The sequence below is a fragment of the Pleurodeles waltl genome, chromosome 3_1 (assembly GCF_031143425.1).
Source record: "Pleurodeles waltl isolate 20211129_DDA chromosome 3_1, aPleWal1.hap1.20221129, whole genome shotgun sequence".
NCBI lineage: Eukaryota > Metazoa > Chordata > Amphibia > Caudata > Salamandridae > Pleurodeles > Pleurodeles waltl.
The window spans coordinates 392,485,474-393,062,189 of NC_090440.1; the positions used below are offsets into that span (position 1 = coordinate 392,485,474).

The window sequence follows — 576,716 nt, forward strand, 5'->3', positions numbered from 1 at the left end:
TTTTGATAAAGCTATAGCTAGATGTTTTGCAAATTTGTTTTTGCAAAATTTTATTGCATGTAGCCCAACATGCTGATGCTAATCTGGTGTTAGTTAAGGATTTCTCACTAATGAAAGTCTGTTATAGGGAATACCGTTTGATGTCTTTCTCTGCTGAATGTAAATGTATGTGATATCGTTTGTGCAATTGTTCTTATTATTGATTTGCACTGTAACCTTAAAATGTGTAATAGTTCAACCTTTGATTAGATTGCGTTTCTTTCATCGCATTGGATAGCCAGTGTTTTTTCTGTAAGTGTATCATTTGATTTTGAGATCAACTTACGTGACCTTAGCATTGCTAATATAGGGAGATAAATATTTTAACTTTTACTAAAGGTGTGGTTATTCATGACTGAAAGGTCATGGTGTGCGACAATTACTGACTCCATTGATTACTAATGCTATTGATTATCACTGATTATTGAGGTTATTCATTAATTATTGATTATTGATCTGCATGTACTGGAGTTATGGTGGGAACATATGCATGTACTGGAGTTATGGTGGGAACATCTTATTTGCGAGTCAAAAGGTTCTTCAACCTATTCGTGTCCCCTTGTAAGTTTACTTATTAGTAAGTTTACTTATTAAGGTCAGATGCAACAACAAGACTGCACACACAGAATCTAAAGTGGCAGGTCTGAGGCATGTCTACAGGGCTAATCATGTAGATGGCACAGTCAGTGCTGCAGGCCCACTAGTAAGATTTGATTTACAGGCCCTGGGCACCTCTGGTGCACTTTACTAAGGACGTACCAGTAAATCAAATATGCCATGCATGGATAGCTAAATCACCAATACAGTTTGGACAGAGAGCACTTGCATTTTAGTACTAGTTAGCAGTGGTAAAGTGCCCTGAGTATCAAAACCAACTAAAGCCAATTACAGCACAGGATCCAAAAACAGGGGGTCAGAAGCAAAAAGTACTGGGAAACCATGCCAAGAGCTACCAGGTCTAACAGTCATTTTCAGAAGGGCTGGAGTCTAGAATGTTTAAAAACATAGACAGATTCTTACTTTCCAGTAATGAACTCTCATGGTAAAAAAAAGAAATCTGTTGACATATATTTCTCCTTGGCAGCTAATTATGTTAAATTCTCAGGAAAAAAACAGATTAGACAAAAGAGCTGAAAAGCTGCTTATCCCTTAAACAGTCTCTGTAATTCCATGCCATTCAGAGTGTCTGCTGACTTTGGCAACCAGTATTGTGATATTACAGCTCAACTGTAATAACTTACTATAGGACAGTAGCCATGTCACTTTCGTACAACAGATTATGTATATCACAACTAAACTTTGCTAACGAAATTACAGACAAGACTATACAGTGATTTCGGATTTATATGCATTTTATGCTGCAAATAGTAAGAAAAACAAGGAGAGCCTGTGTAGTTCCTTAAAAAACAATGCCCAAACACATAACATATTAAAAAAGAGTGTGTGAGTAAGTTGGTTATGATGCGATTCTTGTAGCACAAGATTCATCAGCAAACTGCAGCTCTCCTTTCAGAATGTTTTCATCTGCTTCATGGCTTCAACAACAGTTTTAAAGAGGGGTGTGTTATTTTAGGACAGGTAATGGAAACATTACTGACCTGAGATATTTTCCAAGGACAGGAACTAGTAGTGGAAAATTAAACCATTGTGGCTTGAGCTTGCACTCACCAGCGACCCACAAAGTTACCACTCAAATGATCTTTGGAAATTATCTGGGTTCCATAAATTATAGTTCTTAGGGGCTCATTTACAAGCCCCATGTGCTGCTGTAGCGTAGTTTTTTTTTTTGACACTACAGTGGCACAAAACAGTCCCCTCCCGTTGCCATATTTACAAACTGGTGCAATGTCACCATTGCACCAGTTTGTAAACCTTTGTGCCATAGTATACCTGCACCAGGTATAATGTATGTAAGGGAGGAGTCCCCCGCAGGGAGGTCCAAACAATTAGCACAGTGAAATCTACAAGAGTTCACTGCACCATTCTAGCGTTATTTTTTTATTGTCAGCCCAGGGCAGGCATTAACCCAACGCTAAGCTCTTTTCAGTGGGTCTCCACAAACTTTGATGGACTAGGGTCAACATTTTTTACACTAGCCCAGCAAAGCTCCACAACTGCATCAAAATGTTTGACGCAGTTGTGATAACGAGCGCCATGGTACACTGTATTATAAATACAATGCTACCATGGTGTCGTCATAGGGGCGCAGGGTGTCGCAAGGAAACTGGTGCATCGGAGCAGAGGCGCCAGTTCTTTGTAAATGAGGCACTTAGGGGGATATTTATAAGCCCCTAGTGACATCTTGTGCCACATTAGTGTAATTTTACAATTTACAAAGTGGTGCAATGCATGCATTGCACCTCTTTGTAACCCTTTGCGCTACATTATGCCTGCGCCAGGTATAATGTATTCAAAGGGGGCGTTCACCTGTTGGGGGGGCGTCAAAATGGCAAAGGAAATCTGACAGATTTTCTTGCGTCATTTTTTACGGCATTTTTAACGCATTATTAAAGCAGGCATAAAAAAGGGGGGGCTTCCATTACTTATAATGGGCCCCTATGTACTCTGCAGGAGTAGCGCCAATATTTTGGCACTACTCCTACAGAGTACATCAGTAGCGTCATGAAAAATGATGCTATTGCCCCCTACCCTGTGCCATGGTGCGCCGTATTTTAAATAAGGTGCACACAGTGGCGGTAGAGGGGCGGTTAAGGGCGCAATAAAAGTGGCGCTGCACACCTTTCTTAAATATGCTCCTTAGTGCGGTGTCTACCAATTTTTTTATTCATAGATACGTTGACTAAGAAAGAACTGTAGAGTTCTGCTTCAAAGTACGTTCATTTGGAATTTTGGAATAAAAATATCGTCCCATTGACTACAATATCATCAACAGAATTTTTACTACTTTTGGCAAACTTAATTGAATCTGTAAGTGCTAAATATTTTGAGTGACATATTTTTCTACAGAAACAAATCACCCCAATGTTTATCCAGCTACGCACAATTTTTTAGGAATAAAATCATTATCATAGTAGTGGAAGAAGCAGACCAACACAGAAAAATATCATTTTATACTACAAAGACACTGTATTCATGAATAAAATAAATTCTTTTTTATATCAGATATACAGATGGAGTCCAGAAAGATTCAACTTATTGCTCCCTGGCCTAAAATAAAATTGTCACTTTTATCACCAGTTAGTATAAAAACGGATCTGCATAAATGATATGCCCTTGGCAAAAGAGTATTACTCCATTATATTATCCGAAATATATATATTTTACAATTCTTGGGTCCTTAACAGCTGGTTGTGAATACTGGCATACTCATTCTCTGCATAACGACCAATTCATTCAGGGCACTGGGAAATGTTTCAGTATGTTAAGGTGTCCGCTGTGAAATATAAAGAGTTTTATTTGTCTGCAGAGTCAGGCCAGGTGGAAAATGTTTTTGCAAAAGGCTGTGCCAAGAAGTATATTATTGGATTTTTTCTGTTGTTCACTCCTCAGCAACAGCAGAGGTTTCCTTGGCAAAAGTTGTACTTTTTCTCTTAAAAATGGCCTGTACAGGCCCATCCGGTAAGGCTTTGATGACATTCCAGGCTTCATATCGGGTGAGACCATGCATGGCGTGTGTGTGCACCTGTAAAATCTCGTCCCCGGGCTGGAGAAGAGTTTGTTCTACATCACCACCTGTGTAAAATAAAATAAAAGACAACGTGGGCTATGAATCCAATACTATTCAATTGCTATTTTTCTAATACACTGTACTATATATTTCGATTAAATTACTGTGTTCATTTTTTCTCCATTGTAACGTTTATAAGGAAATGTGTCTCTGTGCAACACAGAACACGCTGCACCACAACCCCTACTGTGAGAAAAGACTTGTGTGATGGTGCAATGAGCAGGTTGCTTTTAATTGGTAGAAGTAATCTGTTCTTTTGTTGTGCTGCTGGCGAGTCATGCATCCAGGTGTAACTCTCCACTTTATTGTTATTCACCATTTTCAAATACAAATTTGCACCTCGATGTAGACTTACATGTCTCCACAGCTCCAGTGAGGGGGTGGAGCATCCCACAATTACTAATAATAACTTTCCACCTGTTGGTGGAGATCTCAACCACAAGGAAGGTGATTTCACTATAGGAAATTACAGGAAACTTTAATGAAGTACACATATTTTAATATAAAATATACATGTCAAATAATTTAAATTAAATACTATAAACCTGGAACTAAAAAAATAAAAAGTTGCAACACATTATCTTCTCAAATTACATTTTTATAATAATATAAAATAAGTTTTATTTTTGTTTAATTAGCAATAAACGTGGTTAAAAGTTATGCATTTAATTATTTTAAAAGGTTTTTGCATTTTTTTAAATTAGTTAAAAGTTTAATTGATTTCCTATCACAATAAATATATAATCTAATTGAGAAATTAATTTAATCATTTAGCATTAATTCCTTTGGGGTGTTAGTTTAATTCCCTGCCACCATTATTTTCTACTGGAGTCTGTTGCAGTACCAGTGGTTGGCCAGGTGTGGTGCTTGACTTACTCCAAGGCTGGAATGAAATAGATTAAAGTTTATATTGACACTCTTAAGGCCATATAACATTTTTTAACTTTATTTTGTAAGTCAAAATGGTCCTACCCTTAGGTGAAAATGTGTTCCCTTTGGGGGGGATGTGGAATTGCTTCTGCGTCTGTCCTCACTCCTCTGTCCATCCGTGACGTCAGCGTGCTGCGAAGCATGCTGACGCCACAATTTTTCCACCGGAGAGAGAAAAGACACAAGGTGAGAGCTTCTCTGTCATCAGTGTGGTTTGTGGGGTTGCAATACCTCCCCAGATATCCGGGAGGCACTGTTGGAAAGGGAAGAGTCTTCCCTTTCCAACAATGCCTTCCTGGCACCATTTCCTAGCCATTGATTGTGGTGCAGCATTGATCTATGGCTAAGAAACAGCCCTAGACATCAGGGAATATGTATGGGGGATGGCCCCTTATACATATTCCATGCTGTAAGTTTGGGGGTTCAGTGTGTGTGTATATATACACACACACACACATACACACACCTCCCACCCTCTTTTAGGCAGCAATAAAAAATCTAAGATAACTTTTGATTATGTTCCTGATAGATAAAGAGATTGGAGTTTTGTCTAGTGGCAGTTTTGACATGCCATAAAGTAGCTCAGAGGGTTACATGTTTGCTGTGCAGAACAGATCTGTAATTAATGTGGACAGCTGAGTGGTTTAGTAAAGCAACCATTACCAGCTACTCCCTTCAGATAACAAGCTAAATTTGCTGCAGACGCGTTACATGCCCCATGCAAGGACAGCTGTTTACAAACCATCGAATGGCTGACTGAAGTCTCTCATTCACTACCGCTAAGAAAGACTTCTTTCATGCCACTGAGACATTTGTACCAGAAGGGTAGCTCCCACACCTCATGGATGTAACTATCTCCCAGCCTTTCATATCTGCCTACCGGAATGTGTTTTAAACAGTAGGTAAATTGAAGTGTAGAAATAGGCAGATTAATGACCCAGTGTATTAGCCACCCAGCAGATGGTATTTCAGCCACAGTAAAAGGCAACTTTTCTAATTTCTCGATGTTTAGCATGACATAAGTTGCTTCTTTCTTAGCCATTAGTTGTTGTTGTTGCGTTAAATTAAAGTAAGAAAATATTTCCTTTGCGCTGACATGTTGCCAGGGAATGCCACCCGCCTTCAGTTTTTGAAGTGTCCAACCCAACTGCATAATGGACCTTAGCTGACTCTGTCCATGGTGTAAGGAGGACATATCTGTTTGTATAATGTCTATAGCAGAAGAGACAATGTTATTTAAGGTGTATATCTGGTCGGACAGGGTATTAATCCCATTATCCACAACAGCTAATGCCTTTTTTTAGAATTTCCTGGTCTATTTGCTTTAACCGGACAGCTGCTTCTTGTTGGGAAAGCTTCCTAATTTCATTATATACTTCATGTAAGAAACGCTTTCTGCACTGTTTTCTGTATGCACTGTCTGGTGTTAGGGGACCGCAATGGTCCAAGTACACTCATTGTAAAGGTTTATTTGAAATCAAGAGGGATGTCTTCGGCGGACGTTTGGCAGTGGAAACTTTCATTTGTCAGCAGATGTCACAACAAAGGACGTACTGCTTGGTCTCCTTGTAGAGGCCTGGCCACCAATAGCGGGCTTGTAAGATTGATATTGTAGCCACCAAACCAGCATAGGCAGATGCTACCCCTTCGTGCGCTGCTTTAATCAATTGTGGTCTTATATCTTTGTTGGGAATATCTCGCGCCCCTACGCCTGGTATCTTAACTACAGCGTTCAGGCAACCTCCTATTCGGTAGGAATATTTGTCAGGAAATGCTTTTTGATAGGGCGTACCATCAGCCGTAGCTTTCACGGCAGTCCATATGTCTGCGTCCAGTTTCATACTTAAACGAGTTACTGCAACAACAGCAGCCACAGCTACTGCTGACTTTGCGGCTTCATCAGCCAATGTATTCCCAGCAACGTGTATTCCAACGCGCTGGTGTCCAAGTGTGTGTACAACATGGACATTTGGTAGCGTTTCTTTCTGATCCGCTACTTTCCCCCACAGAAGTCTGTGTTTAATGGTGTTGCCTTTAGAATCTTTGAACCCATTGTGGCGCCAGTAATGCAGGTATTCATTGAAGGACTGGACACAATAGTACGAATCACAAACAATCAGTGTATACTGTGCAAGATCCGTATGTTCCAGTGCCATCACCAGAGCTTTGAGCTCTGCTAACTGTGCTGTGCAATCCCCTAGGGCTTGCGTAAATGTATGGAGTGGACAGAACTTATTGTTCTCCATATAGCCGCTTACGACTGCGCAAGCAGCAGAGTATTGATGCTCTGTGTCTATTGCAGGTTGTGCTGAGCCATCAGTGTACATGACTCTGTGATATTGTTCGATAGGCAATGTGTTTGCTGTAATTAGGTATTCCAGCTCGTATTGCAAAAATTCTTGAGTTTTTAACTTTTGGTCAAAGATGTAGTCTACATCAGTGGCTGTCAAAAACATGGCCCAATGTATCCAACCTGGATGTAATACTTTAGCATTTGGGACGCTTGCTTTTGTGATAGCCTATAGGGCTGTAATTGGAGAAACAACAATAATGCGTTTGCCCTGGGCTAGAGGTCTTTCTTTAATGACAGCCATCTGAACAGCAGTGAGAATTTTCTCAGTGGCAGCAAAGCGTTGTTCTGCTGCTGAGTACAAATGTGATTTGTAAGCTATCGGGACGGTCTCACCCTCATTAAAGGTTACATAAGTGAAACCAATGGCCCCAGCAATTACTCTGATGACCAAGTGTGTTTTGTTGTCCCTCGTGTGTAGGTGTTGTGCTGCAAGCATGTCTGTCTGCAGTTCTCTAAGTATTTGTGTGTGTTCGACTGTCCAAAATGTACTTGAAAAGTCAGGACGTATTAAGTCATATAAAGGTTTAATAATGCGTGAAGCATAATCTGGAATGTAAGTTCTGCCAAAATTTAGAAAACCCAATAGAGATTGCAGTTTTTTTATCGTGTTTGGAGGTTGTAGTTGTGCGCATTTTTCTAAGAATTGTGGTGCTAGGCTCTTTCCTTCACTTGATAGCTCAAATCCCACAAACAGGACGCTAAGGAAGGAAATGTTTGTTTTTTTAAAGTTTAATTTGTAGCCAAATTCAGTAAATTTTACAACAATGCGGCCTACCCGTCTTAAATGTTGTAGCAATTCATCATCCATAGATAGATGTCATCTACATAGGACAATGCTTCAGGGTCAATGTCGTGCAAAATTGCAGTCACATGAGCTGCGAACAGTCCTGGGCTGTTCTTGTACCCCTGAGGTAAACGACAGAATGTTTTTGGGAGCCTAGTGCACTGAAACTTGTTAAGTCCCTACTCTCAGGCGCTATATTCTGGCAGAAAAAAACATTGAAAATATCCAGTGTTGTTTTGTATTTTTTACGCACTATATTGTTCATCAGTGCTGTACTATGTGTATTTTGTATAGCATATGTGCATGTATGACTGTTTAAGTGCCTGTAGTCTAAGACTATTCTGTATGAATGGGCCAGTTTGGCTATTGGGGAGACACAGGGTTCAATTACACCCTGGTACTCTAGTTGTGTGAGTATTTCTCTCACAGGTGCTTTCGCTTCATGTTTTATTGGGTATTGAGGTTGGGGTTGAGATTAATGTTTAATGGGAATTACATGGTAGTGGGATTCTTTATCCCATCCTACATGATTGCGATATAACGCAGGTGCCTGTGCCAATGCCCAATCAATGGCATAGGATTCAGTGAGTTCCTCCGGATCAAGGGGTGAGAAAGAATGTTTAATAACATCTTCTCCATATGGGCAGGTACGGACAAATTCAGGTGGCCAATCTTGTTCAGCCAACAAAACATCATATATATTTACTATGCAATCCCAAAAGATTGCGTCTATTATGCATTCAATGTCTCCTTCTAACTGTAGCATTACTTTATACACCCTATCAGGCGTGGAGACACGCATTTTCTACTTGTAGAAAGTCATCAGTTGCTTTCACCTCCAGATGCTCTAGAAGACTCCGGCAAACTATTGTGACCTCCGCCGTGCTGTCTAGCAGTGCTAGTGCCCACTTCCTGTTCTTGAAGAGGACCCTCTTCTTGAGTGGCATGTGGTACTGCGACTGCTGCCACTTTTTTTTTTTTAATTGGGGTTTTGGTTGGGGAGGTTTCTCTTCCTTTTTAATCGAAACCTCTGATGAGCTTTGAGATTCCTTCTCGGTTTCACGTACTCTGTTCTTCGCTCTAATCACCCACCTCTCTCACTGCGTTTTTCCGATGGGTCCTGAAAGGAACGAGATTGGCGTGTATCAGTATATTGATATCTATCAGGTGTTTTTATATTATCTCTTTTTCTGAGATTATATCTATTCTGTGGGGTCTCCGTACGTGGAGATTCTCCCCTTTCTTTTTTAGGTGTTGTTTTTTTTTTTATCCCAGTGTTTCTTATTACCCCCAGGAGCCTGCTTGGAAAAATCTTTATTAGATTTGCCCTGAAATTGTGGTTTAGTTGGTCTGGCCCCTAGACTATCTCGAGTAATGCTAGAATAGGTCTCTGCGATAATCTTGGGCAGCTCGCTTTCCTGATCCTGTTGAGGAACATCACAGAGCTGCATGCGCGCTGCTAGTGCGACTGCTTCCCCTTTAAGATTACTTCAAATAATTGAGGATACTGTGGCAAAATTGCCCATTAATTGCATCCCCAAGTCCAGGGCCGTTACCAGCACAAATTAAATGTATGTGAGAGAGGGGCTATGGAGAGCTGAAGGACTCTTTTGCTGGGTGGTAGTGAGGGAATTCAAGGAGGAGGTTAATGGGAGGAAGGACCCACAATGATTGTCGCACTGGGCGCCACCAGCGCTAAAGGCTGGAATGATGTGTATGTGGCAAGTTGAACTAATACTGTGTCTTTTTTGTCTTTTTTGTGTCTTTGGAGAACCTGCTGATTTAGGAAAAAAACAAGGCAAGGTGACTGTCGTTATTTACTGTTGCACACATCACTCACGCACACACCCACCAACTGTTTCGGAACAACATATCTGCCTTCTACATAGAATAGTGTTTTAAGAGGGCAGTTTTAACCAGTAGCAGATATGTCATCTCGGTGAATGGCTGCTGCTCAAGCTGTAGTGTGGTCAGTTTTATGTATCCTTTGCGCGTTAGCTTCAGGCTTTAGGCCTTTGTGCACTTTGCCCTGGATGTATTTTATTCCTTTGCTCGCAGCTTAGAGCCTCTGTGCACTTTGCTCTAAATGCTTTTTATTCGGCTTCGTACTGTTATTTTTCAAATAACCAGTTCTACGGTCTTGTTTTATTTTTTATTTCACACTGTTTAGCCTATTTCAGCACTGGCGTTCTCAATAACACATTCTTGTTCACTCTGTGCTTCAGTCAAGGATACAGTCTGGTACATTGCCGATAGACGTGGTAGGAGTTTAGTCTTTGGCATTCTTGCGTAGGGACATTTTGTGATCACACTGACATATTAGTTATAAAAACACTTCCTTGTCCCAATACACGAGAGAGGGAGATTCCGACTAGGGAACCACAACTAGACGCTGACTGCCTCGTTGCAGATGCTGAACCAGATCACAGGTCTTTGCTCAGGTATGAGGGTTGATGGCTTCCCAGGGAATCTGAACGGCAAGTTAGAAGTTCAACATGCTGTGCTCGAAATAGAACTTGCTGAGAGAGAGCAGAAATTGTTAACACCATGATAGCGTTATTCTTATGTTTCACTCTCCTCGTGACTATTTCAATCCTACTGTGTTGTATGGTTCTGGTTATTGCGGCTCACACCTTAATATCTAAAATGCAGTCGTTTTATTAAAACAATATATAAAACTTCAACTACCATTGTCATTTGTATATGAGATCATAATGTAAATGAGAGAGCTGGTTTGGATCTGAGTGACCACAACTTCCCTGAGAAGTTCCAAAGATGTCATGCGCTCGGCTGCCCAATCATCTCTTCCCCTTGGGAGAGATGAGGCATTGCTAGTTAGCCGGAGCAAAGCCGGATTTAGGGTGACAGAGGTCCTTCCAAGTGGGTCAGACTCAGTCCCCCACACCGAGAACGATCATGCTACCTAGAAATCCAGTAGTCTCATTTAGCATAATGAGAGCCAACGCGACATGGCGCCACCACCGATTGGTCAGGCTCTAATTTTCGGATCCGGCTGACTCTCTCGGTCTCATATATATATTGACTACTCGGTTCCGTTAACGGAGACGTCCGTGGGGCTGAGGATTTCCGCCACCACAAGATAGGTACATCCTATTACTTAGTGGTCGGTTGTTCAAGCTTGAACTTTGAAAGGAAAACCCCGATATTGGTGTGTCTTCTCTGAACCAGCGCTGTTTTCATAATGGCGAATCCCCAAGTAATGAACATTGCAGTTAATATGCGACAACCGCTCATGGGGCACCAGTTAGCACATGGTCTAACGAACCAGGGGGGTCCAGTCACGTTTGTGGTGGACGCCCATGCAGCCTATAGAACAGAACTTTTTTATTTGTGGGTAGTATTTCCGGCAGTTGATAGGAATACACACACATTTCACGATTATACTCTTGCAAATGTCCCTGGACAATACAGGGCATATGCATACTTAGAGATACCTATATCTTATCAAGAACACCATAATTGGCTTGATGGCACCCTCCCACACACCATAGCACAAGTTAGGCTAGGTCCACTGAGTAATTATGGTCCTACCTGGCCTTTATTGGCTACATATACACCACATCCTGCGGTTGCTCAATTGGCAGTGGCTGAAGTTCGTCGCTTATATACGGAATTAACGGCTACATACAGACGTTTAGTTCAATTTGTGATGTAGACACTGAACACAAACCCAGCGCGTGCTGCTCCGGCGCAACCACATGCAGTGGTTCCGGGTATCAATCCGGCCACTGTACACTCAGTTATGGGTAAAGTACCGGCAAAACGAGAGGAAACTCCATTTTGGCTTGCGCAAAAAATTAATACGCTGGAAGCAGTATTTCCCCATACGGGACCTCAGGATAAACATAGAATATTGACGATGTGTTTACAGTTTGGTATGCTTCCTACTGTGGACCATTGTAATACATGGGGCACGGTGTTTGCCGCGCTCTACACTACAGCACACGGTACACCGACACTGGCTAATTTACCGGAAGTGCTTAAACAAATTCAAGATGAATATGGGGCTGCCCCAGCCTTAGATCTAGGGATGCAACTGATTGGCAATTTTGCCACAGTTTCTTCCATCATACTGAGTAATCTAAAAGGGGAGGCAGTGGCACTAGCGGTGCGTATGCGTCTTCGTGACGTCCCGCAACTTGATCAGGAGCGGGAACTGCCGAGAATAATAGCGGAAACATATTCGAGTATCGGTCGTGATAGCCTAGGGGCTAGACCGCAAAAACCTCAGTTTCAGAGTAAGAATAGTAAGGATACTACTAAACAGCAGCTACCTGAGGGTACTTGTTGGACCTGGCTTTTTGACAGGGACATCCCCAAACTTTTTTGCCTCCTTCCTCCTATTTTTTCTGACCTGTTGTTGTTGGCTTTTGACCTCTGAGCACTTTACCACTGCTAACCAGTGCTAAAGTGCATATGCTCTCTGTGTAAATTGTACTATTGATTGGTTTATCCATGATTGACTATTTAATTTACCTGTAAGTCCCTAGTAGAGTGCACTATATGTGCCTAGGGCATGTAGATTAAATGCTACTAGTGGGCCTGCAGCACTGGTTGTGCCACCCACCTCAGTAGCCCCTTAACCTTGTCTCAGGCCTGCCATTGCAAGGCCTGTGTGTGCAGTTTCGCTGCCACTTCGACTTGGCATTTAAAAGTACTTGCCAAGCCTAGAACTCCCCTTTTTCTACATATAAGTCATCCCTAATGTGTGCCCTAGGTAACCCCTAGAGCAGGGTGCTGTGTAGGTAAAAGGCAGGACATGTACCTGTGTAGTTATATGTCCTGGTAGTGTAAAACTCCTAAATTCGTTTTTACACTACTGTGAGGCCTGCTCCCTTCATAGGCTAACATTGGGGCTGCCATCATACACTGTTGAAGTGGCAGCTGCTGATCTGAAAGGAGCAGGAAGGTCATATTTAGTATGGCCAGAATGGTAATACAAAATCCTGCTGACTGGTGAAGTCGGATTTAATATTACTATTCTAGAAATGCCACTTTTAGAAAGTGAGCATTTCTTTGCACTAAAATCTTGTTGTGCCCTTCAATCCACGTCTGGCTAGGTTTAGTTGACAGCTCCTTGTGCATTCACTCAGACACACCCCAAACACAGGGTACTCAGCCTCACTTGCATACATCTGCATTTTGAATGGGTCTTCCTGGGCTGGGAGGGTGGAGGGCCTGCCCTCACACAAAGGACTGCCACACCCCCTACTGGGACTCTGGCAGACAGGATTGAGCTGAAAGGGAACTTGGTGCATTTCTTAGAGACTCTTTGAAGTCACCCCCACTTCAAAGGCACAACTTAGTATAAAACAGGGCCTCTGCCCTACCTCATTAGACACTTGCTGGAGAAGAAACCGGAACCAGAAACTACATCCTGCCAAGAAGAACTGCCTGGCTGCTCAAAGGACTCACCTGTCTGCTTTCTACAAAGGACTGCTGTCTTGCTGTTGCCCTGCCGCCTTGCTGAACTCTTGTCTGGCTGTGAAAGTGCTCTCCAAGGGCTTGGATAGAGCTTGCCTCCTGTTCCTTGAAGTCTCAGGACCAAAAAGACTTCTGCCTTTCACGTGGACGCTCCGTGCGCCGAAAATTTCGACGCACAGCTTGTTTCGCGGCGAGAAAAACGCCGCACACCGACGCTGATCAACGCGACGCCCTCGGGACGATCGAGACTTCGACGCACAACCTCGCAAGGACAAAGCCGCCCGACTTCCAAGGAGAAATCGACGCGACGCCTACCGTGAGTGCGAAACTTTGACGCACGGCCTCGCAAGGACAACGCCGCCCGACTTCCAAGGAGAAATCGACGCGACGCCTGCCGTGAGACCAAAATTTCGACGCACGGCCTCGCAAGGACAACGCCGCCCGACTTCCAAGGAGAAATCGACGCGACGCCTACCGTGAGATCGAAACTTCGACGCGCAGCCCCGCAGAACGACGCGCAGCCGAAAATAAGCAGGAGAATCCACGCACCGACCCGGGACATCTGGTAATCCTCGCGATCCACAAAAAGAGACTGTCTGCACGCCGGAAAACGACGCCCGACTTCCCCGCGTGGAAAAGAACGACGCAAGTCTGTGTGTGCTGAGCGGAAATCGACGCACACACCCCTTTTTCCACGCATCTCTTCTCCTGTGGCCCTCTAAGGAGATTTCCCACCAGAAACCAGGTACTCTGTGCTTGAAAGACACTTTATTGCTTTTTAAAGACTTAAAGACACTTAATATCACTTTTCAGTGATATCTTTACAAATTCGTATTGCAACTTTGATCGTTTTGACCTACAATTACCCAGATAAATATTCTATATTTTTCTAAACACTGTGTGGTGTATTTTTGTGGTGTTATACTATGGTGTTGTATGATTTATTGCACAAATACTTTACACATTGCCTTCTAAGTTAAGCCTGACTGCTCGTGCCAAGCTACCGGAGGGTGAGCACAGGCTGATTTTGGATTGTGTGTGACTTACCCTGACTAGAGTGAGGGTTCTTGCTTGGACAGAGGGCAACCTGACTGCCAACCAAAAACCCCATTTCTAACATTGGTGATCAGCGGTGAGGATAGGACTTGTGTTTGTGCAGTGACATACAGTAGCTAAGTATTTCACTACCTACCCACAGTTGAAGGTCAACTTGATTTTTCATCTTTTTTTTGGCTCTTGGTTCTCTGATGTCCTCCTGGATATACTATTGATATTTTGGACTTTGGATTTTGGTTTTTGCTGATAAGATCTTATCAAAATGGGATTGTGTACCGACTCATTCTTTGTTCGTACTGACCACCTCACTAAGGCTGACCTAAGGAAGCTTTGCAGACAATGGGGCCTTCCTGTAGCAAGGAGATCTACTAAAGCGGAGATGCTCCATCACTACATAGTCTGGGGGGAGGAAAGATGGGCAGAGAGAGAGGCAGCAAGAAACCAAATGACTAAGTACCCCTCAGATGAGGAGGAGGACTACTCAGATGAGGAGGAAGACTACTCAGAGTTGGACAGTGACCCAGAAATAGATGAATGGCTCCGAAGTCAAAGGCGACAGGAGCAACAATTAGAGGAGTATCTTGCAGAGGTTGAGGCAAAAAGACTCTTAGCCCTGGAAGAAGAAAAGATTGCAGCTCAAGAGCTGAGCTGTAAAGAGCTGAAACTGGAGGCCGGAAGGGCTGAGTCCAGCTCAGATGGTGGCAGCAAAAATCTTGCATCTAGTACTGCTGAAGAAGGGCACAAGCCCAGAGATGTGGTGCCCAACTTGAAGAAGGGAGTTGACACACCCCAGGCAGTTCAAGGGTATGAGGTAGTTCCCGTTATGCACAGGGTCCCTGAGAAGGATTGGGGAACTGGCACAGGGAGTCATATTCCTACTGGGGGGAGGGACACTTTACTGACTCTAGCAGAGAGTGACAGAGAAAAGGGTTCCCCCCTGGTGGACGTCCTGGATATAGAGTGTAGATACATCCCAGAAGAGTTTGGGTTGAGTGTCAGGGACAGACAGATACTGTCTCACCAGTCTCAGGAGGGTGAAGTAGAGTGCTTTTCCAAGGTTGAGTTACTGGGTGGTTGGGTGAAGGGTACTGTGGTTAATACATGTGAAGGGCAGAGTGATGTAATTGCTGGAGAGCATATGTCTGGTCCTTATTTTCCAGAGCTACGCCAACACCAGGTGGAGTGTGAGTTCTCTGACCCCAGGGAACTTACAGTGGAGGCAGACTTTTGGGTGAGTACCAGAGAGTCTGAAGAGGCATTTGGGGGTGCTCCTGAAGGGAGTGGTCTAGGTGGTTCCCGACCAAGTGAGGTGGGAGAGGATTGTAGTGTCCCAGGTAGGTCTCAGAGCCTAACCTGTACCGTAGGGCCACCTTTTGAGGGAAGCCCCGCAGTGTCAGAAGAACTTGGGGGGATGACTGTAGACAGCATCCCAACAGTTCTGGTGTCTGGCAGTACCACTCCTAGTGAGGGGGTGCAGAAGTCCAGACATAGGGTTGAGAGGGGGTGGCAGACCCCAGTGGAGGATCTTGAAAGTCAGGGGTCAGCTCTGAGAGCAGAGCCCCCCAGGAATGACCCAGGTGAGACCGTTTCTGGTTTGGGGGAAACCCAGACTCTGCCGGATGGGCAGAGGTCGGGAGACCTGCGCCAACCAGACTCTTGTGTGGCCCTTGGGGACGGCGTGTCCCTTGTGGGGGGTGAGAGTGCCCCCCAGGAAGTCCTGGCATGCCAGGCAAAGATTCAACCTCAGGGTGGTGACTCTGGGTTGGATGGCCAGGTTCAGAGGTTAAACTCTGACCTGGTGGGAGGTAGGTGTGCCTCCCAGAAAGTCCTGGTATACCAGGCAATGGTTCAACCTCAGGGTGGTGACCCTGGGTTGGAGAACCAGGCTCAGAAGTTAAACTCTGACCTGGTGGGGGGTAGGTGTGCCCCCCAGAAAGTCCTGGCGTGCCAGGCAATTGTTCAACCTCAGGGTGGTGACTCTGGGTTGGATACCCAGGTTCAGAGGTTAAACTCTGACCTGGTGGGAGGTAGGTGTGCCTCCCAAGAAGCCCTGCTGTGCCAGGCAATTGTCCAACCTCAGGGTGTTGACTCTGGGTTGGATGACCAGGTTCAGAGGTTAAACTCTGACCTGGTGGGGGGTAGGTGTGCCCCCCAGAAAGTCCTGGCGTGCCAGGCAATTGCCCAACCTCAGGGTGGTGACCCTGGGTTGGGGAACCAGGCTCAGAGGTTAAACTCTGACCTGGTGGGAGGTAGGTGTGCCTCCCAGAAAGTCCTGGTGCGCCAGGCAATTGTTCAACTTCAGGGTGGTGACTCTGAGTTGAAAGGCCCAGTTCAGAGGTTAAACTCTGACCTGGTGGAGGGTCAGTGTGCCCTCCAGGAAGTCCTGGTGTGCCAGGCAATTGTTCAACTTCAGGGTGGTGACTCTGAGTTGAATGGTCAGGTGCAGAGGTTAAACTCTGACCTGGTGGAGGGTCAGTGTGCCCTCCAGGAAGTCCTGGCGTGCCAGGCAATTGTTCAACTTCAGGGTGGTGACTCTGAGTTGAATGGGCAGGTGCAGAGGTTAAACTCTGACCTGGTGGGGGGTAGGTGTGCCTCCCAGGAAGTCCTGGTTTGCCAGGCAGTGATCCAGTCTGAGGGTACAGACCCTGGGCTGGAAGACCAGGTCCAGGGTGTCCCCCCGGACCTGGAGGGAGGGGCTACTGATAACAGTGCCCCTACCATGTTGTCTTCTGAGGAGGCCACTCCTAGTTGGAGGGTGCTGGACCCCAGAAGGGAGGGCAGGGGGAGGGAAGCCTCACCCCGGGCCCTAGTCCAACCTGAAGGTACAGGCCCCAGGTTGGAGGGCCAGTTGCAGGTTAACAGCCCTGCACTGGTGGAGGACTGGTACAGGGTGACTTCTGTAAGCACCCTGACCATGTTGGACTCTGGGGGTACCGCTCCAGGAGGGAGGGTACAAAGCCCCAGAGGGGAGGACCAGGTTCAGGCTGTCATCCCTGACCTGGTGGAAGGGAGAGTGGTTAAAGGGTGCCCAGCACCTGGGGCTACCGCCCCCCACTCTCCACAGCCACAGTGGTTGGAGAGCTTTGAGAGGCCTGGGGCCTGGCTCTCATCCCTGGCAGCTGTCAGTAATCACTGTGGCTTGCTGTCCGGGTGGACAGAGTTATCCCTGGGGAGGGGACAAGTGTCACACCCCAGGGGTAGAGTGGGCAACACCACTGTGTTGGTCATGGTGGTACTATCCTGCTCCTGGGATACATCTGTGAGCAAAGTAAGGTTAGGTGCTGCACAGATGGGATCCGCAGGCAAGGAGAAAGGTTCCCCATGGGTTGGCTTAGTGGGCTCTGAGAGTATGGACAGAGTGATCCAATTGGAGTCAGGAAGGCGAAGAACTGGAGCATGCCCCTGCTGTTGTGGGCCTGGGTCCTTGTTCTGTCGCCTCAAACAGGGAAGTACATCAGGATAGTGATTGTTCTCCCCTGGCTTTAGGCTGGTAGGGGGTCATGTTGGACCTGGCTTTTTGACAGGGACATCCCCAAACTTTTTTGCCTCCTTCCTCCTATTTTTTCTGACCTGTTGTTGTTGGCTTTTGACCTCTGAGCACTTTACCACTGCTAACCAGTGCTAAAGTGCATATGCTCTCTGTGTAAATTGTACTATTGATTGGTTTATCCATGATTGACTATTTAATTTACCTGTAAGTCCCTAGTAGAGTGCACTACATGTGCCTAGGGCATGTAGATTAAATGCTACTAGTGGGCCTGCAGCACTGGTTGTGCCACCCACCTCAGTAGCCCCTTAACCTTGTCTCAGGCCTGCCATTGCAAGGCCTGTGTGTGCAGTTTCACTGCCACTTCGACTTGGCATTTAAAAGTACTTGCCAAGCCTAGAACTCCCCTTTTTCTACATATAAGTCATCCCTAATGTGTGCCCTAGGTAACCCCTAGAGCAGGGTGCTGTGTAGGTAAAAGGCAGGACATGTACCTGTGTAGTTATATGTCCTGGTAGTGTAAAACTCCTAAATTCGTTTTTACACTACTGTGAGGCCTGCTCCCTTCATAGGCTAACATTGGGGCTGCCCTCATACACTGTTGAAGTGGCAGCTGCTGATCTGAAAGGAGCAGGAAGGTCATATTTAGTATGGCCAGAATGGTAATACAAAATCCTGCTGACTGGTGAAGTCGGATTTAATATTACTATTCTAGAAATGCCACTTTTAGAAAGTGAGCATTTCTTTGCACTAAAATCTTGTTGTGCCCTTCAATCCACGTCTGGCTAGGTTTAGTTGACAGCTCCTTGTGCATTCACTCAGACACACCCCAAACACAGGGTACTCAGCCTCACTTGCATACATCTGCATTTTGAATGGGTCTTCCTGGGCTGGGAGGGTGGAGGGCCTGCCCTCACACAAAGGACTGCCACACCCCCTACTGGGACTCTGGCAGACAGGATTGAGCTGAAAGGGAACTTGGTGCATTTCTTAGAGACTCTTTGAAGTCACCCCCACTTCAAAGGCACAACTTAGTATAAAACAGGGCCTCTGCCCTACCTCATTAGACACTTGCTGGAGAAGAAACCGGAACCAGAAACTACATCCTGCCAAGAAGAACTGCCTGGCTGCTCAAAGGACTCACCTGTCTGCTTTCTACAAAGGACTGCTGTCTTGCTGTTGCCCTGCCGCCTTGCTGAACTCTTGTCTGGCTGTGAAAGTGCTCTCCAAGGGCTTGGATAGAGCTTGCCTCCTGTTCCTTGAAGTCTCAGGACCAAAAAGACTTCTGCCTTTCACGTGGACGCTCCGTGCGCCGAAAATTTCGACGCACAGCTTGTTTCGCGGCGAGAAAAACGCCGCACACCGACGCTGATCAACGCGCCGCCCTCGGGACGATCGAGACTTCGACGCACAACCTCGCAAGGACAAAGCCGCCCGACTTCCAAGGAGAAATCGACGCGACGCCTACCGTGAGTGCGAAACTTTGACGCACGGCCTCGCAAGGACAACGCCGCCCGACTTCCAAGGAGAAATCGACGCGACGCCTACCGTGAGATCGAAACTTCGACGCGCAGCCCCGCAGAACGACGCGCAGCCGGAAAATAAGCAGGAGAATCCACGCACCGACCCGGGACATCTGGTAATCCTCGCGATCCACAAAAAGAGACTGTCTGCGCGCCGGAAAACGACGCCCGACTTCCCCGCGTGGAAAAGAACGACGCAAGTCTGTGTGTGCTGAGCGGAAATCGACGCACACACCCCTTTTTCCACGCATCTCTTCTCCTGTGGCCCTCTGAGGAGATTTCCCACCAGAAACCAGGTACTCTGTGCTTGAAAGACACTTTATTGCTTTTTAAAGACTTAAAGACACTTAATATCACTTTTCAGTGATATCTTTACAAATTCGTATTGCAACTTTGATCGTTTTGACCTACAATTACCCAGATAAATATTCTATATTTTTCTAAACACTGTGTGGTGTATTTTTGTGGTGTTATACTATGGTGTTGTATGATTTATTGCACAAATACTTTACACATTGCCTTCTAAGTTAAGCCTGACTGCTCGTGCCAAGCTACCGGAGGGTGAGCACAGGCTGATTTTGGATTGTGTGTGACTTACCCTGACTAGAGTGAGGGTTCTTGCTTGGACAGAGGGCAACCTGACTGCCAACCAAAAACCCCATTTCTAACAGTACTAAAAAGCGCTGGGAGAAAAAACAACAAACACCTAAAAAAGAAAGGGGAGAATCTCCGCAACCAGAGACCCCGCAGACTAGGTATAATCTCAGAAATAGGGATAATTTGAAGACGCCTGATAGATATCAATATACTGATACACGCCAATCTCGTTCCTTTCAGGACTCATCGGAAAAGAGAAATGAGAGAGGTGGGCGGTCAGAGCGGAGACCAGAGTATGTGAAACCGAGACAGGAATCACAACGCTCAACGGAGGTTTCTGTCAAGAAAGAAGAGAAACCGATCCAACAAAAGCAGCAATTTAAAAAGAAGAAGGTGGCGGCAGTCTCAGTTAGACATGCCACTCAAGAAGAGAGTTCTCTTGAAGAACAAGACATGGGCGTTAGCACTGTTAGACAGCGCGGCAGAGGTCACAATAGTTCGCCGGAATCTTCTAGAGCATCTGGAGGTGAAAGCAACTGATGACTTCATACAAATCGAAAGAGCAGATATGCGTGTCTCTGACCCCGATAGAGTTTATACAGTAACTTTAAAATTAGAAGGGGACGTTGAGCGCACTATAAACGCCATCTTTTGGGACCGTGTGGTCAAATTGTATGACATTCTGCTGGCCGAACAGGATTGGCCCCCTGACTTTGTTTGTGACTGTCCGGTTGGGGAGGAGGTTATTACACCTTCATTCTCATCACTTGTTCCGGGAGAACTAGCAGAGTCATATAGTAAAACATGGGCTCTGGCACAGGCTCCCGCCTTATATAGAAATAATGTGGGGTGGGATAGGGATTCACCTTATCATGTAATTCCGATAAAGGGTGAACCTCAGCCGCAACCGCAATATCCTATAAAATTTGAAGCGAGGGCATCGGTAAGGAAAATACTTACACAATTGGAGTACCAGGGAGTAATTGAATCCTGTGTCTCGCCGATGAATAATCCCTTATTTCCAGTAACTAAACCGGACCATTCTTATAGGATAGTAGTGGATTACAGACATTTAAATGGACATACACGCATGTATGCAATACAAAATTCACACAGCGCAGCGCTCATGAATAATATAGTGCGTAAGAAATACAAAACAATATTAGATATCTCGAATGGATTCTTCTGCCAAAATATAGCGCCCGAAAGTAGGGACTATACGAGCTTTAGTGCGTTTGGCTCTCAAAAAAAGTTTTGTCGTCTGCCTCAGGGGTATAAGAATAGCCCAGGACTGTTTTCAGCTCGTGTAACTGAAATTCTGCACGAGTTGGAACCTGAAGCTTTATCATATGTTGATGATATCTATTTGACAGACGATGAGTTACTGCAACATTTAAGGCGGGTAGCGCGCATTGTTGTGGGATTTGCTGAAATAGGCTACAAATAAAAAAAAATTAAAATCGAAGATTGCCTTCCTTAGCGTCATTTTCCTGGGATATGAGTTGTCGAATGAGGGCAAGAGCTTAGCGCCACATTTTTTGGGAAAATGTGCTTAGTTGCAACCTCCTAATACGGTTCAGAAACTCCAGTCGTTATTGGGGTTTCTAAATTTTGGCAGAACTTACATTCCTGATTACGCTGCACGTATAAAACCATTATACGAGTTGATTCGCCCAAATTTTTCGAGTAGATTTTGGACGAATGAGCATACACATATTCTTCGAGATTTGCAAACTGATCTCTTAGCAGTAAAGCATTTACATACTCGGGACAATAAAACACATCTGGTCATCAGGGTTATACCTGGTGCCGTTGGGTTCACATATGTCACCTTTAATGAGGGTGAGACAGTGCCGATAGCATACAAGTTGCACTTGTATTCTGCTGCAGAACAACGTTTTGCACAAACTGAGAAAATTCTAACTGCTGCACAGATGGCTGTGATTAAAGAACGACCTCTTGCCCAGGGCCAACACATCATTGTCGTTTCCCCGATTTCAGCCGTAGAGGCTGTTACAAAAGCGAGTGTTCCTAATTCGAAAGCTTTACACCAGCGATGGATTCAATGGGCAACGTCTTTGACAGCCACTGATGTAGATTACATATTTGACCCTAAACTGCAGACTCAAGAATTTCTTCAATATGAAATGGAGTACCCAGTTCCCGCTGGCACATTGCCTATTGACCAATATCAGGTGGTCATGTATACCGATGGCTCTGCGCAACCAGCGGTTGGGACTAAACAACAGTATTCTGCTGCATGTCCGTGGTGAGCGGCTATATGGAGGCGGAGGAGTTCTGCCCCCAACATACTTATACACAGACCTTGGGAGACTGTACGGCACAGTTGGCTGAGCTGAAAGCTCTGTTGTTAGCCTTGGAACAGGCGGATCCGGCAATATTTACATTGCTGGTTTGTGATTCCTATTACTGTGTTCAGTCTTTCAATGAATATTTGCACTACTGGAGGTTGAATGGGTTCAGAGATTCCAAAGGTAACACCATTAAGCACAAATTGCTGTGGGGGAAGGTTGCGGATCTGAAGGAGACGCTTCCTAAAGTCCATGTTGTGCATACACTTGGACACCAGCGCGTTGGAATACACGTTGCTGGTAACACTTTGGCTGATGAAGCCGCAAAATCGGCAGTGGCAGTTGCCACTGTGGCCGCAGTAACTCGTTCGAGTTCCAAACCAGACACAGAGATTTTGGCTGCCATAAAGGTTACAGCTGATGGCACGCCATTTCCGAAAGGAGTCCCTTCTAATATCAAATAAACCTTTGCAGTGTGTGTACTTGGATCATTGTGGTCCGCTGATACCTGATATATATTGGTTGCTGTAGATTCGTGCTCCAGATTTGTGTGGGTCTGGCCACAGCGCTCGGCTGACACTCGAACTGTTATTAAAGATTTGCTCATCTTTGTCGATACATATGCAGTTGCGGCTTTTCATTCGGACCAGGGCCCTGCCTTTGCCTGTAAGGCATTCAGGGACACCATGGCTTCATTGGGGGTCCGGCTCCAGTTCTCATCTCCATTTCACCCCGAGGGAAATTCTGTCATGGAGCGTTTGAATCGCGATTTAAATCAATCCTTAACGGCCAGAGTTATAGGTACGGGTCGTAGTTGGCTAGCCCACCTATATGGAGTACAGAGAGCACTTAATAACTTGCCTAGAAGGTCCCTGGGGGGTCGTACTTCATATGAGTGCCTGTTTGGAACACAAATGTATGTTCCTGATCTAGATGGTCCTGGTGTGGAGACGGCAGATACGCCCTTTGACATAAATGATTGTGTCACTGTTTTGCAGGATTTACAACAATTCCGTGAAGATAACTCTTCTGCCAGTGCTGCCTCCACAGAAATTAAGGATAAACCAGTAACGCCTACTGGTTGGATTCCCAGGATTGGGGATCTTGTGAATGAAAAGGTTGCAGTGAAAAAAGAGTTTGGTCCTTCCTATCGGGTGCCTGTCCCTGTGCTAGGGATCCAAGGCACAAGAACTGTAATTTTGCCACCGTTGCAAGGGGCCAAAGGAAATCGCTTTGTTTCCATCGACAATATCAAGTTACAACATGTAGCCGATTCTGCACAGCAGACCAGGAGGGACACCCAGTAGTTCCGGAATCCCTCTCACTATTGGGGAAGAAGTCCCGCTGCAGGTGATTTGCACCAACGCTATTTCCTCTCCGAGCTTGGGGAGGGTGGAAGCTGATCTTGCGATTGTTCCACTGACAGCAAATAATTTGGAATCTTTTGATCAAGTTGCCGTAAGTTCTACTGATATTACTGAACATGTGGTTTATAGCGTCCCAAGGCGAATGCCACCATCTACTTCTTTGTTTGCGGTTGCACCTTTTGCGAGAACTGCCTCGGGCTGCTTCAACACCACTGATGATACCGTGTCGGACTCCTTGTCCTCTTCAACACCAGCCCTGGGTCCAAGTAGGCTTCTGTGTTGGCTCAAAAACACATATTTTATTGTTCCTTGGAACTATCTGTGGCTTTTTATGACTGTGATGACTCTTTTCTTATGGCTGGGGTTTGTAGTTACCTTTTTTCTGGTTATACATGGTCATTTTCTTCCTGAACGATCTGACATTGAGCACGTGGAGATGGTGTTGAAACCACATTTTTCGTCACATATGGTTCGAAGGGACTTGTCCTTTGTGAACATTTCTGCAGTGCCGATTCCAGATGGGATTGTGTGGGATAGAGTGATGTTTGATATATATGGTCCAACTGAAATAATTCAAATACCGTATGTTCTCAAATTGTCAATGAATGATATCGTTATACCAGGCATTGTTTCTGATGATTGGGACGTAAAGACAGTGGATTCTATGTTGACGGAATTGCATTATACTGTCTATGAAAATGAAGATGCTTACCTATTTAGAGATAATTATGGTGACATGTTTTGCTACAATTATTATGGACACCACTTTATTCATAAAGCTAGTAGCCCTAAATCGATATTTGAATATATGCAATGGGAACATTGCCCGACTCCTCCACAGGGGAGTTCTAAAACGTATTCTGATAAATTTGCATATTTTTCTGGGCATCATCAACAGGGTGCTAAGTCTTACTATTATAAGGTTACTCTGCATACTAATAAGCAAATGTTATTGACTGATACTAAATTACTGTATTCACATTTGTTTGTATCCAAACTTTCATTTGAGGGGTATGAATACTGGTCCAAAAATGTTGATTTGAAAAGTGTCTGGGGAATGAAAAATTGGCAAATGCGGGGTAGGGACACATTGTTTAGGGCATGTATTATTCCTTTCCAAATGATTTTCCTGAATGACATTGTACAACAGACTAGCTGTTTGGGCTTAGCAACAATTAGAGACTTGAATTTGTCTAGCATACCTGTCCCTTCCAAATTGAAAAATTGGCAGCAATGTCTTAATGCCACGTTTGGTGAGCTTACAGGCTGGGTCCAGAATGGTACGCTTAACACTTCATTGATACGTCCGGGCGGGTGGTTATTGTGGCTCATAGACACTAATGGGTGTCATCAGCGTTTTGTCACCTCTTCGGGGGGTTTAAGGACTAGTAGGGCTGACCCTCACTACATATCACCAGAACATGCTGATATCATTACTACATACAGCGTGGGGAAACTTTGTCAACAATGGTTGAAGTCATCCACTCTGGATGCAGTTAAGACACATCTCACGTTACTGTCTAATGATACTGACTTGCAAGATTTTTTGTCAGGACCAAGAATACCACGGAAGAAACGTTTTTTGTATGAAGTATATAATGAGATTTGGAAGCTTTCACAACAAGAGGCAGCGGCCCGGTTGAGGCAAATTGATCAGGAAAATTTGATACAGGCTTTGTCTGTTGTGGATAATGGGATGCATACACTTTCAGACCGTGTATACACAATTGACAACATTGTTTCCTCTGCTATAGACATTATTACATCTGATATGTCTTCTTTATATCATGGGCAGAGTCAAACGCGGTCTCTACAGACCTTGAAGGCAGGTCGCGTTCCGTGGCAGCACATTCGTGCCAGGGAGATATTTATTTCCTTTAATTTGACACGTCAACAACAGCTGATGGCTAAGAAGGAAGCAACATATGTTATGTTACATATTGAAAAGTTGGAGAAATTGCCTTTTACTGTGGCTGAGATTCCGTCAGCTGAGTGGTTGATTCACGGGGTTATTAATTTGCCTATCTCCACTCTGCAATTTACTTCTTGTTTAAAGCACATTCCGGTGGGTAGATATGAACGGTTGGGGGACAGTTACATACATGAGGTGTGGGAGCTTCCCTTTCTGTACAGATGTCTTAATGGTAGGAGGGAGGTTTATCTTAGCGGTAGCGAATGCGAAACTTCTGTCAGCCATTCGATGGTTTGTAAACAGCTGTCTTTGCACGGGGTGTGTAATGCCTCGATTGCTAAATTAGCTTGTTATCTTAAGGGAGTTCCAGTCCCAGTAATTAAAAACACTTTCCAGGTGCTTTCAAACGGCAGCTACGTCCTTCTTAACAGTGAACCCTGTTGTGGCATGCATGCCGGAATAGTTTACGTGGTCGTTGTCACCAAGGGCGTTACGTCCTGCGGGAATGTGTTGTTTCCCCCCACTCACATTAGGGAGGTAGCGGACATCTGGCCTCATATTGCTACTTCCAAGGTGAATTTCGACAAGTTGAGTCGACTGAAAGCTCTATTGTTTCAAAAGCATGTGGCCCTTACATCTGCTAGCGAGACCTACGCACTTCAGGTGGCGAGGTCATCAGCGGAAATACAGTCCCTTTTAAATACTAACTTTCTGAGTCACTTTGGTGAACTAGTGGGTCGTATATTTAATGCGTCCAGCACTGCTGGAATTGCACATTTTTTCAAAGCCGTTGGTGTTGGTTTTGCTCATACCTTCTCTTCCATATTCGGTTTAATACCTTTGGCTATTCATTCTATTTTCGGAAGCATTTTGGGGGGATTTCCGATTACTTTGGCTTTGTTGGCTGGTGTTTTGCTGTTGCTGTTGTTCTTCCGCAATGGCTGCCCCACCGCGACGATATCCCATATTGGCGCTCCCGTCAGCGCAGCTGTGTCGTGAACGCATGATGCAGCATTTTGGAGCAACACTCCTGGGACAATTGGAGTATGACTGGTCTCTGTCATTCCGACCGATTTTGGATTGTGTGCAACCCGTGTTTCGGTGCCTTTGGTGCTCGTTTGAACATGCACTGGCTCTCTGTCTCTCACTGCAGCACCCCCCAGTGGTCAATACTGATCTGTTGATGTTCCCGATTAGGGCTCATTCCCAGACTTGTGCACTACGGTTGCGTTTGCTTCGTGAGGCCGTTTATGAGATTCCCTTACTGGAGGAAGATGGTATTGCCTCATTCATAGGCCCTGCACGGAGTGCCGCCCTGGATGGTTCTGGGGCTTTGGAACACACCTGCTCCATGATAGTTTTTGGCGTGGATTTTCCGATATTGACATCTGTCGAAGTGGAGGATCTCCTGCTTTCCATGGCTTCTGTCTAGGAATTGGATTTTTTTTTTGTTGTTGTTAAAATTGACATTGTCCCAATTTAAATGAGTTTTCTGCTTTGCTGTCCTCTGAACTTGTCGAAATATATTTGATGTATTTTTTGTATCTGGGGCATATTTTTATATTATTAGAACCACTTGCTACCGACAAGGGGAGGGTGTAGTGTGGTCAGTTTATGTAGCGTTAGCTTCAGGCTTTAGGCCTTTGTGCACTTTGCCCTGGATGTATTTTATTCCTTTGCTCGCAGCTTAGAGCCTCTGTGCTCTTTGCTCTAAATGCTTTTTATTTGGCTTCGTACTGTTATTTTTCAAATAACCAGTTCTACGTTCTTGTTTTATTTTTTATATCACACTGTTTAGCCTACTTCAGCACTGGAGTTCTCAATAACACATTCTTGTTCACTCTGTGCTTCAGTCAAGGATACAGTCTGGTACATTGCCGATAGACGTGGTAGGAGTTTAGTCTTTGGCATTCTTGCATACGGACATTTTGTGATCACACTGACATGTTAGTTATAAAAACACTTCCTTGTCCCAATACACGAGAGAGGGAGATTCCGACCAGGGAACCACAACTAGACGCTGACTGCCTCATTGCAGATGCTGAACCAGCTCACAGGCCTTTGCTCAGGTATGAGGGTTGATGGCTTCCCAGGGAATCTGAAAGGCAAGTTAGAAGTTTAACATGCTGTGCTCGAAATAGAACTTGCTGAGAGAGTAGAAATTGTTAACACCATCATAGCGTTATTCTTATGTTTCACTCTCCTCGTGACTATTTCAATCCTACTGTCTTGTATGGTCCGGTTATTGCGGCTCACGCCTTAATATCTAAAATGCAGTCGTTTTATTAAAACAACATATAAAACTTCAACTGCCTTTGTCATTTGTATATGAGATCATAATGTAAATGAGAGAGCTGGTTTGGATCTGAGTGACCACGACTTCCCTGAGAAGTTCCAAAGATGTCATGCGCTCGGCTGCCCAATCATCTCTTCCCCTTGGGAGAGATGAGGCATTGCTAGTTAGCCGGAGCAAATCCGGATTTAGGGTGACAGAGGTCCTTCCAAGTGGGTCAGACTCAGTCCCCCACACCAAGAACGATCCTGCTACCTAGAAATCCAGTAGTCTCATTTAGGATAATGAGAGCCAACGCGACAAAGCCCTAACTGAGGTTATGGAGGACAGATCTGAGGCAGGATCAGAGACTGAGACAGCAGATACTAAGACAGCATCTGAGGGACAGAACAATGGAGCAGAAATTGCAAGTGATTTTTCAGATGGAGTTCCATCAGACGACTCATGTTCCAGCGATTCTGAGGGACACAATGACAGTTGTGCTGACCCTTTGCAAGCACAGTCTGTGCAGCAGGACAACAGTATCAGGTTAGAACAGTCCAGAGAGAAGGCACATGTGGTGGTAAGCACAGACGGAGTGCGTGCTTGGCAGACCCCCAATTTAGTTCAGGCCAAAATTACGCCGTTCACTGGCAACGCTGGATTTAAAGTCAATACGGACAACTTTTTGCATATTGGCTATGTCCATCTCTTTTTGGGATGTTGACTTCCTTCAGCAAATTGTGCAACAAACAAATTTGCATGGCAAACAATTTCTGAGGGTACATGGAGACACTCTAGGGCCTCCTTCTGGGGCAAGCCAGTGGACTCCCACTTTGCTTGAGGAGTTGAAGATATTTCTGTGACTTTCTTCAAAATGGGGTTAATGCATAAACCAACCTTCCAGTCCTACTGGGTAACTCCCCTCTTCGCACGTACATGAGCAGGGATAGTTTTTTGCTATTGCAGGCCATGCTACATTTCAGTGACAATTCTGCTGCATTGCCTCGGGACCATCCAGGCAATGACAGGTTGTTAAAAATTAAACCTGTTGTGGAACATTTGTCTGCCAGGTTTCCAGAGATTTATACTCCTGGAAAGAATATAGCCATTGATGAGCCCTTAATCCTCTACAAAGGGTGGCTGCTATCCAGGCAGTGCATTGTGAGCAAAAGAGCTCACTATGGCATTAAGCTGTATGAGAGCTCTATCGGCTATGTGTACAGCTTGAGAGTGTATACAGGCAAGGACTCCACTCTAAACCCTGCAGGTTGCCCTCCCATGCTAGGAGTCACAGGAAACTTTGTATGGGAGCTTGTCCAGCCACTCCTTCACAAAGGTTATAATTTTTATGCAGGCAATTTCTATACTGCACCCGCGGTGTCTAGTGTTCAGAAATGTCTGACTTTGGTAGGTTTCCCTAGATGGCTGCCAAGCCTGGGACCAAAAATGCAGTTGCCCCCATTGCAAAACTAGGTTGTTTTGTGATAGATAATTTAGATGTCTCCACAATACATTTTGGGCCCTTCCCTGTCTCAGGCACTAGTCACACCCACACAACTGGGGCACCGTTTCTCTCAGGAGACTTGAGGGGAATGCTGGGTGGTAGGAAATTTGTTGCTGCCTTCAGATTCTAGGACCTTTCCTCACAGAAATGCAAGGAAAATGTGTTTTAGGCAAAGTTTGAGCTTTGCAGGGGATTCCGGATAAAAAAAAACCTGGTGAGAGCCACACAAATTACCCCACCCTGCACGTCCCCCTGTATCTAGTTTTAAAAAAAAGTGCTGGTTTGGTAGGCTTCCCTAGGTGCCAGCTGAGATAGGGTCCAAAATCGATAGCTGGCCACATAGGTAAAAAGGGTCAGGTTTTGGTGGAAAAATGAAGTCCGTCCATGTTGTATTTTGGGTTGTTTCCTGTCGCGGTCACTAGGTCTACCCACACAAGTGAGGCAGCATTTTTATCAGGAGACTTAGGGGAATGCCAAGTAGAAGGAAGTTTGTAGCACCCTGCAGATTACAGAACTTTCCATCACAGAAATGTGAGGAAAATTAGTTTTTAGTCATATTTTGAGATTTGCAAGGGGTTATGGGTAAAAAACATGGTGAGAGTCACACAAGTCAGCCCATCCTGGATACCCTTTAGTGTCTAGTGTCCAAACATGTACAGGTTGGCTAGGGTTCCCTAGGTTCTGGCTGAGCTAGGCTCCAAAATATAGAAAAAAGGGTCAGTTTTCAGTGAAAAAATGTGATGCGTCCATGTTGTGTTTTTGGCAATTTCCTGTTGCAGCCACTATGCCTACTCCTACAAGTGAGGCACCATTTTTATCAGAATACTTGTGGGAGCATAGAATAATAGAACATGTGTTATTACCAATTGGATTTCAGTGCATTTGTGGATTTTAAATGTAAGCCAGTGTATAAAAAAGATGCCATTTAGAAAAATGCCCTTCAAATCATACACAGGTACATGTACCCACAAATTCAGAGCCCACTGACCACTGCTCCTAATCTCCATATCTTGTGCCCATTTCAGAAATACAGAGGTTTCCTAGATAACCATTTTTCATTCTGCGTATTATGCTACATAAATTGGTCTATGCTTGGTACTCAAAGAAGAACCATTGTACGGTGCAGCTCAGTTGTAGGCCTTGGCCACCTTGTGTTGGACAGCCTACAAACCCCATATAGCCCCACAACCAGAAGGGTCTAGCGGATGTAATGGTGTATTGTTTTGTAAATCGGCCATTGTGACAAAAAGTTACAGATGAAAATGTTGTTTTTTTACTACTCATTTTCAATGTTTCTTAATTTCAACAGGTATTTTCCTTGGGAAAACCTTGAGGGAGCTACACATATGTCCACTTGCTGGATTTGGACTTTTATCTACTCTTTATAAATCTATAGCTTTTCTTGATCACCCATAGGTTTCATACTGGTTTCCACAACAAACTTGAAGTAGGTTGGGAGAACAAAAAATAGAAACAGTAGGCTACCTCTTAGAAAAATGACAAAATGGTTGTTCAAACTTAGTTTTTTAGACTCACCTCTGCATGTTCCTGAAAGCTGGGAAGATGATGACTCTAGTACAGCAAACCGTTTGTTGGTGCCATTTTTAGGGAAAAAATATTTTTTATCAGGAGCGCTTTTCCCTATTGTTCTGAAACAAAACTCACAATTTTGACTATTTCCTCTGTCACTTCTAGGGGAATTCATAAACCCGGACTACCTTTAGAATTCCAAGCATATTGCAGAAAAAGAACACAAATTTATCATGGATACCTTATGTGGAAAAAAGCTATGGAGCTTCAAGTGCAAACTCTCCCAAATAGCCAAAAATGGGCTCAGCACTGGTGGGGAAAGGCTAAGGGGTTATTTTTCTCTTAATCCTACCTAATATATAGTAATTATTTCCAAATTTCCAATTCTCCCCTGTCAAATTTACTAGAAAAACCTGTACATATTTATGTGGACATCTCCACCACTGTGTAAGAGATCTCATATAGAAAAGTTAGGAGATATGGAGGTGGAGATCGCCATACGTATATTTGTGAAATGCATTTTGTATTAAGTGAATATAACTAATTGTACACTACTTTAAAAACTCCAAAATGTAGTTTGTCACTTGGGCCCACAATGTAGACTTAAATATAGGGGATATAGAGCTCGTTATTCGAATGCACATTTTTTCATTTGTTCTCCAAGGGAAACATGTTCACCATTACAGGAAGCTCTTCCCCTTGAACCCCGCCAAAGCTGGGGTGATACTTTGTGCTTCTCATCTTGGAAGAGGACTTACTACAACTCTTCACAGGACTAAATTTATGTTGTTTTCAGGATGTGAAGGGGTTGGATCAAAGTTTGTGAATGCCCACAAACATAAATATTTGTGGACATTTACAAACTTTCAAGGCAAACCACGCCTTGAAATGTCAATGTCCCACTGTTATGTGGGATTAATCACTGCAGATTTCTCCACACCAGTGGCAGGAGAAATGTACAGGAGAAATTTCATTTACACCAGCCAGGAATCCATTTGTGAATTCCTGGCAGGTATAAATGGACATTTTGGGCCGTAAACTTAAGTTTGTGGCAAAAAATGAAATTTGTGAATTAGGCCCTACACGTGCATGGCTATTTAAAGTTGTCACTGTAGTAAATATGTAATTGTGCAGTCCTTTGTATCAATTACTGAACAAAATGCAAAGGTCATTGTTGTTTGGTGAGTGTATTCTTTCACATTTAAAATTGTCCATGGAAGGAGAGGGACTACATTGCAGATTTCAGAACTAGGATACCTGTATTTGAACCCTGACTTCTCCACTTGGTCAAGTGTATGATCCTGTTTGAATTATGAATTATTTTTCTACACCTCAATTCCCTTATCTTCCTAATGTTTGAAGTGCACAAAGGCATGGCAGTTCAGAGTGTCAACAACATAAACAACATTAATTCATTATATTTTGATTTGCACATCTTTGATAGGGGGGACTGCGAGGGACCATGAGTAATATGTTCAATTAAATACTGTCCAACAAACAGGTGATTATTTAGTTGGTCAGAAACCTTCATAAGATCCAGTGCCACACCAAACATTGTGGACATATCACATGTTCAACGATGGATAGCATGAGGCCTAAACAGCTGATACTTCATCGAAATGTAAACTCCTTTAACACCATTGTTTAGATATAAAGATATAAAGTAATATTTCATATTGCTTGTGAAACCTCAGTTGCCTGCCCTAGTGTATAACCACAGTGGTACTATTCATTGGGTAACAGCCATCACACTCCAAACAGTTGGACCTCTCGCTGAAATGAGATGACTAGCTCCTATACTCACAAATGTTCAAATATTAATGGAATTCAGCCGAGTGAGACACTGGGTCGTAAAACTTACTAAACACCATAAATAATCTTCTGCAGCAGTGGTACCAGTATTTACATGATGCTTTTGTCTCAGTAATACTTACCCATGAGACACCTACAGATTCCCTCTCTAGTTCACTTTACCATAAAGTGATTCCTACCTTTGAAAATCCTCTTGATGACAAGAGGTTTGTCACCATGAATGGAACCTTTCCCTCCTTCCAGACTGAATCCAAGTCCTGCCAGTGTCTTCTCTAGAGTGACTGTGATTGTGCAGGATGATTCTTCCTGTTCTGTCAAACCAAAAGACAAGACAAGTTATTTGTGTTAATAGAAATAATCATTATTTTTGATTATGCAAAAAAACTAGTTGAATTTTGTAAAACGTTGTGTAAAATGAAAGTTAGTTTTTTAAAGTATGTTTTTGTAACAAAAATATCTCACAGAGAATGATCAAATCGTCTGTATCCTAGACAATGCAAATCTAAAATGACTCAACCGAACCTCGGACCCCCCAACCCCCAACATGGCTTTAGGTAACATCCCATTTATTGCGCCTTTATTGTGCTTATGAGTTACTGCCTGAGAGCAACAGTTATTGCAACATTGTATTACAGCCAGATATAAAAATACCACCAATCTAGGATGCATGATCTACTTATAAGTCAACCAATTGGGCTCTCTTTATCCCACTACTGAGTCAGCTGTGTGATAGTCTACCTTTTACGTTACAGGGTCATCTCTTCGTCTCAGGGAGATCACTTAGTCAATTAACACTTTTAGCCTAGAGCTCTAAATCTTCCATCACATTTTCATCTGTCCTAACATCTTTCATCCATCTGGACGCCGTCCCTGCCCATCTTACACCCAGGATGCCACTGATGGTCTGTGTGGGGGACAGCGAGTGTATTGTCAGTCTTCGCTTACCCAGCAGAAAAAACAATGCAGAAAATCTATGCTGGGTATTCTGGTTCTTAATGTTAACACCCAACAAACCCAACAGACAAATTTGTGTCACCCGTGTTATTGTCTTCATCACCTCCAGTATTCAGAAAGCTTCCTGCAAGATCATGCCATGTGCGGAACATTTGCCTTGTCTTCAGTGCATTTAGGACAGGAAAATGATCTGGTGGTGTAAATTCTATGCCATCATGATGTAGTGTCATAGAAGCAGTGTAGACAATTAAAATGTATCAATTTCAACATGACATTACTAGAAATTTCCTGACCCATGGAGTAGGCTTTTTCTAAATCTTGGTAAAAGACATGTACTTGCAAATCCTCCTTCCATCTATAGCTTCATTGTCTTATAGTATAATCCGGGTTAAATCAGATTTCAGAGACATATATATTGGACACCAAGGGGGTGATTCTAACCCTGGCGGTCGGTGTTAAAGCGGCGGCCAACCCGCCAACAGGCTGGCGGTCCAAAAAATGGAATTCTGACCCTGGCGGGAACCGCCAACACAGCCCGCCAACTTAACACTCCGACCGCCGCGGCGGTACAGACAAACAGCGCGGCGGTCACCGCCAACAGGCAGGCGGCAGACAATGTACCGCCCACACTATCATAACTCACCAATCCGCCACCTTTTCCGGGGCGGGAGCACCGCCGATAAAAACACGGCGGAAACAGACTACGAACGGGAAAACGCTCACCAAAACACACTCCACGAGTACGGAGGACAGCATGGAACCCGAATTAAACATCCTACCTGCTCTCGTCTACCTTCTCATCTACCACGAGTACGAAGTCCGGCGCAGACGACAACGGTGAGTACTGCACCTACGACACACGGGAGGGGGAGGACGAAAGGTTACGGGCACACACATATGCGACCCCCCCCCCCAATCATGTACTCACCAATGCAGAGCACCAAGTCACAGTGACACCACCCAAACACCCCTGAAAAATGCTAGGACATAATCATATTTGGAATAAATATTTATGTACCAAAAAGCTCCAGAAAATTAGCGTACAACCATGAAAGATATCCACAACAAAACAAATGACATACACATCAGTGTATAACTGAAGTACCAAGTCCTGCACATCCTACGAATTCAGCATGTCCGTGGGCCAAAGTCTTGAGAAACAAGGGCAAAGCCCACACAGGAGACCTGAGTCCTTTGGAGAGAACACTGCAGGGGCATCAGATGTAAAAACTACAGGCACCTCAGGGGGAAGGGAAGGGGGGGGCACCACAGCCACATGAGTCCACGACGCCAGATCCACGAGGAGCCACCATGCCCACGGGACCATCCTGGGGAGTGCAAAGCCACAGTCTCTCAATGTCTCTACAGTGGGTGGGCTGCCCACTGGACCATCCTGGGGAGTGCAAAGCCACAGTCTCTCAATGTGTCTACAGTGGGTGGGCTGCCCACTGGACCATCCTGGGGAGTGCAAAGCCACAGTCTCTCAATGTCTCTACAGTGGGTGGGCTGCCCACTGGGCCATCCTGGGGAGTGCAAAGCCACAGTCTCTCAAGTCTCTGCAGTGGGTGGATTGCCCACTGGACCATCCTGGGGAGTGCAAAGCCACAGTCTCTCAATGTCTCTACAGTGGGTGGGCTGCCCACTGGACCATCCTGGGGAGTGCAAAGCCACAGTCCATCAGGTGGATGACAGTCTCCACTGGTCAAGGAGGAGGCATGGTGGGCACAGTGAACCATCAACGGTGCTTGAGACGGCGGTGCCCTGTTCAGCGGTGCTTGAGACGGCGGGGCCCAGCGGAGCGGTGCTTGAGAGGAAGGGCCCAGCGGAGCGGTGCTTGAGAAGAAGGGCCCAGCGGAGCGGTGCTTGAGAGGAAGGGCCCAGCGGAGCGGTGCTTGAGAAGAAGGGCCCAGCGGAGCGGTGCTTGAGAAGAAGGGCCCAGCGGAGCGGTGCGTGAGAGGAAGGGCCCAGCGGAGCGGTGCTTGAGACGGTGGGGCCCAGCGGAGCGGTGCTTGAGAGGAAGGGCCCAGCGGAGCGGTGCTTGAGAAGAAGGGCCCAGCGGAGCGGTGCGTGAGAGGAAGGGCCCAGCGGAGCGGTGCTTGAGACGGCGGGGCCCAGCGGAGCGGTGCTTGAGAGGAAGGGCCCAGCGGAGCGGTGCTTGAGAAGAAGGGCCCAGCGGAGCGGTGCTTGAGAAGAAGGGCCCAGCGGAGCGGTGCGTGAGAGGAAGGGCCCAGCGGAGCGGTGCTTGAGACGGCGGGGCCCAGCGGAGCGGTGCTTGAGAGGAAGGGCCCAGCGGAGCGGTGCTTGAGAAGAAGGGCCCAGCGGAGCGGTGCGTGAGAGGAAGGGCCCAGCGGAGCGGTGCTTGAGAGGAAGGGCCCAGCGGAGCGGTGCTTGACAGGAAGGGCCCAGCGGAGCGGTGCTTGAGACGGCGGGGCCCAGCGGAGCGGTGCTTGACAGGAAGGGCCCAGCGGAGCGGTGCTTGAGACGGCGGGGCCCAGCGGAGCGGTGCTTGAGAGGAAGGGCCCAGCGGAGCGGTGCTTGAAATGAAGGGCCCAGCGGAGCGGTGCGTGAGAGGAAGGGCCCAGCGGAGCGGTGCTTGAGAGGAAGGGCCCAGCGGAGCGGTGCTCGAGACGGCGGGGCCCTGTTCAGCGGTGCCTATCTCCACGGCGGGGCCCTGTTCAGCGGTGCTCTTCTGCACCGCGGGCCCTGTTCAGCGGTGCCTATCTCCACGGCGGGGCCCTGTTCAGCGGTACTCTTCTGCACCGCGGGCCCTGTTCAGCGGTGCCTATCTCCACGGCGGGGCCCTGTTCAGCGGTACTCTTCTGCACCGCGGGCCCTGTTCAGCGGTGCCTATCTCCACGGCGGGGCCCTGTTCAGCGGTACTCTTCTGCACCGCGGGCCCTGTTCAGCGGTGCCTATCTCCACGGCGGGGCCCTGTTCAGCGGTACTCTTCTGCACAGCGGGCCCTGTTCAGCGGTGCTCATCCAGCAGGTCAAGGGAGCCAGACCTGGCCTGGACTCCCTGTTCAGTCGCCCTCGGACCGTGACGTTTCTGGACCCTTCGGGGACGGACTCCTGGCCTCCTTAGTGTCCTCCTTCCCAGCTGGGATGTGGCATGTGGGGTCCACCTTCTCCGCGCTCCTGCTGCCCTTCCGCTCCTTTGATGGGGCTCTCGGGCCCTTGCCTCCCCCAGATGGTGTGGGTGGTGAAGTGGCCGCACATTGCTCCTTGGGGGCAGCCCTGTCGGTCCTCGCACGTCGGTCCTTGGTTTTGCAGGTCCTCTTGCCGGGGGGGGGGCTGGACGTGTCCTTGCTGCTGATCGATGTGTCACTGCTGGCAAAGGGTGGGCTCCAGAACCCAGGCACAACAGTGACACCCGAAGCTGGGCTGGTGGTGGCTGCGGTGCTCTTGGGACTCTTTGAAGATGGATGGGGGAGGTCATCGGGGGGAAAGAGGTTAAGGTTAGCCAGGAAAAGTTTTTTAGGGCCAAGGTAAAGGGTAGGAGAAGTGGAGATGGAAGTGGAGGTAGAGGAGGTGGTTGTAGGAGAGTCAGGTGTGCTGTCATTGGGTGAAGGTGCTGGTGCTGTAGGCTGTCGTGAGGTGGATGGCTGTTGGGTGGGTGGCTGCCTGCGTTTGTGTGTCTTGGAAGAGGGGGTGACAGACACAGTGGGAGAGGACACAGGGGACGTGTACATGGCAGTGGGGGTGGTGACTGCACGAGTGTGGACTGTACTGGAGGGTGAGGTGGTGATGGAAGCACTGGCTGATGTTGGGGTGCATGCAGGTGTGAGTGTAGACGTCACAGGGAGGGAGGAGGGAGACGAGGAGGAGGGGGACACAGGGGTGGCAGTGGCTGTTGGCATGTCTGCATCTGGGTGTTGCTCGGGTGAGTGTTTGCGGGATCTGTGGTGCTTGTGTTTGGATGAGCTGCTCTTGGGTGTTGAGGTGTGTGCAGGCTGGTCTGATGGTGTGGATGGGATAGGCTGAGGAACAGGAGACAGAGACAGGCTGGAGGCAGTCAGAAGAGGGAGGCTGGAAACAGGGACAATGGCTGCCGTCAGTGCTGAGGCCAGAGCAGTGAACGCTCGTTGATGGGCAGCCTGACCCGAATGAATGCCCTCCAGGTACGCATTGCTCTGTTGCACCTCCCTTTGCACACCCTGGATGGCATTCAAAAGGGTCGTCTGCCCAACAATGAGCGTCCTTACCAGGTCAATGAGCTCCGCACTGAGGGCAGCAGGGGCAACAGGGGCAGGGGCTGAGGTGCCTGGGGCGAAGGAGACGTGCGCCTTCCTGGGCGAACCGGCACGGAGCGAAGACTGAGGGGCTGCTGGGAGGGCGGGGCTGGTGCGCTGGGTGGCGGCTGTACCTGTAGAGGCGGGGGCACGGATGTTGCCGCCACCCCTAGGGAGCTCCCATCCGAGGACGTGTCGCTTTCGCTGCTCTCACTAGCGGTCCCCGTCGTGGTGCTCCCCTCGCCCTCCGGATCACTGGTGCCCTCGGTGTCTGTTCCTGGGCCCACCGGGGCCTTGTGTCCTGCAGCTCCCTCGTGCTCCGATGCCATATCTCCTCCGCCTGATGATGCTAAGGCACACATGCACAAGAAGATGAAGAGAAAGGGTGGGGGGAGAAAAAAGAAGACCAGGTTGAGTGCATGCAATGTCAACACCGTTGGCGGAGAGGACAGACACAGGTGCCTAATGCACTAAGCCACGCATTCGGGGTACACTACTCAGTACTACTGACTAAGACAACAGGCCAAGAGACGTCAAACGCGCACATGGGAGATGCTGGACCTTCAATGGCTGTACTTGTCACCCTACAGAGGTGGGGGCCGGGGGCACAGGGCCATGCCTAAGGGAGAGGACTACACTACAGAAAGCGCCCTGGCCTAATGTCACCCACAGCCCTCCTCCCCCACCCAGACGCCTCCACTGCGCAGAAAGATAGGAGAATGTGCTGATACTCACCCCCTTGTGTCTGCTGTAATGTCTTAAAGCGCCCATCCAATTCAGGGTAGGCCACCGCCAGGATCCGGGACATCAGGGGGGTCATGGTGCGACTGACACCCCTCCTAGGTTGGGAGGCCATCCCCAGCAGTGTTTCTGCGGTCTTCCTTGTTCCGCGGCGGATGTCCTCCCACCTCTTGCGGCAGTGGGTGCCCCGTCTGTTGTGGACCCCCAAGGTCCGGACTTCCTTGGCGATGGCACGCCAAATCTCGATCTTCTGATGGGCGCTGACCTATTAGACATGTACAGGGTGGAAAGGAGGAAATCATCAATGGCCTGCATGTTAGATGTAATTGGCCCCCCCCCCACCCACTTTGCCATATGGCACATGCTCTCATCTGTCGGGCGTTGCACTCCTCATTCGCCCCCCACCCCACCAACTTACATCCACCCCAATCCACACAGGCATAGCCCATTCCATTAGCACCCGGGGTACTCACTTGTTGGTCTGGAGGACCGTAGAGTAGCGCATACTGGGGGAGGACCCCATCCACGAGCTTGTCCAATTCTTCAGACGTGAAGGCAGGGGCCCTTTCCCCAGTCGCAGCAGCCATTGTATCTTCCAGACCGAGGTCACAGCAGCACTTGCAGTATAGGTCCTCTCCTGTGGATGATCAGGTCTCGAGTGATTAAGCAGATAGAAAATGGCGGTCACGTCCGCGGCGGTGCGTACCGCGGCGGTGCGTACCGCGACCGCCGGCGCACTTCGTTATTGGTTCCTGAAACCCATAGGCTTCAATGTTAACCAATGCGGCTTTGCGCCGCGGTCTTCGACCGCCTACCGCCACGGTGTGCCCCACCAGCGCAGTGACCTCACATCCCATTGTCCCACTTCACAGGTCAGGCAGCTGCCATTTCAAGGGCCCACATGGCTTAATTTTGACTGCGACACACAGGCCTAGGCCTTGCATTGCCACACATACACGCCTTTCAACCCATTGCCATTCTTTAACTGTGCAAGCTGTCTGTACGTACCTGTGGTTTGGCTGACTCTGTGCTCCATTTTGTCCTTCCTAGGCACCGTCCGCTGGGACTTGGGATGAGGAGGAATCCTCGCGTGTACCGACCGCTGGTGGACCTGTCGACAATGGAAGAACGCCATATAATCCTTCGATACCGACTTGACCGTGCCACTATCCATGAACTGTGTGCCCAGCTGGAGCCAGCCCTGATGTCCCCCATCCGCCAACCCACAGGGATTCCCCCTCTGGTGCATGTTTTGTCAGTCCTCCATTTTTTGGCCAGTGGGTCATTCCAGACCACAGTGGCCATGTCATCTGGAATGTCTCAGCCTATGTTTTCTAAGATTTTGAGCAGAGTGTTGTCTGCCCTGATGAAACTCATGCGGAGCTACATCATTTTGCCCGAGGAGGGTGACTTGCCCACAGTGAAGGGTGATTTCTATGCCCTTGGACATATCCCCAACATCATTGGTGCCATTGATGGGACCCATGTGGCTTTGGTACCCCCAAAAGACGATGAGCAGGTGTACCGAAACAGAAAGAATTATCATTCGATGAATGTCCAGGTGGTCTGTTTGGCTGACCAGTACATCTCCCATGTAAATGCCAAGTTCCCAGGGTCAGTGCATGACGCGTATGTGATGCGAAATAGCAGCATCCCCTATGTGATGGAGCAGCTACAGAGACAACGTGTGTGGCTAATAGGTGACTCTGGTTACCCCAACCTGCCGTGGCTACTGACCCCAGTAAGGAATCCCCGGACAAGGGCAGAGGAACGCTACAATGAGGCCCATGGGCGTACAAGGAGGGTGATTGAGCGAACCTTTGGCCTCCTGAAGGCCAGGTTTAGGTGCCTGCACATGACTGGTGGATCCCTAATGTACTCACCAAAGAAGGTGTGCCATATCATCGTGGCGTGCTGTATGCTTCACAACCTGGCTTTGCGACGCCAGGTGCCTTTCCTGCAGGAGGATGGTCCAGATGGTGGTGTTGTAGAAGCCGTGGAGCCTGTGGAGAGTGAAGAGGAGGAAGACTCTGAGGACGACACAGACAATAGGGACAGAGTGATACAACAGTATTTCCAGTAACACCCACGTAAGAATCACCCACGCCATTTCACAATTGCTTCTAGCCTCCTGCATCTATACTTTCTGTAGTTCCCCACAGATGTTTTTTATTAATTTATGCCTTTCCCTTCCCTTCTCAGTGCTGTCTGACTCAGTACCTGACTTCTGCTTGGTTCGCCCATGAAATACAGCGTATTGACATTGGTATGTTGTCATGACTAATTGACAGAACAGAAATTGAACAGTAATATGTTATCCCTTTGTTAATAATACAGCATGACTCAAAACAGGTTTGTGTGCAAAATGTGATTTATTTACAGTGCTAGATACCGGTACATGTGATTCTAAGAGTGATGGGTGGGGGTGGAGGAATATCCATGGCAGAGTCCAGTTCTCAGTCTCACAGGTGCATTGTTCTTTTGCCTGTGGAAGGATGGAGCATAGGCAGTTCATGGTTGGACAGGGTGGCAATGTGGGACAGTGGGAAGACTTGAGGGGGTATGTCCTGCTGGCGGGGGTCTTGACATCCTACTCTGTCTTTTTCTTTGGTCTCAGGCTCCTCTTACGGGGTGGTTGTTCTTCAGCAGGAGGTGGGGTTCTGGGGGGCTGTCGAGGTGTTGGGACTTCCTGTCCACTAGCGCCGGCGGAGGTGGTAGGCTGTTCCTGGTCCGGCCTAGTGACAGGGGCCCTGTGTGGTGCACCATGGTCCTGCAACGCGTCCTCTATCCTGTGGAGGGCCAGGACGATGGTCCCCATTGCGGTCCCGATGATTCTCAGCTCCTCCCTGAACCCCATGTAGCGTTCTTCCTGCTGTGCCTGGATCTCAGTGAACCTGGCCAGTACCGTCGCCATCGTTTCTTGGGAGTGGTGGTATGCCCCCATGATGGTGGTGAGGGCCTCTTGGAGAGTGGGTTCCCTGGGCCTCTCCTCCCCCCCCTGTCGCACAGCAGCCCTCAGAGCTGCCCGGTTTCCCCCGGCCTCTGTCCCCTGGCCGGTGTGCCCGCTCCCACTGCCCCCAGGTCCCTGTTGTTGTTGGGGTGTCGGGTTAGCCTGGGTGCCCTGTAGTGGCGGACACACCGCTGATTGAGCTGTCCTAGAGACAGAGGCATGGGCCCGCTGGGTGGGAGCTGTGCTGGTGTCGGCAGAGGGGGTCGGGTCTGGTGTGGCCTGTGTCTGGGTGAGGGGAACCGGCTGCCCAGAGGTCCCCGATGGTCCGGGCTGGTCATCAGGTTCACTGTCGACAGAGCTGCTATCCTCAGTGTGGGCCTGTTCCGGTGGTGGGATGGACACTTCTGGACCCTCCTGGCTGGTGTGTTGTCGTTCGGGTCCTGCATGGGGTAAGAGAGTTTGGTTATTGTTTCTGTGTGTGCAATAGCATGCGTGTTGTGGGTGCCCTAGTCCCCCAGTGCAGGCATTCCCTGGAGGGAGGTGTTGTGAGGGTATTTAGTGGGGGGGAGGGGTTAGTGCAGTGGTCATGCTTAGGTGATGGGTGCCCATGGTTTGTGTTGGCATGCAGGAGTTGGTGTTGGGATGGGTGGGTTGTGCTGGTGAGACATTGTCAGGAAGGATGTGTGCTGGGGGGTTGGGGGTGAGGGTGGGGGTGTGGGTTGGCATGCTGGTGGGGTGTGGGGGATATAGTAGTTGAGATGGGACTTACCAGAGTCCATTCCTCTGGCTACTCCTGCGAGGCCCTGAGGATGCAGGATGGTCAAGACCTCTTGCTCCCACGATGTAAATTCGGGAGGGGTGGGTGGGGGTCCGCCGCCAGTCTTCTGGACCGCGATGTTGTGCCTGGAGACCATCGATCGGACCTCCCCCGTAGGTCGTTCCATCTTTTGCGGATGTCCTCCCTATTCCTGGGATGCTGTCCCACCGCGTTGACCCTGTCCACGATCCGCTGCCATAGCTCCGCCTTCCTGGCTATACTGGTGTGCTGCACCTGCGAGCCGAAGAGCTGGGGTTCCACTCTTATGATTTCCTCCACCATGACCCGGAGTTCTTGGTCCGAAAATCGTGGATGCCTTTGGGGTGCCATGGGGTGGTGTGGGTGAGGTGTGGGGTGGTGTATGTGATGAGGAGTGTGTTGGTGAGTGGTGCTTTGTGCTACTATGTGGTGTGTGTGATGGTGTAGTGTGCCTCAGTGTGTCTTGCTTTGGATTGTCTGCTGTGTCTCTCTCTCCTTCTCTCAGTAATTGGGGTCGCAGGGGTTTGTGGGTGATGTGGGTGGGTGTTTGATAGTTGGTTGATTGTGTGGGAGTGGTGTGTGTATGTGTATCAGGTGTGTGTTTTTCAAATTGTCCAATGTGGCTGTGTTTTGGTGATGTGTGTGTATTCTGACCGCGGCGGTGTGTAGCGCCAATGGAATACCGCGTTTGAATGACCGCCGTGTGGATTCGTGGGTCGTAATGGCATGGGCGTATTTCTGTTGGCGTGACGGTGGAGGTTTGGTCATCTCCAGTTTATCGCTGCCCGCCGATGTGGCGGGCTGCAGTGGAGGACGGATTTTTGGAGGTTTGGCCGTTGTGGGTCAGAATGACCGTGGCGGTTGACCGCGGCCGCGGCGGTGTTATGGCGGTCTTCTGACCGGCGGTAAGGGCATTTTACCGCCGAGGTCAGAATCACCCCCCAACAAGTGTTGGTTGGAGCATTCTTCCAGCATGACTGCCAGTATAGCGAATGGCAGAAACTTTTCTGAAAGTCAGTCCACATCTCCATAATTGTGTTTCAAATTTTGGCGTAGTGTAAAAGTGTGCTCCTATCTAATTCAAACTTCTTGCACACTTTCTTGAATGTGAGAAATGAAGTGGAACATTATAAATCTGCCTGAGTTTGACAGACCCACTCTTTCCATAGGGCCAAGTACATCAAATATTCAACATTACTAAATGGTTTCAACCACTGTAACTGTTGTGATCTGGCAAAGGGTGTGTGTTTCAGAATTCTTTTAAATGCTTGCTGACTCCTGCATCCATGCCACTAGTGTACTATCTCTGGGGCTGTGTTGGGAGTGTCCGACCCCATCATAGGATATGCTAGAAGAGATGTGTTGCCTGTATCATTGCAGAGAAATCTCTTCTCTCAGTTATCTATCTCGGAGCAACAGTTTGCCCCATGGTGCAGCTGGGCTGCCATATAATAGGACTATAGGTCTGGAAGACCGAGGCACTCGCCATTTTCTATCATGTTTTAGTGTCTTGAGGTTCACTATACTTTTTTTAACTGCCCAGACCAATAGTTTGATCCTTCCCCTTCAACTAGGTTGTAAAAGCCTGGGAAGTAAGCTACAGGGATGCTGTACCCCTGTATGAGGTTATGATTTTTGAACTAGGCACCCCAACTCAACTGGCATAGCTTCAAGCCAAAAGGGACATTCCCTAATGGTTTGGCCTCATTAAATGAGGTATGCACCTTGCCTCAGTGCAACAGTATGGCCATACAGGCGAAGCCATCAGAAGCTACACTGGCAATCCACCACAAAGAGGTAGCACACAGTCAGTGAGACCCCGAGTGCCCCACAGGAAAGGCGAGACCCCATGGACCCATCAAACATCCAACTGCAGGTGGGTGCAGTCACTCATTGTGCATGCCTACAGGGAGATCTTTGCTCTCCTTTTTAGAGTTAGACCGCATGCCACCTGCAAATGTTTTCGCATGGAGAAAAAAATGAAAATATGTGCATTTGAATTGCCAGATCTATATCCCCAATGCTTAATTCTATACTGTGGGCTGGAGTGACAAATGACAGTTTGGAGTATGTAAAGTATTACCCAATTTGTACTATTTACTTAATTCAAAATGCTTTTCGCAAACATACGGTTGGAGATCTCGACCCCCCATCTCTCCTAACTTTCTGAGAACTCTGCCACAGTGTTGGAGATGTCCACATACACAGGTATATGTTTTTCTAGTAAATGTGGCACAGGCCAATGGGAACATTGGAAATATGTATTGCAAAATGGGTGGGATTAGAAGAACATTAAGGAAGGGTTTTGTTAGAGACATGCTAACACAAAACACATGTTCACAAAAGGGTAGGACCATTTTGATTCATAAAATACAGTTTTAAGTTTGAATAGGGCCTTAATAGTGTCAATATGGGCTGTAATATACTTCACTCTAGCATTTGAATAAGTTAAGCACCAGACCTGGCCAACCCCTGACACAACAACATATTCCAGCAGACTAAATGGTGCCTCTGTGCAATAATATTGTAATTGTAATTGTATTTATATAGCACTTTGTACCCCTGATGAAGCGTTGAAGAGCTTTTGGGTGAGTAACACCCTACTCCGGAAGCCAAAAAGGATTAGTGATGGATTGCCATAGGGAAATATGAGTTCATTAAGCAGTGTTTATTAGTTAGATTGAATAGATAATGTGGGGAAGAGTCTAGAAAGTGTTATTTATGAGATCATAGTAGTTTGATGAAGTTTGGGATGAGTAAAAGGAGAAATGGAGGAGGTAAGAGTCTCTAGAAATGGATTAGGAAGATCATACTAGTAAAATGAGGTTTGGTATGAGTCAAAGGAGGGATAAATGAGGAAAGAATTTAGAAAAGGTTGTTTGGAAGATCATAGTAGTAGAATGAGGTTTGGGATGAGTCGTTTTGAAGGTAGAGGATATATTGAAAGAGGTATAGGGTGAGACAGCGTAGAGCATTGGATAGAGTTAAAGGTTGGTTTCCTTCTACAGTAGGAGTAAAGTAATACACATATATACATAAGTACATACATGTATAAGGAAGAGAATATATTGAGGTTTTGAAGTAGCATTTTATAAACTGACTTTCAAGTGTTGCTGTACTTTAGGCTAATTTATTTGTGATTTGTATAACTAAAATATTTTTTCACATTTTACATTTTCCTTAAAATGTAAATAATGAAGCACTTGTAGAAAAATAGTTATGATACTATTTACTTATTGTGATAGTTAAACAATACAGAGACTCATAAGCATCTATCCAAATATCCTATATGTAGCCTATGTATTTATATATATCCATAAATAATATAGAATTTGTTAAGCAGTCCTAAAGAGTATCTATATATTTTAAAACAACATAATCATTATACATACTTGTACAAAGAAATACACATATCTAGATACATACATATAATCAAGTTATAAGTGTTTATATACACAGGGATTTGCTGTACTTTAGTGTTTGGGTGTGGGGTTATGTACGAAAGAGCCAACTCTTGAGTAGTCTTCTGAAGCTAACAATTATCCGTGGATCTTATGTTTTGGCTTAGTGAGTTCCATAGTTTAGCTCCTTTGACGGAGAAGAATCTGCCACCTATGTTGTTTTCCTTGTATGGTGGAATTTTGAGGTGAGGTGCCAAACTGGAGCGGAGGTTCCTTTGTTGCATGAATGTGATGATTTTATTCCTGATGAAAAGTAGTCCAGTACTGCTTTGTGGGTGATGCAAAGCAGCTTGAAGGGGGATCTTCCGGTAACCAATGAAGGACCGTCAAAGCAGGGGAGATGTGGGCATGTGGCTTTACATGTAGGAGTAGTCTGGCAGCAGAGTTCTGAATCTGTTGTAGTCTTTTCATAGTTGATAAAGATGATCCGTGATAGAGGCCATTGGCATAATACAGTTTAGACAGTACAAGAAAGATAGTAGCCTGGACCTTGTGTGGAATTCCCAGGTGGGGAAAGATGTGTCACAGAGTTTTCATAGTAATGAAGATTTATCTTGCTGATTTGTCCACTTGGGCATTCATTGATAACTTGGAGTCCATGGTTTCTCACTTCTTTAGATGCTTTAGGAGCTGGTCCTAGATCATCAGGCCAAGTGCAGAGTGGCTCATAATTTTTCTAATGTCTTTGGGGCATTTCAGTTTAAGGAGTATTTGTGTGTCATCAGCATAGTTATAGCGTGTGAGATGAAATTCATTCATCATTGTCGGTAATGACGTCATTTAGATGTTGAAAAGCATGGGTGAGATGATAGAGCCTTATGGGACCCCTGCTTTTGTAAAGTACGGTGTGGATGAAAATCGGGGAGCATAGATGACATTTGTTCTGTTTTTAAAGTATGATGTGATCCACTTGAGAGTAGCCCCCTCTGTGCTGGCTTCGTAGAGCCTTTGTATTAGGGTGTCATGGTCAACTGTGTTGAAGGCAGATGAGAAGTCAAAAAGAAGTAATGCGGCCAACCTGTTGTTGTGTACTGTGTTTTTAAGGTCTTCCCAGATGGCGATAAGGGCAAATTCTGTGCCTCTTCCTAGGTGGAATCCTGTCAGATAGTCTGAAAGTATGGATTCCTTTTCAATGAACTGTGATATATGGGTGAATGTTGCTCTTTTTATCAGTTTGTCCAGGAAGGCATATTTGTAATTGGTCTGTGGTTGTTGGGGTCATGTGGGTCCAGGTTTCTTTAATGAAGGGTGCATGTATGCCTTATTTAGGTCCTCAGGAAAGATTTAAGAAATATTGATGATTCGTCTTACTGGTGTGACAGCAGAGGTAGTTAAAAGAATGTTCTTGAAGATTTGTAATGGACAAGGGTCAAAAAGGCAGCCAGCTGGCGTGCATACCTTGACCAGATCCATGAAATTCACGATGTGATATTTGTTTGAAGGAATGCAAAGGTACGGCTAGCCTACTCCTGGAGGGGAGTTTTGGAGATGAGTTGCTGCTGGTGCTGTGTTTTAAATAGGAGTTCAATGAGTCTGCTTTGGTTGTGTAAAGATTTGCCTATTAATCGGTTAATTCTTGAATAATGTAACAAGTTGCTTCTGTGCATTTAGGTTTACAAAATTCGGTGAGAAGATAAAGGCCCTCATTCTGACCTTGGCGGGCGGCGGAGGCCGCCCGCCAAAGTCCCGCCGTCAGGTTACCGTTCCGCGGTCGAAAGACCGCGGCGGTAATTCTGACTTTCCCGCTGGGCTGGCGGGCGGTCGCCTTCAGACCGCCAGCCAGCCCAGCGGGAAAGAGGCTTCCACGATGAAGCCGGCTCGGAATCGAGCCGGCGGAGTGGAAGCTGTGCGACGGGTGCAGTTGCACCCGTCGCGTATTTCACTGTCTGCGCAGCAGACAGTGAAATACATGTAGGGGCCCTCTTACGGGGGCCCCTGCAATGCCCATGCCAGTGGCATGGGCACTGCAGGGCCCCCAGGGGCCCCGCGACCCCCCCCTACCGCCATCCGGATCTCGGCGGTCCGACCGCCGGGATCTGGATGGCGGTAGGGGGGGGTCGGAATCCCCGCGGCGGTGCAGCAAGCTGCGCCGCCGCGGAGGATTCAATGGGGCCGCGGTACACTGGCGGGACCCCGCCAGTGGTGCCGGTCCGACCGCGGCTTTACCGCCGCGGTCGGAATCCCCATTGGAGCACCGCCGGCCTGTCGGCGGTGCTCCCGCGGTCCTCCGCCCTGGCGGTCAAAGACCGCCAGGGTCAGAATGACCACCAAAATTCTTTATTTGCACATTTGAAATTTTTAATTCTGTCTGTAAATAGTACCTCTTTAACTTTTTTGACTGTTGTTTTGAGCCAGGTGTGTAGCAGCATTCTATTTTGTTGTTTTATCTATTTTAGATCTGTATTTCTCCAACATGCTTGATTTCTTTTTCTGTTTTGTTGTTCTTAGTTGTTTAGGATATCAAAAGGTTCCTGTAGCCACTTATAAAGCTTTTTAATGGAATTTATTTTATCTAGATCTGTGTTGGATGTTAGTTGTGTTTCCAAGTATTCAAAATTGAGTTTGTTCCACGATCGATAGGTGGATGCATGTGAAGTGGTCTTAGGTGTGTTGAATTGTGGTGTTGGAAAGCTAGCAAATGGTGGTCTGACCATGGAGTAACCCTTTGAATGGTAGCTAGTTCTAGATTAGCAAAAATGATATATAGGATGTGTCCAGCGATGTGTCTGTTTGTGTACGATCTGATGTAGGTTTATTGTGACTAGGCCAGCAATCATGGATTTTGGATGGGGCTTATTAGGTTTGTCAATCCAAATGTTTAGGTCATCAAGAATGCATAGGTTGGAGTGTAGTGTTGTAAAGCTTTGAAACTGTGTCTAGAAATGTGACTGCTAGGTGGTGGTCTGTAAAGGAGAAGGAAGTTACAGAAGGAAGTTGGTGTCGGGTTGCATCTGGTGATGAGGGCCTCACAACCTTGAATGGAAACGCAATTGGCTTTGGTGAGATGTATTGTTTGCTTGAATATAACAGTTAGTCCACCTCCTCTTTTGCCAATATAATTTTGTGTGATAGTTTGATAGCCTGGAGAAATGGATTCATGCAATACTGAGGCCATGTCATCGCCCAACCTTGATTCAGTTATGATTTTTTTGTAACTTTCCTTTTTGATTCGCTAGTTTTCCGAGGCATTGAATTTCAAAGCATTGCAATCGAGCTTCATCATTTAATATGCAGGCACAGATGGGTGAACCAGGCGAGACCTTGACGGAGGACGAACAGCACACCTGTAAGAGTCCTCATTGAAGGATTATGCTTGAATATACTCCATGACTAATATGCCTCCCTCTTTATATACAGATTTTGACTACAGACTCACCTCATCACAGTAGGACCTATCAAGCACTAATTAATGTTTCTCTATGTATGTACTGTCTAGTATGCATGCAGTATGTTAAGTGTGAATGTCTGATTACAGGGGCAACGTCCAGCAAGTGTGTTACATGTGTTCACTTTATTTTGAATTCACAGCATTTGGACGGCCCCACTATTAATGTTTACAGGTGCATGGGTATAAAAACAACATGGTGATAGGACTAAAGAGTGTTTAATATTAGCTGTGTTTTTGGTTGCCACTCCACTATCGGATGTACAGGATTCTGCTGAGCGTCCTTTAATATTATGAGCTAATTCTACCTTATGTGTTACAGATAATTGCAACAGACACCAAGTAGGTGTATGATTTATATCTAGCATGCAGAGGGCGCAATTGAAATGCACTTTGCGTTTATACCCTAACAAAGTAAGGAGAGGTCTCAGGGAGTGTAGGAGGCTGGACTGGCTTGTAGTGAGCACCAAGGGGTACTTACACCTTGCACCAGGCCCAGGTATCCCTTATTAGTGTATAGGGTGTCTAGCATCTTAGGCTGATAGATAATGGTCGCTTAGCAGAGCAGCTTAGGCTGAACTAGGAGACGAGTGAAGCTCCTACAGTACCACTAGTGTCATATGCACAATATCATAAGAAAACACAATACACAGATATACTAAAAATAAAGGTACTATATTTTTATTACAATATGCCAAAGTATCTCAGTGAGTACCCTCAGTATGAGGATAGCAAATATACACAAGATATATGTACACAATACCAAAAATATGCAGTATAGTATTAGAAAACAGTGCAAACAATGTATAGTTACAATAGGATGCAATGGGGGCACATAGGGATAAGGGCAACACAAACCAAATACTCCAAAAGTGGAATGCGAACCAAGAATGGACCCCAAACCTATGTGACCTTATAGAGGGTCGCTGGGACTGTAAGAAAACAGTGAGGGTTAGAAAAATAGACCACCCCAAGACCCTGAAAAGTGAGTGCAAAGTGCACTAAAGTTCCCCAAAGAGCACAGAAGTCGTGATAGGGAAATTCTGCAGGAAAGACCAAAACCAGCAATGCAATAACGATGGATTTCCAGACAAGGGTACCTGTGGAACAAGGGGACCAAGTCCAAAAGTCACGATCAAGTCGAGAGTGGGCAGATGCCCAGGAAATGCCAGCTGTGGGTGCAAAGAAGCTGCTACTGGACAGTAGAAGCTGAGGATTCTGCAAGAACGACAAGGGCTAGAAACTTCCCCTTTGGAGGATAGATGTCCCACGCCGTGGAGAGTTGTGCAGAAGTGTTTTCCTGCGGAAAGACCGTAAACAAGCCTTGCTAGCTGCAAAGCTCGCGGTTAAGGTTTTTGGGTGCTGCTGTGGCCCAGGAGGGACCAGGATGTCGCCAATTGCGTCAGGGGACAGAGGGGGTGCCCAGCAAGACAAGGAGCCCTCTCAGAAGCAGGCAGCACCCGCAAAAGTGCCAGAACAGGCACTACAAAGTGGAGTGAAATGGTGCTCACCCAAAGTTGCACAAGAGAGTCCCACGCCGCCGGAGGACAACTCAGGAGGTCGTACAATGCAGGTTAGAGTGCCGTGGACCCAGGCTTGGCTGTGCACAAAGGATTCCCTCGGAAAGTGCACAGGAGCCGGAGTAGCTGCAAAACACGCGGTTCCCAGCAATGCAGTCTGGCGTGGGGAGGCAAGGACTTACCTCCACCAAACTTGGACTGAAGAGTCACTGGACTGTGGGAGTCACTTGGACAGAGTTGCTGAGTTCAAGGGACCTCGCTCGTCATGCTGAGAGGAGACCCAGAGGACCGGTGATGCAGTTCTTTGGTGCCTGCGGTTGCAGGGGGACGATTCCGTCGACCCACGGGAGATTTATTCGGAGCTTCTAGTGCAGAGAGGAGGCAGACTACCCCCACAGCATGCACCACCAGGAAAACAGTTGAGAAGGCGGCTGGATCAGCGTTACAGTGTCGCAGTAGTCGTCGTTGCTACTTTGTTGCAGTTTTGCAGGCGATTCCTTTGCAGAAGGTGAAGAGAGAGATGCAGAGGAACTCGAATGAGCTCTTGCATTCGTTATCTAAGGAAATCCCCAAAGCAGAGACCCTAAATAGCCAGAAAAGAGGGTTTGGCTACTTAGGAGAGAAGATAGGCTAGCAACACCTAAAGGAGCCTATCAGAAGGAGTCTCTGACGTCACCTGCTGGACCTGGCCACTCAGAGCAGTCCAGTGTGCCAGCAGCACCTCTGTTTCCAAGATGGCAGAGGTCTGGAGCACACTGGAGGAGCTCTGGGCACCTCCCAGGGGAGGTGCAGGTCAGGGGAGTGGTCACTCCCCTTTCCTTTGTCCAGTTTCGTGCCAGAGCAGGGCTGAGGGGTCCCTGAACCGGTGTAGACTGGCTTATGCAGAAATGGGCACCATCTGTGCCCATTAAAAGCATTTCCAGAGGCTGGGGGAGGCTACTCCTCCCCTGCCTTAACACCTTTTTCCAAAGGGAGAGGGTGTAACACCCTCTCTCTGAGGAAGTCCTTTGTTCTGCCATCGTGGGCCAAGCCTGGCTGTACCCTAGGAGGGCAGAAACCTGTCTGAGGGGATGGCAGCAGCTGCAGTGAAACCCCGGGAAAGGCAGTTTGGCAGTACCCGGGTCGGTGCTAGAGACCCGTGGGATCATGGGATTGTGCCAACAATGCCAGGATGGCATACAGGGGGCAATTCCATGATCATAGACATGTTACATGGCCATATTCGGAGTTACCATTGTGAAGCTACACATAGGTAGTGACCTATGTGTAGTGCACGCGTGTAATGGTGTCCCCGCACTCACAAAGTCCGAGGAATTTGCCCTGAACAATGTGGGGGCACCTTGGCTAGTGCCAGGGTGCCCACACACTAAGTAACTTTGCACCTAACCTTTACCAGGTAAAGGTTAGACATATAGGTGACTTATAAGTTACTTAAGTGCAGTGGTAAATGGCTGTGAAATAACGTGGACGTTATTTCACTCAGGCTGCAGTGGCAGACCTGTGTAAGAATTGTCAGAGCTCCCTATGGGTGGCAAAAGAAATGCTGCAGACCATAGGGATCTCCTGGAACCCCAATACCCTGGGAACCTCAGTACCATATACTAGGGAATTATAAGGGTGTTCCAGTATGCCAATGTAAATTGGTGAAATTGGTCACTAGCCTGTTAGTGACAATTTGGAAAGAAATGAGAGAGCATAACCACTGAGGTTCTGATTAGCAGAGCCTCAGTGAGACAGTTAGTCATAACACAGGTAACACATACAGGGCACACTTATGAGCACTGGGGCCCTGGCTGGCAGGGTCCCAGTGACACATACAACTAAAACAACATATGTACAGTGAAATATGGGGGTAACATGCCAGGCAAGATGGTACTTTCCTACACAACCCCCCCCCCCAAACGAAGGACAATAAGACTAGCCATGACCTGATGAGTCTTCATTGTCTAAGTGGAAATATCTGGAGAGTCCATCTGCATTGGAGTGGGTACTCCCAGGTCTATGTTCCACTGTATAATCCATTCCCTGTAGGGATATGGACCACCTCAATAATTTAGGGTTTTCACCTTTCATTTGTTTTAGCCAAAGTAGAGGTTTGTGGTCTGTATGAACAATGAAGTGAGTGCCAAACAGGTATGGCCTCAACTTCTTCAGAGCCCAGACCACAGCAAAGGCCTCCCTCTCTATGGCAGACCAACACTTTTCTCTAGGGGTCAACCTCCTGCTGATAAAAGCAACAGGTTGATCCTGGCCCTCAGAATTAAGTTGTGATAAGACTGCCCCTACCCCTAATTCAGATGCATCAGTTTGGACAATTAATTTTTTGGAGTAACAGGGGCTTTTCAGGACAGGTGCAGAGCACATGGCCTGCTTCAGCTCCTCAAAAGCTTTCTGACAGCTAGCTGTCCACAATACCTTTTTAGGCATTTTCTTTGATGTGAGGTCATTAAGAGGGGCCATAGTTCTTTATGAACCTCCTATAGTACCCAGTGAGGCATTGGAAGGCTCTCACCTGGGTCTGAGTTGTAGGGGGAACCCAATCTATAATAGTTTGGATTTTCCCCTGAAGTGGTGCAATCTGTTCTCCACCTACTAGGTGTCCCAGATAAACCACTTTCCCCTGCCCTATCTGGCACTTTGAAGCCTTGATAGTGAGGCCTGCCTTTTGCAGGGCCTCCAAAACTTTCCATTGGTGGACCAGGTGATCATCCCAGCTGGAGCTAAAGGCAGCTATATCATCTAGATATGCTGCACTAAAAGCTTCCAGCCCTTGCAGGACTGTGTTCACCAAACTCTGAAAAGTGGCAGGTGCATTTTTCAATCCAAAAGGCATTATTGTGAATTGGTAATGGCCTCCAATGGTTGAAAATGCAGTTTTTGCTTTTGCATCTTCTGATAATTTGATCTGCCAATACCCTGCAGTCAAATGAAAAGTGCTTAGATACTTGGCAGATGCCAGTGTATCTTTTAGCTCATCTGCCCTGGGTATAGGGTGAGCATCAGTTTTGGTTACCTGGTTGAGACCTCTATAGTCTACACAAAACCGCATTTCCTTCTTTCCATCCTTGGAATGAGGTTTTGGTACAAACACAGGAGAGGCCCATGGACTTTCAGAGTGCTCAACCACTCCTAGTTCAAGCATTTTCTGCACCTCTTGCTTTATGCAGTCTCTGACATGGTCAGGCTGCCTATAGATCTTAGTGTGCTCACACCAAGAAGTGGTGCCTGGCACAGTAGAGAAGAGTTCAGAAAACAGACCTAGGAGATTTATGCAGTGGTCTTTCTGCTCAGCAGTAAGACAATCTGCCAAAACTACACCTTCCACTAGAGCATCTTGTTCTGTGGAAGAGAAGAGATCAGGGAGAGGGTCACTCTCTTCTTCCTGTCCCTCATCTGTTGCCATGAGCAGGGTGAGATCAGCCCTGTCATAGTAGGGTTTCAGGCGATTGACATGGAGCACCCTAAGGGGACTCCTGGCAGTGCCTAAGTCAACTAAGTATGTGACTTCACCCTTCTTCTCAACAATTATGTGGGGTCCACTCCATTTGTCTTGGAGTGCTCTTGGGGCCACAGGCTCCAAGACCCACACTTTCTGCCCTGGTTGGTACTGAACCAAAACAGCCTTCTGGTCATGCCATTGCTTTTGGAGCTCTTGGCTGGCCTGAAGGGTTTTACTGGCCTTTTTCATGTACTCAGCCATCCTTGATCTTAGGCCAAGTACATAGTCCACTATGTCTTGCTTTGGAGCTTTTAAAGGTTGTTCCCAACCCTCCTTAACAAGTGTTAGAGGACCTCTCACAGGGTGGCCAAATAGGAGTTCAAAGGGGCTGAAGCCCACTCCTTTTTGGGGTACCTCCTTGTAAGCAAAAAGGAGGCAAGATAACAGGATATCCCATCTCCTGCGGAGTTTTTCAGGGAGTCCCATAATCATGCCTTTGAGAGTTTTGTTAAATCTCTCCACCAGTCCATTTGTTTGTGGATGATAGGGTGTAGTGAACTTGTATGTAACACCACACTCCTTCCACATGGCCTTTAAGTAAGCAGACATGAAATTGCTTCCCCTGTCTGATACCACCTCTTTTGGGAAGCCCACCCTGGAAAAGATTCCCAGGAGGGCCTTTGCCACTACAGGAGTTGTAGTGGTCCTTAGAGGAATTGCTTCAGGATATCTGGTGGCATGGTCCACTACCACCAAGATAAACCTATTGCCTGAAGCAGTAGGAGGGTCAAGGGGGCCAACTATGTCAACCCCTACCCTTTCAAAGGGAACCCCAACCACAGGCAGTGGAATAAGGGGTGCCTTTGGAGTGCCACCTGTCTTGCCACTGGCTTGACAGGTTTCACAGGACTTACAAAATTCCTTTGTGTCCTCTGACATTCTAGGCCAATGAAACAAGGGGACAAGCCTGTCCAATGTTTTCATTTGCCCCAAATGTCCAGCTAAGGAAATGTCGTGGGCTAGAGTTAGGAGGAACTTTCTGTACTCCTGAGGAATCACCAATCTCCTGGCAGTTCCATGTTTTGGATCCCTTGCTTCAGTGTACAAGAGGTTGTCCTCCCAGTAAACTCTGTGAGAGTCACTGACATCCCCATTTGCTTGTTTGACAGCTTGCTGCCTTAGACCCTCTAGTGTGGGACAGGTATGCTGTGCCACACTCATCTCCTCCCTGGCAGGCCCCCCTTCACCCAAAAGCTCAGCAGTGTCTGCTTCCAGCTCCTCTGGTGTAGGTTCTGCACAGGGTGGAAATTCTTCTTCCTCAGAAGTAGAATCCACTGTAGAGGGAGGGATAGTAGGTAGTGCTTTACTTCTACTAGCCCTAGCTTTAGGGAGCACTTGGTCCATTCTTCCAGGATCCAAGTCACCCTGTCCTTTTTGCTTTTTGGCCTGAGCCCTGGTTAAAGCAAAAATATGCCCTGGAATGCCCAGCATTGCTGCATGGGCCTCCAACTCCACATCTGACCAAGCTGATTTCTCTAAATCATTCCCTAGTAGACAGTCTACAGGTAAATCTGAGGCAACCACAACTTTCTTTGGACCAGTAACACCCCCCCCCCAGTTGAGATTTACAACAGCCATGGGGTGGCTAAGTGTGTTGTTGTGAGCATCGGTTACTTGGTACTGGTGACCAAGTAGGTGTTGTTCAGGGTGGACCAGTTTCTCTTTTACCATTGTAACACTGGCACCTGTGTCCCTGTAGGCCTGGACCTCAACACCATTTATTAGGGGTAGTTGCTTGTACTTATCCATGTTAAGGGGACAAGCAACTAAGGTGGCTAAATCAATAGCCCCCTCAGAGACTAACACAGCCTCTGTGGTCTCCCTAACAAGACCAACTCCAACTAAGTTACCAAAAGTGAGCCCAGCTACTCCCTTGGATTGGCTATTAGTAGGTTTGCTCCCACCACCACTGCTATTACTAGGGGCACTAGATGTAGCAGCAGGGGTTGTAGTGGTAGGAGGCTTGGTGCTTTTCTTTGGACAACTGGGATCTGTTGTCCAATGGCCTTTTATTTTACATAAATAGCACCATGGTTTATTTTCTTTGTTTAGATTTGAAGAGGATTTGGGCCCACCACCCCCACCAGAGTGTTTTTGTGGGCCTCATGAAGACTCATTTTTAGATTTGTCCCCACCCTTGTCAGAAGACTTACCATCCTTCTTCTTGCCATCTTTGTCACCCCCTGTATGAACTTTTCTGTTCACCCTTGTTCTGACCCATTTGTCTGCCTTCTTTCCCAATTCTTGGGGAGAGGTCAGATCAGAGTCTACCAGGTACTGGTGCAACAAATCACACAATTATTAAGAATATGCTCTCTCAGGATTAAGTTATACAGGCTTTCATAATCAGTAACTTTACTGCCATGTAACCACCCCTCCAAGGCCTTCACTGAATGGTCAACAAAGTCTACCCAGTCTTGTGAAGACTCCTTTTTGGTTTCTCTGAACTTCATCCTGTACTGTTCAGTGGTTAAGCCATAACCATCTAGGAGTGCATTCTTAAGAACTTTGAAATCATTGGCTTCACTTTCTTTCACAGTAAGGAGCCTATCCCTACCCTTTCCACTAAATGATAGCCATAGGATAGCAGCCCACTGCCTTTGAGGGACATCCTGTACAACACAGGCCCTCTCAAGTGCAGCAAACCACTTGTTAATGTCATCCCCCTCCTTATAAGGGGGAACTATCTTGTGCAGATTCCTAGAATCATGCTCTTTTGCAGGATGACTATGGGGAATACTGCTGCTGCCACCATGGGTTTCTAAACCCAATTTCTGTCTTTCTCTTTCCACTTCTAAGGACTGCCTATCTAAATCCAGCTGTTGCTTCTTGAGCTTCAGCCTGGTTTGTTCCACTCTCAATCTATTGAGCTCCCTTTCTAACACTCTGTCATCAGGGTGGGTGGGTGGGGCATTTCTTGAAACAGAAGTATGGTGAGAATTAACAGAAGGAGACCTGTCCCTAACAGATGGCACCCTAACAGCTTAGCTAACAGAAACAGCACTTCTACTATGATGAGAAGGGATACTCTTGCTGTGATGTGAGACAACACTATCAGTGTGATGTGACTCTACATCAGTACCAGCTATGCTAGGTTGTCTGCTAATGGGCAGGCTAGGAAGTTTCCTTTCTAAATCTTTTGCTAGGGGTGCCCAGGGGCAGATTGGGAACCATCAGCTAATTTCTCAACATAAGTGCCACCTCTGGCCTTATCCTGTTCAACAAGCATATTAACCAACAGTTCTCTAGAGGGATTCTTCTCTACAATTAAACCTCTTTCTATGCAGAGACTCCTTGCTCCTTTCCAGCTAAGGTGATCATAAGCAAGTTTGGACAGATCGACAGTTTGGCCTGTGCCAGACATTTTAGAAAGTGTTTAAGTGATAGAAAAAGTGAGAAAAAGTTTTTAGAACTTTTGTAAAAGACAGAAAAAAACTTTTTAAACTTTTTAAGAACTTTTTAGAAAGTTTAGAGGTACTTTTCAGCACTTAGAAAAGAAGTGAGAGAAGAAAAGCAAAACTTTTTGGTTAGGTGTACATACACTGAACTTGTTTTGTATATTTTTCTCTTATGAAAAGTACAATGACAAAAGTGGTAAGTAGTTGCAAAGTACTTATCCCACCGCTGCACAACCAATGTAGGAGGCTGGACTGGCTTGTAGTGAGTACCAAGGGGTACTTACACCTTACACCAGGCCCAGGTATCCCTTATTAGTGTATAGGGTGTCTAGCAGCTTAGGCTGATAGATAATGGTAGCTTAGCAGAGCAGCTTAGGCTGAACTAGGAGACGAGTGAAGCTCCTACAGTACCACTAGTGTCATATGCACAATATGATAAGAAAACACAATACACAGATATACTAAAAATAAAGGTACTTTATTTTTATGACAATATGCCAAAGTATCTCAGTGAGTACCCTCAGTATGAGGATAGCAAATATACACAAGATATATGTACACAATACCAAAAATATGCAGTATAGTATTAGAAAACAGTGCAAACAATGTATAGTTACAATAGGATGCAATGGGGGCACATAGGGATAGGGGCAACACAAACCATATACTCCAAAAGTGGAATGCGAACCACGAATGGACCCCAAACCTATGTGACCTTGTGGAGGGTCGCTGGGACTGTAAGAAAACAGTGAGGGTTAGAAAATTTGCCCACCCCAAGACCCTGAAAAGTGAGTGCAAAGTGCACTAAAGTTCCCCAAAGAGCACAGAAGTCGTGATAGGGGAATTCTGCAGCAATGCAACAACGATGGATTTCCAGACGAGGGTACCTGTGTAACAAGGGGACCAAGTCCAAAAGTCACGATCAAGTCGAGAGTGGGCAGATGCCCAGGAAATGCCAGCTGTGGGTGCAAAGAAGCTGCTACTGGACAGTAGAAGCTGAGGATTCTGCAAGAACGACAAGGGCTAGAAACTTCCTCTTTGGAGGATGGATGTCCGATGCCGTGGAGAGTCGTGCAGAAGTATTTTCCTGTGGAAAGACCGTAAACAAGCCTTGCTAGCTGCAAAGCTCGCAGTTAGGGTGTTTGGGTGCTGCTGTGGCCCAGGAGGGACCAGGGTGTCGCCAATTGCGTCAGGGGACGGAGGGGGCGCCCAGCAAGACAAAAAGCCCTCTCAGAAGCAGGCAGCACCCGCAGAGGTGCCGGAACAGGCACTACGAAGTGGAGTGAAACGGTGCTCACCCGAAGTTGCACAAGAGAGTCCCACGCCGCCGGAGGACAACTCAGGAGGTCGTGCAATGCAGGTTAGAGTGCCGTGGACCCAGGCTTGGCTGTGCACAAAGGATTCCCTCGGAAAGTGCACAGGAGCCGGAGTAGCTGCAAAACATGCGGTTCCCAGCAATGCAGTCTGGCGTGGGGAGGCAAGGACTTACCTCCCCCAAACTTGGACTGAAGAGTCACTGGACTGTGGGAGTCACTTGGACAGAGTTGCTGAGTTCAAGGGACCTCGCTCGTCGTGCTGAGAGGAGACCCAGAGGACCGGTGATGCAGTTCTTTGGTGCCTGCGGGTGCAGGGGGACAATTCCGTCAACCCACGTTAGATTTCTTCGGAGCTTCTAGTGCAGAGAGGAGGCAAACTACCCCCACAGCATGCACCACCAGGAAAACAGTCGAGAAGGCAGCTGGATCAGCGTTACAGTGTCGCAGTAGTCGTCGTTGCTACTTTGTTGCAGTTTTGCAGGCTTCCAGCGCGGTCAGCAGTCGATTCCTTGGCACTCACAAAGTCCGGGGAATTTGCCCTGAACAATGTGGGGGCACCTTGGCTAGTGCCAGGGTGCCCACACACTAAGTAACTTTGCACATACAACTAAAACAACATATATACAGGGAAATATGGGGGTAACATGCCAGGCAAGATGGTACTTTCCTACAGGGAGTGAGATTGATGGTCCTGACGAAAGCCCTGGGGAAGCTGGCACAAACACGTAGATCAAGTGCAAGACATATGGTAGGGTCCTTAAAACTCAGCAAACTTCCATCTTATCTTTTCCAAATTTTAATCACACGCACTGGAGGACTTAATAAAACAAGATTACCTACCAGCCAGGTATTTTAACACATAAAGAACACCTCCTGTCTTCCATTGTTAGTGGTCTGGTACTATTCAGTGCTATCGTGTAGCTCAGAAGTATCAGCACGCCCCGTTCTGCAGCGGAACAGGATGAACCCAAAGGTGCAGCATCCCACCAAAGGGTAACCGCGGTGGGTGAGGGTTATACTACGCAAAGCTTTTGCTATTCCCAAAAGGGAGGACTAGCCCATACATTAGAGTAGGGATCCTAATTCTGAGTTGTAAACATGACAGAATTACATTTTCAAAACACCCTAGCTCCTATATTTATATGGTCATATTATATTTAACACCACTTTGCTGCTCAAAAGCTTTGTGCTGCGTGTGGAGGTCTACCAGACTGTCATCAGGACCATGCTGCGCATGGCGTCATCTGAGGTGCTGCAAATGCAGCTGGGATGACATGCTCAGAATGTCATGGGCCTTTATCCTTGTCCAGCGATGAAGGTCCTCCCAGCGCCTGTGCCACTCCTTACCTTTCTGAGTTTGAGCACCTACTGCATTGAAGTGCATGCCAATTTCTAGCCCAATTTTGTCCCACTGTGCTGTGCTCAGGTGAGTCTCTGGATCCCCAGAAGGCCGAGGGTAACTTTGAGTTCACCATGAGAAAGGATGTTCAATTCTTCTCAGTGAAACTGGGGACCCACTTTTCTTGTCTCTGAGCTATGATAAAGGTTTAAAATACCAGTGGTGTTTGTTGTGGAAAATGTGACCCGAGGTGAGGTGACTCAAGTGCTGCATGGGTGATATCAATGGCACCTCAGTAATGAAGGGAGTGAGCAAATGTGTGTCATTCCCTTGCCACCCTTTGTCTTTCCTCCAGTGATAATGCTACGGCGATAAATTGCTATAATCTTCTGTTGATGCTTCTCAGTGCCCGATTCAAGCATCAAGATTCACTTGCCTGTTAGATGGATACTTTGTCAGAAGTGACCCTATGGAAAGGCCCAGTGAACACTCAATGGAGTGCAGCCAGTATTTTAGCCTGAGAGCAGACTGTTGGAGATAGAGCTCCACCACCCAGTCTGCAACCATGTCAAGGATCACTACAGCTGAGAAGTGGTATCTAGCAAAGACTGCTTCCCTAGGCATGTCAAGGATGTTGATCCTTTGTATAAAAACCCTCTGTCTATTCCTGAAATAGTTGATCCTCAAAATAAGGGGAAAATTGGCAAAGACATTAACCAATATAGTGAAGCCCAAATAAATTGTTTGGTGTGTAATCTAATTTCATATTTGGCAGCGGGTTTGTGAAAGTTTGATGTTGTTATGTGTTTCACCTGTAGATGGGTGGTGTAGTCCATAGTCATTACCCTCCCGCATTACTAGGTGTGTTGTATCATATGTAAGCCATATTATAAAACATTACTTTTCAACTTTTCTGCTATTTTCCTATTGCTACTGTGTGCATCCATTATTTTTTCTGTGGTAGTGTGTTACACTACCTGAAAGTTGCTGTGCATGGTGCTTGACGTACTCCAAAGCTTGGCTGGAGTACATTTCAACCTATTTTGTTACCATTCTGGTTGTAGTAACTTTAAAAATGTATTTTGTGAACTACAAATGCTTACTATTTTGTGGGAGTGTGTACTATCATTTCCCTATCTAAATTACCCCATAAATTGCATGAAACCCCTCCCATTTAGTTTAACGTTTTCTCTATTTTTCAGCCACTTCCCCTTGTCTTTCCCACATTTACTACAAAAATACATACCTACATGTGCCGAGATGTCCACACATGCAGCAGAGTGAGAGCTCTTTGTACGTAGGTCTGTGAATAGTATACAAAAGTATATGAGTACTACTAGTGTAAAACTACCTACTTCCTATAAGACAAAATGCAGCTGTGAATCATCTGGATCCATTATGTTTAGAGAGACACAATCTTGAGTAAACATTGATTTTATTGTTTATGATTGTTGGGTCATTCTGTATCTGCATTCTACTATTTACTACATCCTCAGGAACTTATCTTTGGCTGTTTAATCTAATTTCCTTTTGTGTATGAAGTGTGCGGTGAGAGCCTCATTTACCCTACTGAAATGCAACAGCACCTCTGGAACACCAATGGTAAATGTCAGTAATTACACAGATGCTGCCCAGCAAACTACTGACTTCCCCAAGGACTTAGTCATCCTGAGTGTTTCAGTTATAGCCAGGGCTGCTGGAATTATGAAATAATGCAGCCACAGCGTTTTCCGTGTATTTATGGAATTGCCACACATGCCACATAATCTATCACCTGTAGCATAACTTGCATATTTTACCAAAAAACATTTGTTTCTTAAATTTAAGTTTATTTTTAAATTGTGAGCTCAGAGACCCCAAACTCCACATGTCCATCCGCTCCCAAAGGGAATCTACACTTTAATTATATTTACCCTATGAGAGGGACAGGCCTTGCAACAGTGAAAAACGTATTTAGCAGTATTTCACAGTCAGGACATTTAAAACACATTACTATGGGGGTTATTCTAACTTTGGAGGAGTGTTAATCCGTCCCAAAAGTGACGGTAAAGTGACGGATATACCACCAGCCGTATTACGAGTTCCATAGGATATAATGGACTCGTAATACGGCTGGTGGTAAATCCGTCACTTTTCCGTCACTTTTGGGACGGATTAACACCTCCTCCAAAGTTAGAATAACCCCCAATATGTCCTACATTAACCATACACTGCACCCGGCCTTGCGGCTATCTAGGGCCTACCTTAGGGGTGTCTGACATGTAAGAAAAGGGAGGGTTTAGGCCTGACAAGTGGGTACACTTGCCAAGTTGAATTTACAGTTAAAACTGCACACATAGACACTGCAGTGGCAGGTCTGAGACATGATTACAGAGCTACTTATGTGGGTGGCACAATCAGTGCTGCAAGCCCACTAGTAGCATTTGATTTACAGGCCCTGGCACCTCTAGTGCACCTTACTAGGGACTTACTAGTAAATCAATTATGCCAATCATGGATAAACCAATCAACAATACAATTTACACAGAGAGCATATGCACTTCAGCACTGGTTAGCAGTGGTAAAGTGTTCAGAGTTCAAAAGCCAACAGCAACAGGTCAGAAAAAATAGGAGGCAGGAGGCAAAAAGATTGGGGATGACCCTGGATAAGCAAAAAAGTCCAACAGTCACCAACTTAAATAGTAATTGTAAACCTATGTCAGGTCTGCCATTTCAGTTTAAACTGACATTTTGACCTAGCAAAATAAGTCTTTCATCAGGCCCAAACCTTCCTTTTAATCAATAAATATGTCACCCGTTTGGTAGGCCCCAGGGTAGGGTGCAGTGCATTTAAAAATTTGGACATGGTGGTGAAAAACTCTTAAATTAGTTTTTCACTACTGCAAGGCCTACCTCTCTCATAGGATAACATTGGGATTACATTTAATAAGCTGTAACGTCCAAATGGGAATAGGTAACTCCTTCATGTTTGGTGTCCTTGGAATTGTAATGAAAAAGCCTAACTTATGGTGAAGTCCGATTCTATATTGCAATTTTGAAAATACCGCATTTAGAAAGTTGGCATTTTCCTTCATTAGCTGTTTGGTGCCTGCCTCTGGGTCATGGACTGGGTGTAGTTGGCAATTGGGCATTGTGTATTCCTCCTACGCAGTCACACTCAATTGGAAGCTTAGGTGTGCCTGGATGGGCCATATCTAAGACCCACATCGCATTGCAGCCCACCACCACATCCGAACCACCACTGTGAAATCATCCACTGTGCAGACCCTCGCATCCCTCTTCAACAGCTGTCTTGACAACAATGACAGACTCCGCATCTTAGCCTTGCAGCTCCTTAGAACTGATGCATCAACCCAACTGTGCAACACATCCTCGATGCCTGACTTCGCATAGCAGGCCCTCGTTGACGGGATCATCAACAACAATGCAGGACTTCACATCACAGCCTAGCCGCATCTCGGAACCGACATATCAAATCAGCTGCGTGAGGCATATTCAATGCAGACCCTTACAATGCTCCACAAACCAGGATTTAAGGTACTTTGCTCAGAGGGCCTAACTGGGTTGCTGTAGCAGGCCAGTGCACCATCGCGGTTGGCCTGAACTTGTGACATTGTCCTGGTCCAGCGCCACCAGACATCCACAGTTGGTGCTTTGTGCTTTTTGGCACTATTTTCACTGAAATCTTTAAACTTGCATTCTCTGAATCTACTAATTGGATTTTTGTCATTTTGGTCTTGTTTTATTTATTAAAAATTACTATTATTGAACTTGGTTTGGGATCCTTTTTTTATGGTGGTTTCACTTTATTATTATTTGAAGTGTTGCATAAATACTTTACACATTGCTTCCAGATTAAGGCTGACTACTCTTTGCCAATCTACCAGAGAGATTTGTGCAGGTTAATTTAGGTTTGCTTGTGACTCATCCTGACAAGGATTGTGGTTGCTGCTTGGCCAGGTGTTACACCCCAGTCAACCAACAATCTTTGAGCACCTGCTTACCCATCCCAAGTAGGAGAGTGGACGAAGAGACGAGGAAGTGGTCGGCACCCGAGTGAGCGTACCCAATCATGGACTGAGAAACCTCACTTGGGGCCACATGTACGGAAGATTTTAGCAGACCAAACTGTGAACTGGGCCGTTTGCGACTGCTTAAAATCCTTTTTACATTACTAACCCTATTTGCAAGTCAGTAACCTGTTTCTGAATTGCAAAATAGAGTTTGTGATTCAGTATTAGGAAGGGGTGTGTTAAGGGCGTTTCTTCCTATTAACGAGTTGCAGGGGCATGTATGAATGTTTTGTGACCGGAATGCGGTTCCAAAACATTAATTTTTTATACGACTAAGTGAAGGAGGTGGTAAGTGGTAACCGATTGACAAATGGGATTGGGTCCCCAGGAGACCCCATCCCCTTTGTGAATGTGGACACCAACGTTTTTTAAGAGCAGGCAGTGGTCGCACTACGTGCTTAGAATAACAAACATTCGTAATTGAAACCCACAAAACTGCCTGTGAACGTAGACTGATAAGATCCAGTGTTTGACAGTTTGTTAAAGCTGAGAGCAAAAGGCATGATATGTTGCTTCTTTTCAGCAACATCCTTTCTCGAGCACCCACGCCTTCCTGTTGTCAGCAGCACACATTCATCCTCTCCTGCTGACACAGAAAGACATTAAGACGGGGCTTCACACGATAAACAAATGATTATGCCATGGCTTTGATGTACCCGATAACTAGAGTGCCATCTCACACGAGTCAAGGAGACACTTTCCCGAAGGTGGAGCCAGCGCACAGAGACAGTCACTATGACTGGTGTCAGGCTTCACTTCATGCTGTCCCGGTTGCTCAATATCACATGATGTATTTCTTGCTATTTTAACACTTCTGCTTTGAAGGATTCTTAAGTTTTTTTGCAAGCTACAAGAATTTCTTTTACCCTTACACATTTTATCATTACAAACTTAACAGTTTAACGCCTGTCTGTGTTTAATTGCACCATCTAATTGTAGTGAATTTATACTCCCACGCTGGCAAAAATATTTTTTCCACTTTTTTGGGGAACAGCATCAGTACAGCACAGAATAAAAATAATGCAAGACACATTCTAGGTCTTGCTGCAATCAGCTTCAGCTTTTGGTCTGGGAGACCTATAATTAACAATACTTCACAATATTCTTAGATTGAGCTTCGGGTACACCCTTTTCCTATGAGTCGATGACTTCTTGTATATTTCAGACCCCTTCTCCTAATTTAATTACCTTACTTTTATTTCTGAGCTTGTACCGTCTAGAGAGGCAATTTTGTCTCAGCATGATTTGATTGGGGGAATTGTGTTTTATACTCCTTATGGCAGGGCAGGGACCTATTTTTTCCTTTAGCATATGACATACAGTACTCGATGGGTGTACCTGTTCACTGTCTTCATATCCGTTCCTCTTCTCACAGTCTCTCCCACTGTGTATGCACATTCCGCCTTGAACTAATCCTTCCTCGATTATCCCATCACCTCATGATTCACCTCGCTTACCAGCCCCGCCATCTTGCTCGTTGCTCCCGCCTGTCCCCCCTAATGTTGCTGTCTCCCACCCCTCCATAGTTCACCATTGTTTCTGTTGCTCCAGCCCCACCCTGCCTTCTTGCTTATACCTGTAATTCCCTGCACCTCTTTCCTTGGGCATTCCTGCTGCCCGGAGCCTCCCTCCTTGCCCTACTTCTCACCCATCATTGCATATGATACCCGTGTGTGTTTACAGTATAATTTTTAAATAGTGTGTGTGCCTTAATGTTTGCAGAATACTCTATACTGTGCCTAAGTGTCTTTCAATTTCCAGTGCGCTCCACCTTTTGTGCCTTGGTGTTCACAGTATACCGCTGTACTTTGGGCCTCGGTCACACACAGCTCTCTTCGTATCTCTTTCTAAAAATGAACGTTCCCAGATTTACATGACAATACCTCTTTATTGGCATAATAAACACTTGGGCCTATATTTATACTTTTTGACGCAAACCTGCATTAGCACAGGTTTGCGTCAAAAAGTATAGCGCCATTCTAGGACGCCAGCTGGGTGCCTTATTTAAGGAATGGCGCAAGCCAGTGTTAAGGCCTGGTTAGCGTTAAAATACATGAAGCTAACCAGGTAGAGGAGGCGTAGGGAAGACTGGAGGTTGTGCGGGAAAGAATGGCGCTAGTCAGGTTAGAGTAAAAAAAATGACTCTAACCTGACTAGCGTAATTTTTTTGATGCACAACCCCTATGGACATGACTCCTGTCTGAATAAAGACAGGAGTCATGCCTCCCAGCCCAATGGCCATGCCCAGGGGACTTATGTTCCCTGGGCATGGCCACTGGGCACAGTGCCATGTAGGGGGACCCAAGTTAGGCCCCCTGTGCTTATTTTGTGCTTGTTGTTTCTGGTGCTAAGCACCGGCACTTATTTTTGAGGGCCGGTGCTTACTCTTCTGCCCCAAGCATTTGCTGCGAGCAAAAGACACATATGGGAAAGACGGAGGAAGAGAAAAAAGAAAAAGCGTCACAATGGGAGAAAGCAGAAAGCTGCAAAACTGAGCTAAAGGGGCAGGGAGAGGCTTTGAATAGATTGAAGAGGCCCAAGCTGGCTTCAGGATTATGCTGCCTCAGTATTCCGTGTTCCCACATTTAGTTGTAGCAGCTGCGTGTTTAAGAGAAGGGCTTTGAGCACCGGCATGTTTTTATTTACAAATTAAGCACTGGCCCCCCCATGGCACTCTGAATACAAAATAAAAAAACTTACCTTTGACTTACCTGGGATGGGTCCCCCCATCCTTAGGTGTCCTCCAGGTGTAGGTGTGGGTGCGGGTGGGTGGGGTGTCCCTGGGGGCAGGGAAGGGCACCTGTGGGCTATTTTCATGGTCTCTGACCATGGCAAAAGGCCCACAGGTCCCCTAACGCCTGCCCTGACCCAGACATTAAATAATGGTGCTAAGGAGGCTTAGTGCCATTATTTAAGGCCCTCCTCCTCCCGTGCATGATTTTTGCACGGGAAGATAAATAAGGCGCTAGGGCGTTTGAGTCATTTTTTGCCCGTGAACGCCTACCTTGCATCTCATTGAAGCAAGGTAGATTTCCGCAGGCAAAAAATGACTTTAACTCCCAAATTTTGGCGCTAGACGTATCTAGTGCCAAAATATAAATATGGAATTAACTTTGCGCTGGATTTGCGTAATAAAAATGACGCAAATCTGGCGCAGAGTATAAATATGCCCCTTCATTCTGTATACCCAAGCATGCTCAGACGTACAGGGAATCCCCATAGAACGAGTTACTCTTACGCAAAAGAATAACCATTGTACCTGCACCAAACATCTCCATACATTTCGGGTATAGGAGATCAGGGCCGGCCAATGACAGCCGAGGGCATGATACGTGTGTGCAACAGTAATTACTTGCCACCGTCACGTCTCAGAGCATCTTTTCTGGTATCTGTGAGCTGGTCTGTACATTGAGCAGAGACAAAGCATGAGTGGTTTCTGCCTGCCCGAGCCATCTGGGAGCTACCGGCAGCTCTCAAGGGAGCCAATCTGTGGGCTCATTAGTGTCCCGCCCCCACTGAAAGCTGAACATGAGCTGCATGTAAATCCCTTCTTCAAATTTCCAAGATATGGTATATATGGCATGGCTGCCCAGAAAGCAAAGGTCTCATGGCGCTACTTTCCTTTGCTACCAGGGGAATCTGTGAAAATCTATTCAGTCCTGGCTTTGCCCAGGTATATTGATGCAATAATCATGCATTTACAGAATATCATAGCAAGAAAATCATATTTAGGTTCCTTTTCCACACTTACATGTGTCTTGGACTGCAGGCTCTTGATATAAATGTTTACATTCTCCCTACTTGCATAGCATCCATTGTTATCTTCTGATTGACTTATGGCAGAACATCCCCTTTCTAAACCCAACTACTAGATGCACAAAAACTTTCCCCACCAATTTAGTCTGGCACTTTTGCGGGCACAATTCATTTATAATTGAACATCACAAGCCAATGCCTTGGACTAGAAATTGTGCTAGACCTGTCCTCTTACACTTCATCATTTGACCCTCCTCAGGATATGTGCATTACTAAGTCTGCAGATTTTTGGGATTTTTTTTTATGTGAAAGCCAATGCACTAAAGCGAGACAGATTGGTTTTGCCAGTGTTTGTTTTACTTGACATTATATAACTGCTCTAATCATTCTGGAAGAAGAGATATTTTCAGCTGTTGTGTCATTTTTAGGTCGAGCATAGCAGCACGCAAGCGCTGCTTTTTCCGACGTGTTGGTCTGAATTCGGGATTTTAACCAACGCCCATCACTATCACTCGTTCATGGGCTTGCCTTTCAAAAATCCTTTGTTTTTGTTGGTACCTGCTTTAAGTTTGTCACTCCTTAGGGTGGTTTTGCTACGGTCTTGGCCATCGACCCTGTTACATGGATAATTGCATTTTTGCCGATAACTTTGACTGCAATTGAACTTCTTTTTCTTTTTGTCTCTCTCCTTCGTGTTCATGGCGGCTCTTCGAATTTGGCTTGCTTATGTCAACTGTTTTACTTTTTATTTTCAGTTTATGTGACAAGAAAAGTCCAGTTAGGAATTTACAATGTTAATAGCTCTTACTCGAGCAAACACGAGACCCACTGCATGGCAAATGCTTGTTTTTGTTTTCCAGCCTCCCTTTCTATCTGACTACTTCTTTTCCTATATCCTCTTATCTTCCTTTTTGTCTGACTCACTAAAATTAATGTCTTTACCTGTTACACGTCTGTGCTGCTGGCGTTTGTCAGTTGTGCTTCTTGTCCCACTGTCTACTGTTTTTCAGCTCCATCTGCCCCTCTCCATGTGTCTCAATCAGCCCCTTAATCGGTCTTCTCGTCTACCCTTTCACCTGGCAGCCTGCACCTTTCCTTCCTTTTCTTCTGCCTCATTGCTTTTCTATCGTTCCTCTTTGTGGCATTCTCTGCCCCTCAATCCATCTTTACCTGCGCTCTCCCTGTCGCTTCACTTGCCAATCCCCTTGTGCCTGTAAGTCCCCTCGTTATAGACACCTTCGGTCTTCTCCTCTGTCGTTCCATAACTCGGATTGACTTCTTGTTTTGCCGTCACTCTGCCTTTCCTCCGGTCTCAATACCCGCCTCCCTCCCTTGTTTTTTTCGTTCTCCCTTTCTTTCTGCCTCCCAGTGAATATCAGTCGTGTTCCAAGGCTGGCCTTCTAATTTTCCCGCTTCTCTTTCGGTCTGCCTACACCTTTCCCTGTGTCTGGCTGCTACTCACATCTTTGCCTAGCCCCACTTGTGCCTGCTGGCCTTTGTCTCTCTGCCTGTTGCTCTTCCTGTCCCCGGTCTTCTGTTATGCGTCTGCCTGCCACTATTCGTCTCTCTCCTCGACGCCCCTTTCATGTGTCTGCCTCCCTCCATGCGGTTTTCGGCTCTTCCCATATATCGTCTCCCTTTCATGTCCATTTGTCTCCCTCACTGTCTCTGTCTCTCTCCCATTGTCTCTTTTCATGACTGTTAATTGCCTGACGTGAATTTCTTCTTAACTTGCTCTATCCACAATTCTTTTTTTTATTTTATTTTTTAACTGAGAATAACTGCCTTGCCCCAAGCTTCTGTTGCTGCCCCTTCACCGCCCACAGGCTGCAAGTGCCCTGCTCAGGGGTTGGCACTGACCACTCAACGGGGCATTCCTCTGGTAGTTTATGATGTAATGCATCTTCCTCCACCTGGCAAGCACCAGAAACCACACCTGTACCCAGGGGGCGGACATGCAGAGATTGTGAACATGCACTTTTGCAGAATGTGTTCCTCGCATTGCAATATTTTCACCTTACAGGCAGCTTAACCCTATGCCTATGTGTTTGTGTATATGTTGTGTGTTGGTACATCTGCGTATATGTTTATGCGTGCATGTTTCTGTGTGTGTGTTTGTGCAAACACTTGTATCTGTGTATGTGTACGTGTGTCTGTGCATAGGTTTGTGTGTGTGCTTGTTTGCATATGTTTGAGCTTCTGGTGTGTTTGTGTGCATGTTTCTGTGCGCGTTGTGTTTGCGCACCCACGTGTGTGTCTGTGTATATGTTTGTGTGCGTGCGCTTGCCTGTATATGTTTAAGCTTCTGGTGTGTGTGTGTGTTTCTGTGTGTTTGTGCATCCGTCTGTGTGTGCAAGTGTCTGTGTATATGTAGGTGAATGTTTGTCTGTATATCTGCGAGTTCCTGGTTTGTGTTCGTTTCTGCGTGTGTGGATGTTTTGCGTGTTTGTGCATACTCCTGTATCTTTGTGTTTATAGTATGTGTGTTTGTGTATGTATGTGACTCAGAAGCTACAGATCATCTGCACTCAGTGACGTCATCTTTTGGCACATGGAGCCCCCTCTGCCCATCTCCAGCTGCACTCCAAAGCACAAGGTCAACAGCTTCACCCCTGCTGCCCTTGTGCTCTTGTGTAAACTCATTTAGAGAGCGTGCCTCCACCATGTCTGCTAAGAGAGTGACCCATGCACTCACTCTCTTTGGTAAGAACAAATATTTCCCATCTCCCCACACTCCCCCACCAGATTATGACTTCTTTTTATAGGGAGGTCTCTTTCACTGAAAGATGCAGCTTCCTACACTCTTCTGTTCTAGATGTTGAATGTCTTTCAAAAATTGCTCCATGGGTAGGTCGCTCCCCCTGCAGCTCCTCCAGGTTCCTGAGTTCCTGAGACCCACCTCACAGTAAGTACCCCCCCCCCTCCCAGCCCCTCGCTCTGCCCCGCGCTACTCACCCTCTCTCCTGCTCCTGCTTCTTTTCTTCTTTTCTTCTTCTCTGTTCTTCTGTTCTTCCTCCTCGCTCCTCGTCTGTAATCTTCTTCTGTACTCTTCTTTCCCCCGTCTTCACTCTACTTCTCTTCTTCCTCATCTTCTCCTGTGGTCTTCTGCCCTCTGTTCTTCGTTTTCTGTATCTTCTTCTGTGTTCTTCTGTGTTCTTCTGTGTTCTTCCGGTCTTCCTTTCTTCTCTCCTTCCGGTCTTCTGATCTTCCTTTCTTCTCTCCTTCCGGTCTTCTGTTCTTCTGTTCTTCTGTTCTTCTTGTCTTCTGTTCTTCTTGTCTTCTCACTTCGGCTCTTCTGCCTCCTCCGTCCTCTTCTCCCCGCGCCTGCCCTCCTGCTCCTGCCTCATCCCCCTCCCCCACTCGCATCCCCCTCTCTATCTCCCCTATCTAACCCGTTCACTATCTACCTCCCTCACTCCTCCTATCTACCTATCTCTCTATCTCTCTATCCCACTATCTAACTCCCTCACTCTCCACCTCCTCCTATCTTCCTATCTCTCTATCTATTTCCCTATCTATCTATTTTCTCTATCTATTTCTCTATCTCTCCCCCCCACCCTCACCTCCTCTATTACCTATCTTCCTATCCTCTCACTCTACCTCTCACCCTCACCCACCTCTACAATCCCCCCTCCCCTATCTTCTCAACCCTACTCCTATCTTTCTCCCTTATCTCCTAAACCTCCTAACACTCACCCCCCTCCACCCTTAAACCCCCCTCCCCCAGCTCTTCTCACTCTACCTGTCCCCCCTCCCTCGTGCTTTCCCGCCGCGACCTCCTGCACGCCCCCGCCCCCCAGCTCCCATTCGCCCCCACCTGACACCTCCCCCCCCTCCTACCTCATATGGCGGCCGCTGCACGACAGTGGTAGCGACCCTTGACCCAAGGGTAGGTCGCTCCCCCTGCCGCTGCAGCTCCTCCAGGTTCCTGAGTTCCTGAGACCCACCTTACAGTAAGTACCCCCCCTCCCAGCCCCTCGCTCTGCCCCGCGCTACTCACCCTCTCTCCTGCTCCTGCTTCTTTTCTTCTTTTCTTCTTCTCTGTTCTTCTATTCTTCCTCCTCGCTCCTCGTCTGTAATCTTCTTCTGTACTCTTCTTTCCCCCGTCTTCACTCTACTTCTCTTCTTCCTCATCTTCTCCTGTGGTCTTCTGCCCTCTGTTCTTCGTTTTCTGTATCTTCTTCTGTGTTCTTCTGTGTTCTTCTGTGTTCTTCAGGTCTTCCTTTCTTCTCTCCTTCCGGTCTTCTGATCTTCCTTTCTTCTCTCCTTCCGGTCTTCTATTCTTCTGTTCTTCTGTTCTTCTGTTCTTCTGTTCTTCTTGTCTTCTGTTCTTCTTGTCTTCTGACTTCGGCTCTTCTGCCTCCTCCGTCGTCTTCTCCCCGCGCCTGCCCTCCTGCTCCTGCCTCATCCCCCTCCCCCACACGCATCCCCCTCTCTATCTCCCCTATCTAACCCGTTCACTATCTACCTCCCTCACTCCTCCTATCTACCTATCTCTCTATCTCTCTATCCCACTATCTAACTCCCTCACTCTCCACCTCCTCCTATCTTCCTATCTCTCTAGCTATTTCCCTATCTATCGATTTCCCTATCTATCTATTTTCTCTATCTATTTCTCTATCTCTCCCCCCCTCCCTCACCCCCTCTATTACCTATCTTCCTATCCTCTCACTCTACCTCTCACCCTCACCCACCTCTACAACGCCCCCTCCCCTATCTTCTCAACCCTACTCCTATCTTTCTCCCTTATCTCCTAAACCTCCTAACACTCACCCCCCTCCACCCTTAAACCCCCCTCCCTCAGCTCTTCTCACTCTACCTGTCCCCCCCATCCCTCGCGCTTTCCCGCCGTGACCTCCTGCACGCCCCGCCCCCCAGCTCCCATTCGCCCCCACCTGACCCCTCCCCCCCTCCTACCTCATATGGCGGCCGCTGCGTGACCGCGCCGCTGGCGCACCGGAGGCGCGCCAGAGGCAAGCCCGTCTGCGCCCGTCCGCGCCTGTCCCGCACCCAGCGCCACGACCCCTGGTCCCCAGCTCTCCCAAGCCCCGCTGACCCGCTACGACCCCACCACCCTCCACGCCCTCAACCCAGGACGCTCCAACACTTGCTTCCAAGCTCACCCCAAACGCACCCATGGACCCTTCGCCTGCAACTCCTGCAAACGCACCTTCCACCACGCAACAACCACGACCACAAGCCCACGCGCCATCAACCACCTCAAGTGCATCCTAGTCAACGCTCGCTCCGTCCACAAACACGCCGTTGAACTCTGGGACCTCCTGGACTCCATAGCACCGGACGTCGCCTTCATCACGGAGACCTGGATGAATGCCTCCTCGGCCCCTGACATCGCCACTGCCATCCCCGAAGGCTACAAGATCTCCAGAAAAGACCGCACCAACCAGGTAGGAGGAGGTATCGCCATCGTCTTCAAAGACTCCATCAGTGTCACCACCTCCACCGAAGACACCCCTCTCGCCGCGGAACACCTGCATTTTCAGATTCGCACCGATCCAAGGACCACCCTCAGAGGATCCCTCATCTACCGTCCTCCCGGGCCACGCGCCCCTTTCAGCGACGCCATCGCCGACTTCATCTCCCCGCACGCCCTCGCCTCGCCGGACTACATCCTCCTAGGTGACCTCAACTTCCATCTGGAACAAAACAACGACCCCAACACCACCACCCTGCTCGACAACCTCGCCAACCTCGGCCTCAAACAACTGGTGAACACAGCCACCCACATCGCCGGACACACGCTTGACCCCATCTTCTCCGCCAGCAAACACGTCTTCTTCAGCCACGCCTCCGCCCTACACTGGACCGACCACAGCTGCGTCCACTTCACATTCCGACGCGAGACCCGCCACCTCCGCACCCAACCCATCCCTCGTCGACAGTGGAACAAGATCCCCGAAGAGCAACTCTTCTCCGCACTCGCCGCCAACCAACCCACCCTCACCACCGACCCCAACGACGCAACCCTCAACCTCACAAACTGGATCTCCAACTGCGCAGACATCCCTGCTCCCCTCAGACGCACGCATCGACAGACCAACACCAAAAAACCTCTCTGGTTCTCTGACACCCTCAAAGAATCAAAGAAAACTTGTCACGCCCTTGAGAAAGCCTGGCGCAAGGACCGCACCGCTGACAACATGACCGCCCTCAAGAACGCTACCCGCGAACACCACCACCTGATCCGCGCTGCCAAAAGGAACTTTTTCACCGACAGACTGGACAAAAACAGACACAACAGCAGAGAACTCTTCAGCATCGTCAAGGAGTTCTCCAACCCCAGCGCCAACGCCAACGCCGTCACGCCCTCACAGGATCTGTGCGAATCCCTCGCCACTTTCTTCCATCGCAAGATTAGCGACCTCCATGACAGCTTCGGACACCAGACCCAACCAAACACCACCGAACCGGCATCCACGGCCATCACCCTCAACAACTGGTCCCACATCAACACGGAAGAAACCAAATCCATCATGAACTCTATCCACTCCAGCGCCCCTTCGGACCCCTGCCCGCACTTCATCTTTAACAAAGCCGACGACATCATCGCCCCGCACCTCCAGACCGTCATCAACTCTTCTTTTTCTTCTGCTACCTTCCCCGAATGCTGGAAACACGCCGAAGTCAACGCCCTACTAAAGAAACCTAAGGCTGACCCGAGCGACCTGAAAAACTTCCGCCCCATCTCTCTTCTGCCTTTCCCAGCCAAAGTAATAGAGAAGACCATCAACAAACAGCTGACCACCTTCCTGGAAGACAACAACCTGCTCGACCCCTCACAAACCGGATTCCCAACCAACCACAGCACTGAAACTGCCCTCATCTCAGTCACTGATGACATCAGAACCCTGATGGACAACGGTGAAACAGTCGCCCTCATTCTGCTCGACCTCTCGGCTGCCTTTGACACAGTCTGTCACCGCACCCTAATCACCCGCCTCCGCTCCACCGGAATCCAAGGCCAGGCCCTGGACTGGATCGCCTCCTTCCTCTCAAACCGTTCCCAAAGAGTTTACCTCCCTCCGTTTCGCTCAGAACCCACCGAGATCATCTGCGGCGTACCCCAAGGCTCATCACTCAGCCCGACACTCTTCAATGTCTACATGAGCCCCCTCGCCAACATCGTACGCAAGCACAACATCATCATCACCTCCTACGCCGACGACATCCAACTTATACTCTCACCAAGGACCCCGCCAGCGCCAAGACCAACCTACAAGAGGGTATGAAGGACGTCGCAGATTGGATGAGGCTCAGCCGCCTAAAGCTGAACTCTGAAAAAACGGAAGTCCTCATCCTCGGCAACACCCCGTCCGCCTGGGACGACTCCTGGTGGCCCACGGCCCTCGGCACCGCACCGACCCCCACAGACCATGCCCGCAACCTCGGCTTCATCTTGGACCCTCTTCTCACCATGACCAAGCAAGTCAATGCTGTGTCCTCCGCCTGCTTCCTCACCCTCCGCATGCTCCGCAAGATCTTCCGCTGGATCCCCGCCGACACCAGAAAAACCGTGACCCACGCCCTCGTCACGAGCCGCCTGGACTATGGCAACACCCTCTACGCCGGGACCACAGCCAAACTCCAAAATCGCCTGCAACGCATTCAAAACGCCTCGGCCCGTCTCATCCTCGACATACCCCGCAGCAGCCACATCTCCGCACACCTGAGACACCTGCACTGGCTCCTAGTCAGCAAAAGGATCACCTTCCGACTTCTCACCCACGCACACAAAGCCCTCCACGACAAGGGACCGGAATACCTCAACAGACGCCTCAGCTTCTACGTCCCCACCCGCCTCCTCCGCTCCTCTGGCCTCGCACTCGCTGCTGTCCCTCGCATCCGCCGCTCCACGGCGGGTGGGAGATCTTTCTCCTTCCTGGCGGCCAAGACCTGGAACTCCCTCCCCACCAGCCTCAGGACCACTCCGCTTTCCGGAGACTCCTAAAGACCTGGCTGTTCGAGCAGCGATAACCCCTCCTTTTTCCCCTAGCGCCTTGAGACCCGCACGGGTGAGTAGCGCGCTTTATAAATGTTAATGATTTGATTTGATTTGATGCAGAGACGCGCCTTAAAGTCTAATGTGCTGGCGCTGCGATGCTCTAATAAGCTGAACTTTGAGGCCTTCACTTCTGGAGAGGGATGCCAGCCGAGTCTCTCTGCTCATATCTCTGCATGATGCAACAACACTGCTCACGTGGGCACCAGCTCTGTCTTTGATTTTGGGCTATAAATTGTACCCCTGCACTTAAGGCACTTCTCGGCCAAGAAGAAACTTAAACACACATATCCTTCCAGTGAGACTTGCTTGTGCCAACTGCGTCCCAACAGGGCCCCATCTCCCCTCCACAGTTTAACACACAAATTCAGCAATAAACCACTTAAAGATGACTAGTCAACCTTTGGGAAAAGCGTCCCAGGCGCAGGACCCAGAGTCGCCATATTTTTGTAACTGATCTGTTTGAGCTAGAATTTCTGCAGATTATTACATACCATATAATACTACTCCACACCATGCCACATAATACCCCTACAAACCATGCCTCATAAATACATACAACACCACACAATTTAATGCCACACAATTCTGAACCACATAACATAATTACACTCCACATAATACCAGCCGCATAGTTACACTATGCTTCATTACACTCTACTCAATGCAACATAAATACACCCCGCATAAATGCATTGTATGCCATATACCAACAATCCACATAAATGCACTCCACACCATAACAGATAATTCAAGTAAGCATTATTTTGCTCAGTGCCACACAGTTTCAAACCACACAATTCAACTCCACACATTTGTAATGCACACCACATAATTCCACACCAAACCACATATTTCATATACACAACACAATTCCATAACACACCACATACCTCCACTACGCAACGTAGATTTCCACATCATGCCTCTAAGTTTAACAACACACCACATAAATCAACACACAATACCATTTCACATAATTAACTTCTTAACACCCATTCTCATGCTAAATAATTCCAGTACACTTAATACCATTTAATTAATATCCACATAATTCCACAGCACACCATGCCACACTAATCCAGTACACAACTTCACATTACACAAATCAATGCCACACAATTCCACAACAAACAAATGCAAACCTTGCACTTTCACCAACCCTGTCAACTCTCCCCCACACATCCACTGCCCCTCTCATATCTCCTGCACCCGGCTACTACCGCCTCTCATCTCACAATCCCACTGCCCCCTCTCATCTTTCCCTCACACTCCCTGTCTCCTCTCTATGCTGCCTGCTCATACATGCTACCTTTCTGTACCTCCTCATGCTGTGCATTGATCCACCTCTTGCCTACCAACCCTCCCACCCCGGGTGCCCCTCCCACTCGTGCTATCTCTCTTGTACTCTCTCTCACCCCTCTCTCTCACTGTCATGCACTCTTCCCACGCTCTCATGTGGCTGGTTTCAGTTGTTTCCTGTGCCTTTTCAAGGTTTCCGTCCCTCAAACCCACACTCTCCTCCTCTTCTTAGAGTGTCTTCTGTGTACACATGTCCTCCCTTTTTATGTGTCTGTGGCCTGCTCTCCCCCTCGTTTTCTCTTTGTCACACTCTTTCTGCTCCTATCAAGTTCATTCACCACTTCCTGCACAAACTATCTGTCCCTCTCTATCTTCATTTCTACATATTCTGTGAAGTTCACACCCCTATGTATTCACCATGCCTCATAATTCCACTCCACAAATATACTCCACACCACACAATTCCACGTCACAAAATTCCCCAACTAACAATTCCAATACAACCCACATAATTCCACTCCACACATATCCACTTCACTCCAAACCAAAACACACAGGTAAAAGACATTGGGGGTCATTCTGACCCTGGCGGCCGGTGACCGCCAGGGTCACCGACCACGGGAGCACCGCCAACAGGCTGGCGGTGCTCCCGAGGGCATTCTGACCGCGGCGGTTCAGCCGCGGCCAGAAAGGGTAAACCGGCGGTCTCCCGCCGGTTTACCACTGCCCTTGTGAATCCTCCATGGCTGCGGAGCGCGCTCCGCAGCCATGGGGATTCTGACACCCCCTACCGCCATCATGTTCCTGGCGGGTCTCCTGCCAGGAACAGGATGGCGGTAGGGGGTGCTGCGGCATGGGCCCCCGTAAGAGGGCCCCGCAAAGTATTTCAGTGTCTGCTAAGCAGACACTGAAATACGCGACGGGTGCAACTGCACCTGTCGCACCCCTGCAACGACGCCGGCTCAATTCTGAGCCGGCGTCCTCGTTGCAGGGGCATTTCCTCTGGGCCGGCGGGCGCTCTTTTGGAGAGCGCCCGCCGGCCCAGAGGAAATGTCTGAATGGCCGCCGCGGTCTTTTGACCGCAGTGCGGTCATTCAGCGGCGGTACCTTGGCGGACGGCCTCCGCCGTCCGCCAAGGTCAAAATGACCCCCATTGTCATTTACAATGCCAAAATCTTTAGATCCCGCAAATGCAAGACCTATTGCATTATAAATGCTTGTTTCTATTTCAAATGGATTATTATCCACCCATACAATTACATGGGTTTCCACAAAAGACATGACTTTCATTTTAAGAACAAAAGCAATGTTCAGGTGCAGTTGGTGCTGTTACCTACACTTATGTTCCACAGAAGGTTTTCTACACTGGGTCATCCCTGGGAGCATCTGGTTGGTTAGGCCAGGTAGGAGATGACCCTAACCCCCTCTGATAGGTGGGTCACTGCAGAGGCTGACCAACCCCCATTTAGGGCTACTTAAGGGTTCCCTTGCAGGTGGATCCTCAGATTAATCAGGCAAGACTCTATAAGGAACTATCTGCAAGACCTCTTCTGCCCCTGGCCTCTGGAACCTCTGCTGGTTTTCGCCTGGAACCGAACAAGTCTGCTTCAGGTGGGAAGCCTCCCACTGCAACAGTGTTTCTCTGGATCCTACAAGAAGTCTGCAACATCGAAGGCTGTTTATCCTCCAGGGTCACAAGGACGCTGTTTGCACCAAGAAGCATGAAGCAATCTCCTTGGAGTGAAGGAGTCACTCCCCTGCAACTGCAGGCAGCTCAAGGCATCGTAGACCAGTTAGTGGGGTCTGCTGTTACTAGACATCGAGAGATCCTGCTTCACAAGTGGTGAGTAGATAGTCTCCTCTGGGTCCTGCGTGTCTTCTAGCCAAGTTGGGAGACTGCAGGCCATGGCTCCTGCCACAGGACTGTCACCCCTTTGCACCGCAACAGTTGCACTTGCCAAGGATTGTTGACTCTTCCTCCAGGAGATCTTCAGGCTCCAAGAAGCCCCAACACTCTGCATACTGAAGATCAGCTCCTGTCCCGCAACTCCTGTGACGTGGGACTTCTGTTTTGCTGGGTTGGTAAGGCCTCCTTGTTACTCCCTGTGTCCGGCGCTTGTGGGTCAATCGTGGGGGCTCCACTGACTTCTGCTGGCCTTCCTGTGTGCTGAGAGCCAGCCCTGACTCTTCCTCCTGGGTAGAGTCTCCAGGACTTTGCTGGTCCCCAAAGCTTTGCAAACTCCTTTCCTACTCCTATTTGCATTTGCCAATGCTTGTTGATGACCTGGCTGGTCACAAACTCTCCTGCATTCTGGTGGCCATCGAGGGACAGCTCCTAGGTGACTCCTGGGATTTTCATCAGATCCTGGACCCCACAACTGGGCTTCTTCCACTGACTTGCAGGAACTTCATTTTCAGGAGGGTGGGCATTGACACCTGTAGCACTGGGCACCTCCTTTGGTGCTGGACTCTGTCCCCTTCCTTTGCAGGTCCTCCATGTCTGGAATCTGTGCCTGGGTTCCACCGGCGTGGTCAATGGGTCGTGACAGCAGCTGGACAATCCTCCCTTCTTCATCTGGGTCCCTGGTGTAGGTACTCCTGTCTTCTGGGTATCCTGGGGTAGAGGCCCTCTCCGTCGATCCTCTTGCCTGCTGGTTTCCTTGTGGTGTGTTGGGAAGTGTCCTGGTTTCCACAAACTCCAACCACTACACTCTGTGTTAATCTATGGGACAACTGGGTGGGTAACTGACTTACTCCTGGTTGCTGGGGTCACTTACTGTACTTACCTCTGGTGTTCCTAACTGACCCCAGCCCTAGCTAACCCCACACTTACCTTGGTTGGAGTCACACTTTCACAATCCACTTTTTTAATATATGGTTTGGCCCTCACCTAGGGCCCCAAATATTATATGTTATTTCTGATGGTTATTTTATGTGTATATCTGTATGTAATATCTCCAAAAGGAGATATACCAATGTCAGTTTAGTAGTAGTGCTGTAATAAAGTATCCTTTATTTTTGCAACACTTGTGTGGTTCCTTCTTGTTATTGTGTAATGCAAGTGCTTTAGCCTTGCTAAGCTCCTGCCTAAGCTTTAACTGCTCGCCTCAGCTACCCCTAGAGAGCTTCTGCTATCTAGACACCTATTCACTATCAGAAAGGGTTGCCTGGACTTAGTAAAGGGTGCCACACCACAGGTGTACACCATAAACTGAGCCAGCCTCCTACAATAGCATCCTGTTTGATGGTTTATTGGCCATGATGAACTGCTCGTACATACTGTCCTTGCTTAAGGAGACCCTTGATTCTCAGCCACATTTCTGCTTTAGAATCCTTGATCTATATCCTTCAGCATTTAGAGGTGCAGCCAATAATTGATCTATTTCACTACTGTTGGATTCAAGATTTTAGTTTGTACCTGCTCTCTACAAGTGGTCCAGGCATTTCCATTTACATGTCTAGGGAAAATTAGTGAAGAGAACTACTCTCCCTCCCCCCTTCAACTGTCCAGTACATGTTTATTGACACTCAAAGTCATGGAATCAGAAAGGGATTTTTGTTAGTAACATTACTGCACTGGGCCTGATTCTAACTGTTCTGTGTATAAATATTCTACTATGAGTTGTAAGCTGAGAGGTCTATGACACTAACCACAAAGTACTTTGTAGGATGCATTAGTAAAATCAGACTGGTGATGCCAGATGATTTCAAAGTGATTCTTCTGTCGTGGCATTTTTACTAGTGGGAGTTTTTCCTTCCCTGCTGGAGGTGGGGTGGTATCAGTTCACTCATCTAAAAGAAGTTAGAAGGCCTGATTTAAGAGGGCCTAGCGCCACCTTAGCATGCCATAACTGTAGGAGGCTGGCCTGGCTTGTAGTGGGTACCAAGGGGTTCTTACACTCTGCACCAGGTCCAGTTATCCCTTATTAGTGTAGAAGAGGTGTTTCTAGCAGCTTAGGCTGATAGAAGGTAGCTATAGCAGAGCAGCTTAGGCTGAACTAGGAGACATGCAAAGCTCCTACTATACCACTGGTGTCATATGCACAATATCATAAGAAAACACAATACACAGATATACTAAAAATAAAGGTACTTTAATTTTATGACAATATGCCAAAAGTATCTCTGTGAGTACCCTCAGTATGAGGATGCCAAATATACACAAGATATATGTACACAATACCAAAAATATGCAGTAATAGCAAAAGGAAGTAATGCAAGCAATGTATAGTCACAATAGATTGCAATAGGAACACATAGGTATAGGGGCAACACAAACCACATACTCCAAAAGTGGAATGCCAATAACGTATGGACCCAAAACCTATGTGAGCTCGTAGAGGGTCGCTGGGACTGTAAGAAAACAGTGAGGGTTAGAAAAATAGCCCACCCCAAGACCCTGAAAAGTAGGTGTAAAGTGCACCTATATTCCCCAGAGAGCACAGAAGTCGTGATAGGGGAATTCTGCAAGGAAGACCAACACCAGCAATGCAACAAAGGTGGATTTCCAGACGAGAGTACCTGTGGAACAAGGGGACCAAGTCCAAGAGTCGCGACAAAGTCGAGATTGGGCAGATGCCCAGGAAATGCCAGCTGAGGGTGCAAAGAAGCTGTCACTGGATGGTAGAAGCTGTGGATTCTGCAAGAACGAAGAGGACTAGGAACTTCCCCTTTGGAGGATGGACGTCACACGTCGTGAAGAAGCTTGCAGAGGTGTTCCCACGCAGAAAGACCGCAAACAAGCCTTGCTAGCGGCAAGGGTCGTGGTTAGGGTTTTTGGATGCTGCTGTGGCCCAGGAGGGACCAGGATGTCGCCAATTGCGTGAGGAGACAGAGGGGGCGCCCAGCAAGATAGGGAGCCCTCACAGAAGCAGGCAGCACCCGCAGAAGTGCCGGAACAGGCACTATGAAGAGGAGTGAACCGGTGCTCACCCAAAGTCACAAAAGGAGATCCCACGATGCCGGAGGACAACTCAGGAGGTTGTGCACTGCAGGTTAGAGTGTTGGGGACCCAGGCTTGGCTGTGCACAAAGGAAATCCTGGAAAGGTGCACAGGAGCCGGAGCAGCTGCAAATCACGCGGTACCCAGCAATGCAGTCTAGCGTGGGGAGGTAAGGACTTACCTCCACCAAACTTGGACTGAAGAGTCACTGGACTGTTGGAGTCACTTGGACAGAGTTGCTGAGTTCCAGGGACCACGCCCGTTGTGCTGAGAGGGGACCCAGAGGACCGGTGATGCAGTCTTTTGTTGCCTGCGGTTGCAGGGGGAAGATTCCGTCGACCCACGGGAGATTTCTTCTGAGCTTCTAGTGCAGAGAGGAGGCAGACTACCCCCACAGCATGCACCACCAGGAAAACAGTCGAGAAGGTGGCAGGATCAGCGAAACAAGGTTGCAGTAGTCGTCTTTGCTACTTTGTTGCGGTTTTGCAGGCGTCCCGAGCAGTCAGCGGTCGATTCCTTGGCAGAAGGTGAAGAGAGAGATGCAGAGGAACTCTGATGAGCTCTTGCATTCGTTATCTAAAGAATTCCCCAAAGCACAGACCCTAAATAGCCAGAAAAGGAGGTTTGGCTACCTAGGAAGGAGGATAGGCTAGCAACACAGGTAAGAGCCTATCAGAAGGAGTCTCTGACATCACCTGCTGGCACTGGCCACTCAGAGCAGTCCAGTGTGCCAGCAGTACCTCTGTTTCCAAGATGGCAGAGGTCTAGAGCACACTGGAGGAGCTCTGGGCACCTCCCCTGGGAGGTGCAGGTCAGGGGAGTGGTCACTCCCCTTTCCTTTGTCCAGTTTCACGCCAGAGCAGGGCTGGGGGATCCCTGAACCGGTGTAGACTGGCTTATGCAGAGATGGGCACGATCTGTGCCCATCAAAGCATTTCCAGAGGCTGGGGGAGGCTACTCCTCCCCAGCCCTGACACCTTTTTCCAAAGGGAGAGGGTGTAACACCCTCTCTCTGAGGAAGTCCTTTGTTCTGCCTTCCTGGGCCAAGCCTGGCTGGACCCCAGGAGGTCAGAAACCTGTCTGAGGGGTTGGCAGCAGCAGCAGCTGCAGTGAAACCCCGGGAAAGGTAGTTTGGCAGTACCCAGGTCTGTGCTAGAGACTCGGGGGATCATGGAATTGTCTCCCCAATGCCAGAATGGCATTGGGGTGACAATTCCATGATCTTAGACATGTTACATGGCCATGTTCGGAGTTACCATTGTGACGCTATACATAGGTAGTGACATATGTATAGTGCACGCGTGTAATGGTGTCCCCGCACTCAGAAAGTCTGGGGAATTTGCCCTGAACGATGTGGGGGCACCTTGGCTAGGTCCAGGGTGCCCACACACTAAGTAACTTAGCACCCAACCTTTACCAGGTAAAGGTTAGATATATAGGTGACTTATAAGTTACTTAAGTGCAGTGGTAAATGGCTGTGAAATAACGTGGACGTTATTTCACTCAGGCTGCAGTGGCAGGCCTGTGTAAGAATTGTCAGAGCTCCCTATGGGTGGCAAAAGAAATGCTGCAGAACATAGGGATATCCTGGAACCCTAATACCCTGGGTACCTCAGTACCTTATACTAGGGAATTATAAGGGTGTTCCAGTATGCCAATGTGAATTGGTGAAATTGGTCACTAGCCTGTTAGTGACAATTTAGAAAGTAGAGAGAGCATAACCACTGAGGTTCTGGTTAGCAGAGCCTCAGTGAGACAGTTAGTCATCACACAGGGAACACATACAGGGCTCGCTTATGAGCACTGGGGCCCTGGCTGGCAGGGTCCCAGTGACACATACACTAAAACAACATATATGCAGTGAAATATGGGGGTAACATGCCAGGCAAGATGGTACTTTCCTACAATAATGTCACTTTTTTTTACACTTAGGGGGCACTATGGTGCCTTTTTACACGCACCATATTTACAAAGTGGTGCAATGCATGCATGGGGGGGGTGACAAAATGGACCAAGGAAATCTAAGCGATTTCCTTGCGCCATTTTTTGGGCACTTTGAATGCCTGGTTAGAACAGGCGTCAAAAGGGGGCATGCTACTGAATACAAAGGACCCCTATGTACTCTGCAGGTGCAGAGTTAACGTTTTGGCGCTACTCCTGCAGAGTACATAAATGGCGTGAGGAATTCTGACGCTATTGCTCCCTACCATGCCCCATGGTGCACCGTATTTTAGATACGGTGCACACATGGTGGCAGTAGGGGGCGCGCTAAGGGGCGCAAAGAAAACGGCGCTGAACCGGGTGCAGCGCCACTTTTCTTAAATCCACCCCAGAATTTTTTTTGCCACCAGTAATTTTGCGACCAGTGTGGAAATTTTTCTAGGCAAGCTATAAACTAATATGTCAGTTGCGGTGCCTAATTTGAGATGGTAGTTGGAGGTAGGGCCCATTGGCACTCATTTTGGGGGACTAGCAGTTATTGTTCCTCACCAGACATTGACCCTGAGCAAGAGAGAGAAAAAGAATTAAAGTTGAAAGAAGGAGGAAGAGAAAGTTGGAAAAACATGACAAAGGGAGAAAGCACCAACCTGCAAGAATGAGGGACGAATTAAAAAGGCATGAGGTAGAATCGGTTAATTTATGCTCCAATGGCTGGGTTCCTAATTGAGGGTCTTGCACAATAGTAATGAGTTACCAATAGACTGCTTGCCAGACTCCCAGCAACATTAGATGCACACCGAAGATCAGTTTCACGATCAGCTTCAGCAACACTTCATGTAACTACAAAATCAGGACAACCAAGACCAATAGCTCAAGCACGTGCACCAGCAGGAGCGTGAATGACCAGTTCATGAACAATATGAATGGCATCAGCTCATTCTCTAGTTGGTGCAGCACCACGAGTGACTAATTGCAGAACTAGCAAAGGCAGCGCGAGTACTCCTTCCTTCTGGATGTAAAGAAAAGAACAGAGCTGCACCTGGTGATTGCATTGCAGTTTCTTGATACTTTATAGCATCAGGTTTCAAGAACTATGTGATCAATTACATAGGTAAGTAAATGCATCACCAATATATTCCTGAATATTTACCTTATAATGTGATCAGGACATTAGATCATACTAATGGAAAACAAAGATACTCTTTTGTAAACAGCGAGCATTAACAGCATTCGTCTGTGAACAAGATGGAGAAAGTAAACCATTTAAAGAGAAGTGATAGGATGAAGAATCCTAGGGCCTCATTTACAAGGAATTGTCAGAGCGCGGATCTGCACCAAATTTGGCAGCGCCGTGCTCTGACATTACGAAAAAAGCAGAGATGCACCATATTTACAACAATACGGCGCACCCCTGTGTGTTTCCTAGCACTGGCACTAAAATTAGCTGCCTAGTGCCAACACAGGCAACCTTGCAGCAAAGTGCAATGATCGCTGCGTTGCAGAAATTGATTGTTTATATGCAGGAAGGTGCACCTTCCTACACATAAACAATAATGGTGATTTGTTACTTCTTTGCATGCTGCAGAATGCAGCACACATAGAAGTAGCAAATCATCATTATTTAATGATTGTTTATGTTCAGGAAGGAACACATTCCTGCACATAAACAATCATAATGGGGTTCTGCTCCTTCTATGTGTGCTGCATCATACAGCATACATAGAAAAATAAAAAACGAGGAGAAATAAAAGTATTTCTCCTTGTTGTGCCACACCACCCCTGCCCTGCCTCATGTTTGCAGTTTCTGGTAAATCTGGGGCAGTGTCAAAAGCAATGGATGTTGCATGGAAACGTCCACAGCAACAGCCATTGCACACCCCTCAGCAGCAGAATACTGCGTCAGGTGAGCCCATATTTCTAAGGCAGCGTTAAGCCACGCAAAGTGGCTTAGTGCCACCTTGTAAATATGGAAAAGGGCACAGTGTCACCGGAGCGACGCTGAAAGTGACATTCCATTGGCGCTAGGGCCTTGTAAATGAGCCCCCTAGTGTTACCAAATTAGTACATCAAATATAGCGGCAGACGGATTGAATAATAATCAAGTGGTAAGCAAAATGTAAGCTAACATTTAACTCCCTCTACGAAAGTAACCCCTGACTTACACCATTCAGTGATAAAAATCATATCTGTTTGTGTTTCCATCTAAATATTGTATGATGTATTCTTGTTCTACAAGAAGTGCTATATGCATTTGAAACAACTGCATGTTATAAAGTACATAGACTAGTCTTATGTCATGATTCGGCTGTGAATAAATAAATCACCATTATGTAATGGAGTTATATTCAGTATAACTACGCACACAGTGTAAGTATAAAAACATTCAGGCCAGGATCAGGGTGTAAGGGTTGGAAGGAAGAATGAGGATCGATATGTGAATATTTTGGCCGTTTCAGAAGTCCAAAAGAGGTGTAGTCTGTATAGTGAAAACAGTTTTAGAAAAACCAGGACTGTAAATATAACAAATTAATTTAATTTTAAATATTTTAATTTAACACATCAGCTTAGTGTATTTGGTATAAAAACAAACGGCAGAGTGCCATACTGGATTTCATTTTAAGATCTAGAATGAACAAGAACCATTATCTTTATTGTTATGCCTATTTCCCCAGAGGTCATAGGTTTGGGATATCTCAATATACTTTATCTGTCATGCTGAGACTCCTGTATGCATGAACTGATACACAGAATGCGATAGGAGATATTCCTGCAAACAGTCTAAACCACCTGCAATTGCCACGGGTAGCATTCCAACCCCATCATGTTTAGACCACCAAAAATTTATGGTGTTAGTCCAATAACATTACTACTGCGAGGTAGCACTTATGCTAAACAGACTTCCTAACAACATGGGGGCTTAGTGTACATGTAGCTCCTGCCCAGTCGCATATCACTGTAGATCCTAGACAGCTGCTTGCAGTAAGTATAGCAATTACGGAGGGAGTGAAGGAATAGCAGGTCCAATAGAAATAGGCGACCCAGGCTGAGCTATTGCTTTGCTGACAGGGATCCCATGAGCCACTAGTCCACCTTTAGCACCTCTATGATCAGGACCTCTTGCTCCCCTTCTGTGGCCTTCATCTCCCTAATATGTCCTGCCATAGTAGAAACAGACATCTTTTAGCAGGGCACAGCTGTCCTATGATTGGTGGCAGGTAATTCGTGCCTATAGTCCCAATAAACAAGTGTGCATTATGTGGTCTCTGGATTTTAACATTGTCACCAATAATGACGCGCTTTAGTTGATGTTTGTGCCTAAAGTGTGGTGGACATAGTATGTCCTGCAGTATTTATCATTTGTTCCTAATTATTTATGTTGACACTATTAACAATTACACAGGCTGGGCTCTAATCTCTACATCGTAAGCAAATAGTGTTTTTGCATCTTCTCAAACATTTTGTGCACCACCCCATTTGAAACCAAAGATTTGCAATTCATTTTCAGCAAGCTCTCACGTTTCATATCAATGCTATTCTGTAGTTAAAAAGGGACTTTTACTCTGAAAAATATTTGCTTCCAGTATCGTGTGTGCATGCATGAAACGACCACGCTGCAGAAAGCACCACCAATATATTTTTAGATGAGAAATAATTGTTGAAAAGTGCTTACAATATTCAGTTTTTCCAGAGAGGCATGATCCATTGTTGTTCTGAAAGAGCAAAAGCTGTTACTCACCTGGACCTGTTGGTGTCTGAGTCGTGGGAGATGGTACAGAGTCATTACAAGTCATAGTTCGTTCTTCCTCTTTCAATTTCTTAACAACAATCACTGCTGGCTTTGGGTGCCGAGCCTGACGCAGAATCCCAGACGCATCACTGTGAGTGGCACCCTTGAGAGACCTCCCATTAATGGACAACACCTCGTCCCCTTTCTGGATAGTGCCTTCTAGTGAAGCGAGACCAGCAGGAAAAACTCTGTGAACCTGTCAAACAGCAAATAGAAAAACACGTTTCTATAACCACAGTTCACATATGTTTTCTTTTCAGAGGGGGTGATTGTGAGTCAGGTGGAGTGGTATCCATAGTTGGGCCACTACTCTGCCTGATCACAACCGCACCTGGATTTCTCTGGTCAGTAATTCCATCTGGATGATGTACATTTCTAGGAAATTACATAAAAGGTGTTGGTTTTAGAGCTAAACTGTAAATGGATTCTGCCTTACTTAGTCCAACTGTACAAAAAAGATATACAAATGTCCTTCATAGTTGTCATCAATGTGCATATCCAGATAGGGAGTATAGACGATTATGGAGACCATCTAATACTTATGAAAAAAGACCTCGAAACACTAGGGTCCATATTTATACTTTTTTGTGCTGCATTTGAGTAATTATTTTATGCAAAAGTGGCACAAACTTAGAAAATACAATTATATTTTGTAAGTTTGCACCACTTTTGCGTAAACAAAATGATGCAAATGCGTCACAAAAAAAGTATAAATATGGGCCTAGGTACATTATATGCCTCACATATTATACTACTACTAGGGGATTTTCACAAGTTAGACCCACAAAATGGTGACTAATTATATAAAGATATGCTAACTGCTTATAAAGTTAATCTGGGTTGTTTCCCTAATAATGCACACACAGCGTGAGATGGTGAACTACAAGAATTAACAACTGAGGGTAATCAAGGGTGCCCTGTAAATTATATCTTTACCTATGCATGGTTCTTTTGTAAAGTAGAGAACTTTAAGGTTCACTTTAAGTGATCATTAACCACTGCACTTAATACTAAAAATGGGTATAAGAGTGCAGAGTGAAAAAGTTATTACCCTGCATGTAGGAATAGCCAAGGCGATCAATCACAAAAATGTCAGACAGACACCTATGCCATTTAAGTAGTTTACAGCAGCAACAAGAAGTAATGCAGGAAAACATGGAACCCGGCAACTTTTTAAACTGGCATAATGAAATAATGTCGAATGCTTAAAGGTTGAAGTAAAGGCACATTTGCAAAAAGAAAAGTGTGCAATTGGCTAATAGAAAGAAAAATGTTTGGTTGGATGGGAAATGTAGAAGATTGAAACAACAGATACGGAAATGGGAGAGAAGCCTCAAGAAAAAAAAAACAATCAGGAGTTACATAACAATGTGTGTGGGGCTAAAGGAGAATTTAAGAATATAAGAATAAATCGAATGAGAAGAAAAAAGTTGCTTTTGGGAAGTGCTGGAAAAATATGGTAGAGATAATTGAAACAAAAAATGTAAGGACATTTTGGCAGCTGGTATGGGATGGAACAGGAAAAGAAGTAGGGAAAGTGAGATGTCTGGTTGGCGAAGACACTTGGGCCCGTCATCTGGAAGAAAAGTATGGGGGTAGAAGTAAGGAGGTACCAAGAGAGAAAAGCTTTACAGTGAGCAAATAGATCCTATCACATTATTCTATCAAGAAGACCAAGGAAACCATACAGTTTTTAAAGCTAGCAAAATCCGAGGTTTCAGATAACCTACCAGGAGTCATAATTAAAATTAACATAAACTGGTGGGCGTAATTTTATTACTTGATATGCCAAAGAGTCTTAGGGGGTCATTATGAGTTTGGCGGATGGAAAAGGCCCGCAGTCAGTTTACCGCCAAGACGGTCCCCTTCACGTGGACTCCATTACGAGTTTCCCGCTGTGTCAGCGGGCAGAAATCAGCAGGAAACAGCCTACAACATTGATGCCGGCTCATAATAGAGCCGGCAGCAATGCGGTAGTGTGTAGGGTGCACCAGTACCTGTCACGATTAAGTGCATGGGCAGTGCAAGGGCCTCACTGGGGCACCCTGCACCCTGTCTCTGCCAGCCTTCACATGGCAGGGCTACCGCCATGTAATCGCCGGTGGAGAAGGAACTCGTAATCCCCAGGGCAGCGCTGCCCTGGCCAAGTAGGACCACCATCACTGCCAGACGGATGAAAAGTCGTGATCTGGCGGTGCTGGCGGTCCGACCGTGGCACGACCGCCACAGTCATAATGATGCTGCCGGACCACCACATTGGCCGTAGTCCAACCGCCACCATGACCCCGGCGGTCTCAAGACTGGTTCTAGGGTGGGGCAGGTGGCAGGTGGGCCAGGCCCTCCCAAGGGAGCCCCTGTGGCCTAGCCAAGGGCAACAGCAAAAAGGGTGTCTATTTGAGTTAGTTTCACATGTGCCTGCACTCCTTGGTTTTTGCCTCTTTCACGCAAGGGGCTTTGCCAGCAATGAGTTCCTTTCCAAATGGAAAAAAAACCAAGCCTTTTCTGTTTGCCATGGAGACAGTGAACAGCAGCTGCTGTACACTGCAGGCTACAGCCAGAGTATAAACTTTAGTAAGACCTTTGGTGAGACCTGCAAGTGCTCAGACACTGCAGAAGTTATATACTTAGGCCCATATTTATACTTTTTTTGTGCCGTATTTGCATCGTTTGCCTCTAGAGCGCCGCAAACTTACAAAGTATAACTGCGCAAAAAACGTATAAATATGGGCCTTACTATCCAATGAGTCCCTGATGTTAAACGCAAAACAATGACTGATTTCCCAACTAGTGTAAAAGACTTTTCCTTGTCAACAGTATAGTCCCTGATTACAATTCACATGTTTTAATCTATTCTTTCCTTGCTTAAGTTTTTTTCATGCAACATTTGAGGTTTATGAAGCAAATACTGTGAATTGAGTCACCCTAGGTGACGTAAGTTCAGGACAAGTATGGCTGTTTATGACTATTGTTAACGTTGATCTTATTAATGATTTTACTAATGAATATTCATGTATTCTGAGTGTTGAATTTGTGTAGAAAATGTAATAATATAGGGAAAAATAATGCACACATTTGAAGGTGCGCCCACATGAGTGGCCAGCAATGTTCACGAGGTATACTTACTAATGGCTTATTAATATGAAATGATAAGCTTATGTTTGATTAATATTGTAATACAGTGGTTCCCGACCTGTGGTCCGTGGACCCTTGGGGGTCCGCAAAGCCTCCTCAGGGGGTCCGCGACTGCTTAGAAAATTCTATAATATTATCAGATTACATCCCTAGCTTTCAGTAATGACTCAGTGGGGGTCCCCGGGTTCCAGTAATGATAAACTGGGGATCCACAGATGTCAAAAGGTTGGGAACCACTGTTGTAATATGTCTTATTAAGGGTTATGCATTTTGTATTAGCTTTATTAATTGCAGGCTTTAACTTAGCGGAGGTCTTGGCCTAGTTGCACGGTTTCATGTCAAGCTGTATTTTTTATGCGTGTAATAAAATGGCTACTTAGAGAAGTAAATTGTGATTTTCCACTGTACTGAACAAGTGCTTGTAGCTAAAGTCTTTCTCATGAGAACTGCTTGCTAGGAGATGATGTACCTACTAATGCAACATTGTTTATGTAATGTGTGTGAGACTGAGTTTCTCAGGAGAAAACAAAGTCCATACTGACCGGAGTATAAGGCTGCAACAATATTGTTACCTGAGGAGCCGGATGATGAGAACAGGACAAGAGGAGCCAATCATCGACATGTGAACCATGTACTGGTAGAAATGTAGATTTGAAGGTTTAGTTTTATTGGACAAAAAGTGAACATGCGATCCCCTGAACCAATTAGGATGTGGGAAGTAGTTTTAGGAAATCTAACTTAGCTACACTGCACTGAGAAGAAGAAACCATTTGCCCAATTTTCCGTTGCGATACCGCCATTACTTTCTTGACCGTCTTGAGAAGAGACATGCTTAACTTTATTGCTTAAAAGACTTTGCCTTTTCTGAACTTTGATGCTGAATCCTGATGCCTTGCTGACCAGACTGATGTCCTGAGGATGATGACTGTCACAGCTTGCCAATCCAAACTGAGGATAGGTATATTGACATATGTTTTGCTATATCTATTTGCTTTTGTTATTAGGTACCAGCCGCTAATTTTGATACAGCCATAGTTAGATGATTTCCAAATATGTGTTGACTGAATTGTTTTGCATGAAGCCCAAACATGTTATTCTAATATGGTGTTAGTTAGGGTCCCTCACTAATGAAGTATAATACATTGAGTAACATTTGATGTCTTTTCTTTTCTGAATCGAAATGTAAGTAATATCGTTTGCACAGTTATTTTTGTTATTAATTTGCACTGTAGTTTTAGAATGTGTAGTAGCCCAAGCTTTGATTAGATTGCAGTTCTTCCGTCAATTTGGTCAGCCAGTGTTGTTTCTGTATGTTTATCAATTGATTTTGAGATTAACCTATATTACATTAGCATTGTTAATATAGGGAAATAAATATTCTAACTTTTACATAAAGGTGTGGTTATCCATGACTGCAAGGTCGTGGTGTGTGACAATTACTGACTCCTACTGATTACTAATGTTATTGATGATGATTATTGATCCTAAATGATTGATTATTGATCTGCATGTAAGGGATATATGGTGGGAACACCTTAAGCGTAGTCAAAAGGTTCATCGACCTATTTGCGCCCCCTTATAAGTTTACTTATTAAGGTCAGGAATGATAACAGAGATGGTAGCAGCTTGATTGTTTGTCTCTTTAAGAGCCCATCAGAAAGACCCGGATACATGGTTTTGTCTTTCATAAGCTCATCATCACTGAGATTTGGATTTATTTTTTTCAATAATACAAATTGGAGAGAAAATGTGTCCCTAAGGGGCGTATTTATAAGACGCTAGCACCACAGGAGCGTCACTTTTCATGACACTGCTGTGGCGCTCAGCACTGCGCCATATTTACAAGGTGGCATTAAACCAATTTTTGTGGCTTAACGTCACCTTCTAAATACGGCCCCTTCCCAGCAGCACACATAGAAAGAGAAAAATGCCAGAAATTATTGTTTATGTGGGGGAAGGTATCCCTTCCTGCACATAAACAATCATTTGAAAATGACACTTTGGCACTTCTGTGTGTGCTGCATTGTGCACTGTGCAGCACACACAGAAGTGCCAAAGTACCATTAGTGATTGTTTATGTGCAGGAAGGGGCACTTTCCCACACATAAACAATCACACCCCTCAACAAAGACCTCCTTGTACGATGGTGCAAGGATGCCTGCGTTGTCGCTGGCAGCTAAATTTAGCGCCAGCGCAGGGGACAACACAGGGGTGCGCCATATTCAGTTAAATACGGTGCATCCCTGTGTTTCTAAAGTCATGCAGCATTGCCAATTTTGGCACAGCACCGGGCTGCACCATTTTTCAATAAATCTGGCCCAAAGTCCCTAAGATTACTTTCCCATAATCTTGGAGCTTGCCAATTGTTGTTTGAGGATGGTCTTGGCATTCTAGTGATAGTGTGAGTGAAGTAGGTTTTGCGATTGCACAGCTTATGCAAATTGCAAGTGAATTGTGAAGTTTGTGAGGGTTTAGGGAGCTTGCGTACTCCAAATGAAGTTGCAGAAGGAGTGTGCGTACTCTGCAATGCGAGAGTAGGGAAGTCGTCGAACTTCACATGTGTGTGGCACATTGTGCTAAACAAATTGTCCACGTGGGTCTTGGTATATGGGCCCAGTGTGGTCTAAGACTCCAGAGTATATTGAAAAGTGTATGAGACATTTATGTTGAAATTTGTCTGGTTTAATAGGTCGATTGGGCGTGGTCGACAAGTCAGGGTGTGAGTTAAAGTGAGTGAAAGAATTTTTGATTGAGATCTGGCGAGACCCACTGATCAGTTGAGAGTGAAATTTGCAGGTCGGATTTTGCTTGTGGATCAGGGAAACTGAGAAAGAAGGAGTAGCTGTTCGAGCGAAATGCTGTCAGTGAAAAATTTGTAACGTTTCTGAAGCGAATTTGTTACCTTATATGTAGTAAACAGACACACTTGGTTTTGATTTTATTTAGTGCTCACAATATTTTGCATTAGTTTAGTGTGAATCTGAGTTTGGGGGGACAAGCTGCAAGACTCAGCCACAGTACGTGTGAGTGTGACATCATTTGAGCCACCCTGGGATAGGTTGGTTAGTGAGAAGGGTCACACATGGATTGGCAGCCGTCTGTGAAGCGCAATTGGTCGAGAAGGTGGGTGAAGAGAATTCTGGGATTAAAAGTCACTTCCTGATTTGATTTAGAATCAAATAAAGGTCAAAAATTTTTAATTTTTCAAAGTTTTAAAGAGTGCTTTAAGGGGAGATATGTACATTGGGTATAGGGGACACTGCACCACCAAAAGGTACACCAGCTTACATTGCAATGCAAGAAAATGGTGTCGCGCCATGTCTTTGGCTAAAGCAGTGGTGCAAAGTGACAGAGAAGGATGGGAGCTTAGCATTTCCTGCTAATGGAACATTTAATTTGAGGAGCTTAGAGCATTTGAGAAGGGTGCTGTATTATCTGAAACCTCCTCCGAGACCAGCACAGTTTGAGGCATTGGCGATCTGAGAGTTAGTAGTCAGACAACAACAGCAACAGAAATTTGAGAGGAGAATGAGAAAGGCAGAAAAGACACTAGTGGTGGCTAGATCAGACCAAGCTCAGAAGTTTTGGAGAACCAAGACCTTGCAGTTAAGTTATTCCCAGCAATTATACAAGACAGTGAGAGAGAAGGAAGGAAAGCTACTAGAAAGACCAACAGAAGCCCTTCCAAGAGTGGGGAGGCTAGGAAATCTTTTCCATTGGAGGAAGAGTCAGAAGATAATTAGTTTATTTTACAGTTACTGAGAAATTGTCCACCTCCATATGCAGCACATGAGAGTGGTCCAAGTACCAGTGCTGATCCTTCAGCTCCGACACAGGTAAATGTGACAATGAGTCCGATGCAGGTTAATCCTAGCCTGACACAGAGCGCAATACAGAGCAGTCTTAACACACCTACTACTCCAGTAGTCCAAAATCAGGTGCCACTGCCAAATGTCCCAAGAATTTGCCCTAATGTGCCCATTGTGGAAACTGCCACAAACCTAATAGTGCCAACGGGACAGGCTCTCCAGAGACTGATGTTGGTTCAGACAGAACTGACTCCACTTTTACTGCCTCAAGTGCAGTCACAAGCAATGCCGAAAAGCACTCCTATAACAGGAACACAGTCAGATATGTCTGTATTGATGAATCATAATATGGGGACTATGCACCCACAGAACTTGAGTATCCGACCAAGTCCAGATGCTGTATCTGTACCTGTTACTATTGGTCCAATTGTACCTTTGTTCGCACAAGAGAAACCCAGTTCAGATGGACAGGAAGTCCTGAATCAGAATGCAATGAGGAAAGGTCTTAATGAGAATATTTGAATAGTCTCTCCTGTGGGAAAGACATTTGACGGATCAAGATCATCGCTAGACCTTAGTTCATTCAGAGTTTCATTTTGTTGCAGGGTTTGTCTGCCCAGAAATTGACTGAATGGCTAGATCTGCTGAATACCCAGCAGAGTGCTCTGAAGGGAGAGGAGTACTTGAACTATACGAGACTAGGAATGGAAGCGGGTGAGCTCATTGGAGGAATTATAGGGGTGAACAGGTTAGAGTCCTACACAGAAGCAGAGTTGATATATCTGTGCCTGAAGATTAGAAGGGAAATAAGTGTATCCGAAGTTAGCAGACCTGGCAGAAAAATACGGAGTTGCAGGTTAGATTTTGAGGCTTAAGATTTTGAACACATGCGATCTGCCGGAATGAAGGCACACCTTAGGGAGTTGCTTCAAAGTGCCCAGACCTGGTGGGGCATTACAAAATCGGAAGGCAGAGGGGTAAAGAAAAGAGATAAGAGAAAAAGGGATTCTGCAGAGCTAACTGAAAATGTGCAGCAGGACAAGGATCCGGTGAAAATTTTACCAATGAGAGAGGTTCCAGGAGGGAACTTTGTTCATGTCTCTTAGAGCAGAAGTGACATTCTGTCTTTTACAAATTACTATCCTAGATTGAGAGAGAAGCCAGTGGAATGGTACCAGCAGACAGACAGGTTTGTGAAACTTGCAAAGTGCCTCTGAGAGGACTTGAAAACCCTACTAGAGAGCCGATCTGTGGATGGAGTGCAAGAGGAGTGTAGGTTGGCCGACAAAAGAACCAGAGAGAGATCAGGTTACAGGTGCGCCGTCTCCTGAGGTAATGAAATATTATTATAAGGTGATTGAATTCCTGAAGACAAGAATTTCACCCAAAAGCATTGACTGGCAGAGAATAGACAGGACAGCTCAGGAAGCTAAGGAATCGATACATGCATACTATGAAAGATTGTTACTTATTAAGGTCAGGTGCGCTAACACTAGCCACAATTGAAAAGCCTGACGTTGAGGCAGAAGCCAGCGCAAGTTTCTGACATTGTCTTTTCCAGGTCCATGAAGGTATTCAGATTTTATGCCCATGCAATCTTTGGCCTCTCTGCAGAGCGAGCAGACTTATGGTCACACATATGCTAAATGCAATTGCTATTTTATGTGCAAGTGTGTGTAGAGGGTATACACCTTTGTGGAATACTGATAGCACCAATGGGAAAGAAATGCTGTTTTCACAGCTGAGGTGCAAGACAGAGAGGAAGGGCATGTGGAATGGGAACTCACACAAGAAATTACATGCAGAAGGACAGAGTGAAAATGTAGTGATAAAGAGGAAGAAGATGTGAGAGATATGCAGATGGTGAATTTCAGAAAGCTGTGGGGGAAGAAAAGCGTGCAAAAAGTTTTCTCAGCAAGCGATTGCATAGGAAAGTGGTGTTAAGGGGACAGGAAGAGCATCTGAGACACTCTAAAGACCACTACCTCATCCACAGAACTTAGTAATATTTAACTCACTATCTCTCTTTACAAGAAATGGAAAACATTCAGTTCTAATTATTCATATCATGGTCATTGTTGTTATACGTTTATTTGATACTGCTAACAAATATTGACAAAGCCAATAGGTTTAGCTTGCTTTTGGCATATGATCGTTATTGTGCGATCTAGCTAAATGCAGAACTGGTATTAAGTGGGATCCAGCCGAAACTCATGTCTGGGAGCTATTAATGAGCTGTATCTGGGCCGGCTGAAGTGATATATGGTGGATTTGGTCCAATGTAATTTGCTGACACCGGGACAGGATTAGTTCTTATATTCACTTCAATCTGAACCCAATACAAAGGCCTCTCTGGAAGGGACAACAGCCCTCCTTTTGTTGGACTCTCATCCCATCCAGGAGCTATCTAGTCTAAGAAGCCAATACAATGGAGTGAAATAGAAGCAACTCTGCTTGTTATCACTTCACAAGTGCTAAAGAGAAATAATGATTTGGAGGGAGGTTTTTGACTTTGTTCAACTCCTGTATGTAAGATATGCCTGCACTGTAAGAATGTCAGATGTATGGGTCTGGATAATAAGCACTAATACAGATTTAAATAGCACTTATTAAGTTAATGTTTATATTTCACTTCTTTTGTATTGCTGATCATCCTAATGTAGGGTGTCAGGACAATTTGGCCCAGATTTAAGAGGGGCTAGTGCCTCCTTGCGCTACATTACTGTAATTATTTTCATGCTAATGTGGCCCAACGAGGCCAAAATCACCACCCCAGATTTACTAAGTGGCGCAATGCATGCATTTCTTTGCGTCATTTTATGCGCCATTTTTAACGCCTGCTCAGAGCAGGTGTTAAAAGGTGGTACACCATTATTTATAATGGGCCCCTATGTACTGTTCAGGGTTAGCACCAAAATGCTGGTGCTAACCCTGAAAAGTACATCAATAGCCTCAAAACTTTTGATGCTATTGCCCCCTACCCTGTGCCAAGGTGCTCCCTATTTTAAATATGGCGCACACATTGTCGCAGTGGGGGGGGAGCGCTAAGGGGTGCAAGAAAAGTTGCGCTGCACTAGAGTGCAGCACCACTTTTTTTTTTATTTGCCCCTTTACATCATACATAAGTGGAGACAATGAATGAGAAATGCGTAAATCACTCAAGATAATGAGGATTCCAAGGTGCATGAGGCACATATTTATACTGGGAGGCATTATGCTTGATGTGGAAAAAATAAAGGAAGAACTTAAAATGTAATGGAATGTTTAGAGGTGTCTAAATAAATGAGACTTAATTGCTTCCAATGAAATCCCTTTTTAGCAACTTTAGAATTTTGAAAGACTGAAAAATATATATATATTTTTTATCCTTAGCCTTGTGGTTTGTTTGTAGTTCCTTAATGACAGGCAATAGCTCACTGTGCTACATTAGAGGCATTGTAACTTATGAACTACCAGCAGCAAAATGATCTCAGTTACAAAAGTAATCAACTAGTGAGCTACCTACATAGAATACAAATCTGTATGTTATGTTTTGCTGTGCAGCAGGCACGTTAACCCTCTATGCTACAACGGTGACTAGACAAAACACAAATATCTCAATCAAGTGCATTAACTACCAGACTTATTTTACCATTTCTTTCCCCTCAAAATTGCTGGGAACACAAAGATGACTGCAGCAGCTGCCTTAACCACGTAGGATGGTTTAAAATGCAGCCCGTTTGTTACCAGTAAGTAAGCCAGGACAGATCTGCTGTCACATTTGTCTTTGTTGACATGATTGTGTCACTCACAAACCCACTACCTTTCTGCTGCCAAACCTTAACCCCTAATTTATGGGATCCTGGATTATTATTTCTTCCATTTATATTACTGCCCTGGATGGAATAGTGGAGTGCACGCCACTAAGCTGGATTTCACCATGATGCATAGTAATTATATTTCCCTGACCTTAATGTGCTTCCGAAGTCTTGGGACTTCTATTACTCTTGGGTGCATTCTACAAGGGATCTACTGGGAGTGTGAAAGAGCCTCCACAAAGTGATTTAGTGGTAGTCTAACAGTGCCTTAAGGGGTTTGGCTAACTTTGTGCCAGGACAGACTCCAAATATTTCATGCCCTGCCAGCCAGATCTTGGTTCTCACCCCCATAAAGAATAATGAATGTGAAACACAACCGTATGCTCATCACAAACAAAGGCTCGCCTAAATGTGACACAGTTGACATTCAATGACAATGTACATACTGCCTTATGTCACGTTTACATGTGCTGTGACATCTTTCAAGCAAATCATTAAACTCTAGACTTTAGAAGACACCACAGCCAAACCCATCCACATCCATGCTCTGTAAACATCGGTCCTAGTAGTAGCCTACTTGGAAGGTGCTTTAAGCCCTCAACAAGAGGTGCGGTAAACACCACAAAAATGGTAAAATACTAATTGATTAGTAATGATAAACCTTTATTACAGCTGCTGTATGAAAAACTAATACAGCCAGGTCAGAGGCAATCACATTTCAAGAATACTTCAATTATCATCATGTGGCTGGATCTGTCTGAGCTTATCCTCACTTTCATTGATACCAACCTCTTTTAAAATCACCCTCTTTTCTAAGCGTATTTTAAAATCATTCTCTTTTGTGCTTTTTCCCCAGGTCCTACCATATGGCGGTTACTGTCACTCCCTGAACTGCTTCAAATGCACCATGCATTTTCTTAAAAATTAGAGAGAACTTGCAAGAACCATGTACATTTTATTTATCTCGTATTGTATTTTAAGCAATGTGCCAGACGCCGTATCCATTAAAATGCAACATTTACAAGTTTTCTCCAAATCTCCAAAACTCAAGAAAGGAACCTGTCTTCCGATAAGTATAAAAATATGTTTTATTTTGCTCATTGTTGTTTGCAAACACTGTTAAAAAACTCACTTTGTCATTCAATATTCCAAAACTACCCCTAACCTTGTGTAAAAGTTTTTTTAAATACTCTCAACTTGTTACAAGTGACACTACAATATTTAATAAAATGAACCATTTACCATGTTTGCTGGAAAACATTATGGAAGAGAACTAAAACTGGGATCCTACAAGTAGTCTGCTACAAGTGCCCCACAAAACTGTCTGAATAGATTGTTTTTCAGTGAGGAGGAAAGATCATGGTATCACATCATCCGTATACAAATGAACAGCTGAGTATGCCACAACACTCAAGTACAACTAACGATACAGAATGCAAGCTTCGACCAGTTTAAAGTCAAAGATAGAAAAATGTGTGTTGGGCACAGTCGTAGGTTGTATCCATTAGACCCAATATTACAAAAATATGTTACTGACACTTCATAGACATCTCCATACTTTTCAAAAATCCTGATTTTTGTCCACTTTCCGCAAATATTTCCATGGCCCACCCTGGCTTTCCTATAGCCCTCGCAGATCTAGAACCCTGGAACCGGGCCTGTATCACAGCTTCCTAAGCTATAAAACAGAATAAAAAAATATATTTGTCCTTCGCCTTTTGGCAAAACCTTTTCTGGGTTTGCACTTAATGAAGCACACACCTATATTACAACACATTATCTGTTACTTACTGTAATAGACTTGTTCTCCAGATCCACTCCTCCTGCCAGGCTGAATCCCAGGCCAGCACCTTCCTCTTTATGCAGAATTACCACGTGAATGTCGTCGAATTGCTGCATTCAAGAAAAGACGTCGTAAATTCCTTAAAATTTCAAAACAAAACCTAGCACATATTTTCAGGGCGTTGCGATGGAAACCAGAAATGACTATTTGACCGGACTACTGAGTGCTTTGTTGGGCTGATTTGGGCCACTCATAGCGTTAGTTGTTCCTTCTTGTACATCACTACAGCTCACAAACCCAATAACTTAACTAACAGCGCCACTGTAATTTCAATTTGGGCAAACGCATACATTTTTTTCCAGAATAAAATGTACAAGTGTTGCCGAAAAGTGCACTTAAGGTTTTCCCTGTGTGCATTTAGCTAGTAAAAGACCAGCCAAATTTCCATGTGGAGCAGGGTACAAAACAGGAGTAAAATCAATTTCTGCGATAATTCCCCATTCCCTAGTGAAAAACGATGCAGTAATTCCATATCTCATTTATACAGGTAATTCTGGAATCAGAATTACCTATGCATTTTCCAGTGTCACCTATAGCATACTTCCTTCTGCATCTAGATGAACACCGTATGAAGACTTCATAGAGAAAGAAAATTAAGGTTTATTAGAGCCTTAGAGCCCACTGTTGGGGCCATCCCGGCCTAGAAAAACCCACTTTCAAGGGTGGAGCCTTTGGTTCCGGCCTTTAACAAGTGCTGCCATAGCCCGCAACGGCGGGCTAAAAGGTTATTAGCGCATTGGCCTAGCAACACACCACCTAAAATGTGTGGGAGAAAGGTCCCCGACACCTTTCTGCAATCAATGTATCTAAAACTCAGGGACAGATCCGTCTGCGCACTGTGCACACGCACACTGCTCAGCTCCCATGCTGTCACTGAAGGTCTTTATTAGGTCTTGATGGCTCAATTGCAAATTTGATTGGTGGGTTTATGGGTGAGAGCTGCACTAGGTTCTGTCAGGGCCTTGATGGCCAACAAGATTATCACCATGCATTTTAGGTGTGATCTTGACATTTCTTGCAGGAGCCAGGTCTATGCATGTCAGTTAATTTGAAACCCGCTGTACTTCTTCCAAAATCGAGTTCCTCCAGCTTTCATTGTATATATTTCTTGCCATTTGGCTAATTTAGGGACTGCAGTAGTGTGTACAGCTGCAACATTGGATAATTTGTATTTAACATGCCAGTGGAGATAGATTTTCAAGGAACAACACAATGTATCAGACATAGATTCTCTTGAATCTTTTTACTATGTTGTGAGCATGTAATAGTCAAAGATTCAAGTGAATGGTGGAATATAGTATGAAGCCACACCCTCACACAGACACTGATCAAATGTAGGCCTTGTGTTCCAGGGCTGACTGGAGGAGTTGTGTATCTTTGATGATCACATGGACACCAATTGTGTGAGGGGAATATGTCCTGAAGGTAGATAAACATAGGGACTAGTTACCATAAAGTATGTAGTTAATGCCACTGAGCTTTTAATAGAACATAAAGTGCATGGCGAGCTTGGTGATTAGGCCACAAACAATCGGTAGGGTAGCGGTTACAGCTGCACCCAGAAATCTTTGAGAACTTTTAAGAGTGTCCCAAATAGCTATGTCAGGGTCCCCCTCTATCATCCTGTAACAAAAGCCATTTGATTTAACTACCTATTGGCCTATGGCTGCAGTCTTCTTTATTTTAGAATTGTTTTAACCACTTGATACATCGTCAAATTAGTACAACCCATGCCGAACCCCAACCCCTGGCAAATATCAATTCAAAACCCAGATGCTGAGTAAATGCTACATATTGGTTTTCAATTCAACACACATTTGTGTGTGCGCATAAGACATAATCTCCCTTAAATTTTCTGCTGTCCAGTCTGTAACCCTGGGCATGCACAATAGCCTATTATGTTATGTGCATACCCATACTTTGTGACACCTTTTATGCTGTCATCTGTCACTATAATATGTTTGAAACCAACCCACACGTTTTTTTATGCTCTGCAGGCAGCAGGACCGATGCACTGGTACAAACATAAACAAGCATTGGCAAATCAAACAGGTCTCCCCTTTGGGACCTGTTCCTTTACCAATGTTTTTTAGCGCTGCTGTACAGCATCCATTATACAGTGGAGCATGGCTAAAGACTTATGGAAAAAAAGCAATATGATGCATCTGCCCAACTCGTTTTGTAGTTATACGCAGCATGCATGCATGCACCTACAAAATGTTGCAGGTATGTTTTTTTTAATTTACCAGCTCATATTCGATAGATAACTAAAAACATAAAACAAGTACAGCAAAAACGTTTTTTTTAGGTGTGGAATGGGAAAGCAACACAGAGGGCGAAGGTTGGGGAATAAGTATGAGAAATGAAGCAACAAAGGGTGGCAGAAGCAACAAGAGGGGCCGGGGGCTAAAAGAACACAAAGTGCGGAGGAAAGCAACACAGGCAAGAGAGAAGAATGTTGATCATGAGGAAGGGAAGCACAAAGACTAGAGAGAGAGGAACAAGGACCTGTTGGCCATGGCGTGGGTGAGAAAGCAACATGGGTGTTTGGGAGAATCATACATGGGAGAGTGAGCAACATAGAGCACTGCAAAGGAGTGAAGAGCAGGGCAGGTGGGAGACAGCTGGAAAATGCATTCTTGTGGAGGGCTTAAGTGAAAACAAAAAAGTAGTGCTTCGAAAGACAGCATTGGAAAAATACAAGTAATGTGTTCATGCTCCACGGAAGGGGCAAATATTAGCAGAGGAAGAAAAGCTTACACAAGCTGACAAATAAAAAGAACACAAATGAGAGTGACAATAAAACCAAACAATAGTAAGCAATGGTTGGAAATCTAAACATACTGCAATTTGACAATAGGTCTTTTTGCCAACAGATGGCTTGTACTGTTTGGTAGGTGAGACTAATAATCAAATGTGTTCCTGATCATTCTTCTGTATTTGCTCAGCAAGATTACTTTTAAACAGACCATTCAATTGTTCATGCAGACGATGGCAATCAGTGGTGAATTTGTGTACTAGGTGATCTTCTCAGGCCTTACAAAATATTTATTTTTGATGGTTCTTCGAAATGAAAAGTCTCAGCCCAAACACAATGGTGCACTCATATATTTGACCCGTTATATTTACTAAAATAAATACTTTTAGTAAAAATCATCTACATTTGTAAGGTTCTTACTGTACCATTAGATGCGAGGCATTTTAAATCAATGTTCTTTTTGTTTGGGTTAAGACACCCAGCTACTGTTTTATGAAATAGTATTTTGTGGTGCCAAATATCCTGGAATGTGGATTCTTAACACCTTGTTGGCAATGTAGCTTATTGTAAAGGTGTTGCTGGCAGAGCAGTACCTTGAGCATCTGCTTCGTAAAACTAACTGTGGCTCCATCCCACTGTGTACAAGTGTTATGGAGAAAGAATTAATGACAATACCACTCCTTGAAACTACCTTCAATTATAACCATTACAAACAGTTTTCATGGAGTACAAAATAAAATTAACCATCAAACTACCCTGTCCTGCTCAGAGTTTTTGATTTGCATGATTGAACTTAGACACCCTTCATAGCCAGCAATTGACTTACTACAGACTTTAAGCACTGGTGCCCAAGATGGCCACTGTTGGACCTGGCTCTTTTTGCAGGGCCATCCCCAAACTTTTTGCCTCCTTCCTCCTATTTTTTTATGGCCTGTTCTTGTTGGCTTTAGGACTCTGGGCACTTTACCGCTGCTGACAAGTGCTAAAGTGCAAGTGCTCTCTGTCTAAATTGTATTTGTGATTGGTATATCCATGATTGGCATATTTGATTTGCTAGCAAGTCCCTAGTAAAGTGCACTATGTTTGGCCAGGGCCTATAAATCACATGCTACTAATGGGCCTGCAGCACTGATTGTGTCACCCACATTAGAAGGCCTCTAAACATGTCTGAGACCTGCCACTGTAGTGTCTGTGTGTTCATGCCAACCAACAAAGGGGGTGAGCATGGGCTATCTTAGGTGTGTGATTCCCTTACCCTGCCTAGAGTGAGGGTCCCTACTTGGACAGGGTACAAACTACTGCCAGCTAGAGACTCCATTTCTAATAGCCACGAATGTATACATTGCCATTATTTGACATTTGAGAAAAAGATAAAACAGAAAAAGTTACAATGCATCCCCTGTTATTACCAAACAACAATGTTCTGAAATTCATTGCTGGACTCAAGCAGTGTGTGGCCACAGAGGCAAACTGTGTGTGTATACATAGTTCCAGGAGTGGCAAAGTGTAAAGCCAGTGTCTTCAGAGCAGAGAGTCAATATGTGTCAAAAGACAGCGATGGGGAGTTCGTTTAGGTATTAAGGGGGTCATTCTGACTCCCGCCGGCCGCGGTAACCGCGGTGCCGGCGGGAGCCGCCAGAATACCGCTGCGCGGTCAGAAGACCGCCGCGGTTATTCTGTGTTTCCCGCTGGGCGGCCGGGCGACCGCCAGAAGGCCGCCCGCCCGCCCAGCGGGAAACCCCTTTCCACGAGGATGCCGGCTCCGAATGGAGCCGGCGGAGTGGAAAGGGTGCGACGGGTGCAGTTGCACCCGTCGCGAATTTCAGTGTCTGCTATGCAGACACTGAAATTCTCAGTGGGGCCCTGTTACGGGGGCCCCTGCAGTGCCCATGCCATTGGCATGGGCACTGCAGGGGCCCCCAGTGGCCCCACGACACCCCATACCGCCATCCTGTTCCTGGCGGCCAAAACCGCCAGGAACAGGATGGCGGTATGGGGGTCGGAATCCCCATGGCGGCGCAGCAAGCCCAGGGGAGGATTCCCCTGGGCAGCGGAAAACCGTCGGTACACCGATGGTTTTCCGTTTCTGACCGCGGCTGTACCGCCGCGGTCAGAATGCCCAAGGGAGCACCGCCAGCCTGTTGGCGGTGCTCCCGCGGTCCCCGGCCCTGGCGGTTTTTACCGCCAGGGTCGGAATGACCCCCTAAGTGTTGCCACTGGTTGCAGTGGTGACGCTGCCAACCAACCACAATAGCACTTTGTTGGAAATTGTGTTACTGGTTGAGGGAGATTGAACCCTACTCAAGCAGCAACTACAGTCTCTGTCAGTGTGAAGCATAAGCATACCCCAAATTAATCTGCACTTAACCCTCTAGTAGCTTGGCACAAAAGCAGTCAGGAGTAATGTAGAGGCAATGTCTAAAGTATTGATACAGCCCTTCATGCAGTAATAAAGTGAAAACAACACAAAAAAGCCCTACACCAATTTAGAAAAATATAGTAAAATGTAATAAATGATTTGAAACCAAAATGACGAAAATCCAGTCATTAGATGCGAACATATACAATTTCAAAGTTTTAGGTGGCACCACTTAAGGCATGGGTACTCGCAAACATTTTCCCAGGGGCAAAAACGTTTGGTCTGTGACATGCCTGGGGGCCGCATTGATGCCAGGGCAGTGGCGGTCGGGTGGGCTGGCTGGGGGGATTGGTGGCAAGGTAGGTGTAGGAGAAGCAAATTATATACATCTAGTGGCTGAAATAAACAATGGGAAACTAAAAAACCTGTAACTAATCCCGGCTTACCCACTTTTCCAAATTGTGTGATCCTAGGCAATTGTTTAGTCTCACTTTTCCTCCTTTTTCTGCATTCTCACATTTAAGATGACCTCGAAATACATGATTCATGGTGTGCGCTTCCCAAAACCTTCTTCTATGTTTGATTTATTAAAGTGTAATGTTGTTCATGTATGATAGGAACCCAGGCCACCCATAAAGCGCACATACCAAGTGACTTGTCTCTTTAATTTACTATTAGTGGTGTTCTCAGGGTAAGGGAAATAATTAATGTTTCCAAATTTATGTTTGAAAACTGTCACTTTTAAATGGATACATCTCAATGCACTGATAAAATAAATTGTACTTAGGTGAAAAGGTTCTGCATGTTAACTAAATACACTTTTTTTTTTAATTTTGAAGTGGCTGTCTTAGTTTTACACTTGTGTTGCAAGATGTCTTTAAAAATGAAGGTGTTTCTAAAGTTAAGTGCAGGAGTCCCTAGTTACTTCCTTTCTTTTAGAACAATTGAGCTTGAAATAAATGATTGTGCGTGTATTTTATATTTTTATTGTTAGTGCAGAGTCAAGCAAACAGCTGCCCAGTGCTCCTGTTGCTCAAAGGGCCGCATGTAAAGGTCAGAGGGGCTGCATGAGGCCTGCGGGACGTACTTTGAGTATCCATGACTTAGAGGGACCAAACCCGCAGCTGGCACAGTCTAGGTGCTGGATCCAAGGTTGTTGGAGCCTGTTTCCTCTCTCCTTGAGGATCTGAGCAGTAGCCCAGCCAACTGGTACTATGAGTCACTCTGGTCGTCCTGGGTTCAAACTGTAGGTCTCATCCTTTCACTTAGGCAACAGGCAGCAGAACAGAAGGACAATAGATTAGCTGTCCATCTTGCAAACAGCACAACAGTACTTCTGAGTATTTTGTAGGTTCGGAGGTGTACTGAATAGTTGGGTCTATGGGTCCAATATTTATTTCTGGTGCCTACTCTCAAGTAGGAGAAGGTTCTGGAGTGTTCCACTACCACAGGAGTTTGAATTTTCCTGCATCGCTGCCCTGACCCATATTGACAGTGATCACAACAGACTAGTGTTAAGCTGTTTCTGAGTATGCTCAGACAGAGCGTTTGTGATGTGTAAGTGTGGTAGATGACAACTCTTCCCTCCTCATCAAGTCAGAGACTTAACACCTATGGCCCTTTGTTTATAGTTGTGAAATTTATAAAGCGCACGGTCGCCCAAAGGTACCATGGTGCTAAAGCTCAAAAGACAGAAGGGAAAATACCCAGAAGAAATTATGCATCAGAGCCAAAAGCCCTCCTAAAAAGCCATGTCATCAATGAGCACAAGACCACGTCCAGAGAAGACAATGAGCGAATATGCAAAGGGAGCGAGTTCCATACTCTGGGAGCCAGGACTGCTGTGTCAATCTCTCCTAGATTTAGAAAACTGTGGGACAACCAGCAGATAGGCCTTAGAAAGATGTAAAGTCCTTTTCGGAGTGTATCTAATTAAACGTTTAGCAAGGAAATCTAGTGCTAATCCATAGAGAGACGTGAATACTAGACAGCACACTTTAAACTGAATCCATTGGGCAACTGGGAACCAATGAAGTTGCCTTAATAGCAGGCAAGTGTGTGTGCTTAACGAAGGCTTACAACTCATCTTTGCCACTGCATTCTGGAGTAAATGAAGATGCCTTGGGTCACCTCTTGGCAGTCCTAGATAGATGCTGTTAGTGTAATCTAAAAGGTCTCCAAAAAAAACCATCATAAATTTCTTCAAGACCTACGCAGAAAAATATAACTTGAGTTTCTTTAACAGGTGAAGCGAGAAAACTCCTTTTGAGACCAGGCTGCTGATTAGTGGTTTCAGGAACCAATGTTGGTCGACTAAGATGCCTAAATGTTTTGGTATCTGTTAGAAATGGGGTCTTTGGTTGCAGTCAGGTTACCCCCTGTCCAAGCAAGGAAACTCACTCTGGTCAGGGTAAGTCACACACAATCCAAATTATCCTGTGCCCACCCTCTGGTAGCTTGGCACTGAGCAGTCAGGCTTAACTTTTAAGGCAATGTGTAAAGTATTTGTGCAATAAATCATGCAATTACACAGTAGAACACCACAAAAATACACTACACAGTGTTTAGAAAAATAAATAATATTTATCTGATATGATGTAGGTCAAAACGATTAGGATGCACTAAGTATAGGTTAAAATATCACTGTAAAAGTGATGTAAAGTGTCTTTAGTCTCTTAACAGCATTAAATGTTTCTTGCAAGCACAAAGTACCTGGTTTACGTTCAAATTCTCTGCAAGGAATTGGAGAGGAGGCAATGTGTGGAAAACAGGGAGGTGTGCGTCGATTTCTCAGGTCGCACACAGTGATGCATTGTTTATTTTTCACGCAGGGAAGGCTTTGCATTGATTTCCGGTGCGCAGACTTGGATCCTCTTTGGGTTGCGGGGTTTTCAGATGCCCTGGGGATGATGCGTTGAAATCTGTTGCTTGCAGGTCGAAGTCACAGGCTGAGTCGATCTGGTGGGTGTTGCATGGAAATTTCTACCGCACGGCAGGCGCTGCGTCAATTCCTCTCAGGAAGTCGGGCTGCCACGTTACGGCTCGGCCTTGCGCCGATCAAGTGAGCTGTGCATCGTATTTCCGGTCGCTACGCTGGTGCTGCATCGATCTTATCCTTGGGAAGTCGGGCTGTGTTGTTCCGTTTCGGCGTGCGCTGAATGTTTCACCAGGATGCAGACTGTGCGTCGTTTTCTGCAGGCTGTGCGACGATTTCAGATGCATAGGGAGTTCTTCTTGCAAGAATGAAGTGTTTTTGGTCCTGAGACTTCAGGGAACAGGAGGCAAGCTCTATCCAAGCCCTTGGAGAGCACTTCTTCAGCACAGCCAGAGATCAGCAAGGCAGCATGGCAACAGCAAGGCAGAAGTCCTTGTCAGAAAGCAGTCAGGTGAGTCCTTTGGGCAGCCAGGCAGTTCTTCTTGGCAGGTTGCAGGTTCTGGTTCAAGTTCTTCTCCAGGAAGTGTCTTGATGAAGTAGAGTGTCTACCTTAGAAGTGTCTAATTTGGTAGGAGCAGAGGCCCTGTTTAAATACCCAAATGTGCCTTTGAAGTAGGGGAGACTTCAAAGAGTGGCTTAAAAGTGCACAAGGTCTCCTTTCAGTTCCATCGTGTCTGCCAGGGTCCCAGTAGGGGGTGTGACAGTCCTTTGTGTGAGGGCAGGCTACTGTCCTTTGACATGTAAGTGCCAGGCCCTCCATCTTCCCAGCCCAGGAAGACCCATTCAATATGCAGATGTATGCAATTGTGACTCAGCATCTTGTATTTGGGGTTGTCTGAGTGAATGCACAAGGGAGCTGTCAACTAAACCTAGCCAGACGTGGATTGGAAGGCACAGAAAGTGTAGGGAAATGCTCACTTTCTATAATTGGCATTTCTAAAATAGTGATATTAAATCCAACTTCACCAGTAAGCAGGATTTTGTATTACCATTCTGGTCATACCAATATGACTCCTTTCAGATCAGGATCTACCACTCAAACAGTATGCGAGGTTAGCCCTAATGCTATTCTATGAAAGGAGCAGGCCTCACAGCAGTGTAAAACACATTTAGGAGTTTTATACTACCAGGACATATAGAACACGCATGTTCATGTCCTGCCTTTTACCTATATAGCACCCTGCCCTATGGGCTACCTAGGGCCTACCTAGGGCCTACCTTAGGGGTGACATATATGTAGAGAAAGGGGAGTTTAATGCTTGGCAAGTAATTTTAAATGCCAAGTTGAAGTGACAGTAAAACTGCACACACAGGCCCTGTAATGGCAGGCCTGAGACATGGTTAGGAGGCTAGTTATGTGGGTGGCACAAACAGTGCTGCAGCCCACTAGTAGCATTTAATTTACAGGCCCTGGGCACATGTAGTGCACTTGACTATGGACTTACAAGTAAATTAAATAAGCCAATTGGGTATGAGCCAATGTCACCATGTTTAAGGAAAGAGCATATGCACTTTAGCACTGAGCAGTGGTAAAGTGTGCAAAGTCCTAAAGCCAGCAAAAATGAGGTCAGAAAAAGAGAAGGAGGAAGGCAAAAAGTTTGGGGGTGACCCTGCAGAAAGGCCATTTCCTACAGTATCCCTTTAAGATTGCCTAATTCAGGGGAAAGTAAAGGTTTGACCAGGATGTGGGGTTCCCATTAAAGACCACCACTTCAGTCTTATCAGAATTCAACTTCAAATAATTTGCCCTCATCCAGCTGTAGATAAAACACATGAAGTCTTGCAATAAAACATGAGACCTGTGTTGTAGGAAGAGGAGTATCTGAGAATCATCAACATAATTGAAAATCTGATATCCTCTGCCGACTAGCTCCTTGGTCAAAGGTTGTAAATAGATATTGAACAGATGGGGCAGAAGGGTGAAACCTTGAGAGACGCCATATTCCACTTTTACTTCAGGGGCTTTAAAGGGAGAGAGATGAACCGCTTGAGTTGAATCTTCTAGGAACAAGCATATCCATTTATTTGTGTTACAGAATCTTGGAGGATTACACAAAGATGTGACCCAGTAAACAGGCTGCAAGCACCAAGTGGAAATGCCAGCTTTCTAGTAGTGGCAATTTCAGAGTTGTGGTTTCAAATTCAACTTTATCATTAAAGAGAGCTTTAAATTACAATTCTTTAGACACCAAACTTGATATTCACATCTGCTCCCAATTGAAAGTGATCACTTACTAAATGTAATAAGTTAACCCAATGTAATTCTATGTTAGAGGTACGGCTTATGGTAGTGAAAAACAAATTATGTGTTCTTCACTACTAGGACACGTAAAACCTCAAAGTTAAATGTACCAACTGGATGTAAGCCAATGGTATCATATTTAAAGGAGATACCTTATGCACCTTAGCACTGGTTGGCAGTCGTAAACTGCACAGAGTCCTAAAAGCCAACAAAACCAGGTTAAAAAAACAGAAGAGTGGAGGCAAAAAGTTTGGGGATGACCCTGCAGAAACGTCCAAGTCCAACACAAATGCGGCCTATCTCCCGTCACACATTTCATTGCAATGGTGGGGCCAGGGCTTAGACTACTGCAGTGAATACATACTAAGCAGAGGGGCATCAACCTGACCTACTTGAGAGAGAATAAAATAGCTAGTTTACAGAAGCAAATTAAACGAAAGCACTATTACATAGTGGACACCTAAATTAATTATAGGTTGAATCCCCAAACACTATGGATTTAATCAAGTAAAAAATGCTGAAAAGTAGAAAAGCTACTAAGGTTGTGCACCACAGTGGTATTTCAGGCACTAGTTTTAAGGATTATTGTTGTATAGTTCCAAAAACGGAGATGATACAGAGGGCTTGGAGTTAGTTTCAAACATACCCATCTTTGTATAGAAGGGACCATACAGTGAGCTGAGGTGGCACACAAAACACAATGAGAGCAATTATTTGCAAATGATTCTTTCTAGGAAAGATGTTGTGGTGCAAAATAATTTCTCAGATTGTTGGAGCTAACTGTGTATATCCAGGGTTTCTTTGGAGCTTGAAGTGGTAGAAGAACCAGCAGCTGCTGATGGGCATGCAAGAGCAGATCCTCACTTCTCTAGTTTCCAAGCCTTCAGGCAGAGGGGTTTTATCTGTGGATAGGCAGGTGTGGCCTTCAAACAATCTACTTCAACTGACCTCAGTGCAACACTTGAGAAGGTTTGTGAGGGAGCAAGCAGTGGCTTATGCATTTTCTCAAACCTGCCACTAATAATTGTCCTGCTTCTACCTTGCACCCTGTGTATAGACCCAAAGACCAAAGTTTATGTTGCAGTTGCCATGCTCAAAAACCACTTCAATCACCTCAGATAATGTTCAGTCCCTACAAAAAACCAAGGCTACATGAAGGTGTATATGGTTCTGGTGAAAGGCTAAGACTTACAAACAAAGAGAGTGCACAAAGCGAGTTAAGCTTTCCCAGTTGGCCATTATGAAAGGGGCAACCACATCAGTAGAGAAGAGTCAGTGACATAATGTTAGATATTGACTTTGAGCTGTGCACTAAAGTAAAGACGTTGCAGGATGGGATTTTACTCAAACTTTGACAACTATATTACTGAAACAATGTAAAATTAACATGAAAAACGGAAGCAACAGGAGGTGACCTAAGCAATGGGGGTGCAAAGCAACAGAGGGAAACACAGAAGCAACAAGGTTGGGGGCTGAACACAAAAGCAACACAGGGAGGGTGGGGAACAGATATGAAAGCAGTATGAAGAAAGAACGGGGGACAGGGAAGCACCATGGAGGGCACCCAGATGGGGGGAGGCTACGGTAGAAGAACATGGGCAAGGGTAACAGGAAAGGGGCAGGGGACAGAGAGCAACATGAAGAGAAGTTCATGAGGGAGATGTTGCAAAAACACACACTGTTATGGAGTGTTTCACACAAAAAGAAAAAACTATGCTTGAAAAGAAAGAGGTGGAAGCCCAGATGCCAGCTGATCAAAGCAAAGGTAAAGAGGCAATGCGCCATGGGAGAGATAAACACATGACTGACACGAAAGAACATGAATAAAAAGCAGGTAAATGAGACTAACATAGTGACATTCATATGAAGCAGGCAAATAAGAGTGACAAGGAAAGGCAACAAATGGATGGATTCCAGGTCCCTCTATGTTGACGGTAAGCCACAATATGCCTCCCAGCAGGCAGTGAATGTCAGTGGTTCTTAACTTTTTGACTTATGTGGCCCCCACTTAACCACTAGTTGGATCCAGGAACCCCCACTGAATCATTATTAAAACCCAGGGACCTACACTGAGTCAATACTTGAAGTCAGGGATCACATTCTAATAATTTTTAATGAACTGAACCACAAAACAATGCATAAAAATACAGAAACAAGCAATCATCACACAAATACACAAATTATGAAATTATTACGTATTTCATTTAATTCATGAACAAGTATAAAATAATAAAAATGTTAATTTTAACAGGAAACCTGGAACTTCTCTAAACTCAATGGACACCATTCGTCCTCCATACTATATTCTGTTTGATGCACTTGCACCGCTCCCTCAGATCAGTCTGTGGATAATGACTTAATTTATAGCCTCCAGCTACGGATTTCTTCACATTTACAGGACATTTAACAATTTTCAGCTGTACATTTTGCTTTTTTATTTATACACGCTTTATTAATCTGCTAATATTATTTAATTTTCTAACCAGTTGCGCACCCCCGAGTAGGCTTGACCCCCCCCCCCCCCCACCCAGGAGTCGCCGCACCACAGGTAAAAAATACTAATGTAGAGGCTCGACCTAAAAAAAAATGTTGCCTTGCTTTTTCATGTATAAAAACGAATTATTGCTAAAGTGCCTGTTCATATTTACAATAAGAAATACAAGCTCTTTAAAAAATATATTTTTATCTAATATGTATGAGAGCTGAAAGACATACCTTTAATGTGTCTTCGTCCAGTGCGTTTACTTCCTCTATAAGTGTGCCCAACTCTTCCGGAGGAAGCAACGATATGACTGATTGGCCGGAAGAAGCCGAGGACTGAGAAATATATTGTTCCTGTTTATTTTCAGCGTTCTCATCTTCTTTCGGACCTACTTTATACTCTCTCAGTTCTGAAAGGCTTTGGGGCAGAAAAGCGGAGGAGGGAATTAGCACTGTAATATAAAAATAAACGCACAATGCATGCTTTAGCATTTCACCAACTGCAGCCTCTCAAAGCTGGGAAGTAGTGATGTCCGAAGTTTGCTTTAGAGTTTCGATGCAATGGAAATACTACTCAATGGTACAGGTGTTTTGGTGCAAATGCTGCACTGGGGGCAACACGAGACATTCGCCTAGGGCACCTCAGCAATTAGACACAGAATGTCCCTCAAACAATGAAACTTAGCCCTCACACTTCTTCTAAGACACTAAACATTCGTGGACCGGCAGTGGTTAGTTCATAATTTATATTCTCTTTGTTTGTAATGCCGTTTCTTAGTTTTTCTGCGAGGATGTTTATGTGTATTACAGTGTGTTCTAAATGGGAAACCCTGGACGTTAACTACCGGTAGTCACCATTTGCAGCAGGTACAACCCTTTCGGTGCCATGACATTGCTCACTCTAACCCCACTCCAAGGGTTCACGAAGGGGCAGGAACAGAATGTAAATAGGCATTAAAGGGTTTGTAGTTTGTACTCCTGGCCATTTCCCTAGCCATTCAGCAGTTGTTAAGAGGCTATTTGGGGTCCAGAGGGGGAGGCAAGGCGTCAATCCAGTGGTGTCACTGGGTTGAAAGGGTGTGAAATGTCAATTCGCTGCTACTATGAGGAAGCGACCCACATGATGTTATCCAGATAAAATGCAGAATTGTACTAACTCACAAGCTTACAAATGAGCGTGCTGTCATTGCTCCAAAATATACTTTCTGTTGGAAGTTAAACTATCAGGAAACTGTTCCATTTGCTCTAATTTGTCAGAGTGTACAAGACACTTTATAGCTCATGTTGTCTCATTTTTAAAGTTAGCACACAGGGACATACTTTTTAACCTACTTATTATGTTTACTCGTGTTAGGTTCTGTATGTAACAGCAGATAGGGGGGGAAGGAGCAGTGTGACTGTGTGTGAATGTGTTCGAATTTCAGTGTTACGTCTGAGCTGACCATATGATGTCACCAGGCCAATGCCTGTGATGTCACAGTAGAATGTTGAGGCAGGTTTGAAAAAGATAATTAAAGGGAGGGTAGGAAACAAGCAGGGAGTGCAGGACTTGCTCCCCTGCCACTTCTGAAGCCTTCCTTCAAAGATAATCACTTGCATCACCCGCAGAGTGCTGCACTCCTCCTCATCCGCCTATATAAATGAGAAATAGGGTTCCAGAAATGCCCAATCCCTGCTCCTGGCACCCCCCACTTTCTGGCGAGAATGATACATGAGTCAGTCCTTCTCAGGCAGCGCCACTTGAATCTGGAACTCTCTGCCTCCCTCACTCTGTATAATCACCTGCCTAGCAACCTTCAAAAAGGACCTCAATCTCCTCCTGTTTGACAGACATCTTGGTTAAGTCACCCTCGATTAGACTTCTTCACTTTCTCCAATGGGCCCTGATCTACCTTTGTTTAACTGTTCATGTCCTCTGCCCTTTAATTGTATGTGTCTCTTGTGGTAACTCCTGTATATATACACTGATGTAAACGTCTGAGTTCAACTATTAATGTAACCCGCTGTAACCCTGTATTCTGTGCCTGTGTATAGTGCTCTGATGCCTTAGGGCCATGTCCATGCTATATAAAATTGCAAATAAAATAATACATCAGAGTAGCGGTTGTTTTAAACACTACTCAGGACCTTTAAGTGGATTAGGAAGACCATAGTAATTGCCTCTGTCATAATGAGATATAGTGAGGATCTGAGGATCACAAAGGCATGCAAGGTGGCACGATGCCTGGTTGACAGAGTGAATTATGCCCGAGTGCTCCCTAAAAGGAACATAATACCATGGGACTTTATTCAATGTCAGGTGCTGCTGGCAGTCTCATTTAAGTCCTCTCACAGAAGTAGTGAGGTCTTTCCGAGCAAAAAAAGCCAGCACATAAGGTGGCGGAAAGGGATGAAATAAGATGTGAGTGCACTTTTCCACTGAACACATTGAGAGAGAATATGTAGCAAAACACCCCCGGTGAATTGCTGAAGTTGTAGTGAAATGCAGAACCCCCCCTCTAGGTTTGTAATAAAGATGTACTGTCTTACGGCTGAAGTAAAAGGAACCTTCCAAAGGTCCAGGAAAATATGATCCATAAGGACATGAGCAACTCTCATTGGGTGCATGAACTGTGGCCTGTTTGTTCAGGGTATGATAAAGAACCCACCACAGGGTAATTGTTAAGCTTGTTTTGAAAAGAGTTCAAGTATTCAAAATCAGGACACAGATCTATTAGTTTTATTCTGTGAAGTTGCAATCAGATGCCCCAAAAGACATTTAACTACATGACTATGACTATGTGAGAGTAACAACCCTCTCGTGGTATAAGCACACTCTTGTCAAAGTGTGGCTTCTTTGGGGGAACGTAATGGTAACCTACCAAAATCTAAACTTAGAAAGGGTGCTGCAAACATATAGACATACAGGTGATTTAAGATAGCATCATTTCATAAGAGGATCTGCTATACATGAATTACAACTTAAGCTGACTTGCTCTAAATAGTTAAATAAAAACAGAACAGAATACATGGAAAATAAAAAAGTGTCACCAGTGACCGAGCATGCGTGGCTTAGACTTGAAGGCTGGAAGTGACTCGGAATATTTCATGAAATTGACCTGTACAGAGCAGCATCTTTACAAGGAAAAAACATAATGGTCCAGATTTACTAAACAGTGGGGCAGCGCGGTGCTGTGCCAAAATTTGCAGCATAGCACTGCACCACTTTAGAAATGCAGAGATGCGCGTACTTACTAAAATGCAGCGCATCCCTGTGTTTTCCCCCTGCGCTGTGCTACATTTAGCTGCCAGTGCCAATGCAGACATCCTTGCCCCATAGTGCAAGGGTGTCTACATTGAGGGGATTGACTGTTTATGTGCAGGAAGATGTCCTTTCCTGCACATAAACAATCTACAATGGCAATTTTGCACCTCCATGTGTGCTGCAGAATGCAACACACATAGAAGTACCACATCGTCATTTTTGAATGATTGTTTATGTGTGTGTCCCTTCCTGCACATAAACAATCATTCATGGCCGTTTGCTCTTTCTATGTATGCTGCACAATGCAGCACACATGGAAAAAGCAAAAACGAGGAGGAATAAAAGTATTCTCCTCCTTGTGCCATGAACACCACCATTATTTCTGTTACATATTTAAAAACAAACAAATATTAAATTATATTCTGTGCTTGTTCATGATTTTGTCTCTACATATGTTTTGTATGACCAATCCATTAAATCATATGGAGGTGCGTGTAGAACACTAAGGGGCATATGTTCAATGAATTGGCATAGGGCAGCGCCACAGGTATTACTGCTGCGCTGTCCTATGCCAAGTTGAAAGGGCAGAAATGCACTGTGGTTATAATATATGGTGCATTTCTTTCCTTTCCCCTGGTGCTGGTGCACATTTTGCTGCCTAGCACCAACAAAGGCACACTCGCACCATAGTGCAGAATGTAACACACATAGAAAGAGGAAAAAAATGAGGAGAAATAAAGATATTTCTCCTTGTTGCGCCTACCCCGAGGAGGGTTATGATTTTGACGCATTTCTGAGTTTACAGATCCTTGTAAATCTGGGAATGTGTCAAAACCCATGGGTGTTGCATGAGAAAACCAACTGCCACGCCCATGGAACCCCTCCGATGCAGTGTAAGGCAAAACGACAACTTGTGCTGTACTGCTTTACACAATATCTACAAGGCCATGAAAAGCCGCGCAAAGGGCCTTTCAGTGGCCTTGTAGATATGGGTCTGCACCATGAGCTGCTGGTGCATCACAAAATGTGATGCAATAGTGGCGCAAAAGACGTGTAAATATGCCCCTCAATCAGAGAAGACTGTATTGAACTACTCGCTTGTAGCACAGATGAGCATTTTCTTGCATCCCTCCAGAAAAACACTTTTTCCCAATGCCTCGTTAAAATGTGTGAAAATAACAAATACAATATGATAAGGTTGAGAAAAATAAATACTTAGAAAGATGTAATTCATCCAAATGGTTTTATATTTGTAACTGAAAAATAAAATAATGGTGGCAAACATTTGTTTAAATGAGAAATTTCTGAAATTTTTATTGGGTCATGTGAACTGAACTTTTACAGTCATTGTGAATATTGACTCTTTTGGCAGACTTCCGATCATCGTCTTGAGACTGTCCTGTTCCTTTCTTCCACCCCTGAGTATGGTTGACATACAATATGGTAATTTGCTTTACTGCTTGCATGACCATACACGAATATAGGTTGGAACAATGCATGCTGGAACCATACATGCCTGAACAATGCAGTCGGAACAACAACCGCGTTGTTACCACTAATGCCTTTACCACAAATGCCTTAATAACGATTTTTCGTTGTAAAGGCATGTCTGGTAAAGGCATGCGTGGAACAGCATGCATGGTTCCAGCATGCAACCCCCCCTGACCACCACCCCTGCCCCTAAAACCACCCCACCCCATAAAGCTAAAATTACCCCTACCACCCACTCCACCCCTAAAACTACCTCGACCCCCCACGCTGCCCCTAAAAACTAAAATTATCCAGACCGCCCCACCCCCGCCCCTAGAACTAGCACGACTCTCCCACCCGCCCCTAAAACCTAAATCTACCCGATCCCCTACCCCTGCCCCTAAAACTTAAACTACCCTGACCCCCAACCCCCACCCCTAAAACTACCCCGAACCCCCACCCCGCCCCTAAAACCTAAAACTACGCGACCTCCCACCCGTAAAAGTTAAAATCATCCTGACCCCCACCCCGCCCCTAAAACTACCCTGACCCCCCACCACGCCGCATAAAACTAAAATTAGCCCGTCCCCTTACCCGCCACTAAAACTACTGTGACCCCCACCACTACCCCTAAAACCTAAAACTACCCCGACCCGACACCTGCCTCTAAAAACTAAAATTACCACAACCCCCCACCGCTAGAACTACCGTGACCCCCCAATACCATCCCAAAAACCTAAAACTACCCCACCCCCCACCCCTGCCCCTAAAACCGAAAACTACCCAACCACCCACCCCGCCCCTAAAACATAAACTACCCCCACCCTGCCCCTAAAGCCTAAAACTACCCCGACCCTCCCACCCCGCCCCTAAAAAGCTAACACTACCCCGACGCCCAACCTTAAAAACTAAAACTACCCCCACCCGCACCAAAAAACTACCCCTAACCCTACCGCATCCCCACTTACCTGACTGTGTCCTCTTCCGATCCTGAGTCTGTTTTTCTCTGCCTTAACCACACGTGTTCGTTGTTAGGGACATGCGTGATTAAGGCAGAGGAAAACAGAGTCATTGTTCACAAAAGCGTTGTTCCGCTTTTGTGGACAGCGCACCTCGTTGTTTAGGTGTCGTGTTTAGGCTGTTTTCCCCATACACATTGTTATTTCAGAGGGCATATTTATTCAAAGGGATATATTATTGTGATGTCCAGAGTTCTTTTGTACTGAGTTTTTGCCATCAAGAATTTGCTATCAAACGGGTGTTTTTACTAAATCTGCAGGTCTGTGGTATCCTTCCTGCACAAAAACAATCATCCCTGCAACGCAGGCATCCTTGTGCCATGGTGCAAGGGTGCCTGTGTTGTGGCATGGCAGGAATTTGTGCACCAGTGCAGGGGGCAAGGAATGGAATGCATGGTGTCTTGTAGATTTGTTATATTCCTCCTGTTTTGTTTTGACACAGGGCAGTGCCGCAAAAAAGCTTGCGACGCTGCCCTGGCAAAAACCTTTTAAATAGGTCCCTCAGTTCTCTCACACATGCTAATGCATCAAGGTCCTTTGTGAACACCACACACATGAGCCACCTTTCTGACACAGGACCTTGATACACCAACATATGTCACAGAACTGATTAAAACTATGTTAAACAATGTGACAAATGTTCTGCTCGCTTCCTCAGTCCAAACATCCTCAGTTAATATCGCGGCTGCTGTCATTAATTATGAAGAGTTTTCAGTTTTCCCTGGCCCTTAGTTTGTGTTTGTTAATATAACATTACTGCTGTATATCTTAGGAGGCATTTATTATTATACAATTTAACGTAACAAGGTAGAAAAATCATTCATTGTCTTCAAAAGAAACACCACTAGCTGACATTCTACACTATACCTCCTTCCATGAGTAGGCCTTGACAGTTTGCTTTCACTACTCCAAAATTCAAAGCCTAAAAAAGAGGTTTTGGGAAATTCAGAGAGCTTGGAGTAGTTTCTGGATGCTGTGATTCCACAGTCAACTGACAATACTTGCCATAGGGATTGACCAGCAGGTCCTGATTTCCCTAGGACCTAAGGAATGTACCTGATACCTCAATATATTTTTTGCTAGTTAATCATTCTAGTAGTGGATATTACCTGGTTTCGGACTTCAAGGAGATCACTTATCCATGGAATTCTTCAGGTATCAGTAATTTCCTCTATATTTGTCAACGTTTATGTATCCCACTTAAGATACGTAGATCAAGCATTCAGCTTCTACATGTAAGATGATAACACCCAGATCCTCCTTAAAGTAGAAACTCATTTAGTGGTCATCGACGAGAAATCCACCATTAGGAGGACCTCTCAATACCACCCACTGGGACCTCAAACCACCTTCTGCAACCTCATCACCAAATTAACGCCCCCCTTGCCATCGACCTAAAGGACTACATGTTTCCTTGGTGACATCAACTTACACTTCAATGACAAAACTGAGCCTAACTCAGCCAACCTGTTCAACAGCCTGAATAACATTGGCCTCACTCAACTTGTACACGGACCGCACACTTCACAGGACACACGATTGACCCCATATTCACCTCCAGCAATCGCATCAAATATAACCACACCTCCGAACTCACATGGAACAAACACTCCATTGTCCACTTCATCATCACAATCCCCGTGCCCTTCTCCCGATGCAACCCACCACCGCTCTTTGCAGCTAGAACCAGGCCTCAGAGACCAAATGGAGCAACACCCTAGCCCTCAACCCGCCCCAAACAATGTATACCAGGATGTCAGAAGTTTTAATGCCTGGATCACTGCCTGTGCTAACATTGTCACCTCCATTAAGAACAAGACGATTCACCAAGCAAATCTCAGGACAACAAAGTGCCACTGAAAGCACCTCAGGAGAATGTGGCATGCCAACAAAGTCCCAGCCATCAGAAATGCCTACAAATCAGCACTCAACCTATTCCTCTGCCAACTACGTGAGATTTAAAAAAAAAGCACTGGCATCACGCATCAAAGCAAACCCCATTGACAGTAAGGAACTCTTCTGCACAGTAAAAGAATTCACCAACCCTGCAATGGCAACAAGCAGCATCTCTCGGGACATATGCGACAGCCCTGCAGATTTCTTCCACAACAAAATTGCCAAAATCTACTGAAACTTCAACCTTCAACTCAAGCCTGAAGACTTTTTCACTGACCATACCTTCACACATATGACCACCCCAAGGGTAACCACTTTGAACTACTCACCATTCAGAACACCATCACCATCATGAAATACATCCACTCAGGGGCCGCACCTGACCCATGACCCCACCACATCTTCAACCAAGGAGCATCCAGGATCGGCCTCAAACTTTCCACTTTACTCAACACCTCATTGGATTTGGCCACCTTCTCAAAAGACTGGGAGCATGCGAAAGTCAATCTCTTGCTCAAGAAACCTTCAGTGGACCCCCATGAACTCAGCAACTACAGATCCATCTCGCTGCTCCCTTTCTCAGCCAAAGTGACTGAAAAAGCCATCAACTAACAATTTATCAGATACCTAGAATAATCACCTCCTGGACGACTCCCAATCTGGATTTTGCAGCATCTACAGAGCCAAGACAACCCTTAACACGGCTACAGATGACATCCAAGCCCTCCTGAAAAAAAGGATAGACAGTCGCCCTTATCCTACATGATCTCTCAGTGGCCTTTGGCACTGTCTCCCACTACACACTCAGGCCCATATTTATACTTTTTTTGCGCCGCATTTGTGTCGTTTTGTGACGCACAATCGGCGCAAACTTACAAAATACAATTGTATTTTATATGTTTGCGCCGCTTTTGCGTCTAAAAGCAGCTCAAATGCGGCGCTAAAAAAGTATAAATACGGGCCTCAATGCCAGACTTCATGACATAGGCATCTAAGAAGCTGCCTTCAGATGGATCACCTCCTGCCTCACTGACACAACACTAGTCCACCTTCCACCCTACACCTCCGAACCCAAACCAATCGTCTGTGGAGACCCTCAAGGATCATCACTCAGCCCCACCCTCTTCCACATCTACATGTCCCCCCTTGCCAACACAGTCAGATCCCACAGACTCACCATTATATCCTACACCAACAGCACACAACTCATCCTCTCACTCTCAGAAATCTCCACCGCCGCCAGAACCAAGTTCCACAAATGCATGACCAGCTTTGCCAGCTGGATGAGAGATAACTGCCTCATGCTCAACACAACAGAAGTCTTGATCTTTGGCAATGCCAACTCCCCCTGGAACACCTCCTGATGGCACACAGAGCTAGTGCCCACACCAACCCCAGCTGAGCATGCCAGAAATCTCTGTATCATCCTGGAAAGCAAATTCATCACAGTCCCATGCCCATACAGTGTAATCTTCCTTCTTCTTTATCGGGCGCATGTTACGTAAGATTTTCAAATGACTTCTTCAAAACGCATCATCAGTCATGCACTCATCACCAGTCAACTGGACTATGGCAATACTGTATACATGGGTATCAAGGCCCTCGTAGTCCAAAGACTACAGACCACCCAGAGTCAACCTCCTTCTTCCTTATCTGGTGCATGTTACGTAAGATTTTCAAGTGGCTTCTTGAAAACGCATCATCAGTCATGTCCTCATAACCAGTCAACTGGACTATGGCAACACCATATACATGGGTATCAAGGCCCTCGTAGTCCAAAGACTACAGACCACCCAGAACGCCACAACAAGGCACATCCTGGACCTCCTTTGTCACACCCACATCACCCCCACCTCAAAAAACTCCAGTGGGTCATGGTTCAGAAGAGATGCCAGTTCAAGCTCCTCGCCCATGCATTCAAGACCCAGGAAAACTCGCCTACATCAACCTCCACCTAAGATTCCACAAAGTTTCCAGACACATCTGCTCTGCCTCTCTCATGCTTGCCTTTAACCCCTGCATACAATGCAGCAGAGCAGGACGCTCCTCCTCTTACCTCATAGCCAAGTCCTGGAACGGCCTCCCCCTGCACCTCAGGACCTCTCCTACTCTACAGAACTTCTGTAGGATGCTAAAAACTTTGTACATCGACTGAGACCCTGGACCCTGGACCCTGCAGGCACCTTAATACCATCACAGGTGACATCACACTCTACAAGTTGACTGATTAATCGATTGATTACTTGCATTTTCTTTTCTAGGCCGCAGATGGCTAGTAAAAGAATGATACGATCAGTCATTTACTAGTGCAGTGGAATACAATGGAGATCCCTCATACACACAATGACTCCTAATTGTGCCCTGTGAAATTATCGCCTTTTTAACATTAGTCTACCTTAGTACCGGTGTGAAAGGACCAAAAGCGTGGGACTGACGCTTGATTACCATGGTTCAATATCCAAAAAGTTCCCAGAAATAGATTTAAACAGATGTGGCCAGAAGGCTTCTACTGAGCTTTTGTTTCTTATCGAAAATAGAGATGATTGTGAATGCTTATTTCAGATCATATCTTGACTAACTGAATATAGCATACCAGAGCCTTCTCAAGACTCACTTGAACCCCTTGTAATTGATTCAAAATGCACCTTGTTGCGTGTCTGACACACACATCACATACGCTCAGGTCCTTCTTCCTTGCAATTGATTCCAGGTCTTGATAGGGTTAACCATCCGACATCATAATCTACAAGGTGCACTCTTAACGGACATTACATTTTAAAATCAAAATTGTGATTCTCTGACACCATGAACCTTTTAATCCCACACGTGAGGTGTATCCAGTAGGTTAAGAAATGTCATTCCCACCGCCTGCCTGTGAAACGTTTTACTTGAGTGCCTAAAGAATAGGTTACAATTACATAAACTTTGTGCATCAGTCATTTGCTTTATCCATAACTAAGGTACTATTACTATACGGTTGTTAACTGATCTAGTTTTTCCCTTCCTGGAACTACCGATACCGCAGGTATCTCTGATTCTGGCCGAGCTGCGGAGATTACCTCTGATTACAAGTTAATGGGCAATAACATGTAGGAATCTGTGTTCTTATAATAATCGCATTTTTCCCACTTTCGGCTGGAGTTTTACCTGGACTTTGTGTCAGGTCTTAGTGTGAAATCTTTAAATCATTCCCTTTGCACTTCTTTCGCTTTTGAAAACTCTTCTAGGGACTTCACACTTTTTGTTATTTAAATATCTTCAGCTTTGCAGTGGCAGATTTATTTTGGGAGGCCATTGGATTATTTATAAACTATTTTTAGAAGCCTAAATCAACATTTATAAGCCCTCGATCATACATGAGTACCAAGCAAGCCACTCTTTTTGTCCCATGACTTGGATACCCTGACACACAGGATTTATACGCTCCTTCATTCCAAGCCACACCACAGACACACTCATCCGCATGCAGCAACTCTGGCCACATACTTTCAGCTCTGCTAATACATGCTAAGGAGTGTGTGGAGAGGCAAATATTTTGAACTTGAAGAGTTGAGGGCAATGAAAAAATGTAAAAGTTAGACACACCACAGATATGCCCACTATGAAAGTTAGAACCCTGCAGATTTGGAAAAAATGGTGCATTAAATGCTGGTGGTCTGAAAAAGAAATGCACTATCTACTTGGCTTCTTCTTATCATTGTTTGTTAGCAGGTGGTGGTTGTAGGCTCATTGACACTCTTCACATCACCCCATGCCCCACATATGATCGAGGAAGTATTGCAAAGATTCCTTTGCAGTACATAGCCACAAAGGCGCTAAAATTCGCCTAGGCATGCTCTTTCTTTACTTCCTGTGACCCACAACAAACAGGAACTAGAAGAAGCCTGCAGAGACGCATCAGAAAATCCATTTCTGCCTCTTCGAGGAGGGAGTGCGAATGGCACTTGGTTCAATATTTCCTGGCGGAGAAGAGAGTGAAAGAAATAATAAATGAAAGATGGAGTAGCACCTTTGACCTTAGAAAATGAATGCTTCACAAGAAAACAACACATGTTCGACATAACTAAAGAAATAACACAAATTGCAGCTGCTGGACGGACAGCTTCAAACAAATCCATTTCTGGATGTAGAAGCCGCTTTACACTAAAATACCTAGACATTATGTGTTGGCAATTGAAACGCCGGAAGCAGGAAGGAAATGCAGTAATTTACAGCTGGTGCTCATACATGTTTGACCAAGCCCCTTTGTCTTTCAAACTTCACATCCGTTTTGTTGCTTGTAAAGGCCAACCGACAAAGAACTACCAATATAATCCATACGGATAGTGATAGAGAAGTGTGTGTGTGAGAGAGAGCGAGAGAAATGGGTTACTTTTGTATTGGGTTGCTATCTGTCAGGTGGTCTATCTACCTTTCGTCACAGAATAGTACAACTACAAACTTAGCAGAGCAAATGAATTAAAACACGTCGCTGGAAAGATATGAGTTGAACGCTCGCCACTGATAAATGTGGTGATGTGTTGATGATTTCAAACCCTAGTAATGTAGGTTCAGCCTTTGAGCCTTCCGAAGTCAATACAGAACCTAGAAACAGCAGCAGGGTGTTATGAATCGCTAACAACAAGTTAATAATAATATTATCTTACTTCACAGAAAATCCTGTGTCCGAGTGCAGGCTGTCGCTTGTGAAAGATGGAGGGGTGTCTTCGTCTTCTGTGAAAGAGTCAGATGATTCGGAATGTGTGCTCCATGGATTGCTGCCATGTGGTACTGGAGACTGAGGAAGGGAGAGTAGGGATTTCATTAAGGCAACGGACACTTGGTTGGTAATGGAATAGATTTTGTTGCAGTGCTCTTCGGTCTTCATGAGCTCAGAAGACTGGTTGGCCGTAAGGGGGAAACTTCTTGTTCTCTGGCTGGGAGCTTTTATTACCAGAAGCTCTGATGATTGTGTGCATAGTGAATCTGTAGCTTGTTCGTTGCTTGCACTACTGCTTCTCCTTGCACTGTACCTGCGAGCTGGTGACGAATTAGAAGTCAGTTCGGACTCGCCTGTATCAAAATTCATGAAATCACTGGATTTTACTGTGCTGGTGTCTGTATTTTGAGGCTCTGTGTTCCTCATGAGGTCTTGACTTAAGTGAACACCTATGGAACTAGGCGCCTCTGCATCTCTAGAGGGATTCTGGTCTGTTGTCTGCATTGTTGGTTTAGGAGGAGGTGTTCTGGTTCCCTTTTCTGGCAATTGGCATGTGCTGAATGTTTCAAAGGAGCTTATCTTCTGTTTTATCGATGAGGTTCTGGTTGTTGCATTCCGTAAGTTTGGCTCCCGCTCCCGGATGGGTGTTTTGGGCTGCCCAGCCACAGTTCTGTCACAAATGGGCACTAGGTCTGATATTCCATTTCTTGAACCTCTGAGACTCTGTCGAAACCAGGTAGGTTTTGGGGCCACAGGGGGACCCTTCTTTGCAACAGTCATTTCTTCAACTTTGCATGCTTCCATTTCAAATTTGTCTAGTGCTGCATCTGAACACAGGGGAGATGTATCTTCATCATTCATACTGAGGTTAGATTCCATGTCCAAGGGATTTGTATCTTCGTCCGCAGCAGGATTAAACAGGCTTTTTATGCAGTCCGAAATTCTAACCCAAGGGTCCTCTGTTGTAGCCTCAAAACTGTGCTCCACCCGTGCTTGTCTTCTGAGTAATGGCCTTTGAGTTGATGAGAGATATTTCCCTACAAAACAAAAATGCAATCATAGAATGTAAAATATGCCGAGGCATTGTATCTCACAACCTGGTACAGCATAAGTTATGTTTCTTTAGTTTAGAATATAATTTCTGCATTCTGATGAAGAAGGGCAATGCTTATTCAAGAATTAACATCACAACTTTTGACCACCTTGGCTCCAAAAGAAATAACGTAAATGACCCTTTGATTGTTATAAAATCATACATCTTGTATAACATCCTATATTAGGTGTCTGAATAATAAATTACTTTGCATGAAAAGCATATAAAGGCTTTGCACGAGGAATCACGGGGCACACTTATGTTCAAGCCCAGAGGGGGTACAGACTCAGGAGATGGAACACCTGTACGTTGAAGGCCTCTTTTGCATGAAACTGATGCATCCGTGCATCATATACTTCTGATTTCTTGCACCTGCGTGCAAATCCCCTCACAACATATGGAAGTGCTGTGTTTACAATACAGAGCTCTATGGCGCACGTTTTCATGGATGCATCAGAAATTCTGATGTATCCGTTGGCGCTAAAGTGACACAATGCTGGAGTTCCTGGAGTTGCTCCAGTAATGCGTCAGAACACAGATGAGAGTCCCATTGTAAAAAGCCCTGTGTCAATCTTACGCCTGGTCTGAGAAGACATTAATATTTTGACACAGTGAAATCATAGAGTGACGCAGTGAAAAGTTGTAAATTTCACTGCATCAGCTATACGTGGCTTTTTATGTGAAAACCCCTACCCTGCATACATTATACCTGCGCAGCTAAAATGTGACGCAGGGCTTCACAAACTGACGCATTGGGCCCAATGTGTCAGTTTGTAAATATGGAGCAGTTTAGAACAATGGTTGCGCCTTTGCTGCATCAAAAAAATGAAGCAGCGATGCAGCAAGGGGCTTGTAAATGAGGCCCGAGAGTCTCTCATTCAGACGGAAATCAACTGAGCCCTGTAGCAATGACTTCACGATGTCTGTTAGAAATTGGGATTCTGGTTGCCAGAGGTATGCACCCGGTCCAAGCAGCAAGCTCAATCCCAGTCTGGGTAAATCACAAACACATCCCAAATTTACCTAAACTCACTCCCTCATAATTTACCACAGAACAGTAAGGCTTAATTTAAGAGGCAATGTGTTAAGTATTTGTGCAACACTTCAAACTGAGAAACAGTGAAAAAACCACACGGAAAGATACCACACCCGGTTAGAAAATAGAGCTTCATTTAATGAACAAAACTAGACCAAAATGTGAAAAATTCCGTAAGCAGAACTTGAGATGTGAATTTTTAAAGACTAAACTGAAATGTATTGCTTAAACATATTAAGTGCCAAACTGGTCATCCTGGACCGGGTTAAATTTGAACAGTCAGGCCAACTGCGATGGAGCGTGGATCAGATACAGGGACCAGCCTTGTCCCTCTGAAAAGTACCTTGGTTGCGCCGAGGAAAATGCAGGAAGCAAGGGCGGCAATGTGTAGTCGTCGATCCTTCCGATGTAGGCAATGTGTCAGTTCCAAACTGTGGAAAGTCAAAGATGCATCGGAACTGGAGGTGATGCGTTTTGCTGACAGCGATGTTTCCAATCCTCACAGCAGCAGCAATGCATCAGTGTCGATGGGCCAGTTCTGACAGTGCAATAGCGTTGATGCGTGGATTCTGAACTGGAGCAGCACTTTATACCCACTTCCAAAGGCCTGGAACTGGATTGGCACCACTTGGCAGGGCAAGACTCACAGATGGCAGAGTTCAGGTTCTGTAGGTGATGAGTTGGAAGTCTTTTGCGCCCCTCAGACTTCAGAAAACAGGAGGCAAGCCACCAAGCCCTTGGAGCTACTCTGGTTCTGGGTGATATGGGTCCAGTCCTTCTCACCCTGGCAGAGAGGAGAGAAGGCAGCAGGTCAGGACAGCAAGAAAGCAGTTTTTCCAGAGCAGCAGTCCTTGTAGCATCACATCAGTCCTTCTTTCTGGCAGAGTCCTTCACAGGTCCAGAATGTACTGAGGTGGTATGGTCAGAAGTCCAGTTCTTATACCCAGTGGTGCTTTGGAAGTGGGGAAAACTTCAAAGAAGGGCTTTGAAGTGCCCAGAGGTCCTACCTTCTTGCCCTAGCTCCAGATTCACTACAGAGGATTAAGCAGTCCTTTGTGTGAGGACAGGACACAGCCTATTCAGGTGTAAGTGTGAAGTGTGCCTGTATCCGTCCTCCCATGCTGTCCAGGATGGACCATCTGGATGTAGACGGCCCATCAGTCAAACCCAAGCTCCCTTTGTGTGTGGCTGGCTCACCACCCCAGACGTGTATTGGAGACAGGCTTCAGACACACAGGGCTAAGAGCAGGAAATTAGAAACTTTCTAAAAAAGGTATTTTCACAATTATAACAATAGTTCTGACTTTACCTTTAAAGAAGATTTATCATTACACTTCTATAGGTACTAAACATGACAGATCTACCCCTTCCCAGTCATGAATTAAAGCATATTAAATGTAATAAGGAATCCCCAATGTTATCCTATGAAAGGGGTAGGTCTCACAGTAGAGAAAAGCAAATTTGAGAGTTTTTCACTACCACGACAGTATATATATGCCCTGCCTTTTAATGACATAGCAGCCTGCCCTATGGGCTATCTATGGCCTACCTTAGGGGTGATGTGTAGGTATTAAAAGCAGAGTTTAAGTCTTGCCAAGGGGTTTAAAAAGCAGAGTTGACATGACAGTGTAACACTCCCATCAGGCTACTGTGGCATCCGGGGAAATGTTTTAAAGGGCTACTTAAGTGGGTGGCACAAGCAGTGCTGTAGGCCCACTAGTAACATGTAATTTACAGGCCGTGGGCACATGTAGTGCACTTAACTAGGGACGTATGACTAAAATAAATATGCCAATTAGGTGCATTCCAATCAAACCATGTTTTAAGGAAATAGCACAAGCACATTAGCACTGGTTAGCAGGCCAACAAAATAAATTTAGCAAAATGTGGAGGGGAAAAGGCAATAAAATTGGAGGTGACCCTGCAGACAGGGTCCCTTCTAACAATATCATTGAATAAGGAGTCCAGCAAAAGATGATACAACCGGTTCTGCTTCAAGACGATGATAACCAAAGCCACCTTCAAGGACATCAGAGTGAGATTTTTTAAATGTAATGTTCTTAGCAAACACGGATGTTCCTGGTACAGCTCCGGCCACTAAAAATGTGCCATGGTCCTACTGAAGTCTTTTTGTTGCCTTTCAATTTACTCCACCTCACCTTTTTTGTCTACTTTTGTCCTAAGCCCTATCAAGCATCTTCTAATCACAGCCGGCTGTTAAACACTAATATTTATCCTTGTTACAGCACATGTAACTACAGTTATATCCAAATAGGTTGTGTGTCAAAATGTGTAACCACCAGAAAGAAAAACCCCTGAGAGCTTTGAAAGGAAGCGCAGTATAAGGTCTTCCGGAGTTATATATTTTCCTTCCTTATGGTAGCTATTGACCACCGGTCCAAGTGTCTGTTAAGATTTTGATCACAATCGATCATAACCTGGCAGAGTCATTCTTTTCCTACCTCAAATACAGGCTCTTCCTTTTACTTTTTCACAGTGGTTTACATTAGAAGTAATTGCCCTGCCATCCATGTTGGACGTCACTCACACTGACTACATCCAAGAACTACTTGTTACCATGCATCTCATTCCAAAATGTATTTTGTTTAGAAAACTCATTAAGACATGCCTAGTAATTACCTCCTTCAGTAAAGAACTTTACAACAAGATCACTGACCTGAAAGAAGTGTCATAATCCATAGCTGTACATGTGTGAACAAAACCAAACAAAGCCCCTTCTCATGCCTCATTTTTCCAATGCTCATATGAGGCACTGATGTCTAATAGCACCATAATCACCACTGGTGCAGTGTTATTTAGGCTTCTGTAAAATTCTGGAAGCGTTTTCTCCTAACACCCTCAGAATTATAGGGGAAATGCAGTTCAAGCCTTGCTTGTTTGCACAATTGTCAGTTGTCTCGATCTCAAGAATATACCCTTTGTTTAATCCCTGTATTCTTTTTCTTGTTTCTGCTGTTTTCTAGAATCTATGCTTCGTTAATATTACTTATAAGTTCACAGGAGCACAAGTGTGTTCTATACAAATGCTCATAAGACGTAATTTTAGTCTCTAATAGCTGGTCTGAAAATACTACAAATGTGTGTTACAGGGTGACTACTGGGGACAATGCATGTTTTCATCATTACAGTTAGTGATAATATGTGGTGCTATAGCCTAATAGCCTCACTTCTGTTAGTAGAATAAGAGACCAGAGTCCCTGGAATCAAGAACTTCTGTAATGTAATGCATTGCCTCAGCCATTTATTGACTGGTGGTGCATTTGTGGACCTAGACACTGCAAGTTATTAATGGTGGTGGTTTGCATCTGACCTGACAAAATAACTGTATTAGGGTGCTCCGTATAGTGGGAATCGTCCAAGCCTTATTACATAATCTATGATTTTGGGGCGTACCCATTCTGTGTGCTGTAGATACATTGCAAATGCATGGTACATGGTGTAAGATCTTTGAGGTTTGTCTGATGTGTGCATCGTCTCTGTAGCCTGTGCCTTTTTCCAGATGGGTTCAGCCTTCATTAGTAAATGAGCTATGGATCAAAAGTTGTCGACCACGTGGGAATAAGGCGAGGTTAATTAGCACTTCCGCATGTGACTAAACTCTGAAGCAGGGTCTACGAACTTTTCTGCATTGAGATGAATATCATCATTTTTGGTGGTACTCTATTTACCATACTCTAAGCCTCAACCAGAGTATTGTGTTTTATCCAATGGAAACAACCAATGTCATAATGACATACCTGCAGTGGAGACGGCTGTATGATACCCCTTTTATGTATGAAAGCCTATGACCGTACCATCCCCAACATGTTCCTCGGTCTCAGCGGATTCTCCTGTCTTTGATTCTAGCACCAGTTTGTGGAACCCTTGATCTGGAGGGTCTGTTCAGGCTGCAACTTGGGTACTGCCCAGGGGCACCCCTTTTAGTCACATTAAAAATGGAATCTTGGTATCTGACTCTTTATGCTGTAGTATCATATAAGTAGCCCCAAGATCCCATTACATTGGCCTGGCTCGGGGCAGCATTTCCACATTTTGAGATTCTTAGGCCCATATTTATAGGGTTTTTTTGCGACGCATTTGCGTCACTTTTTGACGCAAAAGCAGCGCAAACTTACAAAATACAATTGTATTTTAAGTTTGGCCCGCTTTTGCATCACAAAATGACACAAATGCAGTGCTAAAAAAGTATAAATATGGGCCTTAGGGTCTATGCATTAGTTTTACCAACATGTTGTGCACATTTATGCAGTAAAAATCATGAACATTGGAGCATGTGCACATAGTTTTAGAGAGGATGTGGCATATCGAGCAGAACTGTCGACTTTGGAACTGAGCAACCAGGTGTGAGTCTCAGGGCTCAGCATCCTGTGATTCTGAGCAAAATCACTTAGGGGGTTATTACAACTTTGGAGGAGGTGTTAATCCATCCCAAAAGTGGTGGTAAAGTGACGGATATACCACCAGCTGTATTACGAGTCCATTATATCCTATGGAACTCGTAATACGGCTGGTGGTATTTCCGTCACATTTGGGACGTATTAACACCTCCTCCAAAGTTGTAATAACCCCCTAAATCTTGCTGTGCCTAAAACAAATATGAATATCTTGTATAACATAACTGGTGCACACAGATTTGGGTCGAGTTTCTGCTATGCAAAACTGCAAAAAACAAATCTGTATTTGGGGTTACACTAAGATATTTTCAAACGTCTTTATATAAGTGAAAATAGTGACGCAAGATGTAGACTGGATGCTGCTCGAATATGACAATAAGGACAGCCTCATCAACACTTCTTCCTCTATTAAGTTATAGTTTTCAGGACCTTGGCGGAATACACAGTGATTCCTTCTAGAATGGGGCCATGGTAGTAGTACATAGCCATCTGCCTGCAGGGAGTTGCTATCTCTGAAGATGGAAAATGTACTACAACTTGATTGGTTGGTGTTTCGAACTTTAAAGATGCACACACTATGGCAGTCTACTGGGAAATATGAGATCTCTTCACGCTCCAACTTACGAAACACCTCTTAGACACATGCATGCATGGACCCTGCTTCCGTTTGGTACTTTCAGAATGTGGAGGTGGATGCTACCCATTACCTCTGTAAGAGTAATAAGGACAAAACCCTCAAAGTGTGAGATATGCAAACTTTAAAAAACGAACATCACCTAACCCTAACTGAAAGACAGGCTCAGCTTCCCAGATCCTGTAATTCTGAACTCTGAGACACTTCCCATTTCACTACTAGATTAATGCTTCGATTGGCAATGTTTATCTGATTGTTTTAGCCTGTTATCAGTGTTCTGTAGGTTTGTGAATGGTAAACATTTATGAACTCTAAACAAGAAACTCGGTTTCTGCAGGTGTATTCGAGCCCCATGATTCAACAGTATGTTTGCATATTACCAAGGTGGTTTGTCTTTACAAAAACACACCTATACTTGCACAATCATCGCTTTATTGCACCTCTTATAACTGTGGTGTAGTTGTCCTGACTCAATCCAAACACCGCCTCCTTTGAGGTTGGCCTTGTCTGCTCAACACTACCTAACCAGAGATTTAAGGAGGCTTGGGAAGTGAAATTCAGTCTTAGATTGAGTACCACATGTCCAGGTTGGTGGCAGACATCAGAACTCCATCTTTGATAGTACTTGGCTGGCCCTGGGATTTCAAGGATCAGGAAAAACCATAACACCAGGACCCCAGGATTCAGTAGCTATGAACAGGAAAACCTATAGTAATAAACTTAACACAGCTATTTCAACAGTTAGCCATGTGCTTAGGTGTGTTTTCGCCAAACGTCTGTTGATGGTGTCCCCTCCCAGTATTTTCACGGTGTAATACTCAAAATCTGGAAAAATGCTACACATGTGTGGAAATAACAATACTGTGCATGTCTACTAATACCAAGTAGCACTTGGTTTCCTCTTAAGTTTCAGGTTTTAAAAAGTTAACTTCAACACAATGGTCAGTCTCAGGAAAACTGAAAACAGAGAGGTGGTTGTTGTATGTCCATGGGTCTGTATATTATATAAGGGGCATTACAGTGCCAGGATCAAATGGATCTGCAAAGGAGCATTGCATTCTTAAAATGAATGGGATGGGTATGGGTGAATGTAACATTGTTATCTCAGGATGCAATGTTTCTGAAAAGGCTTTTTAGGAACATTTCTCTCTCAGAATCTGATGATTGTAAAAGCCATTGAACTGAGCATCATGAGCTTAAAAATAGTAGTTATGAAGAGGCTCTGTAGTGAGTACTGTTGTATCCCAATGGACTTAATGGTACCGAAGTAGGTGGTATCTGTAATTACCTCCCATTTATTTTAACATTAACATTAGTTGGATTAGTCCATCCAATACATTTATAGTAAAATCTAACTATTCCTGCATTTACTAAAGTAGACATATGGTTCTAAGTTCCAACTCTGTGCCACTTTGTGCCAACTTTGCTATAAGAAAAGAACACAAGACCCTCAAATGCTCCAAATAAAAGCCCAAACCTATCTTGCTTCGTCGGTTCTCTTCTTGAATTTCCACTCCAGCCCTAGGCAGCAGTGGAAATTAAAGGGGAAAGAGAATCGACGAAGCAACATTGGTTTGGACTTTTAATTGAACCTTCTCGAGGGTCTTGTGTTCTTTTGTGGCGTACTAAGGGGCATACTGACAAAGAACTAGAGCAGTGCATTGCTGCGCCATAATAGCATCAGTTCTGAAATGCACTGTATTAACAAACATACGGTGTTTTCCTGTGTTTCCCCCTGTGTCAGCGCTAAATTAGCTGCCTAGTGCCAACGCAGCCACCGTTGCGCCATGGTCCAAGGATGGCTGCATTGAAGGGAAGAGTATTTTTGTGCAGGAAGGAACAGCTTCCTGCACAAAAACAATCTTCAATGATGATTTGCTTTTTCTATGAGTGGTGCAGAATGTGGGGTAGTGTCAAAATGCAATAGGTGTTGCTGTGGAATGACTACAGCAACACCCATTGCATGCTCTTCCACGCTAACTGCTGCGTGTGAAGGGGCCGTATTTACATAAAGTGGCTTAATGCTGCCTTGTAAATATGGTGTAGTGCACAGCACCACCGGATCGTCACAAAAAGTGACACTCCGGTGGTGCTAGGGGCTTGTAAATATGCCCATTAGTTTGTAGAGTGTAAGGTGGCAAATATTTCAGTTTTAGAGCACCACTTAGAAAGGAGCATCAGTGCTGGTGTGAAATCGGTAAACACAGAATCTGACCCTGCAGAAATCACCTAGCCGTCTAAATTATTAAATTTTTGCTTAATTTGCACCAGCGTGTTATTTACCACCCTATAGACCACTCTGTTACATATTGTAAATGCAATAAAACAAACGTGAACGTGCTAAAGTGATTAGTCAGAGAAAAAAGAACAGGGGTTTGTGCAGCCATAAAACAGCACTCATGACAGAAAAGAACTAAATGTCGCCTTCTTGCAAGTTAGCTCCATCCTGGTAGTTTGCATACTACGTTTCCATAGGCTACTGCTACCCACTTCGCTGGTTTTAACGTACGGATCTTGGAAGAATGAAAGGCTCGGTTGGATCTGTTGGGATTGAAACCAGTAACCTACAGCTTTCCCCAGATCATAACATCAAACACTTAGATAATTGAGTTATTTACATTTCTAGTAGATAAAGGTATAAGAGAGAATTAATCTGTTGTATGTTGCCTTACTTAAAGAACTTTAAACCGTAAAACGTTTTTAAAACATATAAAACAGCACATTAAACATTTATTCAGTATTTTATCTTCAACTCACTGGCATCTAGGCACCATTTCTTGCGTTAAGAGGAATGTGTTGTAAGGTTATCCATTATCAGTGTTTTTACAAGAAGGAAGAAGGATTTACTATTTACAACCACGTTCCTTACATGAGGGAATCCCATTTTTTGAAACGTTAATAAAATGTCCTTTAGCTCTTCCTTCATTGCTGTATGTACACACTGGTCATAGCAGCACCCTCCAAACGAGAGCATGTGTCATTTAATGAAGTAAAGGAGGCTATGGTACATTTCAATGCTGCTGCTCTTTAAATGCTTACATACCTGAGTCTGCTGTCTCGTCCTGCGGGCTTCGATCCGCTGAAGCTGCAGAGGGCTGGTCACCAACACTTGCAAATGAGCAGGGTGCAGATGCACTGTGGCTTATTGCAGGTCCATTTCCCTTCAAGAGCAGGTTTCCTGCTTCCTGCCAGATAAACAGGAAGTAAAGCCTTGTCAAAATGTGTGAGGAACCCCACATGTTAAAACAGCTAACTTTCAAAGCGCGTGTATTTTTGTTCATTTCATAGCACACATCGGTTTTACATTTGGTTTAGTTGGAAGGGTCTGGCTGACTAAATAGTTGAGAGTTTATGACAAGCCCTGCTTCATGATGGTGCTGTTAACATTTTACACCCCCTTCTGTGGCGCCAGAGTTACACGTTGACATTTTCCTCACTTCTCATACATTGGACCCATGTTTCAAACAGAATATGAAGAGCAGGTTTACAACAGGTCTCTAGTTCCCTCATTTAATTGCATGTTTGGAGATCTGCATATTATACCAAAGGGTCGGTCGTTCCCAGGTGGAAGAACACCTGTAGCTGATGGGTCCAAAATATAGATCGACTATAGACATTTGGAGAAAATAAAATATAATGCATGAGATTCTGCAATCCCTGTATAAACCACAGTTTCTAATTTCTGTATAAGCGTGGATTTGTGACGCACCCACTTGTTGATTGTAAAGAAAAGGCTCAGAACTGGACTACTGTAAGTTATCACGGTTGAGTTCTGACTTCACAATGCCTACTGCCAGCGCCAGCAGCCAGGTGAAACACAGGTCAGGGCATGGGGAAAAGTTGCAGTAGCTGTTTAGAGCAACGAAAACAGAATGCTGCTTTTCTTTCTCTTGCTCTCTTTCAGTAGTTTACAATGACAAGCAGAGAATCTGTTTATTTTTTACAATCCTTAGAGAAAAGCTGGAATATTTCTCCATGTTTCAACACACTTAGAACTACTGCTGCTTTTTTTAATCTGACTTGTATTGAATTGTTTCTAATAACTGTTTGCAACAAATAGGAAACAGATTTGTTATGTTTTTAATTTTGCGCTACAGTTTATATTTATTCTTCGTGTTTGCAAACATGCTCGCTGTTTCATATGAAAGACCTATGGGCCTTGTAGCTACATAACCTTTAAAGGAACTCTATATGGTTATGGAACTCCTCAGTGACTTGCAATTTCACTTAAAATATATGGCGGGTATTTTATCCCTTGTATATTTCACACTGATTCATTTTTGACTGACATACAACACAGTTAAACGAGCATGGCGGAACAGATTTTTGATGTTTATAATTTTGCACTACACTTTATTTTTATTCTTCATGTTTGCAAACATGCTCACTGTTTCATATGAAAGACCTATGGGCCTTGGAGCTACATAACCTTTAAAGGAACTCTATATGGTTATGGAACTCCTCAGTGACTTGCAATATCACTTAAAATATATGGCGGGTATTTTATCCCTTGTATATTTCACACTGATTCATTTTTGACTGACATACAACACAGTTAAACGAGCATGGCGTGGTAGAGGTTACTTATGTTCTGTGGGTAATGGTCTGCAGTAAGCAGGGCTTGCAGGGGGAGGGGGTTAGTTGCTTTTCTGAGGATACCCTTGCTTTTGCAAGTCCACACTTTAATTGCGTGACTAACACTGGAAAAGTTTGGACGCTTTACAACACTTTTTATACCCTCTATTTATTGTGTTGTACCATCCATGCCACTGCAGTACTTCATGGTATTGTAACACTTACTGCGCGTTACTGCACATGTAAGAATTTCTGTTATGTACGTATAAGCAACAGATATGGCATCATGTGTTCTTATCTCAAGCAGGCCTTACCCAAGGTAACTGGAAGGGCAGAGCACAGCAGAGGGCACCTGTGTTGATGGCATAGAGGATAAGCTTCTTCATTACTCACCAAACACCTGGTAGCCATGATGGGCACTGTGTTTTCCAGTATTAAAGAACGAGTAGAATGTTCTTCATTTACTTGCCTAGTACTTCATCAAAATTGGATAGATAGATAGATAGATAGATAGATAGATAGATAGATAGATAGATAGATAGATAGATAGATAGATAGATAGACAATTGTCTCTTTGGTTTACAGTCCTTTCATAACCTGACCCTGCCACATCTAATTATATTAACTTTGCTTACTTGTAGCTCCACGAAGGTTTACAGAGAACCAGAGAGTTTGTCACCGAGGATGCCACTTTATTTATTATTCAAACTCCTTGGTATTCTGTACACGATCCCTCCAGCCTTCCAGGGTGCACCAGTACTCCTCTGTTTGTTCAACTGTGAATACTCAGTGCCTTAAGAAACGGAACTGGTTCTTCTGCAGAAGTGAGCTGCTTAACTTGAAATGGTTGTGAAAAGAGCAGAGCAGCAGCATACCGTACTTCCTTTCAGCAAAACCGCATCGAGTTACTTCCTTTATGGGGCTGTTTGAAACTAACCATGCATGCGTTGTAGCCTCTTTCTCCTTCAAGATGTAACTTAAAATGAATTTGAAAATGCGCATCTCCTTCAACATATATTTCAGTTGGATAAGAAGCATGTCCATATGAGTTTAGGAACACATTTAAGATATTGTTAGAAATGTATGGCGAGGGTGTATGTTTTCCAACTCTAGAAGTGTCAATACGGGAGAATATCGCTGGTGGTTTCACAATAAGGTTTCATGTTCTGTGCTGTGAACATTTTATGAACACCACTGTTTGCATTCATTAACACCCCGAAACATAGAAACATAAAAAGTAGCTTCCTGCAATTAGCAACTTCATCTAACAACCTTGGTATTAAATAGTCATAGAGGGGTCTAAGTTATGTTTCACACGCTTAACAATGAATTCATTTTAGTGCAGAACCTGCCGGTTTTAATGCATTTGGCCAAGAAGGGACACACCAATCCACAGAAAAGCCCAGGTCCCAAAGATTAATAAGGTTTTGAGTGGGCCTTGGGGTTTACCTGCAGATAGATTCCTTAAAAGACGTGGGACCTGCTGTCAAAACTTGTATTGATATGGTGCATGTTTGTGTTATCTCTGCAGGGTCCTTTGCGGCAGTCATACTATTTTTCGAATCCTCCACCTAAGACTGAGTCGGCTGTGGTGGTTTGGTTATTGTCATTTCCTATATGTAGGTTGAGTGAATGCAATGGTGGTAGAAGGCCAATATAATTAGATGCTATTCAATTAAACATTCAGCTGTTCAATTAAATGTACAGCTGGGAGAGCAATAGAGAGAGCATTTCAGGTCTTTATGTATATGGATTAACTATTGTCGAGCTTGGTTATGGTACTAAAAACCTTTTCAGTTATAAATAGCACTCTACTTGGCTCCCCTTCGTGTTCCATTCGGGGCCAATTTGCAAACCCCTATCCTTGAGGCAAAGTGCTTGATCATCTAGGCTTACTTATTGGATGGTTTCTTCCCTCTCTCCTTCCAGTTTCTGTCATGTTCTTGAACATCCTGCCCCCAAGCCGCAATACCCTATTATGGTCAATCCAATTCATTCCTGTTATGATCCATAATGTAATAATTTCTGTGTATGGTAGAGGTTTCTTTTGTGATCCAATGAGTTAATAGTGGTTGTAATGTGGGATGGTGAGTTATGGTGTCAGTTGAGGGGGGTCAGTTTTGTGTGGTGGGTTCGGAGATTGATGAGCTGTGCTTCCTGATGCAAATACCCATGGGATGTTGTGGAGAGATTTGTTAATTTGTTCCTAGTGCATTGGTTGCACATTGTGTTGCAATGTGAAGTGAATTGTTGTTGTATGAGGTCGCAGGTGTGCTTTGAGCAACCCTGGATGAGCTTCTTTGCCATAGTACATAGTAAGTTATGAGTAAGTAATGTTAGCAATTTTAGGGGGTTACTAGTGAGGTTAGAGTCTCCTCGAGAGTCTTGGTGGGTGTCCCATTGGCCTCCAAGGTCTGTGAAAGCTATTACCGCAGTCCCCTGGCAGAGATGTAGAGATTGAAAAACAGAAGTTGATGTAAGGAATGGTTGCAATTCAAGCCTTACCACTGGTAATTACTCCGGGTAGCATTGCAACCCATTGTTTTGTCCATCATGTCACCTCAGATTAGATCAAGCCATATGCAAAATTGTCTTGGTCCTGCTCTAATAAGAACACTCCAGCCCAAACTGCCAAAACCAGGCCCTCTTTAAACTGGAGCAAAAGCAACCCAAGACCAAGTATGCACTATTGATACTCTTTAGTTGGTTGCAGCTTGGCCACTTAGGTTGGAAGATCAAACACACAAAAGTTGATGGAAGGAATGATTCAGTTTGTCTAACCACTGGCTCAGGGTAGCATTACAACCCATTGTTCTTTTGCTGACCACTTTGAAAGATTACCTCTGACTCATTATCTGTTCTCACTAGTTACAGGCTTGCCTTAATGCCAGCATTACCCCTTTGTCCCTTTATATACTTAGTATCAATGGTGTTTCCCTGTGTCTTAAAATCTACTAGTGGAAATTCTCTCTTATCAGGAACTGTCAATGTTTCTGCTCTTATTTGAAAAAGAGTGTATAGGGATTTGGTGAATAAACTCACCGGAACACATTAAAGGAACTACAGATAATTCTAAGGTCAACACTGTATGTATCTAAATCATTATGTCAACTATTCTACTGCCTTTAGCTTAGGTTATTCCTTTGCATAAAGGCCCTTTATCCACAATAAAGACAACCCTTCCAGCCACTGGTTCTTATTTGTGACTGATAAAAAATACTATTAATTCTGCCCTGCTGCATAGCCTTCAGTACATATACTTCTTTAATCTGTCTCAGAGTATAGACTTTAGACTACTGACAAGTGTTATTATCTCTTCTTGAATATTTTGATCTCATAGTCTCTAACTCAAATACCAAGTAAATCGTTTGCTTAATTTTATCAAACAAACAGAACCACAATTGAGTGTTATTGTTAACTTCTTCTTTAAGACCAAATTGAAAAAGATCTTGTAGAACCCCTTCTAACTAATGAACCTCTACAGAGGTCTTTAAAATGTTAACACATAAGTATTCCTCTCTAGGGAGTCATGTCTCATAGCAAGACATTGAGACCTTCTAGTTAGGAAAGTAATCTTCTCTGCAAAAAATCACCTTGAATTTGTGCCTAGAGTTCTGAAACTGTATTACTATGTTTGTAGGATATATGTGATAACATACCTATCTAATCGAACCAAGATTTGTGTGAGGTTTGCACTCAAATAATTGGTTGTTTTAATATTATGCATGATCTCCATTGATGTCACCAGCTCAGAGGAAAATGTGTTCACACATGGCAATCCTTTAAAGTGTGGACACTCATTACCACTGTTGAACATACAGGAACTGAAGTCACCCTTCAAATTTATCCTGCCCCTCCATCACTCACTAGGAAGTATATGATCTTATATGTTGTGGTCCATAGCCTCTACTCTATCTTGGGCTCTACATGAAAATCATAGTATGCCAATAATAACATATATATGTGAAGACACGTTTGATGTCCTGAATTGAGTGTACCAATATCCTATCAGCATAAAGGATTTAATCTAACTGTGATACTTCAATTTTAAGATGCACTTGACCAGCGGGCATGAGTCAAATAAGCCCTGAGCATCTTCTTGCTAAAACTATGCCTTTGTGTTGCTGTTTAAATTGAGCTATAGTCATCTGGAAACTTACAATTGTAGTCTTTGTAGCAACCCGTCAGCTCCCTTTAGTAGGTCTTGATGTTTCCAAGTAATCTCTTTTGGGTGCTTCCATTATACCAAACTGCTTACCTCACCTACAGCATTCTCAAAATGCTGCTGCACATCTAGCTTTGAATTTGAGAATAATTCACAGCTTCTCTAAAGGCATGTGATCTTTCCATTGGCATCCTATGATCAAATGCAATGTTTTCAAACTTTGCTCTCTCACTTTAAACTGCATCCCGGGATCTGAACTAGTCTACCTTTGAAAACAAATCTTCTCTCCCTTCGCCTATACTGCCACCTAGACTTTGCAATATAGAAACATATGACTCCTTTTGATTGGTGATTTTTAGTCCTAAGTTCCAAGCTCTAGGACTACTTTTCCCAGAACAATGTTAGAATGATGTCCGTACAACTTAACTTCAAGATAATAGTTATAACTTTATGTCCCTGATGTAATCACATTACTCTTGCAGTTTGTTAGAAATTCGGTTTCTGGTTGGCAGAGGTATGCATCCTGTCCAAGCAAGAACCACAATCCTAGTCAGGGTAAGTCAATCAATATCAATAAATAACTTAATTTCAGCTGAAAGCCATAAAAGTGTCCAATAAACAACAAAACATAATCGTGCAGTAAAATAATAAATAAATAAAAGAAGAAGGGTACCACATAATACATTAAAAACACTAATATTTCTGCTAAGTTAAATTGTTAAAACTCAATTATAAAAATAATACAGGACAGATATCAAGTTTCAAAATTCTATGGGCCTATCTTGTCTTAGTTCCACATAGTGGTCTTTTTCTACCTAAAATAATTTAAGCTAAAATGGGTTGTTGGTAAACATAGTTATAACAACATTACAAGACTAATATCAGAGCCCCTTTTTCTTTGAAAGGTAAGCCTTCCTATCTTCGTTGCATATAGTAGTCTTCTTCAGCCTAAAGTGATTATGGCTATACCAATCAATTTGCAATTCCCTTGTGTTCTCTGTTTCTTATGGCCCATGCGCTTTGAAGGTACCTAGCAACAGCAAAAACTATCTTGTCACTTGTGTCACTTGCAAGAATTCGCAAGGATGTGTTATGTTTCCTTATCCCCATTAGTCTACATAAGGGGATAATCCACTTCCTCCTGGACGCCAAATATCTAGGACAAAAAAACATAAAATGGGCAAGTGTCTCTGGATGCTCAGGGCAGAAATGACAAGAGCTCGATTTATTGACCTCCTTGCTCCATTTTACAGTGAATGTATTAAGTGGCAAAATCCCTAACCTGAATTTAATAGAAAGAGTTTTAACATGGGGGGATTGATATTGTCCATATAGGCCTCGAACTTGGGGCTGCGTTTATGATCCAGGAACTGCAGCGTCCTGCTACCATGGGCCTTATTGGTCCAAGATTGCACCAAAATGAACTCCCAGTAGCACCGCCTTATTCGTGCCTTTACTTCCTCTGTTAGATTACGAGGATCTCTCCACACCTCCTCCACTTTAATGAGTTGGCACGTATCTCTGATATGTTTGAACCAAGGAATTTTTAGCACACCACTGTCCGCTAAAAGCTCAGCTACTGCTACTTGGTAGGAGGATAAGTATTCAGATGTCCAGAGACAGATCCAATACATAAGTGGTCTTAAGGCAATCTCATTACGGATCTCGTTTCGGGCTAGATCAAATCTAAGAGGTATGAGAGGAGTACTCAGCGGTAAACGCAAGAAATTACGTAAAAAGCGTTTTTCCACAGTCGTCAGGCAACTAGAGTTGCAGTGCCCCCATAACTCAGCGCCATAAGTTGAAGCAGCCACTGCCGCTGCCTTGTATACTGAGATGGCAGGTGAGATTTCTCCTTCCGAGATATTAGCTATTTTTCTCGCTATCGCAGCTGACCTCTGTCGGAGGATGGACAAACTCTTCTCAATCTGTGCCGAACACCGTTGGTCATCCGATAATCTAAACCCCAGATCATCGAATTGACTAACTTTCTCTACCAGTTGTCCTGCTAAAGTCATTTTCCCCCTAAAGGACTTGTGTGGATTGAGAGCCATAAATTTGGTCTTGGAAAGATTTATCTCAAGGCCCCTCTTGATAGAAAATTTAGAGAGGGCATCGAGTTCATTTTGAAGGCCCATTGTGGTTCTTGAGATCAATAAGGTATCATCCCCAAACATTAAGATGGGAACAGGAATTCCTGCTAACTTTGGGGCGTCATGATTGCAGTGCATCAGCTGGTCAACCGCACCATAGATGAAGAGATTGAACAGAGTGGGGGCCAAGACACACCCCTGTCTGACCCCCCTGTCCATGGGTATGGCTTCTGTCAGGTCTCCACCTTGAGACCAGCGTACCTGGGCATGAGTGCCCTCATAGAGACACCTGATCAATTTCAGCATCTCTTTATCGAGTTTGTAGGTCTCAAGAACGTTCCACAGTAAATCCCTTGGGACCATATCAAAAGCAGCTTTTAGGTCGATGAAGGCCACGTACAAGTGGCTCTTATTGAGTATCAGATGTTTCCAGCAAAGGAGATTGAACCTAAATGTCTGATCTATTGTACTCACTCCTTTCCTGAATCCTGCCTGGAGGTTGGAAAGGATCTGTGAGTCCTCTATCCATGCTTGCAGTCTGGTCAAAACTTGCTTGCAAAAAACTTTTTGGCTGATGTCAATTAGACTTATTGGTCTATAGTTAGATGGTAGTTCCCTTGAGCCCTTTTTAAAGACAGGAATTATAATTGCTCCTTGCCATGTGGAAGGTAACCCACCACCTCTCAAAAGCTCATTGCTGAGTGTATTTAAGTATAAGGACCAGGTTCTGGGTCGGGACAAATACCAGGACCTTCCCCTTGCGTAGCGTTTGAAGTGCCAAGGTTGTTTCTTTTAAGGAGAACAGAGCCAGATCAAATTTGGGAGGAGTAACTAACCCGGAAGTAGCTAGATAGGGGGGGCCCTCGGTAGATGGGGGAACAATGATACTACTAGTTTGGGCCATTCTATACACATTTTCAAAGTGTGACACCCAGAGTGCTGGCTGGATTACTCAGTAGGTCTCCACATTTTCAGAGTGTCCTTTTTCTGCCACTAGTTTCCAGAACAGTCTTGAGTCATTTACTTGTAGAGCGTCTACCAGAGCCTTCCAGTGTTTAGTTTCCCATTCTTTTTTAGCGTTTTTCAGTACCGTTTTATATACAGACCTAGTAGCTCTTATCGCACAATGGCTCCCTACCTTCAATGCTTCCAAGAACTGTGATTTGGCCTGTTGGCAGGAGCTAGAGAACCACCTCAAGGGTCTGTCCCTGGTTTCTACCCGCCTCCTTGCTACCTGGAAGCATGGCTTTAACTGGTTGACCAGAATATTGTCAAGTCAAGTTGACCGATATAGAGTCAATATACTTCAAAGGGAGAAGCGTCGATATCACTACTTTATATATTGATGCTTGAAAGTTTGCATCGTATGTCACCATTTCCCACCTAACGTTTTTATAATCATTTGACGCAACTATGGTACTACCCTTCACCCACTTAGATAGAAAGTTAAAATTAAAGAGGGAGGTTGAAAAAGATAAACAAAGAGCTTGGTGATCACTATCGTCACGAGGAGAAACTACCATGTCAATAAGAGAATTCCAAAGAGAATCGTCTACTAGAACATAGTCTAGACGGCTCGAATATAGCCCTTTCCTGTACGTGGGCAACGCAGGAGTGTCTGACTTCGTGTTCCCATTAACTATTCTTAGCCCCATTGCTTTTATCGAGTCCTCCAATAGATCTAAGGCTCCCCCCATTGTCTTTGTAGAAGCCTGGGCCGGGCCTGATCTGTCCCGTGGAAGTGCAAACTGAATTCTTTTTTGCTGGGAATCTCCTCACAGTTCAATTGTATATCATAGTCTCCTGCAACAAGTAGACCCTGCCCCCCAGGCAGATGATTCAAGAAATCTATAAGCAATTTTATCTGAACGATCTGAGTCTTTTGTGGGCCAGGCCTGATATATATATTTACAAGAACTACACGAAAAGGGCCCCTAGGGCCGCTGAGTTCAACCTCCATGGCTAGTATATCCCTGGCGGGGGGTAGGCACCTCCTTTACTTTAGGGAACAGATCATGCTTAAGCCATATTATCAGACCCTCAGATGCTCTGCCAGATGGCGATGGAAGTGCAGCCTTCTGGAAGGTCCAATAACCTGCTCTATAAATCGTGGAAGTCTCCTGTAGTAAAATAATGTGGTGTTGATCCATAAAACTGCACCACTCTGGATTGGTTGTTTTAGATGACACACCAGCCACGTTCCAGGATAAGAAATTAATTAAAGGTTTGTTACTACCCCCAATATTTTACGATCTCACTTTACACTTATTATTAGACGGTGTAACTCCACAATCCCTCCCTTCTACATAGTCATTGCAACATGCTCCTATCTCTGCTCCCACAGTGCCCAACGGTAAGGTACTTAGATCACACAATTCCAAAGGCTTAGTACCACAAATGTCATCCTTCCCTACCTCGGCTATTGGGGCTTTACATCAATCTGTGATTGCAGTTGAACTACTCATGCGTCCCCATCTTGGAGTACATATACTGGGAGAAAATCTGAATTTAGGACTACCTCTAAAAAACAAATTAACCATAGGGGGGAGATCGTCTGAACAAGAGTTACTTGGGACAAAGTGCCTGGTCTCGATCTTGACTCAAGAGCTAAAAGGCCCTTTACTAGACTCTGGCTATTCAGCTTCAGCCCTGTGAGGTCCGTTTCTGAGCTGTCGCTTGAGAATCTCTGGGTAGTTGTTATATCATCCTGTATAATGGACATACATTTCTTTACACCCCTTATCCAGTGGATTACTTTGTTCTTAAGTGAATCCCCTTGCTCCCTTAATCAAGGTAAGTCAGATACATACTAAAAGTTAACCTGTCTCACCCTCTGGTAGCTTGGCACCAAGCAGTCAGGCTTAATTTAAGAGGCAATGTGTAAAGTATTTGTGCAACACTGCAAACAGTACCACAGTGAAAACACCCCACAAAAATAATCTACACCAGGTTAGAAAAATACAGTGAAATTTAATGAACAAAAGAAGATCAAAATGACAAATATCTAAATAATAAGAAGTTGAGACACACATTTTTATACATTAAATGTAAAATAGTGCTGAAAAGCAATACATGGTTAAGTGGGATATCTGGTCGCATTGGAGCGGGACAAAGTCAAGAATTCAGGTCTCCTGTGATGGAGCGTAGGCCGGCTGCAGGATCCACGCAGGGCCCGCTGAGCAACAGTACCTTAATCCTTGTCATAGCATGAGGTGCATGGATGATCCCACAAAGTTGGGGCGCTGCTCAAGAATTCCCCACACAGTGTCTGAGGGTGATGTGCCGGTTCCAAGTGTGGCAGTTCCAAATGTGATGCACTGGGTCAGTCTACATTGGAGGTGTGATGCATTGATCTTCTCCATGCAGTGGTAGCAATGCAGTGGTTCCTGGGTTATGCAGCAGTTCCAAGTGCAATGCACTGGTTCAGGCAGTTGCAGCACTTTACACGCACCTCCAATGTCCCTGGTTGGGTTTGGCACCCTTTGCTAGAGCAGGAATTACAGCAAGTAAAGTCCAGGTACTATTTATAGACAGAAGGGAAGTATTTGCTGTTCCTGGGACTTCAGAATAGGAAGCAAGCCAGCAAGTCCTTGGTTTTGAGATGGGAAGATGCATGTCCAGTCCTTCTTACTCCCAGGCAGGAGGGGAGCAGGCCAGCTCAACAAAGCAGAAGCTAAGCAGAGTAGCAGCTCACCAGAGTGGCAGACCTTGTAGCAGCATAGCAGTTCTTCTTCCTGCCACAGTATCAACGGCTCCTGGAATGCACTGAAGTTCTGCTGTCATGGGTCTAGTACATTTACCCAGTTGTGCCTTTGACATGGGGGAAGGCTTCAAAGAAGGGTCTTTGAAGTGCACTGGGGACCTGCCTTCCTGCCCTGGCTCCAGACTCACTACAGGGGGGTATGCAGCTCTTTGTGTGTGTGGCAGGACACTGCCCTTTCGTGTATGTTAGCCTCTCCCACCCATCCTGCCCAGGATGGCCCATCAGGTTGTTGACAGCTTATCAGTCACACCTATGCTCCCTTTGTGTGTGGCTGTCTAGAGGGAATGCAGAAAAGCACAGCTGTCCCCCCACTCCAGGCGAGCACTGGAGGCAATCAGTAGGCACCAAATAGCTAAGGTATGAAAATGCCAGCTTTCCAAAACAAAACATTAATGCAATGTTATGTTATGTTTCTTGTTCTTCTGTTTGACTTCATGTTGTGTAAATAAGAACGAACAGAGTATGCACTAAGCAACAAATAAATGGTGATCACGTTAATTGAACGAGGTGGTCACGTATATAAACACATGTTTTTATTAGTAAGGTAAGTACTGGTGCTATTTTCTTAGGTTTGACATTGGAAAGTGACCCAGACTTGCTGACATTAAAAGGGCCCAACCCCTAAGTTTGTGGCAGCTTTCTAAAAGTGGCATTTTCAGGACTGTAATTTAAAACCCGACTTCACCATAAGTCGTGATTTTAAATTGGGAGTCCAGAGACACCAAACTTGACAAACTGATCTCTTCCAGATTGGGAATTACACTTATAAGATTCAATAAGGTAATACCAATGTTATCCTATGGGAGAGATAGGCCTTGCAGTAGTGAAAAATGAATTCGGGAGTTTTCCTTACTAGGGCATGTAAAACTTAAAAGTACATATCCTACCATTTAAATACATCGCCCTCTGCCATCTGGATCACATACGGTATACCTTAGATGTGATGTTTGTGTATAATTATGGAAGGTTTAGATCTGGCAAAAGGTTTAATTTACCAGGTCGACATGGCAGTTTAAAACTGCATACACAGGCTCTGTAATGGCAGGCCTGAGTCATGGTTAAGGGGCTAGTACACAATCACTTCTGCAAGTCCACTGGTGGCATTTAATTTACATGTAGTGCACTTTATTAGAGACCAATAAGTAAATTAATTATGCCAATTGGGTATGAGCCAATGTTACCATGATTTAGGGGAGAGAGCACGAGCAATTTAGCACTGGTTAGTGGTAAAGTGCACAAGGTCCTGAAACAAGCAAACACAAGCTCAGAAAATGGATGGAGGCAGACAAAAGGTTTGGGGGAAGACCAACCGAAGGCTGTCAGGTGTAACAGCTGCTCTTGGTCTGTTTTTAGTTATTCTTCAGGTTGCCCCTTGCTCCTAGCGTTAATTTATTAAATGGTGTGTACCTTACAAATGAATAAGAAGTATTTATTTTAAAATTCTTGACAGTGGCAAAATATTTGGTGACCAGAAGGTGAAAATATTCAGAATTTCCCTTTCTGCTTTAGTGGGTGTAAAGAGTGGGAGACAACATAAGTCAGATAACATACGATGTGGCTGTTGTGGTGGAGAGGAGGTATATTATGTCTTAGAAGATATGATAGGAGCTATCAGTATGTTTCCCCTCTACATTCATATCCATTTGATGCCAGGATTGTTATGCTGGTGGACTAATTTTAAGTGCAGCCAGTGCAGCAAATCTCTGAAAAGGAAAAACTGCTTTTCGTGCTCTCCCGTACAACCTCTCCCAGCCTTCCTCAGCACCTTGTCAAGGACCTCTGTAGGTGGAAAAAATGACTGATCCCAATTTTTGCTAAGTGGTGAAAAGGTTCCTGCTGGTCAATCCGGCAGCCCTATCGCCTCTCATGGTAAGTTTCTAGCCACTACAACCATATCCCTTGAAGGGCCCAGTCCTGACTGAGTGCTGGCTGTTTGATTTACAATACTTCTTTCATGTAACCAGACTTCAATAATAAAGCATAGATAAACAACCTTTTATGTCAGGCATATAAGTGTGCTTGTTTCCTTTTCCTATTGATGGACATGTCGTTAATCCATTGATTTTGCTTGTTTGTTCCAGTTAGCCGCGCAGGTTTTCTTTTGACCAAATCGTGTCGTGTTCGGAAAATGTAACAAATCTTCAAATTAATGTCACAGTTGTCAATTCATCGCAGGGTCTTAGTGCAGAAAACAATAGATTCCAGATAATACTCATGGTAACATGCTGAATTTGATGTAGACTTCCCAGGCAATGTTCTGCTTCACACAACAAAGCAAAGTGTCAAAGCATCTCAACTCATCACGCTATTCCGTTTGACCAATCACGTCAATGGTGTCTAAATAGGATTTTTAGGATGTCATTTGGACGGTTGTATGTCAGGATATTCCTGTCAGAATTATGATCTAACACAACGTTTGTGTCACAAATATGTTTTTATGATTATTACGACTGTAAACGATATTAATGCCATGATATTTATGTCATATAACATTGTGCCAAAGATATTGTTGTAACATACCAATTTGGTTAGCAGAGTGCCTTTCTGACACTGCAGACCTTTTTAAGGAGGCTTGTGGCGTGTGTGGTAGAAAAAAGTATGCAGAGTTGTAGCAATGACTTATGGCAGTCCTTGTGGCATGGTTGATGATGCATGCATTTTGCTACATTTCTTACCTGGATACTTACGGAATGACATTTGTGGCCTTGCACAGGTAAATCCTCCTTTACACGTTTTGTGTCGCAAACTCCATTTTCTACAGAGTCTTGCTTAAAATATTTTCTGGGAGGAGGTTTGGGTTTTGCTGCTTTCGGTTTTTTGATAACGATGTCTCCATGTCCATGCATCTTTTTCATGCTCTGAGGTAGGTGACATACTTCAATGGAGATTGGGGAAGGGTTCTCCGAGCTGACACGTGATGAGCAGATCTCACTTGGCTGCCTGTTAATGGGTACATCAACACTGTGGACTCTGGCCTTTAAATCCGAATTTGCAGAACTATTGCCACAATATGACCGAGTGCTGTAACTGCTGTCACTGCTGGAACGTGTCATTGCTCTCTGGGCTCTCCGAGGGGGAGACAGATATGCCACACTCTTCTCAATACAGTTTTCGCACTGGTACTGTCCATGCCAGCAAGGTTCCAGTCGCATAACACCTGTGGTTGGCAAAGAGATTCTTGTTACTATGCATAGATCTAATTATACCGTTAATTACGATGCAGGTACGAAAATGAACACCAGCAGATCAAAATATACTTTAGAATCTTTTAGTCTATTGCCTAAAAGTAATCGTTGACGTAGGATGTAGATTGTGCATAGAAAGAGTAATGACATTCTTGAATATTAAATTAACATATTTTTCTAAGAGTTACAGTTTTGTGCAAATTGATTGGTGAATTTGTGAGCTTTTTTTCGATATTTAATGCTGAATTCAAACAGTACATGAGTTAAAGACTAGTACATTTGCAAAAATTCACAACCAATTGTAAATATTAGTAAACTGGAGGGCTAGTGTATAGCGAAGAATACAATATATTTGTATATTTTATTTGCCTATGTATAGCATACTGTAAACAGAAGATCCATCCGAAAACAACTCTGACCACTGTTTTATTCACCAATTGCGTGTTCAATGACACTGCCTTCTAGACATGGTTTTGACACCTGGGGGCATAATTCTGTTTGCTTTCAGAAAAATGTAGCAAACAATAAATGAAGATACATATTTACATTTCATCTTAAGACTAAAAAACAAGTTTGCCTAATGTTCTTGAAAGAGCGTAACTTGTCTGTGCCACTATGCTTCTGAGAAAGAGTAAACAGCTACATATATAACATGTCTAAACCGCTTTCATGTAAACATGGTGCACCTCGGAACCATATTATCAGAGTGTACATATAAGTAGAAGCCTACGAATGTCTTCTGTAAGCTGCATTCATGCAAATATTTTTCAAATGTATTGGTGTTCTAATGTGTAGAAACAATATATTTCTATAACCATTTTTCTTTATATTGTGTTCATGAGACTTTCACGTATAACTTTATATTCGGATGTGTGTTAAATATCGCTGTTTAACAGGCTGGAGTCCAGGCCTGTGTTTTATTTTCCTGTTTAATCTTTCAATGTGAAGTCTGTTCTTGTTGTTTAATCTTCAGAGTTCCAGGTGCCTCTGTACCAGTCTTCAGTTGATAAGAAGCACATTGTTAAGTACAGATTCAGTGCCGTGAAGATGGGTTGCCAAGGTTGTGAGGCAGTAACGAGGAGCTATAAGAACAAACCCCTCTTTCAGATTCCTGAACATGAGAGTAATCGCAGGTAGTGCAAATGTGTACTGGAAAGAACAAAGGCTCATTGGATATAATTCACAATGGTGTCCTGTTTGTGGAAATTCCTCGGCTGTGATGACGACTACTGGAATGTTTACAGGTTGATTAAAGTGTTGTTTAGTAAGTTCAGGTTCAGATTCCCTTTGCCCCTTGACTAGAGCAGACCTCTCCTTTTTGTTAGACAAAGTGGCTTTACACAACTCACTTGTCCCTTGACAGAACTTCTACTGAAGTTTCTGAAATGCTGACTTTTTTCTCTGAACCTATCCTTAGGTACTAAAATAGTCAGAAATTTAGATTCAATGATTAGGCAGGAAAATCTGAGCTTGAATTCGAAGCATCATACGCTTGTTCCTATTTACTACATTATTGCTATTGAGATAGTGGTCCTTTACATGCTAGTGGAATTGAATACTGTGCGACGTTTTAAGTCTCCTTTGGTGATTCTCTACAAATATAGTATGGTTTTGAGACTCATTTGTGTATGTTTGTCTCTGAGTCTATAATAAATCCCTTTCTAAACTTTAAGTTGGTCTCTGAGATTTAATGTGTGGCCAGATGGGTTACAGTATGATTTAATAAAGTGAGTGAATGTGTTTTCTCCTTGCCCCGCGGGACTCCTGACAAGATTAGTCTGATTCAGAAGATCGAAGAAAAGGACCAATCTGGATCATTCTCAAAAACACTCTGGGCCAGATTTACTATTCTTTCATGCAATGCAGCAAGGGAAATAACTGTGCTGTGTTGAGTGAAAGGGAGGGAGCAGAAATGTTAGTAAGATATGGAGCATTTCTGTTTCTCCCAGCACTGGTGGACTTCAGCCAGCATAGTGCCAACGTAGGCACCCAAAACAGCCCTTGGAGGTACATTCCTCTTTCTATGTGTACTGCAGAATACAGCACACTGGAAATAGGAACTGACAAGGAGAAATAAAGATATTTCTCCTGATTACACCTCTCTCCGTTAGGCTCACCATTTTGGCGCAAACCCAGGTTTACTGACTAATAAATCTGGGTTTGCATAAAAATCCATGGGTGAGCACACAGGACCACTCATGCCCCTTCCGAAGAATGCATCCAAGATGCAAAGTAATACAAGACAGCACTATGAACTGTGTTACTTGTTTTAGTAAGCTATGCAAAGCCCCGAAAATTGTGCTTTGCGTCGCTTAGTAAATCCAGAAATGCATTTTCCGTCAGGCTGCATCTAAAAAAGTGAAGCAATCCCGACAGAAAACGTTAGTAAATCTGGGCCTCAATTTCTTACTCACTGTCTTACCCGAAGCTGTAATTCCTAATAAGTGTTAGGACAATTATTTAGGCATTGTTAACGAACTCCTGATGTTGAATTTGATGGCATTGGTAATGTTTTCCCATGCAGTTTCCAGAGCCCAAGACTGAGGGCAATAGAAGGAAATATGATAAGACAAGCAGAAGAGGCACAAATACCACGTACAGAAAAGACTAGGAATGCACAGAAGTACATACTTCTCAAGCGATCAACGGAGATCAAGCCAATGCGTGCAGGATTCCAAAGCAGCCTTGATTTCAAACAGACAACATGCGGATCAAGTATGAACCATGAACTATTTGCAATACAATTAGCACCATTTTTCAGAAAATTCAGTTAGCAAGTATATGTTTGGCATTTGTGCATCGTTACAATTCATAAATGTCCATCATGCTATTTTTGAACACTTCAAAAAGTGCATGAAAAGATGAAGATAGTAAAAATGTCCACAATATCTTTCATGCAAATTAGTCATTGTGCATACCATCCTCACACCTTTACAGATCATGGACTGGTCTTTAGTAAATCGCCAGTGGGACGTGCCATGATTCAGAGAGGAGTTTGCCAATCAGCTTACCGTCCATGCTCCATTGATTGCGGTCCCTCAAAAGTTTGCTGCTTTCCACAGCGTGGGCTACAGCTTCCTTCAGCTGCTTCTCAGAAACCTGGAAAGTGAGATTACTAGAGTCAAAAATGCTTATGATGGATAAATTGAATATTAGTGAAGATAAAACCGCCAGTCTCCTTCAGACAGAGGAAATCAAAGCAATGTTCAGGGAGATTGAAGGTTTGTAAAAATACGTTTTTGTAAAAAAATGTTTCAAGCCATAATGATGGCCATTCTAACATTTTTTCATGAATTATGTAGCATATAATTAACTGAATTTGCATTATAAGCAAAAAATGTTTATTTTGGTAATTCTATACAATCAAGAATATACAAAACCTTTTCAAATAAAGCAAAATCTTCAACATAACTTTTTTAAATTTTTTGATTTAGATTTTTTAGGATGTTTAATTGTATTTTCTGCTGCTTGCTATATTTCTTTCCACTGGTTAAAAGACAAGCATTCCATCAGACCTCTAACTGTAATGTTTCAGCAGTTTTTATTAACTCATTTATTTTCAATCTATCGTTAATTTTTGTAAGTGCTGATTGCAGCTCTGAAACCTCAGAATACACAGAGAAGGGGGGATGCAAGGTAAGCCTTGGGATGCCTCTGGAATGAATCATTGATCTGTAACATCCTTTTTCAAAGGGACATGCCAAAATCTTACCAGAAGTAGGATTTCTTGTAATTCTTTCATATGAACAAAATGAACCTGGGTATATATGTATATGCAAGACACTGGTTTACAAAGAACTAATTTTTACCATGTTTGAGGAAAAACAAATTGCACAATACTGCTAATGTAAGTAATGAAGTGTACCATTTCTCCTTTCAACCAAAACAAAAATACTTCAATTGTTACAAAAAACATATTCAGTAGTCATAATGTGACAAATAATTGCTCAGTGAACGTACATCAAGGGTTGCGATTTAAGGTGTTCAATGTACAAATATCAAACAACTAGGACGAGATCAGCTGGGGATATAATTTAGATTAAATTCCACTGCACAATCCTCCAGTTAATGTACTTGAAACTAGTCTGCTAGCTGTACTCTTGAAAATGTGTCAACATTGTGGTCTAATTTAAGGCCTTCATCAGCACAGTGACAATTTGGAGGATATCAGGACTAAGCCAGATAATAAGGCTATTAACACCTAGGAACTGTATTTTGGGGGCTAGTATCATTGTACAATGTCCTCACATTCAAGTGGCAGGGCATGAAATTGTTCTGTTCCGAAAAGCTAAAACGTGAAACCACACAAGTTCTGTGTAGCGGGATGCTCAAGGGATCATGCAGACAGAAGCAAAAGTGTAGTTTAAAAGTAACATATGTTATTTTTTAATAATCCATTCAGTTAGGAAATCATCCTCATCGAGTAAACAATGCAATGAAATACTCACAAGACCAACTAGGTCAGACTTGACTAAGGACCTGCTTTAGAGTTCGGCAGACAGGTTACACCATCACAAAAGTGACAGATATCCCGTCCGTCATATTTCAATCTCCATAGGCTATAATGAGATTATAATACGGAAGACAGGATATCCGTCACGTTTGTGACAGATTAACTGCCTCCGCCAAACTCTAAATTAGTAATAACACACAATTGGTCCTGAAGGGGGAAGTATACACCTAAACCTCCAAAGCAATAATTTAAACTACACCTCCCGTTGGTAGGGTAATGTATAAAGCAAATGTATTATTTCCAGAAAAAAATCATAATTTTAATCAGACATTACTTTAAAAATGTTATTAATTCATGAATATAGATGCCCCTTAAGGGGATGAGGCACGGTGCAAGTGATTCAGTGAAAAAGAAAGTGCATAAGTGTTTATACTAAATCCACATATATACAAAAGCCTTGTGTTAGCATATAGGTCAAACAAACAACACTCAAAAAATGCAGGTGTTGGAATCTTTAAGATAGCTTCTTCCAAGAACAGTCCATTGTAAACAAATGTTAAAGTTTCAACCAGTGTAAAAATTTAAATAGGGGTCATCATCAGGACTACAAAACTTTAGCGGAGAAACCTATGAAGAAGAAACACTTCCTATCAGTAAAGTTAATCTACTATGTACTAGGAAGCTTTGAAAGATGCTAGTAGTCAGCAGTCAATGAAGTGTCTTCATAACTCGTGTGATGTGATCTTGGTGCCTCATACAGCAGGTAGTCCATGTGGCATGATTCTGAACTTACTTGTGAACCTCAGAGAGATTCTTTTTTGCAAAGCAGTGTAAAGCCCGTTAGTGATACATGCATGCTGACATGTATGATGAAATCCTTCAACAACAGGGCTAACCTTTGCATTACCCCACTGCTGATGTAGGCTATTTCAGAAAGGAGAAACTTTCAGTTTAACAGGTAGTGTTTTCTGGAAGAGTGCATGAAAATCAGGCTAAGATGGAATCACTTTATTTGGCAGTTTTTTTCAGCAGCATCCGGTGGACAGCGGTATAAAGTACATATGACAAGTCTAGTAGTATCAAATCATCCAATTTACTTTAATTGGGGCTTCAAGTAGTTTTCTCTAAAATTCAGCAGTGGGGTGTCAGGTCCTCAACAGAGATGAATCCCAGACTGGACCTCACAAAGTAGGTTCTATGAATTCATGTGATGATGTTTAGGTAAATACGAGAGCTTCCACTGCCTTACCAGGGCAGGATAGTCCAGAGATTGATCAGTAGTTGATTTGTGAGTTGAGGCTTGCATATATTTTAGGAGTGGAGTGACTGACTACTGTATGCTTTGGTTTCTGAGGAATTTGACTAGAGGAAAGGCTGTTGATGATGATGATGGTGGGGTCCAGCACAGGCACCCCAAGAACTATACAATGTTTTCATTTCAGATATCTGTCAGAGGCGTCCATTTGAAGAAGGTTAAGACTTTTAGGGTATCTGTTGGACCTGGCCTTTTTACAGGGTCATCCCCAAAATATTTGCCTCCTTCCTCCTATTTTTTCTGACCTGTTGTTGTTGGCTTTTGAACTCTTGGCACTTTACCACTGCTAACCAGTGCTAAAGTGCATATGCTCTCTGTGTAAAGTGTACTGTTTATTGGTTTATCCATGATTGGCTGTTTGATTTACTTGTAAAACCCTAGTAGATTGCACTATATGTGCCTAGGGCCTGTAGATTAAATGCTACTAGTGGGCCTGCAGCACTGGTTGTGCCACCCACTTAAGTAGCCCCTTTACCTTGTCTCAGGTCTGCCATTGCAAGGCCTGTGTGTGCAGTTTCACTGCCACTTCGACTTGGCATTTAAAAGGCATTGCCAAGCCTAAAACTCCCCTTTTCTACATATACGTCACCCCTAATGTGTGCCCTAGGTAACCCCTAGAGCAGGGTGCGGTGTGGGTAAAAGGCAGGACATGTACCTGTGTAGTTTATATGTCCTGGTAGTGTAAAACTCCTATATTCGTTTTTACACTACTGTGAGGCCTGCTCCCTTCATAGGCTAACATTGGGGCTGCCCTCAAACATTGTTGAAGTGGTAGCTGCTGATCTGAAAGGAGTGGGAAGATCATATTTAGTATGGCCAGAATAGTAATACAAAATCCTGCTGACTGGTGAAGTTGGATTTAATATTACTATTTTAGAAATGCCACTTTTAGAAAGTGAGCATTTCTCTGCACTTAAATCTTTCTGTGCCTTACAATCCACGTCTGGCTAGGTTTAGTTGACAGCTCCTTGTGCATTCACTCAGACACACCCCAAACACAGGGTACTCAGCCTCACTTGCATTTTGAATGGGTCTGTCTGGGCTGGGAGGTTGGTGGGCCTGCCCTCACACAAAGGACTGCCACACACCCTACTGGGACCCTGGCAGACAGGATTGTACTGAAAGGGGACCTGGTGCACTTCTAGGCCCCTCTTTGAAGTCTCCCCCACTTCAAAGGAACATTTTAGTATAAAACAGGGCCTCTGTCCTACCACCTCAGACACTTGCTGGAGAAGAACCATGAACCAGAACCTGCATCCTGCCAAGAAGAACTGCCTGGCTGCTCAAACGACTTCACCTGACTGTTTTCTACAAAGGACTGCTGCCTTGCTGTTGGCCTGCTGCCTTGCTGAACTCTTGCCTTGCTGCAGAAATGCTCTCCAAGGGCTTGGATAGAGCTTGCCTCCTGTTCCCTGAAGTCTCAGGACCAAAAAGACTTCTTTCTTTCAATTGGACTCCTTGTGCGCCGTAAAATTTGACGCACAGCTTCCTCCGTGGTGAAAAATTCACTGCACGCCGATCCGGAAAGACGCTGCTCGACCTCGCAAGGAAAAGATCGACGCGATGCCTGCGGTGCGACCGGAACTTCGACGCGCGGCCCGCCTGGACAACGCCGCCTGACTTCCAGAGAGGAAATCGACGTGACGCCTGCCGTGAGGGAGACAATTCCACACACAGCCCACCGGAACGACGCGCAGCCGGACAACAAGCCCAGGAATCCACGCACAGTCTCCGGGACATCTGGGAATCCCGCACCCCACAGAGGAGACCGGTCCGCGTGCCGGAAAAGGACGCACGTCTTCCCCATGTGAAAAATAACAACGCAAGTCCGTGTGTGAAGGGGCGAAACCGACGCACACACCATTTTTCCCGGAAAATGACACACGCCTTCCCCGCGTGGAAAATAACGACGCAAGTCCGTGTGTGAAGGGGTGTTTCCGACGCACACACCATTTTTCCACGCATCTCCTCCTCTGTGGCCCTCTGCAGAGATTTTCCACTCCAAACCAGGTACTTTGTGCTTGAAAGAGACTTTGTTTGCTTTTTAAAGACTTAAGACACTTTATATCACTTTTCAGTGATATCTCTACAATTTCATATTGCATCTTTTATCGTTTTGACCTGCAAATACCCAGATAAATATTATATATTTTTCTAAACACTGTGTGTTGTATTTTTGTGGTGCTATATTGTGTTATTGTATGATTTATTGCACAAATACTTTACACATTGCCTTCTAAGTTAAGCCTGACTGCTCAGTGCCAAGCTACCAGAGGGTGGGCACAGGATAATTTGGATTGTGTGTGACTTACCCTGACTAGAGTGAGGGTCCTTGCTTGGACAGGGAGTAACCTGACTGCCAACCAAAGACCCCATTTCTAACATTGGTGATCAGCGGTGAGGATAGGACTTGTATTTGTGCAGTGACATACAGTAGCTAAGTATTTCACTACCTACCCACAGTTGAAGGTCAACTTGATTTTTTTCATCTTTTTGCTTTTGGTTCTCTGATGTCCTCCTGGATATATTATTGATATTTTGGACTTTGATTTTTGGTTTTGCCTGTGATACCTTGCCAGATTGGGAATGGATTCCAGCTTCCCAGATGGTTACGATGAGTCAAACTTTGTACCTGTTGAATCCCTCACCAAGGCTGATGAGGGTGCTTTGCAGAGCAAAGGGACTTCCTATGTCAAGGAGACCACTAAGATGGAACTGCTAGATATCTTTATAGCCTGGGGGGAAGCACAATGGGCGGAGGAACAGGCAGCAAAGAACCAAAAGAATCATAGCCCTGAGAATGATTATGAGGAGGAGGACTGCTCAGATGAGGAGAAGGACTGCTCAGATGAGGAGGAGGAGGAGGAGGACTGCTCAGATGAGGAAAGAGAACCAGTGAGAGATGAATGGCTCCTAGCTGCAGAGCGGTGCAGGGAGGATCTAGATGAGTTTATTGAGAGGGCTGAAGCATCAAGAGCCTTAGACCGGGAAAAAGAAAAGATTGCAGCTCAGGAGCTGAGCTGTGAAGAGCTGAAACTGGAAGCTGGAAGGGCTGAGTCCAGTTCAGATGGTGGCAGCAAATATCTTGCATCCAGTGCTGATGAAGAAGTGCACACGCCCAGAGATGTGGTGCCCGTCTTGAAGAATGGAGTTGACACACACCAGGCGGGTCAGGAGTATGAGGTAGTTCCCGTTATGCACAGGGTCCCTGAGAAAGATTGGGGAACTGGCACAGGGAGTCATATTCCTACTAGGGGGAGGGACACTCTACTGGCTCTAGAAGAGAGTGACAGGGAAAAGGGTTCCCCCCTGGTGGACGTCCTGGATATAGAGTGTGGAGACATCCCAGAAGAGTATGGGTTGAGTGTCAGGGACAGTCAGATACTGTCTCACCAGTCTCAGGAGGGTGATGTAGAGTTCATTTTCAAGGCTGAGTCACTGGATGGTTGGGTGAAGGGTACTTTGGTTAATACATGTGAGGGGCAGAGTGATGTAATTGCTGGAGAGCATATGTCTGGTCCTTATTTTCCAGAGCTACGCCAACACCAGGTGGAGTGTGAGTTCTCTGACCCCAGGGAGCTTACAATGGAGGCAGACTTTTGGGTGAGTCCCAGAAAGTCTGAAGAGGCATTTGGGGGTGCTCCTGAAGGGAGTGGTCTAGGTGTTTCCCAACCAAGTGAGGTGGGAGAGGATTGTAGTGTCCCAGGTAGGTCCCAGGTCCTAGAGGGTCCATGAGGGAATGCCAGGAGGGAAGCCTAGCCTGTACTATAGGGCCACAGGTTGAGGGAGACCCCGCAGTGTCAGAAGAACTTGGGGGGGGTGACTGTAGCCAGCATCCCACCAGTTCTGGTGTCTGGCAGAACCACTCCTAGTGAGGGGGTGCAGAAGTCCAGATAGAGGGTTGAGAGGGGGCTGCGGACCCCAGTGGAGGTCCTGGAGAGTCGGGGGTCAGTTCTGAGAGCAGAGCCCCCCAGGAATGACCCAGGTGAAACCGTTTCTGGTTTGGGGGAGATCCAGACTCTGCCAGATGGGCAGAGGTCAGGAGACCTGTGCCAGCCAGACTCTTGTGTGGCCCTTGGGGACGGTGTGTCCCTTGTAGGGGGTGAGCGTGCCCCCCAGGAAGTCCTGGCATGCCAGGCAATTGTTCCACCTCAGGGTGGTGACTCTGGGTTGGATGACCAGGTTCAGGGGTTAAACTCTGGCCTGGTGGGGGGTCAGTGTGCCCCCCAAGAAGTCCTGGTTTGCCAGGCAATTGTTCAACCTCAGGGTGGTGACTCTGGGTTGGATGACCAAGTTCAGGGGTTAAACTCTGACCTGGTGGGGGGTAGGTGTGCCCCCCAGAAAGTCCTGGTTTGCCAGGCAGTGATCCAGTCTGAGGGTACAGACCCTGGGCTGGAAGACCAGGTTCAGGGTGTCCCCCCTGACCTGGAGGAAGGGGCTACTGATAACAGTGCCCCTACCATGTTGTCTTCTGAGGAGGCCACTCCTAGTTGGACCCCAGAAGGGAGGGCAGGAAGAGGGAAGCCTCACCGCGGGCCCTAGCCCAACCTGAAGGTACAGACCCCAGGTTGGAGGACCAGTTGCAGGTTAACAGCCCTGCACTGGTGAAAGAATGGTGCAGGGCTGCTTCTATAAGCACCCTGACCATGTTGGACTCTGGGGGTGCCACTCCAGGAGGGAGGGTACAGAGCCCCAGAAGGGGAGGACCAGGTTCAGGCTGTCATCCCTGACCTAGTGGAATGGAGAGTGGTCAAAGGGTGCCCAGCACCTGGGGCTACCGCCCCCCACTCCCCACAGTCACAGTGGTTAGGGAGCTTTGAGAGGCCTGGGGCCTGGCTCTCATCCCTGACAGCTGTCAGTGGCCACTGTGGCTTGCTGTTCAGGTGGACAGAGTTACCCCTGGGGAGGGGACAAGAGTCACACCCCGGGGGTAGAGTGAGCAACATCACTTTGTTGGTCCTGGTGGTACTATCTGGCCCCTGGGATACATCTGTGAGCAAAGTAAGGTTAGGTGCTGCACAGATGGTATCCGCAGGTAAGGAGAAAGGTTCCCCATGGGTTGGCTTAGTGGACCCTGAGAGTATGGACAGAGGGATCCAATTGGAGTCAGGAAGGCGAAGAACTGGAACATGCCCCTGCTGTTGTGGGCCTGGGTCCTTGTTCTATCGCCTCAAACAGGGAAGTACATCAGGATAGTGACTGTTCTCCCCTGGCTTTAGGCTGGTGGGGGGTCATGTTGGACCTGGCCTTTTTACAGGGTCATCCCCAAACTTTTTGCCTCCTTCCTCCTATTTTTTCTGACCTGTTGTTGTTGGCTTTTGAACTCTGGGCACTTTACCACTGCTAACCAGTGCTAAAGTGCATATGTTCTCTGTGTAAATTGTACTGTTGATTGGTTTATCCATGATTGGCTATTTGATTAACTTGTAAGACCCTAGTAGAGTGCACTATATGTGCCTAGGGCCTGTAGATTAAATGCTACTGGTGGGCCTGCAGCACTGGTTGTGCCACCCACTTAAGTAGCCCCTTCACCTTGTCTCAGGCCTGCCATTGCAAGGCCTGTGTGTGCAGTTTCACTTCCACTTCGACTTGGCATTTAAAAGTACTTGCCAAGCCTAAAACTCCCCTTTTTCTACATTTAAATCACCCCTAATGTGTGCCCTAGGTAACCCCTAGAGCAGGGTGCTGTTTGAGTAAAAGGCAGGACATGTACCTGTGTAGTTTATATGTCCTGGTAGTGTAATACTCCTAAATTCGTTTTTACACTACTGTGAGGCCTGCTCCCTTCATAGGCTAACATTGGGGCTGCCCTCATACATTGTTGAAGTAGTAGCTGCTGATCTGAAATGAGTAGGAAGGTCATATTTAGTATGGCCAGAATAGTAATACAAAATCCTGCTGACTGGTGAAGTTGGATTTAATATTACTATTTTAGAAATGCCACTTTTAGAAAGTGAGCATTTCTCTGCACTTAAATCTTTCTGTGCCTTACAATCCACGTCTGGCTAGGTTTAGTTGACAGCTCCTTGTGCATTCACTCAGACACACCCCAAACACAGGGTACTCAGCCTCACTTGCATACATCTGCATTTTGAATGGGTCTTCCTGGGCTGGGAGGTGGAGGGCCTTCCCTCACACAAAGGACTGCCACACCCCCTACTGGGACCCTGGCAGACAGGATTGAACTGAAAGGGGACCTGGTGCACTTCAAGGCCCCTCTTTGAAGTCTCCCCCACTTCAAAGGAACATTTTAGTATAAAACAGGGCCTCTGCCCTACCACCTCAGACACTTGCTGGAGAAGAAACCTGTATCAGAACCTGTATCCTGCCAAGAAGAACTGCCTGGCTGCTCAAAGGACTCACCTGACTGCTTTCTACAAAGGACTGCTGCCTTGCTGTTGGCCTGCTGCCTTGCTGAACTCTTGCCTTGCTGCAGAAGTGTTCTCCCAGGGCTCGGATAGAGCTTGCCTCCTGTTCCCTGAAGTCTGAGGACCAAAAAGACTTCTTTCTTTCAACTGGACTCCTTGTGCGCCGTAAAATTTGACGCACAGCTTGCTTTGCAGTGAAAAATTCACTGCACGCCGATCCGGAAAGACGCCGCTCGACCCCGCAAGGAAAAGATCGACGTCATGCTTGCAGTGCGACCGGAACTTCAACGCACGGCCTGCCTGGACAACGCCGCCCGACTTCCAGAGAGGAAAGCGATGCAACGCCTGCAGTGAGGGAGAGAATTCCATGCACAGCCCACCGGAACGATGCGCAGCCGGACAACAAGCCCAGGAATCCACGCACAGACCCCGGGACATCTGGGAATCCCGCGCCCCACAGAGGAGAACGGTCCGCGTGCCGGAAAAGGACGCACGTCTTCCCCGCGTAAAAAATAACAACGCAAGTCCGTGTGTGAAGGGGCGAAACCGATGCACACACCATTTTTCCCGGAAAACGACGCACGCCTTCCCCGCATGGAAAATAACGACGCAAGTCCATGTGTGAAGGGGTGTAACCAACGCACACACCATTTCTCCACACATCGCCTCCTCTACGGCCCTCTGCGGAGATTTTCCACTCCAAACAAGGTACTTTGTGCTTGAAAGAGACTTTGTTTGCTTTTTAAAGACTTAAGACACTTTATATCACTTTTCAGTGATATCTCTACAATTTCATATTGCATCTTTTATCGTTTTGACCTGCAAATACCCAGATAAATATTATATATTTTTCTAAACACAGTGTGGTGTATTTTTGTGGTGCTATATTGTGTTATTGTATGATTTATTGCACAAATACTTTACACATTGCCTTCTAAGTTAAGCCTGACTGCTCAGTGCCAAGCTACCACAGGGTGGGCACAGGATAATTTGGATTGTGTGTGACTTACCCTGACTAGAGTGAGGGTCTTTGCTTGGACGGGGGTAACCTGACTGCCAACCAAAAAACCAATTTCTAACAGTATCCTAAAGATGGATGGGTGTAGATACAAGGGACTGTTGTCTGCCCAGGCTTGGTTTTGCTGTTTGGCCTTCACAAATGAGGAGGGTTATTGTGTTTGGGTGCTGACAGGTGAAAGGGTATAGGTATGATGTTTGCACTATTAAAGGCGCACATGTTTTTATAAATGACAAAAGGATGTTAGTCAAGTCAGGGAAGTGAGTTCAGTTGCGAAAATACTGAAGGAGCCACAAAATAGTTCCACTTTCTAATTGTTGCATCTGCTGTTTTTTCACTGGTGGATCCTCTCTTGTAACCACAGAGAGGTAGCGGTGAACATCATGATGACCACTGTCAGTCCAAAGTGTTTCTCTTTAGTAGGTGGTTTTGTTTAGCTGACAAATACACTTGGTGTGAGTTGCTAACCTTACTTCCCAGGTTTCAGGAGGGGAAGATGAAATGTGGTCATTTGCATTCAGGATAGCTTGGACAAAAGCATTGGTTGGATTTTTGATTAGTTCCGATTTAGAATGGCTCGTATCTGTTCTGTGAATCTCTGGATTTTCCCTTCATCTTGCTGTTGATGTTTAGGTTGACGATAGCAAGTTCATACGCAAAGGCAATCATGGTAGTTGGTGATTTAAAGATTAGAGCTCAATGTTCAATGGAGTGCCCCCTGGTTTGAGATGGTTGAACAACATGTTTCAGGAAGCCAAGACTGTAAAGTTCCTATTTGACGCCTTTGGCATAGACTTTTAGTAGGTGGGTTTGTTTAGCTGAAAAATACCGTTGGTGTGAGTGGCTAACCTTACTCCCCAGTTTTCATGAGTGGAAGACGAAATGTGGTCATTTGTATTAAGGACAACTTGGACAAAAGCATTGGTTGGATTTTTTATTAGTTCTGATTTAGAATGGCTGGTATCTGTTTTGTGAATCCCTGGATTTCCCCTTCATCTTGCTGTTGATGTTTAGGTTGACTATAGCATGTTCACACTCAAGAGCAATCATGGTAGTTGTGATTTGAAGATTGGAGCTCAATGTTTAATGGAGTGCCAGCTCGGTTGAGATGGTTGAACATGTTGCATGAAGTCAAGACTGTAAAGTTCCTGTCTGATGCCTTTGGAATAGACTTTGGATGGGTCAGCAGCTAATCAATTACAATCTCAAAACATGTAAGCCCTGTTTGTTGGTGTAAGAATATGATGCACATGGGCGTCGATTCACCAAAATCCAAGAGGTAGCGGAAGGGACATTACAGACCCATTGACCATAATGACATCAAAGGAAGTGACATATGACCCCTAACCATGAATCTGTTCAGTAAGGCATGTCACATGACCCTAGCATCACACCACTTGATAGTGGATAGTATCACAAAGTAACGCAAAGTTGTGCTATGTGCTCCTTTGCATTATTTTCTAACAAGGGGTGTTCCATGGCTGGAGCATGGGTAACCCCATGCAAGTCCCTGTCTATAAACATTGGTAGACTCGAATTTGAACCAAAATCAAAAGGCATAATGAGGGAAATCTTTTTCATTTCCACTGCTTTTTCCAACTTAGCTTGTGTGCTGCATTGTACAGCACACATATAAAGTGGGAAAAGCCTTAACACTTAGATAAAATATATTGTGTAAAATGCTTTAAGTTAACTGAAGGGAAAACATTATTGCTTCCAACTCATCAACATTTTCGGTGTCCCTAAAGTGATAGTGTCCTAGATCTTCAGAAATATGACTATGGACTTTAGAACTGTTCTGTGAGTTGTTAAAACCCTAGAAAGAGTTACAAACACCAAGAATAAGGCCCTTGTTCTGCCGTACACTTTATAGAAATGTCCTCTTAATGCTTCATCCTTGTTTGCTTTAGAAATACTATCAAGAATTTACATGATTGAGTGTTTTTGTGTCTTTGTAAGAATTCCTTTCAAATGTTTTCAGTAATAATCTAGATGTTATGTCTATGCTCCATTCTCCTGTGCACAGGGGACAGGCTCGAAAAAATAACGAATGTTCTGTGGATTGGCCAAAAGAACGATATGATTAGACTCCTGGCAAAGTGCAACGCCATGAAATGAATTGAGCTTTTGTTTACTGCAATACCAATATTTGCTATGCAACTCAGTGCCTCAGTTGTTTAGTTCAATGCGCGTTTAAAAAAAAAAACATGTGATTTTAACATGCACTTTAAACTATTTTTTAACTCTGCAAGAAAGAAAAGAAGAAATCGGCTGGTTCACACGAGGTCGATTAAAAAGGTGCATGTTGGCCAGGCAAGCACTCTGTCCATCCAGAGCAGTGCATTCTGTTTAAGTGCCATCTGGATGCCATCTGGATGGAATTTTGCCGACAAGGCCTGTGCTTTTATGTATGTCATGACCATTAAATACAAATTGGAAAATCAGCAATTAATTAAAACTTAAATATCAAATAACACAAAAAAGCGGGTGAAAACTGTTTCCAAGATGTCTACACTATGTAAACCAATCCTAAATTATTGTTAAAGCAAACACATGCACATTAGAGCAAAAATTGCAGTGTATTTTAAACATAACTCTTACTCCAATAGCAGCTACAGACCATTTCAAAATCCCAAATTGTAGTAGTCCCACCTATCACTCCGATGCGCAGGGACAAACACCAGCCATTGCAGTTTCATTTTGTACTGTATTTAAATCCATATATTTCCATGAAAGTCATATATAGTTTGAAGGAGTCCTGATTCATACAATTGAAAAAAATGTGTCCCTAAAGCTACTTACCACTTCTACATGTGCGATGCACTGATTTTTCTTTAATGATACTACTTCTGATTGGGCTGAAGGAATTCAGCTGACAAAAAACATATTGTTCAGCTTCTGTGCTCATCAAATTAGTCTCCCTTCACACTGTTGTTTTATTCTTAGCAGAGCTGCAGAAAAGCACACTGGCTGCTTACTGGCATCAGCCACACTACTTTGATTGGGAGACAAGTGGCCATTTCTGTTTAGAAAATTAGGGTTCAGGGTGCTGCAACATCTCCAGCACCCCTTACTTAAAGCTCCCCTGCTTCAGAAAACGCACATACTTTGTACTCTAGTACAAGGATATGTGCGTTGGTGCATGGCTGCCAAACGTACGCCAGCACATAGGGAGAGAAAAAACGTGCCATTTCTTATAATATATGGCAGATGTTTTCCCTCCCTCTTTGACGCATGGCAGTACAGCAACTTTGGTGCAGTGTTGCCTTGCACCAAAGAATAGTACATCTGGGCCTCAATCTCACACAATCTTACTCACTACCTGTTACTTGACTGTCATTCACTTTCACTCACACACATGCGTACACATACTGAAATATTTTCTCACACATATGCATGCGATCTCTCTCACTTAAACACACTTGGATCCGCAAGATTGCATACAACATGGATTTAAAACCATTTGTACTTACCATAGCTGCCACTAAAGGTCCTACGTGTACTCAATTTTTTATAACAGTAATAGTGAACACTACAACATTATTCACTATTTGTATATGAAAAACATGCAGACTAGAAGGAATGTGGAGCCCCTTGGCTCTCAGCACTTATTATGCCACCTATGAGGCCAAACATTGCAAAGGCGGGGCCAGGGATTCAATGTGCAAGCCAGGGGTCGCAGCTATAACCCCTGAATGATGTCCATGATGATGCATGACGTGATGCATGCCTACTGAAAGGGGAAAACTTCTATTTAGGAAGGTTGAATGCCATCCTAAAATATGGAGGGAAGGCGGCTGGTTATGTACTACAAACCACTGTTAGGCCCTTAATTCCCTTGCAGGTGCTAGCGCAGTTGTTTTAATAAAAATTATTAATGAGTGTTCATGTATTCTGAATAATGGGTTTGTGTAGAAAATATAAGAACGTAGAAAAATAATGCACATATTTGAAAATGTGATTACCATGAGTGACCGCCAATGTTCACAAAGTGTACTTATTAATATTCTAATACTGTGAAATGTTGAATATATGTTTGACTAATGTAGTAATACATCATATTAAAGGTTATGCATTATGTTTTAGCTTTATTGATTGTAGGCCTTAACCTAGTGAAAGTCTTGGCCTACTTGCCAGGTCTCATGTCAAAGCTGTATTTCTTAACATTCAATAAATGGCTGTCCTAAAGAGTTAGACTGTGATTTTCAATTTGCATTGTTTAAATGTGCTCATAACTGAGAATTTTCTCATGAGAACCGACTGCTAGAAGATACTGTTCTTGCTAATGTAACATTTTGTGTGTAATGTGTGACTGGAGAAGAAGCTACAACAATATTGTTACTTGACAAGCCGGATGATGAGGACATTGCAGGACAACCAATCAATGACATGTGAATGGAGAAATAGTAGAATCCATAGACTTGGAGTTTTAATTTTATTGGACAAAGTTTGAACATGGGATTAATTGACCAATGGGGATTTGGGAAATAGTTTTGCTGGTTTTGATTTAACAGGACTGCACTGAGAAGAACCCAGCATTCTGCATTTTGCATTTTTGCATTAAGCATTTGCCATAGATTCTTTGCCCATTTTCTTGCTGGCCGAAAGGTCAATATTTCTTGTGCGTCTTGACAAGAGACATGCTTAACTTTAATGCTTAAAGACTTTGCGTTTTCTGAACTTTGATGCTGAATCCTGATTCCTTGCTGATCGTCTGATGTCCTGAGGATGAAGACTGACTGCTTGCTGATCCACACTGACAATAGATATTATAAATTAAACTGTTGATTATTATGTCTATTTGTTTTTCCTTTCTAAGTACCAACTGACCTGTTTTGATAGAGCCATAGTTAGATGTTGGTGTTACTAAATTGTTGTGCATGAAGCTCAACATGCTGCTGCAAAACTGGTGTTAGTTAAGGATTCTTACTAATGAAAATCTGCTAATAGGGAAAATGCTTGATGAATTTCTCTGTGGAACTCGAATGTATTTGATCACTCCAACGCAGCTGACTTTGTTATTAATTTGCACCATAACCTTAGAATGTGTCGTTGTTCAAGCTTTGATTAGGTTACGTTTATTCCGCCGCTTTGGACAGCCAGTATTGTTTCTGTATGTGTTTCATTTGATTTTGAGATTAATCTACATGACCATAGCATTGTTAATATAGGGAAATAAATATTCTAACTTTTACTAAAAGGTGTGGTTATTCATGACTGAAATGTCATGGTGCGTGATAATTACTGACTCTATTGATTAGTACTGTAATTGATTGTTGTTGATTATTGATATTGTGCATTGGTTATTGATTATGTACTGGAGCTATGGTAAGAACATCTTAATTGTGAGTCAAAAGGTTCATCAATCAAGCAATCAATCATAGAATTTGTAAAGCGCACTAGTCACCCGTGAGGATCTCAAGACCCTGAGGTGGGGGGGCAGGCTGCTATTGCTCGAACAGCAATGTCTTGAGAAGTCTCCTGAAGGTAAGTAGGTCCTTAGTCTGGTGCAGGTGGGTGGAAAGAGTGTTCCACATCTTGACAGCGAGGTGGGAGAACCATCTGCCGCTGCCGGTTGTTCTGCGAATGTGTGGGATGGTGGCGAGGGCAAGGTCGGCGGAATTAAGCTGTATGGTCGGGGTGTAGAAGGAGAGACGTCTGTTGAGGTATTCTGGTCCGGTGTTGTGCAGTGCCTTGTGAGTGTGGGTGAGGAGTTTGAACGTGACTGTCTTGTTGACGGGGAGCCAGAGTAGGTCTCTCAGGTAGGCTATGATGTGGTAGTGGCGGGGGATGTCCAGGATGAGGCGTGCAGAGGCGTTCTGGATGTGTCGCAGTCTTTTCTGGAGTTTGGTTGTTGTTCCTGCATAGAGGGAATTGCCGTACTCCAGTTTGCTGCTAACAAGGGCTTGGGTGACTGTTTTTCTGGTTTCAGTGGGGATCCATTTGTAGATCTAGGGTGTTGAAGCAGGAGGAGGAGATGGCATTGACTTGATGGGTCATAGATAGTGAAGAGTCCACAATGATTCTCAGGTTGCGTGCGTGGTTGGTGGGTGTTGGTGCGGTTCCCAGTGTGGCAGGCCACCAGGAGTCGTCCATGCAGAGGTGGTGGAGCCGAAGATGAGGACCTCAGTTGTCAGAATTCAGTTTCAGGCAGCTGTTCTTCACCCATTCGGCGATGGCCTTCATTCCTTCGTGGAGGCTGGTCTTGGCGGTGGAAGAGTCCTTGGTGAGGTTGAGGATCAGCTGGTTGGCATCGGCGTATGAGATGATGTTGAGGTTGTGAGATCGGGTGATGTTAGCGCGCGGAGCTAGGTAGACGTTGAAGAGGGTCTGGCTGAGGGACGAACCCTGGGGTACGCTGCCGATGACTTTGGTGGCTTCAAAGCGGAATGGAGGGAGGCAGACTCTGTGTTCTGCCGGTGAGGAAGGAGGTGCTTCAGTCCAGGGCTCTGTTGCGGATTCCTGCGCCGCTGAGGCATGTGCGTAGGGTGTGGTGGCAGACAGTGTTGATCGTGGCTGAGAGGCCAGGAGGGTGAGGACAGCGTTCATCGACCTATTCGCATCCACTTGTAAGTTTACTTATTAAGGTCAGACGCGCTAACACAGGCTAGTGAGTCATGAAGAGTCACTGCACCAGCTTTACTGTTCTCTGTTTAAATGGAGGATGTTGCAAATGAGTATGGAGTCATTCTGTAGAGATCAATATCCGGGGGTTGATGTGTGGGTTGGTATTTGCATCCAGAGCTGGTATATACATGGATGTTGGGGCCTACACGAAAAACATGCAAGCCTGTTGCAGAAATCTGTAAGTAATGTGGTCCAAGGCAACACTTTTTTAGGAGCGCAAATCATAAATCATAAATCAGCTACACCTTTGTCCTCAGGTGAGAAGAGAGCTAGGCCTGAGATGTTAAAGGATGCCGAACAGAGACTTGGGTCCACATCACGAGCCGTCCGTTTAATTGCAATATGTGTGGTAACTCCTCATTATGTGATGAATATCAGCAGGTTAAACTGGCCAATATTTATGAGGGAAAAGTGCCTGGAATTTACCACACTGAACACCGCATGTTAATCCCCAAAACCTACTTCTAACTGAGTGGTATGTATCTCTCTCAATACTCTTTGACCCTGCAAAGTCAAATTTTATAAGGTGTGATAATATCACAACAGTTACTGGACCTCTTGCAATTAGGCTCTCAGAGCATCATTTAGACAATGGCAGACAGCAGGTTTGCTAGGTGGGTGGAATGAAGGATCAGGATGCTGGTCTGGTAGGAGGGTGGAATGAACAATCTGCCCTATTTAGCCATCCCCATCTGCTTACCAGGTATCTCTCTGCTGCAAATGGAGAGGCTGCTATGACAGATCCCCTCAGTGAACACAGGTTTGCCAAGTAAGCACCATCTGGCAAACATTTTCTTTAACAAATGGACCCAGCATACAGGGAGATTTCTGCGTGTTGGGTCCCCTACATTTTTTTTCCTGACCCAGTCAGCTATAACCTACATGGTTGTAATGGTAGTTGGGGAAATACAGTTACAGATCTCAATGTTAGATTAGAATGCTCTTCCTAATACCTATTCACGTTGCTCAAGATAGTTGATTTCCCAGATGGCTGGGCCAGCACCTTGAGAGATAGGTTTTTATTAGTTGGTTTATAACTCATTTTGTCAAGGACCGACATTTGATGAAATACAGTAGATTAAATGTCCTTTATTTTGAACAATTTAAAAAAAGAAAGGAAGTGCATATTTGATCCAAACAACACTAGTTTTTCACTAGGCTTAGAACTATGACTTGTGTACTTTTATTTATTTATTTTATTTACCAAATCTCAAAGAATATGAGTAGGCATCTATGAAAATAATACTATTCACATAATCTTATTTACATTTTAGTTATGTTCCTCAGGCATATTGGAAATTTCCACTATTTGTTCAGAAAATTACAGCCACACCACATTTGGTTAAAGTTGAGAAGTTTTTGCCTGTCATTTTACTTTAAACTCAGGGTCTCATTTAGACATTGATGGTAATGTAGTATCAGTCAAAAACAGGCAGATGACATGACTGCCAACCTCTTTCATTCCAAATGTATTTTAAAGTTGGGGATGTTATATATATATATATATATATATATATATATATATATATATATATATATAAAAACATATTACCTACTTGCGGTTGCCAGTAAGTAGTTGTAGAGAGGACCTAGTTTCCAATGAAAATGCATTTTTGTTTGTTTGCCTTGCCTATATCTTTGGCACCGTTTGATAAATCTTCACGAAATTTTCCAAAAAGAGTATGTGTGAGAATCTTGTTGTGCATGTGATGTTTTGGGGTGATCCCTCAAGCAAGTGCCAAGAAAAATGAGGGAGTCAAAAAAGTGCATTTCCCATTTAGACACAACTACAGCCAGAACTGCTGGATGGAATTACACCAAATTTGGCACAAAGTTAACTCTTGGGCCAGAAAGAGTGCTTTTTGTTGTTTGGTGTAAATCCATTCAGTAGTTTTTGAAATATTAGGAGAAAGCCAAATTTGTATATCTGGAAGCACGAAGCCTTGGCAAATACTCACTATCTTGTGCAGCCATCTGATTGGCTGCCAACACTTCATCCAGGAAGTGTTGGCAGCCATTTTGAGGCTCGGCTTCAGCCAAGTCTAAAAACTGGCTGGATGGAATTACACCAAATGTGGTACAAAGTTAACTCTTGGGCCAGAAAGAGTGCTTTTTGTTGTTTGGTGTAAATCCATTCAGTAGTTTTTGAAATATTAGAAGAAAGACAAATTTGTATATCTGGAAGCACGAAGCCTTTTCAAATACTCACTATCTTGTGCAGCCATCTGATTGGCTGCCAACACTTCATCCAGGAAGTGTTCACAGCCATTTTGAGGCTCAGCTTCAGCCAAGTCTAAAAACTAAAAATCACAGCAAAAATAGCTGTGGATCCACAAATTTCAACATGATCTAAAAACCACCACCTCCACAGGTCAATAATTGTATATGCATGTGGGCGTGCCCTGGGGACCGCCACCTACCCGGGGTAAATACTATAAAAAAAATGGAGGGGAGTCCACATAGCCCCCTGTATCCTGGGAACCACCACCTCCATGGGCAAATATATTTAAGTTAATGTGGGGGCCAGTGCAGCCTCCTCGTGCCCCGGGGACCTCCACCTATAAAGATAAAGTATGCGAGGGCACCACAGGGACCCGGGACAAAGTTGTAAATAAGTATAAGGGGGGGAGTCCTACAGACCCACCCGGGGACCGCCACCTCCAGGGGCTACAAACATAAAGTGTGTGGAGTCTGCGTGCCCCCCTGCGCCCGGTGACCCCCACCCCTCCGGGGCTTTAAAGATAAAGGGGGTCATTACAACCCTGGCGGACGGTGTTAAAGCTGCGGTAATACCGCAAACAGGCCGGCGGACAAAAAAAGGGAATCATGACCCTGGCGGAAATCGCCAACAAAGACAGCCACTTTAACACTCCGACCGCCACGGCGGTACAGACAAGCAGCGCGGCGGTTACCGCCAACAGACAGGCGGGAGACAATGTACCGCCCACACTATTACAACCCGCCAATCCGCCACCTTTTCCAGGGCGGACGCACCGCAGATAAAAACACGGCGGAAACAGCTTTTGCAATGGGAAAACGCTCACCTCAACACATCCCACAAGGAAGGAGGACACCATGGAGCCCGAATTACAAATCCTACCTGCCCTTGTTTTTCTGCTCCTTTACGACCAACAGCTATGTAGGCGCAGAAGATACCGGTGAGTACTGCACCTACGACACGGGGGAGGGGGGAGGCAAAAGTTAGGGGGACACCCACCAAACACCCCCACCCTCGAATATCACAACATACACACCAATGCAGTCACAAAAATCACAGTAACAACCCACAATCCCCCCGGAAGAATGCAAAGACAATGCGAAAATCGGGCAAACATTGTAATGTGCCAATATACATGTCATACAAAATATACAGATATACATATCTCAAAATCACTCTTATTTACACATACAATTCGAGAAGTAGTGCAGATATGTACACAACAATGTCCGTGCACCAACAGTCCAAAAAAGCATGGGCGAGGCCCACTATAGATACCTGACCAAAATCGGAGAGAACACTGCCGGGGCATCAGATAGAAACACTACAGGAACCTCAGGGGGAAGGGAAGGGGGGGGGCACCTCAGCCAGATGAATGCGAAGCCAGATCCATGACGGGGCTCCATGCCCATTGATGTATCCTGGGGAGTGCAAAGCCACAGTCTCACAAGTCACTACAGTGGGTGGTTTGCCCACTGTGCCATCCTGGGGAATGCAAAGCCACAGTCTCTCAAGTCACTACAGTGGGTGGTTTTCCCACTGTGCCATCCTGGGGAGTGCAAAGCCACAGTCTCACAAGTCACTACAGTGGGTGGTTTGCCCACTGTGCCATCCTGGGGAGTGCAAAGCCACAGTCTCTCAAGTCACTACAGTAGGTGGTTTGCCCACTGTGCCATCCTGGGGAGTGCAAAGCCACAGTCTCACAAGTCACTACAGTGGGTGGTTTGCCCACTGTGCCATCCTGGGGAGTGCAAAGCCACAGTCTCTCAAGTAGATGCAGGTCTCCACTGGTTCTGGAGGGGGACTGGTGCCGAGACTGGATGAGTCTCCACGTGAAAGTACCTGTCCTGTCACTGTCCCAGCTGCACATGGGATAAGGATGCCTGATGTGGCGATCCATTCATTCCTAGACGGTCCATGCCCTGTTCAGCGGTGCTTTGCCATGGCGGTCTTTGCCCTGTTCAGCGGTGCTTTGCCATGGCGGTCTTTGCCCTGTTCAGCGGTGCTTTGCCATGGCGGTCTTTGCCCTGTTCAGCGGTGCTTTGCCATGGCGTTTCAGGACTGTTCATCGGTGCTTTGCCATGGCGGTCTTTGCCCTGTTCATCGGTGCTTTGCCATGGCGGTCTTTGCCCTGTTCAGTGGTGCTTTGCCATGGCGGTCTTTGCCCTGTTCATCGGTGCTTTGCCATGGCGGTCTTTGCCCTGTTCAGCGGTGCTTTGCCATGGCGGTCTTTGCCCTGTTCATCAGTGCTTTGCCATGGCGGTCTTTGCCCTGTTCAGCGGTGCTTTGCCATGGCGGTTCTGATACGGACATTGGTGTGTGGCATGACGATCTCTACAATGGGCATTGGTGTGTGGCATGACGTTCCATCATTGCCCAGCGGGGCTGTGGCATCCTGGCCCCTCCTGGGCTGTGACACTGGCGGTGGTCTCTGGACCAGTGACGATACTTGTGCCCTCCTGGGCTGTGACTCTGGCGGTGGTCTCTGGACCAGTGACGATACTTGGGCCCTCCTGGGCTGTGACTCTGGCGGTGGTCTCTGGACCAGTGACGATACTTGGGCCCTCCTGGGCTGTGACACTGGCGGTGGTCTCTGGACCAGTGACGATACTTGTGCCCTCCTGGGCTGTGACTATGGCTGTGGTCTCTGGACCAGTGACAATACTTGTGCCCTCCTGGGCTGTGAAACTGGTGGTGGTCTCTGGACCACTGACGATACTTGTGCCCTCCTGGGCTGTGACTCTGGCGGTGGTCTCTGGACCAGTGACGATACTTGGGCCCTCCTGGGCTGTGACACTGGCGGTGGTCTCCGGACCAGTGACGATACTTGTGCCCTCCTGGGCTGTGACTCTGGCGGTGGTCTCTGGACCAGTGGCGATACTTGGGTCCTCCTGGGCTGTGACACTGGCGGTGGTCTCTGGACCAGTGACGATGGTGCTGGCGGTTGTGTCTGGACCGCCGGATATGATGGCGCACTTCTCCGCCATGACACTCACAACAGGCTGCGCAGACTTCCTCTGGACCTTCCACACCTTTGTTGAAGTTACAGCTGACTCACCAATCGCCTCCGATCCCATGTCACTTGTTGTCCCACCAGGAGTCTTAAGACGGTCCCGTCGTCCACTCTCCATTTTCAGAGCCTTTACAGGGGGTGGGCTGCCACTGCCTTGGCTCCGGGTCCTACTGCCTGCCCTGGTGGACGGTGCACTCCAAAAACCTGGAACACGCACCACTGGTACTGGAGGCTTTTTGGCTGAGGCGCTATGATGGGACTGATGAGTGGGGGGGGGGGCAAAAAGGTCAATTTGACAGAGGGACAGTTTCTGACGAACACTGGGATGGGTAGCTGGAGGGGGTCTGGGAGTGGAGGAAGAGGAGGTGGTTGTATGAGGTGTCACTTTAGGTGTTTTGGGTGCAGGTGCAGGTACTGGAGGCTGTCGTGAGGTGGATGGATGTTGGGTGAGTGATTGCCGGCGTTTGGGTACTTTGGGAGGGGGCATCACAGACACATTCGGAAAGGACACAGGGGACGTGTAAATGGCAGTGGAGGTGGTGAGTGCAGGTGAACGGCTTGTGGTGCTGGGTGTCCTGGTGCGAGTCCTAGTGCCTGTAGATGTGGTGCATGCAGGTGTGTGTGTAGACGAGACTGGGAGGGAGGATGGAGAAGAGGAGGAGGGGGACACAGTGGAGACAGTGGATGTTCCTGTGTCTGTATGTGGGTGAGGCTTGCGTGAGTGCCTGTGGTGTGTGTGGTGCCTATGTTTGCTTGAGCTACTTGTGTGTGTTGACTTGTGTGCATGCTGGTCTGTAGGTGTGCTTGGGATGGGCTGGGGTACAGGATATTGGGTCTGGGCGGAGGAAGTTGGAGGGGGGAGGCTGGACACAGGGACAATGGCTGCCATCAGTGCTGAGGCCAGAGATTGCAGGGTTCGCTGAAGGACAGCCTGACCAGAATGAATGCCCTCCAGGAATGCATTACCGTGTTGCAACTCCCTCTCTACACCCTGGATGGCATTCACAATGGTAGACTGCCCAACAGTGAGTGACCTGAGGAGGTCAATGGCCTCCTCACTGAGGGCAGCAGGGGTGACTGGGGCAGGGCCTGAGGTGCCTGGGGCGAAGGTGATGCCCACCCTCCTGGGTGAGCGGGCACGGGGCGAAGGCTGAGGGGCTGCTGGGAGGGCGGTGCTGGTAGGGGGGTGGCGGCTGTACCTGTAGAAGTGGGGCGCACAGGTGGTGCCACCACCACAGGGGAGCTCCCATCGGCGGACGAGTCCGTGTCGCTGGTTTGTGATCCGGTGGCTGACGTGAAGCTCCCCTCGCCCTCCGTCCCACTGGTGCATTCAGAGTCTGTAGTGTGGCCCTCCATGGCCATGTGGGATGCAGCTCCCTCGTGCTCTGGTGCCACTGTACCTCCGCCTGATGATGCTGATGTACAAAAGGACATGGAGAGCAGGAAAAGGGGGCGAGACAGAACAACGAGAGTTTTAGTGCATGGCATACCGCTACCGTTGGCGGACAAGACAGACGCAGCAGCCCCCTGCATTACGCCGTTCTCCTGACCTCTGCACATGCAATTTCTGGGACATGGTCTACATGGCAATGGTGGGAATCTGCGCACATTGATGCCACAGGGGCAACTATACCTCAACTTGGCACTCTGCTGAGGTGGGGTTGAGTGCCACATGGCCTACATAACGGAGGGGCCTTGCCTACCTAACTCGCCCTGGCCTAGGGACACCCACATCCCACCTCCCCCACCCAGACACCTATACTGCACACAAACTCCACTGAATGAGGTTGTACTCACCCCCTTGTGTCTGCTGTGATGTCCTCAAGCGCCCATCCAACTCCGGGTAGGCCACCGCCAGGATCCGGAACATCAGGGGGGTCATGGTGCGACGGGCACCCCTCCCACGTTGGGACGCCATCCCCAGCTGAGCCTCCGCCGTCTTCTTGCTGCAGCAGCGGATGTCCTCCCATCTCTTACGGTAGTGGGTGCCCCGTCTCTGGGGGGCCCCCAGGGTCCGGACCTCCTTGGCGATGGCACGCCAAATGTCCCTCTTCTGGTGGGCGCTGACCTACATGACATGCACAAGGAAAGAGGAAGAGTCATTACCAACTGCACCGTCAATGTGAGTGGCCCCCTCCCTACTCTGGCCATGTGGACCGTTCATTCCCATGCATGGCTGTTCTATGTACTCTGCCCCCTTTCCTCTTCCACCCAGCCCTCTCCACCCAGGCCTAGCCCATACAACGTGCTCCCTTGGTACTAACCTGTTGGTCTGGAGGACCGTAGAGTAGCGTGTACTGGGGGGAGGACCCCATCCACAAGTTTCTCCAACTCCTGTGCAGTGAAGGCATGGGCCCTTTCCCCAAACACAGCAGCCATCGTCGCTTCCAGACCGAGGTCACAGCAGCACTAGCAGTGTAGGTCCTCTCCTGTCGAAGGTCAGGTATCTAGTGATTGAACAGATAGAAAATGGCATCATCACCGCCGGCGCACCTGCTCATTGGCTCCTGGGACCCATAGGATCCAATATTAACCAATGCAGCATTGCGCCGCGGTCTACGACCGCCTACCGCGACCATGTGCAACACCAGCGCAGTTACCCCACAATCCCATTGTCCCAGTTTAGAGGTCAGGCAGCCGCCATTTCAGGGACCTACCTGGCTTCATTTACTTCTGCGTCACATATAGCTAGGCCTATACTCAACACACATACAGGAAGGCTTTTTTGTCATGTGTAGTCTTGTGTGTAACTGTGGGTACATACCTGGAGGAATAGTGACTCGTTCTTCGCTGTTGTCCTTTTAGGCACCGTCAGCTGGGACATATGAGAAGATGGCGGAATCCTCCGGTGTACCGACCGCTGGTGGACCTGTTGACAATGGAAGAAAGACACATCATCGTCACCTACCGTTTTGACCGTGCCACAATCCAGGAACTATGTACCCAGTTGGAGCCAGACCTGATGTCACCAATCCGCCATCCGACTGGAATCCCCCCTGACGTGCAGGTGCTGTCAGTGCTCCATTTCCTTGCAAGTGGGTCATTTCAGACAACAGTGGCCATGGCATCAGGGATGTCCCAGCCTATGTTTTCCAACGTTTTGTCCAGAGTGTTGTCTGCCCTGCTGAAACACGTAAGGAGATACATCATTTTCCCTGAGGTGGAGGATTTGCCTACAGTGAAAGGTGACTTCTATGCCCTTGGACATATCCCCAACGTCATAGGTGCCATTGATGGGACCCACGTAGCTCTGGTCCCCCCCCGCAGGAGTGAACAGGTGTACAGAAACCGGAAGAGTTATCATTCCATGAATGTCCAGATGGTCTGTTTGGCAGACCAGTACATCTTGCAGGTAAATGCAATGTTCCCTGGCTCTGTGCATGATGCCTACATCCTGCGGAATAGCAGCATCCCTGATATGATGGGCCAACTCCAAAGGCACTGTGTATGGCTATTGGGGGACTCTGGTTACCCCAACCTTTCGTGGCTATTGACCCCAGTGAGGAATCCCAGGACCAGGGCAGAGGAACGGTACAATGATGCCCATGGGCGGACTAGGAGGGTAATCGAACGCACCTTCGGCCTTCTTAAGGCCAGGTTCAGGTGCCTCCATATGACAGGTGGATCTCTATTCTACTCACCGAAGAAGGTGTGCGACATCATCATCGCCTGCTCCATGCTCCATAATTTGGCATTGCGACGCCAGGTGCCTTTTCTGCAGGAGGATGATCCAGATGACGGTGTTGTGGCAGCTGTGGAGCCTGTGGAGCCAGTGGACAGTGATGAGGATGAAGCTGAGGATGAAGAAAATGACAACAGGGAGTCAGTCATACAGCAAAATTTCCAGTGACACACAGGTGAGAACATTTTCGGCTTTAAAATTACATTTACTTTCACACGTCTACCTCTATCCTGTACCTACATTTCACTAACTATTTGTTAATTGAGTTGTACCCTTCCATTTCAGTTTCACAAGTGTGGTAACCTACGTGTCAACTGCTTGCATCCTTCAAGGGCTTGTGATGTGTGACATTGGTATGTTAGCCTTACAATGGGTAACCCATTATGACACTGTAATTGATAATACAAAGTTCCAAATCATAGACTGACTCAAGATTTTTTTGGCTTTCAAGGGTGTTTATTTAAGAGCAAAAAAAATCAAGGAAGGTTGTAAAATGGTGATGGGTGATGGTGGAGGAATGTCCATGGCAGCATCCAGTCTATTCGTCTCACAGGTGCACTGCCGATCTAGGCATTGGAAGTGGATCTGGGGCAGTTCCAATCTGGACAGGGTGATAAAGTGGGACAGTGGGGGGACAATCAGGGTGGTCTTATTTCCTGGCGGGGGTCTTGCCATCTTGCTCTGTCCTGTTCCTGGATCTCAGGGACCGCTTGCGTGGTGGTTGTCCATCTGCAGGGGATTGGGTGCTGGTGTGTTGGTCCTGTGGCGGGGCGTCCTGTTCACTAGCGCCGCGGAGGTGGTGGGCAGTTTGTCGTCCTGGCTAGTGTCAGGGGCCCCTTGGAGTGCCACAGTGTCCCTCAAGGTCTTTTGAATGTCCGTCAGCACCCCTACGATGGTGCCCAGGGCGGAGCTGATGGTCATGAGCTCCTCCCTGTACCCCAAATACAGTTCGTCCTGCAGACGCAGGGTCTCCTGCAACTTGTCCAGGACCGTGGCCATCGTCTCCTGGGAGTGGTGGTATGCTCCCATGATGGAGGATAGGGCCTCGTGGAGTGTTGGTTCCCTTGGCCTGTCCGCCCCCTGTCGCACAGCAGCCCTCCCAGTTCCCCTGTGTTCCTGTGCCTCCGTCCCCTGGACCGTGTGCCCACTACCACTGCCCCCAGGTCCCTGTTGTTGTTGGGGTGGTGGGTTATCCTGGGTGCCCTGTAGTGGTGGACACACCGCTGATTGACCTGTCCTGGGTAGGGAGGTTTGGGCCCGCTGGGTGGGTGCTGTGCTGGTGTTACCAGAGGGTGGCAGCGCGGTGTTGGGCTGTGGCTGGGCAAAGGGAACCGACTGTCCTGAGGCCCACGATGGTCCGGGCTGGTCATCAGGATCCAGTGGGGCAGAGCTGCTGTCGTCACTGTGGGCCTCTTCTGGGGGTGGAGTGGTGTTGTCTGGACCCTCTGGTGTGGTGACGTTCCTTCGGGTTCCTGCAGGGGTATAAGCACATGATTATTGCATCTGTGTGTGTAATGGTGTGCAATGGTTGGGTGTGCGTGATCCCCAGTGCAGGCATTCCTGTGTGGGGGCTTGTGTGATGATGGTTGGGGGGGTGTTCTGGGTATGTGCAGAGGGCATGCTTTGGTGAGGGGTGCCCATGCTTAGTTGTGTCATGCAGGGCTTGGTGTTGGGATGGGTGCTTGGTGTCATGTGTAGATTGGTGAGGATTTGGGGTGATAGGGGAGGGTGTGAGGGTGGGGGTGTGTGATAGCATGCAGGTAGGGTGGGGGATGTGATAGTTAAGATTTGACTTACCAGTGTCCCATCCTCCACCGACTCCTCCGAGGCCCTCAGGATGCAAGATGGTCAGGACTTGCTCCTCCCATGTTGTTAGTTGTGGGGGAGGAGGTGGGGGTCCGCTGCCAGTCCGCTGCACTGCGATGTTGTGCCTGGAGACCGTTGAATGCACCTTCCCCCGTAGGTCGTTCCACCTCTTCCTGATGTCGTCCCTATTTCTTGGGTGCTGTCCCACTGCGTTGACCCTGTCCACTATTCTGCGCCATAGCTCCATCTTCCTGGCTATTGATGTGTGCTGTACCTGTGAGCCAAATAGCTGTGGCTCTACCCGGACGATTTCCTCCACCATGACCCTGAGCTCCTCCTCGGAGAAGCGGGGGTGTCTTTGGCGTGACATGGGGTGTTATGTGTGGGGTGGTGTATGTGTTGATGAGTGTGGTGAGTGTAGTGGTATGTGGTGTTTTGTGCGTGTATGTTGTGTGGGTGTTGTGTTGTGTGCCTCTGTGTGATGGGGTTGTCAATAGCTGTGCTGTCTCTCTGGCCTTCTCTCAGAATTTCTGGTTGTAGGGGTTTGTGTGTGATGTGGGTGTGTGTTTTATATTGTGTTGGGTGTGTGGGAGTGGTGTGTGTATGTGTATCAGGTGTGTGCATTTGTAATTGTCCAATGTGGCGGTGTTTTGGAGATGTGTGTGTATTTTGAGCGCGGCGGTGTGTACCGCCAATGGAATACCGCGGTTGAAAGACCGCCGCGTGGATTCGTGGGTCGTAATAGCATGGGCGTGTTTCTGTTGGCGTGGAGGTGGAGGATTTGTTTCCGCCAGTTTATCGCTGACCTTTGGTGTGGCGGTGTTGTGTGGGTGTCTGAATTTCGGTGGATTCCATGATGTGTGTCATAATAGCTGTGGCGGTCTACCGCGGCTGCGGCGGTGTGTTGGCGGTCTTCTGCACGGCGGTAAGCGCCTTATACCGCCAATGTTGTAATGACCCCCAAAGTGTGTTGAGACACCCCATAGAGCCATAGAAATTCAGCAGTTATAGTTAGAGTTATGTCAAATAACTATAACTCATGCCCTAAGGTAACTATAAGCCATGCCCTTGCCATGCTCTGCTAATTAACCCACATATTGCAACACTCATGACATCGTTGATAACATCATTGATAATATCAATTTTATTTAAGTGGTAACATTTTTTAGGAGAAAACTACGTCTGGCGGGGGCGCGAATTACAATTACCTGAAATACCTCTAACTATAACTGCTGAATTTCTATGGTTTTGTACATTTAAAATGTGGGTCTGTCTATAACGTCCCTGTAACCTTTAGTTTTTTAAGTGAATTTCTATGTTTTTTTAATTAGATTTCCTAACTATAACGTCCCTGTAATCTTTGTTTTTTTCAGTGAATATATATAGATATAAATATACATATATATTTATATCTATCTATATTTGTGTATATACGTGTGTGACTTTTGATTATATTTTCAACAATCCATCTGTTACCTCTTTGTCAGAACGTATGTACAAGCATGACCCTAACATGGCTGCATAGTCTTTTCTTTTTCATCTCACTGAGGCCATCTTAGGCTCAGGAAAGGGCACCATTGAAAATGCAGGAACTTTATGATCTCAGTCGTCTGTCCTCATTGCTACTGGTGCTGAATATATTTTTCTAACGTTCTTCTCCTGAGGGCTTTTCCTTACATTTGTGGACAAGTCCTTTTTCATGACTTTAAGTCCCTAGTGTCTTCACTGTTTCCGGGCCTGGGTATTATTTTTAATTATTTTTAAACCGATGGCAAGGAAGCCTTTATTATATTCTGTCTTAAAGAAATAAACCCTGGACTATAATATAATGAAGGCTCATTTCCATCTGATCATTGTTTCACTTGGAAACAAAGCAAGAACATATTCATGGCTACACTGCCTTCAATATAATTCTGCATTTATTTCAAAATATGATGACGGTTCCATTGCAATCTACCCTTTCTTTCACATATAAACTAAAAAAAGGACTTTAATGACGGCAATCGAAACTTCAATATAGTGCTACTTTGCACTTTGTTTGTTTTGCCATCCACGCACAGGCACACACAAATTTGCACATATTATTATTACAATAAATGGTGGCCTATTGGCTTTGCCAGTTCCGGTTTCAGCAATATCCCTCACTGATAAAGAACGGACCCTGTCAGCGGCGATGAAATCCAGATACTGTGCAGGGCAGGCCTACTAATGCCAATTACATCATTTGTTTCCATCTGGAGATAGGAGAAAAAACAAAAAAAATTCCCCCGACGTGCGCGAGGAAATACCAGTGCACAAGGACGCTGTTTTTTTTTTTTTTTAGACAAGCCAACGTTGGATATTTCTGTAAGTAGTTTAAGAACGCGCTTTACCTGGGGATCAGGGTGCCTGCTTATGATGATCTGAACCGGTCCAGGACTGCAGTGGCTTAGGATAGCATATACTTCATTGATGGATATATTCAAGGTTGCTGTATCATTAATTTCTACGATCTCATCTCCACACCTATAACAGTAAACAGCATATATTCAATGCATGAACTAAAATGACTTTATCTTCATCAAAATTGTTTATAGGTTGTATTTAATTGATTTATTATTGTCATCACTGTGTTTACCATTTCTTCTGTGATCTTTTATTTACTTCTTTGCGTTGTGTTGTAATAAAATATGCGTGCAACTGTAGGAGGACGAAGAAGGCACGACAGAACATATATGTTAAGCATAAGAAAATGAAAGCCAGCTGTAGGTTGAAGTAGGGAGAATACAAGATAAAATGGACTACGTTATGCCTTTGAGACAGAACATACTACTTCTAAAGTGCGCATTATTTAATAAAGACTGCAATCATTCCAGTGTCGGAAACCAGTCGGACTTTCACATCTCATCTCTGAACTCATTGAGCTCTTGATGCTTTTGGACAGCCATAGTTTCATGTGTTGTGGAACCAGATTGTACTCTTCGGGCGCTATTCATAAGTATGACATCTGAAAGGTTAGGTTTAGGTCTACTCCAGCCATGGATATGCAGCTTTTTTTGGAACTCAAAAAAACCTTTTTAACTACGAAAATGTAACTAACCCTAAGCTCAGTGGATGTTGTGCTATGGAGAAACCACATCTTTAGTTCTAGCATGAATATTTTACATAATTTCTTAAGTTTTCTTCTACAAACGAACATCTTTTCCCCTGTGACAAAATGTCTTCCCTAGTGCACACCAAGTACATCTTTATGGGACTTAAAAAAAAAAATTCAGGCCACCCCATCTTGCTGCTCCATTGCTTCCTAACCCTTTCACCATTCGCCTTTTACGCGAGCAATGGAGATTCTTAACGTCTGCGTCCGAATTTCTAATTCAGAAGCGGAAGTCAGTTCTTGAGATCATAGATAACACAATACGAGTGTAAGAATCTTTGTGAAAAGCCCCTTGCTATGAATAATATTCAAACGACAGTATATGGATACACAGAGACAGCTATAATGCATGATCAACGCAAATAAGAATAACATTTACAGAAGTACAATGTGAGGAACAAAATAATTGAATTCAGAAAATGACTATGTAACATAATGCAAAAATGTCAATACACACTCCCATAACACAAAAACACCTTTGAAAGTCAACATACCTCAGCCTTCCATCAATATGCGCCACTGAACCAGGTGAAAGCGTGTGGATAAATATCCCACAGACACCTGGGCAGTGTGGAACGCTGCATAATCCTATACCAAGACCGACTCCAGGCTCTGCAACAATAAATACATCAGTAAGGATGCACGATTGTATATTGTGAATACATAATCCTTGTTAGAAATGGGGTTTTTGGTTGGCAGTCAGGTTACCCTCTGTCCATGCAAGAACCCTCACTCTAGTCAGGGTAAGTCACACACAATCCAAAATTAGCCTGTGCCCACCATCTGGTAGCTTGGCACGAGCAGTCAGGCTTAACTTAGAAGGCAATGTGTAAAGCATTTGTGCAATAAATCATACAATAACATAATATAGCACCACAAAATTACACCACACAGTGTTTAGAAAAATATATAATATTTATCTGGGTATTTGCAGGTCAAAAACGATCAAAGATGCAATATGAATTTGTAAAGATATCACTAAAAAGTGATATAAAGTGTTTTAAGTCTTTAAAAAGCAAAGTCTCTTTCAAGCACAAAGTACCTGGTTTGGAGTGGAAAATCTCCGCAAAGGGACGCAGAAGAAGAGATACGTGGAAAAATGCACACAAGAACTTGCGTCGTTATTTTTCACGCGGGGAAGTCGTGCGTCATTTTCCGGCGTGTGGACAGTCTCTTTCTGTGGGTCGCAGGATTACCAGATGTCCCGGGGTCTGTGCGTGGATTCTTCGGCTTGTTTTCCGGCTGCGCGTCGTTCCGCGTGGCTGTGCGTCGAAATTTCATTCTCACGGCAGGCGTCGCGTCGATTTCCCCTCTGGAAGTCGGGTGGCGTTGTCCTTGCGAGGCGGTGCATCGAAGTTCCGGTTGCCCCGAAGACGTTGCGTCGATCAGCGTCTGTGTGCAGCGATTTTCTCGCCGCGGAGCAAGCTGCGTGTCGAATTTTTCGCTGCACGAAGAGTCTAAATGAAAAAGAGAACTCTTTTTGGTCCTGAGACTTCAGGGAACAGGAGGCAAGCTACATCCAAGCCCTTGGAGAGCACTTTTACAACCGGACAAGAGTTCAGCAAGGCAGCAGGCCAACAGCAAGGCAGCAGTCCTTTGGAGAAAGCAGACAGGTGAGTCCTTTGAGCAGCCAGGTAGTTCTTCTTGGCAGGATGTAGTTTCTGGTTCAGGTTTCTTCTCCAGCAAGTGTCTAAGAAATGCATCAGGTCCCCTTTCAGTTCAATCCTGTCTGCCAGGGTCCCAGTAGGGGGTGTGGCAGTCCTTTGGGTGAGGGCAGGCCCTCCACCCTCCCAGCCCAGGAAGACCCATTCAAAATGCAGATGTATGCAAGTGAGGCTGAGTACCCTGTGTTTGGGGTGTGTCTGAGTGAATGCACAAGGAGCAGTCAACTAAACCTAGCCAGATGTGGATTGTAAGGCACAGAAAGATTTAAGTGCAAAGAAATGCTCACTTTCTAAAAGTGGCATTTCTAGAATAGTAATATTAAATCCGCCTTCACCAGTTAGCAGGATTTTGTATTACCATTCTGGCCATACTAAATATGACCTTCCTGCTCCTTTCAGATCAGCAGCTGCCACTTCAACAATGTGTGAGGGCAGCCCCAATGTTAGCCTATGAAGGGAGCAGGCCTCACAGTAGTGTAAAAACGAATCTAGGAGTTTTACACTACCAGGACATATAAACTACACAGGTACATGTCCTGCGTTTTACCCACACAGCACCCTGCTCTAGGGGTTACCAAGGGCACACATTAGGGGTGACTTATATGTAGAAAAGGGGGGGGGTTTAGCCTTGGCAAGTACTTTAAATGCCAAGTCGAAGTGGCAGTGAAACTGCACCCACAGGCCTTGCAATGGCAGGCCTGAGACAAGGTGAAGGGGCTACTGAAGTGGGTGGCACAACCAGTGCTGCAGGCCCACTAGTAGCATTTAATCTACAGGCCCTAGGCACATATAGTGCATTCTACTAGGGTCTTACAAGTAAATCAAATATCCAATCATGGATAAACCAATCAACAGTACAATTTACACAGAGAGCATATGCACTTTAGCACTGGATAGCAGTGGTTAGGAGCCCAGAGTTCAAAACCCAACAACAACAGGTCAGAAAAAATAGGAGGAAGGAGGCAAAAAGTTTGGGGATGACCCTGTTAAGAAGCCAGGTCCAACAATCCTCAATTCTACAAAAAAGTGTAATTCAAAATATGTAAATAAAAAATAGTTGACTCAATGTGTATGTAAATTCCTACATAAACATTTTACCGCGTCCTTTCATAGAATTGACCAAGACATCATATCTGACAACGGTGTCAAAGCAAGGCAATAGTGGTACAACTTGTAATCTGTGGGCACCTTTGATACTGATGTCTGCTGTATCTTCTCTCACCTTGTAGGCTGATACTGCTCCATATTCTGACCTTCTTCCATTATATAGCTGTCACAATGCGCTGCCTGTGGAATCTTTCTGAACCCTTTTCTTTCGCTCCTCAGCCTTTGCAGCATTTTGGCATTTCATCTCTCCATCAATTATAAGAAAAGTGCATTATTAGTTGGGGTGATTGTGAGACCTCACCAAGTAATAATGTCACTAATTCATTTCAGGTCCAGTTATGCTTCTTTAAATTAACCCTTTGCTGAGTACTGGGTAGCTACGGTACACAACAGTCAGGCTTACTCAAACGAAAACAAGTGTAAAGCATTTATCAGAATCAAAACAGGCAATAATTAAGTAACATGACAAAATAAAATCCCCACTCCAATTTACGAAAATAGAATAGATTTTCATCTTCAATAGACACAAAAATGAACCAAAGTTATGATTTTTGCTAAGTTTTCAGAATCACTGCTTTTCACTTCAAAAAGTTTGGAAAAGTTTTTAAAAGTTTGTAAATCACTACTTTTCACTATAGTATACGAACCTCAAAAGTGAGGGTTCAGGCAAAGACAAAGTTTCAGTCTAACGATGATGGAAGTTGTGGTCTTATGCAGGCACCAGACTGGGTCCAGTCAAGACAGTCTGGTCAAGATTTTACCTTACCTGTTAGAAACCTTTCTGGTTCATTTTCTCATCGAATGTGAGGTTGGTGGAGTCTTCTGTAGCTTGTGTCTGGCTTTGGGTTTGACTTTGGCAGACATGTGAAATCTAGGGGTCCTGTGAAAGTCTTCGCTCGCTGTGCCATTCAAGAATACTCACAAACCACCAGATTGTGGTACTCTATGAACCTCGGACTCTGTGCTCCACTGTTACCTTTTCTTTAAATTGGCAAGTTGCAGTTCTGTGGCGAGAAAGAGTACACTCTAGCACAGGACAAGAAGCCAGGACCTGAGAGGGAGCTCTTGGGGGCTAGAACTCTGTTTCCAAGGCAACTTCATGACGTCCAGGGCAAGTCCAGGGTGAACTGGTCAAGGTGGTGTGCATATTTAGTTTTTGTGTCCCTAGAGCTCAACAGGAGGCTAGCCAACTAGCCCTGTGTGTCCATACACATATACTGATCCATGGCATGAGTCTGAAAAGGTACAGCCCTTGTGGTCTCTCTCCATGGGTTCAGGAGCAGCTCTTATCTATCTGAAGTGCTGTCTTGGCTCAGGAGGTATGACAGGTGCATTCTTCCTTGTTGCAGCCTTTCTTTGGGAGGTCCACCGGTAGAGCAGGTGCATTCCTTCTTCTGTTCTGGACAAGTCTAGAGGTGTTCTGAGGCTGGATGCCATAATGTCATTTTTATGCCAAATTTGAGTTTGTGGGTGGAGAGGGCTCAGTAGCAAATGGGGCTACACCTAGCCAATATTTATTTAATTTCATGTGGGGATGGCACTAAAGAATCCCACAGTGCATCTTTCTGCCAAGTCCAAGATGTTGGGACACTTTTTCTGTAAGACAGAGCCATGAGCAAGGTTGGACTGACCTATAGGCTAATCAGATAGTGGCCAACAGGCTAGTCTGAAACATCAGTGTGGGGGTCCGTTTTTTGGGTGTTAAGAAGTCTGCTTTTATAGTCTGAGGGGTTGTTTTTCATTTTAAGTTCCCTGATATTAAAATAAATATTGCCTGAAGCAAGCTCAAATCCATGTAGTCTTCCATACCTTGCAAAACACAGAGGGACTGATATAAGAAATGTCGTGCTGCACCCAGTGCAGTGCCACTTTTCTTACACCCCTTAGCTCCCCCTAATGCCATCATGTATGTGCAGTATCTAATGACGGTACTTAGGGGAACTAGCGTCAAATTGTTATTCTAGTTCAGATCTTTTCAGGAATAGTGTTAAAAATGTGGATGCTAATCCTGCAAAGCCCATTGAGGCCTTTATATTTAATGGTGTGGCTCCCTTTAATGCCTGCTCTGGAGGAGATCAGACTTCCTGCTGTCAATAGTCCTTTTGTCCCCAACTCCTAAGAGCGTTTTGGACCTCTTGTCTTGTTAGGAGGGCAGCAGGCTGTCTAAGGAGAAAACTGCTGAAAATTAATCAGAAACAGATACTAGAACTTTGGGCCAGAATGTGGCATTTTTCTAAAGCCACTTTTGCATTAAAAGAGTTACTTTAAATCAACTTCAGCAATTAGTCGGGTTTAAAGTAACAATTAACTTGATACTTGGCAGTAATATATTTGGTGGTCCCAAATGGAAGTTAGCATTTGGTACGTGCGCTAGTTAAACACCATGCTGGCCAATGTGACTACTGGCCTTACTATAGTGAAAATGACAATTCCAAGTTTTCAGTGTCAGGGCATGTGAAGTTTAAAATTGGCAAGTCCAACTTTTTAATATCTATTACCCAGCTTTTTGGGCCTGCCTTGGAGGTGAACAACAAATAATAATATAAAAAGGGTTGGCACATGGCAATGTTCATGTGACAGTTTTAAAGCTGGCCGAATAGGCAGACTTAAATCCATGTTTTCACTTTATCATAGCAGTGGTGGCACAATAAGCACTTAGTTCACTTATGGCATTTAACCTATTACCCTGAGTACACTTTGTACTATATACTAGAGCTTATAGATCAGTACAAAATGCCAAACAGGGATTAGCCAATTGCACATACTCTTTGCGGGATCCAGAGCACCTGCCCTGGGGCCTGGTCAGCCTATTGCACTTCAGAGGCAAAGTAAAACAGCAGCATCAGTCCAAATATTGAGAGTGATCATGCAAAAAAGATCCCATTCCTTACATCAAAAATACCAACATCTTGTTTTATCTTTCTCCTTAGAGACTCACTGTAAGCTCACTGTAAGCTCGGGAGACTGGCTGCAACTCTAGCCTTCTATGACCACATGCTTCTTAGTGTTTGACGCATGCATGGTTGAAAGTATCTGGTTTCAATTGGATTGTAATGCAAAAACATTCTATCTGCCACCACTTTTCATCTTGGATCTTTTCTCATCCTTTTCTGTACACCAACAACATCTTTTTTCAGCTTGAGCAATAGGTAGCCCTCCAAATCCATCATCTCTTTTGGCACCTGGAATCACAGGCTGAACTGCCCTGAAAGCTATAAATGTGCTACACTTCTCTGTCAAGACCCTGAGAATTCAGTTGTTACTTCCCTCAGTAAGCCAAACAACTACAATAACCTTCTCCTAGGCTTCTCTCACCCCTACAACACTGGGAAGCAGTAGTTAGCTTTTCCATGGATTTCCTGATTGGCCCTCTATGGTCCACTTTCACCATCCTGTGTAGAAATCAGAGAGGCAGACCCATTAAGTACAACAGATTGTTCAATAAGATGTGCCTGATCATGTTTCAATGTGTAGATAAATGTACCTCTCACAGGTTGCACTGTTGTTCATGTCCTATAGCCCTGCTTGTCTCTGCAGCTTGCATCACCATCACACAACATTCATATAGCATTCAAAACAAAATTGCTTCTCATCACATACTATTTCATTTGGTGATTCAGGTGTTTTACTTTTCTGCTGCTTTTAATATTGAGAACCTTCCCCACCAACCTATGATCATTCACCTCCCAAACCATAAAGAAAGTAGCCATCTAAATCCATCCCCTCAAACTAAAAAACACCCCATCTCTGTTCTCTGACTTTCAAAGAGTCAATCCCATGCACAGGTTGCACATTTAAAACAATCACTGAAGAATAGCATATGTAGCTACGTTATTACCCAGTATTCTTTAAACATTGAGACTGTGGGCTGGTTCACCACAGTGGGTGTTAGAAATGGGGTCTTTGGTTGACAGTCAGGTTAGCCCCTGTTCAAGCAAGGACCCTGTCTAGTCAGGGTAAAAGAGAATCACCCTCAGCTAACCCCTGCTTACCCCCTTGGTAGCTTGGCAGAGCAGTAGGCTTAACTTCAGAGTGCTAGGTGTAAAGTACTTGTACCAACACACAAAGTAACTTAATGAAAACACTACAAAATGAAACAATACAGGTTTAGAAAAACAGGAAATATTTATCTAAACAAAACAAGACCAAAACAACAAAAATCCACAATACGCAAGTCAAGTTATTAATTAAAAAGCAAAAAGAGTCTTTATGTAGTTTAAAACACACACTAACACTGTTAACGTAAAAATGTATCTTGGGTGCGTCAAAAATAATCCTGCACGGGCGAGTGTAAGTCAAAAAGGGCTTGCGATGCGTCTATTCCACTCACGAGCAGAACTTTGCGTCGTTTCTCCTTTTGTCGGGTCGGGCGCGTCGTTTCTTTTCTCCGCAGTAGAGCGATGCGTCGATCTGGTCAGCACTCTCACGTCCAGGCAGGCCTTGCGTTGTTTTTACACACCCAGCGGTGTTTGCGTTGGAAATCCAGCCGCACAATGATCCAAAAACCACGCAGCATGGGTTGCGATCTCACCAGCCTCCGTCAGCGATGCTGCACGTCGTTTTTCAGCCGCAAAGCCAGCTGCGTGTCGATTTTCCAGCCGCAGATTGGAGTTGCATCGATCTTTCCCCGCACGGCGCTCAGTGGGTGGATTTCCTCCTCTTAGGCTGCCAGCTTCTCCTTTCAGGGTCCCAGGAACTGGATGGGCACCACAGGGCAGAATAGGAATCTCTCCAGAGACTCCAGATGCTGCAATAGAGAAGTCTTTGCTGTCCCTGAGACTTCAAACAACAGGAGGCAAGCTCTAATTCAAGCCCTTGGAGATTTCTTCTCAAGATGGAAGGCACACCAAGCCCAGTCTTTGCCCTCTTACTCTGGCAGAAGCAGCAACTCCAGGATAGCTCCACAAAGCACAGTCACAGGCAGGGCAGCTCTTCTTCCTCAGCTCTGAGCTCTTCTCCAGGCAGAGGTTCCTTTTGTTTCCAGAAGTGTACTAAAGTCCGTGGTTTTGGGTGCCCTTCTTATACCCAATTCAATTTCTCATTTGAAGCAGGCCTACTTCAAAGCAAAGTCTCTCTTGAATGTGAAATCCTACGTTGCCCAGGCCAGGCCCCAGACACTCACCAGGGGGTTGGAGACTGCATTGTGTGAGGACAGGCACAGTCTTTCAGATGTAAGTGACCTCTTCTCCCCTCCCTCCTACCACAGATGGCTCATCAGGAAATGCAGACTACACCCCAGCTCCCTTTGTGTCACTGTCTAGTGTGAGGTGCAACCAGCCCAACTGTCAAACTGACCCAGACAGGGAATACACAAACAGGCAGAGTCACATAAATGGTATTAGCAAGAAAATGCTCACTTTCTAAAAGTGGCATTTTCAAACACACAATCTTAAAATCAACTTTACTAAAAGATGTATTTTTAAATTGTGAGCTCACAGACCTCAAACTCCACATGTCCATCCGCTCCCAAATGGAATCTACACTTTAATCATAAATAACCTATGAGAGGGACAGGCCTTGCAACAGTGAAAAACGAATTTAGCAATATTTCACTATCAGGACATTTAAAACACATTACTATGTGTCCTATCTTAACCATACACTGCACCCTGCCCTTGGGGCTACCTAGGGAGTACCTTAAGGGTGTCTTATATGTAAGAAAAGGGAAGGTTTAGGCCTGGAAAGTGGGTACACTTGCCACAGTCGAATTTACAGTTAAAACTGCACATAAAGACACTGCAGTGGCAGGTCTGAGACATGATTACAGAGCTACTAATGTGGGTGGCACAACCAGTGGTGCAGACCTACTAGTAGCATCTGATTTACAGGCCCTGGCACCTCTAGTACACTTTACTAGGGACTTACTAGTAAATCAAATATGCCAATCATGGATAAACCAATCAACAATACAATTTACACAGAGGGCATATGCACAGTAGCACTGGTTAGCAGTGGTAAAGTGCTCAGAGTTCAAAAGACAATAGCAACAGGTCAGAAAACATAGGAGGCAGGAGGCAAAAAGATTGGGGATGACCCTGCATAAGCAAAAAGGTCCAACAGTGGGCTTAGATATACATGTATTGGCATTCCCATTTCTACATCTATAAGTCTGTGTTTTAGGACCTCAACATATAGAAAAGAAATAGCCTGTCTATCTCTCATGTTGAGGATATGAAATCACAGCATTCTTTAACAACACTTGATGTATTGTCCCTTTGAACATGTGTGCTTGTTAATATTGATGAGGGCAGTGGACAAAAAGCTGGACACATTTGAACACTCTATCATGCACCTCTTCTCAATGTTTTGCCAAAGAACGATATGTGTTGTTTTATAGTATTTCCTCAGGTAGATATCCTGTCATCTTGGAATAAGGATATAAATATGGATAGGCTTCCTTTTAACTACCCATTGTCAGGTTACAGGCATTTCAATGAGTTGTAAACTCTATATTATCTAAACAAAATCACTCAAGAACCAATTTTTCTATGCACGTTTTAACAGGAATAACGCATATCAGTTAGGGAAAAATCTTTTTTCAGTCTATGTCTAATTACTAAAAGTTTAGTGAATGGTGAAAGAGGTACTAGGTTCCTCAACATAACCTTCATTTTGACTGTTGAGCCTCTTAATTATCAAATTAGTCCCAAAGCAGTAAATCACAACCTATGAAAAATGGTCTAATTATGACCTTGGCGGATAGAATACTCCATCACAAACATGATGGATATCCAGTCCCGCCATATTGGAATCTCCATAGAACATAATGGGACTGTAACACAGTGGATGGGATATGCGTCATGTCTGTGACAGATAACCCCGTTCACCAAGTTCGAAATCAGGCCCAAAGTCCCTTGTGCAAACGCAAATCCCCTATTTTCAGAGACATTACATGTAGCGGCTTTAACCCTCAATCCTCACGCTCTCTGGTAAAGAAGAGCCCTAGGCATTCCTCTATCAGTTTCTGGACCATGTTCCTTATTCGTTTTAGATCTTTGCCCAAATATAGTCTGGAGTTATTTGTTCTCTTGGAATATCTGCAACTTGCAGCCATGTTCCTTACAGAAACTTTGTTGAATGAGGAAAGTGGGCCTGACATTTCAACTGCGCTTCCCCCAGGTAACTCAATATTAATACATGATAAATCAGGAAAGAAAGGGGGAGGGGTCGCTATTGTGTTTAAAGACAACCTGGAATGTTGTCTTTAAACACAATAGCGACCCCTCCCCCTAATGTTTTCGATTAAGCTCTCACACTCTTTCACTTTCTCAGACCTACTTGTTTACAGACCCCCTGGGCCTGTCATAAATTTTGTACAGACTATTCCGGAAATTTAACTCTGGATGATCCCTCTTGCTTTCCTGCACGCAATCAGCTAAATGATCTTACAGCAGTACAGCTGGTGCATGTTGTCACACTCCCCACTCATAATAAAGGACATGTCTTGGACCCCATTTTTACTAATATGCCTAACTTGATTGTACATGATCCATTTCCCTTTCAGTGGAAAGCCCTTTTTTGGATCAGGTTCAACATCTGAAAGCCGGACACCATGAGTCCAAAGGTTCCCTCCCCTACACTGACTAGCTAATGGGCAAATCTTGACCTTACACAGTCGATAGAAGCCCTACAGGCAACAGTCTGGAGCAAGTCAGGCAATATCAATCTGGACTATAAAACATTTGAGTAGTGGATTGAGACATCATTAGACATGCTGGTTCCTAGAAAAGTGCAGAAATCCTCTTGTATAGAGCTAATGCTACTTGGTTTACTCCTGAGATTAGGGAATTTAAAAACAATGCAAAAGAGAAAAAAGGAGATGGAGAAAGCAATATGACATGGAGAGATAGATTATTTATTAAAAAAAGCTGTGAAAACATATGATAGATTATTTATTGACAAAAAAGCTGTGAAAACATATCAGTATGCAATCAGGAAGAACAGGATTGCCCAGTCTTTGAATGCCTCGAACGAACTTTACGCAAGTGCAAGTTCTTTTTTGAAAACTAAAGTGGCATGAACACATGAAAGGAATGCTGTGAGGAATTTGCTAAGTTCTTTATCAGTAAGGTTAATCTTATTTACGATTCCTTGGGAGGAAACAAGATTCTCACTTGGGGTACGGAGGGTTGTCCTTTAGAAAATTAAACCATTCCTACTCCACCAGTCTTCCCCCAGTCGAATTGCAATGCAGTCAGGAAAGTAGCCATTATTATTAAATCTGGCTCCCTGGCAGACCCAGCTCCTGTTGACATTTTTTTAAAAGAAGGTGATATTATCTTATCTATTCTGACCACCCTGTACAATCGGTCTCTCGAAATTTCTCTCTAATGTCTCTCAAATACCGGACCTTAAGAAGCATGCAATTGTTAGTCCTCTGCTGAAAAAGCCTTCCTTAGACCCAGACATAGCAGAGGATTATAGAATTTCTTGGAAACACATAACTCTGTCCATCAGACGCAAACAGGTGTTCCTCCTGGGTACTGTACGGAGACCGCTCTGCTACTCGCCACTGAAGAGATTAGGAAAATGTGAGATCTTGGTGGCTTGGCTGTGCTCATTCTTCTGGACTTGAGCACGGCTTTTGATACGGTTTTCCAATTCACCCTCAGGTATAGGCTTGAAGCACTTGGAATTAAGGGCACTAATTGGCTGCCATCCTTTCTGGACAACAGACGTTTTCAGATCAGAGAAGGTTTCTGTTATTCAGAGTTTTTAACTCAAATGTGGTTTACCTCAGGGTTTATCCTTGAGTCCCACTCTTTTCAATATCTGTGTTCATCCCTTAGCGGACATTATCTGTTCCGCAAGTTTCTCTGTGGTGTTGTATGCGGATGACACCCAGATTGTCATCTCCTTGGCTGCTAATTCTAGGGCAACCTCCCAGAATTTGTCCATCTGTCTGAAGCAAGTAAACAGTTGGATGACTAATAGTTGTATTAAGTTGAATAGTGATACAAACAAGGTGATGGTGATTTTAAATAACCCCTCCCTATGGGACCACCTTAGCTGGCACACTTGTCTTGGGGAATGTCCCACCCCAAAAGAAGAGGTTAAGAGCCTAGGAGTTCTCCTAGCTAAAGATCTTATGACGGCATCTCAGGCCAGGAAGGTTGCAGGGTCCTGTTTTGCCCTGTTAAGAGCCCTTAGGAAGATGATCTATTGGATCCCTGTGGAGATGCAGAGAATTGTAATTCAAGGTCTCATTCTGTCTTGGCCGGATTATGGAAATTCACTCTTCCTTGAAAGCCCAGAATACATCAGGAGGCTGCAGAATATTCAAAATGTGGTAGCTAGAATACTATTACATATGCCCAGATCGCAGTCACTGCAGTTGGCACTGGCCAGGTTGCACTGGCTACCAGTTAAAAAAAAAAGATTCATTTTAAAACACTACGGGCTGATTGAAGAAAAATGGTGCTGCACCCAGTGCAGCGCCACTTTCCTTGCACCCCTTACTATGCATGTGCCGTATCTAAGATACCATGCCGGTAGTTAGGGACACTAGCATACATTTTCTTTACACTAGTTCGGAGCTTTGCAGAACTAGCGTCAACAATGTTGACGCTAATTCTGCAAAGTCCATTGAGGCCCATTGAAAACAATGGTGTGTCTCATTTTAATGCCTGCTCTGGGCAGAAATAAATGATGCAAAGAAATGCAAGTCTCTTAGATTCTTTGCGCCATTTTTTTTTGGTCCTCTTAACGGGAGAACACACCCTTTGCACACATTATGCCTGGTGCTGGCAAAATGTTGCACAACTTGTAAATTTGATCCAGTGACTTTGGCCTCGGTGGACCACATTAGTCTCAAAAAATGACGCTAATGTGGGGCAAAGAGGCACTAGGGGCTTTTAAATCAGCCCCTATGTATTGTTCATAAAGTAAAATGTGTTCAGAGACCACACATCCTTAGGCACCTCATCACCCCTTATCGTATAACATGAGAATTAAGGTATAATAAGTTTTTCCTAGACACTCCTAGGATCTATCAAACCAGGCTGGTGGTAGATCCTTTGACTTCATGGCAGCCAAACTATGGAACGCCATCACCTTCCAATTAAGAGCCAGTCACAATTTGGTCAGTTTCAGAAAACAACTAAAGACTTATCTTTTTATATAAGCAGTGCATCAATTTTTCATTTTCCTCGTAGTTTCTGTTAGCGCTGGGAAGCCCTTATGGGTAGCCATGCACTTTATAAACTATTTGACATTTTACAGAATCCCTGTCACCTCCTCCCTCGTGCACTGATACATTTTCAAATACTCCCTGGCTAGAATCACCTATGACCCTCTCATGGACAAACTCACCAGCTAATTCCAGCCATCCAAAACCATGTTACATGCTCTGCTAGATGTACTGAAACATGGTTAAACATAAGACATCTGGCTTCCATTCATAGCAGATACTTTTAACTCTGATGTAAAAATAGAAACATACAGTGCCCCTGCTACTCATTATCCAGTAATCCATTCTAGCAAACAATGTAGTTTTTTACACAGACTGGCTTCAAGAATATGAAATGATTTACAGTTGACACCCAACTTTCGTGAGCATACATTCTGAATTTTGTACTAAACCTTACATTAGCACTTAATTTTCGCTCCTACCAACCATGTTCCTAGAGACATATATTCCACTTCAACCATGTCCAGAGACCCAGCTGCCTCTGTAATACACCTCTGGATGGAGACCAGGAACAGTTAGAGGCTATAACTCTTTTAAGAAACACCCAGTCACCTCATTGTCCACTTCACGTTCTGCATCACCTGCCTGGAGCACTAGTTTACAAATATCAATAACATCTGCAGTGGCTGATCATAAAGAGAGAAGCATTTAAAAAGGAATGTGATTCATAAGGGACATCCAAAAATGATGCAAGTGAGTCTTTCAAGAAGAGTTGATGTGTTTTGCAGGCAGTTACTAACTGTGCATATTATCCACTCTTTCCACGAATTAGCTGGGGTCTGTGAGGTGCTAGTAGCCTTATTGCCCTCATGTAGTTGGATATCAAGCGCTGTTAAACGCCTTTTTCATTATTATGTGCATTCACTTTTGTTGAGGACATGTACATGTAGGATGGACAATTAATCACAGTCAACTCCTAACAACCTGAGCAGAGGACAATAACACATACCATGTATGCAACACAACACATTTAATAAAGCATGAAACCAACCAAAACATGTTCTGTGCATGCTTGGTTTTCATTCCAAACAGTGTTTACTTATGGAATAGATGATCTGGAATGGTTCTTCAGTTCTTACCTTTATTCAGAGTAACTTCCATCAAGACCCTGTCATTGGGGTTAATGGCATTTAACACACAAGGAGAGGTATCAGATTTCAAAGGGCAGTTTTCCTTCATGGCACAGGAATTGGAGCTTAACGAGCGGCACAGCTGAGAGGAGAGGTAGCCAGAAGCACAATGGGGCGTCCCCAGGCCAGTACGTACTGTCAGCATGAGTAACCCTTTCTTCACTTGCTGGAATCAAAAAGCATGTCTTGTAAACACCAAACATTTGACACCAGAAACAGTTTTCTGTGAACAGGATATAAAATGAATCGAGCATCACCTTAAATTTTTGCAGCGCATCATAATGGGTTAATCCATTCATAGACTCTCCATTCAGTTCCAGAATTTCATCACCTGCAAGAAGAACGCATTGACATTGATTGGCTTTGCAGCACGCATGATGAAAAAGTGCATAGATTAATATTGGTTTTATAAGATACTCTATTTCTCTATTTTCTCAGCTCCACACTGAGGAAATGAATCAGAAGCAAGGAAAGTTGTTTCACAGTCTGTATTTTATGAGTGGAACATGTGCTTGGGACAGCATTGCAAAAACCCCCTGTCATCAAAGAGACAATGTTCTGTGATTCTTTAGCAATGTTCCATCTATTTCATTGAATGCACATACATAGGCACTGATTATGTAGAATACAAATTACCAAATGTGTTAAATACCTCACCTTTGGGGGCATAGCTTGGACAATGTGAAGATAGCGGCATTCCACTGAGGCTCTGCTTCGGCTCCAGAACGCCGGCCATGGCAGTGCAGTTGGGGTGTCAAGCCCCTAAAACAAAGGTGATCACAGCTAACGCCACACTGGTGGCACACCCTAGAGTGCTTTATTCATGTTTTCTCCCGATGAGATGATAAAGTAAACTAGTTTCTTGTTCATGGAGTATTGCTCCCGCCATTTTATTTTGTCTCGAACAACTCATGCACAACACTCAGAAGTCTTTGAATTACCTTGTTATGGATACTGTGTGCTGAATAAATTGATAAAGGTAGTTTCCTTTCTGTCACATTGAAGAATATTTGTTAACATTAACTCTTTTCTTCTCCAAAATCATCCTTTCCAGTAGCTAGTGTATAATGAGCAGCTCAATTTTCCAAAAACATTCATGGTCACCACTTCTTCTCTGATGGGTACATCATAAACCATTACAGCTTTACATCTCTTTTGTTTTTTTACGTTTGGGCTCAGCCAGAACACATCTATTTACAAGATGCCCATTATTTCCCTAACACTTCGTCTGGAGCTAGTCCTTTCTCTCTGTCAATAAAATGTACGTGCTTTGCATGCAGCAAAGAACATCCAACATGAACAATGACATCACTGACTTGATTTGCATATCCATGATCGCTGCGATTTCCATAAACTGAAACAGCAATTTTATTTTACAGCATTCTTTTTCTTTCTGATACAAAGAAACTAGTTTGCGAAAGGTAACAAATGAGAAGTGTAAAAACTGCAATTTTTGATATTCCAAAATCACTCTAACTTTAAAATCACCTCATATTCCTCCTTTATATAGTAGCATGCTACCATCATACATTGTGCTCACTTCAGCAACACATATACTAAAATTGGAGCAATACAGGAAGTGTTCCATGCTGGACTTCCAAAGGAAGGGAGAGCAGCTGTGGAAATGAGAGCCTTTTTGTTATGAGCTGAGGCAGGAAACAATTAAAACCAGTGAGATAGTGCTACACAGAAAAAGGAACAAGTAGTCCAGAAAACACAGATCCTTGTATGTTTTCAGTAGTTTACCAGTGTTCTTGAGGAGGGCTAAATACCAGAGAAGGCATAATGTATACATGCCTTTCACAAATGACATCATGCAAATTTCAAAAGGCAAACCCACGAACCAATGAAAGTGATGGGTGAGACACAGGCGTGGTTAAAAGCCCTCAGTGAGATTACAACAGGGACAAAGCGCTTGCACGGCCAACCCTGAAAAATGGATTGGTGGTGCTCATGCTAATCAAAGAAACTCTGGTTATCCTATCTGTTTAGCTTGAAGATGTTCCTTGCTTGCATTTAAACTATCCTCTTTTTCTTTTGTTCTCCTTTTTACCTCCTGTGTTATATCTACAAATCAAACATTTGACTTCCCCTTTTTTTGTTTTATCACAGCTAAATCGTTTCCATTGATTTCACCATGGTATGTTGTTTAGGCTTCATATTTAGTGGATTATCATCCACAATTTGTTCTCTAACCCCAACTCAACCCTTTCTGAAGGTAAGTTTTGTTCTCCATGTATACGTTTATTTGATATTTAACTTTAATACTGAATTATTTCTATTTCATTTATGTAATCTTCCCCTAGTTATGAATATTAATGGAGCCCTGGAATACATTTCTTACCTCACATGTTCTGTTTTGGAAATGGCCCTTCTGCAGGGTTATCCCCAGACTTTTTGCCTTCCTCCTTCTCTTTTTCTGACCTAATTTTTGCTGGCACTTAAATCTTTCTGTGCCTTACAATCCACGTCTGCTTGGGTTTAGTTGACAGCTCCTTGTGCATTCACTCAGACACACCCCAAACACAGGGTACTCAGCCTCACTTGCATACATCTGCATTTTGAATGGGTCTTCCTGGGCTGGGAGGGTGGAGGGCCTGCTCTCACACAAAGGACTGCCACACCCGCTACTGGCACCCTGGCAGACAGGATTGAACTGAAAGGGGCCCTGGTGCACTTCTAAGCCACTCTTTGAAGTCTCCCCCACTTCAAAGGCACATTTGGGTATAAAACAGGGCCTCTGCCCTACCACCTCAGACACTTGCTGGAGAAGAAACCTGAACCAGAACCTGCATCTTGCCAAGAAGAACTGCCTGGCTGCTCAAACAACTTCACCTGACTGTTTTCTACAAAGGACTGCTGCCTTGCTGTTGGCCTGCTGCCTTGCTGAACTCTTGCCTTGCTGCTTAAGTGCTCTCCAAGGGCTTGGATAGAGCTTGCCTCCTGTTCCCTGAAGTCTCAGGACCAAAAAGACTTCTATCTTTCAACTGGACTCCTTGTGCGCTGAAAAATTCGACGCACAACTTGCTCCGTGGTGAAGAATTCACTGCACGCCGATCCGGAAAGACGCCGCTCGACCCCGCAAGGAAAAGATCGACGTGACGCCTGCGGTGCGACCGGAACTTCCACGCACAGCCCCCCGGAACGACGCGCAGCCGGACAACAAGCCCAGGATTCCACGCACAGACCCCGGGGTGTCTGAAAACCCCACGACCCACAGAGTAGACCTGTCCGCGTGCCGGAAATCGACGCACATCTTCCTTGCGTGAAAAATAACGAAGCAAGTCCGTGTGTGAAGGGATGAAACCGACGCACACACCATTCTTCCACGCATCTCCTCCTCTGCGGCCCTTTGCGGAGTTATTTCACTCCAAACCAGGTACTTTGTGCTTGAAAGACTTTAGACACTTCATATCACTTTTCAGTGATATCTCTACAATTTCTTAATGCATCTTTCATCATTTTGACCTGCAAATGCCCAGATAAATATTATATATTTTTCTAAACACTGTGTGGTGTATTTTTGTGGTGCTATATTGTGTTATTGTATGATTTATTGCACAGATACTTTACACATTGCCTTCTAAGTTAAGCCTGACTGCTCAGTGCCAAGCTACCAGAGGGTGGGGACAGGATAGTTTGGATTGTGTGTGACTTACCCTGACTAGAGTGAGGGTCCTTGCTTGGACAGGGGGTAACCTGACTGCCAACCAAAGACCCCATTTGTAACATTCTGCAATCCCTACACCTCTTGAGGTGTAAGCTTACTTTCTTGCAATGGGTTCTTTGTGACTTGTCCTTAGGTCGCCTCTTTTTCTCTTATAACACAGTTCAGGGTTATTTTTTTCATTTCTGTCATTCTTTCTTTTTTATTCCTTCCCTCTACTCCTGTATTTTTATTTTCTTTTTTACAGTTGTTAATTTTGTAACTTGGTGTAAAACAGGTCTTTCCTTTCTTTACACACACGTTTTTGATTAATTTTAGGATTGTAACTTGGAATAAGGTTTTGAAGAATCTCATTATAACAAAATTGGTCATTAGTTGTGTGGCCTGTACAAGTAATGGGTCTGCATATGTCCTCCACAGGAAACCAAACATGCCATGGTAGTGCTTGCCTCGCACAGGGTAGTGAAGCAGAGCAGTCCAAGGACTACTCAAGGGAGGTGGTGTGGACTAGCAATCCACAGTCACAGATACACATTAATAACTCTCAACATATGAGCGTTCAATCTGTGCTTTTAATTTCGAAAAAGGAAAAAGTTAATTTATTACATCCACACACTACTCAATACTATGCAGCAATTTACAAATATTCCCAAGTGGATGGAAATGCTTCTTGGTGACACTGCGAAATCACTCTTTTCCCTCCCAAAAGGGAGGTCTAGTTCAACAATCACATGTCAAAACCTTTACTTGTGTTTAAAAAATGCCATGATGGAACATCAATTTGGAGGACCGCACACATTGCCAATAAACCTGCATACTTTGAACATGAATGGTTGTTAGTGTAATTTCTTCATTAAAACGTTCACAAGGGAACAGGAATAAGCACATCTGGGTGACTGGTGAATGCAAGATTACTTTAAAAATGAATACCGCAATCCAAATATCCCATTTATAATCACAACTTGTGCAATTATATCACTTCAACCCTAGGAGGTGTTTGCAACATACACTTTAAATTACCTTTAACATATTATAACATATTATAAGATAATTTAAAGAGAATCACATTTATAATCACAGCATGAGGCACAATTACCAACATTCACCCCATATTAAACCACTTCAGGCCACAAGGACTGCAGCTATAATCTCTGCCCCTGGAGAACATAGCACTCCCAGCTGTAGAGCAAAAGCTCCAGCCTGGAGAATGCTTGAAAATGGCAACAAATTCTGAGAAGGTTAGTCTTTTTATATCCCACCACACTTGGGATGGGGACTTTTTATTTCTTTTAGGGGGAGGCTGTGCTGATCCTGCAGCTCCCTTGCAGATCATGTTGATGATGGCCTATTCTCCTGGGGCCACCACAAAGCCATCATGAGTGATTTTTGTTTTAAAATGTGGACAAGCCCCACAGGACATTATGGGGTGCCCTTTTGTGCTTTCCTTGAATATCTGAGCAGTGGCTTTCCTGTTGCACTGGGGAGATCCACTCTGACTTTCCTTTTGTTTGTGGTTTTACTATGAGGCATTCCGCCGTGCTTTTTTAGTTTGGGGTGCCTGGTCCCACCCTGGCATCCCACATGCATCCCTTGTAGCGGTACAGCCTGGGGAACCTACCCCGGGCTGCCTTGAGCCAGCTCCCCACTCTGGCTTCTCCCACTGGAGCCAGCAGCATAATTCCTGTCTGTCTCCTCCTGCAGCATCCGGAGAAGCGCAACATCGCTTCTCCACCTCCATTGGTGGTCAGGGGCCTAGAGCTGGGATCTTGGCCCCCCCAAAAAATAAAAAGAGCCTAGTGTTTTGGATCCCAAGACTCCTTGGCCCTAGCCAGCTGGAGCACTTTCCTCAGGCCTGTTGGCATCAAAGGTGTTGAACATTGCAAAGAGTTGGGTTCACTGGTTCCCTGAACCAGCCTTTCACTTTCTTTCTCCTCTGGGCTTTTGTCCTCCCTTGTACAGATGCCCAGTATTTCCTCCAACTGGTCCTCAGGAGTGTCAAGGTCCTGGGGAGTGTCCCACAGGTTCTAGGGTCAATCAGAGTCCGGGTCAATCAGACAGAAGGCAGTCAGGGGGTTCCCCCTTACAACTGCCCATGGCGGCTGCCTCCAGTCCCAGTGTTCCACAGAAAATCACTACCAGGAGAGAGCTCTCCCCCTTGCTGAGGACCTTTTCAATGGGGGCAGGAGTCTCCAGCAGGGCCACGCCTCTGGCCTATCCTCACGTGCCACATCATCTCTCTGCCCCTCTCCCGACCTCCCTGCACTGTCTTCTCGGATAGCTCAGAATGGCATCTCCTAGGATTCACTTGTCACATGTGCTCTGGCGGTCTCAGCCCCACCCCACGCTGACATCACTGCCACGGCCTTTCCCAGCAAATCTTCAAAGGAGCCTATTCCTGGTTGACTCCAGAGGTATGGACTCCCTCCTTTTTTAATATTTTTAATGGCATGGGGCAGGCACTCTTCCTGGCACATGATGAGAGCTAGCTGATTGATGCAGAGCACTTCACTCACTCCTTTCCTCCTTCAGAGCTGACTTAAGCACTGTTAATTGCTGCCTTTGATGGGTGAGGCCTTTGTTCTTGCAGTTTGAGAGAAAAGTAATTATCCTAGCCCAGCAGGGTCACAAAGAGCCTGGGCTCTGATCCTGAGTCAGAGACATATGACATTCCTGGATGACCCATAAGATGTACAGATATCCTTTTGGACTTTAAATAATTATTCTTTTCACACAGGTTACAGTATACGTTGGTGCGACTCTGGAGTCTGAAGATCAAGGAGAACCAGAGCTGAGCCTTAAGGCAGCTTTTCCCATATGTGTATAATAGAGTGTCACTACAGTCAAGACAGTAAGGCACACAGACTTTCCCTACATGTGTACACCCACATTATAAAGCCCATTCCAGGTCACTGCCCAACCCGGCATAGTCCCTTCTGCACCAAGCTATCTGTGTGCTGTTCCTGGGCTGCGCACAACAGGAGTCTCCCTGTACATGTACTCCGCCAAATGTCTCTTACCCTTCCTGTGTGTCGCAGTGGCCTTATCTTTAAAGGTGGACACTGGCAGTGGATGTGTGCAGTCCATTTGATCATGAGTTCACCATGAGTGAGTCACAGGGTATGAGGCTTTCCCACAGTAAAAGGTCAAAAACCAGTTGATCAAAAACTAAAAAATCCAGGGGGATTAAATGGTCAGAACCACCTTCTCACACCCATCAAATAACACCTGATGTGACTTGTGGGTCAACTGGTCCTATTGCAAGAATCTCACCTCTCAGACAATGATATTGTCAAGATAAAGAGAAAATGGATCAGCAACATATTTTCTTCCTCCTTCTCTTTAAACAAAGTTGGAATGGCTAATCTGTGCCACAAATATTTAATGTTCTTGGTCTATAGATATTTGGGACAAACTTTGATCAAAACCTCACTCTACTGACACCTCAGCTAGTGTAGTGCATGCATCATTTTTCTTGTATGACAGGCTATATTACACTTCAAATAGATTATTCACATTTATTTTAGCAGGACAGCAAACTTGCTGGAGTTGGGATATTGTTGATGGATCATATATGCATACGTTTTTACTTGTCCCAAAGTTGTGGATTTCTGGACAAAAGTATGGTTCAAGATTAATGTTCCCGCCCTTCTTCTTTCTGGGGCAGCTTCAAAATGCAATGGTTGTTGCTATGGCATGCCCACAGCAACACCCACTGCACGCCCCTTCCACACAAAGTGCTGCATGTGAAGGGGCCGTATTTACAAGGTGGTGTTAAGCCACAAAAAGTGGCTTAACGCCACCTTGTAAATATGGCGCAGGGAGTAGCGCTACCGGAGCATCATTTAAAGTGACGCTCCGGTGGTGCTAGGGGCTCTTAAATATGACCCTCACTTTTATTTTGAATATTGCCTCACTCCATGGTGCTGGCTGTTGCGAAAAATTAGTTACATCAGGCAATAGATATATTTTGTACTCATTTTGGGGAATAAGGTATTAACAAGTTGAACAAGCTGAGCTAGTTCAGCTCGTTAACTGCTTGCTATGTTTAAGAGGGACTTTAAATTTAGCTAAAGGTTCGATGCAGGGAGTGGTCAATTAAGGATAAAGTCAATTATACTTTACCTTCTTGCAGTCTCCCATCAGCAGCAGCAGCTCCCCCTGGAAAGATTGTCTTGACATAGATGCCGATAGGGCCATAAATGCTGTCCTTTCCTCCAACAATACTGAAGCCGAGCCCCTAGTTTGCAATAGACACATAGGTTAGGAGTCATAACCTTGTTATATGTTCTCAGACATGTTATACATCTCTAATGTACATTGTACAATGAGAAAGAAAGTGACAAGTGTGCATGTGCGCCTCTGCGTGCATGAGTGAGAATATCATTTTCTTTCCACCTACCACCTTTGTTCATTCACTACAATCATGTGACATCCCCTTTCTTGTGTTCTTGAAAGATGATAGCATTAGTGATATGCTGTAATCATTAATTAGAGACGCAGACAAGCACTGATTGAATCAGATCATCATTGAATTATCAGTCCAGGCATACGCAAACAACTTCCACCAGTCGCCATTTATCCAGATCTCCTCATCCGATATTAATCAATGTATTCCATTTGAAAATTGGATGTAGCTCTTCTTCACTGACCTTACACTAACTTGAATATAATTTTAATGTTTTGTATTTGTAGTCAGCTGGCTTTTTGTAAATACATTAAGGACAAGTTTTACAAAATATTCACTCATGCCCTGTGTTACTCTAAAGGGAGAGAGCAGAAATGTGCCAGATCTACCAAGAATCAATGCACTTTTTCTCTTTTCCTGCACTGGCACTGGCGTATTTTAGACTGCTGCATGCCAAGACCCAAACCTTTGTGCCATAGTGCAAAGATGACAGCAATCCCTGAGGAATAGGTTTTGTACTTCAAGGGGACCTTCTACATCAGGCTACCTGTTCACAGTTACCAGGCTGTGCACAGCAGTATTCTCGCACGCACTCCTGGCACGCGAGTGCACAAATGTTCATCTGTAACAAACCAAGTGCTTCTTACCTTAGCTGTGTCGCAGTGGCCTTATCTCTTAAAACCTCGACACTGGTGGTAAATACGCAAAATCCATTGACAATGTGATTACCATGGGTAAAACAAAAGTACTGAGACTAACAGTAAAAAATCAAAAACTGGGCAATCAAAAAAGCAAAACATCTGGCTGTACAAAATAGGTGAAACCCATTTGCAACAGTTGGATTTTGCTATTTAATTGAGTCCTTAAATCATGTTTCTAGCCAGTCCCAAATGGAAGTTATGAACTACATGGAGTGATAATGAAACTCAGTCTTTTTCTATGGGGGGGCCAGCCTTGCAACAGTGAAAGGCAACTTTGGAGGATTTTTCCTTCCAGGACATGTAAGATTTAAGTACACATGTTTTGCTTTTTAAATATCATGCACCCTGCACTATGGGCATTACAGCATTTCATTTATAGGTCCAAGGTACATATAGTATCATATGCTAGGGACTTGTAAGTAAATTAAATGTGACATTTAGATGTAGGTCCATTTTACCATGTTTAAAAGGGAGAGTTTAAGCCCTTTACCACTGATTAGCAGGAGCAAGGTGCACAGAAGTCTACGGCCAACAAAAGCAGGTTCAGCTAAAATAGAGTAGTGAAGGCTAAAAATCTGGTGGCATACCACACAAAAGATGGTTATTTCCAACCAAAACACACACACACACACACACAAGAGGAAGACAATAGCAAATCACAAACTACATATTTAAATCTGTAACAGTAGTATTAGTGGCAAACCCTGCTTAAATGCACTTAGCAAACCACTGGTACACCAACTCACTGCCATAGAAATCAACAGAGATGTGGAAAGACAAATGGAAACATTTAAATTAAATTAAATAATATTTTTAATAAATTTAATTTTTTTAAGTGTCTTAATGGTATTGTTTTAATAAAATAATACATTATCTACATCTAAGATTGCAACACATTCAGAACTTATGATACTGTTACGGTGAGGTCGGGAATATTTACAATTTTAATTACCTTTATTTAAATGTTAATAAATTAAAATAATGTAATAATTAGTAATATATTACATTTTAGTGCAGGTATGTTGTCTCTTGTTACTGTCGTAGTCCTAGTTGAATAAAAGCTAGGTAAATATTTCTAAATAAAAAATAATATTTAATTTGCATACATTTTTAAATTATTATTCTTAAAATTCCCAATAGTTTACAATAGCCAGATTTCTGCCTTCATAGCAGAGACCTCAACAAACAGGTGGAAATTAATAACAATAACTTTACTCTCATAAATATCAGTTTAATGAGTCTACAATCCCTCACTTGAGGGAGTGGACATTTGTAAGTCTACATGGAAGTGTAAATCTAAGGATCACATTGTAATGGTGACGCAGTCTATAAGGAGATTTACACCCAGGAGTAGGTGTAGATCTAAGCACGAACGTGTGAATAGGGCCTATAGTTTTACCTTTGCCATAATAGGGTAATAGGATAAATTTACATAGACTAATTGCATTAGGAAGTCACATACATTGCTGGGATTTTACTGGGTTCATATGGAGAATTAAGTATCTATTAGTTACATTTAACAGAAAATGAAATGAGGGAGGCAGGTGAGCATCCAAAACTGCAGTAGTGACCTTTCGGAACACTAAATTAACTTTCAACCAAAATGCAATCTCTTAAATCTACTTTCATACATTTATCTCAGCTTCATGGAAGTTCACATATATTCATGTTTTAGATTTGAAATGTGAAGACCCTGAACTATACAACTACTCCTTCAAATCAAGATAAAACCTGAGGCTTATAACCTTTCTGATACTTGGGATTAAGGACTCAGTAGAATCCTGATCTCCAGGCTTGTACTTGCTTACCCTCCACTATATTTATGAATTCACTTACCTTATTTAATTCAAAAGACATAAGCTTGAAAGGGTTTTTAACATCCTATGAGACACACTCAAAAGGTTTGTGTAACCATCTTTGCCTGACTGTGGAAAGGAGAGCTTAGTGGTAGTTCAAGATTTATAAGTTAGTTAACATACTCTCCCCAACACCACAGTCTTTCTCATGGCATACACAAACATTCAATATGCATTCTCGGATAATCAGGGGCTAAGAGGGTACATCTAAGAAACAATTTGTCTGTTGCATTGTAAGTCATGAGTTTCGATACAGAAATGGAAAAGTGAGTGACATCTATCTGTTCTCATTTTCATTTACATTGACTCTTATTCTATAGCACCAAGCAGACAGCAAGGCGTTACACTATGGGAGTAATTTGAGTTTGGCGGGCAGAAAAGCCTGTGGTCAGGTTGCCGCCAGTGTTGCCAGCTTCCCGCGAGACCCATTACAAGTTCCTCGCTGGGTCAGCGGGCGGAAACGGCAGCACTGCCCTGGCGGATTAGGACCGCCAGGAAACGACAGCGGTGCCCCGGCAGATTAGGAACAACCAGCACCACCAGCCCCTCCAGTGGAGGGAAACTGGCGGTGCTGGCAGTCTGACCGTGGCTGAATCCGCCAAAGCTGTCAGACCACCACTTTGGCAGCATTCAGACCGCCACCATGGCCTCGTAATGACGGCCTAAGTCTCTCAATCTGATTTCCCAAAGAATGTAATTATGTTGTTCTGTCCCTGTAACTCGGTTACAAGTTGTAGAGAGCCACCCGGGCTCTCTTTTTGTTATGACTGAGTTCCGCACGTCCTGACGTAGGACGGAATCGAGGTGCGTTAATAAAGTTGGGGCTGCGCTGACGCAGTTCCCCCTGAGACCCCAACCGAGCTGTGTGTGTGTCATTTCGGTCCCGCAAGATTGCACTGACTGTGCAATCCTACAATGGCAACGAGCGGGATAGATACCCTGCGTCGCAAGTAAAGAAGAGAAAAAAAAAAAGAGAAGAAGGCGAAAATAAAACCGTGACCGACGTAGGTCTGAGGCCGAACTGCACACGAGGAAGCGTGGCTTGCATAAGCCGATCAAGTGGGGAGAGGCGCTCGGCGCCCAACTGTGCAGGTACGCCGCCCTGACCCCCCTCACGGAGCCCTGCCGCGTCCGGCTAGGTGCACGACAACCAAGCACCTACAACACAAAAAAAAAAAAAATGAACGAAAGCCCCGGCACCCCAGAGAGCGTTGCTGCAGCCTGTATGGCACGTGGCAACCGTACAAGCCCTGCCGCGGCCTGAACAGCGCGCGGCAGTCAAGGAAAGAAGGCAGCTTACCTCCGACGCCAGCCGCCGAGCCGCGCCTTTGACGAGGCTCACATCGCGGAATGAGGCCGGGCGTGTCTGCACACGCGCGCGTCCCGTTGCCTCAATACGCGACGCTCAGGCTGCATTTCCCCAGGGAGGGGAACGCAGCTGCAGAGCCAGAGGGGCCAGAGCCCCGTAAGGAAGGAGAAAAGGGCAGAGCGCCCCAAGAAAAAAAAAGGGAGACAGTGGAAGAAAAAAAAAAGGGGGAATAATAAGAAAAAAAATAATAATAAACTTTTGTAAAGAAAAAAAAAAAGAAATAACAAACAAAGGAAAAAATATATAATGAAACCGCCAGAAGAAGGGCGGATAAGAATTTTTTTTTGTGTGGAAAAAAAAACAACAATCAAACTGTCTAGATATAAAGAAACCGCCAGAAGAAGGGCGGACAAGTAACAAAAGAGAGAAAAGAAATAAATCAGGGGCAGAAGAAAAAAAAAAGAGGTGAATTCAAGGCAAAACAAAGAGAGAAGACATAGGCACGAACAGAAAAAAAAAAAAAAAAAAATCCTAAGAAAAAAAAGAGAAACGGAAGATAATACTCAACATGAATCATAACAGCAAAAACGCCTACATATCTAGAGGCATCATGAGTGCCCCACAACAAGAAAACCCCCAACTCCCCGTGCAAGTGGGTGCAACTGCCCACTACTCAGTCACTGCGCTGCCCCCTTTCAGCCAACTGGTGGATCCGACCACAGCATCCCCAAGATGGCGCCTGTGGCTAAACCAATTACTTCTGTGCCACTCGTGAGACGGATGGGGCTGTGCGCAGATCTCTCATGTTGCTCATGGGGGGAGATGAACTGCAAGAGCTGTTTGATGCGGTCCCAAATACAGGTGACAAGGCGGACTTCAACGCAGCAGTGGAAGCCCTGAACAAACACTTCGACCCACAGCTAAACTCAGACTTTGAACGTTTCAAACTTCGGCAGGCTCAGCAAACAGATGCTGAATCAATGGATATGTTCTATGCACGGCTGAGAAAGTTAGCAAGCTCGTGCGTGGGCCTTAATCAGCAGGAAGAGATTAGGGCACAAATCATTCAAGGATGCCGGTCAAATGCACTAAGGAAACTCATTCTACGCCAGCAAGGCATGCCCCTTGACGACATCCTGGTCTTGGCAAGGTCACACGAACTATCAGCGGTGCGTGCGGATGCCATGGCGGCAGTGAGAGGACAATCACTGGCCGCTGCATCAAATACACGTCCAGTCCAGGTGAAGGAAGAGCAGGTAGAGGCCATCCAAACTCGTCAAACATCAGGACGAAAGGTGAACCCCGGAAGACAAAACGCACGCACCTGCCGAAGCTGTGGATATGATCATAAACCATCAATGGTGTGCCCAGCGAAAGGGGAAACATGTATCAAATGTGGCAAAGATAACCACTTTGCGAAAGTATGCAGGTCTGGCCAAGGATGGCAAGGGAACCAGAAGGCAAGGAACACAAAAATCAGAAGTGTGACTAAAGAAGTTGATGACTCTGGTGACACCACTAATCAGAAGACTCCAGTCTTTGAAGAGGACGAAGATGAAGACATCTTTGTGATCTCGTTCACTGGGGGAGGCAAGAAAATAAACGACCCCCACCTATGAGCAATGTCCAGATTAATGGCAGGTCGGCAACAGTACTCATAGATACTGGAGCGTCAGTGAACGTGATGGACAAAACTCTGTTCAGGCAGTTGACCCCAACACCATTGCTTACCCCAACTACCACTTGAATTTACAACTATGGGGGAAGGAAACCACTGCCCCTGAGGGGCACTGTGGAGGTGTCGGTGTCCAGTGGGCAAGCATCAACGCTGGCAAGATTCTACGTGGTGGCTGGAGATCGAGGTACGCTGTTAGGCTGTCATACTGCGGAAGAGCTCAAATTGGTATTCTTTGCTAGACAAGTGTATGACACCCACACTGAACGCTTAGTTAATGAGTTTCCGCAGCTCTTTGAAGGCCTGGGATGACTCAAAGGTAAAAGGGTCAAGTTACACATAGATCATAGAGTTACACCCGTGGCCCTCAGACACAGGCACGTTCCATTTCACCTACGACCAGCAGTGGAGAAGGAACTGCAGCTGCTGGAAGATGAGGGAGTGATTGAGAAGGTAGATGGGCCCACACCGTGGATGTCACCGCTGGTAATAGCACCGAAGCCTAAGCAACCCGGCGCTATCCATTTGTGCGTCGATATGCGTTTAGCCAACAAGGCTATTAAAAGTGAGCGGCACATAACACCTACAATGGATGATATCATAGCGGATCTGAATGGCGCCCAGTGGTTCTCGAAGTTAGATCTCAATGCTGGGTATCATCAGCTGGAGCCTGACAGTAGAAACATCACTACTTTTTCAACGCATGTGGGACTGAGGCGATACGGTGTCATCAGCCGCTGAAGTGTTCCAAAATGTGATCAGGGAGACGCTCTCAGGACTGCAGGGGGTAATCAATTTGAGTGAGGATATTCTCATCTATTCCAAAACCCGAGAAGAACACCATCGACACCTAAGGGCTACACTGCAGAGGTTATCGGAGGCTGGACTGACCCTCCATAAGAAAAAGTGTGCATTTTATCAGACGTCAGTAGAGTTTTTTGGCTATGTGTTTTCAAAGGATGGTCTACAGGTGGACCCTCGAAAAGCGGATGCTATTCGTCAAGCCCCAGTTCCGAAGAACACCACTGAAGTCAGAAGCTTCCTGGGTATGGCAACTTATTGTGGAAGGTTTATCCCACAGCTGGCAACCATGGCAGAACCTCTCAGACAGCTCACGAAAACAGGGCATCGGTGGGAGTGGAGCCCGTTGGCAGACAAGGCGTTTGCCGAAATCAAGACGGCTTTACTGATCAAGTCAACTATGGCATATTTTAACCCTCGCCGACGAACGGAGGTGGTGGTAGATGCAAGTCCAGTGGGGTTGGGTGCTGTTCTTCTCCAGGAGCAGAACCCACAGGAATGGGTTCCGGTTGCGTATGCCAGTAGAGCGTTGTTGTCAGTTGAAACAAGATACGCCCAAATAGAACGAGAAGCTTTGCCGATTCGGTGGGCGTGCAAGCATTTTCACCTGTATCTCTACGGCCAAGAATTTCAGGCGGTGACCGATCACAAGCCTTTAGTTGCTCTGTTTGCAGGTTGTCCTCGCCTGGCACCCCTGCGGATAGAGCGTTGGACTGTTCTGCTGCAACCGTACCGGTTTACTGTTGTCTACCGCCCGGGAGTGAACAACCCGGCAGATTATTTGTCTCGTCACCCGTTGCTAACCACACCTGATGACTCTCAAGAGAAAGATGAAGAGAACACGGAAATATTTGTCAACATGGTGGTGAAGGCGGCATGCCCTAATGCTCTAAGTGTAGGAGACATTGTGGACGCCACGAAGGGGGATGCAACGCTCACCCAGGTCAAGGAAGCACTTGATCACAGGAAATGGAAGCCTTTCCTGGAAAAGAACAATGTGGCTAATCAGGAATGTAGAGCTGCAATGCAAGGAATGTGGAGGGTGTGAGATGAATTGTCCACAGATGGGCAAGGACTGATCCTGCGAGGAAGGAGAATTGTGGTGCCTCAGAGTTTATGGGCTAAGTAGTGGAGTTGGCACATCAGGACCATCAAGGCGCTGCAAAGACTAAAGCAAGATTGCGGGCCAAGGTGTGGTTCTCTGGCATGGACAGCCAGGTGGACGAATTGGTGGGAAAATGCCATTACTGTGTAATCACCTCAGGGGAGCCACCCTGCTGTCCCGTGGTCACTGAGCCAGCTGTGTAAGGCCATGGACAAAAGTGAGGATGGACTTTGGGAGTTTTCCGGATGGGCGGCTATCTGTTGTCCTCATTGACTCTTGCACCAAGTTTCCCGTTGTTGACGTCGTATCTTCCACGGCCTTTGAGAATGTGAGGCCGGTGCTTCAGAAAACCTTTGCCATGTTTGGCCTTCCGGATGAACTTAGAACAGACAATGGCCCGCCTTTTCAAGGACAGGAGTTTCGGTCTTATCTTGATAGTTTAGCTATACATCACCGCAGGGTTATGCCCTATTGGCCACAGGCTAATGGGGATGTAGAAAGGTTTATGTGAACTCTAAACTGTGCCCTCAGAATAGGAGTTGATCAAAGAGAAGACAGTGAGAAATGTCTGCAAGATTTCTTGAGTGCTTATCGCCAAACCCCTCATAGCACTACAGGGTGTGCCCCGGCTGCCCTGATGTTTAAAGTTCCGCCGCGGGATTCCATCCAATCTGGTCCTCAGTGGACACCACCAGAGCTGAATGTTGAAGCCACTCAGCAGCGCAGGGAACGCACTAATCGGAAAGCCACTGAACGGAGACGAGGTCGATACAGGAGTTTGCAGGAAGGAGATATGGTTGTAGTAAAGAATCGCCGGCCAGGTGGGAAATTCCAAACTCCATTTGAGCCTGAACCATGGCAGGTTGTCAGTGTTCGAGGTACCATGATAACAGCTGCTCGAGGCCGGCAGAGGGTAACCAGGAATGTATTGCATTTCAGAAAGGTAGGGGTTGCGGTCACATCCGAGGAGGAGGCAGAGACTGATGCAGAGACTGATCATTTGTTGTTTGAGTCTCCAGCTGAGGAGGTGCAGGCCGAGCGGGCTCAGGTAGCGACGCCCAGTGTACAACACTCTCCGGTTGAGACACTTCCCTGGGGTGGACACTATCTTCTACGCCCCAATCCGGTGCCGAACAGTCAGCTTCGAGACTTTGTGTGCACCCTGGATCCCTGAAAGGTGCTCCTCCTGAGACTTTGGTTCGTTGTATCTGTTCTGTGACTAATCCATTCTATTTCATTTTTTTGTGTTTCTAGTTTCCTTGCATTCTTTCTTTTCCCTTCTGTGTGAAGTAAAACATGGGAGGGATGTAGAGAGCCACCCGGGCTCTCCTTTTGTTATGACCGAGTTCTGCACGTCCTGACGTAGGACGGAATTGAGGTGCTTTAATAAAGTTGGGGCTGCACTGACGCAGTTCCCCTTGAGACCCCGACCGAGCTGTGTGTGTGTCATTTCGGTCCCGCAAGATTGCACTGACTGTGCAATCCTACACAAGTGACAAAACAAAAATACATTCCCAAAGATAGGTCTACTCCTGCATTTATACAGTCTTTTTGCCCATATTCTCCCTTATCCAATCCCCAGCCTCGCACATTCGGTGAATTAGCGGCAGCATCAGTGATGCCAGTGGCAAGTAAAGTGGAGCCTCAGCTGGCATTTACCCCCGGTGTGTGAAATAAACTATATGCATGAAGAAATACAGATGATTTTTTGACAATCTTCTTTTCCTGGGTTTCCATAGCAACACCTCTTTGTTTACAGCACCTCTCTTGCACGTTAAATGCCACTCTTATGGCCACTTAAACAGAAGGCTTCCTATTCCAGGCTTGAAGTAAGTCCATAAGTAAGCGTGATATGTAGTTTAAAATCTACACTGCTATGCTGTGTGTACAAATATTGACGCCAACTGTGAAAAAAAAATATTTACATTTTCACCATTAGGAGTAGGAGAAATTTGGCTGCCAGTTAGCTTTCATTTCAAAACTGTGAAAGAAGCAAGTGTTAGGAGACGTGCTAGAGTTGGACAAAGAAAAGAAGAGAAAGAGTGAGTAATACACGCGGAGCTGTGATTTATGTGGCAGGTGTTATGCTCCTAGAGAAGGTGACCAGGGAATTCCTATGGCACAGAAGTGGATATTATTCGGTTTCATGCACACGCCCAAACACCTCTCTTTTACACACAAAAGTTCATTATGTTTTCCTGGTTTTGCATTTGCGTTGACAGGGTGTGCAAAATCACACAGAGTCCTACCTTGCCTTGGCCTTTCATCAGCACTATGTTGGAAATGACGGAGGCCTGGGACCCGCTGGACACGTTCATTAGCTGGGCGGTGCTCAGGGATCTCAAAGGCCTTAAAACACCCTGCAATAGGAAAAAGAGAGTCGTTAGAAACATTGAAGGGGTGGTTTTGTCCGCTAATAATGTCCGTTCTAATTGCCGCAGTACAGCTGCCCTTTCCACTTGGACTGCGTTCTTCTAACCATTCCGGTAAGTTCTTCTGGGACTTAACCATTTCCAGAAGAACTAACATTTCTGTTCACATTAACATAAACAATATCCTCCCTAAAAGTATTTAAAACAAATGCCACATCTAATTACAAGGTGATATGTTGACACTAGCGGTGGGTGACATTTTTATTAGAACCAGGAATCTTCGGCCTCGTTGAACTTGGAAGACGTTTATCGACTTCAATCGATTGATAGTAAAAAGTCCTCTCAATTTCTGTTGATTTCGTGCTTCAGCCGAAATGTATTGTGTGAGGAAGCATACGAAATGAACTCTGTAGTAAAGCGGTTCAACTTGATGGAGCACAGCACTAATAATCATAGCGACTATGTGAATGCGTTCAACACTGGAGCGGCTGCTTTAACCATGTTTTTTAAAGATGGTTAGTGTCATGCCAGAGAGCTTCCACGATCCGGTCCCATACCTGCTGGTGCTTTGCAGAGAGTTACATTACCAAATACTCTACATCTGAGCTCCCGTTTGGTGATCCTAAATTTACGGGATTATTGGCAAAGAATAGTGTGAGATTTAGGAAGGGTAGTAACTGGTTTAAATGCTGTCCATTCTTTAAGCTTCGCACGTTTTTACTAAACATTAGGTCCAGGTGACACCAAAGAACATGATCTCTTGTTGCACTTACCTGTACTCCTCCCACAGGGTAGTCCAGTTGCTGAGACTGTGACTTCCTGGTGCTGTAAAGGCACTGGCGCTGCCTATCTTTGCCCACTGATGCCCTCTTGATCACAGAAGGGTCAATTTCTCCTATCCAGTATGGCTTGACACCTGAGATGAGAATGTATTGTAACATATCCAAAATGAGATCTCAAATCTTTTTCAGCATTGCCCTACACAATTAATTATATCAGCAAACGCAGTTCACAGATGAAGACTCTTAAAAAGCCTACATCAAAAAGGATAAAACAGATAAATTAAAAAGGAGGTAGAACCTGTCTTGGAACTTATCGTGGATGCACCGAGGTTGTCATGTGAAAGTAGGGTGTAGCAAGTCGGTATGTGTAAATTAAGTGAAAATTGCAGCAGGTGAAATGGCCAACCTCATTCAACCTGAGGCAATTAAGGCCAGTACTACGTTGCCACCTTGTCAATGGAAATCTTTCATTTTCTTAAACAGGCATTTATGTTGTGAAAAACAGTATCCTCATATTCAGTGTACAAAATAATAAGGCACGGTGAGAGTGGGTACACTTGGTTTAATGTGCAAGTGCAACAATGGCCTTTCGCGCTATGTGTGTTGTCTTTGGTGAGATAAATGTATAATTAAATTAAATAAAAAGTGCAAGGTTCATGCTAAACAGTGAAGTTTATGGGGCACGTGGCATCAAATAATATAGGTACTCACAGACAAAACCTCAGTCCAACCCTTATGGAGACACCCGCTAGAGACAATCACCTTGTTTTCACAACATTTCCATAGTGACCTCTTGTTTGCTCTCGTCTGAGAGGTTGGTATTTTCAAAGTTTCAATTGTGGTCCTAATGTCTACTACATACCATTGAATGTTCAGCTATTACCTTTCCATTTCGGATCCACTGGCCATCAAACGGTGATGACACATATATACTGATTTTTACCATTTAATGCTCACATTCTATGTAAGGACCGGAGGCTCGGATTACACATTTCCCCTCTGTTATTTTCAGCTGAGCAGCCCAAACATCTTAACCATAAATCATTGAACCATAAGACTACACTTCGCATGAGTTTTTGGTTGAAGAAAAACAACATTCCTCCAATGGCTTTGCTCTGTCCAGTATAAAGCCCTAATTAGGGAAAAGCACTCCCCCTTTCTTCGCTGCCCAGCAGCCAGATAAGTGCTTTTCTTTGATGATTGGTTTTCTGGTCAATAGCGAGTCCTTGGGGTGGTGTTTTCCTCATGGGTGAGTGGCGAGCGCCTTAACAGCTTAGTGATCTTTCTATTTTGAAGTTACACTGATGGTAGTGCAGCTATTTTGTGCCTTCCTTCAGGACCATGCAACCATCGCTTTCCCCTCTCTCCCTCTGTTCCTCACTCCATGGTATCTCTCTTTCTCCCTTGGGGGGCCAAATCCCTTCTTTCTCCTACAAAGAGGCATCCCAGCTGCGTTTTTCCTGGCAGCCGTCGGGGAGTGGGATTTCTTTGTGCGCTGCTACGGTGTCTGGTCAACGTCACTGAAGGGTGCAGAGGTGTACCAGGCAGCGTGCTTGTCTCGCTGGTACTCTCTTCCGCCTCAGTGATTAGGGGGGCTTCGGGAGCTGAGCAGACAAGCGTGCATTACCTCAGGTCTTATATCAAGTCACCTTTTTTTGTTTATCTGGCTTTATGTACAGACAACTCTAGTTAGCAGTTTTAGTCCTGTGAAATTCCCCTTTGGTCATAGTAGACTTCACACAGTAGCTGCAGTCATTGAGCTATAAGTGTGTTGATTACCATTAAACAAGAATTGGTAACTACAAGGGGGGTCATTCTGACCCCGGCAGTCAGAGACCGCCGGGGCCAGGGTCGGCGGGAGCACCGCCGACAGACCGGCGGTGCCCCGCAGGGCATTCTGACCGCGGCGGTTCGGCCGCGGTCAGACAAGGAAAACCGGCGGTCTCCCGCCGGTTTTCCGCTGCCCCTGTGAATCCTCCATGGCGGCGGAGCGCGCTCCGCCGCCATGGGGATTCTGACACCCCCTACCGCCATCCTGTTCCTGGCGGGTCTCCCGCCAGGAACAGGATGGCGGTAGGGGGTGCCGCGGGGCCCCTGGGGGGCCCTGCAGTGCCCATGCCAATGGCATGGGCACTGCAGGGGCCCCAGTAAGAGGGCCCCACTTTGTATTTCACTGTCTGCTTTGCAGACACTGAAATACGCGACGGGTGCCACGGCACCCGTCGCACCTTCCCACTACGCCGGCTCAATTCTGAGCCAGCGTCATTGTGGGAAGGTTGATTTGCCCTGGGCTGGCGGGCGGCCTTTTGGCGGTCGCCCGCCAGCCCAGGGCAAATCCCAAAATACCCTCAGCGGTATTTCGACCGCGGAGCGGTATTTTGGTGGGGGAAGTCTGGCGGGCGGCCTCCGCCGCCCGCCAGACTTAGAATCACCCCCAAGGTCTTTTTGTGGGAGATATATTACTACAAATGGCACATCCCCAAGGGAAACAAAAGGTGGTGGAGGAAGAACAGGAATTTCTACCCCCCCAGTGAAGGGATGGTGGATGTAATTGATCCTTCATTTCAGTGCAAAATCTCGTCAGCTCCAGAGCCTATTAACAAGCAACTTTCATTGTTAGCAGCTTAGACCAGCAGCATTTTTGCTGGTAAATATAAGGGTCCTTCCCCCTCAGGGAATGCACAGGAGTTCCAGGGTTAAGAAAAATAGTCCCTAAATGGCATTTCAACCCTCCACAAGCAATGCATTTGAGAGGCCGCACCTAACACTCTTGAAAAGACAGGCAGGATTCCACGAAGATAACCAGAACAGCGGCTCTTGGACTAACCTGATGATGATCCATTCCTCCCCTCTGGAGATGTTGCCAGGGATGACTGACAATGTTGATGCTGGGGATGAACCAGGCACCAGCAGCAAGTGGAGGCTGGCAGGTGGCCCCAAATATCCGAGATTCGAATCCGTGAAAGGTGACGGTTCCACTAACCCCTTGGATATGTTAAACCCTGATGGCATTTTCCTCCCCTGTTTCTCTGACTGGACCACAGCCACTAAGGTGGTGCAATATGTGGGCAACCGGATTGGAAATCCCCTAGATATCAAGGTTCAGTGAAAACGTAGAGCAGAATGCCCTAGGCCCTTGTCATGACTCCATCTCGTGCCCTATGTGCTGTAGGTTTTACTCGCTGGGCTCATGTCATCCCTCCCTTGTGGTGCCTCACTCAGACTAACTTGAATATAATTTTAACATTTTGTATTTGTAGTCAGCTGGCTTTTCGTAAACACATTAAGGCCAAGTCATCCTTCTTTTGTAATGCCTTCCTGTTGCGCCTTCCTGTCTCAAGCACCCCATGGCCCCTTCTTCCTCTCTCCCAGTAAGCTTGAACCATTGAACCTCCTCTTCTGTTGCTAAGTAAGTTTAATCTGTTTTGCACCTGCAGATTATCACGTGTCCTTAGGAGAAGTTATGCTCTCTACTGTGACCCACTGAATTGTACCATCATATACTTGGGGTTCCGTTATACTTGTTGATTGTATCTAATTACTGTTTACACCTGCCAACTACAAGGATTCCTATCCATTGTATGCAACACACGATTTTCCCCAGGTTCATTGGAATATTACAAGCTTCCATGTAGGACACGTGCCTTCTGGAACAATCTCTTCTTCGGCATAAATACCCCTTCTGAACCGGTATCGACACTTGGCCTTCTTCCAAACCTGTCAAGTATCATCCTTGCACTCACCTCCTGAGTCTCCTGGCACTTCCAGCTCTCTAGTCTTCCAAGCCTTCCTAATGATTCTGTGATCCTGGCTCCTAGGATGCTTCTAGTGTCTTCCGTCATGAGCTACGATTCTGCTTCCCCTTGAGCTTCTTGCACCATAGCCTATCTTCACATTCCAGCAACTGTACGAGACAAGACTAAGTACTTTCCCCTCAGATTAATGCACACTAGTCCAAAGGCTAGCAGATAATTCAAAGACTGATTTCTATGAAGGTGTTAACATGACTTTGGACACTGGACATATTTTGAGTATTAATCCTCATAAGGCCCAGCGCTCCAGACTCTTCTCGGTGCAGCACTCCAAACGTATTTGTACCCAAATGGAAAGTTTTGCTCCTGTGTTTCTTGACAAGTTGTATCCAGTGTTTGTGGAGGAACTTATAGAGCTTGAAGTTATATTTGAGTTTGAATCTGAACCTTGTATGTTCCAGAGTGCCAGAAAACTCCTGTTTATTCTGGAAATGGTCCCTGCTCTCTCTCATACAATATTTTTGATGTAGTCTGTAAGTGTATGTTAACGTGTAAACAATTGCTACAATATTCAGGATTGAGAATTGGTGGGTAATGCTGCTTCTTGTTGTTTCTAGTGCTCCACTCCTGCTTAAAGGTAACGCAGTCTAGGGAGTCCCGAAGCTACTAGGCAGTGAGCAAGATAGCAGAGCAGTTTCCCTCAGTGGTGCAAGCTCATCTTTTCTTGTTTTATCGTATTTTCCCCTTCCCCCTGGAGACAGTGGGGGAATAGGGGTTGACGTTGCCTTTCTTCAGTTCCTGTCTCAGGGGGGATAGGAGGTCCAGCATTGTCTCTGAAGTTGGAACCAGGTAAGCGTGTAACAGCCGTAGTTCCAAACAGGTTTATACGTTTCTGTGGCTTCTATTTGGCCTTTCCGCACCACCATGGTGCTTCATCAAGATCATGGAATGGCTTTGTGCAATAGGGGTTCACCGTATTGTCTATCTCAACAACATCCTTCTAATGAAACAAGCCCTGGATTGTCTACGAGATCAACTACAGGTGGCAGTTTCCTTTCTATAAAACCTGTGGTTCCTCATCAATGAGCAGAAGTCAGAAGTAATCCCTGCTCAAAGGATAGCCTTTCTGGGTTTTGTAATTTCGTGTGATCCGTACTTTACAGAGCCTTACAGAGTTTGAAGGCCATGCATCTCAGGCAGGGACTCCTGTACACCGCAGATGTTTTCTTCAACTCGAAAGCCAAGGAGATGATTGTATGGTGGTTGGAGCTCATGTAAGCCTTGAATGGCAGGGCCATCTTTGGATCCTCGCTGGATCTTATAATAGAATCAGACGCAAGTCGACTAGGTTGAAGAGCCAGCTGTGCGTATTCTACCACCAGATGACCTTTGGCCAGAAAAGAAAATCTAATCACAACTTTCTGGAACTCCTGGTGGGCTTGTTTGCAGTCAAGTGCCTGCTTTCGAACAAAGTGCCCTATTTCTCTGATGATGACCAATGTCTCAGGGGTGAGATGCATCAATCATCTAGAAGGAACGTGCTCCAAAGCCTTGGCCAATCGGGCCAAAGGTTTTTGGTATAAATGCCTACTTCACAAGTTTTGGTGACCGAGGAGTATCTCCCGGGAAGGCTGAATCAGACAATGGACTGGCAGTGCTGACATCTGAAGGACTGTAGTGCCTGGCGGTTGGATCTGTCTCTCTTCCGAATCCTAATGAACAATTGGCGACCATGCCAGATTGATCTGTTTGCAGCATTCCTTGACCATCAATGTCCATGTTTCTTCAGTTGGCAACTAGATCACCTCGCAGAAACCAAAGTTTTGTTTCTACAGGATTATCCTTTTACCTCCTTTTCTATGATCATCAGGCTAAGTAAGGGCCCAGATCTGATGAGAAAGAGCTGAGATTGTATTGGTGATGCCACTGTGAAGATCTCAATTCTGCTATCCATTGCATCTGGAACTTTCAATTGATTCACCAATTCCTCTTCCCCAGACACCAAACCTGCTTAAGGATGCTCATGGGCACTCATCTCACTTGGTTCTAGCAGGAATTGTGTTAAAATCTTCTATGCTTGTGATGCATTCTATCCACACCTCTATTGCTCTCTGCTCTACTCAGCCAGTGTGTGATGTCATCGAATGTTGATGAGTGACTTGAGGAGTGTGACAGTTAGAGAGAGTGGACTGAGCAGAGAGGGTGCTTCTCCTGGTTGGGTTTCCTTATTAAGTAACTTGTAATTTATCCTGTAACCATTTAAATAAATCTATAACCTCTCCTATGTGAACTGGTTAGCTGACTCCTTCCTGCCACACAGTTATCTTTCATTACAACAACCTCTCCAACTGATGGCATGAAAGATTACAGGTCATGCTGACAAATTCTGGGCTCATCACAACCAGCTACCCACTTCATCAACCGAGCATGGGCAAGCGATGCAAGTCCGCATGGCACAGATGCTCTCGCTAGTGTGTGTGGAGGAATCTAGATCTTATGGGGTCAGATGTTGTAGCAATAGTTAATCTTTTGTCAGAGTTGGCTGAGAAGGGCCTTGCTTACAGGACCATCAATGCTTGCAGTTCAGATATTTTGCGGGCCACTTTTCTCTTCAGGATTTCCCAACAGACAAACACCTCCTGATTTCTAGCCTCACAAGAGGCATCAGCTTGTCTGGACCTCAATTTCCCAAGTATGCTTCTCTGTTGGATCTTAATGCTGCATTTGAGAGTTTTGGAATCCTGGAAAGATAATTAATTTCTATCTCAGACACAGCTTTTAAGTAAGCTGGCAATTATTGTATGTCTCTCTTGTAAAAGGGTGTCTGATGCTCAAGCTCCAGATATTTCAGCCATAATTTTGTCCCTGGAAGGGGCCTCTTTTTCCATCTTAAGGAGGACTAAGTCCGATACATGAGTGGTTCATTATCTGACTTTCCATCAACATCTAATATTATGTGTGATAAGATGCTGAAGGATGTATGAATCGATGATGGAAGAGCTTCACCCTCTGGGAACATCACAGCTACTTAGTGCCCTGAAGAAACCAATCAAGGCAGTTCCCTCCTCAACAAAAGTGAGACGGGTGAAGTGGGTGATGCAAGAAGCAGGTACTGACACTCTGATATTTGAAGCTCATTCCACTAGAGGGGCCAGGGCTTTCAAAGTCTTCCACATAGGGAGGCGCATGGAGGACATCCTGAATGTGACAGATTGGTACTCAGACTCTACTTTAAAAAAAATCTATTTCAAACCAGTCTTCTATGCTGCCTCATTGGTGGTTAATAAGCTTTAAACTTGTATAATCTGAGCCACTGGTCCTGACATAGAATGTAAAGCTTTCTAGCTAACGTGAAGAAAAGTTTCAATTCTATTAAGGACAAGGAGGGAGCATTTTCCACCCCTGCAATACTTTTGTATGTCCTCTCACCCACCAAAAAACTGTTAAAGATACTCCCAGAGGATAAGTATAATTTGCATGCATTATTCTGTTGTACACTATAAGCAATAAAGAGATGATAATTCTCATTGAATATTGTGCAGTTGTTTCAGTGGCTTTCTGAACTCCAATATACAGATTTTTGTTTATGTATTCCATAGGCAATGACAAGAAGCTAGAATTTTGATTGCCGATGAACGGTATAATACTTTGCAAGAAGAAAGAGGAAGTACTTTTGCTTGATAAGGACTTTACACTGGATGAAGCAAAGTCATTAGAGGAATGTCAGTTTTCTTCAACTAAAGATGCATGAGAAATGTAGTCTTATGTTTTTAATGATTTATAGTTAAGTTGTTTGGGCTGCTGAGCTGAAAATAAGGAATTAGAAATGCATAATCCTTACTTCTGTGACCTTAAGAGAACTGAAACGTTCCTTCATATAAGCTAGGAAATTGTACATTTGTCTATCCTTTGATATTTGACTAGAGCAAGGCAAGACAATTTTGTTTATTTTTATGGCTCACTGGTGATGGGCAGGAACAAGTAATAGGTATCTAAATATAATAAAAAAACAATCACATGTAGCATTGGTGAAGGCAAGGACACATTAGTTAGATGTACAAATAATAAATGTTCGAATCTGTAGCCACAAAAATAGTTTATCTTACTTGTTAACCTGGATGGTTTAATTGGGTTGGAGGTTTCACCCCCTTCTGAGTTTTAATCTGCCTACTGGAGACAATAAATAAAGCTATTTGTCCACCATAAGGTAGCTTTATTATGTATTGAATTACAGTATCCATGTCAAAACCTGGATGGTGTATATAGTTTGAAGGTTTCACTCCCGTCTGAGCTTTAATCTGCCAAATAGGGACACTTAATAAAGTTATTGGTCCACCATAAGGTAGTTTTATTTCGTTTTCCCGTGTCAAAGGCACCCTGCACTCTGCGCACATGCCCACTCATACCTAGCTCTCAAAGGGACATCACTTGAGTCATCAAAACACTCCAAAGAGCTCCTTCCGTTGCCTCCTTTTGGTCTAGGTAAAGAAGTTGTAGCTCACACCATTGAATGAGCCCGGTGATAAAGCTGCCACTTGAGGTTGGGGGAGGGTCTTCATCCTAAATAGGAAAGATTTTCTTGAGAAATGAGTTATAGAACTTTTTCTTAGTTATGGGTGACCAACTACATCTCTTTGTGTGGTATGTTTATTTTTTTGGTGAACTGATGCATATTTAGGTCATAAAATGTTCTCCAGTCCCTCTTGTAGTTATAATAGTAAAGCTAAACTCTCTGTCCCTACTGCTGCTTAAACTGTAGTGGGAATCTCAACTCCAAAGTCCAACCCTTTCCTACTTTTGCTTAGGCAGGGGTAGGACACCTACAGAGTCCAAAACGTTCTGTACTGTTGCTTATACTGAGTAGGAATAGTAAATCTAACACTTCCAGAGTCCAACACTATCTTTAATATTGAATGGACTGAAGTGGTAATAGTAAATGTAACACCTCTAAAGTCCAACACTTTCTTTACTGTTGTTTAGACTGCAGTGGGAATGGTAAATATAACTCCTCAGGAAACCAATTCTTACCCTACTGTTGCTTATACTCGAGTGTGGATAGTAAAACAGAATGCAATACTTTCTGTGTTGCTGCTTACACTGGAGTGGGAATAGTAAATCTAATGCTCTTGGAGTCCAACACATACTTTACTGTTGCTTAGACTGTAGTGAAAGTAGTACATGTAACCCCGACTGGATTCCAACACATTCACTGCTGTTGCTTTGATTGGAGTAGGAATAGTAAATCTAACCCCTCCACTGTCCAACGTGTCCCCTACTGTTGCTTAGACTGAAGTGGGAACCTCTGAAGTCCAATATTTTACCTACTCTTGCTTAGAGTGGAAGGGGAAAAGTAAATGTAACCCCCCCTGTAGTCCAACACTTTCCCTAGTATTGCTTAGGCTGCAGTGGGAATAAGTAAATCTAACCTCCTCGCATTCCAACACTTTCCCTACTTTTGCTTAGACTGGAGCGGGAATAGTAATTCAGTAAATCAAACCCTTCCAGAGTTCACCACTTTTTTCGGTTAGCTTGGAGTGGGAATAGTAATGAAACCCTGTTTGTTGTGATGGGGTGGGATGTATAAATTAAGCCCTTGTAAGGTACTTAAGTTATGTTTGTTAAACCGCTTTCATAATAATTATTATTTTTATTGATATTTAGTTTATGTAGATTTGTATACAAACTGATTACACGTAAAGGTGTGCAGGCACTGGGCAGGTGTGTAGGTGTGTGGTCTCACAGTATTATTGGGAGAGCTTGGTCTTCAGCCTCTTGTGGAACCCAGGAGGGGTGGCAGAGTCTCAGACGTATTGAGGGAGGTTGTTCCATGTTTTGCATGCAATGTAGGAGAAGGAGCAATGTTTTGCTTTTATGAATGCGTGAGGTCTGTGCAAGTGACAGTGAGGCAAAGCATAGGTGTCTGGCGAGCTGGTGAACGTGTGTATGGCTTTTAACATATGCTGATCCTGCGTTGTGTAGGGCTTCGTATCTGTGTGTGAGAAGATTAAATCATCTGTGATTGGAGAGCCAGTGAAGCTTCTTGAGGTGTGGTGTGATGTGGGTGTGGTGTGGGCGGTCGAGTATGAATCTTGTGGCGGCATTCTGGACACTTCAGAGACTGTGTAGGAGTTGTTTGGGGATTACAGCATATAGATTGCTTGTTGAGCTTGTCATCTAGGATCATCCCTTGATTTCTTGCTTGATGTAGTTGTTGGTCCTAGCTCCGACAGCCACCAGGGGAGTCTCATGGGGAGGTCTCGTTGCTGAAGCCCAGTACTTCTGTCTTGTTGAAGCTGAGCTTCAGGCACTTAGTGCGACTTGAGCCTGCTACTATGGTCATGCAGTTGGTGTTGTTAGTTCTGGTTGTCGTTGTCTTCTCCATGAGGGAGAAGATTTAATATTCTATGTTTTTTATCTCAATGTGTGATGTTGCAAACATAAAAAGTGGCAAATAAGTCCATCCCTGTTCACCATATCCCTCTTTTTCATCACACTTGTTCAACTCCCATATTCATTCTGTTACTGAACACTAATAGTTACAACCTAATTTTCGTACTTTATTTGTAACGTAGCTTTTTTATTACAACTCTTATGATGGACTTTTAGGGGCTACATTGAAATTTGCACTAGCCACAAAAGAAATTGGGCATTGATAAAGGGGGCCAGGTAGCAAAAAGTAACAGCGGTAGCAAACAATAATCTTGTCTGCTGAATGCCACAGAGAGGTGTGATTTTCAAAGATATGTACACACCTGACAATAACCTAGACATATAGATATGGATATTTATCTTGCTCAGAAAGGGGAGGTTTTGCCAATAAAAATCAAGCTCACTCGCACAGAAATTCTGCCTATGTGGTAGAATGCCCATATGAGTAACTGTTCTTAGGAGGAGGTTTGTGGGTGGAAATGGCTATGGAATTTGGAGAACAACATGTATTTAATCAGGAATTTACTTTATTATTGACAGACGAAAATCCATTGCAAGGATGGGTTATGGTACAAAACACACCCAAAATTAATGACCATGTAAAGGAATGTGGCTCTACAAGGGGAAAAATATTTTTCCTGGAGAAACTGAAAAGTGTTACAAACCCACAAATGCAGTTCAGTGCCACGTTTACTAAGATATTTATAAATTCACTGATATTAATAGACCTCATGCCTGAGTAGCAATGCAGAACTGTGGATTAGGTAATGGCACATCTTCATTTCCCAATAACAGTATATTTTACATATTTACAATTTCATTACATTTCACAAATATCTATAATTGTAGGCGCCAGGACTGAGAGATTAATAAGGTAATTTAGAGTTTGGAGGAGTGACAGCCTTGCTGTAAATCTGTGATGCTCCTTTCACATCAAACCTGCAGCACCCCTGCTCTATTTAGAGATGGGTTAGGTGCCTTGTTTACAATGTTAGAGCTCCCACAGACTCTGTTGGTGTAAACATTTGACCTGATCGCCCATCTGCCACAAGCCTCTCAGGTCCAAGTGTCGTTTTCCCTGCACTGTTACCCAGGCCTGCCGTGCGAGGTATAGCGGTCCTAGGTAGGAAAATGCACATTGGCTCTCTACACATCATGACCATAATCTTTTTAGTTCTCAAGAAACAAACTTTCCCTATGAAAGTTTCTTTTTTGAAAACTAAAATCTTTGTCCAGTGGATGCCTCAAACATAGCACTGGCTTGGCAAAGCTTCAGTGCCTACAACAGAGTCTGATAGAGCGCTCTAGATATGGTGGCAGTTCTCCTCCATGGCCTCTGCTGATCGAGTGGGCTGATGGGCCACCCACCAGTATCTAAATAACCCAATATATGATTAGATGAGTGTCAGTCTATTTATAATCAGGTGCCAGGGCTGGAATTAAAACAGATAACTGCAGATTCCACAAGTGGCACTTGCGCTACTTGACCACTTCTACTACCATATGGAAATGAACACCTAAATAGTTTAATTTATGTAAATTAATACATATGTGAGATCTTCTAGGAATCTGTCACAGTTCTAGCTGTTTGGAAGTAATCATGTAATTCTATGAGAATTGTTACAAAGTGAGAAATACTCTTAAACAGTTGGTATAGACTAAAGTGAGTAAATTAACATATTTTCAAAGAGCTCTTTTGTGAATCAGAGTCAGTGATGGATAGGTTGATACAGGAATGTTGTGAGCATGACTGATGTTAGATTGTGTATTCGTTTGAATCCATTAGAGGATGTACAGACTAGTCATAGACAAAAGGATTGTGAGGAGAAGTGCACCAACTTCTCTCAAAATCTTTGTCCTACAGTTGGGTGGCCTGGATAATTATATACATGGATATGCAAAAGGCTCTGATTAGATGTAATAAGCTTATCTGGCTATTGTAAGTCTAGGGGGTTCTAGCCCAATTAAGTAACAATCATAGAAAGGAATGAAGGCAGGGTTCGTCAATGCTTGAAGTACGGCCCATTTGCCGCAGTAATTCAACTTGTTTGGGTTTACTAACGTTAACTTTGGGTGCAAGAGTGTAGGTAGAAGATGTACTCATGCTTATATGAGAAGCATTATGAGGCCACCTAGAGAAAGGTGACTTGGTTTTCTATAAGATGGCCAGGGTTGGCAAATAACTAGTATGGACGTTCTACTCTCATAAATGAGAAAAAACATACACCCTATTCTACAGTCACATATGCACATCCCCCTTGACTCATATTAAATTCAGTATTGCTGACTATCTGTGAAAGGCGTTTATTTGTTCCAGAGACATCTAGGACCACTTGACTAGTCAATGTATCTAATGTGGACAAGACGGTTTCAGAAACGGTCATCTTGAAAATGCCATTTTTTTCAGATGTTTTTCATTTATGTGAACATTCTATTAAAACAATTTCCATCAAACTCTCATTGCAGAAGCCTTTAAAACAGTGTATGAGATGACAGGGTTGTATAAGGAATACATAACATGTCAACCTTGTGGTGCATTGCATGTTTATTTCAGGTAATCACATTGGCACTAATTATTAATTTGAGGCAATGTCACTCAGAATAACTGAACTAAATATGTCGTAGAAGGGTGGATTCTGTTTTTTAAACCTGAAATGGCCCTTGAGTTGCATTTGGAACTTTACGAGAATTTGATCATATTAACTATTATATCAAGTATGTGTAATATACAAATTATTTTATTAAAGTGAAGCAATCCCAAATTACTGCGAACCCAAGGTGAAGAATGTCGGTAAAATAATTTAAGGGACACGTCAATAAAGTTGCTGGATCTCTTCTCATCCTAAAAGGATATCAGTAATTCAGTTATCACCCTTCATTCAACTGATCGGTGCATGTTGGTATGTATAGCGTTTCTTTGTTTCATTTGAAACAAATTAATTAACATTACTGATAACCATAATTCTACAACACATTGTAAGCTCTTGCAAAGGGTGTAATTATTGTTGTAATGTCATAAAAACAAGCAAAACTTACTTGTTGAAATACTGTGCGTTCTTTGTGAGAAGGCCTTGGTGTGGACATAAGAACAGCTCTTTAGAGGCAGCTTGGTTGGTCTTTCCTTGGAAGGTTCAGGTGTTGGGTCCTGTACAATATAGCCAAAACATTTCATTATAATATTAAACTGGTAATGGGTTTTTAATGGATCTCTCAAAATACAAACATAAATGGAGTATCCTGAGTATGAATCACTTCATAAATCAACTGTTTAGCCTACATGAACAGTTCATATAAAATATTGACGAAAACATAATGTTCTGTGACCACAGGTATAGTTGATGGGGATAGTTGGATCTTGGTTAATGAGAGCACTGGAGTATGAGTAAGTTGTACGTGGGGGAAGAGACACATAGGGGGTCATTCTGACCCTGGCGGCCGGTGACCGCCAGGGTCACCGACCACGGGAGCACCGCCAACAGGCTGGCGGTGCTCCCTCGAGCATTCTGACCGCGGCGGTTCAGCCGCGGTCAGAAGCGGAAAGTCGGCGGTCTCCCGCCGACTTTCCGCTGCTCGGGGGAATCCTCCATGGCGGTGGAGCGCGCTCCGCCGCCATGGGGATTCTGACACCCCCTACCGCCATCCTGATCCTGGCGGGTCTCCCGCCAGGAACAGGATGGCGGTAGGGGGTGCTGCGGGGCCCCTGGGGGCCCCTGCAGTGCCCATGCCAATGGCATGGGCACTGCAGGGGCCCCCGTAAGAGGGCTCCGCATAGTATTTCAGTGTCTGCAAAGCAGACACTGAAATACGCGACGGGTGCAGCTGCACCCGTCGCACCCCTGCAACTCCGCCGGCTCCATTCGGAGCCGGCATCCTCGTTGCAGGGGCATTTCCGCTGGGCCGGCGGGCGCTCTTTTGGAGAGCGCCCGCCGGCCCAGCGGAAATGTGAGAATGGCCGCCGCGGTCTTTTGACCGCGGTGCGGTCATTTGTCGGCGGGACTGTGGCGGGCGGCACAGTCAGAATCAGCCCCATAGTAGCGATCTGCGTTTAAATTGATCAAATATTTTGAATGTTGTTCATGTATATATCAGATCAAATTACACCTTTTTATCAGGAAACATTATAGAGTAGAGATCTGTGCTTAAAGTAGTGGTATGTTTTTTACACTCTTTATGTGGATTCGTAAATGTCTATATAATAGGCTATCTGTCATTTATTACTTGTCGCATTTTATATTTATGAGCTTTCATAAATTATTTTTAAACCGAATAAAGCTAATTTGACTGACTAAGTAGTTCACATCTTTAATTATGCATGTGACACAGTTTGATATTACACAAATATTTGTATAGCATAGTACACTCGTTTTTTGTCATTAACTAGGAGCCTTTGATTGTTGTGGTTTGCACTGTATCACTTGGCTTGAATGTGGTGACAATCACTTTGAGGTCACAGCATTCCCGGCAGTGTCAAGCTTCTCGGGGAGATTTGAATGTGGTCAGTTACAATCGGTTTGATCCCTGAGGAGGTTGGATAAACATGCTACAAACCTAATAAAGGTTTATGAAAAACCTTTGAAGTGAAAAGCGTATTCTTTTCACAGATCTAAAACAGGACCATTTTAACATTAAGTTTCATGGTTTTGGCATCATTAATTAAAAGATGAAATTAAAAAAATATAAAGTTTGATGAGCGGCTAACATGTTTGATGGAGCTCTCTGTCAAATATTTAATTCACTGACAGGAACAGCCATGACAGCAGGTTCTGTGAATTACTAGATTTATCCGCTGGGACAACCCTAAATACAGGTTACAGGTACTCCATCATGGCGATGGAGTATTTTACTCCATCGCCATGCCATAGTACAATCTGTAATTTGAACACTAAATCAAATTTTCCTAGGGCACCATCAGACCTTAAGAAGCCTTAGGGAGCCATGGGGCCCCAAATATACACTGTGATAATACCACCCCTGCTAAAGCCATGAAATGTACACAGTATATTGCTAACAGCTGCCGTAGTTACAAAAAAGTGCAATGTTTGCTGTTTGTCCATTCATAAAATGGCGAAAGATCCATGTCTTGGCTGCTGTTGGTTGACAGAGAATGCTGCAGTCCCTGGTGATTGTCAATTCTACTGCCTCTTCTGCAAAAAAAGCCTATTTTTACTTCTATATTGGCACATCCTTCGGCATTGCAGACTGGAATCAATAATAGAAGCAGAGCCACCAAAATGTTATCCACTCTTGTGAATCATGACTTTTTGTGCAACACTGTTTGTTTAATACGAGGGTTGGGTTGGGTAACTGAAGGTAACAATATGACCAATGCCTCTATTATCCATTTCTTCCCCTTGGAGAAGGCTGAGACTAGTCAGAGGTAGAGCTTTAACTGGGCTGTTGGTAGGTTTATCACTGTCAAGTTGATTCATTGGATAAAACCTTTCTTCCTGGATCAGGATCTGAGAGGTGTGAACCAAGTCTTGGTAAAATCCCGACTTGACTATGGACCAATGCCTAGGGTCATGCTATTCTATCTGGTATTCCTAAAACTCACCTTGGACCCACTCAGAGCTTCCCGCATGCCTTAGTACACTTCATTTTGAGAATCAGACGCTCTGATCTCATCACTCCAATGCTGCACTCATTATGTTAACTTTCTGCACCTATACTCTCCTGCTTGAAACACCTGCCTTAACAAAAATGTTCTTTGAACCACTTTTTCTAGATTTGCTCCTGGAATATGAAATTCTATTTTCAACCATCGCCTCTCAGTCCATTTTCACATGAGAATTATAATATTTTTTACTAGCTCAATACTTTGGTCCAGCCTGTCCACATTACGAACTCTGACAATTTTAGGATTCTTGATTTCACGCTTGAATTTTGGCACGTACTGATCAGATTTGTATTATTTTCCTACACCAGATACTACTGAATCTTACCACATGACAGCAAATATCATACATATTTTTGATCTGTTGTACTTCTCTTGGTGTGTTTTCGGTGCTGAACCACAGCCACCTTTGTTAATAATTGTTATGAACAATTTGTTTGCTTTCTGTCTGCGGGTTAGACTTCATCATGGATGTTGAGCCTGCTATTGTTTATGTTAATCTTTTATGTATAGTTGCGTTTCCCTTTGCTAAGTGCTATGATGTCCTTGAGCCTTGCAAGGGTTAATAATTAAAAAAAAACATGTAAAATAAAATCTGGATTTTTGTCACTTCTGTGTAAAAAACTTACACCCATTTACAGCACTTATTTCCAATTTTAATACAGGTATAACTACATAGCAGAATACATGCACATATTTCTACTTTCTTCACATGGCATTAATAATACCCACATCAGTGACAACCATTTTATCGACCTCTGTGTGATGAAAGGCAGAGAACGCCGCAGTGCAATATGAAGCAGTGACATTCAAAGTGACCACAAATTTCTAAAGTAAGACTCCGTATTAAACCAGTGAGCTACCTAAATGGCTACACCTGCTGACCAAGGGAATCTACTGCTACGATAGCTCAATGAGATTAGGCAAACTCTGCAGAAATCTGTATGCAAACAGTAGGACTTAGCCTCCAAAAGTGACAAAATGGCTAAGGGGGCTAACATTGCAGAGCACTGTGAGTAATCTAAAGGCCTTGGGTCTAAATCTTAGTATGATCATTTACTTTGAATTTGTGCAGGACTAGCTCAAACTGTTTATCATGCCAATAAAATGAGTACAATTATGTTTAGTAATAATTGCTATCTAGTATTAAGTGCCAATAAACTATTTTTGATTTCTGGAGTATGTATGGTTATAGTAATCATATAGAATTATAAATGGGTAACAGTGAATTACGGGGGTGTTTTTCAACCTGGAGTTCTGAGTGACATCTAATAGAGCAGAGTGAATGTCAAGTTGTTTATTATGTCACTCAGAACTCTGGGGTGAAAAACATCCATGTAATTCCCTTTTTACCTATCTATAATTTTATGCTATCTATACCCATGAAATCATCTGCCCCTGCCTTCATCCCCTACACAGGGTCAGAGGGGTAATGGAGGAACCACACAAAACAAAGCCCCTCCTCCCTGATCCAAATGACAAAAAGTACCTTAGCTGCCATCTTTGTCATATCCCAGCCTTTCTTCCCACGCCTGCAGCTGTGCTTTCTGCTTTCAGTCAAAGACGACAAGCAGCGCTACACTGACAGGCTCTCAGGGAGCCCTGCCAGCCTGGCATGAAAGGCCTTTATGACACAGCAGCAGAGGGTAATGGGTTTTGGTATCAGTTGTTGAGGCCTTATGGATGTGAGTTACCAGATTTAGATTAGCCATGCATAACATAGTTATTAATGTACAGAACATTACATAATTTGTTCGTTCAAGGGTACATCTTAATGTCCTTATCTCCTGTGAAGACACATCAAATCTTCAGGAATTCGTGGTCTCTCCTGTTGTAATGTACAGCTTTTGCTAACTTGGTTAAGTTGTATCTAGAAAATAGACTGCCTTTTAAGACAACTTGAAAATGATGTAAAGGGATGTACAAATCTACATTTTCCGTTCTTGATCACTTGTGAATAGGGACAGGGTGTTCTGGAGGGGTCTGAAAGTCCTTTTGACCTCTCACACTTAGGTGCAATGAGAGCACTTAACTACTACCAAAATAAAACAAATGATGTTAACTGCTACACTAATGGAAGAGGATACAAAATGTGACAATCAGCTGTGACTTCAAAATGGGAACAAGTAAACAGTTAATGTTTGGTGTCTTTGGAAATGTAATGAAAAAATCTTCTAATCCTCTCTTATGGTAACACCTCATTTTAAATTACAGTTTTCAAAATGTCACTTTTGGCATTTTCCTGGCTTTGCCATTTAGGGCCTGAGTCCTGTCTCTGGGTCACATGACTGGGTGTAGTTGACAGCTTTTCCTCCTAGACAGTCACACACGGTAGAGAGGTTAGGTGTGCCTGTATGGGCCATTACTGACTAAAGAGTCTTAATCTATAGAAATCAATGGATGCTTATTTTTAGGACAAAGTACCTGGCATGCGTCAAAAATAAAGCTGCACGGGTGAGCATGCATCGGAAAAACAAGCAATGCGTCAATGTCTTACTCGCAAGTGAGGCAGCACGCCAATTCTTTCTTCACCGGATAAGCGATGCATCTGTTTTCAGACAAGCAGCCTCAGGTCCGTGAGATGATGTTGAAGATTTTGCACCCATGGATGATGCGTGCAAAAAAACAGATGCACAGCATTGATGAATCCGCACTGAGCTTGTGATGCGTCAATTTCACCGGTGCTGCATTGATTTTTCAGCTGTGGTGCAGGCACTGCATCGATTTTTCTGCTGCTCGGCTCTGGTGCGTGGATTTTCACCTTGGGTTCATCAGTTTCTCCTTTCAAGGGCTCAGGGACTGGATGTGGCACCACTTGGCAGGTTAGGGGGTCTCAGCAAGAGAGCCCAGGTGCTTGCAGGTGAAGTCTTTGATGGCCCTGATACTTCAGAACAGGGGACAAGCTCAGTCCAAGCCCTTGGTGAAAGCTCAGATGCAGGATTCTCAGCAAAGTCCAGTCTTTGTCCTCTTTAAGGCAGAAGCAGCAACTACAGGCCAACCCAGTAAAGTACACACAGCAAAGGGGCAGTACTCCTCCTCCAGCTCTTCAGTTCTTCTACTTGGCAGAGGTTCCTCTTTATTTAGAAGTATTCTAAAAATTTGGGGTTTTGGGTCCACTACTTATACTAATTTATGCCTTTAAACTAAGCAAACTTCAAAGGAAAGTCTCTGTTGATCACAAGATCCTGCCTTGCCCAGGCCTGGCCCCAGACACACACCAGGGGGTTGGAGACTGCATTGTGTGAGGACAGGCACAGCCCTTTCAGGTGCAAGTTACAACTCCTCCCTCCCACTCTAGATCAGGAAGACTCATCAGGATATGCAAGATATACCTCAGCTCCCTTTGTGTCACTGTCTAGAGGGATTTCACAAAGAGCCCAACTGTCAGTCTGGCACAGAAGTGGATTTCATAGGGAGGCAGAGGCACAGAATGGTTAAGCAAGAAAATGCCTACTTTATAAAAGTGGCATTTTCAAACAAACAATCTAAAAAACAACTCAATCAAAAGATGTATTTTAAAATTGTGACTTCAGAAACCCAAACTCCCTATCTTCATCTGCTCCCAAGGGGGAACAGCACTTGAAAGACATTTAAAGGCAGTCCATATGTTAACCTATGGGAGAGATAGGCTTTGCATTAGTGAAAAATGAATTTGCCAGTATTTCACTGTCAGGACATGTAAAATACACCACTACATGTCCTATCTCTTAAATATACTGCACTCTGTCCATGGGGCTACCTAGGGCCTGACTTAGGGGTGACTTACATGTAGTAAAAGGAAAGCCTGGCAAGTGGGTACACTTGCCAGGTCGAATTGGCAGTGCAAAACTGCACACACAGACACTACAGTGGCAGGTCACAGACATGTTTACAATGCTACTCATGACGGTGGCACAATCAGTGCTGCAGGCCCACTAGTAACATTTGATTTACAGGCCCTGGGCACCTCTAGTGCACTGTACTAGGGACTTACTAGGAAATGAAATATGCCAATCATGGATAAACCAATCACCAATACAATTTAGACAGACAGCCTATGCACTTTAGCACTGGTTAGCAGTGGTAAAGTGCCCAGAGTCCTAAAGCCAACAAAACTGGTCAGACAAAATAGGAGGAAGGAGGTAAAAAGTTTGGGGATGATGGGCCAGGTCCAACAATATACAAAGAAGGCTTTGACATACTGTTACCAATGCAGATCCAAGAACCATGTTGGTAACTTTGCTGGTAGTCCCACAGTGGGCAACCGTTGCATGTCTTGCAAAAAATGAGGGTGCTTCCAAGTGGTATGCAGTAGCAAAACCCTTGTGCGCTTCAGTAACACTGTTGCGGATGTTGACTTGTGTACATATTACATCAGCAGTGTAGTTTTGTCTGTTGATTGGAATATGGTGTGCACATCTAAAGGTCCCACTTTTGATACTTTAATTGATGTCTTTTCTTTACAAGTTATGGCAGACTCTAGTTTGCCAATTACTATCTTCCTTGACACTATTTTCTGTGATAAATGGGGTTTGGAAAAAAGTTCTTTCTATACCTGATATTAATCATAAAGCATTTGGTGAGAATCCTATAGATATGTTTGGTTTCTTTATGGCAAGCATACGATGTCTGGGTAGGGAAACAATTACCAAAGTGTACGTTGCCATCAAAAGTAAGAATATCATTGGCTGGCAGGACCTAGCCAAAATGAGTCTATATCAGGTTGCTGGTTCAGGCACTCCAGTAGTGGCTGGTGACATGCCTCAGAAATTCATATGTGGCCTGGAGGATATGGTTGAGGCAATACTGGATAAGCACAAGGAGCTCTTCAGTGAACAGGTTGAGATCATCAAGGGTTTTGTTCACCAAATCAGGGTCAAACCTAATGTGAAACCATTCGTTCACAAGATGCCACAGATTATTTTGTCTGTCGGGGAAGAGCTTAAATAGATACTAAAGGACCTATACACCCAAGGCATCATAGAACCTGTAGAGTCATCTCAGTAAGCGGCTCAGATTGTAGTGGCTCAGAAAAAAACAGGTGAGATAAAGCTCTGTCCTGATTTGACAACCTTGAGGGCTTACATTTAATAGACTGCCATCCCCTACCTAGAATACAGGAAATGATGGCTAACTTAGGCAGTGCCAAGTGGTTCCCAATCATTGATTTGAGGTCAGTCTACCATCAGATTGCTTTAGATGAGGCCACTGACAGCTTTTTGTCAAAGCCTATGGTGCCTACAAATATCTTACACTGTCTTTTTGGATGACATCAGCTGCCAGTGTCTTTCAAAAGCTAATTAATGTTTTCTTTACCACTAAAAAAAGGGTCCAAACCTATCAGGATTACATATTTTCTTTGCAGTTTCTCTAAAAGAATATAATATCATTCTTGGCAAGATGTTTATTCATCCTAATGCACAGGGCCATGACAGTCAGAAAGGATAAATATAAATTTGCAACCAAAGAGTTGGAATATTTAGGGCACATCACATCAGAATCTGGTATCAAACCCAAATTTTCTTTGGTTAGGACCATCAAGGGCACCTACAAACCACAATGCACTTCACTCCTTCTTAGGGTTTGCTGAATATTAGGCACGCAAGGTGTGTTTCAGGGTATGCTCCAAAGGTGGAACTTCTCAGGTCTTCAGTTAGGAAAGGTCAAAAATGTATTTGGTCTCAGGAAGTAAAAACTGCTTTTGAAAAGGTAAAAGATGTAATTGTGTAGGCACCAGCACTTTCTGCATTCAGAGAAGACTGCACCTCAATAATCCCAGTGGATGCCAGTCTTCAAGGGCTAGGTGCTGTTTTGTGCCAGAAGATGAGAGGTACGTTTGCCTTTAGATCACTCAGAAACTTTGAGAAACAGTACAGTACTATGGAACAAGAGGCGTTGGCATGCATCTCGGAAGTTTGAAAGTTCAAGATGTACATCTGGGGCAGGTGGTCTGAACTTCATAGGGATCATAAACCCTTCATTTTTATCTTTCCAGGGGACATTCACAACAACGTGTCAGCTAGATTGACCAGACTTGTGTCAAAACTACATGGGTACACCTTCACTATTAGCCATGTCTCTGGTGGGGTAAATTTCAGGGCAGACTGCCTTTCTCAAATGCCATTGCCAGAGATTGATGCGGAAAATGACAAAGAAGATATAGAATGTGTTGCTTCCATTGATGCTATTCACGCTTTGCAAGATGGTGATTCCTTATTTACTGCTGATGAGTGGTTAAAAGCATGTCACGAGGATGATGTACTGAAACAAGTTGGCACTTACATTGTTAAAGGCTGGCCTGTTGTTAGATGTGTGCAGGTCGATTTAAAAGCATTTGCACAGGGATCCAGCGAGCTCTCACTTGTCAATGGGCTGATTTTTAGAGGTGATATACATATTCCCCTATCCAAAATGCACCCTTTCATCATTTTCAGAGCACATCAGGGACATCTTGGTACCACTAAGATATGCATGCAAATCAAGCAACACTACTGGTGGCCTGCCTCAGATAGCCAGGTGAAGTAGACAGTGGACAAGTGCCCTGAGTGCCTACTTTCAGACAAACATTGGAAGTTTGACAAAGCACCTTTGCATCCGGTTCCATTTCCTAACTCACCTTGGGACAAATTAGATCTTGACTTTTCAGGACCTTATGTTAGCTTGCCAGGGGAAATGATGTATGCCATTCTATTGATTGATTATTTTTTGAAGTGGTTATATTTTTATTTTGTGAACTTTGCCTCTACTGACATGGCTACTAAATTCTTGGAGCACGTATTCTCAATAGAAGGATTCTCAATAGAAGGATACTGATGTTAGTTTGACAGTTTAAGAGAAGGTTATCCCAAGGATTGTGGTGAAACAGGCCAAAATGACACAGGGTGGGAGCACTCACAGCCCTGACACTTACCCCTAGGTTGGCGATTATGGCCTAATTATACCATTGGCGGTACATACATACAGTGGCTACCATCCATCTGCCATATTATGAGCACTACCTGACTTTCGCCACGATAAGGGTGGAAATCTGGCAGTGTTCATAGTGGCAGAAGGTGGTAACCTGGCGCTGCTAACACCAGCACCACCACGCCAGTAGGCCACCAGCCGTATTATAATCAGTAATACGGGCTGGCAGTGTTCTGCTGGCGGGGCGCTGCTGGCAGTAGCAGCGTCCCTTACCGTTCCCTGCCGGAAGACCTCCTGGCCCAAGGTAAGTCGGGCGTCTGACAGGGGAGAGGGTGGGAGGGGTTTGTGCTGTGTATGTGTCTTGAGTGTGTACATGAATGTGTGTGTTGTGTTGTTTGCGTGGTTGTATGCATGTGAGTGAATGCGTGTAAGAATGGTGAAGTGAGTGCGTGTCTGCACGTCAGTGTGATTGTGTGTAAGAATGTGTGTGAGCATGTATGGAAGTATGTGTAAATGAATGCGTGTATGTCTGTGTGTGAATGAATGTGTTTATGTCACTGTAAGTGAATGGGTGTATACCTGGTACGGGTCGGTGTCTCAGTATGTGTATGCAGGGAGGGGGTGTGTGGGGCGCTGTGACTGTAGTGGGGGTGGGGAGGGGGTGATGTGTGCGTGTGTGGCTGTGGGGTCAGTTGTGTGCATGTATGGGAGTGGGGGTGAGTGAATGGATCAGAGGGGGGTGGGGGTTAGTTTGTGTATCGGGGTGGGGGGTGAGGAGACTGTTGGGGGGATGAGAGTGCCGCCTACCGGTGACAGGGAAGGAATTTCCTGTCACCAGTAGGGCCTACCGCCATGGTTTTCATGGCATTGCTAACATCACGAAAACCATGGTGCTAGGGCAGCTCGTAATGCCATGGGCGGTACTATGTCGGGTGCCAGGCTGGGGATAGACATCTCCAGCCCGGTGGGTCAAACCAGCATGGCGGTATGAGTGGAAAAAGTGGCAGGTTGACTGCAGCCAAGCTGCCAATCTTATAATGTGGCAGTATGTACCGCCAGTCTGTTGGCAGTCATACCGCCACATTATCTGTCTTCTGACCACCAGGGACATAATGACCACCTATGTCCTGATTAGAACACCCATTGTGGTAAGCAAAGGGCAGTCAGTTTTTACTTCCTCAACTAAAGTGGCAATAGTCAGTAAAGGTACAGTTTTATTAGAAGTCAAAGGCTGGTGGAATGTAGGGAATCTAGTGAGGCTATCTCATCAGAAGGCCAATATCATTAATCAGAATAAAAGTTCTAGCCTGGATTTGGATTGGACCCAATGGATACAACCTGCTGGAGGTAACCAGCTTGCTACCCCAGGTCGTGGCTCAGTCACCAGAGCAGCTGAATGTATTCACACCTTCATTTGTAATCTACCCACAGCGCATGCACTAGGTCTTGTAAATTTAGGAGATGTGGTCAATTCAAGGACTACGTGATATACTAGTGTTGGTTTCCCTCCTAATATCTTTTCTTAAAGGTTTTAAGATTATAGCATTGCTCTGTTTTTGACATGTATTTGGCTGAAATATCTTAATTTATTTATTTTCTCCGTTGTTTTGTTGAGGGGAAGATTAAGTTGTATATATCTATATGATTCATGGTGCATCTCCCATTGCTGAAAACCCACTGAAACTCTCCATATATTAAAGGAACATTTTGACAAAATTATTTCATTATTTTATGATGTACAAGGCCTTAATCCCCAGCCATGTTAAACATTAACGGTTTATTTTTCCTATGTTCAGCACAGAAGAGTGCACTGCACACTACAGCTCTCATTCAGGGGTAGTTAAAGAGCCTGATGACGAGTGCCCTAGAAAACGACAATAGCTGTGCTGACAGCCGTTTGTCACAGGATTGCAATCATGCATGGTGTGATATTTATCACACCCAGTAATGTCCGTGTCCAATAATATTTGGGCAAGGCAGTAAATTGCTGCAAGTCAAACGTGTGGTAATTTGAACGAGAAAAAAGCCCGATAAATACCAGGGCTTGGGCATTTTGGTACAGCAAGCATTAAAGTCCATATTGAATGCCCCATATGCACGGCAAAACTCATAATAGGTGGCATTGTATTGCACCTGATAACGTCTTGAACCCAGAGGTATCGGATTTTATCAAGGGCGACTCTGTGGACGCCTCCAGGACACTCATAATCAGATCCAAAGACTTGAAAAAAATGTCAGTGTCCAAAGCAAAAATTCTAGTAAATGATACAGTAGCCTGAATTGACCAATATGCATTATACATATTTCACAGAAACTAAGAGTACATGTTTGTTGTACTTTACCATTAGCTATTAACCTGCCGCGTGGACACTCTGGTAATAATAATAATAATAATAATTACAATAATAACAATAATAACTATAATCACAAGAATCATAAGAATAATAGGAATATTAACAACAACAATATTTATTAAGGCATTTTGCTCTTAAAGCATACAAAGGTATTCACTTTACACTTAGAATGGCAACAAAAATTTAATGCAAAGTACAGCTTGTAAAAATCAAACAAAAGCAAGTCCAAAAGTGAATTTTTCTGTTTGCAACAACAAAACAATGGCTCTCTGAAACTTGTGCCTTTAAAGCTAAGAAATAAAGGTAATTTAAAAGAAATCTGGGTATAAGGAAGTAGGGACAAATTATCAACAGATCTAGAGCCAAGGAAGCAGGCCTTTCAATTTGCATCCAGTGTCAATCTCCATTGTAAGATTTCCTTACGCAATCGCTGAAAAGTAGCTAGGTGACATAATTGAATCAAGTATCCCTTCCTAAAGAAAGAAAAGATAATTCAGACCTGCCAACTCGTGCGTGTCCCACGATTTAGGATCCCTTCACCTGGTCACCCGGTGAGGAACCAAAGTCACACAGTGACAGGGAATTTGAGCTGAAAACCATTCTACACAGGGGATTTTCAGCTCATTTTCAGAAGCAGTAAGTAGTCGATGTCTATTAAAAGGTGTGAAAACACCCCAGGACATCGGCAACAGCCTCGATGACACTTTGGTTATTGTTTTTTTTTGGGGGGGGGCTTGGTGAGGGGCATGCTGCTTCGTAGGTAGCTCTCGGCATGAGGCCCCGTGCCTTCCTCACATGGTGAAATTAATTTGTAAGTTGGCATGTATGACAAATGTATGTATGACCTGGATTCCAGAAAATTGATATTTTCACATAGGATGGCTACAGAGGTAATAATTCACTAATATGACTAAGGATTTAATGGAGAGACAAATGCTCATGAGAAGCTAACACCAAAACAAAAACAATGGTCTTGAACAGATTGACCTAATTCATTACACCACAACACAGAGGCGCTTCTAAAGCCCTGCCGGAAAACACTGGAGACAGTAACTTGCTCTATTTCATAGCATGTTTGAAAAATACAAAGCGTTCCTACTCTAGCAATACATTTCACGGATGGAGGGCCCACTTTCACACTTCATACTGTGATGAAGGCACTAGAGAATGCACAAAATCGTGTTTAAATATCTGTCGTCCAAATAATGAAAGGAGGGGTAATAAGAAACACCTACATTCTCACAACAATACAATGCTAGGGAAACAGTTTCCCTGTGGCTCAATCAAGAGGCCTCCATGTTGGCAATGAAAGTGTACGAGACCTGCCATTAGAACTAAAGTCTTGGGTGCAGTTTAGTCCGAAAACATCTTCCTCACTAGTGTCTGGGAAAATATGGTTTCAGGTATATTTTGAAGTAATGTATATTTTAAGACTAAACTTTTCTCTATTCAGCATTTATAGCAAGCTTATTATTAGAGCAATATTTGCAAAATTCACATAGCTGGCACTCGAGCTGGCACTTAAGGACAATACTTATGCATGACCAAAATGGTTGGACCTATGTGCAGAGCCTCAATGTACCTTTTACCAGTATTAGGAAAAATATCTCGCTGTTTTTAACACTCCAGAAAGACCATCAGATGCAATATGGACCAAAACACATACCTGCTGCAGACCATTGTTCACTCTTTTCTAGCTAAACAGATATCATCCCTGACCTGAACCTGCACCCACTTGTTAGTTTGCAACACTTTTGCTTTACAAAACAGTCAGCAGAGATACCAACAAGGCCAGTTTCTTCCATGGATTTTCTCCATCCATTACATTGTTTTTCCTGAAACAGCAGCATAAAACAACCTAGGGTTTCATCCCATCATGGGTATAAATCTGAAGGATTCTGGTTTCTGCCCACCCAATTTTTGCCAAAAGACCGTGCAGTAAATAAGGCTCATTCTGATTTTGTGCAACAAAAATGGGGAATGTAAAATTAGCAGCCTTTTCCCAATTTCAAGGTCAGAAACTCAGAATGGAAGTCAACCCCACCTTCCTAAATGAGATGTTTGAACTCCTCATCTTCTTCTCCTATTGGTCACACTCTTCTTTGCGGATTTAACATCAGGTGGTACAAATCCTCTGACTTAGTCACTTCTCAAATTGCTTTGTTCCTCTGTTTGAACACCTCTATCTCTTCCATGTTCCTCCCCTGACTTTAAAATTGAATTAATTAATTAAAATTAAACTCTTCCTTTGAATCTTCTCATGTTTGACATAATCATGACACTCTCAAGAAAAGCCCTGCACAACACCAAGACCTCCAGTTGGTTCTCTTTTAACCTCATTGTCAAGTTACTCTGTGTTAGAAGAAGTGAAAGACGGTAGGTAGTCATAAAAACAGCTATGACAGTTACTCAGCTTTAATTAAAAAGAAAAGATTCAAAATTCTCCACCATCTCAACTAGAGCTGCTAGACTCAACTTTCAAAGGAACATCTCTAAGATTAGGCCAAATACATTATTTTATATTATTCATTTTGAAATCAGTGCCCTCTCCTCTCTGGTCTGATCTGTCCAGATGTAACAAATTATCTTAATTTTCCACTGACAAAATAAACTATCAGGCAGGAACTTTACACCTATAATAAGATCTCTTCAGGGTTGGTGGAACTACTCAACAGTCCTCTTCCTCATTTCACCTATCTATCTAATATTAAACTAATCTCTAAATCCTTTTCCTATTTTAATTAAATTATGCCAATTAGGCCTGGGTGTCATTTCAATTATGTTGGAGTAATTGGAGTAACTTTTGTAATTGTGCATTGCTCTTTGATGCAGAATTACCAACAATGAGGCTATTACTCCTGCTTGCATAACTAAGAGCATTTGGGGGGAGGAATCATACCACAAGGGCACATTTAGCGAGCATAAGTGGCTGCTCGCGCTCTCTATAAAAAATATTTTCTAGCGTAACATGCATCCTTATGTGCAATTTGGGTGTGAGGGTACATTTTGTGCTAAGCAAACAGTGTGTTAAATGCTGAGAGTATGTTGGGGTTAAATCCTAACCCAAGAGCACATATAGCACTATTCCGTAGCACAAAATGCATTTTCACACCTTTTGTGGATGTGAGGAGGCATTTTACACTATGAAAGCAGTGCTAAAGCCGGGAATAAGTTGGAGGAAAAGGCCTACCCCAAGAGCACATTTAGGGCCAGATGTATGAAGAAACCACTTTGCGAATCACTAATAGCGATTTTTAAGAAATCGCTATTTCTGATTCGCAAAATGGTATCATATTTGCGATTCGGTAATAGCAATTTCTTGAAAATCGCAAATGCTATTACTGAATCGCAAATAGCGATTCTGAGCCCATTTGCACCTATGGGCCTGGCCCATATTTGCAAATTTTTTGCATTTCCCAAATTGCGAATTCCTAATTGGAATTCTCAATTTAGGAAATGCAAAACCCCAGGGTGCTGGGGGCCTAAGGCCCCCTCTGCTGCACCCCAAAAAATATTTCAGGACATGTAAGGCGCACACATGCCAAAGTGGCATGTGTGCGTTACATGTCAATTTTAAGAATGCATTTTTAATGCATTTTTAAAATTTGCACATGGTTACAACCAAGTTTTACCTAAAACTTGGTGGTAATTGCGATTCCTTAATGCACAATTCACATTAAGGAAAAGCTTGATTCATGTGCTTAAGAAATCACACATAAGGATTCCTTATTTGCGATTTCTTATTTAGAGAATTGCAATTTGCGATTCTCTAAACGGGCTCGCAATTTTAAGGAATTGCTATTTTAGCGATTCCTTAACATTGCATAGCGAATGCCTTTCATGCATAATGAAAGGCATTTTTGCATTCGCAAACGGCCATTCGTACCGTTTGCCAATGCAAAATGCTTGATACATGTGGCCCTTAGTGAGTGTGAGTGGCTCCTCGCAGCTGCTATTAATTTTCTGGTGCATTTAGCTCTATTTTTTGGTACAAAATGCATTCTCACACCCATTGTGGACGTTTGCACTATGAAATAACACTAAATGCAGAATTTCTCTTCTTGCATACTTAAGCATAATCTTACTGAATTCTCTGGTAATTCCGCATGATTCGGCTACACTGCTACACTGTTATGCCCACTTTTAATGTCAATCGCTGCTCATACTCCAGTAACCCGATGCCTCCTACAATTGTCAAAGACATAGTTCAGGTCTTTCTTTCTCACTAGCTTGCCCTAACCAGTTCATCTATTTAGAATGATGTTTTTTTTTAACAAACTGTGTTAAAACAGCCCATGTAAAACCTCTTCTTAAAAAACGTAGGGCCTGATTTAGATATTGGCAGATGGGTTACTCCTTCACAATGGTGACGCATATCCTGTCTACTGAAATCTAAATCCTATTGAATATAATGAGATTTAGATTTCGGTGGATGGGGTATCAGTCACTGTTGTGATGGAGTAACCTGCCCACCAATATCTAAATCAGGCCCTTAACCTTGACCCTTAAGATGCTTAAATGTAGCACTCTCTATCAAATGTGCCTTTTCAGGTCAAGGTTAATGAGAAATGTGTATCCTAAAAGTTAATAAAACACACAGAAGAGAGTGAGATTTTGGGTATGTTACAGTCTGACTACCGGGATGGTCACATCACAGAATCTGGAATATTTATGGTGATCGATGAAATCCTCTACACCACTCATAAAACCACCACTGCCTCATTATCCTACCAGATTTAACAATGGTCTTTGATACAATAGACCATAAAAGTCTTCTTCACACTCTGAAAAATGGGATGGAATTCAGGGGATTTGTTGTTCAGTTGTTTCACTCTTATTTATCAGAACCTCTCAAACCTTTAAAGTTGGTATGCTAAGGCCCATTCTCCTTATTATGTATGTTGCACCCATATCTGAACTAATTAAAGATCTGTCTTTGATTTCACCAATGAATAGGTGATACTCAGGTCTATCTCAAGTCAAACTCCTCTGACTTCACTTCACAGAATCCACAAGTGAATGTAGCTAAAGCACCTTAACTGTAATATATCGAAAACTAAATTTCTCCTCCACACACCCAAAGCTGACCCAGCTACCAACGTAATCTAGTTTCAATGCTTAAGGTCCGCAGCTGTCACCTCAAAACTAGTCACCTTTGCTACATCTCTGGCTTCCCTTCTTGACTCCAGCATTAATCTTAAAAGCCCCAGCCATGGTATGGCTATGTTGATCAGATACCACCGCCACAAACTCAAGAAGCTTGACTACATTCTCTACTTCCAGCATCTGAAGCTGGCATCAGAGGTTATGGTAATCTCCTGTCATGACTATGGGGGTCATTCTGACCTCGGCGGTAAAAGGCGCTTACCGCCGGTCAGAAGACCGCCATAACACCGCCGCGGTCGCGGGAAACCGCCACGGTCATTCTGACCCGCTACTTGAAATCCTCCAAAAACCCGACATCCACAAAAGTCCGCCACACCAAAGGTCAGCGAAAAAATGGCGATGACCAAACCTCCACCGTCACGCCAACACAAATACGCCCATGCCATTACGACCCACGAATCCACGCGGCGGTCTTTCAACTGCGGTATTCCATTGGCGGTACACACCGCCGCGCTCAAAATACACACACCCTTTCAAAACACAGCCACATTGGACAATTTGAAATACACACACCTGATACACATACAAACACCACTCCCACACACCCAACACAATATAAAACACACACCCACATCACCCACAAACCCCTACGACCACAATTGCGAATTAAGGACAGAGAGAGACAGCACTGCTTAGAGTAGACCATCACACAGAGGCAAATCACAACATCACCCACACAATTACCACGCACAAAACATCCCTCACCTCATCCACACCACCCCATGGCACCCCAAAGACACCCCAGGTTCTCTGACGCAGAACTCAGGGTCATGGTGGAGGAAATAGTTAGTGTAGAGCCCCAGCTCTTCGGGGCACAGGTGCGGCACACAACAATTGCTAGGAAGATGGAGCTATGGCAAAGGATAGTGGACAGGGTCAACGCGGTGGGAAAGCATCCACGCAATCGAGATGACATCAGGAAGCGGTGGAACGACCTACGGGGGAAGGTGCGTTCCATTGTATCAAGGCACAACATTGCGGTGCAGAAGACTGGTGGCGGACCCCCACCTACTCCCCCAGAATTTACAGCATGGGAGGAGGAAGTCTTGCACATCCTGCATCCTGAGGGCCTCGCAGGAGTAGGCAGAGGAATGGACTCTGGTAAGTCAATTCTTAACTACTTCTTCCCACCCCCACCCTACCTGCATGCCAGCACATACCTCCACCCCACCCCCAACCCCATCACAACAACTCCTTGCAAATGGCTCACAACCCAGCCATACCAACACCAAGCCCTGCATGCGACCACAAACCACGGACACCCATCACCAAAGCATGCCCACTGCACACACACATCACCCCCACAAGCCACCCTCACAAAAGCCCCCACAAGGGAATACCTGCACTTAGGTACACGGCCACCCACCCATCACACGAAATGCCACACACAGAAGCAATACCCATACCCTTATACCCCTGCAGGACCCGAACGCCACCACACCGCCACGGAGGGTACAGAGATGTCCATCCCACCCCCAGAAGAGGCCCCCAGCGATGACAGCAGCTCTGTCTCCCTGGACCCAGATGACCAGCCCGGCCCATCGGGGAACTCTGGACAGTCGGTTCCCCACAGACAGCCACAGGCTACAGCAGACCTAACCCCCTCTGGGAACACCAGCACAGCTCCCACCCAGCGGGCCCATGCCTCTGTCTCCAGGACACGTCAATCAGCGGTGTGTCCGCCACTACAGGGCACCCAGGTTGACCCACCACCCCAACAACAACAAGGACCTGGGGGCAGTGGTAGTGGGCACCCCGTCCAGGGGACAGAGGCCCAGGAGCACAGGGGAACTGGGAGGGCTGCTGTGCGACAGGGGGGGGGACAGGCCCAGGGAACCCACTCTCCAAGAGGCCCTCTCCTCCATCATGGGAGCCTACCACCACTCCCAGGAGACGATGGCGACGGTACTGGCCAGGTTCCAGGAGATCCAGGCACAGCAGGAGGAACGGTACATGGGGTTCAGAGAGGAACTGAGGAACATTGGTTCCGCAATGGGGACCATCGTCGTGGCCCTTCACCAGATAGTCACCACATTGCGGGACCATGTGGCACCCCAAAGGGCCCCTGTCACTAACCCAGACCAGGAACAGCCTACCACCTCCGCCGGCGCTAGTGGACAGGAGGCCCCCACACAACAACAGGCCACCAGAACCCCACCTCCTGCTGAAGAAGAACCACCCCGCAAGCGGAACCTGAGATCTCACAAGAAGACAGAGTAGGATGCCAAGACCCCGCCAGCATAAGATACCCCCTGATGTCATCCCACTGTCCCACATTGTCACCCTGTCCAACCTTTAACTGCCCCTGCTCCATCCTTCCACAGGCATATGGACAATGCACCTGTCAGACTGAGAACTGGACTCTGCCATGGACATTACTCCACCCCCACCCATCACCGTTTTACAATCATGTACCTATATGTAGCACTTTAAATAAATCACTTATTGCACTTAAAATAACAGGAGTCTGCTTGTATTCTTAACAAATGTCTTACACATAATGGTGCAATATTGTTCAGTTACATTGTGATGACAACATACCAATGTCAATAAGTTTTAGTCCATGGGCAAACAAAGCAGAAGTCACGCAGTGGGTCATACAGCTCTGAAAAGGGAAGGGAAAGTCACAAATCAGTTAACAGGAACTGGGGGGAAACACAGACAGTAGAGAGGCAGGAGGCCTTAAGCAAATGTAAAATGGCGTGGGTGATTCTTACCTGTGTGCTACTGAAAATACTGTTGTATGACTGTATCCCTGTTGTCCGTGTCATCCCCGTCGTCTTCCTCCTCTTCACTCTCCACAGGCTCCACAGCTGCTACAACCGCACCATCTGGACCATCCTCCTGCAGGAAAGGCACCTGGCGTCGCAAAGCAAGATTGTGAAGCATACAGCAGGCCACCATGATATGGCACAACTTCTTTGGTGAGTACATTAGGGATCCACCTGTCATATGCAGGCACCTAAACCTGGCCTCAGGAGGCCGAAGGTCCTTTCTATTATCCTCCTAGATCGCCCATGGGCCTCATTGTACCGTTCCTCTGCCCTGGTCCGGGGATTCCTCACTGGGGTCCGTAGCCACGACAGGTTGGGGTAACCAGAGTCACCTAATAGCCACACACGGTGTCCCTGTAGCTGTTCCATCACATAAGGGATGCTGCTATTTCGCATGACATATGCGTCATGCACTGACCCAGGGAACTTGGCAACATGGGAGATGTACTGGTCAGCCAAACAGACCACCTGGACATTCATCGAATGATAACTTTTTCTGTTTCTGTACACCTGCTCACTTTCTTTGGGGGGGACCAAAGCCACATGGGTCCCATCAATGGCACCAATGATGTTGGGGATATGTCCAAGGGCATAGAAATCACCCTTCACTGTAGGAAAATCTCCCACCTCAGGGAACACAATGTAGCTCCGCATGTATTTCATCAGGGCAGACAACACTCTGGACAAAACCTTTGAAAACATAGGCTGAGACATCCCTGATAACATGGCCACTGTTGTCTGAAAAGACCCACTTGCCAAAAAATGGAGTACTGACAGAACCTGCACCAGAGGGGGAATCCCTGTGGGTTGGCGGATGGGTGACATCAGGTCTGGCTCCAGCTGGGCACACAGTTCCTGTATAGTGGCACGGTCAAGTCTGTAGGTGAGTATGACATGTCGTTCTTCCATTGTCGACAGGTCCACCAGCGGTCGGTACACGGGAGGATTCATCCTTCTCCTCGCAAGTCCCAGCGGACGGTGCCTAGGAAGGACAACATGGAGCACAGAGTCAAGCAACCCACAGGTTCGTTCACACAGCTTGCACAGTAAACGAATCGCTATGCATTGAAAGGCTTGTATGAGTGGCAATGCAAGGCCTAGGCCTGTGTGACGCAGTATAAATTATGCCATGTGGGCCCTTGAAATGGCGGCTGCCTGACCTGTGAAGTGTGACATTGGGATGTGAGGTCAATGCACTGGCGTGGCACACCGTGGCGGTAGGCGGTCGAAGACCGCGGTGCTAAGCCGCATTGGTTAACATTGAACCCTATGGGTTTCAGTAGACAATGACGATGTGTGCCGGCGGTTACGGTACGCACCGCGGTGGTACGCACCGCCGCGGGCGTGACCGCCATTTTCTATCTGATTAATCACTCGAGACCTGATCATCCACAGGAGAGGACCTATACTGCAAGTGCTGCTGTGACCTCGGTCTGGGAGATACAATGGCTGCTGCGACTGGGGAAAGGGCCCCGGCCTTCACTTCAGAAGAATTGGAGAAACTTGTTGATGGGGTCCTCTCCCAGTATGCGCTACTCTACGGTCCTCCAGACCAACAGGTTAGTACACAGGGTGCACGTTGAATGGGCTATGCCTGTGTTGAGTGGGGTGGATGTAAGATGGTGGGGAGGTGAGCGAATGAGGAGTGCAACGCACGACAGATGACAGCATGTGCCACATGGCAAGGTTGGGGACGGGGGGGCACTCACATTGACCAGGCAGAAAAGTGATGATATTTCCTTTCCCACCCTGTACATGTCACATAGGTCAGCGCCCATCAGAAGATCGAAATTTGGCGTGCCATCGCCAAGGACGTCCGGGCCCTGGGGGTCCACAACAGACGGGGCACCCACTGCTGAAAGAGGTGGGAGGACATCCGCCGCGGGACCAGAAAGACCGCCGAGTCTCTGCTGGGTATGGCCTCCCAACGTAGGAGGAGTGCCAGCCGCCAATTGATCCCCCTGATGTCCCGGATCCTGGCGGTGGCCTACCCCGATTTGGATGGGCGCGTGAGGACATCACAGCAGACACAAGGGGGTGAGTATCAGCACATTCAGCTATCTTTGCACGCAGTGGAGGTGTCTGGGTGGGGGAGGAGGGCTGTGGCTATCTCTAGGCCAGGGCGCATTCTGTAGGCTAGGCCCCTCTGTTAGGCATGGCCCTGTGCCCCCGCCCCCCACCTCTGTAGGGTGCCAAGTACAGCTATCCATGGTCCGGCCTCACCCATGTGTGCATTTGTCGTCCATAGACCTGTAGGCCTAGTCAGAATAACTGAGCAGTGTACCCCGATTGCGCGGCCTAGTGCTGGGGGCTTCTGTCTCTGTCCTCTCTGCCAACGGTGTTGCCAATGCATGCACTCAACCTGTCTTCATTTCTCCCCCCCCCCATTTTCTTTGTCTTCCTGTTCATGTGTGCATTAGCATCATCAGGCGGAGGAGAAGTGGCATCGGCGCACGAGGGAGCTGCATCTCACATGGCCCCGGAGGGCCATGCAACAGACTCTGAGTACACCAGTGAGACGGAGGGCGAGGGGAGCTCCACAACGGGGACCAGTGGAGACGTCAGCGACACCGACACGTCCTCGGAAGGGAGCTCCCTTGCGGTGGCGGAACATCCGTGCCCACCGCCACAACAGGTACAGCCGCCACCCAGCGCAGCAGCCCCGCCCTCCCAGCAGCCCCTCAGCCTTCGCTCCGTGCCCGCTCGGCCAGGAAGCCGGCCATCTCCTTCGCCCCAGGCACCTCAGGCCCTGCCCCAGTTACCCCTGCTGCCCTCAGTGAGGAGGTCATTGACCTCCTGAGGACCATCATTGTTGGGCAGTCTACCCTTTTGAATGCCATCCAGGGTGTAGAAAGGGAGGTGCTTCGGAGCAATGCATACCTGGAGGGCATTCATTCGGTCAGGCTGCCCATCAGCGATCGTTCAACGCTCTGGCCTCAGCACTGACGGCAGCCATTGTCCCTGTCTCCAGCCTCCCTCTTCTAACTCCCTCCACCCAGTCCCGGTCTCCTGTTCCTCTGCCTATCCCATCCACACCATCAGACCAGCCTGCACACACCTCAACACCCAAGGGCAGCTCATCCAGACATAAGCACCACAGATCACACAAGCATTCACCCAAGCAACATCCAGATGCAGACATGCCAACAGTCACTGCCACCTCTGTGTCCCCCACCTCCTCGTCTCCCTCCTCCCTCCCTGTGACGTCTCCACTCACACCTGCATACACACCACCATCAGCCAGTACTTCCATCACCAGCACACCCTCCAGTACAGTCCGCACACGTGCAGTCACCACCCCCACTGCCATTTACACGTCCCATGTGTCCTCTCCCAGTGTGTCTGTCACCCCCTCTTCCAAACCACACAAACGCAGGCAGCCACCCACCCAACAGCCATCCACCTCACGACAGCCTCCGTCACAAGCACCTGCACCCAAAGACAGCACACTTGACTCTCCTACAACCACATCCTCTTCCTCCACTCCCATAACCACTACACCTACCCGTCCCTGTCTTTCAAAATTGCTTTTCCTTTCCAACCTTGACCTCTTTCCAAACACTGACCCACCCCCTCCATCTGGTAAGAGTCCAAAGAGCACCTCAGCCACCACCAGCCATGCATCTACTATGACCATAGTGCAGGGCTATTGGAGTCCACCAGCTCCTAGGGCAGGAACATCGGCCAGCAGCAAGGGGACAGCCAGCCCACCCCCTGGGAAGAGGACCAGAAAAACTAAGGGCCGGCGTGACAAGCCTGAGACGGCTGCCACCAAGGACAGTAGCCTTGCCCCGTCACCTGCCACATCATCAAAGGGAGGCAAGGCCCACAGAGCTTCAGCGAAGGAGGGCAAGGGCAGCAGGGCGGAGAAGTCAGGCAGCAGGCGAGCTGCCCAGGAGGGCCCCACCAGCCCCATTCCGGGTGTGGCGGACGACACCCACGGGTCCAGGACTCCATCACATAAGGGCCCCGCGACCGCAAGGTCGGATGGCGACTGAGCGGGAGGTATTGGCCAGGTCTGGCTCCCTAGAAACACAGGACAGGCACCGCTGAACAGGGCCCCGCCGTGAGAAGAACCGCTGAACAGGGCCCCGCCGTGAGAAGAACCGCTGAACAGGGGCCACCGTGAGAAGAACCGCTGAACAGGGGCTGCCGTGACAAGAACCGCTGAACAGGGGCTGCCGTAACAAGAACCGCTGAACAGGGCCCCGCTGTGAGAAGAACCGCTGAACAGGGGCCGCCGTGAGAAGAACCGATGAACAGGGGCCGCCGTGACAAGAACTGCTGAACAGGGCCCCGCCGTGAGAAGAACCGCTGAACAGGGGCCGCCGTGACAAGAACCGCTGAACAGGGCCCCGCCGTGACAAGAACTGCTGAACAGGGCCCCGCCGTCTCAGGCACTGCTCCGCTGGGCCCTTCCTGTCAAGCACCGCTCCGCTGGGCCCTTCCTGTCAAGCACCGCTCCGCTGGGCCCCGCCGTCTCAAGCACCGCTCCGCTGGGCCCTTCCTGTCAAGCACCGCTCCGCTGGGCCCCGCCGTCTCAAGCACCGCTCCGCTGGGCCCTTCCTGTCAAGCACCGCTCCGCTGGGCCCTTCCTGTCAAGCACCGCTCCGCTGGGCCCCGCCGTCTCAAGCACCGCTCCGCTGGGCCCTTCCTGTCAAGCACCGCTCCGCTGGGCCCCGCCGTCTCAAGCACCGCTCCGCTGGGCCCTTCCTGTCAAGCACCGCTCCGCTGGGCCCTTCCTGTCAAGCACCGCTCCGCTGGGCCCTTCCTGTCAAGCACCGCTCCGCTGGGCCCCGCCGTCTCAAGCACCGCTCCGCTGGGCCCTTCCTGTCAAGCACCGCTCCGCTGGGCCCTTCCTGTCAAGCACCGCTCCGCTGGGCCCCGCCGTCTCAAGCACCGCTGCGCTGGGCCCTTCCTGTCAAGCACCGCTCCGCTGGGCCCTTCCTGTCAAGCACCGCTTCGCTGGGCCCCGCCGTCTCAGGCACCGCTCCGCTGGGCCCTTCCTGTCAAGCACCGCTCCGCTGGGCCCCGCCGTCTCAAGCACCGTTCCGCTGGGCCCTTCCTGTCAAGCACTGCTCCGCTGGGCCCCGCCGTCTCAAGCACCGCTCCACTGGTCCCTTCCTGTCAAGCACCGCTCCGCTGGGCCCTTCCTGTCAAGCACCGCTCTGCTGGGCCCCGCCGTCTCAAGCACCGCTCCGCTGGGCCCTTCCTGTCAAGCACCGCTCCGCTGGGCACCGCCGTCTCAAGCACCGCTGGCCCATTGACAGTGCTGGTTCTGTGTCGAGCAGGGGTTCACGAAGCACTCTGGGCACCATGCCTCCTCCATTACCAGTGGAGTCAGTAATCCATCTGATGGACTGTGGCTTTGCACTCCCCAGGATGGCACAGTGGGCAACCCTCCCACTGTAGAGACTTGTGAGACTGTGGCTTTGCACTCCCCAGGATGGTACAGTGGGCATGGAGGCCCCTCGTGGATCTGGCGTCGTGTACTCATGTGGCTGAGGTGCCCCCCCTTTCCTTCCCCCTGAGGTGCCTTTAGTTTTCTCATCTGATGCCCCAGCAGTGTTCTCTCCAATGGTATCTGGTCTTGTGTGTGGGCTTTGCCCATGTGTTTGTGCACATTGGCCCACGGACTATGGAACTTTGACAAAATGTGCAGGACTTATTGCCTATGTATATATTTTTCACTATGTTCATTCTTTATTTTGTATCTTTCATATTGCAAATTTCCCATAACTTCAATAGAGCTATTATGTACATAAATTTAAAATTCATTTTAATTATGTCTTTGCATTATTCCGGGAGGTTTGGGGGGTGTCACTCTGACTTGTTGCTCTGCATTGGGGTGTGGGTATTTGGGGTGGGGGGGTGGGTGTATGGCATATGTGTGTGCCCGTAACCTTTCCTCCTCCCCCCTCCCCTGTGTCGTAGGTGCAGTACTCACCGTTGTCATCTGTGCCGGTGTTCGTACTCGTGGTAGATGAGCAGGTAGACAATAGCTGGTAGGATGTTAAATTCGGGTTCCATGCTGTCCTCCTTCCTCGTGGAGTGTGCATAGGTGAGCGTTTTCCCGTTCGTAGTCTGTTTCCGCCGTGTTTTTATCGGCGGGGCTCCCGCCCCAGAAAAGGTGGCGGATTGGTGAGTTGTGATAGGGTGGGCGGTACATTGTCTGCCGCCTGCCTGTTGGCAGTGACCGCCGCGCTGTTTGTTTGTCCTGCCGTGGCGGTCGGAGTGTTAAAGTGGCGGGGTGTGCTGGCGGTTCCCGCCAGGGTCAGAATTCAATTTTTTTGACCGCCTGCCTGTTGGCGGGTTGGCCGCTGCTTTAACACCGACCGCCAGGGTTGGAATGACCCCCTATGTTCCTCCATCTTTTCTGTTTGCCAAAGAATAGACTAACCCCATTCAGAGCAACACTATGGGCTTTAGCTAGGGTTCTTACAAACACTAAAATAATGTAAACAATTTATGCCTGCACATAGCTACCTCAAAGTAGCTGCTCAGGATCTTCAACCTACTAAATATTTTGTCTGGAAACACTTATTTTCTCAAGGGATTTTGCTCTTTGAGCTACAAAAACAGAATGCATCTGTCCAGTTTATATTTTATGAAAAATCCCCATTTCACAGACCCTTCCCCAGCAACACCCAAAAATATAACAAGTCCGTCCTTGTCATAATAAACTCCTTTTAAAGCTGCAAGCCCCTCCTCTGCAATTAGTCCCCTGAGGAACACTAGTCTGTACATGTCTATCTAATCCAACTTTTTATCCACACCTTATCCAGTTGCCATCTGTTGCACATCAAGCTATAAATATTGGGCCAGATTTACTAAGGCTTACATTGCCCTTGCATGATGCACATCATCACAAAGCAATACAAGTCCTTTAGTGGAATCTACTAAGCTACGGAATGCCACCTTGTGTGGCTCTGTGTAGTTGGGTAAATCTAAGGTAACACCAGGCAGAGGATAAGGCTGCCTTGCATTATCTTGTGGCAAGGTGGCATTCTATGAGTGGTGTAGGAATGTTTGCATGCATCCACCAATGGCTTTTGGCATAATCCCAGATTTATAAAGGTCTGTAAACCTGGGATTGCACCAAAATGGTGCACCTCCCTGGCCTAGGTATAACAAGTAGAAATATATGTATTTCTCCTCATTACTTCCTCTTTGTATGCGTGCTGCATTCTGAAGAAAAAGCCTTTAAGGATTTATTTGTGCCTAAAGGTGTCCCCTCCAACAAAAACACGACTCTGCCCAGAATGCAGGCAACCTTGCACCATGGCGCGAGGGGACCTGCATTGGCTCTAGGCAGTCACAAGTGCGCCAGCCCCTGGGGACAGTAGATATTTTTATAAATATGGCTCATTTCTCCTCTCTCCCTTCCACGCAATGCGGTGTGAATTGCCTTGCTGTGTTGCTTTGCATGACAAAATGGTAGATCTACCCCCTTCTTTCTAATGTACAGAATGCGGCGACCCATTTTGTTGTGTGCATTTTTCATGAATTCATAGTAAATACATCACTATGTATGCTTTCGTTGCACTGTAATAACCTTCACCTCTGTAAATAATGACCAATGTCTTCCTGTAAACATCCTGCTCCTTTATTCTACCAGTTAAATTTTGCTCTCCCTGCTAAAAAAACACCCTCAGCTCCCAACATCAGCGCTTTTGCATCTATCTTTAACTTCTAATAATTAATCTTTTGCTTATCTTAGACTATTGCTGAGCTGGTATGACCAATGTGCTATCATTTGCTATATGTTATTAATATGTTTATTCTTGGTGATGGTGATGCTGTACCTGTGCTCAGTTGTTAACCATGTTATCTCCCCTGTATATTATAGCCTTAGGGCCCGCCGAAGGCCAGGGCCTTTAACGCTGGAGAGGGCCTTTAGGCTCTAAGGCTATTAGAACATTCTGCCACTGGAGTGCAGAATGTTCTCATAAACAAAACAAAGTCCTCACGGAGCCGAGAGGGTTAAAATTAAAATTCCCTCTGGCTCCCTGATGCCCTTGTTCACAGCTGGTGCTGTGAACAAAGAGAACACTGGAATGTTGATACTCGGGCTTTTACCAGCCAGTAAAAGACCGGAGCACTCCACTGTCAGCAATGGAGTTCCCAATATTCCAATGTTCTAATAAAATATCACCCACTACGCTCCTTGTGCTGTCATTTCTGACCAAAATTGTACCGTGTACAATCTGCTCAGTATGTCGCCAGTCAATGCATACTTGACACCTAATTGGTATTTTCGCACCCTCTATTTTATCTGGTTTGGTGGAATTTGCTATTTGTAAGACAACAAATAAGTAAATAAAATGGTGAACTCGGAAAATACCATAACTCTTGGTATCGGTATTTACAATGTTCCCACTTAACACACGGCACTGCGAGATAAGTGTAATGAGGACCCACTGTATAAATAGACTTCAATGCTAGGTGTCATACTGAAAATCCAAAATATTGTATATAGCAGCTTACTGCTAGAGGCGCCAATTGATTAGTTGTTTTGCTCGATATGAGCTGATAATCGTATAAACTTCAGAGGCACATTACCATATTAGCAGCAGGTGGCGCCATTGCTAAACCCAGGACAATACCTTCACATTTTTTCTCTACAGAATTGCCCAGTGACGGCTTACATTTTCACACATCCAACTGGAATATAGAATTTGAGATTTTTTTCTCCTTAAAGTGGCCTCTAATGGATAAAAGATAGTCCATTTTGCGAATTAGTGAATTTGTTACCTAACTACAAAATAGGCATCATATATAGTAATTGTAGTCACGAATCCCGTGATTTTGTGAATCGCAGGCTTTGAACATCAGGCCCTAAAAGTCTTTATTATTTCTAAGAAAACTCCGGGCTAGGGAACCGCATGCACATGTAGGAAGAAGTCGGACATCTTCCTTTTTTTAAATTCTATGATCGATTGTTAAATTAGGATTGGCAACATTTGAACCTAGGCATTTGCAAATGTAAAAACCCATGCTCATGAAGAGGTGACCAGATTTCAAACAATCTTGTATTGAATTTCTTTCACTATCCTACTACGTTCTTTGAATTAACTGCCTATTACTACCAACAGTAACCGGTAAATAGCGCTAACATGCTGTTGTCATGTAGAAACAGGCAAGAGAGTGTAGTGCATTCCATTCAGGAATTATATATTTACTATATTTATGTGTGATTTATGTTATGCACTACACGCAGCTCCCCTCGGTTTTCAGTTATAGTGGGTAGGGGGATGTGAGTCTTAGGACTGACAACCCTTAAGGGGAAAGAGGTCTGCAACTAGGTTACACATCTGGCCATCTGGGAACAGTAGGAAACAACCTTTGGGAAAAAAGTTGTCAGTTACTAAGCATACCGATGTACCTCTCTCCATGTAAAGTCAACTTAACAACTAACTAGTGGGCCTATGCGTAGCATATACCGCAGTCCATGCCTTCTGCAGCCATGCAACTGAAAAATAACGTTTTTATCCTACCCTATTGTTATGTTGTTTTATATAATGCTTGTTATGCCTCAAAGTGCAATCAGACCAGGAGTAGAAGGGCCCTGCCCGTGCTGACTGCTTCGGACGTTCCAGAAGGATAGGAGAGCAGAAAGTGATCTCGCTTGGACAGATGCTGATTTCACAGTTTAGGGGCCTGTCCCTTTAAACTGCACCTGTCATAGTAAACGAATATCGAATATAAGTTGGTGGGTAGATGGCGTTGGGGAGAAAGCTGTGTACAGTCACCATTGTTTAAGAATACAGACAGGTAGCACTCACTAACCAAAAGGAGAGGCTGTCAGCTTCGATTTGGACCCAAACCAGCTTGTTCTAAGCATGCCAGCCACGAGGGAGTTTGGGTAATCATTTCTGGCACTGGGCAGTCTGGTGTTGCTCATTAGAATGTACATGACTGAAGGACTTCAAGGAAGGATTCTGTGGAGTGCCTGTAGTTAGAGCAAAGGTCTTCCAACCAGAGGGGGTCGTGGCTGCGTTTCCAGGGGGGGCACAAGTGCCTTTTTTTCGTGTTTCCAGGCCATCTTCATTTACGTAACAGTTGAAGTGTATAAAAATGTAGGAAAGCTGTGGTACTGAGCCCTGTGCTGACAGAGTCAAGGGCTTTGCTAAAAACAAAAACAAAATCTATTCTATAAGTATTTTGTTGTATGTACACGTTCATAGTTACTGCGTTTAAAATAATGTACACACCTAAAAGTGTAAAATAAGGTGTAAAATACATGCACATTAAACTAATTGATGAGAAATGCACTTGTTCACATTATGAATGTGATCCCTGCAGATCTCTGTATGTGAGACCAGAGTGTCACAGAATTGAACCCTGGTTGGTGCACTGCTAAATTGTGGCTTGTGCATTTATAGTGCTATAAGTTCCCAGCATGCAACAGAAAGCAATGTGAACATGTCAGGTATTATTGCAAAATTATATTACACACTGTATAAGATAGGCTGGTACACAATGGGTTTGTGCATGTCAGCAGAGCCACTGTAATTATGCGACAGGGGACACCAAATTATGCAGCAGGGGTTACTAAATTACGCAGCAAGGAAAGGTTATTTTTGTGGTTTTATGTGGTACATTTTTTTTTAGTATTACTTCATTATTTTGACATTTTTGTCAGATGGTAGTACTGTCTGGGCAAAGATTTCACCTTATTAGTACCAATTAGACACCCAAAAGCAACTGAAAAATGCACAGTTACCCTTTGCAAAGGGCTTCCACAGCACAAACATGTCACCACGTTTTAAGTATCTTTTGATTTGTTTGAGCCAGTAACAAGTGAAGCAAGTGATGCGGCACTGGGCCCCGGTGTGTGAAGGGTCCACTGCTTCACAATTAAGACAGTTTTACTTTACAATGAGACATGGAGACATTAGGGATGAGGTGGGCAACACATGGGCGCTCAGTTTTACTGAAAGGGACAGGTGATCTGTTTCAAGAATGGAGTGATGGCCAGAAGAAGTGAAATAGTTAGAGGGAATAGCCTACTATTCAGGGGTGCAGGTATCATTAGTGCAGAAAGCGCAGCTGCATTGGGTCCCAAGAGCACGAGGACCTCAATTAATGAGAGAAGTGTTTTTCACTATTTCAGTTTTTATGTGTTTGCTATTTTTTATATCTCACATTTAGTTTTGGAGAATGAACTACTGAGAAAGTGCCCTGATATTATCTTGTAAGCCCCACCCCCTGTGCTCTGCCCTACCCCTCGACTCCCCCAAGACTTTCCATAAAGTTTTGGTGAGGGCCTAGCTTAAAAATATTTTGGGTAGAGGATCTAAGGGCAAAAAAGTTTGAAGACCTCTGAGGCATGTTCCTTTTTTAATATATGCTTATGTCACCATTGAGCTAAGCACCTAAACTTAATGGTCTAAGTGAACGTTTATTGGTAACTGACCAACTAAATTGAACCTGGGACGGATTAAGGCGTCTCATAGGTTGACAGATCTTGGAGTATTTGAGGATTCCCCTGGATTCTGTGTGATTAAAAAAATGATCTGTCAAGTCACTGACAATCTTGCATATGTGTCAGCACTGCAAGAATAGAAAGTGAGCCTCAAGCCCCAATGAAACACTCCTTACACTGAACAACTACAAGATGAAGAGAGGAGTATGAAGTTGTATGACTGGAATGGGGACTGTAGAAAAGGGTAATAGCCTGACTTCCTACAACAGCCGGAGAGAAGGGATTGGATCCACTGGAATCAGATGTTTACAGTTTGCATGTCCTCTTATAAAGGTGTTTTGTCTATCTTCCTTTAGAGCAAGGAAGGATAGATGGGTCAAGAGCCTTTCTTATATATTAGGCCTTAATCACAAAGTAGCAATAGCCCTGCATTGGTTCACCTTTGATCTCACTCCATTCTCATCAGCAGACCAAACTGGAGCTATTGTACTTAAGTGTGTAAAGTATTTTTTGACAAAGAGGGAACAAACCATTATCATTCACCCTATTATCACTAAAGAATCAGCTGTGGTGTTGCCCAGGGCTCTGTTTTATCAACACTATAATATATAAAATATATTCGTTGCCACTGGAGCATCTGTAAAACTCTGCCAGAATTCAAAGTAATACGTTTGCTGATGATACCCAGCTGACCTTCAGACATACCCCATTAGGCCTCCTAAGGCATTCCTTCTGAAAGATCAGATGGAATTTACAAGTGTCTGTCACTAAATGGTGCTGAATGAGACTGAACTTCCTGAAGCTTAACTAATTGAAGCTAGGGCTTCCCTTCACCAGGAATAACCACAATCAATGGAATCCAGCTGTCAGGCCTGAAATCGTGAGCCATATCATATGAGCCATCAAAAGCCATCCACAAACTAGGGACTCTCCTTGATGCAGACCTATCCTGGGAAACACAAGCCGGAAAGGCATCGAGCACCTGTTTCTGGCAGATTTAGCTGCTTAAAATGGTTCTACCATGTCTGGAGTTGGACAATCAGACACCTCTAGCAAAAGAACATTGACATAATAGTGTCTAGACTTTGATAATTCAACTTACCTTAGCCCCCCAGTCAAACTGATAAGAAGACTACAGATGGTTCAGAATGCTGCAGTGATACACATTACTGGTAGCAGGTAAAAACATCATTGCACCCTGAAGCTTAATTCCGTTTTTTGACTGACCGTCAAAGAATGCATCTGGTTTATGTCTCTAGTTATTATCCTTGGGTCAATCCATTAAGCCTTCCCTGATTTTAAGACAGCCAAACATACTCTTTGAAGGCCAGAATGTACTTTACATTTAACCAAATACCGGTTTCTGCAAATCTGTAAGAATCAAGAACTTATCATCTGGTGCTAGGGATTCTTCTGTGGGCACAAATGTCAGGAACAACCTTAGAGTGCATCCATGAGCTCTTCCTCCTCTTCAAGTTTTCCACAGGAAACCAAAGACCTTTCTTTTTAATTGTTAATGGGTTGTGATAACTCTTGTTTGTTTCATTTTTCAATCCTATTCAAAATGCTCATGGAGTTGTATTGGTTTATCTGTGTCGTTAAAACACTGTAGTAGATGATGAGCTCTCCAAAAATTAATGGTATAGTGTATCATAAAAAACATGTTTTAGTGGTTCATACCCCGTCAATAGCTCAACTCTTTATGGCTTATCACTAATGGATATGAAAGGTTGCAATGCTACTATCATCTGACCCCAAACGTTTAGAATATACTAACCCTGTGGTTCTTGAAGTTCTATAAGGGCCATAGCCCAAAAAGATCCTCATTGTCAACTGTGTAAATTTTACAAATTCCGTTACAGGCTGTTAGAAATGTGGTCTCTAGTTGGCAGAGGTATGCACCCTGTCCAAGTAGGGACCACAATCCTAGTCAGGGTAAGTCAGTTACACAACTTAAATTAACCTATACTCACCCTCTGCTAGCTAGGCACAGAGCAGGTAGGCTTAACTTAAGAGGCAATGTGTAAAGTATTTGTGCACCACTTCAAACAATCAAACAGTGAAAACATCACACAAAAGATACCACACTTGGTTAGAAAAATAGAGCCTCAATAAATAAATAAAACAAGAACAAAATGACAAATATCCAAAAAGTAGAAGTTCAAGATATGAATTTTCAAAGATTAAAATGCAATATAGTGCTAAAAAGCATAAACCAGCAACCAGGACTATCTAGTTGCACTAGACTGGGTGAAATCTGAAAAGTGAGGCTGTCTGCAATAGAGCACGGGTCGGATACAGGGACCAACCTTGCCCCAGCTGAAAAAAGTACCTTGATGCGTCGCCAACAGGGCCCAATGCGCGCAGCAGAGGAGGTGATGTGTCTGCATTATTTCTGCTGAATGTAGGTGATGCGTCAGTTCTGAGCCGCACAATCCAAGATGTGTCATTGGCTGTTTCTTAGTGATGTAGGTGATGCATCAATCTTGAGCCGCGGAGCTGGCGATGCAATGTTTTTATCCTCAGCAGCAATGTGTTGGCGTCGAGGAAGATGCGTCAGTTCTGACCGGTACCTCGATGCCGATGCGTTGATTTGGCAGTTGCAGCACTTTAGTCCCACTTCCAAGCGCCCAGTACTGCATTTACACCGCTGGCAGGACTTGCAACAAGCAAAGTCCAGATGTTGATGCAGGATGAAGTAGTGTCTTTGATGTCCCTGAGACGTCAGATCAGGTGGCAAGCCCCTGGAGTCACTTTGGTTCTGGGGATGTAGAGATGTAGATCCAGACCTTCTCACTCCCAGGAAAGGAGGGAAGCAGGCAGCAGGGCAGGCACAGCAGAGCAGTAGTCCAGCAGAGTCCAGCAGAGTGCAAGTCCCTTCAGCAGCACAGCAGTCCTTCCCCCTGGTAGAATGTCCTCAGGTCCAGAAGTGTACTGATTTGCTGGTGTCAGAAGTCCAGTTCCTAGACCCAGTGGTGCCTTTGAAGTGGGGGAGACTTCAAAAATAAGACTTAGAAGTGCACAGAATCCCTGCCCTTCCTACCCTGACTCCACACTCACTACTCAGGTTTATGCAGACTTCTGTGTGGGATCAGGACACATCCCATTCAGGTTTGAGTGTCAGCTCCTCCCTCCCATTTTGTCCAGGATGGGTCATCAGGATGTTGATGGTCCATCAGTCACACCTAAGCTCCCTTTGTATGTGGCTGTCTGGAGGGAATGCCCACGAGTCCAGCTGTTACCCACTCAGATGTGTATTCAGAGACAGGCAGAAGGCACTAGATAATTCAAGGTCAGAAAATGTAAAATTTCTAAAAGGGGCATTTTCAGAATTATAATTAAAATCTGACTTCACCATGAGTTGTGATATTACATTGTGATTTCAGAAACACCAAATTGAGAGATCCGTTTCCTCCCAATTGGAAATTAAACTTATAAAATGTAACTATCAATCAATCAATCAATCAATCAATCTGTCAGTGTTTGTTAAGCTCAACTACTCACCTGTGATGGTCTCAAGGCACTGAGGGGGGGGCCTGGAGCGTCCATCAGTGCGGTGGTTCTTCAAATAGTCAGGTCTTCAAATAGCCATGTCTTCATCTCTTTTGTGAAGTTGAGGACGGGTGTACTCTGTCTGAGGTGGGGCGGTAGGGCATTCCAGGCTGTGGTGGCGAGGTAGGAGAATGACTGTCCCCTTGTTCTTGTTTTTCTGATGCAGGGTTCTTCGGCGAGAGAGAGCTGGGCTGAGCGTAGGGTCCTGTGGGGTACGTGGAAATTGAGTCGGCTGTTTGGGTAGGCTGGTCTAGTGTCATGGAGGGCTTTATGTGCGTGGGTGAGGATCTTGAAGGTGATTCTTTTCTCTATGGAAAGCCAGTGTAGTGTGTGCATGTGCTGGGAGATGTGACAGTGTTGAGGTAGGTCGAGGACCAGTCTGGCAGTGGCGTTCTGGATGTTCTGTAATTTGCGGGTGAGGTTCTTATTGATTCTTTCATAGAGCGCATTGACGTAGTCCAGTCTGCTGGTAACGAGGGCGTGTGTGATGGTCTTTCTGTGTTCGAGGGGGATCCATTTGAATGTCTTGCGTAGGAGGTGGAGGGTGTGGAAGCAGGTGGATGCGACTGAGTTGATTTGGCGGTCCAGGATGATTCCGAGGTTGCGAGCTTGGTTCGTGGGGGTGGGCGACTTCTGAGGGTGGGGGTCCACCAGGAGTCATTCCACACATCAGGTTGAGGGCCCATAATGAGTACCTCAGTTTTGTCTGCATTGAGTTGTAGGCAGCTTCTTTTCATCCAGTTGGTGACTGCTTCCATGCCTTCGTGGAAGTTGTGTCTGGCTGTGTTGGGTTCGTTGGATAGGGAGAGGAAGAGTAGGCAAACTCAATGTTAAACTAAGGGAGAGATAGGCCTTGCAGTAGTGAAGCATGATTTTAAGAGTGTTTCACTACTTGGACATGTAAAATGTAAAAGTACATGCCCAACTTTTTAAATACACTGAATAAGGTGGGTGCTACTCACTACAGAATAGCATTATATCACCTGAGAGAAAATGGCTTTTTTGAGAGAATTGACTGTGTTACAAAGGAATGTGTACAACTGAGTGTGGTCAGTGGTGCAAATGCTAAGAAGGCAATCAAGGATATGTTGTTGAATTATCGCAACACACCACAATCAGCAACAAAAGAGACGCCTTTCTGTTTATTGAAAAACAGACACGCGGGTACAAAAGTGGTCCCACTGTGGATGAGCAAAGATAGGCTGAGTGAGGTTGATAACATAGTGCTGGTTCAGAGAGTAAATAGGTATTAACAGAAATATGTCAATAGACACAATGACAAGTTTAAGAATGCTGCTCGGAGTTTTAGGGTAGGCGAGTAGGTACGGACTGCTCACATGGGTTGTCCAAAATCTTGTGTGTCAAAATGGTCACAACCCAAGGAGGTAAAAAGGGTGTTTGGAAATAGTTTATTGCTAGATGACAACAAAAGATGGAATATCAGCAGAGTAACATCGTGTAATGAACTAGAATATAAAAAGTGGAAGGAACAAGTGGAAAAAAACAAGGTATCTTCAAGTGAGTTTGTGCCCATTGCAGAAAAAAAAGAAAATGAATGTATACAAAGAAAACCTGTCTGGCATAAAGATTATGTATGTAAATAATCTTCAGGCAGTTTTTGTTATCAGAATGTTGTGGATACTTTTGTTAAAGTGTTAATACCTATATATATATTAAGTTATTGTTGTTAGTAGATACAGTTATAAGCATGAAATTTTAAATGATAAAGGAGGGAGATTTGTTGTATCTAGGCCACCGGATGCTTCTCTGCAGATTCTAGTATGGAAGTGAGAGAGAAGCAGGCAGTTGCTGAGAAGAGAGGACATGTTCAGGGGTGGTTACAGAGGAACTTAGTAAACCAATTTCACCCTACAATTTGTGTCCTGACATCTTAAAAGCAGTAAGCATTAGGATGAAAAGAACAAAGTACTATGGCTGGTAGGTTTCTCACACCTGAACGTTTGGAAAACAAAAACAGATATTTGGCCTTTCTTTGTTGGCCAATGGTTAAAAAGAAAGTCTTTGCAGGTTCACACTTTGTTGTAAATGGCCTGTTTTGTAGAGGCATGTGCCAATTTGCCACACAGATGTGTGAATGAGCACACACAAGTGCTTAGCTAAAAGAAGCCCTATGTCAGGTGTGACCCCATTCAGCCAAGTCTGGGGGGTTCTCCACTAGGTTTCTGTCATTTTAATTGTAAAAATAAAGTTGCCAGTCTCGGAATACCAAATTCTGTTTGATAAATAGTCTGACTCAAGGATCCATTAGTAACAAGGGCCACGTATCTGCTTGTACACTAAATTTTTTAGTGTTAAGGTTGCAAAATATTTTTCATCAATCGATTTATCAAGTGTGAACCATCAAATGCATTTGCATCCTGACTCAAAAACTCTCACATCTTTTATCAAACCGGAGGGTACATTCCAGGTTATATACATTTCGTTTGGATTAGCGTCTGCATCGGTTGCAGAGTTATGAGTAGCATTTTGAAGGATGTCCCAAATGTACTAGCTTTCCAGGACGATATCTTAGTGTGGGGTAAGGATGTTGGATAGCATGACTCCACAGTGAACGATGTACTATCTAAGCTAGAAAATGCTGGGTTGACTGTTAGTGAGGAGAAATGTAGGTTTGGAGTACCACAAGTGGATTATCTTGGTCATACATTATTGAAAGAGGGGGTGAAACCCAAACTTAAACTTATGGAAGCAATTGAACGTGTACCTCCACCAAGAGATAAAGAGCAGCTGAGGTCGTTCTTTGGTCTGGCTGAGTACTATTCAAAGTTTGTGCAGAATTTTGCTGACAAAGTGCATGTGTTAAGGGAAACTAATGAACAAGGGTGTGAAGTTTGAGTGGACATGTGAGTGCCAATCAACGTTTGATGGAATCAGTCTCAGAATAGTCAGAACTGACTCAAGGATCCAATAGTAACAAGGGCCATGTATCTGCTTGTATACAAAGACAGAGGCATGGACAAATTTGACTTGCATTGTCTTTTTTTGGGTGTACTGTATTTCAAACAAAAACAATGCACCATAAGTACAATTAATTTCTCTTATTTTACTTTACCTAATATTAAATTTGATTCATATAACTCTTCATACTGTGCATCTGCCCGGTAAAAGCACTGCAAGTAACAGGTATTACTATTAACCATTTTTATCGCACATATCTCTACGCAAGCATTTACCAACCAGTGTTTATTTATTTTTAAAAACAGGCACAGGCAAAAAAGGATCAGATTAATTAAATAGTTACTAGGGGTGAGAGGCTCGCTAAATCGAATTTAATTACCAACAGGCAATTCTCTGCCTGGCTGGAATGATACCTGCTAAGTGTGGATTTCTTTATTGCAGAATACCAGTGAACACAGATTCAGAATTAACATAGTGAAAGAACTAAGGGCCAGATGTAGGAAGCCTTTTGCGCCTCGTAAACGGTGAAAAACGCAGTTTGCGAGGCGCAAAAGGCTGAACGCGATGCAGAATCACATTTTGCGAGTCGGTACCGACTCGCAAAATGTGATTCCGACTCGCAAATAGGAAGGGGTGTTCCCTTCCTATTTGCGACCGCATCGCGATGTAGAGTTGCTTTGTGACCGCGAAAGCGGTCGCAAACCAACTCGCAGTTACCACCCACTTGAAGTGGATGGTAACTCATTCGCAAAAGGGAAGGGGTCCCCATGGGACCCCTTCCCCTTTGTGAATGCCCACAACAATATTTTTTCAGAGCAGGCAGTGGTCATATGGACCACTGCCTACTCTGAAAAAACCGAAACCAAATGGTTTCGGAATTTTTTATTTTTGCAGCTCGTTTTCCTTTAAGGAAAACGGGCTGCAAAGAGGAAAAAAAAATGCTTTATTAAAAAAGCAGTCACGGACATGGTGGTCTGCTGTCTCCAGCAGGCCACCATCCCCGTGAGTGCCTAGACTCGCTATGGGGTCGCAAACTGCGACCCACCTCATGAATATTCAGGAGGTGGGTCTTTACGACCCCATAGCGAGTCGCAGAAGGTGTCGCAATATGAAACCTACCTACATCTGCCCCTAAACTCCATTTAGAAAGCATGTAGGGTGAACACATCTCTCGCAGTCATTTGCAATTAACCAATTTAAGTTAGTACACCCAAATTAGTGATTATTATATATTTTTAGAAATTAAATAAAATTGGTTAGCAAAACTATTTAAAAATAAGCCATGAGAACACTGCGACCTCCTGAATGGAGCTAATCGGCAATTCAGATAGCTCATAGTATTACCTGGCTTCTGGTTCTTCCAGGCACAATAGGAAATACTTTTCAAGGGGATTGCTTATTTCCCCCAAGTAGCACTGGCTCCACAGAACTGGCATGACGGTTATAGACGTTATTGCATTCTACTATCGTATTATTAAAAAAAACAGGGACAAGCTGTATTTACCACCAAATGAAGATACTTCACTAATTTGTGCAAACAGTGAAGCCTGCTATACCCAGGTGTTATTTTATGCTTTCGTTTAATTTATACACGTTATACATCAATCATTTGTTGAAAGTGAAAGGTTGGGAATGTACATTACCTTTAAAGTTGCATTGAAAATAAATGCCAGAAATAAACTTTTCATGTCCACCTTAAGATACCACAAATTAAATGGCAAATGATCTAAAATTAGTTTTTGAGATGCAGCAAATATATATTGAAGCTATCTACAAGTTAACAGTATTGAAATATATGAGCTATGGACTAAGAACATGCAGTGAGTTTTGGATCATATCAGTGTCATTGAGGCACATATGTGAATTTTGTGAACACATATTGAGGATTATCTGCAAGTTAACATGTCATTGAAACAATTGAGTTGTGGACCAAGAATATACAGCGAGTTTTGGATCACATCAGTTTCCTTGAGTCACATTTGTAAATTATGAGGTTTGGACCTGTTACTCTTGGAATGTTTCCCCCCCCAACCTTTTGCCCTCCAACCTCCTATTTTTGCTGACTTCATTTTTGCTGGCTTTAGGATACTGCTCACTTTAGCACTGCTAACCAGTGCTAAAGTGTTTGTGCTCTCTTCTTTAAACCTGGTAACAATGGCTTACACCCAATTGGCACATTTAATTTACACGTAAATCCTGAGTAAGGTGGGCCTTCAACATTCATATTACCACCCACTTAAGTAGCCCCTTTTAAACATGTCTCAGGCTTGCCATTGCATCCTGGATGTGCAATGTAAACTGCCATTTTGAGTTGTCAAAGCAAAATAAAAATGTTGCCATGCGAAACGTTCCTTTTTCATATATATGTCACCTCTACTCAGCCCAAAAGTACCTTTAAGTTTTGCATGTCCTGTTAGTAAAAAACTCTTACATTTTCCACTACTGTGAGGTGTACCTCTCCCATAGGATAATAGTGGCTTCCCTTATTACATTTAATGAGTGGTAACTTTAATCAGGAGCAGATAGAAATTTTGAGTTTTGTGTCTGAAAAGTTGTAATAAAAAAAAGCTTAAATGGTAAAGTTGGAATTTGAGTCACAATTCTAAAAATGCCACTTTAAGAAGGCTGCAAAAAGAACAAATGATGGAAGGAATGCTGAACAAATTAAACATTTACCCCCAGTCACAGATCTGGGTTTAATCCATCATTTTTTTGCTCACTACGCCACCCCAGTTTGGACCCTGCCATATGAAAATAAGTCTTGACACTTCTCCCCAGGGAGAAAGTGGTTTGGCAGTTCGGCTTGACTGTTCCCATGGGGAGCAGGGTCAAGACTGATTTGCATATGGCTGGGTCCACATTGGGGTGGCATGGTGGACAAAAAAACAGATGGATTAAACCCAGATCTCTGTGAATGGGGGTGAATGTTTGCATTTTTCAGCATTCTGTCCATTATCTGTTCTTTTTACTTTTAGAAGGTTGGTATTTTCTTGTCCTAACTATGTGGTGCCTGCAGGCTGTATCCTGGGCCATATGACTATGTATAGCCGGCAGTTGGTCTATGTGGATTTCTCCCAAATAGTGACAAAGGGGGAATAGGAGTTGGCAGGATGAGCCATCTCTGACTTGATGAGGGGGAGGAGCTGTCACCTATCACATTCACACATCACTTCCTGAGTACATACGCCAAGGTTTTGACACTAGTCTTTTGTGACACCAGACATGCTGGAGGGAGGAAAGAAGGTAAGAAATTCCAAGCACCTGTGGGGTTGGAAGTCTCTAGAAACTTCAAAATGGGCATCAGGAATAAATAATGGACCCTAAGACTCAGCTCTTCAGTAGATCTCTGGACCTGTGGATAACATATGAGAAGAACTGCTGTGCTGTTCTGCTGTCAGAAGGACTGCCATTCTGCTGTCCTGCTGCCTTGCTTGCTGAGAAGGAAGACTGGACCTGCACGCTTCATCCCAGACTGATGCATCTAAAGGTCAGCTAACTGGCCTCCTGTTCCGAGCTACAACGATATAACAAGCCCCTGAAGCCTCCCTGCATCTGCCCAGCTGGCCTGCTGCCTGCACCTGCCTGAGCACTAATGACCTCTGTTGGAGTGAGTTCCTGATTCCCAAGAGGTGCCTTTCAGGTCCTGTATTCTTGGTGTGGCATGACACCAAGGGTCTCTCCCCAGCTCTCTCCTCTAGAAACAAACAAATCCTGAAGTTCTGGGCTCTTCATGACTGTGAATGGGCTTGTTCATACCAAGAATTTGACATCCACCCTGCCCTCCAATGTGAAACTCTGGTGAATCCAAGTCTTCAATACAGTCACCTCTAGCATCAGCTGGCAATGTTAGATCTGCACTTTGCTCTACAGCATCGACAGCCCACAGTGACCACCAATGTGAATCTCCAGCAATGGCCGTCCGCGAAGCCCAACAGGATTTTTTTACTGCAGTGACAACCGTCTGCAACACTCGGCTTGCTCTTCACACTACATCGATGACCATACGCAAATGGAACTCTTTGAATCAGACTTTGAAGAACTATTTCAGCTGGACTACCTTAGTGCCTGTAGCCAGCCCACACTCCATCATGGTCAACCTAAACTTGTGACTTTAACCTGATCTTGCATGATGAGACACCTGTGACTGGTGACCCGAGAGTGACGCTTTGTGCTTTCAGGTGCTTTAGTTAACAGAACTCTTTAAAATTGCATATCTCTTATTGTATTGATAACATTTTCGTTGTTTTGGTATCAAATAATTTATTACATTTTAGTCTATTTTCTAAATTGGTGGGGGAATTTTATTATGCTGTGTCTGCACTTTACTACTGTTTGAAGTGCAGCACAAATATTTGACACACTGCCTTTAAGTTACGCCTGACTGCTTTGTTCCAAGCAACCAGAGGGTTGAGCACAGGTTAATATCACCCTGACAGAGATTGTTGTGGCAGTATGAATAGGGTTTTAGCCCCCTCAAAGAGTAACCCCATTTCCTACATCTACCATTCAATGATGAAACTAAAGTTTGGAATGAAGAGATTTCTTTAAGTAGCTGTGCTCTCCGAAACTACTAGTTACCTTTAAAAGAAAACTGCTTAATGTTAAGAATACATTAAAAACATGCATTGGCAAAGCCAACAGTTTCTTGTTTCATTTTGTCATGGTTTTTGCAAACCTTTATTGTTTGGGAATATGTCAGGCCCTCATCAATCAAAAAAAATAATTTGCTATAGGCCAAAAGGTTTTGATTTTTTTGTCTCAAAAACACACACATTACCATAGTACTGGCACTGAAAGGAACTACTTTGTATGTGCATGTGTTCCTTGTGAGGGACGGCATGCCATAACTCATAAAGAAGTCCGTAAATGGTTGAACTGGGCTGATACATTACCCCTTAATGCATGCTGATGCAGGTGGAAGAAAAATGTGAATGACACAAACATAGAGAATGTTATACACACATTTCAGTAAAATCAATAGCTCTTGGCTAACACAGACCTAAAAAAGTCAATTAGACTACAAGTAACAAAGAAAGAAAGATAGGAGGAAAGAAAGCAAGAAAGAAAGAAAGGAAGAAGGAAGGGAAAGGAGAACAAAAGCAGGAGAGAAGGAAAAACAGAATGAAAGAAAGAAGGCAAGATAGGAAAAAGAAACGATAAAAGGAAGTAAAAGGGAAGCAAAGAGAGAAGGAAAGAAAGCAGGAACAAGAGAGAATGACAGAAATAGAGGAAGAAGATAGAAGAAAAGAAAGAAAGACAAGGAAAGCAGAAGTAAAGAATGATAGGAAAGGGAAAGGAAAGGAAAGGAAAGGAAAGGAAACAAAGGAAACAAAAGGAAAAGGAATAGCCTAATACAGACCACTTACAAATAGTTGCAGTATAATCTGGTATGCTGTGCAATAGCAGCAGTAAAGAAAAACAAATTATCCCAAAAGGAATTTACAACAGCATTGGCAGGAGATTGGAATTGATAAAGATGTACTGTGCATCAGAAGCATCCTGCTGTTACATCAGGCTGTAAACAACCAGAAAACACTAAAGTAATTATAAAGTAAAACCACTGGAACTGAAGTGAACTGGCTTATGTGCGGATGTGCGCACTGTAAGAGAGCAAAATGAAGTCACTCAAAGTGAAGTCAATCAGTGGCTTAAGTAGGCTACTGTTCCAACTATACGCCTTAGTGGGCAGATGCAGAATGTGAATGACACAGCAGACCAATGGATGAAGAGAGGTGGCCGAAAGTCCCTATATGTGAGTATATTATACATATTTTAGTACTATCAAAAGGTCTTGGCTAACGCTAGACATAACAAAAATCGTGTTGTATTGAGATTTGTGACCATGTTATTTGTATTAGTTGTTAGAAAAAGCATCCTGAATGTTTGGATAAAAATAATAAAATGTTGGGGCAGAGAGGGTTGTGTTCACCAGGCTGACTCACCAACTTCTTGCCTGTCCTTGCAGCAGCTGATCTTTCAGGTAGTCTGCCTCTGTCACTGGTGCAAGGTATAAAGAATAAGCGAAGGCTACGCAAAACTCTCATATTATCACAATCAAATCTTGAAGATCAAATGTTCAACAGTCCTCCTAGGTCTCATGGTGATGGTTAGGGGAGGAGTCAGGCGTTCATCACTCATATAGCTCTCCATGGACACCAATCTGCTTTTTGGGGGGTCCTTAGGAATTAAGATTCCCTTGAATTATTGCCAAAAGGAAAGAGCAAATGGGGAAGGGAATGAGGAAATTTACTGACAAGGAAATAAACTCTAGCCACGCTAATAGCCTGGCAGTGGTTATTGTTTTTAAAAGATGTTTAAAGCAAGCATATGCCACAAAAAGAAAAATAAGAAAAACACTGCGCTTAAATATGGCAGTGATTTTTGTCATAAACATGATCGTTTTAAATAAATTACGTTTTTTAATATAATTTTTACAAGAATAGTACAAATGCTTTCTAGGATTATTTTGCACTTAGAACAGGTATGGAACCCCTTCGTTAACTGTAATAAAAAAAACAAATTATTGGTGCAAACAAATGGTACAATTGTCATTCAATTACTTAAACCTGAAGACAATTAAAATATATAAGGGTGACTGAAAATAGAAAAATAGGAACATAATTGGGGAAAAAAGTATTGGTAAATTAAGTTCTTGATTTCAATTGCATTTCTTTTCTATTGCCCCATTCTGTATGTTGTGGTGGGTCGAAGTAAAATGTGAATGTCAGTTGAACACACCACTGGATGAGGAGGGCTGATCCAACGTCCCTTAATGTATGTTTATATGGATGTCTTTTTATTTGTGAATTAGCTTCATTAAAGGGCAGTGAAGACGTCTAAAGCTGTCTCTAAGTTACACCTAAAACAGGTCGCGATACCGGCTTCACAGACTTTGAATTTACAAATGGGCATTCTAAAAAAGAAAATCACTGAATGTAGGAACTGAATGTAAGATAAACATCGTTTTCAACAAATTTGTACTAGACAAGCCTAATTCACATTCTACCACTGCCATGCTATTTTAAGACAGCAAGAAGAATTTAGGAATACCAAACCTGGGGGAGGGGTTGGGGGGGAGCAACTTGTTAGCAATTTGACAAACTATTGCATATGGTGGTCTAAAATTGTCTGATAGTGTGAAATGGGTGATGTGAACAGCAAGGATGCAAGGATAGTTCGGCACTCCAGGCATAATAACGGACCGAGTAATACAAACCTAGCTTACTTCTGAAAGCAAGAATGATATAATGCTGCTTAAGAAACTATTTCAATTTGTAGCCACACATGCTCTTCTATGAAATTCAAACCACGATACACACTGGGCCAAGTCATTTATGCCTTAATGGAACCTCGCATTTCTTATATTTTCCAGGAAAACTATTCATAAAATAAATAACTATAGTGTCGGCTGAATTTCCCTTCCCCAATATTTTGAAGAGCCAGTAAAAAAACATAAGTGATGCTCCAATTTGTGGCCTTTAAGGGAAGATCTTCCAATTTTGTAGGTCAATGAACTAAACTTTCCATTATATTATAAATGTTACTTATTTAATTATGTAGTTCTTGCTAGCTCGTAGTTTGACATAGATATTGCAATCCAACTTAATAGGGTTTATTTTATTGAATGGATTTGAAATGAAATAACATTAATGTAACTCTTTATATGCCCTAGCGACTTTTTGCGTTTGTCAGGAAAGGAGAAAAAGAGAGTACGTCTCACCAAAGAGCGAATCTAGATCATTTGGTCACTCAAAAGAAAACTGCAAATGCGAATCATGCTTAACTAACATTTTCATAGTTATTATTTTATTATGAATTTACACTGCTTAAATTTTTTATTAAACAGTTTTTTTTATGAAAGATTATATAACAGACTACGGCTGATCTACGCCCAGTCAAATGCTATGTATAGAATGTACTTAGAGGCCCACAGCCTCCTATCACCTATTTTAGAAATGGATTTACTTTTTGTAACAATGTAAACTCAATTTACTTACTTCTATAACGAAATGAATTGAAGTATCATGAATTGGCTGCTGAAATGTGACTGGCCTGGTTGTTCAGTTACCTTCTGAAACATCTCTGAGTTTAACATTTTTTTTTTACTTTGTTTCATTGTTTTTTCCATTTTAACATAGACCCGGACATCACTGAAGTACAATCGCTACAGTTGAACAGAGAAAGAAAGAAGGAAAGAAGGAAAGAAAGAAGGAAAGAAGGAAAGAAAGAAAGAAAGAAAGAAAGAAAGAAAGAAAGAAAGAAAGAAAGAAAGAAAGAAAGAAAGAAAGAAAGAAAGGAAGAAAGAAAGAAAGAAAGAAAAAGAGAAGAAAAAAAGTAAGACAAATATATGTAGCAATTTCAATTATCCACCTTTCACTCAGTATCGCTATTTGACACAATTTCATCTATAAAAATTATTTGTGTAAATGTAGTTTCTATTATATCTACAAAAATAAGTGCATCTCATCAATTTACTATATATTGGGGAGAGGAGGATTCGTTGGTAACCTCTTAATTTGTTCCAGGCCCTCGTTGCCTTTTCAGACTTTGAGCAGAACCCTGATCTTCACGTTTTACCTTTCCTGCGCCCATGGCACATCTTCTTCCATGGTTTGAGTGTGTGTGTGTGGGGGGGAGGGGGCTCGCAATCATGATCTAGCCAGATTTCGCCTGGCCAGGCCTAGGTTGCACAATAGACTTCAATAGTTTGGCCGTGCTTCTTGGTTCCAGATTGAGCTGTTTAACATAGCCTTCATGCCATGGACTTCAATTTAACAAAATGCCAGGGGAAGTGACATCACACGACTTTTGACCTCTACTTTCACTCACACACACATACTTACACATACACACATTCACACCACACATTCAAATAAACACACTCTCACCCGCAAGTATGCACACAACAAACATTTGAAATAATTTTTTACTTACCTCAGCTCTTCCATGAAAGGTCATATTCCCAGCTAATTGCAACCTATTCTTATTACCGTAATAGTGACTGATAGATTATTATTCACTATTAGGGTAATACAAATGAACAGAAAACAAACAGGTGCAGAGCCCGGGTGATGTCCATAAGGACGAGCTGCCACTGTGTTCCTGGCACTGAATTTGCTACCGCTGAAGCCAGGGATTCCAAATGCAATGCCAGGGGTCACAAAGGCCAAGCCAGGGGTGTCAACTGCGTACCCTGGCGACCCCTTTGCTTCATGCATGCACATGCGTGCAACAGAATTCACTGTGTATACATAGCACAAATCAGCAAATCCTCATTACGTCAAGCATAGCAGCGCGCAAGCGACTCTTTTCCGACGTGTTAAATAATACCTATTTGGACTTTTAACCACACCTATCTCACGACCGTCACTATCACTGGTTCATAGACTTACCCTTCAAAAACCCTTTATCATTGGTCAATGCTTTACGTTTGTCCTTCCCTGGGGCGGTTTAGTTACCGCCTTGGACATCAACCCTGCTACATGGGTAATTGCACTTTTGCTGATACATTTGAATGCAAGCAAACTTATTTTTCCTTTTGTGTGTCTCCTTCAGGCTCATGGTGTGGCACTTTGAATCGGCTCGCTTATGTGAAAATGTATAACTTTTCATTTTTTAATTTATGTGGGAAAAAAGTGCGGTTAGAAGTTTACAGCGCTAATAGCTTTTGCACGAGCAAATGCGAGAACCATTGATTGCAAATGCTTGTTTTTCAAATGAGATCAAGTGTACTATAATTTTATGGGCTACATTACCAATCTCTATTCGTACTTTTAGCAGAGCACTTACTGGAAAATTGTAGGTAACATCACGCAACAATTAAAGACCCTAGAAAGCAGGACAACCACAATAAGGATAAGTAAACTGACAAGTGTCAAAACAATATGAAGCAAATTACTTCTAACCACCTCTCTCATTTCTAGATTCAGAGTACTGTGGATTCAGTGTGTCAGAGAGGAGAGAAATCTTCAGTTCGTTGGCACCCATACTCACCTCGAAGCTGCTGCTGCGTAGCCTGGAAAGAGCGGCTGCAAAAAGGAGAAGGAAGACAAAACTGCAATAGCAATTCTCGAGAATGTACAATCTGCTGAGAGTTAAGAATCTGCAGTGAATCTGCAATTAACACAAATTCCACTTTAATACTACAGCATGGCCACTGTAATACTGCAAGAAGCAATTCCTCGGGTAATAATCCTCATGGTGGAAATGCCATATCCGCTAAAAATAAGTGGATTTCTCACTACCACTCGAATCTGAATATTGCCCACAGTATTTGTTTGAGCTCAACTTTCTCATAAAGGATGCTTCCAAGGAAGAGGAGACACTACTTAAAGCAACTTCATCTCGTGCGAGTACAAACGTGAAGCAAGCTATCCGCTTATACATTTTAAAAGGCGAAAGTTTTGAACGTGTGCCACAGCAAAATTTAAGCGCTATGACACAAAGAGACACTCTAAAAGTAGCAGAAAACAAAAAGTAACATCAGAGGATGGCCATCGCCTGTGCGACAGAGAGGGTGCATGTTACATCAAATTAACATCTTGTTGGATCGGTGTTTGTGTGTATTAAACCTGACCCATAGAAAAAGACAATGTGCATCCTATTGGCAACATCACAACCACATCTGGATCATGATCCATCGCTGCATTCCCCACAACAGTGGGAACTTGAAGCAATGCGAGTCTTTACAGCCCTTCTACTCACCACATTGACAACTTGCTAGATAACATCAGAAAGTCCCCTGTTTTGGTAAAACACCTAAATTGATTCAACAACTACCGGCCAAGCCTCATCCTGGCACCCTACAGGCACTGCAGGGTGGAATCAATCCCTTTGTATGTTGGGGTGAGAAACCTAGAATGGCTAGTCTTCTGGCGTGTCAGTCACCGCACAGGGGAGGCCTGGGAATTCCAGACATTCAGCAATTTTACAAGGCTACACAGCTAAGGTACCTGGTGGAATGGTTCAGACCAGATTCAGACAAGCGCTGGCTGTTCATAGACCGCGCAGTAGCGGGCACTAGCCTGTGAAAAATCCCATTCCTACCGTGCCGCCATAGGCCCTGGGGACTGTATTCATCCCCTGTTACCAGAGCCACTGTGAGCCTGTGGGACCAAATGGCCCGATCAAACGGCTTGACCTCCTTTCCTACCCCCTGACACCTATTGTGGGGAACCTGGATTTCTCCTTGGGCCTAGACTACAGGGCCTACAGTGACTAGACGACCCCCCACTGCCATTCCATTGGACATTTGCTTGATGAGGAAGGAATAATCTCTTTCAAAAACTTTAGAAGGTCCCAGTCTCTCTCAGAAACAGAGAGAATGCGTTACTTCCAGATCCGCCACTGGGTATCGCACCCCTCAGTCAGGGAGAAGGCATGCTGACCCCTTGCACAATATGAAAGATGGCTGCTGACCAAGAAGACAGACAAACACATCGTTTCAGAGCACTACAATTTGCTCCAGCGGGCAGTCCAGATCCCTAAAATCCTGAGTCAGGCTCGTTGGGAGACAGAACTGGGAAGATCCATGACACCGGCGGACTGGGAGAAGATCCACTATAGGGCACATCACACAGCGCGCTACACAACCAGCACAGAGACTGCAATGAAGATAGCTACTTACTGGTATCTCACCCTAGCTCGACTCCATCAAATGGACAGCTAACAATCACCGTTTTGCTGGAGGGGACGCAATGGCCTAGGTATTTTGACCCACATCTTATGGGAATGTCAGAGTCTGACCACATACTGGGAGGGAATCCTACACGACATTGACCTACACATGAACACCCAACTCCCACGCTTCCCGGCATATACATCATACTAGGCCTCCCAAACCCCCTGACATTTCCACTCAAATCCATACGGGCTGACAGATCAGTCTCGCATTGGGGGCAGCCCTTCAAACCATAATGTCTCACTGGTGAACACCTCAGACCCCGACGCAGGGGGGATGGATACACAGAGGTTGGTCGACCCTGGGAATTGAAAAGCTCACTCTGTCCCTTACATCACAGGGGGATTCCTATACGGAGCTATGGCACCCTTTCTTGTCCTTGCTCTCTGGGTAATTCAGAGAATTGACATGCCCTAGATATTCGCGGCTTCTCCAACTACAAGAAAAGGAGACTCCCTAATGCGTGGACGGGTGGGTAGACATGATAGAGATCCCATTCTTGGTCCTGCAGCCGTGATTATAAGCTAGCACCCCAGGGGGGAGGAAGGGTGGAGGGGAGACAAGAAGGGGGGAACGGCTTGTTGCCTGTTTGTCCTTGCAGGACTGTTGGGTGCTGCAACACCCTCTGAGTTCTGTTTCTCTTATTCTTTTTCACTTTTCCTATACTGAAAACCAACAATAAAGAAGTTTGAACAATAAATTGATTCAACAGTTTCATGGCTTCCTACCCTGAGCATTGTAGTGTTGCGTAGGCTCTCATATTCTAATGAGACTACTGGATTTTGAGTGGCAGAATCGCCTGTGGTGTGGGAGACTGAGTCTGACCCACTACAGGTGACAACTGCCGCTCTAATCCGGGTTTTGCTCTGGCTAACTAGCAGTGCCTCATCTCCACTCAAGGGCGGGATGATTGGGCAGCCGAGCGCATGACATAATTGATTTCTCAGGGAAACCGTGGTCACTCAGGACTCATCCGTTTCTCTCAATTACATTAGTCTCAAATACACAATGACATACAGAGGCAGTATAAGTTTCAACAATGCTTTAATAAAGCGACTGCATCTTAGATAGCAAAGCATGGACTGCAATAACCAGGACAATACAGCATGACAAGATTAAAATTGTGATAAGGAGAGTAAAGCAGTGAAATAACGCTACCATATTGTACCTAGAGTCAATAGGCTAATTCCTACCTAGGTTATAATAGAGCACAGCGTGTTAAGCTTTAATTCTGCCCTTCAGGTTCCCCTGGGAAGACATCATTCCCATGCGCTGATGAGAGTGCTTTCATTCCTCCTTTTTCCGGCGGGACAGCCATTGGGCATAACAAAAAACAACAGCAAAATGGCAACTATTATAGCCAAAGTTATTGGAAATCCCCTGAAAATACTGGAGAATATTGAGTAAATAGCTGATGGTACTAACCTGAATATGGAGGAGAAGGTGTGAACGAAACCAGAACCAACAGCCTTAAGGAAATTTGTGATTCCAGTAGTACTAGACGCATTAAATATTCGTCCCACTAGTTCACCAAAGTGTGTCGGAAAGTTGGTACTTAAAAGGGACTGTATCTCTGCTGACGACCTTGCCACCTGAAGTGCGTAGGTCTTGCGTGCAGATGTGAGAGCCACATGTTTTTGAAACAATAAAGGGCCTGATTCTAACTTTGGAGGACGGTGTTAAACCGTCCCAAAAGTGGCGGATATACCACCTACCGTATTACGAGTTCCATAGGATATAATGGACTCGTAATACGGTAGGTGGTATATCCGCCACTTTTGGGACGGTTTAACACCGTCCTCCAAAGTTAGAATCAGGCCCAAAGTCTTGAGTCTGCTCAACTTGTCAAAATTCACATTAGAAGTAGCAATATGAGGCCAAATGTCTGCTAACTCTTTTATTTTAGTGGGAGGAAAAAGTACGTTCCAGCAGCATGTAACAATCTTAGAGACCGAAACAACATAAACTATTCCAGCTCACATCCCACAACAGTCTTCAATATGGAGAACATAGCTGCCATTTGAAAGCACCTGGAACATAGGTCTAATCAAGGGGACTGGAACTCCCTTCAGATAACAAGCCAAGTTCTCTGCAGACGCGTTACACGCCCCATGCAAGTACAGGTGTTTACAAACCATCGACAGAAGTCTTGCCTTCACTACCACTAAGAAAGACTTAATTCATGCCATAGAGACATTTGTACGAGAAGGTTAGCTCCTACACCTCATTGATGTAACTATCTTCCAGCCTTTCATATCTGCCTACCGGAATGTGTTTTAAACAGGAGGTGAATTGAAGTGTGGAAATAGGCAGAATAATGACCCCGTGTATTAACCACTCAGCAGATGGTATTTCAGCCACAGTAAAAGGCAATTTTTCAAATTTTTCGATGTTTAGCATGACATAAGTCGCATCTTTCATAGCCATTAGTTGTTGTTGCTACGTTAAATTAAAAGTAGAAAACATTTTTCTTGTGCTGACATGTTGCCAGGGAATGCGACCCGCCTTCAGTGTTTGAAGTGTCCAACCCAACTGCATAATGGACCTTAGTTGACCCTGCCCATGGTGTAATGAGACATATCTGTTTGTATAATGTCTATTGCAGAGGAGACCATGTTATTTAGGGTGTGTATCCAGTTGGACAGGGTGTTAATGCCTTCTGTAAATTTTCCTGGTCTATTTGCCTTAACCGGGCAGCAGTTTCTTGCTGTGTAAGCTTCCAGATTTGATTACATACTTCATATAAGAGTTGGTTTCTGGGGCCTAACAGGAAGCCCTGTAAGTCAGTGTTATTAGACAGGAGACTGAGGTGTTCTCTAACTGCATCTAGTGAGGAACTCTTCAACCATTGCTGGCATAGTTTCCCTACACTGTATGTTGTTATTATACCTGCATGTTCCGATGATATATAGCAAGGGTCCGGCCTACTAGTTCTAAAACCCCCCCAAGGAATTTATAAAACATTTATGACACCCATTGGTGTCTATTGGCCACAATAACCACCTGCCAGGACGTGAAAGTGAAACATTAAACGTGCCATTCTGGACCCATTCATCGAACTGGTCTTCAGTTGCATTAATATATTTTTGCCATTTGTAAAATTTTGCAGGGGCAGGAATACTGGCCGTGTTTAATTCCTTAATCTTTGCTAAGGCTGAACAACTTGTTTGTTGTACAGTTTCATTTAAAAATATCATTTGAACAGGTATCAGGCATGCTCTAAATAAAGCTTCCTTCCCCCGTATTTGCCAATGTCTAGTTCCCCACACACTTTTTAAGTCAATCGACTTTAGCCAATATACATAGCCTTCTGTAGTCAACCGGGAAACAAAGGAATCTGAATAAATACATTTTGTATTCGTTAATAAAATGCGTACATTTTGTGTTGATGGCAATTTAAAATAATATGACTCAGCATTTTTAACATCGTGCCCAGAAAAATATGTAAACTTTTCAGAATAATTTTTGGAACTCCCTTGTGGTGGAGTCGGACAATGTTCCCATTGCGTATAGTTAAAAACAGTCTTTGGGGTACTCGCTCTGTGGATGAAATGGTGCTCATAATAATTATAGCAAAACATAACACCATAATTCTCTTTAGATTGATAAACATCTTCATTTTAAAATATAGTATAATAATGTAATTCAATCATCACAGAAACAACTGTTTTCACATCCCAATCATCAGAAACAACTCTGGGTATTATTATATAGTTCATTGAAAGTTTAAACACATATGGTATTTGAATGACCTCTGTAGGGCCGTATATATCAAATGTTACCTTATCCCAAACAATGCCATCAGGAACTGGTATAGTGGAAATGTTCACAAAAGACAGGTCTCTGTGGACCTCATGAGAAGAGAAATGTGGTTTGAGGATCTCATACACCAGTTCAACTGACGATTTTTCCGGAAGAAAATGACCATGTATTAACAAAAAGAGTGTATAACAAACCCAATCCAAAGTAGGAAAGCCAATACAGTCAAGGAAAGCCAAAGATAGTTCCATGGAAGAATGAAATAAGTTGTTTTAAGCCAAGTTGTCAGCTTACATGTTTTTGACAGTTCAGGTGTCGAAGAGGCGAATGAGTCCGAAACGTTGTCGTTGATGTCAGCAAAGTATCCAGAAGCAGTTTGTGCAAAAACTGGAGCTGTGTTAATAGGTGGTGTTTGTGTTTCCAGCAGTGGCACAGAAGAAATGGCACCATCCGTCTGTGTTGAAGTTGTGCCAAATTGATCAGTTATTTCTGTATTATTTGATGTCAGTGGAACTAATGCGAGATCTTTTTCCACCCTCCCCAAGCTCGGAGAGGTGTCAGTGTTGCTGCTTACAACTTGTAGAGGAACTTCTTGACCAGTAATGAGAAGGATTCGGGAACTACTTGCTGTTCCTTTTGGTTGGCTGTGCAGGATCAGCCACATGGTGTAGTTTGACATTGTCGATGGATACAAAACGATTTTCTTTGGCACCTGCCAACGGTGGTAGAAGACTGGGACGGCTGCACAGTAAGAAGGACCAAATTCCTTTTTCACAGCAACCTTTTTTACGTACTAGATCCCCCACTCTAGGGATCCAGATGGTAGGCATTACAGTACATCCTTAATTCCTGAGGAGGCAGCACTGGCAGAAGAGTTGTCGTCACGGAACTGTTGTAATTTCTGTAAGACAGTGGCACGATCATTTATGTCAAAAGGTGTTTCTGCCTCCTCCACACCAGGACCATCAAGATCCCGAACATACATTCAAGTTCCGAATAGGCACTCATATCAAGCACGACCCCCCAGGGACCTTCTAGGCAGATTGTTAAGTGCTCTCTGGACTCCATACAGGTGAGTAAGCCAACTTCACCCGTACCTAAGACTCTGGCTGTTAAGGATTGCCTTAAATCATGGTTTAATCGCTCCACAACCCTATTTTCCACGGGATTAAATGGAGACGAGTACTGGAGTTGGACCAACAATGGAGCCCTGATTGCTCTTGAGGCGAAAGCAGGGGCCTGGTCCAAGTGGAAAGCCGCAACTGCATATGTACCGATAAAGACTCGCAAATCTTTAATAACAGTCCGAGTGTCAGCCGAGCATTGTGGCTACACACATAGAAATCTGGAGCAGGAGTCAACAGTGACTAAGATATATTTGTATGCACTGTCCGGTGTTAGGGGACCGCAATGGTCGAAGTACACACATTGTAAGGGTTTGTTGGAGATAAGGATGGGTGTCTGCGGTGGGAGTTTAGCAGTGGAAACTCTAATTTGTTGGCAGATGTCACAACAAAGGACATACTGCTTGGCCTCATTGTATAGGCCTGACCACCAATAACGGGCTTGTAACAATGATATTGTAGCTGCCACACCAGCATGGGTAGATGCTATCGTCTCATGCACTGTTTTAATCAACTCTGGTCTTACATCTTTATTGGGAATATCTCGCACCCCTACGCCTGATATCTTAACCTCAGCGTTTAGGCAGCGTCCCATTCGGTAGGAATATTTAGCAGGAAATGCTTTTGGATAGGGCGTACCATCAGCCGTAGCTTTCACAGCAGCCCAAATGTCTTCGTCAGGTTTCACACTTAAGCGGGTTACTTAACAGTGGCCATAGCAACTGCTGACTTAGCGGCTTCATCAGCCAGTGTATTCCCAGCCATGTGTATTCCAACGCGCTGGTGTCCAAGTGTATGTACAACATGGACATTTGGTAGCGTTTCCTTCGGATCCACTACTTCCCCCACAGTAATCTGTGTTCAATGCTGTTACCTTTAGAGTCTCTGAACCCATCCTGGCGCCAGTAATGCAGGTATTCATTGAAGGACTGGACACAATAGTACGAATCACAAACAATCAGTGTTAGCTGTGCAGGATCCGTATGTTCCAGTGCCATCACCAGAGCCTTTAGCTCTGCTAGCTGTGCTGTGCAATCCCCTAGGGTTTGCATGAAAGTATATTGGGGACAAAATTTATTGTCCTCCATGTAGCCACTTACGATTGCGCAAGCAGCTGAGTATTGATGCTTTGTGCCAATCGCAGGTTGTGCAAAGCCATCAATGTACATGACTCTTTAATACCGATCAATAGGCAGTGTGTTTGCAGGAACTGTGTATTCTAGGTCATATTGCAAAAATTCTTGAGTTTGTAATTTTGGGTCAAAAATGTAGGCCTCATCAGTGGCTGTCAAAGATGTGGCCCATTGTATCCAACGTGGAACCAATAACACCAGCAATTACTGTGATGACCAAGTGTGTTTTGTTGCCCCTTGTGTGTAGATATTGCGCTGCAAGCATGTCTGTCTGCAGGTCTCTGAGAATGCGTGTGTGTTCGACTGTCCAAAATGTACTTGAAAAGTCAAGACATATTAAGTCATATAAAGGTTTTATGCGTGTTGCATAATCTGAAATGTAAGTTCTGCCAAAATTTAGGAAACCCAATAGAGATTGGAGTTTTTTAACCGTATTTGGAGGTTGTAATTGTGAAACATTTTCTAAGAATTGTGGCGCTAGGCTCTTTCCTTCACTCGATAGCTCATATCCCAGAAATAGGACGCTGAGGAAGGTTATTTTTGTTTTTTTTAAGTTGAATTTGTAGCCAAATTCAGCGAATCCCACAACAATGCGGGCTACCCACCTTAAATGTTGCAGTAATTCATCGTCCGTGAGGTAGGTATCGTCTACATAGGACAATGCTTCAGGATCAATGTCGTGTAAAATTGCAGTCACACAAGCTACGAAAAGTCCTGGACTGCTTTTGTTCCCTTGGGGTAAACAAGATAATTTTTCTGAGAGCCTGGCGCGCTGAAACTTGTTAAGTCTCTCCACTCAGGCGCTATATTCTGGCAGAAAAAAACATTGGAAATGTCCAGTGTTGTTTTGTATTTTTTGTGCACTATGTTGTTCATCAGTGCTGTGCTATGTGGGTTTTGTATAGCATAATGTGTATGTATAACTATTTAGGTGTCTGTAGTCTAAGACTATTCAATATGAATGGTCCGGTTTAGCTACTGGGAATAAAGGATTATTCATTGGGGAGACACAGGGTTCAATTACACCCTGGTACTTCAGTTGTGTGAGACTTTCTCTCACAGGTGCTTTTGTATCATGTTTTATTGGATATTGAGGTTGAGGCTGTTGTAGATTTTTAATAAGAATTACATGGTTGGAGGAATCTTTATCCCATGCTACATGGTTGCGATATAACATGGGTGCCTGCACCAATGCCCAATCGATGGCGTAGGATTCAGCAAGTTCCTCCAGCACAAGGGGCGAGAAAGAAGGTTTAATAACATCTTCCCCATATGAGCAGGTACAGACAAATTCAGGTGGCCAATCTTGTTCGGCCAACCAAACCATCATATATATTTACCACGCGATCTCAAATGATTGCGTCCATTGTGAGTTCAATGTCTGCTTCTAACTGTAGCATTACTTTATACACCCTATCAGGCGTGGAGACATGCATGTCCGCAGTTCTACTTGTAGAAAGTCATGAGTTCCTTTCACCTCCAGATGCTCTTGAAGACTCCAGCGAACTATCGTGACCTCTGCCACGCTGTCTAGCAGCACTAGTGCCAACTTCCTGTTCTTCAAGAGGACCCTCTTCTTGAGTGGCATGTCAAATTGCAACTGCTGCCACCTTTTTCTTTTTAAATTGGGGTTTTTGTTGGGGAGGTTTCTCTTCCTTTTTAACAGAAACCTCTGTTGAGCATTGTGATTCCTGTCTCAGTTTCACATACTCTGTTCTTCGCTTCGATCCACCCACCTCTATCACTGCGTTTTTCCGATGAGTCCTGAAAGGAACGAGATTGGCGTGTATCTGTATATTGACATCTATCAGGCGTTTTTATATTATCTCTATTTTGGAGATTATATCTAATCTGTGGGTTCTCAGTACGCAGAGATTCTCCCCTTTCTTTTTTAGGAGTTTGTTGTTTTTCATCCCATCGTTTCTTGTTACCCTCAGGAGCTTGCTTGGAAAAATATTTATTAGATTTGCCCCAAAATTGTGGTTTAGTTGGTCTGACCCCTAGACTATCTCGACCAATACTAGAATAGGTCTCTGCGATAATCTTTGGCAGCTCAGGTTCTTGATCCGTTTGAGGAACATCCCGGAGCTGCATGCGAACTGTTAGTGCGACCGCTTATCCTTTAAGGTTACTTAAAATATTTGAGGAAACTGTGGCAAAGTTGCCTATTAATTGCATCCCCAAGTCTAGGGCCGGGGCAGCCCCGTATTCATCTTGCATTTGTTTCAACACTTCTGGTAAGTTGGCAAGTGTTGGTCTATCATGTGCGGTAGTATGGAGCCTGGCAAATTCCATGCTCCAGGTATTACGTTTATCTAATGTGGGGACCATCCCAAATGGCCAGCACATCGTTAGAATTCTATGTCCATCCTGAGGTCCTGTATGGGGAAATACTGCTTCCAGTGCATTTATTTTTTGTTCGAACCAAAACAGAATTTCTTCTTGTTTGGCAGGTACCTTACCCATAATCGAATGTACAGTCGTAGGATTAATGCCTTACGTTACTGCATGTGGTTGCGCTGGAACAGCATGTGCTGGTTTGTATTCAACTGTTTGCATTACAAATTGTACTAGACGTTTGTATCAGCTCTATATATAAGCATCGGACTTCAGCTACTGTTAAGTTTGCTACTGCAGGGTGTGGTGTATAAGTGGCCAATAAAGGCCAGGTAGGTCCATCATTACTTAGAGGACCTAACCTAACGGGTAAAATTGTGTGGGGTAGGGCGCCATCAAGACAATTATTATGTTCTTGATAAGATAAAGGTATCTCTAGATATGCGAAGGCTCTGTATTGTCCAGGTACGTTTGCAGGTGTAAAGTGATGAAATGTGTTTGTGTTCCCATCAGCTGCTGGAAATGTGACCCAAGAATAAAAAAGTTCTGTTCTATAAGCTGCGTGCACATCTACCACAAATGTGACTGGACCCCCCTGGGCCGTTAGGCCATTTGCCAATAAATGTGCAGTCAGGGGTTGTCTCATATTGACGGCAATTGCTACCTGCTGCGGATTCGCCATTTTAGATGGTAGTTTTTGTTCAGAGATAAGTACGCCAAATGGGGATTTTCCTTCTAAGGTTCAACCTTGAACAACCTCCAGCATCAGATAGGTGGTTCCTACTTAGCTGAGGAGGAAATCCTCAATACCACGGACGTCTCCGTATATAGTACTAAGGTGTCTTTGTATATAGTGAGACAGAGATACTCAGGAGGACCCGAAAATAAGAGCCTGACCAAACATTGGTGGCGCCATGTCGCGTAGGCTCTCATTATTCTAATGAGACTACTGGATTTTGAGTGGCAGAATCGCCTGTAGTGTGGGAGACTGACTCTGACCCACTACGGGTGACACCTGTCGCTCTAATCTGGGTTTTGCTCCGCTTAACTAGCAATGCCTCATCTCCACCAAAGGGCAGGATGATTGGGCAGCCGAGCGCATGACATAATTGATTTCTCAGGGAAACCGTGGTCACTCAGGTCTCATCCATTTCTCTCAGTTACATTAGTCTCACATACACAATGACAAATAGAGACAGTACAGGTTTCAACAATGCTTTAATAAAGCGACTGCATCTTAGATAGCAAAGCATGGACTGCAATAACCAGGATGATCCAGCATGACAAGATTAAAAGTGTGACAAGGAGAGTAAAGCAGAGAAATAACGCTACCATATTGTCACTAGAGTCAATAGGCTAATTCCTACCTAGGTTATAATAAAGCACAGGGTGTTAAGCTCTAATTCTGCCCTTCAGGTTCCCCTGGGAAGACATCATCCTCCATACCTGAGCAAAGACCTGAAGTCTGCAGAAGCAGCTGTAGCGAAGCATTCAGCGATCAGCATACAGTTGTGGTTCTCTGACTGGAATCTCCCTTTAATGTGTAAGGGACAGGGAAGTGTTTTTATAATAAAACAGCTGGTGTTCTGAGAAAATGTCCCTATGTAAGGATGTGTGTTTTCTATGAATGTCAGAGACAAAACTCTACACCACGCTCACCGGCAACCTATCTTACTGCAGCCTTGGAAGAAGCACAGAGTGAGCAAGAATGTCTTGTTTGCGAACAGAGTGCTGGCCTAGGCAAAAACAGTTAGATAGTGAGAAAATAAAACAAGACCGTAAAAGTGGCTATTGTAATAATAAAGCGAAGCCGAATAGAATATATCTATGTTAAAGTGCACAGCGGAAGGCCTAGTATGTTAAAATAACGTGCATGGAGCTATAACTAACATGGCTACACAACAGTAGATAGATGTCCTGTGTAATATTTCAACATACACCATCTTTCACCCACTGGATCTCAAGCTACAGGCAAGGTAAACTAACCAAGAACCTCCTACAAAATGTTTCAGTGATGAACATGTCTCTCTCAATCATGCATTACTGACTGAATTTTTTTAAATTACTGTACTGGTACTTGGAACCTCACAATAGTTCCTAGCAAAAATACTAAGCCCTTGGTTACGAGTAGGACGGTGTTTTCCAACCCCCTGTGTAAAGTCCTGTTTCAAAAAGGGCCAGAATTGAGAATATTATAACAGCCAGTAATTATTAGGTGATTTATATATCTAACCCTTTGTTACATTTTGGCATGTCAAATCAGGTGGAATTTGATAGGGGAAAAGTGTACAGTATTTAAAGTATCATGCAAATTTTGGTGCAGCACCAAATTATGCATGCTGTTCTTCAGAAACTCATAAACGGAGCTATTTATCACACCTGAAAAAGTACTCCAGATTACTGTTATTTATCTGGGATGATAAGAAGCATCTACATTCCAACAAACCTGGAATCCGGACCTATGTACAATAAATAAAATTCAAAATCATGCAGTTAAGCTGATAATGAGATCAAACATTGAGCAAATGTATGTTAAGTGCTAAAAGCCTTTCACTGGTTATCAGTGGTCCATAGAAAACATTACACGACCGTCAGCATTAGATCTGGAATTCTGCAGCAAAAAACAAAAGACTCATTGTCTTTGGTTTAAATGTCATAGATCTCTGCTGCCATCCACTGTGGCAGTATGCAGTGATTGTGATTCTAGTTATAGATGTTACTTTATTGACTTGAAGGAGCTGTCAGGATTATGCAATCTTGCCACCTAGTATCACAAATGAAGGCCCCATGGGATTGTGCTTCAGCCTTGTTACTAGAGAATATCCTCTGGTACACTGCAAACCTTGTTTGACGTCTCACACAAGCACAGATTTGCACACAAATATAAAGATGCATTTTGGTCCTGGTAGTCATTTTCGTTCTCAAATCGTACTTACAGAATACAGTGGAGGTGGAGGCCTGTTCCTTCCAATCGTTTCCTGATCCCTCCAAAACCACCGACACATGCATGTCACTGACACTTAAATGCAATATAATTTTCTTAAGTTTCTTTCCACCCATACTTCTTTCCTAATATCCCAATTTCCCTACTTATACCTTCTGTGGTTTTCCCTCATCTAATGCCTTTGCATCCTCCACTATCTAAGTGAAGCTGTGATTCTCAGCAATTGGGTAATTCACCTGTGCTCCTCCATAGACATGCGTATAGTCTTCCTGCTGATACTCTGCTACAACCTGGTCTTGCTTTCTACTCTGCTTTAACATATTCTTCCCGTGCAGTTTGCATACGCCCAGTCTGACCCAGTGATCCCTAGATCCTGTTTTGCTGTTATAGCTGCTTCTTTTCGTGAATTCAGTTCTATTGATATTGCCTCTGGGTTAATAAAAAATAAATGACTTAAGAGTGACAGATCAATGTCATTGCTCATGAGACAGAGCTTCTTTTCCAGTTTCATATTTTCAATTTCTGTTGCAATAGAAATCCTTAAAGGTCTCCTCCATATAATCTGTTGACGCTTTATAGAAAGCAGCACCAATCCTGATCCTCATTCAAGCCATCTGGTAATTGTGTACCTATTCTATCTATCCTAAATAAAGCTGTTTAATATCACCTTTCCTTAGAGACTACTTAACACTTCCCAGACTTAAAAACAAACTTGGTTGAATTGATGACCTGACTGTGCTTGGGGTCAGCTTTGGTTTGACATTATGTTAAACTAGTGTTCGCCAGTTCAGTTTTTTTAACTTTCGTGCAGCCTGGCCAATGTATCCAACATCGCAAGGATATTTTAGTAAGTAAATTACCATATCTGTCTCATGGGCTGAATAGTTCTCAAAAAGATAATTGTAAATGTTGTCTGGTGGCATATTATACTATTGCAATGGGTTCAGCTCAAACATGCATACATGTCCTTTCTTAGGGTAAGTATTTGTGCAGAAAAAATAAATCTTACATCAGCTTTAAATAACACATTATGCAATCTACATTTGTCATGCATTTTTCATGCAAAAACATTATTGGTTTTCAAAGACAAACCAAATGTAAACTTCATTCGTCTTGCAATATTTGCTAGCAGTGAAAAACAATCTTGTATTTGTCATGACTGCAAGCTGAATAGTAGAATAAATTTCAATCTCTCACCCGAGTTTAAATGAAGATTATCATGGCCTTTTTAGAGCAAATCAACAATTTTTCATTGTGATATTGTTTCCTAAATTTATTGAGAATTTCCAGTCCATGTTTGATATGTTTTGTTGATTTTCTTCAAAGCGTTTAGCTCATAAATATTTACTACATGATTTTTGATCAAATGTTTCAGATGAAATCTTTCTGCTTTTAGGATAGTATTTCAGTCAGTGGATTTGATTAATAAACCAGTAATTAGTTTGTAATTTTGGATGTCCGGTCTAAAACTTCACCTCTAATTATGCCACAGTTAACATTAACTTTACAGAGTATTGTCATTTTTGTAGATATTCTCCAACTTGTTCAAAGGGTCCTTGCTAAATTCTATCTGAGGACATCATCTATTAAACTTCACCATTAATAATTTTATCCTCTTCACAAAATTTGCTTTAAAAAATAATATTTATGGTAGTGTATCCAGCTGATGTGTTGCTTGCCATTGCTGTTCTAAGTGTTTGGTGTTAGAACTTGTGGTTAACATTGAATTGAATGTTAAAAATATCATACTATCTCAAAAATAAATTGCAATTTATCCTGACATTGATTAACAATACACCATTTCAGCTGATTTGTTGAACAGCGTTAAAGTAGTTAAGCTTGAACAGAATCATATCCTCTTCAGAAATGATATCACTAATCTATGAAGAAGCATACCAAATACAGAAGGTATAAGAGCAGTTTTAGAAATGATTCACAAACATCTGGAGTTCTGAGTAGCTATAAACTTAATCATAACACTCCTCCACACTGTGCTTGTTAGCAACTATGTCATGTGACCCACCACAGCAGCCTGTGTGGCAACATGGGTCATACTGTCAATTTACGTTGTGTTGTTTGAAGGGACTATTTCTCCACCCCTTCATACTGGGTGTAAAGAATTAATGACCTCATTTGAAGCATAACCGAAAAATGCTTTAACAAAACCAGTGGTCCACAATGCACCACCAGCTACATATCACATCCTTACCACTCTATGAATGGGCGGGCAACACTAGGGTTTTTGTATGACGATTTGATCTTGCACAATCCCCATGATTTCAGTGATATAAGATCAATGACAGCAGCGATACCCTGAACATTTTTCAGCATTGTTGACCACACCCATGTTCTCCACAACAGGAGGTTTCTTTGAGCACAACACCACAGCCTCAAGCAGCACACTGTGCCATACAACATATGCTTCTAAGTTCCAAGGCAGATTTTCAGCCACCTTCATGGATTCTCCTTGACAATACTCTTCACTTCTCTCTATCATGTACACTCGAGACTATAGCCTCAAAAACACAGAAATTGGCATAACTCCTCCTCATAATTGTCTCTCTCCATCTCTTCCTCTCCTGACTGGAACTGTAAGACCTATTTCTCTTTTACAAATGATCACACTAGCAGGAACCCTTGCACCAAGTAGACATCAGGAGCTGATGTAAAACAGTCAATTGGGTAGTGGGGAATGTGGAGGTGTGCCCTGGATCACTTCTGCTCTGCTTCCATTGGCTACCTTTACAATAGGCAGTGTTTTAACTTCTTGTGGGGGCAGAGAGTCATGGATATACACACACCTTAAGCCAATCTCAATATTTACATAAGTAGTGACAAATATCCACATGTTCATGATATTTATGTGTAAATGCATTTCACAAATAGAGTTCACATTTTTTATTGGTTTGTTTATTTATTTATTTATTCATGTAATGCAACAATTTGACAAGCAGACTCTACATAACCATTCACCCTTCCACCATCTAGTCTACCAACCTGCCCTGGAACTAATAGCCAGAACCATTTTGTTTAGTCCCGAGTCTGCTAACCTTCCCTAAGTCCTTTCTCCTGTAGCATGAAATTACTTCATTGCCTTTGTAAGAATAATTAGATCTCTATCAGAGACTAAATGTGCTTTTCATTTAGTAATTGTTCCTAAATGCATTTTTTATTTCACTAAATTATTTTGGAAAAGTTTAGGTTATCAGATTAAATATATAACAGTGCATAACGACTCTCTACGTGGGTCAACAATGACGATAGAAAAGAAGTCCAAAACAAATCACAGATTAAGAAGAAGAAACACTAGCAGCTTGCTATCTGGTTGAGTCTGCTGTTAGTTTAGCAATAAGCACTAAAAGCCTAGATAGCCACCATATTCATATAACCAAGAATTGTTTGTAGACTTCCATTAAAGTCATATCCCTTTTTCAAATCATTTTAAAGCGATTCACATAGATCAACTGAAACTTGAAAAAGCTTTTGAAAATGAGCCACTATAAGACTAAAGTGATTTGAAGATTTCAGGAAGTTTTACGGTTTTCAGAATATTATGCCGAGAGGTGGTACTCAATACAAACAAACTTATCACTATGCAAATATCTCAACCTCCCCAAGGTATCCTTCTAAGAGTGCCTGTTGTGCAATGGATGAGGTAAAAGGAAAGGGCAAAGGACCATTGCTGGACCTTGCCCTGTCTGCAGAGTCACCGCAAAATTATTTGCCTTCTTCCACCATTTTTGCTAATCTCATTTTTGCTGGCCTTAGGACTCTGCGCATCTTACTACTGCTAACTAGTGCTAAAGTGCATGTGCTCACTCCTTAAAACATGGCATCATTGTCTTATCCCCAATTGGCAATTTAATTTACTGTCTCTAGTAAAGTGGTACTCCAAGTACCCAGGGTCTGTAAATTGAATGCCTCAGGCCTGCCACTGCAGCCCGTGTGTGAAGTTTTGAGCTGCCGTTTTGACTTGGCAAAATGAATCTTTTGCCAGGTCTAAACCTTCTTTTTTAAAACATGTAAGTCACCTTAGGTCCTGAACTGTTCAGAGGGCAGGGTGCAAGTCTATATAAACTGGTGAACATGTAGTTTTCAGTTTTACATTTCCTGGTACTGAAAACTCTTAAATGTGTTTTTCACTGCTGTAACGCCCACCTCTCCTATAGGATAACATTGGAGTTACCGTATTGCATTTAATAAGCTGTAACTCCAAATAGGGACAGGTGATCGGTTCATGTTTGATGTCTTTGAAATTGTGATGCAAAACTCTCTTATGACAAAGTCAGATTTCAAATTACAATTTTGAAAATGCCACTTTTAGAGAGTTGGCATTTTCCTAGCTTAGCCACTTAGTGGCTGTAGCCTGTCTCTGTGTCTGGGTGAAGCTGACATTTGGGCTTTGTGTATCCCTGCTAGAAAGCCCACAATCCTAGTCAGGGTAAGTCAGACACACACCCTAAATTAACATGTGCTCACCCTTTGGTAGCTTGGCACAGAGCAGTCAGGCTTACCTTAAGAGGCAATGTGTAAAGTATTTGTGCAACACTTAAATTACAGTAACACAGTGAAACAAACCACAAAAGACTCCAAAACAGTTTAGACAAAATTAAAAAAAATCCAATAAGTAGAAAAGTTATGAATTTTTAAACAATAAACTGCAATGTAGCGCTTTAAAGTCAATATTGCTAAAAGGTTATTAGAGCCCGTGCTAGACCTGGGGTGAATCCAAAGTTCAGGCTGACCGCAATGGAGGGAAAGCCAGCTACAGGACCCACACAGGGCCCGCTGAAAAATGACCTTGGATGGAGCAAACGTTGGCGGCGCAGACTCGATGTGTGGGTTCTGATTTGCGCAGTAGGGTAAATGCATCATCGATGAGCCTCGCAGTCGGGTCCCACATTGATGTCGAACCCTCTCAATGTGGGCTATGCTTCATTGTCGAGCCATGCCGCAATGTCCTCGGATCATCCCTGCATCATCGTCAAACCTTGCAGTCAGGTCCTGCGTCACCATCTAATCACCGTTGCGTTGACGTCAAAGAGCACTGTGGTGGTTCCAAGCCACGCAATGGCCTTGATGCTCTGGGTTTTGAAGAAAGGCAGCTGCAGAGTCCCCTCTCAAGACCCAGGACTGAGTTGGCACCTGCTGGCAGGGGAGGACTCACAGTAACAGAGTCCAGCAGCTGAAGCAGTGATGAGGGAAGTCTTTGATGGCCCTGAGGAGGCAAGCCAGCAAACCTTTGGAGTCACTTGGTTCTGCAGAGGATGTGGAGAGCAAAGTCAGGTTCATCTCACACCCAGGCAAGAGGCATCAGGCCAACACAACAATAGAGTTAAGCGGAGTGGTAGTCCCTTCCGGCAGCACAGCAGTCTTTTTTCATGGCAGAATGTTCTCAGATCCAGAAGTGTAGTGATTTGATGGGATCTTGGGTCCAGTACGTATACCCAGTTGAGCCTTCAAAGTGAGGGAGACTTCAAAGAGAGGCCTTTGAAGTGCACAAGGTCCCTGTCCTCCCTTTCCTGGTTCCTGGCACTCTACAGAGCGTTATGCAGCTCTTTGTGTGAGGACAGGCACAGCCCTATTAAGGTTTATGAGCTCCCCCCTTCCATCTAGCCCAGGAAGGCCCATTAGCCTGGTGATGGGCTATCAGGATGCAAATGTCACACCCCAGCTTCCTTTGTGTGTGTCTGTCTAGAGGGAACGCACAAAGCCCAGTTGTCACCCACCCCACACTGTTATGCGGTTCCTACTTTGGTAACAGGACTGTGTGTTTAGGGCAACAGCACACCAAGCATGGAAGACTGAGTGCAGCCCACGCTCTTAGTATCTGTTGGCCTAGCTCGGCTAGCTCACAGGGCCTCCCCGGCACCACCAAACCTGTTGTGGAAAATGTGTTTGTGGCAACCTAAACATGACACTCTGACTACTCAGGAAAGTTGTTAAAACAGATCATAGCCATTTACCTCAGTTACTGACGCATGCCAAGGCGAGACACGAGATGCAAAATATGTTTTCAATATATTGATTGAAGCAATTGCATTCTGGTATAAAATGTACGTGCTGCGATAATTATGCTGATGAAAAACAAAGCAAAGTAACCAACATTACGATCAAGGTGAAGGAGATGAACAGCACTACTATGCTGTGTGTGGTTCTAGATGTTCTATAGATTCCTACCTAACCCTGTGTCTATATTTGAGAGCACAGTGGTTACAACCTGTGGTCTGCGTGTTGTGCAGATGGCAGTCCTCTCACGAGGCTGAGAAGTCAGTATCGGAAAAGCTGTCTGTTGTTCAGTATGTGTCCTAGGACGATAGTTTGGAATGCACTCTACCCTCCTTGGGTCAGTACGTAGTTCATATAATAACGCATACCATACTGGGACCACTATTCTCATGTAATGCTGTGTCTTAGAGATTGAAGCTGGTTCCTGGACTGGTAACACAAGTTAGTATATCATGTGCTGCATGCAACAGACTTGGACAAACATACTGAATATCTGTAGTGCAAAGATTTAGGAAAAGAACAGCGTGACCTTTGACTTCCTAGAATGAAGCAGCTGAAGAAATGTGTCAAAAGCCATCACTGACAAGCAGTCTCACTAACCATGAAGCAAACAGTGTATAACATGTGACTAAGGCAGCAAACCATAAAACGAAGCTAATACAGGGGTTCCAAACTCGAAAACTAAAAGGGCCCTCATGACGTGTTCAGAGACAGGCAGAGACACAGAATGGTTAAAGTAAGAAAATGTCAACTTTCTAAAAGTGGCATTTTCAGACTTTCAATTTAAAATCCGACTTCACCATTAATAGTAATTTTAAATTGTGAGTCCAGAGACACCAAACCCAAAATTTCTAGTTTTTCCCAATTGGAAGTTCCACTTAAAGGCTGCTTCAAGGTAACCCCAATGTAATCTATGGGAGAGATAGTGAAAAACAAATGTAATCGTTTTTCACTACCAGGGCATATTAAATTTAAAAGTACATGTCCAACCTTTTAAATACACTGCACTCTGCCCTTGGGGCTACCTAGAGCCTACCTTAGGGGTGATTTATATGTAATAAAGAGGAAAGTTCAGACAAGGGGGTGCACTTACCAGGGTGAAATGGCAGTTTAAAACTGCACACAGGCTCTGCAGTTGCAGGCCTGGGACATGTTTAAAGGGCTACAGTACTTGGTAGCACAATTAATGCTGCAGGTCCACTAGTAGCATTTAACTTACAGGCCCTGGGCACATATAGTACACTTTACTAGGGACTTCAAGTAAACTGAATATCCTAAAGGTGGTTAAGCCAATGTCAACATGAGTACAGAGCACCTGCACTTTAGCACTGGTTAGCAGAAGTAAAGTGCACAGAATCCTAAAGTCAGCAAAAATGAAGTCACAAAAACAGGAGACCAGAAGGCAAAACGTTAGGGGAAACCATGCAAAGGATACCAGTTCAACAGCCTGGATGAGCCATCACTGCCAAGATTGGAGGGTGGAGCTGGGCACATTCCTACTTACACTTGAATAGACTGTGTCCTACCCCCACACAAAGGGCTGCAAATCCCCCGGTAGTGAGTTTAGAGCCCGGGCAGAGGAAGAAGGAAACCTTTGCACTTCAAAAGAAACCTCTAGAAGCTTCTCCCACTTGAAAGGAGGCATCTGGTATAAATATTTGACCTCAGACACCAACTCTTAGTACACTTCTGGACTTGTGGAGACTTTATCAGGAAGAAGGACTGTGTGCTGCGGAATGGACTGCCACTCTGCTGGACTGCTGCTCTGCTGGACTTTCTGACTTGCTGGACTGCCGCCTTGCTGGATTGCTGCCCACTTGCCCTGCAGTCCTCCTGCCTGAGTCTAAGTGATTAGACCTGCACTTGAACCCAGAACTCCCAGAGTGACTCCAAGAGTTGGTCTGCTCTTCCTGTTCAGAGCCACAGGGACATAACATGCTCCCAACCAGCTGAGCCAGCACCCAGATCCAGCTAGAGTAAGCCCAAGGCCGAACTGGGAACCCAAAGCAGCACTGGCAAAATTTGTCAGACCGGCCTCCATAAGATGCATAGCGAGCGAGGCTGACCAATACAATGGGGTTGGGGTTCTCACCCCCCAAGAAAAGTTGGATGCAAATGGCAAAAATTGTGCACATATTTTGTTATATATTCAATTGCATTTGTTTTTAAAGCATAGCAAATGATGAACTACAGTGTACCAGGATATGGCAATTTTTATTGAGGCTCTTCAATGATTGTCTCACCATCACCCTCTAACAGTGCCTCTCATCTCTCCACAGCCCGTCTCTCACATGTATTTCATTTGTTTATAGCACTTCTCCTACCACTGTATGGTGCTGGAGCACTTTACTCACACACACACATACAGATACAATGAACCATATGTGAATAAATCAGTGTATAGGAAATGTTACATAAGACAAAGGGGACTACAAGGCGCAGGGTTCACATGTCATCTATACTGGTAGGCATTTTAAAGAGAGCTTAGTCTGGGAAAGCATAAACTCAGGATTCAGAACATAACAGTCGCTAGGGTTGACTTTACTAATAAAAAATGATTTCTACCCAAACAAACCATTTTGAGCAAAATAAGGATAGTAAGAGACTGGAAAAGAAACATAACTACACAGTAACAAAAGGATCTATGTCACAAAAGGAATATCCCAGTGAGCATTGCACATAAAATACTGTTCTGTGATCAGCATAATACTCATTCTTTGCAGCAGGCATATTAACTCTCTCTGCTACCTTAGATGAGTCAAAACTGCCACTAGACAAAACTCCAGCAGGTATATTAATTACCAGAATTATCTTGGCACTTTTATTGTTGCCTGGAAATGTTTGAATATATAAAAAACTCTGCAGTGCTTTCAAACCTGCTGCACTGCTACAAAACCACCCACCCCCCCCACCCTTTTAGCCTCTAGGGGAAATGCTTGATGCCCAGTCTGGACACTCCAGCCTTGAGTACACCCCTAACCCCTACGTGGTGCCCCTTAGGTGTGGCCTCAGTAGAGATGAATTGAAGTTTTGGGCTCCTAACGACTGCGAACAGGCCTACTAGCACCAAAACCCTGTTGCTCACTGTTAGAAATGGGGCCTTTGGTTGACAGTCAGGTTACCCCTTGTTCAAGCAAGGACCCTCACTCTTGTCAGGGTAAAAGAGAATCACCCTCAGCTAACCCCTGCTTATCCCCTTGGTAGGTTGGCAGAGCAGTAGGCTTAACTTCAGAGTGCTAGGTGTAAAGTATTTGTACCAACACACAGTAACTCAATGAAAACACTACAAAATGACACAACAGTTTAGAAAAATAGGGAATATTTATCTAAACAAAACAAGACCAAAACTTCAAAAATCCGACATACACAAGTCGAGTTATGAATTTTTAAAGATTAAATTCAAAAACAGCGCTTAGAAACAAAAATGCTTCGATGGGGTGTTAACACGGCGTCGTGACGGAGTCGTTCCCAACAAGCCGACACCAGCAGCGCCGGACACGGAGTCACGTAGACCCCCAAGTACAGTACCTTTGGTGAAGAGTGAAAACAAGTCGATGCGCGAAGTCGGGGATTGCGGCGTCGGTGCGAAACGCTGAATCCGCACACTTCGAGCGGCATTGGTCACGACGTGGTGCGGCAACTTCCACGGAGTCGCGGACTTCAGTGGGGCTGCCGCGGCGTTGGGCCTGCAAAGATCGTCACGTCCCAGCGAAGGTCACGGCGTTGGGTGCAAGCGGCATCACCGGATTCAGCAGCAGCGTTGGTCCGAAGTCGTCCGAAGTAGATTTCCTTGGATTTCCACCAGCTTTCCTTTCAAGGGCCCAGGGATTGGATAGGGGACCACTTGTCAGAGCCGGAGTCTCTCCATAGACTCCGGGTACGGGCAGAGAGAAGTCTTTGCTGTCCCTGAGACTTAAAAAAACTAGAGGCAAGCTCTAAATCAAGCCCTTGGAGATTTCTTCACAAGATGGAAGGTACACAAAGTCTAGTCTTTGCCCTCTTACTGTGTGTTAGACTTTTCATCCTTGGCGTGGTCTCCCTTAACTTTTTGCCTCTGTTCCCCAGGTTGTTGATGTGTGCTGGACTCTGATTTTACTGTTTTTGTTACTCTGGGCACTTTACCACTGCTAACCAGTGCCAAAGTGCAAGTGCTCCTGTTTAAAATGTGTACGTAATTGGTTCTCCATGATTGGCATATTTGTTTTACTGTTAAGTCCCTAGTAAAGTGCACTAGAGGTGCCCACGGCCTGTAAATCAAATGTTACTAGTGGGCCTGCAGCACTGGTTGTGCCACCCACACAAGAAACCCTGTAATCGTGTCTCAAACCTGCCACTGCAGTGTCTGTAAGTGTATTTTTACACTGTAAATTCGACTTGGCAAGTGTACCCACTTGCCAGGCCTAAACCTTCCCTTTTCTTATATGTAAGGCACCCCTAAGGTAGGCTCTAGGTAGCCCCAAGGGCAGGGTGCAGTGTATGGATAAGGTAGGACATATAGGGGGTCATTCCGACTCCGGCGGGCGGCGGGTGCCGCCCGCCGGGCGGAGACCGCCAAAAGACCGTACCGCGGTCAAATGACCGCGGCGGTCATTCTGACTTTCCCGCTGGGCGGGCGGGCGACCGCCAAAAGGCCGCCCGCCCACCCAGCGGGAAAGCCCCAGCAACGATGAAGCCGGCTCCGAAGAGAGCCGGCGGAGTTGCTGGTGTGCGACGGGTGCAGTGGCACCCGTCGCGATTTTCAGTGTCTGATTTGCAGACACTGAAAATCTTAATGGGGCCCGTGCCAGTGGCATGGGCACTGCAGGGGCCCCCAGGGGCCCCACGACACCCGTTCCCGCCAGCCTCTTTCTGGCGGTGTAAACCGCCAGGAACAGGCTGGCGGGAAGGGGGTCGGAATCCCCATGGCGGTGCTGCTTGCAGCGCCGCCGTGGAGGATTCTCTGGGGCAGGGGAAAACCGGCGGGAAACCGCCGGTTTCCCTTTTCTGACCGCGGCTTTACCGCCGCGGTCAGAATTGCCCCAGAAGCACCACCAGCCTGTTGGCGGTGCTTCCTCCGTCCCCGGCCCTGGCGGTCCATGACCGCCAGGGTCGGAATGAGGCCCATAGTAATGTGGTTTATATGTCCTGATGGTGAAATACTGCCAATTTCGGTTTTCACTGTTGCAAGGCCTGTCTCTCTCATAGGATAATATGGGGGCTACCTTTAAATATGATTAAAGTGTAGATTCCCCTAGAGAGTAGATGGACATGTGGAGTTTGGGGTCAATGAACTCACAATTAAAAAATACATCTTTTAGTAAAGTTGATTTTAAGATTGTGCGTTTGAAAATGCCACTTTTAGAAAGTGAGCATTTTTTTGCTTAATCCATTTTGTGACTCTGCCTTGTTTGTGGATTCCCTGTCTGGGTCAGTTTGACAGTTGGGTTGTTTTTCACCTCGCACTAGACAGTGACACAAAGGGGGCTGGGGTGTAACCTGCATTTCCTGATTAGCCATCTCTGCTAGGAGGGAGGGGTGGAGTGGTCACTCTCATCTGAAAGGACTGTGCCTGCCTCTGACAATGCCGGCTCCAACCCCCTGGTGTGTCTGAGGCCTTGCCTGGGCAAGGCAGGATTTCACAAGTAGATGTGAGTCCCCTTTGAAGAAAGGTGACTTCAAAGACTAAAATGGGTATAAGAAGGGCACCAAAATCTACAGACTTTAGAAACACTTCTGGAACCAAGAGGAATCTCTGCCTGGAGAAGAGCTGATAGCTGAGGAAGAAGTGCTGCCCTGCCTGTGACTGTGCTTTGTGGAGCTTTCCTGCAGTGCTGCTTCTGCCAGAGTAAGAGGGCAAAGACTGGACTTTGTGTGCCTTCCATCTTGTGAAGAAATCTCCAAGGGCTTGATTTAGAGCTTGCCTCCTGTTGTTTGAAGTCTCAGGGACAGCAAAGACTTCTCTCTGCCAGCAACTGGAGTCCCTGTAGAGACTCCTGCTCTGACAACTGGTGCCCTATCCAGTGCCTGGGCCCTTGAAAGGAAAGCTGGTGGAAATCCAAGGAAATTGACTTCGGACGACTCCGGACTGACGCCGCTGCTGAATCCAGTGAAGCCGCCTGCACCTGACGCCGTGACCTTCGCTGGAACGCGACGCTCTTCGCAGGCCCGACGCCGCTGCAGCCCCGCTGAAGTCCACGACTCCATGGAAGTCGCCTCACCACGTCGTGACTGACGTCGCTCGAAGTGCACGGATTCAACGTTTCGCACAGACGCCGCGATCCCCGACTTCGCGCATCGGCTTGTTTTCACTCTTCACCAAAGGTACTGTACTTAGGGGTCTACACGACTCCGTGTCCGGCGCTGCTGGTGTCGGCTTGTTGGGAACGACTCCGTCACAACGCCGTGTTAACATCTCATCGAAGTATTTTTGTTTCTAAGCGCTATTTTTGAGTTTAATCTTAAAAATTCATAACTTGACTTGTGTATGTCGGATTTTTGTCGTTTTGGTCTTGTTTTGTTTAGATAAATATTTCCTATTTTTCTAAACCGGCGTTGTGTCATTTTGCAGTGTTTTCATTAAGTTACTGTGTGTGTTGGTACAAATACTTTACACCTAGCGCTCTGAAGTTAAGCCTACTGCTCTGCCAAGCTACCAAGGGGGTAAGCAGGGGTTAGCTGAGGGTGATTCTCTTTTACCCTGACTAGAGTGAGGGTCCTTGCTTGAACAGGGGGTAACCTGACTGTCAACCAAAGACCCCATTTCTAACATTGGTGATCAGCGATTGGGATTTGGACTTGTATTTGTACTTGACATACAGTAATTAAGTGTACACTACTGTTTGAGTTCAGACCGCTACGTGACCACATACTGCTTGTCTTGAGATTTTTGCTTTTTCTCTTTTTGTGGATTTTTCCCTACGTCCACTTTGTTTTTTTCGCTGATCCTTGATTGACTTTGAACTTCATTTGGGAACTTGTTTCTACATTTGGAACTTTGCACTCTTTTTACCTTTCATCATGTCTCTTCTTGGAGATGCAACAGTTGGAGCTGACTTTGACCTTGAGAAATTGGAGAGTTATACCAAAGCTCAGTTGAAGCAGTTCTGTAAAAGTTTTGACTGTCCCATTAAGAGCTCATCCAGGAAGGAGGAGCTGCAAAAGGCGCTGAGGGCCTGGGTGACAAGCAAGAGCACTGAAGGACACACAGAGGATGAGGGAGATGAGGAGCATGAGGAAGAGTGTTCAGTACACAATGGTACTGTGGGTGGGCCTGTTATGTCCAGGGAGAAGGTCTCCAGGGCAGGTAGCAGTGTCTCATCCAAGGGTCTGACACCTGAGGAGTTGCAGGACAGACAGGCAGAGAGGGCATACCAATTAGAGCTGCAGAAGCTCAATCTGGAGAAAGAAAGAGATGAGAGAAGAGCAGTCCTTGAGGAAAGGAAGATGCAGCTGGCTCATGAGCTTAACTTAAAGGAGTTAGATTAGAGGAGCCAGTCCAGTAGGGATGGTGGCAGCAATCCTACAGTGCAGCCGGAGAGAAGGGTACACATTCCAAAAGACCTTGTGAGGGATTATAAGAGGGAGGATGATATCTACTTGTGGTTCAAGGGTTATGAGTCAGCTCTCCACATGAACCTGGTCCCTGAAGCTCATTGGGGGGCAGCCCTGTGGAAGCATTTCGAGGCAGAGGGGAGGGACACACTGACGACCTTAGGGGATGCTCAGAGTCTCACCTACCCTGTCATGAAGGAGGCCTTACTCACCAGGTATGGTCTCACCCCTGAGCAGTACAAGGAGAAGTTTAGATCCTACAAGAGAAAGGAATCCCAAACATGATTGGAATGTGTTGATTCTTTTTGCAGGTCACTGGATGGTTGGGTGAAGGGCAGTAAGGTAAACACGTATGAGGGGCTTTACAATTTAATTGCTTGGGAGCACTTGTACAGTTTATGTTTTCCAGAGCTGCGCCAGCACCTCATTGACAGCAAGCTGACTGACCCCAGGAAGCTTGAGCAGGAAGCGGACCGCTGGGAGAGCACCAGGGTCCAAAAGAGGTATGGGGGAGACCACGCCAAGGGTCGGCAGGGTCCCTCTTAGAAGAAAGGGGGGGTTAAGGGCAAACAGGGGGAGTTCTCTAAAGGGCCCCAAACTGATTCCCAGGGTAAGGATTCCCAACCCCCCAGTGAAAAGAAGCCATGGTTGTCCAAAGGGAAGCCAGTGGCAGGTGGTCCCCCACGTAAGTGCTATGCATGTGACCAGGTGGGTCATGTGAGGGGGGACCCCAAATGCCCCAAAAGTACACCGGCACCCACTGGTGCACCGTCCCAGGGTTTGGCCAGTGTAGCGCTTGGGGAGGAGTTGGTTTCAGGTGGGTGGGAACCAGCACAAATGACCCTTGTCTCACTAGGGGACAGTGAGATGGTCCAGAGAAACCTAGTGCCTGATAACACTAAGAAGTACAGGCAATGGGTGACCATCAATGGACAGAGGGTGGAGGCTCTGAGAGACACAGGAGCCAGTGTGACTACAGTGAGGAGTCACCTGGTGTCTGAAGAGCAGATTGATCCCCAGGTACTTCACCAAGTAGTTGCGGTAGACAACTCTGAGCGCCTCTGCAGAGTGGCGCAGGTTCCCTTTGAATGGGGGGGGTCTCAGGCTCCTGGAAAGTAGCTGTGAGTCCAACCATGCCTGTTGATTGTTTGCTAGGTAACGACCTGGAGGATTCCCCTTGGAAGGAGGTGGAACACAGGTCTCACTTGGAGATGTTGGGTCTGCCTGGGTGGGTATGCGTATCCACCTGGTCTATGGCAGCCAATCAGGGTAGTCAAGAGACCCTGGAGCCTGAAACAGTGGCCCAGCGGACCGCCAAGAAGAGGAAGGGCAGGGGGCGCAGGAAACCGGCCCAGGAAGTTCCCACTGTCCGGGAGGAGGCAGAGCCTGAGGGTGATGCCCTGGAGCCTACAGGGGAACAGGTGGCTGAACTGGGGGAGGTCCCTGAACTGTCGCAGTGGCAGCAGGAAGGGGGACCCACCAGGGAAGCATTCTGCACAGCGCAGAAGGAGTGCCCTACTCTTGAGGGGCTATGGCAGCAGGCTGCAGCCCAGGCGGCTGGCAAGGTGCCAGGTACTCACCTGATTTATTGGGAGGATGGCCTCCTGTATAGTGAGCCTAAGGTTCCTGAGCCTGGGTCAGCTCGTATGCTGGTGGTACCCCAGTACTTCAGGGCCTTCCTACTGGGTTTGGCTCATGATGTGCTGTTGGCAAGACATCTAGGGCAGGACAAGGCCTATAGGAGGCTTGTCTCCCACTTTTACTGGCCCTTGATGCACAAGCAGTCAGCTGCTGATTGTAGGTCTTGTCAGACGTGTCAGGCAAGTGGCAAGAGTGCGGGGAAATGCAAAGCTTCCCTCCAACCTTTACCTGTAGTCAGTACTCCCTTTGAAAGGGTAGGAATTGACATTGTGGGGACTCTGGATCCCAAGACAGCCATGGGCAACAGGTTCATCCTGGTCTTGGTGGACCATGCCACACGATACGCAGAAGCCATTCCTCTAAGGATGGTCACTGCCCCCGTGATTGGACGTGCCTTGATGGGAGTTTTTACCCGCATGGGGTTCCCCAAGGAGGTGGTATCTGATAGAGGTACAAACTTCATAACCACTTATATGAAGTCTCTGTGGAAGGTGTTTGGGGTAACCTACAAGTTCACCACCCCTTACCACCCCCAAAGTAATGGTCTGGTTAAGAGATTCAACCGCACCTTGAAAGGCATGATTCAGGGCCTGTCAGAGCCCTTGAGGCGTAAGTGGGACGTCCTCTTGCCATGCCTTCTGTTAGCTTACAGGGAGGTGCCTCAAAAGGGACTTGGCTCATCTATGGCCACCCTGTGAGGTGACCGCTCAGTCTGGTGAAGGAGGCTTTGGAAAAAGCTCCTAGTAAACCACCCCAGGATGTATTTAGCTACATGCTGGCACTAAGAAACCAGACTGCCCGCTTCAGGAGTCTCGCTCAGGAGAACCTGGAAGCAAGCCAGGAGGGTATGAAACGGTGGTACGACCAGAATGCCACTCTGGTTGAGTTTCAGCCTGGACAAAAAGTGTGGGTCATGGCACCAGTGGAGCCTAGGGCTCTCCAAGATAAGTGGACTGGGCCTTTTGAGGTGGTGGAAAGAAAGAGCAAGGTCACCCACCTGGTAGACTTGCAATCCCCCAGAAACCCTTTGAGGGTCCTACATGTCAACCTCCTCAAACCACACTTTGAGCGAACTGAGCTATCCATGCTCCTAGCGACAGATGACGGGGTGGAGGAAGAGAGTGAGCCTCTTCCTGACCTCCTGTCTGCAGGAGAGAAAGATGGGTCTGTGGAGGGAGTGATCCTCTCCCCCTCCCTGACTGAGGAACAGCAGAGGGACTGTCGCCACGTGCTGGGACAGTTCGCCTCGCTGTTTTCCCTGATCCCAGGAGTCACACACCTGTGCACACATGATGTGGACACTGGGGACAGTACACCTGTTAAACATAAGGTTTACAGGGTGACTGACAGGGTCAGGGCTTGCATTAAGGAGGAAGTCTCCAAAATGTTAACCCTAGGGGTTATTGAGCACTCCAGCAGTCCTTGGGCCAGCCCAGTGGTCTTGGTCCCAAAGGCTGCTGCTCCTGGTGGCACTCCAGAACTTAGGTTCTGTGTGGACTACCGGGGTCTCAATGCGGTCAGCAAGACTGACGCACACCCCATTCCCCGAGCTGATGAGCTCATTGATCGGTTAGGAGCTGCCAAGTACCTCAGTACATTTGATTTAACATCTGGGTACTGGCAGATTGCCTTAACTGAGGGGGCAAAGGAGAGGTCAGCATTCTCTACCCCAGATGGGCACTTCCACTTCAATGTGATGCCCTTTGGGATGAAGAACGCCCCTGCCACCTTTCAGAGGTTGGTCAACCATGTGTTGGCAGGACTGGATGAGTTCAGTGCCGCCTACCTGGATGACATTGCTGTGTTTAGTTCCACATGGGAGGAACACCTGCAACACCTCTGGAGAGTGTTAGAGGCCCTGCAGAAGGCAGGCCTCACTATTAAGGCAAGCAAGTGCCAAATAGGGCAGGGTTCTGTGGTGTACTTAGGACACCAGGTGGGAGGTGGCCAGGTGGCACCCCTACAGCCTAAGATTGACACGATTCTGGCTTGGGAGCCTCCCAAGACCCAGACTGAAGTGAGAGCCTTTTTAGGTCTCACAGGATATTACCGGAGGTTTGTTAAGGGATATGGTACCATTGTTACCCCCTTAACTGAGTTGACTTCTAAGAAGCAACCCAAGAAAGTGATCTGGACAGAGGCTTGCCAGAACGCTTTTGATGCCCTGAAGGCTGCCATGTGCACAGCACCTGTGCTGCAGGCACATGACTACTCCAAGGAGTTTGTTGTACAAACAGACGCCTCAGAGCATGGTATTGGAGCAGTACTCTCACAGCTTAATGAAGAGGGCCTAGATCAACCCGTAGCCTTCATTAGCAGGAGGTTACTACCCAGGGAACGTAGGTGGAGTGCCATAGAACGCGAAGCGTTTGCTGTGGTCAGGGCACTGAAGAAGCTAAGATCCTACTTGTTTGGGACTCACTTCCGAGTTCAGACCAACCACAGGCCCCTCAGATGGTTATTGCAGATGAGGGGTGAGAATCCAAAACTGTTGAGGTGGTCCATTTCCCTACAGGGGATGGACTTTACGGTGGAACATCGTCCTGGTACAGAGCACGCCAATGCTGATGGTCTGTCCAGGTTCTTCCGCCTTAGTGATGAGAACTCCCATGAGGTTGGGTAGTTGCTCCCCACTTTTAGCTGGGGGGGACACGTGTTAGACTTTTCATCCTTGGCGTGGTCTCCCTTAACGTTTTGCCTTTGTTCCCCAGGTTGTTGATGTGTGCTGGACCCAGATTTTACTGTTTTTGTTACTCTGGGCACTTTACCACTGCTAACCAGTGCTAAAGTGCAAGTGCTCCTGTTTAAAATGTGTACGTAATTGGTTCTCCATGATTGGCATATTTGTTTTACTGTTAAGTCCCTAGTAAAGTGCACTAGAGGTGCCCAGGGCCTGTAAATCAAATGTTACTAGTGGGCCTGCAGCACTGGTTGTGCCACCCACACAAGTAACCCTGTAATCATGTCTCAAACCTGCCACTGCAGTGTCTGTAAGTGTATTTTTACACTGTAAATTTGACTTGGCAAGTGTAACCACTTGCCGGGCCTAAACCTTCCCTTTTCTTACATGTAAGGCACCCCTAAGGTAGGCCCTAGGTAGCCCCAAGGGCAGGGTGCAGTGTATGGATAAGGTAGGACATATAGTAATGTGGTTTATATGTCCTGACAGTGAAATACTGCCAATTTCGGTTTTCACTGTTGCAAGGCCTGTCTCTCTCATAGGATAATATGGGGGCTACCTTTAAATATGATTAAAGTGTAGATTCCCCTAGAGTGTAGATGGACATGTGGAGTTTGGGGTCCCTGAACTCACAATTAAAAAATACATCTTTTAGTAAAGTTGATTTTAATATTGTGCGTTGAAAATGCCACTTTTAGAAAGTGAGCATGGCGGTCGGAGTGTTAAAGTGGCTGTCTTTGTTGGCGGTTTCCGCCACGGTCATAATTCCAATTTTTTTACCGATGGCCTGTTGCCGGTTTTACCGCCACTTTAACACCGACCGCCAGGGTTGTAATGACCACCATAGTAATGTGTTTTATATGTCCTGACAGTGAAATATTGCTAAATTCGTTTTTCACTGTTGCAAGGCCTGTCCCTCTCATAGGTTAACATGGAGGCTACCTTTTAATCTGATTAAAGTGTAGATTCCCTTTGGGAGCGGATGGACATGTGGAGTTTGGGGTCTCTGAGCTCACAATTTAAAAATACACCTTTTAGTAAAGTTGATTGCTGCAGGATAGCTCCACAAAGCACAATCACAGGCAGGGCAGCACTTCTCCTCAGCTCTTCAGCTCTTCTCCATGCAGAGGTTCCTCTTGTTTCCAGAAGTGTTCTAAAGTCTGTAGATTTGGGTGCCCTTCTTATACCCATTTTAGTCTTTGAAGTCACCTTTCTTCAAAGGGGACTCACACCTACTTGTGAAATCCTGCCTTGCCCAGGCAAGGCCTCAGACACCCACCAGGGGGTTGGAGCCGGCATTTTCAGAGGCAGGCACAGTCCTTTCAGATGAGAGTGACCACTCCACCCCTCCCTCCTAGCAGAGATGGCTAATCAGGAAATGCAGGTTACACCCCAGCCCCCTTTGTGTCACTGTCTAGTGCGAGGTGAAAAACAACCCAACTGTCAAACTGACCCAGACAGGGAATCCACAAACAGGCAGAGTCACAGAAATGGTATAAGCAAGAAAATGCTCACTTTCTAAAAGTTGCATTTGCAAACGCACAATCTTAAAATCAACTTTACTAAAAGGTATATTTTTAAATTGTGAGCTCAGAGACTCCAAACTCCACATGTCCATCCGCTCCCAAAGGGAATCTACACTTTAATCAGATTAAAAGGAAGCCCCCATGTTAACCTATGAGAGGGACAGGCCTTGCAACAGTGAAAAACGAATTTAGCAATATTTCACTGTCAGGACATATAAAACACATTACTATGGTGGTCATTACAACCCTGGCGGTCGGTGTTAAAGCGGCGGTAAAACCGCCAACAGGCCGGCGGTAAAAGAATTTGAATTATGACCGTGGCGGAAACCGCCAACAAAGACAGCCACTTTAACACTCCGACCGCCATGGCGGTACAGACAAACAGCGTAGTGGTCACTGCCAACAGACAGGCGGAGGACAATGTACCGCCCACAGTATCACAACAGGCCAGTCCGCCACCTTTTCCGGGGTGGATTCACTGCGGATAAAAAAACTGCAGAAACAGTCATTTCAAAGGGAAAACGCTCACCTCTACACACCCCACGAGGAACGACGACACCATGGAGCCGGAACTCCATATTCTCCCTGCGATAGTCTTCCTGCTCCTATACGAGGATCAACAATGCCGGCGACGAAGACCACAGTGAGTACTGCACCTACGACATAGGGGAGGGAACAACACAGGGACACACACAACCAACATCACAAACCCCACCCCGACCCTCACCCACTACAACACACACACCAATGCATATCCAAGCATTACAGTAACAACCCCCAACACCCCCCCCCGGAAGAATGCAAAGACAAAAGGAAATGAGTTGAACCATTGTAATATATCAAAATACAGTAACCAAATATATACATATATATATATATATATAGACATTACAAACTATACACCACGATTAGTAGTGCAGGTAATGCACCATTCATTGTCCGTGGACCACTGGGCCCAAAATGCATGGGCGAGGCCCACACTAGATACCTGATCAAAACGGAGAGAACACTGCAGGGGCATCAGATAGAACTACAACAGGCACCTCAGGGGGAAGGGAAGGGGGGCACCTCAGCCGTATGAGTGCACCACGCCAGATCCACGAGGGGGCTCCATGCCCATTGATGTATCCTGGGGAGTGCAAAGCCACAGTCTCTCAAGTCTCTACAGTGGGTGGTTTGCCCACTGTACCATCCTGGGGAGTGCAAAGCCACAGTCTCTCAAGTCTCTACAGTGGGTGGGTTGCCCACTGTACCATCCTGGGGAGTGCAAAGCCACAGTCTCTCAAGTCTCTACAGTGGGTGGGTTGCCCACTGTACCATCCTGGGGAGTGCAAAGCCACAGTGGGTGGTTTGCCCACTGTACCATCCTGGGGAGTGCAAAGACACAGTCTCTCAAGTCTCTACAGTGGGTGGTTTGCCCACTGTACCATCCTGGGGAGTGCAAAGCCACAGTCTCTCAAGTCTCTACAGTGGGTGGGTTGCCCACTGTACCATCCTGGGGAGTGCAAAGCCACAGTGGGTGGTTTGCCCACTGTACCATCCTGGGGAGTGCAAAGCCACAGTCTCTCAAGTCTCTACAGTGGGTGGGTTGCCCACTGTACCATCCTGGGGAGTGCAAAGCCACAGTCTCTCAATTGGATAACAGTCTCCACTGGTTCTGGAGGGGGACCGGTGCCCAGAGTGCTTCATCCTGTGCAGGACAGACGGAGTGGATGCATGTCTCCACTGGTTCTGGAGGGGGACTGGTGCCCATAGTGCTTCATCCTCTGCAGGACAGACGGAGTGGATGCATGTCTCCACTGGTTCTGGAGGGGCACTGGTGCCGAGAGTGCAGCACTCTCCCCGTGACGGTCCCAGTTGCGTCACTACCCCTGCCGCTAATGGGCTAGCGGTGCTCGCCTTGGCGGTCTTTGCCCTGTTTGGCGGTGCTTGAGTTGGCAGTTTCTGACCTGTTCAGCGGTGCTTGCCCTGTTCAGCGGTGCATTCCATGGCGGTCATTGCCCTGTTCAGCGGTGCTTTCCCTGTTCAGCGGTGCTTGCAATGGCGGTCTTTGCCTTGTTCAGCGGTCCCTGGCCTGTTCAGCGGTGCTTGCCAAGGCGGTCCTTCATTGCCCAGCAGGCCTGTGGCTGGCGTTCCTTCATGGGTCAGCTGGGCTGTGGCTTGCGGGGCCCTCTTGGCCAGTGACGATTGGGCTGGCCTCCTGGGCAGTGACTCTGGTGGTGGCTTCCTGGCCAGTGACGATTGGGCTGGCGGTGGCCTCCTGGGCAGCAGGGATGATGGCGGTCTTCTCCGCCGTGCTGCTCCTCCCAGACTTTGGAGATTTCTTCTGCTCCTTCCCCACCTTGGGAGGAGTCACAGCTGAGTCGACACTACCCCGGGGACCCTTGTGAGCGGCTTTGCTGGCTGGAGTCTTCCCCCTTTCCAGCCGGGCACTGTCCAACTTCTGGTGCTTCACAGGGGGGGGACTGGCTGTGCTGTGGCTCCGTGCCACACTGGCTGGCCTGGTGGCCGGTGCACTCCACATACCTGTAAGAGGCACCACTGGTCCCGCCGATTTTTTGGCTGAGGTGCTAGTACGGGACCTATGAGTTGGAGGGGGGGTGGGAAAGAGGTCAAGGTTGGCCAGGAAAGGTTTCTTAGGAACACTGGGACGGGTAGCTGGAGGAGGTTTGGGAGTGGAGGAAGAGGTAGTAGTTGTAGGAGGTGTACGTTTGGTGACTTTGGGTGAAGGTGCATGCGCTGGAGGCTGTCGTGAGGTGGATGGCTGTTGGGTGGGTGTGTGCCTGCGTTTGTGTATCTTCGGAGGGGGCATCACAGACACACTGGGAGAGGACACAGGGGACGTGTATATGGGAGTGGGGGTGGTGACTGCACGTGAGCGGGGTGTGGTGGCGGGTGTGATGGTGCGGGACGTAGTGGCTGTAGTGGTAGTGCATGCAGGTGAGAGTGTAGACGAGACTGGGAGGGAGGAGGGAGACGACGAGGAGGGGGACACAGTGGAGGCAGTGGATGTTGATGTGTCTGTATGTGTGTGATGCTTGCGTGAGTGCCTGTGGGATGTGTGGTGCTTATGTTTGCCTGAGCTTCCCTTGTGTGGTGAGGTGTGTGCAGGCTTATCTGATGGTGTGCTTGGGATAGGCTGGGGTACAGGGGATTGGGTCTGGGTGGAGGAAGTTGGAGGGGGGAGGCTAGACACAGGGACAATGGCTGCCATCAGTGCTGAGGCCAGAGTTTGCAGGGTTCGATGAAGGGCAGCCTGACCAGAATGAATGCCCTCCAGGAATGCATTTGTGTGTTGCAATTCCCTTTCTACACCCTGGATGGCATTCAAAATGGTAGACTGCCCAGCAGTGAGGGACCTGAGGAGGTCAATGGCCTCCTCACTGAGGGCAGCAGAGGTGACAGGAGCAGGGGCTGAGGTGCCTGGGGCGAAGGTGATGCCCACCCTCCTGGGTAAGCGGGCACGGGGCGAAGGCTGAGGGGCTGCTGGGAGGGCGGTGCTGGTAGGGGGGGGTGGCGGCTGTACCTGTAGAAGTGGGGGGCACAGATTTTGCCGCCACCACAAGGGAGCTCCCATCGGAGGACGAGTCCGTGTCTCTGGTTGCTGATCCTGTCCCCGCCGTGAAGCTCCCCTCGCCCTCCGTCCCACTGGTGTATTCCGAGTCCGTGGTGTGGCCCTCCATGGCCATGTGGGATGCAGCTCCCTCGTGCTCCGGTGCCACTATACCTCCGCCTGATGATGCTGATGCACACAAGAACAGGGAGACCACAAAAAGGGGGGGACGACAGAAGAAAGACAGGTTGAGTGCATGGGTTACCGCTACCGTTGGTGGCAATACAGACACAGCAGCCCCCTGCACTACATCGCGCTGTTGGGCTCTACAGATGCAATTCCTGGGATATGTCCTACATGGCTATGGTCGACATCTGCACACATAGATGACACAGGGGCATGTATACCTGTACTTGGCACTCTACAGAGGTGGGGTGCCACATGGCCTGCATTACGGAGGGGCCTAGCCTACGGAACTCGCCCTGGCCTAGGGAAACCCACAGCCCTCCTCCCCCACCAAGACACCTTCACTGCGCGCAGAGTCAGCTGAATGATGTTGTACTCACCCCCTTGTGTCTGCTGTGATGCCTTCAAGTGCCCATCCAACTCAGGGTAGGCCACCGCCAGGATCCTGAACATCAGGGGGGTCATGGTTCGATGGGCACCCCTCCCACGTTGGGAGGCCATCCCCAGCTGAGCCTCTGCCGTCTTCTTGCTCCAGCGGCGAATGTCCTCCCATCTTTTCCAGCAGTGGGTGCTCCGTCTGTGGCGGACCCCCAGGGTCCGGACGTCCTTGGCGATGGCACGCCAAATATCCTTCTTCTTGTGGGTGCTGACCTACATGACATGTACAGGGGAAGAAGAGAAGTCATTACCAACTGCACCGTCGAAGTGAGTGGCCCACATCCCTACCCTTGCCATGTGGCACATGCATTCACAGTCCTTCATGCACGCAGAACTGTGCCCCCTTCATTCTTACAACCAGCCCTCTCCACACAGGCATAGCCCATACAACGTGCTCCCTGTGTACTTACCTGTTGGTCTGGAGGACCGTAGAGTAGCGTGTACTGGGGAGAACCCCGTCCACGAGCATTTCCAACTCCTCTGCAGTGAAGGTCGGGGCCCTTTCCCCAGACGCACGAGCCATTGTCTCTTCCAGACCGAGGTCACAGCAGCACTTGCAATGTAGGTCCTCTCCTGTCGAAGATCAGGTATCGACTGATTGAACAGATAGAAAATGGCGGTCACGTCCGCGGCGGTCACATCCGCGTCGGTGCATACCATCACCACCGGCGTACATCGTCATTGGCTCCTGGGACCCATAGGGTCCAATGTTAACCAATGCAGCATTGCGCCGCGGTCTTCGACCGCAACGGTGTACAACGCCAGCGCAGTTACCTCACATCCCATTGTCCCACTTTAGAGGTCAGGCAGCCGCCATTTCAGGGGCCCACATGTCCTCATTACCAACTGCGTCACACAGACCTAGGCCTTGTCGCGCAACACAAATACAGGGCAGATTTTGTGTATGAATGGTGTTCTGTGAAGACTGTGGGTACATACCTCTGAGTTGTTTGACTCTGTGGTCGCTGTTGTCATTCCTAGGCACCATCCGCTGGGACATGTGAGGAGATGGCGGAATCCTCCGGTGTACCGACCGCTGGTGGACCTTTGGACAATGGAGGAAAGACATTTGATCATCACCTACAGGTTTGACCGTGCCACAATCCAGGAACTGTGTGCCCAGTTGGAGCCAGACCTGATGTCAGCAATCCGCCATCCCACAGGGATTCCCCCTCAAGTGCAGGTGCTATCAGTGCTCCATTTCCTTGCAAGTGGGTCATTTCAAACAACAGTGGCCATGGCATCAGGGATGTCCCAGCCTATGTTTTTCCAACATGTTGTCCAGAGTGTTGTCTGCCCAGCTAAAACACATGCGGAGCCATATCGTTTTCCCTCAGGTGGAGGATTTGCCTACAGTTAAAGATGACTTCTATGCCCTTGGGCATATCCCCAACATCATAGGTGCCATTGATGGGACCAATGTAGCTCTGGTCCCCCCCCACAGGAGTGAACAGGTGTACAGGAACCGGAAGAGTTATCATTCGATGAATGTAAAGATGGTATGTTTGGCAGACCAGTACATCTCCCAGGTAAATGCTATGTTCCCTGGCTCTGTGCATGACGCCTACATCCTGCGGAATAGCAGCATCTCTTATGTGATGGGTTAACTCCAAAGGCACCGGGTGTGGCTATTAGGGGACTCTGGTTACCCCAACCTGTCATGGCTACTGACCCCAGTGAGGAATCCCAGGACCAGGGCAGAGGAACGCTACAATGAGGTCCATGGGCAGACTAGGAGGGTGATTGAACGCACCTTCGGCCTCCTGAAGGCCAGGTTCAGGTGCCTCCATATGACAGGTGGTTCCCTATTCTACTCACCAAGGAAGGTGTGCCAGATCATCGTGGCCTGCTGTATGCTTCACAACTTGGCTTTGCGACGACAGGTGCCTTTTCTGCAGGAGGATGGTCTAGATGACGGTGTTGTGGCAGCTGTGGAGCCTGTGGACAGTGATGAGGAGGAAGCAGAGGAATAAGACATTGACAACAGGGACTCAGTTATCCAGCAATATTTCAAGTGACACACAGGTGAGAACACATTCCTGCCTCCTACAAGTAGTTTCTCACTTCTACCTCTATCCTGTCTGTCGATTTCACCCAGTATATGGTAACTGAGTTGTAAATTTCCCTTACGGTTTCACAGGTGTGGTTTACAATGTGTGTCATCTGCTTAGTTTCCTCATGGACTTGAGATGTGTGACATAGGTATGTTGACATTACATTTGAAAACGCATTTTGTCACTGTCATTGCTAATACACATTTTCAAAATCACAGACTGACTCCAGATTGTTTTGTGGTTCAAGGGTGTTTATTGAAGTGCTCAATATTGGAAAGGGGTTGTAAAATGGTGAGGGGTGATGGTGGAGGAATGTCCATGGCAGAGTCCAGTCTACTAGTCTCACAGGTGCATTGCCCATATGGGCATAGGAAGTGGAGCTGGGGCAGTTCCAATATGGACAGTGCTACAAAGTGGGACAGTAGGATGACAATCAGGGTGGTCTAATTTCTTGGCGGGGGTCTTGGCATCGTGCTCTGTCTTGTTCCTGGATCTCAGGGGCCGTTTGCGGGGTGGTTCTCTGTCTGCAGGGGGTGGGGTGCTGGTGTGGTGGTCCTGTAGCGGGGTGTCCTGTCCACTAGCGCCGGCGGAGGTGGTGGGCAGTTCATCGTCCAGGCTAGTGTCAGGGGCCCCTTGTAGTGCCACAGTGTCCCTCCTGGTGTTAAGTATCTCCTTCAGCACCCCTATGATAGTGCCCAGGGCGGAGCTGATGGTTCTGAGTTCCTCCCTGAAGCCCAAATACTGTTCCTCCTGCATGCGCTGGCTCTCCTGAAACTTGGCCAGTACCGTTGCCATCGTCTCCTGGGAGTGGTGGTAGGCTTCCATGATGGAGGAGAGGGCCTCGTGGAGAGTGGGTTCCCTAGGCCTGTCCGCCCCATGTCGCACAGCAGCCCTCCCAGTTCCCCTGTGTCCCTGTGCCTCCGTACCCTGGACCGTGTGCCCACTACCACTGTCCCCAGATCCCTGTTGTTGGGGTGGTGGGTTATCCTGGGTTCCCTGTAGTGGTGGACACACAGCTGATTGACGTGTCCTGGGGACGGAGGTATGGGCCCGCTGGGTGGGTGCTGTGCTGGTGTTACCAGAGGGTGTAAGGTCTGTGGTGGCCTGTGACTGGGTGAGGGGAACCGACTGTCCTGAGGCCCACGATGATCCGGCCTGGTCATCTGGATCCAGTTGGACAGAGCTGCTGTCATCACTGTGGGCCTCTTCTGTGGGTGAAGTGGAGATGTCTGGACCCTCCTGTCTGCTGACGTTGGGTAGTGGTCCTGCAGGGGTATAAAAGCATGATTATTGCATCTGTGTGTGTCATGGTGGGCAATGGGTGGGTGAGCGTGTACCCCAGTGCTAGCATTCCTGTGTGGGGGCTTGTGTGATGATGGTTGAGGGGGGTGTTATGGGTATGTGCAGTGGGCATGCTTTAGTGATGGGTGTCCATGCTTTGTTGTGTCATGCAGGGCTTGGTGTTGGGATGGGTGGTTTGTGTTATTAGTACATTTGTGAGGAGTTGGAGTGATAGGGGAGGGGGCGAGGGTGGGGGTCTGTGATAGCATGCAGGTAGGGTGGGGGATATGATAGTTAAGATGGACCAGAGTCCATTCCTTCACCGACTCCTGTGAGGCCCTCAGGATGCAGAATAGTCAAGACCTGCTCCTCCCATGTTGTTAGTTGTGGGGGAGGAGGTGGGGGTCCGCCGCAAGTCCGCTGTACCGCGATGTTGTGTATTGAGACCACGGAACACACCTTTCCCCGTAGGTCGTTCCACCTCTTCCTGATGTCGTCCCGATTTCTTGGGTGCTGTCCCACTGCGTTGACCCTGTCGACAGTTCTTCGCCATAGCTCCATCTTCCTAGCTATGGAGGTGTGCTGCACCTGTGATCCAAATAGCTGTGGCTCTACCCGTACGATTTCCTCCACCATGACCCTGAGCTACTCCTCAGAGAACCTGGGGTGTCTTTGCCGTGCCATGGGGTGGTGTAGGTGATGTGTGGGGTGGTGTATGTGGTGATAAGTGTGGTGATATGTAGTGGTGTGTGGTGTTTTGTGCGTGGACGTAGTGTGGGTGATGGTGTTGTGTGCCTGTGGCTGCTAGTTTGTGGATGGTGGTGTCTCTCTCTGGCCTTCCTTCTGAATTTTTGGTCGTAGGGGTTTGTGGGTGATGTGGGTGTGTGTTTTATATTGTATTGGGTGTGTGGGAGTGGTGTGTGTATGTGTATCAGGTGTGTGTGTTTTGAATTGTCCAATATGGCTGTGTTTTGTAAGAGTGTGTGTATTTTGAGCGCGGCGGTGTGTACCGCCAATGGAATACCGCGGTTGAAAGACAGCCGCGTGGATTCGTGGGTCGTGATAGCATGGGCATATTTCTGTTGGCGTGACGGTGGATGTTTTGTTTTCGCCAGTTTATCACTGACCTTTGGTGTGGCGGACTTGTGTGGGTGTCTGAATTTTGTCGGATTTCGGGATGTGGGTCGTAATAGCTGTAGCGGAATTTCTCGGCCGCAGCCGTGTGTTGGCGGTCTTCTGCATGGCGGTAAGCGCCTTTTACCGCCAATGTTGTAATGACCCCCTATATGTCCTGCCTTAATGGTACACTGCACCCTGCCCTTGGGGCTACCTAGGGCCTACCTTAGGGGTGTCTGACATGTAAGAAAAGGTAAGGTTTAGGCCTGGCAAGTGGGTACACTTGCCAAGTCGAATTTACAGGTAAAATTGCACACACAGACACTGCAATTGCAGGTCTGAGTCATGATTACAGAGCTACTTATGTGAGTGGCAACACCAGTGCTACAGGCCCACTTTGATTTACAGGCCCTGGCACCTCTAGTTCACTTTTCTAGGGACTTACTAGTAAATCAAATATGCCAATCATGGATAAACCAATCACATACATATTTTGTAAAGGAGCACTTGCACTTTAGCACTGGTTAGCAGTGGTAAAGTGCCCAGAGTAACAAAAACAGCAAAATCAGAGTCCAGCACACATCAACAACCTGGGGAACAGAGGTAAAAAGTTAAGGGAGACCACGCCAAGGATGAAAAGTCTAACACTCGCACAGCCCGTCAATGCGAAGTTCCATCAAAATTACCCTTCACCCTACAGCAATGATGTTCGCAGGGAGTGTCATTCTGAAGCATGGGCCTAACGGCCCAAACTGACAACAGGATCTTCATGCTACAGCAGCAACAGTCCACAATGTCAGGCCTGCTCTTTCCACTACAATGATCAATTAATAGTTTTTAGAGCACGCTACTCACCCACAGAGTCTCAAGGCGCTGTGCGGTATGTCCTCAGGGTTCAGTCAAAGATCCGGGTCTTGAGGTCCTCCCCAAATTGAGGTAGCGATGGCGACTGTCTGAGGTGGAGAGGTAGATGTTCTCACCTTTAGTTACCAGGTAGGTGAAAGATCTTCCTCCAGCTGAGGACTTCTTTATGTGGGGTATGTTGGTGAGCAACTGATGGGAGGACCACAGAGGTCTGGAAGGGGAGTACCAGGTGAGGTAGTGGTAGAGATAGTTGGGTCTGATGTTGTGGAGGGCCCTGTAGGCATGTATGAGGAGTTTGAAGTTGATCCTCTTCTCAACGATGAGGCAGTGGAGGTTTCTCAGGTGTCTTGTGATGTGTTCTCGGCAGGGGATGCTCAGGACGAGTCTGGCAGCGGCGTTCTGGATTTTTTGCAGCTTGCTCAGGTTCGTCTTGGAGGATACGTCATAGAATCAAGTCTGCTTGTGATCAGGGCATGTGCCACGGTCTTTCGGCAGTCGTATGGTATCCATCTGAAGATCTTCTGTAGGAGTAGGAGGATGTGGAAGCAGGTGGATACAATGGAGTTAACCTGTCTGGTCATGGTGAGCGATGAGTCCAGGACGATACCGAGATTTCATGCATGGTCTGTAGAGGTGGGTGGGCTGGCGAGTGTTGAGGGACACCCAGGCTGAGAAGAAGGGTTCCAGGATGAGGATATCGGTCTTGTCTGAGTTCAGCTTAAGGCAGCTCTCCTTCATCCAGGTGGCGACTGCTTCTTTGAAATTCTTCTTGGCTGATGAGGGTTTTTCGGTCAGGGAGATGATCAGTTGGGTATCATCAGTGTAGGAGACAATGTACATATCGTAGTTCCTGACGATTGAGGCGAGCGGGGTTATGTAGATGTTTAACACCGTGGAGCTCAACGAGGATCCTTGGGGTACTCCACAGCTGATTTATGTAGGTTCTGACAGGTTGCCAGGAGCCTGACTTTCTGTGTTCTGCCTGTCAGGAAGGAGTGTATCCATAGAAGGGCCTTGCTGAGTATGCCTGCTGTGTGGAGTCTGGAGCATAGGGTGTGATGGGACACTGTATCGAAGATGGCTGAAAGATCTAAAAAGATGAGGGCTGCTGTTTGGCCACGGTCGAGGGAGCGGATGTCATCTGTGGCAGCGAGCAGGGTTCTCTCAGTGTTGTGGTTGGTTTTGAGTCCTGATTGGGAGATGTTGAGGGTGTTGTTGTCCTCAATGAGTTGGTGGAGCTGAATGTTGATTGCTTTCTCAGCGACCTTGGCTGGGAAAGGCAGCAGCAAGATGGGGTAGTAGTTCTTGAGATCCGTTGGGTCGGCTGTGGGTTTCTTCAAAAGTGGGCAGATCTCAGCCTGATTCCAGTCTGCAGGGAAGGTTGCTGACTCTAGGGAGCAGTTGATGGTCTTGGGGAACTTGGAAGTGATCAAGGCACTGGCCGTATTGAAGATGTGGTGGGGGCAGGAGTTGGTAGGCGCTCCAGAGTGGATGCTGCTCATGATGGATCGAGTCTCGTCTGTCGTGGGGGGGGTCCAGGCGTACAGGATCCGTGTGGGTTCGGTAGATCTTGTTGGGGAATTGTTGGTGAGTTCTGAGAGTCTTGGGGTCTGAAGCTGTCATGAATGTCCTTGATTTTCCAACGGAAGAAGGTGGCTAGTCTCTCACAGAGATCCTGAGATGGAGGGATGCTAGTGGTCTTGGCTTGTGATTTGGCAACGTCATTTACGATGCTTCCCTGCTCCTCATGACCACTCTCCACCACGAAGAGGGCTCCTTGTATTTCATTGAGAAGGTAACTCTTCACCTGGACTAACCTAATCCCTGCGTCTGACCCACGCTCCATCGCGGTTGGCCTGAACTTGTGACTTTCTCCCAGTATTGCACAACCAGATAGCCAATACGGGTGCTTTGGGCTTTTTGACATTATTCTGACCTAAATCTTTAAAATTGCCTATCTACAGTTCTACTGAATGGATTTTTGTCATTTTGGTCTTGATTTATTTATTAAATGTTGCTCTAAATAAGTTATTTTATTGTGTCATAACTATATTACTGTTTGAAGTGTGGCATAGACTCTTTACACATCACCTCTAAGTTGCTCTGTGCCAAGTTACCAGAGGGTTGGGCACAGGTTAATTGGGTTTGCTTGTGCTTAATCCTGACAAAGAATTTGGTTAATGCTTGAGTAGTGCCCTCCAACCCCCAGTCAGGAACTTGGGGCCAGATGTAGGAAGGAAGCAATTTGCGAGTTGCAAATTGCGAGTCCTTCCGACTCGCAATTTGCAACTCGCAAATTGCTATGCAGTACGGTGTCTCAGACACCGACTGCAACTCGCTATGGGGTCGCAATGACCCACCTCATGAATATTCATGAGGTGGGTCGCAAATTGCGGCCCCATAGCGAGTATAGGCACTCGCTAACATGGAGGCCTGCTGTAGTCAGCAGGCCTCCATGTTAGCGACCTGCTTTTCAATAAAGCAGTTTTTTTTTTTTTTTAAATGTAGCCCGTTTTCCCTAAGGGAAAAACGAGCTGCATTTCAAAAAATCCGAAACCTTTTGTTTCGTTTTTTTCAGGGCAGGGAGTGGTCCCTTGGACCACTCCCTGCCCTGAAAAAATATTTTGGGGTCCATTCACAAAGGGGAAGGGGTCCCATGGGGACCCCTTCCCGTTTGCGAATGGGTTACCATCCACTTCAAGTGGATGGTAACTGCGACTCCATTTGCGACCGCATAAGCGGTCACAAATGGAATTGCATACCATTGCGAATCGCAAATAGGAAGGGAACACCCCTTCCTATTCGCGATTCGGAAATGCATTTTGCGAGTCGGTAACGACTCGCAAAATGCATTTCTGCATAGGAAACACGCATTTGCGAGTCGCAAACGGCAAATTTTGCCGTTTGCGACTCGCAAAGTGCTTCCTACATCTGGCCCTTGATTTCTGACACTGTTGTTCAGCTATGAGGATTTGGCCCTGTGTTTCTGCAGTGCCATACAGTGATTCTGTGTTACATTACCATTCCATATAAATAATTTGAGACAATTTTGATTTTTACTTACTTACTTATTTACTTTTTTCAATTCTTATCTCATTAGTACTGCCTGTTTGTGTCCATGCTTGCAGCTGTAGAATCTTTGCTGCACAACATAGAAAATTACTCTGTGGTTGAGCTTAAACAGTTCTGCAAGAAGTAACTGCCCGCCAAAAAGGATACCAAGACGTTGGAGCTGCAGAAAGCTCTGAGGGGAAGGATGAGGAGGAGATATGAATGAGCAGGATTAGGATCTGGATATCAGCCCTGAAACACAGCTGACCCATCTACTGAGTTGGAACTCAGAGCAGGAAGCAGTGTCCCCAAAGATAGCCAGTCTTCAGAGTAGCTAGTGTACAAGAAGGCAGATTTCAGGCTACAAATGGCTAACTCAAAATAGAGGACTGTAAGTTGACTCTGAAGGAGAAACAAATGGATCATGAAAGGAGCTGCAGACAGCTGGACGTTAAAGTTAGACAAACAGTATGGGCAACAGGGTGGCAGCTTCAACTCAGGGCCTGATTCACCAAGGGCCTCTGCAGTCACGGCGGAGGCCCTTCAGTCATGACAGGGCCCTGCACTCATGGGAAACTGCAGTATGGAGGTGGGAGTGTCGGACCCAGCCATGACTGAGGGACCTCCACTGGGACTGGGGGTGCCCTTTGTGACTCATGCTCTCTGTGTTTGAAAACAAGACAAGAAGGTCTGCATACCTTAAGACCTGGTCCCCAATTATGCTGTGGGGGATGATATAGAGAAGTGGTTTCCTGCTTATGAGGTGACAGAAATACCCAGACCATGAGGTACACGATCCAAGAGGATCACTAGTGGTGGGGGGACTTGTGGAAACATATGCCTCCAGTGGGGAAGCAGAGGACCAAACCCGGTATGATCCAATGAAATCCATCCTTTTCAATACATTTGGGGAGATACCTGAAAAGTAATGCCAAAGGTTCAGGGAAAGTCACAAACATCCAAACCAGTCTTGGATAGATTTCTTGGAGTACCCTAACAAGGCACTGAATAGCTGGGTGAGGGCCACCAATGGTAATAATTACAATGGGCTGTACAACTTGATTCTCAGGGAGCACATGCCCAATATTTGTTTTACAGAGCTGTACCAGTATCTAGTGGACAGCAAGCTTACTGATTCCAGGAGGCGTGCCGAGGAGACGGACCTTGGGGTCAGTAGCAGAGTGTCCGAAAAGGGACCTGAAAGAGAGCCTGAGAAGGGTGATTCAGGTTCCCCCTAGCAGAGTGAGAAGGAGATTAAAGATGACCGAGGCAAGTCCCACACTAAGGTGGGGCAAAAAGGTTCCCAATCCCCTTTTGAGAAACAGGGTGGTGGTTCTAGTGGACGGTGGCCCACGCATCATTCCCATCCCAGCTGCTTTGAGTGAGTCCTGTTAGAATACAAGCAAGGGAGCTCTGTCTGTTCCAAGAAACCACCCATTGGTGGGACCTCTACAAGGGTGGTCAATGTGGCCTTAGGAGTAAGTAGTCCCCACAGGCAGGCAATAGACCATGCCAAGATCTCCCTTAACGGGGAGGTAGACTCAGAGGGTGAGCTTGTGATCCCTGAGGAGGAATCATCACTTCCATCAGTTGAAAGTGAATGGGAACCCTGTCACTGCCCTGAGAGACACCAAGGCAAGCCAGACCATGATAGTGGAAAAGCTAGTGTCTATAGAACAGTACACTGGCCAGGAGGGTAGGGTAAATTGGATCCAGTGGTAGGACTTCTGCCCTATCTCCCTTGTATCCAGGAGTTGGGTGGGGAGGTTACCTAGAAGAGGCACATAATCAGTGCCAGATGCCCACAGCCTGCATTCTGGGGAGTGAGTTACCACCAGTGTCAGGAGAGCTGGGAGGGTCAGCTGCCTAGGGTGCCCTGGCAGTTCAATTTCCTGGGGGTACCACTCCCAAGAGAAGGGTAAGTGAACCCAGATGGAGGGAAAGAATGAGGGTTTCCCACACCCCAACCAGGAACCCAATTTCTCACAACTATCATATAGGGTAGCCCCATTCCACTGCTGACTTAACATCTCCATCTAATACGGCACAACATAAAAGTCAGTAATGGGAAGACAGAATCAGGCTCATTCTTACAGAAATACCCAGACCATACAAGTGTAAACTGAACCTTCGATGGCTTTAAGACATAAAGCCTAAATCCACTCCAGTAATCTTTATTTTTCTAGATAAATGTTGACAACCATGCTGTGATTTTGCCAAATGAATGGATATTCAGTGCTGCTATACTGTGGGGACAATGTACTCTTGCATCATCATTGGAAGGAGCATCCTGCTGCCTAGGTGATAAAAATAAATATATGTGGACTCTCAATACTTCCTATGGAAGCACATCCATCTGGACCCTGTTTCCTCACAATTGACTATGGCTTGCAACCAAAACCCTCCAACTTCAGATGTGATGGTTCAGCTTAGAGGCAGAGAGGGAAGTACATGCTGTCAATCCCACTTATAGGCCTGTCATTGCAGCCTATGGTCCAGATATATGGGCGTTGTGGTACAAGGCAGTGCAGCAAGCCATCTTGTTGTACTGCCCTGCCGTGTCATGGCGCATTCCTGTCCTTTCTCACTGCACTGGCCCCCTTTTGGCTGCCTAGCGCCAGCGCAGGCACCCTTGAACTATGGAGATGCTTTTTCTTCTTTCTATGTGTGCTGCAGAATGCAGCACACATTGAAAGAGGAATAAACAAGGAGAAATAAAGATATTTCTCCCCGTTACGCACCACCTGGAAAGACATAGGATTTTGGTGCATTCCCAGGCTTACCAGTTCTGGTAAATCTGGGAATGTGTCCAAACCCATGGGAGTTGCCTGGAAACACCCACGCAATGCCCTTGGAATGCCTCCCTAGTGCAGAGTAAGACAAGGCACCAATTTGTGCTACATTGCCTTACACCATATTTTTGAAGCCATTCAAAGCCACACAAAGAGGCTTTGCGTGGCTTAAAAGATATGACCTAGTTATTTGTGCCACACATGTACCACGTTACATGGTGCAAGCATGGTGCAAACCACTCATAAATATGCCCCTAAGTGTCTGGTTTTAAATTGCCATTTTGACCTGACAAGATAAACCTCTTTACAGGCCCAAACCTTTTATTTCAGTATATATATCAGACCTAGGGTAGGCCCTCAGCAGCCCAGAGGGAAGGGTGCAGTGTATTTCAAATATTCAAGATGTACTTTTGATTTTTACATGTTCTGGTAGTGAAAAACTCTTAAATTCATTTTTCACTACTGTAAGAACTACTTTTCTCATGAGATAACATTGGGTTCCCTTATTACATTTAGTAAGTGGTAACTTTCAATTGGGAGCAGATAGGAATATTGAGTTTTGTGTCTACAGATTTGTATTTTAAACCCCTTTTAATGGTAAAGATGGATTTTACGTCACCATTCTGAAAATGGCACTATCAGAAAATTGGCATTTTCTTGGCCCAACCATTTGGTGACTGCAGCCTGTATCCTGGGTCACATGACTAAGAGTAGCTGGCAGTTGGTCTTTGTGTATTGCTCCCAGACAGTGAGAAAAAGGAGGAATAGGTGTTGGCAGGATGGGTGATTTCTGACCTGATGAGAGGGAGGAGCTGTCACCTCCAACACATGCTCATCACAAAGCCTCTGTCTGAGCACATGCACAAAGGATTTGACACTAGTCTATTGTGACCCATATCAATCTGAGGCCAGGACAGGGAGGCTGCAAATTCAAGACACATCTGGGTGTAGAAATCGCCATAATTTCTTCATACTTCAAAGTGGGCACCGGGTATGCATAGAAGACCCTCGGATCCAACTCTTCAGTACACCTCTGGACCTGTGGAAGACTCAGAAGGTTTGCTGTGCTGTTCTGCAAAAAGGACGACTCCTACTCTTCTGCCCTGCTGCCTGAGTGAAAAAGAATGGGCCTGCATCTTGAATCCAGGATCACCAAAGTGAATCCAAGGGCTAGTCTGCAGGCCTTCTGTTCAGAGCCTCAGGGACATAATAGGCTCCCACCATCTTGAACTGGCACCTAAACCCAGCCTGAGTGAATCATGAACCTCAAAGTCTTGCCTCTCCTGTCCTGGACCAAGCACCCAGACTCTGTCTGCCTGCTTTGAATCTCCTTCCCCAGGGGCGCCACCCCAGTCCAGGATCCCTGGAAGTATAACTGAAGATGATCTGCCAGCTCAGCTGTGGTCCTGTGGGCAGAACCAAAGAAGCGCAATGCATCTCCTCACAGCTCCGCTTTAGAACAGCCGATGGGCAATGTATCCCTAACAGAGAACCTTGCATCGCAGCATGCAGCTTCCTTACACTGACGATGCATGACACATCCTTGATGCACACTTTCGCATCACAAGCACCACATCAACAGCAGCCTTGATGACGATACTGGCATTGCAGCTCTGCAGCTTCTTCAGAACCAATGGTGTTTAAAACATCTTTGTCGCAGGACTTCACATCCGTAGCCCCTCATCAAAAGCATTCTTGTTGATAATGCAGGACTCCGTATCACAGCCCTACAGCTCACTGGAACCACAGCTGCATGACGCATTTCCAAATCAGGATCTCTCAACACTCCCAAACCAGTATTTAAGGTATTTTGTTCAGCAGGGCTAACTTTGTCCCTGTATCCGGCTCGCACTCCATTGCAGTCGGCCTGACCCTGTCACTTTGTCCCAGTCTGACGCAACCAAATAACCACAGTTGGTGCTTTGTGCTTTTAGGCACTATTTTTACATAAATCTTTTAAAATGCACACCTCTGGTTCTACTGATTAAATTTTTGTTGTTTTGGTCTCAATTAATTTATTAAATTGTACTCTATTTTTCTTAATTGGCATGGGATTTTTCTTGTGTTGTGTTTTCACTTAATTACTGTTTATCACTTTATTACTGTTTGCATAAATACTTAGGGGTAGATTTATACTTTTTGAAGCAAAACTGCATTGACGCAGTTTTGCATCAAAAAGGTTAGCGCTAACTAGCGCCATTTTTTAACACCACCCGGGTGTCAAATTTATACTATTATGCTGTGTGCCGCTAAAATTGGTTAGAGTAATTTTTTCTGGCGTTAACCATTGCGCTTTGTTGTAAGGTAAATGAAGTTAACAGAGGAAAAATTACTCTAATCAGGTTTACGTCATGTAAACACGTCGCAAAAAAGAAATGCACAATTTTTACACGCAATAGCAGCAAAAACAGACGCTAATGGAGAGAACAGTGCAAAGGAGGCCCAAAATGGAGCCAGGAAGCCAGGAGTGACCCCAGGATGACCCCATTCAACCAGGAACCAGCCAGGAGGACACAGACAAGACCCAGGGGAGGGAGAAGAAAAAGCGGAAGTGTTGTTTCAGCGCAGAGAAACATGAAATACTGGTGACGGAGGTGACGGAGCATCAACATCATCTCTTTGTCACCTCTAAATTGCCAAATGGAAGGAGAGAGGCAATCTGGCAGCAGAGAGTGGATAGGATGGAACAGTGTGGCAGAGGTCAGGAGAACTGTAACTGAGTGCAAGAAACGCTGGCATGACTGCAAGCGAAGGACAAAGGAAAAAATGTCACGGAACAGAAAGGCAGTACTGCAAACTGGAGGTGGGAGTCCAGCACCACAAGAGGACTTGGACGAGGTGGAGGAGATGGTTGCAGCAGTCATCCCAGAGAAAATCATCACAGGAATACAAGGACAGGACAGTGGAGACTACCAGGAAACACCGCAAATGCAAGGTAAGTTGCATGGGGGAAATATTTGCTAAAATGTCAAGTGCAAGAAGGGGGAGGCGTAAAGGACTCACACAATGCATGTCAAAGGAGCGAAGAGGGTCACAATGCACACTAAGCAAGTTGCACCCTGCCGACGTAAGCTTTACATGTACCTACTTCTTGATAGTGCCATGCACCATGACACATACAGAATCTGGACATATTTAGAACACTGGGCCTAAATACCTACATGTGCATATGCAGCACGTGGGATGGATGGCATGTATAATCACTGTGCCACTGTTTGTGACATCACAATATCCCCTTCATGTAGTCACATCAACACTACCAACACAACCAAGACCTTAGGGACCAGGTAGTCAGTCAACACCATTCCTGGGGTTACTTCTCAATGGTGTCCCTTGCAGTAACACCTTGCAACTGCCTTGCCTCATTGCCCAAGTGCATGTGTGCTGCACCTCACAGCACAGAAGTCATTGCAACTGTCTCAACAGTACCCAGGCATGTGCCGGTAGCACCACCACACCTCACATTCACATGAGGCAGCCATCCCTACATCATGCACTCAGGGTGTCCCCCTGGGGGCATGGAACAATTAACTGAACAAGTGCTGGGGGAATAGCAGGCTGGACCTCTATCACTGGAAACATCCCAGTACCCAGACCAACTAAACTGAAGTAGTGTTGGACCACACATCTTGATGCTGAACGGAAATGTGCCACTACAGAAAATATGTACCACAGATAGCAAACAGTAGGTCACAACAGTAACAGGCTGAGCCCACAACTACTCTGACATAACCATGTCAGACACATGGGAATGGGGAAATAAACACACACATGTGACACATGGGGTAGGACTGTGAACATAATAGTGGATAATTCCACATCAACGGGTGGGGGATTGTGCATGGGCCTGTTGGTAAGACTGCCGGTGCAGTGTACCCTGTGCATTTGGCAGTATAAGTCACACGTTGGAATGGCAGCTGGAAATCTGTCTGCTCATGGTAGCTCTATGGGGCACTTAGTAAATATTGTTGATGGATCAAATAGGGTCAGTGCCAGTTTTGTGCCGCATTGGGTGTAACAGGACACGCTGCACTCAGCCCTGCAAATCAGGCAGTGGAAAGGGCAAAGTGCCAGGATATGGGACCCCCTACATTGCCCATGCCAAGTGCATGGGCTGTGCAGGGGCACCCAGGGCCACACCACATCACCAACAACCATTTCATGGGGGTTACACCGCCATGCAAAGGCTGGTGGAAATGCGGAAACAGACCTGGAGGGTAGTGTTGAACGTAATACTGGTCTGGTGTCACAGGACAGATGCTATAGCCAGTCTGTAAGCTGCTGGAAACCTGCCATGTCCAGGCCGTCGGCCCATGGGGCATTCCACATTGACAACAGTTGCCACTTCCACCTGTGCTGTTGGGGGCAGTCAAATACACAATGGCAGTCAGGTGCCCCTTGGGCTGATGCACATGAAATGAGGGACCAGTATGACTACCTGCAGAATCACCTCTAACTTGCTTCAGGCCCTGACCTATGAACAACTTGTGTTAAATGGCTATTTCCATACACTCATTTACCATCATGCACTGTCACATACAGAATGATGTACACAGCAGAAATGTCATACCTATACTGCCCACGCCCGGGTTCAACCCTATGCTTGTGTCAAATGAGCTGTGCTGTCACCATACTGCACTTATGTATCACAGTGCAGGGAGGGCTGCATTTAGGGGGAGGACATAGGTGTTTAGTAAGACAAAAACGTCTATAAAGACAGGAGATGAAACTGAACTCTGCAAGGTCCATGAGTGCCAAAGCAATGTAGCACACAAACACAAACAACAACATGAGGAGCCATCAATGGCAACAAGAGCATAGTGTCCTGGCAATGCCATCCCTGGAGTAGTTCAAGGTCTCAGCACAGCATGGGTGTATGTGAAACATGTAAGACTGTGACAGGTGAAAATTGCCATGTGTGGTGCTGTGGCATGAGCATAGCAACATCCATTGCAAGGCCTCACCAAGCAAATGGATGCAAAGAGAGGATAGAACATGAAAAGATGGCACCAAGCCACAAAAACGATAGACAACACACTTAGAAGATATGACGCACCAATTGTGCAAACTGGGCTTTCATTCATGTGACATGCAGGTGGAGCAGAGGGCTGTAGACTGCAGCTATGATGTTCAGGACCAAGCGTTTGGAACTAAGGGGTGCATCATAGACCCCTAGAGCCACAGAAGCATCACTTTCAGTGACACTCCTGTGGCGCTAAGCAATGCGCCGTATTGACAAGGTGGCATTAAGCCACTATTTGTAGCTTAATGTCACCTTGTAAATACAGCCCCTTCCTGACCATCACTGTGTGGAAGGTGGTGCAATGGGTGTTGCTGTGGGCATGCCACAGCAACACTCATTCCATTTTGATGCTGCCTCAGATAAATGGAATTTGTTCAACTTGAGGCAGTGTCAAAACTCTTAAGCCAGCCCCAGGGGTGGCGTTAGCAGGGTGCAATGAAGAGGAATACATCTATACCTCCTTGTTTTTTGCTTTTCCAATGTGTGCTGCTATTCTGCAGCATGCATAAGAAGAGCAGAAGTGCCAAAGCGCCATTAGTGATTGTTAATGTGCAGGAACGGACACCTTCACGCACATAAACAATCTCAATGCATACATCCTTGCACAATGGTGCAAGGATGCTTGCATTGGCCCTGGCAGCTGAATTTTTCACCAGTGCGGGGGACAACACAGGGATGTGCCGTATTCACTTAGGTACGGCGCATCCTTGTGTTACCAAAGTGACGCAGCACGGTGTTGCCAATTTTTGCACAGCACCGCACCACTTTTGCATAAATATGTCCCTAATATGACAATGAGCCTCAAATATCAAGTCAGTGACGTGACATGTCAACTGCCACAACACAGATAGACTGATTTTACACAATCTCATTGAAGAGGATGATGGCTCTCCTGCCGATCCGCCTGTCCTGGAGTACCTTGATGAACTGGATGACCAGCTGGCAACTATCAGCCAAGAGACCCTCCAAGAAATCCTCATAAACCTCCAGACACCACTTCCAGGAGGAATACTGATGTAGCGGACATCCCACAGGCCCCACCTAGCACCCCAATAGTACGACCTGTGTGCACCGACACGCCAGAGGACTCCGAGGACCCAGGCACCAGCTTTGAGAGGACAGTGGTAGGCAGGAGGTGGCCAAGGAGGTTTGGGTGGGGATGCAGACTATGGCAGCCAGCCTTGAGGGGATGCGGACGTGCTTGATTACTGAAACAGAACAGACAGCAGCCAACTGACGCACACACTCCCAAATGCGTGGAGTCCAGGAGTGTCTGAGGGACATAGCTGCTGTCATGAGGGATAGGCCACAAAAACTGCCCTCCCAAACTGGAATCAGCGTGCTTGAGGACAAGATGGACTCCTTGCAACGGGAAATGGTCTCCCTCATGGCAGACATGGCTGCCTACCACAGAGAAGTTGCTGATATACTTAAAAATCAACAGCTCCTCCATGCTGCAGTGATGCCATAATTGTGCTGCAGATGGCAGCTGCTGGGAATTGGGAGTCCACATCTCCAACCACTGAAGTGTGTGTGGCTCCCTCTACCTCCCTACTACCACCATCAAGGGTAGAGGTGGCACCACACACATCGGAGGATATAGATGTGGAACAGATCATCTTCACCCATAGGAGTTCCCGGTAGCACCAGCCCATGCCACATGGGAAGGGTTTTCCCTTGTCCTGTGCTTGGCATCATGCCAGTGTTAGCACTGTTGCAGATATGCACTCTTCTTCAACACAATGTTGACTTTTCTGCTATGGACTGCAATTGTCTTTAACTTTTCAATTGGCAATTTATGTTACCCTGCAATAAACAACACTTTACTCAAGCATATCACATGACATGTCCCTTAACCCTGAACTTGTGTTGTGTCATAATTGGATGGATTCCACGAATGGGGTCACAGACCTGGACCTTGTAAATATTGCACGATAACACTTGTTATTAAACATCTCCTACACAACAAACATGTTTTTGTGTGTTGTGACACATCTACTATGCCTAGGAATTGTGATGTGTGTAACATGTCTTAAGTCACAGAGTGTCAGTACAAGAGTGCATGAGAATGCGGGCACATATCTATGCACATGGTACCCACATGATGAACGTCAATGCTGGTCTCATTGCCTACAAGCAATTTACTGAGTATGTAAAACATGTTGACCACATGTATGCTACACCCACTACATACAGCAGGAATGTCTGTTAAACAGTTCTCGGGCAAAATCGTCAACTGGGAGTACCAGTAGAACACATTGGTGTGAAACAGAGGGACTCAACCTTTTCCTCATCTGTAATTGCTACTGGTCAGTTTAGCAGGATAGGAATGAAATGTAGGCTGTGGTCAAATGTCCCACAGTGCCCAACATTCCGACACAAACCCATACAATGAGAGCTGAATTACCACACCAACCTGTCCAATACATGGTCAACATAGTCACCTTGAGTGGTGGGTACACTGGATGGCAGATGCACAGACAAGTAGATGTGTTGTAGCTGCCAGTGTGACAGCTCAGTTGTAAGAAGGTGATGAACATGTCACGAGAGGGATCTGGAGGCACGACAGAATCCCTAGGACAACACACAATTTTCACTGTACACCAATGGGAAGACCCTGAGACCCAAGCATATGATACATAAAGAAAGGGAGTTCCCAATTTTTTTAATTAGATTTTAACAAAACTAAAAAGAATTAAGAACACCTATCCTAACCTAACCTAACCTATCCTAACTATTCATAACCAACAGGCCCTAACTACTCTAAGCTACACTTACCTAACACATTTAACGACACACTCTAAACATTGTCCCTCCACCCCCCTTCTATCACAAGACACATGCAAGACAACATATACTAAACTACACATACACTACCTATTACTAAATAAATTTATATTTTTGTGGTATATTTTATTTTTTTAAATGTTTTTTTTTTATAACACACAAAAAAGCCCCAACATCGCCTACATAGTAAAACGTAAAAAGTACAAAACCCACCCACCAAACCTACTTAATGTAACTAAACCACTAACCTAAACTAACCCCCTAATACCCACTAAAAAACATTAAAACAAATAAGGAGAGAGGGGACTGAAATGGGGATGAGAGACATTTTGGCATTCACAGGTTGGTCCTCTTGAGTTTCCGCTTTCTGAATTTTTGTCTTTTAGTGTTCTTCTCAACCTCCATCTCAATATAGTCCAACTTCTTGAGGACCTGTGTTACATCCCTCTATAGTTCCCTGATGGCACTCATGTCCATGGCAGCAGGTGTGGTAAGCTGTGGCACGGAGGTTGAGGGTGCAGCAGCTGGGGCAATTGTGATATTGGCCGGTGTGGCCCCCTGCACAGCTGTGGTGCTTGGTCCTCCCTGTGTGGGCAGTGTGGGCCCCCCTTGGGTGAATGCCCATCACTCACCAGTGGATCCCTCTGTGCGATAGTGGCATGCCATCCTCCTGAACCCAGATGACACTGCCAGTATGTGCCGATAGCGGACTGACCTCTTCTGAAAGGCACGCAGTTTGTTGATGTTCATGTAGGTAGCTGTTAAAATGAGACAGGTAACCATCCGCGTCAGCGTTGTGTGGAGTATTAGCATACACTCTAAACTGAATTGCACATACACTCCAACTCACATTCAGGATGATACAATGGCCCTGATAGATGAAACGACAACGCTGCCTTAGCATCATTTCCTTGACACCATAGCCACCCACAACAGGATTAGGAAACAAACATAATTAGATGTGCATTGATTTTGTGACATGTGTAATAATGCAAAGGTAGCGTTAACTTCACATAGATCAGGGCCACTATTCCTCATCATCTGTGACAAATTTCAACTATACATCACCAGTAGCTTGAATCTGATATTGGGCATATGGGATGCAGTTGGTAAACATAAGGGATCAGTGTTGATAGGTACACATGCAGGCCTGATCAAAATGACTGTCACCTACACTGTGAGTATCACATATACCTACAAATTTGTTGTTTCCACCCCCCTGTGTCTCAGGGGGGGACGGCCATGAAATTCATCATTTCAACTGTCCAGGTCATCCACCAAGGCATGCCCATTCATTCATGGAATCAGGAAGTGGACCGCATGTTAGGAGGGCTGACAACTAGGAAGCTGCTATCCATAGGTCTATCACATCTACATTCATGTGTCCAGGTGTAGACCCCCATCAATACTTGATCAGCCAATACCATTCCTCACACACCCATATCCATGCCAGCACACGTTTGGACTTGATCTGCATGCACGCCTATTACATTCCATATAAGTGACACGTAAGTAGAGTACAGTATATGTGGCACCATGCTGGGGGACAACTGCCCACCCAGTCCTACATGTACAATACAATACAGGGATGCACCAATTTGTGTACAGAATGGTGCATCACTGTGTGAAATTATGACAATGTAGCGCCATACATGGATTGCCCTACTTTGTAATCACAATCCAGTTACATATGGTATGCTGGTGGTGTCTTGTCCTATCATACATGACACAATGCAGGGATGCACCAATTTGTGTACAGAATGGTGCATCACTGTGTGAAATTATGACAATGTAGTGCCATACATGGATTGCCCTGCTTTGTAATCACAATCCAGTTACATATGGTATGCTGGTGGTGTCTTGGCCTATCATACATGACACAATGCAGGGGCATGGATGTTGCCATGGCCCCTGATATGTGTGACTTAGTAATGGTTGTGCATGACTCACCTAACATCTGACTTGCATTGGTAAAATGGTAGGATATGTGAACCCCATGTCTATACTGGCGCAGTGACACTTCATTCTGATTGCATGCAACCTGTCCACAGGCATTGCATGCAGCACGCCAACACATCTGCTACTGTCATTCAAGTGTGGTGAACAGTAAATAGTTTGCCAATGGGAGACTCACCAACAGGGCCACCGATCACCACACCAAGATGGTCTAGCAAATCCTGCTTCCTAGCCACCAGATCTGGCCAGCGATGCTTGAGCTGGTGTTCATTGTGGCTGCTGCGGTACACCGTCTTCAGGTGGTGGAGCACCTTGCAGCACTGCAGCCGCCTCACCTCTGTCCGGTAGCCCTGTATCACACGGCCCCCCATTTCCAACATTAATGGGAGGTAGTCAGCTACCAGCCACACAAAGCCTCCCAGCTCCTCCTGCCCCATCCTAGTCTGCCTCCCCCTACCAGATATATTACTGGGGTATAAATTGACAAAAAATAAAGATTGTAAAAGAATTAGTAAGTAAAGGAAACTTAACGCCCAAAAGTAACAATCCCAACTAATCTAACTTAACAACTAACCCAGACAGACACCCCACAGTAAAGGTACAAGGAAAAATACAAATAACACACTAAGGGCCAGATGTATAAAAGGGTTTAACCCATTCAGTGTCAATGGGAAAATGCTTTGGTACATATGGCCCAAAATCACTAACACTGGGACAAAGTACAGTCAAATACTACAGAAAACACAACAGGAGGGACACCACAAGATACAAAACAGAGCAATAACACACCACCAGCTACAAGACACAACCACACAGTCAAAAGAGGCACAGACTGTAAAGAGAAAGTGAAAGTACACCCACCCTACCATGCCTGTAAACAGGATTTTTTATTACATCACTTCCTGTCCCAGTGTGTCACGTTTTCTGTGATGCGTGTATTTACTCGATGCATCTGATATTTCTGTGAGTAATTCTTTCGCATGACCTACGTGCGTCTTTTTTTATTGACGCATTACCTTATGTCGATTTAACAGTAAATCAGCATTAAGATGAGTGCGAAGGGGGCAATCACGCTAATGGCCCATGGGTCATATACTTTGGGTTTGTGGATGTTTTTGACGTATTTGTGTCATTTTTTTTTGCTTTATTCATGATTGTGTGATTTTGTCAGTTGTCAATGGATGCACCCTGTATCGACATACAAATTGAGGGGCAGATTTATGGAAAGTGGTGCTGCACCGAGTGCAGCGCCACTTTTCATGCGCCCCTTAGCCCCCCACTACCGCCACCAAGTGTGCGCCATATTTAAACTATGGCATACCATGGCGCAAGGTAGGGGGCACCAGCATCATCTTTCATGAGGCTACTGATGTACTCTGCAGGAGTAGTGCCAAAATATTGGCGCATCTCCTGCAGTCTACATAGGGCCCCATTCTAATGCCTGCTCTTGAGCAGTTGTTAAAAGTGCCGTAAAAATGATGTAAGGAAATCTCATAGATTTCCTTACGCCATTTTCCGGCTCCCCTAATGTTAGAACGCCCCCTTTGCATACATTATGCCTGGTGCAGGAATAATGTAGCGCAAAGGGTTACAGGGTGGCGTAATCTATGAATTGTGCCACCTTGTAAACACGGCGCAGGGATTTTGGCTTTGTTGGGCCACATTCACATCAGAATAAATTACGTAATGTGGCACAAAGGTGGCACTAGGGGCCTATAATTATGCCCCTGAATGGGCTGGGATGCAATGTGGCATTTTGTGTCACATGTGGTAGTCCATACACAATGTGATTTGGGTGTGATTGGTCTGTTACACCAATGTGTAGGTTACAGAATCAACAGCATGCAAATGTATTCAAGTCATGCATATGTATGTATCTGTGACAACAGTGCATCTACAAATGTATGGCAGTCAGTACTATGCAAGAGTAATGGTATGTGATTGAGAATTGTGTTCACTTATGTGCTGTGTGTAGTTGTCTTACAGAGCATCACATTTCAGATGACCTACACAGCTCGGGCATTGTTGATGATGAATGCTATCTAGCAAACGTTACCTGACAACTGTCTCCGTTTATTGATCTTGAGTATATGGTGACGTGTGTGTGGACTACACATTTGTCTGACATGTGTACATGTTTAGTACATACTGTGATTGACACACTCTGCCTATATTCCAACTATATCATGTATTGAACACAATAGTCAGATCAAAGTCATTACATTTAGCATTGTAATTTAAATTTTTGTGTGGTGGACTTGCAGCCCTAGCCCTTAGGATGTTATTATCCATCATGGTGTGCATTCCACAGACGTGTCTGTCCAAAGTGTGAGGTCATGTGTACCCAGTGACAGGATTGGGCCCCATGTCAGTGGCAGGACTGATTCCCATGTATGTACTGCGCAGGCTCCATTCCTCCCATTGCTTATCATACCTGGCCTAATCATGATGACCTTTGTCACCAATGATGTCCCCCCTTGTTACACATGCTTCATGCAGCCATTGGAACTCTCATATTGAGTTGTGTCAGTGGTCTGTCCAAACGTTACAGTCTCACCATGATTTGACATCCACTGCCTCATGCGTGGGCCCCTTGTTTACCTCCTCTTTGGACATGCTGTAGTTGTCTGTGATGAGCTATTGTTGTACAAGTTGTCAACATGGATGTAAATAATGTATTGCAGTCCATAGAGTGTGTCCTTCAGTTGTCACATTCAAGTGATGAGGCTATTTGTGAAATTAGTGATGGTAGCAGTTCCATCTTACGCATCACATGTGATGTTGCTACTGTGCTCATCAGATTTTTGTTTGTGACATGCTCCCCGACGTTAGACTCACAATCCTGTTGTATATGTTGTGTAGATTGAAGAGACCAAAGCCGGATTTTGTGAATAAGTGAGGTGTTTATTGACAAAATCTACAAGGTAAGTTACGTGATTATGAAGTGGAGAAGTTTTCAACAATGTGCAGGCTTCCTCCTGTGATGTCGAGGCACCTAAACCTGGACTTCAGGATCCCAAAGGTCCTCTCCACAATAGTCAGTGTCCTACGATGTCCCTCATTATATGCACGCTCTGCTGCTGTGCTTTGGTTTGGAAATGAGGTCAATATCCATGGCTGTATGCCATAACCTTGATCCGCTGCAAAAGTTTAAAGAAGTAAGTTGTTGTTAGGGCTTGAACAGGTATGTCATGTAGCATGGCAGTTGATATTTAGAGCTGGTTGTGGCTCAGATGTATTTGTGGTATGGTATGAGTTCCTATCCTTGTGTAATGTTTCCACAGCACTAGGTTGTTGGACATGACAATCTTGTGTTTCGCTCAAGGACCTGGGACATATGATTTGGATTCCACACTGATGGTCATTATGTATGTATCATGCATTGTGTGGTGCACGTGTGTCTCAGTGTGTTATCACTACAGAGGACATGACACATCCTCACAAAACAGTGGGGTCAGATGTGGTGGCAACATGGTGGCGCTACAGAACCTGGACATCCCATCCCTTTTGACATGTGTCATTGCAGATGATGTGTGACACTTAAGGCCTTTGAAATTGGTAAGTGAGAATGCACAAAATATCTCCAAAATTGGCTGCACTGTCTTGCAACATTTCAACTGTGCAAGAATGCCCCATGTGTGACATGTTACTTGGCAACCCACTGTTGTCCCCTGTGCCAGTTGCTCACGTGCAGCTGTGTACCGACACTACCTACCCTGCACCAGGGTACTTGGCTAGCTGCCTTGTGGAGGTGGATGTATCTGTGCAGGACGGTACACCGCCCTATACATATGCTGTTTTGATGGCCAATTGGCTCTTTCTGTATGTTCACAGTATGCAGCATGCATTGGTGCCACAATCATCTGAGTTCATTGCACGGTCTACTTCCTCTTAGCAACCTTCATACAGCTCGCCTGTGGTGGTGTTTGTTGTTGGCACTTCCTCAGGTTTCAGGTGACAGCTAGGTGTCAGTCAGCATCATCATGGTATGTACCCTGTGGTGACAGACCTGCAGCAAGAAGCTTTGCACACCCCTTCCATACTACATACAGCATGGGAGGGTGGGCAATTTACAATGTGGCTTCAAGTCATTATGACAAGGTAATCTGCCTAGTTGTACATACAGTGCAGGCCATGACAATTAAACTGTGGGCTATTACATAGGCCCCTTGGTGTTCCAGAGTGGCAGCTAATGTTTGTGGCAGCAATGAGGTGTCCAAGGCTGTGTATCCCATTATCACAGGATGATATACATAACTAACAGTGTCTCTCCTATCTTCCAAAACATTATTGTGCATTTATACTGTTGAAACATGCACAGTGCAGGCTATGGGATGGAGCTCAGCTACTTAGCAAATGTGTCCCTTGGCACAGTGCATGTGAGGTCAGTGATGCCCTGTTTTCTCCTACTGGGTCCCACTATGACATCCATGATCTGCACTGTCTGACAGTGACGCTGCCCCATGCTGGGCCATTTATTGTATCTGGTATAGATATGATGGTGTTGTAAGTCAGTGACTGTTGCATGAGACGTTGCACTACAGTAGATGTGGTACCACTTCTCACATATCTGGCACATGGTATGTGATGGGCATTGATCTTGTATTCCTATGTGTGTGAGCCAATGTGTCAGGTAGATGTCTCAGCACACTACAGGTAAGTTAGGCATGTGTTGATATAGGCAGAAGTTGTGTGGTGTTTGAAATTTGTTCTAGCGGGATTTGCACTGCATGACTTGAGGCATCTGTGCCTATTTGGAAGTTACATGACATGGGCATGGTATATGCCATTGACATGTCTGTGCTATTCTTTGTTTGGTGTACGGTGTGTGAAGTGCATGTAGTAGGCAACCTGTGGACACTTGTAGTGGTCTGTGTAGTTCTGCTGTTAGCGAAGGGTACATATCTGCATCTGTCCTTGGTGTCCCTGTCAAGTTGTGGATGTGTTACATACATGTGGGTATATGTATTAGTGTTGTGCACTGATTGTGCTGTACTGCAGCATGGTGCATATGTGTTATCACCTGCACATGTGTGTTACCCTGGCCATATGTTACTGTAGTGGTGTATGTCTTGTGTGTCCGACAGGGTTGGTGTGTTGTGTGTACATTGCTAGATTTGTTGACTTACCCACAAGTAGGCCATTTCCAAATTGTCCATCCTGGAATTGTTGATTGATCTTGCTGTGCTGGAATATGTAGGCGTCATGGACACTCCCAGGATACTTGGCCAAAATGTTTATGAATAGTCCCCGGTGGTCCACTATGCTCTGCACATTAATGGAATGCGTGTGCTTGCGATTCTGGTATAAGTGCTCTGTTGCTGCAGGTGGTACAAGCCGGACTTTGGTGCAGTCAATTTCACCAAGCACATGCTGGAAGCCATGGATTTGATAGAACCACTGTTTGTTCTCCTGCTGCTTTTCCTGGGTGTTGGGGAAGCTGATGTGACGGGGTGTCAGGGAGATGATAGCTTCTAACACCTTTGGCAGGAATGCAGAGAACAACGGCTGTGAGACACCAGCAACCATTTCACCCATTGTTTGGAAGGAACCACTTGCCAGCATGTGCAGGACAGTGAGCAGCTTTGTCATAGGTGGTATGTTGTGTGGGGTCTGCAGGCTGGCTATAATTTGTGGCTGAATGTGGTGCAGCAGGCGTAGTATGGGTTGCTGGTTCAGTCTGTAGGTCCTAATAATGTCCAGGTCCCTGATGTCAAGGAGAGTTGTCCTGGTTCTGAAGACCATTTCCTGCCTTCTGCGTTGCCTTTGTGGGCTGCATTGTCGTGGTGGTGACTGTAGGAGTTGTTGCTGTCCGCTGCCCCATCTAGCAAGCTGGATCATTATCAACTCCATCTTCTCCTGTGGGTTGTAATGTTGCTTCTGTGTGTTCTTCTTAAGTAGTGGTGTGTTTGCCTCATTTTAATATCTGGCCTGACCCAGGCATTACATTTTGATGCAAATCAGTGTTAACGTCATTTTGTGGGTCCCCTCCCACCCGTGCGTCTTTTTTGCCACAGTGGATAAATACAGCGCTAGGGTGTTCGAGTCATTTTTTTGACGCCTACCCTGCATCTCATCGACGTAAGGAGGTTTCACACATTCGAAAAATGACGTTAACACCAATATTTTGATGCTAGACGTGGCTAGCCTCAAAATATAAATATGGCATTGAGTTTGTGCTGAATTAACATAAAGAAATTATGCTAATTCAGTGCAGAGTATAAATATGCTGCTTAATCTGTTGCCTCTAAATTAAGCCTGACTGCTTTTGTGTCAAGCTACCAGATGGCTAAAGTTAGTCTTGGGTTGCTTGTGACTTCACCCTGACAGGGATTGGGGTTGCTGCTTGAGTAGGTTCTCCCCTTCCCTCAAGCAATTTCCTTCATATGTACAGCGTGGAAAAGGATCTTTGGGAGAAACATAGGTGCAGACTTATAACTCTCATTAAAAAAGGTATCCCCTTATGCAGAGGAATGAAGTTAATTGAGGTGAATTTGTCTCATTGTAACTCATTAACAGTTAAAATGTGAGTGTGAGTGCCAAAACATATGATAAACAATGTGGAAGGAGAGGTTGAGTTGGTCAAGGTTGCTAGAAAAGTAAAAATTGAGAAATGTTATCCCTACATCATCCCAGCGGCTGGCTAGGACAGATAAAATCTATCCTCTCAGGGTTCCTCTGGAATGGGGGAACTCCCCCATTGCACTCACCACCTGCTTTCAATCCAATGACAGCGGAGGCATTGCCTCTGCTAATATGTACTCCTGTTATGTAGTTTTGCAACTACTGATAATCCACATATGGTGGTTTGGCCATTATGGGGACCCTGAGAAATGGGCCATGGACAACACCCCATTGCTGGACTATCTGCATAGTAATGCGAAAATTGTCAGTCTTCCCCCAGCAATACAGGTAGACCTCAACACCTGGTGAGGCTCACAACGATGTATTGGTTGGTGGGGTAAACTCACAGAGTGGACATCATTATGACATGGCTCGGCTCTACAACAGGTGGCTTGTCTGCAGGGGTTTGGAAAATGGGAGTTATAGGCATCTCGACGCTTGGTGATGTCATGAATGGCACTGTCCTGAAATCTACCAACTACACCGCAGCTAATTTCACAGATACTTACAGCTAAGACACGCCATCACTGCGACGGAGAGGACTGAGTATGTCATTGCATGGGACACCACTGCATGCAGGAGGAGGTGGAGATGGAGCAGAGCAAGAAGCATACGACAATTCTTTATTGAGTTCCAGAGAACCAACGGAGCCCAGGGAGTGGGGCCCAGCCCCAGGTGATGTGATGCAATAGAGGTAGGGCGGTTGCGGATGGGTAGTTGTTGGCTGCGGTGAAGCCCTGCTGATACTGATGTTGATACTGCTGCTCTCTTCCTGCACTTCACTGCTGCTGCCGTGGCCGCTGTTGCAGCAGGGGCGCCACAGCCCTGCGTCCTTGCCACCCCTGTTACAGCCCTTGTCCTGCTTTATTTTTGCTCCGGCCAGGCCAGGCTTAATATAGGTCCAGAATTGAGCTGCGGACTGTGGACAAATAAGCTTACTAGTGCATGAACGACCAAGACCCGGTGGCACATGGCATAATCACTGGCTGATACAGTTTCACTTTATGCCACAAGCCAGCCCCTGCCGAAGTTACAAGCAATTTTAACACTTTCAAAGATTTTAATGTCATAACGCCTAACTATATTTCGGTATTACCAACATTGTGAAGATTACCTAAAGGCTTCTGTCCCCTACTTAAGTGCTTCTGTGCCTCATAAATTAATTAAGCAGATCAGCTAAGCAGTATTCACCAGCACCCACGATGCCAGCAGTAGTATCAAAGAAAGCGAGGGAACAGATGCTTTGGCGAGGGACCAAAGAGACGTGGGCAAGGGACTACTAGGGGCAGTATAATTCAATAGCAACTTTCCTTTCCTGCTACAAACCACCTCTGAACGTCAAAAGTTATAGTAGTGGTCAGAGAGTGGCAGGAATCTATCACTGGGCAGGGGATACAGGCCTAGGTTCTGTATTAGGTTGAGCCCCAGGTTCGTGGAAGCAGTCAAACTAGGTTCCGGTGCAGCTCGCATACTGGAAGAGCTTGCTACCCCAGGCCAGGAGATAGCCTGTGATCTCCTTCCTCAAATCTACAGATTCTACAGTCATTTGCAGCCACCAAGTTGGTCAAAGCCCATAAAGGCTCATCTAAGACTGTGACACTCCAACCTCTTTCAAACTCATCGCATGCTCATGCTAATCTCCCATCTGGATTAGGCAAGATAACTAACTGAAGGGAGAGGTGTGGCAGCACATCATAACTGGGAAGTGTTAACTGCATTCAACAATTCTGAACTCTGCGATTTCAATGCAGTATATATCAACTTCTATGACAGCATGCCCAGGCCTGCAGAAGCTCATCACTGTATCTAAAGAACACATCTCTGTGTCTAAGAACGCATTAAGGGAATGCCATAATCTACCATGCAGTTTCAATAACCAAAAATCCATCAAACCATCACTCTGCGCCCTGACCCAAAAGAACCTAAAAGGACAAAGACTAAGATCAAGTGACAGAGGTGAGCGAGGCTGCCTTGGATGTCATCGACATTAGCAGAGAGCAAGGGGAGGTTTTAGGTAACATCCAGGGTGGTGAGCCGGTCTCCCTGCAGAAACCGCCCACCTAGGTCTGGGTGCGACTTACAGGGGGACAACAGAAATTAACTTCGGGGAGGACACAAAGCGGCATATGCATTTAAAAGGTGATGGATACAGAATAACAGACTTCCTAACTAAAAAAAATCCTGAGCAAGCATCTGCCATCGATGATAAAGAGAGTACAGAAGGACAATCAGGGCTCAATTTTAATCCAGTAAATCAAGCGCCGGCAAAGGACAAGAGGAAGGTTTTATCTAGCTCAAGTGCAAGCCCCATAGTGGTACAAGCCCAAGTACATAATACTGGTGAACCATCTTTGGTGTCACTCCTAAATCTCTCCGCCCTAAGTTATTGGGAGCAATCAAATACACATGTCTCGTGCGAGTACAATCCAGGGGGAAGGGAGTTGCAAGATCATTTATTAATCGATTTTGAGGAATCTAAACTAGTCGCCATTGTGGCACAAAGCGAAGAGGCAAATGTAGAAAACAATCATTCTTCCTCCGTGGCAACAGGGAAGGAGACAAAGCTGGACATCATTACAGTCAGTTGAGTCCATTCTGGAATCATAGCACAGGTGCAAGTGAGAAATGTAGGTATGAGGATAATTTGCCCAAAAGTCCAATCAACTCGGTGCCACTCATAGTAGACATCAATAAATTGGAAAGAGCTAACAAGGATACTATTGTGACCATGAGAGTCTGAGAAATGGAGCTAGAAGCAAAGGGCAAGGATCAAAAAGGCTTCAGGGCAACAAATCTGTCGGAGGCAGCCCAGGAGACAGAGGTTAAAACCACAGGTCTGAATTTGGTAGCAGGGAAAGGGCACAGTGAGGCCCCGGAAGGTACCTGGTCCATGATTCTACGTACAATGGAGGCAATCTCACTGGCAATCCAATTCCAAGCAAATAAACATGAAATCCAGGTTGATCTGCTGAAGATAAAGGCATCCCTAATAGCTGAAATAAATAAAAAATGACTAATATTAAATGAGCTGATCTTAGGAGCACAAGCACATAATTATATGCAACAAGTTCCCTGTCAATGCATTACATTCTTGCATAAAAGGCAGGCACTTCCAATGATACCTAATGATATCTTACAGGAGGTAAAAAAGCAACTAACCAGAACAATGAGGAGATCTGGAGATGTAGAACTCAAAGTGAAGGATAAAAATACGGTCTGCACCCAGCTGCTATCATTCCAAATGTGCAATAATGGAATGGGTGTTAGTGGAGGAAGGAATATTTACTTGGAGGTTCTGGGAACTGCAGGAAATAACAATGAGGCCAGCTTAGAGGGCAAAAACATGGAACAAGAAGGCATTGAACAGTCCGAAGCAGAATGCAAGACAAGTAGACCGTGTCTAACCAAAAGGGAATGGAAAATAGTAAGGAAAATGCAAAACAAAAGCAATAGAGTTCAGCAGAATAGTATAAGTCAATTATTTGTTCATAATAAAGCAATAAGAAACATATACTGTGCGGAATCCATTTTGGAAGGCCCTGTCACTGTAGGATGTGGTCTAGACAGCAACAACCTCAACCTAGTAACCAATCCAACTGGTAGTCAACAAAGTATGGTGCATGAACAAGGAGCGTTTATAAATGGCCAAGTCTGTCAGGACACTACTCAGAAGCTGGCTGGCAAACAACCTATGGAAACAGTTATTGACACACAAAGTGAAGAAGATTATACATTGAGAGATCAAAAGGAGGAAAGAAATCAAACCTCAAGAATAATTGATCAAAAGGAGATAAAGATTCAAGTCCCAGGAAAAGTTGCAAACATCGAGCAGCCTAAAGAGAACACTCAGTTATAGAATGTAAATGGCAACGAAACAAGCAAGAATGCACAGGTACAACAAGATAGGGGCAATGAGGAAGTTCTACCTGGGTTGCAATTCAATCCTGCAGTGTTACAATCACATCAGGCCAGTTCCCCCAGGAGCATAGATAAGCCCCCAAAAACATCTAGGGATGATTGCCAAGGGGGACACCTGGGAAGAACAGCCAGCAAAAATAATGAAGATTCCGAATTATGTCTCGAAATGGGCATCTGACATTCTAAGTCGAGGGTCAGTTCTAAAACTAGTAAAAGAAATACGGACCTTGGAGTACACCAAGCCTGCACAATTACTAACAATAGAATTTAAACCCATCCATCGCAAAAGAAGAGAGGCAACTTTAACCACTTGGGTTTGAAGCAAAATTGCATGACAGATGCTTGACCAACTGCATACGTTCTTTAAATGGGGGATCGAACTACAACAGGCGAAGCCAGTGCAATACTGAGGTCCTCTACTGCCTAATGCCAAGAGCAGCACCGAGTCAACTCTTGGAGGGGTCAGCAACCATGCATTGTAAAAAGGTGCACTGTATTAAGAGGAGCAAAGGGATCAGAACTGCCATTGAACAACCTGCAAACAATAACAATTATGCAATCCCCGGTCAGTAGACGCCACAGTCTAGCCCAGTTGGATGAAGCACCAGAGTTCAAGTAGGAGGGGGACTAGATTCCTAATGCTTTAGACTTAATTTGTTCCTGATGTTGACAAGTTATTGAGAAAGGGTGATAATATCAATATTTGCTCTTGTAACGTTCATGGCTTCGGGAAGATATTGCTGGGCAGTGACACAATGGAGTTTTTTCAAAAGTTCAACTTATTGTTATCACAGGAATCTTGGAGCATAAACCTCACACCAATAGTTGGCTGCATCGAACATCACACTCCGGCTGAAAAACAATTGAAGTAAGGACACCCAAAGGGGGTTTATCCGCATATAAAGTGGTCAAGCTAGAACCTAAAAGTCCAATTCTTGCAGTACCTGTACTTTTAATCATAAACGTGTACATACAGCCATGTAAAGAAAGGAAACAAGAAAAGATGGCAACTTTGATAGCCTTAATAAAGTCTCTGCAAAAATTATACCAGCATCCAAACTTCATAATTTCAGGGGATTTTAACACAAACCTTAATGGGCAGAGCAAAGCTCATGACCATCAAAGTAAATCAGCCAAAATAACAATGTTCAGGAAACAACTGGAGGAACATGGCTTAATGTTTTTGAATGGTGACATAAAAGTGGACTGCCTGGCAGCAGTGATATTCATTTGCAGAAGAATTCGATCAACAATTGACCATACACTAATAAGTGAAGGCATATGTTCCCAGGTGAATTCCTTTCAGATTCTCCCATGCCAGAAAGTGATCACTTTCCGCAAGTGCTCAGTTTAGATGGCAGTCTTCCCAAGATAAGAACAGTGAATGATTTAGTATCAAAACCAGCAGTTACAGGTTAAAATGTCATGGGATGGGTCTGGATCAGGTAATGGTGGTGGTTCATCTTCATTCAGGAAAGCAAGAGACTTTTAACAAGGGAACTGCCTCTCATGTGAAGGATTGGGCAAATCTCATCAAGACTTTTCTGACACAATTTCCATCCAAACCCGCACCGTATAAGTTAACGGAAGGAGAAACTGTCATAGGGGGTGCGGAAAGGGAACCCTGGTACAACCAAGGCCGTGCCGTGGGGAATGAAGAAACAAATAGCCAAAGAAACAAGAAGACTAGTTGTGGAACTAAAGAGCAGGAAAAAGCCAGATAAATCTCAACTGAAGATAATGAGGTCATTAAACCATAACGAACATTGGAAAGCCAAAAAGCGGCACAAAGAGGAAACCTGGAGTAAATTCCTATGGTATAGCAAACATCCAAATAGCAAAGATTTTTTGGGTGAGATAAAGAATTTGGTCAATGGGCGGGCATGACACCGAAATGCGGGGATTTCAGAGAAAACCTGGAAAGTGCACGTCTGAGAAATGTATGCCCACCCTGCTAACCTTGGTAAGAACACGAGCCAAAGAAATTAGAAGGCGTCACCATTAGGGTCCAGTGGGAGCATCATGGATTCACCTCAAAGAGGCCTAAGTTCACCAGTGGAGTCCGGGAACATCAGACAGCAGAAGCTGACTGACCAAACGTGATTAGGGGCAATCATAAAGAAATTAAAGTCAGAAGGAGTGTCAGGTTCAAGCAGACTTCCCAATGCACTTTTCAAGCATGACTTGATTTTCTAGGCCAAGTATCTAACTCCTCTTTTGAATCAGATCTACCAGAGGAATGTCATTCCACCCTCCTGGAGGGGAAACATATTTCATCCATTTTATAAGAAAGGCAGTTGTTTACCACCAACTAATTACAGGTTAATAGAGCTGTTAATAGAGCTGATTGCAGTGGAAGCTAAAATGTATGCATTTTGCATCCTACAAGCCCTGCAAGCATGGGCTAATGGAACAAAACTAATTTCAAATACCCAGATGGAGTTTGGGCTGGGTATGGAAACAACAATTGATCTATTGGCACCTACCATCCTGACTGAAAAGGCTATGAGGAGTAAAACGTGTTTATTTGCATGTTTTATAGACCTTAAATAAGCCTTTGATCATGTACTCCGCAACAAACTTTCGGCTAAGCTGGCAGATTGGGTAATTCCAGGGAAACTTTTCAAAGCAATCATTGCACTCTACAGTGACACATGGGCACAGGTCAAACTGGGAGACGGCAGCAGGGTCACTTCAAGAATTTACACTAAGAATGGCCTGAAACAGCGGTGAGTTCTTGCACCATTCCTGTTCAATTTAGACTTGCCTGACCTAAACAACTATTTGGCACAAGTGGACAGCCATCCACCTATCCTGGTGGCATAAAAAATAGCGTGCTTACAGTACACAGATGATATAGTGGTGCTGAGCCAAATGCCCATTGGCTTGCTGAGATCCGTCAATGTGCTAGCTGCTTACATTGAGCTGCAACGATTTGAATTGAATTTAGATAAAACAAAATTATTGCACTTAGTAGATTCCAAGTACAAGTCATTCTCCTGGAATATGAGGGGCAAGCAGGTGAAGGAAGCTTAAGTCTATAAGTACCTGGGCATTGGAAGCAAAAGCTCACTCATTAACCTTTGCGTTTAAGCTCTTAAAAAAGAAATTGAATTGGCCCTTGTATGGCCATCAACTGAAGGTAATGGAAGATCAATTTATTCCAACAGTGGCATATGGTGTGGAAATTATGCATTGCAGAAAAGCCGACTTTTTAAATCAGCTTCAATCGAATGTTTATAAAGTGGTTTTCATCTTGCCGAAATCAACCTCTCCTCCAGAAGTACGACTTGAATGTGGGCTCAAAAATGAGAATATACAAAGAATGAACATCTTCATTAAATTGTGCCGCAAACTCCGGTCAGCCATAGAGTGGGTCCCTGAACAACCTATGCTGGTGAGATATTGAGACGCAAATAAGAAATAAACAAGCAAACTCTTGGGGTGAACATCTAAGTAAGGCCTTAAACGAATTAGGCATTCAGGACCTATGGGATAGTAACATAGAAAAAGCAAATTTTTGCAGAATAACAAATTCTTTAGTAAAACATTTGTCACTTCTACAGGACAAGAATTCCCTTGCACTGAGGCAGCATGCCTGGACAGTGGAAAACTCTTACAGCAGACTAAAGCCACAGGCATACGTCTGCCCATTTTTCTTTGGCATTAAAAAGATCTTTTATGCTATACAGATTCGGGCACTAGGACAATAAAAACCTTATCCCAGCATGGAAGGCCAGCCTGACAGACTTATGTTGTTGGCTATGCGGATATCAAATAGAGTTGATATTTAATATCCTAGGATACATGTCCAACTGTCTTAGAAGCCAGGAAGAATTTACTTAAATCATCATTTCGGAAACTCCATATCAGTTCTTGTAGGCAAGCGGTCATCACATGGTTATGTGGTGACTCAATTACTCTGGCTGGCCGAGGCACTGAGTGGCATATTTAAGAGCCCCTAGCGCCATTCGAATGGCACATTAGTGTCATTTTTCTTTACACCAAAGTGGTGTTAGAAGGCCAAAAATGCTGCTCCATATGTACAAAGTGGTGCAATGCTTGCATTGCGCCACTTTGCAAACCTTTGTGCTACATTATGCCTGCACCAGGCATAATGTATGTAAAGGGGGTGTTCCCCCATTAAGGGGGGCAAAAACATGGCACAAACAAATCTAACAGATTTCTTTGCATAATTTTTTTCAGTACTTAAATCCCCTCAGAGCAGGTGTTAACAGGAGGCTTCCATTAGTTACAATGGGCTTCTGGGTGCTTTGCAGGATTAGCGTCAACATTTTTTTAAATTAATCCTAAAAAGTGCTGGACTAGATTTAAAAATTCTGACACTAGTCCCCTAACTACTGCCATGGTGCACCATATTTTCAATACAGCACACACATGGTGGTGTTAGGGGGGTGCCAAAGGGTGCAAGAAAAGTGTGCAGCACCACTTTTCTTAAATATGCCCCTGAATTCTTAACCCTGGTGATGAAACATTTAAGCCTCGTACACATTCTGTAAAACATGAAACCACCCCGTAGGCCAAGCTGAAGGCACAAGATTGTGAAACATAGTCCGTCAGCGCCTCACATATACAGAACAGAAGGGGCTAATGATGACTTTAATTAAATTATTTAAACAATGTTCATGCATTGTTAGAGTTGCCTATTATGGGGAAATATCTGGGCATCCATGATTACGGTTCAGTTGTATACCAACCAGTACAGTTAAAGTAACACTAAGATTTAGATCGATTAGGAAGTACAATATGTTTTATACACATGCACTTTTGGCAAAGTGTGCACAATGTCAAGTTTTTAAGAGTTTAGGCAGTATTAAGTAAGTGTTTGTTTTATGGACTGGGAGCCCCTGAGGTGCAGGCAGCTGAGGGTGAAAATTGTGATTTTTATTTTTGTATGCAATGGTGTTAATTAATTAAGCAATAAATTAAACTTGAACACATTACACATACATTAAACATCTTGACACACTCCCAGAATTCAATCCTCTGGCGGGCAAACTCCTGTTAGGTGGCTTAGGGGACCTCAAAATCTCAAAATTATATAGCTCCTTGATTTTCAATAATACGCATATGCCTAAGGCACTCCGGCGTACCTGGGAGACTGAAGTAGACACCCTAGACGATGATAATTGGTCTGAGGCAGTACGGGCACCCTCGGAAGCAGCCTTATCTAACTGAAGCTCTCCTACAGGGCCTATTACACAAGACATTGCATATGGCTCTTGGGGTGCTGGACTCCCCACTATGCCTTCGGTGTTAAACAGCAGATGGCATTTTCACACGTACTGTGTGGGATGGTCCGCACTTGATCATTTTTTGCAGGATGTCATTGGCTGCCTTAGTCAGGTACTTTCATGGAACATTCGTTTAGACCCCAGACTAATCCTGCTACACATCACCGCCGGACCAGGTGATAACAGATACAAATGGGCACTCCTTTTCCTGGGCCTTACTACTGCAAAGAGGGACATAGCACAGGCATTGAAGTCAGATAGCGCACCCTCTATACACATGGGGAAGCGGGCCTGGGCCATTGTATGGGGTGCAAACTTCTAATGTTCCAGGCGAGTGGATGCCCACACAAACAACCCAAAATTTGACAGAGGTGGGCCGATTACAAGGACATACTGCTGGCACCTATTCGTAGTCCTCACTCAGGCTTGAAAGACGAGGTCAGAAATGACTGCACTCCGTGACTTGACCGGGGCCATCTTCTGTATGCTATATATTTTTGGGGACATGGGAAGGAGAAAAGCATGTGGTTGGATGGTGGTGGTTATATGTGCCTGATTTACGTTAATGTTCTGAGTTTGTTACTGCAAAGTACTTTCTGTATCCTGTTGCCACAGGCCCGTTTATGTGGCAAATATAACAACATTTGTTCTGGAAAAAAAATTGAGAAATGTTTTTGTTTTACTAATCAAAGTATTTTTGCTTTTGCTCACATTTTGCTCAGAACAAAGTAAAGGACAATTAGTGGCATGGGTTACCAGAAATTACCAGATCTGCATATTAATAATACAATTGAATATACATTTAAATTTCATGATTTAGAGGCGAACTATCACAGGGATTGAAAGTGGTAAATGTCTAATTCATTTTTAGGTCTAGGCTACACACAGCTTCCGTTGTGTATAGGAGACCTATTGTTTCCAGTACGTTACGTGTCTAGAGTGGACTTTAAGTCATCACTTTCCTCATAATTGGATAGCTTTGTTGGTAATCTCAAATATCAGTGCTCTTTATTTGATGGCTTTTGTCTCTGTTGATTGTTTGGATTGGATGAAGTATTCTTCTGCTTCTGGTGTCAGACATGGATTTGAGGGCCATCTGCAATGTTACTTTAGAAAGATTTGTAACATTCCAAGACAGCGGACCAAATGTGCCAATGTAGGAGGGGGCATTTTCAATACATTTTGTTATATTTGAAGAAATTATAGTCAAATAATATTGATGTGAATATGTGTGAATCCACATGCCATCCGCTGGCTGAGTTTACTTTAAATATAACAGAAAATGGATTCAAAGATGGCCACCACAGATGTGTATATATCCATGGCGACCAACTCTAAATGTATTTTTTATAATTTCATTTTACACATTCACTGTTGGTCTATCCCTTTCCACAGAGTGTCAGGAAGGCCTCAGTAGTGTTTTAATTGTTTGAAAGGTATGTATAGATTGACTCATGGGGCACCTCAAACTCAGCTGTAGAAAAAACATTTAAAGTAGCCCCATACAGTAAGAGGCTACACTCAGACCGAGGCCATGAGTGTTTTTTAATGGATTCTTGAGAAAAGGATGAGATGGTGAGCTGAGAAGAAGTAGTGCAAGGACTGAGTTATGGGGAGCTGAGAGTCAAAATAAATGCATAAAAAGGGAATGAGCGGGTGCAATGGCGAGGGTGAGGTATGTAGGTGGGGAGAGTACAGTAAGGATTGTGTGGGAAGAAATGAGATGAGAAAGTAGTAGAGAAATTATGAGATATGCTGATGATGAAAGGAGCAGGAGATGTTGATATGGCCAAGAAAGAGTAAGGTGAATGTGCAGATTGGATAATGAAGGGAGCGTTGTATGGAGCTAGAAGGGGTTGGAGCACTTTGGCCCATATTTATACTTTTTGACGCACAACTGCGCCAACGCAGTTGTGCGCCAAAAATTTTACCGCCGGCTAACGCCATTCCAACGCATCATGCGGGCGCCTTATTAAGGCGTATAGGAAAATGGGGGTTGTGCATCAAAAAATGGTGCACGTCAGGTCTGAGGCAAACTTCAGGCCTCAAACCGGATTTGCGCCATTTTATTTGACGCCCAACCTCCATTGACATGACTCATGTCTTAGCAAAGACAGGAGTCATGCCCCCTTGCCCAATGGCCATGCCCAGGGGACCTATGTCCCATGGGCATGGTCATTGGGCATAGTGGCATGTAGGGGGGCCCAAATCAGGCCCCCCAGGCCACAAAAAATATAGGAAAAAAATACTTACCCGAACTTACCTTTACTTCCCTAGGATGGGTCCCTCCATCCTTGGGTGTCCTCCTGGGGTGGGCAAGGGTGGCAGGGGGTGTCCCTGGGGGCAGGGGAGGGCACCTCTGGGCTCCTTCCGAGCCCACAGGTCCCTTAACGCCTGCCCTGACCCAGGCGTTAAAAAACGGTGCACGTCAGGCTGTGCAAAGTTTTTTAAGGCCCACCTCCACCTGTGCGTTAAAATGACGCCAGAGTATAAATAAGGGGCACAGGCCTTAAAGTCATTTTTTGGAAGGGAACGCCTACCTTGCATATAATTAACGCAAGGCTGGTTCCCTCTTCCAAAAAATGACGCACATGGTGGAATTTTGATGCCCACGGGGTCGGACGTCAAAGTATAAATATGGGGCAGGGTTTGCGCCGATTGTGCGTCAAAAATTTTGACGCACATTCGGCGCAAACAGAGTATAAATATGCCCCTTTGTGTCCTCAATAGTGGTACTCCATTGCATGATCCAAACTTCCTCATGTAGCAAGGACATAATGGTTAGGGAGAGAAAGCCCTGTTTCCACGGGCCAGAGCCAGACTGGCCTTTGGGGCAATCTGGAAGTGCCAGAAGGGCTGATCTGACAGGTCATTGTCTGAGCTGATTATTTGCCTGTTAGTGGGCCAGTTTGTTGTCAGGTGGGTCAATTTTTACTGTTGATTTCTCTGTGATTTATCGAAAGAATTACCTGAAGCAAGTATACATGCCTACAGTCTTCCATACCTTGCAAAACACCTACATTGCTTGTCTTTACACGGTCAAGACTGCCCCAATTTACAAGCTTGGGATGCTTATTTAGTTATCTGATTTGCTAATGGGTGCCACGTTTATTCTGGCGCCAAGGCCTATTTTTTGTTCCATTTTACAAACTGTTTACAATCAGGGCCCTTGCAACTCCACAAACCGAGATTTTGATTCTACAAGTGAATTCTAACAAGATCCCATTTCAATAAAAGCAGCAAGTATGCCAATTAACAGCATTAAGCAAAGCAAAAGATCAAAGATATGTAATAGCTGTCACCGAAAATTAAATCTTTAATTCCCTTTTCAAGGAAGGGAAGCAATGCAAGAACAGGTAAGCCTTTGCACTTTAAGCTCTTTCACACACTTCTACAAAGCATCTCCCCTGACACAAAATAAACTAAGGACTTACAGGACTAGACATTTGGCTCTGGCCTGCCTCGAGCTTTCAGTGGCTCAGCCTCTTCTTGTGAGGAGTGATAACTGAGCATTATACTGTTACAAATATTGTTGCATTCAAAGTTAACAGAAGCTTTTGTTTCACTTAATGCAGAATAGCTGTGTCCAGTGGAATAACACAGGCCCCTGCAGTCCTTGTAGGGCGGAGGCAACCCTTCAGGAGCCCACAATCATTCAGCGGGCCCCACTCAGCCCAAAGCCTACAAATATTTGTGCAATACTGGATGCAGGGCGGGGGCTCCAAATAATATTTCCACAATTTTCTGTTGCACCACTGGCCTTGGCATACTTTCTGGGCACCATGACACTTGCCGTAAATAACACATTATTGAAGTGACACATGGAAATACAATGTGGCTTAAGGCACAACATGGAGGAGTCCATCTGTGGGTAACAGAAAGGTTTTTTCCAGTCAGAAATTTACAGACCTTCTAACTCACACAGTGCCACTATGTGTTACACGGTTGTAGGAAAGTACCATCTTGCCTGGCATGTTACCCCCATTTTTACTTGTATGTCAGTTTGTTTTTGCTTGTCTCACTGGAATTCTGCTAGCCAGGACCCCAGTGCTCATAGTTTGTGGCCTGAATGTGTGTCCTGGTGTAGTGACTAACTGTGTCACTGAGGCTCTGCTAATCAGAACCTCAGTGCTTATGCTCTACCTGCCTTTAAAAATTTTCACTGTAGGCTAGTGACCATTTTCACCAATTCTAATTGCCACACTGGAACACCCTTATAATTCCCTAGTTTATGGTACCTAGGTACCCAGGCTATTGGGGTTCCAGGAGATCCCTATTGGCTGCAGCATTTCTTTTGCCACGCATAGGGAGCTCAGACAATTCTTACACAGGACTGCCACTGCAGCCTGAGTGAAATAATGTCCACGTTATTTCACTGCCATTTTACACTGCACTTAAGTGACGTATAAGTCACCTATTTGTCTAACCCTCACTTGGTGAAGGTTAGTTGCAAAGTTACTAAGTGTGAGGGTACCCTGGCACTAGCCAAGGTACCCCCACATAGTTCAGGGCAATTTCCATGGACTTTGTGAGTGCGGGGAAACCATTACACGCGTGCACTACATATAGGTCAATACCTATATGTAGCTTCACAATGGTAACTCAGAATATGGTCATATAACATGTCTTAGATCATGGAATTGTCCCCTCATGCCAAATCTGGTAATGGGGTGTCATGGAATTGTCCCCTCACGCCAAATCTGGTAATGGGGTGCCAATCCCATGCATCCCCGAGGCTCCAGCATGGACCCCGGGTATTGCCAAACCAGCTCTCTGGGGCTTCCACTGCAGCTACCGCTGCTGCCAACCCACAGACAGGCTTCTGCCCTCATGGGGTCTGGATAGCCCAGTCCCAGGAAGGCAGAACAAAGGATTTCCTCAGAGAGAGGGTGTTACACCCTCTCGCTTTGGAAATAGTTGTTAAGGGCCTGAGAGGAGTAGCCTCTCCAGGCCTCTGGAAATGCTTTGAAGGACACAGATGGTGCCCTCCTTGCATAAACCAGTCTACACTGGTTCAGGGAACCCCCAGCCCTGCTCTGGTGTGAAACTGGACAAAGGAAAGGGGAGTGACCACTCCCCTGTCCATCACCACCCCAGGGGTGGTGCCCAGAGCTCCTCCATTGTGTCCCAGACCTCTGCCATCTTGAATCCAGAGTTATGAGGGCACAATGGAGGCCTCTGAGTGGCCAGTGCCAGCATATGACGTCAAAGGCCCCTCCTGATAGATGCTTACATGACTAGGTGGCCAATCCTCCTCTGAGGGCTATTTCAGGTCTCTCCTGTGGGCTTTTGCTCAGATAACAAATGCAAGAATTCACCAGAGTTCCTCTGCATCTCCATCTTTGACTTCTGCCAAGGATCGACCGCTGACTGCTCCAGGATGCCTGCAAAACTGCAACAAAGTACCAAGAAGACTACCAGCGACATTGTAGCGCCTAATCCTGCCGGCTTTCTCGACTGTTTCCTGGTGGTGCATGCTTTGGGGGCTGTCTGCCTTCACCCTGCACTGGAAGCCAAGAAGAAATCGCCCGTGGGTCGACAGAATCTTCCCCCTGCTAACACAGGCACCAAACTTCAGCTTCAACGGTCCTCTCTGTCCCCTCTCATTGTGACGAGCGTGGTCCCTGGAACACAGGTGCTGGATCCAAGTGACCCCGACAGTCCAGTGGTCCATCTGTCCAAATTTGGAGGAGGTAAGTCCTTGCATCCCCCTGACAGACAGTATTCCTGTGTACTGTGTAAACTGCAACTGCTAGGGCTTCTGTGTACTTTTTCAATGAATCCTTTGTGCACAGCCTAGCTCAGGTCCTCAGCACTCGGTCCTGCATTGCTCAACTCGCTGAGTTGACCACGGACTTCATGGGACCCTCCTTTGTAGTGTTGAGACGACCGCTGTGCTCAGTTTTCTTGAACCCGTGTTCAAGTACTTCTGCAGGTGCTGCCTTCTTCTGCATGGGCTCTCTGTGTTGCTGAGGGCCTCCTCTGTCTCCTCTTCCAAGGGGCGACCTCCTGGTCCTTCCTGGGCCTGGGTAGCACCCATTTTCTTCAATCCCGACCTTTGCAGCTAGCAAGGCTGGTTTGCGGTCTTTCTCCAAAGAAACAACTCACCATCCTCCAGTATTCCGTAGGACATCTTCTGTGAAAAGGAGAAGTTCCTAGCACCTTCCGTTGTTGCAGAATCTTCTGCTTCTTCCACCCGGAGGCAGCCATTTTTCACCTTCATCCAGGGTTTAGTGGGCTCCTGCCCCCCTGGACACTTTCGTGACTCTTGGACTTGGTCCCCTTCCTCTACAGGTCCTCAGGTCCAGGAATCCGTCTTCAGTGCTTTGCAGTCTGTTGTGGTCTTTGCAGAATCTCCTATCACGACTTTAGTGTGTTTCTGGGGAAGTAGGGTCACTTTACTCCTACTTTTCAGGTTCTTGGGGTGGGGTATCATGGACACCCTTAGTGTTTTCTTACACTCCCAGTGACCCTCTACACAGTACACTAGGCCAGGGGTCCCTAAGTGGTTCGCATTCCACTTTCTTAGTATATGGTTTGTGTTGCCCCTAGGCCTATTGCATCCTATTGTATTCTACAGTGTTTGCACTACTTTTCTAACTGTTTATTTACCTGATTTTGGTTTGTGTGTATATTTTGTGTATTTTACTTACCTCCTAAGGGAGTATATCCTCTGAGATATTTCTGGCACATTGTCACTAAAATAAAGTACCTTTATTTTTAGTAACTCTGAGTATTGTGGTCCTTATGATATGGTGCTATATGATATAAGTGGTATAGTAGGAGCTTTGCATGTCTCCTGGTTCAGCCTAAACTGCTCTGCTATAGCTACCTCTATCAGCCTAAGCTGCTAGAATACTACTAATCTACTAATAAGGGATAACTGGACCTGGCACAAGGTGTAAGTACCATCAGGTACCCACTATAAGCCAGGCCAGCCTCCTACAACGGTACAGGTTCCAATCACTCGGTCACCTGGTGAGGAGCGGATATCACATGGTGTGCATGCAAGTCGTTGGAAACACCTGCAGAGAGCAGGTTTCCAGCTAACTGTTTTGAGGTTCCGCTCAGTGGATGTCCATTACAAGCTGTGAAGCCACCCCAGGACTTCCGCGTCAGCCTCAAAAGCTTTATTTTGGTGATGGCGGGTGGCGCTAGAGTTATTTAGAGTTATTTCAAATAACTATGAGCAACTATAAGTCGTGCCCTGGTGGCCAACCCCTGCTGCGCATGGTAAAAGCTGTGCGCAACAGGAGTTGAGTTGTTGGTTGGATTAATTTATAGCAATGAAGATTATTTTATGTAAAAAAAAAATAGAGATTCACTGAAAAAAACAAAGGTTACAGGGACATTATAGTTAGGAAACAGAATATAGAACTGAAAAAAAGATATTCACTTAAAAAAGCAAAGATTACAGGGATATTTTAGTTAGGTTCACATTTTAAATGAACAAAACCATAGAAATGCAATGCGCAGTTATATGATCAATAATTTTACTGCAGATGTTACAGTGACAATATCAATGATGTTATCAAAGATGTCATGAGTGCCGTAATTTGTGGGGTAATTAGCAGTACATGGTAAATGCGCAAGTTATAGTTACCTTGGGCATGAGTTAAAGTTACTTGAGATAACTCTTACCATAAAAGGTAAATTTCTATGGTTTTGTATGTTTAAAATGTGAGCCTAACTAGAACTTTCTTTTAACCTCTTGTTTTTTTAATTGTTTCTGTGCCTTGGACGAGGTGACCTCGTCCACGGCTACAGTTCCCGTGTGCCTTGAACGAGGTCACCTCGTCCAACGCACAGCAACTTGGGGGAGCGCTAGCGCCCCCCCCCCTGTGCACCCCCTCCCCCCCCCCCAAGGCGGAGATGGAAGGGGAAGACCTTCCCCTTCCACCCCTGACCACCCCACCCCCCCCTGTGACGTCAGCGCGCGAGCGCACGCTGATTTGTCACAGAGGCCTCCCCCACCCAGCGCGATTGAAAGAGAAATGCAAAGCATTTCTCTTTCAATCATGTGGGGGAGGCCCGGAGGGGCTTCAAAGGGAAGGAAATGTATTTCCTTCCCTTTGAAGTCTCTCCCAGGGTTTCAAAGGCCGGATTGCTTGCAATCTGGCTTTTGAAACCCCACTAGACACCAGGGATTTTTTTTTTTATTGGTTATGAACATAAGGGAGCGACCCCTTGGGCAAGGGTCGCTCCCAGGGGGGGCATTTTTTTGGGAAGGGCTTTTCTGCCCTGGGGGCAGATCGGCCTATTATTAGGCCGATCTGCCCCCAGGTGGGGCAGAAACCTCTAGGCACCAGGGATCATTTTATTTTATTTTTATTTTTGTTATGTTTTTTCTTTTTTTTTAGGTGGGGAGTGACCCCTTAGGCAAGGGTCGCTCCCCTAGGGGGCAAATTATATTTAGGCCATTTCTGCCCCCCTTGGGGGCAGATTGGCCTATTAGGATGAGGCCAATCTGCCCCCAAGGGGGGCAGAAACCACTAGACACCAGGGAGTTTTTTTTCTTTACATGAATTTCACGCACGGGGAGCGACCCCTTAGGCAATTATTTTAGGCCATTTCTGCCCCCCCCCCGGGAGCAGAGACCTCTAGGCGGCAGGGCAATTTTTTTTGTGTGTTTTTTTTTTTTGTTTGTTTGTTTTTTTAGAGGTGGGGAGCGACCCATTAGGCAAGGATCGCTCCCCTGGGGGGCAAATTGTATTTAGACCATTTCTGCCCCCCAAGGGGGCAGAAACCACTAGGCACCGGGGATTTTTTTTTTGGCGCCAATGTCATGCAGGGGGAGCGACCCCGTAGGCAAGGGTCGCTCCCGGGCAGGGGGGGTTTGGGGGGGTGGGGGGGCAAATTTATTTTAGGCCATTTCTGCCCCCCCCCCGGGGCCGGCTGAGCTAGATGCCAAAATCCACAGGTAGGCACTTTGCAAAAAACACCTCTGTTTTCTGTGTAAAAATATGTTGTGTCCACGTTGTGTGCTGGTTTGCTAGGTTTCCCCAGGTGCCGGCTGAGCTACAGGCCAAAGTCCACAGGTAGGCACTGTTTTCTATGAAAAAATGTGATATATCCACGTTGTCTTTTGGGCCATTTCCTTTCGTGGGCGATAGTCCTACCCACACAAGTGAGGTATCATTTTTATCGGGAGACTTGGGGGAACGCTGGGTGGAAGGAAATTTGTGGCTCCTCTCTGATTCCAGAACTTTCTGTCATCAAACTGTGAGGAAAATGTGTTTTTTTAGCCAAATTTTGAGGTTTGCAAAGGATTCTGGGTAACAAAACCTGGTCAGAGCCCCACAAGTCACCTCATCTTGGATTCTCCTAGGTCTCTAGTTTTCAGAAATGCACAGGTTTGGTAGGTTTCCCTAGGTGCCGGCTGAGCTAGAGGCCAAAATCTACAGGTAGGCACTTTGCAAAAAACACCTCTGTTTTCTTTCAAAAAATGGGATGTGTCCACGTTGCGTTATGGGGCATTTCCTGCCGCGGGCGCTAGGCCTACCCACACAAGTGAGGTATCATTTTTATCGGGAGACTTGGGGGAACGCTGGGTGGAAGGAAATTTGTGCCTCCTCTCAGATTCCAGAACTTTCTGCCACCGAAATGTGAGGAAAATGTGTTTTTTTAGCCAAATTTTGAGGTTTGCAAAGGATTCTGGGTAACAGAACCTGGTCAGAGCCCCACAAGTCACCCCATCTTGGATTTCCCTAGGTCACTGGTTTTTAAAAATGCACAGGTTTGGTAGGTTTCCCTAGGTGCTGGCTGAGCTAGAGGCCAAAATCTCCAGGTAGGCACTTTGAAAAAAACACCTCTGTTTTCTTTAAAAAAAATGGGATGTGTACACGTTGCGTTTTGGGGCGTTTCCTGTCGCGGGCGCTAGGCCCACCCGCACAAGTGAGGTATCATTTTTATCGGGAGACTTGGGGGAACATAGATTAGCAAAACAAGTGTTATTGCCCCTTGTCTTTCTCTACATTTTTTCTTTCCAAATATAGGAGAGTGTGTAAAAAAGACATCTATTTGATAAATGCCCTGTAATTCACATGCTAGTATGGTCACCCCGGAATTCAGAGATGTGCAAATAACCACTGCTCCTCAACACCTTATCTTGTGCCCTTTTTGGAAATACAAAGGTTTTCTTGATAGCTATTTTTTACTCTTTATATTTCAGCAAATGAATTGCTGTATACCCGGTATAGAATTAAAACGCACTGCAGGGTGCAGCTCATTTATTGGCTTTGGGTACCTAGGGTTCTTGATGAACCTACAAGCCCTATATATCCCCGCAACCAGAGGAGTCCAGCAGACGTAACGGTATATTGCTTTCGATAATCTGACATTGCAGGAAAAAGTTACAGAGTAAAACGTAGAGACAAATTGATGTTTTTTTCACCTCAATTTCAATATTTTTCTTTTTCAGTTGTTATTTTCTGTAGGAAACCCTTGTATGATCTACACAAATGACCCCTTGCTGAATTCAGAATTTTTTCTACTTGTCAGAAATGTTTCGGTTTCTGGGATCCAGCATTGGTTTCATGCCCATTTCTGTCACTGACTGGAAAGAGGCTGAAAGCACAACATTTTTTTTAAATGGGGTATGTCCCAGTAAAATGCCAAATTTGTGTTGAAAAATTGGGTTTTCTGATTCAAGTCTGCCTGTTCCTGTAAGCTGGGAAGCTGGTGAGTTTAGCACCGCAAACCCTTTGTTGATGCCATTTTCAGGGGAAAAACCACAAGCCTTCTTCTGCAGCCACTTTTTCCCATTTTTAAAAAAAAAACGAAATTTTCACTGTATTTTGGCTAATTTCTTGGCCTCATTCAGGGGAACTCACAAAGTCTGGGTACCTCTAGAATCCCTAGGATGTTGGAAAAAAAGGACGCAAATTTGGCTTGGTTAGCTTATGTGGACAAAAAGTTATGAGGGCCTAAGCGCGAACTGCCCCAAATAGGCAAAAAAAGGCCTGGCACAGGAGGGGGAAAAGGCCTGGCAGCGAAGTGGTTAAGTGAATATATATATATATATATATATATATATATATATATATATATGTAGAGAGAGAGAGAGAGAGAGAGACTGCAAATGGTTGTCAATATCTACATACATGTTAATTTGTGGGTGTAAACCAACGTTTAGAGGTGTTTCTGCCCAGAAACACACATAACTCGCCCCCGAAGAGGTTTACACAAGTAAGTCCACCTACAAGTACAAATTCATGTTTTGTGAATTGTAAGTTGAATTTCCACTCAAAAATACTGCTATCTGTACACCTGGGTACATCTGGGCAAATAGCCTAAACGATCCATTAGGCCATTAATACATGCTACAACAAGCTATTTGAATACATCACAAAGGAGTGTATAATTAACTACACAATCCATTCGCCTTGGCAAGCCCTTGAATTCAGCTCTGAGACAATAGCAGGCAATAGAGGACAGAGTTCTTTCTGTCACTGTCCCTCTTATGTTTGAAAACTATTAATTGTAGCCTAGTTATAGGTTTAATTTTCTGGTTGACATGAATGGAAACCTATGGAACCATAGCGAGCATTTGGCCATCAATAATGTCCTTTTATGATAATGCCCTGATCATAATGTGTTTTGTAGCTGAGAAGCTGATACTTAAACTCTTTGTATTTTTATTAAAGGTTACTGTCTTCAATAATATATCTGCATGGATGCGTACCTGCAGTTATTGGTCAAGGGCTATCCCTTATAAACTGAAAAAAGTAGAGTGCAGGGGGCATCAATCACGAGTGATCCAAATGTGGGTCTTTTGCTGAGTGTGTTTCTCTAAGAGTCCTTATAGGTTAGTGAACCTGCAAGTTTATGGCAGTGCTAGTAATGGTTTGAGGAGATAAACACACTTGAGAAGATAAACTACATCACGGAAATGATCCTTAAATCTTGTAGGAGTGGGTGTATGGATACATCAAAGATGAGCTTTGGGGGTTTTTCCATAGCCAGGGACCTTTAATTGAAAATAGCTCATCTCCTGAGGAGCCGCAGCATGTATAGGGGATGGGGGCAGTCTTGGTTTTGAGCAGATTAGAGAATATCTCCTGATTTTGCTTCTGAGGAATTTGCTGAGCTATGTAGACACGTTCTCATGTATGCATTTTTCTGAAAGTCTAGGTCACATGAGTGGTCGTATTATATGTATGCGGCACTATCCCATTCTGCACAAAGGTGCATTCATGTGCTTGTCCTTGGCGCAGACTTGGACAGCGTGACCTATTACAGCAAATCCTAGTGCAGGTGCAAACTTGCCTCTGCAGCAGGAACAGTGCATTAATGAAAGGCGGACTGACTGCTTGAAGCTACCAGTCCCCCTTTCTGCTGCAGGCAGCAACCTTGTATGCAATTCAAAGGGGGTCAGAGATCACCTTTTAGGTGGGTGCAGTGAGTGACTGAATGGGTCTGCAGGAGAATTCCTGCTGAGGGCAGGGGAGCTGGCATTGCCTTTCCTTCCTTTCATGGTGCATCCAGGAGAGGTGCACAGATGGTGCACCACCTCTATGTGATGCACTCTAGGGGCACCTCCTGGTGGGTTTTTTGCCCCTGTGCCCACATCTGTAATTCAATAAAGGAAAAGGAAAATGATGGGACAACGCCAGGCAAATGAAAGTACACCCTTAAGATAGCGCCAGTGTACATTTAGTACCACTGCATTCTGTACGACAGCATGATTGCGGAAGCATCTGTGGTCCAATCCGTAAGACTGGGGTGTCCAAGTGCCATAAAAAGTGGGTTCACAAGCCTGTTGTATTCCCAGGTCTCTTTCTATAATGTGGCCCCAGATGTTGATATGGAGCTAGCGTAGTGTTTAAAAGATTGTGAGGCTAGCCTCCTGGGACTTTTTTGCATTTGCCAGTTTAGCTCCACTTTCAGACCCCCCTGGCCCCTTGGAGGACAACAACATTTCTACGTCATTACTCAAAAAGTTGAAGTATTCTATGGCTTTTGGGTAGTGTAATCAGTACACTTCATCCCATTGTGAAAGTCTACGTGGAGATGATCGTGTGCCTTTGCATGAGGTGAAAGTCTTCCGGGAAGCAAACTGATACACTGTAGCTATTGTTTTAACTGTCAATTGCACAAAGAGTACAAAATAAATGGGATCCGTCCCCTGCTTGCATCCGTGTTATACTGCAGTTTGTAATTACTGTGCCTGTCAACGCGGAAGAAATAGCTGAAATTGAGGCAAATTTTAGTTGATCTTCGTATTTGCTTATTTTTAAAAAGGACACTGCAGTTCCATTGGGATATGTGGCAGGACTAGTCACATTCCTGGTAACAGGTGGTCAATAGACCCAACCATGGGAAAACAATATGGTTCCCTTCCAAACTAGTCTAGGTTTATTTCATCCGTGAATTAGTGTGACCATCATTCTTTATGTCAATACTGAATCCAGTCTAACATGCCCCATTAATGTTATTTTAATGAGTCTGTTTGTAGAAGGGGTTCCCCAGATACACATTATGTAACAACTCACGACAGGCCACTTCAAAGCAATGAAGAGGAGCAGTCCTGATTAGCTGAACTTGGTGAAACGTATCCCTGGTAGGATACTACTCTGCTCAATTACAAATTGCCTGGTGTTTCCGGGTCTTGAGTGGGCGCAATGTTATCAGAAGGAAAACCTTGCTGTGGCTACAGATGGAAGCACAAACCATCCTTGAGCCTAGGCCCCTACTCAATTCCCTCGTATGGCATGGCGAAGCATGAAACGCGCATACCTATCAGCCCCTTCAGGGAGAAACAGACAATTAGCTGGTAAGGTGAGACCAGATCTAACAGCCCATCAAAGAAATCGAAAGGTTTGTTAATGAGTCACGAGAATGGAAGAGTGTGTCTTGAGGAGAAGCACCAGGTGACAATTACAAACAAGAAGACCAGTATTTTTGCAACCAATTGGGGTAAACTCAGTGCTACCTAATTATCTTATATTTTTCACATTTTCCCAGCACACCCTCCTAGCCCGCTGTCTTTTTCTAGCATGCCTTTTATATTCCTCTAATATACTTTTTTGCCTTCTCATCACTCTCTTCTTTTCACCTCTTTCTTATAATCTTGCTATTTATAATAAATGCTAATTTATTTTACAGCCTTAAAAAAATCAATGTGACAAAACATGTGTTAGCTGTACCTACACCTACCAAAACTGTCTTTGGCAGTTAATGTACCAACATTTGGTTGTTTTCTGTGATTATGCTGACTTTGTCATTACAAGGACCTCTTTACATATGTGATGCGTTTTAAGCACTTAAATTGAAATATACGATTTCAAAAGTTTTAAAAACACAACATACTGTGATAATATAAGATCACATGGTCTACATAACTAACTTTGGATTGCTTGATCTATACTCAAAATCACTATTTCTCATATATACATTCCTTAGGTGCTCCAGAAAATTTGAAAATATAGTGAGTGAGGCATTGCTTCAGACTCAAGGTGTACCCTTTTGGTAGCAAGATGCTGACGACACACCCACTTACGTGTTTATCTGTAATACTGTTTGGTTCTGTATTTTTTATTACAGCTACATTATTGTTTGGGATGTGCGGATAATCATACCAACTTCAACCATTGTAAAGTTAATATTTTGAAGGAGTCTCTTGTTACTGTCAGGTTCCTTCAAAGGCATTAGTAACCGGCTATTAACCTTAGTTTGGCATCGCATTGGGAAGATCCCCAGAATACTTTACATTTTCTCGTTTTGTCTAACTCCTGATGCAGAATAGACATTTTGGACTGAAAGGGAAAAAGTGAGATTTTGCCAATGTTTTGAAGGTCTCCAGACCTCAGCTGCGCTATGCATTCCTGTTCATTGATTCCCACTTATGTACGCACCATACCTGACCTCAAATTAATTTTCCAGCGAGGTCCACCTTCTACCTGTTTGTTGTCCATTACCAGTCTTTAACTCCCACCTTCTGTAATATCTTATAGTCATGCTTCATTCTACCTGTCTTGTTGGGAAGACTTGCATTTAATAGAAGGCAAATCATAGCGAATTGTGGTGTCTCATTCAAACATTGATCCTGTGGAATACCTAAGACAAGAGGTAGGTATGTGGTGAAACCGTTGTGCAAACCCAAAAAAGGCAACTCAAGACAACGTTGGCTCTGGGTTTCATCCAATAAAACAAGTAAAAAAAGGTGCAGTTTTGTTGGGTGTGGGTATTATTAGGTAGTTGAAAGATCAAGACTTCTCTCATGCTATTTTGCATTGCAAATGCATTAGTGCATACACAAGTGTACGTATTCAGCCTCATAATCATTTGTTCGCTGGATAGTTTTCGTTCATAAGGAAAATTGGTGATTTTTAACCACGTTTTCCCACTTCAGACAAAATATATACGAAACACAAATTAACTTGTGAGCGAATATTGATTTGTTACAAAAATATTCTTAACAAAATGCCTCTCATATTTGACGGAAAAAATAGCATCATAACAAAAAACTGAAACCATTTCTGAAAAAAAAAATTGCACAAAGCAATTCAGTCTCTACTTTCGGAACTAGATTCTGGAGGAAAGAATCCCCTAAAAAATGAACAGATTTGCAGAAAGTTTGCTAATCATGTAGACCATTTTAAAAGTAATCTGCCCATGGTGATTAAAAACATTTAAAAACATGTATTTAGTAAAAATCATGGACCTGTAGTAGTAGCATGCACTGCTTTTAGTACTGCAACCAATTCCCGAAGTTGCTTTGCAAACAGCGCGTCACTAGGCAGGACGTCCTTCAAATTGTGCTAATTTTCAAATTTTCAAAGCATGCACTTTTTATGGAATATTTCTATTTCTTTTAGTAGCTTTGGAATCTGTAAAATTTACACTTTAGGAATTTTCAAACATTTGTAACGAATTCGTGCTGCAGATCAGCCACTAATGGCTATATAATCTAACCATTCACAGCAAAGAAGAAAAACCAACATCGAAGGGAAATCAGATGAGGTGTGTCAAAAACCACCGGAAGCCGGCTCTTAATTATTATGGAAAATCCCAGAAAACGCCCTAACCACTAAAGGAATGGTTCAAAAGTTGCAATAAATTACAGACAACAAGGAGTTTCACGGACTGAGAGACCTACTTGTTCCACTCAAATGTGTTACAAAAAACGGAACCGGGGAAAGACTTATTTAACTGGTGAGTGGACTTTAACAGGGTTCGATTTAACTTTGAATAAATAAATCTAGGACTGTTAGGATACATAAGACTGACGGCACGTGTACCTTAAGCGAGGCTGGGTTCCGTGAATGCGCGCCATTGTCTCCTGAGGTATTTTGAGGCAGGGCGGCACTGGCGATTGTGCTGACCTGTGAAACCAGCCCCTCTGGTACGAGTGCCAACGGCGCCTGCGGGCCATGCGACGATTTTTCCTCGATGCCATCAATGGACGTTTCCATGGGATCCAAATATTTTTCCTCAGTACCGGATCCATCGTCACTGGTCTTGGAGTTACAAAGCATGAGCGACCTGGAAATGGACCGAAACTTTTTGGACTTTCGATTTTTTTTCCCGGCGCTGTTCTGTCGTTCCATCTTCAGGGATGATGCGGTAATCTGTTTTGTTCATGCTCACAACCTGCGATGGCAGTTGAACACTTCTCTTCTGGTCTCAATCCTCAAATGCTTCTCCTGAAAGAAAAAATATAAATCATAAAATGATAGTGAAATGCTTTCTTGTTGACGTGGTAAGCGCCTGCCCCCGTTCTGCCGACCTGAATGAAAATACAGAACCCTTTGAGAGCCTCAGAAAGCACATGGTGCCTCATGATCGGCCCTTCAGACTGCCTGGAATGGCTTTGCAAATGCCATTCTCACAATTAGATGCGCTTGGCATTATGGCAGGGCGTGGTGATTTTTGTCAGTGTGTGCGTTTTTGTTGAACTAAATGCTATTAAAAAAATAGATTAAAAACATGTTTTATTTTTGGTAAATAGGCATAGTTAAGTATTGGAAGTCCCTCCAAATCATGTTTTTAGACCTGTCACTGTAATTAAAATGATGCAAGCTAGACGGCTGTTAGTTCAGTTCAGTAGTGCCATTTTGGCAGCAGGCGGGCGCTGAATGCAGTCAGTGACTTAGCTTGGAAGGCCGGTCCAGGCAGAATCACATCTAAGGCAATATTTCTCTACATCTAGTCCAACTTTCCACCTCGGCGAGGTGGCAGAGCTTGCATCAGAAAGCAATTCCTGCAGGTGCTGCAGTGCAATACTACAGCTCACTTTTGACTTGCATCCATGCGATTATTGGATGGACCCATTTTAGAGACGATTTAAGTCATGGGCAAAGTGGTCAACTGGTCAGGACCTCCACGTTCATAGCCTCTCTCCCGGAAAGTGAACTTTCTCTTTATTTGGCCTCTGTCTGTTTCATTTCGTTTTCTGAACGTATCTGTCTAACTTTACTTCTGACTGCCCTTCACATACCCAGTGTTTTCGTAAGAATAAACATTGATAATCCATTGATAATCCAAACATTTATTTCTCCAGCATCTTTTCACAAGTCAGCTTGGGTGATGCCTTGAAATACACCACACCCGCTATGGTCACCTGGTGAATATCTAACAGCATGGGTTGACCATGCCCAGCCCCAAACCCTTAAATTATATATGACTATGTAATTTGAAGGATGGAATCGACAAAAGGAACCATACTCATTATCTTTTTCTGAATATAACCAATAAAGCTCAGGAGTTAAACCGGTAGAAGAATGTGGATTCCCGAATTCTAAATACTATCATGGAACGGACAGATATATTTATAGAGCACGTCTATCTATTTGCGCTTTCTCTGTCTTCAAGTATATATGCATAGAGCAGCATTTTTTAAAAACGTATTCAATAATAAACGTTTTTGTATTTACGGACTACACTAGTCATACACTAGGATCCAGAATAAGAAAGGATTTTTTTGGGGCCAACCAACTCCTGCTAGCCTCTGGTGCACTCTAAATCGCTCTGTGTTCAAGACACATTGAAGCTTACATTCCACTCAATAAATACAGTGCTTGTTTACTTTGCACTCATAAAATCCTTCCCGTTGGCCTACTTTTGTACAAACCATGGATATGTAAATTGGAATACTGTGGTTTGATGGCTTTATAACTCAATTTAATAACTCAATTTAAAAGGAGGCAGGACTTTATATCAAAATCGATTACATGTCCATGCAACTACTGTTCTACTAAAAACTTGGATGAAATAGACACACAGTATGTACCATATCCCTGAAATAAGTGAAATAAGCACATGTAACATGAAAAAACACCAGTTCAGTTTGTCAAGAATAAATCAACTGGTAGTAGTAACGGGTATTATTTATTATTGCTCAGATCCATTTTTATGTCACCGTACAGACAAACTTTAGCAGCCTGTTTCTACAGCTGTTGTCATCAATTCATCAAAAAGTATAGACAGAGAGTGGGTTTTGGATAAGACCTCAACAGCCATTGGCCTTCACGTGTTTTTCATAGTATGGCATTGCTTAGATGAGCTGTCCTTCACGGCCATGGCATTTTGAGGATGGTTGAATCAAATAGCCCTTTGTTAAACTGCAAATGAAACATGACATATAGGTTGCAACTGAGCGCCCTAATGTGCTATCTTTGAAGTATATAGTTTAATGCCACAATGATGATTTATTTGCTGATTTATGTCTTTAGAGTTTGCTGTTTGATGCCAAACCCTATAAAGAAATAATGTCACAAAGCAATCCCATGTCACAGAGCTATCATCTAGTCACCCTTCACCCTTGAGCATTCACTTGATTTATTTTGTTGTCATGATAATTTGCTGCTGGATTAACTGTTTTTTTGTTTACTAAATAAAGATATGTGTACACAAAGGGTTTATTAAAGATACAAGAAAAAACGTTGTGCCTTTGTTGTCAAAAGTATAACAGTACACATTTGTGCTTCTCAATAACAATGTTAAGACGTAGAATCAAGAAGTCTTGAAAATGCTATAAGAGCAAAAATATTTAATGACCATGCATGATGTCCTAACATATCGAACATACTATACATAACCAACCATATTTATCTTACCATACCTACCTACAATATCAACGTATCTTGTCTTACTACCTACCATAGCTACATTAAAAACCCACCATACTTATCTTCCACATCTAACCTATCTAACCCAGCCTACCACCAAAGCTTAGCCTACCATACCTAACGTATCATACCAACCTGCCATACCTACCATTCTACCATAGATATTTACCTATCCACCGTACCTAGTGCACAATGCAGGCCATACCTATCTAATACTCCTTACAGGTTTAACCTACTTTACCTTACCATAACTAACCTACCATATCATTCATACCTGTCAAACCCATCATACCTAACCTACTTACAATACCTAGCCTACCTAATCTACTATACCTACCTGCCATATGTAACAAACCTATATTTCATACCTACTTAATTACGATACCTTCTTACATGTATACCTAGCATAATGTATCGAACATAACAACCAGACATAGCTATCTCCCATTACTACCTATCAGACCTACCCTACTTTACTTGTCTTGAGAAACTTACCATATTATCCACACCTACCATACCTACCAACTTTTATCTCACTTAACCACCCTCCCATATCTAATCTAACATACCTACCAAGTCTACATACGACAACAACTTACTTACCATGTGTGTTTATCTTGAGGCCCTATATACCTACAATATACTTACTATACATAACATACCATAACTACTAACCTACAATATACCAAACTATCCATCCTAACATACATTACCTACCTACCTGCCACAATCAGCATACCTACCTACCACACAGGCAGCACAATAACTACCATACCATACCTACCATAGCTATCAATAAATACCTAGCCTACCTTGACTAACCCACCTACCCCACCTATCATACCTAACCTACTATAGTGAAATCTCCTTCCACTTCTGCAGTGCATATATTTTTCACAGAGATGGTGTTTTGTTAAAAAAAAAAAAGGTACAAGTTATGCCTATGTGAAATCTGGATATAGCCTAAGGCACTGCAGCCGGCACCAGGAAAGTGCTAATTACAGATTTTGTACGAATGTAATGTGAAGTTCATTGCTTCTTTAAAAATATATATTGGCTTAGCCACTGTATATTTAAAGGTGCCCTGAATTTTGTATCCTTATATCTTTTAAAACCTTTGGTGAAATAATGATGTGCATGTACAAGCCTGGAGGGAAGTTAAAGGCAGAATTTGCCATTCAGTAAATTAGCTAATAGGATCACAATTCATTTATATAAAGTAAAATTGAGAATACAGATACCATAAAGCAAGTGACAGGTGCGAATGAAAGAAGGGTTTCAGCCAGAGCCCAACAAATGTCTGTGGAGGTGCGAATAAATACAATTTCGGAGGCTTTTCAAAATGGAGGAGATTTGTTTATGAGATCCAGGTGGAGCTCTTTATTGCATGGTTTGCCTCTTTTGATGTTACATTTTTAAGGATCCAAATTAGACTTTAAAGCAGTAGACTTGAAATATAAGTATCTACTTTGCAGAACGTAAAGCTTGGGCTTGATAGTTTGAGAACTTAGGGCCTCATTAACAAGGATTTGCATCGCCGTAGCGTAATATTTTTTCCTGATGCAGAGGCACAAAATCAGTGTTAGATTTACAAAGTGGCGCTAGAGTGCTCTAGCGTCACTTTTACTGAGCTAGCGTCATTTTTTGTCAGTGCAGAATCTGGCTGCGTCAGATACCGACAATCATATGCAAGGTAGGCGTTCCCTCCTAAAATATGACATTAGTCCACTAGCTCCGTATTTACAAGCATTTTGAAAAATTACACACTCCCAGGAAAAGGCATGCTAACTTTGACCAGCATCAACATTTTAACGCCTGGTCAGATCAGGCATTAAGATGAATCCCAGGCACAGGTACTTAAGGAGAACACTCACAAAACACCCTGGCAACTTGGAAAGGAACATGGACCTACCCCTGTTACAACTTGGGACACCAAGGAGACCAGTGCAACCCCCAACATCACCACCACAACATCCAGCACCACCACAGTCACCACCACCCAGACCACAGTGGCAGTGTAGGAGAAGGGAGCTAGTCTACCGCCAGCAGGCACCCCTGATTGCCCTCAGGGAGGAGGAGGTCATCCCCTTCTACCGACTGTGCAGGGAATCAATCCTACAGCTGCCCCACCTCACTGCACCACATCTGCAGCCAACGGTTGATCGGTCTACCAACATCTCACCGCTGATCAAGCTCCTGGCTGTGCTTCACCTCCTTCCATCTAAATCCTTCTAGACCACAACTGCACGAGTGGGTGGAGTATCGCAGACCTCCATGTCTGTGTTCCTGCTCTCTGTTCTGGATGCTGTCATCCGCCTAACACCTCAACACATCATCTTCTTCAACACCCAGAAATTGCAGCAGGAAATTAAACAGGGCTTCTATGCAATTGCTGGGTTTCCCCATGTCCTCAGAGCCATGCACACATGTGCAACTTGTACCACCTGCTGCAACAGTATATGTGTTACTGCAGCTAGAAGCATACACACACTCAATGAATGTTCAGGTCATTGTGGATCATCACCACTTAATCCTCAATGTGCTGGCCAAATACTCAGGCAGTGTTCATGACACGTACATCTTCTGCAACTCCACCATCAACCAGTGGTTGCAGGATGGACAATACGGGAATGGCCTGCTTGTAGGTAAGCAAATAACAAGTACCTAGCAGACACAAGAACAAATAGATATGGGGGACACAATATATAGATCACCCTCACTCTGCAAAGATAGGAACTGCACAATGAGGCCTGTCACACAATCATGCACTTTTCTAATGTACGCATATCTAATGCAAATCACCCTGACATACAGGTGAATACATCTCAACACAGTTTTGCATAAGTTGCATGATGTAAAAGCACACAGCCATGCATGGCAGACAGGAAACTTGCTCTACATCTATGTGTGCAAGGGATTTTGGTAAATGCCAATGGATCTAAAAGCAATGGCACATGCAGGAGAGGCATTGATGAGCAATCCAACATGATGAGTGTGACCTACCATGGACACATAACTGATGTGTATGATGAGCATCATCAATGGTGACATGGTCAATGGTATTGTGCAACATTAGCTAGCCTTGATACCTTGGACATGAGTAATTTGGAGATGATGATTGATGTACAGATGTGTATTAACCTTGCCCTTCAAGATTTCATTGTGATATGTGCTGGCCAACATGTGACGACTGCAGATGGTCTTTCCATTGCATGCCTGTTGTTCATTTGCCTAAAATACATTTGGCTGACATGTCTCATTCATGTTTCAGCTGCCAACATGACCCCATTCCTGAAGCTGGAGTTTCAGAAGCTGGTGGAACACCGCCGCCGCATCCATCTGGTGCAGAAGGGCTTCCAGATGATGGAGCAGTTATATGAGAGGGAACAAGCATCAGGCTCATGGAAGGCATTTCCTCAAGGGGGACCACCCAAGGGAACATCCGCTTCCAGCATCCACACAGCAGACAGGTCTCAGGCCGCAGACAGGGCAGGGTTTGCAGGGGCTAGACTATCACCTTCGGCTGCAACTACGAGTGCCCCAACTACTTTCCAGGATGCACGTCCCTTTGTTGAGCCACCCTATTTGCAGGAATTCCGTACAGAGCTTGCGGACCAAAAAGTACTGGATTTCCAGACTGGAACATAAAAATGAGCAAATGTACATGACAATCTAGATGTACCTGGATACACATCCCAAAACATGTATGCATATGCAGCTACTCTGTATTAGTAAGTCACGAGACATGCATTGTTGAATTTGCACTCAACCTAAATCAAGGATTTGTTCCTGACACACTTATGGATGCCTCTTACAGTCTTGGACATGCATTATTTGGTTGTCACATGAATGTTGACCTGTTGATACCATCCTTGCTTAGCCCAGCCACTTGTGTTGTGATTTTAACAGCTGTCACAATTCATGCATGCTACCTGTAGCATGGCATGCTTAGGAGCCTCTAGAGCTACTTGCTAGTCAACATAGATGTCAGTCACCTCACTTATGTTTCAGTCAGTGTGTTCGGCTTTGTATCTGTCACAAATCCACACATATCCCTTTGGTAAGCAGTCAGCGTGTTAGCTACAATTTTTGCAACATGTTCATGTTGTTCATGCATCTGACACACATACTACACTAAGGTTGTGCAAAGTGAATTTCTCTACAACTGTTATTTTGTGTTCCGTATTTCTGTACATTATATTTGATGACAACCTCAACAGATGTACTTAGCCATTGGATGTCCAGACAGAGTACATGGGGGTGAACATGTCCTAGGACATGTGGAGGAGGGGGTTGCTTCAGTGAGGAGGAGGAGGAGCACATTGCCATTACGGAAGTTTGGGCAGGATGACAGTCCACATATGTGAGAGATCAATAGTGGGAGAGTTCAACTGAGGACAGTGCCAGACGTTATGACACTGGTATGATCTTGAGCAAAGGAGAAAGGGGCCATGTGCCACAGAGAAAAGCTACTGGGCAGGTTTCCTTGTTAATGCTGTGCCTTCCACATCCTCATCCACTGATGTATGTGGTGCCTACTGTGACAAGGGTGTTGTAGGTGCAGGCACCTACAGAGGGAGGCAATGCACATCAGGGGCTGAAGTTGTGGATGCTGTGTCCCCAGCAGCTGTCATCTGTGGGAACACATGAGGCAGCAAGGAGGGCCTGCAGACTCTGCAACACTGCAGCAATGTCCCGCTGGTAGGCACCCAAGTTGGCAATGAGGAAGTCCTGTTTTGGCTCCAGTAATTCAAAGACCTGTTGCATTGCCCCCGCCCATTTGGCAATCTCGCTGGTGCCACTTTGGCAGGGCAATTGCTCATGCCTCTACCTCATGACACCAGCGATGCCTATGAAGCAGAGGATAGGTGCCTCGTATGGATGGCGAGTTGTCCTTATTCGGACTGAGGCACCTCTGGACCGCCTCTAGAGTATTCCCCACAGTCTCCATCCCCACCCGCACTATATCTGCCAGCTCCTGCTGGACTACTACCGCACTTTGTTCAAATGTGACTGTTGAGTCCAGAGCTGGGGTTGAGCTGGCACGTGGTGTTTGTTGGCTGTTGAGTGGATTATCTAGAGACCCCCCAATGCTGCTGGCCTCCATGTGGCCAGAGATGGTGTCTGTATGGCACCCAGGACTTTCTGGAGGGCCTCATCATTGATGGTTTGCAGCTGGTCATCCACATCATCGGAGAAGTCCAGGACAGGCAGCTGGCCAGGAGGTATGTTGTTGTCCTGTGCAATGAAATGGAGGTGAGTCAATGTTGAGCTCTGCTAGAAGTTGACATGAGTGATCATCTTTACAATCAAGGTTTCCAAGTGAGGGTTGTAGGTGCCTCATTTTCAAGGACTTGGCACCATACTGCACAATTGGAGTCTCAGTGACTTTGATGCTCCAGTGGCACAGTGTGCAGGCCACTATTTTACCAGGCTGCACCACGCTAACTTGTGTTATTTGTGATGGCCCTGTAAATGTGTACCCCTTTCACAGCTTACACTACACCATGGATTCCGTAGGGAATGTTACACATTCACAGATATATATATCTGGACATGCATCAGATTCCTAAACCACACGAGGGGTGGCTCTGAAGTGGTGCAACAGTGAGAGTCAGATCTGACATTGTAGCTCCCATTGTTCCTGTTTCAATGCATTCTACAGCACACATGGAAAGTGGAAGAGAATAAATATGATTGCTCAAGTTTAGGAAAGTGACCTTTTCAGAATGTGGGCAATCATCCCTGCAACGCAGGCACCCCTACACCATGGTGCAAGTGTACCTGTGCATTGAGTACACCATAGGAACTTACAGGTATGTGTTGCATTTTGGTATGTGCAAGAAATGCGTGCACTTTATATATGACACAGTGCAGCACAGCAAGTTAGATGTGTGGGCTGCACTACATCATTTCCTCATACATGAGGCACTAAGAACCTCAATTATGTGGCCAGTGGCTCAGGGCGGCACAGCAAGTACCTTGCTGCAATGCCCTAAGCCACCAGGAAAGGTCCGCGATGCACCATATGACAAAAATAGGCTCAATTTCTGTCCTCTCCGTCTGCAGTGGTACACGAAATGCTGGCTAGTACCAACCCAGACACCCTTGGACCATGGTGCGAGGATGCCTGCATTGTGGGGATCATATTTTAACGGACATGAAGGGAGACCTTCCTGCACAGGGACTACTCCAAAGGATGTTATCGTCTTTCTATGTGTGCTGCATTTTGGAAGTCACATAGGACCGGTACCGCAGAAGATATTTCTCCCCGTAATGTCATTCTTATGCCACCCCTGGGGTGGCGTAGGAATGTGACACTTATCTGCCTTGTAATTCTGTGTATGCATCAGGTTTCTTTAGGTTTCATGGGTGTTGCATGGGTGCACCACAAGCAACACCCATGGAATGCCCCTTTCACAGAGTGTTATGCATGAAAGGTGTCCCTATTTCCAAGACCATGACAAGCCATGCTTTGTGTGGCCTTATAAGGATGAATTGGCACACTGCATCACCAAAGTATCATTGGGAATAATGTACAGTGGCACAGTGTGCTGGTAGTGCCTTGTACATGAGTCCCAAAGTGGGGTACACCTGAAATGATGCTGCATTTCACGCAACATGGTAAGTGAGGTGCTGGTTCTGGCCTGGGATGTGCTACTTGTGGTAGGTCAGTGCACATTACAGGGCTTCTTTCAAAGCCCCTTACAGTGCCTTCCTTTCTAAATGTGAATAAGTGAGTCACCAGCAGCGCAAGGAACTTAGAGGTAAGCCCCAACATCTGTTCGCTATTTAACCATAAGCATGCCAGCATACTACACACTAGCCTGCATACAGTACATTTTGGCACAGGGATATGGCTGCCTTGCCCTTTTTACATTACAGGGCATCTTTCCAAGCCACTTGTGCCCCTTGTGCCTCCCGTTTTAAATGTGAATAAGTGAGTCACCAGTAGTGCAAGGGACTTGTAGGTGACCCCCTACATCTGTTTGCTGTTTAACCATAAGAATGCCAGCATGCTACACACTAGCCTGCAGACAATACATTTTGGTGCAGGGACGTGGCTGCCTCTGACGTTTTGACAAAACGTATTTCCCACATTGCCCCCCAGTGTGACTTACTCTGTGGTTATTGATGTGCTGCACTGTCGTATTCTTGGACTCCTGTGACCGACTCCTCAGGGATGACAGCTGCTACTATCTCCTCCAGGTCATCGAGCTCCATCTGGGGTGCTGGACTTCCACCTCCAGTGCTGCATTGCATCTTTGATCTCTGCCACACTATTAACTTTGTCTGCCATGGACTGCCATATTGCCTCCTTCTTCCCTAATGGCAATTAGGAGGTGACAAATAGCTGTTGTTGATGCTGCGTCACCTCCCTGATCAAAATTTTGTTCTCCTCCTCACTGAACCTGCACTTCCTCTTCCCCTTCTCGTCGGTGTCTGCCTGGACATCCTGGCTGGTACCTGGGTTGTTGGGGTTGTCCTGGGGGCTATTTGGGGTCCTGTGTTCTCCATTTCTGGGTCTCCTGTGGTGTTTTCTGTGTCTCCTGTGTTTTTTTTTTTTTGGAACGGTGTTAAAAATGGGGTCTCTAAGTGGCAGAGGTATAGACCTTTGTCCAAGTAGGGTCCACAATCCTAGTCAGGATAAGGTACACACAATCAAAATTATCCTATGCCCACCCTCTGATAGCTTGCCACTAAGCAGTTAGGCTTAACTTAGAAGGCAATGTGTAAAGTATTTGTGCAATAAATCATACTGTAACATGGTGAAAACACCACAAAAATACACCACACAAGTTTAGAAAAATATAGGATATTTATCTGGTTAAATTAAGGTCAAAACAACAAAGATTCAATAAACACAAGTTGAAATATCACTCTTGAAAGATTAAAAAGAGTCTTAAATCTTAGAAATCAACAATTGTCTCTTGATTACTGCAAAAAAAACAGGCTGGGTCGATTTTCCACTCGGGAAATGGGCTGCGTCATTCCGGTTTGGCTGTGCGTCGATCCAGTAGGGCTGTGTGCCGATTTTTCGGTCACAAGGCAGGTGCTGCATCGAATCTTCACTCGGGAAGTCGGGCTGTGTTGTTCTGGCTCGGCTATGCGGCGATTTCTCGGTCGCAAAACGTCTGTGTATAATTTCTGGCAGGCTGTGTGTCGATTTTCGGCTCACAAAGAGATGAAGTCTGTTTTGGCCTTAAGACTTCAGAAAACAGGAGGTATGCTCAAAGCCCTTGGAGAGCACTTCTCAGCAAAGTCAGAAGTCAGCAGGGCAGCAGTCCTGATGAGCCCTTTGGGCAGCCAGGTAGTTCCTCATGACAGGTTGCAGATTCAGGTCCAGAAGTGTTTGAGTTGGTGGGGTAAGAGACACAGTTTATAGACCCAAAAATGCCTTTGAAGTGGGGGAGACTTCAAAGAGTGGTTTTGAAGTGCACAAGTTCCCCTTTCTGTAGAGGTCTGTCTGCCAGGGTCCCAGTAGGGGGTTTGGCAGTCCATTGTGTCCACTAGCCTTTGATATGTAAGTGTCAGGCCTTCCCACCCATTCAGTCTGCAGATGAGTGCAGGTGTAACTGAGTATCCTGTGTTTGTGGTTGTCTGGGAGGAATGCACAAGGAAGCTGTCAAACCAGCCCAACCCAGATGTTGACTGGAGACAGGCTGTAAGGCAAAGATGGATTTTAAGTGCAGAGAAATGCTCACTTTCTAAAAGTAAAAAAAACAGATGATGGACGGAATGCAGAACAAATCAAACATTCACCCCCAGTCACAGATCTGGGTTTAATCCATCAGTTTTTTTGCTTGCAATGCCATTCCAGTTTGGACCCAGCCATAGCAAATCCGTCTTCACCCTGTTGACCATGGGAACAGTCCAGCCCGAACTGCCTGGCCAGGTCCTCCGTGGACCAGAAACAAGCATTCTGGGACAGGTTTCAGGGTATCACACTTCATCAGCCAGGCTAGCTTGAATCTGGTGGCATAGCAAGTACGGGACACACGTCTGAGCACACCCTTCCCACTTGGGGTGACAAATGCAAAAACAACAGATGCAAAACAATTTTTCAAGCTAGCCTGGCTAATAAAAGGTGATACCCTGAACCCTGTCCCAGGATGCTTGTTGATGGTCAAGGGAGGACCTGGCCTGGCAGTTTGGGCTGGACTGTTCCAAGGGGGAACAGGGTCAAGACTGATTTGCATATGGCTGGTCCAAACTGGGGTGGCATGGTGAGCAAAAGAAAAATGGATTAATGCCAGATCTGTGACTGGGGGTAAGTGTTTGAAACGTTTCAACACTCCGTCCATCATGCTTTTGTGTGGCTAAAGTTGTCCTAAGCGGGAAGGGTATGCCCAGACGTGGGTCCTTTGCTTACTGGTTAGCAGTGGTAAAGTGTGAAGAGTCCTAAAACCGTCAAAAACAGTGTCAGAAAAGTGGAGTGGGGTGGGTAAAAAGTTGGGGGATGACCACTCTAAGGCTGTCAGGTCTAACAAAAGGCATCTCGCTGCATTTCTTTTAATGCTTTTGATACTAGGCTGGTTAGCGTAAAAATATGTACTGCTAATCAGGCTAACGTCACTTTTGCTGCACTTGAGTCAATTTGCTTCACGACGCAGCACAAAGATTCGCATCATTTTTTTACCCTAACCAAATCCTAAAGCCATTGTGGGGCATTTTGTAAACATGGCTCACACATGACGCTAGGATCTGTAGTTGTGCATCGTTTCTTGTAAGTTAATCCATTAAGGCCTTATTTAGAATTTGGGCAGGTGGAATACTCCATCAAAACATGAGGGATTACCGGCCTGCAATATTACAAGTGCTCTAGGCTAACATGCACTTGAAATACACCATTATCCTGAAGTGCTACCTTAAGCTAGCGAAACTTGTCAATGGCATATTTGTGGATAGCACCTCTAGAGGTGATCACCATATACCCCCATAATGTCAGCTAAGGATTGAGCATTACAGGGGACAGAGTGGGCTGATGGCATACCTCTCATGATACAAATGAATGGGGAGGTGGAGCAAGAGGACCTTGTGTAAATGGACTGAAATCTGCAGGAGGGAAAGGTTCGAAATCACTCTGTGATTGTACACTTCATGTTTTTTAGCTTTAATATATCATGGAGCTGAGCACTGCACCCCCACCATGTTAAAAGTCAAGATGTCAAACAGCACCAACAAACAGGGACTCCCATCATCAGTAGACTGTAGCATGCCAACCATCACCTGTAATGTGACTCCCTCATTGCAACGGCAAAGATCAAAATTGGCCTAAAATCATTTTGGAAGACCAAAGCATACTATGTGGGAATGCAGCTTATTGCTTCTTATTGTCTATGAAACTCATCTCTCGTATCATTGTGGCCTGGGAACAAATATAAATTAGTAATATGAAAATCTCTGCCAATGCAAATATTAAATTTGTATGTAACAAATGAAAAAAAACATTTCTGGTATTTTCCTCAATCCTGGCTTAAAGAACTATTGATTGCAAGGGCTCAAAATAAATTACCATTAGGAGCTTCATTTCCAATATTTGAAAGTTCTGCATCAGTAAATACAAAAATAGAGAATCATCTCCTTTGTGTACAGTGAAAGTTCAAAGAGTGGATTAAAGAGGATTAGCGATATGGAGTTGAGTCACAGAGAATGTCAGATAATTCATTAGCAGAATGTTTCCTGAGCAGGAAAACCCATCATGATAAAGAAAAATCAAATATTGTGCTCCAAAAAAAGACAGATATGAAGCTATCCAATTTATATTTTATATAAAGTACAAAAGCGAGTGCCGCACCGAGGGACAAAAACGGTCTGCTCTGTAAACAGTGCCCTGCATAGAGGAAGGTTTGGGGCTTTCAGTGACTACTTTTGGTGAAAAAACTTTGGGAGGAACACCTCTTATAACCAAGTGCTCCTGAAGCTGTCTCACAAAGCCTGACCCGAAAATGGCTGACACCAGGACCCCACATGAATGACTCTCTACTCGACTACCCCAGCGTAACTACTCCATAATGTTCTATAAGGGTAGGAACCTATAATATACAAAACTAACCTACCAACCAGAGTAAATATGGCACGGGCCCTCCCATCCTATGTCTGACCCTAATATGGCTACCTCCATTTAATACAGCTCTCTCTAAACATGCGCCAGAACCTTCTTACTTCTAAACTGCACACACCGGGATCCTGATTTTCTCCACCTCAACAGAAACCTACATTGCAGGTAGGAGGGGGCTAGGAATAATCCCTTACACTCAAAAGTGTTGTACCTTGCTATTCAACAATCTGCACTGCTGTGCCATAAAAATTATTATTGTGTTACTAACCCAGGAAGGATACAGACTTCTGCATCGAAAACTACCTCCCAACATTCCGCACCCAATGCGAAGTATACAGTAAGGCCCACTCTCAAAATAGAAGACTCCAAACCGCACGACCCCAAGAAGGGAGGGGAAGTCTGAAAGACACCAAACCAGCACAAAAGAGACACAAGCAGGACCCCCTGGCCCCAGACTCCCCTATTAAATCCAAATCTGAGAACTATGCAACTCTAGACCTAACTATGCAGAAACTCAACATGCTACACATGCTTGCTCAATCGCCAAAATCCAACACAGAAACTATACAGAGCAACCCTATATCTTTGAAACGAGAAATTATACAACTGGGTGGCAGAGTCTCTGAAACTGATTCACGGATAAACTTCCTGGAAGACCTCAAACACAACTATTCTAAAACTTTATCAACCACCACCACAAAGACTAGCTCAGCTGGAAAGGAACATCACGGAACTTGAAGATAGAATATCAGCTTGCTCATTTTTGGACTTCCTGAAGGTAGCGAAAACCAAGCTTCTTCCTGTGCAACCTTTATAGAAAAATGGATCTCCCAAGTTCTCAATCTAAACTTAAACGAGGACTTTGGAATAACCGAGCACACAGAGTGTCCTTACATAAGCCAGCAAACAGTAAAGCTCCAACAGCCCTCATTTTCTGACCCTTTCCCTACTCACATACTGAAGCCATCCTCACACAGATGAAGAAAATATGGAGAATTAAGTGGCCAGGTGCCTCCATTGGGATCTCTCAAGGTTACTCCAGACACTGTCAAGAAACAAAAGGCGTTCCTTTCCCAAAGGAAAACGCTGAAACATCTGTCAACACAATTTTCTTTTATTGGTCCTGCATGAATAAAAACAACTTACAATGGTAAAAACATAATTTTTGAAGACTCTAAGGAACTGAACTCCTACATTGCAGAAATCTAAGATCTGAAAATAGCTTCTTAAAAACTCAGAAGGAATGGCTTACACTTAACAGGAATCCTTCTTGCTAACGTTCGCTAACGTTCGCTAACGTTCGCTAACTTTCTACTCATTTAGTAACATTTGATAATCAGAGCTGGCCACAAACTACCACAATAAAACCCAATTTACATTCTTCCCATAACGCTGCAGAACTCTGATCGACCAATGGGAACCACACACAGGCGTCCAAGCTCATTCCTCCATTATACCTATAACAGGGAGAAATATTTGTTTGAGTTACTTCTACTTCTTGAAACCAAGACAGAATAAAGTGGCCAGCAACCTACAAAACCTTAGCTAAACTAACTAACTAGCACCTAGTAATGCAATAATAACCTAACAACTTACTGTTAACCGTAACCAATGGTAAGATTTCTCTTCTCTTCTTCAATGACTGGTACTGTATATCTATAACGACATTCAACCTTTTCTGGTTAAACCAGATGTTTTATAATTGCCTTCAAGCCAATAACAAATTTATTGCAATGTTTTATCTTCTTTCTTTCAACATAATTTAGATTTATCAAATCTCATATTGACATTAATTAAGATTGATACCTGCCTCACGCTCATAATAATATCTTACAAATCTAGTGCCATACAATGGGTACTTAGTTGTTGTCCAATTGTTATCAAAACTGTATTTTGTCCCACAGGTTGGACAATACAAAAATCACTAACGTTTGCCTGCACTACCTTGAATACAGTAATCTGGGGTGACTTCACCGGCTCACTTTGATATGTGTTGACTATGTGTAGAGAATATGCTGGCATTATGTGAACATTACTCTTGTACTATGTTGATAATATGTTGGTTCTAGGTAGACACCTTACTGATAACTCATTGAAACTCTGTTGGCTTTACGTTGACTGTATGTTGATATTATGTTAGCACTATAATGACGGTAAGTGGAGAATTTACTGCTAACTGTACATTGTACTCCATAATTATGAAATACATCGGGTACACTTTTTCACAACCCTAACTGTTGACATAAAAACTGAACTCAGCATAAATAATGACACATGTGTCACCAACTAATACCCACCCCACAAATAGCCACCTCACTCACTACAAATATTACACTTTCGATATATGTATATAACTACTATACCTGCAAAGGCATTAATATAAACAACAGAATACACATTATTATCCACTCCCGCTAAATGGCAACTAACTCACTAGGCACTCTATGGAAACAACGCCAGGCACTCCAGTCACTATATAATATAGGTAAACATACCAAACTTAGACATTGCTGTGACTCTTAATGCACACCCCACTCTATACAGGGAATGGCAAGACTGCACTACAGACCTAGGCTTGACCACTCGTGGCCCCCATCACCTCTTCTTAGGTAGATTTTGTCAGATACCTCTCCATGGTTTCTAGATTCTCATCACAAATATTTAATCAATTACTATACTATCATTTTCTTCTCCATTTTTGTTTTACCTTTCATATCTTTCCTCCTGTTCTGTACTGTGCTACTCTACAATCTCCTTTCCCTCCTACTTAACCCCTCCCCTTCCTATCATACCCATTCCATTTCCCCTCAACCATGCCATCACTTCAAGCCCACCCCAAGTTATCTTCACCTCACTGGCAAACAATAACTGGCATTTAGCTGGCTATATCGACAAGAATACTCACCTTCTACAAAAATGCAGAACATAAAATACTCTCCCTTAATGACAAGAGCCTAAGTCATCCAACCAAACAACAGAAAATCCTAGACTATACACACAAACTTAAGGGAGACCTCATTCTCCTTCAAGAGATCAAGGCGGCCAAGAAAGACTCCTCCTAAAAACATGGGTTAGCGACTTATTATGCTCCCCAGCCACGAACAAAAAAATGGGCTGATCAACCTTTCTCGAAAGCCTCTGACCTCACTATCCTGTCCTCAGAAGCAGGCACCGAAGGCAGATGGCTTCTTACTAAATGACAGAGGGACAGCACTAAAATTATAGTCATGAACATCTATGCCCTCAATACTGATAACCCTACCTTTTGGATTAATCTAATTGAAAAAAATCTCAATTTTACCTCCCAACTGTAGAATGATTCTAGGAGGAGATTTCAATTTATCATGGGATGCCACCCCTGATAGAAATTCTGCATGGCATTTTAAATCCAACAAGTCCCATAAACAAATGCTAAACATGTGCAATTCTCTTAAACTAAAGGATATATGGAGAGTATTCAATCCCACAGGGAAAGATTACTAATTTCTCTCCCATCCGCACAATACATTCTCTCGCACTGATTATATCTTAATTAACGAAACTCATTTCCCAGACACCTCTTCCCCAACCCCTGAAACAATCTTAGTCTCAGACCATACCTGTATTTCATTACTCTACAATATTGCTTGCATTTAATCAGGAACAAAAACATGGAGAATGAATGCACTCCTCAGGGAAACCCTCCTCCAAGGAAATAATAAAAAAAGAGCTCAATGAATTCATAGAACTCAACAGGTCTTCTGGTCCAAATGTACAAATCACCTGGGACGTCCCGAACTCTACTATCCGCGGGCACATGATTAAACTTATCTCAAAGAAAAACAAACAAGACAGCAAAACCTTAGACCAAATAGAACTAAAAATAAAAGCATTACAGAAAGATCTCAAACGCACCACAGACAAAACTCAGTTAAACAATCTAATTATACTCAACTATGAATACAACAAGATTCTGAGTAACAAAGCCCACCTAATAGTTAAGAAATACAAAGGCATCAATTACTGTGGACGTAATTAATCTGGCAAAATACTTGCATCTCTAAAACTCTATAACCAACGAACATGGCGTCACATAGACAAACGAGAAGGATATCCTAAATACCTTCAAAAAATATTACCACACTGTGTACTGCAAAAGCAATACCACATCTTATGACAGCTTAAACTCCCTCCACAAAATCTATGTAACTAAGATAGATCAATCAACAAAAGCATCACTAGAACAACCAATTTCTTGCAAAGAAATCATAAATGCAATCAAAACAATGAAATCCAGGAAGGCTCCAGGCCCAGACAACTTCTCAGCGTCTTTCTATCAAACTTGGGGTACCTCCCTAATCACTCCCTTAAAAGACTTTTTCACCCTCTTCTCCTCCACTGGCTTCTTTGAGGGCTCAGCAGTGGAGGAAACCATAATTGTTATACACAAAGAAGGAAAAGATCCATCCAATTCTAAGAACTACTGACTCAAATACCTCATAAACACAGACTGCAAAACATATGCAAAGATCCTAGCCCTCAGAATAGAGCATATTCTCAAAAACTTAAGACAGCCCTCTCAATCAGGATTTATCAAACGGAGATTAAGCGTGGATAATATCAGACTTTTTAGCCATGTGATTGAAATAGGCAAACTCCTGCACCAACCAACCTGTTTGATAGCATTAGATGCAGAGAAGGCATTTAATAAGTTATAGTGGACCTTCCTTGAAGCCTCACTCAACTCCTTCAACTTTGGCCCTGCTCTCTCAAAAATTATCCTTGCTCTATACAAAAAGCGAAAACTAGAGTAAACATCAATGGAAAGTTGTCTAATCCCTTTTACCTCCAACAAGGAACTAGACAAGGATGCTCTCTCTCCCCCTTACTATTTCTACTAACACTAGAATACCTACTTACATTGATCAGAGAAAATCCATTCATCTTCGGTATTTGTTTCTCATCAGGCCCACAAAAACTAGCCGCCTAAGCGGATGACATTCTCTTTTTTACCACCTAGGCAGACTTAGCCGTGCCGCACATCATATCCACCATCAACAATTAGTCTAAAATATCAGACTACTGCCTCAACAAGGAGAAGACAGAGGTTCACACATCAGCCCCTATGAACTCAAATGGGCCCCAGAAAAGATAACATATCTGAGTATATGGTTCACCAATAACCTTAAAGACTCCATCTATCTCAACGAGAAAAGGACACTAGATAACATCAAAGACAGCTTGAACGAATGGTCAACTAGGTTCATTACTTGGTGGGGTAGAATAGAATCTATCAAAATGATGATTACCCCCCTCATTACCTTTTTAATCAGAATGTCTCCCATTGTACCTCTCAGACACTTTTTTACTAAATGTACATGTTACTTACCGAATTCCTCTGAAAGTCTAAAACGTCCAGAATTGCCCTAAAGAAACTGAGACTTCTTAAAAAACTTGGCAGCCTAAACTTACACGACTACCGGAGATACCAACAAGCTTTCCTAGCAAAACAGGGGATCCACTGGCTCCTAACCATTACCAATCCTTCGCCGCCGTGGCTTGCTATTGAATTCGCCCTCACTAAACCCTTATCCCTCACTTTATTTCTAACCGTCAAAAAAAATAAAACACACCATTTTATGAACATTGCATCTAGCACAGCACAGGCACTTTGAAAAATTGACAACACACTAACCAACAAAATTAAACACTCATGTCTAGCCTCGCTATGGCACAATGAAAACATAAAACTAGAAGGGAAAATGATGTATATAGAGAAATGGGCAGAAAAATATATTCGTCTGGCGAGAGATATCGGCACCACCTCAGAACCCATACCGTTCTCTCAAATTAAAGACAAATTTGACCTAAACGACCAAGACTTTTACCATTTTCTTCAAATAAAACCATTTATAGCCAAACATAAACCTCCAAACCCCGACCTACCCAACCCAGTAGAACAATTTACCAAAGGCGGTCACCTAGCTCCCAAACTGTACTCCCTCCTATCACTCACAAAAACCTCACTAAATAAACCAACACAAGACAAGTGGTAAACTCGACAAACAGACTCTAACCACACTCTAAAGGTCTCAGCGGGCTGGCCATCTAACTTGATTAACCTCACTTCCAACATAATAACTCATTAATTAGCACAAAGCAGATAATGGATTACCAATATGGCCCACTGGACTCCGGGCAAACTTTATACACTAGACCTCTGATCCTCCGACACATGCTGGAGCTGTGAGAAGAAAACAGGAGACTTAGAACACATGCTAATGGAGTGCACCTCCACCAAAAAGTTCTGGCAGGACATACTTCATACAAAATGGACTCCTACTTTAGCCTCGATTACACTGGGTATCCTCCCCACTGACATTAAACAGGCATTAAACAAAGAGGACCATCTTCTATAGAACATTGTAGTCACAACTGGCCTTAAAGGTATCCTCAATGAATGGAAAGACTCATCTAAGCTAACCCCCCACAAATGGTGGGAATGGGTCAAATTCACCAGAACTGCCTGTAATTCAGTAAACGTATACTTGAAGACAACACCAATGAACAATGGTAAACTCTGGTGTAACCTATGTAACCACAATCATCTGATCACTCGATCATTCATGCATTCACTCACTTATACTACCACCCTCCCCACCCTCTCCCCATTCTCTCGCCCCTCCTCTTCCTACGCAGCCCCCCTTGCCCATGTACTCGGTACTTTTTACCTCCATCACCTTCTTCTTCTCTTCTCTCATCTCCGTCTCTTTTACTCTGTTTCATTCATCGACAACTGAGGTACCTTAACCATTCACCACAACATCAAAAACTGCTCTGCCACAATACATATAGTGATTAACCTCACCTCACAATTGTAAACAAATACACTTATCTCTACCCTCTTCTTTTATAAATGTGGACTGACTCCTCATACTATGGGGGTCATTACGGCCCTGGCGGTGAAGCGGCAGTCTTACCGCCAAAAGGCCGGCGGTAAAAGTTTGAAAATTATGACCATGGTGGTTACCGCCATGGTCATCTGCCACTTCTCCGTTCCGCCCGCCAGGGTGGAGACGAGCGCTGGGCTGGAGGCCTGGGTATCCAGCCCAGCGGTCGTCACAATACCGCCGGCGGTATTATGACCCGGCTGACCGCCATGGATTTCATGGGGTTTGGAACCGCCATGAAATCCATGGCGGTAAGCACTATCAGTGCCAGGAAATTCCTTCCCTGGCACTGATAGGGGTCTCCCTCACCCCCCACCCCCACCGAGTCCTTCCCCTACACCCCCCACCACCCCTGCCACCCCCCAAAGGTGGCAGGAACCCCCTCCCCACCCCTACCCCAGACATTACCGTACACATACACACCGACACGCACTCAGGCACCACCAAAACACATACAAGCACACACACCAACATACATGCCAACTGCCACACACACAGACACGCACACCCACATTCAGACATACACGCACACATCCATACAGACAGACACGCACTCATTGCCAAACACACAACACCCCGCATGCATACACGCACTCACACACCCCCTCTACATACATACACGCACACCCCCATGCACGCAGACAATACACAACATCCCCCCAGCCCCCTCCCCTAACGGACGATCAACTTACCTGGTCCGTTGATCGTCCGGGAGGGGACGGGATCCATGGGGGCTGCTCCGCCGCCACCACACCGTCAACAGAACACCGCCACGCAGAATCACAGGACGTGATTCGGTGGGCAGTGTTCTGTTGATGTGGCGTGGAGGTGGAGCAACCTCCACTTCCCAGCCGCCCGCCAGTATAGCTGCTGGCGGGTCTCCGTCCGAAAAAGGACGGAGGGCTGCCAGCAGTCATAATGTGCCGAGCGGAAAACCGCCACCACTGGCGGTCTTCAGCACAGCGGTCCCTCAGCGGTCTTGTAAAAAGACCACCGAGGTCAAAATGACCCCCTATATCCTAAACTCCTGTCCCCACTTGATTTGATTGTACCATACAGTGTATTGTTTATTTTCACTTATGTTGTTTAATTTCCCTATTGTATAAAATCCCAGTAAAACACTCTTGAAATAAAAAAGGTAAGTATGGATTTACTATTCTTAAGCTACATCTGCATACTTTGAAAATATATCTGTATGTATGTATATATATCTATGTATGTTTATATATATGTTAGACTTGGCATCATTGGCATGGTCTCCCCTAACTTTTTGCCTCTACTTCCCAGGTTGCTTCTGTGGGCTGGCCTCTGTTTTTGCTGTTTTGTTTGCTCTGGACACTTTACCACTGCTGACCAGTGCTAAAGTGTAAGTGTTCCCTGTGTAAATTATATGCGTACATTGACTTATCCATGATTGGCATATATGATTTACTAGTAAGTCCTCATTAAATTGAACTAGAGGTGCCCAGGGCCTGTAAATCAAATGCTACTAGTGGGCCTACGGCACTGGTTGTGCCACCCACATTAGTAGCCCTGTAAACATGGCTCAGACCTGCTACTGCAGTGTTTGTGAGTGCAGTTTTAAACTGGCAATTGCACTTGGCAAGTGTACCCACTTGTGAGGCCTAAACCTTCACTTTTCTTACATGTAAGACACCTATAAGGTATGCCCTAGGTAGCCCCATGGCCAGGGTGTAGTGTATGTTTAAGATAGGACATACACTAATGTGTTTTATATGTCCTGCCAGTGAAATACTGCCAAATTCGGTTTACACTGTTGCAAGGCCAATCTCTCTCATAGGTTAACATGGGGGCTGCCTTTAAATATTATTAAAGCGTAGATTCCCTTTGGGAGCAGATAGACGTGGAGTTTGGGGTCTCTGAACTCACAATTTAAAAATACATCTTTTAGTGAAGTTGGTTTTTAGATTGCATTTGCTTCCTTAAACCATTCTGTGACTCTCCTTGTTTGTGGATTCCCTGTCTGGATCAGTTTGACAGTTGGGCTGTTTGCACCTCTCCTCTAGACAGTGACACAAAGGGAGCTGGGGTGTAGTCTGAATATCCTGATGGGCTATCTGTGCTAAGGGGAAGGGAGGAGTGGTCACTTACACCTGAAAGGGCCGTGCCTACGCTCAGGCAATGCAGTCTCCAACCCTCTGGTATGTGCCCGGCGGCCTGACCTGAGCAAGTCATGATCTTGAAAACAAAAGAGACTTCTCTTTGAAGTAGGCCTACTTCAAAGGAAGAAAGGTGTATAAGAGGAGCACTGAACCTCCCTGAAAATCAGATTACTTCTGTAAACAAGAGAAACCTCTGCCAAGGAGAAGAGCTGGAAGCTGGAGGAGGAGTATTTGCCCCTTTGCCTGTGACTGTGCTTTGTTGGGTTGGCCTGCAGTAGCTGCTTCTGCCTGAGAGAGGACAAAGACTGACTTTTGTGTGACTTCCCATTGGTGAAGAATCTCCAAGGGCTTGAACTGAGCTTGCCTCCTGTTGTTGAAGTCTCAGGGACAACAAAGACTTCTCTCTGCCAGCACTTGGGCTTACTGTTGAGAGTCCTGTCTGCCAAATGATGCCCTAACCTGTCTCTGGGCCCTTGAAAGGTGAAGCTGGTGGAAAAGAACAGAAAACCACACAAAGATTGCCGTGCAGGGAAACCTTCAACGCACCACCCGCATTGCAGCTGATAAATGGCGCGCCGCCAGTCTTGCAGCTAAAATCAATGCTCCACCTGCATTGCGGCTGGAAGATCGACGCAACGGGCCGGAGAAATGAAGTGCAAACCAGCAGCAGCTGCTGTTAACGATGCAAGCCCCCACGCAGCGCGGTTTCTTGACACCATGCGACCGCATTTCAAAGCAACATCACTGGGTGCAGAAAATCAACGCAAAACCTGCCAGACCTGAGGTGCCTGTCCGGATCGATGCATCGCTCTCTTACGGTAGAGAAGAAACGACGCACGCCGTCCAAACTGAATGAGGAACGATGCACGTTCTCGCTTGGGGTGAGAAATTGACGCATCCCTGGCCTTTTTCATCGCACACTCGGCCGTGCGGCTTTATTTTGATGCTACCCTGGTACTTTTTGTCAAAAAACAGCGTTCTCACTGTTTTCTAAGTATTAAGACTCTTATTCTTTTAAAAATTCATAACTTGACCTGTGTATGTTGGATTTTGTATCGTTTTGGTCTTGTTTTGTTTAGATAAATATTACCTATTGTTCTAAACCTGTGCTGTGTCATTTTGTAGTGTTTTCACTGAGTTACTATGGGGGTCATTCTAACCCTGGCGGCCAGTGACCGCCAGGGTCACCGACCACGGGAGCACCGCCAACAGGCTGGCGGTGCTCCCGAGGGCATTCTGACCGCGGCGGTTCAGCCGCGGTCAGAAAGGGTAAACCGGCGGTCTCCCGCCGGTTTACCGCTGCCCCATTGAATCCTCCAGGGATTCAGACACCCCCTACCGCCATCCTGTTCATGGCGGGAAACCCACCCGCCATGAACAGGATGGCGGTAGGGGGTGCCGCGGGGCCCCTGGGGGCCCCTGCAGTGCCTATGCCAATGGCATGGGCACTGCAGGGGCCCCCGTAAGAGGGCCCGCAAAGTATTTCAGTGTCTGCTTTGCAGACACTGAAATACGCGACGGGTGCAACTGCACCCGTCGCACCCCTGCAACTACGCCGGCTCAATTCTGAGCCGGCGTCCTCGTTGCAGGGGCATTTCTGCTGGGCCGGCGGGCGCTCTTTCGGAGAGCGCCCGCCGGCCCAGCGGAAATGTTTAAATGGCCGCCGCGGTCTTTTGACCGCGGTGCGGTCATTTCACGGCGGTACCTTGGCGGACGGCCTCCGCCGTCCGCCAAGGTTAAAATCACCCCCTATGTGTGTTGGTACAAATACTTTACACAATGCTTCTAAAGTTAAGCCTGCCTGCTCGTGCCAAGCTACCAAGGGGGTGAGCGGGGGTAAACTGAGGGTGATTCTCCTTTACCCTTACTAGAGTGAGGGCCCTTGCTTGGACAGGGGGTAACTTGACTGCCAACCAAAAACCCATTTCTAACAATATGTATATATACAAATATATATACATATTTAAATGTTTGAAATCAAAGGACGTATATGGCAAGCTATGTAAAGTAAATCTATCCTTGCCTACATGCACTTACCATCTTGATATTTTGATACTTGCTATTTTGGCTGCAATATTTTGGTTTCATGAAATTCTACAGTCAATATTAAGGTATTAAGATGGAACATCTATCTAAGAGAAGGGTCTGAGAAAGTGAAAGAGGAGGAAATATAAAAGGAAATTGTGATAAATAAATGTATGAAGATCAGGAAGAGTAGTTCTTGTGGTGAGCTGGAGGAAAGTAAGGACAGATGGAGCAGGATATCGGAGGATAGACAGAAATCTATTTGTGAGAGTCAAAAATGTGCAATAGAGAAACAGAGATGGAGGGATAAATAGGGAAAGTGTGAGTATGACGTGCTTAAAAAGGGGAAGAACGAAAGATAAAAAAAGAGTTTAAGAGAGTATCTGTGAGACAAAAGAATGGTATGAGAGACTGGAGAGAGCAGGAGTAATTTCTAGGGAAGAGAACACTAAGTGGATGGCTAAGCTGTGACCAATAGGGGGTGTGATATTACCAGTCCAAGCAGCAAGTGTGGCATAATTGCTAGAATTGGTGGTACAGAAAAAGTTATCTTGAATTAGGGTGGCAAAACTCCTTGTACTGGCCGTAGGTTGTGTTGAAGGAGATATAAGTAGTAGACAGGAGGAAGTAAGAGAGTGGGTAGGTGATAAAAAGGGAGGTTGAGCGAGGAGGAACATTAAAAAATTGTTTTAGAAAATATGCATTATAGATTAAGCTATGATAGCAGCAGGTGAGATACATAGGCAGATGTGAAGGGGCTCAGAACACTAAGAAGAAAATGAAAGCTGAGGAGGTGAACATGACAGAGAGAGATGAAAAGAGATAACAGAAAAGTCAACAAAGGGAGGAAGAGAGAGAATGGACAGTGTTCCATTTTGCAACCCTCTTGTTAATAATCTCGAGGTAGGGAAACGCCTGTGAAAACATTTTTGCTCACCCACATACCATTTTAATATAGGTCTCACACTTTAATAAAGGGAGAACATAAATGTCAACATAAGGGCCATAATCTCACCCAAACTAGGGAACGTGAATCTAGGAAACTGCAACCTTAGAACAGTCATGCTCTTGGATGCGAACCAATGATAGACATGTAAACCATTGATAAACCATACCATTGCAGGTAGGTGAGGGTTCATCCTTCTGAGTACATGAATGAATGGTAATTCAATGACAGGTTTCTTCCAGGAGGGTAGTACTTCTTGTATATTTAACTCCTCTCACTTCCTTTGAAGTGTTTTATCTACCTGAGTTGTACCTGTTCTGTATGCGTGAGAGAACCATGTGATCTTCTTCCTGTTTTTTACATATTCTCAGCTTTGGGGAAAGGTTATGCTCCTGCTGGTCATGGTGTGCTTTTGTTCTATTGTGAAGTTCAGTATACAACTTTCCATTATACAAAAGACAGTGATTTAAGTTGCCGGTGCCTCTTTTAATGCATGATATGAATGACATAGTGAATCCTCACAAAATATTTGAGCAGTTTCTACTTTTTGTTTTTGTAGATGAAACAATCCGTTTTTAAATGGACCAGATGATTTAGTAAGATTGGTAAACACAGCTGACAAGTGGATTTATGTACTTAGTTCTGTTAGCAAATTCTAGCATTTTAGCCAACATCACTGTGGATATTGCTTTCTTGCCCATAATGACAGTGTTCCAATCAATGGAACGTGCTGTTGGCTAGAGCTAGAGAGATAGGAACAGCTGATGGTTTCATTTCTCATTGTTGCTTTGTGCAAGATACTTCAGGATCACAATGAATTCAGGGTTTTCAGCCGATAGGCAGGCAAATGTCTTTCCTGCAGTCGGCTGTGGTTTTTCAAACATGAAACAATGCATAATTGAAAACACATCATCACTTTCACATGTCGGCCTCAGTAACTCCTTTTAGTACATTGTGGTATGTTTGTTATTTCATAATTACGGAATACGCTGGTAAACTGCAGAAGCTAAATAAGCAGAGTTTGAAAGGAAGGGTGATTGAAGCTTAGCATTGACTGCTAATTTACTTACATACAACTTGCATTTGTGAATCCTGGAAATTTACACGTGAGTGGTATTAGTTGATGAGAATATCAGCAGCACTTACATTGTAATACAGGGTTCCCAATATTATTTTTATTGCACATACAAAGAGTCATAAATTTCGAGGTGTATTACACCTGAGAAACAGATTGAAACATTCAGGCCCTCATTATGAGTTTGGCGATCTGAGGACTGCCACAGTGGAGGTGGCAGTTCCACCAACGCCGGCCAGGCGGAGAAGACTACCATATAATGACAATGGTGGTGTTCCCTTCGGAACACAGCCAATACACTGCCAGTACCGCCAGTGCGGACTGACCACCACGGACGGCGGCAGGCATCTCCAGTCTGGTGGGGACCATATTACCGCCAAGCATACTACGAGGTTGCACACCGCCAGGAGTTCTGGGACGGTCAGACTGCCACCAAAACCCTGGCAGAAACAAACAATATGAAAGAAGACACTCACCTTCAGGAGTACAGATACGTCTGGAGTCGCCATGGAACCTGAACTTGAAGTCTTCCCACTGTTCCTGACGGCACTACGACTCTGGAACCAGCAACGGCAATGAAGACAACAACCGTAAGTGCACCCACCTAGCACACACCAGAGGGAAGGCCATTACTACACACGCACCCACAACACACACAACTAGAACGGCTATCAACGGCCACACAACCACGCGCAAACACCTGTATAAACACACACACGCATGCACCAACATACACACACAAACTATACACACCACGGCCAACATACATGTGCAATACACACATCACCCCACAAAAACACATCACCACCACTGTCTAACACAATCAAACACACCACCACTGAGTCACACAACAATATCACAACCGCAACCACACAAATGCATTGGCAAGGAAGAACACAGCACACCTCCACATGACAACACATACTGACAGCAACATGTAACAACCGCACAGAAGCAATCAATACCAAAACACTGCCATACAACGTGTCAGATGCCACACCACGTCCACGCAACACACATGACATATCCATCACCACACACATGGACGCACACACAATAACCACATAATGCCACACAACACCATCACAACACATCACACCAAGTAAAATGCAAAAGTTAGCTATACAGCTCATGCTGCAACACAATCACATCACATACACATAACACACACAAACTGAATCGCACAAATACAACATATCCATGTTGAAGGAAAGGTAGGACAAGTATGTAACCATCGAACCCAACATGTGGTTTGCCCATATATATTATGCTGAATTAAAAATCAGCTTAACTATATAAAAAACAGGCCAACTGGTCAGTCCAACATGTGCATGTGCCCCAGGAGCATATGGCAAGTGCCACTGCCCCAACTTGACTCCTGACTGCAAAGTGGCCTCCACATGGTAGGAGCATCAATGGGGCAGGCAGGCACCTCAGGGGTAAGGGGGGATGGCAGAAGTGGGGGTTATGGCTTGGAAGGGAGGTCCTTGGGCTTGGGTTTTGGTTTAGGCAGGAGGTGGCTTTGCTTTCTATTTTGTTTTTGGGGCTGGATCCCTCACTTTGGACGTGGGAGAGGTGACCTTGGATTTGGGGTGTGGTGGTTGATTTATTTGCAGGGGGAGGGGCATGGGCAACTCCAGAGGTAGCAGGGGAGGACTGGGAGGTGAAAGGGCTGGGCTCAGGGAGGGACACAGGGTGCTTTGGGGAACCACGGGGAAGGAGGGTGACAGGGAGGAGGTAAAACTTTTCTTAGGTACACCAGGGCGGTCATGGGAAAAGCATTTGGGAGTGGCAGGAGATGGAGTGGTTGTGAGGTGTGTTCTTGTATGTGTCTTGGGTGCAGGTGCGTGGGATGAAGGAATGTGTGTGCTGGGTGTCGGTTGGGTGGGTGAGTGCTGGCATATAGGTGTTTTGGGAAGAGGGGGGATGAGGTGCAGGAAGTTGCCATGGTAGATGGGTGACTGTCTGTTGGGGTGGTGCCTGTAGGTAAGGTGAATGTGCTGCATGTGGAGGTGTTGGAAGTTGTGGTGAGTGCGCCTGTGGTAAATGGGGTGGATGTATGCAGGTCTGGAAGTGTGGTGACTGTGGGTATGATGGGACTTGTGGCTGGATAAGGGAGTGTTGGTGGCATGCCAACATGTGTGAGTGGTGTAGTGTCTGTGCGATAGGGGGAGGTGTGGGGGTCAGTGTAGGGAGTGGATGTTGTTGTGTGTGCATGCCAATGGTAGGTCTTGTGTTGCTTGTGTTTGTCACTGCAAACAGTGTCTGTTGAGGTGGATGAATGGCAGTGTGACTGTGTGCTCTGGAAGGGTGTGGGGAGATGGGTGTGGGATTGGGCTGAGTTAGCTGAAGTGGGACAGAAAACAAAAGGAGACTGGCTGCCGTCAGAGCCTGAAAGGATCTCTGCATGCCAGACAGGGCACCGTGAATGCCTTCCAGGTAGGCATTGCTCTGCTGTACCAGAGCTGCCAGTCCCTGGATGGCATTCATGGCTAGGCTGACTGGGCAGGGGCAGAGGTGCCTGCAGCGATGGAAACGCCCACCCTCCTGGGTGAGCGGGCACAGCCAACTGGGTGGAGAGCAACAGGGTGGTCAGTGCTTGTAAGGGGGATGGCGGGCAAGGATGGTGCTGGGCAGGTCCCAGAAGGGTCTGCCACTGTCAGGGAGCGTCCATCTGAGGAGGAATCCAAAGATGATGTAGATGATCCGGTCTCCCCTGTGGCAATCCCCTCGCCCTCCTTCCTTTTGGTCCCCCCAGCTACGCTGGTATAAGCCTCCTGGGTCCCATGGGCTGCTGCTTCCCCACTCGCTGGTGCCCCTTCTCCTTCGTCTGATGATGCTGATGTACACACAGACAGAGGAGGAGAGGGAGAGAGGGAGGGAGGGAGAAAAAGGGTGCAAAAGATTCAATACCTACCTATCACTTACACAGATCAACATGTACATCTCTTCAAATATATTATGGCAGGCCATGCTATGGCAATGACACACCATTTCTGCAACAACACATTGTATAAATCAAGATGCAATGCTAAATAACCTGATATTGTGGGAACATTTTGACTAAGTGAATTGGTCAAGGCTGAAACACTGCATTCCAGCATAGTAATTGCCAAGGAGATACTATGCATGACATGTAAACATTATGATTAGACCCCAGGGACCTCCTAGGGGACCCACCACATCTACTACCATACCATTGTTGGAAAGGCAAGTCCACAGAATGATGGCTTCAATATGAGATACTGCTGTGCTATTTGTCCACATGAAATCACATGTGCCACTGGAGTTATATTATAACCTAGAAAATACATTTTTGGGGCATGAAACACACACTTATCTAATTTAGCTGTGAATTGGTGTTCCCTTAACCACAGCAACACAGTTCGGATATGTCCAATATGTTCCTCAGTACAGGTCGAATAAATAAGGATGTCGTTACACAGACATCAAGGAACTCCTGTAGCACTTCTTTGATGTAAATTTGAAATGCTGCAGGAGCATTGCAGAGGCCAAAGGGCATTACAGTACACTCGTAAAGCCCAAACTTGGTCCGAAAGGCAGTTTTCCACTCATCGCCCTTGCGTACATGGATCAAATGATAGGCCCCTCGAACATCGAGCTTGGTATAAATGGTGGCATTGCGTACCTGATCCAGTAACATAGGTATCAGAGGGAGAGGGAACCTATTCTTTATTGTTGCCTTGTTTACCGCACGGAAGTCAATGCAAGCGCACAGTTCGCCATTTCGTTCTGGGATGAAGAACAAATGTGACGATACTGGGGATGTGTAGTGATGTATCAAACCCTTAGCTAACAGGTCATCTAGGTACTAAAACACACACAACAGGAATACTTTTCTGCCCAGAAGCAAATATGCATAAGCACTGGTTGAACAATAAAGCTCAAAAGACTTTCAAAACATAATTGCCCCATGTTCATTTTTGTGACAATCACTGACATTGAGTATGGATCAATGCTGAAAATGATTTGTATGAATTTGTGATTTTGTCAGTAACAGGCAGCACACAAACATTAATGAGGGTTATATTCTTACAACACGGATTTAGGTGTGTCGCTTTCTTTCGCAGGTCATAAGTTAAAGACAACAAGTGATTGGATAAGAGTAATAATAAAAATAATCAAGGCTAAACAGTCTTTCAGACATTCTTGCTAACCACCTTGAATGTCTCTCTTTCTGAAATGAAAGTCACCAAAGTCTTTTTTTTAAATACACAACGGATTAGTTCAAAAGCATTCAAAAGCATTCACACTTCTGTGAGTGCCTTTTATTTAGTCACTTAGCTTTACTGGAAGAAGTCCTGAATAATGGTTGCTGAGCAACAGTGAAAAGGCCTTGGGGAATTCTCTGCTGGGCCAGCTCTCAAACTCAGCTTAGTCCTTTGCCTGGTTACCAGGTAACAGTGAAGAAGCTTGGAGGAGTTGACTGAGCAGAAACAGGAAACAAAGCCAAGCACTGCCTGACCTGTGTGAGGCTATTTACAGTCTCTCTTGGTAGAAGTCATGTACAGCACATGACAAACAGAAGTGCAGGAGGGTGTTGCCTAGCAACCAGGACATCAGCTGTCTAGAAACGTGCAGAGGCTCAGGTGTTTACAAACCGGCCTCGTGGGAGCAGAATAAACAAGCCTTGGAAATGGCAACTGTGCACATTGATAGCATGAAGTAACATGCCTTGATTAAACCCGGCAATGGCAATTCAATGCAGTTAACCGCATTTATTATTTAATGTAACATGATTGGGCCAACACCCCTGGGGTAGCTATCTAGATGAGGGAAGCCCAACAGGTGGTAGCTGGACCAGTGCCTGATGATAGTGACATGCGAAGTGATGATGAGGATGATGATGAAGATGCAGCTGACTTAGCTGATCAAGCAATACTTCCAGTGACATACAGGGATGTGTAATGTGTATTGTCATGTCTCTGATTTCCTATCTGCCTTCTGCTATTACTCCTCCTGGTCAGTTACATCAGTGGAGGTGTCTAGAGTACCTATCTCTTTGTATGGCCTGTGGTGGGAGACAGATTGCCAATCTGGAGCTGTATTACTCATCTCATGTCTGACATGTGTTGATACTTCAGGTTGGTAGACTGACATCTCCTTTGTACAGGCATGTGGTGTGTTCTCAATCCTGAAATTCAAAGCAGATGTATTGACAACTATAGATTGGGTAGTGTGTATCACTCCTTTTCATGACTGTTCATATCTCCATTCATTGACAAAGGCCTTTCTTAACCGTTGTACGTGTCTTCTTTGGCTCATATCAGCTGTGAGCTAGCGTGAAATGGCAATGTGTTTCACGGATACTGTGAATGTGGCATGGAATACTGTTTTCCCATGCCACTTGACAATTCACCTTGGGGCCGACTGCAATGTACTGCATATGTGTTGTGTGTGCCACCATGACTCCTATCCTGATGGATGTCCCTGTCTTCGTCTATTTGCAGGTCGCTTAAGTGGAGCTACTCTGGTGTCTGCCTGAGCTAGTGGTTCCCTTGACAAAAGGATTTTGTAACATGTCTAAGGTAAAGTGTAACCTGCTGGTGAATCCTCCCTCTCCTGTCCATGTAACAGACTCATAGTGAATGTGGATTGACACACATTACTTTCTGGTGAACACACATTCAAACATTAAAGACACAAATTTGGTAGCTGTGTTCTATAGTGTTTATTGTGCTTCTATTTTCTAGTAGGTGATGAGTGGGGGCATTGTGGATGAAAACATCAAAGTAGTTTGCCCAGCTATAGGTAGTACAGGTCCAGAGTTCAAGGGCCAATGGAACAATGAAGACATGACATTGGTCAGTCGAGAGGGTGTCTCAGTGACACACAATGGTGAATGTTCAGGTGAGGTCACTTCCTGGCAGTGGATTTGGTCTTGGCATCAGCTCCTGCAGGGTGTCTGGATGGACGATCTCATTTGCAAGGGGTTCCTCAGCTACAGAGGGAGGGGTGCCAGTGCCCTGTTGGTCCTCAGGCAGGGCCTCCATTTCACTAGCTGCAGCAGATGTTGATGGCTCCGTTGGTCTGTGGCTAGTGGAAGGGGCCTGCTGTTGGGTGGAGGTCGCACACAGGATGGTGGTGAGTTCCTTTATCACCCCTGCAATTGAGACCATGGTGGCACTGTGAGTCCACCACTGCTGCATGGCCTCCTAGTGTTTTCCTCTAATTTTCCAGCAAGACGGTGAGTATCTGGCCTATCTTGTCCTGGGATTGTTTGTATGCTCCCAGGATTTGGGAGATGGTTTCCTGGTCAGTTGAGTACTTTGTGGGCCCCATCCTCTGGCCCACAGCATCCCTCACATGCACCCTGCCCCCATATGTGCCTGCGCCCCTGGCACATTGTACCCACTCTCAGTTACACCAGGACCTTCATCGTCCTGGGTGTAAGGGGTTGACTCTGGTCTCGGTATTATGGGGCACACTGCTGATTAACCAGTCCTTGGGACACAGGTCTGGGGATGAGGGGTTGGTTGTACTGTTGATGTCACAAGGTGGGGGGGATCTGATGTGGGCAGGGTGAGGCTGGTAGTGGTGGGCCTGGTAAGTCATCACTGTCCAGACATCCAGAGGCATAGCCCTCTCTGGGGCCTTCCTCCTGGGGAGGGCTGGCTGTCTCGGGCATCCTCGGCATGGTGGTAGTAGCAGGGGGCCTCCTTTAACCATTGGTGTAAGGAATAAAAGATCCAAAGGGATATGGGAATGAGGGTTGCGCCCATACTATATATTATTATTATATATATATATAGAGATTTGAAAAATATGGGACCATATTGCATAGAGATGAACTATTATGGTTAGTGGTATTTAGGCTCCCCTAAGATGGCGCCCAGTGCCAGACGCGATTTTGGGCATCCCTTAAACTAGTTTATCCCCAGGAAGAATGTAACTACGTTTAGGAGATGGCGTTAACAAGACAGGACTGGACGGGGGAAGACCGCAGCAAACAGCACGCAGTGAACTTAATATAAATGGGACAAACTGATTCGTCCGGGCCCATTATTGAAAAATAAAAGACGGAGGACGGAATTGCCGCCCAACGGCTAAATAATATCAGGTGATCGCACAAACAGATCCCCGGTTCGATTACTATCAAGGGGTTAGATTACGTGGGAAAGATCCCCGCTTGAGAGTTACAATACAAGGGCAATGAGATAATGAATAATAAGAAAGTATGATAGAGGGAATGGTACTATCTGTTTCACTTTTTTACGGCAGTAAAAGAGGGATGTTTTATTTGCTGGGGATACTGTCTGATATCTTGTGGAACATATATGAGTTCATAAAATACGGGAGTAAGGAGAGTTAGTGTATTACCTAGTATGTTGCTGTGAGAACCTGGTTTAAAACCCCTGTATTGACTTATAGATTAGAGAATAAGATAGGAGCATAATCAATTGACCCTGCTGGATTCGGGGGAAAAAAGGAAGATTACTGAGAAAAGCAAAGGTAAGCCGAGAGAAGGACATGGGTGATAATGGAATTCACAAACTCTGGATAATGACTCTGTCACACAGAATTTTTCAGGTGCAAGAAATGGTGAATGCATGGTGACATGAAATAAACACTATGGGGGTCATTACGACCTCGGCGGTCTTGTAAAAAGACCGCCGAGGCCGTGGGAGACAGAATACCGCCATTGCCGGCGGTATTCCTGGCTCCCTATTATGACATTTCCGCTGGGCCAGCGGACGGTAACAGTGTTACCGTCCGCTGGCCCAGTGGAAATGTCACATCAACATTGCTGCCGGCTCGTAATAGAGCCGGCGGCAATGCTGATGTGCAGCGGGTGCAGTAGCACCCGTCGCGCATTTCACTGCCCGAAATTCGGGCAGTGAAATGCGCAACGGGCTATACCTGGGGGCCCCTCCACTGCCCATGCCAAGGGCATGGGCAGTGGAGGGGCCCCCAGGGGCACCCCAAGTCCCCTTACCGCCAGCCTTTCAATGGCGGTGTGTACCACCACGGACAGGCTGGCGGTCGGGGACTCATAATCCCCAGGGCAGCAGTGCTTGCATTCCTGCCCTGGGGATTATGACCGCCAGGCGGAATCCTGGCGGGATATTGGAGGGGCCGGCGGTATGGCCGTGGCAATTCCGCCACGGTCATAATTGCTGGCGGTATACCGCCAGCCTGTTGGCGGTGTTACCGCCACCTTACCGCCGGCCGCCAGGGTCGTAATGACCCCCTATATGATGATAATGTATGTAGTGAGCCTAAAAGATGATATAATCCTATGGATAGGAGTGGCAATTATATTATTGTTTTGTCAACACAGAACTTACCAGTGTTGGGGAAAAGGTTGCAATAAAGAACACCCTGAAAACAAGAACATCAAATGGAAGGTGCTTTGGGTGAGATTGAAATGAGGTGCTAATGGATATGATTGAATTATGTTTTGGAGTAACTGAAAGAATGGTATGTCACAGGATCAGTTACATTATGTTTTGATAAAGGAAATGTGGGGAATTTGAGGTGATATATATATTTTTTTTATATTTTAAAGAACATTGTATATGGGCACATAAGGTTGGTGGTGGAGCTGCAGAATATACATATGTTTATCACTTTTGGACAATGTGGGGGTATTTACCTCTAAATGTTTATTTTTATATGTTTTAAGTTGTGAATGGCCAAATTAGTTATGATGGGAGAATATTATATTGTCCTGAAGAAGGTGGTCAAAAGAATTTGAAAAAACACTGAAATGCGTAGACGCTTGCGAATTTGCTGGACCGATTGGAACCGCCCATAAAGATTTGCAATAACGAATCTATGTGAAAGGACTAACTGTATTATGGACAGCAGCTAACAATAGACTAGGGAATTGTCTGTGTTGTGTCTCCCATGTTGATATAGTGTTTGGCTGTTTTTTAACTTGAATATAATATCTTTTGTAAACAAACAAAAAAAAACATTATGGGAATAGTTATCATTAAATTATCTTTTTAAATAGAATTTCCTTTATAAAGATTGAGTGTTCATGTTGTGTGTGTTTGGATTGTAAGGTGAAAAACGAACGAACGGTGTGCGTCCCCAAGAGGTTTTCTCATTTTCACTGGTAGTAGCAGGGGTACCTGTGGATGGAGTGAGAGAGAGGTACACAGCGGAGGTTTGATTGGTATTGATATTGTGTGATGCATACTGTGGCTTGACTTGTATCCCAGTTATGGCAATGACAGATGTAGCACTGTTGATATAGTTTGTGGGTCATGGATACAGAAATGGCCACCAGGTTCTGTTCCGATTTGAGGAATGAAGATTACATTGCTGCTATTGCCATGTTGTGGTTCTCAGTCGTAGCATGCAGTAGGTGGGGCAGGTGTAATGGTTAGCCATGCAGGTGTTGCACTGTGACGTTGACATTTCAGGTTGTCATGTGGCTGGGCAGGTGCATTGTGGGAGTTGTAGTGATGGTCTTGGTTGTGTTATCCGTGCACTGGGCAGGGACTGTGTCAGGATAGTGGCTGGATGGTGGACTGGCATGCCGGGGAGGGCCATTTGGTGATTGGGTGGGAGATGCAGTGAGAGATAGGGTGACTTGGGGAGTGATGGGTGGTAGGGATGCATGCTGAACAGGAGTACTTGGTGCGACGAGAGTGTTAGTGACTTACTAGAGTCCAGTCCTCCAGTTATTCCAGTCAAGCCCTCAGGATGCAGAATGGCCAATACCTTCTCCTCCCTCGATGTGAAATCTGGGGGTGGAGGTAGGGGCCCACCATCAGTCTTGTTGATGGCAAGCTGATGTTGTGATGCCATGGAACACACCTTCCTCTGTAGATCATTCCACCTCTTCCTGATGTCCTCCCTTGTGTGTGGATGGTCTCCCACTGAGTTGACCCTGTCGACGATCCTCTGCCATAACTCAATTTTTCTGGCTATGGATGTTTGCAGGACCTGTGCTCAAAGAAGTTGTGGCTCTACCCAGACGATTTCATCGACCATGACCCTCAACTATTTGTCTGTGAAGTGTGGGTGCTTTTGAAGGGACATGGTGATGGTATTGTGAGTGTGGGGTGTTGTGTGCAAGGGTGCAGTGTTAGGTGCTTGATGGGGTGGGGGTGCTTGGTTGTGTGTGTTGGTTGTTTTGTGGTGTTTGCTGTGTCGATGTGTGTATAGTGTTATTCCTGCAGTTGTGTGGTGTGTGCTGAGTGAGTAGTCTAAAAGGGCCTAAGGTGAATAATTGCAAAATGTGTATGTTGTTGGCTCTTCGCTGTCTGTGATCATCGTTTGAGTTGCAAAGGATTGTGGATTGTGTGGGGGGGTGTTTTATAGTGGTCTGTGTAGGTGTGTCTGGTGTGTGAATGTGTGAAAGGTGTTGGGTTTCTGGCTGAGGTGTATTTTTCACTGCGGCGGTTCACTTCGCCAATGGTTTTCTGCCTTGCTATGACCGCTGTGTTGATTTGTGGGTCGTAATATGGAGGGTGGAATGTGGTCGGCGCGGCGGTGCTGGTAGTGGCATTGCCTATCTCCCGCCCTTGGTCATCCTGGCCGTCTTGGATTTTTGACTGTCTTTTGGATATGTGTTGTGTGTGACTCGTAGTACGGCAAGCGGGATACCGCCAGCACTGGCAGTCTTTTGGCGCCCGCAACTGCAGCGGTCTTGCCAAAAGACCACCAAACTCATAATGAGGGCCTCAATGCTAGATTTACCACACAAAACTGAGATAACAAATGGTAAATTTGTTGTCAAAGTGATAATTAGAGTGATTCAGTTATGGGCAAACTAGGGAGCATATTTAGGAGTCCCTAGCACACCAGAGAGTCACTTTTCATGATGCTTCCGTGGTGCTATGCCCTGCGCCGTATTTACAAGGTTGCATTTAGCCACTTTTTGTGGCTTAACGCCACCTTTTAAATACGGTCCCTTCACACGCAGTACTTTGCATGGAAGGGGCATGCAATGGGTGTTGCTGTGGGCATGCCACAGCAACACACATTGCATTTTGATGCTGACCCAGATTTATGGGTTTTCGTAAACCTGAGGCAGCGCAAAAATGTGGCTTTAGAGTGGCACAACAAGGAGAAATGCTTTCATTTCTCCTCATTTTTCGCTCTTTCTATGTGTGCAGCAAACATAGAAAGAGCAAATCGCCATATAAGATTGTTTTTGTGCAGGAAGGTGCTCTTTCCTGCACAAAAACAATCTCCCCCTCAACGCAGCCATCCTTGCACTACAGTGCAAGGGGGGCTGCATTGGTGAACAGCAGCAAATTTAGCACTGGTGTCCCCTCTGCCTGCTGTCGTTAAACTTAGGCAGTTAAGGAAAGTGACAGAGGCAGCTGGAGATCACCCAGGCTTTCAAACCCAACCTCCAAGAGCTTCAGTCCCCTAAGGAAAATGCCTGTTGGACTAAAAGGCCTGTCCAGCCTAAGCGTGGCTACGGCCTTTTTAGGTTTCACCTGCACAGCGCTTGTGCTGTGATTGTGAAATCTATTGTATTTAATATAAATCTTGAAATGGGCTTATATCCTGCAACCTTGCTTTCCTTGCTTTTCATTGGTTCTTGTGCTTGCCATTTACTTTTCCTCAGTTTCTATTGGCATAAGCACTATTTCTTGAATTTACCAATGCTTGTTCCTCGTGTGTTTGCTCTTGTCAGTGTCCTGAGGCCCAAGTACTGCGTTCATTTATTTTGTTTTCGGAACTTCTCTTCTTAATTGATTTGCTACTTTACACGTAGCACAAATTCCAAAGAAGGTATCAGAGCGATTTACAGACATGGAGAGATTAAGTGATTTGCACAGAAACACTGGATGTTGTCCCTCACACCGAGACTCAAACCGTGATAGCAACGGCACTCACCAGTCCCATCGTGGCAACACACACTCACCAGTGCTCCCTTTTGTTACGAGGTTGGCTCTTGTTAGTATATATATTCGATTCTACTTTCCTGGTATGTTTGTTATGCACTATTTTGCTGTGCAGTTTAACTGTACTTCTTTTTAAAATATTTAAGTTACTTTTGGAATATTTGTAAAATTACTCAATGTTTTTTTCTATGTTCATAGTTGCCTTTCAAATATAAGATCTGTTAAAAGCTCGCCATCTAGGTATATAACATGTTCTGTTTTGGTCTGGAGCATGCCACTACAGAATTTAGTGCTGTGGACAGGAAGGGGCGAGAGGTTGAATTTTGCGAGAAGGGGCGAGAGTTTTGCAATTCAGCATGGTAGTTAAGTTAAAGGTTACCGTAGAGAGGCTTTCAGACTGACACAAGTTTAGTTAACTGGCCACACGGCCAGAGCTTCCTTTTCTTGAGCCAGGTAAATTCTTCCTCCCAAGCAGTAGAAAACTGCTGACAAGAGTGAAATTAGGGACACCATCCGTAGCAGAGGAACTCCACTGACTGTATGATGGAGCAGAAGTATGAAGGGGTGGTAGACTAGAAAGTGACTCACCTCAGCTTTCAAGGTTGTTAGTTAAGAATGTCAGTACGTTATAGAGTCCACGTTTTGGTTTAGCATTCTGGCCCTTGTAGTCTTGGTTTAATAATGGGATAAATGGGGCTACAGGTCCTTGGAAGCAAAACAAAAACCTGGGCTGTTGAGCTTCTTAGGCATGGGCCTGTGAATCTTTATAGCTCCGAACCTACACTGCAGCATCAAGGATGAGGCTGACCGAAAGTAATTAGAGTATAGCTAAAATAATATTAATCTGGTCCACAAAATCGCACTCTCCAGCCAAGCCCCGTGTAGTGCCTAAAACAACAACTCGTTTTATATGAAGGGCAACAAAGCCGGAAGGCAATTTCAGTCTAATGTATATTGTATACCTGTCTCTGAGTGTCTCTCTGATAAGAACTCATGTTATTTTAACCTCATCACAGTTTTCCCAGACAACACTGGTAACCCTATATAAGGAAGAGATCATAAGGTGACACAGTTATCTGTCTGGGTTGTATAACATAATTGTGAAAGTCACTGGGTTCGTGACACTGTGATGCTTCACAACTTTGTACAATCTTATCTATTTCACAAAAGCCTACTGCGCAGTGTTGTCATCTGAGCAGGGATACAAGATACTGTGTACTGAATCTCTAAATCATATATTGTGGTTGTAGGTAAAGACACAGAGCTCTCGGAGCCTGTTAATATAAGTCTTGTGTACATGCAGTCTTGCACATGATTGGATGTAGACAATGACAGGCATCGATGTATGTTTACACATACAGTTTGTGTGACAAAATAAAACTTGTAAGAATCAATGTAAAGTAACTTGAAAAACTGAACTTATGTTTGATTTTTTTTAAAGTTTCTATTAACGATGTGGCCTTAGAATGAGAACTCTGGGAGTATTGATCAGACAAACCACTGATCCAGTTGAATGCAATGAACTGTGATATAACTTCTGCAATCAGAGTAGGTGGAATAAAGGGGTAGTCTAGGGTGCTATCCATCATTGCCAGTTTTCATACAGCTGGTCATGGTATAGCGGGCACTCTTGTGTGCAATTCACAGCGTGATAATTATCAAAGCCATTACTGTACACCTTGGCAGATTGGACATATCCCTTTCTCCTCTTGAGGACAAAGAGCTGTCCAGTATTTATTTATTTCTCCAGCTCACAGGTGTGAACAGTGACTTAGTTCTGATAAGTTTTATGAAATGCATTAGGCCATGCTGTTCTAATCTGAAGAGGCCAATGTGTTTGCCATTGCCATCTTCTTTTGGCAAAAGATCGATGTAAATTGGCAAAGAGGTTTATTGGCGGAAGGATCCTGCTTGGAAATACCAGCCTGCTTAGAACTGCAGAAAACTGCCTCCAGCTCCCTGTGGTGTGGAAATAGAAACTCAGTATTTGATGGCAGATGATGGCCGCTGCACTTATTCAGGCAGCCCATTTCTCGCTTGATCTCGATGCACACCGTACACAGTAGTTACCTTTGCTTACGGTGTTTGTTACCCATTTTGTTGGTGCTTCTAGTTCACAATTGAAGGCCACAAAATCGTGTTACTTACATATTTAGGGTTGTGCTCAGTCTTGAGGGCTGATCTTCATCGGGGACCACATGGGCCTGGTGGCTACATAATGTGTTATCAGAGTACTCTGACCATGGACTTGGTTACATAACATGCCGCACAAATAGCATATGGCTATTACCTTATTTATGATGGTTTTGTAAAAAGTCCAGGATCCGAAATAAGTCACATAGGCAAAACATAATGCATTTACCAATGTTTGTTTTCTCTAAGGCTCTAAATGCAGGAGTACGGTACTTAAGAGCAAGAGTCAAACACACATGCATTTTGGGGGGGTAGATAACAGGCAGTTTCAGGCTGCAGTTGATAAATGGAGGTTTGGCTTCCCTTAGGGAACTTTAATCAAAGGTTGCCCCATCGTGCCTTCAGGGACTTCTTGTGACCTGCTTCTGATCGCTCTCAGAAGCCTTCTGTAGCCCACTCACTTACTCTCACCACCTTGGCCCATTCTGTCAATATAACCTGGCAACAAGAAGTTGTCGGGCCTGGTGAGAAGATGGCACTTGGTTTGCTGCTCTGCGGGCATCAAAAGTAACAACTGATGAGTGAGAAGCAGGGAGCCTCTCGGAAAAAGGAGGTGCCTCGTAGGAAACATGTTCAACAAAGTAGCACCCAGGTAATCCGGGCACTCTGGAACACACATTTGCTCCCCCTGTACCTCCCCGGAAAGGTGACACAACATCGGGTGCGCGACGGTAGGAGTTGCACTAGACAAGTCTGATCACATACAGTGCAGAGCAGCAAATGTAGCACCTCCTTGCAATTGAGGCACAATACCTGGTGTGCAACGAGTGGAGTCGCACCAGACAATTCCAGTCACACAAACAAAGAGTTACCAATTCTGTATCTCCCTGGAAATGAAGTACAACATCTGGTGTGCAGTGACTTGAGTTGCATCAGAAAATTCCGGTCACACAAGCAAAGAGTTACCAGTTCCGTACCTCCCTGGAAATGAGGCACAACATTTGCTGTGCCGTGACTTGAGTAGCACCAGACAATTCCAGTCACACAAGTGAAGAGTTTCTAATTCCGCACCTCCCTGGAAATGAGGCACAACATCTGGTGCGCAGTGACTTCAGTTGCACCAGAGAATTCCAATCACACACAGGCACAGGTTTAGTGGTGCCACATGAGGTGGACTGCCGCCTTGCTAACAGTATGCCCCCACCTCTGAGGGTCGCAACCTATGACACCACATGTAATGAGCATGCAGTCGGCATGTCGTAAGAGAAGAATGTGGCCCAATCGGCGAAGCGGCCCATGCTGGGTCCCACAAACCGTCAATCACCGCACAACCGACAAGATGCTCATGCGTGTAGTGGCCCAATGATGCAGTGCCACACTCCTTGAATGAAGCCAGTTACTTTGGGGCTCCGCACCAGGCAATAAGGTCTCCAGGCACAATTCTTGGTTCCACACTCACACCACTGCTACCAGGTGGGATCCAGCAGATGATGTGGGCACTTAAGAGTGCATCGCTCTCCAGGTGTCACAGATAGAAGGTGTGGGTCCCTTGCAGGAGGTCTTTGATGTCCCTGAGACCTCCACCAAGCCAACAAGCCCTCCTAGTGCACACTTTGGGGTGCCACACAGCAGGAGGCAGTCAGTCCAGGCCAGCCACTATTCAGAAAGGTTGTGCAACCCCTTCCAATTACCATAATCCTCCTCATGCACAACAGATTCCTCTGCCAGTGTGCACCACATAGTCCAGTATCTCCGGTCTGCATCCCCACAAGCGTATCTCTACTTTGATTAATGTCGCACCAGTAGCTATACTGTAGTGCGCCTTTGAAGTTGGGTGTGGTTCAGATGGTTCCCCTTTGAACCACAGATGTCTCCCCTTGATTTCAGTCCTGTCTACCATGGGGCCGTGGAATACAGATCTTAATCTTTAGTGAGGCCATGATCTGGCTCATAGAAGCAAAGTGTCAAAACCTCTTCCACCAAACTATCCAGCCAGGCCCTCAAGTGGCAGAGGTCGGTTGTTACAGTTGCATGCCGAAGGTTTATACCTGTCACTCTGGAAGGCACGCATGTGCTCCCCCAGCCTACAGTGTGGACTAGAGTCAAACCAAAAGGCACACAAAGTGTTTTAGAGCATAGAAATGGCCACCTTATAGTAGTGGCTTTTCTAAGTTATTGTTGAAAGAACCAGTTTTACCAGAGAAAGGAGTTTGTCAGGATGAATCCAATGATAGGAAACATTATGAGGCTGCTGTGCTGCAATCCACTATTGCAGGTAGGAGTAAATGTAAACTTCCCCCATGTTAACCTATGGGCAGAGCAACTCCCATAGGTAGTGGGAATATGAATTTGTATTTGTCACTGTCGCCATACGTCCCCTTGCGCACACACAAGCCTGCAATGGCAGGCTGGACACATGTTTAAGAACACTATAGGTGCAAGTGCACACACACAGGCCTGCTATGTTTAAGAACACCATAGGTGCAAGTGCACACACACAGGCCTGCTATGACATGCTAGACTAATATTTAAGAACACCTTAGGTGCAAGTGCACACACACCGGTAATTGCCACTTCCTAACATATGGCATGCACACTTTCGCACTGTACTTACAGAACCCTAGGCCACTAGCATAGACTCAGCAAAACCTACGGGAAAAAGCAAAAACCTAAACCAAAGTAAAAGGGCAGGAATGACATGTATTTATGCAATACATTGCATTCCTGTCCTTTCCCTGCACTGGCACCATTTCATCAGCCTACTGCCAACGCAGACACCCTTGTACCATGGCGCAAGGGTGCACTGGCACCATTTCATTAGCCTACTGCCAACGCAGACACCCTTGTACCATGGCGCAAGGGTGTCTGTGTTGTTGGTAGGATTGTTTTTGTGCAGGAAGGAGCACCTTCCTGCACAAAGACAATCAACAGAGATGTTTTCCTCTTTCCATGTGTGCTGCATTTTGCAGCACACATGGAAAGAGGAACAGACGAGGAGAAATAAAAATATTTTTTTCTTGTTACGGGTGCCCTGGTTTGGTGTAAGTTTTTGACACATTCCCAGGTTTAGAAGTCCTTATAAATCTGGGAATGAGTCAAAACCAATGGGAGTTGCCTGAGAAAACCCACTATAACATCCATGGAACTCCTCCCTAGTGAAGAGTAAGGCAATGAAGGGGCTTGCTCTGTCTTGCCTTACTCCATATCTGTGATGCCATTCAAAGCCACGAAAAGTCGCTTTGTGAGGTTTCACAAATATGGCTGGGAGGGTTTTTGCCATCGCTGCATCACTAAAAGTGATGCAATGGTGGTGCAAGCCTCTCATAAATATGCCTATCAGAACCTTCATGGAATCCTGTAACAGGCAAAGGCTGCATGGGGCAAATTCAGGAGAGGATACTTCTGGCTACTCAAGTTCCTCAAACCTATTGTGAGGCAAGCACTGCCTGCTGTCCCCTCTAACTCCACTGAAGAGCTACACATTGGTGAAGAGCCCGCAGCTGCAAATGGCATCATAAACAATCCTTTGTTATCTAGAGTGGTTGTGTGAGATAGATGCACCTGCAGCTGGGACAAATAACATGGTCACTGCCATTCCCAATGCACTGTGGGCCTTGAAGATGCAGCAGCAGAAGAAGGCAACATGATGTCAGTAGCCCCTCAGGGTCATCAGGCAATTGAGCCTTAAGTGCAGAGTGGTTTTCCAAAGAACGTTTGGAGGTCAGAATGCAGAGGCATATGCTCCCTGGGAATGGAATGGTGACTGAGATTACTGTTGTGAGGTTGTACTTCAGGGACCAATGTCCCATGAGGTGCTGAACAATAGGCCATGGAACAAGATAATAGGGTTGCAGATGAGGAAAGATCAATTTCCTTCTACATTTGTGTACCGACAAGGACAGGTTGACCCGTCAAGTGGACAGACAGGACCATTTTGGCACTTTTGATTTTGTGGCATGGAATTAAGTCTAGAATTTTGAAGGAGCAGCAGAAAAATATCCAGGCACTGTAGGGGCCTTGCAGATCCAAACAGAGATGAACCAGAAAAAATTAGTCCAATATGGAGGTGTGAGGTCACCCTGAGAACAATTCAGGTCTGCAGCTTTTTACACAATTTACTCTTTTATATGAATACAGAGTACACGTGTGGAGTGGAGTAGAGGGAACACACCAGGGGCTTCCATGGAAGCTGCACTGACTGTGAAGATGGGGCCAATCAGACCCTAGCACAATAGGCCTCTCACACTTTGGTACATAATTAGCCATATTGTCAGGAGTAGACTCAGAAAACTGTCTGCAAACGTCTTTCACTTTTAAAGTGACCTGATTCACTTTGGGTGACTGATGTAGTGTAATCGGAAAACACTTTGGTGGTCATTATGACATTGGCGGTGTACTAACCGCCACTGTTAATGTGGCAGAAATACCACCAACAACCTGGTGGTAATTACCGCCAAATTATGACCATGGCGGTGATACCTCCCATAGATAGCCAATGTACCACACCAACCGCCAGGGCGTTTACACCACTGTCCACAGCAGTAGCCACCTACAGCCAGGAAGAAGTCAAGGTACCACCCACCATATTATGACATAGTAAACCGCCAGGATTTCCGGGGCAGTACCAACGTAATCAAAAGCCTGGCGGAAACACAGTACAGAAAATGAAAGACTCGCCATCAAGGACAAAGATGACTCCACGGCCGCCATGGAACCGGAACTCCAAGTCTTCTTGATGCTCTACAACGCCATGGCCGTCCTGGAGCACCAATGCCAATGAAGACTACGATGGTGAGTACAGCCACCTACCACACAGGGGAGGGAGGGAGAGAGGAAAAGGAGAGTGACACACACACACACACAACACACCATACACACACACCAAATACACAGAACTTGCTGCAGAGTAAAACAACTGTCACAGGACCCACGAGCAAACAATGCAAGGACAACAAATCTGAAGTACTAACACTATAATTTGCTGCCAACAGCCGCCCCCATAATGGATAGTTAAATCAAAATGCAGATGTCAATGTCCAGATTGGGCAAACGGCCAGTCCAAAGTACCAAAGGCCAAATGGCCACAGGGCATAGTCCAAGCCCCAACCTGACTCCTGACAGAATCCGGACTCCACTGTTCAGGGGCATCATGTTGAAAATGGGCAGGCACCTGAGGGGGAAGGGAGCTTGTGGGGGCACCTCAGCTAGAGTTGGATCCACGCCCACTGGTTCCGGAAGGGGCTCCTTGCCCAACAGTGTCTGGAGGGGAAAGAAAGGCAACAGTCTCTGGAGTGGGTATCATACCCACTTGTTCTGGAGGGGGTGCCTTGCCCAACAGTCCCTGGAGGGGAGGGAGAGACCACAGTCTATGGAGTGGTTATCATGCCCACTGGTTCTGGAGGGGGGCCCTTGCCCAACAGTCTCTGGAGGGGAGTGAAAGGCCACAGTCTCTAGAGGGGAGTGAATGGCCACAGTCTCTGGAGTGGGTATCTTGCCCATTGGTTCTGGAGGGGTCTCCTTGCCCAACAGTCCCTGGAGGGGAGGGAGAGACCACAGTCTATGGAGTGGTTATCATGCCCACTGGTTCTGGAGAGGGGCCCTTGCCCAACAGTATCTGGAGGGGAGTGAAAGGCCACAGTCTCTAGAGGGGAGTGAATGGCCACAGTCTCTGGAGGGTGGGCTACATGCCCTCAGCTGGTGAAGGGGACTCATTGCCCTCAGCTGGTGGAGGGGGCATCTTGCCCTCAGATGGTGGAGGGGGAACCTTGGGTTTCTTTGCTGGTGGAGGGGGCTCCTTGGGTTCCTTTGCTGATGGAGAGGGATATTTGCCCTCAGATGGTGGAGGGGGCTCCTTGCCCTCAGATGGTGGAAGGGGCTCCTTGGATTCCTTTGCTGGTGAAGGGGGCTCCTTGGGTTCCTTTGCTGGTGGAGGGGGCTCCTTGGGTTTCTTTGGTGGTAGAGGGGGCTCATTGGGTTCCTTTGGTAGTGGAGGGGGATCCTTGGGTTCCCTCTTGTGACGGGCCCCCTTGACCTTTGTCATGTGACTTGTGTCCTTGCTTCCAGGTCTAGGAGGTGCCTCCACTGACCCCATCCTCTGTCCGTTAGGTTTCGCCACCCTAGTCCTCCATTTCTGAGGTGGAGTGATGGACTTACTGGAAGTGGCTGCCGTCACACTCAGGGGCCTCTTAGTCCCAGCAGCAGATTTCTTGGTGGAAGCAGTGGCAGACTGTTTGGCTGAGGTGCTGGGCTAGGTCGTTTGGACCCTGAAATTACAGGCAGGACACGTGGAAAGAGGGGGAGGGGAGAGGTCAAGAATGGCAAGGAAAAGCTTCTTAGGGACATTGGGGCGGATGTGGGAGGAGGGATGGGAGTTGAGGTAGAGGTAATGGTTGTAGGGGTGTACGTTTGCTGGACTTGGGTGCAGCTGCATGGGTAGTGTGAATGTGTGAGGTGGACAGCTGTTGGGTGACTGAGTACGAGTGCTGTCTCTAAGGAGGGGGCAGACAGGGTGGGAGAGGACAAACAGGACATGTGGATGGATGTTGTGGAGGTGTCTGCAAGTGAGATGGGTGTGCTGCATGATGTGGTGATGATGGTGGTGGCTGTTGATGCAGTGCATGCAGGTGCGAGTGTGGATGTGACTGTGAGGGAAGAGGAGGAGGAGGGGGAGGCAGTGGGTGTTGTTGGGTGTGCAACTGTCTGTTGTTTGTGTGAGTGCTTGTGGCTTGATGTTTGCTGCCTGTGTTTGTCTGTGCCACTCTTGTGTGATGTTTAGTGTGCATGCATGTCTGTATGTGTGCATGGGATGGGTTGGGGTTGAGGAGACTGGGACTGGGAAGTGGTAGTTGAAGGGGGGAAGGTAGGACAAGGGACCCTGGCTGCCATCAGCGAGGAGGCCAGAGCCTGAAACGATCTCTGTAGGGCCGGCAACCCACCATGGATGCCCTCCAGGTAGGCATTCCATGGCTGCATCTGGTATGGTTGACTGCCCTACAGAGATGGATCTCAGGAGGTCAATAGCCTCCTCACTGAGGGCAGCAGGTCTCACTGGGGCAGGGCCTGAGGTGCCTGGGGCGAAGGAGGTGCCCACCTTCCTTGGTGAGCAGGCACGGGCAACTCGGGGGGGGTGCTACTGGGAGGGTGGTGCTGGTACGGGGGTGTTGGCTGTACCTGTAGCTGACGTGGTTCAAGAGGTTTCCACCACCACCAGGGAGCTCCCATCAGACGAGGATTCAGAGTCTGTGTTGTCACCTCCTTTCCCCGCTGTGGTGCTCCCCTGACCCTCCGTCCCACTGATCCCGTTGGTATCAGTGGACTCTGCCTCCTGGGTCCTGTGGGCTGCAGCTCCCTCACTTGCCAGTGCCCCTGCTCCTCTGCCAGATGATGCTAATGCACACATGGACAGGATGACAGAAGAAAATAGGGGGTCCCTTTTGGTTTAAGCTGCAGTTCTTTATTAAAGTCCTTTTTGAGTGCTATGACGTCCCTCTAGTTCCTATCATTATAGGCATAAGCCCCAAAGTTATTATGTGTATTCTGTTACACTCCTCAAATTGGGTGTTCTAATATGGCAAACACTATTTTTGAGATGATCATGTTTCAACAGAGAGTTGATGGACTGTACATGAGAACGGTTTATTGGAAAATGTGGTTTCCTCATGATGGTTAGGATGTGAGCAGCAATGGTGTTTTGATGCTTGAAATGAACTCTAATCAAGATCCAGTTATGAACAAGCATTGGCATACAGAAGTGTTCTCACCTATGCAAAATCTATTGGCTTTGTAATATTATTCTCATTTATGTTGTCTGGCACTTGTATGAAAGTTAAAAAAAAAAATAAGCGCCAAGACACAGCAACTGCTGACTGTGTCATAGCACTTTTTTATTACTTTCAACCATGTGGGACAGCAGCCATGCTGCTGTACAACATGGCTGAAAAGCACATTGATAAAGCCAAGTAGCCTACATGTATCCAAGAGCTATTCGGCTTTGATAATGTTTTTTGTGTTGAGAGTGGTGCAGCTGGGATAGGGAAGCAACGATGGGTGGAAGGTGGAAGGCTGGATAGGGCAAGCAACAATGGGTGGTCGGGAAAGGGTTGAAGTGGGGAAGCGGTGGGTGTCATGGTGCAAACAACAACGGGGCAGAGGGGACAAGGGAAAGAAAAACAAGCAGCAGAAGGACAGTAATGAAAAAGAAGCAATCATACTTAGTCAATACTCTATTGAAGGGAGAAAAAAAGGGAGAGGAAATGAAACCAGCAAGTGCTGATCAACCAGGATCCAGCAAAAAATGAGCAACACTGAAGTCTACAAATGGTAAGCAATGAGCAGACTCCAAGCCCCCTATTAGTTAACAAAATATCTTGCACGTGACAACACATGCATTGTCATGGGTGAGACCTAAAAAAGAGCCTTGCAACAAATCGCAACTCACTTTCCCACTCAAACATTTGTTTTGGGATATGCACTTTCAGACAAGGCATATAGAATCAGATTTCCCAGAACTTTATTAAACAAAACAGTCCAGTTGGAGCCTAAAATCAACAGCGAGACATCTCTTGACCAACAAAAGAGTAATCAAATTTAACCTGAACACTACATACACAGGAGTTATGTGTGCATACAGTGTATGGATAAGATAAACCCATGTAACTGCTCATCAATGAAAACAGTTACTCATTTATTTTCCTTTGTGTCTTTGGTATTTGACTACTGAAAAAAAATCACCTTAGACATTTCTTTATTAAACATAGAAACGTAATTACCAATTCAATATTCTTTCAAGAGTTCTACATGTCAAAGACAACATTTGTAGTCTTATCCGTAAACTTAGACTTGACTGCAAGGTTCACCCCTCAGTTCCACTTTGTTCAATACTGACATGACCCCTCGGCCAACATTGTTAGATCACATGGAGCCAACGTCATCCTCCATGCAGACGATACTCAACTAATCCTCTCACTTATTGAAGACCCCTCCACCACCAGAACCAACTTCTGTGAAGCCACAGAACACCATGGCGTCCCCTTTGCAGACTGCAGTCGGGTCGGGATGCCGAACCCGCCGTGGCCTATTTTTTGGGCCTTGTCCCTCATTTTCTGCAGCAGTACGGGCCAGGAGTCCCATCGCGGGCTCCAGGTTGCACTGCGGCCCCTGGCAACCTCTATAACTACTCTTCCCTCTTACCTGCACATGGGTTCTTTTCTTCTTTTCTTCTATTCTTTTTTTTTCATATCTTCTTCCTCTTGGGTGGCCATGTTGTATCTTTCTGTCTGTGGTTTCTTTCCCAGAATGCATTACTTCTTTCCTTTTTTACTATGGCCTTTTTCCTATTAATTTCTATGCAGCTTTTCCCAATTCAAGATGGTGTTGTGCGTTCTTCCTGTTTATCACTTTCTGTCTGATAGTACATTTGTACTGCAGTCCTTTCTTTTTTTGCGTTGCAAACACTTCCATCCCGATGGTGATCCTCGCTCCTGATTCCTGTGTTTTTGGACCTCTATCCTGTTTTTTGGCTTTAGTTTTTGTTTTACCTGATTCTTAATTCTTTTCTGCTTCTCTTTTTGCCTCTTCTCAGGAGTTCCTGTGATCTGAGGTTTATTCCCAATATTGGGTTTTAACTCTGGCACTCCTTATGGAGGTTACAGCCTGCTTGGCATTGTATTGTCAGCAGCACCGTGGCTACTGGAAGGGGTAGCCCTTACCTTGGCCAATCCAGAACCAGCAAGAAGCCAGGTGGTGCCCGAGTCTTGCAGACTGCTGCCGTAAGAAGCATGCAAACCATGACAACTTCTGCAATGCCATGACCTCCTTAGCCAACTGGATGGAAACGAAGGCCCTCATTACGAGTCTGGCGGTCCTAAGACCGCCAGACTTGCTGTGGCGGTCTCACCACCGTGGAGCTGGTGGTGAAGACTGCCGTATTACCAGTTGTGGGGTTTGGCTGAAGCCAAACCTCCCCAACTCAGCCTGGCCCCCAGTGCGGTTGTATCGCTGCGGCTGGCAGTGACCTCCTTCAATCCGGCGGCAGGCCTCAGGCTTAATCCCGATTACGAAGTTGCACACCGCAAGGCTTTCTGTGGCGGTTACCCTGTAGTGTGGTTAGTTTTACGTATTCATTGCGCTTTAGCTTCAGGCTTTAGGCCTTTGTGCACTTTGCCCTGAATATATTTTATTCATTTGCTGACAGCTTAGAGCCTCTGTGTACTTTGCTCTACATGCTTTTTATTAGGCTTCGTACTGTTATTTTTCAAATAGCCAGTTCTACGGTGTTGTTTTTTATTCATAACACACTGTTTTGCCTACTTCAGCACTGGAGTTCTCCATAACATATTTACTCTGTGCTTCAGTCAAGGATACAGTCTGGTACATTGCCGATAGGCGTGGTAAGAGTTTAGACTTGGCATTCCTGCGTAGGGACATTTTGTGATCACGATGACATGTTAGTTATAAAATCACTTCCTTGTCCCAATACACGCAAGAGGGAGATTCCGACCAGGGAACCACAACTTGAAGCTGACTGCCTCGTTGCAGATGCTGAACCAAGATCACAGGTCTTTGCTCAGGTATGAGGGCTGATGTCTCCACAGTGATTCTAATAGGCAAGCTAGAAGCTTAACATGCTGTGCTCTAGATAGAACAAGCAGAGGGAGAGTAGAAACTGTTTGACAATATGATAGCTTTGTTTTTATGTTTTACTCTCCTGGTAACTATTACAATCCTACTGTGTTGTATCGTTCTGGTTATTGCGGCTCACGCCTTAATATCTAAAATACAGTCGTTTTATTAAAACATTATATAAAACTTATACTGTCTTTGTCATTTGTATATGAGATCATATTGGAAATAAGAGAGTTGGTTTGGATCTGAGTAACCACGACTTCCCTGAGAAGTTCCAAAGATGTCATGCGCTCGGCTGCCAAATCATTCCTTCCAAACGGGAGAAATGAGGCACTGCTAGTTAGCCGGAGCAAAAACCGGATTTAGGGTGACAGAGTTCTTTACACGTGGGTCAGACTCAGTCCCCCACACCGTTATAGATCCTGCTACCTAGAAATCCAGTAGTTTCATTTAGAATAATGAGAGCCCACGCGACAACCCCACCATGAAAAGCCTGGCAGTCACGCACCTGGTGACAGAAATCTTCATTCCTGTTGCCGACACACACACGTCAACACACATGCACACATCCCCCCAGCCGTCCATACACTCACAGGCACCCTCCCACCACTTCAAGCATGCATGCATTCACATACACACCCATTCAGCATACGCATACATGCACTCAGAGACACTCACTTGCTCATCCATCCGTACTGACACCCCTAAAACGTGCACATACACATACATACACATACACTCGCAGAGATGCATGCATTCAGCACCCCCTCTGCAAACACACACATGCACCCAAACACACCACAGACTTCCTCACCCCCCCTTTCGGACACCCACTTACCTCTTCCGTCGAGGAGGACATCCAGGAGGGGATCGGTTCTTCCCTCTCCGCCACCACCACGCCAGCAGGACACCGCCGAGCCGTATTACGGATCGTAATACGGAAGGCGGAGTCATGCTGGCGTGGAGGTGCTGGTAAGGGAACAGCCTCTGCACCGCCGACCGCCAGAATGAATGATGGCTGCTCTCTGCCTCAAAAATGGCGGTGAGCAGCCACCACTCGTAATTTGGGGGTTTAGCTTTGGCGGAATGGAATTGACCACCAAAGTCGTAATGAGAGCCCTTATCTTAAAGAATATCCATGCATGTGCTCATGGGTGCCCCTCAAGCTCCCGATGAGCAATCACACCATCAATGGTGTCAAATGACTACGGGTATATGGAACACAGCGCCTGTTCCCATCTTTAATGTCATGCTTGCCTAAAGTCAGTCAGACGGGGTCCATCAATACCTTATTATCAACTTCCAATAACTACCTCTTGATATAAAACCGCCCTAATGATGTTTAGAAACTGACCACACCGGGCATGTTTTATTGTTGTTCTGTCTTTTTCAGATCTCCCCATATAACTTGAGTCATAAAACTGTCAAGTGTATCCTTATTGTTAGGGCATCTTTAAAGTGGTACTTTATGTCAAAACTGAAATCAATGGAGATGCCGAGCTATGATTCTACCAGGTCAGTTTTCAAGTGAAAGATTGGCTTGATAATAAAAACCTATCTTTGAATGTGAAACTTTTTTTCCAGTTCAGGTAACCCCTGCAGACCCTGATCGTAGGCAAAGTCGTTTTCTCAGGCTTTAATGAGTCCATAAAATGTTTGTGAAACGGGTGACAAGAAGAAAATGCTCTAAAGTGCTTAAAAGGTACCAGGGAAGCTATGTCCATGAAGTAATTTTCTTCTGGTTTGTATTTCAAATTTGTGTTTTTTTCAGACTTAAATAATCTTTACCAAATGTTAGTAAAAGTTCTGCCTCAGGACAGCTCCACATACTAGGATTTCAACTGCAACGAAAACTCATCTGAAGTGGAGGAGAGACTGCTGAAAACTAAGAAGCTCGCTCCCTGCGTAAACGGATGCAGTTGTTTTTGTCTTAAATGATTCTTTTACGGGTTTGTAGACTTCAATTTTTGGAGAGGACTACGTCGAAAATTAACAAAAGACTTACACAATACTTTCACTGGCTCCAATGGGCGTTGTGCAGATGTTCCACTGTGGCCCTGGCACAGCGGTAGGAGGCGTTGGCTATGTTTCAAGGTATTTCTTTCGCAGGCATCCAAAGCAGATCATTTATCCTGAGCTGGTAACTATGCAGATTTCTCATGAGCAAAAGAAGGGGAATGACCTTGAGGATTGGGCACCAGAGACAATGGACGTTAATACTTTAATATTCTGGGCACTTTTCCCCAACATGGCAGTCCCAGTTTTCTTAAACAAGACAGAAAGCCCCACTGCTTCTAGGACTAGCACCATACAAAAGGCCGCCACATCTCAGTCCAACATTAAATCAGTCGGGCAAGGTCGTTTATTAGCTTGGCAAAGAGATAGCAGGGTGGCCTAGGAAGAGTTCGCAAGCCTTTACTTTGTGACATTCAGATGTATGTGTCATACTCCCTTCATATACTGAAACAGTTCGAACATTACTTTGTGTGAATTTACTCCTTCTCCTTCTTGGTTAACTTGTAAGGCCTTTAAAACTGGACTATTCGTGGTGTTAGTGACAGGTATTGGTTGCACCGCTTCTCGAGAACAATACAAGTAGCCCATCCAGATAAGTTAACACTGATTGACCCACACAGGGGTATTGTTGCAGTTTCACAGTTCAAGTAATACATTTGTGTACAATATACAGGAACCTGATATATGAGATGCATTTCTGCATTCCTGGCAAAACCACTGATCTTATATCACTTTATTTTAGTTGTGAGATTGAGGAACATATTTAAGAGCCTCTTGCGCCACCCTAGCGCCGTTTTAGCGTCATTGTTTTAGTGGTAAGATAGCAATGAGGTGGCCTTTTCCCCAAGCCATATTTACAAAGTGGTGCAATGCATGCGTTGCGCCACTTTGTACCCCGTGCACTACATTATGTCTGCGCCAGGCATAATGTTTGAAAGGGGGTCTTTCCGGCACTCAGAGGCCTGCAGAAATGGTGCAGTGAAATTTAACAGATTTCACTGCGCCATTTTTGGCATAATTTTTAACGCCTGCTCAGAGCAGGAGTTAAAATGACGCACCCATAGACTCTTATGGGCCTCCTTGCACTTTGCTAAACTAGCATCAACATTTTTGAGGCTAGTGTAGCAAAGTGCCACAATAGCATAAAAAATGTCGACGCTATTGTGCTAATGACCACCATGGTGCACCATATTATTTATATGGCGCCACCATAGTGTTGTTAGGTGCTGGTATGGGGTGCTGAAAAAGTGTGGCATCAGCTCTGATGTGCCACTTTTTCATAAATGTGGGCCTCAGTATTTTTGTCGGCGTGTTGAAGTGAGGAGGTTGTTTGAAAAAGTATGTGTTTGCATTTATGTAATGGAGTATATATGAGTTTGTGTGTGCATGTGCAATATAAATCCACAAAGAGAGAAAGCCTTCCTGCCAACTAGCACCCCAAATAAAATCTTACACCTCCATCTCACACCATGTACTGAGAGCCATCTGTTGACTAGTTTTGTCAATATCTCTTTACATCCCGCTGGTGCACCACCGGTTGGTCACTTCCATCAAAGTCATTGTGACTATATTTGGAACTTAGTTACCAAGTTATCCAGGTCCATGCGTGATGTACTGCCCCAGTCCAGAGTTTTTTCCTCTGAATTCTGGGACTTGTAGTTCTGTTTCGTATTGTAATAAACAAAACTATATGTCCCAGAATCCAGAGAAAAAACCTGGACTGGAGCACAACATTGCACATGGTCCTGGGAAACTTAGCCGGGCTGCTGGAAGAGAAGAAACATATTTGGTCCACTTTTTCAGCTCAACTGTGGATACAACCTATTTGTTGGAATGACAAACTTTTGCATGATGTTCTGCCAAATTTTTGTCTTTAGCTGAACCCATTTTTGTTGACCATAGGACTCTGCACACCTTACTCCTACTAAACGGTGGGAAAGTGCTTGTGGGTTCCATTTTAAACATGGTATAATTAGCCTTAGGTCCGATTTAATTAACTAATAAATCTCTAGCATATGGTAACAAAAGTACCCAGGGACTGTAAATTAAATTATCTTAGTGGGCTTCAACCGCCTCTGTGTGCAGTTTTAAACTGCCATTTCAACCAGGCAAAATAAACCTTTTCCCAGACTTAAACCTTCCTTCTTAATGCATTCAAGCCGAGCCAAAGAATTTATTCAATTCTGCACCGGCAGAGATTTGCATATAATTCTGGATTTGCTGCTTTTGCCACATAATCCAAAATCTGCTGCATAATCGTATTTCTAGCTCAAACTGATCTAAAGTTACTAAAAACATGGTAACGTGTTTCTGCCCAGTGGAAGGCCCTTTGCAAAGGTTGACTGGTCATCTTTCAGTACCTTACTACTGTACTGAGGAGTTACATTGGTATGAATAAGGGAATTTCCTTTACCAGACATCTAACATGTGTACCAATGTCAACATAATGAATTATTACTATCATATAATGTGTCAATTGCGCTGCATAATTTGTTTTTTCTTGCTTCATAATTTAGTCAACCCTGCTGCATAATTTGGTCCTTCTCTGTGGAACAATTCACGTGGCCCTGCTTAATAGTCACTTGGAAGGTAGGCCATAAATGCCCATAAGGCAGGGTGTGTGGTATTTGAAAACTAAAACATATGTACTCAAGGTTTACATGTCCAGGCAATGAAAATCCTCCAGAGTAATTTTTCACTGCAGAAAGGCTGGGTCTCCAAATTAAAAGCACTGTTTTGTTTTCTACAGTTTTATATAGCACAGACCTGACCCAAAAGTGCTGGAGAACTTACATTATTACTAGTTACATTACATAAGATCATATTAATTTTTTAAGCACAAGGAGATCAAGTGATTTGCCCAGAATCACAGGATGTTGAGCCGACACTGAGACTAAAGTCTGGTTCCCCAGTTCCAAAATTGGCAGCTCTGGCTGTAATGCCACATCCTCTACCATTACATTATAACTCATTATAATGCATAATGTCCATTTGCAACTAGGTAATAGATGATTGAAGGGCTCATTGTAATAGGGATTTCAAATCCAACATAATGGCAAAGTTGTATTTTAAGTTACCATTTTGAAATGGCACTCATGAAGTTTGCATTTCTCTGCTTAAACCTAAAATTGTCTTACTGCCAGTATCCATGTGTTACGTGATCGCTTCTTTCTCCCTGGAGTGAGGTGTGTCTTCTGTCTAAACAGTAGCCAAAAGGGCATTGGTGTAGAGAGGTGAGGGTCATCCTGACAGGATGGCTGGGTGAGAGGTGTCCCTCCACCCTGATTACATTTCAAAGGGGCCTGCCCTAGCTCACACAGAAGAACCTGATATCAGGCCTGACCCTGTCTTTTTTTCACCGGCCAGACTGGAGCCAAACCCACATGACAAGGAGGAACTAACCAGAACCAGTTTTAGAGCTAGATACCGCACCACAGGCTGACACTGGGCATAAAAGTGGCATTCCTAGAACCTGAAATCAGAACACTCCTGGACCTGTGATGACTCAGAAGATAGACTGCCCTGCTGTCTGATGCCAGAAGAAAGACTGGAGCAGCTTGCTTTGAGTCTGGAACCCCCCAAATGACTCCAAGGGTCAGTTTGTAGACCTCCTGTGTCACCTAAAGGGACACAACAATGAAACAAGCTCAGAGGCCTTTCCTGTTTCCCAGCTGACCAGACCCAACTGGAACTGCCCTGGTCCAATTTGCTAAACTCTGTAAGAGTGGGCTCTGATCCTCAAGTGCTGTCCTCAAGGTCCTGGGGCCTTGGCTGGAGTCAGAGAGCATTTCTCCCTGTCAAACCAAAGATTTCACCAGATCCAAAGCACAGCGAAGTTGAGACTTGCAGAGCCGTGCAGCTCCTAACCAAATTATTTATCAGATTTGACACTCAATGACACAAGTCTCTACAGAGCTGTGCCACAAACTCCTGACTGAAAGCTTCATTGGATCTGATACAGAGCAATGCAGAGCCCTGCAGAACCATGCAACTCCTAACTGAAGGCTCTACCAGAGCTGATGCTGAGTGGCACAGAGACCAGCAGAGTTGTGAAGGTCCTGACTGGAAGCTTCAGTGGATCTGAAGCAGAGCAGTGCAGAGCCCTGCAGAACTACATAGCCCCTAAGTGAAGGCTTCACCAGTTCTGATGCACCATGCAGCTTTCAACTGGTAGATTCACTGGAGCCAACGACGAAAGGCACAGAGCCACGCAGAGCTGTGCAGCTCCAAATTGAAAGCTTTAACAGATCCTATGCTGAGCAACGCAGAGCTCTGCAGAGTAGGGCAGAGCAGCGCCACATAGACCCCACACCAAAGTCAGAAGGCAAAACATCCTGCAGGACAAATGTAGTCCTATATCTGGCCCGCACTCCATCGCAGTCAGCCTGAACAAGTGAATTTGTCTAGGTCTACCACGACCAGATAACTTTTCATGCCTCTTGGTGCAATGTTTACCTAAAATTTGAAAAACTCATTATTCTTATTCTACTGATTGGATTTTTGTCTGCTTGATGTCATTGTATTTATTAAAATTTACTTATTTGTTATTCTTCTTCTGGTGTGGTATTGCTGTTTGAATACTATGTAAATAGTTTACACACTGCCTCTAAGTTAAGCCTGACTGCTTGGGTGCTAAGCTACCAGAGGTGTAACCATTGGGTCACACAGCGACTTATGTGGTTCACCCTGATAAGGATTGTGATTATTATTTGAGGTGGGATTTTACACCCCTCAACTAGTACTCCGATTTCTTACATTATCATTCTGAGTAACTGTGGTGCCCGTTTTGACATCTAGAGGGCTTGCATTTTAATTTCTTCAAAGTACTTCAATGTATTCTTCTCATGAACAATATTTTGCAATACAATACTGCCCAGCCATGTTCTATGATTATATGATGAATCTATGCAAATTAAGAAGAGGTTCTTTGTGCCAAATACAATCTTCTATTGTGTCTAAAATCTCTAAGCAGGAGATCGGACGGGCAATAGGGAAGATGTGGTAGGTCTGGCTGTGTCGCGACCTATCCCTATCAACCCCTGGGAGCCAAAAAGAACCTGAGGGATGGCACAGAAAGAACAATCCAAGATCTGGGAGAAGATGATTCACCTGTTGATGTGAATTGTGGTTTCCAGTCAAAGAACACCTCCTCCCTCATCCAGAAAAGAACTCATGATGGTGCCTGCGTCCTATTAGCTCAATGGCATTGAGAGCTTCAGGCCAAAGTAAGAGGAATGATACAGCACAGGGGAGGAGCTCTGGACACCAACTGTGCTTTAATTGTAAAAAAATATGTGCGAGGATGCAATGTTATTTTTGGAAAGTCAATGTGGCTGGCACTGCTCCTTGCCCATGCCAATGCTGCCTGAGTGCCAGTATCTATCCTTTGGCTCACACAAGAGGGACATTTTGAACTTTAACAGGCCACCTTAAAATGTAATAATGGAATTGGCACCTTAGTTTCATTATTTCTTCAAAACTCTATTGAATTGTTTAACACTCTAGCGAATTACTCTAAGTAAAAAACCATGTGGTGGACTGTCATAAAAAAGTACTGATACCGAGCACTGGCAAACATCGGCATAAATCAAGCACTACACATTCACCTCTGGAGAGATGAATTAAGCTCCATCTGGGAGTCAGGCAGAAGAAACAGGTTGCCAGCATTGTGCTACCTATTAAGTTGTGCAGCTGTGGCATGGAGGGGGGCTGAGAAGAATGGTCCTATGGAATTCTCACAACATTCGAGCCAAGCAGCCTTAAGAAGAGCATCTGCATTAGGACTGTCAAAGATTTAAGGGTCAAAAAAGAGGTGACCAATGTTTCTATAGTATGAGATTCAGTTTCTGCATATAGAGGTAAGGAGCTTGTGTTGCGGTATAAGGGGAAGATTAATAAAGACAAAAACACTTTTTCAATCTCAAACCCAGTGGCAAAAGTCCATAACACAAGGAGACTAGAATGCCAGAGCTATTGCAGCAACCCAATCACACCACCAAGCCCATAAATAGGAAAGTCCTAACAACTTACGAGACCCTCACCTTAAGGGATTTGACAAACTGATCATATGGTGCAAAAAGTGATGAGGAAGATCAGTGCTTTAGAGCTGATGGTGGAAAACCTGCAGCCCAATAGGAAAACTCAACAAGAGTTTAAGGGTAGTGTTGAGGCCTCCTTTGTAGATCTGGAAAGTCAGATGGAGTGACCTGAAGATGTTTCATAAGTGGCAAATGTCATTATCCTTGAGGTCCCTTAAGCACTGTAAGGTGCATCCCTCCTAACTAAGTGTAATGCCTTCCACCTAACAACATGGCTGGTAGAAGAGGAGGTTAATTTCTCTACATCTAGTTATAGAGGGCAAGCCACCACAGAAAGCACAACAGTAGGTGAAGCTCCAAATAAATAAAACTTCCAAGATTCTTCTATGAAAAATAATCTAAAAAAACCAGTGTTTTGCAGGAAGTACAAGAACACCGTCATAGCATTGACAGCTTAAGATAAAAGCAGTAAGACCACTACAATGTGAAATAGAGCTTTTTCGATGCAAAGATGTTGTTCCCTGAATAAAGTCTCCAGGTAATGATAAAGAAGGTCTACAAGCTCCAGAGAAAGAAATGGAATGATGAGACACACAGTGTTTGCTTTAATAACTAACCCCAAGTAAAGAGATTTGCCACTCAAACCTTTCTCCAGCAATGGAACATAGGAGCAGAGGGTGACTACTCTCTCATTTTTCTGGATCATGGATGCCTTACTATGAGGAGATACCAGAAACTAGTAAGAAGAAACCAGTGAGTGCCACAAGGTAAAGTAAGAGGTTCGATACTGCACAGGGGAGGAGTTCTGGGCATACACAGTACTTTATTTGTAAAAAAAAATACATGACAGGTTGCAAAGAAATTAAGATCTTACTAGCTCTGACAATAGAACTACCCCTCTGGCAACCAGCAATGAAAACCATTCATAAAGACAGAACCCATATCTTCTCCATGGTTAAGGCTGCAGATTAATTTCGACCAGTTTTGCATGCCATGCTACAGCAGAAAAAGTCAGGCAATATGGAGTACAGTGATGAAATGTGCCTCTGAAATTTCTTAGCCACAATATATACAGCTCTATACTAAGCTGCTACTAATGTGTCACAAATGTGTTGTTAACATTATTCTTGAGCTACAGACTGTCCTGAATATATTGAAGTTGGTAGTTATGGGCTTTTGCCCCTCTTCTTACATTCTCCCCATATTTTGGAGAGAAACACGCATTCAGAGGTAAAGCTTCAGAGGGAGTGTTTGGGTGTGATACTCCCAAAATACATACATGCTTAGCAGTTGGGTCTGGGGGGCCCTGAGCCCTTCTATAGCTGTGTTGGTTTTTCTCATTGTAAGCCAAGAAGGAGAGACAAAACAGTGACCTTTGATGTAAATGAGACAGAGAGAAATAGAGACAGATGTACCTATCTGGTAGCTGAATATTAAAATGTAAAACCAGATAACCTGCTTGTCCAAATTGTGTGATCCTAGTAAAATATTTTATTTCACAGAGCGTCCTTTTCCTTTATTATCAAATGTGAGCACACTTTAAATACTTGGGTTCAGGATGTGTGCTGCGGAAGCAGCTCTTATATTTGATTAATAGAATATAACATTGCTCCATCTACATTAACAATCTAGGCCATGTTTAGTGCTTATGACTGCTGACTTGCAACTTAATTCAGCATTGGCAGTGTTGTTGGAGTGGGCAGTAATGGTGAGCCATGAATGTTTCTAAAGCGATCACTTTAATAAATATCTGCCTATGCAGTGATTGAAGTTCTAAGGTGAAACACTTCTGCATGGTAAAGAAATACACTTTTTTGAATTTTGAAGAGATTGTATTGTATTTTTACATCATGTTTGGTGCACAATATACATACCTAATGTTTTCATAGCTCAACTTGTGCATAGATTCTTAAAGCTAAGCCAGATCCATGACTCTGCTCACCCTATAATTTGCCTGTGTACCCTCCTCGATTTGCAATTTGGGCATAGTGCATGGGGCTGTTTGTCACTTTATAAAATGATTTGTAAAAAGGTGAAGAGTAAAAACATGGAGCCCTGCCTACATGCACTGATTTCACAACTCTACTATCAAGAATTCTTCTAGAAAAGATGAAGAATAGTGCATGCACTGAAAATATGTTCACAATAAGTGATCTAATGGCAGGAATTTCAGGCTGCAAGTTGTACCTATCTGTAGTCATAAGTTCCTAGGGAGAACTGCCAGACCCAGGTGGGGTGGACAGACGTGTTCCTTCAGCAGGGGTGTTTGGGGTGGGACACTCCTCACGTGCATTGTTGGTTTGATAGTTGGGTCTGGGGGGCTCTGTGGCGGTTCGATTAAGTCTGCGTCATGGTTTTTTACTATTCCCATTATACTAAAAGGTTTTAACTTGTTCATTTTTTGAATCATGAATTCCAAAATAATAGTAAATCTCCACCTGTAGAAGAACTCCTTGAATTGGTGTAGGGTTTCTAATTACAAATATAGACAGGAGTAGGCTTGAACAGCTGCACCAATCTCAAGTTTCCAGGCACAATACTGACAATCAAACATCCAAAATGTCATAGGATGAATGCTTGCAAATAGTCTAACCAGTGGCATTTGCTCTGGGTAACATTCCACTCCATTGTTCATCTCCCACTGTGCCCACTCTAGACAAAGGCCCTCCTAATGCAAGTCAGTACTGACACTACCCCTCATGGCAACAGTCCATTCAGAACTTTGGTCATCTCATTACTCCATTCTGCGGCCCACTGCTTTTTTTAGTTAGGAAATTTGAGGTTCACACCCACCTGAATCTCACTGACTGACCTACGTCCCTGCATATAGTTAATGTTTTATAGGGTCATTCCAGAAATACTCAATGTTATAGTTAGTGGCTTGAAATTTATGATACATGACAATGATAGTATAATGTTTACATAAATGTTTACATGTACAGCTGCCTCTGCCTCTAGGTCTGGATCAGATGTGCACTCTTTTATTTCGGTTTGCTTTTATTCAAGAAAAATATTCTAACCTAAATTTTCTAAGCACTGGTTTCATTTTTGTAGGTTTTGGTCAGGTTTTGACCATTGCAGTGTCTCCAAGTGTTCTGAGGCAGCCACAATAAACATGTTGACCTTACACAAAATAGTAAAACATCTGAAATCTATTCTACTAAACTGGAGAAATAGAAAAACAAAGATTGTGACAAATGTAGGTTAGATACTCAGATTTAGGGATCATTTTAATGTATATCTATTGTAATTGATAGAGATAGTGTGTGTGCGTGTGTGTGTGCCTCAAAAGTGAGACATCAACAAATAGGTTTAGATAGTTCTCTTTTCACAATTCTTGTGACATGCAGACAATCTCGAGTTATGTATAACTGATAAATTGAACTGATGTGGATGATCTCCCTTTCACAGCTCTTTGTCTGACGATTTGCAAGCACAGTCGACAAAAATGGTGTAGGTGCATTACTACTTGGACCTTACCCCATTTCCAGCAAATCCTTACTGCATTGGAACAGGAGTCCCACAGAAATCTATGTTCTCAACTTGTAGTATAAACCACTACTAGACCCTATCAACAGTTTTGAACTCACAAGTAACAAGTTCATGAATTACACATGGATAACTCTCAAGCTAGAAAACCTGTATGAAAATCAATGGATGGCGTGTAATCTCCTCACGTTAAGGCCCATATTTATACTTTTTGACGCTAAACTGCGCTAACGCAGTTTAGCGTCAAAAAATGTAGCGCCGTCTAACGCCATTCTGAAGCGCCATGCGGGCGCCGTATTTATGGAATGGCGTTAGCCGGCGCAAGCAGACCGGCGCTGCCTGGTTTGCGTGGAAAAAAACCACGTACACCAGACAGCGCCGGCGTAGGGGGAAAATGGCGTATGGGTGTCTTAAAATGGGGCAAGTCAGGTTACGTCGAAAAAATCGTCGTAACCCGACTTGCGCCATTTTTTTCGACGCCCATCCCCCATCAACATGACTCCTATCATTGTAAAGATAGGAGTCATGCCCCCTTGCCCAATGGCCATGCCCAGGGGACTTCTGTCCCCTGGGCATGGTCATTGGGCATAGTGGCATGTAGGGGGGCACAAATCAGGCCCCCCTATGCCACAAAAAAAAAAAATATATATACTTACCTGAACTTACCTTAATGTCCATGGGATGGGTCCCTCCGTCCTTGGGTGTCCTCCTGGGGTGGGCAAGGGTGGCAGGGGGGGTCCCTGGGGGCAGGGGAGGGCACTCTGGGCTCATTTTGAGCCCACTTGTCCCTTAACGCTATGCCTGACCCAGGCGTTAAAAAGCGGCGCAAATGCGCCGTTTTTGGCCACGCCCACTCCCGGGCGTCATTTTTGCCCGGGAGTATAAATACCACGTAAAGGCCTGGGAGTCATTTTTTAAGACGGGAACGCCTCCCTTGCATATCATTAACGCAAGGAAGGGGTTCACGCTAAAAAATGACGCACACTCCGGGCACTTTGGCGCCCGAAGCGTCTAACGCCATAGTATAAATATGGCGTTAGTTGGCGTTAGTTTAGCGTCGAATTTGCGTCGAAAAAAACGACGCAAATTCGGCGCAACCAGAGTATAAATACGGCCCTAAATGCTTAAAAATTTAAAAAACTGATTTGTTGTCAATAGAAAAGTTATTATCCTCTAGCTTTTATGGCCATGTGAACTCGTATCACTGCCAACATTAGGTAAAGAAATATAAACTCTAGGAATTACTTTCAATTCTATTATTTCCATGAATGCTCAAGTGGACAAGCTTTCACAACAAACTTTCTGCAGAGTAGATGCACTTAGGCACATCTTTCCCCAACAGTTTTTTTTCCTAGGAAAATACAAAGATCGTCCCTAATCCTGTATAAACTTCAAAATACAAACAGAAGATACCAAAGCCTTCCCTTCTCAAGCATGAGAAGGCTGCAAATAACCTAAAATTCAGCAACAACACTAATTGTAAATGTAAATATATGGACTCATATTTCTCCAGTCCTAAATGCTTTACACTGGCTTTTAATTGCACGGAAATCCTCCAACAAGCTATTGCCCATCACTCAACCAGCAATAAAGGGGAAGTTACCAACATTCCTTCAATAAAAAAAAAACCAAATACTCCCAAACGAAGAAGTAACATTCCAGGTTGGCACTGTCGTTAATGATTCCTAATTAGAGGAAGAAAGCTATTGGTGGCATTATCTTTTCTATGCAAACGGCACTCTCTCCCTACCAAGATTACAGCCACTGAGAATCACTTAGAGCTTAGAAAAATGGTTTAGACCTGGCAATTCCCAGCGTTGTTCGTCAGAGAATCTATATGACCCTGTTCACCCAAATAGACATGACCTGCGGACCCTCTAAAATCATGGAGAACAAAAGGTGCGCAATCCCTTTTTAAACAGCCCCCTTACTAATATCAGGGGAGAACTACACCCCCTACAAATATGTCACACATGCATCTGCTTGCTTACAATGGATGCAAATCACAGAGATGGGCCACTCCTCCAAACCTTACCTGATAAACAACCTAAAGGACTGGCTTTCAGGGTATACACAGAACACAGTACCTGACTTTACAAATGTACTTTATCAAAGGATATACAGGGAGTGCAGAATTATTAGGCAAGTTGTATTTTTGAGGATTAATTTTATTATTGAACAACAACCATGTTCTCAATGAACCCAAAAAACTCATTAATATCAAAGCTGAATATTTTTGGAAGTAGTTTTTAGTTTGTTTTTAGTTTTAGCTATGTTAGGGGGATATCTGTGTGTGCAGGTGACTATTACTGTGCATAGTTATTAGGCAACTTAACAAAAAAAAATATATACCCATTTCAATTATTTATTATTACCAGTGAAACCAATATAACATCTCAACATTCACAAATATACATTTCTGACATTCAAAAACAAAACAAAAACAAATCAGTGACCAATATAGCCACCTTTCTTTGCAAGGACACTCAAAAGCCTGCCATCCATGGATTCTGTCAGTGTTTTGATCTGTTCACCATCAACATTGCGTGCAGCAGCAACCACAGCCTCCCAGACACTGTTCAGAGAAGTGTACTGTTTTCCCTCCTTGTAAATCTCACATTTGATGATGGACCACAGGTTCTCAATGGGGTTCAGATCAGGTGAACAAGGAGGCCATGTCATTAGATTTCCTTCTTTTATACCCTTTCTTGCCAGCCACGCTGTGGAGTACTTGGACGCGTGTGATGGAGCATTGTCCTGCATGAAAATCATGTTTTTCTTGAAGGATGCAGACTTCTTCCTGTACCACTGCTTGAAGAAGGTGTCTTCCAGGAACTGGCAGTAGGACTGGGAGTTGAGCTTGACTCCATCCTCAACCCGAAAAGGCCCCACAAGCTCATCTTTGATGATACCAGCCCAAACCAGTACTCCACCTCCACCTTGCTGGCGTCTGAGTCGGACTGGAGCTCTCTTCCCTTTACCAATCCAGCCACGGGCCCATCCATCTGGCCCATCAAGACTCACTCTCATTTCATCAGTCCATAAAACCTTAGAAAAATCAGTCTTGAGATATTTCTTGGCCCAGTCTTGACGTTTCAGCTTGTGTGTCTTGTTCAGTGGTGGTCGTCTTTCAGCCTTTCTTACCTTGGCCATGTCTCTGAGTATTGCACACCTTGTGCTTTTGGGCACTCCAGTGATGTTGCAGCTCTGAAATATGGCCAAACTGGTGGCAAGTGGCATCGTGGCAGCTGCACGCTTGACTTTTCTCAGTTCATGGGCAGTTATTTTGCGCCTTGGTTTTTCCACACGCTTCTTGCGACCCGGTTGACTATTTTGAATGAAACGCTTGATTGTTCGATGATCACGCTTCAGAAGCTTTGCAATTTTAAGAGTGCTGCATCCCTCTGCAAGATATTTCACTATTTTTGACTTTTCTGAGCCTGTCAAGTCCTTCTTTTGACCCATTTTGCCAAAGGAAAGGAAGTTGCCTAATAATTATGCACACCTGATATAGGGTGTTGATGTCATTAGACCACACCCCTTCTCATTACAGAGATGCACATCACCTAATATGCTTAATTGGTAGTAGGCTTTCGAGCCTATACAGCTTGGAGTAAGACAACATGCATAAAGAGGATGATGTGGTCAAAATACTCATTTGCCTAATAATTCTGCACTCCCTGTACTCTTTAACAGCATCACCGGCCAAATGGATGCAACAATGTGGAGTACCTGCCTTCAGGATGAACCATAAACCCTTCTTTCTACAGTTTCTCCAATCTCAGATTGCAATATATCTCACAAGGTCCTCCTCCCACTGCGATTCTAAAACCCTGCATTAAATTGACCTTGTATTTAATCTATTGGTTGTGCTCTAGCCTTATTTTCTATTAATTGCTCCTCTGCTTACCCTCTATCCTCTGCATGCCTTACCATCCCTAAGAGCGACCTACGCTGTTGCATGATTGTCTGCCTTACTCTGCACTATATTTCTGCAAACTGGACGTACCTCTCTTCATAAATCAGAAACATCACTCTCGTGCAGCCATTCCTGGCAATTAAATAATATCTAACCCCCTTACACCTTCCTTTTGCGTGAATTGGCACTAGCACACCTAACTCCTATTAACATGATTTACCACACAGAAAATAGAAGAAATGTGTGGAACGGTTTCCAGAGAGCTCAAGAATAATCCTAATAACCAACAATAGCGAATAGCCATGGATTTAACATTTAACATTGGGTCCCGTAGTGTGTTTTGGTATGTGTGCACATGCGTGCTGTGCTTGAGTATGAAATTGAGGGCTGCAGTAGATTGGCTAGTACCATGTCAAGGAAGGCGTTTCTAAAAGAGTGCTTGTCACTACAACAGAGACAGCTCATTCTAATCCTTGGTGACGTTTTACATGCATTTATGGTGTTGGCAGATCAGAATATGTTAGTGTCCTCTAAAACAGCAAACCATTGCATTAATATAACTTTTATTGTGTGCTGAAGAGCTTCAATAATATTTGGAAAGGAGCTAGGCATCAGTGAATTAGGCTGTAGCACAAAACGAAAAGAAAAGTTTACTTGAGTCAGAAAATAAACGCAAATGTAAAAAGAAATAATGTTCACACATTTGATCATGTGCTTTTATGATGTGCTGTATTCTCTTTCTTGTCATTATTTTCTCCTAGAGACTGGGTGGTTTTCAATGTGTGTTTATTGCATTATATTTTCATGTTTTGTCTTTTTTTTATTTCTTGTGGCTCTTGACTTTTTTCTGATCTATCTGACTGGGATTTCACTCCAGGTAACGTATTGAAGCCTTGAACTCTTTAAAAACATTAACACATGGAATTCAACCATGTATTAAGTGCAGTTCTTGGATTCATGGGAAATCTGTATGTAATACTTATTTCATGTGTACGCCATTCTCTTTCTGTTTTTGTAGACCTGATAGAGACACTTCAATGTATTCACTTGAACCTTGTCTCTTCTTTACTTTATGTTGAAGGGCAAAAGTTACGGCGCATCTGAATCACACAGCTGTGCACTATGTGTACCGCTGGTGTGTGGCACAGAAGTTCACAAAATATTTCACTGCAAAACACATGAAATGTACAAACAAATAGCTGAGGTTGACTATCTCTGGAAATAATTGGCATATGCGTTTAAACATGTATTTATTTATATGAATGTGCTTGATAATCAAGTAATCAGCTTCTGATAGTTATTTTCATGCATGTGCACCAGAAAGGCCATTTAAGGCTACTATTTGAAAATTGATTAGGATTTTATACTTTAATATGACATAGTGAACATCTAAAATGTCCTGCTACTAAGACTACTGCTTTTGCACTCATGTTAATTAATGAGATTAAAGAAAAGGATATAGAGAACAGATAGATACGCAGACCACTCAGTTAACTCTATCAATTCCAGCACTTAATTTGTAAAAAAAAAAAAGTTCTAGGGCCCACGTCAAGAGACCACTGTAGATTTCACCACCCATTGTTTCTGCAAGCACTGACAATCACATTACTAACACAACTACAAAGCATCACACTCCTACAAGTGTGACAATTTAGAACATTCCAGGCCTCCAAAACTATAAATATGGCTAGAGTGGCATGTATTATTCATTTTTAACGCATATAGAATTGATAACCAACTGCTGTTGTGCTTATCTCTAAATTAGATAAACAACGCCACCAAATGGCAGACTGACATAAGTGTCAATGCTGCAAATTAGGTGCTGATGTCAAGCACCAGAATCCACCGGCTAAAATTAGGCACTAATCATGGCCTGTAGTTTTGTATATGAATGGGGTTCATACAGTGCTGTTCATTGTGTTAACCACTCAAGGTTCAGTACAAGGTTCACAGCTGAAGACTATAGGCCTTTGGAAGTGTGTACATATTTAAAATGCTTCAAACATGGCTTACAACATTTGACAGTGAGTCATTTAAGAACTGCAGACATTGCATAGGGTGTGTATGTGCCAGTGTCTGATAAACATAAGAAAGCTCTCAACTTTTGAATAAGGTTAATGCTGAGGGGGCATGTTTAGTGTATGCATACAGTTCACACACAGCATAGCTGTAGGCTGAAGGACACAGAACGCTTGAATTTTATCTGAATGATACACCAAGATCATGGTTGGCAACAATACAATGTGTGTGTAACAATGGGCTATGCTAAACAAAGTGTACATCCTTTAGTTGTAGGTAACTGCAATTTGGAAGTGCACACATTGGGCGTTTGCGCTGAGTAACATTTACATTCAATTAAGATTATCTGCAACCATTAGTAGTGGCACATGTTCATAATATCCATAAATGGAGTAAATACTATGCAGAGCCACTGGCCATTCAGCGGGTATACCCTGTACATCTACTTCACAAGTCATGCTGCTACGGGCCTTTTCAACTCTTTCTGACTATGCCCAGAAAAGGTGCCATCTTATGCATCCAGGGCACCTGCGGCACGCCCACCAGTAATTTTCTTCCATAGCTCAATCACTCCCTCAATCATCGTACTTCCATGCACTTCCTGAGTGTCTGGGTAAGTTAGTGTCTCATCTCTCACTCAGAAACAACACCCATTCACCCTGTGTAGCTCACTTAAATTTACTCAGATTCATTTTCAATTATACACAATTAGCCACTCTGAGAGAGCGAGCAAGTTTGACTCCAAGAGAAGACGAGAGAGACTAAGAAAAAGAGAGCAAAGGATTGTTCGCTGGCAGGGATATATGGGTGTGCGAAAGAGAGAGGAAAATACGCTCTGGCAAGAAATAGAGGTCTGCGTAATGGACATTATTGGTAAGCAATCAGGTTATGCTTTTTTAGACAACAAATGTGTAGGTAAGTGACTGATATTGTTTTTAGATGCAGCACATTCGAGTCATCCTTGAAGTTAATATTATCTGTTTAATTGGGAAATGTGGGCAAGTGTGTGGGTGTAACTGTAAAAATGCATGTGTAGGTGCTCGCTGAGACAGCAGATCACTGTATTAAACCAACTGCAATTTTCAGATGCAACAATTTTATGGCAGCAAAAGACATGTCAATATATTACATGGTCCAAAACACAATCGAATATTTTCTCTGTACAAGCCATTTGCACAAGTATAATTAAAAATATGTTTTAGCCTTTTCCATTTAGTCATTTTTATGATTTGGCTACAGTCCGCTTTAACTATCTGTTGGCCAGACCTACTATTTACAATATACACATAGTGAGTGGGCTTTGGGCCGGCCTCTTGATAGTGATTGGATGGCTTTGGTGTTTACTTGGATGCCTCCACTTGATTTAATAGCTTTCATCACTGTTCGTGTGTTTGTCCTGTCCAGGAGTATTTTGCTTTCACAGTGCTCGAATTTATCCTTCCACTTGAGCTACTTCCTCTTCAGCTTTCCACCATCTCCTTAGCTCGCCATGTTGATTCCCTCAGCCTCCAAACCTCACTTGCTTTTTTTATGTGTTCATGTGTGGTGATACAGGTGAACATCTTGGAATAGTGTTTCTTTATTTAAAAAAAAACATTCCAAAATTGTCATTACATGTGTGGACATATATCTTCATGCATGCAAACACGTGGTTGCATGAAAGCATTGGCAAAGCCAACAGGTCTACATTGTAGATCAGAGACCTATTTGCTTTATCAGTGTTTGTTTTTCTTGTACTGACAAAGTGCTTTCACGTGTGTTTTAGCTAGTGTTTTCTTTCTCTCAGTTGTATGGGTATAGGTTTCCACATTTGACTGGCTCTCCTGGGCAATGTCCCATTTTCGGGGATGGTTGCGAAACTGTGTAATATATGGTGCCAAAATGGACACAATTACTGTGTTTAACTGTTTCCTGCGAGTCATCAATTGTTTGCATGCAGTTAGAAGAAAATATTGGTTTATCTGAGACAGTGTACTGGCTAACACATTGAATATTTGACCAGAATGGTTGTTCAGACCATGGATATTTAATTTCCTGTCTTTCATTTCGTAACTTAAAGTCTCAGCTCCGGAAATGCAATTTTTGCTGTTGTCTTTTCTATCATTTGCAAATTAAATGGAAACTATCAAAATATGTTAAAGATGAAAGTAACGGGGGGCACAGCCTGGCAAAATGGCTGATCGGTTTGAGACTGGGCTCTGCCGTCCCATTTAAAAATCCAGAATAATCCTCCCAGCAAGTGCGCAAACATGTGCCGACCAGGTACGCTGGACAATGGAAACAGAGTCCTACTTCCTGGTCCCTTTAAAACTGAATTTTCACAGCAACAAACGGAGCAGTGCCACATTGAAATATCTGGGCCTTGAAGCCTGTGACTAAAGCAGGTGTGGCTCGATGCGTGGCGAGGTGAAGTGCGAATGGAGGCTGCAAGGTGAGCGGGTAGCTCCCTGACTGATCATCGCTGGGAGGAGGCAGCAGGCTGAAGCCTAGAAAGTCATTGGCCACGAGCACACAAGGGATCGGAGCGGCGGTGGTGTTTTGGCTGGTGAATAGTGCAGAAGAGTATGCCTTACTCACCATGGTCGCTGAGGAGCCTGGCTGGGCCCTGCCTGAGTAGAGTGACCACCCGTCCGTAATTTTCACGGACTGCCCGTCATTTCGTCCTGCCGTCTGTGATGGATTATTTAACGGACGGCATTTGTCCGTGATTTTAGCCTTTGAGCAAATGCACAAACGTTAATTTGACAATTAAGTTTCCCCAGCTGGAGTGTGAGAGAGGGAGTCTCTGTGCTTTGATCTCAAAGGGGAGGCAGATGGATAAGAAGCAGGCCATCTTGCGAGGATGCCTTTTTCCTGAAAGAAATGCAAATGTGGGCAACTGGTAAATCTGCAACTGTAAAGGAGCGTGGAAGCCTGTATTGGCTTTAAAGGAAGGAGTCACTTGAAGCTTTCTGAGGACAAAGATATTTTCTTCCAGAGAGGTACTGGAAGGGTGTTCCAAGCTGAGCTGTGGAGTGTGTGCTTTTTAAGTGACAGTTATAAAAAAAATATTTGCACTAAATATAATCTGTATATTATTAGAATCTATAGTTTAGAAGCACTTTTTAAGTTTAACCTAAATTCAAATGCGCATTTTGTGGCAGCCTATATTATGATGTGTGTCATACATATTAAAAATAATGACTTACACATTCACAGTGCTTTCAGGGACCTCAGGACCCTATAGTACTAACAAACATTGGCAAAGCCAATAGGTCTCATCTATGCAAGACTTATTGGCTTTGCCAGTGTGTTTTAGCCATGTTATACACCAGAGTGGCTGCTGTTAAGCATGGATAAAAGTTAGTGGCATAGAGGAGAGTGGGGCAGAGTATCGTAGAATGCAATGGCAAAGAGTGGAGTAGAGTATTTTGGAGAGGCAGAGGGTGTTGTTTTTAGGAGTGGCCTACAGTAGAGTGGACTGGTGTAGAGTGTTGCAAAATACAGTGGTGTAGAAGTATTGAGTGCAGCTGCATATAATTCAGTGGTGTATAATGCAGTGACAGAGAATGCAGAGGAATAGAGTGGTGCATAGTAGAGTGGAGTGGTGCAGAGTAGAGTGGCACAGACTAGAAGGGCCTACAACAGAGTGGCAGAGTCTGCAGTAGTGTAAAGTGGGGAGTCCTTTACACTACATAGAGTAGTGTAGGGCAGAGTAGAGTATAGTGCTGCAGAGTGCAGGGCGTAGAGTGGAGTGATGGAGAGTAGAGTGGCTTGCAGTGCAGCAGCATAGAGTGTATTGGTAGAGAATGCAGTAGTACAGAGTAGAGTGGTGCTGAGTACAGTGGTGGAGAGGGCTGTGTTGCTGCGTAAAGTGGCATAGACAGACGTGGCATGGACTACAGTGGTGCAGAGTAAAGTTCTGTGGCGTACATTGCATTTGCTTAGAGTTTATTGCCATAGAGTGCATTGGGCTGAGTGTAGTGGTTTAGAGTGCAGTGGGGCTGAGTGGTGCAGAGTGCAGTGGTGTAGAGTACAGTGGCGTAGAGTGCAGTGGCATAGAGTAGATTGTTTCAGAGTAGAGTGAAGTGGCATAGAGTGGCGAGGTGCAGGGTAGGTGCAGTGGTGTAGAGTGGAGAGGTGCAGGGTAGAGTGCAGTGGCATAGAGTGTAGTGGCGTAGAGTAGATTGTTACAGAGTAGAGTGAAGTGGCATAGAATGGAGTGGTGCAAGGTAGAGTACAGTTGCGTAGAATGGCCTTGAGTGTAATGGCATAGAGTATAATGGTATGAAGTGCCATGGCCAGAGTGCAGTGGTGCAGATTAGATAAGAATGATTTCCAATGTATTGGCATAGAGTGCATTGGCATGGAGTGTACTGGTATAGAGTGCAGTGGCGTACAATACAGTGTTGCAGAGTGGCATAGAGTGGAGGTCTGCAGAGTAATTGGTTTGGCCTAGACTGGAGTGGTGTAGCATTCAACGGTGCAGAGGGCAGGGGTGGAGAGTGCATTGTCATATAATAGAGTGCTACAGGTTAGAGTAGAGAGGCATAGCATGAATTGGCATGAACTAGAGCGGTTTAGAGTGGAGTAGAGTGAAGTGTCCCAGGGTGCAGTGGCATGGAGTGGTGTACACCGGAGAGACGGAGAGATGCAGAGTAGGGTGCAGTGGTGTAGAGTGGTGCAGAGTAGAGTGGAGTATGCATAGTGTTGTAGCACACTGACAATACAGACAACAAGTTTTTGATTGAAATGACCGTTACTTTGGCACAGACATACAGTTTTACTAATAAAACTATACAGTTAACAGACAATGATGTGTGGAAATTGCATCACCCAGTGTAATGATTTGTTTTAATCATACTGAGGTATTTGTTTCCAGCACAGTTCAGAATTCACAAAAATGTGCTTAATTTGTGTTTCCAAATTCTGAATTATTCCTAAATCCTTGCACAGTTCATTTAAATGGTGTCATGTGATAGAGAAAGACTCTTTCCTACCCACGGTATCCACCAAGATGGTCATATAAATCCTCTCACTTTGAAGTCAGAGAAAGAAAAGTAAACACCAAGTTCCCACCGAAGACAGAGCCAGACATTAGACCATATTCTTTGAATGCGCAGCAAATGTGACAACGTCAGAACAAAATTTACAGGCCTTTTTTACAGAAAGGGAACAATCGGAAGGACACTGTAACTAAGGTTTGGGCAAGGGAGGGGACAGACTCAAGCTGGGCCTAAAACATATAAAGCCAGCAAACTGAAAGCAATGAAGGTGAGTTACAAACCACAAAGCCAGTGGCAAGCAATGGGCAGAATGCATTCCCAGGGGGGTCTCTGAATGTTCTTAAAGTGGCAGCCATGGGGGCGTGGCCAGGCCTGCCAGCAAGATGGCCGTCACGATGTGAGGCTCTGCTGGGCTTGGGGCCTAATTTTTGTATTTATCCTGCCGGAGCGGCCGCTTGTGCATAAAATGTATTCAGAGGCCCCCCGGATTCCCCAGAGTCACTCGCAGTCCCGGCGGCAGGCTTTGGCGCGGGCCGATTGCTGGTGTTTTCTACTGACTCTGGGGAGGGGGGCCTTGCCGTCCGGATGAGGCCTGCGGCGCTAGCGATCGCACCTTTCCCGTCATCCCCCTCCTCGCCCACGTGCCCTGTGGGGTGAGGACGCTGCCTGCTGTGCTGTCTGTGGTTGGAGGGGAGTGCAGGGCTCTCCCTCCCGAGGCCCGATCGGCGGTCAGATTGGACTGCGGCCTCGTTGTCATTGGTACGTGGAATACGTCTGCAGTTTAGGGCCGGCGTGCTTGGCTGGGCCGGATGGGGGAGTGTGACCCTGGGCCGGCCTACTAGGCGCTATCTACATGTGGAGTGCTGGCTAGGGCTGGAGCTTTCTGGGTCTGACACTGGCCCGGCTGTGCTGTGGTGATTTGCTGGCTGGCCGTTTCTTCTAGCTGCTGGAGGAGGAGGGAGACTGTCTGTGGGGTCCCCCACGTGAGCCGGTGACCTGGCTGGCTCGCTGCTGTGTGGGGCTGTGTACCGGGCCCCGCCTGTTGGTGTGTCCCTTCGCCGGTCAGATCGGACTGGGGGATTCCTTGGCGCTGCCGGGGCAGCGGGATTCGTTTTGGCCCCTGGTTTCCACAGCTTACTGGCTGTCCCTTGGTGGGCTGTGCGGCGCGGCCGTGAGCAGGTGGTGTGAAAGGGAGCTCCTGACTGTTAGATGCTGGGCTGTTCCCGGAGGGCGCCCCAACTTTGGTACCACCTGAACAATTATCAGTCGTGACTTATGGGTTGGGACTCGGACCGGCCCAGCAGGTGCGAACGGAGTGCTTGCGGTACGAGCGTGGAGGCCTGTTTTCTGCTTCGATGGGGCTGTGCTGCGTTGCTCCAGGGGGCTCCCAGAGCAATACTTTGGTGTGTGGATTTTTCCGGGCCGGCTGCCTTTTGGATCAGTCAATGGGAGTTTATATTCCAATTGTGTCTTGGCAGCCACTGAGCATGGGCAAAGCTGAGCAGAGGCAGGCTAAGCTCACCTTCGATGGTGGGGAGAAGAGGGGTGGCACTTCTGCCTCTCAGCCCGGGGATTAGCATGTCGAGGAGAGGGCCCCGGATACCTCGGATAAGGCTATGTTCCTAGATCTTAAGAACAGCCTTGCAGGCATTGACGTTAAGCTCGATCACTTGACTGAGCAGCTGGACCAAATTAAGGCCAGGGTGGATAATCACGACTCCCGGTTTGACCACTTGGAGACGCGGACATCGGAGCTGGAAGATCAACGTAATGGTGAAAGAGAACAATTACTCTGAATGGAACGAGTATTGGAAGTTATACTCAATAAAAATGAAGATTTGGAGGCACGGTCGCGCCGCAACAACATCCGTATAGATGGCCTTCCGGAGTCTACAGATATGGGTCAAATAGAGGACTTTGTGGAGGGCATGCTTTCTGACCTCTTCCCTGGAGAGCTCTCCTGGATGCTGGGGGTAGAGACGGCTCATAGGTCTTTGGGACCCCGCGTCCCATAATTGTTCGCCTGCTGAATTATCATGATAGGGATACTGTCCTCAGGCTGGCCAGGGAGCGGAGACCGGTGATATACAGGAACACTGAATTGAACATCTTTCTGGACTATAACAGTGCAGGCTGCGCTTAGAGCCATTTTGCCGATTAAACGCACGCTAAGCCAGACAGACGCTAGATTCTCTCTTATTTACCCTGCGAAACTAAGGATACAGCATGGGGGTAAGCTGCTTTTTTTTACGGACCCGAAGCTGGCAGCTAAATTTGCCAAAACGGTGCCTAAGAGGACTGAGGCGGCAGATCTGGATGCCCCTGGGACTGAGCGCGCAGCCTTAAGTGACAATTACTAAATTGGCATGGGAGCTGACAATCGGGGTTGCAGCTCTGTGACTGTTGGGGGGTTTACATGATGTGCTTCCTGCATTATCAGCCGCTCTGCCGTTTAGTTTTCTGTTGGGCCCTTTGCCCTCCTCCCCCTGTCCAGTTTGGGATGGTGGGATGGATGGCTTGGCACTCACCCCTTGGATGAGTCCTTATTCCATACTGTTTGTTACAAATGGGGCTATTGTTGTTCAGGGGGGTGGGCTTTTTGTGCTGACCCGTTTGGGGGGGTCTGCGTGGGTGGGGGCTGGGTTGGTTCATGTTCTGGTCTATTCTTTCCCCTGTGTCTTTCTACTTTTTCTTTCTCTGCTTGTATGTGGCTGGCGGGCATGATGGGACGTTGTGGATGTGCTATACTGTTGCTGGGATAATGCGATGGCGCTGGGGAATGTGACATTGGCACCCTGTCTTACCTGGAATGTGCGTGGCTTGAATGATGGCCGTAAGGTGCGACTTATGTCTGCTTATGTAAAGCGCCAAAACAATGGTATATGTATGCTATAGGAGACTCATTTAGTGGCTGCCATGCAGAATCGGCTGAAGGCTGGCTGGATCGGTGAATATCACTGTGCAGTGTTCTTGCGTTATGCAAGGGGAGTGCAGATTCTGCTGCGTAAGGGGCTACAATGGTGCACCCAGAAAGTTGTAGTGGATCCTAATGGTAGATATGTCTTGTTAAGTGGCACGTTGCTCAATAGAGCTTGTAGGCTCATCTCAGTCTATGGCCCTAACACAGATGACCCTGAGTTCTTCTGTGAGGTGTGGCGCTTGGTGGAGTCACTGGGAGGCGGCACTGTGATCTGGGGTGGGTATTTTAACGTGATTTTGGATCCGGGGGCAGATCGTGAAAGCCTGGCCAGGGTGCAGCACATTACTGCTGCTAAGGCTTTGTCGTCTGTGATGGCTGAGGGTGCTTTGGTGGATCTATGGAGGGCGAAGCATGGGGCTGCCAAAGAGGGTACGTGTGTTAATTATGCTCATAACAGTTGGTCAAACATTGATGGTTGGCTGGGTACGAGGGACATGGAGCTTTGGACACAGTCGCTGGATCACATGGCGTGCACCTTATCGGACCACTCGCAGGCCAGGTGGTGCCCTGTGTGCCTGGGCGCACATATATGTGGCGGTTGCCGCATGGGGCGCTTCGGGGTGGTGCATTTTGTGAGGAGGTCTGCGAGGCCATCGCTCATTATTTTGCTGAGAACTGTGGGTCTGTGAGCTCTGCGGGCACATTATGGGAGGCTTTTAAGGTGGTAATTCGTGGAGTATGCCTCTCGAAACAACATGGCGTATTAAAGATGTTACGTCGGGAACTGGCTGACTTAGAGGAGCAGATAGTGGATTTGGAGCGGCGCCTGGTGGCAGACTGGTAGGGCGCTACGCTTGCAGCTCTGCGGAGCGCTGTGTCTTTGTATGAGGAGGCATCTCTCCAGAAGATTTACTTTTTGGGAAGGTTTGCCAGGGCGAGGCGATATGGAGAGGGAGAGAGGGCCGGGCGTATGTTGGCGAACATGCTACGCAAGCCATGGGTCAGTAATTATATTACTGAAATAGACAGTGCGGAGGGTGAACGTGTGGTGGGGACGGATGGAGTCATACAGGTTTTTACTAAATTCTTCACTGATATGTATGCAGAACCTTCTGGGTTGGATGCGGCGGCGGCTCAGGCTTATTTCTCGGAGATCTCTCTTCTCTGGTTTGACGATGCACACAGGTCTTATTTCGACACCCCCTTCTCGGTTGAGGAGGTCAAAGCTGCGATTCGTGGTCTGCCTGGAGACAAGTCCCCCGGGTTGGATGGCTTGACTCCTGCATTTTATAAGGAGTACTCAGATATCCTTGCTCCTCACCTCTTGGATGTATATGCGAAGTTTAGGGAGACTGGGGTTCTTCCCGATTCTCTCTGTGAGGCCTTGATGTTACGATTCTCAAATCTGGCAAGGATCCACATTGCTGTGACTTGTATCGTCCGCTCTCTATGATTAATATAGACAATAAAATCTTGCCCAAGATGATAGCGGGCGGTTACAGCCGCTGCTTCCGAAGTTAGTGCTACCGGACCAGTCTGGGTTTGTGCCCGGCAGATCCACGTCTCATAATTTGCGCACGTATTTTGCAGTTGCTGGCTCAATCGTGGTTGAGGAGGATGCGGCTGCGGTGTTTTTGGATGCCACTCAGGCTTTTGACTCGTTGGCATGGGAGTACATGTTTGCGTTGCTTGCCAGAGTGGGACTGAGCGCGCACTTTGTGAAACTGATCCGCTTGTTTTATTCAGATCCCACCGCTAGACTGTGATTAAATGGAAATATCTCTCACCCCTTTCGGGTGGCTTGGGGGACTCGCCAGGGGTGTCCTCTTTCTCCGCTGCTCTTCGCTTTTGCGTTGGAACCACTCGCGGCGTGGCTGAGACAATATCATAACAATAAGGGGCTGCTGTTTCGGCAGCGGCCTATATTAATATCCATGTACGCAGATGATATTGCGCTGTACGTTTGTGAGCTGCGTGAAAATCTTGATGTACTTCTGGATGAGATAGTGCGTTTTGGCACTTTTTCTGGTATTGCGATCAACTGGTCCAAGTCAGTGGTGATGCCTCTGTCTGCGGGAGCGGCGAGCTTTCCTTCCCAGTACCCGATCGGATGGATGAATGGCCCAGTACAGTACTTAGGTGTTTGGTTGAGTCGAGACGTGGAGACCCTTTGGTTGGCCAATTACGGTAAGGCTATTTCGGGGTTGGAGGATAAGGTTGAGGCGTGGCGCCCGCTGCCGCTTTCACTTATAGGACGTATTGCTATTGCTAAAATGGTTGTGCTGCCTAAATTCCTGTACCTGTTTGTGAATCTTCCTCTTATTCTTCCTGTGAGCCTTTTGCGGGGTCTTTGCTCTCTGCTTTGATACGGCTGGTTTGGGCAGGCTGGCAGCGCAGAGTTGCCTGGGAGAAGTTGATGTTACCCTTTGAGACGGGCGGCCTTGCTGCTCCCGACCTGGAGCTCTATTGCCACTGTGCTCAGGCTCATTTTGCGTGTTATTGGATACACCCTGTTCGATATTTACCACATCTCACGCCTGAAAGCGATGCAGTGTGGCTGGACGATTTGCCCCGTATCCTCGGGAACCCCTCCTGGCCTAGGACACGCAGACGTGGACACCATAACGTGTACTGCTCGAGCTTGGACTGCCCTAATGCACCGTTCTGGTGTAAGCGAGCCCTTTGCTCCCTCGATGTCGGTGCTTGCATTCGCAGACGATAGGATGTTCCAGGATGTGAGGTTGCGCTACTTCCTCCGTGACTCGAATCTAACTGAATTAGGCCACTGGTTTGTGGATGGGCGGCTGATCTCCCCGGAGGATGCGCTCGGGGATGGACGTGGTACTGCGCTGCATCGGTTGTATGTATTGCATGTTTGAGTCATGGCGATGGTACATGTGCTTCCCTGGCCTCCCTGAGACTCCATTGGTGTGCGAGGCTCTGGATCTGGTGTGCCACGCTCAGTTGCCGCGTAAGCTCATTACCAAGCTATATAATTGTTTGCAGGATCAACAGAGTGGAACCGGAATGTCTGCCAGAGCTTGCGGGGAGGTGGATGTTGGAGAGACCATATCTGAGGATGTGTGGCGGAAATGCTGTGTGTATATGAGGGTTCTGTCTCCAAATTATAGGTTGCGTCTTATTCATTTAAAATTCCTGCATCGTTTATATTATACCCCGCACGGTTTATGTGCTATGGGCCTGCGCGCGGATGCATGCTGTGAACGGTGTCGTGCCCCTGATGCTGACTTTCTACGTCTCGTGTGGGATTTTGCCAGAGTTCATGCTTTTTGGCTGGAGGTAATGCATATGATTGAGGAGATGACTGGCCTGGAACTGCCCTTTTCCCCTAAATTAGCGCTGCTAGGATATGTTGATGAGATGCTGCTGACCCATAGGAGATTGGTGGGGCTGCTGCTATTATTGGCTAAGCGCAGGGTTGCGATGTGCTGGGGCCTTGGCCGGACTCCTCACGGATCTGATTGGCTGTGCGACGCCTCATTTTGCCAAGAACAATTGATGATTTTCTGGGAGTTAGTCCCCAAGGGGTCTTGGCCGAGGGATATATGGGCTCCGCTGCTTTCCTTTTTGGAGTCCTTGCAGTGAGGCTATAGATGTTTCCTATGTTGGGCCACGCTTATAGTGGTTCTGATTGCCATTGCTTCTCTCATGCATCATGGCTGCTATGTGAAGCTGGTTGGCTGCTTTGCTCTTCTGCGTCCCCTCTCTGTCCATCTTTTTTCCCTTTTCTCTCTGTTGGTTCTGCATTTGCTCTTTAGCCCTACGAACATCTAGTTTCACTGACCTTGTCCCTGGATTTTTGCTTCGAAATGTGTACACTGATGTGGCTGGAGTTCATCTGGATGTGCTAGATGGATATGGAGCGGAACACTAGCTGAGATTATTACTGGTGACTTTGAGCTATGTATTGGGCCCTGGTACGTTGTAGGGGACTGCATCCTACATTACTTTTGTCTTCCCGTTCTGTGGGCTCGTTTTTGTTGTATGTTCATCTTTATATAATAATAAATAAATATAATTAAAAGAAAAAAAAAGTGGGAGCCATGGGATACTTTGTGGGGAAAATCCAGTATTTTAGACCACTCTGTATCTTGCAGAGGTTTGGCCACATTGGTCTCCCAGGTAGTATGGCGAGATGGCCTGCAGTGGTCTCAATGTTGCAGGAAAGGTCTGTAAACCCATCTTATCAGTTTGACTGCAGTCCCTATGGTGTAGTGCTTCTTGCACACCTCATGTGGGGTTAGTGATAGGTAGCAAAAATGAAATAGGTAATTTAATGATTGTTTAAGGTATTTGTAAGTAAGGAGTTGACCTGGGTGAAGACGGTAGTCTACTACAAGAGTTTGGAAATCTAATAGCTCACCGTCAACAAACAAATCCCCCAATTTCAAGACACCTGCAGCATTCCACTGATATAGTTGCCCTGAGTGCAGCCGTCCTGTGCGAGTGGGAAGGCCTAATAGAGGTACTGCAGGAGCGTAGGGTTTCTTTGTGTCAGTGAGTTAATAGGTTCAAGCAAGGCAAAAAAAAACCTGGGCAGGACAACCCCGGATGGTGTTCTGTAGAATGGTCAGTAGGAAACAATGAGTAGTGCAGTAGGCTCTACTTGAAGTCTTTATGAATTAACCCCCATCTCATGCAGGAGGTGGCAAGACAGCCAGCTAGTCACCCATTGGAGCAGTGCAGCTAAATAACAGCATTTCAAGTCCAGAAGGCCTAATCCACCCGCAGTCACAGGTATCTTTAGAGTGGAAAAGCTACCTGACTGCGCCCCATCGACCAAATCTGATGTGTGGCGTGTCTGAAGAAGGAATGAGGGATGAGCAAGGGAAGGTTTGCAGAATAATACAATATTCGGGTAGCACACCATCTTCATTAATGAAAGCGGAACAGAACACCAAAAAGAAAACTGGGCTTGGAGGGACCATGTTTCTCTGCTCAGATTTCCATTGTGAGGATCAGTGGGGAAAATCTAGATATTAATCCTTAGTGTTAGAAATGGGGTCTTTGGTGGGCAGTCAGGTTACCCCCTGTCCAAGCAAGGACACTAACTCTAGTCAGGGTAAGTTACACACACTCCAAATTATCCTGTGCCCACCCTCTGGTAGCTTGGCACTGAGCAGTCAGGCTTAGTAATAGTAATATAAAATCCAACTTCACCAGTCAGCAGGATTTTGTATCACCATTCTGGCCATACTAAATATGACCTTCCTACTCCTTTCAGATCAGCAGCTACCACTCAAACAATGTATGAAGGCAGTCCCAATGTTAGCCTATGAAGGGAGCAGGCCACACAGCAGTGTAAAAATGAATTTAGGAGTTTTAGACAACTAGGACATGTACACTACTAGGACATGGACACTATACAGGTACATGTCCTGCCTTTTGCCTACACAGCACCTTGCCCAATGGGCTACCTAGGGCCTACCTTAGGGGTGACTTCCATATAGAAAAAGGGGAGCTTAAGGCTTGGCAAGTACTTTTAAATGCCAAGTCGAAGTGGCAGTGAAACTGCACACACCGGCACTGCAGAGGCAGGCCTGAGACGTGGTTAAGGGGCTACTTATGTGGGTGGCATAACCAGTGCTGCAGGTCCACTAGTAGCATTTAATCTACAGGTCCTGGGCACATATAGTGCACTCTACTAGGGACTTTTAAGTAAATTATATAGTCCAATTGGATATGAGCCAATGTCACCATGTTTTAAGAGGAGAGCATATGCACTTTAGCACTGATTAGCAGTGGTAAAGTGCGCAGAGTCCTAAAGCCATCAAAAATGAGGTCAGAAAAAGAGAAGGAGGAAGGCAAAAAGTCTGGAGATGACCCTGCAGAAAGGTCATTTCCAACACCTAGGTATCAAAAGGTAACTGGTTCCCAGCTCAATTTGAGGTCTAATTGTATATAAAGGGGAAAACGTTAGCATATGTTAAAAAACAGTAATTACATTGTAAAATCTTTCTGATTTTCTTACATTTTGTTTGTGCAATTTACATCCCAAATACTTTGAAGATTCTCCCTGTACTTTGACACTTAAGGATGGGGCACATCACTGGTTTGGCTTTTGTTCAATTACAAAAACATTTTAAAACAAGGGCTGTCTGGGCAATTGCCTAGCACAGCCTTGCAAGGGGTGTGGCCCATGCTTAACCCTTCACAAGCAGAAACAGCAGACCATTGCACCAGAAGAGTTTGGGTGGGTGCTGCTTGTTCAACCACTTAACAGTGCCTCTTTTGTTTCTCTCCTCTCTGTTAAGACAACTCCCCAGGTACGCAATACCTTCCAATACTCGTAGTGGATCCATCTTGTCTCATTTTAGGAACGGACCCACCTTGTTCTTCTTTTCTGTATTTATCCAGTTCTTAGCAACATTCCCTTGAAAATTGGCTTTGGATCTCCCATCTGATCTTGGTTTCATCCTCCTTTTTTAATCTATTTGATTGGTAGTCTTGGCTCCACGTTCTGAGATAAATGTAGAGTCCCGGATGTACACTCTAGTGCTGTCAGACTACAGACAAGTTGTGGTTACCTCACATCCAGGTGTGAGACTGTCGCCCGCACCATCTTCTCTTCCTCTTTATTATTTTTTTAAGTTTAAAGTCCACTGGAGGCTGAGGTGAGCCAGATGTTTTTTTCAACTTGTTTGAACTAGTGGATGGTCACTTGCCTTTATGTTTCCCCAGCTGTTTGCCAGGGGTTTTAACATGCTTAGAAACATAATCAGAATTTTACTGTTGCTTTCTCTCCAAGATTGAATAAATTTGAGTACGGGTGAGGGTGACACTTGAATGTAGCATACCAGGAGACAATCACAAAAAACACATAGTAAATAAATAGTGCTATGTAGAAAATAGTAAATAAATGCACTGATAACAGTGGGGTATGGCTTTTCCCTGGATGTCTGCTTTTGTTTGTTAATTTTTGTCCTAAATTTTGACCCTTTGTCCTGAATTTTTTACAGTCCTGTCCAGGATTTGCCTCCATGTCAGGTTGTCACCCTACGTGGCAGCAGTGGCTGGGAGCATGCTGCAACGAGAAATAATTACCTGCAAGGAAAGAGTTGATAGCGAGGGAGAAGGCAATGGGCAGAAGCAGAGAACGTCACTGGGCTGCGACCACACAAGTGCTGCAAGGACGAAAAGCAACTGCAGGCCCGTTCAGAGGCCTGCACAACAGGGATCAGAACAGCTGGCGAACACTGCAGAATAGTGCACTTGCTACACTGCGGTCTCTGAGGAGTCTGGCAGGCCTCTGCCATGGGAGTAGCAGCTGGGCGCATACCAAGATGAAAAATAATAGCACGTAAGGTAAGAAGTAATAGCTAGAAGGAATTGGGACACATGCTCACTGCAGCAGTAAGGGTCCAGCTGGAAAGGCGGAGCTAAGCAGTGGGGAAACATGAAAAGTGCTCCAGAGGAGAGAGTGTGGTCCGCACACAGGCGGAAGGGCAGAGTGAGGGGAAATAGAGAATTTATGCCAGAGAGAAAAGAGATTGGGGACAGGAATTCTAATAAGGAAGGGGGATGGAAGCTACCTCCCAAATGGGGACAAATAAAAAGAAGTCCCTCTGACCCCTGCTGTAGAAGGAGAGTGCTGTTAGGTAGGGCACTTCCTGGGTGGATGTGTGCCTCCATGAGATGATCCTGCTTGCTGGAGATGGCACAATGAACTAGAGGAGCAACCCAGGATACAAAAAGTAGTGACCTGAACTCTCATGCACAACGTAGGAGACAGAGTAAACAATGCCCGAAGTACACAGAGAAACAGCAGTGCCCCTCCTGCAACAGAGACCATGAAACAGTTGAATCACGTAGGCTGGAGGCCCCCAACATACAACGGTGCTCAGGACAGATGGGCATGTGGCAGTGAATGGAGACACAGGCAAGTCCAGGGAGGCACTAGCGGGAGACAAGCTGCTGATATGATCCCCTTGGATATTGAAGCACTGCTGATGGCTGCAAGAGATCAGAGGGATCTACAGGACAAGAGTAAGGCGGCATCATAAAAGAGAAAGGCCTGGAGAACACACGTCATTTGTATAGTCACAGAAAGCGACAATAGAGGTGGGCCCAGTACACAGGAATGGGGAAGGATAAAGTAACTAGGGGTCAAGAAAGCAGTGTGATCACTCAGTATACACAACCACAGAATTTGTAGCAACGCATCACAAGACAGACAGGGGCACATGAGTCGGAACAAGGAAAGGAACCATCGAGAGCAGAGCTGATGAAAGCAATACAAGGCACCTGCAATGCTCTGGGGAGCAAGATAGACACTGTGACAATTGAAGTGGGGGCTGCTACATGTGGATCTCTGCAAGGTATCAGTGAATGAGCAGATAACCAGCAATGTAAACCGGGAGGACGCCTCCCTAAAGGAACAAGTAGTGAAATTGATGGCCATGACAAAAAACACTGGAGGAAATGTGGAGGATGTCGAGGGCAGGTCTCACCGAAACAATCTGCACCCAACAGGATTCCCGGAAAAGGCGGAGGAGAACTCAGCAGAATTCTTCCTGTAGAACTGGATCAACACCAGCTAGCAGCCTAAGTGTTTGTCACCAATGTTCAGGTTGGAGAGGGTGCACAGGGTGTAGTGAATCCTAGTTTGTTTGAACGGGATAACAGGAGTTAGCTTAGCCTTTGGCTTGCAGACTCGTGCCCCCGTCACCTAGTGACTTTTAACCTACTTAGCTTGCTCTGTCTTAGACTATTTATTTAATTAATTCTTCTAAGATGGCTGCCTTGTTTATAGTTTGGCCCTTTTGTTTAAAGTTATGTTATCAGTGTCAGCGTGCTAAGGCGTCAACTCATGCGACAAAGACAAACAAACTGTAGGTGCTTACGTTAGAAATTACCGTCCCAAGCATGCAGTGTTATCTATTGTTTTGGAACAACCTACCTCAGGGGTCCAAGTAGATCTGTATAAATACATCATACTTTAGACAGATAATCATAGGGATTCTGACCAGATACCATTGCTACTATTGATGCTGTTGCCTTGGCGCTGACCCAGACTTCGTGTTCTTCCGAAGTCTGAGCTCGAGACCTCATTTCAAGGTAACGAGGTTTGGGGGTTCCTTCTAGGGACATGGCATTGGCAGATTAGGTTTAACATACCCAGCTCTCCTCTAGGTAGAAGGTTAGGCCTATTACGATAGAGTACTAGGACATATTATACACTTCATGTCTTTCCGTGCTAACACAAGATGGTGGGGGTCTTCATAATCATGACTCTCGTCTTTACAATTCTTTCATTATCCTAATCATTGCAGCTCATGCGATTTACTGCATTGTATTAAATATAAACTATTGAAACATTACTGCATCTTCGTTATTGTCTGTGTTTGGTTGAGACATGATATATCTGTGAGAAAGGGGTAATTTCCGTTTAACCACAACACTCCCTGAGATGTCATACTTCTGAGTCCATGCGTAATGGCTGCCACAAATCACCTTTAACTGTTTGGGTTTTTGGTGAGGTACTGCTAGTGAGCCGGGGTGCAAAGAACTGCCAATTGGAGCATATCCATGGGAGGATCGATGAAGGAAGCCACCGAAACATCAAGGATTGAAATCCTGGAAGATGGCATGATAATGGAAGTGCAGATGGAGAGGGAGGACCCGAACAATGATCACAGCGGCAAAGGAGAGGACTTGGCCGCATCATCATTGGGAATTGCAGATTCAGAGACTAAAAAGTGACATCACAAAATGTTAGCTGATAATGGTTTGCCTACAGACATGGTAACAAGGGCCAAGAGGGAGGGGGAATGCATGCAAGAAAAAAGGGAAATGGGACAATCACATGCATAAGATCAATAGTTAGACAGGTTAAGGACTAATAGTTAACGCCCTCCTAACACCTGCTGGGACACAATCTCAGGGATTGGTTAGGGCAGCTGAGACAAGACCCAGCGTACACCTCTAGCTCTTACAGGGCAGGAAGCCATTGGTCACACACACCTCTGCACAGTGAAAAAAATAATATAGGATCTCAGTTGTGGAGTGCAACACTAGTGGGAAGTTTAGCTGGCAGAAGGGTGGGTTAACATAGTTATAAGATATCCAGGATGGTGGGCGATCACAAATGTTATCGTATGATGGTCTGGAGAGGGATGATTATTGGCTATTTGGTTACGATACAGCACAACACACATGACACTGCAATAAGGAGTGCAAGGACATGGGAATACAGGATGGAACAAATTACCTCCCAGGAAGGAGAGAGCTGTCCACCAAGGGGGAACGAGACACACAAACCAGCAATATAATACAACACTTTAAGATTATGTCATGGAATGTCAGGGGTCTCGGCAGCTACGTGAAAAGATACAGGATACATTCTTAAATGAGATTCATGGCGATTGGAGTATTGTGCCTGCAAGAGATACACCTTACAGAGGAAGAGGCAGTAACCCCTCACTGTTCCTAATGTGGATGCAAAGGTACTGTGCAAGATCCTGGTGGACTAACTAATGGCAGTGGTGGGGACACTGGTACATGAGGATCAATGGGATATAATACAAAGACAAAGCAAAGCACTGAACATGCGACAGCTTGCGCACATCATGCATGCTGTGGTGGGGAGTGATAGGGATCCGATCGTGGTATTAATGTATATAACAAAAGCATTCTACACTGTTGAGTGGCGCTGCCTACAAATGGTTATACAGCCCATGGGATTTGGCACGCAATTTTGACACTGGGGTATGATATAGTACACATCACCTAGAGCCAGGGTACACAGTGGGGAAATCATGTCAGCTGACTCGGGAGTACGGAGAGGCACGAGGCAGGGTTGCCCGCTTTCACAGCTATTATTCACACTAACAACTGAACTATTGGCAGCTAAACTTTGAAGGGATATTGGCAACACTTGATGAGGGTGGGGGAGATAACACACCTGTTCTACCTATACGCTGATGATGTGTTGTTCTACCTGAAAAGATCTGCAGAAACAGTACCACAACCACTACAGCATCTGGATAACTTTGGGGAGATGGCGAGGCTCTGTATCAATAAATGAAAGTCGCTGATATTGCCCCTAAAAGCACTGGAGAGGGTGCAAGAGGCGGAATTGGTGCCACTGGGATTCCGTTGGAAAATGTCATCTTTTAGGTGCCTTGGTATTATGGTGGGTCACAGCTTGGAAGATCAACAGAACTTCTGTATAGACCCTTTGGTGACTGGACTTACTAGGTCGATCCAATTTTGAAACACACTGCTGCTTTCCATGATGGGGAGAGTAGCAGTGGCTAAAATGGCAGTCCTCCCAGATGCCTATGTACTCTTCAGAGCGCATTGCATACCCTGCCCTGTAGTCTATTCTGAAAGTTGGACAGTCTTAGAACATTACTAATCTGGGCGGAAAGGGAAGTATGGTTGCACTCTCTTTACTCAAGAGAGACCTGCAAAAGGGGTGCCAGGGCCTCCCAGACCTGGAATTGTATTACTATTCCTCCAAAATCCAATATGTCACTCACTGGGGTTTGGGGATGAAAATGGGGAGACGTGACTCTTACAGAGTAGACATGGCATGCACTCCTTGATGGAGTTGCTCATGCCCGGAGTATGGGTTCCACCAGTTACTCCATACTTGATACGACAGACCACGGAAATATGGGAATTAATGACTTTATGGGTGTTTAAAAGGCTGTCCTTTGCTAGGGACCTGGACAGATGGACGCTGCTCCTGTTCCGCCGCATAGATCAGGACATGACCATGGTCAAATGGAAGAGAGGAGGCTGTATAACGCTGGGGGATTTGTTCTCGGGGGAGATATTCTTGACATTTGAGGAAGCACAAGCAGCATTCGAGGTAAGAGGGGAGAAATTCCATCAATACGATAAACTAATGAATACCGCGCAAGAAATTTAGATGGACTTCCCGGACACTGTGAAGGTAATGACTACATTGCAATTAATGTTAACGGCTGGAGAAACAAGAAACATGGTGACATATCTGTATAAAATGGTGCAGAAGGATAGGGTGTGGAAGAAGGCAACTGCTAGTCGGCATGGGAGGGAGACCTGACAACACCCCTTTCAGACACTAACTGGAATGCGCAGTGAGAGCTAGTCAAGAAGGTGTCTTGCAAGGCATGATTTAAATTAATTCAGTTTAATTACCTACACTGCATATACTTAAAACTGATCAAACTCAGCAGGATTTAGGTGGGTCAAGGGGTACGCTGCCCCAGATGTAGTGTAGACGTGTCCAGATTGGTACATATGGCATGGGAATGCCAAGCGGTCCATCAGTGACGGAACAAATAAGAGAGGTGACGGCAATGGTACAGGAGGCATCCCCATAGGTGTGCTTATTGGGAATAGTGAAGATGCCCAAGGGAGGCAAGATGTGATGGACGTTTTTACAACTAGCTTTTGTATTGGCAAAAAGGAGAGTAGCCATTGGGTCGCTGGGTGTGAGGACACCATCCTTTGAGTTGTCGCACAGGGATGTGGAGGAATGGGCCATAGCGGAGGAGGTAAATATGAAACATACTCACAGAAATGACAAACTAGAGGAGAAACTAGAGGTCTGGGAAGCACCTATGGAGAAAATGAGCTCAGCGAGGAGGAGGGGCGGAGAAAGGGAAGATAATATGCAGGAAACGGACCTACATGACATTCCGGAGCAGGACATGGGGAAAGCAAGGGTGAGGAGAGAGGGATACGACTGACAAGTAGAGACCACAAGGACTTAACTAAACAGTATGGATGGGGACCTACCGGGAGGACAAACAAAAATGACAAGGACGGAAAATATGACTAGGACTGATTCTCTGATATTGCCAGGTGGCAGCACTCAGAGATGTGTGAAAAACCTGTATCTGTTAACAGATTTGAGTTCATTCACTGATAGACCACTATGTAAAGGTCATAATTGGTGGAATGCTATTTACATGTAAGTGTACTGAAAGTATGTAATCCCCGAAGAAGGTTATTGTTTGCCAAATGACAATAAAAAGAATTTTAAAAAAGTTGAAAGTTAGTGAAAACTGTACAGCTTTGCAACCTCTGCTATTTTAAAGTAAAATAAAGTACCTGTTGTTCCCCTCTGAAACATGTGCTGTACATTAGAACCCTCTATTTGGCATATTTAACTTCCATATAAGTCCATTGTGTATGGTGCTTTATGTGAACTCTGGTGTGGAAAGTTATATGTCAAAAATGGAGTGCTGTGTGTATTTACACCACCCAAATTTAGGACAGAAATGTATTGTTGCCAAGAACACAACTATGCGTTGGCTAGGGTTTAGTGTAAATGAACCCCAGAGACACATGACTGAGGAAAATGCGTTAGCAGTGCAGAAACCATCTATTTTCATGTCTTCGCAAGTCACCCTCAAAGTGTGCATTATATGCCTACAGAGCATGGTCCTAATATATAAAGAAAGGGCACACTATATATTGATATTAATTAATATATCCTCACACTGAAATGAAATCCTGAAGCTATTTCACTTTGTAAACCATGCTAGAATGTTCCCTAATGGGCCTAGGAAGGATTTAAATCTTTATTTTACACCCCGCCAGGAAAGGGCTAGAAAAATGTTTCCTACATAGTTTGTAAAATGTAAATTAATGGGGAATCAGATTTTTGATAACATGAGTAGAAAGTAAAAATGTACTTCAGGCAACTTGAGCCAGGCTTAGACAGTTCTGCCCCTCATCACACCTTCAGAGCTGAAATACAAATCATTGGCAAGGAAACTTAACAACTCTGGCTCAGAGAACAACGACCTGGAAAGACCAATGAGTGTTAACTGCTGACCACCTAGTAGGAATTAGCTATTTGGGTGTGGACAAGTTAGTAAAGATGACTTAGGGCCTCATTACAACTTCGGCGGTCTTTTCACAGGACCGGCGCAGCAGGCAAAAGACCGCCAGTACTGGAGGCCCTTTGCCGGCCATATTAGGAGCGTTTCGCTGGGCAGCATTTTCGCAGCGTTTTTGCCCGCTGGCCCAGCGGAACACTCACCACAACATTGATGCCTGCTCGTAATTGAGCCGGCGGCAATGTGGTGGTGAATCGGGTGCAATAGCACCTGTCGCGCATTTTACTGCCCGTAATTCGGGCAGTGAAATGCACGATGGGGCTGTGCATGGGGGCCCCTGCACTGACTGTGCCAAGTGCATGGGCAGTGCAGGGGCCCCCAGGGGCCCCCCGACACCCTCATTCCACCAGCCTTTTCATGGCAGTGTTTACGGCCATAGAAAGGCTGGCCGATGGGGGTTCGTAATCCCCAGGCCAACACTGCTTCCCTGGAGGATTAAAACCACCGGGACAACCAGGCTGCAGGCTGGCTGCAGCCTAGTGGTGTCGGCGGTTTGACCATGGTGGCTCTGCCATTGTCATTATGGAGTGGTCGGACTGCCCTGTCTGAGGCGGTCCGACCACCATTGCGTGGCTGGCGGTCTTAAGACGGCCAGCCTCGTAATGAGGCAGGAGAACTGGGCTGTAGTGGGACTTGGTGTCCAGAAGCCTGCTCTGAGAAACGAGTAAGATAATCAATAATAATAAAAAATAAATCAAGGATTTGTAAAGCATGGCAAATCACTTGTGAGGGTCTCAAGGCACTGAATTGTAGGCATGGGGAGATTAAGTGATTTTCCCAGAGTCATAGGATGTTGAGACTCAACCCTGGTTCCCCCAGCTCCAAAGTCACCAGCTCAGGCAGTTACGCTGCATCATCTCCCCTTTATGCCACTTCCTCTACCCTAATGGCTGCAGGACTGACAAGAAAAAGCTTTCCCGGCTGCTTGATACTATAAAGGCCTGATTTAGGGTTTGGCAGAGGGGTTACTCCGTAACAAAGGTGATGAATATCATGTCAGCCAAAATATTAATTCCATAGGATGTAATGGTATTTATATATCAGCAGACGAGATATCTGTCACCACTGTGATGGAGTAACTTATCCACCAAACTCTAAATCAGGGCCTAAGTGGTGTATCTGATTTCTGCCCGTCGCAGTTGTCTTGAAATTTTGGCTTGGTCCTGTGCATTGTGGTCCTGTTGCTTTTCGATGGTACTTGAGTTTTTCTAGGTGCTGTTTACCTTATTATTTTTAAACTTAAAATCTCCAGTTCTTCTTCACCTATTTTAATGCTGTTGGTGTCTTTTTGCTGATTAATGTTTGATCTGTTTTTCTAAATTGGTATGGGAATTTTATTGTGTTGTGTTTTTTACTATAAAATGCTTGATACTACTTAAATTTAGTGTGCAGTTCTTGGATCGCCTGCCGCTTGTGCCATAATTTCCAGAGGGCTGAGCAGAGGCTCTCTTAACTGTGTTTTGACCTTAATGGATTAATTTTATTGTGTCAGTAGGGATAAACCTGTCCTGAATTAATAACCCCATATCTGACACCTCCCTTGGTTTTACTCCACACAAGCCATTAATGTTGGTAGCATGATTCCAGTTTTTGGGTTACAGTACTTGCTCTCTGGCAAGCTGCCTGCTTGCCTCCCAATGTTAAACTAGGTCTGGCGGAATGGGATGGATGGGATTCCCTTTGTTGTTATTATTTTTTTACTTTTTGGAATGTTTATACATTTTATAAGCACATCTTTTTGCATTAGAGCATTAGAATTATGTACATAGTAAGGCCCGTATTTATACTTTTTTAGCGCCGCATTTGCATCATGTTTTAATGCAAAAGTGGCGCAAACTCACAAAATAAAATTGTATTTTGCATCAAAAAGCGGTGCAAATGCGGCGCTAAAAAAGTATAAATACGGGCCTAAATGTGTCAAGGTTACCTTTGGTGCTCCTGCCTGGAGGATTACCCGTAAATCTTTCAAAAACATTTTTTTTGTAAGAATGAAAGGTACAAGATGAAAAATGGCTGCCCCACACAGAGTAGAAACACATTGATTTTTTTTCCTCTGCTGTGCTTTATTCCCATGGTGGAATAGCACGAACATACAAGTTTTTCCTCCAGGGATGCCCCCTGAAGGATGTGTATGGTCATCAGCAGGTAGACAGTGAGATAGTCTCTCTCTTTGATGAGGAACTGGCCCAATCTGAGCAGTGGGACACTTTGAATTGGTAGTGGGTAATTGCCTAATTCCATTAAATTGGACATAAAAACTTGAGAATCTGTCAGGCTTGTTGAACACATTTGTAGCTGTTTGCACTGGATCACTGACAGAATATCAGACACAAATGTTGTATGTACAGAATATTGTGTCAAAAATATCAAGGACCAAAATATTGAGAAGGTAAGTGCAAATAGGTAAGTATAAATTTACTATTCTCAACTCCACATCTATGTACCTCGAAGATATATATATATATATATATATATATATATATATATATATATATATATATACATATATATATATATATGTATATATATATATATATATATATATATATATATATATATATATATTGTCAAAGTACATATATGTGGAGTTATATATAGTAAAACTTTGTTTGCCTATAAAAACTTACCTTCAGGACATTCTTGACACAATATTTTGTCTCCAATAATTTGTTTGAATACTGTTTGCACCACTCTTTAGCTGGAAGTTCCCAGACCACAGAGCATTGTGCCACTGATTCACTCCAAGTTGCAAACAGATTTGTAGGCTCTTTCTAATACTTCCCTCCCCTGGCATGCTGCTGCTGCTGACCTTGCCTTTGTGGACGCCCCCAACCAGTTCAAGAAGTCCAGAGACATGGATACACTGTCTTCAAAATGTACCCATCCCTCACCAGACACCAGAGAAGATCTACCAACCTACTGCTACAAAGTGCAAGTTAGATGACTGGTGGCTCTGCTTTAAGAGCACACTTGCTCACTGTATCACCTTGATTATTTCCTTCATCTTTTGATTACTCTGTTGTTGGGTGATGTAGCACCACAATGGCTTACAAGATAGCAGGCTCAATAGAGGCTGGTGTGGTGCAAGCAAAATCCTTTGAGACTGTGGGTTTGCTCCTATTTCTGTCCAGTAGATAGCGGTCTGTCGCTTGCCCCAATCATCATTGAGGTTGGTAACCCCTGAGTGAGAAGTCATTGATCCTTAAGTCTCAAAGGCAAAAACCTAGGAAGACAGTGCCATTTGGGAAGTGGCACACTAACGCTAAACCTATGAGGTAGGCATACCTCTTTGGAGCCTTTCAATGTATTGTTGAAGCTCCAAAACACTGTCCCCTACTTTTACATAATACCAAGTATGCAGTGATTTAGCAGCCATTTGTTTTGATTTGTGTCTGGATATTATTAGGTATTAATTAAAAGTAAACTTGCACGGCGTATGGAAAAATAACTCACTTTTGGCAAGACAATTCTGATTCTCTATTTTATAGTGTATTGTTTGTAATTATTCGGTTGTCTTGATCCAACTATGTTTGCAAACTTTGCTTAATGGTACCAACATTTCTGTACCTGCATTTGTTTTGCAACATTGTGCTGATGTTCTTGATCACTTAGTGATCACAGAGAGTATATAACCTGCATGGCTGGGGGTAGGGGGCGGATGTTACTGCTATATCAAAACAAATGTTCCCCTGTGGGTTCCACTGCTGACTAATGTTCTAAACCTGGTTGTTGTTTTTTAAGCAAATTTCTACCTCAAGGGTCCATTCCTGTGTTCAGGTAGGGTAACTGTTAGACCCGGCATTCTTGGCATCGTTTCCACTGACGTTTTGTCTTCAGATCTCTTGTTTTGCTGACCAAATTTTTGCTGGCTTTAGACTCTGGGCACTTTCCCACTGCTAACCAGAGCTAAAGTGTATGTGCTCTATGCTTAAAGCATGGTAACACTGGCTTTTCCACAACTGGCATATTTAATTTACTTATAAGTCCCCTTGTAAAGTGTGCTACCTCTGCCCATGGCCTGTACATTAAATGTTACTAGTGTGCCTGCAACACTGATTGTGCCACTCAATTCAGTAGCCCTCTAAACATGTCTCCGACCTGCCACTGCAGAGCCTAATTTTGAACTGCTAAATCGACCTGGCAAGTTAACCCCCTGCCAGGCCTAGACCTTCCTTTTTTAGTACATATGTCACCATTTAGGTAGACCCTAGACAGCCCAGGGGCATGCTGCAGTGTATTTAAAAAGCAGGACTTGTCCTTTAAGTTTTACATGTCCAAGTAGTGAAAAACTCTTAAATTTGTTTTTCACTGCTGCAAGGCCTATCTCTCCCATAGGAGAACATTTGGATAACCTTATTACATTTTATAATTGTAATTTCCAGTTGGGAAGAGATGAGATGGTACCCCAAAGGTTGATCTCTGTGGAATCACAATTTAAAATCACAACTTATGGTGAAGTTGGATTTTATATTGAATTTTATATTGTAATTCTGAAAATGCCATGTTTAGAAACTTGACATTTGCCTACTTTAGCCGTTTAGTGCTTGTCTCTGAATACTCGTCTGGGGTAGGGGGCAGCTGGGCTTTGAGCATTCCGCTTACACAACCTCACACAGAGGGAGCTTAGCTGTGACTGATGGGCAATCCTCAGCCTGATTGACATCGGGAGGAAGAGGGAAGAGGAGGAGATGATACACCTAAAAAGGCTGTGCCATGTCCCTACAGAAAAGGCTGCATTACTCCCTGTGGTAAGATTCCGGCAGAAAGGGTAGGGACTCTGTGCACTTCAAAGACATCTCTTAGAAGTCTCCCCCACTTCATAGGCAAAACTGGATAAAAATACTGGACGTCAGACAGTACCAACTCAGGACACTTCTGGACCTGTGGATACTGTGTCAGGAAGAAGGACTGCTGTGCTGTGAAAGGACTGCCACTCTGCTGGACTGCTATTCTGAAGGAACTGCTGCCTTGTTGTGCCCACCTGCTGCCATCTTGTCTGGAGAAAAAGAACTGCACCTGCATTTTCATCTTGAACCCAAGACCCTAGTGTGACTCCTAGGGTTGATCTGCTATCCTAATCTGAGTCTCCGGGACATAACCTACCGCCGCTAGATCCCTCTTTAATAAGCTCCTGATCCCCAATAGGCATCTCTCAGGTCCTGAGCCTTTGGAAGTGTTTTTGCTGCTTCTGAAGCATCAGTGCGAGCCACCACAAGTTTGTCTCTTGGCACAGCAAACATCAACACTTGCGACCTTCTCAATGCCTGACCGACTCTTCTGTCCTGCAGATCACCACCAGCAACCCTCTTCTTGCTCTGACTGATCTTCATCCCCACGAATGGGACTCAACCAAATTCTTCAAATGGTACAACTTTAGTGGGACTTATCTCGGACTGTATCCAACCCGTGCTCCATCGTAGTCGGCCTGAACTTTTAGAGTTACCCAGTCTAATGCGAACAGATATCCCCGTTGGTGTTTTATGCTTTTAAGTACTATATTGCATTTTAATCTTCAAAAATTCATAACTCTGGTTCGACTTATTTAATTTTTGTCATTTTGGCCTTGATTTTGATCACTAAATTAAGCTCTACATTTCTAACCAGGTGTAGTATGTTTTGTGTGGTGTTTTCACTGTTTTACTGCTTGAAGTATTGCACAAATACTTAACAAATTGCCTCGTAGATTAAGACTGATAGCTCTGTGCCAAGTTACCAGGGGGTGAGCACAGGTTGGTTTAGGGTGTGTTTGTGACTTGCCCTGACTGGGATTGTGGTTGCATACCTCTGCCAATCAGAAACCCAGTTTCTAATAGTAGGCTTCATAATCCTCAATGCTACTGTCCCATATCTGTGATCAACTCTATAGTTAAGGTTGCTGGAAGTGTACTACTCAATTTTGACCTAGACAGAAGTGAATAACATACTAGGGGCCAGATGTAGGAAAGCTTTAGCGACTCGCAAACGGCGAAAAACGCCGTTTGCGAGTCGCTAAAGCCCATCTGGTATGTAGAAATGCATTTTGCGAGTCGGAACCGACTCGCAAAATGCATTTCAGAGTCGCAAATAGGAAGGGGTGTTCCCTTCCTATTTGCGAGTCGCACTGGTATGCAATTCCATTTGCGACCGCAAAAGTGGTCGCAAATGGACTCGCTGTTACCATCCACTTGAAGTGGATGGTAACCCAGTCGCAAACGGGAAGGGGTCCCCATGGGACACCTTCCCCTTTGTGACTGGACCAAAAAATAATTTTTCAGAGCAGGCAGTGGTCCAATGGACCACTACCTGCCCTGAAAAATACAGAAACAAAAGGTTTCGGTTTATTTTTCAAAGTGCAGCTCGTTTTCCTTTAAGGAAAACGGGTTGCACTTTGAAAAAAAAAAACTGCTTTATTTCAAAGCAGTCACGGACAAGGAGGTCTGCTGACTACAGCAGGCCTCTATCCCCGTGAGTGCCCTGACTCGCTATGGGGTCGCAAATTGCGACCCCATAGCGACTCGCAGAAGGTGTCTGAGACACCTTTCTGCATCCCAAATTGCAACTTGCAATTTGCGAGTCGCAGGGACTCGCAAATTGCAAGTCGCAATTTGGGAAGTTGCTACATCTGGCCCTAGGTGATTTCCAGTACAGCTTTAGAGAAGGGTTAAGGCCAAGGAGGAAAGCCTGAATTTACAGTTAATTATAAGCAACTATGGGACATATTTATAAGCCCCTAGCACCACCTTGAGCCACACTAGTGTCATTTTTGTTTTTTATGCTAATGTGGTCCAAAGAGGCCAAAATCCTAGCACCATATATTACAAAGTAGGGACACTGCATGCATTGCGCCACTTTGTAACTCTTTGCGCTATATTATGCCTGCACCAGGCATAATGTATAGAAAGGGGGCGTTCCCACGTTAGGGGGACCAAACAACCTAACAGATTTCCTAGCATCATTTTTACGGCACTTATAATGCCTGCTCAGTGCAGGTGTTAAAAGGGGGCTTCCATTATTCATAATGGGCCCCTATGTTCTCTGCAGGAGTAGCGCCAATATATTGGCGCTTCTCCTGCAGAGTACATCAATAACGTCATGAAAAATTGCGCTATTGCTCCCTACCCTGCGCCATGGTGCGCCGTATTTTAAATATGGCACACACATGGTGGCGGTAGGGGTCGATAAAGGGTGCAAGAAAAGTGACGCTGCACACAGTGTAGCGCAACTTTTCTTAAATATGCCCTTATGTATTGGCTTAAGAGACCACTATCAGTTTGGCTTTCATGGATTTAAGCAGCACATTTGATCTGGTCAGCAGATCCAAAGTGTCAAATTCTGTCTGATATGGTCCTTGGTGTTTCTTTCGGATGTTTCCATCAGGTACAGTCAGGTTTGTTGATCAGGAGGAGTGCACTAATTTTTGCAATGATAGGGGCTTCTGTAAGGGTGATATTTTAGTGCCAGTTTTGGTTATTTTGTCCATCAATAACCTTAATTCTTGTCTTTTAGCAAATGTCCAAGGCATACCTCCTGTAAATTATGGACCTATACCTGACTTTATGCACATAATGCTGTTTCATTGTCACCTACTCCTAATGTCCTCAAATGCCTTATTGATTGTTTGAACTATTGAATATCAACAATAGGAATATTGTGGTACAAGAATATCATGGACAAAATAGAGGAAGAATAGATGTACTATTTCTAGCTGCGTATATACCTTGAAAAATTATACATATAAATAAAGATTACATGCACATTATACTTAGGTTCAGAGTTTATAGACAAAAAAAACAAAAGAAATTCAGCAGTTATAGTTATACTTATGTCAAGAAACGATAACTCGTGCCCTAAGGTGCCTGTAACTCCTGCCCCCGCCATTCATAGTTTTCTAATCAATAATTTTATTGCAATTATGTCATAGAAGATGTCAAGACTGATGTAATATTTGGGGTAATTAGCAAGGCATGGCAAGGGTTTGAGTTATAGTTACCTTAGGGCAGGAGTTATACTTTCTTGCCATAAATATAACTATAACTGCTGAATTTCTATGGCTTTGTGTCTGTAAATTCCGACCCTAACTATAACGTCCCTGTAACCTTTGTTTTTTTTTTTTGTGAATTTCTAAGGTTTTTAAAATTCTATTTCCTAGCTATAATGTCCCTTTAGTTTTTACAGTGAATGTCTATGATTCAATGGCCAACCCCTGCATGCAGTTAACTCCACGCCTTGCATGACCTTTGGCTGTGCGCGGCGTGAGTCGTGGGGTGGATACAGGGCCTGCAGCCAACCCCCTACATGCAGCCAACCCCACATAAATGTGGAGGAGGGCATGCATCTGGTTTCTGGCCCTGGGGAGCCGATCTCCTGGGGTTCAGCCATATTAAGAAGGGGGAGGGGGGCACACAGCCCTTCACCCGAGCCAATACTGATCCTGTAGGCCCCATCTCCCAGGGCATACTCAGTTAATTATTGGGTAGGGGGGCCATGCAGCCCTCCTAACTGTGCCGATTTTGGCCCGAGACCCCATCTCCTAGGGCCTGGCCTTATTATGAAGGGGGGGGCATGCAGCCCCCCTCCATGAGCCAGTATTGGCCCAAGAGACCCATTGCCCGGGGTCCTGCCCAGTAAATGGTAGCTGTATTGGAGCCCACCAAGGGCATCCACTGCATATTGAAAAGGGGGGATGGGCCGCACAGCCCCTTCCCCGTGGTGCCTATTCAATTAATAATTGAGGTGGGAGCCGCAGTGCCCCCCATTATCAGGTTAATTTTGACCCCAGGCCCCCATCTTCCAGGGCTAGGCCTTAATGTAAAGGTGGAAGGGGGTATGCTGCCCCCTCCCTGGACCAATATTGGCCCCAGAAATCCTATCCATTAGGGGCACTCAGTAAATGGTGGATGTCCTAGAGTCCACCCAGGGCACCCACTGCATGTTGAAAAGGGAGAGGAGGCACACATCCCCTTTTTCTGTGGGGCCTATTTGATTATTAATTGGCAATGGGGCCGTGCGGCACCCCAGGGCCGATTACAGCCCTGGGAACCCCATCTCCCAGGACCGGGCCTTACTATGAAGAGGTAGGGGGCAAGCAGCTCCCATCTCCAACCCGATATGGGTCCCGGGACCCCATTCCCCGGAGCTGGACAGTAAATGGTAGGTGCCCTCAAGCTCACCCAGGGCGCCCACTGCATGTTTGTTCAGGGCCACCGAGGGAATCCCAATGACCCCCACAGACCCAGCTGGATCCCCGCCTCCGGCGGGAGCAGGCATTGCTCCCACTCGCAGGGAACAACTAAAAATGCTGTTCCTTAAAGACTGGAGCATTTTTTTTATCTGTTTCTCTTCCCGCTTCACAGCTGGCAGGAAAACAGATGAAAAGTCTACTCTTAGTGGGCGGGAGCATTTTTTATTCTCCCACAAGCTGGGACCGGACTTATGGCCTCATTATGAGGCACCCGCCAAACTCTTTGGGCTGGAAAACCGCCACTCCGGTTTTCCATCCACAGACCCTATTACGAGTTTCCCGCTGGCCCAGCAGGAAACTCACCACAACATTGACGCCGGCGGCAATGTTGCAGTGTGTCGGGTGCGACAGCACCCATCGCGTTTTTCACTGCCTGTAAGTCAGGCAGCGAAAATCGCAACAGGGCTGTCCATGGGGGGCCCTATACTGCCCATGGCAAGTGCATGGGCAGTGCAGGGGCCCCCATGGGGACCCAGCACCCAGTTTCTTCCTGCCTTTGCATGGCGGTGGAGCCGCTGTGCAAAATCTGGCGGACATTGGAGTCGTTATCCCTAGGGCAGTGTTGCTAGCAGACCGACCTAAAAGTGGCAATGCCGGTGGACTGACTGTGGTGCTTTTGCCACAGTCATAATGTGGAGGTCGGACCGCCACTTTGGCGCAGTTAGACCGCCACTGTGAGTGTGGCGGTCTTAAGACCGTCACACTCATAATGAGGTCCTTAGTGTTTGCTCATTTCGGTGGGAGCTTTATAATTGCTCCCGCCAAGCGAGGACAAACACAATTTTCCCTGCCCACACCAGTGCAGGCAGGGAAACTGGTATGTCCCAGGGATGGCATCCTGGAACATAGATGGAGCTGGCCATAGGTGATGGGGTCCCCAGGGCCATTAATTGATGTGGGAGGGGAACCGCGCAGCCCGCTCCCTTTTCTGTGCATGGTGGGCTCCAGGGTTTGGGGTCCCTGGGGCTGAAATCGTCCAGGGGAGGGGGACCATTTGGATACAGCTGGGCCCTAGGAGATGGAGGTTCCCCAGGCCAAAATCCCCCATAGGACCCCACCACTAGACCTAGGATGGCAGGGTATTCCCTTGTTCTTTTTTTCTTGGTACTCGGCTGAGTACCCAGAAAAAAGCACTTGGTAAAAAGCACTATAACATTATTGCGACCACTCTGTATGCTATGCAAAGGCTTCATACGCTCGATCTCCTACATAAACAATTTCCATTCAAAATATGAAAGATATTGTGATACTCTATACTCTATGCCCAAGATGGCTGCCACCACTTCCTCGTTGTGGTGGCAGCCTTTCAGATTTGATTTTGAGATCTCTGGGCTCCATGGACCTTCAGTGTCCCTAGATATACATACTTATTTTTTCTATAATAACTCAAAAACTACTCAATGGATTTGCACCAAATAACAACAAGAGATTTTTCTGGACCAAGATCTAGCTTTGTGCCAATTTAGGTGTCATTCAGTTCAGTGGTTTGGGTTGTAGTCGTGTCTAAAGTTCCTATTGGAATTTACATGGGGAAAATGTGTTTTGGGGGGCCCCCTTTTCTCTCACTCCCCACTTTAAAAATAATCCAGAAACCTTGAAGACAGGAGCTGACGTGAGTGGCAAACTAGTTTTCAAAATATTATGAAGATTCATCAAACGGTGCCAACATTATAGGCAAAACAAAAAATGCTTTTCCTAAGATAAGTAGGTATTAAACCCTAATTACCTACTGGTGACCCCGCCAGTAGGTGATATATATATATATATATATATTGTATAAATAATAGTAATGTATAAATATATGTGTATAGATAGGTATAGAAAATCGACACTTACTTACCTATTGATATTTCGGTTTTGATATTCTGCCCTTGATATTTCATGCCAGGTATATTGTGTCTTCTATATTCAAGGTGCATACATTATCGATTCATTTGTCGTTTTTGTGTGATATTTAAACCTGGTACAATTTTTTCTAAAACAGATGTCATGACTTTTTTGGTCTTCTTCGCCAAATCTAAGACTGACCATAGAGGACACAATTATTGTGAAAGTCCATCATAGCCCTTATTTGGAGTTTGTTTTTGATTCTGCTTGTTTAAGGTCTGCTTGTCTTAGTTTCAAACTGGAAAATATTGAACAGTCGGTGGGGGCCCTATTTAATTTTGCTGCTACAATTGACAATAAATCTAATCCTCCATTTCTAGAGATTTATAACATTCAGTGCATTACCATTTGATGCTATAGCTCAGGTGTTGGGACTATTCCTCAGCTAGAAATCTTCAATGCGAAAATAAATTATTTTTGTTGCTGACTCCTGTTTTCCAGCAAGTGATGTACACTATTTTTGCTATGAGAAGTAGAAACTGGGTTGGTCTTATTTTGAAGATTGCATTAAATTGGCACCTTTTTTTACTTTAGATATCAGTCGGGTCTAACTCAAAAGCCTCATTGAGTAGAGCAATTATCCAGTAAGCAGAACTTTTAAAGCCATCATGTTTACTTTCTGTGGGTTTCACTCATTGTCTTGAAACTAAGTTGCAAATAGGAGGTTTTGAGTGGTGAATTGTGGGATAAAGGGGCCAAGTGTATGATGTTATAGGGGCCAAAGCGACTGTGCTGTCACTTCTGCTGTCCCTAGCATTTTCAATCAGTCAGTCAGTATTTGTATAGCGCAGGTTGGGGGTATCTGGTTTCTGGGGCATGAGGTCTCTGTCAAAAAGCCAGGTCTTGAGTTTATTCCTGAAGTCTGTAAGGGAGGGTGCTGTTCAGAGGTGGAGAGGCAGGAGATTCCAGGTCTTCGTGGCAATGTAGGAGAAGGAGCTGCCTCTGCTGCTGCTGCAACTGATACGGTGTGTCCGGGGGCTAGTGAGGAGGAGTGCAGGTGCCTGGTAGGTTGGTGAAAGTTCAGTTGGTGGTTGATGTAGGCCTATCCTTGATTGTGTAAGGCTTTGTAGGCATGTGTGAGGATCTTGAACTGATGTCACTTCTGGATGGGGTGCCAGTGGAGGTTTCTGAGGTGGGGGTGATGTGGTCTATTTGGGGAGGTCCAGGGTGAGTTTAGCTGCTGCGTTCTGTATGGGCGGAGTCTTTTGAGGAGCTGGGAAAAGATGCTAGTGTAGAGTGCATTGCCGTAGTCGAGGTGGCTGGTGATGCGGGCCTGGGTGATGGTTTTCCTGGCGTTGACAGGGAGCCATCTGAAAATTCTGGGGGAGCATGCAGAGAGTGCTGAAGCAGGAGGAGGCAACTCCGCTGATTTGTCACTTCATGGTCAGTTCGCTGTCGAGGATGATGCCGAGGTTATGTGCCTTTTCTGTTTGCATCAGAGTGGGTCCAAGTTCAGCTGGCCACCAGTTGTGGTCCCATATGGATGTCTGTCTCCTGAAGATCAGTACTTCTGTTTTGTCAGAGTTGAATTTGAGTCAGTTTACTTTTGTCCACTTGGCTGCGTAGGTCATGGTATTGCAGAGGTTTATTCTGGTGGTGGAGAGTCTTTGGTGAGCGAGAGGATGAACTATATATCATCTGTATAGGATACAATGTTGAGACTGTGGGATCTGATGATGTCGGGGTGGGGTCATGTATGTGTTGAACATTGTGGGGGTAGGGGCTGATCCTTGGGGTAAGCCGCATATGACTTTCTTGGGTTCGGTTGTGAATGGAGGCAGTTGGATGCTCTGAGTATTTCCTGTCAGGAAGAAGGTGATCCATTTGAGGGTGTTCTCTTACATGCCGAAGTGGTGGCATCTGGTGGTGAGAGTGTGGGGTGAGATGGTGTTGAATGCAGCTGAGAGGTCGAGGATGATCAGAGTAAATGGTGGTAAATCAATGTCTACAAACTTAAGTAGGCTGAAAACATTTTCACACAGAAAATCCCCCAAGAAATCTAAATAAATGTGTACCTTATTAATACTTTTTTTACAGACTGGGATTCCCTGTGCTTGACTTACATGATATTAACTCCTTATAATTTGGTGTACTAAATGTATTGCCATATAAGCAGAAGGTGCACACCAAAGCCATCAGCCTAATATTCATTCCACACCTGTCCACGCTCCACATACATGCCCATGCACCTGGACAGATCATGGATTCCCCCCAAAACATCACTGTCTGTTCATAAACAACTTAAAATCATTTACTAACCATAAATAAGAACTCACCACACCTTCACATTGTTACCAAAAACAAAGATGGTCTAGTACTTGTTCTCTCTTCTAAAGAAAGTGAAATCGTTTCTTTCAAATAGACCCCTCAAAATTTCTGTTTGAGCCCTTAATCTCTTGATTCTGCATGGTGGTAATGCCCACCTCCAAAACTTACCAGGCTCAGTTCTTACACCCCTTAAGTGCATCCTACACCCCTCAGAATCTCGCACCCAGGGTCTGAAGAAATATGACCATGTAACCCCAATCCTGGGGGCACACCATCTTCCAACCAGCTGCATTATTTGCATAATTATCAGGACCATCATACATATTTATCTTACAGACAAGCTCACCATCTCTGGCAGTTCTCTGCGTGCACGCAACCAGGAAACCATCAAAGTCCATACCAAGAAGTGTAAAAAAAAAAGAAAATAGAAACTTTCTATCTATGTACCTAGGATCTGAAACAACATCCCCATATGCATTAGGCCAAAAGCTTCTCCAATTTAGGAAATAGTTGAAGATGCATCTCTTTAAAGAACGGTGCATCACCATCACTATGCATTACCAGTCCACAAACCAGCTGTCTTATCACTTGTTAAAATTATGCTTTATGCTTGTCTTTGACCATGTACAGTGCTCTACTACATTATTGCTAGGTGAGCGCTATTGAAATACCACATACATACATAAATGCACACCTGACTTCCACATCAGTATACATCACACCTGGGAATCAATCCTGACCTTTCACATACCATCAAGGTTCACCTTACCTTTCTACCAAGAACACCGTCCCTTATAATCAATACTCTCCTCATCTTGACATTATTACTCCTTTTACTTCCCCATCAATATGCGCCTTACCTTCTAATCAATATTCACTTTATCTTGTCATCAATTTTCACCTTTGTTTCCAGTCAACATACACCTTACTATTTCTTCCTCGTTTATGTGCCCCTTGCCATCCCCAGTGCTCACCCCAGCGCTCCTTCCCATTGATATCTTTTAGGTTCACATTGTATGAGTTCCTATAGGAATTTTTCTGTCCATTGGTAAAAAGAACTATATAACTTTATTGCGGCCACTCAGTGTGCTATGCAAATTCCTCATTCGCTCGATCTCCTAATATGAAAGATACTGTGGGACAGCACTATGGCCAAGAGGAATTATCTGTGCCAGAGGCAGCTCTGTGATGTTGCTTACTGGCTAGTACAGACCCACAATGCATATTTGTAATTGACAACAAATTCTCCTTGTGAAATATTTAATGAAATATTTTCCTTGTGAGCTACTACCTACAAATGTGTAAACTACACAAAGATACTGCCCCAGGAACCAAACAAACTGACTTGCAGACTCCAGGGAGTAGAATTTCAAATAGCCCAAAAATGTGCAGAAAAGAAGCTCAACACCTTCACTCAAAAATATATATAAAACTGGGAACTAGCTGAGGAGAAAGCCAAGCTAATGGCAGACTATATTCTTGAAGATCTGAGACAGCACAGACGCTGAAAGATGTAGCAATTTATGTGGGGATGCATATTTGAAAAGAACAGATGCTCGCTAGCAGTTAAGGAATATAAGGAAATTCCTCTCAGGTCAGCATCACTGTGTGTGGCTGACTCTGCCCCGAACCCGGAGGCCCTTCAAGCCACAAACATTTCCCATGGCCTATTTAACCTCTGAAACTGGACTCAATTTATGGAAAAGTGTGGAGGGCATTTCTTTCAATCGCGGATGAAAACAAAGCAATAAAATTAAGTATCACAAAATTTGACTTACCATTGAAACGGATTCAAAACGGTTTCCTGCTGTTGTTCATGAAAAATCTTAAGAGCTTTGAGAAATGCTGTCTCCCATTGCTGACAGGAAATAAATCCTGCGAGCGCTGAGAGCGGCTCGTGCTCCTCAGCATACAGTGTAACCACTCAGCGTCCACCTCTTTTTCCTGCGCTCCAAACGACATAAACTCGTTACTGCTTCAGATTGGGCACTCCAGCAGCCGCCCTGCTTGCAAGACAGATGTGTATAAAGGCTATGTTATTTCACTGTCTCCACCAATGAGATCGCCAGCCTTTTCCCGTACCACAGTCAGAATGTAAAACCTCAAACTTTCCTTTGGACTCCAAATCAGTCTCAGCTCTGCAAGAAAGCAAAACACAGCCAACTGCTGCACGCGCTCCTGCAGGCCATGGAAAATGCAGATGCTTAGATCACCCTGGGCCTTCTTAACGTTAAGCAGTGGCCGCTGAACTGGGCCTTTGTGTGTTTATATAATTTCACAGAGCAACACAGCAACCTTGGTTTGGGCGCAGACTGAAATGATTCATTCAGCTCGCCACTCGCTCTGAAATGACAAGAAAAACAGCTTGCTTTACGCTTGCAAACACCTTTCATAAAGTCTACAGGGGCACGGCCGAGTTCACGAAAAATAAATAGAGCAAAATCAAAGAACAGGCTGTGACTGCCGTGCAATCAAGAGGCACTTTCACCTCAACACCACCAAAGTGTGTTTTGGCAAGTTCATTATTACTGGATGAGAAAACAAATCTGAAATATTTGCTGCTAATATTGGCACGAGGTGGACAGGTTCTGCATACTTCAGTAGGCATGTGCAGAGAAGGTGAGTGCATGGAAGGGATCATCTTATTTCACCACTCAGTTTTTTTTCTACCGTAAATTACAAAGCCTATAAACCATGACTGCAAAACACAAATTTGCCAGACGGAAAACTGTATTCCAATGTTTATGGTTTAGGAACCCTCGGTAGAGTAAGTGCATTTGTTTTTACTCTAAATGCCTCTGAAGCAGTATTGTATTTGAGGGGGATCTCAGATTTATGTTTTGTGTGGCAGCTATTCTTGAGCTGGTACTCGGTTCCAGGCCAGCCTCAGCAAATCATGTCAACTGTGTCCAGGGCAGAATACCTTACACGAGAACACACTGGGCAGGGTTCTAAACAGCCCCACCATCTGTCAGAGCAGTAGCTCGCAGGCAGGGAGATGGAGGGAATCTTTTTCTTCCCACACAGCTACATCCAACAGCATATGCTGCATAGGTAAAACAGAGCCTGATAGATGCTCACATCGTGAAGCCAAATTCAGCACCCCTTCAAGTTGCAGAAAAACAAGCTTAGGGCCTGATTACGACCTTGACGGAGGGGATTACTCAGTCGCAAACATGACGCATATCCTGTCCACTGTATTACAAGTTCATAGGATATAATGGAACTTGTAATATGGTGGGCAGGATATCCATCACGTTTGTGGTGGAGTAATCCCCTCGGCCAAGGTCCTAATCAGGCCCTTAGTATGACATTTTACGTTTGCAAGAGGTAAATGTTAATATAATGACATGAACGTGCTTTTGTCTTTCTAGTGCTCTGTATCCATTGAAGACATATGTGTCAAAATGTGTTTCTTGGGAATGTCGGCTGCATATGGGAGTGTGTGTGTGTTTACTCATAAGTATGCTGATATCACTTTAGTCAAAGCTATTTATTTAGCATACAATACAAAATTAAGGGGGTCATGAGTGTGGCGGTCTTATAACTGCCACACTTGCGGTGGTGGTCAGGACCGCCACAGATGTAGCGGCCTGACCACCACATTACAAACCTGGTGGTTAGACTGCCAGGGAACCGACAGCTCCACCAGGATCATGGATTCTGGTGGCTTGGCGGTGGCAGAGATCGTAATCCGTCAGGGCAGCGCTGCGAGCAGCAATGCCCTGCAGATTACAAACTTGCTCTCCACCAGCCTTTTCATGGTAATAACACCTCCATGAAAAGGCTGGCAGAGAACAGGTGCAGGGGGCCTCAAGGGAGCCCATGCACTGCCCATGCACTTGGCATGGGCAGTGCACGGTCCTGCCTGCCCAGCACCATTGCAATGTTCATTGTCTGCTTTGCCGATAGTGAACATTGCAAGGCTGCTGGTGCACCCTGTCTGCTACAGCATTGCCGTCAGCTCGATTACAAGCCGGAGACAAAGCTGTAGTCTGTTTCCCTCTAGGCCAGCAGGCAGAAACTCAGGTTTCCGCCCACCGACCTAGCGGGAAACTCATAATGAGTCCAGTGGGTAGGCTGACGTGTAGGCGGCGGCCACCCTGTCTGGAGTTTGGCAGACGGGCTTTCCCGTCCGCCAACCTCAAAATGAGGCCCTAAATGTTCCTACCACCTAAAGAAAGTTTTCTTTACTGTGGCATAGAATCCATTTTTATGGACCTTGGCAATTCTAAACATTTAGTTCAAACCTGCAAAGAACAAAACATATGTGTTGCTGGTTTGCAAGAAGGAGATGTTTGTTGCTTGTGGATAATGCTATAGAATACTTTACCATGACTTTAACTTGTGATCTGTGGATCACACATGGATAACTGTAACAAACTGATTACCTCACTGAGTTATTTGTGATCTGCAGATGAAACATTAACCTACTAAGCTATTTGTATGAGGATTCAAGCTTGAGACCAGAGATTACACAAATGTTTCTGGCAGCCTTAACAGGACTCGTGGACTTAGTCCCATGTCCTGAGGTTGTAAAGAAAAAAAAAGATGAATGAGGGAGCCCCGTGGGTGGGGACCCAGAAAGACCTCTCTCTGGGCCAAAAAAAGAAAAAAGGACATACAATGCCGTGATCCAGTGGCACCCTCACGGATTAATAAAATTGATGGCGGACTGGCTGCATTTCAAGGTATACTGCCCCGGCGAGCCCACCCTCTGGGCTCTGTTTATAAAAAGAAGTGGGCTGCATGGCCTCCTCCCTGAGTCTTCACAAGCCCTTGGAACCCGCCTCTGGGGCCAAAAAACAATTTTTACGAGGACGGAGGATGCGCAACCCCTGTTCCGAAGCAATTAGATGGCCCCAGGAAGCGCACCCCCAGGGTGGATCGTATTATTTTGGGGAGGGAGGGCTGTGCAACCCCACTACTCTGTGCTTCAAGAGATCCTGGGGAGCCTGCCCCAATCGCTGACATAGATTTCTATGGGTCAGGGGCCATGCAGCCCCCTCCCTCAGCCTGAAAAGGCTTTGGGGTCCCACCTCTGGACTGATTTCATTAAGGGCACGGGCCACACGGGCCACACAGCCCCCATCCCAGAGTCATTAAAGGCCCTGGGGAGCCCATACCTGGCTCAGCCAAACCTGCCAAGTAATAACCTGCCAAGAAACAGCTATCACAAACCAGCAAAAAGATGTAACAAAATAAGTTTATGTACACTGTTAAAATATAAATTCATTCCAGTAGCAAGTAAAGATAAGCCTAACAACCTCAACCTCTAAAAACTACTAAAAAATACATATTTAAAATGAATCTGATGATGCTTTTTTTTCTTCCAACAGAAAAGAAAGCATCTTCTCCACATTGCAAAATCCCCAACGAAAAAGCAGCAAAACAGTGTGAAACATCTAAAAAGAACCTACATGTAAGTATAAAAAATATAAGTAGTTGAAATATTTTATCTGTAAATAATAAATGTATAAACTTTAACAAAATGTTATTCATTTATACTATTACACTACTTTCAGGTGCAATGTCAGAGAAAGCGAAATATTTGACATCCCAGAAAGGAAAGTTCTAAAATTAGGGCCTCATTACGAGTTTGGCAGTGGGACTGCCGAACCGCCATGGTAGCGGTCTTTCAAACAGTGCCAGGCCAATGGTCCAGAGACCACCAGATTACATCAGATTACGTACCATGTCGTGCACGGGGCAAAGTGCACCACCAAACCCCAATTTTTTGGGGGGTCCACATTAACCCTCACCTCACCCTCCATGGGGCTGTACCCCCTTGGGCCCACTGTTTTGGGCCCCTTACCTGCCTGACCTCCAAGCTTTCCATGGCGGTGGGATCATCATTAAAATCTTGGCGGTCCTGCTGGTCGTAATGGCCATGGCAGTCCAAATGCGGGATCTCCAACATTGGCTGCCACGGTCAGGACAGCCACGGTCCTGCTGCACTAAGTATGGCTGTGCTGCCAATCCACTGGCGGTCTTCTGGCAGCCCGACTGCCAAATTTGTAATCTGGCGGTCCGAGCGCTAAAGTTGCAGATGTTGGACCACCACTGCTAACCGTGGCCATCCACGGACCGCCACATTCGTAATGCGGCCCTAAAGCACATGGGTTATACCTGCAAGAAAGTGCATCAACAGAAAATGTGAATATTAGAAAGCCCTTTCTTCCAACAAAATGAAGATAAACTAAACATCCCTAAAGGATTATTTCCAAGACACTTGGGTTGGCAGACTGCATCACTCCGAACACAGACATTGACCCAAATTCCAATACCATGGTGGAATGTCTATGACAGCACCTTGGCATAGGAAGCCAAAACAAACAATGAATTGGAAGGATGGCACAATGCCTTCCAATCCACAGTAGGCGTAACCCAACCATTACTCTATATATTTGTAGAAGCAATACAAAAAGAGCAGCGCTGCCAACAACTATGAATGGAGCAATCTGTAAACCAGATTGAACCTAAACGTAGTAAGCAAACCAAAAGAATGTATGAAATGTTACAATTTAAAATCTAACTTTTCACAAACAACAAAGGAGTGGATTAATTAGAAATAATAGCCAAAAGCATATTGTAAAATAAATAGTAACTTACAAAAGTCCCAAAAACTATCACACAGTCTAAACCAACATAAGTTATTTTTATACAAATAATAAACATAATATTGTATTACATTTGTCTAAACATTAAGTAAAACTTCAATGTTAAATGAAACTGAGATAATAAAATAATAAATGAATTATTTAGATGAAAAAAGATCAAAGAACAAATTCAATCTATCACATAAAATAAATACGAGACATGAAACCACACATTTCCACAAAGCAATCACATAATATGTACACAAACAATAAAATATGGCAATTTCCACCCAAAACAAATAAAGTGAATATGACTTACTGTTCTCTAGCTGCAGGTCTTCCTATCCATCAGTAGTCAAAAATAATAATCCACCGAAAACGGAAAATAGAATTTTCAAAAGTAAAATGCAAAAATAAAACAAATTCAATAGCGATCCCTCAAAGCAATCCAAAGTATCTAGGAACAATAAAAAAAAACTGAAAAAGTGTACAAAAACGCACTTAGAAACCCCCAAAAAAGGAAATCCTAGTTAAAAATATTGCTTTATGATAAACCAAAAGTGATTTTCTTAAATAAAGATAACACCTAATGCCCATAGGACACATTCATAGATTAAAGCCTGCATAGAACAAAACCCGTTCTCAAAACATATTACATTCCCAAAACAACATATACATTACACTTAATCCTCATAAAATATGGAGCATAAAACAGAAATCATACTCAGTTTTAATCCAGCACATGGCTTCCATTGCCAACATTCACAGACAAACATGTTCCACAAGTGCCACACCAACCCTAGAAATTTATGACATCAAGGCCATAGGTGCAGTCCTGTAAGGCTGTGAGTCTGGGGATTTGTGAGTATTCACATTTTAACTATGGCAGAAAGTAATTTTGTTAGATCGCTCCTGGGACTTCCAGCATGTACCCCTATTATTCCATTAGGTCTCGATCTGACCCAAAGTCTTATGACCCAAAAAGCTGACTGTAGAATGCATGGATTGTGGTCGGCAGCAGCATTAAGTTCCTATTGTGTGGGCCTGAAAGGCATTACATCTCTCTCTTGTGTACGCAAAAACCCATGGTTGAATTCCATTAATTTACTGTTGGTGAAACGGTGGCTAGTGAATTTTTGGGATTTTCCCGACAAGACGAGTTTAATTGAGAAATCTAATCTAAAAGAAATCTATTGGGAATTTTCTATCACTCAAATAACTGCAACTAGCAGAGGTTCTCTGACATGGGATTTCCTTGATGTAAAACCATTTCCTTGTTGTGAGCCCACAACAGATGAAATTGCTCCCCCTTTGGCATGTCAACTGTATATTCAGTTCAGGTACAGGACGCTTCTGACCAAGGAATTTTGTAGTAAATGCTCTAGAGCTGTATCTAGTGGTATTCTATGTCCTCTCTGTGGAGAGGCTACGGAATTGTTAATACATATTCTTTTCTTGCCCAGCATATCAGAACCAGAGAAGAAAGTGGGCAACCTACTTTAGTGGGAAGTTCAACACTGGTCAATACATGAAGGCATACAGAATTCTTTGTACTGATTTAAACACACTGATGTTTTTCTCACTCTCCAGATTTTTTATGTCAGCTTTGATCTGGTGTACCAAGTCTCTACAAGCAGGAGCAGTTTAGAAAATGACAAAGCAATTCTCCCATGGTTTTAATGTCTTTTTATCGTTTTAACCATGTTGCGATAAATGAATTGTGAGATTGTGTGTCCTAGTTAGGATGTTTGAAATAGCATTTTTTTGCTAATTGCATAGCCCACAATAGGGGGAAAAAAATCTCATAGAAATAAGTCAGCCAACAGGGAACGAGCATACACAATCACACAACCATACAACTTACCAGTCAATATACACATTATACACTGCACATCGTATCTATCATACCATGCACTAAACATGCACACAGTCAAAGGACACAAAGCCACACAACACAGCAACAAACTCATGTCAACACAAATACCACTCAATACAATAACAACAACATGTTTCGAACAGACACATGCCCATCACACAAAATGCACCCTATCACTGGGGGAGAAAAGCACTGCGTACAACCTCACATACCCCCCAAACAATACAGGTAGCACAAGCACCACACACACACACACACAGTGTCAGCCAGGAACAACTTTACCCTCAGGAAAAGAAATGCAGGACAAAGATCTAACCTCAAAACCAGCAACTGGTTGGTTAGAAATATATTTAGAAATACTCAATGTAAAAGTCAAAGGCCATAGGCCAGTCCATAGGTATAATTTTGTGTGCACACAATGCACATATGGGTGCCCCGAACTTGACCCTTGACTGCCATGTACCCTCCACAGGTAGGGGCATCAAAGGGCAGGCAGGCATCTTAGAGATTATCAGGGGGAGAGGCGGGGAGTTTGGGCTTAGGCTTGGGAGGGGGCCTTTGAGATTTGGCTTGCAAGGGGGCGGGGTTTAGGTTTAAGCTTAGGGGAGGGTTAGGTTTTCTTGGGAGGGATGGATCTCTTGGTGGGGGAGGGGCATGGGTACTTGCAGGGGGGGCAAGGGAGGCCTTGGAGGCGGAAGGGACAGACTTGGGGAGGAAAACTGAACATTTGGGGGTGTCAAGGGGGAGAGGAGTAGGAAAAAGGGCAAACTCCAAAAGGAAAGCTTTCTTACACACACAGGGACGGTCATAGCAAAAGGGTTTGAGTGTGGAGGGAGAGGGAGTGGTTGTCTGAGGTGTTGGTGTGGATGTCTTGGGTGCATGTTTGTGGGAGTTCTCCTTGTGGGGGGTGGGTGTCTGTTGGGTGGGTGAGTGAGGGCGTTTATGTGTCTTGGGATGAGGGGGGTGCAGGTCCTGGGGGATGCCATGGTGGGTTGGTGACTGTCTGATGACTGTAGGTATGGTGGATGTGCTGCATGAAGGAGTGTCAGAAGTTGTCGTGTCTCCGGGTGTAGTGATTGGGGTGGATGTCTGAAGGTCTGCTGTGGTGCTGTCTGTGGGAAGGATAGGAGTAGTGACTGGATCTGTGAATGTTGGTGTAGTGTCTGGAGGTGTGCCAGGTGTGACTGTTGCTGTGTGTGCATCTGAATGTTGCTTGTCTGCATGCCATTGGTGTGTCTTGTGGTGCTTATGTTTGTCTGAGCTACCTTTGGATGTTGAGGTGGATGCATGAATGTCTGTTTGTGTGCTTTGGCTGGGTCTGGGAAGAGGGGTTTGGGATTGGGACGGGGAAGATGGAGGGGGGGACTGTAGACAAAGGGTGACTGGCTGCTGGCAGTGTGGAGGCCAGAGCTTGAAAGGATTTATGTAGGCCAGCCAGTGCACCGTGAATGTCCAACGCATTACTCTTTTGGACTTGAGTTGCCAGTCTTTGGATGGCATTCACGATGGTCAACTGACCCACAGAGATGGACCTCATGAGGTCAATAGACTCCTCACTGAGGGCAACAGGGCTAACAGGGGCTGGGGGAGAGGTGCCTGCGGCAAAGGAGACGCCCACCCTCTTGGGTGAGCAGGTACGGCTAACTGGGTGGGGAGCTTCAGGGAGGGTGGTGGTAGAAATGGGGGTGGCGGACAGAGATGGTGCTGGGGTGGTCCCAGATGGGTCCACCACCGCCAGGGAGTGCTCACTGGAGGAGGATTCCAAAGATGATGACATGGATCCTGTCTCCCCATTACACTCCCCCTGCCCTCCATACTACTGGGTCCCTCGGTGTTTGTGTTCTCATGACTGGAGGTCCCGTGGCCAGCAGCATCCCTACTCACCTGTGCCATATCTACTTCACCTGCCTATGCTGGAGAACAGAGAGAGAGGTAGGATCCTCACATTCTTGTTATACACTTACATCAACCTATACACATCACAAACATTATATCTATGTGTACTTCACCCCCAGATATAACCAGGTTGGTTGGCACAACAACATACACTCCACACCTCTATATAACAACTATGTCACGTACCACATAAGCCACCTATCTCACAACAACAATACCAGCCTATCAGTTCAACTATCACAACAACCAAGCTATGCGAAATAGTTTTTCTGCTTGCATCAAATTTTATCTGTGATTTAATAATCCTGGCGTACATATTGTATTTCATAGATCCTTATTAAGTAATCGAGTACTTAAGTATGGATGCTAATTGTGGTTGCGCACACATAAATGAGTATGTTAAGATTTTATATTAATCAATGAATTATTCAGAAATGTGTTATTTCATGTTTTTCTTTTATGGTCTCCAGAGATCGAATAAATAATTTTCTGACTTGACTTGACTTGAAATAGTAGTAACATTGATTTCCACATAACACAGACACCAAATCTACACATACTCATAACATGACCTGATATCATGTTCCAAGGAAGTAACCTCATCAAATGCTAAACACAAGACAGCATGTTGCATACACGCCAAAACCATTTCATGCCACAGTGTTTACAACCTTCAAAAATGAAATTGTTTACATGCACCTACTCTATTTGGCAATATCCACATTTGGAGTACGATACAGTCTAAATCCATGTCACCATCACATGTACTAACAGTGTTGTAGAAAAGGATTATACAGACTTTGTAGACCTACTTATCTTAGTCACTATCCACCTGAAAACAAAGTCATGTACACTTATAGGGGCGTACTCAGCCCACAGGATTTACCAAGAGACAACCACAGGAACCATGCCAACACCTTAAATACAATGGACACTTGTCAGGTGCATGAAGGCCAAATACAGTTCAACTAATCATGATGAGTGGCAACATCAATAGCCCATTATTTATGTGGCAACATCACTATCCATACTTCAGACATAAGTAATTTTTCATCTTTATAGGAAAATTACTAAGCCATAAACCACTTCCGGGGTTACCATGATAGAGACATACACCTTTAGGCATGCCAAATGACTGACTACACATACCATTCCACCAACATGTGAATGAAAACTACCACACCTGCAACACAATTAAGGCAGTACAAACAAAGCCTTCAAAACATATCCACAATAGCAAAAGTAAGTATTCTTAAGTTGCATCACAGTTGTAATATATGGCAGAACTTTACAATGTACACATGATGTTGGCAAAACAACCTGTGTAGATTGTACCTATTAATATGATGTTTTGGCCTATTCAGCATGCCCACAACACATTGGATTAGGAAACTGCTGTGTATTCACTTACCATGCAAGGAACATGTACCTCGTACTGATAGTCTGAGTTCTTATATCAATGATATGGGTTGCACCAGGAGTCTAGTTATACCACCATGGTTTCCAACATGCAGGATGTCCATTCTGATGAAACATTACTGGTGCCAATGTGTACTCCTCACTTACCAATGGGGACACCTAACAGGTCTGAATAGGTGTACCAAGTGGCATGTGAAATGTCAGATTGCGATCGCAGCCTCACAATAAGCTGACACTCATTTGAAACCTCTGGAATAGTAGGACTGTGTTCAGCTTGTCAGACTCAATGTTGCACATAAAGATGGATCAAGGGGCATTGGAATGGACAGAGGGCAAACACCAGGACAACTTACCATCAGAAGGTGGCAAGGATCAACCAGAAGGGTATAAAGAGCAGTATAGTGGTACACATATGACACAGTCACTTGTGCATCATCATACACTTTTGTACAGAAGGGATAACATAGGTGAGTAATATGTCCCTATCCACAATACTGTGTGCTCACCTGTGTACCATTGTTGAGGACTGTACATCTAGGGCTTGGTAAGAGATATTTGACCTTTTGCACTTACCACATTGTCACAACTTAGAGTCTTTCACATCATACACTGATCTGGCGGAGGGATGTAAATGAGTATAGTCAGTACTTATCCCTTGTGGCTGCATTCTGCCCCACAAACACCCATCCAACTCAGGGTAGGCCACCGTTAATATGCGGACCATTACCCCTAATAGTTCTCATATTGATGGTGCCCTACCCCGAGTTGGATGGGTAGTCAAGATCTGACGGGCACCCATTCCTCCTTGGGAGGACATCCCTGCTGGGCCTCTGTGGTCTTTCAGGCCCAGCGTCTCAGATCCTCTCACCGCTTCCGACAGTGGGTTCTCTGCCAGCTGTGGACCCTCCAGGGTTCACACTTTCTTTGCGATGGCACACCAGAACCCCTTTTTTTGATGGGTGTTGACCTGCATGGATGACAGACAAGAAGAGAAAGTCATGTCCACATGCTCCATCCCAAAACAAGTAGGATGGAAACTTAAGTTAGTGCAAGTAGCCAAACATACCGTTCCTCACACTTCAAACTCTTTTTCAAGTTACTATCTATAGTCAAGCCATGTGTGAACTGAAGATAGGGATACAACATCCAAAACCAGTACCAGGTGTTGGCTAGAAACATATGACCAGACCACAAGAATGTCCTTAAATCGTATAGCTCAACAACTATTTGTCAAACCAACATTAATGTTAATGCTGTAATGTAATTTGTGGATAAGGGTACATACATCACACACTACCTACTATGTATCAGGGGCAATAATCTTTCTCTGCACATGTCCATCTACCCACATATAATAGCGCAATCCTTCATTCCTCCACATTTCATCTACATCATCATACGCTCTACCTTTCACCCATTGGTATTGCATTGGCCTCGCCTGCTCCTCTGGTGCACCATATAGCTCTCCACAAAATTGTCCAGCTGTTCTGGAGAGAAGGCAGGGGCACTATCACATGCAGAATGTGGCACGATTCCTCCCAGAGGCAGTACACAGCAGCTCAGGTCGTGGAGATCTTGCTTGCAGCAGTGTCAGGAGTCAAGTGAGGGATTCTACAGAAGATGGCGGTCACGTCCACCACATACAGGACAGTCACCGACGGGGGACATCGCCATTGGCCCAAGTTCGCCAAAGGCAGCAATGTTTTCCAATGGTAATGTCCACTGTGGATGTAATCATCTACTGCCAGGCGACATCCGACAGCGGTGTCAGGTCACTTCCTGATGTCCAGTATAGTAGGTCAGGCATCTGCCATTTTAGGGCTAATATGTATGAAGAAGTAATGAAAGGTGCATCATTTAATAAAAACTCATATCTATGATAATGTATTAAGTGCTGGCTCTCTGCTTACAAGTATCAATGTGCATGTCATTAGAAGAGGAAGTGAAAATGAGAAATTTTGGGTTATGTACATGAAAGAGTTTTGTCACCATACTAATGAGAATCTGAACATTGTATAGGTGCAACAAATATGTGTTACATGTCAACTAGGTTGATGTAACTTTGACTGGCAGTGACATGTATCTCCATTAAAAGAACATGTGAGGGTTTAGGGGATCTGAATACAGTAAACTTTCATATTTTGCCTAGCTTTGTGCTGAATACCACTTATTCACTGTTTCATGTGACATAATTTAGGAATATGTGTGACACTGGTGTGAACATACTTATGATGTATATATTGAGTCATTCACATACATTCTGGTGTTGACCTGCAGTTACCCTGGCCTGAGGAGAGCAAGACAACCTCCAGTGTACCGTCCACTAACAGACTTGCAGACCGTTGAGGAGTGGCATGTTATCCAAATATATCGCCTGGATAGGCATAAATTATGGCTCTATGTGGTCAGTTGGAGCCAGATCTGATGCCTGCAATTCGCAATCCTAATAGCATACCTTCCATCGTTCAAGTCATGTCAGTGCTGCACTTCCTGGCCACTGGGCCCTTTCAGAATACATTGTCCTTAACTGCAGGGATATCTCAGCCCATTTTCAGCCTGGTTTTGAAGACTGTACTGTCTGCATTATTAAAACACCTGGACAGCTACATCAGATTTCCCTAACATCAGGATTTGTCCCATGTTAAGGCAGATTCCTATGCTTTGGGACACATTACACATGTGGTTGAAGCCATAGATGGCACCCATGTAGCCTTGGTTCCCCTAAGTGCCAATGAACAGGTATATAGGAATAGGAAAAACCTCCACTACATAAACATCCAAATGGCATCCAAATGGTCTGTTTGGCTGACCTCTACATTTCGCAAGTTTGTGTTAAGTATCCTGGATTAGTCTATGATTCCTTCATCATGTGGAACAGCAATATCCCACTGCTGATGACACGACTATACACAGAGAGGGCCTGGCTGGATGGTAAGTCATGTGTGTCTGTACCTTTTTTCCTGCTACCATATATGTGAATGTCCAAGATTAAAGTTTGGATTGGTGTATCTATACCTTACAGGGGACTCTGGCTACCCAAATCATCCTTGGTTATTGACACCAGTGAGGTACTCAACCACGCCAGGGGAAGTCCGCTTCAGTGAGGCCCACGGAAGGACAAGGCGTGTTGTGGAGCGGACTTTTGAGCTCATGAGGGCAAGATTTTCTAGCATAAACAAGTCTGGAGGAGCCCTCCTCTACTTACCCTACAAGTTATGCCAAATAAATGCTCTACCACCTTGCCCTGAGACGTGAGATACCCTTCATAGCAGATGAGGGTGAAATGCAGATTTGCCAAGTGAGGATGAGCATGATGAAGATGAAGCTGGAGACATCAATCAGTACTTCAACTGACTCCAGGAATGTGATGTGATGTTACAATAGAGATTCCATGGGGTATTGTTGAGGTAATGCATGCCATGTAATGTTCTTTTTACCACCATAAGTGGGGTCTTAAGTGGCTCCAAAGCCCCTGACTCATGTATGCATGCAGATTGTTACTTGGAGTTGTGTACAGAACTGTAATGTATATAGTCTATTGTTTTGAAAATGTGCAATCAAAGTCACATTTGTAGTTATGAATTGGCAATGTGATGTATGTGTTCCACTCTGTCCTATACCTTATCTTTGTCAATCATAGATTTTCAGATTAGCTGTTTGGCTCATGCTCATTTGGCAATCTCAAACAGTGTCACAGGCAGATAAGATTTGCAGACTGACATGTGAAGAGGACATGAGGCATGAGATTTGTGGTATGTGAGTTTTATGCCCAGACTGTCAGCACAGTGGGATGGAAGTGTTGTTTCCACAAAAAGGACCTGTTTAGTATCGGAGGTGGCTCAAATGATGCCAATTATGTGTCCATTTGTATCTAACACATGTCATAATGTGGTATCCAGACCCTCTACCATCATTATGGTTTGTGTTGTATGTGAACTAACTTGTGCATAGCTGTCAGTGTGCTTTCTCATTGCAGACCAATGTGCATGTGTCTAAAGACTGACTGACGTAGGTGAGTGGCAAGCCTACAAATACCTAACCATGGTTCCATGACTGCGGAGATTAGTACTGACCTCTGTCTGTTTCATGGGGTATGGTCATTTGGAATATAAGGTATGAGTATGTGATAAGGCTTTAGCTGATGATACATTGAACCAATCTGCCTTCATCCTGGGATGATGAAAGGGTCACATGTCCCTAAATTCTGTATTCTGTGGGTTAGTAGTGAATGACACCTAAGCTTAAACACTGAAGTCCACAGCTGTACTTCACTGTGTGCTGATTGCCATGCTTCAAATACATATGTAGAGATATGCAATACAGGTGATTTATGTCATGTCTATGTTACAGTCCAAATGCAATATGTATCCTGGTTATCCAGTACATGGATGATGACCATAGCAAATGTTTAACATTGGAGAGGAACATTTTGCTACAATAGTTGTCACACATGACAGTTGCGTATGGTCGATACATCACATTTACACAGGATCTGTGGTTAAGTGGTATTTATTGGGGAGTGCACAACAAAATGAGTGATTTGAAACAGAAATAACACAAAGTTAACAATGAAGGGTTCAGTCATGGTGGATGAAATCATCAGGGTAGCTGCTACACCATTTGGAAACATAAGTCCAGTGTCCTTGCACAATAGCAAAATGGAGGTAGGTTTCAGAACAGTCAACAAGGTGTATGGGTGACACACAAGGGGAACCAGTCAGGAAAGGTTCCCTTCCTGGTTGTGGATTTGGTCTTGGCATCTGCCCTTCCTGGATGTCTGGGTGGACCTCCACATTTGCAGGTGGGGGTTCTTCTACTATAGAGGGTGGGGTGTCCGAGGCATCCCCTTCCCCTTCCCCTGGCAGGGCCTCAACTCCACTAGCAGCCACAGATGTGGAAGGGCCTGATGTTTCATTGCTAGTGGAAGAGGCCTTATGTTGGGTGCAAAACCTACTCAGGGTAGTGTTCATGTCCCCGCACCACTATAACTAACCTCTAGACCTCTCCCTTCTTCACCCATACCTTCAAAATCATTAAAAACACTTTAAAGAGGACTTACCTGTTCTACGAACAGCAGCACCTTACTACGACCCGGATCCCAGAAAATATACTAACAATGACACAAACAGACTTCAAAATAGAAGGAAGCATTAAAAAAATAGCCACTACATAAAACTAAAAAAATCTATAGGAATGAATGCAAAATAATTTACAAAACATCAAATAAATGTTTTAAAAAAATATTAAACATGTAAAAATGTCCAAAAAGTTGTAAAAATGTTTTTAAAAGTTTAAATTAAATATTAGTATAAAATGTATTATTACTTTAATGTATATTGAAAAATCTTATTTTAAAATAATGTTAGAAATATGTATATAAAACAATTCATGAAATGTTCAAAAAATGTTTAACAATGGAAACAAGTGTTAAATGTGCAACATGAAATACTATTTAAATATGATGTCAATTTTGGGGAAAATAAAAATGTAATAACGTTGTTTCATATATCTCTATATAAAAAGGTGAATTTTCTGTTGAAATATATGTGTTTAAAATGTAAAAATATACATTAAATAAACTTTGAAAATATAAATGCAGTTAGCAAATGTGTTACATGCCTTTATTCTATGGACAATGTAATTAATAATATTATTTATTACCAACATACAACTATTTTTGCAATACTAATTAAAGAACATATACTATTTCTACTAAATACAAATACAATTTAAACAAATAATTTCACAATAAACTTGTAAAATTCAATAATCACACTCCAACATAAACTGTTCTTAAGAAAGTGTTGGACACTAACGTGGTGGCATTTACAATCACCACTCCAACCTGAACCAATTTTGGGAGAGTTTTGGACATTAAAGAGGTGACATTTACTATTCCCACTCAAATTTAAATCGATTTGAGGAAGGTGTTGGACACTAAAGGGGTGATATTTACTATTCCCACTCAAATCGAACCCAATTTTAAAAAGGTGTGAGACAGTATATGGGAGACATTTACGGGCATATTTAAGAGCCCTTACCACCATTCCAACGCCACTTTGGCATCATTTTTGTTTACGCTAATGTGGCGTTAGAAGGACAAAAAATGATGCACCATATTTACAAAGTGGCACAATTCATGCATTGAGCCATTTTGTAACCTTTGTGGTACATTATGCCTGCTCCAGGCATAATGTATGCAAAGAGGGTGTTTCCCCGTTAGCTGGGGGCCAACAAAATGGTGAAAGGAGATCTAAGAGATTTCCTTGCGCCATTTTTTCAGCACTTTTAACGCCTGCTTAAAGCAGGCATTAAAAGGAGGCTTCCATTGGTTACAATGGGCCTCTGGGTGCTTATGCTAATCCTGAAAAGCGCTGGTCTAATTAAAAAAATTCTGATGCTTGTTCTCTAACTACTCCCATGGTCTGCCATATTTTAAATATGGCGCACACATGGTGGCATTAGGGCGGAGCTAAGGGGTGCAAGAAAAGTGGAGCTGCACTGTGTGCAGCGCCATTTTTCATAAATATACCCTTTAGTATTCCCACTCCAATCTAACACAACCTGGGGAAGGTCCTGGAACCTATGGGGTTGAGGTTTACTATTCATGCTTCAATCTATACCAAACTGGGGAAGCTGTTGAACACTAAAGGGTTGACATTTACTATTCTGACTCCAATCTAAACCAATTTGGAGAAGGTGTTGGACACTACAGGAGTGACATTTACTGTTTCAACTCCAATCTAAACCAATTTGGGGAAGACGTTGGATACTAAAAGGGTGACATTTACTATTCTGACTCCAGTCTATAGTTGGGGGAAGGCTTGGACAGTAAAGGGGTGACATTTACTATCCCCACTACAAACTATATCACTTTAAGGAAGGTATTTGACATTAAAGGAGTGACATTTACTATTCCCACTCCAAACTAACCCAATTTGTGGAAGGTGTTGGACACTAAAGGGTGGCATTTATTATTCCCACTCCATGCTAACCCAATTGGGGGAAGGCTTGGACACTAAAGGGGTGACATTTACTATGCACACTCCAATTTAAAGGAAACTTAAATGCAATACCGAAAAGACAGATGTTCTTAGTTTCAGACACAACTTTAAACTTACCTTGGAAGTACCCTGGCCGAACGGGGTCTCCCTGCCCAATGTACAACCTGATACAGTAAAAACATTGGGAATAAGATCTGACAAATATATGTTTTTTCATAACCATATCAATACTGTTGTTGGCACCTGTTTTGGGACCTTGCGCATGGCAAAGAAATATCTGCACTTTCTCTAAGTTCTGCCAAGACCTTCTGTGGTTCTGGCCTTGGTTATGTTCATGCTGGACTATGCTAATGCGTTATATGTAGGTCTGCCATAGTACTTTGTGAGGAAACTACAAACTGTCCAAAATATGACTGCTTAGCAAGTCCTCAATTTTCTGAGAAAAGACCATGTCTGCCCACATTTGCAGAATTTGCATTGGCTTCCTGTGAATAAGTGCATTTTATTTAAAACCCTTCTCTTGAGGCATAGAGCACTACATCATTCTGGGCCTGACTATGGGCCTCATTAGCAGTTTGGCGGTCTGACGGTAAGATAGCTGCAGTGGTGGCCACCAACAGACCACCATGTTGGCTGTCATACTGACTGCTGTATACACAGGCAGGACCACCGAAAACCTGTCAAAATGCCAACACCACTAGGAGTCTGGAGGGCGGTAAAGAGGCGGTTCCAGCACCGCCAGCCCGTAAAAAATCCTCTGAACCAATTACGACCCACAAATCACGATAGCGGTTCTCCAGTGGCAGAAAACCAATGTCGGTGCGAACAGTGGTGATCGGCGGTCTACACAGTAATACACTACACCACATTGGATAGTTTGAATTCCACACACCTGGCACACATCCACACACCCGACACACCTACAAACCGCACTATAAAACACATCCCACAATCCTTTGCATCAAAAATGTCATACACAGTTAGACAAAGGCCACACATCAAAGTTAGGATCCATAGAATAGGCATCCCTCGCCACTCCAAATACCACTCATCCCACACGTGCACATCGTACATATCACACAATATTTTCTCCACACATCAGACACCATCCGTCACAAACTCACAAAACAGCACCCACACCTCATTACCTGTTTTTTTTGCCTTTTCATGTCATCCACCACTACCATGTCCCCACAAAAACATCCCCGCTTCATAGACAATGATTTGAGGGTCATGGTGGATGAAATCATCAGAGGAGAGCCACACCCTTTTGGAGCCCAAGGCCAACAAACCTCTATTGCCAGGAAAATGCAGCTATCCACACACAAAGGAGGACATCAGGAAGAGGTAGAACGACCTCCGGGGGAGGGTACATTCCATGGCCGCCAGGCCCCAGCTGACAGTCCACAAGACTGGCGGTGGGCCCCTACCTCCTTCCCCAACCTTCACATATTGGGAGGAGAAGGTCTTGGACATCCTGAATCCTGAGAGCTTGACAGAAATACCTGCGGGAGTGGAATCGAGTAAACCACACTGGAAATGTCACCTTAAAGTTCTGACTTGCATCACTGATCACCTTTTGACATCTTAACAGCCAACACACTCACCACCCCTGTGTCCAACTGTCCAAATACCCCTGTCTGGCATCCCACATATCAACTAAACTCACCTGGGGGCATAGTGTCAGTCTATGGCCTGGGTAGTTCAGGGACTTACAGCACTACAGCTCCCATAAGGCACTGTTCTACCATTAAGAAAACCATAACAGTGTACCATAATGAAAGAAGCCCTGCATGTCAACTACACAATCGACTCTGCCCACCGTAATGACCCACAATTTTACAGTCTATGACAATGACAGCAATGCTACGGACATCTGCCAGTCCAATACCAGCAACACACAGCAACTGCAGTGTCCTCTGCTAAAATGGCCCTCTTACCTCCCATCACCCTTTGATAGATAATCACCTGGGGCGAACACACATATTTGCAGTGTGCTGTAAAAGGTGTAATCTTATATATATATATATATATATATATATATATATATATATATATATATATATATATATATATATATATATATATATATATATATATATATAGCCAGGTAGAATGGTTACTCTTATGCTGATGGACAGGTCAGTGTCCACTTTACATTCTGGAGCTGTCTGGTGACTCAATACTGAACTACTGCTACCTGGGAGGTTACCAGGAACAATATCAAGCTACATAGCTGCCAAGACATGCGTCTATCAAGAGGTCTCCAGCTGCCAAGATATCCTGTAGCAAGGTGTATGACATAGGAAGTCCCTGTTGAAAGCAGGTGTCACTGTCGTAACAGGGGATCCTATACATGACTCAAAGCATATCCACCTGTCAAAGTTTGATACCACATGTTGCATGACAATCTGTAACTGTCTGTTTCACCTAACCATTGTGAGCAAGGAGAGGATACATGAGACAGCCACTTCCACCCCGGATGAAGCCCTCAGTGAGGGCAACACCCCTGGATGTGAGGACAATGAGGACGACTCTGGCCCATCTGGGATAACTGGTCAGTCTACATCTGTCAGTCTCACCCTGCCCACAACTACTCCTCCCAGCCGAGTTGCTTCAACATCCCAGGCAACCATTCACCCTCAAACCCATGTCCCAAGGACAGTTATTACCATCATGTGCCCCCCGGTACAGGTACGAGAGTCACCACTAGAGAACCCAGACAATGAAGGACCTGGCACCAGTGGTAGTGGGCAAACTGTGCCAAGGGCACAGGCACGTGGGGGTAGGGTTCATGGGAGGAATAGTGTGGGCCAGTGGATTGAGGCTGCAAGGGATCCAACTGGCCAGGCCACCATCTTCCAAGTCTTGGGAGCCTACCAACTATCCCAAGCCGTGATGGGCCAGGTACTTGCCATAATGGGGGAGATCAAGCAGCTGCAGAGGGACAACAACCAGTAAGTCATGCAAAAGTGGGAGGCCCACAATGCCAACATGGCCTCCCTAACAAGGGTACTGAGAGACAATAATACCACCCTGGGTAGGTTATATCCACCACAGCAGACCCCTTCCATTGGCCATGTTACATCATGTCCCTCTACATCTGTGATGGCCAGTGGAATGGAGGATCTGCAAGGTGAAGGACATGCCTCAGACACCCCTACCTCTGTAACTGAAGAACTCTCCTACAAACATAGACATCCACCTAAACATCCAGGAAGAGCAGATGCCAAGATGCCAAGACCTGAACCACTGCCAGGAAGTGAACCTCTACACATTGGTTCCCCTTGTGTGTGACAGATAAATCCTGTTGACTGTTTTACCACCACTCTCCATTTTCCAAAGGCATAAGGACACTAGTGACTCCAAATGTTGTAGCAGTGACCCTGATGATTACATCCACCATGATTTAACCCTTCACAGTTTGCCCTATCTGATGTTATCCCATTCCTTTCACCTATCTGTGCACTTGTAAATAAACACAACTACATTTCTTTGCTATATTGAATTATATGCTGTGAAAAAGTTGCATACGCATGATGTTCACATATGTTCCCAATCTCTAAAGTCCCATCTCACATGTACTATTGAATCTGAGTCTGATACATGTAAATATGTACAAATGGACACACCCCATTTAGTGCACTTTATAGCACATATGTTGACAACATGCCAAATATCACACAGGGCAGTATAGCTACACAATGTAATGGTTCTGCATAGGTGTGAATAACAAGAACTCCACAGACTACTGAAGTTAGCGATATGTCAGTCTTTCTCGATCCAAATAGAGAAACAGATTGGTTCAATGTTTCATCAGCTAAAGCCTTATCACGTTCCCACACCATAACTCCCACATTACCATACCCCATATTACTGACAGAGGTCAGTACAACTGTCCCCAGTCATGGAACCTTCCACTTACCATGGTCAGGTATCTGTAGGCATGCTACTCACCTATGTCAGTCTTGACACACATGCACAGTGGCCTGCAATGAGGAAACACAGTGACGGCTACATAGAAGTTAAATAGTATCAATATCAAACCAATAAGAAGGTTAAGGTGATGGAGTACACAGGATGACATGTGTCAGAGACACAAGGCCACACATATGACACCATTGGACCCAAACAACATGGCACACAGGTCTGTTGTGTGGAACAGTACACTACCATCCCACTGTCCTGGGTATGGCACTCAGACACCACTCATATGATGCCATACAGTACCTGGATCTATCCATGTTCACTTCACATGTCAGACCTGCAAATCCCATGAGCCTGTGACAACATTCTGAATTGGCCACAAGAGGGTGACCTTGTGAAGAAATCTGCAAACTAAAAATGTAATACAAAAGGTATAGGTAGGTAATGGTAATGAAGACCCATAAAGACATGTTCTAAATACAATTGTCACACTGACTGTGCAGTGTCACAAACATTAACAAATGAGATCATCAGAATAGTCACATGTACAATTCTGCATGCACAGCTGAGCTATGTACTGCTAATCAACTAATGAGCTGTTGGATGGTCCTACTAAGACCCTTCACAAACATCTCTAAGCCCCTCAAATACCCACTGAGTGAAGTAACATACAGAACAACACATATCTACAGTCAGCTGAAGTACTGATGTACGAGATCTGCAAGGCTGTCTCCACCTTCAACCTCATCACTGTCATCCTCACTTGGCAATTCAGCATTCTCTCCCGCTGGAATGTCTGGCTCCCCCTAATCTGATATATATGAGATCTGATGCCTCAGGGTGAGGTTGTGGACCATGCAGCAGGCCACAATGGTTTGGCAGATGAGTAGAGGAAGGGTCCACCTGACTTGTCAATGCAACAAAATCTGGCCTTTAGGAGCCCGAACGTACACTCCATGACATGCCTTGTCCTACCGTGGGCCTCATTAAAGCGAACTTCCCCTTGCGTGGTTGGGTACCTCACTGGTGTCAACAACCAGGGGCGGTTTGGGTATCCAGAATCCCCAGTAATGAACCATTACATGTGTGCAGACATTAATATTGGACATCCTTACATTTGGCAGCAGACATTAGATACTGACACTTACCACCTATATGACTTACCAATCAGCCAGGCCCTCTCTGTGTAATGTGTCATCATCTGTGAGATATTGCTATTCCGCATGATGAAGGCATCATGAACTGCACATACTTGGGAAATTTAGAGGTCCACCAGACAGACTACTTGGACATTTATGGAGTGGAAGTTCTTCCTGTTCCGATACACCTGTTCATTGACACTTGGGGGAAACAAGACTACATGGGTTCCATCAATGGCTCCCACCACATGTGGGATGTGTTCCAAAAGATACAAATCTGCCTTCACATGTGCAAAATCCTCACGTTGCGGAAATCTGATGTAGTTGTCTAGGTGTTTTAACAATGCAGAGAATACATCCTTCAAGACCACACTGAACATAGGCTGGGACATGCCTGCAGTTAGGGCCAGGGTGTTCTGAAAGGGCCCGGTTGCTAGGAAATGCAGCACTGAAATGACTTGTACAATGGGTAGTATGCTATTTGGATGACGAATGGCAGGCATCACATCTGGCTCCAACTTACGACACAGATCCATGATTTTCCGCCTATCCAGGTGGTAGATCTGGATGACATGTCGATCCTCCATGGTCTTCAGGTCTGCTAGTGGACTGTACATTGGAGGTTGTCTGACCCTTCTTATTCCAGGGTAACTAGATGAAGGAATACAAGAAGGTATGTCGATCAGTCATTGTGTCCATTGTAAGTGTGAATGCACATATGTCACACATGATGAGTGGACATGCCATATGACATAGATAAACATGGTACACAGGAAATAACCTAGGTAAATTAAGGCCTATTGCTGCAATGTCATCCTCTTACCTTGCTTATGACTAGTTAATGGATACACATGTCACTCAGTGACAATGACATTCATATCATGTAACACACATGATAGACACTACTACCATCTATCCAATTTGCCATGAGGGTGCAAAGTATGCCACTAATGATACATGACTCACATATTATGTATCTCTCGACATTTATATTAAATCGGATTTTAAATACTTGGTTGCTTAACGCCAGCACTGAAAACTATGGCGTAGATATGTTTCTGACCTCATGACAAATCATTATTAGGACTTTTCTGACCATCTAAGGATCTTAGAATGGCAGCTGCCTGATCTACTATACTGGACATTAGGAAATGACCTACTTCTTCTGACGGAAGTTGACATGGCGTTAGGAGGATACTACTGCAGTGCCATTGGAACACATTGCTGCCTTTGGTGGTCTTGTGCCAATGGCAATGTCCTCCGGCAGTGACAGCGTCTTATGTGGTGAATGTGACCGCCATTTCATACTTCATCTTTCACTGGCTCCTGATACTACTGGCAGCAAGATCTCCACAACTTAAGCTGCTGTATACTGCCTTTGGGAGCAATCATGCCACGTCCTACAGGTGATAGGGCCTGTGCCTTCTCACCCGAGGAGCTTGAGAAGCTGGTGAAGGAGGCCCTACCACTGTATGGACAGCTCTGTGGTGCACCAGAGGAGCAGGTAAGAGCACCACAAATATTTTCTTAGCCCAAGTATACTTTATGAAAGTAAGCTAAGGCTGATGGGCAACATTTCTGAATGTGTGCTTAATGTCTGTAGGCTGCCAAAGTTGTGATAGAATGGGTCATGTACTGGCACTAGGTGACAGATTGTGGGTCCTGAGACATTGTGGAGAGTGTTTGATGCATGTTCCCTGACCCACCTTGTAACTGTTCCACAAGGTTAGCGGAAATGGTATACCAGACTCCTCCTGAAATTGCATATTTGCAAATGTGTTTCCTGCCTGGTCATATGTGATGACATGACAGCTAGTGTTGAGAAGCATGTTGTCTGCCTGTTTCCACCTCAAGTTTGGCATGACTGCATATGCTCATCTATGAGGGATGTTAATGACAGTCTGTATTTGGCTTGTTGTACCAACTAGTTATAACCCTGCTTGTTGGAGTATGGTACATGTGGACATGACATACTTTTCTATCTATGTCATCCATGGAGGTCAAGACCCATAAAAAAGGGGGATTTGCTGTGCCATTGCCAAGAAAGTGTGGACCCTGGGGGTCCACACCCAGCGGAGCTCCCACTGTCGGAAGAGGTGGGAGAACCTAAGATACTAGGACTGGAAGACTACAGAGGTCCTGCTGGGTATGTTCTCCCAACAAGGATGGGGTGCCTGTCGGACACGGACCCCCCTAATGGCCTAATTTTTGGCAGTGGCCTACCCTGAGTTGAATTGGCATTGGAAGCCAACATAGCAGCCACAAGGGAGTAAGTACAGACCTAAGTCATGTTAGTCCCTTTACTAAGTGATTGAGTGAGGGAACTGGATGTTGGCTTTGACAATGTGGTAAGTGCAAAGTGTCACAGATTTCCTTTGTACACATTGGTGTACTGTAGCTATCTATGGTACATAGGTGTGCACATACAAATGTATTTAGAGGCATGTTCCTCAACTATGTTGTTCCCTCTGTACAATTGCATATAATGGTGCACATATGACTGTGTCATATGTGTATCAGTATACTGCATTTTCTAAGTTGGTGATTGTAGACAGCCATCAACAGGTAATTCCTCCCAATGTAATGGTGGTAAGGTGTGTAGGTGCTTGAACCGTATCCTTTGCAATGTCTCAATATTCCTCTTTATTTGCAACATAGGGCAGACATATACTATTCATCACTAGTTTTCTAATGTTTTCTGATAAGTGACAGCAGCATGTGAGGCTGTGATGTCCATCTGGCATGTCACATGACCTACATGGTTAACATCTTCACACCTGTTACAAAGTATTCCCCTTGTTAAATGAGGGATGATTATAGACATTTGTGAACCCTCATCTGAGTAGACAAAATGCAGGTTGGATACCACTGATGTGTTCCAACAATTCTATAGGCAAACAAATGTTGATATCAGAAGCTAGAAATGCTACAACCTTGCTAATGTTCTGTGAGTAGAAAGTGGCCACACAGCATTATCCTTGGACATACTGTTGTAGACATTATACATTGGCAATGGTAGCCTATTCAAATGTACATACTTGACAGATCTGTATCAACATCATGTGTTACTTGAAAGGATCAGGGAAGAATCAAAATTGCAAATAGTTATGTATACTTGCATTTGCTATGGAGAATGTGGCAAAAGAGTCCTGGCTAATTGGGAGCCTAATATTGGCATTGGTACCTATGTAGTGCTGGTGTGGTAGTTCACATACAAATGACGTGAGTAGTGATATAAGTGCAGCTGGGCTTGCATCATGGTAGGTGTACCTGTCATGTTAGCAACACATGTGCTTTGGCCCACAGATTCCTCCAAAGACAGGTGTAAGGCTTGGTGTGCCTGATGTGTGTGGAGTGATGTACTGACTCAGTCAGTGGGCCAATTGCATGATGAGGTAGGTCTGATTGTCATCTTGCAGCACAGTTTAGTTGTCAATATTTCTGGTACACTGTGTTTGACATCTTGTGGTTGTATGTGAGACACAGGTCAGAGCCATCTTGCCCCTTACTAGACAGATGATGTTAGTTGTCTGAAGACCATTGTTTTTCAATCCTTAATACATCATTATTGGTGCATGTTTGTGTGACATTTGTTCTGACTCCTTTACCTTAACTTTCAATGTTGCCAATTTCAGCTCTTACAGGTTTGCATCTGTCCATTGTGTATGGTTATAAGTATGTGACATTAAGTAGGTATGGCTTGTCTACACCAGGCTTGCCTGCCTTTACTTTCCAACAGGTGTCCTCTCCCGGTACATGACGGCAGGTTCAAATATTTGTATTTATAGAGTATGTGTTTATGATCAGTGTTGAGCAATTTCACTTTCCTGAACGATTGCTTCTTGGTGCATGACCATGTTGGTGGATAGGGAACCTGTGTAATGTGGCAAAGTCACCTTGTAATGGTATGGTTAATGTAATTGATCTACCTCATTCATGGAATTATAGGTGTCAGTTAGGTAGATTTCATGGTGTTGACAATGTACATATTGAGGGGCATACATCAAATTTGTAGGGACATGATGTTGGCACTTTATTGGCACTACCTGGGGGTATTGGTGACCAGGATGTAATGTGACTTATGTGTACTGTATGATGGAAGTGTTATCTTGTGAATATGATGACCACACCTAACTTTCTGTTTTTCAGCATCAGCACCAGCAGGCAAAGGATATGGGGCACAGCTGAGTGGGGATGCTTCTGGCAACGGGACCCCCAATCGCGAGAACATTGACAGTGAGGGACCCAATGGCCTGGAGGGCGAGGGGAGTGCCACGGAGGAGACCGGATCCAGTACATCTTCTTTGGAATCCTCCTCCCGTAGCTACTTCCTAGTGACAGCAGACTTATCGGGGACCACCCTAGTGCCATGTCTGTCCTCCACCCCCATTCTATCACCTCCCTCCCTGTAGCTCCCTACCCAGTTGCCCATGCTCGCAGCACCCTGTTAGCCCTGCTGCCCTCAGTGAGGACGATATTGCCCTCCTGTGGTTGATCTCTGTGGGTCAGTCGACCATCATGAATGCCATCCAGGGACGGGCAACTCAAATACAACAGAGCAATGCGTGCCTGGAGGGCATTCACAGTGTACTGGCAGCCATACAGAAATCATTTCAGGGTCTGGCCTCTACACTGACGGCAGCCAGTCACCCTTTGTCTACCGTCCCCCTTCCACCTTCCTCTTCCCAGTCTGAATCCCCCCTTCCCCAGCCAAAGCACACAAACAGACAGGCATGCACCCACCTCAACGTCCAAGGGTAGTGCAGACAAACATAAGCACCACAAGACACACCACCGGCATGCATACAGACAACATCCACCTGCAGACACAGCAACAGTCATGACATGCCCTAACACCCCCACCACCCCCAGCATCACAGACACAACACCTGGCACACTTGCAGACACCACACCAACATGCAATGATCCAGCCACCACACCTATCTTACCCACAGACATCACCCTAGCAGACCCTCAGACATCTACCCCAGTCACCACAAACACAGACACCACAACCACTGACATGCCTACATGTAGCACATGCAGCACATCCACCATACCGGTAGTCACCACCCCAATAGACAGCCACCCACCCACCATTGCAAGAAATGTAAATGCCCACACTTACCCACCCAACAGACACCCACATGCACACCTCCCTCAAACATGCACCCAAAACATCCACACTGACACATCATACAACCACTCCCACACCCTCCACACCCAACCCCCCTTCAAATGACCGTCCCTGTGTGTCCATTAAAACTTTCTTTTCCAAGTTTAACCTTTTCCCTACTCCTACCCCTGTGACACCCCGAAAAGGTCTGTTCCCTCCCCAAGTCCCTCCCTTCCAACTCCAAGCGCCCACCCTCCTGCCAGCTCCTATGCCCCTCCCCCACCAAGAAAAAGTCCACCCTCCCAAACAGATCCACCCCCTCCCAAGCCTAAACCTCCCTCCCAAGCCTAAGCCCAAACCACCCCCTCCCCCACCAGCCCCTAAGGATTCATGAGGTGCGTGCCTGCCCCCTTGATGCCCCTACCTGTGATGGTAGATGGCAGTCAGGAGTCAAGCAGGGGCACCATTTAGTGACTTTGGTGCTGTTTTTGAACAGCTGTGGATAGGCCTATGGCCTTGAACATTGGTTTTAACTAAATTATTCCACATAAAGGTTTAACCAACCACTTGTTGTTTTTAATGTTCCATCTTTGTCCTGACTTTCCTTTCCTAGGTTTGAGTTGTTCATGGCTGACATTAGTTGTGTGGCAGCATTTGTGTGTGTGTGCTGCTTGATGCTTCCTGTATTGTCTAAGCCAGTGGTTCATAACCTGTGGACCGGGGACCCCTGGGGGTCCACGAAGCCTCCTCAGGGGGTCCGTGACTGCTTTGAAAATTAAATAATATTGACAGTTTAGGTCCCCAGCTTTCAGTAATGACTCAGTGGGGGAGGTCCCCAGATTCCAATAATGCTTCAGTGGGGGTCCCCGGGTTCCAGTAATGATAAAGTGGGGGTCCACAGAAGTTAAAAGGTTGGGAACCACTGGTCTAAGCAGTCTGTGAGGTTGTGTTCTGTGCTTTTATCCCCCAGGGATTGTGTGTGCTTTGTATGATGGGTATGTGTGTGTAGCTGAATTGTTGTTGTCATGGTGGTGTGTTGTGCTGGTGTTGATATGTGTTTTTTGTAGTGCTGTGTGGTTTTATGTTTGGCCTGTTTGAGTCTGTGTGTTTTGTGCATGGCCTAATGGGTTCGGTGTACTGTGTGTGTGTGTTGTGTATGTTGATTGCTAGGATGTATGATGGTATAGTTGTGTGTTTCATCACAGATGGCTGTATATTGTGTGGTATGTGTGTGGAGTTCGGTTGTGAGTGTATGATATGTGTACACATGTGTGCAGTTGTGGTGTTGTTGTTACAAGTTTGTTGTATGTGAATTGGTGGGGCTGGCCCTGTGCTGTGTTGTTCTGCATAAGTGTGTTTTCTTGAATTGTGGTGTGTGTGTGTGCTGGCATCAGTCTGCGTGCTGTGTATGTTTGGGACTGTTTGTTGCTGTATGAGTGTGTGTGTCACTGTACTGTTATATGTGAGTATAGCCCTCGCACCCCGTCCCTATGGTATGTTATATAACAGTTGTAATTCATCCATTTTACAAATGTAACAGGTGAGTGTGTGTACTTGTTTGTTGTCTTCCTCGTCGGCGATGATTCCGTTGTCTCGGCAAGAAGGACCCATGTGGTGACGTCTAGTAGTGGTTCCATGGCAGCTCCGGACGAGTATGGCTTCCTGGAGGTGAGTGTCTCCTTTTATTCTGTTTGTTTCCACCTGGTGTTCCATGGTGGTCCAACCACAGCGGCTATTTTGCCAGTGTGCAACCTTGTAATAAGTCCGGCGGAAACATGGTCTCCGCCGGACTGATGGTGGCTTTAATCAATAGAGGTGATCTGTCCGCACTTGCGGTGCCGGCGGTGCTTTGGCAGGATCCTGTATTTATCACCACCAATGTCATAATTTGGCATTTCTCCGTCAGCTTTGAGGACCTCGGACCGCCAAACCCATAATGAGGCCCTATATGTCCTCCAGGATTTTCTGCTATAACCCTAAGAGAAACCTGCACTCCTCAAATAACTAACTGACCCCAGTTCCAAGGGTCCATCTCTCTAAAGCTGGAAAGCATCTGGGACCTGCGACCTGTGGGTTGGAAGAAGCTCCCCTTAGAACTTTGTCAAACAGAGGATGAGGGTTTTTTTCAGGAAAAACTGAAAACCTGGCTTTTTGTATCCTTAATACTTTTCTCATCATTTCCTTATAGTCTGCCCCATGCAAGGACACTCTTTTGAGTAGCCCCTTGATTAATAAATCTCAATAAATAAAATTTGGGAATGTTGTTGAACACAAAAAGGGTGACATTTACTATTGCCACTCCAATCTAAGCCAATTTGGGGAAGGAGTTGGACACAAAAGGGGTGAAATTCACTATTTCCGCTGCAATCTGAAACAATTCATGCAAGGTGCTACATTAGTGCTTCATCCTCATCATCATTTTTGTTCTATAAAATAAAGTAAAATTTACTTAAAACACATTAACCAAAACTACAAATCTATATATTTATGATTAAACATTAACAAATAAAATAATGGCGGTCATTACACATTGGCGGTAAAAGGCGCTTACCGCCGTGCAGAAGACCGCCAACACACCGCTGCGGCTGCGGAAATCCGCCACAGCTATTATAACCCACATCTCGGAATCCGCCAAAAGTCAGACACCCACACAAGTCCGCCACACCAAAGGTCAGTGATAAACTGTCGAAAACAAAACCTCCACCGTCACGCCAACAGAAATACGCCCACACTATCACGACACACGAATCCACGCAGCGGTCTTTCATCCGCGGTATTCCATTGGCGGTACACACCGCCGCGCTCAAAATACACACACATCTACAAAACACAGCTACATTGGACAATTCAAAATACACACACCTGATACACATACACACACCACTCCCACACACCCAATACAATATAAAACACACACCCACATCACCCACAAACCCCTACGACCAAAAATTCAGAAAGAAGGCCAGAGAGAGACAGCACCAGCAAGAACAACAGCATCCACAGGCACACAACACCATCCCCCACACAACTTCCACGCACCTCACACAATACACCACTCCATATCACCACACTTATCACCACACACATCACCTACACCACCCCATGGCACGGCAAAGACACCCCAGGTTCTCGGAGGAGGAGCTCAGGGTCATGGTGGAGGAAATCGTCCGGGTAGAGCCACAGCTATTCGGATCACAGGTGCAGCACACCTCAATTGCAAGGAAGATGGAGCTATGGTGAAGAACAGTGGACAGGGTCAACGCAGTGGGCCAACACCCAAGAAATCGGGAGGACATCAGGAAGAGGTGGAACGACCTACGGGGGAAGGTGCGTTCCGTGGTCTCAAGACACCACCTGGCGGTTCAGGGTACTGGCGGCGGACCCCCACCTCCTCCCCCACAACTAACAACATGGGAGGAGCAGGTCTTGGCGATTCTGCATCCTGAGGGCCTCGCAGGAGTAGGTGGAGGAAGGGACTCTGGTAAGACAAAGCTTTACTATTACATCCCCCACCCTACCTGCATGCTATCACATACCCCCACCCTCACCCTCACCCCCAGCACCCCAACTCCTCACATATGTCCCAACATCACAAACCACCCATCCCAACACCAAGCCCTGCATGCAACAACAAAGCATGGACACCCATCACCAAAGCATGCCCACTGCACATACCCATACACCCCGCTAAACCATCATCACACAAGCTTCCACACAGGAATGCTAGCACTGGGGTACACGGCCACCCACCCATTCAACACCATTACACACACAGATTTAATAAACATCCTTTTGTTCCCCTGCAGGACCCCTACCCAACGTCACCGGACAGGAGGGTCCACACATGTCCACACCACCAACAGAAGAGTCCCACAGTGATGACAGCACCTCTGTCCAGCTGGATCTAGATGACCAGCCCGGACCATCGGGGACCTCTGGACAGTCGGTTCCCCTCACACTGGCACAGGCCACCACAGACCTTCCCCCCTCTGGAAACACCAGCACAGCACCCACCCAGCGGGCCCATACCTCCGTCCCCAGGACACGTCAATCAGCTGTGTGTCCACCACTACAGGGAACCCAGGATAACCCACCACCCCAACAACAACAGGGTCCTGGGGGCAGTGGTAGTGGGCACACGGTCCAGGGGACGGAGGCCCAGGAACACAGGGGAACTGGGAGGGCTGCTGTGTGACAGGGTGCGGACAGGCCAAGGGAACCCACTCTCCACGAGGCCCTCTCCTCCATATTGGGAGCCTACCACCACTCCCAGGAGACAATGGCAACGGTACTGGCCAAGTTTCAGGAGACCCAGCGCATGCAAGAAGAACAGTATATGGGCTTCAGGGAGGAACTCAGAACCATCAGCTCCACCCTGGGCACCATCGTAGGGGTGCCGAAGGAACTACTTAACACCAGGAGGGACACCGTGGCACTACAAGGGGCCCCTGACACTAGCATGGACGATGAACTGCCCACCACCTCCGCCGGCACTAGTGGACAGGATGCCCCGCCACAGGACCACCACACCAGTACCCCACCCCCTGCAGAGGGAGAACCACCCCGCAAACAGTCCCTGAGATCCAGGACAAAGACAGAGCACGATGCCAAGACCCCCGCCAAGAAATTAGACCACCCTGATTGTCATCCTACTGTCCCACTTTGTCACCCTGTCCATAATTAAACTGCCCCAGCTCCACTTCCTATGCCCATATGGGCAATGCACCTGTGAGACTAATAGACTGGACTCTGCCATGGACATTCCTCCACCATCACCCCTCACCATTTCACTACCCCCTCCAATATTGAGCATTTAAATAAACACACCTAAAGCACAAAATGATCTGGAGTCTGTGATTTCGAAATAGTGTATTAGCAATTACAGTGACAAAATGTTTTGTAAATAGTAATGTCAACATACCTATGTCACACAGCTCTAGTCCATGAGGAATCTAAGCAGATGTCACACAGTGGGACCCACATCTGTGAAATCGTAAGGGAAAGTGACAACTCAGTGACCATACAGTGGGTGAAAACGACAGACAGGAGAGAGGTAGTAGTGTCAAAGTACATGTAGTAGGCAGGTTTGTATTCCTACCTGTGACTCACTGGAAATATTGTAGGATCACTGAGTCCCTGTTCTGCATGTCTTCTTCCTCTGCTTCCTCCTCATTACTGTCTACAGGCTCCACAGCTGCAACAACACCGCCATCTGGACCATCCTCCTGCACAAAAGGCACCTGGCGTCACAAAGCCAAGTTGTGAAGGATACAGCAGGCCACGATGATCTGGCACACATTCTTTGGTGAGTAGAATAGGGATCCACCTGTCATATGGAGGCACCTGAACCTGGCCTTCAGGAGGCCGAAGGTCCGCTCTATCACCCTCCTAGTTCACCCATGGGCCTCATTGTAGCGTTCCTCTGTCCATGTCCTGGGATTCCTCACTGGGGTCAGTAGCCATGACAGGTTGGAGTAACCAGAGTCACCTGCAAATGGTGAGGGGCAACTGTTAGACACACACTAACCTGGAGGGATAACCCCAGACCCAGACAACCATTCCCACTGACTAGCTTCCAGGTGCTCACCTAATAGCCACACACGGTGCCTCTGGAGTTGACCCATCACATAAGGGATGTTGCTATTCCGCAGGATGTAGGAGTCATGCACTGAGCCAGGGAACACTGCATTCACATAGGAGATGTACTGGTCTGCCAAACATACCATCTGTACATTCACAGAATGATAACTCTTCCGGTTTCTGTACACATGTTCACTCCTGTTGGGGGGGGGACCAAAGCCACATGGGTCCCATCAATGGCACCTATGATGTTGGGGATATGTCCCAGGGCATAGAAATCACCTTTCACTGTAGGCAAATCGTCCACCTGAGGGAAAACGATGTAGCTCCGCATGTGTTTCAGAAGGGCAGACAACACTCTGGACAATTAGTTGGAAAACATAGGCTGGGACATCCCTGATGCCATGGCCACAGTTGTTTGAAATGACCCACTTGCAAGGAAATGGAGCACTGACAGCACCTGCACTTGAGGGGGGATTCCTGTGGGATGGCGGATTGCTGACATCAGGTCTAGCTCCAACTGGGTTCACAGTTCCTAAATTGTGGCACGGTCAAGCCTGTAGGTGATTATCAAATATCGCTCCTCCATTGTCGACAGGTCCACCAACGGTCGGTACACCGGAGGATGCCGCCATCTCCTCACATGTCCCAGTGGACGGTGCCTATGAAGGACAACAGCGAGCACAGAGTCAAACAACTCAGAGGTACGTACCCACCTGTATGTGTGTTGAGTCTAGGCCTAGGTATGTGTGACGCAGTTGAAAATGAAGCCTTGTGGGCCCCTGAAATGGCGGCTGCCTGACCTCTAAAGTGGGACAATGGGATGTGAGGTAAGTGCGCTGGCGTTGTACACCGTCGCGGTAGGCGGTCGAAGACCGCGGCGCAATGCTGCATTGGTTAACATTGGGCCCTATGGGTCCCAGGAGCCAATGACGATGTACGCCGGCGGTGAAGGTACGCACCGCCGTGGACGTGACTGCCATTTTCTATCTGTTCAATCACTCGATACCTGATCGTGGACAGGAGAGGACCTACACTTCAAGTGCTGCTGTGACCTCGGTCTGGAAGAGACAATGGCTCGTTCGTCTGGGGAAAGTGCCCCTGCCTTCACATCGGAGGAGTTGGAGAAGCTTGTGGATGAGGTCCTCCCCCAGTACACGCTACTCTACGGTCCTCCACACAAACAGGTAAGTACACAGGGAACATGTTGTATGGGCTATGCCTGTGTGGAGATGGCTGGATGTAAGAAGGAAGGGGACAGAGTGCTGCGTGCATGAAAAGCGGTGAATGCATGTGCCACATGGCAAGGTAGGGATGGGGGCCAATCACTTTGACGGTGCAGTTGGTAATGACTTCTCTTCTTCCCCTGTACATTTCATGTAGGTCAGCGCTCACCAGCAGAAAGATATTTGGAGTGCCATCGCCAAGGATGTCCGGGCCCTGGGGGTCTACCACAGACGGAGCACCCACTGCCGGTAAAGATGGGAGGGCATTTGCCGCTGGAGCAAGAAGACGGCGGAGGTTCAGCTGGGCATGGCCTCCCAACGTGGGAGGGGTGCCCGTCACACCATGACTCTCCTGATGTTCAGGATCCTGGCGGTGGCCTACCCGGAGTAGGATGGGCTCTTGAGGGCATCACAGCAGACACAAGGGGGTGAGAACACTCTCATTCTGCTGACTTTGCGCGCAGTGGAGTTGTCTGGGTGGGGGGGAGGAGGGCTGTGGGTTTCCCTAGGTCAGGGCGAGTTCCGTAGGCAAGGCCCCTCCATAAGGCAGGCCATGTGGCACCCCAGCCCACCTCTGTAGAGTGCCAAGTACACCTAGTCATGCCCCTGTGTCATCTATATGTGCAGATGTTGTCCATTGCCTTGTAGGCCATTTCCCAGGAATTGAACAGTGGACCCCAAGAGCGCGGCGTAGTGCAGGGGGCTTCTGTGTCTGTCGTGTCCGCCAACTGTTGCGGTAATCCATGCACTCAACATGTCTTTCTTCTGTCGTCCCCCCCCTCTTTGTGGTCTCCCTGTTCTTGTGTGCATTAGCATCATCAGGCGGAGGAGCAGTGGCACCGGAGCACATGGGAGCTGCATCCCACATGGCCCTGGAGGGTGAGATTACGGACTCAGAATTCACCAGTGGGATGGAGGGCGGGGGAGCTCCACGGCGGGGAAAGGAGCTGACACCAGCGACACGGACTCGTTCTCTGATGGGCAACATCTGTGCCCCCCGCATCTACAGGTACAGCCGCCACCCCCCCCACCAGCACCGCCCTCCCAGCAGTCCCTCAGGCTTCGCCCCGTACCTGCTCACCCAGGAGGGTGGGCATCACCTTCGCCACAGGCACCTCAGGCCCTGCCCCAGTCACCCCTGCTGCCCTCATTGAGGAGGCCATTGACCTCCTCAGGTCCCTCACTGTTGGGCAATCTACCATTTTGAATGCCATCCAGGGTGTAGAAAGGCATTTGCAACAAACTAATGCATTCCTGGAGAGCATTCATTCTGGTCAGGCGGCACTTCACTGAGCTTTTCAAACTCTGGCCTCAGCACTGATGGCAGCCATTGTCCCCGTCTCTAGCCTCCCCCCTCCAACTTCCTCCACCCAGACCCAATCCCCTGTACCTGTGCCCATCCCAAGCACACCATCAGACCAGCCTGCACACACCTCAACACACAAGGGAAGCTCAGGCAAACATAAGCACCACACATCCCACAGGCACTCACGCAAGCAACACACACATGCAGATACACAAACATCCACTGCCTCCACTGTGCCCCCCTCCTCATCGTCTCCCTCCTCCCTCCCAGTCTCGTCTACACTAACACCTGCATGCACTACCTCTACAGCCACTACGTACCTCACCAGCACACTCACCAGCACACCCCGCTCATGTGCAGTCACCACCCCCACTACCATTCACACATCCTCTGTATCCTCTCCCAGTGTGTCTGTGACGCCCCCTCCCAAGATACACAAATGCAGGCACACACCCACCGAACAGCCATCCACCTCACGACAGCCTCCAGCGCATGCACCTTCACCCAAAGTCACCAAACGAACACCTCCTACTACCACCACCTCTTCCTCCACTCCAAAACCCCCTCCAGCTACCCGTCCAAGTGTGTCCAAAAAACTTTTCCTGTCCAGCTTTGACCTTTTTCCCACACCTCCCCCATCCCGTCCATCTCATAGGTCCCGAAGTAGCACCTCAGCCAAAACATCTCCGGCACCAGTGGTGCCTGTAGTCACCGGTATGTGGAGTGCACCGGCCACCGCGGACAGCCAGTGTAGCATGGAGCCACAGCACAGACAGTCCCCCACCTGTGAAGCATCAGAAGTTGGCCAGTGCCCGGCGGGAGAGGGGGAAGATTCCAGCCACCAAAGCCGCTCCCAGGGGTCCCGGTGGGAGTGTGGAGTCAGCTGTGACACCTTCCAAGGTGGGGAAGGGCCACAAGAAACCCGGCAAGTCTGGGAAGAGCTGCACGGTGGAGAAGACCGCCATCATCCCCGCTGGCCAGGAGGCCACCTCGAGTCCCATCCCACCTGCCCAGGAGGCCACCGCCAGCCCCAGCCCAGCTGCCCAGGAGGCCACCGCCAGCCCCATCCCAGCTGCCCAGGAGGCCACTGCCAGCCCCATCCCAGCTGCCCAGGAGGCCACCACCAGCCCCAGCCCAGCTGCCCAGGAGGCCACCGCCAGCCCCATCCCAGCTGCCCAGGAGGCCACCTCCAGCCCCAGCCCAGCTGCCCAGGAGGCTACTGCCACCCCAGCCCAGCTGCCCAGGAGGCCACCACCAGCCCCAGCCCAGCTGCCCAGGAGGCCAACGCCAGCCCAGCTGCCCAGGAGGCCACCGCCAGCACCAGCCCTGCTGGGCCATTAAGGACCGCCAGCAAAAGCCCTGCTGGGCCATGAAGGACCGCCAGCAAAAGCCCCGCTGGGCCATGAAGGACCGCCAGCAAAAGCCCCGCTGGGCCATGAAGGACCGCCAGCACAAGCCCCACTGAACAGGGCACCGCCAACTCAAGCACCGCTGAACAAGGCACCGCCAACTCAAGCACCACTGAACAGGGCAGCGCCAACTCAAGCACCGCTGAACAGGGCACCGCCAACTCAAGAGACTGTGGCTTTGCACTCCCCAGGATTGAACAGTGGGCAAACCACCCACTGAAGAGACTTGAGAGACTGTGGCTTTGCACTCCCAAGGATATGGCAGTGGCCAACCCACCCACTGTAGAGACTTGAGAGACTGTGGCTTTGCACTCCTCAGGATATGGTAGTGGGCAACCCACCCACTGTAGAGACTTGAGAGACTGTGGCTTTGCACTCCCCAGGATTGAACAATGGGCAACCCACCCACTGTAGAGACTTGAGAGACTGTGGCTTTGCACTCCCCAGGATTGAACAGTGGGCATGTGGCCTCCTCGTGGATATGGCGTTGTGCACTCAAGCGGCTGAGGTGCCCCCCTTTCCCTCCCCCTGAGGTGCCTGTTTTCTTGGTATCTGATGCCCCTGCAGTGTTCTCTCCGTCATGGTCGGGGATCTTGTGTGGGCCTCGCCCATACCGTGTGATCCCAGTGTTCCACGGACTTTCTTTGTGCAGTACCTGGACTACTATGCCTGGTATTTATTTTGAACATGGTGTATATATATATTTCTGCCTACTTGTTTTTAATATATTCCGATGGTTACACTCATTTTCTTTGGTCTTTGCATTCTTCCGGGGGGGTTGGGGGACTGTAACTGTGATGTATTCATATGCATTAGTGTGTGTGTTGTCATGGGTGAGGGTGGGGGTGCTGCGTATTGCGTGTGTGTGTCCCTGTTTTTTCCCTCCCCTGTGTCGTAGGTGCAGTACTCACCGTGGTCTTCGCCGCCGGCGTTCGTGCTTCTGGTAGAGGAGCAGGAAGAATAGCGCAGGTAGGATTTGGAGTTCCGGTTCCATGGTGTCCTCATTCCTCGTGGAGTGTGTACAGTTGAGTGTTTTCCCTTCGAAATTCCTGTTTCCGCCGTGTTTTTATCCGTGGTGAATCCGCCCCGGAAAAGGTGGTGGATTGGCCTGTCATAATAGTGTGGGCGGTACATTGTCCCCCGCCTGTTTGTTGGCGGTGACTGCCGCGCTGTTTGTTTGTACCGCCACGGTCGGAACTGCATTTTTTTTACCGCCGGCCTGTTGGCGGTCTTACCGCCGCTTTAACACCGACCGCCAGGGTTTTAATGACCACCAATATTTTTAACACTATTACTAATTGATATATATTTTTAAATATTTGCTACCATTCTACATAAACTTTGAACCATAAAATAAAAAATTAAATCCTAATCTGAAAATAAAATATTTTTACCATTTCATTATTATTTTCAACCTACCATTCTTACAAATAATTTTATTTTTATAATCTGTTAACAAAAAGTATAACATTTTTAAATTAAGTTACTTTATTAAATTATTTATATTTTAATAATACCATTTTGTAAGGTAGATATTGACCTTAATATTTAACAATAAGATACATTTTAAGTTATTTGTATACAGTTGTCTATATTATTTAGTACATTATTCTCCCATAGGATGTATTTAATTTTCTGAGATCAACCCAGTTGCTATTGTCTCATTTAGTTAATGAATTGTTATACTTGAAGTTTGTTATCCATTAACATTTATTTTAATGAACAATTATTCAACAGAATGGAAGAAGAAAGAAAATATATATTTTAAATTTAATGTAATAAATTATTAATTATTGATTATAAAATATTTATTACAGCAAAAAAATTTACATTTTCACAAAATTAATTTGCATATCATTGAAATATTTACCATTTATTTTGCAGTATTCCCTTTTGAAAAATCTCTACATTTGTACCCTAACAACCCAATATACCACTGTTAAAAAAAATATAGACTGATTGGGGCATAACCGACCAACATGGCCGACCGGGTGTGATTGCCAGAGGCTCTGCTCAAGTCCATCATAGAGACGCCGGTTGCAGTGTCCAAATGAGAACCGGACAACAGAATTGCACCTAGGAAGGTGCGAAGAGCACTGGACGCCGTAGCACAGGTGCAAAAAAGAGGGCACTGGCAAAATTAGACCCACGGCACCGGGACACAAAGAGGCAACATGTCGGTGGAGGCAAAACACTGAGCCCATTCCCGCCATTGTTGGAGTGGCCCAACGAGCTGGTGCAGGTATGGCGCTGGGGAGGCTGCCTCAACCCACAAATAGGCACGGATTTCGACCAGGGGGGAAAATCGCTTAGAGGGAGGCGGCGGCGCAGCGACTGATCAGGGCAGACCAGGGCCGGCCGGAAGAAGAATGCAGGCAGGGAACAGTAGTCAGAGGAAGGAGAGTGGACTGCCTGACCCACCCAGAAAGTGAGTCTGCCCAGAGCTCAGTGTGACCCCGAGCCGAGTAAAAGAAGGCCTACAATTTAGGACGTCTGACCGCAATATGGAGCTCATCAGGCGGAGCACAAGGTAAAGCAAGAGGATGCTTTGGGGACTCACCAAAGCCCAGCACTGCACAACACAACCTCCCACCGCATCTGATAAGTGCAATCTGCCATGTGGCAGTGGCACAGAATGGGAAAATGAGTGGCAGGGGCAGCTCTTGTGGCAAGCTTTTCAAGACCATAGCGAACCGGGCCGACTGTACAGAAATCATTTCAGGGTCTGGCCTCTACACTGACGGCAGCCAGACACCCTTTGTCTACCGTCCCCCTTCCACCTTCCTCTTCCCAGTCTGAATCCCCCCTCCCCCAGCCAAAGCACACAAACAGACAGGCATGCACCCACCTCAACATCCAAGGGTAGCGCAGACAAACATAAGCACCACAAGACACACCACCGGCATGCATACAGACAACATCCACCTGCAGACACAGCAACAGTCATGACATGCCCTAACACCCCCACCACCCCCAGCATCACAGACACAACACCTGGCACACTTGCAGACACCACACCAACATGCAATGATCCAGCCACCACACCTATCTTACCCACAGACATCACCCTAGCAGACCCTCAGACATCTACCCCAGTCACCACACACACAGACACCACAACCACTGACATGCCTACATGCAGCACATGCAGCACATCCACCATACCGGTAGTCACCACCCCAATAGACAGCCACCCACCCACCATTGCAAGAAATGTAAATGCCCACACTTACCCACCCAACAGACACCCACATGCACACCTCCCTCAAACATGCACCCAAAACATCCACACTGACACATCATACAACCACTCCCACACCCTACACACCCAAACCCCCTTCAAATGACCGTCCCTGTGTGTCCATTAAAACTTTCTTTTCCAAGTTTGACCTTTTCCCTACTCCTACCCCTGTGACACCCCGAAAAGGTCTGTTCCCTCCCCAAGTCCCTCCCTTCCAACTCCAAGCGCCCACCCTCCTGCCAGCTCCTATGCCCCTCCCCCACCAAGAAAAAGTCCACCCTCCCAAACAGATCCACCCCCTCCCAAGCCTAAACCTCCCTCCCAAGCCTAAGCCCAAACCACCCCCTCCCCCACCAGCCCCTAAGGATTCATGAGGTGCGTGCCTGCCCCCTTGATGCCCCTACCTGTGACGGTAGATGGCAGTCAGGAGTCAAGCAGGGGCACCATTTAGTGACTTTGGTGCTGTTTTTGAACAGCTGTGGATAGGCCTATGGCCTTGAACATTGGTTTTAACTAAATTATTCCACATAAAGGTTTAACCAACCACTTGTTGTTTTTAATGTTCCATCTTTGTCCTGACTTTCCTTTCCTAGGTTTGAGTTGTTCTTGGCTGACATTAGTTGTGTGGCAGCATTTGTGTGTGTGTGCTGCTTGATGCTTCCTGTATTGTCTAAGCCAGTGGTTCCCAACCTGTGGACCGGGGACCCCTGGGGGTCCACGAAGCCTCCTCAGGGGGTCCGTGACTGCTTTGAAAATTAAATAATATTGACAGTTTAGGTCCCCAGCTTTCAGTAATGACTCAGTGGGGGAGGTCCCCAGATTCCAATAATGCTTCAGTGGGGGTCCCCGGGTTCCAGTAATGATAAAGTGGGGGTCCACAGAAGTTAAAAGGTTGGGAACCACTGGTCTAAGCAGTCTGTGAGGTTGTGTTCTGTGCTTTTATCCCCCAGGGATTGTGTGTGCTTTGTATGATGGGTATGTGTGTGTAGCTGAATTGTTGTTGTCATGGTGGTGTGTTGTGCTGGTGTTGATATGTGTTTTTTGTAGTGCTGTGTGGTTTTATGTTTGGCCTGTTTGAGTCTGTGTGTATTGTGCATGGCCTAATGGGTTCGGTGTACTGTGTGTGTGTGTTGTGTATGTTGATTGCTAGGATGTATGATGGTATAGTTGTGTGTTTCATCACAGATGGCTGTATATTGTGTGGTATGTGTGTGGAGTTCGGTTGTGAGTGTATGATATGTGTACACATTTGTGCAGTTGTGGTGTTGTTGTTACAAGTTTGTTGTATGTGAATTGGTGGGGCTGGCCCTGTGCTGTGTTGCTCTGCATAAGTCTGTTTTCTTGAATTGTGGTGTGTGTGTGTGTTGGCGTCAGTCTGCGTGCTGTGTATGTTTGGGACTGTTTGTTGCTGTATGAGTGTGTGTGTCACTGTACTGTTATATGTGAGTATAGCCCTCGCACCCCGTCCCTATGGTATGTTATATAACAGTTGTAATTCATCCATTTTACAAATGTAACAGGTGAGTGTGTGTACTTATGTTTGTTGTCTTCCTCGTCGGCGATGATTCCATTGTCTCGGCAAGAAGGACCCATGTGGTGACATCTAGTAGTGGTTCCATGGCAGCTCCGGACGAGTATGGCTTCCTGGAGGTGAGTGTCTCCTTTTATTCTGTTTGTTTCCACCTGGTGTTCCATGGTGGTCCAACCACAGCGGCTATTTTGCCAGTGTGCAACCTTGTAATAAGTCCAGCGGAAACATGGTCTCCGCCGGACTGATGGTGGCTTTAATCAATAGAGGTGATCTGTCCGCACTCGCGGTGCCGGCGGTGCTTTGGCAGGATCCTGTATTTATCACCACCAATGTCATAATTTGGCATTTCTCCGTCAGCTTGGAGGACCTCGGACCGCCAAACCCATAATGAGGCCCTATATGTCCTCCAGGATTTTCTGCTATAACCCTAAGAGAAACCTGCACTCCTCAAATAACTAACTGACCCCAGTTCCAAGGGTCCATCTCTCTAAAGCTGGAAAGCATCTGGGACCTGGGACCTGTGGGTTGGAAGAAGCTCCCCTTAGAACTTTGTCAAACAGAGGATGAGGGTTTTTTTCAGGAAAAACTGAAAACCTGGCTTTTTGTATCCTTAATACTTTTCTCATCATTTCCTTATAGTCTGCCCCATGCCAGGACACTCTTTTGAGTAGCCCCTTGATTAATAAATCTCAATAAATAAAATTTGGGAAAGTTGTTGAACACAAAAAGGGTGACATTTACTATTGCCACTCCAATCTAAGCCAATTTGGGGAAGGAGTTGGACACAAAAGGGGTGAAATTCACTATTTCCGCTGCAATCTGAAACAATTCATGCAAGGTGCTACATTAGTGCTTCATGCTCATCATCATTTTTGTTCTATAAAATAAAGTAAAATTTACTTAAAACACATTAACCAAAACTACAAATCTATATATTTATGATTAAACATTAACAAATAAAATAATGGCGGTCATTACAACATTGGCTGTAAAAGGCGCTTACCGCCGTGCAGAAGACCGCCAACACACCGCTGCGGCTGCGGAATTCCGCCACAGCTATTATAACCCACATCTCGGAATCCGCCAAAAGTCAGACACCCACACAAGTCGGCCACACCAAAGGTCAGTGATAAACTGTCGAAAACAAAACCTCCACCGTCACGCCAACAGAAATACGCCCACACCATCACGACACACGAATCCACGCAGCGGTCTTTCATCCGCAGTATTCCATTGGCGGTACACACCGCCGCGCTCAAAATACACACACATCTACAAAACACAGCTACATTGGACAATTCAAAATACACACACCTGATACACATACACACACCGCTCCCATACACCCAATACAATATAAAACACACACCCACATCACCCACAAACCCCTACGACCAAAAATTCAGAAAGAAGGCCAGAGAGAGACAGCACCAGCAAGAACAACAGCATCCACAGGCACACAACACCATCCCCCACACAACTTCCACGCACCCCACACAATACACCACTACATATCACCACACTTATCACCACACACATCACCTACACCACCCCATGGCACGGCAAAGACACCCCAGGTTCTCGGAGGAGGAGCTCAGGGTCATGGTGGAGGAAATCGTCCGGGTAGAGCCACAGCTATTTGGATCACAGGTGCAGCACACCTCAATTGCAAGGAAGATGGAGCTATGGTGAAGAACAGTGGACAGGGTCAACGCAGTGGGCCAACACCCAAGAAATTGGGAGGACATCAGGAAGAGGTGGAACGACCTACGGGGGAAGGTGCGTTCCGTGGTCTCAAGACACCACCTGGCGGTTCAGGGTACTGGCGGCGGACCCCCACCTCCTCCCCCACAACTAACAACATGGGAGGAGCAGGTCTTGGCGATTCTGCATCCTGAGGGCCTCGCAGGAGTAGGTGGAGGAAGGGACTCTGGTAAGACAAAGCTTTACTATTACATCCCCCACCCTACCTGCATGCTATCACATACCCCCGCCCTCACCCTCACCCCCAGCACCCCAACTTCTCACATATGTCCCAACATCACAAACCACCCATCCCAACACCAAGCCCTGCATGCAACAACAAAGCATGGACACCCATCACCAAAGCATGCCCACTGCACATACCCATACACCCCGCTAAACCATCATCACACAAGCTTCCACGCAGGAATGCTAGCACTGGGGTACACGGCCACCCACCCATTCAACACCATTACACACACAGATTTAATAAACATCCTTTTGTTCCCCTGCAGGACCCCTACCCAACGTCACCGGACAGGAGGGTCCACACATGTCCACACCACCAACAGAAGAGTCCCACAGTGATGACAGCACCTCTGTCCAGCTGGATCTAGATGACCAGCCCGGACCATCGGGGACCTCTGGACAGTCGGTTCCCCTCACACTGGCACAGGCCACCACAGACCTTCCCCCCTCTGGAAACACCAGCACAGCACCCACCCAGCGACCCATACCTCCGTCCCCAGGACACGTCAATCAGCTGTGTGTCCACCACTACAGGGAACCCAGGATAACCCACCACCCCAACAACAACAGGGTCCTGGGGGCAGTGGTAGTGGGCACACGGTCCAGGGGACGGAGGCCCAGGAACACAGGGGAACTGGGAGGTCTGCTGTGCGACAGGGTGCGGACAGGCCAAGGGAACCCACACTCCACGAGGCCCTCTCCTCCATATTGGGAGCCTACCACCACTCCCAGGAGACAATGGCAACGGTACTGGCCAAGTTTCAGGAGACCCAGCGCATGCAAGAAGAACAGTATATGGGCTTCAGGGAGGAACTCAGAACCATCAGCTCCACCCTGGGCACCATCGTAGGGGTGCCGAAGGAACTACTCAACACCAGGAGGGACACCGTGGCACTACAAGGGGCCCCTGACACTAGCATGGACGATGAACTGCCCACCACCTCCGCCGGCGCTAGTGGACAGGATGCCCCGCCACAGGACCACCACACCAGTACCCCACCCCCTGCAGAGGGAGAACCACCCCGCAAACAGTCCCTGAGATCCAGGACAAAGACAGAGTACGATGCCAAGACCCCCGCCAAGAAATGAGACCACCCTGATTGTCATCCTACTGTCCCACTTTGTCACCCTGTCCATAATTAAACTGCCCGAGCTCCACTTCCTATGCCCATATGGGCAATGCACCTGTGAGACTAATAGACTGGACTCTGCCATGGACATTCCTCCACCATCACCCCTCACCATTTCACTACCCCCTCCAATATTGAGCATTTAAATAAACACACCTAAAGCACAAAATGATCTGGAGTCTGTGATTTCGAAATAGTGTATTAGCAATTACAGTGACAAAATGTTTTGTAAATAGTAATGTCAACATACCTATGTCACACAGTTCTAGTCCATGAGGAATCTAAGCAGATGTAACACAGTGGGACCCACATCTGTGAAATCGTAAGGGAAAGTGACAACTCAGTGACCATACAGTGGGTGAAAACGACAGACAGAAGAGAGGTAGTAGTGTCAAAGTACATGTAGTAGGCAGGTTTGTATTCCTACCTGTGACTCACTGGAAATATTGTAGGATCACTGAGTCCCTGTTCTGCATGTCTTCTTCCTCTGCTTCCTCCTCATTACTGTCTACAGGCTCCACAGCTGCAACAACACCGCCATCTGGACCATCCTCCTGCACAAAAGGCACCTGGCATCACAAAGCCAAGTTGTGAAGGATACAGCAGGCCACGATGATCGGGCACACATTCTTTGGTGAGTAGAATAGGGATCCACCTGTCATATGGAGGCACCTGAACCTGGCCTTCAGGAGGCCGAAGGTCCGCTCTATCACCCTCCTAGTTCACCCATGGGCCTCATTGTAGCGTTCCTCTGCCCATGTCCTGGGATTCCTCACTGGGGTCAGTAGCCATGACAGGTTGGAGTAACCAGAGTCACCTGCAAATGGTGAGGGGCAACTGTTAGACACACACTAACCTGGAGGGATAACCCCAGACCCAGACAACCATTCCCACTGACTAGCTTCCAGGTGCTCACCTAATAGCCACACACGGTGCCTCTGGAGTTGACCCATCACATAAGGGATGCTGCTATTCCGCAGGATGTAGGAGTCATGCACTGAGCCAGGGAACACGGCATTCACATGGGAGATGTACTGGTCTGCCAAACATACCATCTGTACATTCACAGAATGATAACTCTTCCGGTTTCTGTACACCTGTTCACTCCTGTTGGGGGGGGGACCAAAGCCACATGGGTCCCATCAATGGCACCTATGATGTTGGGGATATGTCCCAGGGCATAGAAATCACCTTTCACTGTAGGCAAATCCTCCACCTGAGGGAAAACGATGTAGCTCCGCATGTGTTTCAGAAGGGCAGACAACACTCTGGACAATAAGTTGGAAAACATAGGCTGGGACTTCCCTGATGCCATGGCCACAGTTGTTTGAAATGACCCACTTGCAAGGAAATGGAGCACTGACAGCACCTGCACTTGAGGGGGGATTCCTGTGGGATGGCGGATTGCTGACATCAGGTCTAGCTCCAACTGGGTTCACAGTTCCTAAATTGTGGCACGGTCAAGCCTGTAGGTGATTATCACATATCGCTCCTCCATTGTCGACAGGTCCACCAACGGTCGGTACACCGGAGGATGCCGCCATCTCCTCACATGTCCCAGTGGACGGTGCCTATGAAGGACAACAGCGAGCACAGAGTCAAACAACTCAGAGGTACGTACCCACCTGTATGTGTGTTGAGTCTAGGCCTAGGTATGTGTGACGCAGTTGAAAATGAAGCCATGTGGGCCCCTGAAATGGCGGCTGCCTGACCTCTAAAGTGGGACAATGGGATGTGAGGTAAGTGCGCTGGTGTTGTACACCGTCGCGGTAGGCGGTCGAAGACTGCAGCGCAATGCTGCATTGGTTAACATTGGGCCCTATGGGTCCCAGGAGCCAATGACGATGTACGCCGGCGGTGAAGGTACGCACCGCCGCGGACGTGACCGCCATTTTCTATCTGTTCAATCACTCGATACCTGATCTTGGACAGGAGAGGACCTACACTTCAAGTGCTGCTGTGACCTCGGTCTGGAAGAGACAATGGCTCGTTCGTCTGGGGAAAGTGCCCCTGCCTTCACATCGGAGGAGTTGGAGAAGCTCGTGTTGGATTACTGGAAAGGTCTGGCTGATGTTGTCCGCTCTTTTTCTCAGCAGGTGGAAGCCACCACACTACCACCGATCCATAACCCAGGACACAACCTGAATCCTGGGGACTGGGTTATCATCTGAAAACACGTGAGAAAGACGTGTTTGGAGCCTCGTTGGAAGGGACCATACCAGGTAGTTATGACAGCTACCACAGCTGTGAAGTGTGCTGGAATTCCGAACTGGATTCACGCAAGTCACACGAAGAAAGTGGCATGGTCACTGGATCATGAAGAAGCGTTGTTGAGAGTACCAACAACAGGGAAACAAGTATCCGGGCCGGAAGGAGAACAAAGGGGAACTGAGACCAGATCTGAGCTTGTTGAGGACAGTTCAGTCACTCCTGTGAGAGATGAGGGAGGAGACCTCCAGGAGGGCGATGGAGAGCCTATCTCAACTAAAGCAGCAGGAGAGCCTAGTCAGAGGAGGGCTTTCCCAGAAGCAGATGATCTTGAGAGGCAAACAGAGCAATTGTCAGACCCAGAAGGGGAAGGAGTTGAGGTGGATCAAAGTCAATGTGATCTGACTCCTTCTGAACCGGTTGCAGGTCCATCAAATGAAAACACAACAGAACAAGGCAAAGGTTCAAGTTCCATTCTGAAGAGAATACTGACAAAGGGTTCACTGAAAGGAGATAAGTGGCCTGAATTAGAAATGGAGAAAGGGAAAGAGGTGGTTGTCGAACTAACAATCGAGGAACAAAATAGATAGCACAAGGAAAGAAGATCTAAGTGAAGGTGAGCTGAGTGGTGATAGAAAATTGAAAAGAAAGAGAATAGCAAGTCAAAGATACGCAGGTCCTGAATGGGAGTATACAACTACTAAAGAATGGCAGCAAGAGCTTATGTCTTTTTGTTTTGCTAGAGAAGTTCCAAGCCACTATTTTGGCACGTGAAGGAAATTAATGAACTTCACTGTTGAAACTATCTGAGAGAAACATTTTGAGAAAGAGACTGTTAAAAGTAACCAGAAAAGACATTGATAACCTGATTCGACCTTCTAAACCCTGATTTTGACAAAACTGCTAACCGATTTTGACAAGGGATCCTGGAAGTGAAACTGAACTGCTGACAGAAGAGCTGTTTGTTTTTTATTTTGCTGCAAATCTTTCTATATTTCCTTCTGCTTTCTGATACTTTACAGATCATGAGTTTGAGTCAACAAGGTAGAAGTGCTAGGTGCTGCAAACATTTTAGCATCGGTTTGGTGATTATGAGTGGTATATTGTCTGTGCTGTTCTTGATAAGAGGGAAGCCAGCCATACTTCTGCTTTTGAGACAACTACTGCTCTAACGGCATTAGAGAAGTTTAGGTTAGATGAGAAATATTTGCATGAGGATACTAATGCGCAAGGAGAACTTTCTTCTAATTTTTTCAGTCTCTTATTGAGTGAGTAAGTTGAGACCATGGAGGCGAAGAATTGCTTCGTGTGTACGCAGATACCTCCATCAGTCGAGGAAGGAGTCCCCTATCATAGCTTGTCTTTAACTTACGGGATAAGTTGAAGTCTGTTACTAACATGATTGTATAACCAGGAGTACATTCAATATTTTTATTCTAACTGTGATGTAGTATGTTCGTTTGTTCCTATAATTAGGTATTAGAGTAGAGTAGCTAAGGATAATGACATAGTAAGAGTTAGAGGTTTCTTTGAACCTACATTGACGTTTGGCACATCTTATGCGCATAGAAGTAATTTGACTTGCTTGCTTACACCCTTAGAGAAAAGCTTCTTAGATCACACAGATGACAGGATAAAAGCATTAAAAGAGAAATTAGAAAAAGGCTTTGAGAAAAGGACTTACAAGAATGACTATGCTTATAGTGCAATTAAAATGCAAGGGAAATTAGCTTTAGATGCACCACACGTATGGAAACTTTGTATATATAGGCCTAAATAACGCACTGACATTTTATTTGTGGGAATGAGTGAATGTAGGCATGTGTTTTTGTTTCAGGGTAAATGGGCATTTATGTTGAATGGACAAAACCCTGCTATTCCAGGGATTTACTACATCTGTGGACTTAATGCTTATTACCGTCTTCCAGGAGGATGGTTTGGGACATGTTAATTAGGGATAGTTTTCCCAAAGATTTATCAGATGGAGGATCTGAAGAAGTTTCTGAAAGTGACTGAATTACATCATAAGAGACAGAGGAGGGAGTTCTCTTCTGCTATAGTGGGAGATATATTTGGAGCAGTGATTCCTTCAGGGGAGTCGTTCTGAATTCGATAAAGATTCTAAAGTGGTCTACTATTGTGGATAACATGCTGACAAATTTTTCAGGGGCCATACTCCTGATAGATACTGAATTAGCTGCTGATAGAGCTATGACTCTTCAAAATCGTCTTGCTTTAGACATTTTTTTAGCGAAGGATGGTGGAGTTTGTAGAATGATTAATTTTAGGCGTTATTGTTCGTATATACCAGATAACAGTAAAGAGATAAGAGACTTACTTACTAATTCGACCAATGCAAGTGCTGATTTGAATTAATTGAAAGAACCAGTTGTTTGGGAAAAAGTTGTCAAAGGGTTTGCTTCGGTGGGAAATTGGTTCAGCAACATTTTGAATGAGGTTCTATTGAAAATACTACAGGGGATATTAACCCCTTCGCTGCCAGGACTTTTCCCCCTCCTGTGCCAGGCCTTTTTTTTGCCTATTTGGGGCAGTTCGCACTTAGGCCCTCATAACTTTTTGTCCACATAAGCTAACAAAGCCAAATTTGCGTCCTTTTTTTCCAACATCCTAGGGATTCTAGAGGTACCCAGACTTTGTGGGTTCCCCTGAAGGAGGCCAAGAAATTAGCCAAAATACAGTGAAAATTTCGTTTTTTTCAAAAAAATTGGAAAAAGTGGCTGCAGAAGAAGGCTTGTGGTTTTTCCCCTGAAAATGGCATTAACAAAGGGTTTGCGGTGCTAAACTCAGCAGCTTCCCTGCTTTCAGGAACAGGCAGACTTGAATCAGAAAACCAATTTTTCAACACAATTTTGGCATTTTACTGGGACATACCCAATTTTTGCATTTTTTTGTGCTTTCAGCCTCCTTCCAGTCAGTGACAGAAATGGGCATGAAACCAATGATGGATCCCAGAAACCTAAACATTTCTGAAAAGTAGACAAAATTCTGAATTCAGCAAGGGGTCATTTGTGTAGATCCTACAAGGGTTTCCTACAGAAAATAACAACTGAAAAAGAAATATATTGAAATTGAGGTGAAAAAAACATCAATTTTTCTCTACGTTTTACTCTGTAACTTTTCCCTGCAATGTCAGATTATCGAAAGCAATTCGTTACGTCTGCTGGACTCCTCTGGTTGCGGGGATATATAGGGCTTGTAGGTTCATCAAGATCCCGAGAAACCCAGAGCCAATAAATGAGCTGCACCCTGCAGTGCGTTTTCATTCTATACCGGGTATACAGCAATTCATTTGCTGAAATATAAAGAGTAAAAAATAGCTATCAAGAAAACCTTTGTATTTCCAAAAAGGGCACAAGATAAGGTGTTGAGGAGCAGTGGTTATTTGCACATCTCTGAAATCCGGGGTGACCATACTAGCATGTGAATTATAGGGCATTTCTCAAATAGATGTCTTTTTTACACACTCTCCTATATTTGGAAGGAAAAAATGTAGAGAAAGACAAGGGGCAATAACACTTGTTTTGCTAATCTATGTTCCCCCAAGTCTCCCGATAAAAATGATACCTCACTTGTGTGGGTAGGCCTAGCGCCCGCGACAGGAAACGCCCCAAAACGCAACGTGGACACATCCAGATTTTTGAAAGAAAACAGAGGTGTTTTTTGCAAAGTGCCTACCTGTAGATTTTGGCCTCTAGCTCAGCCGGCACCTAGCGAAACCTACCAAACCTGTGCATTTCTGAAAACTAGAGACCTAGGGGAATCCAAGATGGGGCGACTTGTGGGGCTCGGACCAGGTTCTGTTACCCAGAATCCTTTGCAAACCTCAAAATTTGGCTAAAAAAACAAATGTTCCTCACATTTCTGTGGCAGAAAGTTCTGGAATCTGAGAGGAGCCACAAATTTTCTTCCACCCAGCGTTCCCCCAAGTCTCCCGATAAAAATGATACCTCACTTGTGTGGGTAGGCCTAGGGCCCGCGACAAGAAACGCCCCAAAGCGCAACATGGACACATCCAGATTTTTGAAAGAAAACAGAGGTGTTTTTTGCAAAGTGCCTACCTGTAGATTTTGGCCTCTAGCTCAGCCGGCACCTAGGGAAACCTACCAAACCTGTGCATTTCTGAAAACTAGAGACCTAGGGGAATCCAAGATGGGGCGACTTGTGGGGCTCGGACCAGGTTCTGTTACCCAGAATCCTTTGCAAACCTCAAAATTTGGCTAAAAAAACAAATGTTCCTCACATTTCTGTGGCAGAAAGTTCTGGAATCTGAGAGGAGCCACAAATTCCCTTCCACCCAGCGTTCCCCAAAGTCTCCCGATAAAAATTATACCTCACTTGTGTGGGTAGGCCTAGCGCCCGCGACAAGAAACGCCCCAAAGCGCAACGTGGACACATCCAGATTTTTGAAAGAAAACAGAGGTGTTTTTTGCAAAGTGCCTACCTGTAGATTTTGGCCTCTAGCTCAGCCGGCACCTAGGGAAACCTACCAAACCTGTGCATTTCTGAAAACTAGAGACCTAGGGGAATCCAAGATGGGGCGACTTGTGGGGCTTGGACCAGGTTCTGTTACCCAGAATCCTTTGCAAACCTCAAAATTTGGCTAAAAAAACACATGTTCCTCACATTTCTGTGGCAGAAAGTTCTGGAATCTGAGAGGAGCCACAAATTTCCTTCCACCCAGGGTTCCCCCAAGTCTCCCGATAAAAATGATACCTCACTTGTGTGGGTAGGCCTAGCGCCCGCGACAGGAAATGCCCCAAAGTGCAACATGGACACATCCAATTTTTTGAAATAAAACAGAGGTGTTTTTTGCAAAGTGCCTACCTGTAGATTTTGGCCTCTATCTAAGCCGGCACCTAGGGAAACCTACCAAACCTGTGCATTTCTGAAAACTAGAGACCTAGGGGAATCCAAGATGGGATGACTTGTGGGGCTCAGACCAGGTTCTGTTACCCAGAATCCTTTCAAACCTCAAAATTTGGCTAAAAACCTCACATTTCTGTGGCAGAAAGTTCTTGAATCTGAGAGGAGCCACAAATTTCCTTCCACCCAGCGTTCCCCCAAGTCTCACGATAAAAATGATACCTCACTTGTGTGGCTAGGCCTAGCACCCGCGACAGGAAATGCCCCAAAGCGCAACGTGGACACATCCAATTTTTTTAAAGAAAACAGAGGTGTTTTTTGAAAAGTGCCTACTTGTAGATTTTGGCCTCTAGCTCAGCCGGCACCTAGGGAAACCTACCAAACCTGTGCATTTCTGAAAACTAGAGACCTAGGGGAATCCAAGATGGGGTGACTTGTGGGGCTCGGACCAAGTTCTGTTACCCAGAATCCTTTGCAAACATCAAAATTTGGCTAAAAGCCTCACATTTCTGTGGCAGAAAGTTCTGGAATCTGAGAGGAGCCACAAATTTCCTTCCACCCAGCGTTCCCCCAATTCTCCTGATAAAAATGATACCTCACTTGTGTGGCTAGGCCTAGCACCCGCGACAGGAAATGCCCCAAAGCGCAACGTGGACACATCCAATTTTTTGAAAGAAAACAGAGGTGTTTTTTGAAAAGTGCCTACTTGTAGATTTTGGCCTCTAGCTCAGCCGGCACCTAGGGAAACCTACCAAACCTGTGCATTTCTGAAAACTAGAGACCTAGGGGAATCCAAGATGGGGTGACTTGTGGGGCTCGGACCAGGTTCTGTTACCCAGAATCCTTTGCAAACCTCAAAATTTGGCTAAAAAAACACATGTTCCTCACATTTCTGTGGCAGGAAGTTCTGGAATCTGAGAGGAGCCACAAATTTCCTTCCACCCAGTGTTCCCCCAAGTCTCCCGATAAAAATGATACCTCACTTGTGTGGGTAGGTCTAGCGCCCGCGACGGGAAATGCCCCAAAGCGCAATGTGGACACATCCAATTTTTTGAACGAAAACAGAGGTGTTTTTTGCAAAGTGCCTACCTGTAGATTTTGGCCTCTAGCTCAGCCGGGACCTAGGGAAACCTACCAAACCTCTGCATTTCTGAAAACTAGAGACCTAGGGGAATCAAAGAGGGGGTGACTTGTGGGGCTCGGACCAGGTTCTGTTACCCAGAATCCTTTGCAAACCTCAAAATTTGGCTAAAAAAACACATGTTCCTCACATTTCTGTGGCAGAAAGTTCTGGAATCTGAGAGGAGCCACAAATTTCCTTCCACCCAGCGTTCCCCCAAGTTTCCCGATAAAAATGATACCTCACTTGTGTGGGTAGGCCTAGCGCCCGCGACAGGAAATGCCCCAAAGCGCAACATGGACACATCCAATTTTTTGAAAGAAAACAGAGGTGTTTTTTGCAAAGTGCCTACCTGTAGATTTTGGCCTCTAGCTCAGCCGGCACCTAGGGAAACCTACCAAACCTGTGCATTTCTGAAAACTAGAGACCTAGGGGAATTCAAGATGTGGTGACTTGTGGGGCTCAGACCAGGTTCTGTTACCCAGAATCCTTTGCAAACCTCAAAATTTGGCTAAAAAAACACATGTTCCTCACATTTCTGTGGCAGAAAGTTCTGGAATCTGAGAGGAGCCACAAATTTCCTTCCACCCAGGGTTCCCCCAAGTCTTCCGATAAAAATGATACCTCACTTGTGTGGGTAGGCCTAGCGCCCGAGACAGGAAATGCCCCAAAGCGCAACGTGGACACATCCAATTTTTTGAAAGAAAACAGAGGTGTTTTTTGCAAAGTGCCTACCTGTAGATTTTGGCCTCTAGCTCAGCCGGCACCTAGGGAAACCTACCAAACCTGTGCATTTCTGAAAACTAGAGACCTAGGGGAATCCAAGATGGGGTGACTTGTGGGGCTCGGACCAGGTTCTGTCAGCCAGAATCCTTTGCAAACCTCAAAATTTGGCTAAAAAAACACATGTTCCTCACATTTCTGTGGCAGAAAGTTCTGGAATCTGAGAGGAGCCACAAATTTCCTTCCACCCAGCGTTCCCCCAAGTCTCACGATAAAAATGATACCTCACTTGTGTGGGTAGGCCTAGCGCCCGCAACAGGAAGTGCCCCAAAGCGCAATGTGGACCCATCCAATTTTTTGAACAAAAAACAGAGGTGTTTTTTGCAAAGTGCCTACCTGTAGATTTTGGCCTCTAGCTCAGCCGGCACCTAGGGAAACCTACCAAACCTGTGCATTTCTGAAAACTAGAGACCTAGGGGAATCCAAGATGGGTTGACTTGTGGGGCTCGGACCAGGTTCTGTTACCCAGAATTCTTTGCAAACCTCAAAATTTGGCTAAAAAAACACATGTTCCTCACATTTCTGTGGCAGAAAGTTCTGGAATCTGAGAGGAGCCACACATTTCCTTTCACCCAGTGTTCCCCCAAGTATCCCGATAAAAATTATACCTCACTTGTGTGGGTAGGCCTAGCGCCCGCGACAGGAAATGCCCCAAAGCGCAACGTGGACACATCCAATTTTTTGAAAGAAAACAGAGGTGTTTTTTGCAAAGTGCCTACCTGTAGATTTTGGCCTCTAGCTCAGCCGGCACCTAGGGAAACCTACCAAACCTGTGCATTTCTGAAAACTAGAGACCTAGGGGAATCCAGAATGGGGTGACTTGTGGGGCTCGGACCAGGTTCTGTTACCCAGAATCCTTTGCAAACCTCAAAATTTGGCTAAAAGCCTCACATTTCTGTGGCAGAAAGTTCTGGAATCTGAGAGGAGCCACAAATTTCCTTCCACCCAGCGTTCCCCCAAGTCTCCCGATAAAAATGATACCTCACTTGTGTGGCTAGGCCTAGCGCCCGCGACAGGAAATGCCCCAAAGCGCAACGTGGACACATCCAATTTTTTGAAAGAAAACAGAGGTGTTTTTTGCAAAGTGCCTCCTTGTAGATTTTGGCCACTAGCTCAGCCGGCACCTAGGGAAACCTACCAAACCTGTGCATTTCTGAAAACTAGAGACCTAGGGGAATCCAAGATGGCATGACTTGTGGGGCTCGGACCAGGTTCTGTTACCCAGAATCCTTTGCAAACCTCAAATTTGGCTAAAAAAACACATGTTCCTCACATTTCTGTGGCAGAAAGTTCTGGAATCTGAGAGGAGCCACAAATTTCCTTCCACCCAGTGTTCCCCCAAGTCTCCCGATAAAAATGATACCTCACTTGTGTGGGTAGGCCTAGCGCCCGCGACAGGAAATGCCCCAAAGTGCAACATGGACACATCCAACTTTTTCAAAGAAAACAGAGGTGTTTTTTACAAAGTGCCTACCTGTAGATTTTGGCCTCTAGCTCAGCCAGCACCTAGGGAAACCTACCAAACCTGTGCATTTCTGAAAACTAGAGACCTAGGGGAATCCAAGATGGGGTGACTTGTGGGGCTCGGACCAGGTTCTGTCAGCCAGAATCCTTTGCAAACCTCAAAATTTGGCTAAAAAAACACATGTTCCTCACATTTCTGTGGCAGAAAGTTCTGGAATCTGAGAGGAGCCACAAATTTCCTTCCACCCAGCGTTCCCCCAAGTCTCACGATAAAAATGATACCTCACTTGTGTGGGTAGGCCTAGCGCCCGCAACAGGAAGTGCCCCAAAGCGCAATGTGGACCCATCCAATTTTTTGAACAAAAAACAGAGGTGTTTTTTGCAAAGTGCCTACCTGTAGATTTTGGCCTCTAGCTCAGCCGGCACCTAGGGAAACCTACCAAACCTGTGCATTTCTGAAAACTAGAGACCTAGGGGAATCCAAGATGGGGTGACTTGTGGGGCTCGGACCAGGTTCTGTTACCCAGAATTCTTTGCAAACCTCAAAATTTGGCTAAAAAAACACATGTTCCTCACATTTCTGTGGCAGAAAGTTCTGGAATCTGAGAGGAGCCACACATTTCCTTCCACCCAGTGTTCCCCCAAGTATCCCGATAAAAATGATACCTCACTTGTGTGGCTAGGCCTAGCGCCCGCGACAGGAAATGCCCCAAAGCGCAACGTGGACACATCCAATTTTTTGAAAGAAAACAGAGGTGTTTTTTGCAAAGTGCCTACTTGTAGATTTTGGCCTCTAGCTCAGCCGGCACCTAGGGAAACCTACCAAACCTGTGCATTTCTGAAAACTAGAGACCTAGGGGAATCCAAGATGGCATGACTTGTGGGGCTCGGACCAGGTTCTGTTACCCAGAATCCTTTGCAAACCTCAAATTTGGCTAAAAAAACACATGTTCCTCACATTTCTGTGGCAGAAAGTTCTGGAATCTGAGAGGAGCCACAAATTTCCTTCCACCCAGTGTTCCCCCAAGTCTCCCGATAAAAATGATACCTCACTTGTGTGGGTAGGCCTAGCGCCCGCGACAGGAAATGCCCCAAAGTGCAACATGGACACATCCAATTTTTTCAAAGAAAACAGAGGTGTTTTTTACAAAGTGCCTACCTGTAGATTTTGGCCTCTAGCTCAGCCGGCACCTAGGGAAACCTACCAAACCTGTGCATTTCTGAAAACTAGAGACCTAGGGGAATCCAAGATGGGGTGACTTGTGGGGCTCAGACCAGGTTCTGTTACCCAGAATCCTTTGCAAACCTCAAAATTTGGCTAAAAAAACACATGTTCCTCACATTTCTGTGGCAGAAAGTTCTGGAATCTGAGAGGAGCCACAAATTTCCTTCCACCCAGCGTTCCCCCAAGTCTCCCGATAAAAATTATACCTCACTTGTGTGGGTAGGCCTAGCGCCCGCGACAGGAAATGCCCCAAAGCGCAACGTGGACACATCCAATTTTTTTAAAGAAAACAGAGGTGTTTTTTGCAAAGTGCCTACCTGTAGATTTTGGCCTCTAGCTCAGCCGGCACCTAGGTAAACCTACCAAACCTGTGCATTTCTGAAAACTAGAGACCTAGGGGAATCCAAGATGGGGTGACTTGTGGGGCTCGGACCAGGTTCTGTTACCCAGAATCCTTTGCAAACCTCAAAATTTGGCTAAAAACCTCACATTTCTGTGGCAGAAAGTTCTGGAATCTGAGTGGAGCCACAAATTTCCTTCCACCCAGCGTTCCCCCAAGTCTCCCGATAAAAATGATACCTCACTTGTGTGGCTAGGCCTAGCGCCCGCGACAGCAAATGCCCCAAAGCGCAACATGGACACATCCAATTTTTTGAAAGAAAACAGAGGTGTTTTTTGCAAAGTGCCTACTTGTAGATTTTGGCCTCTAGCTCAGCCGGCACCTAGGGAAACCTACCAAACCTGTGCATTTCTGAAAACTAGAGACCTAGGGGAATCCAAGATGGGGTGACTTGTGGGGCTCGGACCAGGTTCTGTTACCCAGAATCCTTTGCAAACCTCAAAATTTGGCTAAAAAAACACATGTTCCTCACATTTCTGTGGCAGAAAGTTCTGGAATCTGAGAGGAGCCACAAATTTCCTTCCACCCAGCGTTCCCCCAAGTCTCCCGATAAAAATGATACCTCACTTGTGTGGGTAGGCCTAGCGCCCGCGACAGGAAATGCCCCAAAGTGCAACATGGACACATCCAATTTTTTCAAAGAAAACAGAGGTGTTTTTTACAAAGTGCCTACCTGTAGATTTTGGCCTCTAGCTCAGCCGGCACCTAGGGAAACCTACCACACCTGTGCATTTCTGAAAACTAGAGACCTAGGGGAATCCAAGATGGGGTGACTTGTGGGGCTCGGACCAGGTTCTGTCAGCCAGAATCCTTTGCAAACCTCAAAATTTGGCTAAAAAAACACATGTTCCTCACATTTCTGTGGCAGAAAGTTCTGGAATCTGAGAGGAGCCACAAATTTCCTTCCACCCAGCGTTCCCCCAAGTCTCACGATAAAAATGATACCTCACTTGTGTGGGTAGGCCTAGCGCCCGCAACAGGAAGTGCCCCAAAGCGCAATGTGGACCCATCCAATTTTTTGAACAAAAAACAGAGGTGTTTTTTGCAAAGTGCCTACCTGTAGATTTTGGCCTCTAGCTCAGCCGGCACCTAGGGAAACCTACCAAACCTGTGCATTTCTGAAAACTAGAGACCTAGGGGAATCCAAGATGGGGTGACTTGTGGGGCTCGGACCAGGTTCTGTTACCCAGAATTCTTTGCAAACCTCAAAATTTGGCTAAAAAAACACATGTTCCTCACATTTCTGTGGCAGAAAGTTCTGGAATCTGAGAGGAGCCACACATTTCCTTCCACCCAGTGTTCCCCCAAGTATCCCGATAAAAATCATACCTCACTTGTGTGGGTAGGCCTAGCGCCCGCGACAGGAAATGCCCCAAAGCGCAACGTGGACACATCCAATTTTTTGAAAGAAAACAGAGGTGTTTTTTGCAAAGTGCCTACCTGTAGATTTTGGCCTCTAGCTCAGCCGGCACCTAGGGAAACCTACCAAACCTGTGCATTTCTGAAAACTAGAGACCTAGGGGAATCCAGAATGGGGTGACTTGTGGGGCTCGGACCAGGTTCTGTTACCCAGAATCCTTTGCAAACCTCAAAATTTGGCTAAAAGCCTCACATTTCTGTGGCAGAAAGTTCTGGAATCTGAGAGGAGCCACAAATTTCCTTCCACCCAGCGTTCCCCCAAGTCTCCCGATAAAAATGATACCTCACTTGTGTGGCTAGGCCTAGCGCCCGCGACAGGAAATGCCCCAAAGCGCAACGTGGACACATCCAATTTTTTGAAAGAAAACAGAGGTGTTTTTTGCAAAGTGCCTACTTGTAGATTTTGGCCTCTAGCTCAGCCGGCACCTAGGGAAACCTACCAAACCTGTGCATTTCTGAAAACTGGAGACCTAGGGGAATCCAAGATGGCATGACTTGTGGGGCTCGGACCAGGTTCTGTTACCCAGAATCCTTTGCAAACCTCAAATTTGGCTAAAAAAACACATGTTCCTCACATTTCTGTGGCAGAAAGTTCTGGAATCTGAGAGGAGCCACAAATTTCCTTCCACCCAGTGTTCCCCCAAGTCTCCCGATAAAAATGATACCTCACTTGTGTGGGTAGGCCTAGCGCCCGCGACAGGAAATGCCCCAAAGTGCAACATGGACACATCCAATTTTTTCAAAGAAAACAGAGGTGTTTTTTACAAAGTGCCTACCTGTAGATTTTGGCCTCTAGCTCAGCCGGCACCTAGGGAAACCTACCAAACCTGTGCATTTCTGAAAACTAGAGACCTAGGGGAATCCAAGATGGGGTGACTTGTGGGGCTCAGACCAGGTTCTGTTACCCAGAATCCTTTGCAAACCTCAAAATTTGGCTAAAAAAACACATGTTCCTCACATTTCTGTGGCAGAAAGTTCTGGAATCTGAGAGGAGCCACAAATTTCCTTCCACCCAGCGTTCCCCCAAGTCTCCCGATAAAAATTATACCTCACTTGTGTGGGTAGGCCTAGCGCCCGCGACAGGAAATGCCCCAAAGCGCAACGTGGACACATCCAATTTTTTTAAAGAAAACAGAGGTGTTTTTTGCAAAGTGCCTACCTGTAGATTTTGGCCTCTAGCTCAGCCGGCACCTAGGTAAACCTACCAAACCTGTGCATTTCTGAAAACTAGAGACCTAGGGGAATCCAAGATGGGGTGACTTGTGGGGCTCGGACCAGGTTCTGTTACCCAGAATCCTTTGCAAACCTCAAAATTTGGCTAAAAACCTCACATTTCTGTGGCAGAAAGTTCTGGAATCTGAGTGGAGCCACAAATTTCCTTCCACCCAGCGTTCCCCCAAGTCTCCCGATAAAAATGATACCTCACTTGTGTGGCTAGGCCTAGCGCCCGCGACAGCAAATGCCCCAAAGCGCAACATGGACACATCCAATTTTTTGAAAGAAAACAGAGGTGTTTTTTGCAAAGTGCCTACTTGTAGATTTTGGCCTCTAGCTCAGCCGGCACCTAGGGAAACCTACCAAACCTGTGCATTTCTGAAAACTAGAGACCTAGGGGAATCCAAGATGGGGTGACTTGTGGGGCTCGGACCAGGTTCTGTTACCCAGAATCCTTTGCAAACCTCAAAATTTGGCTAAAAAAACACATGTTCCTCACATTTCTGTGGCAGAAAGTTCTGGAATCTGAGAGGAGCCACAAATTTCCTTCCACCCAGCGTTCCCCCAAGTCTCCCGATAAAAATTATACCTCACTTGTGTGGGTAGGCCTAGCGCCCGCGACAGGAAATGCCCCAAAGCGCAACGTGGACACATCCAAATTTTTTTAAAGAAAACAGAGGTGTTTTTTGCAAAGTGCCTACCTGTAGATTTTGGCCTCTAGCTCAGCCGGCACCTAGGTAAACCTACCAAACCTGTGCATTTCTGAAAACTAGAGACCTAGGGGAATCCAAGATGGGGTGACTTGTGGGGCTCGGACCAGGTTCTGTTACCCAGAATCCTTTGCAAACCTCAAAATTTGGCTAAAAAAACACATGTTCCTCACATTTCTGTGGCAGAAAGTTCTGGAATCTGAGAGGAGCCACACATTTCCTTCCACCCAGTGTTCCCCCAAGTATCCCGATAAAAATTATACCTCACTTGTGTGGGTAGGCCTAGCGCCCGCGACAGGAAATGCCCCAAAGCGCAACGTGGACACATCCAATTTTTTGAAAGAAAACAGAGGTGTTTTTTGCAAAGTGCCTACCTGTAGATTTTGGCCTCTAGCTCAGCCGGCACCTAGGGAAACCTACCAAACCTGTGCATTTCTGAAAACTAGAGACCTAGGGGAATCCAGAATGGGGTGACTTGTGGGGCTCGGACCAGGTTCTGTTACCCAGAATCCTTTGCAAACCTCAAAATTTGGCTAAAAGCCTCACATTTCTGTGGCAGAAAGTTCTGGAATCTGAGAGGAGCCACAAATTTCCTTCCACCCAGCGTTCCCCCAAGTCTCCCGATAAAAATGATACCTCACTTGTGTGGCTAGGCCTAGCGCCCGCGACAGGAAATGCCCCAAAGCGCAACGTGGACACATCCAATTTTTTGAAAGAAAACAGAGGTGTTTTTTGCAAAGTGCCTACTTGTAGATTTTGGCCTCTAGCTCAGCCGGCACCTAGGGAAACCTACCAAACCTGTGCATTTCTGAAAACTGGAGACCTAGGGGAATCCAAGATGGCATGACTTGTGGGGCTCGGACCAGGTTCTGTTACCCAGAATCCTTTGCAAACCTCAAATTTGGCTAAAAAAACACATGTTCCTCACATTTCTGTGGCAGAAAGTTCTGGAATCTGAGAGGAGCCACAAATTTCCTTCCACCCAGTGTTCCCCCAAGTCTCCCGATAAAAATGATACCTCACTTGTGTGGGTAGGCCTAGCGCCCGCGACAGGAAATGCCCCAAAGTGCAACATGGACACATCCAATTTTTTCAAAGAAAACAGAGGTGTTTTTTACAAAGTGCCTACCTGTAGATTTTGGCCTCTAGCTCAGCCGGCACCTAGGGAAACCTACCAAACCTGTGCATTTCTGAAAACTAGAGACCTAGGGGAATCCAAGATGGGGTGACTTGTGGGGCTCAGACCAGGTTCTGTTACCCAGAATCCTTTGCAAACCTCAAAATTTGGCTAAAAAAACACATGTTCCTCACATTTCTGTGGCAGAAAGTTCTGGAATCTGAGAGGAGCCACAAATTTCCTTCCACCCAGCGTTCCCCCAAGTCTCCCGATAAAAATTATACCTCACTTGTGTGGGTAGGCCTAGCGCCCGCGACAGGAAATGCCCCAAAGCGCAACGTGGACACATCCAATTTTTTTAAAGAAAACAGAGGTGTTTTTTGCAAAGTGCCTACCTGTAGATTTTGGCCTCTAGCTCAGCCGGCACCTAGGTAAACCTACCAAACCTGTGCATTTCTGAAAACTAGAGACCTAGGGGAATCCAAGATGGGGTGACTTGTGGGGCTCGGACCAGGTTCTGTTACCCAGAATCCTTTGCAAACCTCAAAATTTGGCTAAAAACCTCACATTTCTGTGGCAGAAAGTTCTGGAATCTGAGTGGAGCCACAAATTTCCTTCCACCCAGCGTTCCCCCAAGTCTCCCGATAAAAATGATACCTCACTTGTGTGGCTAGGCCTAGCGCCCGCGACAGCAAATGCCCCAAAGCGCAACATGGACACATCCAATTTTTTGAAAGAAAACAGAGGTGTTTTTTGCAAAGTGCCTACTTGTAGATTTTGGCCTCTAGCTCAGCCGGCACCTAGGGAAACCTACCAAACCTGTGCATTTCTGAAAACTAGAGACCTAGGGGAATCCAAGATGGGGTGACTTGTGGGGCTCGGACCAGGTTCTGTTACCCAGAATCCTTTGCAAACCTCAAAATTTGGCTAAAAAAACACATGTTCCTCACATTTCTGTGGCAGAAAGTTCTGGAATCTGAGAGGAGCCACAAATTTCCTTCCACCCAGCGTTCCCCCAAGTCTCCCGATAAAAATTATACCTCACTTGTGTGGGTAGGCCTAGCGCCCGCGACAGGAAATGCCCCAAAGCGCAACGTGGACACATCCAATTTTTTTAAAGAAAACAGAGGTGTTTTTTGCAAAGTGCCTACCTGTAGATTTTGGCCTCTAGCTCAGCCGGCACCTAGGTAAACCTACCAAACCTGTGCATTTCTGAAAACTAGAGACCTAGGGGAATCCAAGATGGGGTGACTTGTGGGGCTCGGACCAGGTTCTGTTACCCAGAATCCTTTGCAAACCTCAAAATTTGGCTAAAAACCTCACATTTCTGTGGCAGAAAGTTCTGGAATCTGAGTGGAGCCACAAATTTCCTTCCACCCAGCGTTCCCCCAAGTCTCCCGATAAAAATGATACCTCACTTGTGTGGCTAGGCCTAGCGCCCGCGACAGCAAATGCCCCAAAGCGCAACATGGACACATCCAATTTTTTGAAAGAAAACAGAGGTGTTTTTTGCAAAGTGCCTACTTGTAGATTTTGGCCTCTAGCTCAGCCGGCACCTAGGGAAACCTACCAAACCTGTGCATTTCTGAAAACTAGAGACCTAGGGGAATCCAAGATGGGGTGACTTGTGGGGCTCGGACCAGGTTCTGTTACCCAGAATCCTTTGCAAACCTCAAAATTTGGCTAAAAAAACACATGTTCCTCACATTTCTGTGGCAGAAAGTTCTGGAATCTGAGAGGAGCCACAAATTTCCTTCCACCCAGCGTTCCCCCAAGTCTCCCGATAAAAATGATACCTCACTTGTGTGGGTAGGCCCAGTGCCCGCAACAGGAAATGCCCCAAAGCGCAATGTGGACACATCCAATTTTTTGAACGAAAACAGAGGTGATTTTTGCAAAGTGCCTACGTGTAGATTTTGGCCTCTAGCTATGCCGGCACCTAGGGAAACCTACCAAACCTGTGCATTTCTGAAAACTAGAGACCTAGGTGAATCCAAGATGGGGTGACTTGTGGGGTTCGGACCAGGTTCTGTTACCCAGAATCCTTTGCAAACCTCAAATTTGGCTAAAAAAACACATGTTCCTCACATTTCTGTGGCAGAAAGTTCTGGAATCTGAGAGGAGCCACAAATTTCCTTCCACCCAGCGTTCCCCCAAGTCTCACGATAAAAATGATACCTCACTTGTGTGGGTAGGCCTAGCGCCCGCAACAGGAAGTGCCCCAAAGCGCGATGTGGACACATCCAATTTTTTGAACAAAAAACAGAGGTGTTTTTTGCAAAGTGCCTACCTGTAGATTTTGGCCTCTAGCTCAGCCGGCACCTAGGGAAACCTACCAAACCTGTGCACTTCTGAAAACTAGAGACCTAGGGGAATCCAAGATGGGGTGACTTGTGGGGCTCGGACCAGGTTCTGTTACCCAGAATCCTTTGCAAACCTCAAAATTTGGCTAAAAAAACACATGTTCCTCACATTTCTGTGGCAGAAAGTTCTGGAATCTGAGAGGAGCCACAAATTTCCTTCCACCCAGTGTTCCCCCAAGTATCCCGATAAAAATTATACCTCACTTGTGTGGGTAGGCCTAGCGCCCGCGACAGGAAATGCCCCAAAGCGCAACGTGGACACATCCAATTTTTTGAAAGAAAGCAGAGGTGTTTTTTGCAAAGTGCCTACCTGTAGATTTTGGCCTCTAGCTCAGCCGGCACCTAGGGAAACCTACCAAACCTGTGCATTTCTGAAAACTAGAGACCTAGGGGAATCCAAGATGGGGTGACTTGTGGGGCTCGGACCAGGTTCTGTTACCCAGAATCCTTTCAAACCTCAAAATTTGGCTAAAAACCTCACATTTCTGTGGCAGAAAGTTCTTGAATCTGAGAGGAGCCACAAATTTCCTTCCACCCAGCGTTCCCCCAAGTCTCCCGATAAAAATGATACCTCACTTGTGTGGGTAGGCCTAGCGCCCGCAACAGGAAATGCCCCAAAGCGCAATGTGGACACATCCAATTTTTTGAACGAAAACAGAGGTGTTTTTTGCAAAGTGCCTACGTGTAGATTTTGGCCTCTAGCTATGCCGGCACCTAGGGAAACCTACCAAACCTGTGCATTTCTGAAAACTAGAGACCTAGGGGAATCCAAGATGGGGTGACTTGTGGGGCTCGGACCAGGTTCTGTTACCCAGAATCCTTTGCAAATCTCAAATTTGGCTAAAAAAACACATGTTCCTCACATTTCTGTGGCAGAAAGTTCTGGAATCTGAGAGGAGCCACAAATTTCCTTCCACCCAGTGTTCCCCCAAGTCTCCCGATAAAAATGATACCTCACTTGTGTGGGTAGGCCTAGCGCCCGCGACAGGAAATGCCCCAAAGCGCAACATGGACACATCCAATTTTTTGAAAGAAAACAGAGGTGTTTTTTGCAAAGTGCCTACGTGTAGATTTTGGCCTCTAGCTATGCCGGCACCTAGGGAAACCTACCAAACCTGTGCATTTCTGAAAACTAGAGACCTAGGGGAATCAAAGATGGGGTGACTTGTGGGGCTCGGACCAGGTTCTGTTACCCAGAATCCTTTGCAAACCTCAAAATTTGGCTAAAAAAACACATGTTCCTCACATTTCTGTGGCAGAAAGTTCTGGAATCTGAGAGGAGCCACGAATTTCCTTCCACCCAGTGTTCCCCCAAGTCTCCCGATAAAAATGATACCTCACTTGTGTGGGTAGGCCTAGCGCCCGCGACAGGAAATGCCCCAAAGCGCAACATGGACACATCCAATTTTTTGAAAGAAAACAGAGGTGTTTTTTGCAAAGTGCCTACCTGTAGATTTTGGCTTCTAGCTCAGCCGGCACCTAGGGAAACCTACCAAACCTGTGCATTTCTGAAAACTAGAGACCTAGGGGAATCCAAGATGGGGTGACTTGTGGGGCTCAGACCAGGTTCTGTTACCCAGAATCCTTAGCAAACCTCAAATTTGGCTAAAAAAACACATTTTGCTTACATTTCTGTGGCAGAAAGTTCTGGAATCTGAGAGGAGCCACAAATTTCCTTCCACCCAGCGTTCCCCCAAGTCTCCCGATAAAAATGATACCTCACTTGTGTGGGTAGGCCTAGCGCCCGCGACAGGAAATGCCCCAAAGCGCAACATGGACACATCCAATTTTTTGAAAGAAAACAGAGGTGTTTTTTGCAAAGTGCCTACCTGTAGATTTTGGCTTCTAGCTCAGCCGGCACCTAGGAAAACCTACCAAACCTGTGCATTTCTGAAAACTAGAGACCTAGGGGAATCCAAGATGGGGTGACTTGTGGGGCTCAGACCAGGTTCTGTTACCCAGAATCCTTTGCAAACCTCAAAATTTGGCTAAAAAAACACATGTTCCTCACATTTCTGTGGCAGAAAGTTCTGGAATCTGAGAGGAGCCACAAATTTCCTTCCACCCAGCGTTCCCCCAAGTCTCCCGATATAAATGATACCTCACTTGTGTGGGTAGGCCTAGCGCCCGCGACAGGAAATGCCCCAAAGCGCAATGTGGACACGTCCAATTTTTTTAAAGAAAACAGAGGTGTTTTTTGCAAAGTGCCTACCTGTAGATTTTGGCCTCTAGCTCAGCCGGCACCTAGGGAAACCTACCAAACCTGTGCATTTCTGAAAACTAGAGACCTAGGGGAATCCAAGATGGGGTGACTTGTGGGGCTCGGACCAGGTTCTGTTACCCAGAATCCTTTGCAAACCTAAAATTTGGCTAAAAAAACACATGTTCCTCACATTTCTGTGGCAGAAAGTTCTGGAATCTGAGAGGAGCCACAAATTTCCTTCCACCCAGTGTTCCCCCAAGTCTCCCGATAAAAATGATACCTCACTTGTGTGGGTAGGCCTAGCGCCCGCGACAGGAAATGCCCCAAAGCGCAACGTGGACACATCCAATTTTTTTAAAGAAAACAGAGGTGTTTTTTGCAAAGTGCCTACATGTAGATTTTGGCCTCTAGCTCAGCCGGCACCTAGGGAAACCTACCAAACCTGTGCATTTCTGAAAACTAGAGACCTAGGGGAATCCAAGATGGGGTGACTTGTGGGGCTCGGACCAGGTTCTGTTACCCAGAATCCTTTGCAAACCTAAAAATTTGGCTAAAAACCTCACATTTCTGTGGCAGAAAGTTCTGGAATCTGAGAGGATACACAAATTTCCTTCCACTCAGCGTTCCCCCAAGTCTCCCGATAAAAATGATACCTCACTTGTGTGGGTAGGCCTAGCGCCCGCGACAGGAAATGCCCCAAAGCGCAACATGGACACATCCAATTTTTTTAAAGAAAACAGAGGTGTTTTTTGCAAAGTGCCTACCTGTAGATTTTGGCCTCTAGCTCAGCCGGCACCTAGGGAAACCTACCAAACCTGTGCATTTCTGAAAACTAGAGACCTAGGGGAATCCAAGATGGGGTGACTTGTGGGGCTCAGACCAGGTTCTGTTACCCAGAATCCTTTGCAAACCTCAAAATTTGGCTAAAAAAACACATGTTCCTCACATTTCTGTGGCAGAAAGTTCTGGAATCTGAGAGGAGCCACAAATTTCCTTCCACCCAGGGTTCCCCCAAGTCTCCCGATAAAAATGATACCTCACTTGTGTGGGTAGGCCTAGCGCCCGCGACAGGAAATGCCTCAAAACGCAACGTGGACACATCCAATTTTTTGAAAGAAAACAGAGGTGTTTTTTGCAAAGTGCCTACCTGTAGATTTTGGCCTCTAGCTCAGCCGGCACCTAGGGAAACCTACCAAACCTGTGCATTTCTGAAAACTAGAGACCTAGGGGAATCCAAGATGGGGTGACTTGTGGGGCTCGGACCAGGTTCTGTCACCCAGAATCCTTTGCAAACCTCAAAATTTGGCTAAAAAAACACATGTTCCTCACATTTCTGTGGCAGAAAGTTCTGGAATCTGAGAGGAGCCACAAATTTCCTTCCACCCAGCGTTCCCCCAAGTCTCACGATAAAAATGATACCTCACTTGTGTGGGTAGGCCTAGCGCCCGCAACAGGAAGTGCCCCAAAGCGCAATGTGGACACATCCAATTTTTTGAACAAAAAACAGAGGTGTTTTTTGCAAAGTGCCTACCTGTAGATTTTGGCCTCTAGCTCAGCCGGCACCTAGGGAAACCTACCAAACCTGTGCATTTCTGAAAACTAGAGACCTAGGGGAATCCAAGATGGGGTGACTTGTGGGGCTCGGACCAGGTTCTGTTACCCAGAATCCTTTGCAAACCTCAAAATTTGGCTAAAAAAACACATGTTCCTCACATTTCTGTGGCAGAAAGTTCTGGAATCTGAGAGGAGCCACAAATTTCCTTCCACCCAGTGTTCCCCCAAGTATCCCGATAAAAATTATACCTCACTTGTGTGGGTAGGCCTAGCGCCCGCAACAGGAAATGCCCCAAAGCGCAATGTGGACACATCCCATTGTTTGAAAGAAAACAGTGCCTACCTGTGGATTTTGGCCTGTAGCTCAGCCGGCACCTAGGGAAACCTACCAACCCTGTGCATTTTTGAAAACTAGAGACCATGGGGAATCCAAGATGGGGTGATTTGTGGGGCTCTGACCAGGTTCTGTTACCCAGAATCCTTTGCAAACCTCAAAATTTGGCAAAAAAAACACAATTTCCTCTCATTTCGGTGACAGAAAGTTCTGGAATCTGAGAGGAGCCACAAATTTCCTTTCACCCTGCGTTCCCCCAAGTCTCCCGATAAAAATGATACCTCACTTGTGTGGGTAGGCCTAGCGCCCGCAACAGGAAATGCCCCAAAGCGCAATGTGGACACATCCAATTTTTTGAACGAAAACAGAGGTGTTTTTTGCAAAGTGCCTACCTGTAGATTTTGGCCTCTAGCTCAGCCGGCACCTAGGGAAACCTACCAAACCGTGCATTTCTGAAAACTAGAGACCTAGGGAAATCCAGGATGGGGTGACTTGTGGGGCTCAGACCAGGTTCTGTTACCCAGAATCCTTTGCAAACCTCAAAATTTGGCTAAAAAAACACATGTTCCTCACATTTCTGTGGCAGAAAGTTCTGGAATCTGAGAGGAGCCACAAATTTCCTTCCACCCAGCGTTCCCCCAAGTCTCCCGATAAAAATGATACCTCACTTGTGTGGGTAGGCCTAGCGCCCGCAACAGGAAATGCCCCAAAGCGCAATGTGGACACATCCCATTGTTTGAAAGAAAACAGTGCCTACTTGTGGATTTTGGCCTGTAGCTCAGCCGGCACCTAGGGAAACCTACCAACCCTGTGCATTTTTGAAAACTAGAGACCATGGGGAATCAATGATGGGGTGACTTGTGGGGCTCGGACCAGGTTCTGTTACCCAGAATCCTTTGCAAACCTCAAAATTTGGCTAAAAAAACACATGTTCCTCACATTTCTGTGGCATAAAGTTCTGGAATCTGAGAGGAGCCACAAATTTCCTTCCACCCAGCGTTCCCCCAAGTCTCCCGATAAAAATGATACCTCACTTGTGTGGCTAGGCCTAGCGCCCGCGACAGGAAATGCCCCAAAGCGCAACGTGGACACATCCAATTTTTTTAAAGAAAACAGAGGTGTTTTTTGCAAAGTGCCTACCTGTAGATTTTGGCCTCTAACTCAGCCGGCACCTAGGGAAACCTACCAAACCTGTGCATTTCTGAAAACTAGAGACCTAGGGGAATCCAAGATGTGGTGACTTGTGGGGCTCGGACCAGGTTCTGTTACCCAGAATCCTTTGCAAACCTCAAAATTTGGCTAAAAAAACACATGTTCCTCATATTTCTGTGGCAGAAAGTTCTGGAATCTGAGAGGAGCCACAAATTTCCGTCCACCCAGCGTTCCCCCAAGTCTCCCGATAAAAATGATACCTCACTTGTGTGGGTAGGCCTAGCGCCCGCAACAGGAAATGCCCCAAAGCGCAATGTGGACACATCCCATTGTTTGAAAGAAAACAGTGCCTACTTGTGGATTTTGGCCTGTAGCTCAGCCGGCACCTAGGGAAACCTACCAACTCTGTGCATTTTTGAAAACTAGAGACCATGGGGAATCCAAGATGGTGTGACTTGTGGGGCTCTGACCAGGTTCTGTTACCCAGAATCCTTTGCAAACCTCAAAATTTGGCAAAAAGAACACCATTTCCTCTCATTTCGGTGACAGAAAGTTCTGGAATCTGAGAGGAGCCACAAATTTCCTTCTACCCAGCGTTCCCCCAAGTCTCCCGATAAAAATGATACCTCACTTGTGTGGGTAGGCCTAGCGCCCGCAACAGGAAATGCCCCAAAGCGCAATGTGGACACATCCACTTTTTTGAACGAAAACAGAGGTGTTTTTTGCAAAGTGCCTACCTGTAGATTTTGGCCTCTAGCTCAGCCGGCACCTAGGGAAACCTACCAAACCTCTGCATTTCTGAAAACTAGAGACCTAGGGGAATCCAACATGGGGTGACTTGTGGAGCTCGGACCAGGTTCTGTTACCCAGAATCCTTTGCAAACCTCAAATTTGGCTAAAAAAACACATGTTCCTCACATTTCTGTGGCAGAAAGTTCTGGAATCTGAGAGGAGCCACAAATGTCCTTCCACCCAGCGTTCCCCCAAGTCTCCCGATAAAAATGATACCTCACTTGTATGGGTAGGCCTAGCGCCCGCAACAGGAAATGCCCCAAAGCGCAATGTGGACACATCCCATTGTTTGAAAGAAAACAGTGCCTACCTGTGGATTTTGGCCTGTAGCTCAGCCGGCACCTAGGGAAACCTACCAACCCTGTGCATTTTTGAAAACTAGAGACCATGGGGAATCCAAGATGGGGTGATTTGTGGGGCTCTGACCAGGTTCTGTTACCCAGAATCCTTTGCAAACCTCAAAATTTGGCAAAAAAAACACAATTTCCTTTCATTTCGGTGACAGAAAGTTCTGGAATCTGAGAGGAGCCACAAATTTCCTTCCACCCTGCGTTCCCCCAAGTCTCCCGATAAAAATGATACCTCACTTGTGTGGGTAGGCCTAGGGCCCGCAACAGGAAATGCCCCAAAGCGCAACGTGGACACATCCAATTTTTTGAAAGAAAACAGAGGTGTTTTTTGCAAAGTGCCTACCTGTAGATTTTGGCCTCTAGCTCAGCCGGCACCTAGGGAAACCTACCAAACCTGTGCATTTCTGAAAACTAGAGACCTAGGGGAATCCAGAATGGGGTGACTTGTGGGGCTCGGACCAGGTTCTGTTACCCAGAATCCTTTGCAAACCTCAAAATTTGGCTAAAAGCCTCACATTTCTGTGGCAGAAAGTTCTGGAATCTGAGAGGAGCCACAAATTTCCTTCCACCCAGCGTTCCCCCAAGTCTCCCGATAAAAATGATACCTCACTTGTGTGGCTAGGCCTAGCGCCCGCGACAGGAAATGCCCCAAAGCGCAACGTGGACACATCCAATTTTTTGAAAGAAAACAGAGGTGTTTTTTGCAAAGTGCCTACTTGTAGATTTTGGCCTCTAGCTCAGCCGGCACCTAGGGAAACCTACCAAACCTGTGCATTTCTGAAAACTAGAGACCTAGGGGAATCCAAGATGGCATGACTTGTGGGGCTCGGACCAGGTTCTGTTACCCAGAATCCTTTGCAAACCTCAAATTTGGCTAAAAAAACACATGTTCCTCACATTTCTGTGGCAGAAAGTTCTGGAATCTGAGAGGAGCCACAAATTTCCTTCCACCCAGTGTTCCCCCAAGTCTCCCGATAAAAATGATACCTCACTTGTGTGGGTAGGCCTAGCGCCCGCGACAGGAAATGCCCCAAAGTGCAACATGGACACATCCAATTTTTTCAAAGAAAACAGAGGTGTTTTTTACAAAGTGCCTACCTGTAGATTTTGGCCTCTAGCTCAGCCGGCACCTAGGGAAACCTACCAAACCTGTGCATTTCTGAAAACTAGAGACCTAGGGGAATCCAAGATGGGGTGACTTGTGGGGCTCGGACCAGGTTCTGTCAGCCAGAATCCTTTGCAAACCTCAAAATTTGGCTAAAAAAACACATGTTCCTCACATTTCTGTGGCAGAAAGTTCTGGAATCTGAGAGGAGCCACAAATTTCCTTCCACCCAGCGTTCCCCCAAGTCTCACGATAAAAATGATACCTCACTTGTGTGGGTAGGCCTAGCGCCCGCAACAGGAAGTGCCCCAAAGCGCAATGTGGACCCATCCAATTTTTTGAACAAAAAACAGAGGTGTTTTTTGCAAAGTGCCTACCTGTAGATTTTGGCCTCTAGCTCAGCCGGCACCTAGGGAAACCTACCAAACCTGTGCATTTCTGAAAACTAGAGACCTAGGGGAATCCAAGATGGGGTGACTTGTGGGGCTCGGACCAGGTTCTGTTACCCAGAATTCTTTGCAAACCTCAAAATTTGGCTAAAAAAACACATGTTCCTCACATTTCTGTGGCAGAAAGTTCTGGAATCTGAGAGGAGCCACGAATTTCCTTCCACTCAGCGTTCCCCCAAGTCTCCCGATAAAAATGATACCTCACTTGTGTGGGTAGGCCTAGCGCCCGCGACAGGAAATGCCCCAAAGCGCAACATGGACACATCCAATTTTTTTAAAGAAAACAGAGGTGTTTTTTGCAAAGTGCCTACCTGTAGATTTTGGCCTCTAGCTCAGCCGGCACCTAGGGAAACCTACCAAACCTGTGCATTTCTGAAAACTAGAGACCTAGGGGAATCCAAGATGGGGTGACTTGTGGGGCTCAGACCAGGTTCTGTTACCCAGAATCCTTTGCAAACCTCAAAATTTGGCTAAAAAAACACATGTTCCTCACATTTCTGTGGCAGAAAGTTCTGGAATCTGAGAGGAGCCACAAATTTCCTTCCACCCAGGGTTCCCCCAAGTCTCCCGATAAAAATGATACCTCACTTGTGTGGGTAGGCCTAGCGCCCGCGACAGGAAATGCCTCAAAACGCAACGTGGACACATCCAATTTTTTGAAAGAAAACAGAGGTGTTTTTTGCAAAGTGCCTACCTGTAGATTTTGGCCTCTAGCTCAGCCGGCACCTAGGGAAACCTACCAAACCTGTGCATTTCTGAAAACTAGAGACCTAGGGGAATCCAAGATGGGGTGACTTGTGGGGCTCGGACCAGGTTCTGTCACCCAGAATCCTTTGCAAACCTCAAAATTTGGCTAAAAAAACACATGTTCCTCACATTTCTGTGGCAGAAAGTTCTGGAATCTGAGAGGAGCCACAAATTTCCTTCCACCCAGCGTTCCCCCAAGTCTCACGATAAAAATGATACCTCACTTGTGTGGGTAGGCCTAGCGCCCGCAACAGGAAGTGCCCCAAAGCGCAATGTGGACACATCCAATTTTTTGAACAAAAAACAGAGGTGTTTTTTGCAAAGTGCCTACCTGTAGATTTTGGCCTCTAGCTCAGCCGGCACCTAGGGAAACCTACCAAACCTGTGCATTTCTGAAAACTAGAGACCTAGGGGAATCCAAGATGGGGTGACTTGTGGGGCTCGGACCAGGTTCTGTTACCCAGAATCCTTTGCAAACCTCAAAATTTGGCTAAAAAAACACATGTTCCTCACATTTCTGTGGCAGAAAGTTCTGGAATCTGAGAGGAGCCACAAATTTCCTTCCACCCAGTGTTCCCCCAAGTATCCCGATAAAAATTATACCTCACTTGTGTGGGTAGGCCTAGCGCCCGCAACAGGAAATGCCCCAAAGCGCAATGTGGACACATCCCATTGTTTGAAAGAAAACAGTGCCTACCTGTGGATTTTGGCCTGTAGCTCAGCCGGCACCTAGGGAAACCTACCAACCCTGTGCATTTTTGAAAACTAGAGACCATGGGGAATCCAAGATGGGGTGATTTGTGGGGCTCTGACCAGGTTCTGTTACCCAGAATCCTTTGCAAACCTCAAAATTTGGCAAAAAAAACACAATTTCCTCTCATTTCGGTGACAGAAAGTTCTGGAATCTGAGAGGAGCCACAAATTTCCTTTCACCCTGCGTTCCCCCAAGTCTCCCGATAAAAATGATACCTCACTTGTGTGGGTAGGCCTAGCGCCCGCAACAGGAAATGCCCCAAAGCGCAATGTGGACACATCCAATTTTTTGAACGAAAACAGAGGTGTTTTTTGCAAAGTGCCTACCTGTAGATTTTGGCCTCTAGCTCAGCCGGCACCTAGGGAAACCTACCAAACCGTGCATTTCTGAAAACTAGAGACCTAGGGAAATCCAGGATGGGGTGACTTGTGGGGCTCAGACCAGGTTCTGTTACCCAGAATCCTTTGCAAACCTCAAAATTTGGCTAAAAAAACACATGTTCCTCACATTTCTGTGGCAGAAAGTTCTGGAATCTGAGAGGAGCCACAAATTTCCTTCCACCCAGCGTTCCCCCAAGTCTCCCGATAAAAATGATACCTCACTTGTGTGGGTAGGCCTAGCGCCCGCAACAGGAAATGCCCCAAAGCGCAATGTGGACACATCCCATTGTTTGAAAGAAAACAGTGCCTACTTGTGGATTTTGGCCTGTAGCTCAGCCGGCACCTAGGGAAACCTACCAACCCTGTGCATTTTTGAAAACTAGAGACCATGGGGAATCAATGATGGGGTGACTTGTGGGGCTCGGACCAGGTTCTGTTACCCAGAATCCTTTGCAAACCTCAAAATTTGGCTAAAAAAACACATGTTCCTCACATTTCTGTGGCATAAAGTTCTGGAATCTGAGAGGAGCCACAAATTTCCTTCCACCCAGCGTTCCCCCAAGTCTCCCGATAAAAATGATACCTCACTTGTGTGGCTAGGCCTAGCGCCCGCGACAGGAAATGCCCCAAAACGCAACGTGGACACATCCAATTTTTTTAAAGAAAACAGAGGTGTTTTTTGCAAAGTGCCTACCTGTAGATTTTGGCCTCTAGCTCAGCCGGCACCTAGGGAAACCTACCAAACCTGTGCATTTCTGAAAACTAGAGACCTAGGGGAATCCAAGATGTGGTGACTTGTGGGGCTCGGACCAGGTTCTGTTACCCAGAATCCTTTGCAAACCTCAAAATTTGGCTAAAAAAACACATGTTCCTCATATTTCTGTGGCAGAAAGTTCTGGAATCTGAGAGGAGCCACAAATTTCCGTCCACCCAGCGTTCCCCCAAGTCTCCCGATAAAAATGATACCTCACTTGTGTGGGTAGGCCTAGCGCCCGCAACAGGAAATGCCCCAAAGCGCAATGTGGACACATCCCATTGTTTGAAAGAAAACAGTGCCTACTTGTGGATTTTGGCCTGTAGCTCAGCCGGCACCTAGGGAAACCTACCAACTCTGTGCATTTTTGAAAACTAGAGACCATGGGGAATCCAAGATGGTGTGACTTGTGGGGCTCTGACCAGGTTCTGTTACCCAGAATCCTTTGCAAACCTCAAAATTTGGCAAAAAGAACACCATTTCCTCTCATTTCGGTGACAGAAAGTTCTGGAATCTGAGAGGAGCCACAAATTTCCTTCTACCCAGCGTTCCCCCAAGTCTCCCGATAAAAATGATACCTCACTTGTGTGGGTAGGCCTAGCGCCCGCAACAGGAAATGCCCCAAAGCGCAATGTGGACACATCCACTTTTTTGAACGAAAACAGAGGTGTTTTTTGCAAAGTGCCTACCTGTAGATTTTGGCCTCTAGCTCAGCCGGCACCTAGGGAAACCTACCAAACCTCTGCATTTCTGAAAACTAGAGACCTAGGGGAATCCAACATGGGGTGACTTGTGGAGCTCGGACCAGGTTCTGTTACCCAGAATCCTTTGCAAACCTCAAATTTGGCTAAAAAAACACATGTTCCTCACATTTCTGTGGCAGAAAGTTCTGGAATCTGAGAGGAGCCACAAATGTCCTTCCACCCAGCGTTCCCCCAAGTCTCCCGATAAAAATGATACCTCACTTGTATGGGTAGGCCTAGCGCCCGCAACAGGAAATGCCCCAAAGCGCAATGTGGACACATCCCATTGTTTGAAAGAAAACAGTGCCTACCTGTGGATTTTGGCCTGTAGCTCAGCCGGCACCTAGGGAAACCTACCAACCCTGTGCATTTTTGAAAACTAGAGACCATGGGGAATCCAAGATGGGGTGATTTGTGGGGCTCTGACCAGGTTCTGTTACCCAGAATCCTTTGCAAACCTCAAAATTTGGCAAAAAAAACACAATTTCCTTTCATTTCGGTGACAGAAAGTTCTGGAATCTGAGAGGAGCCACAAATTTCCTTCCACCCTGCGTTCCCCCAAGTCTCCCGATAAAAATGATACCTCACTTGTGTGGGTAGGCCTAGGGCCCGCAACAGGAAATGCCCCAAAGCGCAACGTGGACACATCCAATTTTTTGAAAGAAAACAGAGGTGTTTTTTGCAAAGTGCCTACCTGTAGATTTTGGCCTCTAGCTCAGCCGGCACCTAGGGAAACCTACCAAACCTGTGCATTTCTGAAAACTAGAGACCTAGGGGAATCCAGAATGGGGTGACTTGTGGGGCTCGGACCAGGTTCTGTTACCCAGAATCCTTTGCAAACCTCAAAATTTGGCTAAAAGCCTCACATTTCTGTGGCAGAAAGTTCTGGAATCTGAGAGGAGCCACAAATTTCCTTCCACCCAGCGTTCCCCCAAGTCTCCCGATAAAAATGATACCTCACTTGTGTGGCTAGGCCTAGCGCCCGCGACAGGAAATGCCCCAAAGCGCAACGTGGACACATCCAATTTTTTGAAAGAAAACAGAGGTGTTTTTTGCAAAGTGCCTACTTGTAGATTTTGGCCTCTAGCTCAGCCGGCACCTAGGGAAACCTACCAAACCTGTGCATTTCTGAAAACTAGAGACCTAGGGGAATCCAAGATGGCATGACTTGTGGGGCTCGGACCAGGTTCTGTTACCCAGAATCCTTTGCAAACCTCAAATTTGGCTAAAAAAACACATGTTCCTCACATTTCTGTGGCAGAAAGTTCTGGAATCTGAGAGGAGCCACAAATTTCCTTCCACCCAGTGTTCCCCCAAGTCTCCCGATAAAAATGATACCTCACTTGTGTGGGTAGGCCTAGCGCCCGCGACAGGAAATGCCCCAAAGTGCAACATGGACACATCCAATTTTTTCAAAGAAAACAGAGGTGTTTTTTACAAAGTGCCTACCTGTAGATTTTGGCCTCTAGCTCAGCCGGCACCTAGGGAAACCTACCAAACCTGTGCATTTCTGAAAACTAGAGACCTAGGGGAATCCAAGATGGGGTGACTTGTGGGGCTCGGACCAGGTTCTGTCAGCCAGAATCCTTTGCAAACCTCAAAATTTGGCTAAAAAAACACATGTTCCTCACATTTCTGTGGCAGAAAGTTCTGGAATCTGAGAGGAGCCACAAATTTCCTTCCACCCAGCGTTCCCCCAAGTCTCACGATAAAAATGATACCTCACTTGTGTGGGTAGGCCTAGCGCCCGCAACAGGAAGTGCCCCAAAGCGCAATGTGGACACATCCAATTTTTTGAACAAAAAACAGAGGTGTTTTTTGCAAAGTGCCTACCTGTAGATTTTGGCCTCTAGCTCAGCCGGCACCTAGGGAAACCTACCAAACCTGTGCATTTCTGAAAACTAGAGACCTAGGGGAATCCAAGATGGGGTGACTTGTGGGGCTCGGACCAGGTTCTGTTACCCAGAATCCTTTGCAAACCTCAAAATTTGGCTAAAAAAACACATGTTCCTCACATTTCTGTGGCAGAAAGTTCTGGAATCTGAGAGGAGCCACAAATTTCCTTCCACCCAGCGTTCCCCCAAGTCTCCCGATAAAAATTATACCTCACTTGTGTGGGTAGGCCTAGCGCCCGCGACAGGAAATGCCCCAAAGCGCAACATGGACACATCCAATTTTTTGAAAGAAAACAGAGGTGTTTTTTGCAAAGTGCCTACCTGTAGATTTTGGCCTCTAGCTCAGCCGGCACCTAGGGAAACCTACCAAACCTGTGCATTTCTGAAAACTAGAGACCTAGGGAAATCCAGGATGGGGTGACTTGTGGGGCTCAGACCAGGTTCTGTTACCCAGAATCCTTTGCAAACCTCAAAATTTGGCTAAAAAAACACATGTTCCTCACATTTCTGTGGCAGAAAGTTCTGGAATCTGAGAGGAGCCACAAATTTCCTTCCACCCAGCGTTCCCCCAAGTCTCCCGATAAAAATGATACCTCACTTGTGTGGGTAGGCCTAGCGCCCGCAATAGGAAATGCCCCAAAGCGCAATGTGGACACATCCCATTGTTTGAAAGAAAACAGTGCCTACTTGTGGATTTTGGCCTGTAGCTCAGCCGGCACCTAGGGAAACCTACCAACCCTGTGCATTTTTTAAAACTAGAGACCATGGGGAATCCAAGATGGGGTGACTTGTGGGGCTCGGACCAGGTTCTGTTACCCAGAATCCTTTGCAAACCTCAAAATTTGGCTAAAAAAACACATGTTGCTCACATTTCTGTGGCAGAAAGTTCTGGAATCTGAGAAGAGCCACAAATTTCCTTCCACCCAGCGTTCCCCCAAGTCTCCCGATAAAAATGATACCTCACTTGTGTGGCTAGGCCTAGCGCCCGCGACAGGAAATGCCCCAAAGCGCAACGTGGACACATCCAATTTTTTTAAAGAAAACAAAGGTGTTTTTTGCAAAGTGCCTACCTGTAGATTTTGGCCTCTAGCTCAGCCGGCACCTAGGGAAACCTACCAAACCTGTGCATTTCTGAAAACTAGAGACCTAGGGGAATCCAAGATGGGGTGACTTGTGGGGCTCGGACCAGGTTCCGTTACCCAGAATCCTTTGCAAACCTCAAAATTTGGCAAAAAAAACAAATGATCCTCATATTTCTGTGGCAGAAAGTTCTGGAATCTGAGAGGAGCCACAAATTTCCTTCCACCCAGCGTTCCCCCATGTCTCCCGATAAAAATGATACCTCACTTGTGTGGGTAGGCCTTGCGCCCGCGACAGGAAATGCCCCAAAGCGCAACGTGGACACATCCAATTTTTTTAAAGAAAACAGAGGTGTTTTTTGCAAAGTGCCTACCTGTAGATTTTGGCCTCTAGCTCAGCCGGCACCTAGGAAAACCTACCAAACCTGTGCATTTCTGAGAACTAGAGACCTAGGGGAATCCAAGATGGGGTGACTTGTGGGGCTCGGACCAGGTTCTGTTACCCAGAATCCTTTGCAAACCTCAAAATTTGGCTAAAAAAACACATGTTCCTCACATTTCTGTGGCAGAAAGTTCTGGAATCTGAGAGGAGCCACAAATGTCCTTCCACCCAGCATTCCCCCAAGTCTCCCGATAAAAATGATACCTCACTTGTGTGGCTAGGCCTAGCGCCCGCGACAGGAAATGCCCCAAAGCGCAACGTGGACACATCCAATTTTTTTAAAGAAAACAGAGGTGTTTTTTGCAAAGTGCCTACCTGTAGATTTTGGCCTCTAGCTCAGCCGGCACCTAGGGAAACCTACCAAACCTGTGCATTTCTGAAAACTAGAGACCTAGGGGAATCCAAGATGGGGTGACTTGTGGGGCTCGGACCAGGTTCTGTTACCCAGAATCCTTTGCAAACCTCAAAATTTGGCTAAAAAAACACATGTTCCTCACATTTCTGTGGCAGAAAGTTCAGGAATCTGAGAGGAGCCACAAATTTCCTTCCACCCAGCATTCCCCCAAGTCTCCCGATAAAAATGATACCTCACTTGTGTGGCTAGGCCTAGCGCCCGCGACAGGAAATGCCCCAAAGCGCAACGTGGACACATCCAATTTTTTTAAAGAAAACAGAGGTGTTTTTTGCAAAGTGCCTACCTGTAGATTTTGGCCTCTAGCTCAGCCGGCACCTAGGGAAACCTACTAAACCTGTGCATTTCTGAAAACTAGAGACCTAGGGGAATCCAAGATGGGGTGACTTGTGGGGCTCGGACCAGGTTCTGTTACCCAGAATCCTTTGCAAACCTCAAAATTTGGCTAAAAAAACACATGTTCCTCACATTTCTGTGGCAGAAAGTTCTGGAATCTGAGAGGAGCCACAAATTTCCTTCCACCCAGCGTTCCCCCAAGTCTCCCGATAAAAATGATACCTCACTTGTGTGGGTAGGCCTAGCGCCCGCGACAGGAAATGCCCCAAAGCGCAACATGGACACGTCCAATTTTTTGAAAGAAAACAGAGGTGTTTTTTGCAAAGTGCCTACCTGTAGATTTTGGCCTCTAGCTCAGCCGGCACCTAGGGAAACCTACCAAACCTGTGCATTTCTGAAAACTAGAGACCTAGGGGAATCCAAGATGGGGTGACTTGTGGGGCTCAGACCAGGATCTGTTACCCAGAATCCTTTGCAAACCTCAAAATTTGGATAAAAAAACACATGTTCCTCACATTTCTGTGGCAGAAAGTTCTGGAATCTGAGAGGAGCCACAAATTTCCTTCCACCCAGCGTTCCCCCAAGTCTTCCGATAAAAATGATACCTCACTTGTGTGGGTAGGCCTAGTGCCCGCAACAGGAAATGCCCCAAAGCGCAACGTGGACACATCCAATTTTTTAAAAGAAAACAGAGGTGTTTTTTGCAAAGTGCCTACCTGTAGATTTTGGCCTCTAGCTCAGCCGGCACCTAGGGAAACCTACCAAACCTGTGCATTTCTGAAAACTAGAGACCTAGGGGAATCCAAGATGGGGTGACTTGTGGGGCTCGGACCAGGTTCTGTTACCCAGAATCCTTTGCAAACCTCAAAATTTGGCTAAAAAAACACATGTTCCTCATATTTCTGTGGCAGAAAGTTCTGGAATCTGAGAGGAGCCACAAATTTCCTTCCACCCAGCGTTCCCCCAAGTCTCCCGATAAAAATGATACCTCACTTGTGTGGGTAGGCCTTGCGCCCGCGACAGGAAATGCCCCAAAGCGCAACGTGGACACATCCAATTTTTTTAAAGAAAACAGAGGTGTTTTTTGCAAAGTGCCTACCTGTAGATTTTGGCCTCTAGCTCAGCCGGCACCTAGGGAAACCTACCAAACCTGTGCATTTCTGAAAACTAGAGACCTAGGGGAATCCAAGATGGGGTGACTTGTGGGGCTCAGACCAGGATCTGTTACCCAGAATCCTTTGCAAACCTCAAAATTTGGCTAAAAAAACACATGTTCCTCACATTTCTGTGGCAGAAAGTTCAGGAATCTGAGAGGAGCCACAAATTTCCTTCCACCCAGCATTCCCCCAAGTCTCCCGATAAAAATGATACCTCACTTGTGTGGCTAGGCCTAGCGCCCGCGACAGGAAATGCCCCAAAGCGCAACGTGGACACATCCAATTTTTTTAAAGAAAACAGAGGTGTTTTTTGCAAAGTGCCTACCTGTAGATTTTGGCCTCTAGCTCAGCCGGCACCTAGGGAAACCTACTAAACCTGTGCATTTCTGAAAACTAGAGACCTAGGGGAATCCAAGATGGGGTGACTTGTGGGGCTCGGACCAGGTTCTGTTACCCAGAATCCTTTGCAAACCTCAAAATTTGGCTAAAAAAACACATGTTCCTCACATTTCTGTGGCAGAAAGTTCTGGAATCTGAGAGGAGCCACAAATTTCCTTCCACCCAGCGTTCCCCCAAGTCTCCCGATAAAAATGATACCTCACTTGTGTGGGTAGGCCTAGCGCCCGCGACAGGAAATGCCCCAAAGCGCAACATGGACACGTCCAATTTTTTGAAAGAAAACAGAGGTGTTTTTTGCAAAGTGCCTACCTGTAGATTTTGGCCTCTAGCTCAGCCGGCACCTAGGGAAACCTACCAAACCTGTGCATTTCTGAAAACTAGAGACCTAGGGGAATCCAAGATGGGGTGACTTGTGGGGCTCAGACCAGGATCTGTTACCCAGAATCCTTTGCAAACCTCAAAATTTGGATAAAAAAACACATGTTCCTCACATTTCTGTGGCAGAAAGTTCTGGAATCTGAGAGGAGCCACAAATTTCCTTCCACCCAGCGTTCCCCCAAGTCTTCCGATAAAAATGATACCTCACTTGTGTGGGTAGGCCTAGTGCCCGCAACAGGAAATGCCCCAAAGCGCAACGTGGACACATCCAATTTTTTAAAAGAAAACAGAGGTGTTTTTTGCAAAGTGCCTACCTGTAGATTTTGGCCTCTAGCTCAGCCGGCACCTAGGGAAACCTACCAAACCTGTGCATTTCTGAAAACTAGAGACCTAGGGGAATCCAAGATGGGGTGACTTGTGGGGCTCGGACCAGGTTCTGTTACCCAGAATCCTTTGCAAACCTCAAAATTTGGCTAAAAAAACACATGTTCCTCATATTTCTGTGGCAGAAAGTTCTGGAATCTGAGAGGAGCCACAAATTTCCTTCCACCCAGCGTTCCCCCAAGTCTCCCGATAAAAATGATACCTCACTTGTGTGGGTAGGCCTTGCGCCCGCGACAGGAAATGCCCCAAAGCGCAACGTGGACACATCCAATTTTTTTAAAGAAAACAGAGGTGTTTTTTGCAAAGTGCCTACCTGTAGATTTTGGCCTCTAGCTCAGCCGGCACCTAGGGAAACCTACCAAACCTGTGCATTTCTGAAAACTAGAGACCTAGGGGAATCCAAGATGGGGTGACTTGTGGGGCTCAGACCAGGATCTGTTACCCAGAATCCTTTGCAAACCTCAAAATTTGGCTAAAAAAACACATGTTCCTCACATTTCTGTGGCAGAAAGTTCTGGAATCTGAGAGGAGCCACAAATTTCCTTCCACCCAGCGTTCCCCCAAGTCTTCCGATAAAAATGATACCTCACTTGTGTGGGTAGGCCTAGTGCCCGCAACAGGAAATGCCCCAAAGCGCAACGTGGACACATCCAATTTTTTAAAAGAAAACAGAGGTGTTTTTTGCAAAGTGCCTACCTGTAGATTTTGTCCTCTAGCTCAGCCGGCACCTAGGGAAACCTACCAAACCTGTGCATTTCTGAAAACTAGAGACCTAGGGGAATCCAAGATGGGGTGACTTGTGGGGCTCGGACCAGGTTCTGTTACCCAGAATCCTTTGCAAACCTCAAAATTTGGCTAAAAAAACACATGTTCCTCACATTTCTGTGGCAGAAAGTTCTGGAATCTGAGAGGAGCCACAAATTTCCTTCCACCCAGCGTTCCCCCAAGTCTCCCGATAAAAATGATACCTCACTTGTGTGGCTAGGCCTAGCGCCCGCAACAGGAAATGCCCCAAAGCGCAACGTGGACACATCCAATTTTTTTAAAGAAAACAGAGGTGTTTTTTGCAAAGTGCCTACCTGTAGATTTTGGCCTCTAGCTCAGCCGGCACCTAGGAAAACCTACCAAACCTGTGCATTTCTGAAAACTAGAGACCTAGGGGAATCCAAGATGGGGTGACGTGTGGGGCTCGGACCAGGTTCTGTTACCCAGAATCCTTTGCAAACCTTAAAATTTGGCTAAAAAAACACATGTTCCTCACATTTCTGTGGCAGAAAGTTCTGGAATCTGAGAGGAGCCACAAATTTCCTTCCACCCAGCATTCCCCCAAGTCTCCCGATAAAAATGATACCTCACTTGTGTGGCTAGGCCTAGCGCCCGCGACAGGAAATGCCCCAAAGCGCAACGTGGACACATCCAATTTTTTTAAAGAAAACAGAGGTGTTTTTTGCAAAGTGCCTACCTGTAGATTTTGGCCTCTAGCTCAGCCGGCCCCTAGGGAAACCTACTAAACCTGTGCATTTCTGAAAACTAGAGACCTAGGGGAATCCAAGATGGGGTGACTTGTGGGGCTCGGACCAGGTTCTGTTACCCAGAATCCTTTGCAAACCTCAAAATTTGGCTAAAAAAACACATGTTCCTCACATTTCTGTGGCAGAAAGTTCTGGAATCTGAGAGGAGCCACAAATTTCCTTCCACCCAGCGTTCCCCCAAGTCTCCCGATAAAAATGATACCTCACTTGTGTGGCTAGGCCTAGCGCCCGCAACAGGAAATGCCCCAAAGCGCAACGTGGACACATCCAATTTTTTTAAAGAAAACAGATGTGTTTTTTGCAAAGTGCCTACCTGTAGATTTTGGCCTCTAGCTCAGCCGGCACCTAGGGAAACCTACCAAACCTGTGCATTTCTGAAAACTAGAGACCTAGGGGAATCCAAGATGGGGTGACTTGTGGGGCTCGGACCAGGTTCTGTTACCCAGAATCCTTTGCAAACCACAAAATTTGGCTAAAAAAACACATGTTCCTCACATTTCTGTGGCAGAAAGTTCTGGAATCTGAGAGGAGCCACAAATTTCCTTCCACCCAGCGTTCCCCCAAGTCTCCCGATAAAAATTATACCTCACTTGTGTGGGTAGGCCTAGCGCCCGCGACAGGAAATGCCCCAAAGCGCAACATGGACACATCCAATTTTTTGAAAGAAAACAGAGGTGTTTTTTGCAAAGTGCCTACCTGTAGATTTTGGCCTCTAGCTCAGCCGGCACCTAGGGAAACCTACCAAACCTGTGCATTTCTGAAAACTAGAGACCTAGGGAAATCCAGGATGGGGTGACTTGTGGGGCTCAGACCAGGTTCTGTTACCCAGAATCCTTTGCAAACCTCAAAATTTGGCTAAAAAAACACATGTTCCTCACATTTCTGTGGCAGAAAGTTCTGGAATCTGAGAGGAGCCACAAATTTCCTTCCACCCAGCGTTCCCCCAAGTCTCCCGATAAAAATGATACCTCACTTGTGTGGGTAGGCCTAGCGCCCGCAATAGGAAATGCCCCAAAGCGCAATGTGGACACATCCCATTGTTTGAAAGAAAACAGTGCCTACTTGTGGATTTTGGCCTGTAGCTCAGCCGGCACCTAGGGAAACCTACCAACCCTGTGCATTTTTGAAAACTAGAGACCATGGGGAATCCAAGATGGGGTGACTTGTGGGGCTCGGACCAGGTTCTGTTACCCAGAATCCTTTGCAAACCTCAAAATTTGGCAAAAAAAACACATGATCCTCATATTTCTGTGGCAGAAAGTTCTGGAATCTGAGAGGAGCCACAAATTTCCTTCCACCCAGCGTTCCCCCAAGTCTCCCGATAAAAATGATACCTCACTTGTGTGGCTAGGCCTAGCGCCCGCGCCAGCAAATGCCCCAAAGCGCAACATGGACACATCCAATTTTTTGAAAGAAAACAGAGGTGTTTTTTGCAAAGTGCCTACTTGTAGATTTTGGCCTCTAGCTCAGCCGGCACCTAGGGAAACCTACCAAACCTGTGCATTTCTGAAAACTAGAGACCTAGGGGAATCCAAGATGGGGTGACTTGTGGGGCTCGGACCAGGTTCTGTTACCCAGAATCCTTTGCAAACCTCAAAATTTGGCTAAAAAAACACATGTTCCTCACATTTCTGTGGCAGAAAGTTCTGGAATCTGAGAGGAGCCACAAATTTCCTTCCACCCAGCGTTCCCCCAAGTCTCCCGATAAAAATGATACCTCACTTGTGTGGGTAGGCCCAGTGCCCGCAACAGGAAATGCCCCAAAGCGCAATGTGGACACATCCAATTTTTTGAACGAAAACAGAGGTGATTTTTGCAAAGTGCCTACGTGTAGATTTTGGCCTCTAGCTATGCCGGCACCTAGGGAAACCTACCAAACCTGTGCATTTCTGAAAACTAGAGACCTAGGGGAATCCAAGATGGGGTGACTTGTGGGGTTCGGACCAGGTTCTGTTACCCAGAATCCTTTGCAAACCTCAAATTTGGCTAAAAAAACACATGTTCCTCACATTTCTGTGGCAGAAAGTTCTGGAATCTTAGAGAGGAGCCACAAATTTCCTTCCACCCAGTGTTCCCCCAAGTATCCCGATAAAAATGATACCTCACTTGTGTGGGTAGGCCTAGCGCCCGCGACAGGAAATGCCCCAAAGCGCAACGTGGACACATCCAATTTTTTGAAAGAAAGCAGAGGTGTTTTTTGCAAAGTGCCTACCTGTAGATTTTGGCCTCTAGCTCAGCCGGCACCTAGGGAAACCTACCAAACCTGTGCATTTCTGAAAACTAGAGACCTAGGGGAATCCAAGATGGGGTGACTTGTGGGGCTCGGACCAGGTTCTGTTACCCAGAATCCTTTCAAACCTCAAAATTTGGCTAAAAACCTCACATTTCTGTGGCAGAAAGTTCTTGAATCTGAGAGGAGCCACAAATTTCCTTCCACCCAGCGTTCCCCCAAGTCTCCCGATAAAAATGATACCTCACTTGTGTGGGTAGGCCTAGCGCCCGCAACAGGAAATGCCCCAAAGCGCAATGTGGACACATCCAATTTTTTGAACGAAAACAGAGGTGTTTTTTGCAAAGTGCCTACGTGTAGATTTTGGCCTCTAGCTATGCCGGCACCTAGGGAAACCTACCAAACCTGTGCATTTCTGAAAACTAGAGACCTAGGGGAATCCAAGATGGGGTGACTTGTGGGGCTCGGACCAGGTTCTGTTACCCAGAATCCTTTGCAAATCTCAAATTTGGCTAAAAAAACACATGTTCCTCACATTTCTGTGGCAGAAAGTTCTGGAATCTGAGAGGAGCCACAAATTTCCTTCCACCCAGTGTTCCCCCAAGTCTCCCGATAAAAATGATACCTCACTTGTGTGGGTAGGCCTAGCGCCCGCGACAGGAAATGCCCCAAAGCGCAACATGGACACATCCAATTTTTTGAAAGAAAACAGAGGTGTTTTTTGCAAAGTGCCTACGTGTAGATTTTGGCCTCTAGCTATGCCGGCACCTAGGGAAACCTACCAAACCTGTGCATTTCTGAAAACTAGAGACCTAGGGGAATCAAAGATGGGGTGACTTGTGGGGCTCGGACCAGGTTCTGTTACCCAGAATCCTTTGCAAACCTCAAAATTTGGCTAAAAAAACACATGTTCCTCACATTTCTGTGGCAGAAAGTTCTGGAATCTGAGAGGAGCCACGAATTTCCTTCCACCCAGTGTTCCCCCAAGTCTCCCGATAAAAATGATACCTCACTTGTGTGGGTAGGCCTAGCGCCCGCGACAGGAAATGCCCCAAAGCGCAACATGGACACATCCAATTTTTTGAAAGAAAACAGAGGTGTTTTTTGCAAAGTGCCTACCTGTAGATTTTGGCTTCTAGCTCAGCCGGCACCTAGGGAAACCTACCAAACCTGTGCATTTCTGAAAACTAGAGACCTAGGGGAATCCAAGATGGGGTGACTTGTGGAGCTCAGACCAGGTTCTGTTACCCAGAATCCTTAGCAAACCTCAAATTTGGCTAAAAAAACACATTTTGCTTACATTTCTGTGGCAGAAAGTTCTGGAATCTGAGAGGAGCCACAAATTTCCTTCCACCCAGCGTTCCCCCAAGTCTCCCGATAAAAATGATACCTCACTTGTGTGGGTAGGCCTAGCGCCCGCGACAGGAAATGCCCCAAAGCGCAACATGGACACATCCAATTTTTTGAAAGAAAACAGAGGTGTTTTTTGCAAAGTGCCTACCTGTAGATTTTGGCTTCTAGCTCAGCCGGCACCTAGGAAAACCTACCAAACCTGTGCATTTCTGAAAACTAGAGACCTAGGGGAATCCAAGATGGGGTGACTTGTGGGGCTCAGACCAGGTTCTGTTACCCAGAATCCTTTGCAAACCTCAAAATTTGGCTAAAAAAACACATGTTCCTCACATTTCTGTGGCAGAAAGTTCTGGAATCTGAGAGGAGCCACAAATTTCCTTCCACCCAGCGTTCCCCCAAGTCTCCCGATATAAATGATACCTCACTTGTATGGGTAGGCCTAGCGCCCGCGACAGGAAATGCCCCAAAGCGCAATGTGGACACGTCCAATTTTTTTAAAGAAAACAGAGGTGTTTTTTGCAAAGTGCCTACCTGTAGATTTTGGCCTCTAGCTCAGCCGGCACCTAGGGAAACCTACCAAACCTGTGCATTTCTGAAAACTAGAGACCTAGGGGAATCCAAGATGGGGTGACTTGTGGGGCTCGGACCAGGTTCTGTTACCCAGAATCCTTTGCAAACCTAAAATTTGGCTAAAAAAACACATGTTCCTCACATTTCTGTGGCAGAAAGTTCTGGAATCTGAGAGGAGCCACAAATTTCCTTCCACCCAGTGTTCCCCCAAGTCTCCCGATAAAAATGATACCTCACTTGTGTGGGTAGGCCTAGCGCCCGCGACAGGAAATGCCCCAAAGCGCAACGTGGACACATCCAATTTTTTTAAAGAAAACAGAGGTGTTTTTTGCAAAGTGCCTACATGTAGATTTTGGCCTCTAGCTCAGCCGGCACCTAGGGAAACCTACCAAACCTGTGCATTTCTGAAAACTAGAGACCTAGGGGAATCCAAGATGGGGTGACTTGTGGGTCTCGGACCAGGTTCTGTTACCCAGAATCCTTTGCAAACCTCAAAATGTGGCTAAAAACCTCACATTTCTGTGGCAGAAAGTTCTGGAATCTGAGAGGAGCCACAAATTTCCTTCCACTCAGCGTTCCCCCAAGTCTCCCGATAAAAATGATACCTCACTTGTGTGGGTAGGCCTAGCGCCCGCGACAGGAAATGCCCCAAAGCGCAACATGGACATATCCAATTTTTTTAAAGAAAACAGAGGTGTTTTTTGCAAAGTGCCTACCTGTAGATTTTGGCCTCTAGCTCAGCCGGCACCTAGGGAAACCTACCAAACCTGTGCATTTCTGAAAACTAGAGACCTAGGGGAATCCAAGATGGGGTGACTTGTGGGGCTCAGACCAGGTTCTGTTACCCAGAATCCTTTGCAAACCTCAAAATTTGGCTAAAAAAACACATGTTCCTCACATTTCTGTGGCAGAAAGTTCTGGAATCTGAGAGGAGCCACAAATTTCCTTCCACCCAGGGTTCCCCCAAGTCTCCCGATAAAAATGATACCTCACTTGTGTGGGTAGGCCTAGCGCCCGCGACAGGAAATGCCTCAAAACGCAACGTGGACACATCCAATTTTTTGAAAGAAAACAGAGGTGTTTTTTGCAAAGTGCCTACCTGTAGATTTTGGCCTCTAGCTCAGCCGGCACCTAGGGAAACCTACCAAACCTGTGCATTTCTGAAAACTAGAGACCTAGGGGAATCCAAGATGGGGTGACTTGTGGGGCTCGGACCAGGTTCTGTCACCCAGAATCCTTTGCAAACCTCAAAATTTGGCTAAAAAAACACATGTTCCTCACATTTCTGTGGCAGAAAGTTCTGGAATCTGAGAGGAGCGACAAATTTCCTTCCACCCAGCGTTCCCCCAAGTCTCACGATAAAAATGATACCTCACTTGTGTGGGTAGGCCTAGCGCCCGCAACAGGAAGTGCCCCAAAGCGCAATGTGGACACATCCAATTTTTTGAACAAAAAACAGAGGTGTTTTTTGCAAAGTGCCTACCTGTAGATTTTGGCCTCTAGCTCAGCCGGCACCTAGGGAAACCTACCAAACCTGTGCATTTCTGAAAACTAGAGACCTAGGGGAATCCAAGATGGGGTGACTTGTGGGGCTCGGACCAGGTTCTGTTACCCAGAATCCTTTGCAAACCTCAAAATTTGGCTAAAAAAACACATGTTCCTCACATTTCTGTGGCAGAAAGTTCTGGAATCTGAGAGGAGCCACAAATTTCCTTCCACCCAGTGTTCCCCCAAGTATCCCGATAAAAATTATACCTCACTTGTGTGGGTAGGCCTAGCGCCCGCAACAGGAAATGCCCCAAAGCGCAATGTGGACACATCCCATTGTTTGAAAGAAAACAGTGCCTACCTGTGGATTTTGGCCTGTAGCTCAGCCGGCACCTAGGGAAACCTACCAACCCTGTGCATTTTTGAAAACTAGAGACCATGGGGAATCCAAGATGGGGTGATTTGTGGGGCTCTGACCAGGTTCTGTTACCCAGAATCCTTTGCAAACCTCAAAATTTGGCAAAAAAAACACAATTTCCTCTCATTTCGGTGACAGAAAGTTCTGGAATCTGAGAGGAGCCACAAATTTCCTTTCACCCTGCGTTCCCCCAAGTCTCCCGATAAAAATGATACCTCACTTGTGTGGGTAGGCCTAGCGCCCGCAACAGGAAATGCCCCAAAGCGCAATGTGGACACATCCAATTTTTTGAACGAAAACAGAGGTGTTTTTTGCAAAGTGCCTACCTGTAGATTTTGGCCTCTAGCTCAGCCGGCACCTAGGGAAACCTACCAAACCGTGCATTTCTGAAAACTAGAGACCTAGGGAAATCCAGGATGGGGTGACTTGTGGGGCTCAGACCAGGTTCTGTTACCCAGAATCCTTTGCAAACCTCAAAATTTGGCTAAAAAAACACATGTTCCTCACATTTCTGTGGCAGAAAGTTCTGGAATCTGAGAGGAGCCACAAATTTCCTTCCACCCAGCGTTCCCCCAAGTCTCCCGATAAAAATGATACCTCACTTGTGTGGGTAGGCCTAGCGCCCGCAACAGGAAATGCCCCAAAGCGCAATGTGGACACATCCCATTGTTTGAAAGAAAACAGTGCCTACTTGTGGATTTTGGCCTGTAGCTCAGCCGGCACCTAGGGAAACCTACCAACCCTGTGCATTTTTGAAAACTAGAGACCATGGGGAATCAATGATGGGGTGACTTGTGGGGCTCGGACCAGGTTCTGTTACCCAGAATTCTTTGCAAACCTCAAAATTTGGCTAAAAAAACACATGTTCCTCACATTTCTGTGGCATAAAGTTCTGGAATCTGAGAGGAGCCACAAATTTCCTTCCACCCAGCGTTCCCCCAAGTCTCCCGATAAAAATGATACCTCACTTGTGTGGCTAGGCCTAGCGCCCGCGACAGGAAATGCCCCAAAGCGCAACGTGGACACATCCAATTTTTTTAAAGAAAACAGAGGTGTTTTTTGCAAAGTGCCTACCTGTAGATTTTGGCCTCTAGCTCAGCCGGCACCTAGGGAAACCTACCAAACCTGTGCATTTCTGAAAACTAGAGACCTAGGGGAATCCAAGATGTGGTGACTTGTGGGGCTCGGACCAGGTTCTGTTACCCAGAATCCTTTGCAAACCTCAAAATTTGGCTAAAAAAACACATGTTCCTCATATTTCTGTGGCAGAAAGTTCTGGAATCTGAGAGGAGCCACAAATTTCCGTCCACCCAGCGTTCCCCCAAGTCTCCCGATAAAAATGATACCTCACTTGTGTGGGTAGGCCTAGCGCCCGCAACAGGAAATGCCCCAAAGCGCAATGTGGACACATCCCATTGTTTGAAAGAAAACAGTGCCTACTTGTGGATTTTGGCCTGTAGCTCAGCCGGCACCTAGGGAAACCTACCAACTCTGTGCATTTTTGAAAACTAGAGACCATGGGGAATCCAAGATGGTGTGACTTGTGGGGCTCTGACCAGGTTCTGTTACCCAGAATCCTTTGCAAACCTCAAAATTTGGCAAAAAGAACACCATTTCCTCTCATTTCGGTGACAGAAAGTTCTGGAATCTGAGAGGAGCCACAAATTTCCTTCTACCCAGCGTTCCCCCAAGTCTCCCGATAAAAATGATACCTCACTTGTGTGGGTAGGCCTAGCGCCCGCAACAGGAAATGCCCCAAAGCGCAATGTGGACACATCCACTTTTTTGAACGAAAACAGAGGTGTTTTTTGCAAAGTGCCTACCTGTAGATTTTGGCCTCTAGCTCAGCCGGCACCTAGGGAAACCTACCAAACCTCTGCATTTCTGAAAACTAGAGACCTAGGGGAATCCAACATGGGGTGACTTGTGGAGCTCGGACCAGGTTCTGTTACCCAGAATCCTTTGCAAACCTCAAATTTGGCTAAAAAAACACATGTTCCTCACATTTCTGTGGCAGAAAGTTCTGGAATCTGAGAGGAGCCACAAATGTCCTTCCACCCAGCGTTCCCCCAAGTCTCCCGATAAAAATGATACCTCACTTGTATGGGTAGGCCTAGCGCCCGCAACAGGAAATGCCCCAAAGCGCAATGTGGACACATCCCATTGTTTGAAAGAAAACAGTGCCTACCTGTGGATTTTGGCCTGTAGCTCAGCCGGCACCTAGGGAAACCTACCAACCCTGTGCATTTTTGAAAACTAGAGACCATGGGGAATCCAAGATGGGGTGATTTGTGGGGCTCTGACCAGGTTCTGTTACCCAGAATCCTTTGCAAACCTCAAAATTTGGCAAAAAAAACACAATTTCCTCTCATTTCGGTGACAGAAAGTTCTGGAATCTGAGAGGAGCCACAAATTTCCTTCCACCCTGCGTTCCCCCAAGTCTCCCGATAAAAATGATACCTCACTTGTGTGGGTAGGCCTAGCGCCCGCAACAGGAAATGCCCCAAAGCGCAACGTGGACACATCCAATTTTTTGAAAGAAAACAGAGGTGTTTTTTGCAAAGTGCCTACCTGTAGATTTTGGCCTCTAGCTCAGCCGGCACCTAGGGAAACCTACCAAACCTGTGCATTTCTGAAAACTAGAGACCTAGGGGAATCCAGAATGGGGTGACTTGTGGGGCTCGGACCAGGTTCTGTTACCCAGAATCCTTTGCAAACCTCAAAATTTGGCTAAAAGCCTCACATTTCTGTGGCAGAAAGTTCTGGAATCTGAGAGGAGCCACAAATTTCCTTCCACCCAGCGTTCCCCCAAGTCTCCCGATAAAAATGATACCTCACTTGTGTGGCTAGGCCTAGCGCCCGCGACAGGAAATGCCCCAAAGCGCAACGTGGACACATCCAATTTTTTGAAAGAAAACAGAGGTGTTTTTTGCAAAGTGCCTACTTGTAGATTTTGGCCTCTAGCTCAGCCGGCACCTAGGGAAACCTACCAAACCTGTGCATTTCTGAAAACTAGAGACCTAGGGGAATCCAAGATGGCATGACTTGTGGGGCTCGGACCAGGTTCTGTTACCCAGAATCCTTTGCAAACCTCAAATTTGGCTAAAAAAACACATGTTCCTCACATTTCTGTGGCAGAAAGTTCTGGAATCTGAGAGGAGCCACAAATTTCCTTCCACCCAGTGTTCCCCCAAGTCTCCCGATAAAAATGATACCTCACTTGTGTGGGTAGGCCTAGCGCCCGCGACAGGAAATGCCCCAAAGTGCAACATGGACACATCCAATTTTTCAAAGAAAACAGAGGTGTTTTTTACAAAGTGCCTACCTGTAGATTTTGGCCTCTAGCTCAGCCGGCACCTAGGGAAACCTACCAAACCTGTGCATTTCTGAAAACTAGAGACCTAGGGGAATCCAAGATGGGGTGACTTGTGGGGCTCGGACCAGGTTCTGTCAGCCAGAATCCTTTGCAAACCTCAAAATTTGGCTAAAAAAACACATGTTCCTCACATTTCTGTGGCAGAAAGTTCTGGAATCTGAGAGGAGCCACAAATTTCCTTCCACCCAGCGTTCCCCCAAGTCTCACGATAAAAATGATACCTCACTTGTGTGGGTAGGCCTAGCGCCCACAACAGGAAGTGCCCCAAAGCGCAATGTGGACCCATCCAATTTTTTGAACAAAAAACAGAGGTGTTTTTTGCAAAGTGCCTACCTGTAGATTTTGGCCTCTAGCTCAGCCGGCACCTAGGGAAACCTACCAAACCTGTGCATTTCTGAAAACTAGAGACCTAGGGGAATCCAAGATGGGGTGACTTGTGGGGCTCGGACCAGGTTCTGTTACCCAGAATTCTTTGCAAACCTCAAAATTTGGCTAAAAAAACACATGTTCCTCACATTTCTGTGGCAGAAAGTTCTGGAATCTGAGAGGAGCCACACATTTCCTTCCACCCAGTGTTCCCCCAAGTATCCCGATAAAAATTATACCTCACTTGTGTGGGTAGGCCTAGCGCCCGCGACAGGAAATGCCCCAAAGCGCAACGTGGACACATCCAATTTTTTGAAAGAAAACAGAGGTGTTTTTTGCAAAGTGCCTACCTGTAGATTTTGGCCTCTAGCTCAGCCGGCACCTAGGGAAACCTACCAAACCTGTGCATTTCTGAAAACTAGAGACCTAGGGGAATCCAGAATGGGGTGACTTGTGGGGCTCGGACCAGGTTCTGTCAGCCAGAATCCTTTGCAAACCTCAAAATTTGGCTAAAAAAACACATGTTCCTCACATTTCTGTGGCAGAAAGTTCTGGAATCTGAGAGGAGCCACAAATTTCCTTCCACCCAGCGTTCCCCCAAGTCTCCCGATAAAAATGATACCTCACTTGTGTGGGTAGGCCTAGCGCCCGCAATAGGAAATGCCCCAAAGCGTAATGTGGACACATCCCATTGTTTGAAAGAAAACAGTGCCTACTTGTGGATTTTGGCCTGTAGCTCAGCCGGCACCTAGGGAAACCTACCAACCCTGTGCATTTTTTAAAACTAGAGACCATGGGGAATCCAAGATAGGGTGACTTGTGGGGCTCGGACCAGGTTCTGTTACCCAGAATCCTTTGCAAACCTCAAAATTTGGCTAAAAAAACACATGTTCCTCACATTTCTGTGGCAGAAAGTTCTGGAATCTGAGAAGAGCCACAAATTTCCTTCCACCCAGCGTTCCCCCAAGTCTCCCGATAAAAATGATACCTCACTTGTGTGGCTAGGCCTAGCGCCCGCGACAGGAAATGCCCCAAAGCGCAACGTGGACACATCCAATTTTTTTAAAGAAAACAGAGGTGTTTTTTGCAAAGTGCCTACCTGTAGATTTTGGCCTCTAGCTCAGCCGGCACCTAGGGAAACCTACCAAACCTGTGCATTTCTGAAAACTAGAGACCTAGGGGAATCCAAGATGGGGTGACTTGTGGGGCTCGGACCAGGTTCTGTTACCCAGAATCCTTTGCAAACCTCAAAATTTGGCTAAAAAAACACATGTTCCTCACATTTCTGTGGCAGAAAGTTCTGGAATCTGAGAGGAGCCACAAATATCCTTCCACCCAGCGTTCCCCCAAGTCTCCCGATAAAAATGATACCTCACTTGTGTGGCTAGGCCTAGCGCCCGCGACAGGACATGCCCCAAAGCGCAACGTGGACACATCCAATTTTTTTAAAGAAAACAGAGGTGTTTTTTGCAAAGTGCCTACCTGTAGATTTTGGCCTCTAGCTCAGCCGGCACCTAGGGAAACCTACCAAACCTGTGCATTTCTGAAAACTAGAGACCTAGGGGAATCCAAGATGGGGTGACTTGTGGGGCTCGGACCAGGTTCTGTTACCCAGAATCCTTTGCAAACCTCAAAATTTGGCAAAAAAAACACATGATCCTCATATTTCTGTGGCAGAAAGTTCTGGAATCTGAGAGGAGCCACAAATTTCCTTCCACTCAGCGTTCCCCCAAGTCTCCCGATAAAAATGATACCTCACTTGTGTGGGTAGGCCTTGCGCCCGCGACAGGAAATGCCCCAAAGCGCAACGTGGACTCATCCAATTTTTTTAAAGAAAACAGAGGTGTTTTTTGCAAAGTGCCTACCTGTAGATTTTGGCCTCTAGCTCAGCCGGCACCTAGGAAAACCTACCAAACCTGTGCATTTCTGAAAACTAGAGACCTAGGGGAATCCAAGATGGGGTGACTTGTGGGGCTCGGACCAGGTTCTGTTACCCAGAATCCTTTGCAAACCTCAAAATTTGGCTAAAAAAACACATGTTCCTCACATTTCTGTGGCAGAAAGTTCTGGAATCTGAGAGGAGCCACAAATTTCCTTCCACCCAGCATTCCCCCAAGTCTCCCGATAAAAATGATACCTCACTTGTGTGGCTAGGCCTAGCGCCCGCGACAGGAAATGCCCCAAAGCGCAACGTGGACACATCCAATTTTTTTAAAGAAAACAGAGGTGTTTTTTGCAAAGTGCCTACCTGTAGATTTTGGCCTCTAGCTCAGCCGGCACCTAGGGAAACCTACTAAACCTGTGCATTTCTGAAAACTAGAGACCTAGGGGAATCCAAGATGGGGTGACTTGTGGGGCTCGGACCAGGTTCTGTTACCCAGAATCCTTTGCAAACCTCAAAATTTGGCTAAAAAAACACATGTTCCTCACATTTCTGTGGCAGAAAGTTCTGGAATCTGAGAGGAGCCACAAATTTCCTTCCACCCAGCGTTCCCCCAAGTCTCCCGATAAAAATTATACCTCACTTGTGTGGGTAGGCCTAGCGCCCGCGACAGGAAATGCCCCAAAGCGCAACATGGACACATCCAATTTTTTGAAAGAAAACAGAGGTGTTTTTTGCAAAGTGCCTACCTGTAGATTTTGGCCTCTAGCTCAGCCGGCACCTAGGGAAACCTACCAAACCTGTGCATTTCTGAAAACTAGAGACCTAGGGAAATCCAGGATGGGGTGACTTGTGGGGCTCAGACCAGGTTCTGTTACCCAGAATCCTTTGCAAACCTCAAAATTTGGCTAAAAAAACACATGTTCCTCACATTTCTGTGGCAGAAAGTTCTGGAATCTGAGAGGAGCCACAAATTTCCTTCCACCCAGCGTTCCCCCAAGTCTCCCGATAAAAATGATACCTCACTTGTGTGGGTAGGCCTAGCGCCCGCAATAGGAAATGCCCCAAAGCGCAATGTGGACACATCCCATTGTTTGAAAGAAAACAGTGCCTACTTGTGGATTTTGGCCTGTAGCTCAGCCGGCACCTAGGGAAACCTACCAACCCTGTGCATTTTTGAAAACTAGAGACCATGGGGAATCCAAGATGGGGTGACTTGTGGGGCTCGGACCAGGTTCTGTTACCCAGAATCCTTTGCAAACCTCAAAATTTGGCTAAAAAAACACATGTTCCTCACATTTCTGTGGCAGAAAGTTCTGGAATCTGAGAAGAGCCACAAATTTCCTTCCACCCAGCGTTCCCCCAAGTCTCCCGATAAAAATGATACCTCACTTGTGTGGCTAGGCCTAGCGCCCGCGACAGGAAATGCCCCAAAGCGCAACGTGGACACATCCAATTTTTTTAAAGAAAACCAAGGTGTTTTTTGCAAAGTGCCTACCTGTAGATTTTGGCCTCTAGCTCAGCCGGCACCTAGGGAAACCTACCAAACCTGTGCATTTCTGAAAACTAGAGACCTAGGGGAATCCAAGATGGGGTGACTTGTGGGGCTCGGACCAGGTTCCGTTACCCAGAATCCTTTGCAAACCTCAAAATTTGGCAAAAAAAACAAATGATCCTCATATTTCTGTGGCAGAAAGTTCTGGAATCTGAGAGGAGCCACAAATTTCCTTCCACCCAGCGTTCCCCCAAGTCTCCCGATAAAAATGATACCTCACTTGTGTGGGTAGGCCTTGCGCCCGCGACAGGAAATGCCCCAAAGCGCAACGTGGACACATCCAATTTTTTTAAAGAAAACAGAGGTGTTTTTTGCAAAGTGCCTACCTGTAGATTTTGGCCTCTAGCTCAGCCGGCACCTAGGAAAACCTACCAAACCTGTGCATTTCTGAGAACTAGAGACCTAGGGGAATCCAAGATGGGGTGACTTGTGGGGCTCGGACCAGGTTCTGTTACCCAGAATCCTTTGCAAACCTCAAAATTTGGCTAAAAAAACACATGTTCCTCACATTTCTGTGGCAGAAAGTTCTGGAATCTGAGAGGAGCCACAAATGTCCTTCCACCCAGCATTCCCCCAAGTCTCCCGATAAAAATGATACCTCACTTGTGTGGCTAGGCCTAGCGCCCGCGACAGGAAATGCCCCAAAGCGCAACGTGGACACATCCAATTTTTTTAAAGAAAACAGAGGTGTTTTTTGCAAAGTGCCTACCTGTAGATTTTGGCCTCTAGCTCAGCCGGCACCTAGGGAAACCTACTAAACCTGTGCATTTCTGAAAACTAGAGACCTAGGGGAATCCAAGATGGGGTGACTTGTGGGGCTCGGACCAGGTTCTGTTACCCAGAATCCTTTGCAAACCTCAAAATTTGGCTAAAAAAACACATGTTCCTCACATTTCTGTGGCAGAAAGTTCTGGAATCTGAGTGGAGCCACAAATTTCCTTCCACCCAGCGTTCCCCCAAGTCTTCCGATAAAAATGATACCTCACTTGTGTGGGTAGGCCTAGTGCCCGCAACAGGAAATGCCCCAAAGCGCAACGTGGACACATCCAATTTTTTCAAAGAAAACAGAGGTGTTTTTTGCAAAGTGCCTACCTGTAGATTTTGGCCTCTAGCTCAGCCGGCACCTAGGGAAACCTACCAAACCTGTGCATTTCTGAAAACTAGAGACCTAGGGGAATCCAAGATGGGGTGACTTGTGGGGCTCGGACCAGGTTCTGTTACCCAGAATCCTTTGCAAACCTCAAAATTTGGCTAAAAAAACACATGTTCCTCATATTTCTGTGGCAGAAAGTTCTGGAATCTGAGAGGAGCCACAAATTTCCTTCCACCCAGCGTTCCCCCAAGTCTCCCGATAAAAATGATACCTCACTTGTGTGGGTAGGCCTTGCGCCCGCGACAGGAAATGCCCCAAAGCGCAACGTGGACACATCCAATTTTTTTAAAGAAAACAGAGGTGTTTTTTGCAAAGTGCCTACCTGTAGATTTTGGCCTCTAGCTCAGCCGGCACCTAGGGAAACCTACCAAACCTGTGCATTTCTGAAAACTAGAGACCTAGGGGAATCCAAGATGGGGTGACTTGTGGGGCTCAGACCAGGATCTGTTACCCAGAATCCTTTGCAAACCTCAAAATTTGGCTAAAAAAACACATGTTCCTCACATTTCTGTGGCAGAAAGTTCTGGAATCTGAGAGGAGCCACAAATTTCCTTCCACCCAGCGTTCCCCCAAGTCTTCCGATAAAAATGATACCTCACTTGTGTGGGTAGGCCTAGTGCCCGCAACAGGAAATGCCCCAAAGCGCAACGTGGACACATCCAATTTTTTAAAAGAAAACAGAGGTGTTTTTTGCAAAGTGCCTACCTGTAGATTTTGGCCTCTAGCTCAGCCGGCACCTAGGGAAACCTACCAAACCTGTGCATTTCTGAAAACTAGAGACCTAGGGGAATCCAAGATGGGGTGACTTGTGGGGCTCGGACCAGGTTCTGTTACCCAGAATCCTTTGCAAACCTAAAAATTTGGCTAAAAAAACACATGTTCCTCACATTTCTGTGGCATAAAGTTCTGGAATCTGAGAGGAGCCACAAATTTCCTTCCACCCAGCGTTCCCCCAAGTCTCCCGATAAAAATGATACGTCACTTGTGTGGCTAGGCCTAGCGCCCGCGACAGGAAATGCCCCAAAGCGCAACGTGGACACATCCAATTTTTTTAAAGAAAACAGGTGTTTTTTGCAAAGTGCCTACCTGTAGATTTTGGCCTCTAGCTCAGCCGGCACCTAGGGAAACCTACCAAACCTGTGCATTTCTGAAAACTAGAGACCTAGGGGAATCCAAGATGGGGTGACTTGTGGGGCTCGGACCAGGTTCTGTTACCCAGAATCCTTTGCAAACCTCAAAATTTGGCTAAAAAAACACATGTTCCTCACATTTCTGTGGCAGAAAGTTCTGGAATCTGAGAGGAGCCACAAATTTCCTTCCACCCAGCGTTCCCCCAAGTCTCCCGATAAAAATGATACCTCACTTGTGTGGCTAGGCCTAGCGCCCGCAACAGGAAATGCCCCAAAGCGCAACGTGGACACATCCAATTTTTTTAAAGAAAACAGAGGTGTTTTTTGCAAAGTGCCTACCTGTAGATTTTGGCCTCTAGCTCAGCCGGCACCTAGGAAAACCTACCAAACCTGTGCATTTCTGAAAACTAGAGACCTAGGGGAATCCAAGATGGGGTGACGTGTGGGGCTCGGACCAGGTTCTGTTACCCAGAATCCTTTGCAAACCTTAAAATTTGGCTAAAAAAACACATGTTCCTCACATTTCTGTGGCAGAAAGTTCTGGAATCTGAGAGGAGCCACAAATTTCCTTCCACCCAGCATTCCCCCAAGTCTCCCGATAAAAATGATACCTCACTTGTGTGGCTAGGCCTAGCGCCCGCGACAGGAAATGCCCCAAAGCGCAACGTGGACACATCCAATTTTTTTAAAGAAAACAGGTGTTTTTTGCAAAGTGCCTACCTGTAGATTTTGGCCTCTAGCTCAGCCGGCACCTAGGGAAACCTACCAAACCTGTGCATTTCTGAAAACTAGAGACCTAGGGGAATCCAAGATGGGGTGACTTGTGGGGCTCAGACCAGGATCTGTTACCCAGAATCCTTTGCAAACCTCAAAATTTGGATAAAAAAACACATGTTCCTCACATTTCTGTGGCAGAAAGTTCTGGAATCTGAGAGGAGCCACAAATTTCCTTCCACCCAGCGTTCCCCCAAGTCTTCCGATAAAAATGATACCTCACTTGTGTGGGTAGGCCTAGTGCCCGCAACAGGAAATGCCCCAAAGCGCAACGTGGACACATCCAATTTTTTAAAAGAAAACAGAGGTGTTTTTTGCAAAGTGCCTACCTGTAGATTTTGGCCTCTAGCTCAGCCGGCACCTAGGGAAACCTACCAAACCTGTGCATTTCTGAAAACTAGAGACCTAGGGGAATCCAAGATGGGGTGACTTGTGGGGCTCGGACCAGGTTCTGTTACCCAGAATCCTTTGCAAACCTCAAAATTTGGCTAAAAAAACACATGTTCCTCATATTTCTGTGGCAGAAAGTTCTGGAATCTGAGAGGAGCCACAAATTTCCTTCCACCCAGCGTTCCCCCAAGTCTCCCGATAAAAATGATACCTCACTTGTGTGGGTAGGCCTTGCGCCCGCGACAGGAAATGCCCCAAAGCGCAACGTGGACACATCCAATTTTTTTAAAGAAAACAGAGGTGTTTTTTGCAAAGTGCCTACCTGTAGATTTTGGCCTCTAGCTCAGCCGGCACCTAGGGAAACCTACCAAACCTGTGCATTTCTGAAAACTAGAGACCTAGGGGAATCCAAGATGGGGTGACTTGTGGGGCTCAGACCAGGATCTGTTACCCAGAATCCTTTGCAAACCTCAAAATTTGGCTAAAAAAACACATGTTCCTCACATTTCTGTGGCAGAAAGTTCTGGAATCTGAGAGGAGCCACAAATTTCCTTCCACCCAGCGTTCCCCCAAGTCTTCCGATAAAAATGATACCTCACTTGTGTGGGTAGGCCTAGTGCCCGCAACAGGAAATGCCCCAAAGCGCAACGTGGACACATCCAATTTTTTAAAAGAAAACAGAGGTGTTTTTTGCAAAGTGCCTACCTGTAGATTTTGGCCTCTAGCTCAGCCGGCACCTAGGGAAACCTACCAAACCTGTGCATTTCTGAAAACTAGAGACCTAGGGGAATCCAAGATGGGGTGACTTGTGGGGCTCGGACCAGGTTCTGTTACCCAGAATCCTTTGCAAACCTCAAAATTTGGATAAAAAAACACATGTTCCTCACATTTCTGTGGCAGAAAGTTCTGGAATCTGAGAGGAGCCACAAATTTCCTTCCACCCAGCGTTCCCCCAAGTCTTCCGATAAAAATGATACCTCACTTGTGTGGGTAGGCCTAGTGCCCGCAACAGGAAATGCCCCAAAGAGCAACGTGGACACATCCAATTTTTTAAAAGAAAACAGAGGTGTTTTTTGCAAAGTGCCTACCTGTAGATTTTGGCCTCTAGCTCAGCCGGCACCTAGGGAAACCTACCAAACCTGTGCATTTCTGAAAACTAGAGACCTAGGGGAATCCAAGATGGGGTGAGTTGTGGGGCTCGGACCAGGTTCTGTTACCCAGAATCCTTTGCAAACCTCAAAATTTGGCTAAAAAAACACATGTTCCTCATATTTCTGTGGCAGAAAGTTCTGGAATCTGAGAGGAGCCACAAATTTCCTTCCACCCAGCGTTCCCCCAAGTCTCCCGATAAAAATGATACCTCACTTGTGTGGGTAGGCCTTGCGCCCGCGACAGGAAATGCCCCAAAGCGCAACGTGGACACATCCAATTTTTTTAAAGAAAACAGAGGTGTTTTTTGCAAAGTGCCTACCTGTAGATTTTGGCCTCTAGCTCAGCCGGCACCTAGGGAAACCTACCAAACCTGTGCATTTCTGAAAACTAGAGACCTAGGGGAATCCAAGATGGGGTGACTTGTGGGGCTCAGACCAGGATCTGTTACCCAGAATCCTTTGCAAACCTCAAAATTTGGCTAAAAAAACACATGTTCCTCACATTTCTGTGGCAGAAAGTTCTGGAATCTGAGAGGAGCCACAAATTTCCTTCCACCCAGCGTTCCCCCAAGTCTTCCGATAAAAATGATACCTCACTTGTATGGGTAGGCCTAGTGCCCGCAACAGGAAATGCCCCAAAGCGCAACGTGGACACATCCAATTTTTTAAAAGAAAACAGAGGTGTTTTTTGCAAAGTGCCTACCTGTAGATTTTGGCCTCTAGCTCAGCCGGCACCTAGGGAAACCTACCAAACCTGTGCATTTCTGAAAACTAGAGACCTAGGGGAATCCAAGATGGGGTGACTTGTGGGGCTCGGACCAGGTTCTGTTACCCAGAATCCTTTGCAAACCTCAAAATTTGGCTAAAAAAACACATGTTCCTCACATTTCTGTGGCATAAAGTTCTGGAATCTGAGAGGAGCCACAAATTTCCTTCCACCCAGCGTTCCCCCAAGTCTCCCGATAAAAATGATACCTCACTTGTGTGGCTAGGCCTAGCGCCCGCGACAGGAAATGCCCCAAAGCGCAACGTGGACACATCCAATTTTTTTAAAGAAAACAGGTGTTTTTTGCAAAGTGCCTACCTGTAGATTTTGGCCTCTAGCTCAGCCGGCACCTAGGGAAACCTACCAAACCTGTGCATTTCTGAAAACTAGAGACCTAGGGGAATCCAAGATGGGGTGACTTGTGGGGCTCGGACCAGGTTCTGTTACCCAGAATCCTTTGCAAACCTCAAAATTTGGCTAAAAAAACACATGTTCCTCACATTTCTGTGGCAGAAAGTTCTGGAATCTGAGAGGAGCCACAAATTTCCTTCCACCCAGCGTTCCCCCAAGTCTCCCGATAAAAATGATACCTCACTTGTGTGGCTAGGCCTAGCGCCCGCAACAGGAAATGCCCCAAAGCGCAACGTGGACACATCCAATTTTTTTAAAGAAAACAGAGGTGTTTTTTGCAAAGTGCCTACCTGTAGATTTTGGCCTCTAGCTCAGCCGGCACCTAGGAAAACCTACCAAACCTGTGCATTTCTGAAAACTAGAGACCTAGGGGAATCCAAGATGGGGTGACGTGTGGGGCTCGGACCAGGTTCTGTTACCCAGAATCCTTTGCAAACCTTAAAATTTGGCTAAAAAAACACATGTTCCTCACATTTCTGTGGCAGAAAGTTCTGGAATCTGAGAGGAGCCACAAATTTCCTTCCACCCAGCATTCCCCCAAGTCTCCCGATAAAAATGATACCTCACTTGTGTGGCTAGGCCTAGCGCCCGCGACAGGAAATGCACCAAAGCGCAACGTGGACACATCCAATTTTTTTAAAGAAAACAGAGGTGTTTTTTGCAAAGTGCCTACCTGTAGATTTTGGCCTCTAGCTCAGCCGGCACCTAGGGAAACCTACCAAACCTGTGCATTTCTGAAAACTAGAGACCTAGGGGAATCCAAGATGGGGTGACTTGTGGGGCTCGGACCAGGTTCCGTTACCCAGAATCCTTTGCAAACCTCAAAATTTGGCAAAAAAAACAAATGATCCTCATATTTCTGTGGCAGAAAGTTCTGGAATCTGAGAGGGGCCACAAATTTCCTTCCACCCAGCGTTCCCCCAAGTCTCCCGATAAAAATGATACCTCACTTGTGTGGGTAGGCCTTGCGCCCGCGACAGGAAATGCCCCAAAGCGCAACGTGGACACATCCAATTTTTTTAAAGAAAACAGAGGTGTTTTTTGCAAAGTGCCTACCTGTAGATTTTGGCCTCTAGCTCAGCCGGCACCTAGGAAAACCTACCAAACCTGTGCATTTCTGAGAACTAGAGACCTAGGGGAATCCAAGATGGGGTGACTTGTGGGGCTCGGACCAGGTTCTGTTACCCAGAATCCTTTGCAAACCTCAAAATTTGGCTAAAAAAACACATGTTCCTCACATTTCTGTGGCAGAAAGTTCTGGAATCTGAGAGGAGCCACAAATGTCCTTCCACCCAGCATTCCCCCAAGTCTCCCGATAAAAATGATACCTCACTTGTGTGGCTAGGCCTAGCGCCCGCGACAGGAAATGCCCCAAAGCGCAACGTGGACACATCCAATTTTTTTTAAAGAAAACAGAGGTGTTTTTTGC

General features: G+C 45.4%; 2 protein-coding genes across 5 annotated transcripts; both read right to left on the bottom strand.

Moving 5' to 3' along the window:
* Positions 1-2,800: 2,800 nt before the first annotated feature.
* IL16 (interleukin 16) lies at positions 2,801-473,713 on the bottom strand. Of its 4 annotated transcripts, none has more exons than XM_069222586.1 (20): positions 473,423-473,713; positions 367,440-367,844; positions 230,282-230,390; positions 217,056-217,198; positions 216,160-216,270; positions 206,181-206,295; positions 198,649-198,722; positions 198,341-198,557; positions 184,796-184,913; positions 183,541-183,673; positions 153,680-153,767; positions 150,171-150,640; positions 135,931-136,072; positions 125,657-126,746; positions 113,616-113,799; positions 100,555-100,656; positions 87,975-88,221; positions 61,451-61,507; positions 32,794-32,925; positions 2,801-3,732 (listed from the first exon to the last, which is right to left on the bottom strand). In XM_069222586.1, the coding sequence occupies exons 2-20, from the start codon at positions 367,746-367,748 to the stop codon at positions 3,539-3,541; spliced, it is 4,035 nt and encodes a 1,344-aa protein (XP_069078687.1). In that variant the 5' UTR covers positions 367,749-367,844; positions 473,423-473,713; the 3' UTR covers positions 2,801-3,538. The 4 variants fall into 4 exon arrangements, with proteins under 4 accessions (XP_069078687.1, XP_069078685.1, XP_069078686.1 ...); XM_069222584.1 differs by having other exon boundaries at positions 150,159-150,640; XM_069222585.1 differs by lacking the exon at positions 473,423-473,713 and adding an exon at positions 367,928-368,011 and having other exon boundaries at positions 150,159-150,640.
* LOC138283502 (acidic proline-rich protein PRP25-like) lies at positions 414,079-414,489 on the bottom strand. The gene has a single exon (XM_069221441.1). It carries the CDS (start codon positions 414,487-414,489, stop codon positions 414,079-414,081), a length of 411 nt encoding a protein of 136 aa, XP_069077542.1.
* Positions 473,714-576,716: the final 103,003 nt, after the last annotated feature.

Excerpts from the sequence above, each read along its gene's own strand:
- IL16 (XM_069222584.1), bottom strand. The coding sequence starts at position 367,748 with ATGGAACGACAGAACAGCGCCGGGAAAAAAAATCGAAAGTCCAAAAAG. Across the intron at positions 126,747-135,930 it reads GGACGAGACAGCAGACTCAG|GGAAATATCTCTCATCAACT; the intron begins GTATGTAAGCAT and ends TTTGTTTTGTAG. Across the intron at positions 32,926-61,450 it reads GGACATCTCGGCACATGTAG|AACAGGAAGAATCATCCTGC; the intron begins GTATGTATTTTT and ends TTGGTTTGACAG.
- LOC138283502 (XM_069221441.1), bottom strand. The coding sequence starts at position 414,489 with ATGGGGTCAGTGGAGGCACCTCCTAGACCTGGAAGCAAGGACACAAGT.